Source organism: Panthera onca, chromosome B2, assembly GCF_046562875.1.
Source record: "Panthera onca isolate mPanOnc1 chromosome B2, mPanOnc1 haplotype 2, whole genome shotgun sequence".
Classification (NCBI taxonomy): domain Eukaryota; kingdom Metazoa; phylum Chordata; class Mammalia; order Carnivora; family Felidae; genus Panthera; species Panthera onca.
The window spans coordinates 37,452,173-37,966,135 of record NC_138343.1 but is presented as its reverse complement, the minus strand read 5'-3'; the positions used below and the strand labels follow the sequence as shown (position 1 = coordinate 37,966,135).

At 42.8% G+C, this 513,963-nt stretch overlaps 3 protein-coding genes across 8 annotated transcripts; all 3 read left to right on the top strand.

Annotated features, from left to right (window-relative positions):
* Positions 1-43,208: 43,208 nt before the first annotated feature.
* KIF6 (kinesin family member 6) lies at positions 43,209-429,604 on the top strand. Of its 6 annotated transcripts, XR_009604951.3 has the most exons (23): positions 43,209-43,376; positions 47,541-47,650; positions 53,718-53,792; positions 122,938-123,085; positions 127,833-127,942; positions 148,738-148,867; positions 169,343-169,549; positions 177,426-177,569; positions 178,516-178,602; positions 184,639-184,742; positions 222,699-222,804; positions 223,904-224,042; positions 228,630-228,845; positions 331,675-331,783; positions 341,495-341,550; positions 384,877-384,927; positions 406,330-406,414; positions 408,062-408,197; positions 411,040-411,137; positions 418,567-418,656; positions 421,078-421,184; positions 426,727-427,863; positions 429,381-429,604. XR_009604951.3 is itself a non-coding variant. In XM_060615405.3 (22 exons), the coding sequence occupies exons 1-22, from the start codon at positions 43,311-43,313 to the stop codon at positions 426,735-426,737; spliced, it is 2,385 nt and encodes a 794-aa protein (XP_060471388.2). In that variant the 5' UTR covers positions 43,209-43,310; the 3' UTR covers positions 426,738-429,604. The 6 variants fall into 6 exon arrangements, 5 of the variants coding, with proteins under 5 accessions (XP_060471388.2, XP_060471390.2, XP_060471392.2 ...); XM_060615405.3 differs by having other exon boundaries at positions 426,727-429,604; XM_060615407.3 differs by lacking the exon at positions 53,718-53,792 and having other exon boundaries at positions 426,727-429,604.
* Positions 429,605-439,209: 9,605 nt separating this feature from the next.
* KCNK16 (potassium two pore domain channel subfamily K member 16) lies at positions 439,210-446,664 on the top strand. The gene is made up of 5 exons (XM_060615404.2): positions 439,210-439,422; positions 442,464-442,578; positions 443,391-443,557; positions 444,409-444,574; positions 444,849-446,664. Exons 1-5 carry the CDS (start codon positions 439,210-439,212, stop codon positions 445,070-445,072), a joined length of 885 nt encoding a protein of 294 aa, XP_060471387.2. The 3' UTR covers positions 445,073-446,664.
* Positions 446,665-446,790: 126 nt separating this feature from the next.
* KCNK17 (potassium two pore domain channel subfamily K member 17) lies at positions 446,791-460,897 on the top strand. The gene is made up of 5 exons (XM_078446879.1): positions 446,791-447,180; positions 450,314-450,428; positions 455,296-455,456; positions 455,874-456,048; positions 460,202-460,897. Exons 1-5 carry the CDS (start codon positions 446,908-446,910, stop codon positions 460,510-460,512), a joined length of 1,035 nt encoding a protein of 344 aa, XP_078303005.1. The 5' UTR covers positions 446,791-446,907; the 3' UTR covers positions 460,513-460,897.
* Positions 460,898-513,963: the final 53,066 nt, after the last annotated feature.

The following is a 513,963-nucleotide window of genomic DNA, read 5'->3' as shown; positions in this document are numbered from 1 at the left end:
CCCTCCTCCATTACCCTATCCAGCCTCCCAGCTCCTCTAGGGGCATCCTCGGGGCAAAAAAAAAAAAAAAAATACTCATATATAAGTCATTGTCTCAGATATGCTCCTACGGAATTCTCCCTAAACCATGGGTCAAAGCAAGAGCTCACAGCAAGAGAAGCTGCTAATGTTGCTCTTAGAATTCCTTTCCTTCCAGCCACATACTGAATCTGCATTTCAGTCTGTACTTTGTCTTTTGGGATTTGATCCTTTCAGATGGAGTAAGACTGTTGCGTGCGCAGCATCCTAATCCTTGGTTCTGACTCTTTAGCATCTTCAAACCCGTAACAGAGATACATGGGGTCCTGGGGCTGGGAGAGCCCCTCCTAAGGGGTCGGGCAAGCCTCCCTATTCTGGGACAGTAGGTAGAGCCTTTGCAGGGTAAAACAGCACTTTCCAACTTCATCAGCGAGTCCCCTGAGGCACTTTGTGATGGGCAGTTCAATCTTGGTTGTCTTTATGCATCTATCAGTTAACCTGATCCAGTAATGGATGAGATCTCTTGGGGCACTGGGTTTCCTGAGTGGCCCTACAACTTATCCCCTTGCCCTAAACATCTCAGTAAGGAGACTCAGTCTGTATCCAGGACCCACAATGAAGCCCCTGAAGAATAAAGCCCTGTTAGGTTCCCTACCAACTCCCTTGCTGATGAGACCTTTGAAAAGGACCAGGAGAGTGCTTATCCTGTGCTCTCTCTAGTGTCTCATCTGTGTGTAGGGGTAAATGGGGAACCAAACCTTGGGAAAGATAACAGAATTGGGGAACTCTGAACTCAGGAGTGGAGCAAGTATTATGCCTCTCAGAAACCTAAGCAAGCAGTGAGGAATTGGACAAGATGTACATTGGGAGAAAAAAAAAGGGAAGCAGCTCTGACAACTAGATCTGATGCCCTAAAAAGTCCCAGCAAGTCCCAAAGTGCCGTCAGTAATAATCAACACTTGTGGGAAGGACATAATAGCATTGAGTTAATATAATGCTAGCCATAAGCAAAGAAATCTATTTTTTTTTTTAGCCAACATATACAGTCTTATTACTGGAGAAATAGGCTTTAAAAAAAAGACAGTTTCCTTGAAACACTGAAAATAACTCACCACTTTTGATGGACTCCCCACAGCCTGGAAACCCTAGGCAAGGAAGCACTGGGGTAGACCTTTTCAAGGTTGTTGCCATCATTGATGATATCCTTAGTAGGGGGCTTAGGAGCAAATCAAAGTGAATAGAATTAGTCACACTGATTTCCCCTGAATATCCCCTTCCAAAATAGGAGCTGCTGTAAGGGTGATGGGAATACCTGAAAGGAGTCTTCGGGGATCAGGGTCGGACAACCCCTTTACAGTGGTTTCCAGTGGTTTGAAGGGGCAGAAGGATGGATCGTACCAGCATCAGTCTGTGATCTCACCCAGTGGCTCTGGGCCATTTCCCCAACACCCAACTACATGTCAGCTTTGCAAAACGAGACAAATAATCATGGGCAAAGCTACCTTGTGAGCAGGCTAAGAAGCTCACTCCAAAAAAAATCACAGGGAAGCAACAGGTAGGGGTCTTTGTCTTCCTGTGCCCCAGCAGCCAAACGTGACACTTCCATAAACATTGGGTTTGCTATATTCCGGGTGTCTGGAAGCCCCAGGCAGCAGACTCAGGCTGGGTAATCTGGGGCCAGGACATTCGGCTGCAACACAAATGGCTTCCCTCCATCGTGCACTACTTGTTTCTTTTTATCTTGCTCCTAACTTTTTATGGGATTCTGCATGTAAGGCCAAAGTTATAGTGCCAGCAAGCACACAATGTATCCATGGGGAAATCATTATTCTTGTGTGCTCGAAGAGCTTGTTTGAACCGTCTTTAAATTATTTCTCTGGAAATTGGTCTGGTTTAAATGTGTTTATCCCTCTGCCTTTGTTAGTCCTTGTTTGCCTTCGCCAGGCATTAGTAACAGATGAGCACAGTCATAGTAAGGTATTTAGCTCTTTGAGGCACTGTAGTTGCTTCCACATTTCTAGCCTAGATAAAATCAACAAGAACTAGGGAAGGATGCTATGGCTGGGAGCCCAGGGAAAGAGGAAAGAACTGGGGATAAAGAACTCACAATGGAGAGGGGTGCCTGGGTGGCTCAGTCGGTTGAGCATCTGACTTCGGCTCAGGTCATGATCTCATAATCTCGTGGTTTATGAGTTCAAGCCCTGCATTGGGCTCTATGTTGACAGCGCAGAGCCTGGAGCCTACTTTGGATTCTGTGTCTCCCTCTCTCTCTGCTCTTCTCCCACTTGCTCTCTCTCTCTTTCTCTCTCAAAAAATAATAAACATTAAAAAAAAATTTAAAAAGAACTCACAAGGGAGAAGCTAGGGAGATATCTTCACTTACGTAACTGAGTGTGTATATGTATACACCTACACATATTTCCCCCTTTCTTTCTGAAATACAGTAGATCTTGCAGAAGTCCCAAATCAGAAGTGAGATAACAGGGGACGAATGAGTGGGAACTTAATGTCCAGAAACACAATGCAAAAGCAGTGTGAAAGTTCTATATTTGGCCTTGCCTACCTTGTCTGAGCTCCTGTGATTCTGAATAAGTCACTTTCCTTCTCTGAACAGTGGAAAAGTGTAGCAGAAACAAGAGCCCTCCCCACCCCAATTTTGATTTTCCAGGGTTCCAAAATACAGAAGAGCTAATGGTGAAAAAAATCTCCAGATTGGCCAGACAGAGGGGCTCTCCCAGACCCAGAAGGTACACTGTAAGGGAAAAAGGCTATGGCAGGAAGATGGCATTGCAGTTAATAGTGTGGGTTCTGGAGTTCCAAAGTAGAGGTTCATACCCAGGCTCTGCTGCTCCCTAACTCTACAACTTTGAGCTGGTTCTTAACCTCTCTGTGCTTTTATTTCCTCATCTGCAAACTGAGGCTAATAATAATAGCTACCTCAGAGGACTTGGTGAGGAATAAACAATGTGCACAAGGAACTCTGAACATAAGGCATAAGGTGCATATTTAGATCTATACCTACCCTCTCAGTAAGTCGTCCTCAGATGCTTTCATATATGTATACATGTTTACATGTATTTATGTGTGTATGTATGTATATATACATACATATCACTCCAGCAGTATTGGAAGGTCTATCAGTGGGTGTGGTAGAGATTGACAGATGCCTCCCAAGAGTCTTTAATCCTCAGAAAAAATTAAAAACAAACAAAACCCTCGCCCAAGATGCCAGAATCCAATGCTTGGCAAGCTGGTCCCAGAGCCTAGACTGCAGGGACTGTGAGGAGGGTTGAGGGACTATGAGGTTTGGGAGGTAAGTTGTAGGTTGCAATGTGAAAGACCAACAAGTCTGGTCTGTGTCCTGAAGACAACAAGAAAGTGTCTACAGCTTTAGAGCAGGGTGTGTCTGTTATCTAGAGGGTTTAGGAAGGGCACTGCAGGTTAGGTGGAGGCTGGGCTCAATGGTGGATAAAGACTGTGGTGGGGAAAACAATGGTGAGTTTTTATAATCCTTCATGAACATGAATAAGACCTGAGCTAAGACAGCTACAGAGAGGATGTGGATGATGGTAGGGTCTGGGCATCAGAGGACCCTCAATCAGAGGATTCTGAATTCTCCTGCACGAAGGAAGTGGAAAGACTCACACCAATGACAAACATGGGAAAATAAAGGAGAAGGATATTTGAAGAGAAAATGGGAAGCTCACTTTGGGGTATTAAACTGCAGGTGTCCATATGGCCCCCAAGGAGATATGTTCAGTGGCTGTTACAACAGGAGTGTGTTGCATTCCAGGCTGGACATAGAAATCAAAGTGGAGGGGCCATCTTGATCAAGTTGGAAATCGAAGCCCTGGGAAGGGATGAAACAACTCAGGGAGGTCTCACAGAGCAGAAGGGAGCATGGCAAGAATCCAGCTCATGTGGGGTCCTGTCCTTCTCTCAGCACATCCAAAGCGTCAGATGCCAACATTGGGAAGCAAATCAGTTCCCAGATCTTCAGTGTCCTGGTACCCTTTGTGGTTCTTCTGAACCAAGCCTGGGGCCTACCATCTAGTGCCTTGGATCACTTTCAAAGCCTTGCTAGTCCTACACTAGAATACTCTTACCAACCACTGACCACGCTGCCCAGCCCTCCCTCTGATCTCCATCCATGGCGGGCAGCCTCCCTTGGCTGAGTTCTCATTCCCAGATGAGCCTGAGGCTCTTTCTGAAGAGACCAGCCTGTGGGGGGACTTTCCTTTGATCCTCCAACCACACCAGGGGCTCCATCACGCTGCTCACAGACTCAGCCAGGTGTGTCTGATGGTAACTGAAGCACTAGGCATGAGAGGAGGCCTCCTTAGTTCTCCGGGCTTTTCATACTCCTATCAGCTTGATCTCCACAAGAACATTTTCAACAAAAAAGTTTAACACAACAATTGCTGTTTGTGTCCAATTCAATTCCTCTAATTTCCTATTTCTGTCTCTTTACTTATATTTTATCTCAAGGATGGTGGGGAATAAGCTGGTAGGCCAGGGAGCAGGAAGACAAGTAAAAGTGTGGAGAAGACTGTTAAGAATACTGCAGATTTATTCTAAGTTGAATTTTCAGATGAGAGAGACCGAGAAAGGTTAAAACCCCATTCTGAGTTCCCACAGGCAAGATGGATGTTCCCTGACTGCTCAGTTGTCTGGTCTGAGAGGATGACTTCTCCCCCTCCACAGAGGGGAGGGGCTGGCAAGCAGCTACTTCATGATCTGCAAGTCTGAGAGGTGATTTGATGTTTAGCTGTTCTCCCTCTATAGTAGGAGTGTAGCAAAAAAGAAGGCTTCTAAGTAAAACAAGGAATATTTGGGTCAGACATAAGAAAGGACTTCTAGGCAGTGAGAACCATTAGGAGAAAGTTCTAGAAATGGTATGTAGCGTGGATGTAGTTTCATGGGAAGGCAAAAGAATGGATGGGGTAAGAGCTTCCTTCCAACCCAGTAATGCCTACCCAAGAAGAAAGTGAAATATCCCTAAATTCTGGAGAAAACTTAGTTTACGGGGCAGCATGGTAAAATGCATGATGCCTGGTATTTGGAGCCAGATGGACATAATGTTTCATCCCAACTTCAGCACATGTTAGCTGGGTGGCCCTGCCCAAGTGAAAATAACCATGCTGAACCTTCGTTTTGTAATCTATAAACTAGGGATAATTGGGATCATAGTAAATTTGCAGCATTATTTTACTTGCTAGAGAAAATATATGTACACCAATCCACACATAGTGGGTACTCAGTTTGTTTTTTTTTTAATTTGGATTGGGTTTTCCATTTACTTCTGGGTTTTTTTGCACACATAATAAAGCCCCAAAGCACTTAGCTCTGGTTTCTATTACATTTGAAAATGCATTCACATCTGACTGGGAGTGAGTGCAGATTCTCAGGGCAAAAAACAAACTCCATTGTCTGCTTGTTTATAATTAGTGACATATTACCCATTACGTCTAGGACTGGTTGTGACTGGTGAGGGAAACAAAGGCTCTGTGAAGTGTCTAGTTTGTGCTCTGGTTTAAGCTGCAGAGTTTTATGACACAACATCCATGGCTTATTGTAATGGAAGCATGGTCCAGGTCCCAGTGAAAATGCCCAACACCCAAATGACCCCTGGGGAATGTAAATGAAGGCAAATTTCACTTCACAGTAAAGTGAAAGCCAGTCTTTTGTCTTTTCATCATGTCTCCAATGCTTACCACATTGCTTCTCTAAAGCACAGTCTCAATTCGCTCTCTTGGACCAGAAGCAGATTTTTAAAACTCTGTATATTGGGAGTCACTCAAAAGCTTGGGCAATGATGTTGTGTTGTATTTGTGAACTCAGGGGAGCAAAGACAGCAGGACAGTATCTCAGGATTAAATGTGTTTGGCAGATGGGAAAAACCCACCACCTGCAGGTCTTTCACAAGCAGCATGGATTAATTTATACCATCTCATCTGGGCCATGAAGGGAACTCAATGTGTGAGATGGATGGCATCCATCATGCTCATGAGCAGATAGGAACATCTACACTCTGGACCCAGATCTTTGTCTTACACTTGGTGCAGCAACCTGCCTAGCCCAACTTGGTACATAGGTCTCAGAGTGGCTGAGTTCTTGGGTACATTATGAGGCACTCAATGTCATGTCTTCCTGATGTTTGTTCTCATTCTATCCCAGAAGGACCTCAGAAGTCCTGGAGGTAAAAGAAGCAAAATTCTCAGAGATCACAGACCCCTTACATAAAAGCTCCAGCTGGTGTCAAAATTCCCCCATCAGTTAATATGTGTTTGGCCATGTGAGACGCATGTCTTACTATACACCGGTAAAACCTGTTATACTTTGTATATCAAGAACATGTTGTGACGCACAAACAGATGGAAAGCTATTCCATGCTGCTGGATTGGAAGAATTAATATTGATAAAAAGTCCATATTGCCCAAAGCAATCACAGATTCAATGCAATTACTATCAAAATACCAACAGAAGGGGCATCTAGGTGGCTCAGTCAGTTGAGTGTCCAACTTCAGCTCAGGTCATGATCTCATGGTTCATGAGTTCAAGCCCCACATTGGGCTCGCTGCTGTCAGCCCACTTCAGATCCTCTGTTCCTCTCTCTCTGCCCCTCCCCCACTTATATTCTCTCAAAAATCAGTAAAACATTAAATAAATGGCAACAGCATTTAGTTTTTACAAAAACAGAACAAATAATCCTAAAATTTGTATGGAACCACGAAAGACCCTGAATAGCCAAAGCAATCTTGAGAAAGAAGAATAAAACTGAAGGTATCACAAGTCCAGATTTCAAGATACACCACAAGCTGTAGTGATCAAAACGGTATGGTACTGGCACAAAAATAGACACATGGATCAATGGAAGAGAGTAGAGTGCCCAGAAATAAACCCACACTTATATGGTCAATTAATCTACAATAGGGGGGCAAAAATATACAATGGGAAAAAGATAGTCTCTTCAACAAATGGGGCAGGGAAAAATGGACAGCTACATGCAAAAGAAAGAAACTGGACCACTTTCTTATACATACACAAAAATAAACTCAAATGGATTAAAGACCTAAAAGACCTGAAACTATAAAATTCTTAGAAGCAAACATAGGCAGGAATCTCTTTGGCATTGGCCTTAGCAACATTTTTCTAGATATGTCTCCTGAGACAAGGGAAACAAAAGCAAAACAAGAAAAAAAAACTATTGGGATTACACCAAAGTAAAAAGCTTTTGCACAGTGAAAGAAATCATCAACAAAACAGAAAGGCAACTACTGAACGGGAGAAGATATTTACAAACCATCTGTCCAACAAGGTGTAATGTCCAAAATATGTATATAAAGAACTTACATAACTCAACAACAAAAAACAAACAAACAAACAATCTGGCAGAGGACCTGAATATATATATATATATATATATATATATATATATTTTTTTTTTTTTTTTTTTTTTTTTTCCAAAGAAGACATACAGATGGCCAATAGGCACATGAAAGGATGCTCAACATCACTGATCATCATCAACAAAATGTTTATCATCAGGGAAATGCAAATCAAAACCACAATGAGATATCACCTTATACCTGTCGGAATGGCTAAAATCAAGAAGACAAGAGGGGCGCCTGGGTGGCTCAGTCGGTTAGGCATCCGACTTTGCCTCAGGTCATGATCTCCTGGTTCGTGGGTTCAAGCCCTGCGTCGGGCTCTGTGCTGATAGCTCAGAGCCTGGAGCCTGTTTCCAATTCTGTGTCTCCCTCTCTCTCTCTCTCTCTGCCCCTCCCCTGCTTGTGATGTCTCTCTCTATCTCTCAAAAATAAATAAACATTTAAAAAAAAGAAGACAAGAAACAAGTATTGGTGAGGATGTGGAGAAAAAGGAGCACTAACACACTGTTGGTGGGAATGTAAATTGGCACAGCCACTATGGAAAACAGAGTGGAGGATTCTCAAAAAATTAAAACAGAAATACCGTATGAGCCAATAATTCCAGCACTGTGTATTTATACAAAGAAAATGAAACTAATTCAAAGATATATGCACCTCTGTGTTTACTGAAATATTATCTACAATAGCCAAGATATAGAAACAACCTAAGTGTTGCTATTCATTGATAGATGAATGGATAAGGAATATTTGGCATACACACACACACACATACACACACAATGGAGTATTATGCACCCATAAAAAGGTATGATATTGACCAGTTAAGACAACATGGATGGACCTAGAGGGTATTAGGCTAAGTGAAATAAGTCAGACTGAGAAAGACAAATATGATATAATTTCTTGATATGTGGAATCTTAAAAGAGTGAATAAACAAACAAAAAGCAGAATCAAACCTATAAATATAGAGAACAAAGTGACAGTTGCCAGGGAGCAGGGGAGGTTGGGAAAAATGAATGAAGGAGAGTGAGAGACACAGACTTCCAGTTATAGAGTGAATAAGTCACAGGAATAAAAGGCACAGCATAAAGAATATAGTATAGTATAGTATAGTATTATCAATGATAGTATAATAGTGATGTATCAGGAGAGAGGGCAGCTACACATATGGTGAACATAGCATAACGCATAAATTTGTCCAATCACGATGTTGTACTCCTGAAACTGATGTAATGTGTATGTCAACTGTACTGAAATTTTTGAAAAAGAAAGAAAAAAGAAACTACATAGAAAAACAAAACATGTCATGACCACTTAGCAAATGATGAGTATCTTTGGGACTTTTAAACAGAGCATGGGGGGCGCCTGGGTGGCTCAGTCGGTTGAGCGGCCGACTTCGGCTCAGGTCATGATCTCATGGTCCATGAGTTCGAGCCCCGCATCGGGCTCTGGGCTGACGGCTCAGAGCCTGGAGCCTGTTTCAGATTCTGTGTCTCCCTCTCTCTGACCCTCCCCCGTTCATGCTCTGTCTCTCTCTGTCTCAAAAATAAATAAACGTTAAAAAAAAATTAAAAAAAAAAAAAAAATAAACAGAGCATGGTATTCCAGTCAGGGTCTCAGCAGGAAAGAGGCAGCTATCCAAATGGGGTAACTGAAAAGAGTATAAAAACATGATTTGGGCAGTTAAGAGAACAACCAGGAGTGGTGCTGTACCCAAAGATTAGCAAAAATGGAAAGCCATTACCAACTGTATTTTTTTAAGTTTATTTATTTTGAGGGTGTGAGGGGCAGAGACAGAGGGAGAGAGACAATTCCGAGCAGGCTCTGAGCTGTCAGCACAGAGCCCAATGCAGAGCTCAAACCCATGAACCATGAGATCATGACATGAACCAAAATCAAGAGTTGGTCGCTCACCTGAGCCACCCAGGTGCCCCCATTACCACCTGCATTTGTTTCCTACTGCTGCCATAACAAATTCCTGCAAATTTAGTGGCTTAGAATGACACCCATTTGCTCCGCCACAGTTGCGTAGGCCAAAAGTCTATTTGCAGTGTGATTCAGCTGGGTCCTCTTAGTCTCACAAGGCTGAAACTAATGTGCTGCCAAACCTATGTTCCTTCCAAGAGGCTCTGGCAATGAGTGTGCTTCTACGCTCATGCAGGTTGTTGGCAGAATCCAGTTCCTTATGGGTGTAGGATGGGGACCTGTTTCCTCACTGACCATTAGCTGGGGGTTGCCCTTAGTGCTTAGAGCTTCTTCGTCTCTGGACCCGACATCTCAGCACCAGTATCGTGTCCTTCTCACACTTGGAATCCCTCTGATTTATTCCACCACAGCATCTTACTCCTGCTAGAGAAAGTTCTTTGCTTTTAAAGGTTCATGTCATTCGATTGGGGCCACCTGGATAATCCTGGATACTCCATTTTAAAAGGGCCATGACTGGGGCGCCTGGGTGGTTCAGTCAGTTAGGCATCCAACTCTTGGTTCTGGCTCAGGTTGTGATCTCATGGTTCATGAGATCAAGCCCCATGATGGGCTCTGCACTGACACTTCCTCTCTCTGCACCTCCCCTGCTCACTCACTCTCTCTCTTTCAATAAATAAACAAACAAACATACAAACAAACATTTTAAAGGGCCATGACCCTAATCACATCTGCAAAGCCCCTTTTGCTGTGTCAGTGTAAGATATTCACAGACCTCAGGGATTAGGGTGTGGTCATTTTGGGGGGACTGCTCTGCCTACCATACCACGCCTAGGACTGAAAATGCTAAAGGAGGGCACTGTTACCAGAATGCAGCAAAAACTGTAGCCCTGGTAGAGATAGGAGCTGGGGCCATACGTAGAGTGAACAACTATTGCCAAACTGCACCCCAGCAGGGGTGGGTGGGAGTAAGCACCCTGAGATCTCTCTCTGCTCACTCTCTGATGTCCTGTCACTATCTTTCATTGCCTAGGCCCAGCTGGCCTTCAGAGGGCAAGGAAACCCAGGTATTGGAGTTCACAGGGTTCAGTCTCCCCAGGTTCAGATTGGGACAGATAAGAGCAGCATGGGTCTCTAGAGACAAAGGTAGACTAGCCGGCATATAACGGTATCAAGTGAATCTAAGCTATATTCCCCTTGGGATCCAGACATTTCTAGGCAGGTCTGGAAGAACAGATAACAGGACAGCCAAACAGGGCACAGTTTACATGAGCAACCTGACTCCTGAGAAAGAACACTTTGCAGGGGAAGGATAAATACAGGTGGGGAAGTTGGCTTAAGGACAAGGGGCTAATGAACCAAAGGGAAGCCTGATTCTAAGATTGGTACATTATCTGTCACTCCGATTAAACCCAGAGCCATTCTACTGGGCTCATGCTAAAGTCTTTGGCCAAAAGGGCTCTGATAAAGGTAAAGAATATCATCTTCATGGAACATTGAGAGGGTGAGGAGCAGAGCGTGGCTGTGGCAACCTGGATTGGTGCCGGCTGCTGCAGTCTGTAAGTCACTATGTATTAATTGTGGAGGTGCTTTCAGTTTCCCTCCAGGGACCTTGGCCCAAACACTCTGCAGCAGCTGAACTAGGGAAACCATGAGGGATTTGCAGCTGGCACTGCTGCCTTTTGAGGTGGCTAGAGCTGTCAGCACACTGAGCTGGTGCAGGAAGGGAAGAAGGTAGTGCATCCAGTGGGTCACATCAAGGGAACTTGCTGTTGGGGCAAGGAGCGTTGGGGAGGGGAAACGAAAATAGTCTTTTGTGTCTCTTATTATAGTTTGGGAAATGTGGAGTTACATATAAAGAGGATGTGGAGAAAGTAAAACCCTGTTGCACTGCTGGTGGGAATGCAAACTGGTGCAGCCATTCTGGAAAACAGTATGGAGGTTCCTCAAAAAATTGAAAATGGAACTACCCTGTGACCCAGCAATTGCACTACTAGGTGTTTATCTGAAGGATGCAAAAAATGCTGATTCAAAGGGGCACATGCACCCCAATGTTTACAGCAGCACTATCAACAATAGCCAAATTATGGAAAGAGCCCAAATGTCCATTGACTAGTGAATGGATAAAGAAGATACACACACACACACACACACACACACACACACACACACTGGAATATTACTCAGTGATCGAAAAGAATGAAATTGTGCCTCTTGCAACAACATGGATGGAACTAGAGTGTATTACGCTAAGCAAAATAAGTCAGGCAGAGAAAGACAAGTATCATATGATTTCCCTCATATGTGGAGTTTAAGAAACACAACAGATGAACATAGGGGAAGGGAAGGAAAAGTAAGATAAAAATAGAGAGGGAGGCAAACCATTAGAGACTCTTAACTACAGAGAACAAACTGAGGACTGCTAGATGGGAGGTGGGTGGGGGGATGGGCCAAATAGGTGATGGGCATTAAGGAGGGCATTTGTTGGGATGAGCACTGGGTGTTGTATGTAAGTGATGAGTCACTGGGGTCTACTCTTGAAACCAATACTGTACTGTGTGTTCACTAACTTGAACTTAAATTAAAAAATAGTAAAAATAATAAAAAGAGAGATGGAGATAAGTCTGTGTGTTTGCCAGGGTTCCAGCAGGAAACAGGTTATCACACTCAAACCGAGTTATTTAAGGTTGGCTTAATGAAGAGGCTACTTCCAAAGGTGTGAGTGGGTGGAAGAATCCACAAAAGGTAATGCTATATCCTGGGGGCTAGCCACAGCAGGGAGCTATCACAATTCCTTGGCCTGAAAGGTTGAAGCCAGAGAGTGGTTACCAGAAGCCAGAAGACAGAGTGAGCTGCAGACTTCAGTAAAGGGGAGTGGCTACCACAGGGTAGGAACCAGGGGTGGGAGGGGCAAATCTGATCTCCCTCGCTTTGAGTCTCCCAGTGCTGGTGCCCCTGCATGGGGCAAATCTAAGATCAGTCTCCCAGGGCATAGAGGAGAATGGAAGGGAGTAGGGAATGGATGTAAAGGGGAAAGTCAAAGGTATGCAGAGCAGTCACTACAGAGAAATATATTCTACCACCAGCTGCCTGGCACTCTATAGCCAGGAGATAAACTCAGTATGGTTTGGTCTATCACACAGATCCCTCCACTGGTCTTGGGAAATGGGTCAGAAAACACCCCATCCACCCCAATGTCATTAGCATTACCACCGTGGAGTTTTCCTAAGTTTTGGTGAGCTTCTTAGCATGACCCGATTTAGATATCTGCTTACCAAGGCAAATGATAGTATTAAAAGGTAGTGTCAGGTCACTGCATTCAGTGTAAAGGGTTATGATACCTGAACTGCATTTGAATTTGCCACAGAAAGATCAGGTATGATGTCCCATGTGCTGTAGGAGGTCCATGGGAACTGAATCAGTGCCATGAACTAAAAAGTCACTAAACAGTTCCCTAGTGACCTGAGTTAATCAGATTTCACCAAATGCTTAACCATATTGTGGAAAAGAGTTTACATATGGGAGATGCTGGCTTGTTGCATCAACATTTGATCTCTTTCTCCTTTGAAGCAACATAGTTCCTAAAGGGTGACTTTTTAAAACTCTAACCATTTAATTTGGGGGAACAAAAAAAAATTTATAAAGGAAAAACTCAACTTTGTGTTTTCCTCCAGATCCCCTGACTTTCTGAGATTATGTATTTTGCTGTTGGGGAGCTTTTTCCTCCTCAGTTATACAATAAACTCTTTGTTGTTTAACATTCTATTAACCACAGCCCTCTAGTAACCAGCACATCTGTAAATCTCCAGTACAATAATTGTTGTTCATAATCATGACCCTGGGGCTCTGCGTGGTCTCAAATGCCTTCCAAGCCATCAAAGAGAATGCACTAAAATGAGTTTGCGTTCCCAGAGCACACATCAACCAACCACAAAGGGCAAGAATCCAGATAAGTGCTAGGTAGAAGAAGAAATAAAGTGGGGATTTCAAATTTGTCACAGGTAATTCAATGTTCAGATAATAAAAATCTGTCCTACATCTGTTAGAGCTTCCCCCTCTCAGTGACTCTCTTCATGGTCAACATGAACTCAACTAAAATACTCAGGCACAACTTTCGGTCTGTAAAAGCAGATGTCAATGTACCCAATTAAATCACTGCTGTTTGTGCCTAATCTGTATTAGCCATTGACAAATTAGAAGAGGTTAAAAAGCTTTTAAAATTTAAAACTTTCTGAGCTTAAGAGTGGGTGAGACACACTCTCTCCTTTTGGCTGCTACTACATTATGATTCCCATCTGCTGACCACACAGCAGCAAACTCTTAAGCCATTTCCAGGCCTCAGGATGGACAATACCAAGCTTCACATGGAATGCTCCCCTGCCTCTGAGAAAATCTCTTCATTAGTCATGGCCACATACAAGAATTAAAGCATAAAAAGAAAGGAGAAGAAAGAGATTGAAGTTGGGATGGGGCAGTTTTCTGAGTAGACCGATTAGGATTCCCAAACTCCAGCTCACTCCTTAGATAGAGCACTGCAAGAGTATGTTTCTACAGCATGGAATGAATTTCATTCTGGAGAAGAACCAATTCATTGTACCCCATGTAAGGTTTTTGATATGTCAGGTTCAACTACCAGCAAACATTGGATATGACAGACAATGCATAACTAGTTGATTTGTATAGAGGAAAACTCCAGTGCATCAGGGAAGAATAAAATGCGCTTCCATACATACTTTGCAGAAACTTCTCTTCAAAGCAAAATGAACATATTTGGTTTTAAACAAGACAGCAAAAATAGGACACCATGATTTCCACAAATGGAGAGAAGCCAATCCTTAGAAGGAAGTGTTCACAAGATTATGGTAGGTACAGTCTTATTTCCATAAAAAAATTAGAACCTTTCTTGATTCTCCATTTAACATTTCAGAAGGGTTGCAATAAGTGGGAAAATGCATGTTTCCAATGGTGGCATGTTTTGGTATGTGACCTAAAGTTTGTATCTTCCATAGTCACCATACCTCTTATAATTTAGCATCATGCTTGACTCTGGTCTTACCAGAAGACAACAGCCTAATGGGATCTCACAGTCCTGGCATCTTCCAAACCCCATATTTTCCACCCAATTATTCCATATCAGCCCAGTTCTCTACGTCAGTGTTTCTCAACTGGGATGCTGCTGGCGTTTTGGCTGGAACAGTTCTCCCCAAGTGTGCGTTAAGCATATCTGGCCCTTATCCACCAAATGCCGGTAGCACGCTTACACCACCACCACCACCTTTAGGATGACTACATTTACAAGTACTCCCTAGGAGGGTACTTCTGTCTTCCTGATGAGAACAATTGGCTACCTCATGTGAAGGCTCAAAAGCAGCAATGAGGAGGTCAACTGCAACCAGGACAGAGCCAGGCAACTGATTGCTTCTCTGGCCCCATCTTTTCTGGCCTCATCTCCCTGTTCCTTGCCTAAAGTCACAAGCTGAGAGTCGTCGGTGATACAAAGATGATACAAAAGGGCCTGCATTTACATAGACATTTAACTTTTTTTTTTAAGCCACGGTTTTATGGCAAATCTGATTCAAGTTAGTATAGTTTTCCTGGCTCCCTTTCTCCGGTCCCCTGGAATTCCTCTGAACTTCTACCTGAAGTTCGGTGCCAAACTTCCCAAGCTTTAAAAAGCTTCACATACCACCTTTGCCTCCAGATAGGGCTCTCCCCTGCTTAGCCTGATTTCATTCTCTCTCCAAAAACTGTTCACTGCCAGGCCCACCTTCCCAGACTATGGTAGAGACTCTCCCAAGAGAGCTGTCATCAATTCTTTCCTCCTTGTATGCACATGCTACTCCATCAAGATGAGGGATCTATTTCTCTTTCCTTTGAATTTGGGCTGGCCTTTTGTCTTGCTTTGACCAATAGAATGCAACAGGAATGATGAGTCGTAACTTCTGAGACCTTGCAAAACCATGTTAGAAGCTGGACTACTCTGAGACCACCATGCTGCAGGGAAGACCAAGCTAAGCACATGGAGAGGTGACCAGAAGGAGCACCAACTCAGCAGACCTGTGAGCATAGCTTTCCTAAACCTGCCAGCCCAAGCACCAGCTGGATGCTAAGTATCCCAGCTCACACCACATGGAGAAGAACACTGCTCAAGTGAGTCCAAAATCATGAAAAATAAATTGTTGTTTTTAGTCACTAAGTTTTGGGATAATTTGTTATGCAGCAATAAATAACTAAAACACAGACTGTGGTTAAAAAATGTCTCTGTCCCAGGCTGCATTTGGGGCTGTGCTTTTACCTCTTAATTTGGCCAGGATTCTGTTCAACAGCCTGGCAGCTCACACCAGGAAAGGAGAGGTCTTGCCGCTGCTATGCTAGCTGCGGCACTAGCCCTCAGCCACTGGCACTTCTTAAACTCCTTTTGGTAGGATTCTACTTACTGGCTGCGTTTCATCCAAGAAAGAAGTTTCTTCCTGTCAGCCCAACCCTTCTTTTTATACAAAGGACACAAGAATCAGCTGTTGCTAAGCTTCCTAGGAATTAGGAAGAGTGTTCCACTCTTATGGGTGTTACTCCATCCTAGTTTCATCTACTAGGTGCAATTTTTCTTCAAGGGTTGTCTTGGCAACCACATTGAGAATTCCATTCTATTCCTCCAGAAATCATTTTTCCCTGAAGTATAGACTCATGTTTAAATAAATCAATCATATAATTTGTATGATTTATTTCACCTTTGACCATAAATTGCTTATCTAGCAAATTTTTAGAATATTCCAGCATTTTCACTCTCTATGCCAAGAAGCTTTTGTTACATCTCTATTTCTATGTTTTATTAACTTGCAGGAGTTCACCATCACACTTAAAAAATTGCAGAAAGGTTATGAACTGCCTATTACTATCTCTGCATAATCCTGCCCTTCACCTCACAAAGCTTTCAAGTACTTTTCAATCCATTTTCAGGGACCAACTTTCTCTTTAAGTTTAGAAGTCTGTATGATGTAAATTTTGATTTGCAATCACTGTTATATAACCTTACTCCATAGCAAATCCCTTGAAAACCAGGATGGAAAGAACAATTCTAAATTAGGCACCACTTTGGCAACTATTTTAAGAAATGTTTTAATTTTTTAAAAAATAAAACTTATACTAACCAGTTTATACATTCCTTTGAAATTTGGACACATCAAAGTCGAAAACATATTAGCCTGCTTAAAAAAGATTATTTTACCAACGACTGCTGCTTTGGTAATATTCCTTACTGTCTTGTTCCAAAGTTCACTTTGGAAACTTTGAAAACACTTTGAAGACTTGTTTATAAGGCCATATGTGCTCAACATAGAGGCAGAGAGCAAGAATTCAAAATCATGTTGATGAAACCAAAGCCAATGTTTGGGGAAATAGTTGGGTCTGTTGAGCTGAGATGTATTTCTATCAGTATTTTTAAATGGCCCTGGAACTGCCACCCCAAGATTGTAGGAGTAAATGATAAGGCAATATTAGAATAAGGAGTAGGAAGTCCCACGTACCATAGGAACATCAGAAGTGAAGATGGATATTTGAGTTATAGATCTGGCAATTTGGGGAAGCCTTTTGGTTTTTTTTTTTTAACTCTGCCCTTACAGAGATACAGCTGGGCTCATCCAGGCTCTGGGGGGTGGGTTAGCTTAAAGAATAAAACAAGGTGGCACAGCTATTTCTCCAGCCCCTACCATGTGCTTCAAGTACAGACATCATCTCAGCTAAGCTTCCCAATAGCCCAGACATGTAGAAAACATTCAGAAATTAAGGAAACAAAAGCTCAGAGAGCTTAAACAATTTGCTCAAGGTCATTCCCTACTCTAATGAGATACCCTGGGATTTGAACTCTGATCTGATGACTCAGACACTCTTTCCTATACACATGAGAGTCTCTCTGAAGCCAAGATCAAAGACTATTAGTTTGTCTCTGCACCAACACAGACCCCACTTTTAATCTTGGTGGATTGCTGCCAAATGTGTGCCCTGGGTGATGGAAATGAGATAGAAGAAAGTGGATGGGTAAGAAAAAAACTTGTGAGTTGTAAGCAGATGGTAGGTCTTGTTTGTTTCTATATCCTAGCCCTACCCTCACAAAAACACAGTCTCTCTATACTGGAAACTCGCGTAAATACTGGCAGGTACTCATGATCTTTGCTGAATTCAATCTGTTACTAATGAGAATGATGATGACAATAAAAACAATAATAAAAAGTTAAATTTAATGAGTGTTTGCATGACAGACACTGTCCTATACACTCTGTAACCATTAACTGTTTGGGTGCTCATAGTCACCTACGCAGGAGGCAATATTCATTATCGCATTTTATAGGTAAGAAAACTAATGCACAGAAATGCTAAGGAACTTGCCCAAGACTACACAGCTAGCAAAGGTCAGAATCAAAACTCAAATTGAATTAGGCTGACTTTGTACACATCCATGTTCTTAATCATTCTAAAATTGTTTCTCAAACATCTCAAGAATTACTTGAAGCACTTGTTAAACATACTTTTCCCAGTGCCTTTCTCTGAAAAGTGTAGTCTAGAAGGTTTGAGTTGGGCCTCAGAGCCTTATAATTTAAGAATCCCATGAGATTTAGGGTGCCTGGGTGACTCAGTTGGTTAAGCGTCTGACTCTTTGTTTTGGCTCAGGTCATGATCTCCTGGTTCGTGGGATCAAGCTCCAAGTGGGGCTCCACACTTACAGCATGGGGCCTTCTTGGGAATCTCTCTCTCTCCTTCTTTGCCCCTCCCCCTTCACTCATATGCATGCTCTCTCTCTCTCTCAAAATAAAGAAATAAACCTTAAAATAAAGAAGAGCCCCATGAGATTCTTACAATAATAAACACTTCACTTCCCTCTACTGTCTCTCAGTGCTGAAGAAACCCCTCCAACAGCACAGTTGAGCACTGACAGAAGCATCATTTTTGCAAGGAAGAGTGAATTTATCTAAGGGTATGGGGAGAAAAAAAATGACCTTTTTTTCCCTTCCAACACTCATGGCTCAAAGAAGGTGCTGGGGGTATAGATAAGGGAAGGGCCTGAGTTTTCCTTAGAGTCTCTGTTCTTCCTACTCACACAAGGCTTTCTTGGCACATTATTATAGCCTTTCCAATATTGCAGATTGATCTTTCCTCTGCTGCCTCAGGAGCTTGAGCAAAAGAGAGGGACTCTTGGATGAAGCAGAGGAAGCCCTTTTCCCTTCATGGCCATAGTATTTGGGAAGGGTAGACATGGATGACTGACAACTGAGGAGTCAGCAAGATTGCAGTGGGGGCTGGATCAAGAAGAATGGCTCTGGGGCGCCTGGGTGGCTCAGTCGGTTAAGCGTCCGACTTCAGCTCAGGTCACGATCTCACAGTCCGTGAGTTCGAGCCCCGCGTCGGGCTCTGGGCCGATGGCTCAGAGCCTGGAGCCTGCTTCCGATTCTGTGTCTCCCTCTCTCTCTGCCCCTCCCCCGTTCATGCTCTGTCTCTCTCTGTCTCAAAAATAAATAAACGTTAAAAAAAAAAATTTAAAAAAAAAAAAAAAAAAAAAAAAAGAAGAATGGCTCTACCTTTTGCGCCAGTTAGGGTCTTCTGAGAAGCAGATGTAGACATAAGATTAGACATGCAGAGATTTATTGGGTAAAACGCCTGTGCGGATACAGGGAAAGGAAGTAGGCAAAGGCTAGGGGAGCCTGTGGATTGTAATGTAGGTTTGACACCCGTGAAAGGAAAGAGGGAGGAGGGATTGGGTCGGAAAGCCTTCTGACTGCAACAAAGTCCGAAGAAAGACTTGGAAAGGCTCATTAGGAGTTCCGGAGCAAAGGTTTCCTGCACTGTGTGGGCTGGCTTGGTTCTAGTCTTGCCACCATGCTCAGTCATTGCCTAGATGCAGTCTGGAGCAACAGCGGCCTTGGAGTGAGTACTATGGTTGACCCACAGCTGTGGTAGCTAGAGGTTCTCAGCCAGATATGTTCTCTGCAGCAGGTTCTTTGGGAAGAGATCTGAGGGTGCCCCTCCACAGATGTCACATATGCATGGCTAAGAAATTTATGTGTAATCGTGCAAGCAAAGGGCATCTTAGAAAATGCACTGTGGTGATAAAGAGACTAGTCAGTAGGCTACTGTAGAAATCCAGCCGAGAATGAAAAAGAGCTGAACTTGAAGTGACTGTGGGAAGGGAGGCATGAGCTAGATCCAGAAAAGCTAAGAAGTTTAAAAATTTTGACTCTTCAAAAGACAATATTCTGAAGATGAAAAGGCAAGTCAGAGACTGTGCAAAAATATTGCAAAACATGTATACCTGATAATTATACCCAGAAAATGTAACTCTTACAACTCTGTGATTAGAAACAAACAACTGAACAAAAAAGAGAAAAAAAATTATCAAATAGATACCACATCAAAAAAGATAAATGGATGGCAAATATCTTGAAAAGATAATCAACGTCATTAGTCATTAGAGAAATACAAATTCCATAATGAAATGCCCCATTATTCCTATTAGAATGGATACTATTAAAAGCTAGACTATGCCAAGTGTTGATGAGAATGTATAAAACCTGGAACCTAAATACACTGCTGGTCAGAACATAAAAGATAACCTTTCATTTGCAAAACAATTTGACAGTTTCTTAAAAAATTGGACCCACTTAGCACGTAAACCAGCAATTCCAGGCTTAGGTGCCTACTCAAGAGAAATGAAAACCTATATCCACACTAAGGTTTGTATGAGAATGTTCATAGCAAAATGAGTCATAACAGCCAAAAACTGGAAAGGCAACCCAAATATCCATAGATAAGCCAAGTGTGGTATACTCATATGATGGAATACTATCAATTATAAAAAGAAACTAACCATTGATACATACAAGATGGATGAATCTGAAAAATATCATGGTAAATGAAAGAAGCCAGACATGAAAGACTTCATATTGTATGATTCCACGTATAGGAAATTTCTAGAGAAGCAAAACTGTAGAAACAAGTAAATGATTATTTGAGGCCAGGGTGGGAGTGCAAAAAGGTATAAAGACTTTTTTGGTGTAATGAGAGTATTATAATACTGGGTTGTGTTGATGGTCGCACAACTGTGTACATTTATTAAGACACCTTGAAGAACATATTTAACATGAGTGAATTTTATGGAATATAAATTAAATCTCAAATAACTTAAAAATAAAAAGAGCTAGGAAGGCAAACAAGATGGGATTTGGGAATTGATTGAATCACTGGAGAGTAAGATTGAAAGAAATGTCATGAACAATGACAAGATTTCATTGGCTAAAGTCCAGAAGGAAGAATAAAGTTATAAAATAATATTTGGAATATAAGGAGGAGCAGATTTGGAATTTAGCTTTGTACATACTAATTTGAGCTGGCTGTTGAACACTCAAGTGGAGATTTCCAATGAAGAGTTGGAATGAGTGGTGAAAAGGTCATGAAAGGGAGTTGCATAGTGATTTGAGAATCATATGGCTGAAGCTGTATGAGTGGCTGAGACCATATAGGGAGAATGTTTGGTGTGAGGGATCCTAGTTCAACTGAAATACATTTTCAACTAATTATGAGTAGTCCAATGAAGGTTGGTTTCCCTAGAGAGTGTTTCACTAGTTATGTGCTGATAGGAAGGAATTTCCCTGTATTTCATATATTTTTCTGGTAGCTCAAGACCTTGGAAATTCTGCTTCTGAATGTCAGAACTATTATGCAGAGGTAATTTAATCCAGCCTGTGTTGTCAAATATTTATCTTATGTCACATCACTAGAAACTGAACTATAGCAAATTAACAGTATCTGAGGATTTAACATCTGCATGACAACGGACTAAGCACTCTAAGCATTGTAAGGGAATTTAAGTCTCAGAAACTAATCTCAAGTTTACAGTCTGGTCCTGTAGATTCTACACTATTTCAGGGTGTGGATCCTAGGTTGGGCAGGGAATGGTGGAAAAGGGACTGGAGAACTCATTGCCCTACCAGGATAAAGAAAAGTCTACAAGGATCTGTTGGGTTGTTTGTCTCTAAAATCAGCCTTGACTGGATGTAAATTTGAGGAAGTTGCTCAGGCCAAAAGGGCTTCTGTTTTGTTTCAAAAAAGTCAGTTCTTGTGGGTTTCTTTTTTAAGCTCACATTGGTCATTTTATTTGAAGTGAATTTTATCCTGATTTTCCAAGAGGCATGGTAAGCATTATTTTCAGAAGCCATTAATATGTTGTGCAATTCCTTGCAAAATGGGTGTGTTCCAGACAACGGGAAAATGGGGCCTTGGCCCTTTCATAAACAACCTTCCTACATGGAAAGACATATTCAGGAGCTTGAGCTGAGTCCGACAAGTGAGTTGAGTTATGAAAGAGAAAGGCAGCTCTATAAAACTCTAGCCAGAGGGAAGCAGCTTATTGGCTGAGATTGACAAATGGGTAATGTAGCCTCTGAAAGCCATTGAGGAGGGAAAAAAAGAAGCAGCCATTAAGAAGTGGGAACACAGAGAGAGAATATGTTCTGACAACTTTGGTTAGCATTCCCCTGCAGTACATTATGTGGACAGCTTCAGTCATGCTCACAATGACCCACTATGGCCAGGTGACAGAGGGCGGGTATGGAGCATTGGTTTCACGGTCAGACAAGAGAAGGAACCCACATACTGTGTTCGGTCCATGTCAACTCTGTGTAAGCTTGAAATAAAAGTCATCGAGCTTTCTTCCAAAGAATAGCATGTCCCTGCTGTTCTCCAATTGAGTATCAGCCAAGACCTCCAGGATGACCTGGAGTAAAGAACATGAAACCACATCAGTATCCACAGCTTGTGCTGCAGTGGGACCCAGGCCCAATGCCCCATTAAGCTAGATATGTCTCTGAACTGTCTCTGGCAATTGAATATCATTGTAAAACAGCAAAATGTATAAGCATCCTTTGGAAGTTTCTTTTTCCTTTTGCGTGAAAAATGTGGGGGTTTTCCTCCAAATCCAAGTTTTTCAGCTTAAGCTATATTTTTAAATTATTTAAAATCACTTCCAAGAGGAAAAATTTTATATAGTTACCCTCTATTGTTTTCTTTTTACTCACATGTAAATTTGGATTTACTTCTGGCTTACACAAGCTTTATTAAATTATATTCTCAGAATTTCTTTAATGCTTACAAATTTTTAATGGACTCCTCCCACCATAAAAGAAAACCTACATGACTTCAAAAAATAGGCAGATGATCATTGTATAATCTTGCCTAAATCTTGGAGAAATAACAGGGATGCACAGAGATTCTTACATAGTTATTGTAATCACCACATCAGTATTGTCATTGTTATTGTTCTTAAAGGTATTGCAACCATGATATAAGAGACAAAAAAAACTTGGTGTGAGGTGAAGGAGCTCACACTAGGGCTTGGGTTGACGTGAGCAGGGATCCAGCAAGAGGTCCCAAGTCTTCCTGGTCCTCCCTCCCACTCTCTAAGTTGTACATCTACTGAGGCTCCCATAAAGCATTCAGCCCCACCCACACAGTTACCTGCTCTGGATCAGACTTTACATTCTTGTGTCTATGTCTGGATTTGATACCTCTGAGTTCTATAATTATGATCGTTTTCTTCAAGAAGAATCTTGCTAGTGGCTCACAAGTGCTTTTGTACACCTGAGGACTTGGGTTTTATTTTTTAATACATATTGATTTTCTTCCTAAAAAACGTTTCTTGAGCCTGTTTGGTTTTTCAAAATTTGTACCGTCTTATCAGATACATAATAAGACAGAGATGATCTAAGAGTGGTGGCATCACCTTCTGAGACACGGTGGAGATTCACAGACAGGCTTCTTTTTAGCCATTCAGGCTTTACATTTGACCTTAAAACCAGAATCCTAAGGAAAGCCAGCAAGCACAGAATATTCTTTGATACTTCAGGCTTTTTCGATGCCATACCGAAAAGCCACAATATGTCATAATCTGTTGGTTTGTTATAGGTGTCAGTTTCATCTCATAAATAAAACACCTTACCTGGTCTTATTGACCACTTTTGTTGAAAGATCATATTTGTTTCTCTTAAATTTCATCTTTTGTTGCCCATTGCTTTTCAATGACACTGAAGACCCATTTTATGTTTTCCAAAGTGACTGTCTGTGTCATAATTTACACTTGAGGACCATATTGCCACTGAAGATATGCCCTTGATATCAAATAATCTGCTTGCTTGATGAAAAACATTGTCCCACAACTGCACTCTGTTTGGTGCTTAGGTGGGAAGATCAGTCATTACATGTAAAATCACATTTTTTTCTTCCTTCAGAATGAGTGTCTTACTGTAACATATTGGAATGCATTTTATAAATTATTCAAGATATATTCATAAGGATTTGAATTTGAAGGTAATCTCTTTTTAGTTTTCAGTCATTCGCATTTATGTAAATTAATATATTTATTTGCTATTTCTCTAGGTGAAGATGCATATTTTTGTTAACTGTATTTTTAAGTTAAAAAAGAATATCATTCACATTATATGAGTGCCTAAATCATCACTTTTATTTCTATTGGCTTCAGTGCAACACAGAAATGAACTTTTGTATGTTCCTTCTGAGGCATATTATATTTTCCAGTATATATTCCATCTTGTATTGTTTTCTTACGATGTGACTGTCCCTCCTTTGAACCTGCATGGGATCTTGTTATTGCTTCAATTAACATAAATATGGCAGAAAAGATGCTATAGGACTTCCCAGCTAGGTTGTAATCGTTTCAGCCTTATTCTTACTCTCTATCTCTTTATCTTTCTCTCTGTCTCTCTAAAAGTGTTGGCTCTGGAGGAAGCCAACTCTTGGCTATGAGAAAGCTCAAAGTACCCTATGAGGAAAGTCTCACAGGGAGGTCCTCATAGAGAGTTGCTGAGACTCCCAGCTAATGGTCATCATCAATGGCCAGACATGTGGATGAAAGAGAAAGAAGTAGCCTTCAGATGATTACATGATTTCTATCTCCAGCTCCAGGTTATCCCACTGAGATCCTAGACATCATGAAGCAGAGAAAAGCTCACTCTACCCTCTCTGAATTCCTGATTCACAGAATCCATGAGCAAATAAATGATTGGTTTATGCCAATAAGCCTTAGATGATTTGTTACACATCCATAGTACCTAGAACACCTTCTTTTTCTCTTCCCATCTTTCTTCTCCTAGTCCTCTAATGTTAGTAGAGAATGGCACTGGGAACATCAAGAAAGACGTGATAGTAAGACTGGTAGAGGTATACTTCTTAATACTTTTGTTTTATTTTTCTTTCCTGCTTCCTTTTTTTTCATAAAGCAATAGTTCAGAAAGTGAAGGCTGGAGCTACACTGCTTGTGTTAGAATCCTGTCCATGTGCCTTATTAATTGTGACCATAGAAAAGTTATTTAACACTTTGTATCTCAACTTTCTCATCTACAAAATAGTACTGATAATTATACCTATCAAAGAGGGTTGCTGAGATAGCTAAATGAACTAATACATTTGAAGAGCTTAGAATAGGACCTGGTACATAGTAAGAGCTCACTAAAATATTAGCTATCATTGGGGTGCCTGTGTGGCTCAGTAAGTTCAGCATCTCACTCTTGATTTCAACTCAAGTCATGATCTCACAGCGCATGAGATCAAGCCCCACATGGGGCTCTGCACTGACAGCACAGAGCCTGCTTGGGATTGTCTCCCTCCCTCTCTCTCTGACCCTTCCCTGCTTGTGCATGCTCTCTCTCTCAAAATAAATAAATAAACTTAAAAATATATTAGCTATTGGGGCGCCTGGGTGGCTCAGTCGGTTGAGTGACCGACTTCGGCTCAGGTCATGATCTCACAGTTTGTGGGTTCAAGCCCCGCGTCGGGCTCTATGCTGACAGCTCAGAGCCTGGAGCCTGCTTCTGATTCTGTGTCTCCCTCTCTCTCTGCCCCTCCCCCACTCATGCTCTGTCTCTCTCTGTCTCAGAAATAAACATTAAAAAAATTAAAAAAATATATATTAGCTATTACCATTTTAGCTTTACCTTAATGCTTCATTTTGTTTTTTGTGATTTATATTTAAGGCACAAATATATTTCAATATAAATAGAAAATTTAAACACACACAATGCCAATACCCTATCAATTTATTTCATTTTTCCATGTTTTGTTCAAGAACCCATCTATACACAACATTATTTTTTAAAGTTAAAATCATTGCAAAGATGCAATAGGACAGATATAATTACTTAGGGTCCACTCTGTGAGATAACTATCATTGTGAGCCAGGCAGCTGTTCCAAGAGGTGGGACTATCCCATCTTACAGATGCTCCCATTCAAGGAGCTTACTGAATCAAGAACAAGGTAAATAAAGGAAATTCACACAGGAGTTAATTAGGGGAAACTATAGAAAACCAAGACAAATATATATAATATATATAACTGTGTATATATATATATATATATATGTCTTAAAACTAGCCAGGGGAAAAAAAGAGATTACCTTCAAATGAGCTCTAATTAGACTGACATCTGACTTCTCAACAGCAGCAATGGAAGCCAGAAGCCAATGGGTTGATGTCACTGGTGTGTTGAAAAAAATAAGTAACTGCTAACCTAGAGTTTTTCACCAAGAAAAATATTCTTCAGGAAAGATATTTTCTTGCAAACATTAAGATATGTCATCACTAATTGATCACAGTGAAGGATTTTCTAAAGTTTATCTGTAGATAGAAGGAAATAATCCAAAATTTCAAACTAAATAATCTGAATGGTCAAGTTAAATTTTAAATGTAGTCTTTTAATCTGATCTTTAGTTTTTTTAGGAAGAGAAGGAGGGAGAATTTTTCACTATATGCCATTTTTGTTCCTCTTGATTTTATTCCTGATTTAAGAAGCCCATACAGAAAGTATTTCTCTTAGTACACTCTGTATGTTAATATTAGATTAAAGGAAATTTAACCCAAAAGTTGCTGTGGTCAGACGATAGAAAAGGAAATATCAAGCACCTTTCAGGATCGCTATGGGAATTAGTACATTAACATCTCAGCTGTAAAGACATACGTATGTTTGTCTCTAGACAGTGTAGATCAGGCTGTGAGTATAATGAAAAATTAGCCAACAGAATGCAAAGAAGTGGAATGCTTTCTATCTTAAATATTATGTTTTAATTTGGAGTCCACAGAAGCTAGGGGTGTTCTGAAGGACGTACTGGATTCAAGACTACAAATTCTGCTTGTCTTTTCCATTTGACCATAGAATCATAAAAATGTTATGGCCCATGTTATCCCACACTGTACAAACATTCATTATTAATGAAGTGCAGAGAGTCAAATAGATCAAATCAGGGTATTTTAGAGTTGGAAATCACTCAGAAACATAAGTATTGTATCTTCATGATGCCTGAGAAACTTGAACATATCTACTGACAAGGAAGTCACTGCTTTCTGTTTTATTACTGGGCATTAGCAATTGTCTGAAAGATTTGTAATTAAGCCCAAATTTCCCTCTTACGACTTGTCCTTATTTGTGTACCCCTGTTCTTTCTAAGGCAACACAGGATGAACACACTCTCTCTTCCACATGACAGACCACCAAATATTTTAAGGTGACTCTGATGTCCCCCTTTAGTACTTTTGTAAAAGGCTAAACATCTCTCATGCAATTAAGCCTTGCCCAGTCTGCATGTGTTTGGCTAGTCAGAAGAGAAACAATCTGATTCAAGGAAGGGAGGCGATGAGAAAGAATGGTGGGATAAGAAGCAGAAGAGGTCAAGGCAGAGAGGGGGAGGTGAACTTTGAGAAAATGAATGAAGCCAACACATGTTCTATCATGCTAAATGTAACGTTTATGTTCTTGGCAAATTTTTTTGAAAATTCAGGGCTCCTCTTAAAAGTAGGAAGACTATTTTTGGCCATGTTACAAAGATGCAAATCTGGGATTCAAGGTGGCCTGCAAACTTTCTGCTGGGAAGATGATGGCATGTTATTCTGAGCCATGCTTCTAAAGGGAGTATCAATCTATGGCCTTAAATTTTGAAACAGCACACTATAATAAAAGATTTCAATTAAAATTATCTAGCTAAATATCTAGGTGTAAAGAAATATACTTGTGAGGCCTGGCCAACCCCAGTAATATAACTGCAAAATGTACCAGTATCCATGGAGCAAGGAATTACAGAAAATGAGTTTCTTTGGGGATATAGGTAAAACAATGGACAGCCTGTCATTTCATGTCGATGCCCACTGAGCACTGCAATGGGCACTTTAACAATAACTAACGATCAGAGATTGTTAATGTTCTTGGGGAAATGCTGAATTTTAATGGCTTTTCCTGTTGCCAAGAAACTTGGCTGTTACAGCTCAAAACCCATGCCATCGCTCATGCATAAATCATAACATAACAACTTGATAGACGCTGCAGTTGTTGGGACTTTGCACTGGTGAGGACAACTAACAACTGATAAGCTTTATATTCTATAATTCTATACAGACTGATCCTATTGAAGGATACTCAGAAAATCAGCTCAGAGCAGATGCTTGAAGAATGGGCTAAGCTGGAAAAAATCCATGAGAAGATGGTAACCTGTCTGATCCATGGCTGTAAATATTCCTTTATGTGTTCATCTTAGCAAATTAACAATTTGTGCTGGGTTTTACACTGACTCTGCTATCCATGGGAAACGTGACTGAAAGATGGGTAACTTTATCAGCCAGCCATTGCTGTAATATGTCGTGTAACAAAACTTAGTGGCTTATAAACAATAAGCATTTTATTTTTTCTTACTCACTGGTCTTGGACTGGCCAGGACAGCTCTGCTTTATTTGCATGTTGGCTAGGGTAGGTTAGGTTTCGGGCAACTTAATGTGTTACATTCTGGGCCCAAACCGAAGGATTAGAAGCTAGCTGGGCCCTGCTCTTCCTATGGTTATCACAGGAGTGCAAGCATGTGATCCAATCCACGGAGGCACGCATAAAGCCTCTGGTCATGTCATTTCCACTCCATTCCATTGGTCAAGTCAATTGCCAACAAAGTGGAGTTTGGAGGGACCTCCCTCCACTGCTGCATTGTCCTGGGTGGGGGCAGTGCCAAGATGCAAGGGGTAGGCTGTAGATGTATAATCCTATTGCAGGGGGGTAAAGAGTTGGAGCAAATAGTCCAATCCTCCAGTGTGTGTGTGTGTGTCTGTGTGTGTGTGTGTGTGTGTGTGTCTGTCTGTTTGGTGTATTTTTATAAAAGTTGGCCTAGATAACTGCTTTTTAAAAAATGTTTATTTATCTTTGAGAGAAAGAGAGATAGACAGAGCATGAGTGGGGCAGGGGCACAGAGAGAGACAGAAACACAGAGACGCAGGCTCCAGGCTCTGAGCTGGCAGCACAGAGCCCAGTGCAGGGCTCGAACTCACAAACCATGAGATCATGACCTAAACTGAAGTCGGACCCGTAACAGACCGAGTCACCCAGGCGCTCCTAGATAACTGCTTTTTTAACGTAAAGATAGCATTTTAGGCTAAATCCTGACAGTATTATATTAAGTGAGCCCTTAAACACTAAAGAATTGACAATGGTGAGAAAGTCATTAGTCCTAAATCCAAGAAATTTAAAATGCTCCCAGCTCTGTGTGAAGCTCTCATAATGTACAGAGGTGATGGGGATGCCTCAGGCCTCAAAACTCGGCAGGCTTAGCAGAGAAGTCACACTGTCATTCTGGCTGGTTCAGGGCAGGGCAATTGCACTCAAGCTTCTTAACACTGCCAGCAGCTCAAAAGAGATGTGCTGATTGCCAGCAAAAGTGCCATTAAAAAATGGAAGTGAAATATGAAACAAGGGTAAGTTGGGATAAAATGTCGAAGTGTGTTTATGGAAAGACCTATCCATTTCTGAGTGATGTAATGGAAAACCCATCTTTGGTCTACCCAAGTCAAGGACATTTTATAAACTGAATAATGTTTGTCACAGCTTGTGACAAACTCTAAAGCCACTAACCAAAATCTCCTGCCTCTGGGAAAAGAGTAGCTGGAATTACTGGATAAGTAAAATTATGGCTTAAAGCTCTAGGGAGAAGCAATGCCTCAGAAATATTTGAGACTGCATAGATGTGTGTGTGTGTGTGTGTGTGTGTGAATTAATTGATGCATACATATAAACGCACATACTGTATGTTGATTTTGCCAACCCATTCTTACCAAAGCAAGGACTAGATATCTCAGTATCTTTGCTGTTTATTCTTTTATATTAAGACTTGTTGTAGTCAGCTTGTCTGATTAAAATTAAACTTTCTTCAGTTCAAAGTTGCCCAGCCTCAAAGATCCTCCTACAGTTATAACCTTGATGTAAGAAAATACATTTTGGGGCGCCTGGGTGGCGCAGTCGGTTAAGCGTCCGACTTCAGCCAGGTCACGATCTCGCGGTCCGTGAGTTCGAGCCCCGCGTCAGGCTCTGGGCTGATGGCTCGGAGCCTGGAGCCTGTTTCTGATTCTGTGTCTCCCTCTCTCTCTGCCCCTCACCCGTTCATGCTCTGTCTCTCTCTGTCCCAAAAATAATAAATAAAAAACGTTTAAAAAAAAAAAAAAAGAAAATACATTTTAAGGCTTGCACTGGTCGAACTGAAAGCAGGGTGTTCTAAGGTAAAGTCAAATGTCTCCAAAGGCACCCAATTCAATTCAGTGTACTTCACACCTTATATAAAAATGCATTTAAATGTATCAGAACACATGATAGGCTTAAACATAAAGCTATTGATGTAAAACTATAAAACTTGTCAGAAAAAAAAACAGGAGAAAAGTCTTCACGACCATGAATTAGAGAGAGTTCTTGTCTATAACACCAAAAGAATGAGACATAAAAGAAAAACATGATAAATTTGACTCCATTAACATCTCGAAAACTTTTGCTATGTGAAAGACCACTGTTCAGAGAATGAGAAGATAAGTTACAGGGGCACCTGGGTGGCTCAGTCAGTTGAGCGGCCAACTTCAGCTCAGGTCCTGATCTCACAGTTCATGAGTTCTAGCCCTGCGTCAGGGTCTGTGCTGACAGCTTGGAGCCTGGAGCCTGCTTCAGATTCTGTGTCTCCCTCTCTCTCTGCCCCTCCTCTGCCCACATCCTGTCTCTCTCTCTCAAAAACAAATAAATAAATAAGGTTAAAAAAATAAAATAAAAATAAATTTTAAAAATTCAGTTCAAGAAACATTTAATGTTTGAGTATTATGTGCAAGTGACTCTGCTAAGGTAGTATAGGATCCGAGAGAGAGAGTCTGAGCTCCTGTCCTGGAGGGAACTTAAATATTGAATAGCAAGAACTTCAGGCTAGGGTAGAGAATGACACATTGTCACTAAGAACTGTGCTGGAGAGAGGGCCATATAAAGAGCTTCAAGAGAAGTACACACAGGGACAAGGTGCTTCAATGCAGGAAAGTGGAGATAGCACTTTGTAGACATGGTGAGAAATGAAAACTTAGGGAAGTTAAGATGGACCTTAGAATACAAGCACCTTTTAGGAGACAGGGGTCAGAGATGGGATAGAAGAGAAGTCAGGTCAGAAGGAAGCACAAAAGCATGGGTATAGGTAGGTAAGCAGGCTGTGTGGAGGGAACAGTGAGTGACTCAGCGTGGAGAAAAAGTGGCAAGTGTTGGAGATAATTTGTGGGATGTCTCGAATGGCTTGGTAACATGTTCTTAATTCAATAGACGGTGGAAAACCATCGAAACCTTTTTAGAGGGCTTGACTTCAGCATAAAATTTCCTCAGATTGTTTGACCATGGGGCACTTAAAATGTATATTGTACAGATGGAATACCAGCCTGGTGCTTGGAAGGGAAAGGTTAGCTTTTTGTTAAAAGACACTTGATTTAGCAACTGATCCATAGAAAAAATGTGTAGCACGGATGTTTAGCATACAAAACCATTGAATATTAGCCTGAGTGTATGTTGACTTATAAAACAGGTGCAGACAAAGACCAGAGATTATCAAGTAGGTGAGTAATACCAAGGGTATGATTGGTTGGTAAAGGTGACCTATAAGCATCTATTTAAAGATTGGACATCATGTGTTCCTATATAAGATGAATCTCATGTGGTCTCCTGTGACTCTGTAAGATACTGTATATACAGTAATACCTTGGTCTGTGAGCATAATTCATTCTGGAAACATGATTGTAATCCAAAGCACTTGTGTGTGTATCAAAGTTAATTTCCCCACAAGAAATAATGGAAACTCAAATCATTCATTCCACCACCCAAAAATATTCATATAAAAGTGATTACAATACTGTAATATAATACAACATAATAAAGGAAATACAAAATATAATGAAAAATAAACAAATTAACCTGCACTTACCTTTGAAAACCTTCGAGGGAGACAAAAGAGAGGAGGGTTATTGTGCAGGATGACTTTCATTATCACTAATAGAATCACTACTATCTGTTGGCTCAGTGGAATCTTTCTCTGCTCAGGGGTCATTGTACATGCTTGCACGGATGTTGACTGTAGTACAGTGTTAATAAACTCTTGTCATATAGTGTATTTAATGTCACTGGTGATCAGGCAGCAGAGGAAAGGGTCTGTATCTGTAGGCAGCCTGATCTGGAATGAAACAAAGCATTCCTAAGCTTACTCTTGTATGGAAGAGCAAAGGACTGTCCATAGGTGCTTTGAAGAGACAAAACATACACTAGTGCCTGTTGTGGGCACCTTCCAAATATTCTGGAAAATCACTGATTTCTGCCAAACACCATGGCCTGAGACTGAGCATCATCAGAGCATGGGAGACGATCACCCACAATCCCACAACGAGAGAGAGAGAGAGAGAGAGAGAGAGAGAGAGAGAACCATTGGCTCAGTTGTGATCATGTGACGTTCGGTGTCACGTACTACTCATATTGCAAGACATCTCTTGTTTATCAAGTAAAAATTTATTAGAAATGTTTGCTCGTCTTGTGGAACACTCGCAGAACAAGTTACTTGCAATCCAAGGGTATACTGTGCTTTTAGAAGTAGATCCCGTTACTTGGTGGTAGGTAATTATGTGAGATTTAGAACTGTACGGACGTGTTTGGTAATTTTCTAATATACATTTTAAAAAATGAAATTTAGAAGAAAAACATTAATAGCAGAGCAGCCCCCCCCCCCCCCCCCCCGAATAGGAACAAGAGCTACAGGACAAATACTCAAGCTACCTCACCCCTCAGGGGAACAAGCCTGCCTTGTGTTATGCACAGCCTTTCAGAAGGTCCTGGGTGACATTGTGCCCTAGTGGTGACAATCCACCCATAACTGCAGTTGCCATTGGTTTTCCTCCCTTCTCAAATGAACTTCTTACACTCAAATCCTTGTCTCACAGTCTGAGAGGTGAAGGCAGGTCTAAGACCATGTTGATTCCTTTCCCCTGCCAAGGCATCTTTTCATCAATTCTATAAATACATCACTTTATCAGCTATGTATTTATTAAGCACTTGCTATGTACATAGACTGACAATCGGATGGTGAGTACGTAGAGTCTGTTGTAAGCAACAATGATAAAGTGGTGTATGTTTAACAATAGGGGTGGACATGGTGCTAAGGAACATGGAGCTAGAGCTCTGGATATAGTCTGAGAAGATGAGGAGAGGCTTCTCTGAGAAAGAGATTTCCCCTGGGGCCTGAACAATGAGCAAGGACTGGGGAGAGAGGATGGAGTAAAGTGCAACAGGCTGTGTAATTTAGGAAACATTCTTTTAGTGTTTCGGGGAATAAAAATCATGGAAGAGGAAGAAGAACAGTTGATTGCTGTACCAAAGACTGCTTTGTCAAACTCGGGGGAAAAAGCCTTTTATAACGTGAAACAAAAGAAGGTGAGTAACATTTAATTGGTCGGTTGTAAATGGTGCATTCTTTTTAAGTGAAAAACAAGTTCATTCCTAGATTCATTAAATGGGTCCCAGACATCCTGGATGCAACTCACTAATTTAACAATGGGCCCCTTTGCCTCTATACTTATTCTGTTTCTGTTATCTTCCACTGATACAAATGTTAAGGTGGGGCTCCCTCTATCATCCTGGGAAATTTGTAGCCATCTTTTCGTTCCTAAAGAAAGAGAGTTCAGAAATTGAAACAATGATGCTGTATGTGTTTCCAACTCTTTCTCTTGTTCCTGTCTACTCAGTCAGTAAATGATCTTCATTCTCCTCTGGGCCAGAGGAGAAAATAATTTTCACCATGGAAATAAGAACCTCACATACTTCATTGATTTCTCACAATGAGTTATGAACCCACTCAGTCATTCACCAGACATGTAGAAATCTCTGGTATGAGCCCCCAAACCTTGTTAGTCCCTGGGAATACAGAGAGATAAACAGGAAAGAGCCAAAGACCTTAAATAAGTGACGGCCTGGTGGGGAGACAGATGCATACAGGAAACACTAACAGGACAATAAGTGCTATTACAAACGAACATGTAAGATGTAGCTGCAGAGAGGAATCACTAACTCTGACTAGGGGACATGGGGTTTACGGTCTTTTCAGAACAAGTGACGTTTGATTTGGATCTTGAAAGGTGGGTTGAATTTTCCTAATGGACAATGTGGAAAATGGCACTGAACACATAAAGAACAGCATGGACAAAGGCATCGAGACGTGCAAACGCATGGCATGTGTAGGAACTGCAGAAAACCAGGGGCTGGAGTACAGGCTCAGGAAAGGTAGGGTAGAGAATGTGATAACGGCTATGAAATTGATGTAAAGACAGTTTGGGACCAGGTTGTGAAGGCTCTTTGGACTAGATTCTATTTGTAATGGGGGATGTTTTGGAGGTTCTCAAACAAGGAGTGACATAAACTGATTTTCACTGCATAAAGTAATCAAGAAACAGGTGTAAAAGATGAGGTAGAGGGAAGGGCCAGCTAAGAGGAAAGGAAAGCAGTCAGGAGATGTTTGTTAGTGCTGGCAGACATGAAAAGCCAGACTCTGGCAATAAGCACTGGGCATGGAGTTGATGGGGAAGAGACAAAAACTATTTGGGAGACGAGATCCTCGGGACTTGGAAACTGAACACAGCTATCTAAGGGGCAGGAGGTAGCAAGGGGGCAGCTGTGAGGTCAAGCCTGGACGACTGGGTCGATCGTGATGTCATTCTAGGGCATCCAGACAGAAGGTATCACTCTGGACGTGCAAAGCTTAAACAGGTTCCATGGAGTGTGGGAGACAAAAGCCGGACTGCGGGAGGCTGAGAAGGGAACAGAAGTTGAGGAAGAGTCTGGTTGCTGAGTAGCCAGATTCAGGTTGGCTAAGATGTGGTTGGATTTTGCGGCAATAATAATGAGTTAGATAAGGGGACTCTGCTACGTGAGCCATTTTCTTTTATGTCTTAAGTTATGCTATTTGTTGGTAAGCGTTTCCTGTAATTGTGAAATATGCAGGGAAACACATTAAACACCCAGAGAAGATAGGACAGGGTGGGTAATTTACTTAGAAGAGAGGCACTCCGGATCTATTTTTAACTCAGCCCCTCCCTTGCTTCATTGGGATGTTGGTGAAACATTCAGGTTGTTTATGAGGAGCCTGTGTATAAATACACAAAGAGTCATATTTTCCATTCAAAACTGGAGGCCTTACCAGCCTTCCCTCTTTGCCATGGCACTGTCATTTGATTCATATGCTACACTCTGTAATCCGGCGAGAGCCTGGGCTGTAATTCCATATGGCTGGCCACCAGCTTCCAGCCATAAATGACTTTGATGTTGCTATTCACGAGGAGGCCCAGGAGGGCTGCAGGAAGAGGTTCAGACAAAGCCAGAAAGAAGGAGCCCCTGCCTCTCAGCCAAAGACGGGATGAACCCAAAGGAGAGAGAACCCGGTATGGTGTGCAAAATCTGCATCCACCCTCTGATAGGAAAATGGGAGGTAGCGTGAGTTTACCAAAACCATTGGTTCCCACTGTGATCCTGTAAACCCAAACGCTGGTAAAGTTGTATGAATTCCACTCTGCTATGTGTGCAAAGATGGTTATGTTAATGAAATTATGCTTTAAATTAGCTGAACGTGTTCTCAAAAGAAAATTCTTTGCTGAAATTATACATTACAGATTTTGTGGTACCCTTGCTTTGCAATTTAACAGAATGTTGTTATTATTTAGCATTTAATGAGTACCAGAAAATGCTCTGTGTATTCTCCACTCAATTCAGAAACAATGGAATAAGTGTGGTTTTTTTTTTTTTTTTTTGAGGAATAAGGGGATCCCTCTGGTACTGACCACTCATAAAACTGATGAAAAGGGACTCAGATGAGAAGGGGATTCCCAAGGAAGTCATCGTCCTCATCTTTTAAAATCCTCAATCAGGTGGGCGCCTGGATGGCTCAGTCAGTTGAATGTCTGGCTGTTGATTTCGGCTTAGGTCGTGATCTTGCAGTTTGGGGATTGAGTCCCACATGGGGCTCCACGCTGACAGCATGGAGCCTGCTTGGGATTCTCTCTCTCCCTCTCTTTCTCTCCGCCCCTCCCCTGCTCATATGCTCTCTCCTTCTCTCTTTCTCTCAAAATAAATAAATAAACATGAAAAAAAAATCCTCAATCAGGGACATTTAGGAGTCCTGCCTGATGTCCTATTGATTATCCCCAAACATATTCTTACTGTGGATCAGAACAGCTTTCATGAGAGTGCAGAGACAGTTTACATCAGTTGATTTTTATTCTACTAATATTGCTATTTGCCAATAAGCAGCAGAGTTCTGGTTACAGGTCTTGCTTCTTGGAGTAAACTAACTGGAGAAGACTGCAGTCAAATGCTTTCTGTCCTATTAGTGAGGGGTCTATCACCCCTGTCTGAACACACTTGTTCACCTGATAATAAGGGGGGGGGGGGAGTGTCATGTTATAGCAATGAAAGATTTTAGAACAAACTATCATAAATCCTCCAAAGCCAAGGATAAAATAGGGGAGGGGAAATATACTGCAATTAGGTAATTTTATGTACATATTCTATAATATCAAAATTACCAGGCCATAAAATTTAACTGGTCCCGTCAGACTTACAAAGAAAAAATATGCATTTTATAGTTGTAGCACACCAACAGCTAAAGAGGTAATAGAAGACTAGTACTGGAGCACAGTTTCAATATTCCTTTAAAAACATGCAAACAAAACCCAACTAACTTGCCTATAGACTAATTCACTTCAGGCACAGCTTAATTTCTTTCAGATTTGAGGCCTTATAAACCCTGGCTAATTTGTGTGGTACAATTATACATTATTTTGGCAACTACAGAGCTCAGGAATCCTTTAAACAATTTAAAGGCATCTTAAGTCCCACACTTAGGCAAGTAGATAAGGCGTAAATAATAATACTGAATATATATCCAGTTGTGGGAAAGACATTGTAACTTAGAGATTTAATCTCAGTACTTATTTAATACCCATTAGGGCCATCTGTTTGAGATTTAGGTAAACCTGTCAGAGGCATTGGCCTGGGAGTTACTGAAGTCGGCTTTACCAGGAACAGAAACAGAGGTTGTAAACCGGGGCTCACAAGTGTGCTTTATTTAGGCAGCCTTGTGCTTTAACTGTTTCGAATGTGAATGCTTTTAGTTAAGGACACGCAGTCTCCAGTTCACAGTGTGACGACTCCCTATTGTCATAGACCTGCCTGTTTGACACACTTACACCATAAGTCTGGCCCCAGGAAATATTTGAGTTTGTAATCTTCAGTATGTCTTGTATACATATGCATGCCAGAGTTTCTGCCTCTGAGGAGGTGTTTAGAGGCAAAAGAATACAGTCCAGAGAGCAGAACCCTTTGGATACGGACTATCTCTTATTCACCAGACAGCAGGGTAACATTTTTACATGCATGTCTGCAGATAACCTGCATGCAAACATTATGAGGTAGCTGCTGCCTATTCTCCTTCCCATGACTTGCCCAAGGTCACACCTTCAGGTGTGATACAAACAGGATTTGAAACCACATTTCCACCCCCTGAATGCCTTTGATCATATAACCTGGGGCTTAAGACAGGAAGTATAAAGTTCCCATATCCAGGCCCCACAGATTTCCCTCCTAACCTCACACCACACCTGCATGTCAAAGGCCTGCATGGTTAGGCAGCCTGGACCTCATGATGCAACACTTAAAATGGTCTTTTGCGAAGACCCGTGGTCTTTTGCCTTCCCCATTGCATTCTCTTGATATAATGACGATTGTTTGAGACACACATCCATTCTCTTTTCCCTTTCCTGTACCTTCAGCCTCCCCTTAGATATGAACAAAAGACCCTTCCTTACCCTGGGCTCTTCAAGCTTTTACCCTGCATTTTGCTTCTTTGCAACCCTACTAACCCACCACTTCCTCCTTCTCCAATGGTCCCTTTCCCTTGGCTTCTATGACAACAGCATTCTCCTTCCTCCCTCCAACTTCTCCAGCTGTTCCTCTTTTTGTCCTTTTTGCTGCTTCTCCTCCACCTCCAAACATCAGCACTAGGACTGAGGGCTCATTCCTCATCAGGGACTTGATCACTTTCTGGGGAAAAAACTCTCTGATGACTCCCAAATCCTCATTTTCAGCCAGAGCTTTCTCCTAAGCTTTATCCAACTACCCACCGAAGACCCATAGGCACGTGACATCTAACGTGTCCCCAGCTCCTTGTTTCTCACCTCTCCATGTTGGTATAATATTTACCTATCTGAGTAAATATCTCCACCGTATGCCCAACTGCCCAATCTTCCCCCAGCCCAGCTTTAATTGAAAAATAAAATTGTATATATTTAAAGTGTACAGTGCGATGACTTAATATACACATACATTGTGAAATATTTACCACAGTCAGGCTAATTAACACATGCATTACCTCACGTAGTTACCTTTTACATTTTTTTTGTGGTGAGAACACTTAAGATTGACTCTCCTGGCAGCTGTCAAATACAATACAGTATTATTAACTATAGTCTGCATGCTGTACTTCAGGTCCTCAGAATGTATTGTCTCATAACTGAACATTTGCACACTTTCATGAACATTTCCCCATTTTGCTCCACTCCCCAGTCCCTGGCAACCACCACTCCACTCTTTCTATAAGCTTGATTTTTTCTCCCTTGATTCTACCCATGAGTGAGATGCACAGCATTTTTCTTCTAACTTATGTCACTTAACATAATGGCCTAAAGTACATCTATATTGTCACAAATGGCAAGATTTTCTTCTTTTTATGGCTGAATACTAGTGTGTGTGTGTGTGTGTGTGTGTGTGTGTGTGTGTGTGTATGGGAGTATATATATATATATATGGGAATATATATATACATATTCCACATTTTCTTTATCCATTCATCCATAGACATGTTGTCTCACTTCTGAGGGAAAAGAGATTAGTATCTTGAAGAGATTTCTGCACTCCCACATTCACTACACCATTACTCACAATAGCCAAGGAACGGATATTGCCCGATATATATATATATTTTAAATTAATATCTACTTATTTATTTTTGAGAGGGAGAGGGACAGAGTGAGAGCAGGGGAGGGTCAGAGAGAGAGGGAGAGACAGAATCCAAAGCAGGCTCCAGGCTCTGAGCCATCAGCACAGAGCCTGACGTGGGGCTCAAACTCATGGACCGCAAGATCATGACCTGAGCTAAAGTCGGCTGCTTAACTGACTGAGCCACCCAGGCACCCCTGGATATTGGCTGACCTTAAATCATCTCTTCCTCACCACCCAGGGCCAGGTGAAAAAGCCCTTAAAGTCTGTTTCATAAGTGCCTGGTTCTCCCCCCTTCTTCATACTTGCTACTGTAACATCTGTTCATACCCCATCCTCTTTTTTTTTTTTTTTGACCTTTCTTAGAATAGTATAATGTGCATACAGTGTAATTCACACTTGTAAGCATGCAGATAGTTCTATGGGTTTTGACAAATGCATATAGTCACATAGCCACAACTACAATGTAGATGTGAAACAGCCCTATCACATCCCCAAACTCTCCCATGCCCATTTGCAGTCAGTTCTTTCCCTATCCTCAGCCCTGGCAACCACTGATCTGTTTTTCTCTCTGTATAGTTTTGTCTTTTCTAGAATGTCATAGAAATGGAATTACACTGCGTGTAACTTTGAGTCTGGCATCTTTCAAATAATAAATTTGAGATTCAACTATATTCTTGCAGGCATCAGCTGTCTATTCCTTTTTATCGTGTATATGATAAACTCTTGTTTATCTGTCCTGTTGAAGAACACTTACCTTGTTTCTAGTTTAGGGGCAAGTGTGAATAAACCCACAACAGTCGTTCATGTGTACCTCTTTGGGGGAACATTAGTTTTCATTGCACTGGGTACATGGAGGAGTGGGATTGCTGGGTGATATGGTAAGTGTATGTATAACTTTATATAATAAGCAACGATGACACTGTTTTTCAAAGTGACTGGTCCATCTCTGCGCATGTTTGAGAGTTCAAAATGCTCTCTATCTGTGCCAGCTTTTGGTATTGCCAGTCTCGTTTTCTTATTTTTAGCCATTCTAAGAGGTGTGTAGTAGTATCTCATTGTGGTTTTAATTTGCATTTTGTTAATAATAATTGTGTTAAAAATTATGTTAACATTTTATGCTAATTTTTTTAAATGTTTATTTTTGAGAGAGAGAGAGAGAGAGAGAGAGAGAGAGACAGAGTGTGAGCGAGGGAGGGTCTGAGAGAGAAGAGACACAAAATCAGAAGTAGGCTCCAGGCTCCAGCTATGAGCACAGAGCCCAACGTGAGGCTTGACCACACGAACCCGTGAGATCATGACCTGAGCTGATGTCAGACACTTAACTAACTGAGCCACCCAGGCGCCCTATGTTAACATCTTATGTTAAACGTGCTTATTTGCCATCCATATAGTGGGACGTGTCTGTTCAAATCTTTGATCCCCCTCTTTAAAAAAATAAATTGAGTTGTTTTCCTATTTTTTATTGGGTTTTAAGAGTTTTTAGGTGTTCTAGATACAAGTCCTTTACCAGATACGTGTTTTTGCAAAACTGTTCTCACAGTTTGCGGCTTGTCTTTTTATTCTCTAGGAGTTTCTTTTTAAAAACTTTGTGTTTTGAGATAATTGTAGATTCACACGCAGTTATAAGAAATAATACGGAGAGTTTTGCTTTACACATGGTAACATGTTGTGTAACTATAGTGCAACACCACAACCAAGGAATGGACATTGATACAATCTATCCATCTTATTTACTCTTATTCAACTTCCACCAGCTTTATATGCATTCATTTGTGTGTGTGTGTGTGTGTGTGTGTGTGTGTGTGTGTGCATGTGTTTTGTTCTATGCAATTCTATCACATGTATAGATTTCTGTGACCACTGCCACAGTCAAGATACAAACAGTCCATCATCACCAGGATCCTTTTATAGCCATAGCCATCTCACCCCCTCCCTTCCTTCCTAACCCCTGGAAACCACTAATCTCCTCTTCATCTCTATAATTTTGTCATTTCAAGAATGTTATATAAATGGAATCATACAGTATTTGATTTCGAGTCTGGCTTCTTTCACTTAGCACAATTCCCTGGAAATTCATCCAAGTTGTTATATGTACTAGTAATCCTTTTCATTTTTATTGCTGAATACTATTCCACAGTTTTTTTTTTTTTTTTAATCCATTCAGCAGTTCAAGGACATCTGGGTTATTTTCAGCTTGGAGCTATTACAAACAAAGCTGCTATGTACATTTAAGTACAGATTTTTTGTGTGTGTGAGCACAAGTTTTCATTTCTCTGGGATAAATGCCCATGAGCATAATTGCTGGATGTTATAGTAGTTGCATCGTTAGTTTTGTAAAAAAAAACCTGCCAAACTGGTTTCTAGAATACCACTATCCATGATACGTTTCACATTGTATATTCTCACTAGTATATATGAGTGATTCAGTTTCTCTGTACCCCAGTCAGCACCTGGTTTTGTTGCTATTTTTTTATTTTAGCCATTCTGATAGACATGTGGTGACACCCCATTGTGGTTTTAATGTGTATTTTCCTGGTGGATAATGATGTTGAACATCTTTTCATGTGCTAACAGTGTCTTCTGAGGTACTCATCCTTCCTTATGTATGTATTTTCCATATTTATTGAGATATAATTGACATATAAGTTTAAGGTGTACAATTGATAATTTGATCCACATATATGAAGATCGTTCTCCACTAATGATTGGGTTATGTCTCAATAAACCTATCTTGAGTTGAAAATATCACATTGAAAATGCAGTCAATACACTTAACCTACCAATCAACCACAGGTTAGCCTAGCCTATCTTAAATGTGCTCAGAACACTTACATTGTATGCCTAGAGTTGGGAAAAATCACCTAACACAAAGCCTATTTTATAATAAAGTATTGACCAACTCATGTTAACTTATTGAATACTGTACTGAAAGTGAAAAATAAAATGGTTGTCTGGGTGAGTGTGTAGATTATTTAACCTTGTGATCACATGGATGATTGGGAGCCGTGGTTCCCTGCTACTGCCCAGCATTATAAGATAGTATGATATTGCGTATTGTCAGCCTGGGAAAAGATCAACATTCAGAATTCTAAGTACAGTTTTCTACTGAATGCATATTGCTTTTGCACCACGATAAAGTTGAAAAATTATTGGTCAAACCATCATAAGTCAGGGACCATCTGTATTATGAAGTGGTTATCACAGTAAGGTTAGTTAACACCTCCATCACTTTACATAATTGCCATTTATTTTTCTGGTGAGAATACTTAAGATTTACTGTCTATGTAATTTTCAAGTATATAATACAATATTGTTAACTATAGTCACTGTGCTGTACATTAGATTCCCGGAACTTATTTGTCTTATGACTGGAAGTTTGTGCCCTCTGACCACTGTCTCCTCATTATCCCTACCCCCAGCCTCTGGAAACCTATTCTAGTCTCTGTTTCTGTGAGTTCAGTTCGTTTAGATTTTACAGATAAGTGAGATCATACACTATTTGCCTTTCTCCCTTTTAAGTTATTTCACTTAGCACAATGCCCTCCAGTTTCCTCTGTGTAGTTGCAAATGGTAGGATTTCTTTGTTACTTTTTTATGGCAGAAAAATATTCTATTGTATATGTACATATTCCATTACATGTAGAAGATAAATAATATATAAAAATCATATATACACGTCACATTTTTCTTTATCCATTCATCCACTGATGAGTACATAAGTTGTTTCCATGTCTTGGCTGCAGAGAATGTGGGAGTGCAATGATCTCTTTGGCAACCAGATTTCAAATCTTTTGGATATATTTCCAGAGGAGGAGTTGCTGGATCATATGGCAGTTCTATTTTTAATTTTTTGAGAAACCTCCATCCTGTTTTCCATAGTGGCCGCACAAATTTACATTCCCACTAACAGTGCACAAGGAAGCCCATCCATTCTTGACAGGGCCATTGCATAGGAAATAGTCCCTCTCTCTTCCAGGCTTGGCCTCTTCCCAAACAGAGATAGAAGAGGTGCCTTCCACAGAATCCCATGCCCAACCCCGGGTAACTTGTAACTTCCTGCTGAAAAGCTGCCTCCTTCATCAGACCCTCATCTCTAAGTGGGCAGAGGCAGTTTTGCTCAGCTCAGAATCATCCCCAGCCAACATATTGCTTGTCACAGATCAAGTGACATTTCTTCAATGAATGAATAATAAAAAACAGAATACTTCAGTGTTAAAAAGAGGTGTTGGCACAGAGAAAGAATGGATTAAGGAACCGGGCGAGGCATGGTGGTTGTCACCCCATTAACCACTCTGTAGGCCAGCTGTGGAGCTAAACCTGGTGCCCAGAACTTGACCCGGCGCGTGCGCAGCGCTCTCCGCTCGGCCCCGCCCCAACCCCGCCCCTCAGTACTTCTCTTCAGGCCCCTCTACGGTCAGCAACCAATTAGGGAGAGGAGGCGGTCCCGGTTGGCGCGGTGCTCCTTGGGTAGTGTCCATAGTTACTGTTGCTAAGGCTCCCGCTCGCCGGAAGTGGTGGGATTCAGAAGTTTTGGGAACCTGAGCCTGAGAGAGGTCAAGGGTCAGTGCAGAGCCTGGAGGAGATGGTGAAGCAGACCATCCAGATTTTCGCGAGGGTGAAGCCTACTGTCCGGAAGCAGCAACAAGGGGTACGGGCAGCGAGGGCGCCGGCGCGGCGGGGCCTCCCAGGCAGGGGAGGGACGGCACGCGGGGCGCTAGGCTGGGGCGGGGGGGGTCGCCTCAAGAGTCCTGCACACTCTGCCGAGGCGCCCGGGCCGCCAAGCAGACACCAGTGTCCCGCTGTCAGGGTAGACACCCAGGTCACTCTCGCCCAGCAGAGCACCCCCCCCCCCCCCCCCCACCTCGGGCGCGGACGCCGTGCACAGACCCCCTACGGGCCCCTGGGCACGTGTATTCACGCAGGGCCAACGAGTGCGTTTGCGTGTTCGTGCGCGCACACAGGGACCGCGCCTCAACCCGGTGGCCTTATCGCACCTTTCCTGGGAGGGTGACGCAGCTCTGTATACTCTGCGCAAAGATGCGCCCAAACGTATGTTTCTCACCCGGGCAGAACGTGTCATCAAGAGATGCGTGTCCATACATGTCTGAGATGTTACAGATAATGTAGGTAGATACACACCAAAAACATATCTCTGTGGCCCTGCGCACAGTGGACCCTTAGGAATTTGTTGCCTAACTACATTGCATTGTGCAACACAATCATGAACCTGTGACGTATGCTTATTGCAGATGTAGATATTTTTGCATCCCTAAACAACGAATACACATACACTCTTCATTCTGAAAACGTTAACTGAGCATTTACTAGGTGCTTCCTCTAGTGTGCTAAACTCAGAGGTATGGAGAAGGTTAAGTCATTGCCCTTGCCATGAGCAGGGATGTTTGGTGTACTTCTTAAATGCTTCAAAACCTGGTTTTTTTTCTCCCGAGAAAGAGCATGGTTGTTCTCACCACTCAGGTGTTTTGTCTACATTATCTCTGATTCTCAGGAGAATCCTGCAAGGTTGATGTCATTTTCCTCATTTTGTAGATGAGGAAAGAGAGTCTCAGGTAGATTAAATAATGTGGCCAAGCCATCCACTCAATGAGAGACAGAACACTGATTTTAATTAAGGACTTTTTATTCTAAAGTTCTTAGCTCTTCAGACAAAACTTTTTTTTGCCTCCCAAAGTGGAATAGGTAAGGGCAATCTGGGTCTTACTCATGAGTGCCTGGAATGGGTATATTATTAATAATATTTTATATCTACCCATATGTACAATGTGTATATGTGTAACAGTATATCATAATGTAGCATTTGCCTTGTGAAATTTATGTATTTAAAGCAAGAAATAGACATCTTTGTCATCATTGTCATGAACAGTTTTTCTACTCATGGAATACTTTAAGATGCATGAGAAAAGTCCAAAGAAAATACGTGGCTTTTTTTTTAAGGAATAAAACAGTGTAGAAAGAAACCATTGATATCTTCCCATTTTCTGTTCTATTATATTCACTTACAAGAAGGTTTTTAAAAGTGCATCATCCATACCAAGTGTTTTATATGTAAAGTCCCTATGTACTTCTTCAGACTCTTAGCCAAAAATATGGGGCTTGTCTACATAGATTCAGCAGTGGGAAGCAGGTGCTTCAAGATTGGGGGGAGGGGTGGGAGTGAAGGTGGGGAGGGGGTTGATAGAGAATCTTGGAGGTAACTTTGAACTTTCCCTTTTTTTAAAGTTCAGTGTTTGGGTATTTTACTGTGCCTTCTTTTGCATTTTTTTAAAAATGTTTATTTATTTATTTTGAGAGACAGAGACAGAGCATGAGCAGGGGAGGAGCAGAGAGAGAGACACAGAATCTAAAACAGGCTCCAGGCTCCGACCTGTCAGCACAGAGCCCGACGCGGGGCTCGAACTCACAAACCGTGAGATCATGACCTGAGCCGAAGCCGGACGCTCAACCAACTGAGCCATCCAGGCGCCCCTCTTTTGCATTTTTTTAAGTTTATTTATTTATTTTGAGAGAGACCGAGAGCGTGAGTGGGGGAGGGGCAGGGAGAGAGGGAGAGGGAGAATCCCAAGCAGGCTCTGTGCTGTCAGCCCAGAGCCCGATGCAGGGTTCAAACTCAGGAAACTGTGAGATCATGACCTGAGCTGAAACCAAGGATGCCTAACTGACTGAGCCACCCAGGTGCCCCTTCTGCATTTCTTTGGTGAGGTCCTGTGGAGTGGATTGCTCAATACTCCAGGGAGTATTTGTGGGTCTCGTACTGTATTTTTATAATGGCATATTCTTACCAAGTTGCAACATTATGCACATACACAAAAATAAGAGAACACAGATGAATGCATTTTGAGTTAGTGTATCCCTGCTTTCCCTTAGACATCCCACTTTTTAGCACCCTTTTTGCTCCTGAGAGATGTATGGTTATGCAGCCTGTAACATTCACCCAAGAGAAATTCAAAGGTATTTTTCTTTCTTTCCTCTTCATTTTGGGGCTCCATGACTTCATTAGTCTTTTTCCTTCAGGCACTATAAAGTAAATGGTAATAATTTATGGAATGGTAACTTAGAAGCTACATTAGACAAACGTCTGATAATTTTAGCAATCGCCATGCTTTTAATTTGTATAGTGCTTTTAATACATTTAAAAACATGGTTACATTTGTCCTTGCATTTCTTCTAATTGTCTTCTAGGTATAAAAATCCCACTGTGTCTCAAATTTAAGTATCGTTATGACTAAATGTAGAAAGTCCCTTTCTGGCTGAAAGGGACTTTTCTTTAATGCCTCAAAGAATGGCTTAATCAGAGAGGTAGAGGGTCACTCTTCTTATTGTAGTCGATGGTCCTTTCTGTCTTGTGAGCACTGAGTGTTACAGAATTTTTGAAAACGTGTGACTCACATTATAAGGAGTGCCTCACTCTTGTATGTTTCATGTCTTACACACCCCTTTCACTCACCTGTGTAGCCATTAACTTTTTTTTTCTTTAAGTGTAGTGCCCCACAGGATATAATTTTTAAGTGTCTCTTGAGAAAATCTAGCCATGGAAAGTCTCAGACCTGATGCCATTACTTTCTACAAATAATTTTATTTTACAGGATGACTTTTCTGCATGAATTCTTCACGTTTTAAGTGAGAGGGTTCAATAAAAATCTGCTTAGGAACATTATTTAGACTTTTGGGAGATTCAGGCAGGCTTTTACTTGTTTAAGAATATGACTTTTCCCCCATAATCAAGCATCTAAATGAGTCTTAAACAGGAAATATTGCCTGTCAGAAAGAATTTTATTTCCTGGTGAAAGACAAGAAGTCTTTTTTCAAAAAAAACGCTAAATCTAATGACTAACATTTTTTATGGTGCATTACAAAATGCTTCCATTTCCATGACATCATTTATCCCCACAGCAATCTTGTAAGGGAGGCAATTCTGTTTTCCTCATTTTATGAATAAAGGAACTGAGATTCGGAACGTGGTGGCTGGTCATGCAGCTGGTAAATTGAGCTCAGTGTTGGATGCAAGTCTGTGGGTACCAAATCTTACACTATTCTTTATTCCACATGACTTCTTTATAGGCTTGAGTCTTGATTTTCCTGGCCAGTAAATAAAGGAGTAGGTAACCAAGAAGAGAATCAGAGCATTTACGGTTGTAAGGGGGTTGGTGGAGACCCTTCATTTCCATATCACTTTAGAGAGGTTAAGTGATTCCTCCCAGGTCCCTTACTAATTAGTGGCTGAACTGGGAGGAGAACCTTGAAGGTGACATCAAAGACATGAATTACATATGTCTTTTGAAACCACATGTCTTTTATCAAATGCCTGAATATGTCTCACGGAAACTTGGGCTGCTTTGAATATAACTTGAATTAGAGCATTCTTGTGAGCTCCCTGAGAAGTCCCAGACCCAGTCCTTTGATCTGCCTCGGCCACTTTGTAAATGCTCAGAAATGCTTGTTGGTTGTAGTAAGATGTTAATTGCTGGCACATAATTCCAGAGCAGTACTTAGATTGATGTCCTGCTTTCAGAACTATTAGAGACACTCAAATGCTCAAATTGGAATATTAGATCATTCAAAGGTGAGCTGAGCTTGGGTAGAGCACCAATTTAGGTTTTACCTCTTTTCCAGTTCTGTATATTTGTTTGAGTCTGCACACAATTCAGAGGCGAAGTATCCAAATTATACTATGTTATGGTCTATCTTGAAAGTATAATTTTTGTACAATCACAGTGCCTATCATGATAACATGTTCATAGTTCAAGCCTTAATTTTACCGTGATATGTTCATTGGTTGTCTTCATGTTTGCAGATTTATTCCATAGATGAAGATGAAAAATTAACACCTAGCTTGGAAATTATCGTACCTCACGATTTGGCAGATGGATTTGTGAATAATAAGCGAGAAAGCTACAAATTTAAGTAAGTTTATCGTTCTCTTTCATTTGTGTTTCACTATGGAACTCTTGTGGTGCATTAATATGCACCGTGAAAGCATTAGTACCATTTCTCAGGGGAGAGTGTAGTGTGGTTCTCGATCTCCTCCAGTAGGTAGATTTCAAATTGTCTTTTCATTGCTGTGCCTACAGTTGAAAAGAGGGTGTATTTCTCTATCCAAGATGCTGTCCCAAGATCCCAGCCTTTCTTTGCTGCATCTGCTTATCTAGTGTTGTCCTTTTCCTATGTGGCCTACTATGGTTTGACACTTACAGGAAGCTCAGTGTAGGACTAAACTTTATTAAAGTCAAGGACTTATGTGCCCTGTATAGATGAACCTTCTTCACAACATAAATGATATGTGGACCTCATATGCCCGTATGTATGCTCCATATCGGTATTGTCTAAGGTAGTGACCACTAGCCCACAGGTAGCTCTTAAGCACTTGAAATGTAGCTGTTGCCTGAATTGGGATGTGCTCTAAGTATAAAATAGATCAAGGAGTTTTGAAGGCTTAGTGTGGAAAAAAAAAAAAAAGAAGAATGTAAAACATCTCAAGAATTTTTTCATATTGATTGCCTATTAAAATGATAACACTTTGGGAGGCGCCTGGGTAGCTCAGTCGGTTAAGCGTCAGACTTTGTCTCAGGTCATGATTTCGCGGTTTGTGGGTTCGAGCCCTGCATCAGGCTCTGTGCTGACAGCCCAGAGCCTGGAGCCTACTTCGGATTCTGTGTCTGTCTCTCTCTCTACCCCTCCCCACTTGTGCTCTGTGTCTCTCTCTCTCATGAAATGAATGAACATTAAAAAAAAATGGTAACGTTTTGGCATATATTGGATTCAAAGCAGATTATTAAAATTAACTTTACGTGTTTCTTTCTTAAGAAAACAGTGGCTACTGGAAAATTTTAAATTACATATATACTCACATTTATGGATTGCATGATATTTCTTTTGGACACTGCTGAACTGTAGGGATCAGGTGCAACGTACCCAACAGCCACCCCTAGATTGTCATCAGTGCCTTTGGTCCAGATTCTCTTTGAGTAGCCAGTCTTTGAATTGGGGCGGGGGAGGCGGGGGGGTTGGTGTGGTTTGGGCTACTTCGTGCTGCCTTTATTCTGTAGTTTCAGATTGTGCTGGTTTCTTTCATGCCTACTTTTGACTTTTAAAGCAGTTTGAGCCCAAGTTAAAGCCATATTTGATCTCTGCCTGAATTTAGGGAGTGGATTTCTGGGTCCTGCTGAAAGAATCCTAATTGCTGCCTTGCATTTCTCTCCAGGCTGCTTTTTTTTTTTAATGTTTATTTATTTATTTTGAGAGACAAAGAGAGTGGGGGGAGGGGCAGAGAGAGAGGGAGAGAGAGAATCCTAAGCAGGCTCAGTGCTGTCAGCTCAGAGCCCAACATGGGGTTTGATCTCATGAACCATGAGATTATGACCTGAGCTGAAACCAAGAGTCAGACGCTTAACCAACTGAGCCCCCCAGGTGCCCCTCTTCCCAGGCTATTTGCACGGGCCCTGTTTTAATAGTTTCTGCTCCTGAGCTTTGCATAAAACCCATCCAGATATTGTTTATGGTTCTCTCTTTCTCTAATTCTTATTTATTCCTCTTTATTTATGTATGTCTCGTGTAAGTTCTCTTTGGTCTTGACAGCTTACCCTTTGTGCCTCATTTATATATTTCTCCTCCCACCTGTACCCCATCTGCTTGTGTCTCCTTGTATCATAAGCAAAGGTGGGATCACTAGCACGTGGTTGCAGAGTGAGGTGGTCCTCACCCTGTCTTTTTGGCTTCCTGTTGCCTTTCGTTGTCTTCTTTAAGGAGTAGGGTTATAAAACATGACTTATTTTTTGTGAAGCGGGCCATTTCCCACTGATGTAAGCATGCTGTAAGCCTACTTGGGCTTTCATGACAGCTGGGCAAAGACCGTCTCTAAAAAGCCACAGTTTGCTGAAACAGTTTATTCAGCATGATTCTATGTGATTGTTAGGAAGCGATTGGCCATGTCTCTATCTATGCGCCCTTTCCAAAGTATTTTTTATATTATGTAGGTACAAATAGTGCCTTTAAACATGTTCATTGAAAAAGTGTTATTTGCTGGGGCACCAGCTCAGGTCATGATCTCCTGGTTCATGAGTTTGAGCCCTGCATTGGGCTCTGTGTGGGACAGCATGGAGCCTGCTTGGGATTCTCTCTCTCCCTTTCTCTGCCCCTTCCCCACTTGCACACACTCACTTGCACTTTCTCTCAAAATAAATAACAAATAAGCTTTTTAAAAAAGAAAAAGTGGGGCACCTGGGTGGCTCAGTCGGTTAAGCGTCCGACTTCAACTCAGGTCACGATCTCGTGGTCTGTGAGTTCAAGCCCTGCGTCGGGGTCTGGGCTGATGGCTCAGAGCCTGGAACCTGCTTCGGATTCTGTGTCTCCCTCTCTTTCTGACCCTCCCCTGTTCATGCTCTGTCTCTGTCTGTCTCAAAAATAAATAAACGTTAAAAAAAATTAAAAAAAAAAACAAAAAAAGAAAAAGTGTTATTTGCTTATTTTTAAAGTTTATTTACTTCAAAGGAGAGAGTGAGAGAGAGCATGAGTGGGGAAGGGGCAGAGAGAGAGAGAGAGAGAGAGGGAGAGAGAGAGAATCCCAAGCAGGCTCCACAGTGTCAGTGCAGAGCCCAATGTGAGGCTCAAACTCACAACTGTGAGATCATGACCTGAGCTGAAATCAGAGTGAGGTGCTTAACTGACTAAGCCACCCAGATGTCCCTATTTGCTTATTTTTAATCCTCTTATTCATTCTTTCTAAGTCTTTAGATTAAAGATATTGGCTTTAGTATTTTAAATAAAGAGATTAATCAAGTATTTAACTTTAACCCATGTTCGGAGGTAAATATTTCAGCATTTTAAGGGTGTTTTTTCCCTAGAAAATTCATTCATTCAATCAACCAATATTTATTGACCCTCCACTGTATGCCTTATAATGGCTAGGAATACAGCAGGGAGCGCAGCAAAAGCCCTGCTCCCATGGTGCTTACATTTTAATGCGAGGAGATGGTTAGGCAGATCAGAAGTGCAGTATATATCAGAAAGTGTAAAGTGCCATGGAGAAAACGTATGTCAGGCTGGGGAATAAGGAGTGCCGGGAAGAGGGGCAGCAAAGGGGAGGGATGGTTCCAGTGTTCATAGGGCAGTCAGGGAAGGTGTTATAGGAAGCTGCTAGTTGAGCTTGCAGGAGGGGAGGAAGTCAGACATTCAGCTAACTGAGGGATTGGGATTCCAGGCAAAGGAGATGCGAAGAGTGAAGAGCGAGTCCCTGAGGTGGGAGAGTGCTGGCATGTCTGAGGCAGAGTAAAGGGATCTGTGTGGCTGCAGGAGAGTGAGCAAGGGGAAGAGAGGGGAAGAAGAAGGTTAAAGGGGTGACAGAGTGACCAGATCGTAGGGAGCCCTGTAAGTCACTGTAAGGATTCTTTTGGGGGAGAAGTCATCGTAAGCTTTTTCTTCCCAAAACGTTATGGGAAGGTAATGGAGGGTTTTGAGCAGAAGAATGAAATAATTTCACTTACATTTTAGCAGGATCATTTCTCCTGGCATGTGAAAATAGACCGTAAGATTCTACTCAGACAGCTGTTTCAAGAGAGACCAGGCAAGAAACTATGGTAGCTTGGGCTGGAGTAGTAGCAAGTGGAAATGTTGAGAAATAGGTGGATGCTAGATGTATTTTGAAGGTTAGAGCTGACAGAGTTGGCCGATGGGTTGGATATAGAGTGTAATGGAAGGAGAGGGGTCAAGGGTGCCCTAAGGGTTTTGGACTGAATTTTCGGAAGGATGGAGTTGTTGTTTGCTAGGATGAGGAGGGTCAGTAAGAGCAAGTTTGGGACGGGAAGAGATGAGCATGTGCCAGATTTGCCCTGAAATTTACAAAGAGCCTACGCAACTTCCTGGTAAGTGAAAGGACCTCCAAGGAATCAGGACACTTAAGGTTTGTCTCAGGGAGCATTATTGATTAGCTCCAGGGCCATGCGTAAATTGCTTTATCTCCCTGGGCCTCAGGTTCCTCCTCTGTAAAAGATTCCACTGAACTTCTTAAGCTCTGTGGTTCTATTTTGTTCTTCCGTGGTTTTCAGAAGCTAGTTGATCATAATGGCTCTTCAAATTACTATGTAACTACATTATATAAAATAAAATATTTTGGGATGATGATATTTGGTCTTTAATTAACATTGTATGATTTATTGAAATGCCTGCCATCTCTTTGCATGGCGGTGGATGTAATTCCTATTAGGGAGGTGGAGTTGGGAATGGCTGATTGATTCCCTCAGGCATCACCAGCCTGGTTAAAGAAGCAAATTGGCCTTATCATCATCATCCTCAAAAGCGCTGTTGGGTCTGTGCTCAGGTGAGCATTTGAACAGCCATGTCCCCGGTGTTAGGTCAGCATTCATATCCGAAGGGGTGCACCTCATGGGTTTTGAGTATTCTGGGCACAGTTGGTAAGTACTACTGTCTAAGATAAAATCTTGCCTGCAAAATGACATGGTAGCCAGAGGGTCTGACAGTCTCTCTTTGTATGGTTTCATTGTTTGCTTCTTCAAAAGGGAGGTTGAGAAGCTCTAAGGAACTTTTGAAGTTAACGTTGATTAAAGACAATGAATTTCATTCCATTTAGATTTCCCACCCATCTCCAGGCATCCTTCTGAACTCCTTCATAGTGCAAATAGTCCCACATTTCATGTAGTCTCTACTGTAATTGAACATGTGTCCGACTCACTTGTGAGTCACAAGTGAGACACGTAGACCAAAGGTTCCTAAGCCACTCTGAAAGCTGCTTCAGATGCCCTCAACATGTTTGTTTTACAGGTTTTGCTTTAAAGCCACACCACCCCTAATTTTGATTTTGAACAAATTTAAATACGCAGGAGAGGTAGAAGAATAATGTGATTGCCTCTCCTCTACGCTTGGTGGAGGATTCACCAATTGTTAACATTTTGCCCTATTTGTTTATGCTTCTCTTCTTTCTCTCCCTTACTCCCCCTCCTCCTTTCCTTCCCCATTTCTCTCTCTCTTACTTTCTTTGTGATCTTTTTTTAATGTTTATTTATTTTTGAGAGAGAGAGTGCGAGTGGGAGAGGGACAAGAGAAAGAGGAAGAGAGAGAATCCCAAATGGGCTCCACGCTGACAGCAGAGAGCCTAATGCGGAGCTTGAACTCACAAACTGAGATCATGACCTGAGCCAAAATCAGGAGTCAGACGCTTAACCCACTGAGACACCCCGGCACCCCTGTTCATGATCTTGTAATGAGGACCATACTTGCTGGTAGCACCTTCCCACACTATAAAAGAATATTGTGTGTCTCCTACCCAGGTTTCCCACTGTGCCTGTGCCCCTGTACCAAGCTCAGTGCCATTGGGAGAAGAGCAGCATTGACACCATTCTACCTCCCCGAGGCCCTGGCCTGGCCAATCTGATAAAGCCTTTTCTTTGCAGGACAGGTCTGTCTTCATTTACTTTTTGACTTTTGATTCACCATCAACCAAATGGGACAAAACTATCCTGCAAATTAAGTCACTGAGGCAGCACCCATTAATGGAAAATCAACTTCAGTTCACGATTTTAAAACTAAGTTCTATAATCATACATTTCACAGCTGTGTTCTTCCCTTACAGGTCAGACATCAGAAGTTCTTTGGGTGTTTACATCCTGTTCTTGGGTTTCCATTTCACGCACTTATCTGGATTTGAATTTGATGCCAGTTGCAGACACTGTCCCTCTTGAGACCTAAAGAACACACAGTTTATTATTTGGTTCAAAGCTGCTGCAGTTTTTCAGAGGGATTTATTGTGCAGATCTTGTCAAAGCAATACTGTTTACCCACCATGTGTATACAGGGGTACAACAGTGCAGTGTGGTTGGGACTACAGGGCAAACATTGTGTTAGGTTAGGTAAGCCCAGTGATGTAAATATGGGGTCATTTACAAAGCTTTTGGGAAAAAAGTATTAATCCAATTGTGTTTGAAGCTCAGCCTTGAAATAATCACCACTCTCATATTTGCAGATTTCAAAGAATTTTTGATCAGGGTGCAAACCAGGAGACCATTTTTGAAAACATTGCCAAACCAGTTGCCGAGAGGTAGGATTTCCTATGTTTTGTTCGATGGGTTAGTGGTTTTCATCTTGTCTTCAATTTTCAGATAATTGTGGTAATGTCCTTTGGTGTATCAATTATATACTCAGGCTACAGGGCATGTCATGATGATAGTATTAATACCTTCTATCCATGTAGCTGTTTGTTTTAGATTTAGAAGCTGAGCCTCAAGACAAACCAGTGAGGTAGACAGAATAGCCATTATTACTCCCATTTTTTTTTTTTTTTAACGTTTATTTATTTTTGAAACAGAGAGAGACAGAGTATGAACAGGGGAGGAGCAGAGAGAGAGGGAGACACAGAATCCGAAACAGGCTCCAGGCTCTGAGCGGTCAGCACAGAGCCTGACACAGGGCTTGAACTCACGGACCGTGAGATCATGACCTGAGCCAAAGTCGGACGCTTAACCGACCGAGCCACCCAGGTGCCCTTATTACTCCCATTTTAAAAGATACATACCTCTCTGAGGATTGGAGAGATTAAGTGACGTGCTCAGGATTGCATGGCTAGTGGTGGTGGACTCCTGGGTGGTTTTCTGTTAACTGCAGGGCTCTTTCATCAATACAGCATTTCAAACATATGGTTGGAGGGATGAAGGATGAGGTATGGGTGACACCTGGGAGGCCTACTAATGGTTGACCCAGCTGTACCTCAGTGTAATAACTACCTTTCAAAGCTTGGTCCTTAGTTCTTACATCCCTTGTGTTTCTACGTATTTAGACAGTTCTAGGCTACTGACCGTTGGAACCAAGCTCACATGAGAATACCCAATAAATCAGAATGCCATTGTATTAGTATATATTGGCAAAGTCTCTTTGGGACCAGACGCTCAAAGTCTCTTTGGGACCTTTGGTAAGCACGGTCTCCTCTTGTAGGGAATCTGTATGGGAAACTACTACTACTTAAGGTTATTTTCTGATCCTGACATTAGTTGGATAATTTTGATGATCTCATAATCCCCAAATACATCTGTCTTTATGCTTACAATAAAAAATGTACAGACAGTCCCCAACTTAGGATGGTTCAGTTAATGATTGGTCAACTTTAGGGTGGTGTGAAAGTGATAGGCATTCAGTAGAAATCCTATTCTGAATTTCGAATTTTGACCTTTTCCCGGGCTGGGGATACACAGCACAGTGCTCTCTCATGATGCTGGGCAGAGGCAGCGAGCACAGCTCCCTGTCAGCCACATGATCACAAGGGTCAGCAACCAATGCTCTTACAACCATTCTGTCCCCATATAACCATTCTGTTTTTCACTTTCAGCACAGTATTGAATAAATTACATGAGGTGTTCAACACTTTAGTATAAAACAGGCTTTGTGGTAGATGTTTTTAGCCACCTGTAGGCTAATTAAGGTTCTGGGCACACTGAAGGTGGGCTAAGCTGAGCTATGATGCTCGGCAAGCTAGGTGTATTAAGTGCATTTTCAACTTAGGGTATTTTCAACTTACTGTGGGTTTATCGGATGGAACCTCATTGTAGGTGGAGGAAGATCTATACCTGCTAAATAGACCCATTTTTAATTCCACTAATCGGTGTACCCTCTCCCACAGACATTGCTGGAAACTCATTGTCACCTTTTGTCTTTCAAACTCCTTTGTTTTATGAATCTTACTCAAACTAAGTCTGTCTCTTTTAATACAATCTTTCTCCATGGTGGGTGAAATACAGTTGAGTAGGCTTCGGCTATTTTAGTTGCAGTCACAGTTCAATAACCTCTTTAGGTTAAATTCAGATCTCCTTGGTGTGCCTGGGTGGCTCAGTTGGTTAAGCCTCTGACTCTTGATTTTGGCCCAGATTATGATCTCGTGGTTCAGGAGTTGAGCCCCACATTGGGGCTGTCAGTGCGGAACCTGCTTGGGGTTCTTCTCATCTCCTTTCTCTGCCCTTCCCCTGCTCATGCTTGTGCGCTCTCTCTCTCTCTCTCTCTCTCTCTCTCTCGCAAAACAAATAAACTTGAAAAAAAATTCAGAGCTCCTTGACTGGATGTCACACTTGTCTAAAATTCTCTTCCTTTTAGTCATCTTTTGGGTTATGTCATTTTTCAGATAGCTGACCTTATTTTGAAATTTCCTAAAATCATTCAGGGAGGGAGCCTTCATTTCGGTTTCCTGGATGTCTGGTATTTCTTCTCATTACTAATGAGCTCTTCCATCTTGAGCCCACCTCCCCTCCAGCTCTTGTTGGGTCTCTGGGCCTGGAATCATCTTCCTTCAGAGATCTGCATGGTTGTCCTTGAAGTCTTGCTCCTTTGTCAGCTTCTCAGGAAGGCCTTCCTTTATTAGCTGCATTTGAAATTGCACTCCCTTTCACCCTTCCCCATTTTATTTTTTTTAGCACTTATCACCATCTGACATACTACCTAGTTGGGTTGTTTATTAGTGTTCTGGTCCATCCTCCTCTAGAACAAAAGCTCCACAAAGGCTGGGATTTGTTTTGTTCACTGACTGGACAATGACACCCAATCCAATGATGATGAGATTTCAAGAATGACAGGCATTTTCATCCAGGCTGCCCAAGTTGTTCCTAGTGGAGCCTGTCTTTCAGCAATAGGAAACATTCCTCTTTGTCCTTTTTAGTACTTACCTCCTTGTATCCCATTTTTCCTGAAAATATTTTTGCTATTTTATTTTTTTCTGTTAGCCTTTATCTAGTTTATCTTTCTCGATCTCTTAATTCAACTTCCCTGTGACCTTTTGTTTTACTCTCTAAGTAAAAAATAGCTGGCCTTTGCTTTTCAGCCACACTCAGAGCCCCTGACCTGTACTTGGCTATTTGAACCTATTTGTATCTATTATGATTATGATAATGATGTTTGGAGCCATTCTTCCGATTTTAATTTATTTTTTCCACTTACCATACTTTCCATTTTTTCCTCTTTTGCTGTTTGCTGGTTTGACTGTACTTGCCACTGCTGCTGATATCCATTTTCTCCCTCAAGGTGTACGTTGTACTTCAGCCACTCCAGTGTTGTTGAAGTTCAGATATTTAAACTCATTCTTTTGTTTTGTTTTGTTTTTTGTTTTCCCCTCAATATCTAAAGTTTCTCCCCTTGTCTGTCTCTCACTTCGCACACTTTCACTTTGCCTTTCCTCCTTTTACAATCTCCAGTGTTGGGACCAGCTGGTAACTGCATTCTGGATTGTTGTTAATCATTTTTATCATCAGCCTTTATTCGTATTTATCTCTGAGTGAATATTTGTTTCTTTGCTTATCACTGTTTCTTATACTTATGTCTACTTCTTGGATTCCTTTTGAGTATGGCTGGTAATCATCCTCTAATAATTTCTTAGAGAGTTCAAGACTGGGGAACTTTTGGAAGCTTTTCATCCCCTTTCACAGTTAAAATGGAATTTGGGTATACAATAATTCTAGCTTAAACATTCCCTTCTCGTGGGGCGCCTGGGTGGCTCAGTCGGTTAAGCGTCCAACTTCAGCTCAGGTCATGATCTCATGGTTCATAGGTTTGAGCTCCACGTCGGGCTCTGTGCTGACAGCACAGAGCCTGCTTGGGATGCTCTTTCTCCCTCTGTCTCTATCCTTCCCCCACTTGCTCGCTCTCTCTCAAAATAAATAAATAAACTTAAAAACAATTTCCTTTCTCTTGTAACTGTGAAGACACTGCTCTATTGCCTCTTTGCCAGCAGTGTTGCTGAAGAGATGTCAATGTCAATCTGTATCTTAGTTCTTAGGAAATGCCTTTTTTTTTTTTTTTTTTTTCCCTTTTCTGGAAGTTTTTAGGATGTTTGGATTTTGTTCTTTTTTTAATGGAATTTCATATCAGTGAATCCCTTGATAGTCTAGGTATGGCTATTTTTTCATGTATTCATGTATTTTTGTCTCATTCAGCCATTTCTGTCTGAAAACTCTTTACATATTCAAGCTCGAGTGTTAGGTTATCACACTGTTAATATCTTTAATAATTAACACAATAATTCCCTTCCCTCCAACTTATTTTTGGAACTTGCTTCTATAACTAGCACTTCTCTCCTCCCAATATTATAATTGTCCATTCATAGTCCCCATCTTTTTGTTTTTTGGTTCTGAGTCCTGAAAGAATTTGTTAGCTCAGTGTTTTATCATGGTAATTTCCTTTTCAGCTGTGCTTTTCATTCTTTGTCACCTGCCTCTCACATTTTTAATTTTAGCAATTTTATTTTTCACTTCTAGGAGATAGAAACAAAGTCTGTTCTTGTTTATTGATATGATATCCTTCCTTTTCACTCTGAAGACAATTATTATCTTCCTTTGAATTGGCTTTTTTTCTATACACCTTTTTTTTTTAATGTTTATGCTCTACTATTGCTTTCCTCATATTTCATATTTCCCTCAGATACGTATTTCCCTCAGGTACATATTTCCCTCAGATATTTGATGCTTTTAAGAAATACTTGCTATTCCCCCATGAAGATTAGTCTTCAGGAATACATGCTCAACAAAAATCCAGCCACTCAACTCGGCCCTTTGAAGGCTGTTCTGTTGGGTTAACCCATTGTAGCTTAATCCTGGTACTGTATACAATTAAAGCTAAATAAAATTAGTGCTATTTCTTTCCAAAGTTGTGTAATTCAGGAGCCTTACTAATTTAGACTCATCTTTTCCTACTTAAGTCAAAAAGTGACGTGATTGCATGACTCCAGAACTGCATGCCAGTGGTGAGAAGTTATAAAACTTTACATTTGTGTCACTGGAAATTAAGTAAAAGAATCCTTGTGGTTAGTTGTTTATTATTTAGTACATCCCCCCTAGGAAGCATTTTATCATTCTTCCTCTTTTGAACTTTGATTTTTCTGAAATATATCCTATGCAAAATCAGCCTTTTATCATATTAATTCACTCATTGGTTTTGGACTAATTTTTTATAAAGATAAAATTTAGTAGGTGTGCAAGTGTGTGTAGTATATGGTATTGCACCATATGACAGAGCTTGTAGTTTTTTGTTTTTAATTTTATTATTGAAGTATAGTTGACATACAATATTATATTCATTTCAGGTGTAAGGAACTTGTGATTTTATTTGATATCTCACTCAGTGTTATTCTTCTCAAGCTGGGGTGCATCTATCTTGGGAGGATGTGGTGGTCTATCAGGGGATGCCTGAAGCCACAAGCCAAACCTGGCACATCATCCTGGAGGGTGAATCATCACCTGGAGGGTGAATTTTAGTGAAAAATTTAAGGAGAGAATGTTGAAGTCTAAACTTTTCTGAGGTCCCATCATATGCACTTGAAATTCAAAAGAATCCCAGGTCTTTGTGGTGCCTGGGTGGCTCAGTTGGTTAAGCGCCCGACTTCGGCTGGGGTCATGATCTCATAGTTCGTGGGTTCGAGCCCCATGTCAGGCTCTGTGCTGACAGCTCAGAGCCTGGAGCCTGTTTCAGATTCTGTGTCTCCCTCTCTCTCTCTGCCCCTCCCCTGTTCACTCTGTCTCAAAAATAAATAAACAGCAAAACAAAAACAAAAACACACAAACAAACAAACAAAAAGAATCCCAGGTCTTCAGGCAATCTTATGTGTTACCTAAAAGCTTGGGGTGTGGGAAATTTTATGTGCAGTGAGTGCTTTTGGAGCAATCTGGAAGTCTAGTGTTTTAGAGGAACGCGGTTTGACCAAAACGAATAGGGTGCACACCGTGAGGGGGACTGGTTGTACCAAAGACAGAGGGCCCCATAGCTGGGCCTGGATAGCCGTAGCACCTGCAGTGCAAAAAGTCCAGCCAGGCTCGTTTTGGAAACGCTATTAGTCACTCTGAACCAGTTCTTCTAACCTTTGATTTCACCAGGGTTGAACAACACCAAGTGCAGCCTTTCAGTTTGAGTAGAGGTTGAAGGGAAAAAGCAACCTCCCAGGGTTACAACCACAGACTTAGAGAAGGACTTTTGAGAGTACTTGAACCTGCTGGGGTTGGGGGGGGGGGGGTTGGGCGGGGCAGGGCTTGGGAGAGGGCATTTTCTTGTGGGAGGGACAGCCCACACTCCCTCCCAGTAGGGCCAGGGCCACGCCCCTCAGGGCTGTAGCTGTGGCTCTAAGAAATAGGTCCTGGTGCCGATGCTGTTGGTTGTATAGCTTGCCCAGTCCTGCTGCATGAGCAGAGGCAGGGAGGCCAGAATGGGGTAGAAGAGAAGGCGCAAAAGAGTACTTACACACACAAACTGAAATCTTATTGTGGACTCATGCTTCTTCCCCCTCTGGCTCAAACAATGTGGCATCAGTGGAATAATCTGATTCCGGCCTCAGCCCTGTGACAAACTTACCCTGAGACTCTGGGTCAGACCTGTCACTTCTGAATCAGTCATCCCTCGGAGAAAGGGAGTGCAGAACACTCAAGTTTACAGGATTATTTTGAGGCTGAAAGAAATATGTACTATGTGAACTTCGACACCTTCTTCAGTCTAAGTGTTGAAAAAATTAGACATATGTACTCTTCCACTTTAAAAATATGTCCAGTAGCTTATGGCTTCAGACCAAGATGAAGTAAACACACTTCTCTCTACTCCTTTCACTAAGTGTAAGTAAAAACTCTCGGCATTATATGTAAAAGAAATATAAGAAGATTCTGAGAAGGTAGACTGGCCAGGGGACCTCCAGACCTGAGGAATGACATGGGTGTGTGTGTGCGTGTGTGTGTGTGTGTGTGTTTTGCCTCATGTGTCCCAGACTAGATGCTGGCAAAACTGGCAACCCAGAAACACCAACAGGCTCAGACAAAAATGGAAAGAAAAGTCTGTTCTCTATACCCAGGGGACCAGGAAAGGGACAGCCTAGTGAGACAGAAACTTTTTGAGACTAGTTGCCCTGCTCCACCCAGATACCATGGAAAAATCCCGCCGCCCTACCCCAACAGCAAAGGCCTGGCTACTCGAGGCACCCCATCCCCCACTGTCAGGGTGGTATCAGAGGAGTGGGAAGACTCATCCCCATGTGGAGGTAACAGCTTCTCCCTCTCCCTCTCCCTCCCCCAAGTTGTCATTGGAAGACACGTGAGATCCTGGGGTTCACCACCAACCAGCAGTAACAAGGCCTCCCTCACCCTGCTGTGGTATCAGTGAGCAGCAACCAGGTGCCCCTCCCTGTCCTATCCAGGGGCGTGACAGATGAGGCCTAGAAGGGAGCCTGAATTCTCGCCTCCACCCACAGGAATGAGGGCCCCCCACAAGTGTGAAGACTGGGTGGGGAGCCTGGGCCTTCACCCCTACCTGGCAGTGGTGAGGTAGCACCTTGCTGCTCCCACTATCATGTTGTCAGAGGAGGCATGCCAAAAGAAGATTTAAGTATATTCAGGAATCTCATTAACATCATACCTAAGCTACCCAGGATACGTTGAAAATCATTTATCAGATAGGAGATATCAGGAATCTGGAAAATATCAATTTGCATAAGAAGAAATAATCAACAGATGCCAGTATGTAGATAACATAGGTCTGGAATAATCTAGCAAGGATTTTAAGCAGCTATCACAAAAATGCTTCCATGAGCAGTTATGAACATGCTTGAAACACATGAAAAGATTTAAAATCTCAGCAAAAAAATAGAAGATCTAAAGGAGAACCAAATGGGAATTTAGAACTGAAAAGTACAATAACTGAAATAAAAAGTTTGATGGATAGCTAACCAGCAGGAGGGAGAGGTCAGAGAAAAGAATCAATGAATTTGAAGCGGTAACAATAGACATTACCCAATATGGACAATAGAAAGAAAATAGGCTGGAAAACAAAATGAAAAACCAAACCAAAGTGAACAAACCCTCAGGGACCCGTGAGAACTCTAGCAAAAATCTAATATTCATGTCATCAGAGTCCCCAAGGAGAGGAGAAAGAGAGCAGGGTTGAAAAGTATTCAAAGAAGCAATGGCTGAAAATTCCCCAAATTTGGCAAAAGGCCTAAATCTAGAGCTTTAAGAAACTGAGCAAATCCCAAACAGGATCAACTCAAATCCATTCTAGGACAAGTTATAGTTAAACTTCAGAACACTCAAGACAAAGGAAAAAAACCTGAAAGCAAAGAGAAAGAAATGATACCTTACCTATAGGGGGAAAAGTTGAATTATGGAGGCTTTCTCTCTCAAAATAAATAAACTTTATGTTTTTTAATTAAAAAAATTTTTTTAATGTTTAGTTTTGAGAGAGAGATACACACAGAGTGTGAGTGGGGGAGGGATAGAGAGAGAGGAGGACACAGAATCCCATGGAACTCAAGAGCGATGGGATCGTGACCTGCACCGAAGCTGGATGCTTAACGGACTGAGCCACCCAGGTGCCCCAAGTAAACTTTGATAAAAAGAGAAAACTTTAGTGTCATTTGTTCTTCTATTTAGTAGATTTGGTAATCTAAATCATTAGACTAGAACTTCTCCCCCAAGGGACTCAATAAAGTTAATTCCATTAGACATTCACCAAAACATCCCTGCCAGTAAACACTTTATTTTTCTCAATATTGGCTTTCAAGCAGCAAACATTGGTTACCACCAAATTAGACAAGAACCCACTGGCTCCCACAGATCTGTTCAACTTCTGGCCACAGTTTTACTTCACCAGATGTGTTGTTCACAAACACGTACCTGTGCTTGGTGCCATTTCTTGCTATGCTGAAATTTCCTGGTAACATTACATTTCTAGCTTTTGTGATTTCACCATTATTCTTAAATTCAAACTTTTAGCTGTAGCACTTTTAAAATTTTATCCGCAACTGAGAACATGACTTTGTGCTTAAAACCAGGAACACGTGTCAGCTTTTAAAACCCACTGAAATTATAGAAGGTGATGATCTCGAGGTGCTCCACCGAAATCTTAATAAGGGAGAGGGTAATAGTGCCGTGCCACCTGCATTTAGTGAGCTTGCAGAGAGCATGGTAGTCCACCGGATAGGCATAGGTTATATACCAAAGATGCACGTTTAAAATAATGAAATTTACTACTGGAGGTAAAACAAATGAGTCTAAATCCGGATGTCTCTTCTTAGGAGTGACCATACAAGAAATTGCATGAAGCCATTATTTTGCACTGATGACTGTAAGTTAAAGCTATTTGTGATTCACTTGATATGATACCACTAAAAATGGTCTGAGAGTTATATGAAGCACTTTGGCTGTGGGGAGTCTGAGTTCTCTGACAGAGCAGAGACATGTGATGAAAATCACTGGGTCTGTGGTAAAATAAATAGCATTGCTTAAATTAAAAAGATGATAAAAGACACTGACCAGTGGATCAGAGGTGCTCTCGCAGTGATGTGTTTCCTTAGCTAGAAGATACGTGTCTTATGCTGGCAGGCCTCCTACTAACACAGATCTTGAGGGGCGCCTGGATGGCTCAGTTGGTTAAGCGACTGACTCTTGATTTCGGCTCAGGTCATGATCTCATGGTTCATGAGAGAGAGCCCCTTGGGCTCTGTGCTGACAGTGTGGAGCGTGCTTGGGATTCTGTCTCCCTCTCTGTCCCTCCTCTGCTTGTGCCTTCTCTAAACAAACAAACAAACAAACAAATATTTAGAAAACTTAAAAAAAAAAAAATAAAGCAGATCCTGAGGCTAAGATTCGTGTGAAGGTAGTGTATTTGGGAGGAGAGCCCAGGACACATGAGCAGGGGAGGAGGGAAGTGAGACAGTGAAGGAAAGGAAGCCATCATTAGGTATGTGAAAAGAGTAGGTGACCACTTTGGGCAGTGGGGACTCAAACCCACTGGTGTTCTCTGGGAGACTGCAAAGAACATGCTTCAGGGCTGTCCCACCCAAGAGCCAAAGCAGCTCCTCTGTGTGTAACCACGCCCATCCATTATTGGCTGAGGGCCACTTCCGGGGTGCTAACACCTCGGCCCTTGTAGCCTCACCCGTACATGAATTAAACAAGCATGGCACACAGGGTAAGTGTGTGGGCAGAGAGCCACAGGCTCTCGAGGTAAGAAGCCATTTGCGTGAATGGGCACAGGGAGCCTTGAGTAGATAAGGGTGCGGGTACTGCTAACTTCTGCACTGCCCACCCACATTTGTGCTCATCGTGGCCTGGAAATGTCTGGGCTGCTCTCCTCAGAAATCACCCGAACAGGGAAACAGATTAAAACGACACCAAAAGGGACACAAAAACTGGTGTTAATTGTGACTACATTTTATGTAAGATTGAGTTCTGAAAACATTGTGGCACCAGAATGGAGAAATTACCTGTGTATGTTCTTCCCAGGATTCCAAAGTTCACATACTCAGTATCATTTTGTGCATCAGTCCTTGAGGAGAGTAGAAAAATTGCCTTGTCCAGAAGTAATAAAAAACATTCTTTTTTATATTGCTCTTTCTCGGACACAAGCGTGTTCCTGGCTCAGGGCCTTTGCACTTGCTCCTCCCGCTGCCCGGAACTCTCAATCGCTCCTGTCTTTACCTCCCTGTCCTGCAGGTCTCTGCTCAAATGTCTTCTCAGTGAGGCCTTCAGTGACTACACTATGTAAGATGACAGCCCCAGCGGCCCCACGCTTACCCATCCTGTGCTCTCTTTTTCTTTGTAGCGTGTAACACCGACACAGACTAGACACAGTGTTTACTTGTTACATTTGTTTATTGCCTGCCTCTGCCCACTCAAATGTGAGCTTTGTAAAGGCAAGGACTCTTCGTCTATGTTTGCTGCTGTGTCCCCGGCTCCTAGCACACCATCAAGTATATATTGGATACTCAACGAATAATTGTTGAGTGAGAGGATCGGTATGTAGAGGATTATCCTTCAGGGGCTGTAGCCTTCCGTTTCTTGCTGAATATGATGTGATGAGCTTTGTTTCTTGTAAATGGGTTTTACTTTTGGTTCCTTCCTGCGGTGTTTCTTGGACAGAGGCCTTTTCAGTGAAATGAAAATAACCCGATGGATAACTGCTTTTTTCTTGAGTCTGGTGGTTCTCAAAGTGGCCCCTGGACCGGCAGCATCCATATCACCTAGGAACTTGTTAGGAATGCAGATTCTCCGGCCTCACCCAGACCTTCTGAATCAGAAGGTTTTGGTTTTTGTTTGTTTATAAAGGTTTGTTTATTTTTGAGAGAGACAAAGAGAGAAAAAGCGTGAGCAGGGGAGGGGCAGAGAGAGAGAAGGACAGAGGATACGAAGCAGGCTCTGCTCTGAGCGCAGAGCCTGGTGTGGGGCTCGAACTCACAAACCACAAGGATCATGACCTGAGCTGAAGTCAGACGCTCAACTGACCGAGCCCAGAGCATTCTGTTTTAACAAGGCCTCTAAGTGCTTCTGTTATACTAACTAAAACTCAGGTTGGAGATTTCATGACCTAAGGGTACTCATTGCTATCTTTCTTTAGTGGTATCTTTCTCAGACACCTGAGATGTACTCCAAACAACTTTACAGTTCTGAAATTTTGGCGTTTGTTTATAATTTAGACCCCACTTATTTCTAAAATAAGTGGAAGCACCTTATCCTAATGCCAGGGCAGGCTTCCTGGGTGTGAGCTCCCGGGGGCAGGGCCCCCTGCTTAGAAGGATGCCCGTCTTGGTTTAACACTCTGTTGTCAACACTTACAAGACAATTAAAAAGTAACAGGGAAATCAGAAACTATTTGGCTAAGGTAATTAATTAGTTATGATTAGTTTTCAGGAATTTAAACACTTTCTGTAAAGCAATAGTTGTGGGAGACTGTGTAACACATCAAGACTGGGGACTTTGTCTCCCAACTTTAATACTTGGTAGCTGTGTAGGTTTGGGCAACTTACTGATTCCGTGTCTGTTTTTCATCTGTACCTGGGGAAATGGCACCGTAATAGCTACTTCATTTGCCCTGATGATCAAATGAACTGGACACAAAAAACACATGCCCCAGGACACAGTGTGTGCTCAGGAAGTATTAACTATCATCCGTTTTTGGCTCCTCACCAGCATTTTTCTAGACAAAGATTTTTCATTCCAGTTCAGGATTTTACCAAGTTATGAAGCTTTTCTTTATGGATTTCCCCCCCCTCCCCCGACTCTTGTTAGATTTGGTTTCTCCTGATCACAAATTGGCAATTTTCTCAGAGATCTTTACTTCAGGACTTGAGAATGCAGTCACAGATGATCCAAAGATATTTCTAGTTATTATTATTCACCTTCTTATCCTCCCAAAGAATGATCTACAAAGAACGCGAATGGAATGCAAAGCCTTCTGGAAAGTCCTGCCTACACAAATGTGTAGTGATTGATTACAGCTGGCAAGATCTTTACTGTAGTTATTTGAATTTACAATTGACTGTCAGAAAGCACAACCATAATTAAAATATGTTGTTTAAATTGTTGGGGAAAATAGGGCAATAAATTTATTCAGTGCATGATCTAAATATCTTCTTCATTTGAAAGTCGCTTCACTTGGAGTACAACTCTTTTAGCAGAAATGTCTGTCATTCTCAGTGAATTTGGCTACCCTTGTGCTTGGCCAGGTGTTTTTGGTCAGATTTTTAATGTACTTCTGGCTAAATAACATGAACAAACTTATTGTTATTTGATAACCACGAGAATACGCTTGATCCCATACAGAGATTTGCTAATCTTACAGCAGATGCACATGTATTCTCTCACTTAGTTTTTACAGCCCTCTGGGTGGACAGATCTGGTTATTCCCCTTTTAGATGAGAAAACTGGGGCTCAGAGCATTTAATTGACTTCTTCAGGGTCATCCAGTAGTAAGGTTGTGGAGCTGACACCAGAGTATGTCTTTCTTTCATAGTCTTTTGAGCCTCAGATTGCTGTATCTCAGAGCAATGGGTTTGTGTATTTCATTGCATTTCACTGAGATTACCCTTGCTAAATTCACCAGTGATGTTCGTGTCACTGAGTCAGTGGGCAGCTTTCAGTCCTATTTGACTTTCATGAACATTGAACAGTGTTGACTCTTTCCTCCTGGTTGTTATAAACAGGCAGAACTGAGATGTCAATTCTGTCTCAGCCTCTCTTAGGGTTGGAGGTAGGCAGGTGTGGGAAGTGAACTGTGCCTTCCCTTTTACTTCCCACCTCCTGGATTTTTTCTTACTGTACTCCAGAATCCATGATCTTTGTGTGGCCCTTTAACCACCACTGTGCCTTTTTCCTGTGCATTGTCAAATATTCACGTCCTCCAGATGACGTTTCTTTCTTTTGTCCATAAAATGTCTTCGCTTAATGTAGCTATTCTCCGAGGAAAACAATTAGGTTAAATTAACCATTATTCATCACTCATTCAGCTAACATTTATTGAGTGCTAGCTATATATCAGGCACTACAAGTAAATCTTAACTGTCTTGGAGGAATTTTTGTTATACAAAAAGATCCTTGTTTACCAAAATCAGGCCAAGACTGATAGCATTTCAGGCATGGTGATATACTGAAATGAAAGATGTTAAGCTGTGTGTCAGAAGACATTTTCAGCAAGCGTTCAGTCATGTCGTTTCCAAGCCTGTCATCCCCACAGATGCTGATCAGGGAAGACTATCCTACCCATAGTTTCTTAATGGTTGTGACATTGTTCCTGGCAGCTGTGGCCGATGGGGTCAGAAGAAGGAATCTGAGTCAAGGGCCACGATGCAAGGCTTCCCATGGCTTAGCAGGTGGATCTAGGCTAAAAGTGTTACCCAAATAGAAATGGACTGGGGCTGTTTGAGTACCACTCTTGGCAGAATAAACTGGGCAAATATGGACAAAGCAGACTGCTGGAGCAGGAGCAGAAGCTGGAAGACTGAGGTAGAGAATGAGAGTCTGAAGGGGTCACTGTCGACCACACGTTGGTGACAGCTGTGGGTCATCATAGCCTCTGCCAATTTGTAACTGACACATAAGGAGAAGGTCCCAAGTGGTCTAGAGGCCTGGTGGAAATCCCTGCTTCTTTATGTTTTCATTCTCTCATAGTTACCCTGCTTCCCTTAGTTTTTGTTGATTGTGGCCAAATGTATCTAATTAAATCAAGGTCACATTTTATGAATAGACTTGATCTACTTTGTTTAGACCTAATGTTGGCCTGAATAAAAGATTTAGAAATTAGTTTTTCTTCTAGTTTCATTGAGATGTGACTGACAAAATAAAAACTATGTATATTTAGATTGTACAAGATAGTGTTTTTTAAAAAATTACTTTTTGATGATACTGAATGTCAAAAGCAACATGATGGTTGTGTAAGTCACGTTTAATGCTTGAATCTGAGGAGTCGGAGTCCAGTTCTCTAGTGTGAAGTGCAAACTTATATTCTTCACTAGTAACTGCAAGGGAAATGTATCGTGTCATTTCTATGCTCAAAGCCCTTCAATGGCTCCCTCTTTCATTCGGAGAAAAAGCCCAACTCTTTATGACGGCCTAGAACCAGCTCTGGCTGGCTTCATGGACCTTGGCTTTGCAGTCAGTATGTCCTACGCTGAGAAGGGCCCCATGCTGGGTTTAACCCCCCACTGTTGCCATCTTGAAGTTCCTAATAATTTTATCTTTGAACCAACATTTTGTAAGTGATGTCCAGTGGGAAAAGGAACACATACCTGAAGAGAGGAGGCCCCTGGAGCAGCATGATGTGCACGTGCTTGTGGTCCAGGTGACAGTTGGTATGCACATGGACTTGGGCGTAGCACGCAGCACCCACCCAGTAGCATTTGGCCAGCTGCACACCTGAGAGCAGTCCAGGGTGCTACAGGACCCCGAGGGGGTGGTCACGCTGGGATACGGACCTAGATGGCGGGAGTGACCACCGTAACATCAGCAGAACGGCATCATAGCAGAACAGCGGGGTCTTCCCAGGGGCTTCTCCGGGAGGCTGGCTGTCCTGTGTGTCCCCAGAGCTGGCCCTGGCGGCGTCTGATATTTAACGCTCCGGCCTGAGCACCAGAACAGGAACTGCTGGCACTCAGCGTGCAAACTATATCAGTAAGCTATTACAAAATAAAAGTGGACATAAAGCATATCACAGAGTTGGTAGAATTCTTCAAATAGGTTAGAATTTTCAGCTTTGAAAATGCTGCAAGTAAAGCACATGTCCACAGCCTTAGAAACAAATTAAATTTAAGATCTATTCAACAGAAAAGGACGCTATTTGGTTATGAAGCTTCAGATGAATGAATTAATGAGGGAGATAGTTTTAAAATTAAATTCTTCCTTGTAATCAGAGATACAGAGATAAAACATATAAATAGGTGTTTGGGAGTATGCACAAATTATGAAGCTACTTTTAGTTTCTTGTTCTTACCTTCACTAGTTACAGGAGATGTCAGCAAATATTAAAATGCATTGGGTAGGGGCACCTGGGCGGCTCAGTTGGTTGAGCGTCCAACTTAGCTCAGGTCATGATCTCGCTGTCCGTGAGTTCGAGCCCCATGTCGTGCTCTGTGCTGACAGCTCAGAGCCTGGAGCCTGCTTCAGATAGATTCTGTGTCTCACTCTCTCTCTGTTCCTCCCCCACTCAGGCTCTGTCTCTCAAAAATGAATAGACGTTAAAAAATAAAAATACAAAAAATAAATGCATTGAGTATATTTGCATTTAAAATTACATTCAAACTTACATGAGACTGATTTGTATGAAGAGGTCAGTCTTTTTAGAGACATATTTGTGAGATTTGTCAGCTTAGATGTACTAAAATTTGTATTTTGAAATAATTTATAAGAAATTTATTTCAATGTTTTCATAGTCTGTAAAATACTCATAATAGCTCCAGTAACAGTTGTATCAGCAGAAAGATCTTTCTCAAAAGTAAAAATCATCAAAAATTATTTGTATATTATACCTCCATGACTTACTTATTTTATAACTGGAAATTATTTTGACCGCCTCTGCCCACCATGGTGACGATAGTTAATGGTACTGTATTGTATATTTAAAGGTTGCTAAGAGAATAGATGCAAAAAGTCCTCATCGCAAGAAAAATAACTTTCAGAAAGAAAAACTATGATTTTGCATTTGCTAATAGCTTTCAGTTATATCAATTGAAAATGAAGTTGCTACAAATCAAAACCACACTGAGATACCACCTCATGCCGGTCAGAGTGGCTAAAATGAACAAATCAGGAGACTATAGATGCTGGAGAGGATGTGGAGAAACAGGAACTCTCTTGCACTGTTGGTGGGAATGCAAACTGGTGCAGCCACTCTGGAAAACGGTATGGAGGTTCCTCAAAAAATTAAAAATAGATCTACCCTATGACCCAGCAATAGCACTACTAGGAATTTACCCAAGGGATACAGGAGTGCTGATGCATAAGGGCACTTATACCCCAATGTTTACAGCAGCACTTTCAACAATAGCCAAATTATGGAAAGAGCCTAAATGTCCATCAACTGCCGAATGGATAAAGAAGATGTGGTTTATATATACAATGGAATACTACTTGGCAATGATAAAGAACGAAATATGGCCTTTTGTAGCAATGTGGATAGAACTGAAGAGTGTTATGCTAAGTGAAATAAGTCAGGCAGAGAAAGACAGATACCATATGTTTTCACTCATATGTGGATCCTGAGAAACTTAACAGAAGACCAGGCGGGGAGGGGAAGGGGGTTAAAAAAAAAAGTTACAGAGAGGCAACGAGGCAAACCATAAGAGACTCTTAAATACTGAGAACAAATTGAGGGTTGGGGGGCGGTGGGGGAGAGGGGAAGGTGGGTGATGGGCATTGAGGAGGGCACCTGTTGGGATGAGCACTGGGTGTTGTATGGAAACCAACTTGACAATAAATTATATATAATAAAACATAAATAAATAAATAATCCTTAAAAAAAGAAAATGAAGTTGCTAAAGATATAAATTTTGATGACCTAATAAATGAATATGTAGTAAAAGCAAGCCAGGAAAATTATATGATCGATCAAGACATATTAATAAAGTATTATCATATAAATTATCTTATATAAACATTATATAGTAAAGTGTTATATGTATAAAATTATAATGCCAATTTATTATTTTTTTTCAAGTTGAAAGTTTATCATTACTCGTGTAATACCATTCTCCCTTGAATTATAAATAATCCCTCTAAGTACTAAAATATTTTTGAGGAAAAAAGCTTTATATTTTAATACCCCTGACAGCACTTTTTCTCCTTTTGAACAAAGGGGCTCTGCATTTTCATTGTGCACTAGGCCTCACAAAGAATGTAATCAGCTCTACCCAAAACAGTCTTCCAAGATTTGTTTCTCCCTTGTAAGCAAAGGGGCACTTACCTTAAAGCGTTTTTCTTTTTTTGTTATATTCTCCCCTTTGCTGTTTCAGGTTTTAACCCTCCAGAAATCTTCAGCCTCAGATAGGGCTTTTGCTTTGGCTGTTTTTTTCTGCCTGGAATGATCTTCTCCTACATACCCATGTTTAGTTCACGCTGTCACCTTTTTAAAGTTTTTGCTCAAATGTCACCTTCTTATTGAGGCACATGCTGATGATCCTGATTAAAACTGCATCCCGTCCCTCTCCCCAGCTGTCACTGACCCTCTTATCTTACTCTTTTTCCTTTTTTTTTTTCTATAGAACTTACCACCTTCTGACATATATAATTTTCCAGTGTATTATGTCTGTTGTACATTATCCATCTACATTCTATCTGCTAGAATGTCAGAATTAGAATGTAGAATTTCTGTTCTGTTGGTGACTCCCAAGCACTAGTAAGCTGTAGATACCCGGTGTTTGTGGAATGAGTGAAGTCTGAAATTGTTAGATAAATGTGCAGTCGCTCTGCAAGCCAAAATTATTCACATTACTGCAGTGCATTTTTCTTTGTTGTGCAATAGGCAAATTAGGTTCTTGATTCCTCAAATTGTTTACAGCGAATGCTTTTGTATTTCCAGCTATTTTAATTAATGAAAATCCCCATTATAGAATCATATACTCATGCATGCTAATTAAATCGTGTTGTTCATATAATTGTAGCCATAAAAGGCTTCCAGAACACTAAAAACTTTGTTATAAAAGCTTAAACAGTTGAAAATAAAGGAAAACCCCAGTGGCTGAATTCTTTATTTGCTTGTTAAGAATATTTATCTCCTGTGAGACCCTGTTAGGAGTGTCTGTATTTTCATTCTTAATTTAGGTGAGTAGGCAATTGTGTCAGGAATTACTCTTATTCAGAGATAAAATATTCTTCATAGCTCTGTAGAAATGCATTTACTAGCTTGTGCTCACTCTCAAGCACTAGGATCTTTGAAAACTAGTATTCCTTTTACTTCTGATTTAATTTCGGTTTATTGTGAGAACACTAAATTGTTTTCTCATTGAGACAAAGTCAGAGTTGTTATTAAACTAGGAAGTATCCTTTTTTTTTTTTTTTAATAGCAAACTTGTGCTGCATGCTACCTTAAAAAATGGAATTGCTCCTTTAATGGGAGAAATTGTTACTCAAAGTTGCTGTGCTATCAGTATGTTTCTGGTAGAGGGAGTATTTATATCAGGACAATAAAATTTGAATTTCCAAAGAAGCCACCAGAATAACGAAATGCTTAAATAGCACACTGAAACTAATTTCTCAATGTTGATATGACATAAAAACTTGATTACTTCTTTAAGTACAATTAGAAGGTTGAAAATCATGACAGTAATTTCATATCTGTATTAGATGAAGGCATGTCTCCAAAGATATCTCAGTTTCCATGTGATACTCATAATATTATATGAGTAATGTGAATTAAAATTTCATGAAACTAGAAAGATCCTAAGATAGATACTAGAAAGTTTTTTCTTAAGTTTATTTATTTATTTTGAGAGAGTGACAGAGCAAGAGAGCACACATGCAGGTGTGGGGGAGGGGCAGAGAGAGATGGAGAGACAGAATCCTAGCACAGAGCCTGATGTGGGGCTTGAACTTGCAAACCATGAGAGCGTGACCTGAGCCGAAACCAAGATTTGGATGTTTAACGACTGAGCCACCCAGGTGCCCCTAAAAAGTTGTTGATTCCCAATCTATTTTATCTTTAATATCATTGAACCATGGAAAAATGACCAGTCTACTGTTAGTCTCCAGAACTTTCTCAATGACAAGACATATAAACCTACCTCAAATCCTAGAAAAAGGAATTTACGGGCTTATGTTACTAGTCTCAGTTTCCTCCTTGTGGCTGGCAGCTCCAAATTAACAGGCCTGGAGAACCCCAACCCTCAAAATAGGACATTGATCTTTCCTACTAGCTTCAGTAGAATGATCATGTGAAGGTCTGGAGTTGCATGGCCAGTCCCAGACAAATCACTATCACTAGATGATGGGGGTACTCTTTTTTACCCAGATCTCCCCAACCTGATTGGTAGCTCTACCCATAGCACTTGGAGATGGGGAGAAGTTCTGCCAAAGGACATGATACTGGTGATCTGAGAATAAGGTAAGAAAACAAACTGGACAGATCAATCTCTGCCTTGAATAAACAGACAAAGTAAACAAAACCATAAAAAAACAAAGTAAAACAACAACAACAACAATGTGAAGATGGCTGTGAGACCTTTAAGGCTTGAGGACATTCAAGGGTAACTATAGAAAGTGAAGAACAAGAACGGGGCTTGTTTACATTTTGGCCCTGTCCTTCTATCTAACGATTAGTTCATCTGTCTAATAATGGATTTCTGGTATCTGTATGTTTGGGGTTGATTGTAGTTATACTAGATAAAAAAGAACTAACATGCAGTAGGTTTCTACTACGTGTTAGGCTGTAAACACTTTGTAATATTTTGCATATATATGCATGCATTCTAGTTGAATCATGAGGCATTGATACATCTGTGAGTAACAGAAAAACTTAATAGTGGTTTAAAGAGATGAGTGTTTATTATCTCACATAAAAGAAACCTGAATGTAGGCAGTCCAAGGCCGTCTTGGAAACTCCAGGACCACCGGAGACCCAGGCACCTTCTCTCTTGTCTTGCCATCCTTATTTTACACCACCCTGTGGCACAAGATGGCTGCTTGAGCTCCAGTGCAAAGATGTTCCTTGTAGACAGCAAGAAGGAGAGAGGAGAAGAGGGTTGTAGCTGTTCTTTTCTGAAGAGAATAATTGCCAGTCCCACACACCATTTCCACTCAGATCTCGAGCCTTAACTTAGTCACATGGCCACACCATGCGGGAAGTGAGGAGGGAAATGTCATTCTTGTAGTTGGCTATGTACCCAGCTAAAATCTGGGGTTTGCCTGCTAAGAAAGAAGGGGGGGGGAGTGACCACTAGGAGGCAACCAGGAGTCTCTGCCTCATACTTGATCTCCTAAGATGTATAGCAGACATTGGTTATGGAACCAGAAGACCACGTGATCCAACTTAGGAAGAGTCTTAATATTTCTGGATTTATGCTAGTTTGGTACCCTTAAGAGCTCCCTTCCTTCTCTTACATAAGGCCTCAGACATGCTATAAAGTGGCTCTTGGTAGATCTTCTCAGAGTCCTGTGTGTACTGACTTTCCAGGGGTCTGTGTGCATGTTGACTTGGGCAGTGTGGCTCTGCACTGATACCACGTGTGACCACTGTTCTCACAGATGCCATCTGTTACTTCTACCATTCTTCCCAAAATGAATTGGTGGGTGAGAGTTGATGGTAGCCCTCCTGATGCTGACAGGCTGTTTCATTTCTGTCCTAACTAGCTGGTGCATTGTTGTGTCTCTTTTAAAAGTGAGGCTTACATATATTAAGTACAGCACACTCTTTTCTTATGAAAAGAAATTGTTGAGTATAACTCTTCTGTTTCACCTCACATACTGAAAATCCTTTAAGGAACAGTAAGAACACAATAGGGTTGTATATTAAGTAGCCTCAAGTAAATTTATTAAAGTGTGGGTATGGTAAAAATATTTCCCCTTAGAGATTACTTGACAAAATAATGAACAGAGGTTCAGAAATATCTCAGTGATATAACCATCAGTCTTCTTTGTTAGACATATAAAACCACATAACATGTTTTATTTGAACCGTAAACATGTTCAAATGTGGTTAAAGCCTCACGGTGATGAGTTGTATATCATAATTTTATATTGCAAAAGTTGTGTGGCAATTTACCTGATGTTTTCAACCTCTCTGAGATTAGAAGGACAGACAAGAAAGCAAGTGTGAAACTTCCTCAATAAAATTCTTCTAGAGCATGATTCTGAGTGGCCTAGTCCAGTGACCTTACATTAAGCCAAAATGCCGCGTGTCTCCTTACGGCCATCATGTTATGAAAAGGATGGCAACGGCTACTTTGGGGAAATTAGGTGGTTTAAAAAAAAATCAAGCATAGAAAGTCTCATTTTCCTTAGTTTTAAGTTTGGGTTTCTCTTAACTAAATTTACCACACAGACCTTTGTCTCTAGTTCAGTCTGCCTCTCGCAGAAGCTTGTCTCCTAATTCACATCCAACTAGCATTGCTGGATTTAGCAAATGAAAATACAAGGTGCCCAGTTAAATTTGAATTTCAGATAAGTAACGAATAAAGTTTTCATATATGTCCCAAATGTGGCATGGGTCATACTTATACTAAAAAAATTATTTGTACTTATCTAAATTCAAATTTAATGGGGTGTCCTCTATTTTAACTGGAAATCCTACTTCCAGCCCTTATCGCTGTGATACTGTCTGTATATTTTCTTCCCTGAAGTTCACGTCTCCGTCTATGGATTAAACTATGCAGATGGCCTTCTGTCCCTGCGTCTTCTCCTGCTTATGGCCTTTTCCATCGGGATGGCCTTCTCTTCTCCCTTTGTTGGCTTATCACCTTAATGCAGTCATCCCCCACCTGCCCTTCCTCCTGATCTCTCTCCCAAATGGCATGGCATTGTTCATGCTTGACATCTTGAGGTCATCTCGAGCCACCTTTACCCTTGTCCTCCATATTCAGTCAGTCAGTCCTGTCCATTCTTCCTTCACAGTCCGTTTTTCCCTCCCTTCTTCCTGGCTTTCCCTGTGCCTCACTCACTCTCTCTTTCCGGTTGCCCTTGTCTGTCCACTCACCACGCTGGCTGCAGTTTAGGCCTGCCCGCCTGCTCCTCCAGCTGGCGTCCAGCCCTAACTCCTCCCTTCCCCTGGTCATTCTGCAGTTTGGGTTCACGGTCCAAACAATCAGAGCTGAAAACCTTCAGTGACTTGCTGTTGTCTACAGATTGAAGTTTAAGCCCCTTATTCGAGGCCTCCCATGTAAGACTTTCCAGAACTGCCTTCTGCCTATTTCCCTAGTCTTGGTTGTATCAGTACCTTATATCAGTGTTTACCACCTGTTTAGATTCACTTCTCTTTCACCATAATATAGCACTGAAACCCCCCTTAGAGATGCTTTTGTGTAATCATTTGGCATATAGATTAAAAGGAAGTATTATCTTAGTTTATATCAGTGTATTAGTAAATGTTACCTTATAAAGTACCTAATAAAAATTTAATAATATTCTAATTGTATAAATACAAAGATATGTTTTGACCTTTCCCCATTTGCTAAATGATGCATGCTGTCCTGTGGTTGGAATTAATTAGATAATAAAAATGTGATTTGTTAACATTTAAAATGGCACCTTATGTTTGGCTTTGTGACCAAAAGTATATGGAAATGTGTATTATTATTAAACTATGTGACAGCAGCATTTCATGACCTGATATTTAATTCTTACATTTTGCACTTAAAAATAAACTTTTTCATAATTTCAGTATTTTTATATCTTGTTTATAGTATATTTCTCAGTGATAAGAAAGTGTGTGTCAGGTTGCTATTTCTAAGCATTTCCTGCAGGGAATATATTTCAGAATTAGATAGTCTTTATTCATGATAAATAAAAAGCCCAATTATACAGTCGTTTGCTTTCTCATGACTCCATTTGTTCTGCTGGAGAAGCCCAAAGCTCTGGAGAATATATCTCAGACGTGGGTTTGGCTTGGTCATGAGATACTGTCGCAGCTTCCTGTGGGCGCAATCTGAGAAAGCCTACAACTAGTTCCTGTGATATTTCTTTTCTCATTCTGTTCTCCTGGGTCATAATAAGTTGAGTAAATAATGAGTTTCTGGTCTCTGGTCTATATCAAAATGAAAATAAGGTGATAGGAATCTTGAGCTGCAGTCTAGCTGGAATTAATCTTAGGATTGGTACTGATTGGTATGATATAATAAATTACAGTTAATGTGACTCGTAGAAGCAAAGAAGCCTCAAATCATCAGATAGTTTTAGTACGTAGGAGTGCTTGAGCTAGATTTCTTCTTTTCCTCTCCCAGATCTCCTGTCTTCCCTTTCTCACCTGGTCTCGCCCCATCGTGGGGCCTGTGTGGTGGGCTCATCAACCTGCTTCCTGCCCTCCAGCTTCTGTGTGGTGTCAGCCAATGGAAAGGCCCAGCAAGAGATCAGAGGGGAAGGGACAGAGAGGTCAGACATTCCCCCCAGTACTTTCCTCCCTGCAAGCTCACCTTGGGTTGGCTGTTTTCTTTAGACTGAAGAAGATCAATTACTTCTCAAGGCAGCCTACTCTCTGTAACTCTCTTTCCTTCTGGGTTGCAGAATCTTTCTTTTCCTTTGTACTTGAAAGCCCGGAGGTGATGTCAGATACTTGACTACAAGTCCCACGTTTCAGTAGCTCTTTCTTGTGCCCCACATCTCTTTAAACAGGCCCTCAGTGAATGGAGTGTACCATCTATCTCCTGTTGGGATCCTCACTTACATGGACTAATTATTTTAATCCCTTCATGTATACAATTAAGTAATCACAAATGGTATCCTTATTCTAGAGGAAGAGAAAGTGAAACACAGAAACACTCAGTGACCTGCAAAGATGGCTAATATGTGATAGAGCCAGGATTAAAGCTTGGCCCCAGACTATACGATCTTAACCACCACGCTATACCCACGTATGATAATATGAGCAATAGTGATTTCATCAGTTTTGGAAGTATTCATAATAACAAAATATATTAACATTAACTCATGTTGTTGACACATATAGATTGATCAAATTACTTACTGCCAGTGCTCTCTCCCCACCTGGAACTTTTATCTGACTACTTCAAAAGATAGTGATTTTTTTTTTTTTTTCTGTTACCCAGGAAAGATTGGAAGAATGATATCCTTTGATGTTAAGAAATAAGAAGTTCAAATTTTACTTATTATCCTCAGCCCTATTAGAAAAAAATTCTTTGCCCACAACTAAGTTGTCTCTTTAAAATAGAAACTCATCAAAGGCTCACATTTAGCTTCTTTTCTTCTTAAGAGCCTGACATTAGGAGTTAGTATTCATTTCTCACAGTGACCTAGTTTTTACATAATTTTGGTCCTGTCAGTTCGTTCCCAGAGCTGACATGGTCATCGTTTTATTGTCTGCTTTGTGCTGGGGATGTGTCTTCTTCTGCCCTGCCCCCTGCAGTCACCACCCATTATTCATTGTTCATTGTCCTCCAGCCTCTTCTGTGGTGTAACCTGTCACATTTTCCATCCTCTTGGCCTTGTGTTGTGGAGCTGCTATTGAGTGCAGCTGCAGTGTGTTGATTCTGGACTCTTAGGTACCCTCAGTTGCTACACTATGCTGCTTCTGGATTGACTTATTTGGCAGTTCACGTTTTTTCCAACACAGCAGCTTCCCAAAGTGTAGACTCATTTCTTCATGCTAAAATAGTGAGAATAAAGAAACAGCTCTCTTACAGTCTCTTTGGGATTCTTGGATCATTGAAACTTCACAGGACGATAGCCTGTAATTACGCTGGTCTCAGGTATATGCAAACTTGAAAAATGCATTTGGTTTTTAGGAGTCAAAGAAGAAAAACACACAATTTGTGATTCAGGTGCTCTTGTTAAAAATAGTGCTTTTGAATGAGTGGCTGTTTATAGTTCGGGTTTTGGGTGGTTATTCTGTAGTGAAGGTCCTGTTCTTGACAAATTTGCTTCCCAGTCATTTTTTCTAACGTGGGCGGTTGGGTCATGAGAGAAGGCCAGAGTTTCTTGGCAGTTTTCTCTTCTTGTTGCCTGGAACCCCATTATTACCGCGGGCTTCAACTGCCAAACTAGGGAATTTGATCAGAAATTCAAATCTGTGAGCACAAGCAATCATTTATATTCTCTCCAACTGCTTACCTTGGTGTTGTATCTATTCTGAAACAAATTGTGGCTTTAAGACTGTGAGAGAGAGCTGCTTATTGAAAAATTTCAGATTGGCCACGTGACTGACTGGTGTAGGTAGCATCTTTCTGGTCAAATGTTTTTGTGTGAAGAGGGTGTATCTTTTTCTTTTTTTAATTTTTAAAAATGTTTCATTTATTCTTGAGATTGAGAGACAGAGACAGAGCACGAGCAGGGGAGGGGCAGAGCGAGAGAGGGACACAGAATTGGAAGCAGGCTCTGAGCTGTCAGCGCAGAGCCCGATACGGGGCTTGAACTCAGAAGCCATGAGATCATGACCTGAGCCAAAGTCGGATGCTTTACCGACCAAGCCACCCAGGCACCCTGAAGAGGGTATATCTTCAGTGCATTTTCAAAGATTTGCTCAAATAGGGAAATTCTGGTTGCACCTACTTTTGGGGGCAAATTGCCAGGAAAAGATCAATGTGGTGGTATCTTTTCTTTAAAAAAATTACCATTTTACGTACGTTTGAGATCTAGACAGAGCTGTTAAGCTAAACATCTTACCAAATATGATTTACTCCATTGTCCTGGCAAAGGCTTAAGAAGAAAATGTCATGTTGAGCTAATTTGTTTATTTTCATTGAAGGGCTCTTTTGTCTGCCATCCAAATGAGGGGTATTTAAATTCAGTGATGTAAAAAAAAAAAAAAAAAAAAAAAAAAAAAAAGATAAAGAAAAGGGGCGCCTGGGTGGCGCAGTCGGTTGAGCGTCCGACTTCAGCCAGGTCACGATCTCGCGGTCCGTGAGTTCGAGCCCCGCGTCAGGCTCTGGGCTGATGGCTCGGAGCCTGGAGCCTGTTTCCGATTCTGTGTCTCCCTCTCTCTCTGCCCCTCCCCCATTCATGCTCTGTCTCTCTCTGTCCCAAAAATAAATAAAAAACGTTGAAAAAAATAAATAAATAAATAAATAAATAAATAAATTCAGTGATGTTTTAGAACCCAACCCTCGTTCTAAAATAACAAAATTTCCAAAAAAAAAAGTCATTAAAATCAATTAAAACAAGCACTTAAACAGCAGATTTTTGCATTACATTTTGTTATCTCTGAGTTCACTTAGCAACAAAGGAAGAGTAAGTACGGAGATTGCCAAAATGGAGGAGAAGAAAAGGAGTAGAAGTTTTTCTAAGGGTCTGGAAGGTTGAAAGAGCTATAGCCATTCAACCAGTATACCTGCCATCAGTTTTACCTGTTTACAACTGCTGAGCCCCGTGTAGGGTGGGGTCCATGGCCAAGAAACGCACTTATCTTTCCACCTCTTTCTCTGCCATGTACTCAGCAAAACCCCTTCTCTTGTTGAACCTAAACCATCCACCTACGCCATGCCTATGCTTAGGCCTCTGACACTGCTAGAGAAAAACATTGCAGTGGTTGGTCTCACCATAAACTCATGCCACACACCTCAAGTAGGCACTTGGTGTACCTGAGAGTCCTACTACACTTTCCTGGTACGTTAGCTTTCTCACTCTCAGAGATGACCGCTTCCCAGTTTAATTCTTCTCAAGCTTCCTATATTCCTTTCCCTCTTCCTTCTCTCAGCTTCTTCATACTTCACTGAGTAAATAGACCCAATGAGACACGCACTATCCTCCTACCACCATATCTACCAGCATCTGTAGCCAACTCTGTGACTTCCTTCCTGTTATGGTAGACAGAGCTCCCCTCTCCCTGCCCGAGGTCGGTCAGCCCTCCATTGGTTTCCTGAGGTCTTCTTCTCTTGTCTTCTCCAGCATATTGTATTCACAGCTTTCTTTTTTTGTGCAGCATTGTTGATTTTTCAAATCTGTGGGATCATTCTCCTCAGTATTTTCTAGTATCTTCTATCTTAAAATAAAACAATGCCCTCACTTACCCATATCCCTTCTAGCCTTTTCTCATTTCTCTGCTCTTTTTTCTCAGCATAACTACCTGAAAAGAGTTATCTGTCCTCTTGATTATACTCCTTCACTTTCTGTTCATTCTCTGACCCTCTGCAGATGGGCTTCTGTCTTCTCTGCCCTTCTGAGACTACTCTGGTCAAGGTCATTAGTGACCTCCATGTTGTCAGAAACAATGACCATATGCCCATCCGTGTGTTATTTGATCTTTAAGCAGCATTTGACAGGGCTAACTTCTTCCTGCTCTTTGAAACACTCTTTTACTGTTGGTTTACCTAACGTCACACTGTGGTGGCTGTGGAGGCATATCATTTAGGTCTTCCTTCATGAGAATCTTCTACAGGGTTATAGCTGACTTGAAGCCTTCAGCTATCATACTCTTAGATCCAACACAGTGGAAACACAGTCCAGACTTCCTTGGAATGCTCCCAGAGAATAACTGAGCATGACGGGGGTACTAGAACTGGAACTGGAACATTCTTTTGCTATGTGAAATTCCTCCAGTAGATACATTGGATCAGAAAGTCCCCACTGGCCAGGCCAAATCTCTCTTAAAACCGAGCTGTGGTCTGAAGCACTTCCTCTGCAATTCTCCCATCCCTCTCCTGTTCATAGATGTCAAACCTACATAAGGTCTGAAACTCTCTTCATCTACTCCTGCCCCTCCTCCTTTATATTTCTCTTGTATGTCTAATCTCACCTTGGTATCACCTTCCCAGAGGGCCCAAATGGACTCACATACTATCCTGCTCCCTCACCCACTTGGCAGTTCCTTATCTTCTTCACCTCCTTTTCTCCGCCAGCCCTTAACACTGATGGGCTCCATCTATGGACCAGTTCTTCTCTTGATTCCTTTAGAATCTCATTCAATTCCATGGCTTTGAATATAGTCTTTATATTTCTGACTATTAAATCTGTATCTCTAGCTCTGATCTTTCCTCAGAACTCCAGACTTTTATATCTGATCATGTTCTTGACATCTCCACTTGAATATTTAGTGGTCATCTGAAAGGTACCATGTTTTAGGGAAGTCTTGATCCTCATCCAGATCCATCCTCCTTCAGCTGCTCTTGTTTCAGTAAATGGCTCCAGTCATTCCCAATGGTTTCTTTTCCTCATGTCCCATCATCAAGCCCCAGCCACTGACCTTGAGAGTATCTCCCAGATCAATCGTTTTTCTTCGTCTTCACAGACGCTGCCCTAAGCACTGTTGCAGCAGCTCTCCGATTCTTTGCACTCTTGCTCACTCATAGTCCATTCACCACTCGGTAGCCAAAATGGACTTTTAAAGATGTGGATCAGGTCCAGCCAGTTCCCTGTTTACAGTACTACAAAGGCTCTTCATTGAACTTTGGACAAAACCCAGTTCCCTTACATTGCTTATAAAACCCTCCTTAATTGGCCTGTGCTGGCTCCCTCAGATCTACTTCCTTCTCCTTGCTTCAACCACAGTGGCCTTCTTTCTGTCCCTGGGATAAGTCAATGTCATTCTTGCCTTCGGACCCATTATCTCATGCCTCAGTGTTCTTCCTCCTTGTCACACGGATCTCAGCTTAAATGTTACCTCCTCTGAGAGGCCTCCCAACCTAAAGTTCTGTATCTAATTCCTTTCTAGTGTGTCGCCTTATTTTCATTCTCTTCATAGTGCTGACACTTTCTTAGCTTTTTTGTTTTACTTACTGTCGGTCTCCCCTCAACTGGAACGGAAGCTCCATGAGAACAGGGCCCCTTTCTCTTTTGTTCGTTGCTGCATTCCCTGTGCCTCAGGCAGTGTCAGCTTTGTAGTAGGCATTCGTAAATGGCTGTGGAATGAGATAATTGACAGAGCTTCATTAATTCACCTCTGTGAACATATTTTTTTCCCTTTGAAAGAAAAGAGGAGTGAATTTTCTTAACTCCATACTTCTAAATTGTAGCTTTTTCGATATTCACTGTTCCCCGGGATGTAGTTTTCCTTGAATTTATGCATAATGCCAATACAGTTAAAATCCCATTATAGTGAATTCCATGGGGCATGCTATTGGCTTTGCTACAGTGGACTTTGTCACAGAGCCATAAATTGCATTTCCAGTCTACGGAACTGGGGATGAAACAGCTGATTGTCCATTTCTCTGCAGAACTGGGAAAGGAAGGGAGGGAGTGAGGTGTAGCAAATCTCCTGCCTGCCTTGCCCAGGCTCTCTGATATTCTACATGGAACATTGGCTTTGGGTGTTTTGTGTATTTCTTGCTGGGTGATTCAGGTGCTGGGAGAAGAAGGGGTAGTTGAGGAAGGGAGAAAAATGAAAAGACAATTACTCTTTGGGGATGGAAAGATTCTAGACTCACCTTTTTAAAGTTTTAGCTAAACAGTGTCCTCTCCTACTTTTTGTAGCATGAAAAGGTGCATCATCAGGGGCTGTTTTTACATGTGAGAAGATACGTGAACAAGGGCCAGGAAATGAAACAAGACAAAACAGAACACAGTTCCTAGGATGAAGTATTTAGTGTTGACAGTTTGTTGTAAACAGAGCAGTGAAGGTTTCTTTTTTTGTTTTTGTTTTTAATTGCATAGCCGTCTGAAATATGGCAACAGCTTAGTTACATTATGAAGATCTTTCTTCCGTTATTACGGTAATTGTGTTCAAATCAGATGATCAGATTTTTGTTTCAATGCTCAAATGTTATGAGCCATATAAATGTTATGTTATTTGAAAACGTCTTGAGTTACTTTTTAAAGTCATTTATTAAGAGCTTTTTCTTGCTCTCTCAGACAGCAGTATATATACCCTTTGCTTGCACCTGTGATACTTGATACATGGCACTTCTCATGTTGTAATTGTGTTTATCTGTCTGTGTCCTGTACAGCGAACGGAAATATGAAGGACAAGGTCTGTGTTTTACTCATTTGCGCATTCCTCACCTATAGTGTCCCCTGTCTTCCTCACCTTACTTGATGGAATGGTGCCGGCAAGAAATGGCTTTAAATACATGTTTATGGATTGGCAGTGTCTATTTCTATAGTTACCTCAGCCCGTTACTTATATCGGCCGTCTCTTCTTACCCTGCTCTTGTTAACAAAGCTGCTTGCCTAATGGGCAATTATTTCTAGACTTTGTCAAGGTATCAAGCAGGCTGGGACGTTTGCTTGTCCCCAGCCTGGTTTATTGCATTCTCCGTCTTTTAGTTTTTAGAGTAATGTCTTCTTTGGTAAGCCCATCTGGTCTTCCTCTACGAAGAACCACAATCTGCCCACTAAATAATACCTGACTGTTTCCTTTCTACGGTTTTACGTATGCTTCTATGGATCTTCTGTTGGTGTTATCTTATTCATCTTTTATCCCCAGTTATTTATCTTATTAAACTCTAAGTTTTTTGAAGGCCAGTCTACTAAACCAGTTAGTGCATACCCACTGAAAGCATTGTCACCCGTACAGTGGGGAAATGGACAAATATTCATATGCTATGTGTGCTCCCAAAGAACTGATGGTTTCCTTGGAGAATTAAAACCAACTATGTTTGCTTTATTTGAGATGCCAGAACTTCGTCAAATATACTATTATGTTATTAATAGCTTCCATGTAGGAGAAGAAACCCTGCCACGTGATACCTATAGAATGATTGTAAAACTAATCTCAAATTCACAAACGTGGGCATTCTGGATGGTATTCCAGAGAGACGACACAATGTATAAAAGCCTGAAGACATTTAAGATGTAGAAAGGATCTAGAAGCTCATGAGATAGATGATTCTTCTGTTAACTTTTCTTCCATCCTCCTTGCCTTCTTCCCACCATTGCCCTCTCCGCCCCCCACCCCTTGGTGGTAAGGTAAACATCAGTGAAGATAATACCTCCCTAATGCTTCCCTTAAAAATGATATAAGGTAAACAAACTAATTGGACTTTCTAAAAAGGGACACTGAGATATCATAAATTTGTAAATGTAAATTCATACATCAGCACACAGCACTATTTTCCACACAAGTAGGTACAGTATGAACCAATTAAATGATGGCTCCCTTTTGTCCTTATCTGTTTTTATAACAGTAGAACTGTAATTGTATATACAGACTGATGTTTGGGCCAAGTCTGTCGTTACAAAGATGTTAGTTGTAAATTTAGCCCATTATATTATTTCAACATGTGCTTTGTTATTTATTTTTCCTTCTAGAATGCTGCTGTCATTTGTTTGTTGAACAGCAATACGCAAATTCTTTTTTGTTTCCCCATGGTGAATGCCTGAGAGGAAATATTGCTGCCTGGCAGAGGGGACTGGGGCCTTGTATGATTTATTTCTTCTAATTTTATTCCATTGTAAAAACTCCAAAATGATGTATTATAAAGACTCCAAAATGTTACAGAAACTTGAATAGTTTCAAGTTAATTCTTTTGAAATGTAGTTTTTTGCTCATCTTTCAAAATGAACAGTGCCTTGACATGTCTGAGGTTTAGGAAAATTTGGCTTCGGTTGATGAGGAGGGTCTAATGTAGGTCTTTGTTGCTGAGTGAAATTTGGTGGTTTGGTTCATGGGAATTTGTGCAGAATTGTTGGTTTGTTTGATTTGGTTCCCTTTGGACTACACCCCTGAAGTTTTCTTTGGGTTTAGCTTGGTGATCCCCACCCCACACCAAACTCAAAGTGGAAAACAGTGGGAATGTTGAGGTTTATACCTCAAGCTATAACTCATCCTAGAGCTTTACCCACTTCTGAAAAAAAAGAAACAAAAAGCCTCGATTTTAAATCTTTGAATGAAATATTTATTGAAACTAGACTAAACAATCCCAGAGTTAGTTGGGATCTTAGAGGTCGTTTGACCCGACTCTCCACCTGATGCACAATTCCAACGATCAATTTTAGATTGTTTAAAGTCTTAAAAGCTAATTAACTTCCATTCTGGAGTCCATATTTGCCCTTTGATTCAAGCTTGTTGACATTGTGGTCCAAGTTTGCTATATCTGTATGATTTTTTTTTTTCTTTTTGATCTATCAAGAACCAAGGGAAGTGTGTAAAAACTTCCAGATGTGTGTATTTCTACTTGTAATTCTGTCAGTTTGTGCCTTATATATTTGGAGATTATGTTGTTTAGAATTGCTTCATTTTCCTGAGAAGCTTTCCTTTGATCCTATGTAGTGATTTATTTTATCTCTAACAATTCTTTATATCCTAAAGCCTATTTGAAAACAAAACAAAACAAAACAAAACAACAACTCATCTGGGCCCATATTAAAAGCCCACAGTACATGTACAGAATATTATATAACAGCACCAAAGGATCTGGGCCGGCATGCAGTAATCAAGCACATTGATATAATAACAACAAAATGTGTGAATATTTACACTAAGTGGGATATATAAAAATATATTTTTCACCTTTTTACTTTCAAATTTTCTATGTTCTTATATCTCGGTTATGTTCCTTAATAAATGACATATGGATGACTTTTACTTTGTCATCCAAGTTGTAGTCAATTTAGTGATTACTGCTATTTGCAGTTGTGTCTGTCATCTTGACATTCTATTTATCTTGTTTTTTTTCTGTGCCTTTTTCTTTGTCCTCCTCTTTTTCTTTTTTTAATTAAAAATTTTTTTAATGTTTTTTTATTTATTTTTGAAGCAGAGAGAGAGAGAGACAGAGCATGAGTGGGGGGTGGGGGGAGCAGAGAGAGAGGGAGACACAGAATCTGAAACAGGCTCCAGGCCCTGAGCTGTCAGCACAGAGCCCGATGCAGGGCTTGGACCCATGGACCGTGAGATCATGACCTGAGCCGAAGTCAGACGCTTAACAACTAAGCCACCCAGACACACCTGTCCTCCTCTTTTTCTGACTTCTCTTTTGCTACTCAACTTGTCCTTACTCATTCTCTACTTCTTATCTGGAAATTTTATATTGTCTTTCTTTTCTTTTAGTAGTTATCAATAAAAGTTTATAAGCATACTTCATGAAGTCTGTAATTAATATTTCTCATCTCCTGATCTGCATGATTAACTTTAATCATATCTCCCCTCCATTTTATCTTCTCATTGTTAAATGTTTTAATTCTACCTTGTTTTTATATGATTCAAATTAGTCCTCATTAATGTTATTTATAAAAAAAAAAATACAGAATTTCCCCATATTTTCCCAGTTTCTTTGCTCGGTGTTGTTTTCTTTCACTTCTTTCTGGTATGAATTTCCTTTTTCCTGAAGTACATCATTTGGTAATTCTTTCACAAGGGTCTATGAATGGTTCCCACTTTCAGTGTTAATTTCATTTGATTTGTGTAGTAGCTGAGTATGGAATTCTTGGTCAACAGCTCTGTTTCTCAGTATTTTGAAGATAATCATTCCATCACTTTTTAACTTTTGCTTTTCAGAAGTCTGTCTTAGTCTAACTGGTCTTTTTCAGGAAATGTCTTTTCTTGCATTGTTTTTGAGAGCTTTTCTTTGTATATATGTTCTGTGGTTTCATAATGGTGTCCCTCCATGTGGACATGGAGGACATGTGGAACCTCTTCACCCATGTAGAACCTGTTTAACCCTTCCACTGAGTTTTTAAAATTTCAATGATTATATCTTCATTTTTAGAAGTACTACACAGTCATCTTTTCCTATCTGTTCTTGCTTTTCATAGTGTCTTGCTATTTTAATATTTTTTATTACTTAAGTATTTAGTAGTTTGAACACATTTATTGCATAGTCTGTATGTCTAAAGCTCTTGTAGGTGGGGACCTGCCTTTTGGTACATCCACTGACTCTTTCCTGGCAGATTGTATTCTTGTGGGCTTTGTTGTTTTGGATTGTGAGCTCATATTCAGTGGAGTTTTGTTCATTGGAATCCTGTACTACAGTATGAAAGGCATGTCACTCTAGGTTAGATTTATTTTTGCCCCTTCCTGCTGCCCCGGGGCTATCATCAGTTTCAAACCACTTTTTGTGTTAGTTTCAGGAATTGAGATTTACAGACCAGTTGGGTAGTGTAAATTATACCTCTTTTATGTACATGAATAGGTCAGTGATTACAAATGTTGAAGGAAGACTTTTCTCTTCCTACTCATAGTTCAGGCAGAGATAGACAAGTTTCCTTACCATTTCCTATTCTGTTAGGTGAATATGAATTTTTTTTCTTGTTTGTTATTTTAGTGATGGGCCCAGGTTTATAAGGAATCTCATTTCCAAATACCCACTTCCTAGTGTTTGCCTAAACCCTGGTTACCGATACCAGCATTCTTTTCCTACCCCCACACTCCTGGGGTCACCCCAGCTCATGTACTTTTATTTTGTTTTTCATTTACTTTTTTGTTTTTGGTCCCTGGGGATATTTTCCTTACTTTTTTTTTTCTTTTTTGCAAATTTAGCTGTGCTTTTAAAAGGGTTTGTATTATATTTTATCCAAAATTTCTAAGTAGGTTTTAGAAGGAGCGATTTCAAGCACTCTGGGTAGCCATAATGGCAGAATTGGAGGTCTTAGTCCTTTTACATTTCCCTGTCCTGTACTAATACCAGGGGTTTGTTTGTTGTTATTATTGAACTGCAGGACTTCTATTGATCTCTGTTGTTTTTATAGTTATTGTCATTAAGTGTGGTCCCTCTTTTCAGCTTTTTTTTTTTTTTTTTAAATCCTGACTTTGTTATCTAGTATGTTAGCTTTACTGCTCAGACCCAAGTCATTAGTGTGTTTCATGTACGTACCATCTTGATTTTCTGTATTTGGTAAAAATATTAAAACTGGAACAATCCATGCATATAGCCCAGGGATACACCACTAGAGGTCTGTGTGTCAGTGGATATTAAACACATCTCTTTGAAATTACTTACAGATATGTCCAACTCTGTTACTCAGTTCAGCTTACATTTCAACTTGGCTCACAAGGTTTGTTCCTAATGAGCTTGCTCAGTTCAGCTCAGTCTAATTTATTTCCACCAATATCTCTGAAGTACACCCTATGTGCCATTCTGTGTACTGTGTATACCATAGACATATGAAAGAATAAGTCGTAGCTCCTTCCTTCATGATGCTCATACCTGGTAGAGAAAAAATTCAGGGAAGCAAATAACCAGCCATATGGTAATCTCTTTCTGCATTTTGCTCAGGATCAACCTCTTTCTCACTGATTGCTAGTTTATGACATCTACCCTCTTTGCTTTTTTGTTGTTCTTGTTGTGCCATAGGCATGTTGGTTGAGTTTATATTATTGATTTGTGGGAAAAATTTTATAGGCTAATTTCCACATTTCTTTTCTCTGTAATCTTTTGTGAATAAATTCATTTTGGTATATTCCTAAATTTTCAGAATATTAAATCAATAAAGAATTACTAAAACTATTGGACAAATGTTAAGTTAATTTCATATTTTATTTACTTTTTATTTTTATTCTATTTATCCCGTTGGTTAAAATTTTTCTCAAGTTTTCTTTTCTCCAAACTTCCTGTTTCCTAGAAAGACAGTGCATTATACATGTCTGATATCAATTTTATGTTTTTTGGCCTGGCCCCTTGTGTTGACTTTTTCACCCTGGCTTTCCTCCCTGGTCTAAGACTTCAGCTAACTTTTTATTGTTAGTCTTCGAAAATTTGTTAGGCAGACTAATGATGTAACCACATTTTCAGTGAAAGAGCTTAATTTAATTAAGGGATAAGTTTTTATCTGACTAGAAATTTTAGATTTGATCTTTATTCTTTTTTTTTCTCTGTAACCCCAATCAACATTCATTAAGCGGGAGGTCCTGTCCGTGTTTCCCTCTGAAGCATTTCATATCTGCTCCTGGTGTCTTAGTCCCACGTCTAGTGTCCTAGCTGACACTTTTATCCTTTCTCACTGATAATTGGGTCACTTCCTAAATGTTTTTCATTTCTCCTGACTGTAATTTTACTCCTGTGTTTTTCATCTGGCAATTCCTGATCTAGTAAGTTATAAAATCAATTTACTTGTGTATGATCAGAATTTTTTAAAGATGTAAAATAGAAGAGAGAGACAGTATTAGAGTCCATGGCTATAATCAAAATGTTTTTTCATTAAACTTTTGTTGAAAAAAATTTTTTTTAACGTTTAGTTATTTTTGAGAAGAGAGAGACAGAGCACAGGTGGGGGAGGGATAGAGAGATTGGGAGACACAGAATCTGAAGCAGGTTCCAGGCTCTGAGCTGTCAGCACAGAGCTCCACATGGGGCTGGAACTCACGGACCACGAGATCATGACCTGAGCCGAAGTCGGACGCTTAACCGACTGAGACACCCAGGCGCCCCTAAACTTTTGTTTTAATTATGTATATACTCCAACCATTAACTTACCATCTGTAATAGGAAATAATAATTGCTTGGGTTTTTGCCATTTGGAGGAGTGTTATTTGAACCTTTTCCTTACGTCTAGAGAACTGTGAATCATCTGAGTCTTGGTAGGAGGCAGGACCTGTGTTGTATTACAGATAAAGAAAAAATGCCACATCTTGCCTTTTCAGCATCCCTCTCAGCGAGGGTGCTGGCTTCTGACCTAGGCTTACTTAACCAGATATCTGGGATGTTGAACTGGGACTGACAGAGGCAGGAAAAGTGAGCACCGTGGCTGATGGTGGTGACAGTAGACACGACATCAGAATTTGGTTTTCTAGGCCACATAGGCCAATAACCCCAGCTGTGGCATCCGGTGGTAGCAGTGGGAACATCGTCAAAATGGTTTTGGGCGTAGTTTGGGAATGTTTCTGCATGTGTAGCTTCCGTTTACTTCTCTGCCTAGTTTGTCAGGCTGCTACTCCAAAATTTTTGGAGATTTTATGAGCTGCTTCATTTCCATTCAATCCATTTCTTGTCTACTGCGATGGACTGAATTGTGTACCCTTCCTTCATCTGTTGAGCCTTAACTGCCATGTGACTGTATCTAGAGATAGGGTTTGTAGGAGGAAAGTGAGCTTAAAGGAGGTCATAAGAGTGGGACCCTAATGTGATAGGACTCTGGCCTTGTCAGAAGAGGAGGAGAGGGAGATCTTTCTCTCTTGGCCATGTGAGGACATGGGGCAGAGGCAGAGAGATCTGCAAGCCAGGAAAAGAGCTTTCACCTGAAACCAAACCCTGTTAGACCTTGATCCTGCACTTTCAGCTTCCAGAACTGTGAGAAATAAATGTTTGTTGTGTAAGCCAACCAGTGTGTGGTATTTTGTTATGGTGGCCCGAGCTGACAAATACAGACTTGGGTGCAGGGAAGCGGGCAACAACCACACACTGTCATGAAAAGAGGGAGGCAGAGCCCCATGGACTTCCCAGAGCGTTGCCACGGAGTGGGACTTTCTTCCTGCCTAAGCTGGGGCCGGGGCTTGCTTTTTCCACTAAAGGACCCCTTCTCAGTGTCTCCAGGAGAGTGGCTCATCTGCTTTTCACCTCACTCCTGCCTGGGCTAGGCAGAAAGGCACTTTTAAGGGCAGAGAAGCAAACAACATGTAGTTTGCCATCAGTGGCAATATTTGCACAAGTCTGAGTGTGCTGGGTCCGGGCCCAGGTGCCCAGGAGCCCGCTCAGCCGGCACCTGCCACCTATGCCCTGGCCTGGCCTGACCACCAGCTGCCCCTGCAGGCTCCCTGCTGCTTGGCCGGAGGGGGCCGGCACACCTCTGAGCACATCTAGTCTGTTCCTGGGAACTGTACCTCCTAACATCTTGTTTGAGGCACAGAGCCTGAGTGCCCCGCAGGACAGAGGTAAGTCACGCTACAGAAGAAACTCCTGAGGGTTTATTGCTACAATTAAAGTTTTAAAAGCAGCTGACTAGGAATGAACAGCAACATTTTCAAACGAAAATAAACTGAGAATGGACCTGTGTGAGATGTGGAAAATATTTTAAAGCAAAGGAAATGATTCAGCACCTCCGCGATGTGGCACAGAGATGAATTACGCAGGTCAGTTTTAACTTCTGTGGAGAGCCTCTACGTCTCGGATAAATCTGTGCGGGGGTGCTTCGCAAAACACTCACGGAGGAGTATTTAATGTTAGAATTCGGAAAGAGAGGAGCCCCTCCGAGTGATTTCAGCCTTTCCTCTCAGAATCAGAATGGTGGAAGGGGGCATACGTAGCATGTCTTGTGGGGCAGAGCTTTATTTACATAATGGACGCTTTGTAAAGTAATTTAAAAAGTGACCTTTGAAAGGTTTAACTCGGTTTGTTTTGTTAGATTTTCTCATTTATTTTTTTTTCCCCAGGTCTGTTTTCGCAACTTCTTGTAACATCTAAGCGAATGCTTTAAGAGAATATATTTCCCCTCTATTTCATAAATCAAACGTACAGGTGTTAAGTAAAAATAAATAAATTATTTTGAAAAGTAAATATTCAAGTTACTTTGTAGACATTAACTAAAATAAGGATTTTTATGGTGCAGTCCCAAGTGCTAAATGTTTAATCTTAGGAATAAATGTTTCAGTGTTTTTTTAATTTTAGGTATTTTTCCAAGCAAATTTGGTTTTTAGTAGATTCCATTTTTCATTACTGAAAAGGAGCTTAACTAATGTGTATTTCCAGAATTGTTTTACTACATTGAGATCAATATTAAATATTACCTAAGACTGTAGTTGAAGAGGGTTAGAACTGCATCTGTGTTTAAAAGAAATTTTTTTTTAATGTTTATTTATTTTAGAGAGAGAGTGTGCGCACGCAAGTGAGCGAGCAGGGAGGGCAAAGAGAGAGGGAGACACAGAATCTGAAGCAGGCTCCAGGCTCTGAGCTGTCAGCACAGAGCCCCACGCAGGTCTCAAACTCACGAGTCAAGAGATCATGACCTGAGCCGAAGTCGGATGTTCAACCGACTGAGCCACCCAGGCGCCCCACATTTGTGTTTCTTATTTGAGAGATTTAAGGAATAATTACTTTAATTTGGAGGACCTGATGATTAGGGAGAGTTTCCAAGAGGTGTCCCTGCAGTTTTGGGTATGGAAGGCTTGTGTAGCGATGAAATTTGACACAAAGTGAAATGGATGTTTTGTGAGGTTATGAGCTTCTCATCGCAGGAAGTATTCAAGCAGAGGCTGAATGACTTACTGTCAGGGATCCTAGAGTTACTGGGTCTCTGCACTCTGTGGGAAGGTATGGTGTTCAGTAGGGAGAGACTTCTGAGGGCCCTTTGCATTCTAGAGCAAAAGTTCTAAATAGTTTAGTTTGTCAGAGTCACATGCTTTTGTTGGATGAGTCATTGTTTGAACTCATCCAGTGATCACTCAAAATTTGAAGACGCAACTTAAAGGAAATTGCTTTTGGTTATTTAAGATGCTGTTGAATGCTTAGCTTTTCTAATTTTCTAAGCTTAAAATAAATCACACAGGGGACAAAGGATTTATTCAGGTTTTGAAAGGCAATGCAAAAAGGTCTCTCTGATTAGTTACCCTCACAACTTCAACTCAAGCTAGAGAAGAGGAAAAGAAATGTGGTTTAGCTATTTTTTTTCCTTTAGATTTCTTGTGCTTGTAATTGATCTTGTTCCTAGCCAGCTCACGTTTCTTCTGTATATAACTAACCCACTGCCAAACATGTTTCACATACTTTTATGTGAAGTCGACTGGCATGAAAAACATGGTGCATTTGGGGTCCAGAGGACCCAGATTTATTTAAGAATGCCTGGAGAGGACCTGTAACGGTGGTTCTTTCCACATGCGACCATCTGAGATGCTAAGGGGGTAAAAAAGAAGCCGTTTAGTTTTTAGTCTCAGAATCAAGGCTGCCATCAAGTGGGGGAAATTAGAGGTAATTGTCATGCCATTGTCTGAGGCAGAGTGAGATTTCCAGAGACCATGATTTCCAGGATCCCCAGCATCCTCTCTCCTTTCTCAGCTTTCTGTCTCCCACTGCCCGAAATGCCAGCCGGACTCTCTGATCTGTTCCTCCTTGTCCCAACAATCTTAAGAAATCCTTTCATTCTTTGTCTCCTTCCTCTGCTTTATTATGTGTCTGTATCTCACCACATGGAATTATATTGTATACAGCACTTATTTTACTTTTTAAATTGGTGTTAGTTCTGATGCTAATCATTTCCTCTAGAACATAAGCCCCATGCAGACAGGGGACCTGTCTGTCTTGGTCACTGCTGTATCTTCAGCTCATAGAATAAGTAGTACCTAGTATATACCAGGTACCAGGGATGAATCTTTCAACATTTTTATTGGCTCATTTGTGGAAGTTTCTAGCAGCTTTCACTGAATTGACTTAGATTTCTTTTGTAAAACTGTGCTTCCTCATCTGATGTAATTTCCTCGCCTCCCCCTCATCCTCTTTTGCAGTCATTAGAAAATGTTCTCCTCAGTCTGCATCCTTAAGAGAAGCCAAATCTCACAACTTAAACAAGAAAATAAAAGGCAGTTACTTCTTCAGACTTTTGTCTCCAACTTTTTACTTACCATTCCTTGTCATTACTTCCCTTCCTGGTTCAGGTCTTGGAGGTGATGGTCTACTCTGCTGTCTCAGCCCCGTCCCCTTCAAAACCCTCTGCAGCTTGCTTTGTGCTATCTTTATATTTCATAAATTCCTCTCATCAGCGTACTTTTTCCTAGGGCTTCTCACAGCCGTATCTAAAACTGACTATGTTGCACTCATTACGACCTTTTCTACGTGTCCAATGCCATGCAGCTGGCCACATTTCCGCTTTGGTGTCAGTCACCCGTGGGCCATCCTTCCGGGAGAACCCTGAGGCTGGTTAGCTTTATTTCTGACTCTGCAATGTACAGCCCAGCTCCCTGCTTCTGTGTTTCCCCATCATCCATCTCCAGTCATTGGTCAGGGAACAAATTCTTACAGTCCCATACTCAGAGTCCTTATTTCCCGCAGCGTCCCTTGGCAATCTTGTTCCAACATTTGCATTTCCTTACATCTGCATATCCTAGAACACAGGCTTTGCCACCAGTGTCGGCATGACTGGTTGCTCTAATTGGATCTTCTGAGTGATACCAAGTTGAGGTTTAAGAAACTGCAGATGGATTCCCAGCTCAAATCCTACGTGCATGTATTCATTTGACAAACATTTCCGACTGCCCGCTATTTGCAGACATTGGTTTAGGCTCTGAGGTCACCGGGGTAAACACGGCAGAGAAAATCCCTGCTCTCTTGGAGCTTACTTTCAGTTTGAGCCTTTTATTGTCCAAGAGGAATTTTTAAAAGGGACTTCTGACATTTAATTGGGTTTTAAATTAATTTTTAATTTATTAAAGCTGTGCATTCAGAAACCTACTTCAACCTACAAATCTTATGACTATTTTTAAATCAAGTCATTATTGTATAAAAATAAGAACAGGCTCTTTCATATTGTATTTTACTAACATTTGGTTAATTCAAGTTTAAAAGTTGAAATTTCTCTCAACGATTAGTTCTGATCCCACTTTAGGTAACTCAGTTCCCTTCAACATTTTAAACCTCTTTTACACATTTAATCTTTCTGATTTCTCAAGTAGCTCAACTGCCTAGTGGGGCAGACTTTCAAACCTAACAAGCAAATCATTCTAAGAACATAAGCAGCTTAAAAAAAATAATGATCAAACATATACATGTAGAAACTCAACCTCTGTTAAACATTTCCACACTGTTTCCAAAATTAAATCAAATGTTCTTACACCTTCCAATTTAATATCACAAGTCTGAAATCAATTGCATGTGTCAAATTGAAATCATAATCTCTAAGTATTTCAAACCCTTTAAATAAACATACCTAGAATAGCCCAGTGATGTGAAAATTACCTTTAAACATATTCCATAAAAAGTACAAAGAGTGTGGGTTTGATTTACTTTGTTATCTCTGCTCTTATTTATTAAATCTTTCCTGGGGTGGCAAAATCACCAACACAATTAAGGTAAGGAGTTGTACTATCTTTGGATGACTGGGGTTACTAGGTTGACAAATCAAAATACTCCTATGGTGAATGATTGCTAAGAGGTTGGCCTGATTTGTGTTTTTCAAAGATGGCTCCTGGTCTGTATGGTGAAGGATTGAGGGGGGTGGTCAGATGATATCAGTCTGTCAGTGACTCGTGGGTCTGTCTGACTCTTCATCAGCCTCTTCATGGGAGGGGACTTTATCTGTTAAGATACTCTTCTTAGTTTCCACATCTCTGCTGCCTCTTGTACCCTTCTCTTTTATTCTTTCCCCTGCTGCGTGTCTCTCTAATTCCTTTCCTGGTCCTTTAATTTTCACTTGCTCCCAGTTCTACTGGAGGTGAGGTGAGATGTTTTAGGTTCTAGGAAGGGAGGAAAATAAGGCCCCCCCACAGAAACGGGTTGGGGGTTGGACTTAGCAGAGGAAAAAAATAAGAAAGAAAACATTCCTGACACAGACACATAGTCAAAAATCTAGAGGTATACACAACATATGTCAACCTGGGTTATCTTTGTGGGACATGGTTATGGAGGACCCTGAGTTTCTACTCTCTTCCATGTTTTTGACAAGAAACATACTGTTTCTATAATCAGAGAAATTAAATAAATAAATAAGTAAATAAATAAATAAATAAAAAGTAGATGCAAATCAAGGGGATTAGCATGGCAATAGAATCACAAAAGGCTTTATAAAGAGGATGGAAGTGAATCTTGAAGAATTGAGGCTTCCCACTTAAAACAATCCTATTGTTATTAAATCTTCTTTCAGTATATCATTGTAGTGTAAGAATGGCTTTTGAAATGGCAGATTGTGATGTATCTTATCAGATGGAATGTGAACAAAAGTCACCATGTGTAGGTTCCTGTATTTATCAGCAATTTGGGGGTGATTGTTTTCATAGTTTAATAGTCGCAGTGAATATAAGACCACTTTGTATCTTGCAGCTCTCACTGACGGAGCAGCAGTACAAGAAACAAATATGTGAACACCAGCTTTATGTTTGAGGCACTACAAGGTGCCTTCATGGGATTTACAGGGAATGAAAAGGGAATTATCACTTGCCTTAGAAAACTTGATGTAATTATGGAATCATGCATAATGTCCTCTCTGACCAGAAAAACTATATTTTAATTTTGTACTTATTTGAAAAGATAATGGAAGCTTCTGATCATACTAACCTACTTTGATAATGTTATTATCTCATGCTAAGTGTTAGTATTTTGAAATTGCTGTAAAGTTCTTTTATGAGGGGCACAGTGCTGTGTATGTTTAGACTGATGACATTCATATAATTGAATAGAATAAACTGAATACTCGGGCTCCTTAGCTCAGTAAAATTTGGCTCTTTAAAGCCCGTTTTAGGAGTACCTGGGTGGTTCAGTTGGTTAAACATCCGACTCTTGATGTCGGCTCAGGTTGTGATCTCATGGTTGTGAGATCGAGCCCCACGTTGGGCTCTGTGTGGAGTGTGGCACCTCCTTGGAATTTCTCTCCCTTTCTCTCTGCCCTTGATCACATATGCGGTCTCTCTCTCTCTCAAAATAAGTAAACTTTAAAGCCTGTTTTAGAATTTTACTTACTTGTATTATATTGTACATAGAACACTGCAGTGGAAGAATGGAAATAATCAATGTTTGCTGGAATGAATGCACAAAAAAATGGATGAATGAAGGGATAGATAATAGGCCTTCAATACATTTTTGATTGTCAGTTTTGATGGCCATGCACATGAACTTATGGGCAAATATGATATGGCTAAGTTGGCCAGTTTCCAGCACAGCCAAGTTTAAGCCATTTCTTTGAGGCTAAGTCATACAAAATACAACTTTATTGACTCAGATCATTGTATAGTTGAGCTGATCAATAACCATGAAAAGTGGCCAAAAAAAAAAAAAAAAAAAAAAAAGCCAGTTTGCTGAATGACCAGTGCAGTAATAGTGTATAGAACTGGTCTTTTTCTGTGATTAGCTGCTTTGCTGGCCTTAGACTTGTGGCCACATTTAAGGAGAAGGAAACCCAGATTAATGAGATGATATTCCAAATACTGAAACAAAATAGGACATATATTTTCTATATGTAACACTTTCTTGGCCCAGATATTCTTAAGTAACTGTTGGGAAATTGCTGTAAAATACATAGAGAATTGGTCCTATTGTGTGAGCCTTTATGGTACAATATAACCTCCAGCTTAAGGGACCACATGTTAAAGTCACATTGGGGCTGGTTTTCCGGTTTAGATTTCAGCACAAAGGATTTACTGGAGATACTGGGAAGATTTCTTGACAGAGCTATTTAATGCTAGAATGAGTTATTAGGAGCAATTGTGGATTCTCTTGGCGGCCTCTAAATATAGTTCCATTTCTCCTCTGTCTAGGATGGGGTAGGTAGGCCTACCTGAGAACAGAAGGACAAACCAGACTGGTCCTGCTAGCCCAAAGTTTTGGTAATTCATTACAACCCGAAAGGAAGCCGGCAGTTCTTAAATGATTTAGTGGTTCTGTTTCATGTATTCAAGTAAGAGCCACACACCATGTTGGATTTTTACGCTCTAGCTTGGCTGACTGCCCCTGTGTGAAGACCTTCATTATTGAGTTTTATTTTCATTCACTCTAAACTTTTCCCCTTGGGTGGAAATACATGTGCTTGGCCTCAGCTCATAGGGAAATTATTTAATGTATAACTCTGAACTTAATATACTGAGTCAAGCAGTAGTAGAGCAAAATACGATTTTTTTTTTCTCATTTGTGAAACAAATTATGCTCTTCAAGAGCAGTAGATGCTTATTTCCAAACTGACAGAATTCTTTCCAAAAGTCCTGCTTAAAAAGAGTTTGGTGGGGTGGGGGGGGGGGCGGGAAACAAAATACTAAATAAAATAAAAAAGGTATGGTAAGACCATCACGTATAATTTTTTTGCTCTTTCAACCATTACAGAATTTTCAAGATACCTAATAAGATCGTGTACTTCTCTTACTTTGTAGATAGGTGCTCTTTATATTTTTGTTTCAATTTTCTAAACTAAAAATATACTAAAAATGCATAGCATTTTTAAAATGCACTGTAGAGATGTTTTTAATGCAGTGTGAATATTCAACTTTAAACCTCCTGAATATTTTAATGAAATCGGCTCAGTTCCAACTCCTCTCTGCGTGTATCCATTATGTATATGGAAAATAGATCATATCAGTGTGTAGTTCTCTGAAAATAAAAGTAGACATCCTAAGCAACATGAGAGTTTGGACTGTTTATTATGTATGTGTCCTTTTTGTGTTCCAGCTCAGTGCTTAACCTTTTAGTATCTAAACTTAACGCGTGTAGAATATAGACGGTGGGTGAGTTAAAGTTGTTATGAGGGCCGTAACTTTTCAGTTTCCTGTATGCTTAAACTTGAAACCTTAATGTCGTATTAATGGAATTTTGAGTCTTATGTGTACATGCACAAATCTTCTAGACAGATGCTAAAAATGCCAAAATGAGATGAATACAACTAAGAATACAACTAAAAATGTTCTATAAATGTGATTATAGGGTTTAGGCATCTTGTTGAGATCACTTTTTTGTTTTCTGACAAAGCTGGCGTAGCTGATTGACCTTTAACGTGCGAGAAGAATGTGCCAATTATTTGTGTACAGGTTGTCTTAACTTGACAGACTGCTTAAGAACTGTGGGCAAAGCAAATATTTGTATATTTAATCATTTATTACCATCAAATTCCTTTATTATTTTAGACATAAAAATTTAAAAATATATTGGCTACAAGGCCAAATAACCTTAGGAACTTTCAATTTAGAGAGAATTTGTGGCATTGCACAATGAGTTTGCCAGAGAAATAATTATGTGATTGTGTCCACACTATTTGTTAGAATAGAGGACAAGGTTAATTCCACCCTCTCCTTGGGGATCGAGCTGATAGTCATGTGACAATGCTACTAATTTAAATAGTGATTAGACACATATGTGGCTCTAACCTCCCCAAGGTTAGTTAGAGGCAGTGATTGACTCATCAAACTCTCCCTCCCACCAACCCTCTCTCCAGTCTTTTCCTTCATTCCATAGGTGTTATTGAATGTTTGTAGACTTCTAGTTACCCTGCCCTAGGCTTAGGAGACAGTGACTTGATTAAGATAGGATTTCTGCCCGCAAGGAGAACACAGTCATGGGTCAAACAGACAAGAAAATCAGTCACTTAATTGACTCAGCGGAAGGTATAATGAGTAGAGAAGGGACACAGAAGAACCTCCGTTCTTCCCTTGGGATGGTGGTGGGAAGGTGAAAGTGCCAGTGGAGAAGCAGTCAGGAAGAACTATACAGAGCAGCTAGTAATGGAGTTGCGTCTGCGACTTGGAGATGTAGGTGTTATATAAGCAAATGCATGTGAGGAAAGAAGAAATTTGGTTGGGGCAGAGGGTTAGAGGGTGACGTTTATGGCTGGTGGGTTCACTTGACCTTCCACACAGAAGAACTCAAATTCAAGTGGGAAATCTTTTGGGAACTGTAGACAGGTCCACAATGGCTAGAGAAAAGGAGAAATAATGGGAAATGACAGGTGAAAAATATTTCAGGTGATGACAAGCCTCATATGACCCACAGAGAAAACTGGATCTTGCCAAATAATTTAAATCAGAGCAGTGGCCCAGTTATATATGCTACAGAAAAATCATTCTGATGGCAATATAGAGAAAGGATGAATTGGAGGGACACAAGACTATTTAGGAAGGCATTACTGTAATGCAGGGTTCTCAGAGGCAAAAGCTGTCTAGAGTCTAGGCAGAGAACACAAATAAGTAAATGGGCCAAGTTCAGAAACTGGAGAACTTGGACATAGGGCCTAAGTAAATAAAAGGAGCTGTCACTACTTGGCTCCAGCCCGTTGTTGCCCTTTGGGAAAGCAAAGATACCCCACCACACACATGCACACACCCTGTTGCACATTCATTATTTACTTTTGGCTCTCAGATGGGTGTCAAACGTTTTTAAAAACATGAACAGGTCAACACTATACTGACCAAACAAAATAAATCATTGGGCCACATACAACCTAAGCCAATGTGTCACTGAAGTGTGTTCTTTTGAACACTGATCTTTGAAAAATGAGTTCTGTGGTCAAATAAATTAGAGGCAATTGGAACTTGACAAAACTGATTTTAAAATTCACAAGGAAAAGAAAGTGTGCAGGAATAGCCAAGATCATTCTGTAGAAGAACAAAGATGAGACGATGTCCTACCAGATATCAAACCATATTATAAATCTGTGATAATTAAAGGAGCATAGTTATCAGCACAAAGATGACAGATAAATTAAGATAGAATGAATATTTCAGAAACAGTCTCATGTATATATGAAAATTTAGTTTATGATAAGGGTAGCATTTTAAAAGAGTCGAGGAACGATGGGTCATTTAAGAACTGATACTGGGGAAACTAGCTATTAACTTAGCAAAAACAAAGTTAGGTTCTAACTCATGCCCTGAACAAAAAATAAACATAAGGTAAATTGAATAACTAGTTAAAAAAATAAAGCAATAAATATCAGGAAATGGAGGAAACATTTCTATGATGTTGGAAAATAGAAGGCCCGCTCAATGACATGAAATTTGACTTGATCAAAAAAACCCCAAACATTTGGGCAATATAAGCCACCATAAACAATATTAAAAGGTAGGCTACTATCTGGAAAAAGATATACAAATATAACAGTAATGCAATAATATACAATAATATATATCATGCTATCCATAACATGGAAATAACCCCTCCCAATTAAGAAAGAGACAAATAATTTATTACAAAATTATTCAAAGGACATGAACACAGTTAGTTCCCTGAAGAGGGGAGATAATTGGTCAGTAAACATATGAAAATATACTTAATCACATTGCAATCAGATACATGAAAATTAGAGATACGGGAGACTTCTTCCCCTCCCTAAATTGGCAAAATAAAAATTTGGTAATATCAAGAGTGAGAGTCTGGGAAAATAGGAAGGAACTCTTTCATTACAGATGAGCATAAACATTGGTATGGTCACTTTAGAGCACATCATTGTGAGTGTCAGAACTACTGCTCTGTGATCCAGAAATTTCACTTCAAAGCATCTACTGCGGAGAAATGGTAAAGGCTGTCATCCCTCCCAGCATTGTCTACAATGGCAAGCAATTGGAAAGAATCCAGCTGTTCATCTGTAGAGGACTGGTTAAGTCACATATTTACACTGTGACATGCTATACAGACTTAGGTTAAAAAATAATGAGGTGGATCGGCTGATGTGACAAGACCTACTGAGTAAACAGAACAAATTACCCCAAACAAAATACATATAGTATGAAACCAGTTCTTTGAAAAGGGAAAAAGACATAAAACAATGCTATGTGTTAAAAAAAAGAGCAGAAGTGTGCATGCAAAAGAGATAACGGTAATTAATTAAGGTGAAAGTTTGAGGATGGGGAAGGGAATTATGTTCAAGTGGGACTCAACTTCATGGTAATTTAAAAATTTTTAACAAGCATGTATGCGTGCATTTATGAGCTACTTGTATAATCAAAGATAAATGAGGGGAACCTGGGTGGCTCAGTAAGTTGAGCGTGTGACTCCAGCTTAGGTCATGATCTCGAGGTTCATGAGTTTGAGCCCCACATTGGACTTCAGCTCAGGTCACGATCTCGAGGTTCATGAATTTGAGCCCCACATCAGGCTCGCTGCTGTCAGCCTGTCAGCGTGGAACCCACTTTGGATCCTCTAGTTCCCCTTTCTTTGTCCCTCCCCACTTGCACTCTCCCTAAAATAAATAAATAATAAAAAATTAAAATATTTTCCACGATGGGAGAAACTTGAGCCTGCTTATATTCTAAGGAGGAAGCAATCAATAGAAAGGAACAAGTCAGAAGTACAGGGGACAAGTTAATTGATGGAGAAAGGTCCCTAGGGAGGTTAACAGAAAGAACAGTCTAGAACTTAGTTGGAAAAGATTTGCTTTGGATAGAAGGACCAATCTCTAGGACCAGAGAGGAGGAAGTGATGGGGCTAATGGAGATAAATTTATATATGTGCAGGCGGAGGTCGGGGGTAGAGAGCTGAGGAATTTCCTGTATGATGGACCTCTGTTTTCTCTTTGAAGTAACAACTTGTCCCTACCACCCTCATGTCCTGTTATCCTCACTGTGGATATCAGTAAATGTGACTGCCTGGCCTCCACCTGTTCGCCTCAAACACATTTAATGTTATTAGTATCTCATTGCTTTTGAACTCTATCCTCTTGTCATCTTTGTAAAGAACAGCTTGTTACTGCCATTGCATAGGCTCCCACAAGCCCTGCAAACCCTGAACACTAGGTCACAATAATGGGCCATATCAATGAACCAATTCCTGTTGTTGGAAAGAACCCGGGGGATTGTTTCAAAATGTCTTGCTTTAATTCCTAGTGTATCCCAAGAGTTTTTCTCTTTCCTGTGCATTCAGAGGACCATGTTCCCAGCTTTCTCCCCAGAGAAATCTGTGAAACCACCCCGCACCGAAATTCTCTGGAATTTCTTTTTTTGCAGCTTCACAAAGCCCTCTGTTGTTCCTCTGTAACAGTCAGCTAACTGTGAACTTGGGAAGAAGTGGCTCTGCCCTTCCCTCTCTTTTAGATTTTAAGAGCCTACCAACAGCCTGACCTTACCTTTTATGTAAAATATATTTAGCCACTCATTGCAAGTTTCAATTCCTTTGTGATCCTTGGGTTCCAGATAGGGAATTGAAAAGAGTTTTTAGATCAGGCCTCAAAAGACATTAAGGAAAATATCCAAGTCCTTTTTTCTGCTCTAAAACTTTTCTGCCTTTCCTAGAGGCTGTTCCCCAAGTTTCTGGTACTTTCTGTCTTTGATAGCTTCATCCAGGAGGGAAACCTTGAACAGATTAGCCATTCTGTTCTGTTTTCTATGCTATTATGAACATAAAAGCACATCTTTTGTTTCTCTCTCAAATGGGTGATACAGATTTTTTGCTGTTAATTTTCTGTCCTTACCTTTATCCATCCTAGTTACTAATAAGTGTTCTGAAATACTACTTTGCAGGATTTTGCTGTGTACTCAGGATACAAATCATGGTACTCAGGATGAAAGGATTGTAAATTTGCACTATATTCATACCTGTAAGATGCTCACTACATGTAGTGTGAGCATAAAGATGTGGCTTTAAGATGAGAACAAATGAAAAGTATTGGAAAGGATAATTTAATTGTATATAACTCAATCTGTTGTATTAATCTTTTTATTCTAAGTAGCCCTCACATTTATTGTTTAAATGAAGTCAGTAGACTTAATCTCTATGACTTACATATCTGTATTTTTTCCTATGAACTTTTTTTTTTTTAATTTTTTTTTTTTAACGTTTATTTATTTTTGAGACAGAGAGAGACAGAGCATGAATGGGGGAGGGGCAGAGAAAGAGGGAGACACAGAATCGGAAACAGGCTCCAGGCTCTGAGCCATCAGCCCAGAGCCCGACGCGGGGCTCGAACTCACGGAACGTGAGATCGTGACCTGAGCTGAAGTCGGACGCTCAACCGACTGCGCCACCCAGGCGCCCCTCCTATGAACTTTTGAAGAAAGCAACTTTAAGATGAATATTTCACTGGATATGATTCTATCGAATGCACCGATTATTAAGTTTAGAGAAGAAGGTGGTCAGATTCATTGTATAATTTAATTAGGCAGTAGAAAACTATTATATTTGGAATCAGACCTTGATTTTAGTCTTATTTACTAAGTGTGACCATGATGTACTTAACTTCTCTAAGGCTCTGTGTTGTTGTTTTGTTTTGTTTTGTGTTCCATCTTAAAGTGGGGATAATAAAGAGAAGGCTCAGGAGAAGTTCCCTAGAGAATGAGGGAGGAGGACTGTGTTGGAGAGGAAAAAATAATGACTTCAGTTTTGATCAAACGGAGTTTGAAGTGCGGCAGAAAAATGTCGATACGTAAATTTTGATTGACTGCTTTAAGACTAGAGAGGCTTTAGTTTATTGAGACCATGCTGTTAATAGCATTTGATAAGATGGTATTTCAACTACTGTTCATAAACTAATAGTAGAAACTTTGTTTCTCACAAAAGTTTTTGAACTATTCCCTCGTGGTCTCTTCATGTCTCATCTCACAGTGTGCTCCTAGAAGGGCCCTGGTATGATGGCTTCCCAGCCTCTCGTATCTGCTCTCCTGCCACCGTAGTGACCACGAGTCGGCCACCTCTCACCTGTAGAAACCCTTCAACAGCTCTCCATGGCCTGCGGGATGAGCTTGACATTACTCATCACGACAGTCAGCTAAATAATGATCTGGCCCCCACATTCTGCCTCATGTTCTGTCCCTTCCCCTCCTTCTTCTGTGAGTGATCCCAATCAGCTCAAGTCTTTCTGCCTCAGACTCTCGGCTCTTAAATCTCATTAGACAATTGTGTATGCATGATATAACGAAAGCCACAGTGAAGGGTGATTAGCAACTTCGTGAGATGTATCTTTCTGTCCTTGACGGCATTCCCCCCCCACCTTAATTATTGTCCATTGAAGTCAAAGTGTGTTTAGATTTTCCCAAGAATGTGAAGGTTGTCTTCTGTTACACACAAAATTGAAACCAAATTAGATGGTCTTATTTCAGAGACTCCACGTATAAAGAAAAAGGCTTGTAACTCACATATAAACTATAGCTCCATGTGGTCCAGTCTGTGTACACCTTCACCTTTGAAGAAACACCAAAGTCAGGCCTATTAAGGGCTCTCAAGGAAGTGCTCAAGGCAGTGGGGTCCGTTTGTAATGCCTTGCACTCATTTCTGTACCCGTTCTCCATTGCCACTTCTCTTGGCATCTTCCACACCCATGGCCACCCCCTTGCCGCCTCCCCTGCTCTCTTGCAGCTCTGTTTCCCACCCTCCACCTCTTTCAGAACTGTTTAGACAACTCTTCCCCAGAATGTAGGCCCCTGTGTCCCTTCTTTCCTGTGCCTATCTTCCCCATTTCTCGGGTTCCTGCATTTCTGTTGAGACCTGCTCATACAGCCTGTGAGCCCAAAGCTCTATTCAGCCTAGTGAGGAAAAGAATGGAATCCCCAGGGAATCCTCACAGAGGACTCTTATCTCTCCACAGATATGTTTACAAATAAACCATGTGGGGTTTTTTTTTGTTAAAGATTAATGTGTAAATTAAAAGATTATGTAGGCATAATGTATGCACATCTTCATGTATTTAAAGATATTTATCTTGTTAATAATTTTCTTTTTACCTTGCATTCCCCACCCCCCCCCCCCCCCCCCCCCGCCGCCATAAACTCCCACAGAACATAGTACCAGGCTTCTAATAGAGGATAATACGTGCTTTAAAAATGTGGTTGATTAATTTACTGATGGAAAACCCAGTGCTACAATTTTAGGGAAAAGTGTTTTCTATTTTCTTTTGTCTCCCTACAAAGGAAACGTGAAATGAAAGTTCAGAATTTATGCAAGATTCTACTGAAATAAATTTCTGTAGACAGTGGATTTTTCCACATTACTGTATAAAAAAAAAACTCTTGTTGCTTCGTTTGAGTTGCCTCCTTAGATGGTCATCTGAAAATGATTATGTATTTAATGAATCTAAGTGTTTATTCTCAAGGGTCACAAAAAAAAATCTGTCAGAAATGCTGTAGTAAATGCATTTTTCATAATGTAAATAAGATAAAAACGCAGCCCTTACTTTCTAATATAGTCTACTGGACTTCAGACTGAAACATTTCAGAGCTGGATCATGTTCAGAAGGGCTCATTTTCTTCTATTGAAGTTCCATGCATCTCTGTTATGTTTCCAGATTTAAGCTGCTTATTATTAATACTAAAACAAAATGGTTTCTTCTGGAACTTGGGAAATAATAAACAGCCTCATTTGGAGAGCACTTTGGCCTGGATTTGGTCCATGAACTTATGGATGTGAAGTTGTTTAGTGTGCTTAAGATCTCGAGGATCCTTTTAAGGGAGACTGTTTGGATTATGTACCCCATGATGTGTTTGCCTCTTGCAAAGTTTGGTTTGTAGCTGGGACAAGACTGTGAACAAATCCCTGAGAATCATAGAGCTGAAAGGAAACTCAGAAGGTCCTCTTTCTTAGCCCCTGTATCCAAGGAGGAGAATTTGCAAATCAGTCAAGACAGGCGGTTGCTGATCCTGTTTTTGTGACACATCCAAGAGGGGAAGTCTTGATTGTGCCAAAGTGACTGTTTGAGAAGAGTGCACCCCAAATTCCTGTGTTCCTATACCATTTTGAAACTTAGAAAATGTGAGCAGTGATGGGAGAGATACCTGATCTGTCTCTTAGGCTCTGGACAGTATGAGGGGATTGCCTATGGGATTTTAAATGCGAACATCTGTCCTTATTCATATCATTCTTAGAGGTTAGCTTAGTTTCCTTTTTTTTTTTTTTCCTCTTAATCATTGTGTTACTCTCTTAGCATTTATCTGAGGTACTTTCTCCCAGGGATTGCAAAACTCAAAATTCCATAGAAGGTGGGCAGCTAGTCTGTAGTAAGCCAGTGAGGGCAGTTGGGAGTAGTGGTGTCTGTGTCTGACTTGGGGAGCACAGGTCTTGGGGGCTAAGAGCATTCAGTTTTCATTTCTTTAAGCATGACAGTGCTGGGCAAACAAATGTTCTACTGGCTAAATTTGGTATGTGGGCCTCGGATTTGTGACCCTAGTCTGATAACCAGTTTGCCCATAGGCACTTACCAAAAAGCATTAAATGATGATCCCAAGTATATCAGTTACCACTTAACCTACATTTGCAGTTTCATTTTTCTGACAAAAACATATTTTGGATGTGTAGTAAATTGTTTCTAATCTGGATACCCTTGCGTTGGATATTCCCTTTCCCCAAATAGCTAATAATTTGAATTGGGCCAACTGAGGTTAGCTATGTCACCTACTTTATTTCTGCATCAGGATTTACAACTCGATCAGTATATCATACAAGTGAAGCTCCCAAGACCTCAGAATGATATTGCCAGAACATACCTTTCGAAGGGATGAGGTCTAAACCCCCAGGGGAACTATACTCAGGTGCCTTTAACCAGAACTCCCACCCTACCTACCTCAAGGGGGCGTGATTCACTGGAGCCTATGTGAATGACTAATCACTGTGCAGCTCTGGGGAGCAGTGGCGGCCATGTGGACTACACCGAGATTGGCACTTCCTCAGTGTGCAGCGATGCAGCCCCGCCTTCAAGTCTAGACGGGTATCATGCGTTTGGGAAGCAAGTGAGTCTAAGACAATAGGGAGTTTGGAAGACAGTGGCCAATGGGGGAACACATGTCCCACTTAAAGCCATTCACATTTAGGTAAGTTTAAACATTCCTATAGGCAAGATTCACTGCCAGCTTGAGACCTATGGTCTAAGCCAAGGTTCAAAAGATGTTTTGCAGAAACTTTGCATTAGTTAGGACTTTTTTGGTTATATATAACAGAATTCCAACTCAAAGAAAAGAGAGGAGTTCTTGGCTCACATACCTGGGTGAGCTCAGAGAATTGGAGGTGCTTTCAGAATCAGGGTTGTTGCGACTTAAACTAAGTACCCGACACAGCCAAGATTTCTTCTCCACCCATCTGACCTTTGCTTGGCCCTGCTTCCTTGTACAGAAGGGCAGGAGACATGGCCTCTGGCAGCCTTAATTTAAAGACCCCCGCAAAAATCTATACAGGAAGGATTCTTATTTGCTCTGCTTGAGGCACATCATCTTGGAATAGCAGCTGTTCAGATGGGGACATGGTTGGCGGGGGGGCGACCATGGTGGAAGGAGGTAGCATGATTGACCATGTCTGAATCAGCACACATCAGTCTGCTCCTCAGGAGCTGAAAGAATGGAGTGGGGGCAGGACTGTTACCAGAAGAAGAAGGACTAAGAAAGCTTGCTGGACATAAGACTCCAGCTCTCCAAGTCTGCTGCCCTCTCTACCTCCCCAGAAGGGTAGGTTCCCCTCCTCCCGCCCATACTTCTTTTCTCCCTCCCTCTCCTTTATAGCAAAGGGAATGCCCCATGACCAAAATTTGCTGGAAATTTTCCAAGTTGCATGCTCATTTGGCTGAATGGGTGGGAAGATTATTTTTATATTTGGCAAAACTGAGTTGTAGTAATTGTGTTAATGATGAGTTGCTATTGTTTTGGGTTCAAATTCCTCTTAAAAATTTAGGCTGGTGAATTATGTACTCCGAGATATTCTGCAAGTGAAATAATTAAGAGTCTCCTTTCCATATTCTCTATGAAAGATACTGGGCTACACCAAAGAACTGCTGAGGCTGTGTAAGAGGGATTTTATTCTAGGAATTGAGCAGCAGAGGAGAGCAATGAACTGTTCTGAGGATCAAAAGGAAATCAAACTAAGTGAATTTCAGCTACTTGGGCTTTTAGAACTGTCTGAAAGGCAAGATGGAGTAATAGGGTAATTATATATTTAAAATAGAGGGCTTGGGGCACCTGGGTGGCTCAGTTGGTTAAGCCTCCAGCTCTTGATTTGGGCTCAGGTCATGATCTCACAGTCCATGAGTTCGAGACCTGCATCAGGCCCTGCACTGGCAGCTCAGAGCCTGCTTGGGATTCTCTCTCTCTCTCTCTCTCTCTCTCTCTCTCTCTCTCTCTCCCTCTCTCTCCCTCTCTCTCCCTCTCTCTCCCTCTCTCTCCCTCCCCTGCTCGTGCTCTGTCTCTCTCAAAATAAATAAATAAACATTAAAAATAATAATAATAAAATAAAATAGAGGCCTTAATTTTGATAATTCTATTCCTGGTGAGTCTCGTTGACATTGGCAAAGATTTTTAGTCAAGGTGAATATAAATATAGTATAATTTCTATTAGCTTAAAAAATTCTGTTCTTCGTGTTGTTTGATTTATTTGCATTTTCTGAGTGAATAAATTTGTTCCAATAAATGGCTTTTAAAAATATAGATATGTATTTTTTTCTGGGATTCTTAGTATTTCTAGGGCTAAACTGCATTATCTTTTAAATAATTTTTTTTAACGTTAATTTATTTTTGAGACAGAGAGAGACAAAGGATGAATGGGGGAGGGGCAGAGAGAGAGGGAGACACAGAATCGGAAGCAGCCTCCAGGCTCCGAGCCGTCAGCCCAGAGCCCGACGCGGGGCTGGAACTCATGGACCGCGAGATCGTGACCTGAGCTGAAGTCGGACGCTTAACCGACTGAGCCACCCAGGCGCCCCTGCATTATCTTTTAAAGTACCACCTCACCTCTTCCTCTTCCCTGAAAAATGAATCCACCTGGATTCTCCAATTCTATCCTGCTCCTGAATCTAACAGCTCTTTAAGCAGAGCTCATATATCTGGTTTTCAGAAATACCCTAGAAGGGAATCTTCTGTTGGACAAAAAGTGGTTAGAAGGCCCTCCATGATACCAGTTATAAAATCCGTGATCCCATTGCTTTGCTGTCTTCAGCAATGCTGTCTTCAGATTTGAGAGACTAAAATATCATGTTTGTTTTTCAGTGAACTAAATTATCATCACAATAATAATTTTTTGCTGGTTACTTTGATTTAGACACTGTATATGGAGATTCTTAAAGCCTTCTCATCTGGGTAAACAAAATGAGGTCTCACTTTATTGCAGATACTTCTAGACAGCGTTCCTCTACTTGGATTCTAGTTAAACAAACAAAGAGTAATAAAAGTGAAAAACTCAACTTAAATGGTTTGTATTTTTTCTGACATGCATGTGTGATGTTTGTGGAGTAAGACTTCAATTTATAATTTCCAAGAGGGTAGAAGCTTTTATTTTTGTTTTATTCATGCAAATATTAAGAGATAAGAAATGACAAAGTATCTCAGCTTTGTAATTTAAATTTCTAGGGAAAATGCATTTTGCAAAAGGAAGGAGAAGATTTCTACTCTGGAGATTTCATCTGATCATCAAACACTGGTTTATAAAACATTGATTTATTTACATATCAGAACTGCCTCTAGCTTGGGATGTATTAGGGAGTCGCCTGCACTGTTGATTTTAGAAAGTTGAGAAATATTGCTCACCAAAAATGTCCATCCCATTTTTCAGTGCTGAAATGTATCATTAGCTTTTCATTTCTTTTATTAATTACTATTCCATCTTTTACAAATGCTACTGCTAGGGTGTTGAAACACATCTAATTGTACCGATTTGGAATAGATTCTTTATTATGTTATTGTTACCACATTTTGTTGAGAGATTATTCACATATCAAAGAATTCACTTTAAAGTGTACATTTAGTAGTTTTTAGTACAAGTGTGCAACTATCAGTGGCCATGATCTAATTTTAGAACATTTTCATCACCCCGAAAGAAGCCCTATACCATACCCATTAGCATTCATTCCTCTACTTTGCCTGTATCCCAACCTCTGGCAACCACTAATTGATTTTCCATTTCTATGGATTTGCTTTTACTAGACATTTCATATAAATGGAATCACACAGTATATGACCTTTTGTGACTGGCTTATTTCACTTAACATGCTGTGAAGATTGATCAGACACTGTAGCATATATCAGCACTTTATTCTTTTTTCATTGCCAAATAGTATCCTATGGTATGGATATGACCCATTTTGTTTATCCACTCATCAGCTGATGAACATTTGGGTTGTTTTCACTTCTTGGCCATAACGAATGATGCTACTATGAGCATTCGTTACAAGTTTTTATGTGGACACCTTTTCCATTCTACTGGGTCTTCCGGTAACTCTGTGTTTACATTTTGAGGAGCGGCAAAACTGTTTTTAAGCAGCTGCACCATTTATATTCTCACCAGTAATGTATGAGGTTTCCAATTTTTTCAGATCCTCGGCAACACATGTAGTTATCTTTTTTTTTTAAGGTATCTTAGAGTGAGTATAAAATGAGTATCCCATTGTGGTTTCGACTTACATTTCCCTAGTGACTAATGATGTTGAGTATCTTTTCATGTGCTATTGGCCATCTATATACTGTCTTTAGAGATATGTCTATTCAAATCCTTTGCCTACTTTTTACTCTCAGAATTTCTGATGTATTCTTTTTAATTTAAAATTTTATTGCAGTATAATCAGCATACAAAGTTCTATTAGTTTCAAAGTTGTATATTAGTATACAGCACATCGATTTGTCAGCTCTACACATTACTCAGTGCTCGCCACAAGTGTAGCCACCATTTGTCACCATACAACATTATTACAGTGTTATTGACTACGTTTCCTTTGCTGTACTTATCATCTCTATGACTTACTTATTTTATGACTGGTAGTTTGTACCTCTCAATCAATCCCCTTAATCTCTTTTGCCCCATCCCATCCCATCTCCCCTCTAGAAACCATCAGTTTGTTATCTGTATTTAAGAGTCTGTTTTTTTGTCTGTTTGTTCATTTCTTTTGTTTTGAGATTCTGCTTATAAGTGAAATCTTATGGTATTTATCTTGTGCTGTCTGACTTACTTCACTTAGTGTAATACCCACTATGTCCATCCATGTTGCAAATGGCAAGATCTCATTCCTTTTTAATGTCTAAGTAATATTCTGGTTGTGTGTGTGTGTGTGTGTGTGTGTGTGTGTGTGTGTGCGTGCGTGTGGTGTATATGTATTTGTCAGTAGCCAGCCTTGTCAAAAATCAACTGATTGTAAACATAAGGGTCTATTTCTAGACTCACAATTCTATTCCATTCATGCGTATGTTTATCCTTATGCCTGTATCCCACTGTCTTGGTTACTGTTACTGTAGTAGGTTTTGAATTAAGAAGCGTGAGTCCTCTACCTTTGTTATTGTTTAGGATGTTTTGTCTATTCTTGGTCCCTTGAATTTCCATATAAATTTCAGGAGAAATTGGTTGACTTTTGCAAAGAAGCCAGTTCTAATTTTGAGGGACTTTTCAGGAACCTACTGATGAGAGGGGAGAGTCCTGCCATTTCACATTAAGTCTTACACCCTACAACCTTGCTAAACTTGTTTATTATTTTTAATAGTTCTATAATAGATTCCTGGGAATTTCTGTATATGTACAAGACCATGCCACTTGCAAATAGAGTCTTCTGTATCTGTAAAAAGTCATTCTTCAAAAGTGAAGGAGAAATGGACATTCCTGGGTAAACAAAAGCTGAGAGAATTTGTCACTAGCCAGTGCATTAAAAAGACATCTAGATTAGAAAGGAAGAAGTAAAAGTATGCTTATTTACAGATGACATGATTTTGTGTATACAAATCTAAGGCAATCCACTGTTAGATGACAAGAGGTAATAAACAAGTTCAGCAAAAGTTTCAGGGTTCAAGATCAACATAGAAAAATCTATTATGTTTCTGCACAGTAACAATAAACACTGAAAACAAAATTAAAATATAAATTTTGGGAGCCTTGTTAACTTTTGCAAAGCAAGATCTCCCAACTAGTCTTCAAGCATTTTGAATATATTATTACATTATCTTCTGGCCTCCACGATTCCTCATGAGAAAGCCATTGTTGATCTTGTGGAAGATTCCTTGTGTGTGATCAGTCACTTATTTCTTGCTACTTCCATGATTTCTTTGTCTTTAGACAGTTTGATTATCATGTGTTTAGATTTGGATAACTTTGAGCTTATCAAGTTTCTTAGATATGTAGATTAATGTTTTTCATCAAATTGGGGAAGTCTTTGGGCATTATTTTTTTAAACATTCTCTCCCTTTACCATCTGGGACTTTATACACACGTTGATCTCTGAGTTCTCTGTTCATTTTTCTTCTTTCTTTATAATTTCTGTTGTGCAGACGGGATAATCTTAGTTGATCTGTCTTGAAATTTACTTTCTTCTACCAACTCAAATTGGCTATTGTAGTGAATTGTTTCTCAATTATCTTACCTTTCAACTCCGGAATTTCTGTTTTATTCTTTTTTTTAAATAATTTGTGTCTTTTTATTCATATTTCTTTTCTGTGAAACATCATCTTCGTACTTCCCTTTAATCCTTTAAACATGTTTTACATTTATTCTTCAAACCTATTTATAATACCTAACTTAAACTCTTTATCTAGAAGTCAAAATCTAGGCTTCCTCAAGAGCTGTTTCTATTAATTTTTTAATTTCCTGTGCCTAGGAAATACTTTGCTGTTTGTGCATCTCATAATTTTTGTTGTTGTTGTTGTAGTACATTTTGAGTAATATAATATGACAGCTCTGAAAATCAGATTCCAGCCTTCCCCAAGGTTTGTTGTTGTTACCATTGGTGCAGCTGCTTGTTTGTTTAGTAAGTTTTGGGGACTCATTCTACAAAGCTTATATGGTTTGTTGTATGAGGCTTCTGAAATCTCTGTTCAGTAAGCTCAGTGGTCAGGTAGTGACTGGACAGAGAGATTTTTTTTTTTTTTTTTTTTTTTTAAATTTTTTCAACATTTTTTATTTATTTTTGGGACAGAGAGAGACAGAGCATGAACGGGGGAGGGGCAGAGAGAGAGGGAGACACAGAATCGGAAACAGGCTCCAGGCTCCGAGCCATCAGCCCAGAGCCCGACGCGGGGCTCGAACTCACGGACCGCGAGATCGTGACCTGGCTGAAGTCGGACGCTTAACCAACTGCGCCACCCAGGCGCCCCGAGAGATTTTTTAAAATATGCCTTGAACCAGGGGCTCTTGGTACGTGTTGATCTCAGTGCTCCATAAATTTATAATTTTGTCTCAGCTTTCACTTCCTGCTTCTTTAGGCCTACAAGGTGAGCCAGAGGTGAGATATAAGGACCTTCTCTCATCTCTCTTGGGTATGCACATAGTCCTGTATATGTATGTGGTCTTCTAGAGTCCCCAAAATATGTCATAACTTTTCAACCCCTCTTATAGACCTCCTTTTCTGCAGGTTTTTATTTCAAGTTTTTGTTCACCCTCTTGCTGGCCTTCCTGGTACCGCATGCAGCCTAGGGCAACTGTGATGGTGAACACTTGCAACTGATCTGTTTTCAACAAACACCATGGGGATATGGCTTCTTTTCACTGAATAAACCAAGTCAGGTCACCAAAGCCAAGTACTGTGAGTGGGGCTTTTCCAGGGAGCTGTCAGACAGGTCAGAGAAGTACAATTCTGTGGACTTTTTGGGTTGCTCCCAACCTATCCTACCTCTTCCAGTGGTTGCTGTGCTTCTGTTTTTCGGTTTTGTGGTTGCAAGTCTGTTATTTTTCAAGGCCGTTATGGGACCGGGGAGAGGGAGGTGGGAATGGTCAAGTTAACATGTCACAAAGCTCACTGTTCTTACTGAGATTCAGCCATTTTACTTGAGTAAACACCCCTTGGATTGTTGTGAGCCTTTGGAGAACTTCCAGGATTTTGAAAAACTTGATTTTGACAATTTTTGTCCCTGTTCTCATTATTATTGTGGAGGAGTAGATTCTCAGAGGTCCTGACTCCACCATTTCTCTTTATTTTTCGTTAGTACTTTCTCTTAGGATGGATGAGACTACAAGCATATGAAATTGCCCAGTGTTCAATGGAGAGGAGGGACAAGATGGAATTGGGATGAGAATGCTCTACAGAAAAGAACTGGAGATAAATGTTTCCCATTTAATTTTTTTTTTTTTTTTTTTTTTTTTTTTTATTTATTTTTGGGACAGAGAGAGACAGAGCATGAACGGGGGAGGGGCAGAGAGAGAGAGGGAGACACAGAATCGGAAACAGGCTCCAGGCTCCGAGCCATCAGCCCAGCGCCTGACGCGGGGCTCAGAGCCTGACGCGGGGCTCGAACTCACGGACCGTGAGATCGTGACCTGGCTGAAGTCGGACGCTTAACCGACTGCGCCACCCAGGCGCCCCCCCATTTAATTTTTTATTGTAACTATGTAATAAATAGCCATAGAGTATGTATGGGTAGAACTGACATACTTTTTTTTTTTTTAATGTTTATTTATTTTTGAGAGACAGAGACAGAGTGTGAGTGGGGGAGAGGCAGAGAAAGAGAGAAAGACACAGCATCCGAAGAGGCTCCAGGCTCTGAACTGTCAGCACAGAGCCCAAGCCGTGAGATCATGACCTGAGCCGAAGTCGGATGCTTAACCGACTGAGCCACCCAGGCACTCTAAAGGTTTATTCTTAAAGTTATCAACTTCATATACCTAGAGCATTTGTGGTCAAGAGATATTATGGAATCAAATGATAATTGCTAATAGAACATTGCTATATCATTGGCAACAAATGTTGAGCAGAAAGATTCTGTTATCATCTAGCTAAATTCATCATTGTAGTTCTAACTCCATGTGAAGACACATGGAGAAAACTTAACTGAGTGTCTCAGAAAGGGAAAGTTGAACCACACAGTAGTAATCCATTTTCATTCACTTAATGTGCTAAGTCCTTTAAGTTTGTAAGTACTGGTAACACCTTCTACCTACATAGCAAAAGATGCGTTGAATTGGTGCTATAGATGTTATTCTTAGCTTAATTAGTTGTATAAGGTGCACCCAGGACTTAACAGATTACTTCACAATAAGCTCTAAGCAAAACCTGTGTGTTTAGAGAGGGCATGGAGATGATAAATCACTTAACATACAATCATGAAAGCATGGCGAAAGCATAGAACTGTGGGCAGTATCTCAGCAGAAGTATTACAGCAGGAATACCAGCGTGAACAGTGAGGGGTGATTCTCGGAGGATCCTTCTATCAAACATCTGTTCACAATGAGGTTACCATTAGCTGACAACTTCATAATTTGTTGGATTAAAACATCTCCGAGATGAAGGGGCTACTTGTAACAAAAAAGAATGTAATGCTATAATAGTTTGCTATTCTGTACAGTGTAGAGGAAAGATCCATTTGTGAAAGTCTGAATCATGTCAGGTGTACTATGAAAAGCCTATATGGTGAGGAGAGAGATAGGGAGAAGGAAAAGGAGAGAAGGGGAGGGGAGGGGGCAAGAAGGGATGGGAGGAGAAGAGTAGAGAGAGACAGAAGAGAGTTGGTGGCTGAGAAGATCCAGTGTTCTTTTTTTTTTTCTTTTTAACATTCTTAAATTGTATTTTTTCATCATGATAAGTGTGCTTTTTAATCCTCATCGTCTCTTTCACCCATCCCTTCTCCTACCTCCCCTCTGGTAACCATCAGTTTGTTCTCTGTAGTTTAGAATTTGTTTCTGGGGTGCCTAGGTGGCTCAGTCAGTTGAGTGTCCGACTTCGGCCCAGGTCATGATCTCGCTGTTCATGAGTTCAAGCCCCGCATCGGGCTCTGTGCTGACCACTCAGAACCTGGAGCCTGCTTCAGATTCTGTGTCTCCCTCTCTCTCTGTCCCCCCCCCGAGCCCATGCTCTATCTCTCAAAAATAAATAAAAACATTTATAAAATAAAAAAAAGAATTTGTTTCTTGGTTTTTCTTTCTCTCTTTCTTTTTCCTTTGCTTGTTTGTTTTGTATCTTAAATTCCACATAAGTGGAATCATATGGTATTTGTCTTTCTCTGACTGACTTATTTTATTCGGCATTATACTCTCTGGCTGCATCCATGTTGTCGCAAATGGCAAGGTTTCATTCTTTTTGATGGCTGAATAAAATTCCATTGTATGTATATGCCGCATCTTCTTTATCCATTTCTTTATTGTTGGATACTTGTGCTGCTTCCATAATTTGGCTATTATAAATACTGTTATAAACGTAGGGGTGCATGTATCTCTTTGAATCAGTGTTTTTGTGTTTTGGGGGTAAATATCCAATAGTACAATTACTGAATCATAGGGGAGTTCATTTTTTACTTTTTGAGTAATCTCCATACCATTTTCCACAGTGGCTACATCAGTTTGCATTCCCACCAACAGTGCACAAGTGCTCCTTTTTCACCACATCCTTGCCAATACTTGTTTCTTATGTTATTGATTTTAACCATTCTGACAGATGGTTAGTGATATTTCATTGTAGTTTTGATCTGCATTTCCCTGATGATGAGTGATGTTGAGCATCTTTTCATGTGTCTGCTGCCATCTGTATGTCTCTTTTGGAGACATGTCTGTCATGCCTTCTGCCCATTTTTCAATCAGATTATTTGTTTTTTAGATGTTGAATTGTATCAGTTCTTTCTATATTTTGGATACTAAACCTTTATTGAATGTATCATTTGCAACCATCTTCTCTCATCCCATAGGTTGATTTTTAGTTTTGTTGATTGTTTCCTTCACTGTGCAAATGCTTTTTACTTTGATGTAGTCCTAATAGTTTATTTTTGCTTTTATTGCCCTCCATCAGGAGACATATCCAGAAAAATGTTGCTATGGCTGATGTTGGAGAAATTGCTGCCTGTGTTGTCTTCAAGGATTTTTGTGATTTCAGGTCTCACGTTTGGGTCCTTGATCCATTTTGAGTTTTTTGTGTGTGTATGCCATAAAAAAGTGGCCTAGTTTCATTCTTTTGCATGTTACTGTCCAGTTTTCCCAACATCATTTGTTGAAGATACTGTCTTTTCCCCATTGCATATTCTTTCCCCCCTATTGTAGATTAATTGACCATATAAGTATGGGTTAGTTCTTGGTTTTCTATTCTATCCCATTGATCTGTGTGCCTATTTTTTTGCCAGTACCATACTGTCTTGATCACTACAGCTTTGTAATATCACTTAAAATCTGGAAGACCCATGATTCTTAAGATCACCATTAAATCAAAAGCTGCTCTGTAGGACTAAAGAACACATATGGATTAGTATCTTCTACCAAAAAATCATTACAAGAAAATTGAAGAGGGAAATTCTTAGAGGATTTACAGTTGGTGCTGACTATTAAATTAGGGAATTACACTACAAGGTACGTAGTGGCAAACATTCTGTACCTGGTATTCTAGGAGGTGACCATGTGTTGTATTTGCCACATGAAGTGCCAGGTGTCGGGTTTGCAGTTTCCAAATTATACATATGCTTTCCTCAGAACTTTTATCTTCAACATATTATTTGATTCAAGCCCAGTATACCAAAGATGAAGAAAGTACTTAATTAGGAGAGCAACTTCAGCAGAATGGTAGTATAGAAATTTCTAGCACCTGTTCCCTCCCAGAAACATCAATTTGAATAACTACCAAGCCTGAAAATACCTTAGCAAAAGCTAAGGATTCCAGGTGAGGAATTACAGCATTGGGATGGGATAAGAAAAAGAAGACACATTGAGGAGGGTAGGAAAGATAGTGCCATTACTGCATTAGAGGGTAGAAAAGATAGATTGACATTACCTCATTACTCCTCCCCCAAGCATGGGCATCCTAGCAGCTGAGAGAGACACCCTCCCCTTGGGAGGAGAATGACATGAGGAACTGACTTTATCGTGGTTACCAGTGCTGGCCTATCCCACCATCAGCTGACTCCAGTGGCCCCAGGCAGTTCCCATGGTCCCAGGTAACTTCCATAATACCAGGTGATTTCTTGGTCCTGGACTCTTGGCAGGCTATGAGAATCCAATCCCCCGGCCCACCCTAGCACCTTCCTGTTCCTGTAGCCCCAAGCAGCTCCTACAGCAGTAGGCTACCAACATGCTCCCATAAAACCAAGCTCCTGATTACCCTGGGGCTGGGTAGCTTCCATAGCCCCAGGCAGCTCCCATGACATCAGGCTCCCTGCAGACTCTAGCAAATTCAGGATCCCAACCCATCCCTGTTTGGCCAGCTTCCATGGCCTCAGGTGGCTCCTATAGTTCTAGTATCTGGTTGGTTCCCACCAAACCCACAAGGCCAGCCCTCTCCAATGCCAGCCCAAGCCGTGAAGCCTGAGCTTTGAGTCTGGCTTCCACAGACCCAGGTTCCTGACCTGCCCAGCATCACACTGGTCACTGCAGGCCAACTTGGCCCCTCATGCCCTATGGTGTAAGCCAACTCCCTTGGCCTAAGACTACAGGCTGGTCCTAATGCCATGTTGGCCCCTTGACCCCAGCCTCCAGGCTGGCTCCCATGAAACCAGGCTCCCAGCCCATCCTCGCACTGGACTGGCCCCTGTAGATCCAGATGCTGGACCTACCCCAGTGATCCCCAGTACCTGGTCAGCCACTGTGGACCCAGTGTCCATATCCACCCATGTAGGCATGAGCTCACCAAAGGAAACTAATAAAGCTACAGTAACTGACCCTGAAGAAATGGAGATCTATGAGCTATCTGACAAAGAATTTAGAATAATCCTCTTAAGGAAATTCAGTGAATTACAAGAAAACACAACTAAATGAAATTAGGAAAAAAATACATGAACAAAATGAGAAGTTCAACAAAGGAATAGAAACCATTAAAAAAAAAAAACAACAAGCAAAGCCAATCCTAGAGTTAAAAAATACAGTGATTGAATTGACAATTCAATAGAAAGCTTCAAAGCAGACTCAATCAAGTAGAATAAAAAATTAGTTAACTAGAAACCATATCATTTGATATTATCTAGTCAGAGAAGCAAGGAACAAATGCAAAGAGTGAAGAGAACCTTTCTGAATTATGGGATACCATTAAAGGAAACAATCTCACATTATTAAAGTCTCAGGAGAAGAGAGGGATAAAGGGGCAGAAAGCGTGTTTAAAGAAATGATGGATTAGAATTCTCAATCTGGGGAGAGGTTTGGACATCCATGTTCATACAGCTAATAGGTGACCCTATAATTTCAAACCAAAATGATCTTTTATAAGACACATTAAAATAAAATTGGTAAAATCAAATACAAGGAGAGAATTTTAAAAGCAACAAGAGAAAAACATACCTGTATAATAAGGGTATCAGCAGATTTCTCAGCAGAAACCTTATAGGCCTGGAGAGAATGGGACAGTATACTCAGATTTCTGGAAAAAGAAAAAAAAGAAACTGCCAACAAAGAATACTTTACCCAGCATAGCTGTCTTTCGGAAATGAAGGAGAAACAAAGATTTTTTCCCAAACAAACAACACCTGAGGGAGTTCATCACCACTAGACCTGCTTTATAAGAACTACTGAAACATGAAAATATATGAAAATATAAAGCATACTGGTAAAGGCAAGTCTAAGCAATTCGTAATACTCTAATACTATATAATATGGTGTTATGCTAATTACTTAATGTAGTATAAAGATTAAAGGACAAAAGTATTAACAATTATAGCTACAATAATTTGTTAATGAAGACATGATATTAAAAGAGGTAAATTGTGACGTCAAAGATACAAAAAATGGGACTAATAGTAAAAATGAATAGTAGATACACAAAAGATAAAGAGGAGGGAATCAAAGTATACCACAGGGAAAATCACTTCACAAAGAAAGACAAAAAAAGGGGCGCCTGGATGGCTGAGCCGGCTAAGTGTCCGTCTTTGGCTCAGGTCATGATCTCAGGGTCCATGAGTTCGAGCCCCATGTCAGGCTCTGTGCTGTCAGCTCAGAGCCTGGAACCTGCTTCAGGTTCTATGTCTCCGTCTCTCTCTGCTCTTCCCCCACCCGCTTGTGCTGTCTCTCTCTCTCTCAAAAATAAATAAACATTAAAAAAAAAAAAGACAATAAAATTGGAAGAAGGGAACAAAGGAACTACAAAGCTAGGAAACAATGAATAAGTTGGTATTAGTTAAGTCCTTACTTTGCCTTAGTTCTTTTTAATGTAAATGGATTAAATTCTCCAATCAAAAGGCATAGAGTGGCTAATGGATTAAAAACAAGACCCATCTATATGCTGCCTACAGGAGACTCACTTCAGCTTTAAGGGCACACAGAGACTTAAGGGAAAAGGATGCAAAAAGATACCCTATGCAAATGGAAACCAAAAGAAAGCAAGAGTAGCTATACTTCTATCACACAAAATAGACTTTAAGCCAAAACGATAATGAGACAAAGAAGGCCATTTTATAATGATAAAAGGGTCAATTTATCACAAGGATATAACAATATATATGCATCCTAGATCACAGCACCTAAACATATTAGGCAAATATTTACAGATCTGAAGGGAGAAATAGACAACAATACAATAATAGTAGTGGAATCTGATACCCCACTTTCAACAATGGATGGATCATCCAGATAGAAAATCAATCAGGAAATGCTGGATGTGAACTATACCTTAAGCCAAATGGACCTACCAGACATATATGTAACATTTCACCCAACAGCAGCAGATTACAGACTCTACTCAAGCACACGTGAAACATTCTCCTGGATAGATCACGTTAAGTCACAAATCTAATCAAGAAATGGGCAGAGGACTTGAATAGAAATTTCCCCAAAGAAGATATATAAATGGCCCAAACAGATACATAAAAGGGTGTTCAGTACTTCTAATCCTCTGGGGAATGCAAACCAAAGGCATGAGATATGTCCTCATATCTGTTAGAATGGCTATTATCTAAATGCCAAGAGACACCAAGTGCCGTCAAGGATGTGAAGAAAAGGGAATTCTTATGCACTAGTGGTGAGGTTGTAAATTGGTACAGCCACTATGGAAAACGGTATGGAGTTTCCTTAAAAAAAACATTAAAGATAGAACGACCATATCCAGCAATGCCACTTCTGTGTATATGTCAAAGGAAATGAAATCTCTCAGAGATATCTGCATTCCCATGTTCATTGCAGCATGTTCCCAATAGCCAAGGCATGGAAAAACCTAAATGTCTACTGATGGATGAATGGATACAGAAGATGTGGTTTATGTACAATGGAATATTATTCAGCCATAGAAAGAAGAAAATTCTGCTGTTTGCAACAACATAGATGGGCCTTGAGAGCACAATGCTAAGTGAAATAGGACAGAGAAAGACAAATACTGTATGTTCTCCTTCACATGTGAAATCTAAAAAACTGAACTCACAGATATAAAGAAAGGAATGGTGGATGCCAGAGGCTAGTGGGTAGGGGAAAATGTGGAGATGTTGATCAAAGGGTAAAAACTTCCTGTTATTAGATGTGTAAGTTCCACAGATTAATGTATAGCACAGTGACTATATATTATATATTTGAAAGTTGTCAAGAGTATAGATCTTATATGTTCTCACCACCTACAAAAATGATAATTATGTGAGGTGATGGATGTCTTATCTAACCTTTTTGTGGAGCTCATTTCTTGGTATATTTGTGTATCACATAATCACATTTTACACCTTAAAGTTACATTTGTTATATGTCATTTATATCTCAGTAAAGCTGGAAAAAAATAAAAAGACATTATGTAAAAACAAAAGGCATTTTAATACAATTTATAATACATCAATATTGATTCTTTAGCTGTGGCAGATGTGCAATACTAATGTAATAACAATAGGGGAAACTAGGTGTAGGGTATGTGTTAACTCTGTACTACCTTTGCAACTTTTCTGTAAATACAAAAGTATTCTAAATAAAAATTTTATTCAAATTAACAAAAGGAACTATTTAAGATGACTGGACTCCATTTGAGTTATAGGTCCTTTCTTAGAAAAAAGGATTGGTGTCTGATACTGTTGCCTAAAAAAACAGTCAGTTATTTCAGCTATATACTCATATATAGAAATTTCTATAAATGTCGTTTCAATCGTGTTGAATAAGATTGCTATTAGAATAGAAGCCATTTGATACAAGTGCAATTAGCCATTTGGATATTAAAAGTGTGCCATTTCTTTAGTGTCTTGGCAGGTTACAATGGTACCATCTTTGCATATGGGCAAACAGGCAGTGGTAAGACATTCACCATCACGGGTGGAGCAGAACGCTACAGTGACAGAGGCATTATCCCAAGGACACTGTCGTACATTTTTGAGCAATTACAAAAGGTATGAAACTTTAACTTCATTTTCTGTTTGATATATTCAGCAGAAATTTACAGTGGGTAAAAAATTTATTGTGACATTTTATTATATTATATCTAAATGAGGAAGTATTATTGTGTAATAACTCTGGCCTTTATATTTAAGGAAAGTTTGGGATTTTGCTGAAGAAGTAGAAATTAAGGTGCTTCTCATTAAAGGGATGCTGTTTCAGCAAAGGCTGAAAGAGAGTTCCTTCTGATACATCCATGGAGGTTAAAAGAACAGAGAACACATTTTCCCAACTAACATCTTATATTCCCCATTAAGAAACTGGATGTCCTTTTACCAAGACATTTTTATTTCAGCTACTAAAGCACTGAGTAAGATGATATGCTTGTACCTTTTTCACAATTGTGACAGAAGCCCAGAAGAGTTTACCAGAGTAAATATCCTATTGCAATTAATATTATTATGAAGAGTTCTTTATATTATATGCATCATTTATGTGTGTCTCTAAGTGCCTGTTGCCTTATTAGTATTGAATACGACATATAATACAATTAACAAGGCAGGTATCTTTATCCCAATTTTATAGTTGGGAAAACTGAGTCTAAATATCTTTCCCTGGGTCCTTATAAGTAGCCGGTCTGGTGGTCCATCCCAGGTCTGTGTGATGCCAAACCCTGTGCTTTTCACCACTACATACACTGCCTCTGTATCTCAGACTGGCTTTATTTTGTTGGTTGTATTTAAACAATAATGAGTTAAGGAACTTCTCTGAACTTGGATTTCAGTTTTCCCTTAACTTTTCTAGGTTTCAGTTTTTCCCTCTGTGAAAGTAAGAATTGAATTGTACTAGAGGATCTCCAGCATCCCTACTCACTCCTACACTTACTTGGTTGTATTAATTCTGTATAACAAATGTCCTAACTAGGTCAGTGTAACAGCTATTCCAAATTTTCTTGACTGTATGCTTTTTGCATTTTGAGTTGCAAAGATGAGAAGAAATCGCTGAGATCTGCATAATTCTAATTTCCATCCATAAAGTAGCAATTACCCATTAGTTCAGCTCATCTCTCATTAGCTCAAACATGCCAACACTGCATGCCAGAAAATGTAGGAGAGAAAGAGTTGAGTATAGTGTGTATGTTGGATTCAGATCCTGTCTTTTCATTTACTCATTTATTTCTGACATTAGCTGCTTTGTTTTGCTCCCAGATTTCACAGACTGGGAACATAATTTCTAATAGTTTTTGCTGCTGTGGCCCAATGTGGAAGTATGTTGTCTTGGAAAGTTCATTGAAGTTGGTGCAGACCAACCTTGTTCTGAGAAAGTGTGCTACTTACAGCATGTGGCCTTGAGGTGGTTACTTAATGTCTCAGGCTTATGGAGTTGCTTCTGAGGGTTGAACATACTCTATCTATAAAGATATTGTCCTGGCACATAGTACATGGTCAATGTATGAGCTCAGTTACTATAGCCATTAATATTTATATCCATATATATATATGTGTGTGTGTGTGTGTGTATGTAGAGAGAGAGAGACAAATGATCCTGATTAATTTCAAAGAATCCTTTGAAACTTAGGACAAATGAAGCCAATTTCCCTGATTAAGTTAAACAGAATAAATAAATCCTTTCCTAATGGAAAATATATTTGTCCCTTTTAAAATTTTGTCTGTGAATACCAAAATGTAGTTCTAAAAGTCTAAATGTTTTCCAAGTACCTACCGTCTGCCCAGTTCATTGTTTTCATATCTGTTTGTCATTGACATTATTCTAAACCACATTTCAGTTTGAATTATCCTAAATCACTTCCTGGACTGGAGAGAAACCCTTGGACCAATTTATAGTTAGGACAGCTCTTTGTAAAAGGACAGATCTCCATGATGGGCACAACATATTCGTTCTAATCAAATTGAACTGCTGCAAAACTAGTAAGAGACAGCTTGAGGTTCATCATTAAGTTTGTCCACATTGTATAGCTGAAAAATGCAGACAGGTACTCAGATACCCCCAGTCGATTGCTTGAGAGGGGCACATGGAGTTCTCTAGAATTCTTAAAGGACATACTTGACTTATGCAAAGTAATTATTTCAAGATAAACCAAGAGCAAGTGCATACTGGCTCCTAAAATGCCTGTGAGTGTGATAGGAGCACATTTGCAGTAATTTTAAAGGAAGACAATTGATTCCATTTATTTTAGAAATCATAGCTCATTATTTTTGAGTACTGTGAGGTTCAGACTTGTTTTGGGGCAAGAGAAAAGGCTGTCTGCAGGGAACATGTGTGTTACATTACAGTCTGGCAATCCTAGACACTAAAAAAGGAATAATAAGGAAAGGTAGCTTGCCACATTGCTCAGTGACTTTTAAGTGTGTATTCTAATAAAAGTCCAGAAAATGCAGAAACTGGAGGAGCCAAAGGCATTATCCCTATCATCTCAGGGGAGTAGTCTTGCCATTTTCCTGACTTATGATTCCTTCTACTTTCTGGAAGAAGAGAGTTCCTCCACTGCAGATGAACATACAAATTGGCTGTTGTTTTGCCTTTCTTTTACTTTCCTTTTATATTCTTGCTGAATTCTCTATTTGGGGGCTTTTAGAAATAATGGTAAAAACAATAACATTAGCAATAATAATAACAGTAGCAACAGCAACAACTTATTGGTCCTTACTACAGGGACACACATTTCTAGTCAGATTTTAAATACAGAACCCTATTTCTCTGTTACAACAGTTCTACAAGATAAGAGTTATCCACAATTTCATAGTTAAACAGCTGACGATAGTGCAGGATCACTCAGTTATAAATGGCAGATCCCGTATTCAAACCCAGCTTTTTCTGATGCTAAGATGAGCTCAGAACTGTATGCTAAAATCTCAAACTATAACATATGGGATATTTCAGTTATGTTCAGATAAGTTTTAGAAGTATGTTGCTCTTAAACTTGCTGAGAGGTTGCTAAATGATCCCCCGTGGCCTTCAACTTGCTCTGAGAATCTTGCTCTGAGAATCTTCTAGAGAGGACAGCATATATGTTCATTGTGGAACACTTTTTTCACAAGTATTTCATAGGATACTTGAGGGAAAACTGGATTAGACTAAAGACCACACAGAATCTGTCTAGAATATATGATCTCTGATACCTGTGCCATAACCAAAAGAATGATGTTGAACGATGCCTTTGCTAAACTAGGACACTAATCTAATCAGCAGGGTGTTTGTTAGGATAAACAGAGTCGCCTACATCAGCAGGACTTCAGCATTTGGTGGGGATAAATTTATTTAGTAGAGACTCAGTCCATGCTGTCACCTTCCCAGACCACCAAAACATGACATTTCAGGTGTAGCTTGAGAGTTTTGCTCTGGTCATGTGCTGCCTGAGAATTGCCTTAATTTTTCAGGTGTTATTTTGTTCTTATGAAATATTGGTGTTTTTATTCGGATAGTTTGAGCCACTTTAGAACCAGAGAATCATATTAATTTTAATCTGAAGAACGCATTAGGAATTCATTATTCAATTTCCTCACTAATCAGTGTGGAAACTGAGGCCTGACACAGTAGGGTATTATAGCAAGTTAGGACTAGGATTCCAGCCCTGGATATGCAGGCCTTTGTTCTCTCTTCCATCTCTGTGACTTGGTCGTCTCTCCCTTTAAATAGTATCTGTCAAATGGATTGTCTTGGATATGGGTGAGAATCAGTCAGGAAGGTCATCCTAAGGAAAATCTCTTTGTGAGTATTGACTCTGACAATCTGCTGACCTTCTTGCCATGAGACACAAATATATTCTGTTATGAGAAGTAGGACTCTATTTGCTGAAATGCAAGCATCTGTATTTTGGGAGAAACAAGAAGAAAGTGCTATCAATTGATATTTGGTCTTGAAAACTGAAAAAAAAATTTCAGTTTTCTTGAGGCCTGAAAAAATTCCATTTTATTCTATCTCAGAGGGAGTGGGTCCTTTTTATCTGCTAGCAGAACTGAGACAGGACCAGTTGCCTGGGCTTTTATCCTAATTGCATTGATGCCTGTGTCATTGCATTTCAGTATTAACCCCCACAAAGTACCTCTCTCAAATGAATAGCTCAATATCCCTGATTGCCACGTGGGCCAGGAAGATTAACCCAAGAGAGAAGTTATAGGCAGTGAGCTGTGAATGTCTACTCTTACTGTTACCTGATTGATCTAAACTATTTCTGTCCCCTGGGATTCATTTTACATTATCTACTATTGTCTGTTATCTATATCACCAGAAATTTTGCATATTGGAAAAATTTTTAAAAGAATTATGATGAAAGCTGGAAACTCTTTTGCTACTGAAGGTTTTAAACAGAAGTAATGATACTGTTTTCTTTTATGAATAGGCTATTCACAGAATGTAAGTTTATTTTTTCACAGTAACCTTTTTTTTTTTTGGAGGGGGGTCTGGAAAGTAAAAACTGGTGTGTTATACATTTCTGCAACCAAGTTGGCTCATTTTAAGTGTATATTGACTCTTTATGTATAACGTGGAACCAATAAAAAAACAACAGACTAAAGTTGCTTGTAATCATGGGTGTTGGCTATTAAAAAAAAAAAAAAAAGCTTCATGCATATGGTTACTGGCAACTTGAAAGTGTCACGAACTGAAAATGGAAACCATACAAAGTGAGGAGGGTAAAGAAGAGAAGCTGTGAGGAAACTATAATGATAAATGTGTTCATCCTCCTCTGAGCTGAATCGTTATTTATAGCCATTAAATAATGTCTTCCCCTTTTCTAATCAGGACAGCAGCACAATATATACAACGCGCATTTCCTATTTGGAAATCTACAATGAATGTGGTTATGATCTGTTGGATCCAAGACATGAAGCCTCCAGTTTGGAAGATTTGCCGTGAGTAGCAGAACAACAAAGAATGGGGGAAATTACTTTCAGATGTTCCTTTCAATTGTTTTCTTTGAAACTTTGTATGTTTCTGGTCTCAGTCATAATTAACAAATACTGGATAACAGAATCTTTTTTGTAATATAATGGATATTTTTTTTCAGTTATGACAAATAGACAGCAATGATGGGAACTAAAATTGCTTGAAACCCATTTCTTGGGAAAATCTCTTTTGGAGTTGGTACAAGAGAGTGCACTGAATGTTCTCGGACCCGGGGTAGAGTGGACTAGTGGGATATGCTGGTACTGCTTTACCTCTGCGGAATCAGACCCTTTCCTCCTTCATTTGTGGCCTTTGTCTGAAGAGGGAGTTCAAATTAGGGCTCAAGCAGCAATAAGAGACTGAAAGAGAGAAAATAAAACTTTGTTTTCCCCGTTGCTTCTCTATTGTAAGACTGACACTGAAAATCATTTGGTCAGATTGGCACTGATTGCTGCATGCCTGAAATATAAACAGAGTCTTCAGAGCTTACCTACTGAGTAAGTTACCCTGCCAGCATTTATTACTCACTGCTTATTTGAATATCTGCCTAAATTACATATTAATTGGTAATATTTCATATCCTTTTGTCCAGACATGTTCATATATCAGAAGTTGGTAGGGATGCCTGGGTGGTTCAGTTGGCTAAGCCTCCGACTTGTGATTTTGGCTCAGGTCTTGATCTCATGGTTCATGAAATCAACCCCCACATCAGGCTCTGTGCTGACAATGCAGAGCCTGCTTGGGATTCTCTGTCCCCCTCTTTCTGCCCCTCTCCTTCTCTCTCTCTCTCTCTCTCTCAAAAATAAATAAATGAATAATAAAAATAAATAAAATAAATTTAAAAAGTTGGTACAGCCAAGAAAATGTATTTTAATTTTCTTAATATTCTAAAGCAATTTAAAAACACATATTAATCCTCTACCACAAAGATCAACAACCAATTGCTGGCTTGTTCTGGTTTGCAAAAGAAATAAGGAAATAATAAAGAAAATAAATTATACTCTTTACATCATCTTTATATGTATTCTTCCTTTAATATTGACAGGGAGTTTTTACGTATTTCTTTTATGCCAGTTGTATTCATTAGAGGGAGTTAGGAAAGGGGATTATTGTTGGTTTCTAAATATGTTAATTAAAGAATATAAGAAGAGAAAGGAAAGATCTGACTCCATGGAAGAAATTGGTCTTAAGGAAACTATTGGAATTAAGTTTACAGAGAGGTAAAATGTTCCTCAGAGGAAGGTTAGAAACAGCAACATTAAAAATATGAAGATGTAGTCAGAAAGGCCATGTGTTGAGGAGTCATGTGAGATAAAAGCAGAAAGGCTAACAGAAGCCAGCTTTTGAGGTACTTGAATGGTGGGCTTTTGCTGTGAGATTGATTATTACTCTAATAGGCTTTTAAATTAATTTTCTAGCCTCCAGTCTAACCTGTGTACCTCTAGGCTAAATCCGGATTAAAATTGCTTTAACAAGTCATATCTACACTGAAGAACTTGAAACCTGCTTAACAATATTCGAGAAATGAAAGTCTTGGCTATGACAAACATGGAGGAAGAGAAAGAAGTTTGAGAGATATGCATAAAAAAAATAAATAGATGATAACTAGCTAGCTAGTTAGATAGAAATCAAATAAATTGATTATGCCTCTCACCTTGGATTTGATTGGATTTGAAACAAAGGTGAATTACAGCAGGTTGGTTCTCTGTATTTCACTGATTGAGAAGAGTAAACTCAGAGAGGTATGACTTTTCCAGGGTGTCAAAACTAATCTGTTAATTGTAGAGCAAGAATTAAAAACCACAAGGGCGGGGCGCCTGGGTGGCTCAGTCGGTTGAGCGTCCGACTTCGGCTCAGGTCACAATCTCACGGTCCCTGAGTTCGAGCCCCGCGTCGGGCTCTGGGCTGATGGCTCAGAGCCTGGAGCCTGCTTCCGATTCTGTGTCTCCCTCTCTCTCTGCCCCTCCCCCATTCATGCTCTGTCTCTCTCTGTCTCAAAAATAAATAAATGTTAAAAAAAAAATTAAAAAAAAAATAAAAACCACAAGGGCATCTGGGTGGCTCACTCAGTTGAGCATCCGACTTTGGCTCAAGTCATGATCTCACTTTTGGTGAGTTTGAGCCCTGTGTTGGGTTCTGTGCGGACAGCTTAGAGCCTGGAGCCTAGTTCAGATTCATTCTCTCTCTCTCTCTCTCTCTCTCTCTCTCTCTCTCTCTCAATCTCTCACAAAAAATAAATAAACATTAAAAAAAATTGAAAACTACATTCTCTGACTTTCATGCCAGAGTAGCAAAAATAGCTTCAGGATTTTACCATGGGGCCCAGAGAATTGGAGTCATTGACTAAAAAGGTGATTTCTGTTAGAACACTTGATTGGGTGGTGGTATTGAGTTTCATATACATAACTTTGGTGGCTAAGAGTACCTTACTAGATGTTTACAATAACTTCCTCAAAGGTAGGAAGTATGCCTTACCTGAGTTGGTAGTCTCTCTACCACTAGGCCAAAGTAAGTTCTCAAGATTTAAAAAAATTATCTGTTAAATTGAAACTGTAAAGTAGAATTTTTGAAGATGAGAGTATAAAGGAACAACAGCATGAGCTCTGTGAATCAGAGTCTAATGGACATAATTGGGTGCAACCTGACTATGAGAACTAGGAATGAGAAAAGTCGTTGACTTCTAAGAGAGGCAGTGTAATATATAGTCAAGAGCACTTGATTACAAGTCAGGACATTTGGGTTCTAGTCCCAACCCCTCAATCTTAGATACATTTTTTCACTTTTCTGGGTTTCTCATGGTCTATAAAGTGTGGGCATCGGGTTATATAATATTTAACAGCCTTTTAGAGGTCAAAGATTGACGACCTCACAGAATAGGACTTCTTTGGTGACTCTTTTCCCCTTCACAAAAAAATAAGAAGTGATGTAGATATCTTGTATTTTCCTCCTAGAAAGGAGCCTTCTGCCTCTTGAAAGCAAGGACAATGCTTTTAATTCACTCCATGTCTCTGTGTTTCCTGATATGCCTTGCATTTAGTGGTGGATCTCAAGGTCAATCAGATTGTCTCGGTAGATGTCACTAGCTTTCTACCTTAAACTACTGCTCTTCTTTGGTAACTTCATCCTCTTGTTGGAGAATGAGTTCACTGACTGAAGTCAGAAGTGACCTCAATTACAAAACCGATGTTTTCAGTGAACTACTGCCCTCCCCCATACAAAAGTGGACAGAAAGATGTTCTTCTTACATTTTGGAATATAATTACATGAAAACAAACCCATTAAAATAAAAATGAAAAGATTCTCATTATGAAAGAAGACTCCCATATCCCAGGAGTATAGCTTATTTACTTCAAATATATTCAGTACAATAGAATTCCAAAACAACTCAAGAACAGCATAGTCTTTTGGGGTAGGGATGATGGGATTTGACTGGTATTGAGTCTGCTGGTTTTCTGGGGATTTTAGAGAGTTTGCCTTTTACTAAGATTATCAAGTAATTCTTTATAATGGAATGTGACTTTTGGTGTACCTGGATTAGATTAAGAGTATGTACTGTTAATCTGGTTTCATACACTCTTGAACTGGGACGAGGTCTAACCCCACAATCTTATCCATCTGATTGACTGGTTTCATTGTTGTGAGCTGGAATGTCCCAAATACTCTGACTGTGATCCAAAAATAATAGGCAAAGTGTCTGTTGACTTTGGTTCTCTGTTGTGGTCATCCATTTGAGGGACAATGGCAAGATACACATTGTATCCCTTTGACATTCTTATACGTGGCATAACCATGTCTAATCAAATTCAAGGTCAATTTGATGTTGCACAACAATAGCCATCAGTAACAGGTTTCTTACTACTGAGCAACACAGCTTCCTCCAAATCACCTGCTGGACGTTCTTCTCATGGGGCACTCTGTCTTTTCTGATCCTTGTTTTTTACACTCTAATGAGTTCCAACTCTGCTGTTACTGAAGCAATTGCCTATAGACTGCCTGTGGACTTCGTATATATAATGTCAGGGGATTGGACTAAAGTCAATTGCTTCTTTCAAATGTTGCTGTAGTCATTTGGCAAGGAGTTTTTAGATACAACATTAAAAGCATGATCTGTGAAAGAAGAAATAGATGCGCTGAGATTCATTAAAATTAAAAACTTCTGCTCTCTGAAAGACACTGTCAAGAGAATAAAAAGACAACCCAGAGACTGAGAGCAAATATTTACCAAACACATATCTGATAAAGGACTTACATCTAAAATATACAAAGAGCTCTTAAAACTCAGCAACTAGAAAACTAACAAGCCAATGAAGAAATGAGAAAAAGCTCTGAACAGACAGCTCACCAAAGAAGCTAAGCATCTGAGAAGATGCTCCACATCATCTGTCATTTGGGAATTGCTAATTAAAACTATGTACCTACTAGAATGGCAAAAATCTAAAAAACTGGCAATACCAAATGCTGACAAGAATGTAGAGCAGCTGGAATGCTCATTCATTGCTGGAGGAACTGCAGTATGCTACATTTTATTTATTTATTTATTTATTTATTTATTTATTTATTTGAGAGAGAGAGAGCGTGCACATGCATGCCCAAGTGAGGGAAGGGCAGAGGGAGAGGGAGAGAACCTCGAGCAGGCTCTACACTCCACGCAGAACCTGATGCAGGACTCAATCCCATGGCCCTGGGGTCATTATCTGAGCTGAAATTAAGAGTCAGACAGATGCTCAACCAACTGACCCACCCAGGTGCCCTGGTATAGCTATTTTAAAAGATGACGTCAGTTTCTTAAAAAACAAACATAGTTCTTAGGATAGGATCCACCAGTTATACTTCTGGGTATTTAACCAAATAAATTGAAAACTTATGTCAGTACAGAAACCTGCCCATGAATGGATATATCAGCCTTATTCATAATTGCCAAGAGCTGGAAGCAACCAAGATGTCCTACATTAGGCAAATAGAAAAACAAACTGTGATACATCCATGCAGTGGAACATTATTTGGCAATAAAAGGAAAAGCGCTATTAAGCCACAGAAGACACACAAAGTCTATATACTGTATGATTCCAAGTATTTGACATTGTGGAAAAGGAAGAACTATAGATACAGTAGGAAGAGCACTAGTTGCTGGTGGTTGGGATGGGGAGAGAGAGATACAGGGATGAATAGGTGAAGCACAGGGGACTTTTTGGGCAGTGAAACTATTCTATCTGATAGTATAATGGTGGGTCACTTGTCCAAACTCATAGAATATATACCACCTAGAGTGAACCCTAATAGAAGCTATGGGCCTTTAGTTAACAAAACAACAGTAGCGAAAAGGAACGAACTATTCATACATTTAACAGCTTGGATGAATCTCCAGGGAATTGTACCGAGTGAAAAAAGCCAATCCCAAAAGGTCATATGATGTATGATTTATTTATATAATATTTTTTAAATGACAAAATTATAGAACTAGATAACAGATGAGTGGTTGACAGGAGTTAGGGAAGTGGGGATGGTTACACAAGGCCAATGAGAGATCCTTATGGTCATGGACTGTTCTGTTTCTCAACTGTGACTGTGGATACACAAAACTACTCATGTGATTAAATCCCATAGAACTACACACACACACACACACACACACACACACACACACACACACACAACTGGGACATCTGAATAAGATCAGTGGATTCTATCAATGTCAGTGTCCTAGTAGTGATATTTTAATATAGTTTTACATGATGTTATCATTGGGAAAAACTGGGTAATGGGTACATTATTTCTTATAGCTGCATGCAAATCTACAATTTTCACAAAACAAGTTTAATTAAAAAATTATTGTCTATATATTTGTGTGTGTATATATATATATATATGCATACACACACATGTATTCAATGCATTCTGTATTTAGCAATTTAAATGAAAACAAAACATCTATTTTTGAAAGTCTTTATGTCATATGCTATAAAGAGAATATAGTTAGAATCTAAGTATGTCTTATGGAGTAAAACAGTATAACTACTGGTCTTAACCATAGGGAAAATAGTCACCTTACTTAAGTGTAATTTTAGTATTCCTAAATAGGGATGCATAATGCATTTAAGTTTCCAAAGATGGTCATGGTTATTATTGTTAGCAAAAAGTCAGTAAACTCCAGCATCCAGTATTGCAATCTTGGCTTTGTTGTAAAATAATTTGTTGCCAAAGGAAAACAAATAGATGGATGTTAAATTTAATTCATCAAATTGCTATGCCCACTGGATATGAAACACTCTTAAGTGTTGCAGGAGTTACAAAAAAAGATGAATGCAGTGTCTGCCCTCATGGCTTACATTCTAGTCATGTGGCATCATTCATTTATTCAACAAACATTTATAGAGATCCATCTTGATTCCACATACTGTGCTAGGTAGGCACTGACTTTACTGACATAGTCTTTACTTTTCCTGGACCTCACAGCAGAGTGGGGAAAACTAGTATAAAATAGCATAAGGTAGAATATGAAAAACATCATAAGAAAGGCACAAAGAATGACTAGGGCTTAAAGGAGGAAGAAATGACATTAGGTCAAGTGATACGGAAGAGATTCCCAGAGAAGGTGGTACATGAGATAGTCCTTGAGGGAAGGTGTAAGACTTGGGGCAGTGGAGTGTGGCCTTCATGTGGAAACAAAGGTAGGGAAGAGCACTGAGCTTGTTCTGTGACAGTTAGTAGACCTGTTTGACTGGACCCCAGGAAGGGAGTAGGTGAGAACATTGAGACAGAAAAGTAGGAATGCCAGGATTTGTCAGGAAGGTGTAGCCCTCAGAGATTTTTATTCAAGGGTAGAGCAGCTTGGAACTGCCTTTTAGGAAGAAAAATCACTCAGTAGCATGTAAGGCTAGAATGAGATGGATGGGAGTCAGGCCGCAGAGCATTGTGGGAAGTTATTAGGATCATCCTGGTGGCAGTGGGAGTAAAAAGGAGGGACAGAATTGGAATACATAATCCAGTGGCTTGAAATTTAACTATGTGTGAGAATATAACTATGTAGGAGAATCACCTAGATGTTTAAAAAAGCAGATTGTTGGCCCCCACCTCCAGAAAATTCAAATATGTTTGAATAAGCAGCCCAGGTGATTCCAGTGCAGGTGGTCTGTATTAATCCCTTCCTTCATCCACCTAGGAAAAGTTCTTTTTAGAGATACCAGAAAAAATCTCTCCATGAGGGAAATGGGCACCTGTTGTGTGCTGGTCCCTATCCTAGGGACTTTAAATGCAGTATCTCATTTGAGGAGGTAGGTATCATAATCTATGCTTTATGGATGACTAACCTGAGGTTCACTTAGATAGTGTGATATTTCCCTAAGATTCCACGTCTGCCAAGAGATGGACCAGGATATTTACCTCCGTCCATCAAACATCAGACCTGGGGGTTCTGGTGCACTTGGCCAGGAGATCCATGTTGTATCCTGGCATTCCATCTGAGCTCTGAGAAGACTGTGTTTCTGGGCTTCTTCAGGGCTCTGGAACCTCTTGTGTGAGCCACAACTTTGAGTCCTTCTCAGCTCTGTTTTGTGTCGGACACTCTGCAAGGCTCTGAGAGTACCTCAAAGGGGGCTAGTTTAGTAGAACAGACTCATAAAATGATCATTTCAGACTTACGTAGTAAGTGATAAGATGCCCTGGGTTCTTTAAGGGCATGAGGGAGGATACCGATTTCCACCTGGGAGTTCAGAGAAGGCTGGAGAAAAACTCTGCCTCATTATGGTCTTCAACCTCAGCTAAGCCCTCAGCCTGCTAAGCAGTGTCTTCATACACCCAGTGATTTTTCTCCCAGTCCCCACAATAGCTACATCAAATGTCCGTCTCTTTTGTCACACACTGTGTGCCCCAATCCTCTTCCACACCACTTGTATCCTCACCTCAGACAGACTATCGAAGCTGCCAAATAGGAATTACCCCAACTTGCTGCCTCCTACCCACCTCCTTCCCTCTAGCCCCAGGAAACTGTCCTTTTGAAAGCCAATCTTTCCACTTATGCCTAGGACTCTCCTTGGATTGGCCACAAATCTACTTTATTTGGCCTACACATTTCATGTTTAAAATTTTTGAATTTAGTGCCTTTAGCTGAAGCATATATCCTTCAGTTCTTATTCCTACCTGTTGTATTATGTTTTTTTCATTTGTGTTATTTTTCTGGTCCCATTGAGCATTTGAACAGATTCTGGACCTATAAGCATAGATCTCAAAGTTAAAACGAACTCCAGTCTTTTCTTCAGCTAATTTCATTACTGATACAGCTGGGAGGCAACTTCTTGAGAAGCAGCGGTGCTGTTCTCCGGGATGATCTGAGCAAGTGACCAGTGACTTATACTCTGTGTATAAGTCACTTATACTGTGTATGGTCACTTATACTCTGTGTCCTTCATGGATTGGCCAGGAACTGTGTTTCTTAGAGAAATGGGACATTGTCAGTGACCATAGCAGAAGGAATAGAGAGCCTTTCCAGCCTGAAAATGACACACTTCTACCCAAAGCCTGTCCTTCTAGCGTAATCTCAAAAGGCAAGTTGACTTCCCCTACTGTGAATGGCTGGTTGAAAGAAATCATTCTCAACATCTGAAATGTCTTATATAGGAGGCTGTCTTTGTCAGCTCAGCTACGAGAACAATGTACCATAGACTAGGTGGCTTAAACAACAGACACTTATTTCTTACAGTTCTAGAGACTGGGAAGTCCCATATCAAGGAACTGGCAGATTTGGTTCCTGCTGAGAGCTGTCTTCCTGGGTAATAGTTTTCTTCTTGTTATGTCCTTACATGGTGGAGAGAGAGAGAGAGAGAGAGAGAGAGAGAGAGAGAGAGAGCACGCATGTGCTCTAGTCTCTTTCTCTTCTTATAAGGGCACTGATCCCATCATGGGAACCCCATCCTCGTGACCTTATCTAAACCTCATTTGGTGTAGTCTGATAATTTTCCAATCTGTTTTAAATTTTGAGTATAAAAGCAAAACCATAGGATTACCTAAAAAAGTGTTGAATAATTTTGGCTTGCTTGGTCACTCTGTTCCATCACTCTGAAGAACACACGGGGTTTGGAAACACATCTGACTATTACAGCTCAACTAATAGAGAAAAAGTAATTAAAATTATTTGAGATTGTCAATATCATATATACCGAGCATTTACTAGATGCCAGAGATCTCAGTGAGCTCTTTGAGGCATTATAAGGAATTTAAACTGTATGCTTACCCTCAACTTAACATTTAGTTGGAAAATGCAGCATGCACATGAAACACCTCAGGAAACTTTTACAAATACAACTGCTGTCAACTGTCCAGTTAATAATGTGTGTACATGCAAAAAAGGCATACAAGTCATTTAGAGTTATAGTAGTCTTATGGATAGAGCCGCGTCAACCAATAATCCCCTGTCATAGCCCACTTCCTCAGTGATTTCCTAATTTTATTGGCATAAGCCAAGACCAAAGTTCTGACTGCGCTAAGATCTGGCCGTGCTGCTGAGGTGGGAGTAGTGCTGAGTCAGCCTAGAGGGAGGACACATGGGGAAGAACCTTTTGAATGAAATCTAGGTGAGGGAGGGGAAGAGGTTCCATTAGAAAGCTAGAGGGCTCATCTGGACCAGATGATAAGTGTCGCAGGTAGTGTATTAATCTCCCAGCTCTGAAACTTCTATAGCAGTTAGCCTACATATTATAATTATTTTTTAATATAATTTATTGTCAAATTAGCTAACATACAGCGTATACAGTGTGCTCTTGGCTTCGAGAATAGATTCCCATGATTCATCGCTTACATACAACACCCAGTGCTCATCCCAACAAGTGCCCTCTCAATACCCATCACCTATTTTCCCCTCTCCCTCCCAGCCCATCAACCCTCAGTTTGCTGTCTGTATTTAAGAGTCTCTTGTGGTTTGCCTCCCTCCCTCTCTGTTTGAAACTAATTTTTCTCCTTGCCCCATGGTCCTCTGTTAAGTTTCTCAAATTACACGTAGGAGTAAAAACATATGATATCTGTCTTTCTCTGACTGACTTATTTCATTTAGCATAATACTCTTCAGTTCCATCCAGGTTGTTGCAAATGGCAGGATTTCATTCTTTGTCATTGCCAAGTAGTATTCCATTGTATATGTAAACCACATCTTCTTTATCCATTCATTGCTTGATGGGCATTAGAGCTCTTTCCATAATTTGGCTATTGTTGCTCTGGAAAGCAGTGTGAAGTTTCCTCAAAAAATTAAAATAGAATTACCCTATGACCCGACAATGGTACTACTAGGAATTTATCCAAAGCCTATGCATTGTTTGGCTAACTATAATTGACCTTGTGTCTTCAGATTGAGTTCTGGGACAGTTGAAGACATTTTTCAAAGTGAAAGTTACTGTGAACCAGAGATCAGACTGATGCTACTCAGGCTGGCTGATCACCTATTATCTTTGAGTACATATCTGACTTGATCTAAGAAGGAAGCCCTAGGAATAACCCAGTTACAATAGCAAAAGAAGGTAAAACACTCAGGAAATGTTCAGGGTCTTTGTGAAGACAATGCATTTTTTGGTGAGAAATGAAAGAAGTTTGAAGATAAATGGAGAGCTGTTAATCTGGTTCTGAAGGAGAAGTGTGAATACCTTGAAGAGGTCAGTTCTTCCCATAGGTAGAGGTTCAGTGAAATTGCGAGCAAAATCTTAAAGACTTGAAAAAACAGAAAGGAGTCCAGAGTTTATCTGAAAGGATAAACTACCAAGAAGAGCAAAGAAATGCCGGAAACATAGAGAGATAAAAGAGGACTAGTGATGCCATGTATTCAAATTAGGTAAAACTCTAATTAAATGAGATCGTGTTGTACCACTTTGGAATTAGATGAAGACGTGAGAACAGATAAACCAGAATCAGATCCTGTACCATGTCACTATTTAATGTGGACAAAAGGAAGTTATTCAGTCACTGGTATTGAACATTTTTGTTAGTAAACTAACAACTGCTTATGACAACAGACCAATTTACAGTGGCTTAACCAAATTGTCTGTCTGCCCCCACCCTGCCCCAACCCTGCACACACACGTAAGGGTTCTCAAGTTTGGAGCCACAGCTGCTGTGGAAGCTCCAGGATGCACTAGGCCTTCCTTTTATCATTCAGCTGAGCCGTTCTCAGCAGTAACTCTAGTCCTGCTGCAGAATGACTACCGTGCCTTCAGCATCACATCCACGTTTCTGGAAGAAAAAAATAAGGAAAAGGGCATGTGTTAGTTGAGGCTGCCCCTTTAAGAGTCTTCCCCAGAAGCTCTATCCTTTGACTTCATCTTTACTAGTCACTGACCAGAATTATGTTACATGGCCAGTTGTAGTTGCAAGGGAGTCTGGGAAAGTCTAGTATTTTAAAATAATTCCCTGAACACAAATCAGAGCTTAATATTTACACAGAAGGGGAGGACAGATCCCATATAGTCAGCCTGCAATGTGAGTTGCAATTAGTTACCTGGAAGAAAAAAAAAATTCATGTGGATCCCTTATTTCTTTCTCTGCACCTGCATCCTAAAAAATAGAGGAAAATATATTCTTAATATTAAAGGATATAATATGTGTGCACTTATACCACAAATCTGCAACATATGCATAAGAAAATAGCTTTAAAGAAATACATCAATGTATTATCATTATCCTTGTGATGGGACTCTGTTTTTGTCTTTTAAAACTCTACTTTTTAGAATTTTCAAACATTTTTACAGAAGCATGTATAACTTTTATAGTTGGAAAAATAATGAACTTTATGTTAAAATGAAAATAAATAATGATAAATAAACTCAGAACTGGTCAAATGCAATAGCATAATCTTAGAGGTGTATAAAGCTGTTTACCTGACAGAGGAAGTGCTATGGTTTTCCAAAATTAGAAATCCATGGCCTCTAAATCCATTTACTCCTATAATTTACCCAAATGTGGACAACTTGACCACATAATTTTGATGATACAACCATGCAATCTGAATGAGAAAGCAAGTATTAGGGAAAACGAGAGGAGAAATATCTTCTTTGGAAACAGAAAAAAGTTGGTAGCTCTGAAAAAGACACATTTTTTCGTGTGTGGCTCTACAGTAACTATACGGAATTAGGACAAAGAAGACATTTATTAAGTGATGAGTTATTTGAGTCTGGAGCACCAGAAGGAACATGATATATATGACTGAATATAATTGGAAATTAGCAAAGGGTACTGGTGTAAGAAGGAGAATAGCAAGCATAGTATTTGACGCGTAAGATATTATCTTTTGTACAATTGTGCAAATGATGATTGCCTATAAGCAATAAAGCACAGTAAACCCTGGTTATGTACATTAGATTTGGGGGCCATTGGTTTATTGGTGGTTGCACAGTGATATTGTTTGGGGGTGAGGAGAGTTTGGTTAGTTTAATAAAATACAGAAAAGTGACCTTATCAAGTTATTAACAGTCTAAAAATTTATCATATTTGGATACAATTTTGGAAAAAAAATAGAAATGAAAGAATGTTTCATGTATATACTAAATCTTAGTGAAATAGTTAAATGACAGTAACCAATAAATAAATGCATATAACCATCTGTGAGCAGAGTGTTGGTTCTCCCACACAGTAATTGTAGCTGGCATGATTCTGCCTTTGCCTATCATGGGTAATTCTCATTTTGGTCTTCCTTCTCCACAGCCGTGGCCAACAGCTTCCAGTTCTCTGTCTCGAGTTCTTTTGATGATATTTGTTTTCATAGCATTTGAAAGCACGAGCACAGTATTAGATTACATTAAATGACTTAATCCTTGCTCATTTTCAGACAGGGACTGAGTCATGTACAGGTGTTGGCATCTCAGAAATGGCAGACCTATGGAAGTAGAATAACATTAGGGTGTTGGTTAGGTTCTTTGGGAAATCAAATGGATAGGAGTTCAAATCTAATAATGTTACAATTTAACAACATGGGTAAATTAGAAACAGTAATAATAGGATTTAGGAGAGGATATGTACCAGCTGAAATAAAAGACATTGATATGGATAGAAAGCATTCATCACAACATTCACTCACAATACTTTGCAGCTTTGAATTTGGACTTATTCTTTTTCTGATAAAGCATTTCATTTGTTAGTATACCACGTGTCTCTTTTAAAAAGTTAAAACCAAGTTTTTTTTCTTAAAGACTTAATTTTTAAAAGCAGTTTCAAGTTTACAACAAAATTGAGAAGAAGGCACAGAAAATTTCCATACACCTCTGCCTTTACACATGCATCGCCTTCCCCACCACTCACCAGCATGATATATTTGTTACAAAGAATGAACTTAAATGGACACATCAAAATCACCCAAAGTCCATAGTTTACCTTAGGTTCCACTCTTGGTATTGTATGTTCTGAGAGTTTGGACAAATGTATAATGGCATATATCCATTATGATAATAACATACAGAGCATTGTCACTGCACTAAAAATCCTCTGTGCTCTGACTAGTTATCCTTCCCCTGCTACCTCTTACCCCTGGCAACCAATGACCTTTTTACTGTCTCCATAGTTTTGCCTTTGCCAAAATGTCATATAGTTGGAATCATACAGAATGTAGCCTTTTCTTACTGATTCCTTTCACTTAGTAATATGTATTTAAGGTGCCTCCATGTGTTTTCATGACATGATGGCTCATTTCTTTTCAGTGCTTAATTATATTCCATTGTCTGGATGTACCAAAATTGATTTATCCCTTCATCTACTAAAGGACATTTTGGTGGCTTCCAAGTTTTGACAGTTATGAATAAAGCTGCTACAAACATCCATGTGCAGGTTTTTGTGTGAACATAAGTTTTCATCCCTTTGGAGTAAATACCAAGGAACATGATTGCTGGATTGGCGGTCATGATGCATATGGTAAGAGCATGTTTAATTTTATAAGAAATAGCAAAGTGTCTTCCAAAGTGACTGTACCATTCTGCATCCCCACTAGCAGTGAATGAGATCACTGCACATTACTGATAAGGGCCAGCGTTTGATGTTATTAATGTTCTAGATTTGGGCCATTCTGTTAGGTGTGTAGTGGTATCTCATTTTAATCTGTGTTTCTTTGATGAAATAAGATGTGGATCATGATTTCATATGCCTTATTTTCCATCTGTATATCTTGTTGGAGAAGGCATCTGTTAAGGTCTTTGGCCCATTTTTGAATTAGATTTTCTGTTTGCTTATTGCTGAGTTTTCAAAGTACTTTGTATATTTTGGATAACAGTTCTTTTTCAGACATTATCTTTTGTAGTGTAGAAGTTTTTAATTTTAATGAAGTCCAATTTATCAATTATTTCCTTCATGAATCATGCCTTTGGTGTTGCGTATAAAAAAAAATCACCATACTGAAGGTCATCTAGGTTTTCTCCTATGTTATTTTTTAGGAGTTTTATAGTTTTGTATGTTACATTTAAGTACACGAACCATTTGGAGTTTACTTTTGTGAAGGGTGTAAAGTCTGTGTCTAGTTTCGTTTTTGTTTTCTTAGATGTGGATGTCCAATTGTTGCAGCACCATTTGTTAAAGAGACTATTTTTGCTCCATGGTATTGTCTTTCCTCCTTTGCCAAACATCAACTTACTATATCCATGTGGGTCTATTTCTGGGCTCTCTATTTTGTTCCATTTATCTGTTTGTCTTTGCTTTTACCAATATCACATTGTCCTGATTACTGTAGCTTTATAGTAAATCTTGAAATCAGGTAATATTGGTCATCCAACTTTGTTTTCCTTCAATATTATTTTTGCTATCTGGGGTCCTTTGTGTCTCCATATAAACTGTAGAATTACCTTTTTGATATCCACAAACAACTAGGATTTTATTGGGATTGCACTGAATCTATAGAATATTTGGGAAGAACTGACATCTGGACAATATTGAGTCTTCCTATCCATGAACATGGAATACCTCTTCTTTTATTTAGTTCTTTGGTTTCTTTCATCAAAGTTTTGTAGTTTTCCTCATATAGATCTTGAGTGCATTATTTTAGATTTGTACTTAAGTATTTTTTTTAGATGCTAAATGTAAATGGTATTGTATTTTCAATTTCAAATTCTCTTTATTCATTTCTGGTGTATAATAAAGGAACTGACTTTTGTATATTAACCTTATTAGTTTAGGAGTTGTTTTGTCAATTCTTTCACTATTCTACATAGATGATCATGTCATCTGTGAACAGAAATAGCTTTAGGTCTTTCTTCCCAATCTGTTTACCTTTTATTCCCTTTTCTTGCATTATTGCATTCACAAGGATTTCCAGTACAATATTGAAAAGCAGTGGTAAGAGGGACACCTTTGCCTTGTATCTGATCTTAGTGGAAATGCCTTGACTTTCTCACCATTAATTACGATGTTAGCTGTAGGTTTGGGGAAGTAGTCTTTATTAGTTGAGACGGTTCCCCTCTATTACTTGTTTATTGAGAGTTTTTATAGTAAATAGGTGTTGGATTTTGTCACTTTTTGTGTCCTGTTGATATGATCATGTGGTTTTTTGTTTTTAGCCTTTATATAATGGATTACATGAATTGACTTTTGAATGTTGAACTGACCATACATACTTGGGATATATGCCACTTGGTTGTGGCATATAATTCTTTTTACACTTTGTTGGATTTGATTTGCTAAAATTTTGTTGAGGATTTTTGCATCTGTGTTTATGAGAGATATTAGTCTATAGTTTTCTTGCAATGTTTTTGTATATTTTTGTTATTAGGTAATGCTGACCTCATAAAATGAGGTAGGAAATATTTCTTCTGCTTCTGTCCTCTGAAAGAGATTGTAGAAAATTGGTATAATTTCTTCCTTAAATATTTGCTAGAGAACCTGGTATTTTTAGTAGGTAGAATTAAAATAACTTAATTTCTAAAATGTCATGTGATTGGCTATATTCTTCATTATCAGTAAAAAAATATAATGTTAGATAAAACTATAAAGAAAAGATATATTTTTCAAGCTCCTAGAAAAAATTTTCAAATGTCTTAATAATGATTAAATATAAGAAATATCAATTACTTTTAGCCCATTCTGCCTAGGTTAAGACCTATGCAAAAATGAATTGAATGTTTCTGAAACTTTCTCCAGGGATATGTTTCAACTATTTTATGTAGCAACTATTTTATAACAGATGAAATCTTTTAGATTTATAATCAATCAACTTAAAATTGTTTAAATGCAGGAAGGACCACTCCCCTTACATATGTTTCCTAAAAATGTGCATCTTCTGTTTTTCTCAAATCTTTACCATAAAGAGCTTCTGAGAATGTGTATTGGGGTGGGGGGAAAAGGGAGGTTGAAAACCACTGAACTAGAGAGTAGTCTCTTCATTAAAATGAACAGTATAACTATGCTTATAACATGTGAAACATATCCATTTATTTAGAAGACCCTGACTGGATCCCCTTCCATTTTCATGAGGCCTGCCTGCTATCGACGTTTCTCTAAGTTAAGGTCACTAACTAGACAGGGCTGCTTCTTTTCGGGATAGCATCTTCATGTGAATTATTAAAAGGCACCCCTGCCATCTGTTGGAAAATTGTTATAATATGCTAATTTTGTTCGAAGATGCTTCATTGCCCTCTGACAGACATTTTTCATGATAAATACATAAACTCATGATGTGAACTGCACCCTCTTGAACACGTTACCATTGTACAGTGCATGGCCTGCACAATCACATGGTGGATTTGCAAGTAGGAAAACATAGAAATCACCATGGCAACACTTGTTTGCAAAGTGAAAATGAGAAGCCAGATTCATTGCAGTAACTCCTGGAAAGTTCCTGTTCAGCAAGTTGGTGGTATTGGAATGTTGTGGAGGTAGGGTGTGGAGAGGGGACGGTTCTTTCATTGATGGCTCCCATTATTGAGAACAAGAGCTTGGCTATTGCTCTTCCTCTGTCTTCCAGCCAGTTAGAAAAAGCCTACAAATTCCAACTACTTAGCCAAATGGAAAAGATTCTCTGTTTACAGAGAAAACACAAAGCCTGCTTCTTCCCCATCATTAAGCAGGCCGAGTATACTTAGCAGAACTTTTCCACTTAGGTGTCCAAGTTAAGGCTATCAGTAACTTTTTGCTTGAAATCTAAACATTTTAGAAACATTTTGTAGGGAAAACTATTCACAGGCCCTTTCAAAAAAAATCAAATAAATAGTTTGGGGGGTTTCCATCTTGGAATTAGGATGTTTATTTAAGAAACTCTAATAAAGCCCTCTTTCAGGCCCATGAAAATTATAGTCAGAATTGAGTGGCAGACTAAGGATTCAGGGAATAGCTATTGATTTGTGAGAGAGAGAGAGAAAGAAAAGGCCGAGCAAGGAAGCAACTTGATGAGAAACTTTTGCTAATGGTTCTTATTTCCTCCAGCTTTGAAAACGCATTCTACCAGCAGCAAAGTCTAAAACATTCTCACTCCCTGATTAGTCCACCTAGGCAGGAGTTAGTTCCCAGGGCATGGCTCAGGCTGGGCTTCTGTGAGCAAAGGCATGAGAATGGGTGGGGCTGAGTGGACGCATTGCCTGTCAGACTGAGTGCAAAAGGGATTTTCAGTGAGGGCAGGCAGGGCTATGAAGGAAAATACAAAGCATCATGCCCGAGGGATTGGGCAGAAACCGGGAAAGAATCTGAGGAGAAGAACTGGCAAAGGAGATCCTGACTGGAGAGAGCAAGTTGCACCGCAGAAGATTCCAGAAGGATGCCAGAGATAGAGCCTTTTATAGGGTGGCCACAGATGAGCCCTAAGTCGAGAGACAACCATGAAAGAAGCCAAACTAAATTGAACACCAACCTGCTATTTTATTTACTGTTCAAAATCTCCATGGGCAAGAAATCAGAGAGTTGTGAGGAAAACATAGTATCAGAAAAGCATGAGAGAGATGCGTAGTGATGGGTCACAAAAGACAGCTGACAGTTCTATACAGAAAAACCGGGGGCACGTGCAAATTGCCATTTTGATCAAAGTGACAAAGCCGGGCAAGCACCTGGAAGTAAATATGGAAGTGTGATAATTCTGAAGTAGCCACGCTGGAGACCAAAGGCTCTGAATGATTTAGGAGAAAAAAGTAGCTTAGCCAAATCCCTCTGATGACATTTCACAAGCACTTCCTGTCTTATGCTTCTATTCTGTGTAAATACAATCCCAAATCAGTGACCCATTTAGGCTGTCTAACAAATGAACACTTTCAGAATTCCAACCTTGCTTGTTTTCTGCATTTCTTATTCCAGTGAAGTAATGGTGAGAGATGTATGTATGTTGAGTCCCTACCAGCACTTGGGTTTTTTGATTTGGCAATGTTGTAAGGCCTATGGGATGGGAGTTTAGGTAGATAATAATCCCCAGTTAAGTTATTGTTGTGGCTGATGAGTGGCTTAGCTTACCCATCAGCAGCATGGGAGGTCAGGGAGGTGGGCAAGAAACTTCCCGTGAAAAGACTAGCTTTTTAAAATTCACAGTGACCTTGCCTGTTAGCAGATGTAGCGCAAGAAGAACTTCAGCTGCAACCAGTAAAATGAGTAACTTTCCCCTTTGGGCACCGGGTGGAACTGGGTGGGAAGTAGAGATAAAGAAACCAGAAATCCCCACCCCATATATCTACCTTGTAGGATTATTCAAGATGAAGTCAATGGCTTTCCGCCTCGACCACACACTGGAATCACCTGGAGCTTTTACGAACTCCGATACCCAGACCGGGCCCCCAGCACACTGAAATCAAAACCTTTTAGGATGGGACCTGGCACCAGCATTTGCTGTTTTCTTTTAGTTCTACAGGTTGTTCCTATGTGCGGTCAGGGTAAGAACAACTGGGTTAAGTGAAACAATGTGGGCGCCCGGCATGCTTTTGGTGCCCAGTGAGTGTGCGCGTCCTCCTCTTTGAATAAGTTCCTGCTGTTCTTCCCTCTCCCTTTTCTGCACGTGCACAAGGTCGTGCTGTATCTGGCTTGGCCCTTCAGTGTGTATCACAGATGACTGTGCCTCAGAGTTGGGGGATTTGTTTTTATCTTCATGTTGACAAAGAACTCTCTTCGATTTTCACTTTTAATGTACCATCTCGTCACTTGTTTCACGTTTTTATCTTCCTTCCAGTGTTACTTAATTTCTTGCACCCTGAGGCCCCAGAATCTTTGGCTTCAGGAAGAATTCTGACTTCTGTGTCCCTTGTGATTGACTTTAGCTAAATCTTCTCAAGCACCCTAGAAGATCAGGGTGGCTATGAAGTTTAAGGAATAAAGAGGGTTCCTAAAAAGAGATAGAATTCATCCATTTCACTTAAAAATGCCTTCATGTTTTCCAAGCATTTTTGAACTCTTAAGCATTTTTAATAAGCTCACTTATGAGTCTTGTTGAAAAAGAAATAAAATAACACTTGTTTTCATTAAGGGAAAAGATCTTTTTCCATCTTAGTTGGTATTGTTGAAGGAGACAAAAAGGAGTCCAAAACTTGGCAACACAGTACATTATTAGTGACATATTGGTCACAGATGTGCTGGTAGAGTTACATTTTCTTCCGGCCATTAGTATTTTAAGTACCCACAAATTACATATGAAAGCCCAGATAACCTCCTTCCCAAAAGGGAAGGATGAAAAATTATGATATTTGCAAAATCTTCATTTTTAAGGTATTCTAAATATGTTATTATAAATAGGCAAGTGACACATGTCCAAGTAAAAACACATCACCAGTAACGCTAGATGATGCCAGCCTTTACTTACTACCTTCAATTCCAAATGCCTTAAACAAGTGCAGATACGCAGAGATACTTTTTGGCAATTCTTGTGAATTATAAGATTTTCTTTACTTAACAATTCTTGAAAAAAATTCAAGAAGGCAAAATTCAAGAGGCAGAAGGGAAATCTCTCTAGTAATTTTATTGCTTGAATCTGTAGGCCTTTGAAGCAGAGTATAAGGAGTTCACATTGCATTCAGTTGCAGAAAGTCCTAAAAGGACTCCAAGGAGAGTATTGATAAGCCAACTCTGGAAACAGGGTTAAGATTCACTTGGGGAGGAAATGGTGTTGGCATCCCATGAAGGCAGTTGTAATAGATGAACGTAATTCCAGACCTAAAGCTTTGACTGTAAGGATGTAATGGAATGAAAAGGTGTGTTGTTTAAAAAAAAAAAAAGGATCAAGAAACACATTTGATGGACATGAAAATAATGACAAACTAAAACTATTATAAGACTTCTTGAGAATTTTAAAACTCACCTTGATAAGAAAACTAGACAAGGTAATAACTCCTGGAGGGATGACAGACACTTCAGTCTCCATCAGTCTCCATCGTGTTTAAATTGATGAGCTAACCAGTTTGAAAGGTCATGTAAATTGAAAGTGATATAAAATTGAACAAAGGGGAAAAATTAGGAGAAGAAGAATTAGTGCATTCCCTATGTAAGAAACTGAATTATGACATAGAAAAAATAATAGGGCCAGCTTTACTGATATATAGGTAGAAGGTTATCTATTTGCATTTTTAATTTAGTAAAAATACGTATGATTTAGTGATCTGATGATTGCAAAGACAGATGGCTTTAAATCAGGAGCTTGTGATATACTTTTCAGCCCCCGAACTATTTAATAGCACTGTCAAGGGAATGTCAGTGTTTGATGCGGATCCAGTACTGCCTCGTGTCTTGTGTATCGTTTGATTTTGTAAGTTCAAGACGTAGTACTATACAGCTTTTTAAAAATAAACCCATAAGAAGACTAAACGTTCTTTTGATTCTCAAAGTATCTTGTTTTTGTTGCCTCCCATTTCCCTAGGAAAGTGACAGTGTTTGAGGACCCTGACCAGAATATTCACCTGAAAAACCTGTCTCTCCATCAGGCAGCCACAGAGGAGGAAGCTCTGAATCTGCTTTTCTTAGGAGACACCAACAGAATGATTGCAGAGGTAATGGACTCTCCTCCGTGAGCTGCTTTTTCCATATTATAAGATACAATAGAATTTTAGGGGCAGTAATGACCTTAAAAATAATCTCATCCAAATCTCATGGTATAGGTTAAAAAAAAAAAAAAAAAAAGACCAGATTCAAAAAAAGAAAAGAGAGAAAGAAAACTTAGATTCAGAGAATTGAAGAGACTTTCCTAAGGTCATTCAGGTAGTTAATGGGCAGCAACTGAAATCTCGGCTTTTTTAACTTTTATGTTTTCAATCTGATGCAAATTAGTTTGCAGATAATCGATGAAAACTCGTGAAATATTTTAATTATAGGAATTTTTGCATCATTTTTGAAATTTAAAAATACACAGTTCATTATTCCTAACCTCAGATCATCCATGTGTCGGTATATTGTTTTCATATCCATGTATTTAGGGAATTGTTACTTATAAGGCATTTAGAACAATCCACCGGACATAAGAAGTGCTCTGTGTATTTACAGCTCTTGTTGGCAGTGTCACAAACACTGCCATGGTGTGTAGTGTAAGCCTCAGTGCAATATTTTGGATATATTGACACTAAAACTTATTTATTGTTAATCTCACATTTGCACCTGTACAAATGGGTGTCTGTATTTCACCTGGGACCCCTAGGCAGGAGCCAGGACTGACTATGCTTGGTCAAAGGCCCTGACCTTAACCAGTTACTGACCGGAGACAGAGAGTCGCAAAGCTGTCATTCAGCGACGCTGCAGTAAAGGAATGGAGTGGCCGTAGTGGTGTGGGAACAGTTCCCCAAATGAACAGCTTGCTGCTATCACTGGCACTTCTGTTTTTGGTTTTGTTTTTAACTGAAGTATAAGTAACATCCAGTGTTATATTAGTTTCAGGCATACAACACAGTGATTTGCCAAGTCTATACAATATTCAGGGCTTGCCTCAATAAGTATAGTCACCATTGTCACCAAGCAATGTTACCACAGTGCTATTCTCTATGCTGTACTTTCCATCTCCGTCACTTACTTATTTTATAACTCTAAGTTTATGCCTCTTAATCCCCTCTATCTACATTGTCCATCCTCCATCTGTGTCCTCTCTGGCAACCACTAGTTTGTTGTCCGTATTTAAGAGTCTGGTTTTGTTTGTTTTGTGTTTTATTTTCCACATATAAGTGAGATCACATAGTATTTGTCTTTCTCTGTCTGACTTATTTCGCTTAGCATGATCCCCTCTAGGTCCATCCATGTTGTCGCAAGTGGCAAAATCTCATTCTTTTTAACGACTTGAGTGATATTCCATTGCTTGTGTATACCACGTCTTCTTCATCCATTCATCTTCGGGTGGACATTTGGGTTGCTTCCATACCTTGGCTGTTATAAATAATGCTGCAAGAAACATATATCTTTTTGAATTAGTGTTTTCATGTTCTTTAGGGAAATACTCAGTAGTGGACTTACTGGATCATACGGTAATCCTGTTTAGAATTTTTCAAGGAACCTCCATATTGTTTTTCACAGTGGCTGCACCAATTTATGTTCCCACCAATAGTGCATGAAGGTTCCCTTTTCCCCATATCCTTGCTAACACTTGTTATTTCTTGTCTTTTTAATACTAGCTTTTCTGACTAGTATGAGTTGATATCTCATTGTGATTTTCATTTCCATTTCCCTGGTGATTAGTGATGTTGAGCATTTTTTCATGTGTCTGTTGGCCATCTGGATGTCTTATTTAAAAATATGTCTGTTCAGGTTGTCTGCTTATTTTTTAATCAGATTATTTGGGTTTTTTGGTGTTGACTTGTGTAAGTTTTTATATATTTTAGATTTATCATTTACAAATATCTTCTCCCATTCACTAGATTGCCTTTTTGTTTTGTTGATGGTTTCTTTTGCTGTGCAAAAGCTTTTTTATTTTGGTGTAGTCCCAATAGTTTATTTTTGCTTTTGTTTCTCTGGCCTGAGAAGACATATCCATAAATATGTTGCTAAGGGCAATGTCCAAGAGATTACTGCCTGTGTTTTCTTTTAGGAGTTTTATGGTTTCAGGTCTCACATTTAGGTCTGTAATCCTTTTTGAGTTTATTTTTGTGTATGGTGTAAGAAAGGTGTCCAGTTTTGTCCTTTTGTGTGTACTGTCCAGTTTTCCCAGTACCATTTATTGAAGAAGAGACTGTCTTTTCCCCATTGCATAATCTTGGCACTTTCCTTTTTAAACCATGCTCCCAGAGTTCTGTGTTTTACCTTGTCTCTGATAACAGAGGTAAAGTAGGTGAAGATATTAAGCTGGCAGGGATAACTGGTCTGAGAAAATCCCTATCAAGTGACTTTTTTCTCTGCCCCATTTCTACTCTCCAGAATGTACCAACGCATGTTGCTGGTATCTGTTATTGTTCTGGGCCCTTACTTTTGTTGTTTTTTACCAGTTCTGTGTGATTGCTTTTCGGTAGACTAACATATAAGTTGAATTTATGTATGACATGAAACACGGATTTGAGAACCCTGGAATTATTATTTCCAGTAAAAGAAAGTTTTATGTAGTTCTTAATTTCTGAATATCTTGTTTGGCTTTCCAATGTTCTGCATTTGTGTTTTGCTTCCACAGTAATTGCTCATGTGATCATCCATGATGTTCTTATTTGTCATGATAGTTGAAGATTAAGAAATAAAGCAGATTAAGAATTAGGGAGTATAATGGCAAAAGATTCAGCATGCCCAACTAAAGATCCTTTTCTATACATAGTTTAATAAAGAGCAAACCTAGAGATGCAGGGTAGAGCTGAGTCCTGGCCACCAGTGGAATATGAAAGAGAGAAAAGTAGACTCATAAATGCTATTAGAAAACAAGTAGAGAAACCTGTCCCTGCCTCAATGCTAACCTTCCTCCAGAGGTGACTCATCTCTAGAGAAACCTTGCCCTCTAGGCCTTGCCCTCACAAATTATATTTCCTCATCTTGAATGGGTCATGGAGGGCTCCTGACCATGGTTCTCTATGACCTCTATTAGCTTAAAAGCTTGGTCATTTGATATTTCAAAGTTATGTGTTAACTTTAGCTGGGTGCATACTTTCACACTATTGTTTTGTAAAGTTTTGAGGAGTTTAAGCTTCTTTGTGCCAAAGTATCTGTCATGTTCTACCACCTCACAGAATTCCAACCGTCTTTTCCTATTACTACTGAGCATCTAATAATAGTATCATAAATAGCTAAAACCTGACAAGTTTCAATCCTAATAATGCTGGTTGTACATTATTTTTTTATTCATTTTTTTCTTTGTAAAGCCCAATTTCTTTTAAACCAAGTCTAACAGGTTTTTGGATGTTTCTCTGCTTGCTTTTGATTTTTTTCTTTGGTAGTAGCTACCATGTTATATTGAGAACCTGCTCAATAGACTTGGCATTGTTGCACAGATTTTCTATGCACCTCTCTCTCTCTCTCTCTCTCGATATTATTTTTGATTCTTATTTTATAAATGGAAACTGAGGCTCAAAGAGTTGAACTACTTGCCCAAAGCCGCATAACTAACAAGTGGCAGAGCCAGGGTTCAGCTGCGAGATGACTGATTCAGAAGCTTGTGCTCTTTCTGTATATTACATTTCACGATTACAATAATCATGTCAGTAACATGTCAAATTTTTCAAGGGAGGATATATTTCTGAGTTACTTAAGAAGTATAGTAAGTATTTAGCACTTCAGTTTATCTCTTGAATTCATTGAAAGCAAATAAATACATCAGAGTATAAATGAAGACTAACTATCAATCCCTGGAAATACTTTATCATTTAGAGCCTCTAATAAGGTATGTTTTAGATTACAGCCTAGCTGTCAGAATGTAATTTGTCAGCACAGAACAAGCTAACCAGGATAAAAAGAACATACTAATCGTTTTTTAAAAAATGAGGTCCCCAATTTCCCATTTACATAGAGCTGTCCAGAAGTTGCCATGGTAACCAGAAAACATTTGCAAAACAGTCTGAATATGTGGGACACAAAGTGGAGCTCTCTTCCTTTTAGTGTTTTCTACCCAGAGCCAGCATTCTGAGGAAAATAAGAGTAGTTTCATCCTCTTCTTATTCATTCAGAAATCTTCAATAATTTCTGTGATCCTACTAATGCTTTGAATAAAACCTGATTATGTCCTTAGGGTAAGTTTTTTAAAACAGTTGAATTGCTGTGCCAAAGAGAATAAATTGTAAGAGCTCAACTGTGTGTGACCCAGGGTCAAAGCCCACCGGTAGCAAACATGACTTGATACTTCTCTGTCTTATCATTGAAATGTTTCTCTCAATTAATCAAATCTAATTGACCAAGACATTCTGCATTCGACTGTGAGGCCCTGCAGTGTCCTGTTGCTGGGACCCTTTGCTTAGACCCACCCATGGTCTAGAACACTCTGTGCCCAAGTGTGGCCTGAGGGTATCTTGCATTAGAATATCCTGTGATAGTAAAAAGACAGTTTCCTGGATCCCACTTCTGATCGATGGATTCAGAACCTCTGTGGTGGAGCCCAGGAATATGCATTTTAGCATTTCATTTTATTCCTTTTGGTTAGAACATGTACGAAATGGTATTTTAAAAAATTACATTTGTCTCTCTGTCTAGAGTAAGCTCTTTCAGGGCCAGGATCTTACTGGATTTTCTTCATCTTGGGGTCCCTAGCACCTTGACCAGTGCCTGGCCCACAGTAAGCACCTGCAGAAATGCTTAATGAATGCAAAACCTACAAATCTAAATTTTTTAAATTAAATTAAGTTAAATTAAATTAAATTAAGTTAAATTAAATTAAGTTAAATTAAATTTTGATTCCATTATAGTTACCACAGTGTTATATTAGTTTCAGGTGTACAATATAAGTGATTCAACACCTCCATACATCACCCAGTGCTGATAGTGACAAGTGCACTCCTTAATCCCCATCACCTGTTTCATCCATCACCACACTCACCTCCCCTCTGGTAACCATCAAATTCTTCTCTATAGTTAAGAGTTTGTTTCTTGGTTTGTCTCTCTCTTTTTTTTTTTCCCCTTTGCTCATTTGTTTTGTTTCTTAAATTTCACATTTGAATGCGATCGTATGGCATTTGTCTTTATCTGACTAACTTATTTCACTTAGCATAATACACTCTAAGTTCCATCCATGTCATTGCAGATGGCAAGATTTCATCCTCTTTTAGGGCTGAGTAATATTCCATTGTGTGTATATACCACATCTTCATCCATTCCTCAGTCAGTGGACTTTTGGGATCTCACCATAGGTTTGACTAATGTAAATAATGCTGCAGTAAACATAGGGGTGCATGTCTTATCCCTTTGAATTAGTGTTTTTGTATTTGGGGGTAAATACCCAGTAGTGCAATTACTGGTTGATATTGTAATTCTATTTTTAACTTTTTGAGGAACCCCTGTACTGTTTTCCACAGTGGCCGCACCAGTTTGCATTCCCACCAGCAGTGCGAGAGGGTTCCCCTTTCTCCACATCCTTGCCAATACCTGTTGTTTCTTGTGTTGTTGATTTTAACTATTCTGACAGGTGTAAGGTGGTATCTCATTGTGGTTTTTGATTTGTATTTCCCTGATGAGGAGTGACGTTGGGCATCTTTTCATGTGTCTGTTGGCCAATCTGGACATCTTCTTTGCAGTGTTGAGTTGTATCAATTCTTTATATATTTTGGATACCAGTCTTTTACTGGATACATCATTTGCCATTTTAGCATTTTAAATGTGCTTTGGCTAAACCTGAAGGCAGTTTGGTTTTTCATTAACATGCTGATTGAAACCCACTCACAGAGAAGTTTTTGAGCACATCCATATCCTGCACCCTGCACATATTCAGTACCACAAAATTTGAAAGTTCTGCTAATTTGGGAGGCAAAAAAATTGTTGTAATTTATTTACCATTTGCATTTCTGTTTTTGTTTATGTCTTCTAATTGTTTTTCTCCAGCAGTGTTAGGGTAGGTCCGGTTGATTTGTTGAGTGCATGAGGGCTGGGACTTGGTCTTGTTCATATCTGTCATACCTAGAAACAAAGCCTGACATATAGTAGGTGCTCAGTAAATAATTATTGAATGAATGAACATTAAAGATAAAAATTTTTGTTTTTGTCATGCATTTAGCAAATATTTTAAAATTTTATAGATTTTCTTTTCATTGTACTTTCTTTCCTTTAATATAGCTAAGTCAATTTTTTATTTTATGGTTTCTGCTTTGGATGCCATGCTTAGAGATGCAATAGCTCACTGATAAATAATCCTACATATTAGAAAGTGTTTTGTTTTTTTGAATTGAAATTTGATGTCCAGTAGCATCTACTTCATTATTCACACATTCACATGGAAAGGGACGGTCATCATCAGGTTGGGGTGGATCTTATCAGAGATTTCTGGGGCATGGGAATTTTACCTGAATCTTGAAAAAGGCTATCCTGAATTAACAAAATCAGGGTTCATTTTGAATCCTCCCTCTAGAAATAGCTTCCATTGGTAAAAGCTCAATTTAAATATTCATTTTAAGGAATTGTAGTGCTGCTCAGAGTGAATCATTAGACTAACACAAGCCTCTTTTACAAGCCAGTTTGGAAAAGAGAATAGTGTCTTCTCCAAAGACACTGGGGTGTCTTCTACCAAAACTTCATAGTAATGTCTGTTATGGGTTAAACTGTGTCTTTCCCCCTCCTCCTCATTCATAGGTTGAAGTCCTAACCCCTCAGTACCTCAGAATGTGACCTTCTTAATTAAGAAGTAGAGTCTTTATAGAAGCCACCAAGTTAAAATGAGGTCATAAGGGTGAGCCCTAATCCCATATGACTGGTGTCCTTATAAAATGAGGAAATTTGGAGACAGATACATATACATGGAAATGCTATATGAACACAAAAATGTTCATCTATAAGCCAAGGAGAGAGGCTTGGAACAGATCCCTCCCTCACAGCCCTCAGAGGGAAGAACCAACACCTTCATTTTGGATTTCTAGCCTTAAGGACTGTGAGATGATAAATTTCTGGTATTTAAGCCCCCCGGTTTGCTATACTTTGTTATGGCAACCCTGGAAAACTGATCCAGTGTCCAGATAACCTAGAATATAATTTCTCATATGATTGATACCAAGTGTAGCTCTTGACCTTGACGAGTTCAAGAGGAATAATATGCTTTAGCTAGTAGATAGCACTGGTTATGAAACTGGTTGAAGGGGACCTTTGGTGAGAACAGAACACTTTGTGCCAACATTGGGAGAGTCCAGGGTCCTTTTGGTGGGTGGTGTGCTTTCTTCCCACCTGTCTTCCTTTCCTGAGTGAACCATCAGGTGAGTTCTTCCAGTCAGTGTTGATGGCCACTCTGTGGCTTCCTCACCATCACTATGCATTCCTGCCAGGCAGAGGTGAAGAGCACGAGCTTTGGAGATGATCTCCTATTCTGCTCCTGGCTCCACCTTGAGAGGTGTATGTCCTTGGCCGAGTCACTGACCCAATGTGAACCACACTTCTAACCTGTACGATGGGCAGAATGATACCTACTTTCCAGGGTTATAGTAAGAACTAAGTTAAGTGACATTTGGAAATACCCTAAAATTTTCGGCTAGCAATTATTTATTTAAAGATAAGACTATTGTCCTATTCAGCTCTGTTCTTTCAGCACCTGGCAACTAGTTGGCCAGTCATTAATTAATAATTTGGTCACATTGCTGGGGAGAGGAAGATTTGGAGAGAAGACCTACAATCTCAAGCCCAGAATCAAAAGTGGCCTTATGATACACTGTGCCTGTTGGTGACTCCAGAGTACATCCCAGACATTTTGACATTTTATTTTATTAAAAAAATTTTTAAATGTTTATTTTTGAGAGAGAGAGAGCGAGCACATGAGTGGAGGAGGGGCAGAGAGAGGGAGACACAGAATCCAAAGCAGGCTCCAGGCTCTGAGCTGTCAGCACAGAGCCCGACGCAGGGCTCAAAAGCACGAGCTGTGAGATCATGACCTGAGTGGAAATCAGACATTTAACCAGATGAGCCACCCAGGCACCCCAACTTTGACATTTTAAAATTTGTGATACCCCATACATTTTGGAAGAGGTTACTTTCCAAATAATCAGTCTATCAACCTATTAGTTCTTTCTACCTGACTCTTTGCTTGAAATAAAAAACCTAGTAAGATTTATCTGAGTTGTGCTGATGTGTTTTGTAATTTCTTAGACTTGCACATTATCAAACTTATGGAGTGACGGTGTGGCCCTGTAGAAGTGCAAACACAGCTGGGAGACAGGGCATGAGTGGAGTTGGTAGGTTTATGCCACCTGTAGGAACAACTGTCATTGGACACGTGACCTAATAGCATAAGGACAACACAGGAAGGACAGAGCAGCTTTACTGTGTGACTATGTTTGTTAACAACACTAAGCCTTGATCTTGTGTGGTATGTGTGGGAAACCAGAAGATTTGGGTAGCAGTTAGTATTCCAGGATCCTATTCCAGAAGACGATTAGAAGGACACTGAATAGGGGCGCCTGGGTGGCTCAGTCAGTTAAGTGTCTGACTCCTGATTTCAGCTCAGGTCATGATCCCAGGGTCGTGGGATCAAGCCCTGCATCAAGCTCCACACTGAGTGTGGAGCCTGCTTAGAATTCTCTCTCTCTCTCTCTCTCTCTCTCTGCCCCTCTCCCATGCTCGTGTACTCTCTTTCTCTCCCCCTCTCTTTCCCAAATAAAAAAAAAATTGTTTTAAAGAGAGATATATTAATTGTATGTAATTAACAAGTTTATTCCAAGATTTTTGAGCCTGGGAAGAGCAAAATACACAGCACGCAAAATACATGTTGGCCCTGCTGTTATTACAATAAGAATAGTATCTTTTATTATTAGGTCTCAGTAGGCAGCTAGAATACTTAGCAGATGTGTTGACAATTCTAATCTCTTTTCTTAATCTACTGAAGGAAGGAAATTTCAATTAAAAAAAAAAAATTTTTTTTTAACGTTTATTTATTTTTTTTGAGACAGAGAGAGACAGAGCATGAACAGGGGAGGAGCAGAGGGAGAGGGAGACACAGAATCTGAAACAGGCTCCAGGCTCTGAGCTGTCAGCACAGAGCCCAACGCGGGGCTCAAACTCACGGACCGTGAGATCATGACTTGAGCCGAAGTCGGATGCTTAACTGACCAAGCCACCCAGGCGCCCCAGGAAATTTCAATTTTGAGCACTTACATATGTCAGGCATTTCTCTCTCCTTATATTTTATATATGAGATATAGGAAGAATATGTAACTTCTTAAAAATAGTGATTCTGTTATATCATGGTTTGCATTTTGCTCTCATCTAACCTGATTAGTGGTATTGCATGAACCATGAGTTTTGAGATCTAAAACATTTATTTATTAAAATAAATGAAGTGGCATAGTACAGCCATTATTAGAAAGTTAAAATATACCTATTCTATATCCGTGGTTAGAGAAACACAATTTTTTTTTTGGCTGTAAAAATTTAGCTCCAGAGTTTCTATTGATCTTTCAAATTCTCATTTCTGATTAAGCATAGAGAAAGAAATTTTTACTCCAGTCCCTGTTACTGAAATGCTCTAACAACAGCAACAAAATATAAAAAACAGAGGGAAAAAGAAGCCATCTTCAGTGAAACAAGGAAATAGCCATAACCTCAAACCATGAGAGAAACTGCCAAAGATTATGAAATTTGAGTTATGGGGAGGGAGGGTGCTGAGAGCCAAAACATTCATCCTCCAGCCTCAGTTAGGATAGAGTTTCCCCTTAAAGAAAGGGTCACAATTCTCCAATGCAAATCCAGTGATCTTTTGGTTACAGCGATGAGGTCTAAGAACACAGGGAAGTATGGGGGGAGGGGTAGTATTAGATAGATACTCATTCTACACTATGAAAGATGGATCCAAAGACGGAACCTGTAAGACAAGTCATTTTTATGGTCAGCGGTCTCAGTTCGTGGCAAGAAAGGTGGTGTGTGGTGAGTGGAGTTCAGGGAGTTAGTGACTAAAATGTACCATCCCAGGCCTGTTGGGGCGGGGGGGGGGGGGGGATGAGGAAAGTATGTATATGTTCTTTGAGCTAAGAACATAACAGATATAAAGTAAAAGTATTCAGGGCACAAACTTGATTTGAATGCTGCACGCCCCCCACCCCCCCGCCCCAGACTGTTCTTTAGGAAAAAGACGGATATGTTCAGAGATAAAATTGTCAGAAAGAAAACAGCTGAAGACTTACCATATATATGGAGTAGGGCGACGGGGAGTCGGGGGGGGGGGGGGGGGGTGGCTAAGTAACCCATATTTGAATGCTGATTATATCAGGGGGCAGAGGAAGTGTTCTTCACAGTCTTATGTTACCTCGATATAGTCTTTATTAAAAAAAAAAAATAGCTCCAAAATATAGAAGGGATTACAAGAGCAGAAGATGAAAATCAAGTTTGAGGACGCCAGAGAAGAAATGACAGAGAAAAAGAAAGCCATTGTAAAGATGAAAGTGCCATTGGAAGCAAAAAAGAAGGAGGAAGAAGGGGAGGAGGGAATGAGGAGGGGGGAAAGAGGGAGACATGTGGCTGAAAAATAACGAAGGATGCAAAAAGTGAGGAGAGAAAGTGCTGCTTAGAGAGAGAGATCAGCAGCGCCAGGAAGCTGCTTCACTCCGTAGGCAAGTCTCAGCCAGTGGAGGCACTGGCAGGAGATGGGAGGACGTGAGGAGGGGAGAAGCCAGAGCATCCCCCCCCTTCCCAGTTGGGTGCCAGCTAAAAGGGGTCTGGGGAAAATGCTGCTTTTAGGACTCAGAGTCTCTGCTGTGGTATAGAAAACAAAAATAGAAGGGAGGAAATGGAACAGAGAGGAAAGAGGCCTAGGATTAGCCCCTGAGTAACAACATTTCTGCAAGAAACTGAGATAATAACTCAGATTGCTTTTGGCTTATCTAACAAGTCAGGAATACACAAGGGGGAAACTGGCAGGATGTCAATTTTGGCTGTAGCTTTAAGCACAGAAGCTATTCTTACAGCATTTCTCGCTGATAGGTTTTTTTTTTTTTTTTTTTTTTTTTTTCTGGCAAGCTAACTTTTGTATCCAATCCTTATAATGGTTCCAGCTAGGACGGAGGAGACAGGGGTCTTACAAACCACCAAAAACCTTCAACAAGTACTTTTACTAGGTTGGGGTATGCCATTTGGAGTGTTGCCAGTTGTAACAGCAACTGAGATCTTCATGGCCATAGAAAGAACTGCAGAATCTTCAAAATACGGAAAAAATATGATTGGACTATAAAGCAGAGAGAAATAATGTTTCTAATAGTAGCTTTCTGTGCTTTTAGAGTTCTTCCTTCAGCATCTCTACCGTAAATGACATTGTCCCTGAATTCCTGTCTGTTTGATCTTGATGTCCGACCTGAAACGTTGCATTGAGAGTTATCACCATCAATCTGACGGGATAAACTTCTTTCATAAGAATAAAATTATACGAAAGTATATCTGAGTTCTGAGTTCAGTACTGATCTTGTCTGTACAGAGGATAGTGAAGGGTATTTTCAGCTTACCTATAATCTTGAGTTGTGTAATGTGTTCAGAATAGGTTTTCCCTAAAGACAAACCCTCTGAGCTGCTGTCAATTCATGAGATGACTAGACTTTTTAGCCCATAATATTGTTGTTCCAGTTCTGTGTATGGTCACATGTGGAAATTGTTAAGCCAGGCTGAATTTTAAAAGGAAAAAAGAAAAAAAAAGTTAAACTCAATGTAAAAGGTGAAAAATGTGCTAGATAACGGCAATAAGTTACTTGTTGCCATTGAAGAATCAATTTTGTTATGATTCTTCTCACAGTCAAGTAAAAAAAAAATGGGGGAGGCCGGGGCAACATTTGGGGTCATATAATTTCCCTTGTTCAGAGAACAAACCTTTACTTTGGTGATTATGTGATGATAGCTCGTTCAAGGATGATAAACAGAGATGATAGTTGGACATAACTGATTGAAGATATGGGTAAAATTCCTTCTCAGTTTGCAAATGGGCCAATTTTAACATACTTAGCTTTTGATATAAATGCACTTGACTTTCATTTGTCAAATCCTGAAGAAGTGACCCGCAGAGAGGCAATCTTCTGAATTCTGACATCCAGCAGAAAAAGAGCCATCCCTAATTCTGACATTTAGTTTTCCTAAAATTAAGTCACCCTAGTAGATCTTACAGGATGTGAAAAAAAAAAAAAAAAAAAAAAAAAAAAAAAAAAACACATCAAATTGATCACAGACTTGTTAGGAGAGATATATAATAAAATATAATGGGATATCAGAAAGGTGAATCATACTTGCTAGAAAATTCTTATTATATATTCCAGGTTACTCCAAAGCTTGCTTTTGAATTTTACACAAAACTGATGTACCTAATCTATTTTTCTCTTTTACAAAACTACCTTGACAATATGCTGGGCCTAGAAATCCTGCAACTAGAGAAAATGATTTTGACTACTTTTCTAAAAGCCACGTATCTTATAAAGAGAAAAATCAGAAAGAAAAACAAGGAGTTTAGAATTATTAATTCCAATTGAAGGTTATCTAATTGGGGATATTTTGCTGCTAAGCACTGTGTTCTGAAACAGCCTCAGGAAGAATCAAGGCAGGTGTTTTTAGTGTCACACGATCCACCACTCGGTTTGGTCAGTTCTTACTTCCAGGCTGGGTTGGTGTACATCAAGGGTGTGGTGGGCCTCCTGATAACCCATGTGCTATGGGAGGAATTGGATATGGAATCATTTAGCCAATGGTGGGAAGGTTAGGGAATCACTTAAGGGTGAGTTTTAACCTGAAGGCTGGGGTAGCCCAGAAAACACAAAGAAGTTATTATTTTCAGTCTTCAATTCAGATAGAATAAATGAGCAGAGGAAGAAATCAGTTAGGCTATCGGGTTAGAAAGTGTTATCAGACCAGGAGAATTGGAGTGGAAATCTGGATTACGGCTTCTGTGGTGCTGTTTTTGTTCTTTGCTGGTTTATTTTAAAGAATCTCAAGAGTATACATTATACACTCTGTTCAGTCTAAGAGATTTTCTTCACCAGACCTAATCTAGTGTAGTGGAAATTCTTGTTGAGATATTTCACCCCAAAATAGGAGAGTCATTGAAAAAAAGAATTTGGTACATAGGAATGGACTATAAGATATGGCAAGAGATAACAAAGCATTCAAAGGATCCTAGAAAATGTTATATGTAATTTAAAGAGATTATTCAAATCATTGTGGGCTATATTATGTGTAGTTACTTTAAAATTGATTGAAAACATGAGATTGACTAAAAGAAAAAAATTTACCCGAAACGTAATAGTATATTATGTAAACACAAAAACCATTTTTCACTTATCAATTTTTGGCCCTAAAATCAAAATGTTCAATCTCGAAAATAGCCACACACACACACACACACACACACACACACACACACACATAACTGCCCCTCCCACACACACCCTGTTGTGAAATAATGAAAAAAAAAAAAAAGGTGAACATTTCAATTCACAGGGAATCCTTGTTGATCTGCCAATAAGACTCTGTATAACAACAACTGCAAAAGAATATGTGTTCTGAAATCATCGAGCACCAGGCTTGGTTGTTGTGTATCTGCAGAATCCATAAGGGAAGATGACTGAACAGCCTTTTGAAGATGTTCACCAATTCTTGCCACTATACCATCGCTTTGCAAAATTTTCTGTCAGCCTCCGAATATGTCCTGCTTTGTAGAAAATGATTCTTATGCAGTGAAATATGAGATTTTTAAACTTATGAAATAGTTTCTGAGAGTGGTAGGCCAGCCAGTGCCAGTAAATGGCTTGGAGGGCTGTAGGAGAAGGAATTTCAGTCTTCAGTGTAGGCATGTGGTGTTTTCTTGATTTGATGCTATATTATGTAAAGTGCTCTGCCAAAGCCGTTGCAAGTACCATCCACAGCCACGTTGCTGTTCCAAGCCCCTTTTGTATAGAAAGTTTGAAGTCACTATTGTCTGACAGGGTCACTTTTGAGTCACCTTTTATAATGTGTACCTTTTATAATTACATCATGCAAAGTGGGCTGGCCACCAAACACTCATCTGAGGCCTGATAGATCACACCATTACCCCTCTCTGCCCCTGTAGCAAATTTATTCATATTATGTCATAATTTTTAAAATGCTAAACATTTAAAAATCCATTTGGAAAAATCCATCATTTGGATTTTTCCAGAGTTTGAATATTAATGATCTTCTACTCTACGCACAAATGTTAAATGTCCTTTTTGAACACAATAGCTAATGCCATTTGTGAATCGTCCAAGAGAATTCGTGGAGGTAATTTAATTTTGAGTAGGTTTATTTTGGAGGAGGAAGAGGACATACATTTCCCAGTCAGAAATGATAGGCAATACTTGACCAGCAAGAGGACATTCTAGGTTAGAGAAAAGGCAGTTGAAGATGTAGAGGGTAGTGGGAGATCTCTGGAATCAGGCACAATGGGTAGGGAGACTTGAGTCGATCTTACTTTTTCAAATAATTCTAATTTTTAGACTTAAATGAATTCCATGGACTTAAAGAATTTGGGGGGAAAAAGGAGTTTGCAGATGTGGTCTTGGAATGATATGGAGATTTTTAGAAATTATGGAGCATGCCATAGAGCTTCCAGAAAGCTAGAAATGAATAAGGCCAGCAATTAAACAAGTATTTTTGAACACTATTATGCTGTATTATGTTAGGGTTACAATGATGAATAAGACAGCCTCAAGGAGCTCAGAATCTAGGTGGGAGGAAGAAGGAAGTGGAAAGCATTTGCTAGAGGATGTAACCTTCCCAATGGAACTTGTTATGATGAATCTATAAGGGACCAGTGATCCTGGGTTTTTAGACTTTTACCCCATTAAAGAAAGCCATATACTTTCTTATTTTCCAAGAAAGAAAATATATTTGGAAAATGGCAAGTTAATATTTTTGATACTAAGCCCTAAGACAAGAATCTGGTAAAGCATTCTTAAATAATGATCAGTAAGCAATTAGGAAAGAGTCAACATTGATTCATCTTAAACTAATTCTATTCACTTTTTTGATAAGGTTATAAAAACTCATAGATCAAATAGATCCAATTTATTTAATAAAGTCTCTCAAAAGTATCCTTGGGGATATACAGAGAAATTGAAGGTATATGAAAGTGCTTGGATTAAAGCCAATTGGAAAATACCCATAACTGTTTCCTAACAGAGTAGAGAGTAGGAGTGTTCATGGAATGTTGTTCTGCCTTATTAATTCTTACAAATTATTTGGATGAGGATACTTTCATTTGTAGATAGCAAAAAATTGAAAGAAAAAAGTTCCATAATTATCTCAAGTGATTGTAACTTGGGGTAAAAACTAATCAAATACAGGTCAGTCATCAAATAAATGTTTGTGTATGTGTGTGTGTTTCCCAAACAAATTTCATATCATGGGTAAAAGGGTGGAGCAAACATGATAGGACACTTCATGTGCTAGTTATGGGCAACTCTAGATTTAGATTGCCTGGATTCCAGTGTCCTCTGCTGTGGTTAGTCTACACTAGAAAGAATATATGCAATTCAGAGTGTCAGAGTGCCTGCCATATTAAAAAAAATATTTTGAGGAACACACTTGAAGGAACTAGAGATATTTAGTCTTAGTGATGTGATAGTTTAATTCAGAAATATAGGTAGAACTGATGTAATCAAATATGTTTTTTAAAAATATTATTCTACAACGTGGAGAACAATTGGAGGAGACGAGTAAATTTGGGGAGACTAATAAGGAGAGAATGTCATGACCCAGAGGAGAGATCAAGGATATTTGGAGATAGAAGTAGAAGTAAATTCAAGAGGAATGGACTGGACGTCCATGTGTGGGACACAGAATGAGGGAAAGTGATGAGCTTATTTTGGGGAGCATTAGGTTTAAGATGCTGGCAAGGCATTTTAGTGGCAGTTATCAGTAGACATTCTAATCTAGTGCACAGAGAAACTGTGGTTGGAAATAAGGATATGGGAGGCATCTGAATAGAGTGAATATCAACAGGAATGGACATTTATATGACCTTTCACAGTTCATGGGCCACTTCCACACTCAGTATAGCTCTTTGCAGCAAAGCAAGCCTTATTATAGGGATTACAAAGACACAAGAACCAAAATTATGTCAATTTGCTTAATATTTCAACACCGGTAAGTGACGGAACCAGGACTTGAAACCGGGTGTTTCAATACCACATTCTAAGACCGTTGATCTGTGACTTTTAAACTACACTACAGTATCTATTCAGTGATAATCAGACCTATCGACGAAGACCTTTCCAAGGGGAAGAAATATCATGACCATAGCTTGGGACCTGCGTGTTTTCGGGACTGGGGAGAAAAGCGTCCAGTAAAGGAAAAGGAGACAGAGCAGTTAGAGAGAAAGTGCCAGGACAGTGTAGATTCTAGAAACCCAGGAGGGGCAGGGTGGGTAGAGAGCCTCCAGGATGAGGGGATGATTAGTATTCTTAGGTATTACCTAGAGGGTCAGCATGCTCAGTTCTGAGAACAGACCCCTTTCTGTATTGCAAATTTGCCTTTTTCTCAGCATTCCCTCTCATTTCACTTGTTTTGTCTTTAGCTCTTGAGCTAGATTATAAATTTCTTGAGGGCAAGTTCCATGTCTTATTTCCCTTCTAGTCTTTGTGCTGCCTAACACAGAGCTGTATCCACAGACTGATATGAAATGTGAAAGCTCTCTGCATGCAGATGATTAATCATCACTAACATTTTTCCAAAGACATAGTCTCTAGTGCCAAGAGCACATTTGTTCAAAATGTGCACTTAAATTTGAATGAATCTGCCTAAATGGTGCCATCTGTTCTTAGGCAGTTTCAGAAATGTTTTAATACGATTTTACCTTTAAAAGGACAAATGTAGGGGCATGCCTGTGAGACATATAGACACCCTTAAATAAACAGAGCAGACACCAGCACATTCGATCACACTTAAACAGCTACACATAAAGAATGTTTTCTGAGGTTTAAGAAAATTTTAGCTAAGAGGACACCAACTACTACTTCATGCAGGAAATATTTATGGGAAGTTACAAAATTGTAGGCATGGACTCCTACAGCATATTACTGCATTTTAATTACAGACTCCAGAAATACAACTTAATTTGATGTAAATCTCACATTCCTTTGAAATCGGTACACTCTTCCATTATTCGCTAATGGGCCACATTTTATTGTGTCTGCAGTGGATCCATTTGGAAGCTGAAGACAGATGTCGGGGAGAGTCTCTGTGTTATTTATTTCTATCGATTGTCGATTTGACTTTTGTTCCAGTACTGTAGGATTTATTGTTGGGCGAATATAACAGTGACGTGAAACCCATGTTTAAGTTCTGCAAATAACTTCCAGTCACTTTCGAAACACCTCAACTTAGGTTCTAAATTTGAGTTTGCGGTTTTACAGGCACAGTTATTTGCTGGTCCACTTCAGCATGCAAAATCACACACTGGCCAGATCTGAGTATGGTTATTGTGGCAACGAGTAATGGGTCACATTTTCAGCCTATTTAACTCACTAGCTACATCATCATCACCAACACAATGCCAAGATTTTGACATCTGTGTATTTTGGTAGTTGGTGTAAATCAACAATGGTGGATATCAAGAACTCAGATTTGCAGAAGGAATTTCGGGTTAAAATAGCATCCGAGTGTGTTACCCTCTCTGAATACGTGTGCATCCATATGGAAATTCTTTTGTTAAATCCCATTTTGCAGGGGTGGGGAGCTGCACACACTTACTCACATGAACAGTCATTTGGAATACTGTTAGGTAAAATTTTATTTTTAGGTATCAGAATTTGCTTCTGATAATTACAAAAAATTTTTTTAATGTTTATTTTTGAGAGAGAGAGAGAGAGCAAGCAGAGGAGGGGCAGAGAGAGAGGGAGACACAGAATCTGAAGCAGGCTCCATGCTCTGAGCTGTCAGTACAGAGCCCGATGCGGGGCTCAAACTCAGGGACCATGAAATCATGGCCTGAGCCAAAGTTGGATGCTTGACTGACTGAGCCACCCAAGAGCCCGCTTCTGCTAATTTTAAATAAATAGGGTATTACAGATACAACTGAAGTCCTCTTGTGGCCTTTTTGCTTTGTATCCCTCACAGAGGCAACCATTAGCATTAATTTGCTGTGTTCTTCCAGTCCATATTTTTATACTTTAATGACCTAAGTTCTAGAGCCATGAATGAAATTTTTAGGTGATACTTCTTTTTGAGCACCTGAGTTCTGTCATAGATATCATTTTGATCATCGAAGTTTACATCATTCTTTAACATGCTATTTCTCATCAGCAGTTCAGAAACCCATCTGTCAATCTATCCAAAAGGTGCTTCATTTTGACTTCCCTGTAGTTTGAATTATCCAAGTTCATTCATCTCTACTACCACAGATTTTCATTTAGGTTGTACATCTTGTGCCAATTTCTTGCTATACCCAAGCATGAATGCCCATATGTGTGCATACCAATCACCCCTTTTCACTCTCTCCCAGTGAGACTTGTTCCAGACTTCTCTCCAGGAATACACCTCGGAGTCTGTTGCTGGGTTGTGGGTTATATCCATCTGCAACCTTACCACATATTGTCAAATTGCTCTCATAAAGAGGTTCTTACTTTATATTCCTCCCAGCAGTATATAAATGTTCTTGTTTCCTTGTATCTTTACAAATCTTGTTTTGTTAGACTCCATTTTCTAAAAGTTTCCAGTCTGATAGAGGTGAGTGAAATACTTTATCATGATGGCTCTAATTGTTTGTCCTGGCTATTTGTGAGTTGGAGCATTTTTTTTCAAATACTAATTAACCATTTTTAGGTTTCCTCTCTATGGGTTGCCTGTTCATATCCTTTGCTCATTTTTTTTCGGAGTTGCCTTTTTCTTATCGATGTGTGGAGGTTCTTTATTTCAAGCATTAATCTTTTGTTAGCTATATGGATTGCAAACATCAGCTCCCAGCCTTCCAACTCTGTGGTAGATTTTATCACCCAGAAGTTCTTTAATTTTGGATAATTTGGTCAAATACTTTCAATTAATTCATTTTTGTGTTTAATATCTTATCATAAAAGATCCATGACTGCCTTGAATTGGTCCTGATATGCTTCCATATTTTCTTATATGAATGTTAAAATTGTGTTATTTTACACCTAAGTCTTTAATACATTTTGGAATTTATTTGTGTATCAAGTGTGAGAAGCAACCTAAATTTATTTTTTTCAAGATGGATAGCCAGTTATTCCAGCACCATTTGTTAATTAGTCTGTTCTTTCTCCATTATGGTGTGAGGTCACTTCTGTCCTATCCAGAGTTTCTAAATGAGCCCAGCATGTTTCCCTGATCTCATTATCTGTTCCTGCAGCAATACCACACTGTTTTAATTACTATGGCATTATGACATACCTTGATGTATAGCAGGACATGCTCCCCTCTCTTGTGCTTCTTTCACAGAATTGTTTCTGTTATTTTTTTATATTTGCTCCGTCTGTTTTTTAGAATTAATTTGCCCTGTTCCACAAACATAACATGTGGTATTTTTATTTCAATTGCATTGGTTATGTACGTTAATATAGAGAAATTAATATACAGATTCATTTTTAGTTTTCCCATCTATGACATGGTACATTAATATCTAGGACACCTTTTATTTAGGTTTTCTTTTTGTATCTCTTAATATTATTTTATCATTTTCCCTACAAATCACACTTTTTTATAAGATTAATCCCCCATTATTTCATTGTCTTTGTTACCATTATAAGTAATATTAGACTTCCTGATTAATTATTGCTGGTTATTAGAACTTCTCTAATTTGGCATGTTGATCTTTCATCCAGCAACCCTGCTAAACTTCTTAGTTTTTAACTTAGTTTTTAACAGTTTATAGATGTTCCTGCATTTTCTTTGTAGACTGCCATATTTTCTGCAGATAATGATGTTTTCATCTCTTCTTTTCCTGTCACGATGACTTGTATTTCGTTTTCTTGTTTACTGCATTGGCTGGGACCCCCTGTTCACTGTTGGGTAGTAGCATTGATACTGGGCATCCTTGTCTGTTGGTTGTGTTTATTACAAGTGTGTAATGAATTCTCCCAGTGCACCCATTCTCACCTTTTTCCCCATGATGTTCACATTGAGCATCTGCAGTATGGCTAGCCAAGATTAAGGTGGGAACTGTGGTCATGTAATGAAATTAAGTTATCATATTAGTAAGTAGACCCAAGCTTTACCTTATTCAAACTCTTTCCTCACTTTCTGAATCAACCCATCCACATCTGTTGTCAGTCTTTCCGGAAACAATACATTAAGTATAACTGACTTTAAGAGGTCTCGGCTACAAGTGTTTTTGTTGCATTGGACAGCACTGGCTTCATTGGAAGTGTCATACCATCAGAAACATAAATTTAAATTTTTTGAGATTCTGTGAAAATGCTCATTGTTCACATTGATTTTGTTTTGCAATTCCTTTTTTGTAGACTCCAATGAACCAAGCTTCAACTCGTTCCCACTGCATTTTCTCTATTCACTTATCAAGCAAGGAGCCAGGATCTGCGACCGTCCGCCATGCCAAACTTCACTTGGTTGACCTGGCTGGTTCAGAGCGAGTTGCAAAGACTGGAGTGGGAGGCCAACTTCTAACAGAGGCCAAGTACATCAACTTGTCCCTTCATTACTTAGAACAGGTAAAATGGGCACAACGGGATTAACTATATCTACCATTTGCTGACACACTTTACTAGGCACTCAGCTAACATTTTTGTTTTTTGTTTTCCTCTTTTATTGTGGTAAAATATACATAACATAAACTTCATAATTTTAATCATTTTAAGTATTCAATTCTGTGTCATTATGTACATTCACAGTGTTGTGCATCCATCACCGCCATCCATTTCCAGAACTTTTTTCATGACCCCAAACAGAAACTCTGTACTTATTAAGTAGTAATTCTCCATTTCCTTATGCTTCCAGTATCTGGTAACCTCTGTTCTACTCCCTGTCTCTATGAACTTGCCTATTCTAGATACTCATATAAGTGGAATGTACAATATTTGTCCTTTTCTGCCTGGGTTTATTTCCCTTAGCATAATGTCTTCAAAGTCCCTCATATGCTGTAGCATGTATTTGAATTCTGTTCCTGTTCAAAGCTGAGAAATGTTTCATTGTATGTACATGCCATGTCTTGTTTATCTGTTCATCCATCGACGGATGCTTCAGTTGTTGCTACCTTTTGGCTATTGTGAATAATGCTGCTGTGAACATTGGGGTAGCATTTTGTATATACCATTTCATTTAAACCTTACAACAGCCCTACAATGTAAGGTATTAGTTATTTCCATCTTGTAGATTTTAAAACTCAGATCTTCCTGAGGCCTTCCCAAGGTTACCAGCTAGCAGTAAGATGAGGAGTAGAATCTTGAATTGCCTGGCTACAAGGCCCATGTGTTTTCTTACTATACCTTATTGTTTTTACTGTAAAGTTTGTAATGGGTGTGAAAATAGGTTATAAATGGCCTCCTGTGGCCTATCTTTTCAGGCTTGTGGCTTAGTTATAGGAACATAATTTAGAGATGACTGATATCTTTTTTGGCTTCTGGTGACTTGAGTTCGTGATTGTGATCCTGCAATGGTTCTCTTTGCTTTACCTGTCCTCCCGACCCCTACCCCAAGTTTACTACAATCTACCCCAGTGTGTGCTCTGTTTTTTATTTCTGATTTTGACTCCAGGTGATAAGAGAGCTCATCTGAATTTAGCCAAATAAATTTTCCAGAAAAAAATCCTCACCCCTTAAAATGAGCATATTGAATTGGATGATTTCTCAAGTTTCTTTCAGCTCTGTGAGTGAAGTGCTGTGAGTTGAATGTTAAAGATGGCAACTACTTCCAAATTCTCAGAAAAAAAAAAAAAAGAGGAGCATGATTAAAACCTGGAGTAGAGAAGTGCAGACTATATTGGCAAGGCAGAAGGACTTGCTAACGAGTGTTGGAGGCTAAAAGATTTGAAAAAACAAACAGAAACACCCCCTCCCCCCTTTTTGAGACTGATATTGTCCTGATGGTAAATGCTTTCTAATGGTCAAGTTGGCTGAAAAAGCAGATTGAGAGAAACCTAAGGGAGTTGTATCTGAACAAGGTACATGCAGTTAGGCTCTAACCAAATAAACCCCCGTAATGCAGCACCCAGAGATTAATGACCTGCCCAGTGTTCAGATCAATTTTAGTGTTTCTGACAAGATTCAGGCTTCCCTAGCTCTTCCTTACTCAAATATTACACACTACTTTTACTTTAACAGAGCATTTACTTAATAGGACACTTACAAAACATTGATATAAAAACATAACGGACTATATTTAAAGTGCTTTATTTCAAAGAAATATACCTAGTTGTTTCAGTTGGTAGCACTGTTGGCTTTAATTCCCATTATGCCCATCTGTTCATACAAAATTATATTCATTAGTTGAATCAGAATTTCCACCAATTGTTACCACTCAACGAAAACATTCTGCCCCTAATCCTCTCTTCATTTTAGCACAACCTCTGTAAGCTGCTACTTGTCATTAGAACTATTTCTCTCCCCACATCTCTTCTCTTCAGGATTCTTATAACATCAGCCTCATGTGAGTGGTCTTGGTGGCTCTGTGCATTTGGTTTCCTGTATAACGAATTTATGTACTTAAACATTTACAAGGAGCAAGAGCATGCTGAGGACTGTGCCAGGCACTGGAGCATAGTGCCAAGCAAAGTAGAAACGGTCCTTGCCCCAGAGGTCTCATGGGCTGGTGCAGGGAGATGTGCGTGGAATAAATAGTCATTGAATACTTGGTTTTAGTCCAGGTGAGTTGTGCAGAAAAAGGCCAAGGGGTGAGGAAAGCTTATAATGGGGGATCGGACTTCAACTGAGAAAGGTGGAGGGAATGAAAGTTCTTTCAGGGCTGATATTAAGCAAAGATTCAAAGAATGAGTAGGAGGGAACCAGGCAGGGCTGGGGTTAGTGTATGTCAGGCAGTGGGAACTTGGAGTCCGTTAGCCCTTTGCTCCAGTACAGGGGCTCGATTGACCCAGAGCTGCAGTGACATTCACATGTCGTTGACCTTTGGCTTTCAGAATGTAAATAATCTGTTTCATATTCACCCAATGCGTCACTCCAGCTGTTAACTGCTTACACTGATCCACAAGTGTCTTCGTGGAGGTTATAGCATAAGACAAGGGAGAGAGAAAAAGGGGAAGGTTAGCCCGAGAGTGAAGAGGGACACAAATGTAGGAAACTGGAGTATGTGGACATAGATGTGTGAAGTTGAATAAATGTAGGAGTTGCGGCTAGAGAAGAATAGGTGGGTAGTAGAGAAATTTTGGAATTTCACACAGAAAGAGATAAGTGAGAGAGATCCAAGGAGTACAGGGGAATAGGAATAATAAAAAGAGGCAGGCAGATACCATTAATGAAATAACAGGACTTTTGTACACAGGTTTTCTTTATGTTGGACTTGATTATGGGGCTAACGAGACCGGACGTGTAACACAATTTAGTTTAACTCACTTCATTCATTCATTCACTCATTCATTCAACAAATTATGATTAAGTGTCCGTGAAGTGCTACAAGTTATGTTAGGCAATGGGGATAAATGCATGGGTGAGAAGATAGTCTATGCTATCGTGTTATCCAGTGAAGGAGCAAAGCAAATAAACAGATCCTTACAGGGTGCCTGGATGGCTCAGTCGGTTGAGTGTCTGACTCTTAATTTTGGCTTAGGTCATGATCCAAGGGTTGTGGGATAAAGCCCCACAGTTGGGCTCTGTGCTGGTTCCACAGTAGAACCTGCTTGAGATTCTCTCTTTCTCTTTCTGTCTCTCTCTCTCTCTCTCTCTCTCTCTCCCTGTGCCCCTCCCCCACTCACGTGTGCGCACTCTCATTCTTTCAAAAAAAAAAAAAATCCTTACATATAGTCAGATAAATGCTCTATTAGAAATTCAGGTAAATGTTTGTAATTAATTACATCTTCTCCATCTTATTTTATATATATCTATATCTATATATATGGAGATGTCCTAGGACAATTCGGTAACCTCTCTTACATTTATTATCCCACACTACTTATAGAAATTCCATGAAGAACCGTCACTGCCCTTCTAGCCATAATTATGGACCTTACACCTGCTCGCAGGGCACAACCTTTCTGAGTTGAATGCACCTTATTGTGCTCATAAGTAAATAAATTTCTGTTTGTCAGAACATTGTTGGTTTTGGAAATTTCCTTGTGTATGCAGTCCTCTTTCCAAAAAGTCTCCTTGAAAACATTTTAAGCCACAATAACAGGGTACATCTTGGCCCTAGAAATTAAGTCTGTGGAAGAGAAGGAAGGGGATATACGTATTTGTTCTAACCATAAGCCTCACCAAGTGCCCCTGGTGTGACCCTCAGTCTCTATCAGCCCAAACATCAAGTGAAAAACCACTGGGAACAGAGTGTTTGCTCTCTGCCTCTACAGAAATCAGAATCAGGGTCACCTTCAGCCAGTTACCCCCCATTAGTGGGACTTCCCCAGAGTTTTCGTTTCCATTTGGCTTCCACTAAATATGTGTGTTCAGGAGGAAAACTAATGGTGCCAGTGCCAGTTGTAACCACTCCAAATCATTGTCAGTTTTCAGAGACTAATTTTCCATGTGCTTCTGAGCTCTTTAAAGGGAAATCTCTTTAACTCATTAAATAGCAATCTGAGTTATTGATTTTAGGCATAGTTTCAAGATAGTTGGAGATACTGTTAAATATAATGTGAGTTTCCACTCTTTGTTGCTTAAAGAATGCCTTCAGGAACACATTGTTGTATTTGTACATGAAATCCCAATGGAAGTAGACACTAAAAAAAAAAAAAAAAAAGAATCCAGGTTGTATACCACCTCCTTACCCTGTGCCATGTGGATCATTTGGTTCCTGCTGAATTCGGAGAGCCCAAAGCTGCCCCACAAAGAATAATCTACCTTTGCCTCTCTCCCAAATACCAGCCATTTCTGGGTCACTCTGAAGATCTATATCTGCTCCAAGGGGTCTGGGCTTGTTATGGTATCCCCAAACTCCTTTAGAGCTGAGAAGATCCCTCTTGGAGAGAAATGGTCCAGAACTGGATTTATATGGCTGTAGCAAGTGTCCAAAGGGATCATAAGGAACATAGCCTGGACACCCCTGCAAACACGGGGTACTTTTTGTTTTACTATTCCAGAAACTACCTCTATGCATCTTTAAAACATTTTTGTGAGATAGGCAGGCATTCTAATCCCACTTTTACAAGTGAGGAAATAGAGACTAATAAAGGTAAGAGATTCGCCTAAAATCACACAAGTGTGCAGCTGGTTTCTGCCTCTGGTTCTTTCTTTTATTATGCACTGCTTTCATTTCCCCCATTTTTAAAGACCATGCTTTCCGATCCGTAATCCCATTTTGAATTTTAATTATTCTCTTGAACAATTTTAGAGCCCTTTCTGGAAAGGACATTGGGATTGCCTCTATAACACTCATTGCAGGAGTAGCAGCCAGGGGCCCATCCCAGCTCTAGGAGTAGACCTTGACTAGTGTAGGCTAGGTGGGACCTTGGCTAGAGTGATTGGTTCAGGGATGGGCCCGTGACCCATGTTTGTCCCTAGGAAAGCTCAGAATGTATGTTTAATAATTAGAGAACTTTATCACATCAGTTATAAATAAGAACATTGGTCAGCCATCTGGTGGCCATGAAGAGAGGCAGACTTCTATAACATAGAAGGTAGAGCAGATACTGGTGAAAACTAAGTCCTCGGTGGTAGCACTGCCCTTTCCTTAAAACTTTCCTATTGCACATGGGCCAATACATCTCCCTTAGGATTAAATCCAGTTTGTACATTTTCTGTCATTGCAACCAAAAGCAAGTTAAAAACTCCATTTACCTGAATACCAACAGGAAATTTAATAAGCGTATTCTCTTTCATATCATCTAAGTTTCATCAAGCTGTTGAATAGAAGAGATGTTATTTCCTGAAACAGGAAAAAAATAGTGACAGGAAAAAAATAGTGTTTTATGAAAAAATTTCAAAGTACTTACAATACTGTTAGATACTTAATTATGATTCATAATTAATAATGCCACCCTCTCCACACATCCGTCCCACCAACCCCTCCCTGTTTGGTCTGGTGTTTGATATTTGGGCCTGCCTTGCTTGTTATAGATATTTCATTTGTCCTCTTGGCTCTGAGGCTTTGGAGTTCTGCTCAGTGTCCCCTACTACCTACCGTCTTGCCACTCAGATTTGGGTCTGCCATGTTCCCCACTTCCTTTCCAATTATATCAAACTCAGTTCTGCCAAATCTCGTTGCATACTATTGACCCTCGCACTGTCTTCCTAGGTGAAGCTAATTAGTCTACTCATTTATTTGTTCATTTATTTCACGTAAATGCATCAAGTGCATGTTGTATTAGTCAGATTTCTTAGTTGTGAACTGGAAAACCCACTGTAGCTAATTTAAGCAGTGTAGAGTTTATTAAACATAAAGAGTCTCAAGAAAAGTTGAGAGCTGGACTTGGATACTATCCAGCTAGGAGCAGAGCAAACAGGAGACACATCCAACCACGCCACTGAACTGTTCTGCAAAACATTACCATTACCCCAGTTGGCACTCAGGGCATTAAGTCCTGGATTCCAGAAAGTTCCTGCAGCTGCCTCAAAGAAACCAGATGCCTTTGCCACCACATTGTCCTACAAATCTGATCTTCCTCCTGTGGCCACCACCTCTCATGACTCACCTCCCAGTTCCACACTAGGGTGTCCTCTTGATGGAGCTAGGTCTCTTGTGGAAAGTTGAATCGTAAGAGAGACTAGGTCCTTCTTTTTTTTTTTTTTTTTCCAAGTTTATTTATTTATCTTGAGAGAAATAGAGACAGCATGCATGGGGAAGGGGCAGAGTGAGAGAGGGAGAGAGAATCCCAAGCAGACTCTGTGCTGCCAGTGCAGAGCCTGATGTAGGGCTTGAATCCATAAAACCATGAGATCATGACCTGAGCAGAAACCAAGAGCTGGACTCTTTAACCAAGTGCGTTACCCAGGCGCCCTAGGCTGCTCACTTCTAATGGAAGGTGTGTGGCCATCAGCTCAGACTAAAGGCAGGGAGAGGAGGCCATGTGGAGGTTTGAAACAAAAGGATAAGATGTGAAGGCCTCATTTCTGAGAGTGGAGAAGTAATTATTGAGAGAAATATCACAGGATACCTGGTTTGCAGTAAAATGTGTGGTCAGCAAAATAAAGCGAGATCCAGTGGTCGTTTGTGTTTTTGCTCCAAACAGCCCTCAAAAACAATCTTGTTTTGTAAACCAAGGGAGTAGAAGAGGTTCTGTTGGTGGGAATTACACACCTGAGAGCGGGGAGGATCAGAACAGTGACAGGTGTTGGCAGAAGTATTTTCGAGAGTCAGGGCCTGGTGATGCCCTTCAAGTCACATCTGTGCGTGACTTATTCCTGATGCTTGGGATGGGCATCTAGCACTGGGTTCGTCTTTCCAGGAAAACCCCGAACCCCTGGTGGCTTCCTTTGGGAACCCCCACAGCAGCCTTTCATCCAGCTAGTTCCTTCTCATTAAGTACCTAACACACTTGCGAAAAGTAAGATGAACGAGACTCAGAACCAACATAAACTTCCCCCATCACTTACAGTGGTAGCAAACACATATAGAGCACTTCTTGTGAGCGGGGGGTACTTCTTAAAGCAGTTTGTACATTTTTACTCTAAATTGTACAGATTTTAACTCTAAATCATGCCAGCTTCCTATGAGGGAGATACTATCCTTTGTTTTATAGTTGAAGAGATTGAGGCAGAGATGTTGAGTGACCTGTCCTAGTAAGGCTAGGATGTCAGACCTGAACAATGTGGCACCCAATTCTCAGGTCTCTACCACTAACCCCTGCCGTCTCATAGTTCTTATATACTGTTCTGCCTCTTCTACCTTGAAGATGGGTCATATCAATCGATTTTGGTAGGATTTTAAAAATCTGGCATGATCTACTCTTGAGGTTTTTTTAAAAAAATGTTTATTTAGTTTTTGAGAAAGAGTGAGAGAGCACGAGCAGGAGAGGGGCAGAGAGATAGGGAAAGAGAGAATCCCAAACAACCTTTGCACTATCAGCGTGCAGAGTCTGACACTGGGCTTGATCTCATGGAACCGTGAGATCTTGACCTGAGCTGGAATCAAGAGTCAGACGCTTAACCAACTGAGCCACCCAGGTGCCCCTACTCTTGAGTTTTTATATAAATTTTCCAATGGCTGAAAACAGGATAATAACATACCCTGTTCTGTACCAAGTTATATCATCTGTCCAAAAATTACAGCATTCACGGTGGGATGTTTTTGCTAAGTTTACTTCCCTCTGCTTCCACCATTATTATACCAAATATTGTAAAGATATTTATTCTGAGCCCAAGTTTTAGATGTCACCCTGCATTGTTGTGATTTCTGTTTGTATTTTCACTGTAGTTGCGGCTTAGTTGACTGTCAAATGTGCATTTTCTGCTAATCTAATGCCATTATTTTTCTACTGTGCCACAGGTGATCATTGCTCTTTCAGAAAAACACCGTTCCCACATTCCCTACAGGAACTCCATGATGACCAGTGTCCTAAGAGACAGTCTGGGAGGGAACTGCATGACGACCATGATTGCAACACTCTCTTTAGAGAAAAGGAATATCGACGTATGTTGGTTCCTTCTGGGGATCTCAGTCTGAGTTTCTGTTGCTAGTTTATGAGATGGAGTTGAAGGTCCTGGGTGGGTTTCCATCTTTTCAGCTGCTTTCAGACACAAATACCCTGCAGAGTTCACAGCTTTGGTTTGTTTGCCGGCATTTTAATCATCCCCTTTGAGAATGGACTTCACACAGCACAGGATGGTGGGAAGAAGGCTCATACACGGGTTTTGGGAAGCCCCCTGGTGGGTTAGTAATGTTGGCTGGAAGACACGAGAGAAGAGACTCATTAGCTTCTGTTCCGTTTTGCTCCTGAAAACTGAGATACCTTGGAAGCACCTCCAAGAGGTGTCCCTGGACGTGTCGCTGAGCGCATCGCACAGGCCGTTTTGTCAGGGGCTGGCTTCTGACTGGCTTTCCTGGGTTGCTTTAGAGTCAGCTTGGCATTTTACACATTTCAGTTGAATGCCCAGGGTCTAGATTTTTCTCCCAAAGAGGAAAGCAGGAAGTGGCAGGGTGTCTTTCAAAACAAGGCCAAGCCCTAAGTGCATTCTAAGATGCCTTGAAAAGCCTCTCTCTTTGGTCTGTTAACAAATGTTTATTTTATAGTCTTTCATGTTTGTGAATTATAATAGTACCTGCTATGATTATGATTTGTATATGTAGTTTTCTGGTTGAATAGATCAATAGTTGAAAAAAACATACCAGTCGCCACTCAGGACCTCACGATCTCCCACAGTTTGGGCATTGATCATATTATTAAGCCAAAATAAAATTTTTATTAAAGTTTTTATTAAAATAATGTTCTAAAGCAAAGCTTCCTAATTTGGAAGACTGATTCCTCATTGTGTTTTATACACATCACTCTTTAGGTGTGCGTCTTTCTTCTGTGAACAAAACTTAAGTTTTATCTCTCAAAGTCATAACATTTTAAGGAGTTATGTTGCTTCCTTAGGAGTCTATATCTACCTGCAGATTTGCACAACGAGTGGCTCTCATAAAGAATGAAGCTGTTCTCAATGAAGAAATCGATCCCAGATTGGTAAGCCACTTTTAACTTACTATGTTAAAAAAAAAAGAAAAAAGTATATCATAGATGAGCAAAACTAGAGGAGCACATCCTCTGTTCCAGGCAGTGTTCTAAGTGTTGGAACTGTATTAATTTATTTAATTCTGATGACAACCTTACAAGTAGATGTTAACTCCATCCCCACTTGACGGATGACAAAACTGAGGCACAGAAATGGTAAATAACTTGTGTAGAGTCACAGTGCCATAAGCAGCAGAGCCAGGATTCAGGTGCAGATGGTCTGACTCAAGGGCCTGCCACCTGCAGTCCCATCAGTCTGTTCCCAAGATGTGCAGTGAGTCCCGAGGATGTGTATGATGCAGTCACATCCGCTTATATTTACATGCAGCTGGTGGCCTTTCAGAAAACATCAGTTTAACTTTCTAGAGATAATAATAATAGGCCATCTTTTATAAAAGCTAACAGAGAAGAAGTTCTAATGGTTATTAAGTAGAACCATATTTTGCATAACTGTCCTGTTATTTAGAGATTAAAAAAAATTCATCATGGGTTTGGTCTGTGGAAAAATAGCCAAGCTTCTAGTTTTATAGCAATGAGTCCTGCTTTATCAAAGTGCTTTTTTAAAGCAAAAATATTTGCAAGTTACATGACTCAGATCCTCATTTTAAATGCAGTTGTTTTCTCTTTATTTTGTTAGTCTTCTCTGAACGAAATACAACATGGAATCAACTTATGCCAACATTGAAGATGTTGAAATAGAATATTTCAGTTTTGTACATTCCCAAATTAAGATTATATTACTTTTCAAATCACTCAGCTCTTAAAATTTTCTCTAGAACAGAAGCTGGCATAAGCTTAGCAGGATGCGTTATAAAAAGATGGTGAAATCTTACCAACAGCACCTCATTTACAAATTTCTCAAATTCTAAAAAAAAAAAAAGCCCTTCTCAAATTCACTGTTACCCATATTAATTATTTCCTTTGGATTGTGCGCCCTGTCTCCCCTGAAGTCATTGCATTAAAGTGTAGAGGTAAAGAGGTAACAGAAATAATGAGGTTATTTGTTTTACTCTCCTCCCCTCAGGAACTTAAGCTGCCCTTATGGAAATCTCCTCTGGAGAAACCAAATGGGTGAGGTAGGGTCTCTTTCTAGCACAGGCCCTGGTGAAACAACAGCATAACACAAGACCCCCCCCTCCCCCCGCTGAAAGAAGGAGTCAGAATTCAAAGGCATGAGTCAAGTGAAATGGAACTTGTAAGATGAATTCTTCTACCATCCCTCCTTCTCCAGCAAGCAGCCCGGTAGCATCACTGAGCAGCGTGAGAAAGACAGGAATGAGCTATTAGCCCAAAGACAAAAATTAGTGCATAATTGAAGGAAAATAAACACATTTGACACTAGAGGGTCTTTTTCTTTAAGTTTTTAAAAAACAAAGAGAGACTTTTCTTTGAAGGAACTTGAAGAATGTGAAAAAAAAGATGAACATTATCATGTGTTTGATGTAGGGCTTGTGAGAAGCTTAACAAAAAGAGAAACCCGAATCAAAGCTGATAGCTGATAATTGAACAAATGTTGAGGTCTTCCTGATGCAGAATTCATCTGGTAATTGACAAGTATTATCTCCTGGCCTCTTTAATGGCTTCTAGAACTGACATTACTGTTCATTACTTTATGTACAGAGCTTTTCTGAAGCACAAGTGACAATTACAAATTTTTCCTCAAAACCACCTAAAACACAACTTGGATGGGATTTCCAATATCTTACTGTCAAAATCCAATGGCACACAGGAAGCCAACCCTCTGAGAGCAGGATCATCAAGGATTTGACTTGCTTTCTTTACAAGTATTAATACCTCAGGGAGACAATATGATAAAAGAATTGTAAGCAGGCCAGAGTCTGTGGTGACTGGGCATGGCCCCAAATCTTCTAAGGAAGGCTCTCATTCCAAAGTTTCTACACTAATTTGATGCGAGATGTGACTGTACTAATCTCAAAATCATGAAAAGTTGGCTTAGTTTTGAGATTTCTGTTCAGTAACAGAAGATAATTTGGTTGTTAGATTTGACTTTGAAAGCCTTAGCAGATGTAGAAAATATGGCATCAATATTAATTTAGTGGAGCAGGAGGTGGGGGGAGGGGAGGTTCGAATACAAATGAATGACTCACATAGTTCCTGTCTAAGGATTTTCACTCTGCAGAGCTTGATGATTCCAAGCATGTTTTTGAAAAGGAGCAAACAACCAAAACCCACTCAATCCTGTGCATTTAAATGAAATTCCAGGAGCACTGATGTGTTCAAAATACTCAGTCACCATGTTCTTTGGAACATCAGGTCTAGTTGATGTGGCAGAGATAATCTGAAACCCACTGATATAAAATTCGACAGGCACGTTTGACATATATGTCTGAAGTTGAATGAAGTAAATAAGGGGATTCTCCAGGGCCCAGAAACAAAGTTGAGGCTGCAGTTGTCTTGGAGTAGAAGAGGTGAAGGGGATTGTAAGAAAAGCATCAGAGTTGAAGCCCCGGAACCTTGGAAGACAGATGATGAACCCGTGACACCCTGTCTGCTTCCCAACATAAAACAAGTGAAAAGGTGAACCAGAAAGGGGCAAAAAAATCTGTCCACTGACATAGGGAGATGCTAGTGAAGCTTGTCTGCCTTAGCCTGAACTTTAGGTGGAGCAAAATATGGTTTCTCTGAAAATTTGAAATCCTAATGCTCTGTTACACATGCGTTTGAAGTTCAAATTTACAAACTCCCTTGGTCTGGTAGACCCCAAGCCAAGAAGTCAGATAAATGAGTGAGAAAAATAAATCCAAAACAGTAGAAAGACAGAAATAAAAGTGTGGAAATGAGTGAAAACAAAACCCAAAGCGGAGATACAGTGGAGAAGAGCAACAAACCCCAGAAGTTGATTTTTAATCTAATAATAAAATGAACAAATCTCAGGAAAGATTAATGAAGACAAGAATAAAGAAGGCAGAAATCGATACAATATTTGCAATGAAAAGAGGACTTACCTATAGGCACAGTAGATATCTTAAAATAATAATAAAAGTATTTTGAGTGACTTTATGGCTGTAAATTTGGAAACAAACAAAATAGACAATGTCCTACAAAAATATCACACTGAAACTAATGCAAGAAGCATTAAAAAAGCATGAATAGATGTATGACTAATGACTAGATTCAATAATAACAAAGCTACCAAAAGGAGAGAAAGAAAAACAGAAAAAGAGAAAGAAGAAGGAGAGAAGTGATGGAGGAAGGGAGAAAAAAAAGACAGGAAGGAAAGAAGGATGAACCAGACTCGATGTTTTTTTAAGTTGGTCGAATATTGAAGGAAGAGTATAAATTGAATTCAGCCTGCTAATTTTTGTTTTAGGGAATTTGCATTACGACCATATATTATTAATATGATATATGGTATCATGAGCTAGTTGGGTTTATTTTGGGAATTTAAAGGTAATCTATCATTAGAAAACATGTTAATGTATAGTAAAAGAATAAGAGCCATGGGAAAAATAAACACCAAATTTCAGGTAATGGTAACAGGGAATTCATTTAGGGAAGGCTATACAGAGACTTGGGCTTCAAAAGAGTAATGTTTTATTTCTTAAGCTAAGTAGTAGGTATATAGGTATTTACTTACGCTAACTAGTGGATTTATAAGGTATACTTTATGTCTTTTTGTACATTGGAAGTAGTTCATGCGGAAAAAAAAGTCACATGAATTAAGGTGACTTATCATATTCACAGTTTAAAAGAGAAAAATTATATTATCACATTACTAGATGCAGAAAAAGTATTTGATAATATTAAACATTCATCCATGGTTTGAAAAGACTCGTCAAACTATGAATATCAGTGAACATCCTTCAAGTGATTAAGGGTATCAACCGAAAGCTAGAGCAAACATTTTAAAGGTGAAATGTTAGAAGGAATAAGATCAGCATATCGGAAGCATTATACTTCGAAGTCCTAGCTAGGACAGAGACATTAAAAAAATAATAATAATAGTGTATGAGGATTTGAAAAGAAGAAAACATCTGTCATTGCTTACAGATAATTTAGTTGCTTATATAGAACATCTAAGAATATGTAATGATTAATAGAAACAAAACAATGTTCAGAAAATTATGTGGCACATAATTCATACATAGAAATTGTCTTCCTATAAATCAAAGCCAACAACTAGAATATGTAATATTAGAAAAATTTGATTTACAGCAGCAACAAAAACTTGAAAATTCTAGGAAAAAAACTCTAATTAAACATATTTATAGAAAACGTGATACATCTTTATTTAAAGGAACCGGTGGAACGCCATACTATATTCATGGATGAGAGGATTCAACATGACTAATTTGATAAGTCTTACCAAATTACTCCTTTAATCGAATTTATTTCTGGCTAAAAATTGAGGAGGACCTTTGGGGAAATTTTATAAGCTGCATCTCAAACTTATACGAAAGAACAAATGACCAAGAATAGCCATGTCTGTTTTGGAAAGGAATAAAATGAAAGTGGCTTGTTCTATCTAGCTGCCAAAGTTTCCTAAGATATAATCATTAAAATAGCGTAGTATTGCCGCACATATAGTCAAGTACATAAATGTTTTTAACCAATGGCCCAGAAAAGGACACATTTATATGTAGAAATATGTTATGTAACAAAATTATAATAGCAAATCTTGCATGGTTAGCTGCTGTATAAAAAATAAAATTAGATCCATATCTCATACTTTATCCAAAATAAAAGCCCACATGTGAAAAGCAAAGCTTTAAAACTTTTATAAGAATATATAGGAAAATATTCCTATGGTTTAAGGTAGAAAATGGATTTTGTTTACGAAGACACAAAACTACAACTCATAATGGAATAAGTCGATAATGAAATCATACTGAAATTTAAAACTTTCACTTAACACACAGAACACCACAAAATGGCATAGATTGGGAGAAATCATATACCTTACATAAAACTAATAATGGATTCATATATAAAGCAGCCTGCATAAGGCTTTCCATAAGGCTTTCCTTTTTCCATAAGGAAAAAAAAAAAAAAACACAACTCAGTGGAAACAAACAAGAATATAAATAAGTGATTTACAGAAGAGGAAACCAAACAGCCGATATACATATGCAGAGATGACCAACCTCCCTAGTAATCAGAAAATGCATATTTGAACTAAACAAGGTGCCATTTTACATCTTCCAGACCGGCAAAATTAAAGCGTCTGTCAGTACTCCATAAGCAGTGAAGTAAATGTGGGCAAACAGGAACTGTATATCATGGATGAAGAATCTAAGTTTGTACAACTACTCTGAAGACCAACTTAGCAAGGCATACTGAAGAGGAGGGAGATGCACAGACTCTCCAACCATGCACTTTTGTTTCTAAGTGCACACATCAGAGACACTCACATATGTGCCCAAGGAGGTGTTCATAGTGTTGATAGCCACATTGTTTATAAAAGCAAAAGTAAAAATCCTAAATGTCCATCAGCAGGAGACAGAGATAAATTGTGACATAGTCCTTTACTGAAGCAGTATATGCCCATGAAAATTAATGAACTAGAGCTACATGTAGCAGTATAAATAATCTCAAAAAAAGAAGTTATCATTCCATGCAGTATGGTAACATTTACATAAGGTTTAAAGCATGGAAAACGATACCATATATGACTTACAGTGCCATCCATAGGTATAGATGGAGGAAACATATGAAAACATGCAGGGAGATGCTCTCCACTATATATAGTACAGTGATCACCCCGGGAAGGACAGAAAAGGAATAGGAATTAGGAGCTCCGGTTACATAAGTAATGTTTTATTTGTTAAAATAAATTCTAGAACTATTTTGACAAAATGTTGAGATTTAACAAAGCTGGGTGGTAGGGCCAGGGGTGGCTTTCCGATCATTCTCCGTATGTTTTTGTGTCCTTAAAATAATTCGTAATTTGCAAAGATGTATGTTCTCTGTCACCAAGTTCCCTTTAATGAGGAGGTGACGTTGATTCTCCCGCCTTGCCGTTTGTAGATGATTATACGCCTACAAAAAGAAATTCAGGAGCTGAAGGATGAACTGGCCATTGTCACTGGGGAGCAGAGGACAGAGGCGCTCACAGATGCAGAGCTCCTTGAGTAAGCCTGCAGACCTTTTTCTTTTTCTTTAACAGTGAAAGTTTGTGTTAACTTCTTTGTTGGCCCTAATGTTATGAATTCACCTCAAAGCACAAAGGTCTCCTGGGACAGTCTGAAATTGCATTTAGGCGCCAGTTAAGAGTGGCGGCTTTCCATGAAAAGCTGGATAAGGCTCGCAGTGTTTTTGCCGCCTCAGCTTTGAGGAAGTAAAGAACAGAGCATAGAAAGGATGGGAATATCCTTCTCATGCCAGCTGAAGAGAAGGGCTTGTGTAATAGTCGTGCAATTAAAAACATATACACCAACCCCTCATATGCTGTGGATCTCAGATCTGAAAGGAATTCAAGAAATGTCCTTTGTATTAAAAAGCATCTTGTTGCAAGCACCAATTTATCCCATGCCAAGGTAGGCTCTCTCCTTTAATAAATAGATGGCCCATATATTATAGTTCAAATACTAGAAATGGGAATGAAAGCAGGTATTCAGGGCTTTATACAGCATGGCATCTGTCAGTGGCACAGTGTGGCTCTCGTTCTCTCTCTGATCGTGAGCCACAGTGGTGGACTTTCTTGTTGTTTCTGTGCAACTTATAAAGCATCTGTGGAGTGATAATAGTGGGCTGGACTTAGAAGGCAGTGATATTCTCTATTTCCAAAGGAGAAATAGAGATACACAAGATTTTTCTAAGGGCTTACAATCATTTCATCTAACCCTCTCTCAACAGAGAAAATGGTAAGTAATAGAGTTGATGAAAATATTTTCTTTAAACTACTTCCTGGCTGTGCCGAAAGGTAGGTCTAAACATTGAGAAGCCTTAAGCAAGTTTTTTTTTTAGAGCTTATTTATTTATTTTTGAGAGAGAGGGAGAGCGTGCACGAGTAGGGGAGCAGCAGAGACAGAGGGACACAGGATCCCAAGCAGGCTCCTCGCCATCAGCGCAGAATTCAGTGTGGGGCTCACACTCAGGAACCGTGAGATCATGACCTGAGCTGAGATTAAGAGTTGTACACTTAACTGACTGGGCCACCCAAGTGTCCCAAAGAAGCTTTCTGCTATAATCAAAGCTTCACTCTTCTAGGATAGCATCTAGAACACTCTGTTTAATAATAGGAGAGGCTCCTAGGGCTTTCCTTATAAATTTGCTCTGTGGCATATATGCAATTAATGCCACAGTGATATCTAATGATATCTTAGATGCTGAGAAAACCAAGCTGAGAATTCCCTCACTATGATGCTCCCTTCCCCTCAAAGAGAGGAATTACCAATTATTATCTTTGAAGATGCCTCTGCAGAATTTTGATCTTCAAGTCAGGGTTCAGCCAAGAAAAGAAAAACATTCTAGACCTCTCAACAGAAGGAATTTACCATGGGAAAGTTGTTGCACGGGAGGTGACATTGCAGGAAATACGCAGCACCCCAGACATCAGGAGCAGCAGGAGCCGTGACACCCTGGGATTGAAGGGATGATGGTAGAAGCTTATGTTACCAAAGTCTGAGACTGGAGCTGACCAACCAGAGCTAACCCACAGTGATGCTGTCCCATGTAAACTGGACCACCAAACAAAGAGCCACAGGTGCTATCAGAGACAGCATCCTGGCAGGGAGTCCTGGCTTCTCTCTCACACCACTTCCAGTCTTCTACCTGCACGTCCCACTGGCTGAACTTGCCCGGAAACCAGAAACATGCCCAGAATTTGCCCAGAAACCATGCTCTCCCTGTTGGGAGAGTCAGAGAATGTAGTTTCCTGTGATGCAGGGTAAAAGAGGGGAAAAGTAGAAATCGGATCCAAGAGCAAGAAGGCAAATGGCCAGTACGTGAAATAAGTACCAGAGTTTTTGCTAAGTCCGGCACATCCCAAATGTTGTTCAGGAGGCTCAGTTTAAGGATAAGATTTTGCATGTGGTGGTTTTAAGATGTCCGCTCCCTCCACTGCACCAAGTCTGAGGAATTGTAGAACTGAAACATCTGAATCTGTAGCCACACCCAAGAATAAGATGGAAACGTCTCAGGGGACTAGAGGCTTCAAGGAGTTCCAGGTAGATTGAAAGGTGGGGTTTAGATGGGTAAGAGGAAAGGGTAGACCAAGACTGGGCGCTGCACCGTAAAAGCTACAAGGCTCGACATGGTGGCTCCCTGGAGCGGGAGAGGGCTGGGAGCAGCCTGCGAGGATTTGGCAGAGCCATGGTAGTGAGTGCAGTCTGTCTTGTGAACCCCTGTGCGCTCCTTCTTCTCCGCTCCACCCAGTGTTTAGGTCAGCGTTTAGGATGGAGAAATAGGGAAAGGCCCCAGGTAGCTGATGATATCCAGGACAAACTGGGGACCAGAGAAGCCCTGAAGGCCAGCCGCTGTCCTCGGCTCTGCCCAAGCCCTGTTCCCACTGAGAACAGTAAGGAGCATGGAGCATGAGCCCCCACAGCCGCTCGGCCCTCTTCCAGGACCACCTGCCCAGGGCTGAGAGTCTAGGAAAGATGAGTTCACAGTTGGGAACAACCAGAAACGTGAGGACTGCCGACTTAAAGAAAGACCAGGACAAGGAGCCTTTACAGCTTGGAGGCTTCAGAACTAAATGTTATAAGAAGAGTGATTTAATATCTTTAGAGATGTACAAGACAGCATTATATCCACGAAACAACAGGACCTTTATTTTTATAAAACAGACTGAAGGAGATCTGAAAAATGAAGAAATGTAATTGTTGCCATTAAGAGCTTAATGGATGGCTCAGTGGCAGAATGAAAAAACAGAGGGGCAAATTAGTCAGCTAGGAAGATCAAGGCTAAGGAATTCTTCCAGAATAAAAGATGAAAGGAGAAAGGGAGAGACATTTAAAAGAAAGGAATCATAGAGATTAGCTCTAGATTTACTAATATCTAACAAATAGAAGTTTATAAAGGAGAAATAGAGATAAGGCAGAGGAGCCAATGGTTAAAGAAATATCTAAGGATTTCTTAGAACTAAAAAAAAAAAAAAAAAGACAGACTTCACAATGAGAGGGTTACCATGTGCTAAGCTGTATAAGAATGTAAAAAATTTTAGAACCTCAAAATATAAAAGAATCCCAAAAATTATCAGAGAAGAAAAATATTATTAACAATCAAGAATCTGATTTAGAGCAGACTTTTCAACCTCTCTGGAAACAGGAACCTATAGTACTGAAAAACAAAACAGAAGAAAACAAAATAGAAAACAGGACTTTGAATGGAGATTTCTGTATCTGGCCAAATTAGCATGCAAATGAACACGTGAAACAAAGGCATTTTTCAGACACAGAAACTTTGAGACAGACAGTTAACCACCCTAGTCCTTCTCTAGAAGAGACTACGGCAAGGCTATATTTCACGAAAAGAAACATGCTGTAAAGCGTGAAAAATAATAACGAACAGATATTATTTCTTTATGACACCTATTACTGTATTAAATTTACATTATATCTTTTACCAACTTGCCACTTCCCACATACACAGATGTTTCTGATTAAAAGTTATTGACAGAAGTCCAATTTGTCATTCGTAGGAGTTTCGGGGGGTCTACTGGAGAGAAATAAATTTGTGACAACCAATTTAAGATACCGATGGACTCTTAGAGCATAGTTGGTGTCCTTTGAGCCACAGATAACAAGTGTATACATGCTAGTTGGAACAGATTCTATATAAGACAGTATGTAGGGTTGCCATTAGTTTTTCTGGGCACTTGGTTCATTCATTCATTCATTCATTCATTCATTCATTCAACATGTAGTCTTCATCTAGTATTTACAAAACTCTGCCCTAGGCCTTCAGAGAAGAACAAAAGATGAACGAAACCTACATTCACCTCTCCAGGGGTTCACAATGTAGTGGCAGTGACAGACATAAGCACAAGTAATCACAATGCAAAATGTAAGTGTTATGAGAAGATAAAAATAAAACATGAGATTGCAGAGATAGTAATGATTAATTATGAGCTCAGGAATCATGTAAAATTAGTTCCTGTGCTGGTAAGTAAACTTCAGCAGCTCCCAGTGAATTACTTCTCTGCTGCCAAGTTAAGTATACTATATGGCACTACATCTTATTCATGATTTCTGATCAGCACAGAGGGAGAACGAATGCAAAATGTCACACCCACCCTGCCAAAACAAAGCACAGGGTTTGCCAAAATCCAGTACCTTGGGTGCTTGTTCATACTGACAGTGAGGATTATTCAGATAATGTGGGGTTTTGTTATGGTGTTTGTTATTTTGTTGTTACGGTTATGTTTTGCCATAATTAGCTAGAGTGAATATTGGCACAACTTAAAATTCATCAGATTTAAGCGTTCTTTATCCTCTTAAAGTAAAAGAGAGAAATTAAAATGTGCCTCGACTCTGGCACTGCTGTGTAATATCATGAGTCTGTGCTTTGTCTCCGGGGGCCCCTGGACATTTATTCAGGACTGTGAGTCAGATTCAGTCTCTCATGGTGCCAGGGCTCCCTGGATGGTCAAGGGGTGGGGGGTGGGGGGAGATAGTGGTGTTGGAGACAGGAAGAGTCCCATAGCTTGGCAGGACAGAATGGCAGAAATGCAGTGGCTTTGGCCTATTTCTCTGTCTTGCTGATTCCTGGCTTTATGCTGACTGGAATGGCATAAGGATATTCCTATCAGGGATTTTGTGAAGGATGTCAGAAAGCAGATATTTAATAGATAATGTATTCTGTATTCACTGTTATGTACAGTGGACAGTTTGGTGATGTCTGTTAATATCTGGCCCTATCAAATTTTTTTTGAACGATTTCCTAACATGTCATTTCTTAATGTAAATATTTGTTGCACTGACTTGGATGCCTCAACTGAAGAGGGTTGCAGATGTCAGCCTCCAGTTATTGTGATATTTTTAGTTTACATCTTTTTTTTTGCCTGTATAAATTTGAAAAGAGACAGCTGGATGAAGGCTGTATAGCCAAGTTAATGTTTATACAGAACTTCTTGGGTGAAGATTTGATTCTGATTGATTCTCTAAACACATACCTCTTTCTTTCTGTGGTTAAAAAGAAAAGAAAAGAAAAAAGAAAAGAAAAAAAGCCTGTAGATCTCTGGCTAAGATGGAAGTATTCTATCCTGGCCCAAGTCTAAATGAGTAAAATATTTTCTGCATAGCAACACTTTACTTCTGAGATGGAATTGAATTGGATCTCATGGGCTCAAGCTTGCCCAGAGTAAACTTCCAAACATCTGGATCCCTTTCTTTTTTCTGTTTTCCCCTCAGCCTTATTGAGACATAATTGGCATAGAACATTGTGTGAGTTTAAGGTGTACAATGTGATGAGTTAATATATGTATATATTGTGAAACGATTACCGCTATAAAGTTAGTTAACACATCTATTACCTCACATACTTGTGTGTGTGTGTGTGTGTGTGTGTGTGTGTGTGTGTGTGTGTGTTGAGAGCTTTAAGATCTACTCTCAGAAACTTCCAAGTATACAGTACGGTATTGTTAACTATAATCACCATGCTATAGATTAGATCCTCAGAACTTATTCATCTTATAATTGGAGGTATGTGCCCTTTGACCAACATCTTCCTCGTTTCCCCCATCCCCCACCCCCCAGCCCCTGGCAAATGCCCAGTTTATGCTCTGTTTCTCTGAGTCCAACTTTTTATTTTCCACACACAAGTGACTTCATATAGTATTTGTCTTCCCCTGGTTTATTTCTCTTAATTATTTTTTGCAAGTTACTTAATCCTTCATCCCAATGTATTGAGCACCTACTAGAGGCTAATCATTTTAATATGTGCTTTTGGGTATTCAGAAATATAGGACATGGAAGATTATTCTAAGGAGTGACAGTTTTATTGGGAACATAACATGTATACAAAAATGTATACAAAATGTATACCAAAAAAGTGTGTACACATTTATACACACACGTGTGCATATAAAACCAGGAACAAGATAGCATATCAGTGGAAGGAAAAAATGAACACTGAGAATTGTAAAACCTTAATTATGATTCTAATTCTACTCATATTCAGTTTTTAATGGCTCTCTAGACTTGAGTTTCGTCATGTATAAAGTGAGAGAATTGTACTAAAGCTATCTGGGCACTCTTTCAGCTCCCTGTTTTTAAATCTAATATCAGCTTATTACACATGGTTTAATGTGGTTTTTACTCATTATCTATGATAATGAAAATCTGAATCATGGAGGAATTCAGAAATAGAAGTCACTGCAGATATCACCATCCAGTAAGCTAAATAAGCCATAAAAGATGTTAAGAGGAAGGCGTCTAGGGGCGCCTGGGTGGATCAGTTGGTTAGGCCTCCAACTTCCGCTCAGGTCATGATCTCATGGTTTGTGAGTTCAAGCCCCTCATCAGGCTCTCTGCTGTCAGCACAGAACCTGCTTCAGATCCTCTGCCTCCCTCTCTCTCTCCCCCTACCCCCTCTCAAAACTATAAATAAACATTAAAAAAAAAAAAAAGGTACCACTCTAAGATAAAGATGAGAGGCCGCATAAACGAAGGTGCCGAGAAGGAAAGAACACACTGCATATGTGCTGGGGGGCGGGGGGAGGGGCAAGAGACCAGTGTGGAGGTTTGCACGTAAGAGGCACTAACTAGCGAGGATCTAGGTTAAAACTGGCCTGGCAGGAGCCTGGCGTCGTCTTGGAAGAATTGAAGAATAGGATTAGACAGATAAACAGTGACCTCATGGTGGGTTATGAATACCATATGTAGAAGAGCTACTCTTTTGTTTTATTTAGTGGTGACTAGGAAACATTGTGCTTTGAGAGTATTGCAGTTCATTCATTTATAATGTTTATTGTGCTCGTCTTTGTGCTAGACCCTGTTCTAAGGGCTAGAGATACAGAAATGAACAAAACAAAGTCCTTGCCCTTATGGAGCTTACATTCTAGTGGGGAGAGAGATAATACACAAGACAAATAACTAAAATACAGAGCATTTCAGAGAGCAGAAAGTACAAAGAGAAAAAACAGGAGTTGCAGTTTGATTAGGATGACCGTGGAAGAATTTATATGATAAAGACTTTTTTATGGTTACTACCCTGATAGCAATGAATAGAATGAGCAGGAGCGAGAGATCAGGATGATATTACCATCCAGTTTGGAGTGATGATGGGAAAGAAGTCTCCAGGAATGACAGTGAAAGCAGAAGAAGAGACAGATGTGAGACACTTAGTTGAGGAAGAATCAACAGAAGTGATGGCTACTAATATTAAAGATAAAGAAGGGAGGATAGTGCAAAGACTTAAGATGGATTATCAGAGGTTAGGAAAAGAAGCTGGTGGAGGGTAGGAAATGTTCGGTTCTTGACATGATGAAGGAATACACAATGTACAGGTTGGATTCTGGAACTTTAAAGAAGATTGAGGCTGAAGATTTAAATTTTGGAGCGATTGGCATTGAGTTGACCTAATACTGAAGTCAAGTCTGTAAGCCAGCTCAGAAATTCTCTGATCTGATTTGAAATAGGTGATAATTGGGATCACCAAGACCACACCTCCCTACAATCAAAGTTACCGTAGGCAGTTTGCCAACTGAATTTACCTATTTACTTGGCCACATCATCCTCATTCCTTCCTTTATGTCTGTTTATATATAATTAAATATTCCATTCATTGGTTATTTTCCAGTGAGGAAAAAAAAAATCCCTTCCTGTATGACACACAGGGTTAATAGTAAGCAGTGTAGAAAGATTAAAAGACATTAAAGGATAACAAGAAAATATTATGAATAACTTATAACAATGTATTTACTAACATAGATAAATCTGACAAATTTTTGAAAGGGTTCAGACTTCTAAAGAGAAATCAAGAAACTGAATAGTCCTGTATCTACATAAGGAAATGAATTTGCAATAAAAACCTTCCAACCAAGAAAACTGAAGTCCCAGATAGCATCACTGCAAATTCTGCCAGACATTTAAGGAATAAATAATACCAATTCTACCCAAAAATTTCCAGAAAACAGAGGAGGGAGCAATTCCCAACTCATTTTACAAGGCCAGTGTTGCCCTAATATCAAAAACAGACAAATATATTTACAAGACAAGAAAACTAGAAACCAACATCCCCTATGAATAAAAATATTTAATAAAATATTTGCAAATTGAGTCCACCAAACATTAAAAAAATAATAAATCATGACCAAGTAGGGATTATTCCAGGAATGCAAGACTGTTTAACATTAAAAAATCGATGTAATTCACCATATCAACAAACTAAAAACAACACCAACCACAAATATTTGATCATCTCAATTGATGCAGGCAAGCTTTGGACAAAATTCGACATCTACTCATGGTGAAAACTCTCCAAGCAATAATATGGACAAAGTATTTGATCAGATTTATATCAGAAGATACACAGATGCCAAATAAGGACTTGAAAGGCCAACATCATTAGTCATCAGAGAAGCCAAATTAAAACCTTAGTGTAGTGATACTATACAGTTATTGGAGTAGCTTTAGAAAAGTAACAATAAGAAGTGCTGGTAAAGGTGAGACACTGAAACTCTCATACGTTGCTGATGGGGAAGTTATATGGAGCCCCCACTTTGGAAAAACAGTTTTAACAATTTCTGATAACATTGAACATAATACTTACCATAAACTTCAGGAATCCCATTACTAGGAATTTGTCTATGAGACACGAAAACATGTCTCCACACAAAGGCTTCTGCGTGAATATTTATAGCAGCTTTCCTCAAAATCTCCCAGAACTGGAAACAACCTAAACCAGGGAGGGGCTGAGCAAATGGTTGTACAGCCATACAACTGAATCCTACCCAGCAATAAAAATGGAGTGAACTATTGATACATTCAACGGCTTGGATAAATCTCAAACACGTCACGCTAAGTAACAACAGAAGCCAGATACAGAAGGCTACATACTATATGATTCTATTTATGTGACATTCTGTAAAAGGCAAAAGTATAGTAAGAGAAATCAGATTAGTGGTTGCCAAGGTTGCTGGTGGGGGGAGGAATTGATTACAGAGGAGGAAGAGAGAATTGTTTAGGGCAATTGAAATATTCCATACCTTGATTTTAGTGGTGGTTACAAAACTGTACATAGTTGTTTAAAAAAAATGCATAGTACTACACATCTAGAAAAGGTGCATTAAAAATTTTACTATCTGTAAATTTAACCTCAACTAACCTGACCTTTAAAGAACTTGAAAAATCTATATGACAAAAAGATAATATAAAATTTGAGGAACACTCATTCAATACAGCAAAGCAAAGGAAAACAAAACTGTACGGTGAGGAATTTTCCTGTAGGTAAAATTTTGCTGTAGTTTGTTTAATAATAGAAACTTATCTTTGACTACAAGCCCCCAGAGCACCCAGACATGTCTTTTTTACAATTAATTACTGCCTGCACAAGTTGAAGAGAACTTCCTGTTTCCTGCTCTGCACCAAACCTGCATACAGACCTGCATCTGTCCCCATCTCCTCCTTCCTTCCTGTCGCAGTCATGTGTCCCGCCTCCTGTCTAAAGCTGGCCTGACCAACTGTACTCCCAGTCCCAATCCCTTCTGCCATCTCAGGAACCCTCCTTCCTTCCTGTCGCAGTCATGTGTCCCGCCTCCTGTCTAAAGGTGGCCTGACCAACTGTACTCCCAGTCCCAATCCCTTCTGCCATCTCAGGAACCCTCCTTCCTTCTTGTCGCAGTCATGTGTCCCGCCTCCTGTCTAGAGCTGACCTCACCGATTGTGCTCCCAGTCCCAATCCCTTCTGCCATCTCAGGAACCTCAATTATCTTTTTTTTTTAATCTTCAAGTTTTTCCCATATTTAAAAACAACAACAACAACAACAACAACAACACGCACTCTTGGCACAACCTCCCCCTCTACCTACTATTCCTTTTCTTTAAGCTCAACTACTCCAAGATGTAGCTTTCACTTGTCTCCATTCCCTTCCATCCTCCTTGACACACCCAGATCACTCTGAACTGTCATTAAGTTATTGATGACCTACGTATAGATATATGTAATGGGTCTCTTTCAGTCCTCACCTTTCTTGACCTTTCAGCAGCATTCACCATTATTAACTGTCTTCTCACTGAATCATCCTCCTCTTGGGTCCTCTTCTGATTGCTCCTCAGCTTCCCAGACAGAGATTATCCTCCTTTTGTGGGGACATCCATCAAGGGGCTGTCCCAGGACCCCTCTTTCTCTTTTTACTTTATACTTCTCCTGGGTGATCTCATCAACACCCACACCCACGCTGATGACTCAGATTTATGTTACTAGCCCACATGTATTCTACTCTGAATGCCGTGCTTACTGATCTCACGGCCTACCTGCCAGCTCTCTCTGAACTCAACATGCCCCCAAATGAGGTCTTGTCCCTCTTTCTCCAGACCTGGTCTCTGCCACCATACCCCATCCGTCAGTGTCACTCTGAGCCCCGTGGTTTCCCTGGCCAGAAATTTGGAAGTTACCCGTGGCTCTAGTTTCTTCTCACCCCCAGATCCAACCCATTTGGAAGTCTTGTTGACTCTGGCTTCAAAACATGTTCTGGATCAGACCACCTGGCACCACCACCAAACCTCTGTCACCTTCTTTTCACCACTCAAATGGTGTCATAATAGATCTTCCTGAGTGCACTTTGCTCTCTTTTTCTGTGCAGCCAGAATTTTTTTTTTAAAGTGCTGTTATCACTTTACTCTTCTTAAAACTCTTTGGTGACTTCTGACTTCCCTTGTTCTTGGGAAGAGACCAGATTCCTTCCTACATCCTTGGAGGTGTCTGCCCAATCTGACCCTTTTCTGACCCTTTCCTGTGTTGTCAGCCACATTTCACCTTCCTTTCCCCCCTTGCCCCTGTGCTTCAACAACACTGGCCTTCCAGTTCCTTAAATGTTTCATTGTGTCTCTCACTGTGAGGCCTTCGCACATGCAGTTGCTTCTGCTTTCTGACTAGGATGGTGTGTGCGTGGGTGGGGACACACACATACACATACACACACACACACACACACACACACACACCTTGTTTTGTCTGTTCTACTCCTTCAAACCTCAGTTTAAATTGTTCCTCTTCAGTTGATCTTTAATCCCAACTAAATCATGACAGGTTTTCATCTTTTCTGTACTCTTCAGAACTTTTATCTCTGTTTATAATCGTGTTCTTGCGGTATTGTTTGGTTGTTATTCGTATCTTCCGCCACACTGAAAGGCCTTCGAGGGCAGGAGCTGTGTCTGCTTTCAGTGAATGTGCACAACACCTTTATTTGTGTCATTTTGTGCAACATGATCAAAGAATGTGCAGGAATATTAATCCAGCAAAGAGTAAGCATGAACTACATTAAAATGCCAGCAGGAGGGGGGCTCAGTTGGTTAAGCGTCTGACTCTTGATTTCAGCTCAGGTCATGATCTCATGGTTCATGAGATCAAGCCCCACTTCTGCACTGACAGTGTAAAGCCTGCTTGGAATTCTCTCTCTCTGTCTCTTTCTGCTTTCTCCCAATCTCTCTCCCTCTCTCAAAAATAAATTAAACATTAAGAAAGGAAGGAAGGAAGGAAGGAAGGAAGGAAGGAAGGAAGGAAGGAACCCAGCAGGGAAAACTCGAGAGAGGTATGTGACCATTTCATGAGCATGTAATCACACACTTTCAGATATTGAGCTACTGAAATCCGTCCATGAAGGCAGGTGTCAACCTCAGCAAATGACACCGAGTTTGGTCCACATTTTACCAAATAGGAAATGGTCCCCACAGTGACTGGGGCACTGGCCAGGGCAGCCTCTACCCCTGCTCCTTAGCAGTCCCCAGATTTCGCTCACTGTGCATACTGCTCCTGGGGTAAACACCGCCACGATTCCAGACTGAAAACAGGTGGCAAAGCTGGCGGCTGTGCTGGAGTTGACCCTCAGGCCCTTCATCTGTGTGCCAGTAGAGACTAGGTCTTCACTTCCTATCCTTGGGGTTGTCTATACTCTATTTGGACTTATCTGGAAATTTTTATCTGATGGGATTGCTTTTTTTATTCTTTGTAAAGTTAAATCATTTAAGACTAAATATAGTTTAAAATCAAACACATTGTGTTTTCAGACTCACAAACACAGCATTTGTTTCAAAGGGACATATCTGTACGAATAAAAGCTTCATTGATGTCTAAGCTCTACTTAAATGCAAATAAATACACCTGAAGGAAGAGTGTAAAATCCCCATTTTCCCACCAAAGACATCTCACTTTGAAGTAATTTGTACTTTTATTCATTCTTTCTGGTGAACAAACACTAATTGAGTGCTGATGATACCACATCAGTGCTGGGTTAGGACCTGGGGGGCTGGCAGTGGGGAGCGAGGGGCAGATGTCCAGACATACATGCTTATTGGTGGTGCTGAACCGCTGTCAGAGACAGGGTGAGGGATTTTTGTAAAGGGCAGGGGAAGAGGGAGGAAAGAATTTATAGAGGAAGTGACATACAGAAAACCCATCAGTGCTTTCATCCTCTCGAAGTAAGCATTTCAAGGTGACTTCAGGAGAAGTCATTTCTACCATAGTTAACTCGAAGTTCAAATTTTTTTTATTAGACTAGTCTAATAAAAGTTTAATTGGGTTCAGTTCCTCAATATGTTTGAACTGGATTAGAACCATAAAACAGATTTCACTTTCAGATACAATGGCTCTCTTGAACCTAAAATTTGATAACTTGTTCCTAAAAGTATGGGATGGAATAATTAAGATCAAGACCATCTCATATAATTTGAGATCTACCATCACCGTGATTGTAAGTCCTGTTCTGTACCCTCAGACTGTTTCAGAAATGAGCTGAAGCAAACAAACAAATAAATAAACCCCTACAATATTTGAGTTAATATAGTTCTAGCAAGAATAAGATACCAAACCAGTATTTTAGGGGGAGTCTCTCGTCAGTGCTTAACTCTGGATACTTCATCCTTTTTGTATTCAGTATATTGTCACTGGCCTCCGTACTGGTTTTATTTGTCAAACCACTATTAAAAATATATTTCAAAATTATGACTTATGCTGTATAAGTTCTATGACATGATGAGTTCTCCTGATTGTTCTCTGGAAAGGTCTTCACTGTGGAGGCAGGGAGGAGTGGATTTCAGGAAACCATGCTCCTCAAGGGTGGAGAGGGAGAGAAAGAGAGAGAGAGGGAGAGAGAAGGAGATTGTGGGGACAGAGGGAGAGGGGGAGGCACAGGCAGGAGTCTGAACAATCTCTTGAAAATTGTTTGAAATATGACTGAACTCTTTCCTACACCAGATTGCTCATTAGAGAATGAAAAACCTCAAGAAAGTTTGTGCCTAATTTTTTTGTCATTATGGATGAAATTGTCCCGGTGACAATGATATGGACTACCTCCGATTGTCCAGAATCTCTTTCTAGGATCTGCAGTGGCCACACATGGTCTGGCCCCTGGCAACCTCCAGGGCCCACTCCCCTCCCTCGTTTCTCCCTCCCTGAAACACTCCTCCCTCACTTCATTATTCAAGTGTCACATTATCAGAAAGACTTTCTTCCCAGGCCACCGTATCCAAAATACACCTTCCCCTGTTACTTTTTATCCCCTTTATGCTGAGTTATTTTTGTTCATAGCAGGAACATTATTTTTAATGTTTCACTGTCCATTGTCTATCTCTCCCTACTTCATGAAGACTTGGACTTCATCCGCGTTGTTTTCCATTATGTCCCTGTCACCTAAAACAGTACCTTGCACATGAATATAAATAATGTGTTGAATGAATTAGTGAACCCTCTGTCAGGGTCTTGGTTCCCTCTCTGGCTTTTTTCATGAGCCATTGTTTTACCTCTCTAGGACCTCTACTCAGAGCTGCCCCAGGGTGCTGGGCATGAATAAGGGCCCTCAGAACTAGTCTCTGCTGATAGAAAGCACTTCCCAACGTTCAGATTCAACATCACTGATACAGGATCCACTGTGTTCTAGGCCTTATGGATTTATGAGTGAATGATGAGGAATTATTTGCAGTATTCAGAATTTTGCCCACAACTATTTTCTGAACTTCGTCCAGAGTCACTGAGATCATCTGTTGTGTGAGAGTAATAATGTTATCTAACCACAGTTCTTCTTGATGAAGAAATCCGTGTGATGCATTAAACACAATTATTATTATTATTATTAAAGATAATATTATGATTTTCCTGTGATTCTTTGATATAATTTATTATGGTGCTGAAGGATCTATTTACTTATATAGATATTTGCCAGGCTTCTCTACTGAGCAATGATGGAACAAACCATGTTTTAATATCTCTCTTTAGAATACACACACACTCACACATTCACGCACAAAGGAAGAGTACCAGAAGGAAAACCACACAAATGTTATTGGAACTACCAGTGTTTTTTGCTTTTGTGTTCTAGTTCTTTTTACTTGGCTGCATTTCCTAAAGTTTCTATAGAAAATGCAGGTGTATTTTATTTTTTAATATAATTTATTGTCAGATTGGTTTCCATACAACACCCAGTGCTCATCCCAACAGTGCCCTCCTCAATACCCATCACCCACTTTCCCCTCTCCCCCACCACCCCCCAACCCTCAGTTTGTTCTCTGTATTCAAGAATCTCTTATGGTTTGCCTCCCTCCCTCTCTGTTTGTAACTTTTTTCCCCCTTCCCCTACCCCATGGTCTTCTGTTAAGTTTCTCAAGATCCACATATGAGTGAAAACATATGGTATCTGTCTTTCTCTGACTGACTTATTTCACTTCACATAATACCCTCCAGTTCCATCCACGTTGCTGCAAATGGCATGATTTCATTCTTCCTCATTGCCAAGTAGTATTCCATTGTACATATAAACCACGTCTTCTTTATCCATTCATCACTTGATAGACATTTGGGCTCCTTCCATAATTTGGTTATTGTTGAAAGTACTGCTATAAACATCGGGGTACATGTGCCCCTATGCATCAGCACTCCTGTATCCCTTGGGTAAATTCCTAGCAGTGCTATTGCTGGGTCATAGGGTAGGTCTATTTTTAATTTTTTGAGGAACCTCCACACTGTTTTCCAGAGCGGCTGCACCAGTTTACATTCCCACCAACAGTGCAAACAGTGCAAGAGGGTTCCCGTTTCTCCACATCCTTGCCAGCATCTATAGTCTCCTCATTTGTTCATTTTAGCCACTCTGACCGAAATGCAGGTTTATTTTTAAAAGAAGGAATGTTACCTGTTCTGTTTTACAACTCCAAGCAGGAAAACAGTCATTTCGCTTAATTAATGAACAGCAGGAAAAAAATGCCCTTCTTTGTTAACTCTCCTCTTACACTAAATTTCACAGCTGAATTAAAAGCAAATGTCCTCTCTTGGCATATAGCAGATTATTGCACAACACACATAGTTGATTCTGAGATCTAAATTACATCTGCTTCTGGAATTTTAACTTTATTTTTATAGTTAATATTTGTATTATTTTTTGTATATTTGGGCTATAATATTGTGTATTATTAATCAGTCACTTCAGAGTGGTGCTTTCCTTATACAGTTGATATAAGACTGTATATCTAAATGGCTAAATAAAACACAATCTATAAATGGCCAGAATGGAATGTTCATAAAATGCTCCCAAATTGGAGTTGTTTGCTTTGCATCTTACTATCCACTTCCTTAACCATAACAGTGCTCCACATACCCCCGAAGAGTGAAAAGTCTGTGGAAACTTTTAAGAGAATTTGGAAATTTAAAGATAAAGGAACAGCCCGAGTCCTAAAAAGAGCTGATGCGTAAAGTCGGTATTTGTGTTGAAAATACAATTATAAATTTAAATAAAATCCTGTAACTATGTATATGTTTGTTTACCTGATGTGGTATGTATAAGTGTATAAGGAACACATACTTACAGAGATTCTAAAAAATAGAGACAGACATAAAAAAGGAAATGATACATATAGGGACATGCCCAGATCTGCCTGAGTGAGAAATGTGCCTGTGGGAAAAGGCAGATGCTTTTTGCTTGGATGAGGTTGGTGAAGCCTTTGCCCTCAGGTGACTTCGCCAGGGACCTGTAGGTGTTTTATCCAATCTTAAGGTATATCCTGCCAGCCCCTGCCCTCTCTTCCCCCTGTTCTTCAGGATCCCCACCAGCTGGAATTCTCTGCATCTCCCTGTGGAAGTTCAACGTGAATACTTTTAATTATTTTAATACCTTAATACTTCTTCCAGGTACTTCCCAGTTTTCATTTTGAATTCTCCATTTTTCCTTTCAAATGCTGGGTGGGTCAACAAAACCTTCTGTTTCCGTTTTCCAAATTTAGCATTTCAACATGTGTGTGATAGTTGGGCTAAAAATATACAAACATACAATTGTTAGTTAACATTGCCATATAAATGGGCAAGATGGGTTGAGTTGAGATTTCCTTGTCATTACTGAGAAGGATTTTATTTGATTACTTGTTTTTTAGGGGGAGAGGAGAGGGTAACGTTTTGTATGACCTTAGGAACCTAACCTTTGGGTATATCTTGTACTGTAGCTCATTTGCTTACAAATCTGTGGGCTACAGAGAGTTCCAAGAAAACAGTTTGTCTTGGCTTCGTCCCCTGAGGCTTGGGAGAGGACATTTTGAGATTTCTCTTTCTATTCCAATCCTTGGCCCTGCTGCAGCTGAAAATTGGAGATTCAGTTCTATCCCGGGGCCTTCGTTTTCAGCCCCAGATGTTATTAAGCACATCACAGCACTGTGCTAGAAGCTGCTAAGACACAGAAGTATAAAGCATGGTGCCTGGCCAGAAGGAACTACACGAGGACATATGTCATCTGCTTTTGAAAAAAAAAAAAATTAAAGATTAAGACAAGTAAATGATCATGTACAGAATAAGCAATAAAGACTAGAAGTATAAAGGACTTAATGAAAGAAAGATTAATTAATGACCCAAATAACTGTCTGTATAGATCAAGCATTCTTAATAAAATGCAAAAGTGGCCTGCTTCAAGAATTATCTATACACAATAAGAAAGGAAGCATTTAAGGGCTCTCAGAACTACTACCAACGTGCATGGAATCTAGAATTAGACAACTGGCTTTTGTTTTTCAGGTTCTCTGTACAGTGTGGATACCCATGCTTCTCTGTGTACTAGATGGATAGCCATCCCCCTGACATTCTGGTAAAGATCTGAGAACTTATGAGAAAATACAAAGATTTTTAATATTAAAGAACCCCAGTGTAGGACATCCTAATGCCAATAAAGCTAAGAATGCCCCCAAATGGAACAGGGGTAATTTGTGTCATTCACTGGGCTATGAGATGATGATTATCTTTGTATTCAGCTAAACATTGGTATAAATCCTACTTCTTTTTACTTTTGCACCTAGCAGAAATGGTACTTTGACAGACCCTTTTAGTCTGGCACAGCATAATGGAGAGTTATCTCCAAATAACATGTAAATCTGAGTTCACAGTATACATCCGATTCCCAGCAGAGGCACACCAAAGTAAAAGGTAAGATGCCTTGGGGCGCCTGGCTGGCTCAGTTGGTTAAGCCTCCGACTTTGGCTTAGGTCATGATCTCGCAGCTTGTGAGTTTGAGCCCCGTGCCGGGCTCTGTGCTGACAGCTCAGAGCCTGGAGCCTGCTTTGGATTCTGTGTCTCCCTCTCTGTCTGCCCCTCCCCCAGTCGTGCTCGCTCTCTCTCTCTCTCTCTCTCAAAAATAAAATAGTAAAAAATTAAAAAAGGTAAGATGCCTCATGCAAGTACCCCATTTCCTCCTCCAGCTGACCCTAGCTCAAGCATTCAGAGCCTTTCTAATCTGGCATTCACAGGCCCTCTTACAGAAGTGCCGCTTTATTGCCTGCCTTTAAATCCTTATAGGCAAAAGACAGACATCCCCCAAGACAACCCAACGACAGGCTGTTAGCCTGCCCTGATTGGCCTTGCAAACAACCAGCCCTAGTTCTAGTGACCTAACTGTAAGGAGCTAAGCTCAGTGACGCCTCAAGACTGGGTATTGTTGTACTCTGTTCCTCAGAGTAAAAACATACCTTGTTTCACTGCACTTCACTTTATTGCACTTTGCAGAGGTTGCATTTTTTACAAACTGAAGGTTCTGGATGACCCTTCATTGAGCAAGTCTATAGGCACCATTTTTCCAACAGCATTTGCTCAGTTGCTATCCCTGTGTCACATTTTGGTAATTCTTGAACTATTTCAAATGTTTTCCTTATTATTTTATTTGTGATGGGAATGTGCGATTAGTGCTGTTGGATATTACTATTGAAATTGTTTTAGGGCACCGTGAGTCGCACCCATGTAAGATGGCAAACTTGATCGACAAATGTTGTAGGCGTTCTGAGCACTCTACCAACTGTCTCTCTTCCTCTCCTTGGGCCTCACTGTTCCCTGAGACACAACAATATTGAAATTAGGCCAGTGAATAACCCTACGGTGGCCTCTGAATGTTCAAGTGAAAGGAAAAGTCGCACATCTCTCACTTCATTTTTTAAAAATCTTTATTTATTTTTGAGAGAGAGAGTGAGCACGCAGGGGAGGAACAGAGAGAGGGAGACACAGAATCCAAAGCAGGCTCCAGGCTCTGAGCTGTCAGCACAGAGCCCAATGCGGGGTTTGAAGCCACAAACCACAAGATCATGACCTGAGCCTAAACTGGAGGCTTAACCGACTGAACCACCCAGGCGCCCTGCACGTCTGTCACTTTAAATCAAAAGCTAGAAATGATTAATCTTAGTGAGGAAGGCATGCCAAAAGCCAAGACAGGCCAAAAGCTAGGCCTCTTGCACCCGTTAACCAAGTTGTGAATCCAAAGGCAACATTCTTGAAAGAAATTAAAATTGCTACTTCAGTGAACACACAAATGATAAGTGAAACAGCTTTATTGCTGATACGGAGAAGATTTTAGAAGACTAAGCTAGTCACAACATTTCTTTGAGACAAAGCCTAATCCAGAGTAAGGCTAACTCTCCATTTCTGCGAAGGCTGACAGAGGCGAGAAAGCTGCAGAAGGAAAGTTTGAAGGTGTGAGGTTGGTTCCTGAGGGCTAAGGAAAGAAGCTGTACCCACAACACAACAGTGTGAGGGGAAGCAGCGAGTGCTGGTGTAGAAGCTGCAGCGAGTTCTCCAGAAGGTCTAACTAAGATAATGATTGAAGGCAGCTACACTAAACAACAGATTGGAAGGGGATGCCACCTAGGACTTTCATAGGTGGAGAGGAGAAGTCAGTGCCTGGCTGCAAAGCTTCCAAGGACAGACCAGACCGACTCTCTCGTTAGGGCCTAATGCAGCTGGTGACTTTAAGTTGAAGCCAGTGCACATTTACCATTCTGAAAATCCTAGGGCCCTTCAGAATTATGCTGACTCTACTCTGCCTGTGCTCTATAAATGGAAAAGCCTGCTTGACAGCACATCTGTTTACAACATGGTTTCCTGAATATTTTAAGCCCACTTTTGAGACCTTCTGCTCAGAAGAAAAGATTCCTTTCAAAATGTTACTGCTCATGGACAATGCCCCTGGTCACGCAGGGTCTCTGATGGAGATTCACAATGAGATTAATGTTTTCATGCCAGCTAATATACCATCCATTCTGCACCCCATGGATCAAGAAGTCATTTCGATTTTCAAGTCTTATTATTTAAGAAATACATTTCATAAAACTCTAGCTGCTGTGGATAGTGATTCCTCTGATGGATCTGGGCAAAGTCAATTGAAAACCTCCTGAAAAGGACTCACCATTTCTAGATGCCATTAAGAAACATTCGTGATTCATGGCAAGAGATCAGAATATCAACATGAACAGGAAGTTGGAAGAAGTTGATTCTACCCTTCATGGAGGACTTTGGAGGGTTCCAGACTTCAGTGGAGGAAGTAACTGCAGATGTGGTGTTAACAGGAAAGAGAATTAGAAGTGGAGTCTGAAGATGGGACTCACTGGCTGCAATCTCATGATGAGACTTGAATGGTTGAGGACTTACTTCTGACAGATGAGCAAAGAAAGTGGTTTCTTGAGATAGAGTCTACCGCTGGTGAAGATGCTGTGCAGAATGTTGAAATGACAACAAAGGATTTAGAATATTCCATAAACATAATTGATAAAGCAGAAACAGGGTTTGAGAGGATTGACTGCAGTTTTGAAAGACACTCTACTGTGGGTAAAATGCCATCAAACAGCATTTTGTTTTTTGTTTTTTGTTTTCTGTTTTTTTATAATATGATTTATTGTCAAATTGGTTTCTATACAACACCCAGTGCTCATCCCATCAAGTATTTTGTGATACACAGAAATTGGTCTTGAAAGGAAGAGTCATTCGATGTGGCAAGCTTAATTATTGTTTAAAGAAATTGGCACAGCCACCGCAACCTTCAGCAACCACCACGCTGATCAGTCAGGACCATCAACATCGAGGGAAGATGCACTGGATTGCGACTCACTGAAAGCTCAGATGGCTAGCATTTGTAAGCAATAAGTATTTTTTAATTCAGGTATATGCATTGCTTTTTTAGACCTAATGCTGTTTAACACTTAAAGGACTATAATACAGTGTAAACGTAACTTACATACACTGGGAAACCAAAAAATTCGTTTGAGTCACTTTATGGTGGTATCCTCTTTATTCGGTGTTCTGGAACCAAACCCACACTATCTCCAAGGTATGCCTGTATTCCCCATTCTTACCCCCATCCTCTTGGCCTAATTTCCTGAGTGGTTCCCTCTGTGTTTATCATGAACTGATCATACTGGTGACCATTGCCACAGCCTCAAGAACTTGGCACAATTAATGTCAAGGTAGCTATTGCCTGGTGTATAATTTCTTCAGTTTACTGGAGAAGTCAGATTTCCCCTTCTTGTTCACAAACCCACCTTTTACTGTCACTGCTTTTCAACTGCTTTCCTCATCAGTATGCTTTCCAGATCAGTCACCTAGCATGTGCGGGGCAGAGTTCCGTACTGTACATTTACTTTTCTATTTAATCGGAAACCCTAGTTGAAATTTCCAGGCACTTGTTTCCTCTTTATTTCCGCATCTCACTTTGTCTTGTGTTCCCCTTGTTGGATAATCATAACTCTTCCTTTAAGTTTGGAAGAAGAAAGCAACCATCAGGAGACCAAGAAGTTGCTAATTATCAAAGAAATGCAGATGAAAATGAGATGCAGTTTTTTGCCAGTCTTATTGGTAAGAATAAAAAGATGATATCCCGTGTCGGCAAGGGCACAGGTGAGCTCTTACTCTGCAGGTAGAGTGGATGGGGCCAGTGGGGGCTGCCACACAGAGGAGCCTGGTCCTGAGGCCAGGGGTTAATCCCATGTGTAATTTTTAGCTTGTTCCCCCTTGCTGGACAGCCATAAAGAGCATTTGTACAGATTTTTCAATGGGTATGCTTTTTGGCTTAGCAATTTAATTTCTAGAAATTTGTTTTTAAAGATGAATGTACAAAAATGTATGTAAAAAGTTATTTTTTACATCATTTACAATAGGGAATTGAGTTGTGATACATTCATTTAATTGACTATAATGCAGCAATTATCAATGTCAATGAAGACCTATTTATATATTGACCTGGGTACACTTCCAAAATATGTGTTCTGTTACCTTTGTGACAAAAAATGCATGTATATGTATACACTTACACACACACACACACACACACACACACACACACACACACACAAACAAGTCTGGAAAGATAAACACCAAAGTTTCACAGTTATCTCTGGGTTCTAAGATTGGAATAATCTTTTTCATTCTATATTTTCTAAACTTTTTGCATTGGGCATGCATCACTTTAAGATCAGATGAAATAAAGGCATTTAAGTCATGTTCAAGATACAAAAGTGAAATACTCTCTAACTCATAACATTTTCCTTACGTTATAACCAAATCACTTGGCAAACATGCAATAATAATTATGACAAAAGTAAGTGCCATGTATTGAGTGTTTGCTGATAGGCATTGCATTAATTTTTTATATGCATCATCTAATAAAAACTCCACAATAATTGCATGAGGCAGATAACATGCAGCTAGCAAGATGAAATACAGAGTCAGAATGTGAATCCTGTTTTGTCTGTCTCCCGAGCTGTTCTTTTGTGGCCCTTGAGCCACAAAGAAGTGAGGTGTAATAATGACCCTCACCCGGATCCTGTTTCTGAGGCATTTACAGGGCAAACTGCAAGCTGTATTCTAGAATGGGCTTGCTCTTTCCACATTATTCACTGTCAGAAACTAAAGTCTACCTGGAATTCTGGATTGTCTTCACTGTTGTTCATTCACCCTGTTGTATAGAAATGATCTTATCCAGAATGTCTGGTAAGAGACAAGGTGTGGAAATGTATCCCCCTTTGTACCCCTAAGGGATTGGCTTCTGAACTAAGATGGAAAACAGGGCCATAAAGTAAATATCCACCCACTGCAATTGGCTCATTTTTGGTATGTTAGAAATAGATTAACCAGTGCTTGTTTTAATACTAGACAGTTTATGTACAAGTAACCACAGCTGATAAAACTCAAGAGTTCATGCCAATAATGAAATTCCTCATAGTTCAAGTAATCATGGGGCCACTAACCTATGAGGTAGTTGCTAAGAAACACAGGGACAGATCCTAATTATTCTTATTAGCCACCAGTTGGGTCAAATGACTAACTTTTCCAAAGTTCATGCCTTCATTCTTCATTATTATCAGTCAAAGGGTAATAGCAGAAATGTATGGGATTTTTGTTTGTTTGTTTCAGTCAGTATCACTGATTTCACAGAAACATGTTCTCAGATGGCTTATGTTGAATATGTCACACAACTAGACATGTGGAGATGATGGCTCAGATGACTGGAAACAAACCCTGGGATCACCTCTTGCCCAACCTCATAAACACAGGATATTACTTACTCTTTGGGGACTCCCTGGGTGACCCTGTCCTGCCCATGGCTTCCCTGGGCATCCTTCCAGGTAGTGCACAGAATCTTCTTCCTTGGCTTAGCTGGGCTTGGAACCATTGTGTTTCCTCACTCAGTTAGGAAAGTACAGTTTACACATATTTGTTTCTAAAAGATTTGAGTTTGATATTCATGTTTTAGCATTCTCGGTGTTCTTTTCTTGAAAGGCACTTTACGACTTTCATAAATATTCTTTGCAGATAGTTTGTAAGTTTGTAATAACTTATGATGTGGGTCTAGTCCAGCTGTCTGCCCTCTCCTAGGGTAGGGTTGCTTCTGATTCTAGCTTAGGTACCCTTCTCTCATGGTTCTGGTTCTGCCTTGGCTTCTGACTCAGGGGAGCTGTCCCTCTGCCCCCACACTGGCCACACTTTCTGGTTCGAATGTTGATCCATACTTTTGTTGTTAAAGCAACTTCTCTGCTCAGTCCGTAAGTGCCCCCAGTCAGCCTTTTATTTTTTTTTTTTATTTTTTTTTTTTAATTTTTTTATTTTTGGGACAGAGAGAGACAGAGCATGAACGGGGGAGGGGCAGAGAGAGAGGGAGACACAGAATCGGAAACAGGCTCCAGGCTCCGAGCCATCAGCCCAGAGCCTGACGCGGGGCTCGAACTCACGGACCGCGAGATCGTGACCTGGCTGAAGTCGGACGCTTAACCGACTGCGCCACCCAGGCGCCCCCCCAGTCAGCCTTTTAAAACGCAGACTTTTCTACCGCAGTCACACAACCTCAGCAGTGTGTGCCTTGCTTTAGCTATTTTTATTTCTGCTTGCCACAGCTCAGCTCTTTACAAAGGCAGGACATTTTAGAGAGGCTGACTTGAATCAGAAAAATGCCTGGCCAACAACTTCTGCCTCTAAAAAGGCTGTTTCCTCAGAGGCACAAAGAAAAGGCTGTGTCCTCAGCCCACAGCAGGGGCATTAAACAAAAGACGGTACTTTGTGCTGGAATGGCAGGGTGGGGACAACCAAGATGAAATTAGTGACAGACTCTGGCTTTAGGGAGCTTCAGCCTTGTAAGAGAGACAAGACAAATACATAAATATCGGCGATGTGAGGTAAAAGGTGGTATACCACACCTGATACAAAGTGTGGGATAGTTGGAAAGACAGAAGTTACTTTTTTTTTTTTAATGTTCATTCATTTTTAAGAGAGAGAGAGAGCGCCTAAGTAGGGGAGGGGCAGAGAGATAGCACTGCACTGACAGCAGTGAGCCTGATGCGGGGCTCAAACTCATGAACTGTGAGATCATGACCTGAGCCCAAGTCAGATGTTCAACAAACTGAGCCACCCAGATGCCCCAGAGCGGAAATTATTTTTGAGTGGGAAGATCAGGGATGACTTTTGGCAGACCCGTGAATTGAGACAAAATTTAGAAAAGAAAGTTGGACAGGGAGAACATTTCAGATAGAGGAGGATCAATATGATCAGGGCTGTGTATGGTCTGGTTTCCTTATTTTATGGATTCATAAACAGATCCAGAGAAATGACGTGACTTCCAGAAGATTTCTACCAAATTGGGTTTTTTCCTGAGATCAGCGTTCACCAATGCTGGCTCCCCGAGAGTTCTAAACGGTTTTATCACTCTCTGAATTTTTAGCTTTAAAATCAATTGAAAGGGTAGTGTATTAGTAGTGGCGTGGAAATGTTTAGGTGCTATGGACAGGACTTGTAGTACTTTTGATGCCCTGAGGAAAGAACAGCAGCATCAGGCCTCGCCTGTCTTTATTACTGGTGGGTGGGTTGGGAACCCGGCAGCAGTCGTGTGTGCCCTTCTGCATGCCCGGGGCCAGGCACCACAGCCATGCGCACCCCCAGGCCAGCTTGGCGCTGGATGGCCTGCGGACTTTCTGGCTTTCTGCTTAGGGTGGCCAGGTCTAGCAAATAAAAATGCAGGACATCCAGTTAAATTTGAATTTCATATAAACAACAGGTTTTTAGTGCGTGTGTCCAGTACAATATTTGTAACCTGATTTCAGTTTTTTTTTATATGATCGGAGTTTTTATTTGCATAATTTCCATGAGTCGTTTTGCCTTAAAAACAACTAATTGGCATTTGTGTTTGGCCCTTAAAAAAAAAAAAAAGTACCACTGAACATGGCCTCAGAGATTTTTAAAGATCAAGATCCAGGGGAAGTTAAGGTGAATAGACTTCAATATGTCTTACTGTCTTTATATATCCAACACCTGCTTCATGGCCAGCAGGCAGTAAATGTTTTCTGAATAAACGTAAGAATGAAGAAGTTAGCACATTCCTGATTTTTATTCCCTATCATTTTAGAGTCTCCCTTTATGCAGTGACAAATTTAAGCCCTAAATGCAGTTCTTTCCTACCTGTGTTCAGTGGGGAGAGAATGAGAAACATCTCCTATCATGGTTAGTGTTTCCCTAAAGATTAATTCACACCTCCTGAATAGGAGTGACCCAAGTAATCAAGCATTGTTTACCAAAAAAAAAAAAAAAAAAAAAAAAAAAAAGAGGGATTATCTGCTAAGTGGTCCTGGGTTCACATCTCTTGGATCCTAGGCATCCTTACTCTGTCTTCTAATATGGCTGGCTATAAAGCAATAATCTAAGCTTTGCGGATTAAATATCCCAGACGTCATTAACGGCTAATGCTCATTTTATAAGAGATCAGATGTCTGAAGTCATTCATGAGATATAATTCACTACAGATGAGGTCTCTCCACTTTGGTACAAAGTGTTTTTGGTCCTGACACTCCATTTTGAAGATATTAAAGCAAAAACTAAAAGCATGGCCTACAGCTTGTGTTAATTATCCTTGGGTAGTTTATGGAAGCATTTGAGTTCTTAAGACATAGTTATCTAATATGATTAAAAAGGCCTGTCTCCATGTTAGGGCTGTTTCTGTACTTTAATGCTCATTTTATTCTCCTATAGTTTAAGTGCTTTGGGTTCTAATAGGCCAAGCGAATGAATATTGAAGGCAGATAATGAAAAGGGGAACAAGGTGTGAATGGTGATTTTATTTGTTGGACTGTGGTTGACACACTGGATTCTTTTGGCCTGGGCAGCTCTTTCATCAGAAGCCCAAGTACTTGATTCTAAATTAGAAAGTCTTGAGTGGGAAAGCACGAACATACTGTTACATTCTTCCAGTTATTTAATGCTTTCTCCACTGCTAATGCTTTTTGCTCGTTGGGTTTTGTGAGCTCCAGGGAATTCTTGTCAAAGAAGGAATGAGCCCTTCATCACAACCAGCAATACTTGTATTTCTCTCTTGCTTTCCCCAATAACCTTTTCACAGGAAAAGTTTGCATATACATGGAGCTGGGTATTTTTAAAGACTTCCTGAAACAAATGTTTGTTCTAATTACAGTTTTATATAGTTTATGCCACTTGAAGAAAACCCACAGTGTGAAAATGTGCACTTATGGAAATAATAAATTATAGCAACGTCTAACACCTGGTTCCTGATAGCTTGCTCAAAGGATGGATAAACAAATGCAGAAATAGCCACCAACCACTGTAATCGAGGCCATAAAATAAGTAATTAGATCATATTAACAAATCAAACCCATCTGGAAGCAACACAGGAATGGCTTTGGGTTTTAACCAAAGGACCTAATTCATTCCAAGGACCCAATAATAGCAAATAAAGTGTATCTCTCTCCTATAGCATCAATTTCAAGGAAAGCAACACGAAATGCTGTAAATTAACTTTTTGAATTTCATCTGTTTTTTTTTTTAATTTTGCTTTGAGAATGTAAGGGTTTTATAATTTTTTATTTTACTAACTCTTCATGTTCATTGTGGAAAAGTGCTAATGGACAAAAAAACAAAAAGAAAATAGAAACTACTGGTAATTCTGCCACTCAAAGATAACAATTGTTGGGGCGCATGGGTGGTTCAGTGGCTAAGTGTCCTACTTCAGCTCAGGTCATGATCTCATGGCTCCTGAATTCGGGCCGCATCCGGCTCTGTGCTGACGGCTCAGAGCCTGGAGCCTGTTTCAGATTCTGTGTCTCCCTGTCTCTCTGCTCCCCCCCTGCTTGTGCTCTGTCTCTCCCTCTCTCAAAAATAAATAAACATTAAAAAAATTTTTTTAAAGATAACAACTGTTATTATTTGGTTGTAATCCTTCAACATTTTCAATGAATACATATAAATATGTATTTTAATAAAAATGAACTCATGCTTTATTTACTGTTTTTAAACCTGTGTTTTCATTCAATTGTGACACCTCATATCAATATGTATGTACATCTTTAGCATGTGGGGACTATGTACAGATTTGGGGGGATTTGTGGACTCTTCACCCACAAAAATGTATACAAAATTTTGTGGGTTGTATGTGTATATGTATAACTTTAGGGAGAGATTACAATCGTACATCTTCCAACTCAAGAGCATATTAAGACTTTCAGTGTGTTCTTGTCTTCTTCATTCTTTCTCTGTATTTTTCCTTTTCTTTCTTTCTTTCTTTCTTTCTTTCTTTCTTTCTTTCTTTCTTCCTTTCTTTCTTTTTTTTTTTGAGAAAGAGTGAGAGTGTACAGGAGAGAGAGAATCTTAAGTAGGCTTCATGCCCTGCACAGAGCCTGACGTGGGACTAAATCTCATGCCTGTGAGATCATGACCTGAGCTGAAATCAAGAGTCAGACACTTAACTGACTGAGCCACCCAGGTGCCCTTTCACTTTTCTTTATGTAGGTCCTACATCATTGTTTTTAACTGTTTAATGGTCATTTTTAAGAAGACATTTAATATTATTAAGTTTTCAATATTTCTTTGATTTTTATTGTGTCTTAGGGTCTCTTGTTAACTTTGTAAACCCATCTTTAATTTAATGTAGAACTGAGTGATAATGTATGGCTCAATTTACATAAATTTGTTCTAGATTTATATTACATGAACACATGTTTCATATACATGCTTCATACACATGTTTCATATATGTTTCATACACATGTTTTATAGACAGCTGTATACCATTTTCCATATGATAGAATAATACTAATTATTTATTATGAAATGAAAACATATCCACAAGGATTTACTTTGTATTTTTACATAACAAAATCTTTTAAAATCTTTCGAAATTTTTACAACTTTTTCATTAAAATAATATATATGTTCTGCATTTTTGTATATAAATAAACCAAGGCTGTTGTTTAAAATTTTTGCTAAAGGAACCAGCTGAGAAATGTTTATCTCTAAAGTTCAGTGTTATCTAAAAATATAACTTCATGCAAGACAGAATTATAGAAAAGGAATTCAGAGAGTTGGAGCAGGGGGCGGATAAAGCTATCACTATGCCTTCAAATTAATGGACTGGCAGGAGAATCTGTCAATGGAAAACTAACCATGGAGACAGGTAACAGTGGGAAAGCCCAATCCATTTCCAAAGGCCCTATTCCTCCAAATTTCCCAGTCAACTTCTGTTCCATAGGTTTTATCCACTGAGGTCCCCATTCCTCTCCACCCCATTCCTCTCCTTGCCCCACCTTCCTATCCCTGTCACCCCAAACCACCACCACCCCCCCACCTGCTCCCTTCCTGCCACTCTCCCTGTCTTTCTCCCCACTCTCTCCTGTCTTTCCTCATTCCCCACACTTGATGTTCTCACCATCCAAAGTCCTCAGAGGGGCTTTCTTGGTAGCTTCTGCACACTGTAATCCAGTTGGCCTTTTCCCCCTTGCCTTAGGCATCTGTCTCTTTCTACTTGTTTTAACTTCTCTCTCAGCTCCTTCAGCCTCTGCTGCAATGGCAGGAAACATTTTCTACCGTGTTTCTGTTGACTGTTATTGCTGCCTTCCCAAATATGACTTGTCTTTTATAATATATTCCTACCTCGAGCAGTGCTGCTCGCTAACTAGCCTCTCTACCCCCATCCTACCATGCCACCATTCTCTTTCCTGCAAGTCAGTTTCTCATTTATTATGGATTTATGTAGATGAGATTCATGTTTGTAGGAAACACAAATCACATAGTGTTTGCCTATAGCAAACAAAGAGTTCAAAAGATCCATACAGAATTTAAAGAGGTGGTTATTAGTATCTGTAGATTGATGAGTTTATGTTATTTTCATTATTTACATTTGTGCTAAACCACTGAACCTTTCTGTGTCTACTTAAGGTAAGATGTTTGATCATTTCAAGAAATATGTGCCTTTAAATTGGGTATGTGAATATCTGGATTGACAAAATCAGAATCAATTTTTACAACTTCTCAAAAGCCTTCATCATTGCATTATAAAAGAGCTTTTAAAATATGCCTTTAACAAAATACTAAAGTGCTGGGGAAAAAAAAAACAAAAAAGCAACAACAAAAACAAAAATCAAAAGTCTTCAGTATCTTCAAAGTTGTTTTAGTTTATTTAAAAATTATTTCAGGGGCGCCTGGGTGGCTCAGTCTGTTAAGCGTCTGACTTCGGCTCAAGTCATGATCTCACGGTCCGTGAGTTCAAGCCCCGCGTCGGGCTCTGTGCTGACAGCTCAGAGCCTGGAGCCCACTTCAGATTCTGTGTCTCCCTCTCTCTCTGCCCCTCCTCCGTTCATGCTCTGTCTCTCTCTGTCTCAAAAATAAATAAACGTTAAAAAAATAAATAAAAATTATTTCAGGGGGCGCCTGGGTGGCTCAGTCGGTTAAGCGTCCGACTTCAGCTCAGGTCACGATCTCGCGGTCCGTGAGTTCGAGCCCCATGTCGGACTCTGGGCTGACGGCTGGGAGCCTGGAGGCTGCTTCCGATTCTGTGTCTCCCTCTCTCTCTGCCCCTCCCCCGTTCATGCTCTGTCTCTCTCTGTCTCAAAAATAAATAAACGTTAAAAAAATTTTTTTTAAATTATTTCAAATTAGTGTTTGAAAATTCCATAAACTGAAGTACATGGCCGCAAATGCATTTTCCTGTAAATAGGCCATACATTCACCATTAAAGAGGCAAACAAGCGTGGGTTTTGATGTGGATTTTTCACAGTTGCCATTTGAAAACACTGGAGTCTCAAGCAGTTGTGCAACTATACACTTGAGGTGCCATAGAACTGAGCTTTTATAGAGGTCAAGGAAATACTCATTACTGAGACAAATCTTGAAGGTAAACTCTGCATAGGAATTTCCTCTGCAACACAGAAACCATGAATTTTCTGGCCGCCTACTGTTATTAAAAAGGGCTCATTCCAACAAAGTGGCTGACATTGAACTCAAATCCTTGCACATGAGGGTCCATGTCTTTCACTTACTGATTAGAGCTGGGGGAGTGTGTAATGTATATAATACTTGTCACAGACCAAAAGAAAAAACTCTTGAAGTAACCACCTTTAAGCCAATTGGGAATGCTGCTTTCAGCAGAATCTAACAAAAAATAAACATGAAACTAATGACCCTGAAAAATATTTGTATAGTTTCCTTTGGTCATGGTCCTGTTGGCACACTTTCAGCCTTCAGTTTTTCGTGTCCTGTGGATTGTAGTTAATCATAAATTGTGAAAGTTTTGTTCTTATCAGAACTTTCTTTTTGTAAATTACGTGCTATCCCAACACTGTATGTTTTAGAGGTCACACTGCAGAAAAGAGGCCTGTCATGTTAGCAAAGTCAAAATAAAGGCTTCCTTTGCCCCCCACCATTAGGTCTCAAGAACCTCACTGTCACATCCTGTTAAAAATTCTTTTCTTTGAGTTGCCAGACACAAAGTTGAGCTTGTGGTTTGCATCTTTATTTATTAAAAAATAAAAAAATCTATGAAAAAGTTTGAATGGCCAGTACAAACTTAGTATAACAGGGATTATGGCAAGTGCAAGGTGTTTTGCTGAATTGATTGAGAGGCTTTGTGATATGTGCAGAAAGAGTGGATATTTCTGATTCAAAAGTCCTGTTTTTAAATCCCGTTTTCTGAATTTGTAACAGGATGCGAGTTACTTGACTTCTGAGCTCTCCTGTCCTCATCTATGGAGGAGGGAAAATAATTTATAGGTTTATGGTACAGATCAATAACAAAAGGCATATGTGAGTTTCTGACGTGTAATGGATTTTCAATAAAAGTAGTAATAAAATAATTGGAGAAAGGCAGTTATAAAGAGAACCAGACTATGAGATTCTCTCTAATTCTTTTTCCAATTAAATTAAAAAAAACACACACACACACAGTGGCCAGGACATAGTTGACCATCAAGAGATGTTACTCTTTAACATTGCAAGTCATTGTTTGGTTTCCAGGGCTGAAAAGACAATGTATATATTCTTGACTCAACATTCAACAATAGATGGGATGCCTGGGTGGCTCAGTCGGTTAAGCACCCGACTTCAGCTCAGGTCATGATCTCACTGCTTGTGAGTTCAAACCCCACATCGAGCTCTGTACTGACAGCTCAGAGCCGGGAGACTGCTTCAGATTCTGTCTCCATCTCTCTGCCCCTCCCCTGCTTGCATGCTCTCTCTCTCTCTCTCTCTCTCTCTCTCTCTCTCTCTCTCTCTCATATAAAATTAAAGAAAAAAATTAAAAAAAATTTTTAAAAACATTCAACAATAGATTGCCTCATTGTAATGCCTCTTAAATATTAGTGTGCATTTAGATGACCCAGGAATGTTGCTGAAGTGCAGATTCAGCAGGTCTGGTATGGGGCCTGAGTTCTTGTTCGGTAGGTCTCGGATGGAGCCTGTGACTCTGCATTTCCAAGAGGTTCCCAGGTGATGCCTTTAAGTTGACTTACTGTTCACACTTTGAATCTCAAGACATTGATGACAATAAATATCCTCTGTTTTTTCCTTGCAATATCTTATTTCATAGAGCATAAAGAGTTTAGAGATGATATTATTTCACACATTTTCCAAATGAGAAATTTGTGACCAACAGAGGTTGATGAATTAATTAAAATTTGAGATCCTTCAAGCTAACAGTTCAGCTGCATTTCTTATCTACCATGGTCAATTTTTTAAATTGTGTAACTATTCTCCCATCCCTCCTATTTGGTTTTCATGTTCCTAGAAGTTAAGAATAATCAAGTTTCTTCTTAGATCTTTATCACTATTTTCCAGTTCTTTCTGAGATCGTTGCTCATGTTAGTATGTAACCATAGTTTGTCAGCATCCACACTACTTAAGCCCATCAAGAAACAGCCCATCTTTAAAAAAAATTTTTTATTTAATGTTTATTTTTGAGAGCGAGCAAGAGAGAGAGAGAGAGAGAGAGAACAGGAGAGGGGCAGAGAGAGATGGAGACACAGAATCTGAAGCAGGCTCCAGGCTCTGAGCTGTGTGCACAGAGCCTGACACAGGGCTTAAACCCATGAGCCGTGAGATTATGACCTGAGCCAATGTCAGACATTTGACCTCCTGAGCCACCCAGGCACCCCAAGAAACAACCCATCCTTGATGGAGCCATCTTTAGTGGCAAAATGATTGGTAGAGGTCAGGCAGGTTTTGATGCTTTGGGGTATAATTAATATCAGATAGGTTTTTATATCAGAACGCCTCCCTAGTGGTTTGGAATAAGCTGCCTACTCCTGCCTCAGAACCCATGAGAAGCCAGATGACCTAAGAGCCGTCAGCTCAGCGATACTAGGCATTTCCATGGTTCTACCACAAAATAGCCCTGACCCACCAATAGGGATATTTTTTATTGCCTTGTTCTTTCTACCTCAATATCAGAGGACAAGGTCCCATTGCTTTGGAATCCCTAGCCTTGTTTTTGTAAATTCCCTGGAATAAAATTGTGCTGTAGGACAATTCTGTTATCTTTGTCCCTCAATTATGAAGGCATGCTCCCTTGCCCCACCCCCCACCCCGGGACATAACTCCTTTAGTCGTTCCTGTGGTTGAGGACCCCAGGTTAGGTATGCTCTTAGGAATGCCCATTCCTCTTTTCTCCCAGGTTTCTCACAACCAGTACCATAGACATAGGGTTTCTAACCCATGTTTAGAAGCTAATACTGACGGGAACATGTTCATAGAATTTTTTTTAACAAAGATTAATTCAGAATAATGAGAACATCATAATCACCCTCAATGTATAAATGATTTTAATTTAATAAACAGTTAAATGTAACATAATCATAAGAATGTTGCAGAAGAGCAAGTTTAGTTTGGATCGCTGCTCTCTTTTCACAGTGAGATAATAAATGTTCTTGAGCCAAAGGCAACTGGACAGAAGTCTCAGGATTGCTGCTCTTTCTTTCCTTTTCTTTCTCTTTCTTTCTTTTGTTCTTTCGTTCTTTCTGTCTTCCTTCCTTCCTTCCTTCTTTCCTTTTTCTCTTTCTTTCTCTCTTTCTTTCTCTCTCTCCCTCCCTTCTTTCCTTCCTACCCTCCTTCCTTCCTTCCCTTTTTTTATTTCTTATCTTCTGTCTTTTTGGGTGTGTTATAGGGTACTGTAAAGGGATTCATTGTTTACCTATCATAATATAGCATAAATATTTTTAATGTCAATAAATATACATTTTCACCATTTTTTAAATAGTTGCTTAACTATGTACATAATGGTGCAATAATTAAATAATATGCTAATGTGGGGCATTCTGATTCTTTCTCAACTTCTCTTGTTTTTATTAACCAAGCTGGTCAGTGGCTTTGTTAAGATCGAAGCAACTGCTGCTCAGTTATTTCTTGCTTACCTATTCAACTATTTACCTCCTCAAAGAATTCTCATAAGTATGTTATTTCCCTTTAGATATACATTACCCAGCATGGTATTTAAATGAAGTTAGTAATTTTGCGATAGTATGGTAACTATAGGGATTAAAACCTCGGATTCTGACGTCAGCCTGCCTGAGTTTGAATGCCAGCTCTGCCATTTGCTAGCTGTGTGACCTTGGACAAGATATTCAACCCCTTTGTACCTTAGTTTCCTCACCTAAGGTAAGGGGATGATAATAGTACTTTTCTCACCTAGTTGTTGTGAAGATTAAGGAAATGATGTATTTAAAAGGTACAGAATAGTATCTAGCATTTAGTACTTGCTCAAGTAATATTAGCTACTTTTAATGATAATTAACTTGCTCTGCCTTTTTATTCACACTATTAAACCTAAATTCCCACCAAAATGTGGCTGCAGACAAACTTCATTTTTTGGCAAGAAATACTGGGAACAGAAAGAGAGGAATGAAGTGGTCTCAAGGAGGTAAAGCACATAGGAAATACGGTCAGTTCTTGTTATGTGTTCAGATACTGAATGTTTAGTACAGTCAAGTCGCTGGACTAGGCTACAGGTGTCAGAGGCATCTCGCATAGTCACCAGACACCTGTCAGTCACCTGCCATCAGCCAGGTTATGTGTTCCAACACAGGTAGATTATCTATGATCTTTCCTGTCCATATGGATGAGAACTGAATGGCATACATTTACTTTTACTTCTCCCCTAGGATTCTTTCTCCTAGCGAAAGCAGAGAAAAAGTAGTTTTTGGTTTACTTGGGCTTTTCCTAAAGAACGGACTTTATTATAATCATTTGACCTCCCTAAAGAGCCTTTTCTGCAAACAGTTCTTCACTATCCAGCAGTGTTCTGGCATCTGGGAGAGCCCTCAGCAGGGGCAGTGACTAGGTATGAGCTTGGGAACTATTTTGGGAGATAGGAAAATGAAGGGAATTTGGGGTCAATCGTTCACTCTTAACTACTAGAGGAGTACATTAGGAACATTTGAATTAGGCATTTTTCTGCATTTTAATTGTTAGACCAAGTCCTTGGTTGTTAAGGAAATAAATTCTACAACAAATCAAAGGTATGAAGGAAAGCCCAAGCATTTTTCTTATCTAAAGAGGCTCTGTGGTCTGAAGCACTGAGAAAAAAAAAAAAAACTTGCATATCAAAAGGCCTGATCTTCATTTTTGGTTTTGTACCAGATTTAGTTTTGTACTAGAAAAGGTAGAGCAACCCAGTTCTTTCATTTAGGCGGAAGTTCCTAGTCCTCCTTGTAAGCCTATACTATTATTGTTCAGGACAAGAGTCTTGATGGAGTAGCCAAAGCCTAGCAGGATTGAATGATCTGTGTGTGGTCACTCAGCTAATCAGCAGGCTTATTTCTTACAGTGCTTTCTTGTGGACTAGGATTCCACTTTGGCCCTCCTTCATGGGATGTTTCCTAGAATATATGCTTTCTGAACAAACTATAGAGAAGAAATTGTCTTCTAAAGAAAAAGCCAGGGGCGCCTGGGTGGCGCAGTCGGTTAAGCGTCCGACTTCAGCCAGGTCACGATCTCGCGGTCTGTGAGTTCGAGCCCCGCGTCAGGCTCTGGGCTGATGGCTCGGAGCCTGGAGCCTGTTTCAGATTCTGTGTCTCCCTCTCTCTCTGCCCCTCCCCCGTTCATGCTCTGTCTCTCTCTGTCCCAAAAATAAATAAAAAACGTTGAAAAAAAAAAAAATTTAAAAAAAAAATAAAAAAAAATAAATAAATAAAAAATAAAAAAAAAAGAAAAAGCCAAAAGGAAGAATAGATTAATCATTGCTTCTAACCTGAGAGTATCTGTTGAAAATTGTATATATCCTGAAAATCACAAATGTTTTTTTTTTTTTTACTCTAAAGAGTGGGTATATCCTAGAACTAATAGGGATTTTTAAGAGCTCCAGAATTTCTGAGAAACGTGTTCAGGGAAAATACAAGTAGGTAAACATTTGAAGCCTGGTTGGGTGGGAATTGTAGATCCAGTCCTCCTCATAGCTTACAGAGGAAAGTAGCAACTATGAATAGTCGAATGAGTGTTCATCATGAGAGGATCAGCACACCCATGCTATGGAATACTATGTAACTATTAAAATGAAGTATATAATAATGAAATACATTAATGCATTAAAAATGTTATGAAATGAGGACAAAAATGAAGTGAAATGGAAGATTATCTGTGATAAATTGTTTAGAAAAATCATGGTGCATAATACTATTCAGAATGTGATCTCTGTGTTGTAAAAAGCAACACAAAATCTGTAAACACATGGGTATAGGTAGACGCCTTGGTTAAGAGCTAGATGAACATATTTCAGCTATTAGCAGTAGATTTCCCAAGGTATTGAGAGTGAATAAAGAAGGTGAAAATGATGGCAGGGTGTTGGGGAGAGGAAACCGGAGAGACACATTTGCTTTATTCATATCTGCATTGTTTGAAATTGTTCTCATAAACATGTATTTTTATAATATTTTATATAAAAAGCCGTAACAAATCTTTGTATCAGAAATGAATCTCTTCGTGTGTCTGGTGATTTGAAGCTCTGTTCTACAAAGAAACATGTCAATCAGCAAATAGTGCAAATGACAAGTATTCCTCCACCTGAAGAAACTCCATAAAAAAATTATAATATAAATTGTCTCACACCTGTAAATATCAGCTGTCACATGTCACAGATTATAGGAAGAAATAAAAATGAAATCCAAAGCTGCTGTAGATGGAAATCATTACATCTAGTTTGAGTGGGCTGATACTAACAGCAGAAGGGAAATGTATACAGGTAAAAAAAAAAAAAAAAGATGCCGATGGTATGCAAATGTTTTCATAATAATGTAAGAAAGATATGCTGCTGCTCTATTATGATACTTAGCATCTTAGATACTGATTGCCATCCTTATACCTTCCTTATAAAGCATTCCATCCCAACACAGAGGAGAATAATTTCCCTTGAAATGAATCCGTTAACTAATGAACACATTTGTACTGAGAACTTCAAGTGTGCACTCTCTAGATACGGGTGGGGGAGGGGAGCACAAGGATGAATGAGAGCCAAGCACTGCTTCGTGGAGCTTATAAACTACTGGGGAGCTAAGGCGCTACACTGGCTCTGGAGTACAATGGGGACGGTAGTAAGCACACAAATGCATAAACTGAACTAGGACTTCAGAATAGAGTGGTTGGATGGTCCCGCCAAGGACAGGTGTTTTGTTTTCTATTTTGTTTCATCTTAGAATAGAAAAAAATCTGACCATCATTATAAGCAGAGGGGAAAGAGTATGGAGAGGTGACAATGAGGTAAGAGAAAGGAGGTGATTAATAGGAGGTAACCCAGGGAGAAGCCTAAAGGGAGCCCAGGGGGCAAGAACTGCCAGGAGAAGGAAAGATATTACACAAAATATGTAAAAGAAAGAAGAGGGCCTGAGTAGTGAGGAAGAGATGCTCTGAGGTGACGGAAGAGCAAATCGGAGGAGTCCTCAGAACAGCTCTGACTTTCTCTGTCGAGCGGGAAGTTACAGTATTGACAGAATGAGAGTCTTGGTAGGCTTGAGGGCTGTGGAAGGTCTTGGAACAGCCTCTGTGAAGAGTATATGTCAACCAGGGATTAGAACTTTTAGGTAAATACCTTGTAGGGCAATTGCTGGATTGTAGGTTGGTTCTATTTTTAACTTTTTGAGGAACCTCCATATTGTTTTCCAGAGTGGCTGCGCCAGTTTGCGTTCTCACCAACAGTGCAAGAGGGTTCCTCTTTCACTGCATCCTTGCGAACATCTGTTGTTTCTTGTGTTGTGGATTTTAGCCATTCTGACGGTTGTGAGATAATATCTCACTGTAGTTTTGATTTGTATTTTCCTGATGATCAGTGATGTTGAGCATGTTTTCGTGTGTCTGTTGGCCATCTGTATGTCTTCTTTGGAAAAATGTCTATTCATGTCTTCTGCCCATTTTTTTAAGCACCGGGTGGTATATGGAAGTAAGGAATCACTACATTGTACACCTGTCGCTAGTATTACACTGTAGGTTAATTAACTTGAATTTAAATAAAAGCTTTTTAAAAAAATAAATAAGTCAACCAGGGAGGGTTAACAGGGTTGTGGAGCATCACTGAGGTCCCAGCTGAGGTGGAGTGCATTAATCTTTAATGAAACTAATAAAAAGAAAACTTTTGTATTACTTTCTCTGGCAATGTGGTAGCTAGGCATAGAGGCATGGAAATTCAGCTTGGCCAGAGGGCATGTTTTGTAGAAATCAAATGACTCAAATTGAAAGCCGTGTATGAAAACTTACTGGAAATTAGTCAAATAATTGCATCATTTCAGATTTCACTTTGTCAATATGTTTCTTTCCCCTTAAATTTTATAGTTAAATCAGATAACTATATATTCATAAAGAAATGGGAACAGTATCCTGTACTTCAAATGTTAACCAACCAAGTAATACCATTAAAATTTCTAAAGTTTCTAGCTCATAGTTGCTTCTCATACATTATGTATTTTTAGGCTGGAAAAACTAATAACCTCCTTTTTGGAAGACCAAGATCCGGAGAGTAGACTAGAGGTTGGCACTGATATGCGTAAAATTCATCACTGTTTCCATTATTTAAAGGTAAATTTAAACATTTCCTCTAGTAGAAGCCATTGTCTGCCATGTTGAAACTGCAATACAGTTTGCTAGTTGACCAACTCTTACAACCCTGAAAAGGTTAAGATCCAGCTTCTCATGTCCTGAATGGCATGATCTTCAAACAAAGCTGGGCTTATTGAACTTCTTCAGAGGTCATATCTTACCTGCCAGTGAATAACTTGTAGTTATTTTTCCAGGAATCTCTACCTTGTACACAGAATAATTCCATGTTCAAGAACCATTTCTTTTCAAGATACATCAAGAAAGTTGTGTCCTGCATTTTCCCCAGCAGATTAGATTTATCCATATAAACCCTCAGTTTTTCTCTGCCTTATGTTTTACCCTTTCATGATGACACAGTGGGAATATCATTAACCTTTATTTCTACCTCACTTGTGATTTGGGATTCTTCACTATGATGATAAGCATTTGTTGTGAGTCTTCTATGGGCCAAGCCCTGGGAAAGCAAAATTGAATAAGAAAGGTCACGAAGAGGACATCTATGGAAAGAATAATTATAACACATCATAAGTGCTATTGTTTAAAGTGTAAATCAAATGGTATGGGGTTAAGGAGAAGGAGAAAGAAGTTCAAGAGGAGATAATGTTTGAGTAAGAATTTCCAAGTTTAGGGAAGGAGAGAGATGATAGCAGAGAAGATGAAGGGGAGGGGAGAGAGGCAGGGAGAAGGAGAAGACACATGGAGCTAAGGCAGCTGCATTGGCAGAGACAAGGAGGCAAGAAAGGACATTCATGCCTGATTTGTGCAAAGAATTGTCAAAGGGGAAAAGAGTCCAAGAAACTAAGAAATGTGGAAAAGACAGGATGCCTGGGGGGCTCAGTCATTTGAGCGGCCGACTTTGGCTCAGGTCATGACCTCACTGTATGGGTTTGGTCCCCATGTCAGGCTCTGTGCTGGCAGTTCAGAGCCTGGAGCCAGCTTCGGATTCTGTGTCTCCCTCTCTTTCTGCCCCTTTCCCACTCACGCTCTGTCTCTCTCTGTGTCTCAAAACTGAATAAAAGTTAAAAAAAAAAAAGAAAGAAAAGAGATACGGACTCTAAGCTCTTATTTCGTCTTACAGAAACTATTGAATGACAAGAAGATCCATGGAAAAAGCACAGTCTCTTCGGAAATCAAAGATCAAGACTGCCAAGAACCATTAAAAGAGGAAGAATATAAAAAGCTACGAGACCTTCTACAGCAGAGGGATAATGAAATCAGTATCCTTTCTGAAGTGATTAGGAACTTACCCTCTACTGGCTTAAAAGAGGAAGTGAGCACAATTCCATGTCTTCCCCTGGCCACATCACCTAGGTCCCCGCCCTGCTTCCGGTTCACACTGCTTCTTTTCATTTAGAAGAGGTCCCTTCCACAAACAAAATGTAGTGGCTAGTGAAAAACACAGTCGTTATAAAAGAAAAAAAAAATTACTTTGTTTTTAGCCAGATACATTTACATTATGGGGGAATATTTCAGTTTATTGAAAAGTGTGGTCTTTTTCACACCATCTCTTAACATTAAATTTTGTAGAAAATATATATTTTTGGACTATTCTGTTGTGTTCTTTCTGTTACAGTTCTGAGCCAAAAAGTTAGCGGGTTATCTTTAGCTAACTGACCGGACGCTGGGCTGACCACAGCCTCACCATGGCCCAGAATTTGTGGCTGGTGTGTGGGCGAAACTCAAATGGTGGCTGAAAACTGACAAATGGTATTTAGCTTATGAAGAGCAGAGATTGATTTAAATGTAACTTTTTATTTAAAAGCCAGATCTACTGCTTCGGGTTCTACTTACAGATGTTCCCAAATTTGGAAGTGAGTGAAGGGTGTTCAAGATAGAAACCTTTTTGGCTCTAGGAGGCAGTGTGTTTGGGGTCTGAGAGCAGGGAGCTGCCTCCAGTGGGACTGGGTGGTTACCTCTGAAGAGCCCCTGTTGGGTGGGTTAGACCTCAGGTCTCCGCAGCATTTCTTTGGTATTGTTTCTTGTCTTATCTTTCAAGCTTCTCGTACAAGATTTGACATTGTCGGTACATTTGCAGACTTGAAACATGCATAAGAAGTTATTTTGGTCAGTTCTTACAGACAGGTGTTTTCATTTGTTCGTTTTTAAAAAGCACCAACGGGTCTTTTAGCTTCAGTCAACGTGAAAAATGCGTGAAAAGAACATACATGAAGGACATCCACTAATAAAGAGGTAAAAGCAGACCACATACAAGGTAGGCACACTGCCTGATTGACCTCAGTCTCTACTTTGAGCCGAGTATTAGCAGACCCCATATGCCTGATCCAAGTGAGTTTTAGCTCCTTTATCAGCCAGCCAGCAACAGTAGGGTCAGCCATGTATTACTCTGCTACACGAGGCCTTGTCTGTGAGCACTGCCCACAGTCTCACCCTACATTCCTTTTCTTCCCTCTTACCCTGTCCATCTCCAGGGATGCTCCCAGCCCAGGACTCAGCCTCAGCCCCAGTCCCAGTCTGAGCTCTGCTTCTTTTCCTAGCTTTGGTTGTCTTTAGGATCTGCTCCCGCTAAACACTCCGACCAATTCTTAGTCCCCCTCTGGGCTTCTGAATGTGTGTGCCCAGAGGAGGGGTGAGGTGAGATAGGACAGCCAGGGAACAGTCTGGGCTTGCACATGTATGTTTACTTAGACAAGAGAGTGACAGAGAGACTTACCTCATCTCCCTGACTGACTGCCAAATCCAGGTACCACTGCTCGTGTGGGGCTGCCCTCGGTCTTTGTTGACCAAGAACAACCTGAGCAGGGTCTCCTCCTTGTGAGACTCATATTCAAAGTGTTGGCGTGTAGGAGCCATGGTGAAAAGATCACTGAACCTGAAGTTCACACCTGGATTGACATCCTCGCTCTTCATGTATTTGCTCTACAGCTATTCCGCAAAACTCTTTCCTACCCCTCAGTAGTAGGACCGTGAAGCCTGCCCTGCCAACCTCACAGTGGTGGCCAAAGCCGGTAAGGTGAGTGACTAGCAGGTGCTTTGAGCACTGTGGTGTTACATGGTGGGAGGTGGGACTCTGTACACGGTGGGCAAACTCAGAAGGAAAAACAGCAGCTCAGATTTGCTCATCACAAAGCTTATACTTATCAAACGGCTAATGACCAAGAAAGGCTGCTGAAATTTCAAAGCTTCTCATAGCCAGGTTGGAGGATATTTTCATATCCTGTCTGTAGAACCACCAAGGTGAAGACTGACAGGAGGAATGAGAAAGACCTGGTCTGTAGGAAAAACAGGTGGTAATACTTGAGCTCAGCAAAAGACAGTAATGCAACCAAAATGACAGTGAATGACACTGAACATTCTTCTTGGAAAGGGAGAGAAAATGGTGTCATTTCAGTGACATTATCAGTATGAATAAAGTTCAGACTGCCCTTCACTAAACATGTAACAAACAGCATGTCATTTAGTACCTCGCACAACGAAGGCCCAAGTTCAACGGAATGGGCAGGGGAAGAAGACAAAGGAAAGGTGGGGAAGAAGGAAGGCAGCCAAGAAGATAAATCCGTACTCTGATCTTTATGAAATGTACCTCAAAACACTGTCTGTCTCTGCTTAAATTCTGCCAGGGCCTGCTATACTTAGAATGAACCTCAACTCCTTACTCCGGATCACAGGGCCCTACGTGATTGTGTGTCTGCCAAGCCCCTGATTTCACATACTATGTCTCTATCCCAAATATGTTAGGCTTTGGTCATAGTGTCCTTCTTGTTGTTCTAACACCATGTTTCTCGTCCTTGGCACTATGGACACTTTGGGCTGTATAAATTCTCTGTTGTGGGGGCTGCTCTGTGCATCGTAGGATGTTTAGAAGCCTCTCTGGCCTCTACCCACTAGACTTCAGAAACAGCACCTGCCCCCCACTGCAGTATGACAACCAACATTGCTTCCAGACACAGCCAAATGTCCATTGGGTGGTAAAACTGCCAAGGCCCTTCTCCTTAGGGTTTAGCACTAGCCAGTAACTCTGCTGAGATACTCTTCCTCCAGCCACTGCTTCCTGTCATTCAGATCTCAGCCTAAATGTCATTAGAGAAGTCCTTTGTGAGCACCCAATGTAGAGTAGCCACTCAGTCATTCTTGACCTGTTATTTTTTTTTAATGTTTATTTATTTTGAGAGAGAGAGAGAGAGAGCAAGCACGAGTGGAGGAGGGGCAGAGAGAGAGGGAGAGAGAATCCCAAGCAGGCTGCACACGGTCAGCCCAGAGCCCAATGCAAGGGCTCCATCCCACAAACCATGAGGTCGTGACCTGAGCTGAAATCAAGAGTTGGTCGCTTAACCAACTGAGCCACCTGGCAGCCCTCTTGACCTTTTAAAAATTAGTTATCCAGCCCTTTCATTCTCTAATGTTTGGTACATGTGCATGAAATCTGCCTTTCCCCAGTAGGACATCTGCTTTGTGAGAGCAAGAAGCCAATATACCTTTTCATTGTTCCATCCCTATGCCTAGAACAGTGCTTGGCACATAGTACAAGCTCCACTGAATACCACTGAAGGAGTGAGTGACTGGATGTTGCCACTGCAGCGTGTGAACCAGTGGAAGCCCCTGATGCTCTTGGTAATCAATTCCGTATGAAAAGGAGTGGAAGATGTGGGCAGATCCCTGTTCTTCTCTGCTAGGACAAGGCCCAGATACCACCTCTGGTAAGGGCATGGTTTTTTGAGGCAAAGAAGAAGCCATATCAAGGACTGTGAGAGAAAAAGTGATTGCACTTCCAGAAATCTCCCAAGAAGTTGGAGTCAAAGCTGAGGAGGAAAATGGAGTCTGAGCAGGCGTCTGAGCAGCAGTCTTCTCTCCCCACCACGTCCATATTTCCTCACTCCTATTTTAGTGAAGCCATCTCTGGGGATGGCGGAGTTCTGAGGTTCTCAAGTGGTGGCCGAGATTCTTCAGAGTTCTCAGCATCTTGAGCCCGAAAGAATAGCAAAGTGGGGTGGAATGCAGTGATGTTATCATCAGTGTACCTAGTATATTGAAATGGCCTGCAAGAGGGGCATTTTAAAGTAATGTATCTGTAATAAGAATTCATCTCTTTTCAGTTGCATTTGGGACCAAGATTTAGGGATTTTTTTAAGTGACTTCAAGTCCCATTTGAATCTATGCTATGCAAACATGTGTTGAATGTGGGGGTGCTCTGGCCACCAGAACCGATTTGGCTGGTCTGCCAGCTGGGCGGACTCTGGTGTTCTCCCTCTCTGCTCCTGCTGCCTCCTGAGCAGTTTCCTGGATTCAGGTCTTACTTACTCACAGATACATGCATAGCTCCACTGCCTGCTCCTACTAAGTGTTCATCTCTTATAAACCCTTTCATAAAAATTTTAAGTCTTTATATTTTAAACACCTTGGGATTGCTGATTTTTCATATAATGATGCCATATTGACTAGCTTCCTAAACTGTCTGTAACTGGATAAATGACTTCAGGAAGTTGAAGTCTTCCTTTAGTGGTCTCTTTACCATGTGAAAAATAGCAAATATTATTTGGAATATTAACCTCAATTGAGACATTAGTGGTTTCTTTTAGTGTTTATTTATATTTGAGAGAGAGAGAAAGAGACAGAGGGTGAGAGGGGGAGGGGCAGAGAGAGAGAGGGAGACACAAAATCCGAAGCAGTTTCCAGGCTCTGAGTTGTCAGCACAGAACCCCTACATAGGGTTCAGACCCACAAGTGGTGAGATCACGACCTGAGCCAAAGTTGGATGCTTAACCGACTGAGCCACCCAGGTGTCCCAGAAACAGTGTTTTGATCATTGCAACTTAGCACGAGTCACTAAATCCTTAATCAAGTTTCAGATATTCTGGTCAATATGCTAAAGAAGGAAAAGAAGAAAGCTCAGGATGCTCTCTACTCATCTGGCATGGATAGAAGTGAATGTGGACACTCACAGAGTTCACCTTTTCCACCTGGGAACCCCGAAGGTCTGAGGACTTTGCCATCCTCAGCTCCCACACAGGTCCAGGATGTCAACACTTTTGGGTACAGATCCAGTTTGCTCCACAGAAAAACAGGTCAGTTATATTTATTTATAAATATAAATTATATTATGTTAAATACAGAAAACCTAGGCTTAAATGAGAAAACATAGGTTATCATAAATTATATGTCTATAGAAAAAATAAATAAACATGGAAACGGTTATAATTTTATCATGCTGTTCTTCATCATTGTAATTCAATTGCTGTTATTATTACTAATATTTCTTGAGGTTTTAAAGTTGTACCAGCAGCAGCTTCAGCAGCAATAACAAAAATTCCCAGGTTAAGTTTATCCTCAAAAGGAAAAAAAAAAAAACAAAAAACAATCCTGGCATTCCTCATTCTCCATAATGGAATTCAGCATACCATTTTTTAGTTTTAAATATGCAAAGGTGAAGAAATGACAACTTATTTGTTAGAATTATTTTTTATAACTATCACAACTCTTAAATTAAATACTAATTTCCAAAATTGATGACTGAACTTAAAATACGAAGTATGAATTATCAAAGAGTTCAGAGGCAGAAATAGATGGGTCCAAGGCAACAGGAGAAAAGTTAACATTAGAGAAAGGAACACAATCTTTCCTCCACGGGAGGGAAAGAATAAGGACAGATGTTTCATTGCCAATGTGATGACACAGTGTTTGTTTCTAAATCTGAATAAGCTCTTTGTAGCAAAATAATTTAACAATATTATTACAGTCTGCCTTAATGGACAATAAACAAACAAAACTTTGTCAGATAGGATTTCACACAGCTGGATTGACAAGGAAGCACTTCTCCCAACTTGTAGCTTTTGATTGGTATGTCAGGCTTTCTTTAAAAATATTTTTTAATGTTTATTTATTTTTGAGATAGACAGAGCACAAGTGGTGGGGGTGGACAGTGGGACATGGGCAGAGGGAGACACAGAATCCAAAGCAGGCTCCAGGTCCAAGCTGTCAGCACAGAGCCCGATGCGAGGCTCAAACCCACAAACCATGAGATCATGACCTCAACCGAAGTCAGACACTTAACCGACTGAGCCACCCAGGTGGCCATGATTGGTATGTCAATTCTACAACTACAGAACCATGCTAGAGGCCCAGGCTGGTTTGTGCTATTTTCTCTTTCTATTAGACCAGCAGAGTGCAATGTACCGTTGTGTGATTGATGTCTTTCTCTTGAAAACATTGAGAAATCTGAAACATGGAACATACCAGAACAAAGGGGTGAAAAGCTTCCCCTTTTGGCAATATAGTTTGAAAATCTCTCTATAGGAGTGCCTGGGTGGCTCAGTCAGTCAAGCATATGACTTCGGCTCAGGTCATGATCTCACAGTTTGTGAGTTCGAGCCCCCCGTTGGGCTCTGTGCTGACAGCTCAGAGCCTGGAGTGTATTTCGGATTCTGTGTCCCCCTCTCTCTCTGCCCATACCCTGCTTGTGCTGTCTCTCTGTCTTTCTCTCAAAAAATAAACATTAAACAAAATTAGGAAAAAAAAAAACAACAAGAAAATCTCTGTATAAATGTTTGTTGGGATGGGCGACCTGATATGCATGGTTTTCTAAAGGATTTAGCTTGTTAATAATGAGAGTATGGCGCTCATTAAGAAGGACACATTTTATTTAATAAAGACAAGATCAAGAAGCCTGGAAATATACTTTGTGATATTATATCCCTTTGTCTCTTAATTCTAAATCTCCTTGCTTTGACTATTTATTTAACAACATAGTAGAATAAATTAAAAATCAAAGGAAATCAAAAACGCTATTTTTACCATTTATCATGGTAAATGGCAGGAGGCAAAGAAAGCAATTATTCCTCTCTGTGAATGTTTTCCATACAGCATTCCTATACTCTGCTATTGGTAACAGCTGGTTCAAAAAAAAAGGAGGCCCTCTGCGTTGGTGACTTCATTAGTTCATCCATCAATTTATTCATTCCTTTATGCATTCAACATATATTTATTGACTGCACACTTTGTTCTAGGTACTGTGACAATTATTACTATTATGACTATAGCTTACACAGCCCTATATATATGTCAGGTACTCTTCACAGTTGTCTGCTTGAATTAACTCATCTAATCCTTATTCTATAGGTTCTTGTTTTAGCCCCATATTATACAAGAACATACAAGGACAAACCCAACCTCTGATCTCAGAGCACTTAGAAACTGACAGAGAGGAGAGCTTTGAACAATTAATTACAAAAGTGCACCTCTGTATTACTGATGGGGCACATACCAGGGAACCCTGCCTCAAGTTAAGATCAGAAAGATCCAACAGGGGGCATTGGGTGGGAGTGTGGCTGGAAGGAATATCGCAGGCAAAAGGAATTATTTAAATAGCTTTCAGGGCCTTTGTGGTGGAAAGGAGCATTTTGGAAAGTGAAAAGGTCAGGATGGTTGGCATGTGGGGAGTTGAAAAGCTAGGAAGACAGGTTGAGTATCCTGTGCAGAACAGATTGCATGACTAATTAGAAGGCCATTATGGTATAGTAGTCTAGGCCAGAGGATGGAAATAATGAGAGAGAGATGAGGGAATCAGAAGCATTTAGGAGGGAGAGTGGGCAGGGCTTGGTGACTAATGGAGGTAGCAGGTAATGGTGAAGATGGCCCCCAGGTCTGTGGGTGGCTTGTGAGGCTCTTCATGGAGGTAAGGAACAGTGCTCCCCCTGGCCGTGCCACAGTTGGCATTGTTGGTTATAGAGAACAGAGCTTGGCATCTCTGCTGACATGGAAAGTCATGGTCAGTACGAATGTTAGAACTCCATGCTTATGGACTGTTCACTGGCCTTCTCCAAAGACACACACCATTATGCCTGTGCAGAAATGGCCTCAGATATCACTGCCCCACCCTCGCAGTGTGCCAGACCTTTTCTGTTTCTATTTTCTCTTGCCCACACCATCTCCCTTCTCATAATTCTTCTTCCCCACAGCATCTCATAATCTCTCTCCTAACTCATAATTATAGTCAACTTTTTCAGTAACCCTTCTCCTCCCTTGATACTACTATCAAGACAGACTAGTTTTGTTTGGAGAATGAATTAAGTTTACTTGAATAGAAAATCACTGAAAAATAATGGAAATTGTTTGTAAAGTCCAAGTACAAATGAGGTAAAAGAGTTTTGGAGAAAAGCCTTATAGTTTAAAGAGTTTTTGAGTTGTTTTAACTGTCATTGGATGTAGCTCTAGCAATAACTTTAAATAGGAGTAGGTTCACAAATGGATTGATAATGATCTAACCATTTGGAAGAGGGACTGATGGGAGATTGATTTTATTTTTTTGGCAAAACTACAGATAGGATGAAAATTGCTGTGGATGAATCCATGCTGCACAGCAACAGGTAATGGGATAGTTTGTTATAATATTTAAGATCCTAGGAGCTGATTAGGCTTTTATTATTGCATTATTTTATACAAGAACCTGCGTAAACTAAGCCAAATACAAAAAATTAATAAGCATGTGGTTTCGGAAGGATTTCTGCCCTATGTAGGTATGGTCAATTTCTATTAACCATCCTTTGGACTGCTTTTAATGCAGAAAGCAAGTAGATTTGACATCCTCCACTCGGAGACCATTGTCTCCCCTCTGATGACCCTCCCCCTTGTTCCTTTCACCCCCACTTCATGCCGGAAATGACTTCTTTCAAATTTCTTGTGCTAAAAGAAAATGAAACCAAACTCATGATTCACTAGAGAGCCCTACACAGTCATTGTGCAAGCAGCCTGCCAAGGCAGAGGAAGGAAGGTTAGGGGCTTTGGGGCTTCTTGTTTTTTTGGAAGTTAAATGTCTGTTTTGGTTTCATTGAAGTAATGAGAGGGATTGTTCAGCTCCACATTTTGAAAAGAGTCATATGGTTCTCTTTAAAATAGCAGGAGTTTGATACTTTGGTTTTCTTGTTTGGTTTTGGGGGTTTGTTGTTTTTGTTGTTGTTTATTTTTTTCGTGCTCTGACTGTGTGTTCCAGAGGGTCACCTGGAACCAGTGTTCCAAAAGCCCCTGATGACTCACCACATCCTTTAACTGAGATGCTAACAGAACCCACTCATCACAGGTGATGTCACCGGCATTTTAAAAGGTGAACTGAAAGCCAAAGCCACAGCCTGGAGGCTCCAGGCTCTTTTCTCATACTCCTGAGAATTTATTGAATCCCCACTATGTGCACAGAAGGTCCAAGGCTATAGGGGGCACCAGCGGAAACTGAGAAATGGTCTCTACCTCTGGGAGCTCACGTTTAAATAGCGGAGTCTGGCTTGGCACCCAAAAAGCAGAGAATAAAATAACAGGTGCTATAGCAGGAGCTAGAAGAAACACTATGGGAAGGCAAAGGAGAAGGCAGGGACCTTTACAAATAGATTGGGAAAAGCATTACAAAACAAGTGACACAGAAGTTAGGTCTCAAAGGATCAGTAGAATTTGGATAAAGATGGAGGGAAGAACATTCTATTACATTCCACGTTTAAAGAATATTATGAGTAAAGGCTTGGGAACAGGAAGGCAAGTAAAAATATGTAGAGTTGGCAGGGGTACTTGTTTAGCTAGGGCCCTGGAGAGGTACAGGAAGTCCGAAGAAACAAGGCTAGAAAAATGAGTGGGAAGTTGTTGGGATGGCTGCTTCAGAGGGAGGGGGTAGAGGAATAGATGGGAACGTCCCCTTTTAACTTTATATGCTTTCATGTTGTTTTCATTTCTCACATTTAATTTCTTACCCATGTTACGAAAACCCTTGAATACCAAGCTGGGGAATTTTCTTCATCTGGTTGCAGGGAACCAACAAAACAGAGGCGGAATGGTGATAGTTGTGCTCTGGGAAGGCATTTGTGGAAAAAATCTTTAGTGTTTTGAAGACGAGATGCCTGGAGACGTGGTAAATGGTTGAGGAAATAGAATAGTCTGAGTTCGGAGTGATGGAAACAAAGAGGCAAAGAGCATGAAGAGATATAACAGAGGGAGCCTACAGCAGTTCTCCATGGCATAAACAACTCTGGTTCTTGTCCCTCTTATTGGTTTTCCCAGTTCTTCTGGCACTGAGAATGCAGGTACAGGCATCGACAGGAGGACAGGGCAGCCGGTGCTTCTCTGGCATGCTGCTTCAAACCTGGAGTCTGTTCCTTGAGTTTGCTCTACTCATGCTCAAAGGATTGCTCTCTGGACCAAAAGCTACTGTTACAAAGGTTTAATATACCCAAATCATCCATTAAGTTGAAGAGCTCAAAGAGAAATCCATAGAGCAAAACTCACCCATAAAACCAGAGAAAAAGTATAGAGATTAGGTTTTCTAAGATCCTTTCCAACTTGCTTTGTAGTAAGCCTCAGGCACAAATGTTCACCTCTTGCTTTTCAAACCTCTCATGATCCATCTTAGCCTCTCTTTTGGAACTGACCATGCTTTCATCCTTGCATTTCCCTATAAATTCAATTAAAGAGACAGTGAGTAAATGGATCATTGCCTTCTCTGTAGCTCCATGGCCATCCTCACTTCCGCAGTGCAGAGTATTGAGGCTACTCCGAACACTGCCTCTGAGAAATGCATCTTTGTAACCCTCCTATTCGAAGGGTCCATAGATTAGATGAAATGAATAAATGATGCTCAAAAAAGAGAAAGGGGAGAGAGAGAAGTTGAGAACAGACTCTGCTTTAGGTTTAAAATCAAGCCTTACCCCCATTTCCATTTGTTTTATCTGATAATCTTTATGATTCCACCACTAAGGTCTTCAAACCTAAGAAGTGAACAAACAAGTAGAAGCCAATGTGTTTTCTAAAGGAAGGCAGTGTGGTGCTGGATGGGACTCAACTTCTGACATTTGTTGGATTCAGCAGACACCCATGAGCTCCCATGTGCCTCTATCTATCTATCTATCTACCTATCCATCCATCCATCCATCCATCCATCCATCCATCCATCCATCTTAGAAGTTATCATCTATGAGCATCTCAGGAATTTTTAATCTAGTCAGGGAGCTAAGTAGGTAGCTAGAGCTGTCTTTTAGCATAATGAGAATGCTGAACAAAGGGGCCTGGGTACTTGAGGATTCCACCAAAACTGTAGCCTAGTCAATCACCAATTCCATATTCTTTGGGGAAACAGTATGGTCAGGAAAGGGAACACAGATTCTGAATATGGGGTGGATTCAAAGAACTAGAGTTATCAAAGAGGCAGTGTCCTATTGCCTATGGACATTAAAAATTGCTGAGTTAGATGTATAAAGGAAGACCATGACCCTGGTACCCAAGTACTCAGTGAAAAATGATAAACGCAGAAGACTGCTGATGACAGTGAGGAGGACAGGGTAGAACATACAGCCAGGTGGAATGAACCTGAATGGATAAAAGGTTTGCCTATGTTGTATTGTTTGCTTGTGTCTTTATTTTCAGCAGCATGAATGGGTATTGTTCCAGAATCATGGAGACAAGACAGGTAAAATTATGGCCAACAACCTCATTTCCCTACCTCGTTGTAGGAAGAATCTTATTCTGAAATAATGCCATTTTTTTCACCTGAAGTTCAGGGTGAAAGGCTATATTTTTATTCTGTTATGTTCATAAAGTAGATGGGATATTGTCTGCTCAAGAAAATTGATTCTTCTAATAGGAGGGATATCCTCAAATCTCCTTCAAAACTTGCTGGGAGAAGGCACAGCACTCAGGTCTGGTAGAGGACACTAACCAAACAATCACGGAAAACCAGTTGCCCAAAGTGATATACTTACATGTGACAGAAAGTTAGCGATAGTTCTGGGTGTGGGGACCCTTTCTTTTGGCTTTAGGATAAAGGATCCCAAATATGAAGATTGTGTCAGAACACAGGTAATTAATTTTCATTTTATTAAACTTTGCATTCAAAATTAATTTTTCAGTTGATTATTTGGAGCTCAGGTTTCATTCTCTCGTATATGGGTAGGTTAGGTTTCCTGGAAAGCAAAGTCTCAGCCAGGTGTTTATTCAGGAGGGCCCTTGGAACCAACAGTTGTGGAAGTGAGAGGAAGGGTGCAGGACTTAGCAGAGGGAGAGCTGAGCTGTGACGCAGTCCTGACAGAGGCCTCAGGGGCTCTGAAGCTGAGCAGGCCTGTCAGAGTTGTCCCAAGTTGAGGCAACAGAGCAGGGCCTTTCTACCTTCATGACGATTGTTGGATACAGGCCTGCCCCTGAAAGAGGGGTGGCTTTAAATGAGGCAGTTTTCTTGAGCTGAGAAAATTCCAAAGAGGGTTGATAACTGAGGACTTGCTGCTAATGTACTCTTAGCAGCTGGAGGAATAAGTCCTTCATTCTTCTTTTTAACCCTAAATTTTATTTTTGTCACCCCCAATCCCCCACCTCTGGTTACCATCAATCTATTCTCTGTATCTATGGGTTTTTTTTTTTAGATCCCACATATAAGAGCAATCCTACAGTATTTGTCTTTCTCTGTCTGAATTATGTCATTTAGCATAATGCCCTTGAAGCCCATCCATATTATCACAAGTAGCAAGATTTAATTCTTTTTATGACTGAATAATATTATCTGTATCTATATCTATATCTGTATCTATATCTATATCTATATCTATGTCTATGTATCTGCGTCTACATCTATATCTATAAAAGTATCACATTTTCTTTATCCATTCATAATCAATGGACACAAGGTAATTTCCATATGTTGGCATTGTAAATGATGCCGCAGTAAACATGGGGATGCTTTTCAAGTTAGTGTTTTCCTTTTCTTTCGATCAATACCTGGAAGTAGAATTCCTGGGCCCTATGGTAGTTCTATTTTTAGTTTTTTGAGGAACCTCTATACTATTTTCCACAGTGGCTACACCAATTTACATTGACACCAACAGTGCACAAGGGGTCCCCTTTCTCCACATTCTTGCCAACGCTTGTTACTTCTTGTCTTTTTTTTTAATAGCTATTCTCACAAATGTAAGGGGATATCTCACTGTGCTTTTGATTTGCATTTCCCTAATGATTAAAGATGTCAAGCGTCTTTTCATGTGCCTGTTGGCCCTCTGTGTGTCTTCCTTGGAAAAATGTCTATTCACACATCCCCAAAGGCAAGGGAATTAAAAGCAAAAATGAACTACTGGGACCTTATGAAGATAAAAAGCTTCTGCACAGCAAAGGAAACAACCAACAAAACTAAAAGGCAACCAATGGAATGGGAAAAGATATTTGCAAATGACGTATCGGACAAAGGACTAGTATCCAAAATCTATAAAGAGCTCACCAAACTCCACATCCGAAAAACAAATAACCCAGTGAAGAAATGGGCAGAAAGCATGAATAGACAGTTCTCTAAAGAAGACATCCGGATGGCCAACAGGCACATGAAAAGATGCTCAACGTCACTCCTCATCAGGGAAATAGAAATCAAAACCACACTCAGGTATCACCTCACGCCAGTCAGAGTGGCCAAAATGAACAAATCAGGAGACTATAGATGCTGGAGAGGATGCAGAGAAACGGGAACCCTCTTGCACTGTTGGTGGGAATGCAAATTGGTGCAGCCACTCTGGAAAACAGTGTGGAGGTTCCTCAAAAAATTAAAAATAGACCTACCCTATGACCCAGCAATAGCACTGCTAGGAATTTACCCAAGGGATACAGGAGTACTGATGCATAGGGGCACTTCTACCCCAATGTTTATAGCAGCACTCTCAACAATAGCCAAATTATGGAAAGAGCCTAAATGTCCATCAACTGATGAATGGATAAAGAAATTGTGGTTTATATACACAATGGAGTACTACGTGGCAATGAGAAAGAATGAAATATGGCCCTTTGTAGCAACGTGGATGGAACTGGAGAGTGTTATGCTAAGTGAAATAAGCCATACAGAGAAAGACAGATACCATATGGTTTCACTCTTATGTGGATCCTGAGAAACTTAACAGAAACCCATGGCGGAGAGGAAGGAAAAAAAAAAAAAGAGGTTAGAGTGGGAGAGAGCCAAAGCATAAGAGACTCTTAAAAACTGAGAACAAACTGAGGGTTGATGGGGGGTGGGAGGGAGGAGAGGGTGGGTGATGGGTAGTGAGGAGGGCACCTTTTGGGATGAGCACTGGATGTTGTATGGAAACCAATTTGAAAATAAATTTCATATATTGAAAAAAAAAAGAAAAATGTCTATTCAGATCTTCTGCCCATTATTTAAAAAAAATTTTTTTAACATGTATCTATTTTTTGAGAGACAGAGAGAGACAAAGTTCGAGTGGGGGAGGGGCGGAGAGAAGGAAACACAGAATCCAAAGCAGGCTGCAGGCCCTGAGCTGTCAGCACAGAGCCCGACGTGGGGCTCGAACCCACAAACCGCGAGATATGACCTGAGCCAAAGTCGGATGCTTAACCGACTGAGCCACCCAGGAGCCCTACTTCTACCCATTATAAATCAGATTGTTGGGGGTTTTTTGTTGTTTTTTGTTTTTTGCTTTGCTTTGATTTGCTTTGCTTTTAAGCTGTGTGGGTTCTTTATATTTTGGATATTAGCCCCTTGTCGTCAGATATTTGATTTGCAAATATCTTCTCCCATTCAGTAGTTTGCTTTTTCATTTTGCCAATGGTTTCTTTTACTGTGCATAAAAAACTATATCACACCTTTCAGTATGATGTAGTCCCACATGTTTATTTTTGCTTTTGGTGTCAGATTCAAAAATTCTTACTACCTTTGTTTTCTTCTAAGAGTTTATGATTTCAGGTCTTATGTTAAAATCTTTAATCCATTTTGAGTTAGTTTTTGTGTACATTGTAAGATAGTGATCCAGTTCATTCTATTGCATGTGACTGTCCAGTTTTCCCAGCACCATTTGTTGAAGAAACTGCCCTTTCTCCATTGCATATTCTTCTCTCCTTTGTCATAAATTAATTGTCAATGTATGTGTAAGTTTAGTTTTGGGATCTTTATTCTGTTCCATTGATCTGTGTGTCTGTTTTTATGCCAATGCCAATTGTTTTAATTATTATAGCTTTGTAATATAGTGTGAAATTGGGGAGCACAGTGCCTCCAGTTTTGCTTTCCTTTCTTAAGATTGCTTTGGCTATTTGCGGGCTGTGTATGTGTGTGTGCGTGCGCACGTGTGTGCACGCATGCAGTTCCATACAAATCTTATGACTATCTGTGTATTGCTTTGAACATACCCATTGGAATTTTGATGGGAATTGCATTGAATCTGTAGATTGCTTTGAGTAGTATGGACATTTTAACAATACTGATTCTTTCAGTCCATGAACACAGAATATCTTCAGTTTTCTACGTATAAATCTTTCACCTCCTTGGTTAAATTTGTTTCTAGATATTTTATTCTTGGAATCCTTTATTCTTGAAGGGTTATCTGGATGGCACATCATAGTATCCACCACAGATGATAAGTTTTCCAGGATGTCCAAAATACCAGTGCAATGGTTACCTTAGCTGAATTATGTAACTTACAGCTCATAATGTCACTCTATGGTAATATGACCCATAAAGCTGAATAAATATAGGAATTATGTGATCGAATCACTATTTTTAGCATTGTTTTCTTGATGAAATATATTCTGCATTCCAACTCGGGATGTCAAGAACACATGCCCTTGCACTCTGGCAACGGAAGAACAGAAGCATTCTCTCTCTCTCTCTCTCTCTCTCTCTCTCTCACACACACACACACACACACACACACACACACACACACATCCATGCAGAGTCTTGCCCAGGCTTTGGCAATAAAACGTTACTTTTTCACCAATTGTTTATTCGCTTTATAGAACACACGAAGTACTGTGCTATTCTAGATGATGTGGAAAATATAGGATATTCTACTAGAGAGACTCTGGGAAACATGAAAGACTATTCTTAGCTGCAGGAGCAGTGACCCTTATTAATTCATTTAAAAAGCACTGAATTGAATCTATGTACTGACTGTTATGCTAGGTGACTGAGACCCAGTACTTATTGAAGCAGTTATGATCTAGAAGAGGACCTATAGTGGACATGCACAGAGAGTGCCATGGGACATGGATGGGGAATGGTCAACTCCTTCTGGGTAGGTTTAGGAAAACTTGCATGCAGGAAGTGATACTTGAACAAAATCTTCAAAGAGTAATCAAATTTACGTCTGACAAAATAAATAGATGAAGGAAGCAAAAGACAGAGCACCTAGGAAACTTCTCAAGCAATAGCATGGAGATATGGAACATGGAATTTTTGTGATGTTTCAAGTCTTCGGTTTGGCTGGACTATAGCATTTGTGTGGATTGGATAGTATTTCCCAAGAAATAAAGCTAAAGAGGGCCAGACTCATGAGATGCCTAAAAGCCATGCTTCCTAATTTAGAACTTAATTTTCCTAGCAATTAGGAGCCATTATAACTTTTTAATAGGAGAGTAACATGGTCGGATTTCTGGTAAAAAAAGATCACTGATAAGCAATGTGCCGAGTAACCAGGGACCTGGGGGGGAGGTAGAATGGATGCTGTAGTACTAGTCAAGGTCAGAAATTATGAGAGCTTGGATAAATGAGCCACAGTCAGGATTGAAAAGATTAGAAATATGTTAGGGGTAACTAGGAAGGAGAACTGATTGCAACTGGTTAGGATGGGTGGGGGGTGAATTGACAATCTGGGATGACTCCCAGGTTAGCAAGACTGAATCCATGAAGAGAAGCAGGTCTGGAAGGAGAGTGTATTGGTTTAATTATGGATATACTGAGAATGAATATGATATTGGTGTCTAAGCTAGTAAATATATAGCTTTAGGGCTCAAGGCAAGGGGTTAATTAGGGACAACGATCACTGACTTATAGCCGTGAGAGTGGATTAGGTGGTCCAGTGAAATGGGTAGCAAGGCAAAAGAGGGAAAAAGGACCAGAGGCAGAATGCTTAGGCTCCCCAATATTAGTGGGGTGATCTGGGGCAGAAGGGCCAGCAAAACAGAGCTGTGAAAGGCAAGAGAGAGTCAAGAGTAAGATCTCAGAAGCCCTGCTAAAAGTTGTGTTTTGAGGAGATGGATGCGATTAACAGTATTGGAAGTTGCCGAGTGGTCAGCTTAGGTGAGAATTGCGGAGTCTATCAGATTTGGATGGGAAGTGAACAGTGACTTTTGCCAAAGCAATTTTAAAGAGCGAAGGAGCAGAAAGCTCACTGTACCAGATTGAAGAGTGGGAGGAGAGGAAGTGAGGCAGAAATAGTCACAGAGATCATGGGAGGTTAAAGAATTTCGAGGCTAGTGTTGTTAAATGGAGTTTCTTTGTGGGTGTTGAAGTCATTAGGATATTGGCAGGAAATGGGGCAGAAAGGAAAACTGTGAGCCAGGAGCCCAAATCTGCTTAGGTAGCTGGGTGGTTTGTTCACTCCTTGAACCAATATATACTTTAAGTTACAGCATCAGAGAGAGTGGGTAGCAGGACCAAAGGGCACAAATCTCAAAGGAGGAAAGGTTTGGGCCTTGATGTTAAAAACGGTGATATTGAAATGGTACTGGTGACTCCGAAGAAAACCACAATGACCCTGGCCCTTCTAGTATTTGCACATAGGAGAGTGAACATCCTCCACTTGAGAGGGCTCCAGATAAGTCAGTATCCTTGAAGGAAAAGTCAGATTTCAGTGAAGAGAAAGAGCTGAAGGGGGTGTTCCAATAAAAATGTTGAGCATGTGGGAGAGCTTAATTAACAGCGAATGTGGGATCCAGAGAGCAGCATAGGACAGGTTCTCAGGGAGGCCAGCAGTGGAAGGAGGAGTGGGTAGAATGACATGGCAATAGGGCAAGGAAGTAAAGAATAATATGTGAGATGACAGTTGCCTGCAGGGGCTTGCATTTTGTGGGTGGCCAAAGATGATAGGGATAGAAGTCATGGTAGGATTGATTATCCTTGAGGCTACAGGCCTGGTAAGTGTGGCACATTCAGTCTCTTACTGGCTTTTAAATGATATGCTTCTGATGATTTCCTTTGACATGAACTCTCCCTAGATGATGCTTTGGAATGAGAGTGGGGGGAAAGGTCAACCGGCTTCTGGAATGTTCCACTTGCAGTGAAATCACAGGACCCTGTGAGCTTGGGACAAAGGTACAGCATGGAAAAGCTCAATAAGGGTGCTGGAAATTGTTGGGTAGAGTTTTCCTCACATTGTGGGGAGCAGTTTGTATGTCTCCCACATGCTCTTCTCTTGACAGGGTCCTAGTCGATTCTAACAGTAGCAGCCGCTCTCCTAGTGATGGGGACACTTGATCAGTGGTAGTAGTTTTGTGGCTTTGTAGATATGGGTCATTCCTAAGTCAGACACTTAGAATTTTGGTATTGCGTTTCCTAAATTGTAAGCTCCTATATAAGTCTTCAGTGTTCAGAGGCCTCCTCAGAGCCCCCTCTGGAGGTAACATAGAGACACTAAAGCAAGAGAAATAGAATTGAATCAAGGAGATTTTTTTTTCTGGTCTTTTTGATTTGGGTCAAGAACAGAGCTGAGAATCTTTAAACCTCCTATATGACAAGTTTAACTCTGTCATTTCCCCCTGGCCATCATATAATCAGATTTCACCCTGCGATGAGAGACAACAATTGCACTGAGTTATAGCATTTGCCTTCACCCTGGAGTTTGGGAATCCATCAGCACTTCCTTTTTCAGATATGATATTCTGGGATTTATACCAACAAAGACGAAAATAGTTTCCGTCACTGTGTTCAATTGGGACTGTATTTTGGAAGGATGATAGATGAACTCTGACTTTATTTGTAGCATAAGACATGATCTTTGCACAACGTCTATCAGTTGCTGTGACAATCCAAGCCAGAATTTACCATTCTGCTTCTACTGCAGTTAAGTTCAGCTGGTTATGTCATTGAAATTACCATAACCAGTATATATGTTGGGGGGTGGATTGGGTGGGACTGAAAAAGGCCACCTGGGAAACAATACGCCTTTCTCCACCATACACATGTCAAACGCACGTCAAGTTTGTCTTTCGATTAGACCCTCCATCATTGTTTGAAAAGCTTTGTGCCACCTGTCACTCTACCTCTTAAGCTTCCTCAGTCAGAAAGCTTTGCTCAGAAATACTAGTTCACTCCCTCTAGCTGCATTTCAGGCTGATCTCTCTTCTCATCTTCTGGTTACCTTAATTTCTAGTTATGCTTCCGTGAATCTGTTCAGTTCTTTGCTTTTGGTTATTCTACTTCATTTTGATGAACAGAGATTTCTTGGGAATCCTACAGCAATCTGTTCTCTGAATGTCTTGAGCCTCATAAACTTGTGCTGAGTTGAGCACTGTTCCAAAACTGATAGAAGAGGTGTGCCTCGTGGCTGGGATTACCAGATGTAGAAAATAAAAACAGAAGATAAATCACGCACAACTCTTTAGTATAACTGGGTCCCAAATATTGAACAGAAGCCACTTATACTACAAAATAAAGTTTGTTGTTTATCTTACATTCAGATTTCACTGGGAAATCTTATATTTTACCTGACAACACTACCCCTGGCCCTTTTCTTTGTTGCGATGGTTCCCTTGTATGAGGGTTCCCAGACAGCCTTTAAGGAACTGCTCCAGAGGAGGAATAGTGGGGACTGTGTGGGTTCATTAGCAGGCAGGGCTGCCTCAGGGCTCTTGTATTGGTGGGGTATGGGGGCGGGGAGGGAAGGAGGTGGGGTTGATCTTCGCGCTAGCACCAAACGCTGCAGTTGTTTCGTCCTTTGTCCTACACCTGTCTCTTTCTAGACTGGTGTAATTCCAAGTTGCTGATCCTAGGAGGGGGACAGGAGGGTTACAGTGCACAGCATTCCTCAAACTTCCACCTCAGAGTGCCCATCAGTATCTCACAGGATGCTTGTGCTCGATAGAACACTGTTTATGGGAAAGCCTGCTGTGCAGTGTCCCCATGAACATGTTCTGCTGCATGTAGAGTTCAGCCAGTGCTACTGTGTCCAGCTATTTATATCTCAGTTTTATCGTCAGTGATCAGTACTGGCTCAAACCATGGCTTGATAAACTGCATCTTGTTGTGTGTTCCTAGAGCCCAGTCACTTGTATACAGTTATTTTTGGAAATAAGTTTTGTAACCAATACTTTCATTAATAATGTAGATCATTCTGTTGGAGGTTTTTCAGATGTCCAGACATACTCTGAACCTGGTTTCCTCAAGCTGACAGACCAAAGTAGAACTATTATATATAGTACTTTCTTCCATTGAAGTACTCCCACTCTAATTTGACCAATTATACATTCAGGATAGCCTATGGATATTTATGAACTTCCCAAGGCAGCTAGACGTAGAAGCTTCCGAGCTCAGTTCTGTGTATGATGTCATATGCCTTTGTGAAGTTGGCAGATACAATAAGAGATATTAACATTCAACTCTATACTTTTCCCATCTTTACTGCATGATGAAAATCAGCTCAACGTTACCCTGAGTTTTTAGATGGTGGGTTCCCCTCTCCAGCTGTGCTGTTGAGACGTGTTTACAAATCTCTTCTTAGGAGTTTTATTTCTCTTAGAAGCTCAACATTTACCTTTGGATGGCTTGAGTGAAACTTTGAAACATATGGATGACTTCACCCACAAGAGTTTAATGGGAATCAGGCAATGGCTATTCCAAGAAGTGCCATGTAGCAGTGGGCTGGCCCTTTAGGTCTCATTACTAAACATGATCAAATTGAGTATTCGATTCGATCGAATTGAGCACCATCTGGATTTTGAATGTATGCACGGTTATCTTTTTCTTTCACTAGAAATTTATATTAGTGATCACAAGCAAATGCCTGGCATATTCCTTTTACAAGACTGTAGTATAGTGCCTCATATTTCAAGTCCTATGTTGCTCATTCTCCCATATTGCAGTGAAACAGTGAGATATGTCACCTTAGAATTTTACAGTCCACTGATATGAGAGAAAGCAATTGAGGCTTTTAAACCATTAGTCTGCAATGCTCATCACTTAACTCAGATAATGCTGGGTGACTAAATCATTTCCATCAGTCACAGCTGTGCCAATATAAGTGTGCACACATGTACTTCCATACACACACACACCACATAATCACACAACACCTTGCACATGCACACTCCACACTCACACACAAGACACATGTGTGCACACCAACCCTTTCGTCTTTTGTGCTTTTCTAGTATATCCCGTCCTTTTCTAGTCTTCTTAGTCTACACTAAATTAAACAAAAGTCCCACCATACTTACTGGTCCAGAACTATCTAAATGGTTGATTTACTGACTCGTAGGTTAAATTCCAATTTTGTGCCACTCCATTAAGTCTGGCAGTTCCTGGGTTGCTGTCCTCTAGCATTTATCTGGCCCTTATGATCTCAATGAATATCTGTGACCCACTTTATTCTGTGAACAGAAGCAGGATCAGCATTTGATATGTATGAGATCATGGAAAAGTGATGCTCTGCCTAATGTGGGGTGTGTGTGCGTGCGTGTGCACACGTGTGTGTGTGTATATGTGTGTGTGTGTGTGATTTTTCTCACCGAGGCCCAAGATGTTTTTTTGATAATGCCCTGCAGGGAGATAGACAGGATTTAGTGGTCTATTGCTCTCTCCGAACTCATTAAGTTTTGTTAAGCTGATTATGTTGGCTTGGATATACAATAGATAGGCTCTTTAAAAAAATTTTTAAGCGGAAGTGAAAACCTAATTGGTTAGCATATCCATTTCATAACTTTATTGCTCATTACCCCTTCCATTTTAATTACATATGCTGTGTGAAATAATTGGTTTTTGCCATTAGCAAACAGAGCCCACAGGGCCTTATTATCCCCAGACTCATTGCTTCTGTGTTCAATTAACCATTTTTCTGGAATAGTTTTGTTTGACAGAAGATTGACTCCAGGGTTTAAAACCCCATTTTTCACCAAGTGCGGTAGGTGACAGTGCCATAGATGGTATCTAAGGTATCCACAGAAAGGAACACCCGTCAGTCTCTGTCATTCACCGTCGCACACCAAATCTGCCAGAGGTTGAGATGCAAGATGGTCAGCCTGTCCCTGCTGCAGCCTGGATTCTCCATATAACTCTCTCCTTCCCCCCCGCCCCCCTTCCGGGTCCCTAACAGTAGAGACCTCTGGTGGGGCTAGGGATGCTCTGCCCCAAATATCCTCCTTCTCTCCTAAGCTTGAAATCCCCTCAGTTTGTTTCATTTGGATAAATGGGATAACAACCTTAAGAAGGTTAAGCTAGAAATATCTATCATTCAACCCTAGTGTGTTTCATTTGGTCAACTGCTTTCTTAGGTAAGGTAAACGCAGGTAATCTGAGGACATGGCACACTTCGGCCCAGTACTACAGCAGTGAAGGACCGTTTTCCAGAAGCCTGGAGAGCAGCATTTTGGCCAGTGGGCGAAGGACAGGGGCACAGTAAGAGAGAAAGGAGAATGAAGTGTACCACTCTGAAATGTGGCCTCTCCTACCTTTCCTCCTCCCAGGGTTCACTCCTTATCAGGAACGAGGAGGAAAGGGGTTGGGGAACCAACCACAGCTGGCTTCCTGGTAACAGGTGCAGAAATCTGGGAAGTGTATTACCAAGACAGACCCAAAATTTGCTGTGTGCAGCCTGTAGAGGGATTTCCTAAGTTTATTCTATGTTGCATGTGGCTATAAGATCCACATAACTTAGCCAGAATTATGCCACAGCACTTTTAATTTTAATTTTTAATTTTTACAATACTTGTATGTATTTTCCTTTAATATAATTAAAACCTTACAAGTAGCACTAACTTCCCTTTGACAACCCACTCCAATCTCTCAATCCCTACCACCCCAGTTAAAATTGTGTGTATGAGATGTTTTTAACTTTTTCTTTATATATATGTACATATATATATATAATTACATATAATTATATATATATATAATTTCCCTTTTTCTATATATGTATGTGTTTGTATACTTACATATATGTATATATTTATATTTGTATAAAATAATACATAGCTTAAAATAGATACATAAATTTTATTTATATATGTTATTATTTATATATTACTAGAAATACATAAATAATACAAAATTTTACTTATATATTTCTGGTTACTATATATAAATGCATATTTTTATGTATATACATAGTAAATTCACACAATCTATAATGTTATTTCATGTGAATATATTTGTATTTTGCTCCATAAATAGTCATTCAATATTCAGCAAATGTTAAGTGGCTGCTCTGTACTGGAGCTGTTCTGGACACTGGCAATTAAATCCAAAATAAAACAAAGATCCTTGCCCTCATCAAACTAACATTGTAGTAAATGCCATCATTCTGAAGCTTCTTTTTTCACTAAATAATCTGTCTCGGCGGCTTATCCATCTTCATACATGTATATCCACCTCAGCTCTTTTAACTAATGCATAAAATGTGGTCATATCACAGGTGACTTTGACATTCCCCATATTGATGGAATCATTGTCATGAAATTTTGACCTAGCAATCTGCTCTTCTAGAGATTTCTTTATAGTCGTCTGGCAGTGGAAAAGGCCCCCTTTCAGCTTTTCCTTCCCTGTCTCTGGTGGAAGAGATAAGGAAACTACATCTCCTACATCACTTTGTGATGATGATTTTGTCGTTGCATCCTGGGCTGTCAGACCAGAGGTACAGTGCAAGGGAAATATTTGAGAGAGTTGGTGAGAGAAAATTTCTTTTTCTCCTTGGGATAATGCATCAAAGCTTTAATGACAGGAATCAAAGTGGAGGTGGCAGTGGGGGGTGGGGGGGCGGATTGTGACCAGGGGAGTGGAAATGGAAGAGCTGAGGGCAGGAAGCCACTGGTGCAGGATGGCCAAGGGAGGACCCTGGGGGATGGGCCTGGACTGCAGCAGCAGGTGACCGTGATCCCCAGAGGCAAGGGGAGTGGGTCAGCTTTATCTGAGTCCACATCAAACATGGGGAAGGCCTGTGTTGGTGTTCAACTCCTATTTTTCATCTTCCAATGTGGTTCTTATTCATGACATCATGTAGGTTCTCTTCTTAAATCCCCCTGAACTATGAAAGCCTGCATTCCTGCTTCTAGACATTCGGGTTTGATAAAGATGTGAAAAAGCCCTTGTGTCTGGAACAAACAGAATGAGGCTTATAAGAAGAGCCCCAAGTATAGAATGAAATCCAGTCCTCCTATGTGAAATATTTTCCTTACCTCATTCTGAGCCACATGAGTTTAATGTGCATAATATGGGAAAACTTTTTTCATACAGTAAAAAAAAAATTAGTAGATTTCATAGTTTCCTTCTTTACAGTTGCAGCTTCACAGCATTTATTTTATGATAGATCTTCTTCATCACAATGTAACATAAAAACATGATTTAAGCTTTTCTTTGGTTTGTTCAGTTTAATCATCAGTGAAAATAATGCTGATTTTTCTATCAGTAGTCAAGTTTTAATCTTCAAATTAGGGTTATTACTTTTCATTTGTCCATCCATTCATTTAACCTGAAAATAGTTAAGCCAAGTGGTAGGGGAAGTTATCTCCAGATAAGGTCTTGAGTGTGGATGATTATTTTTGGAAACTTCATCCAAGTGGTTGAGATAATCAAATGCGTTTCATGACATCTTTTTCTATGTGAACATGATATGTGGCTTCTCTGTGTTTTTATTAGTAAGGCAAATATTAGTGGACTTAATTGAAGTTTGAACGGTTTCACTTCTTTGTATTCCAGGGTTATCGTAAAGAATGCAAAAATAATACCTCACACATTTTATATTTATGTATACATCTAATGAATAGACTTTTAGTAAACAAATTTGGGTTCTTTTCCAACTCTGTGCCCTCCATGAAAGAGGGTTTTCTGACCCTTCAATCGCTCATGTCATTCTATGCCTACATGCTAATGTCTGGGTGAAGATGCTGGTTCACAGTTGGTACCAGGAAGGCAAAGGACAGAGATTTGCTCCTCAGGTGAGCCATTTAATTTCCAAAAAGAAACACAAAGACAACATTTTTAAAAAGTCTGCTGACTCTTTCATGTTGTATCCCTAGATCTAGATAGCCCTTTTTTAAATGCCACTATCAGAGAAGGATCTCTGGGATCCTTCATGGGACCTGAAGCTTATGCATTGGGAGGGAGGGGGGTAATTAAAAAAAATTCAAAATTAATTATTCAAAAGTAGATATGAAATTGAATATTTGTGACGTAACGAGAAAATAACCGCATCGTGGCACATTACAAACTTAAAAAGCTAACAAATAACCAAATCTATGAAACTCCAATAATTTAATTAACTGCTTGACACACTTCTATGATACTTCTTCTCTACATTTTTTGCTCCATAATCTTTGATTGCTACTTCACATAACCATTTTGTTATATCATTTTCTATAGAGAGGATACAAAGATTACTCAATTTCTCTTCTAAACATGGTTGGCTGAAACTTATTTCTATTTTTGGCAGTTTAGAAAAGATTCTTCCATCGTTGCAATTTGTCATTCTTAATGTCATGTAAATTGTTAGAATTTTCAAATATGGGAAGACTCCATCATGTTTCTTTCATATGAGAGCTGTCAGATTTGGAGGAAGTGTCCACCTGTGCAGAGCCATCTCTGTGTTCCTACATTTCAAACTTGTTTCTATTCCAGTGCCAAAATCTGACAGTGCTGGGTGCCACAGAGCATGTGCAAATCATAGAATAACCTCCAGAGCCATATCTTCCTGCCAAAGTGCCGAGTTTGTTGGTGTAATGAGTGGACAACATATTGCTGGAAACCGTTCCTACCCCAGGGCCACTAGCAATAACTTCAGCATAAACAGAAGCAACTAACAACCATGCAGCTATATTGCTCTAAAACCAGATCAAATGTTCTTCTTTGTCAGACCCTAAAGTACCAATGGTCGCTCCACTGTTCCACACTCCTAGACTAGATGGGAGGTGCAATGGAGGGGAAGTCCAAGTGGGGAAATCCAGTGGTCTGGACTGACTGCAATTAAAATATCTAGTTTTGAAAAGTACTAACACCCCATGACCATGTGCCCATACTACCAAGATTCTCTCAGGGGCTCGTGCAAGTGAGGGTCCTAAAGCTTGAGCTTCCTCAGCTTTATGACAATGATGCTGCAGCATATTTTGGATCATGGTGAGGAGGGACTGGGAGAGTAAAACAGTCAGCTTGTGAGTGCTTGCTGCTTGCAGGACTTGGACGGGCTTAGGCAGCCACGAGTCTGGTAGGGAGGGAGGAAGAGGAGCAAACCCAATGCAGATGCTACAGGCACTTGGGGAAGCAAACCTAACTGCAGGTTGGCTGACCCAATAAAAGGCAGCCAGATCACTTGCTGTGGGAGCTCAAGTGTCATGGTAATCTCAGGTGGGAACACCAGGAGGAGACCTCCCCTTGCAGTATAGAAGAAAGGACATGAATTCTGGAGTCATGAAGATCAGGACTAGAATCTTCATGTATACACTCTTAGTAGCTGTGTCACTGTGGACAAGTTCCTTAACCTCCCTGAGCCCTACTTCCCTTATCTGTATAAAACCGAGGATGATACTGGAGCGCCTCAGTGGCTTCGTCGTTAAGCATCCGACTCTTGATTTCAGCTCAGGTCACAATCTCACAGTTTGGTGAGATCAAGCCCCAAGTTGGGCTCTGCACTGACAGCATGGAGCCTGCTTGGGATTCACGCTCCCTCCCTCCCCTGCTTGTTCACATGCCCTCACTCTTGCTCTCTTTCTATTAAAATAAATTTAAGATTTTAAATAAATTATATATATAATATAATATGTATTATATTATATATAATATCATTTATATATTTTATTATAATATGTATAATATAATTTATATATAATAATATATATACATGATGACATAAGAGGGTGATAACCTACTTTTTTGGGTTGTCAAAGAACTAATTGGGAAATGTAAACAAAAACATATAGATATGCCATATAGATATGGTTCGTATACCAACCAGACTTCTTTCTTAGAGGCAGGCAAAACTCAAAGTCAGGTCAGAAACATTCCTGTCAACCGTCATCAGCAGTCAATTTGTAATCAGATCTTAGCCTGCAGTTGGAGATAGAAGAAATAGAAGCTAGTCCTTTAGGTTGAAAGAATCTGCAGGGGGCGGAAATGGACATCAGGGTCCCAGCCAAGGTGAATGAAGCTCCGGATGGAACTGCATTCTGGCGGGGAACTGAAGTAGCAACAAAGAAGCTGAGGCAAAATGCTTTCACATAACCTGTGTCCACATGGAGGCAGGAAAGGAAAGAGTGCCCAGGCTCACCACCAGGAACGTCAGAACACTGACAGTGGGTAGTGAGACTCACGCCAGAGCTCCGCAACTAAGGCTTCCAATGTGCAAACTACCAAAGCCAAGACAGACGTGGGCTGCAGGTGCGAGGCCACAGAGGCCCCAGACCCCAGAGGGCTAGAAAGGAGTGAATGGGCAACTTTGAGAAAACTTCGCTTCTTCATGGCCCACCAGCATCACAAGGACGTGAACAAAGGGTGGCAATTAAAACGTCCACAAAATCTTGTATTACACAACAAAAAATCCTAGGATGAAAGAAAAGAATATAGTTTAAAAAATAATATTTCTAAACACCACCACCCCTTCCATCTCTCTGTGGAGAAGAAGGGTTCTTTTCTTTCTGATTCTTTATACAGGCTTCTCTGTTAGTGCTTGTAGCATCTGGAACCCATCCCTTCAGTTCACTGGTTAAACTTCCTTGCACGTAGGAACCACCTGTTGGATCTTTGTGGCTGGGGCCTGGGAACCTGCCTTGCTAACCCATGGCCCGCACTGTGCAAGACTGCTCCAGCCTATACTAGAACTCTCCTGACCCCAATCCTTGACTTTGTTCCAGAGTTTTGTTTCTTATTGTCTCCAAGCCCAGGCTGCTAGAACTAAGTTATTATACAAAAGGTATGTCATACCTGGAGAAGGTAACTAAGATATTTGTCAAAAACATGAGGATTTTCACGGCATCTGGATGCACAAAGAGCAGAACGACTTTTATAAAGAAATTGAAGAGTCCAGTGGTAGGATGTGGCCTCATTGGGGGGAAAAAACACTTCTGGATCTGCTTATAACAAATTCACAAATCCTTGGCTCCCAGACCTTTGTCTACTTCCTTCCACTCTTCTCCCAAATGGATTTCAGCCCATCTCAGAGCCCAACTACTTTCTCTACAGAGACAACTTCCAGGTCTCTATGTAGCTCTGGCTCTGCCCTTCTCTTCAACTCCACACTCCCATCTCTGCTGCGATGACCCTGTCACAATAACAGTGACATTTGTCGATTACTTTTATGTACCAGACTCTTTGCTAGCTTTGCTTGCCTTATCATGTAATCCTCACAGAACCCCATGAGGTAAGTAAATGTTGCCCATTTCATAGATGAGAGAACTGAGGGGAAAGGTTAAGAAACTTGCCTCAAATCATAATGCTGGTGAGTACCAAGCCAAAACCCCCAGGATGCCTCAGTGCACACCCGTAGGGAAATGTGCCTCAGTTTAACTAATTATAATTCCTTAACTCCCCCTCCTGTATTTTTCTACTACCTCAGTTAATGACATCAGCAGTTGTCATGGTGGGAAAGCTTCATCCAATTTCATATTCTTTCATCCCCTTTTTCCCCACAACCGAGTTGGTTATTCTGACTAGTTCTCCCTCAGAACTCTGGAAACTGCCCCTTCTTTCCCATTTCCTCATCTCTCACCTGTATTGTGGCATCTGGCTTCTTTGTCTCCATTCATATGGTTTCCAATCACTTTCATGCCACTACTGGGTGAACCTCCCATAGGACTGCCTGGATGTCCCTCACCTGCTCAGCTACCTTCAACTGTCTTCCTGTCCCTGATGCATTAGAGTCCATACTTTAAGCGCAGCACAGCCCCAAACTCACTTTCTAGCCTCATCTTCCATGTGTGCCACACTCTGCCTTTCCATGACTGAAGTCACCCTAGATGTTATGCCCCATCCCAAACATGCATCCACACATCAGCCACCTCTCCCTAGGTGGGGGGCGGGACATCGCCAGCCAGTGTTCGCCACCGTCTCCCTCGTGAATCCATGGTATGCTTCCTGTACCTCTGTCGAGCAGTTTCTCATCCTTTCTTGTGAGAATTATTTCACATGTCTAGTTCCCAAACTAAATCATGAGCACTTGCCAGAAAAGCTGAAACCAATTTTTTTTGTTTGTTCATTTTTGAGAGAGAGAGAGAGAGAGACAAGAGTTTGAGCAGGGGAGAGGCAGAGAGAGAGGGAGACACAGAATCCAAAGCAGGCTCCAGGCTCTGAGCTGTCATCACAGAGCCCAACGTGGGGCTCACACTCACGGACCATGAGATCATGACCTGAGCCAAAGTCAGACACTTAACAGACTGAGCCACCCAGGAGCCCCAAGCTGAAACCAATTTTGCTACCTGGAGCTTATTCCCACCCACTTTGCAGCTATTTAAGGATGCTGAGGAGGCTAGCAGTGAGGATTTCCTTTGAGAAAAACTGATTTTCCTAATGCTGGCCCAAGGGGGGGGGGGTGCTTACCCATCTCCATCCAAACTTTTCAGTCCCAGCAAGAATGAGAGATGACACCCTTAGCTGGGATATTTGCAGAGGTTGTTAAGGGGAGGGACTATTTATAGAGGTGTGTACAGGGGACAGACCAACAGGGGCTGTTGGGCTGTTGGGGAACTGTGACCCAGTTGGCAATAAACCAGATATGCCAAGCTCCTGAAGTGGGACACAACCCCCATTTCCTGAGCCTGCTCTCTTCCCAGGCTTGAGGTCACCATTTTGCCATTTCTCACCTGCATACTTTTGCTCATGTTTTTGCCTCTTCTTGTAATGCCCTTTCTTTTTCCCCTTTATTTTAAAAAATCGGGCCAACTTCTCTCTAATTTTCAAGATTCTGTTTGTGTCACCCCCTCCAGCAAGCCCTCCCGCACCTCCAGGCTGAGATAGATCATCCTCTCCTGGGTCTCCGCTACTTTTACACATGCAGTTCCAACCGTCTGGTTAGGAACCTGTGCCCCATGAGATTCAGTATTTCCAAGGGCAGAATCTCAGCCACACTCAGTGCCCAGCACACTTGGATGAATTAAATAAAGTTCTTTTGGCCCCAAATTCTTTGCTCTTTCTATAGCTTCTCTAGATCAGTCTTTGTGGTGGTAAGTGATTGCTTATTATTTCCAGAGCATTTATCAACTATTTTTTTTCCTCCCTTTCTCTTTATTTCTTCTCCTTTATGCTCACAGGAGAAGCCAGAGGGCTTGAACATTCCAGTAACGCTTATCTGTAGAGAAGTCTGCTTTCAGCAAGTGTGCCAGTCAGCTTTTCTCTTTCCTGTTGTTTTTAAAACAATTTCCAAAAGTGCAGTTAGAACTCAACACCCCAACGTCTCTTCTCCTGGAATTTTTTTTCTTTTTCTTTTTCTTTTTTTTCTTCAAATTTTTACTTAAATTCTAGTATGGTTAACATATAGTGTAATATTGGTTTCAGGAGTAGAATTTAGTGATTCATCACTTACATATAACACCCAGTGCTCGTCCCAACAAGTGCCCTCCTTTTTTTATATATTTTTAAAAAAAATTTTTTTAATGTTTTTATTTATTTTTGAAAGCAAGAGAGAGACAGAGCATGAGTGGGCGAGGAGCAGAGAGAGAGAGGGAGATGCAGAATCTGAAGCAGGCTCTAGGCTCTAAGCTGTCAGCATAGAACCCGATGCGGGGCTCAAACTCACGAACTGTGAGATCATGACCTGAGCCAAAGTCGGACACCCAACTGACTGAGCCACCCAGGAGGCCCACAACAAGTGCCCTCCTTAATGCCCATCATCCATGTAACCCATTTCCTGCCTACCTCCCATCCATCAACCCTTAGTTTGTTCTCCATAGTTAAGAGTCTCTTATGGTTTGCTTCTCTCTCTCTCTCTCTCTTTTCCCCCTTTCCCTATGTTCCTCTGTTTTGTTTCTTAAATTCCACATAGGAGTGTAATCATATGGTATTTGTCTTTCTCTGACTGACTTATTTCACTTAGCATAATACGTTGTAGTTCCATCCACATTATTGCAAATGGCAAGATTTCATTCTTTTTGATAGCTGAGTAATACTCCATTGAATATATATGTGTGTGTATATATATATATATATATATATATATATATATATATATATACACACACACACATACACACACATATATACCCCACAATTCTTTACCCATTTATCACTTGATGGACAGTTGGGCTCTTTCCATAGTTTGGCTATTGTTGATAATACTGCTATAAATATCAGGTGCATGTGCCCCTTTGAATCTGTATTTTTTTGTGTGTCCTTTGGGCAAATGCCTAGTAGTGCAATTGTTAGGTCATAGGGTAGTACTAGTTTTAACTCTTTGAGGATGCTCCATAGTGTTTTCCAGAATGACCACACCAGTTTGCATTCTCACCAACAGTGTGAGAGGGTTCCTCTTTTTCTGCATCCTCACCAGTGCTTGTTGTTTATCATGTTGTTAATTTTAGCTATTTCGACAGGTGTGAGGTGGTATCTCAATGTGGTTTTGATTTGTATTTCTCTTATGATGAGTGATGTTTAGTATCTTTTCATGTGTCTGTTAGCCATCTGGATGTCTTCTTTGGAAAAATGTCTATTTGTGTCTTCTGCCCATTTCTTAACTGGACTATTTGTTTTGGGGGTATTGAGCTTGATAAGTTCCTTATAGATTTTGGATACTAACCCTTCATCAAATACGTCATTTGCAAATATCTTCTCCCATTCTATAGGCTGCTTTTTAGTTCTGTTCATTGTTTCCTTTGCTGGGCAGAAACTATCTTGATGAAGTCCCAATAGTTCATTTTTGCATATGTTTCCCTTGCCTCCAGAAACATGTCTAATTAGAAGTTGCTCTAGCTGAGGTTGAAGAGATTTTGATGGTTTCCTGTCTTACATTTAGGTCTTCTCCTAAAATTTTGCTTGAAGTTATTTGTTATAATATTGACTCTAAAACAGGCATAAATAAACTATGGTTCACACCCCATGGCCAGCACACCATTTTTGTAAATAAAGTTTTACTGGAGGATATCATGTTTATATGTTTACATGTTGTCTGTATCCCCTTTCGTACTACAACAACAGATTGAATATGTAACAGAGACCATATGGTCCACAAAGGAAAATCTGGCCTTTTCCAGAAGAGATTTGCTGACCCTTGCTCTAAAAGAATTTGTTAAGAAGTCAAAGTTTGTCTGTGGTTATCCAACCTTCTCTTTTCTGTTATAGCCTCAATTGCTCCAACACTCATCATTCTGTCTCTTTTTTCACTTTCTAAACAGCCAGCTCTCCCCACCCTCAACTTTGCATCCGCTGAGGAAGAAAGGAATATGTGCCCTGATGGGCTTTGGAATTGTCAAGATATCTTGGAGGAAGATGAGGGAAGATGTGTGGGCCAGTGTTTTTTAAGTGAGGTCTGTGGCTCAGCTGCATCAGAATCATTTGAGGAACTTTTGAAAATGTAGACTCTGAAGGGCCCAGGAATTGAGAGGGAGGGAAGATCTTAGACTCTGTCTATGCCAGGGTTTGTTAAAGTGCCAAATCTAAATCCTGAGCTCCGTGCAGGCATTTGGTGAATGTGGGCCCCACCATGGGCAAACTGCATTTTTTACGAGTTCCTTGTATAATTCTGGTGCAGCCTGAAGTTTGAGAATCACAGAATTCTCCTCTGTAAGACATGCTAGATTCCTAGTTATAGGATGGAAGCTTCCTTTAAAGATGAACAACCAAGAACGAGTTTCCAAAATAATTAAGTCGACTCTGTAGACCACAATCATTTACAGTCTGCTAGATGTTCACTTACAGAAATGTGGAGAGGAACAGAACAATGAGGGGGCCGCCTGGTAAAGAGAGCAGGGAGAAGGAATCTGTATGAATATTAAGGAAAAGTTAGGAAACATGCGTTTGGGGCAAGGAGGGGAATGACAGGAGAGTGAACAATTTTCAAAAGTGACTTCAGTATGGCTCTGTCTGGAGCTCTGGTCCCATTGGGCCATGCAGAAGCTGTCACTATGGTTGTAATTTCTTACTTTTTAATGTATGGAACAAAGTTTGATTCTAGCCTGCCTTAGGCTGGTGGACAAGCTCCCTGAACACTGTGCTTTGTGCTAAAATTGACTGGTAAACAGATCAAATAATCCCTTCCTCTCCACACAGACTCATCTGCCTGAGATATGGTAAGGTGAAAAATAAGGTTGGGTGAGCCCAAGCACGGGGCTTGCGGTTCTTCAGGTCTTCCTCAGACTTGGCTGATGACAATGAATTTGAATGGCATTGACTTCTCTGTTTGACTCCTATACCAATTTTCATGCTGACAGATCTGTTTTTCTTGGATCTGGAAAGTCGTCTCTGAGTAAGGAGTGGTAGGGTAGCAGCATAACTCTAATTCAGTGCATTAGCCACACAATGCCGGGTGTTTGTGTTGGACCAGATCCTGATGCTGACTTTTGGCAGCCTGGCTCCTGTCACTGAGGAACTTACTGAGATTGCAAAAGGGAGTTGATGTAGAATGAGTTTTCATGTGTAGTGTAGTCCAGCTGCTGCCCTGCGGAGGAGGCACTTAGAACTCCAGTTTGCAATCTTCGTTTTGTGACCTTGGCAATTACTTTAGCATGATGATGGTTTTACAAATTTGGTACAGGAGTTAGACTTTTTAAGCAATTTGATTAGTACTGTAAGTCAAAGTAGAATTCCTAAATGTGCTAACTTTCTGAAAAAGCTGAGTTCCTAAAACATAGACCTATATTAACCCAAGCTCTGGCTCATTTTGGTCATGTAGTAACTAAATGTATACTCATCACTCTGGGCTCAATGTGAAATGTTAATAATTTACCACTGTTAAGTGGCTTCTGTTGATATTAGGCATTGAGCGTAGTTTCTCCATAAACAAGATTTTCACATAGAAATAGACGGCTACCCTATTAGTATGTCAGGGTTGAAAATGGAGGGGGGCACTTTTATCTAAACTTCATTCTCTCAAGTGAGTGTGAGCAGAGGGGATGGGTTAGGAGTGTGGGCTCTGCCATTTACAAGGAAAGAGGAAGTTTCTTAACCTTCAGTGGGTTACTGTGAATCTTAAAGATATATACATATAAGTATATACATATATATATATATATATATATATATATATATATATACACACACACACACATATACATATATGTATGTATACATAATGTTTAAAATCATGACTGAGCAGAGTAAGCAGTTAAGAAATTAAGCAATACTATCACTGTTATTATGGGAGGCAATTATGCCATTTGAGTACACAATCCAGATATGGAAGGCTCCAACTCCCCTTATGACTTCTGTCCATCCTTTGGTCATGTGGCAAATGAAGTGTGATGTGACAGTGAGATCTGAGGGACTTTAGGTAGATTTCTTTCAGTACATGGTGGATATTGAAGCCAAAATTTAGTGGGCTATAGGTTATATGGGATTTGAAGAAGCAAAGCAGGCAGCTTATGGGTGTACAATTAAAGGAAAGAAGAAAAATGAATTGGCATTTCAAAGGGAAGGTAGAACCAAAGAAATAATTTGTGATAGAGACCTTTGCATATGGAGCTCAAGTTTTCCCACACCACAGGACCCTGAGAGAAAATGATTGACATTTGGCTCTCATTCCTTCTTATTCTGGGGTCCGCAGCCCACTGAGAGTATTCTCCATTACTTGTAAGAGTCCATGGAGAGCATTTCACATTTGCACATGACCAAGGTCTCTCCTCCCAGACCCTGCCCATATTATGACAGCTGTTTTCCTCCTCTCCCGCTCTAGCATCTTTGGTGCCATCTGCTACCCAGGCCATGTGAGGATTCCTCACTTTTATCCTCTGGTGTTAGAGTCCTCAAGGCCAGGGCCAATGTCTGGTCCAGTGGTGATGTCATTGCTTCTCTTTTTTTCATTTTTAAAATTTTTTCAGCTTTATTGACGTATAATTGACAAAACACAATCTGTATATTTAAGGTACACAACATGATGTTTTCCTGTTTGCATACATTGTGACATGTATAAAACAAATTAACACATCCATCACTTCACATAGCTACCTTTTTATTGTGTGTGGTGAAACATTTAAGATCTACTCTCGTAGCGAACGTCAAGAATGCAAGAGAGTATTATTAACTGCAGTCACCATGCTGTACATTAGATCTCCAGAACTTATTCATTCTGCATAATTGAAATTTTTAACCCTTTGACTAACATCCTGCCAGCTCCCTAACCCCTAGCAACTGCTATTCTCCTTTCTGCTTCTATGAGTTTGACTCTTTTAGATCCTGGCCACTTTGGGCATCACCATATCTTCTCTGAGTCTGAAGTCCCTGGGAATGGGCTCTCCTGGCTGTTAGGATGGTCTTAGCCAAGATACTTCCCTCTTCCACCAGCTGAGATAAGCAATTTCCTCACCATGATACAATCCATCCATGAAAACATTCCTCATGTAAGTGAGATGATGATATATTTCTCTTTCTCTTCCTGAATGTTTTCACATTATTAGCATAATGTCCTCCAGGTTCATCAATGTTCTGGTAAATGATGGATTTCCTTCTTTTTTAAGACTAAATAATATTTCAGTGTGTGTATATGTGTATCTCTGTATGTGTGTTCGTTTTCTTTATCCATTCATCTAGGGGTGGACACTTGGGTTGTTTCCATATCTTAGCCATTGTGAACAATGTTGCACTGAGTGTAGGAGTGCAGATATTTTTTTGAAATACTGATTTCATTTTCTTTGGATATATACCCAAGAGTAGGATTCCTAAATTTTATTTTATTTTTTTTTTAAATTCTAGTTAATATATAGTATAATATTGGTTTCAGAAGTAGAAAATTTAGTGAGTCACCACTTACATGTAACTACCCAGTGCTCATTATAACAAGTGCCCTCCTTAATATCCATCACCCATCTACCCATTCCCCCACCCACCTCCCTCTGTCCACCCTCAGTTTATTCTCTATAATTAAGAATCTCTTATGATTTGCTTCCCTCTCTTTTTTTCCCCTTCTCCTATGTTGCTCTGTTTTCTTTCTTAAATTCCACATAAGAGTGAAGTCGTATGGTATTGGTATTTCTCTGACTGACTTATTTCGCTTTGCATAATACAGTCTACCGCCATTCATGTCATTGCAAATGGCAAGATTTCATTCTTTTTGATGGCTGAGTAATATTCCATTGAATATGTATACCACAATCTTTATCCATTCATCACCTGATGGACATTTGTGGGCTCTTTCCATAGTTTGGCTATTGTTGATAATGTTGCTATAAATAACAGGGTGCATGTGCCCCTTCGAATCTGTATTTTTGTATCTTTTGGGTCAATACCTGGTAGTGCAATTTCTGGGTCATAGGGTAGTACTATTTTTAACTTTTCGAGGAACCTCCATACAGTTCTCTAGAATGGCTGCACCAGTTTACATTCCCACCAACAATGTAAAAGCGTTCCCCTTTCTCCACCTCGCCAACATCTGTTGTTTCCCATGCTGTTAATTTTGGCCATTCTGACAGGTGTGAGGTGGTATCTCAATGTGGTTTGATTTGCATTTCCCTGATGATGAGTGACGTTCAGTATCTTTTCACGTGTCTGTTAGCCATCTGGATGTCTTCTTTGGAAAAATGTCTATTCATGTCTTCTACCCATTTCTTAATTGGGATTATGTTTTTTGAGTGTTGAGTTTGATAAGTGCCTTATAGATTTTAGATGCTAACCTTTATCAGATATGTCATTTGTCAGACATCCTCTCTCATTCCATAGGCTGCCTTTTAGTTTTGTTGTTTGTTTCCTTTGCTGGAAAGCTCCTTTGCAGAAGCTTTCTGTCTTGATGGAGTCCCAGTAGTTCATGTTTGCTTTCGTTTCTCTTGCCTTAAGCAACATGTCTAGTAAGAAGTTGCTCCAGCCAAGGTCAAAGAGGTTACTGCCCATGTTCTCCTCTAGGATTTTAATGATTTCCTGTCTCATATTTAGGTCTTTCAAACATTTTGAATTTATTTTTGAGTATGGCATAAGAAAGTGGTCCAGTTTCATTCTTCTTCATGTTGCTGTCCAGTTTTCACAACATCATTTGTTGAAGAGACTGTCTTTTCAACATTGGATATTCTTTTTTTTAAAGTTTATTTATTTATTTTGAGAGAAAGAGAAAGAGAGAGCACGTACACCTGTGCACAAGTGGGGGAGGGACAGAGAGAGAGGGAGAAAATCCCAAGCAGGCTTTGCACTCTCAGCACAGAGCCCAGTGCAGGGCTCAGTCTCATGAACTGTGAGATCATGACCTGAGCCGTATTCAAGTTTGGATGCTTAACCGATTGAACCACCCAGGCACCTCTCCATTGGATATTCTTTCCTGCTTTGTCAAAGATTAGTTGACCATACACCTGTGGGTCAATTTCTGGGTTTTCTTTTCTGTTCCACTGATTGATGTGTCTGTTTTTCTGCCATTACCATACTGTCTTGATGACTACAGCTTTATAATCTAGCTTGAAGTCTGGGATTGTGATGCCTCCAGATTTGGTTTTCTTTTTCAGGATTGTTTTGGCTATTCAGAGTCTTTTGTGGTTCCATACAAATTTTAGGACTGCTTGTTCTAGCTCTGTGAAAAATGCTGGTGGTATATTCATAGAGATTACATTATATGTTTAGAATGCTTTGGGTAGTATAAACATTTTAACAATGTTTGTTCTTCCAGTCCATGAGCATGGGATGTTTTCCCATTTCTTTGGGTCCTCTTCAATTTCTTTTATTAAGTGTTCTATAGTTTTCAGAGTACAGATCTTTTATCTCTTTGGTTAGGTTTATTCCTAAGTATCTTATGGTTTTGGTGCAATTATAATTGGGATCGATGCCTTGATTTCTTCTGCTGCTTCTTTATTGGTGTACAGAAATGTAACAGATTTCTGTATGTTGATTTTATATCCCGTGACTTCGCTGAATTCATGTATTAGTTCTAGCAATTTTTTGGTGGAGTCTTTCATGTTGTCTACATAGAGTATCCTGTCATCTGCAAATAGTGAAAATTTGACTTATTCCTTGCCAATTTGGATGCCTTTTATTTCTTTTTGCTGTCTTATTGTGGAGCCTAAGACTTCCAGTACTGTGTTAAATAACAATCCCTGCTTTGTTCCTGACCATAGAGGAAAAGCTTTCAGTTTTTCCCCATTGAGGATGATACTAGCTGTGGGTCTTTCACATATGGCCTTTATGATGTTGAAATATGTTCCATCTATCCCTTCTTTGTTGAGGGTTTTTATCAAGAATGGATGCTATTTTTTGGCAAATGTTTTTTATGCATCTGTTGATAGTATCATATGGTTCTTATCCTTTCTGTTATTAATGTACAGCAAAAAGCTGGCACCAGGGTTGGCTGCCCTCAGCAGGTGTCTCTGTTCCTATGCTAATGAACAGGGCAGCATGTTGGTACCTGCACCTCTTCCCACATACACTTCAGGAAGGGGAACTGTTTCCCCCTGTATGACCTCACTGCCCCCAGGCCTCCGCTCTCCTTCCCCACAGGAATACTGCTAAGCCCGCCAGACATGGCTCCAGTTATGGCATGGACTTCTAAAACTTCAGACTTTGAGCTCTGTCTGCTACTTATAAAAGCTTGTAGTCATCAGCCCCTCTCCTTTTCCCAGTCAATAGTTTTGAGAACGAATTTTTCTTGTGCAAACCCCTGAACTTGCTTTCTCTCTTTCTCTCTCCTCTCTTCATGATCAGGTCTCCCTCCCCTCCACGGCACCTTCAGTTCTTTTCTCCCCCAAATCAACTCTCCACATCTCCTAGCTTCCATGATGTGGCCGTTTTTCTCCCTCTAGATGTGCAGTGTGTTCTCTCAGTCCTTAGATCAATTTCGCGGGTGTTCAGAATGATTTGATATTTATCTGGTTGTGTTTGAGGGACAAGGCAAGCGTAGGGTCCCCCTACTACTCCTCCATCTTCTCACTCGGATTGCTGGATTTTATATGGTTCTATTTTTAACTTTTTGAGAACCTTCATCATTTTTTTACATAATGGCTGTACTTCCATTGCTTTCTCAGGCTGCATCTCTTGCCTCTGGGGTAGCCTCTGGGTACTGTGAAAGGGCAGGTGTTGGGTGTCACTGCCACTACATTGATATCTTTGGGCTCTAGAAATTTTATTGGCACCCAGGTTGCTTAACGTTTTTATTAATGAAAGACATGTAACATAACTAGATTGCCAAAATTACAGATTCATACCATAATCATAATTTATTTAAACATTTATGGAATGCAAAACACCAGACACTGTGCCAAATTCTGGGGATTAAAAGATGAATTTCAAACAGAACCCTCTAGAAGACCATCCAAATTAAAAGAACTGAACTATGGGTTAAAGCAAGCAAAATTAAATGGGATAGAAATAAATGTAAAGTTCTGCTCTTAGTATTAAAATGTCAACATTAGAAAAGGCATTTAGTTTGGAAAGCAAGAAGTAAAACCGCTTCCATTCAGACATGACATGATTGTGTATATAGATAATTCTAAAGAATACACTAAAAAAACTATTAGAACTAATAAAAGAGTTAATCAAGATTGAAAAGTGCAAGATTAACATGTGAAAAACTATTGTATTTTTACACATTTTGCAATGAACAGTCTGAGAATAGAATTAAGAAAACAATTCCATTTATAATACTGTCAAGGACAATAAAATATTTAGGAATAAATTTAATAAGGGGAATACAAAACTTATGTTTTGAAGATTATAAAACATTTTTGAAAGAAATTAAAGAAGATTTAAATAAATGGAAAGTTACCCCATGTTCATGGATCAGAAGACTTAATATTGTTAAGATGGTAATGCTCCCTGAACTGATCTACAGAGGTCATGCAATTTCTATCATAATCTCAGCTAGCTATCTGTAGAAATGAAAAGCTCATCCTCAAATTCATATGGAAATTCAAGAACCCAGAATAGCCAAAATGTTCTGGAAAAAACAAAAACAAAAACAAAAAAACAAAGTTGGAGGAGTCACCACTTCCCAATTTCAAAAATTACTACAAAGCAATAGTTATCAGGACAGAATGGTATTGGTATAAAGATAGACATATACACCAATGGAATAGAATTAAAAGTCTAGAAATAAACCCAAATATCTGGGGTCAATTGATTTTTCAGCAAGGATTTTTCACTCAATGGGGAAAAGAAAAGTCTCTTCAATAATTGACACTGGGACAAATGGATATCCACATTCAACAGAATGAATTTGAACCCCTATCTCACACAACATGCAAAAATTAGCTCAAAATGAATCAAAGAGCTAAAATGATAAAATGCTTAGAAGAAAACAGTGTAAATCTCTGTGACCTTGGATTTGGCGGTGGCTTTCTGGATACAACACCAAAAATGTAAGCAACAAAAGAGAAAATAGGTATATCAGACTTCACCAGCATTCAAAACTTTTGTGCTTTAAAGGATATCATCAAGAAAGTGAAAAGACAATGTACAACATAGGAGAAAATATTTGCAAATACTATATCTGATAAGGATCTGGTATCCAGAATATATGAAGAATACTTTAACTGGACAGTAAAAAGTCAAATAACCCAATTAAGAACTGAATTTAAACAGACATTCCTCCAAAGAAAATATACAAAGGACCAATAGGTAGGTGAAAAGATACTCAACATCATTAGTCATCAGGGAAAAGCAAATCAAAACTATAGTAAGTTACCATATCACACCTCCTACAACAGCTTTTCTCCAAAAAGTCAAGTGTTGAAGAGGATGTAGAGGAATTGGAACTCTGGTACACTGCTGGAAGGAATGTAATACGGGACAGTTTGGAAAACAGTCTAGCAATTCTTCAAAAATTAAACATAGAGTGACCACATGACCCAAAAATTTCATTCCCAGGTATATACCCAAGAGAATTAAAAAGATATGTTCACACAAAACTTGTACACAAACGTTCACAGCACCATTCTTCAAAATAGTTGAAAGGTGGAAACAACCCAAATGTCCATCAATTGGTGAATACATACACAAATTGTGCTCTATCTATATAATGTAATATTACTCAGCTTCAAAAAGGCATGAATTAGTGATACATGCTACAACATGGATGAGCCTAGAAAACTTCCACATCAGTGAAAGATGCCAGTCACAAAAGACCACATATGATTCTATTCATATGACATATCCAAAATAGGCAAATCTATAAAGACAGAAAGTAGATTAGTGATTGCCTAGGTCCAGAGGAGTTGGGGGGGACCAGAAGGTAATAACTAAAGGGTACAGTGCATGTTTCTTTTTTGGCAGGATGGAAATGTTCTGAAATTAATTGTGGCAATAGTTGCACAACTGTGAATATATCAAAACCCACTGGATTATACACTTTAAGTGGGTGAATTTTATACTATATGAATTATATCTCAATAAAGCTGTTTTAAACAAACAAGCAAATAAAAAGAAAATGGCAAAAGTAGTGTATCAGGAGAAGCAGCTCCTTATGTGGAAGGGCCAGGGGTCTCAATTGGCTGCTAGCTTTATGTAAGTCAGCAGCATCATGTGATGGCTGCCAGCAAAGCCAGTGTGATCCTGGGCAGATGGAGAGAGCCAGTGTCTAAACCACAGCTAGTGACATTTTCACCCACTGGATTGCCTTGGTTGGATTGCCTCTGACATGGCAGGTTTATTCTGGACACCCCATTTTATTTGTTTAATTCCAGTATAGTTAACATACAGTGTTATATTAGGTTCAGGTACACAATATAGTGATTCAACACTTCCATACATCACCTGGTTGGTGCTCAGCACAACAGGTGCCCCCCTTAATCCCCATCACCTATTTCACCCATCCCCCACCCACATCCCCTCTAGTAACCATCAGTTTGTTCTCAATAATTAAGAGTCTGTCTCTTGGCTTAGACACCCCATTCTTGACGGTTGTTAATGAACATGCCCAAAGAGGGAGTTCATGGGGATAAGTAGCAAAAACCTGCATTCCTAGGTCTTACAGTGTAGAAGGCAGAAAGACTTAATAAAATAATGATAAGAAAGGATGGTGACAATTAGAGGGGAAGAAAGTCTAAAGAGAGTAGCTAATATGGAAATGAAAAATCAAGGTGAAATACGGTGTCTTCAGATATATGGAAGAATAACAAATGAAGTGGGAAAAACTTATCCTATGTCAATTCAGTTCAAAATTGTAGAGGTTCCTCAAAAAATTAAAAATAGATCTACCCTATGACCCAGCAATAGGACTGCAAGGAATTTATCTAAAGGATACAGGAGTGCTGATGCATGGGGGCACTTGTACCCCAATGTTTATAGCAGCACTTTCAACAATAGCCAAATTATGGAAAGAGCCTAAATGTCCATCAACTGACAAATGGATAAAGAAGATGTGGTTTATGTATACAATGGAATACTACTTAGCAATGAGAAAGAATGAAATCTGGCCATTTGTAGCAATGTGGATGGAACTGGAGGGTATTATGCTAAGTGAAATAAGTCGGGCAGAGAAAGACAGATACCATATGTTTTCACTCATATGTGGATCTTGAGAAACTTAACAGAAGACCATGGGGTAGGGGAAGGGGGAAAAAAGTTACAGAGAGTGATGGAGGCAAACCATAAGAGACTCTTAAATACTGAGAATAAACTGAGGGTTGATGGGCGGTGGGAGGGAGGGGAAAGAGGGTGATGGGCATTGAGGAAGGCACCTGTTGGGATGAGCACTGGGTGTTGTATGGAAACCAATTTGACAATAAATTATATTTAATATTAAAATGAATAAATAAATAAATGAAGAAACTTTAAAAAAATAAATAAAATTTTTAAAAATGTGGAGCATGTACCACATAGAAGGCAGCCTTCTACAAAGCATAGTCCTGGGACTATGAACAAGGAGTTCTCTGATCAGAAAGCTTGAGAGATGCTAAATAGTCTACCTACACCTTTAAAGAGTCATGGTGTACATCAATTTACTCAAGGTCTCTCTGGGAAATCTACCTATCAACTGTTTTGTTTAATCCATCATTTTTTAGATTTGATCATTACACTGTCTCACCCCTTTTATATGCATAAAACCTTTAACACAGCAGAGATTCACTGTTGCTTGCAGTATGCTGCAGTGAATGCTGGTAGAAGGCACCAAGGTGGCCACTGAAGGGAGAGATACAAAGTATGGAGATTATGTTCACTTCGCCTGCTGTCAGGAAGCTTACATCTTGGTCTGGGTTAGGGCTGGGGGGTACAGGATGCTGCTTACCACCCACTGAGCCCATTCCTGCTTCCCTGTTTGTATTAAGCGCTTTCTTGTCCACTTGACCTAGAGGTTGTTGCTCTGTCTTGCTGCTGCAGATTGCTAAATCTTGTGTGTCTTCCCTGTTCTGGTTTCACTTAAGGGTAGAGACACGGGGAGCAGAGCCCAGACAGAGCCTTGCAGTTATTACTTCACTAGTGTCTTAAAAGAACCAGGACTCTGGAAATGTGTCCATTTTGTGGCTGCTTCAGAATGCAGCTGTCTTATCTACTGAGAGTGTCATTGGTGACTAGTTAGCTAGAAGTGACCACCAACATAGGGTGTAGGAGCTATAGATACACATTGTTTCCACTTTTATTTCCTTTCCGTCAATATATTTGGCCGTTCTGAGGCCTGTGGTGTCCCAATCTCCACTTCCCCTGAGAAACTCCCCTGATGCAAAAACTATTTTTGGAAGCTGGTTAAAAATGATCCTGGAAACTAATATTCATGTAGTTTTTCTTATCCTTTTTTGTCTACAAAGTCATTAGAGGCATTTCTTATAGATTTTAACTGTTTGCTTTTGGGTAACTCACCATTGACCTTAATTTTTTTTTTCATACAAAATGGACAAGGATTGAGAACAAGAAAATATCACCATAGTTTTTCTGCTCATAAATAAAATACCCCATTATTTTACATCGGAATATTAGACTTTCTTTCAAACTTCAGAATCATAAAAACATCAATTTGTTACCAAGTTTACCATAAGCTGTTGTTTGAATAATATCGTTCTCCATATTTCTTTTACAAAAATACTATTTCAAGTGTCTGCCCCTTCTCTAGTACTCCCTAAATGCCTATTATTATTTAACCTTAAAAAACCCACAATATTTTCTTATTTGGTATTGAGTATTAATTTGTTAGTTTGTCGCTTCACTATAAACTTTTCTTTTAGAAACTTCTTAAGGAAGAGGCTGTATCTGCTTCTTAATATATAAATATCCAAGTGATAAAAACCACGCAATGTTTCCAGAACTTAGTCAATTGAATGAGTGTGCACTCTCATACTAAAAGTAATATTAAATTCTCCTGAGTGCGTGATGATAAAGCAGGATTACCCAGAGTCACTCAACAGGTAATCCCTCTTACCTTCTAAGCTATGTATCAAGTCAGTAATAAACTCTGGACAAGAACGAACGAGGTAAGGATGGGAGAATCCACATTCCACACTTAAAAATCCTAAAGGATTAAAAAGATAGTGGGTTCTTTAGTGAAATTTTCCTAAGAAATCAAGAAAGTTCTTACTGTTCTTGGAAACAGAGATTATTCCTCATGTAGGGAGTTGTGCAATAAGATGTTTGGTGCCAAGGGTGGAGAAAATGTTGATGAAATATGCCAAGACCTCACCAAGCTGTATGTAGAAAAAGATCAAAAGAAGGTTCTGCAAGCCAGGAGGAGCTCTAAGTCGAACTTCATCTTGCTGAGAGGCAGTGATGGGTTTGGGGAAAGGCCAGGGAATAGGCCAAAGCACTGGTAAGAAGCGTTGCTTTAAAACTTTGAATTAAGCACAATTTGAAGGTGGCCACCTGAGCAAGAAAAATATTCTATTTGGAAAATAGTCAATTTACTTAGATTTTGATGATCTGTGGTAAGGTGGTACACAAACGCTCTGGCTTAGATAATACAAAATCACAGGCAATACCATGTAAAAGGCATATTTTAACATCCCCACCCATCAAAGTTTTTCTAGAAGAATTAAAAGGGGATTCAGTAGACTGGCTTGAATGCCTCTCTACTTCCTGATTCTGTTTAACATCATCTAGTGCATATCAAAGGGAAACAGAAGGAAAGAATCTTAACACATGCCTTACAAATAGCTAGTTCTCAGAAAAGTTTGTTGAATACAGGAATGGAATGACAGGAGAAATTTCTAGTCTAGGCTCGGTCATTAATTACGTGACCTTCAGCAGGTCACTTAACCACATCCCACTGACCAATAAAACCTCAATGTCCTCATCTGTAAAATGAGGGGGTTGAACTCTTGGATCTCCCAGTTCCCTTCCAGTTCCAAAATTCCAGAATATACAAGAATTGTCTTGCATAAATAGTTTCTGAGTCATCCAGGATTGAACTAAGAATTCTGCAGCAAGTCAAAGTATATCCCCTTAGGTTCTGTAGAAGGAGAAGGAAGGGCACAAGACTTTCCTCACTATTTTCTTTATCATCAAGCATTTAATAAATGCCTAATAAATGTAAATCCCTGAGCTGCATGCTAGGTGAATTTAAGCTTCACTCCTGTTCCAAAGGAGCTTATTTTCAGTTAGGAAGCAGTCATAGGTAATAGTTTAGATAAGTTAATAGTTTATATGTCAAGGAGAAAAGGAAATCTAGACATTAAGTGTGACAGTTTCTATGCTTTGAGCTATAATATTTCCTATAAAAATCAAGAGCCTGAAGAAAGCATTAGGCTCAAGGTCTGGGCTCTAAATCTAGAGTGTGCTTCCTTGAGTAGTTCTCTGTGAGTGCCATACTTATCCAGCTGAGGACCAGTAGAGACAAGTTGCCTGTTCCCCACATATAATATATAATGGATATGCTAAGCTTAGTGCCAAACTCAGATAAGTGAAATAGATATGCCTTAAAAAAGAAAAAAAAAGTATTCCCCTCCCCTTCATAAAATCTATCCAGGAACCTAGTTTCAGGTCCCTCGTTAGAATCTAAATTTGACTGCCTGAGAGTTGTGTTCCATAGCTTTGGCTCTGCCCTTGGTTCTAATCTCTGGATCATCCTTTTTCCCCGAAAGAAGAAGACAGTATTTGCAATTGAGCAACTGCTCATCTTTCTTCCTATACACAAAAGGTTGGGAATCCAAAGGCTTCTTTATATTTTGTACTATCTCTGTGCCCTTTAGCCCAAACGGATACAATTTCCTCAAAACCTTTATGGGCTGCTTGCATTTCAATTTATAATCTACTCTGTTAGACAAAACCCAAACTATGAATCTCTTCAAGAAGAGCCCCTCTCTACTTTGGGCTCCTGTGCGGCTATTATGGGACAATGCCCTTAAAATCAGTAGAAGCCCTATTATTTAACTATAAGAATGTGTAAGACATGCTCTTAAAATCCTTAGGAGAGGGACACCTGGGTGGCTCAGTCGGTTAAGTGTGAGACTTATGATCTCATGGTTCGTGAGTTCAAGCCCTGTCTCTGTGCTGACCATGCAGAGCCTGGAGCCTGCTTCAAGTTCTATGTCTCCCTCTTTCCACCTCTCACACCCTGTCTCTCTCTCTCTCTTTTTCAAAAATAAATAAACATTTAAAAAAATCCTTAGGAGAACTTTTGTGTGTCTAAGAGGGTCAAAGAGATACTGCACTAGATCTTTGTGAGGCTTTAACAAAGGATCTTACCATCCCACCCTGGATGTCATCTTTTCCAGGAAACCATTCCCTAAGAACCCTTTACTGGCTGAAAAGACTCTTCTGGATTCTTTCAAATTCTTCCAAATTTTACTCAAAACCTGAATAGCTTGTTCCTTATTTAGTTTTTCTACTTTCTCACTTTAATATAGGCAGCTAGAAGAAACGAGGCATCACCCTTATCACTCTTCCTGGAAATCTCCCTAGCTAAATCATTGAATTCATTAGGTATAATCTCTATTTACCACATTATGGCTGTTGACAACTTTGCAAAACTTCCCCCACTACATGAGTCGCTTTTCCTCCTGCTCAAATAGTATCTCTCTCACTTTCCAGGATACCCCTTACCAATAACTTCCTCAAGCCTTCTGCTAACCCTCTCTTTAAAACTCTTGAAGAGCATTGAGGAGGGCACTTGTTGGGATGAGCACTGGGTGTTGTATGGAAACCAATTTGACAATAAATTTCATTTTAAAAAATTAAAAAAAAAAAAAACTCTTTAGGCTTTCACTAGCAGACTCTTCAAGTCCTCTCTGGCTTCCTACTGCTGTCTAGACCCAAAACCAATGCCATGTGTTACAGGTTTTTGTTTACAGCAATACCACAATTTCAGGTACCAACATTACTAAAACCTGCTGGTTAGCTATTGCTGGCAATGGCTGCCACTCCAAGCTTAGTGGCTTAACGCAACCATTATTTTATTAGCGCTCATGGTTTCTCTGGTTCAGGACTTTGGTAAGGGCTTGACTGGGTAGTCCTGGTTTAGGGCTTCTTATGTGGTTTGCACTCAGATGGTGGGAGGAACTAGAACAGTGGGGAGAAGGGATGCTGGAGAAGCTGAGAGCTGTCCAGGCCTCTCTTCACATTGTCTCAGGACCTCTTCATGTGGTCTCTGGGTGGGATTTCTCAGGACATGGCAGCCCCCAGCATATAAGCAGCCAGATTGCTTATTTGGCAATTAACGTCTCCAAGCATGAGAATTCCAGCTAACAAGTCAGAAGCTGCATTGCCTTGTATGATTTGGCCCCAGGAGCCATCCAGAATCAATTCTCCTCATTCTGTTGGTTACAAATGAGTCACAAGTCCATCCAGATTCAAGGACAAGCAAACTAGACTCTATCTCTTGATGGCAAAGGGACAGAATTCCATGTGAGATGGAAGATAGCACTGTGGCCATCTTTGGAAAATACAATCTACCACACATAGCGTGCAGACTGTGGTGAGGGTTAGGGGTGGCAAATGCAGCACAGCACAGCCACGCAGCCCGGTAGCTGCTAAATAAGTTATTGTTACTATTACTCACATCATCTTCATTCTTAAATTATTCTTACTATTACTCTTATTATTCAGTATGGATTTTCTTCCTGAATGTTGTGAGAATCTTCTCAGATAAAGTATTGTTTTAACTTCCTTTCCTCCCCCTTTATAACTTTTATCATTGCCTTTAACTGCCAGTAGAACACTTTTATAGGTAATTTTATGTCTCATAAAATCACAGAATATTAGAGCTACAGATATCTTATGTACCCTCTCAAGCAACCATTTTCGGTTACAGATGACAAACCCAAAGCCTAACACAGCAAAGTCACTTGCTGTGCACGCAAAGTCAGGCAAGTTATTGGGAACAGACACCAGACTCAAAAACCACTTGTTTACATCCTCGAACGCATACTTTCCCCCCCATTTAACATTCCTACTTCTCTCATCAAGAAAGATATGATGACTCACTTCTCCTCCTTTGAAAAAAAGCTTCTGTTTTCCCTAACTGAATGTCTTCACGAGCCTTTCTGCTTTCACATTGTCTAGAAGCCTCCTGCTGCAGGGGATCAGAAGGTTTACTTGGAACCCACAATGCTTCTGTGGACACAGTTAAGTGTTAGTGAGAATGCACTGACATCAGGGAGAACAGAGACGGAGTCTCTCCAGAGGAGAACATAATGTAATGCTTCCTCCCTGTGCTGGCATTTCCTCATCTGAAACAAGAACTCTGGTGGCCCAACACTCATGTTCGCTTCTCCTGCTTTACTAATATCTTTGGAAAGATACTTCAGGCCAAATTTGTCCTTCGAGCATGCACATTTAACTTCCATTTAATTTAGGAAGAACTTTTACATATATCCAAGAGTGAAATTTGGCCAGAGGATAAAAAGAACAAAAATGTCACGGGTCACCACCAGTGTGACACCACCAGTAGTTCATTTCTGAATGTCTTTTCCGCCTTCTGTTTTCTTCATCGTTCCCTGGACCCTGTATCCTGCACTAAAGAAGACCTTAATTTTTCCTTTGGAAATGACTGATAACAATATAAAGTCGCAGTGCCTCTAGGTTTATATTAAGTAGTTTTGTAAGGTTTGGTTTGCTCATTTGTAAGACTTTATCCTTCCATCCTATTCTCATATGGTTCTCCCTGGCAGCTATTTTCTTGGTTCTATTAAGCCAGCCACTGGGAGAAATTCTCCATCCCGGAACAGTGTCACTACTTGAAGGCACTGAAATACTACTGCCCTTGTCACACTTTTCGTTTCTTTTTTTTTTTTTTTAATGTTTTTAATGTTTATTTATTTTTGAGAGAGAGAGAGAGAGAAGAGCATGAGCTGAGGAGGGACAGAGAGAGGGAGACATAGAATCTGAAGCAGGCTCCAGGCTCTGAGCTGTCAGCACAGAGCCAGATGCGGGGCTGGAACCCACAAGCCAAAGTCAGACACCTAACCCACTGAGCCACCCAGGCACCCCATATCCCTTTATGTTCTTCACATTTCCTTTTGGAGAATTTTGCTCAGGTGTTAGTATTGTTCATTTTCTATCCTGGCAACAAGAAACAATCTAAGGTTATTTTTAATGATAATATTAATTATGTAAGTCTGTGCAGACCTCAGTTCCAGATAAGATTTCTCTCAAGTCTACTGCCGTGACCACCCCAGATTTTTAAACTAACAGATGTAATCAATAGGCACCAGTTTATGTGATTTGGGGCAAAAACAATTTGGAAAATTGTCAGTAGCCTTCCTTAGGAAACCACAACAACAACAACAGCAGCAGCAGCAACTGAGCCTCAGAAAGGAAAAATAATCCTACAAGAGAAATTCAGATAATTAAAGGCCAAGAACCTCAGATTTCAGATATTGGCCATGAACTTAAAATAGATGTCAGGGAGCAAGGTAAAACTATCAGAATCAGACATCAGATGACTGCTGTCAAGACTTTAGAACATGATATTAACTTGGTGAAATCATAAAAGTCTGGTAGTTAGCTCTACAATTCTAGAAACTTAATCTATGATTCCTCCTGGAGTTTATGAAATTAATGAGGACCGACTCTTATATAAAACTAAACCCACAGTGATAGAGCTGTCAGTTGACAAGAATTTACAATATTGTTTAGGTTTGCCAAGCAAGACAGAATTCTAGTGTCTGGTTAAGGAATAGCCAGTCAGGACAGTCTCTCTAGTAAGAACATGTACATGGTTAAACAGATATTTGCTTATTCAACAGATATTTACAAAATGCCTACTCAGTGCCAAGCACTATGTCAGGTTTTAGGGAGTCATAGCTAAGTAAGATATTAAGATAAGATGTAGGGACTGGCTATAGTCCCTAAGCTCTTAGAGTCCACCCCTTAGTAAACAGGCAGGGTAGTCGTCAGCTTCAGATACACAGAAAGAAGACCTAACCCAGCCCTAGAGAGTCAAGGGAGGCATCTGAGAAAAGGGGCGTCTCTGTTGAGTCCTGAAGTATGAGCATGAGCGGCAGGTGTTCACCAGGCAATGGTGGGCAGGGCGAAAGGAGCTATATATAAGTGTCAGCTCTTCCTTTTACCATTCTTTCTTGTGTTGGCACACTCTTTCTAAAAATGTGTCCATACCCTTCCCTTGTTCAGGCTAGATAGCAGTGGCTTGCCCCTCTGTTATGCTCTGACACACCTGAGGGGCCTGCCCACTCCTTTTGTGACAGTTGTTCTTTGGGAACTGATTATCAATGCGACAGATGAGATCAGAATCTCCTACTGGGAGGCGGCAGTGTGGGTGGTGCCTTTTCAAGTTCTTCCCTTGAGAATTGGGAAACTATAGGATGTATTAACCCATCATGTACTGTGTGCCAAGCCCTGTTCAGAGTGCTGGGGATTTGAGTCTGGTTAAGACACAAGGTTCCAGTCTTCAAGGGACTCCTATTCAACTGAGTGCAACAGTTAGCAATCAGGTAAGCTGAGATGTCATAGGCGCTCTGAAGAAAATCAAATGTAGTAAGAGCACTAAGAGTTGAGGAGGATGGGGGCGATGATTTTAGATAAAGTGTCAGGGATGATCTCTTTGATAAGGAGACAAGTAAGTATTTCCACATTTTATCATACCTTGATTAAGTTTCTAGAGCTTTTCTTTCCTCCTCAATTTTTTGAGACATCCTATCTTTGAAGTGGCTCTGTAGGTGGTTAATCCCACCCACTATGTGGAGACTGTGTCAGGGTCACTGCTGGAAAATGACCGAGTGTCCAGCCCTGGGGGCACCACTGCAGGTCCTTTTGCACCAACTGTACTTCTAGTGGAAGTTCCTTCCTTGCGACAGTGGGCAAGTCGCTTAACCTCACAAAGGTTTAATTAATTTAATTAAATAATATTTTTTTATTAATAATTAATTAATTAATTTCCTTCTCTGCAAAGTGGAGAAGTCTTCAGGCCAAGGGCAGAGCCCTGGGAGTGAGGGGTGACAGTGAATTGCTAGGGAAGAGGGCAGCTGATAAAGGATGTGGTCAGAGTGGAGAGAAGAGGCCAGAGAAAGGGGTCCATGTTGTGTGGTCTTGGTAAGAGAGGCCCTGGGAGAGGCAGACACCAGATTGAGGAGGGGGAGAAATGATGGCAGCCACAGCAGCAGGCTGACCACCTGTGGCCTGGTCTGCGAATGAGGGAATGGCATTACCTTTATATATAAAGGCCCAGTCCAGGAGCAGAGGGGATGTTACTTAATGCATGGAACAGTCCCACCACGGTTCACAGTAACTCCAGTAATCCTGCCAGGTTGGCACACATCTGGGACTCCTGAAATTAATCACTTCCATCAGTCAATCAACCATAGACTCTGTGTTGCTGGGAAAATAAAGTTCGAGGTCCTCCACATGGCATCAGCCTCTCTGTGTTTGCCTCTTCTTCTGCCACTCTGTCTCCCGCCACTTTCTTACCGGTGGTTCCTGTCCATTCCTGCACCTCATACCTTCCTGTTCATCTGAGCGGACGGATCTCCCCCCCGCCCTGCATTCCCACAGCACTTCTGTTTGTGTTGCTTTTATGACCCTTCATTATGCCATGTTTCCCGTTTTCACTGCCTGTGGGAATGAATGTGTTCATCATAGTAAGCCTCCCCTACTTCTTGTCTTACACCAGGTACCAGCTGCTCAATAAATAATTACGGATCTAATTAAATAATTATTAAGCATCTGCTGTAGAGCAGACCCTGCAAACAAAATGAGCAAGTTGAAAGTGCGGGCCCTATAACATACTAGGGAGATGAAGTAGAAACGCGCAGGTGCGCACGTAGAGGGGTGTATAATGAGCACAAAACAAATGGTAGTGGCAGTAAGTCCTTTTAAGTCATTTCTGAAAGCATTCCCACAGCTCCATGCCCTCATCCTCATTACCGTTTGTCACACTGTGCTGAAATCACCTGTTTACATGCGTGTGGGCCTCCCCCACACAGTGAATTGAAGAGCATGGGATATGACTGATACATTTTTTTTATCCCTGGTTCCTGGCTCTTGGTCAGAACTCAGTAAATGTTTTTGGAATGAATAGGGCAGCTAGTCACCAAGAAATGTCACTTTTAAATACCTTGTCTTCCATCAGAGCCTGTCTCATTGCATTTATTGATCCTGAAATGCTGGTAGGCTTTTTTTCCACTTCCTTTTTCTCTTAGGGCTAATATCCTGGATATTACAGTAACAGTGCTCAAGTTTTTCCTTTGAATCCTGGATAAAGGCCCGGAAGAGCAGTGAAACATTTAAGTGCCTGTGCCCTTAATGTTAGGGTCAAACCTTAGATCTCTTTCAGATGCTTGAAATGCACAAGTTTAAAACCTGCTCTGTATCAGTGGATTTCGAATTGTTATCGTGAGTGAAAGACTGCCTTTTAGAATGAATGCTAGCAGAGAAAACTTGGCACATCAGCCAAAGGTACACCCCAGTGTGATGACTCATAATGTGATGTGGCAGGTGGGAAATCTTAAAAAAAATCACTGTTTCCTCGTAAACTCAGCTGCAGAAATCAGATGTGGAGCTGGGTGGGGGTTGTACGTGGTGGAGATGGAGGAAGGAGCTTCAGGAAAACAGTTGTGCAGGGAAAGGACGTTGGTACACACAAGAAAGGCTTGTGGATGCCATTGACTCTAGATTATTCACTCAGCCTGTGTACTAGCCAAATATTTTCCTACTTGCCTCTCCTTCAGACTGCCTATATTTTGCCTATTCACTTCCATTTAGTTTTTCCCCCAAAAGCGTTAGCAGAGAGCCAGATAGAAAGGAGAAAAATATCTCAAATCTGTGGACTATTTTATGAAGCACTCATAATTTCTTAGGTAGAGAGTCAGAGGGAAGGGGTGGAAGGATAAAGCTGTTAACTAAAATCAAGGTTTTTGATAACTTGTTATTTGGGTTATCCTTACTTTTCCTTTTCTAGGAAGGAAGGGAGAGAGGGAGGGAGGGAGGGAGGAAGGACCACCCAAAACAACAAAAAGAAAACCTTACAAGGTAACGGAGAAGCCAAGATAGGGAAAGAAGGGACCTGGGTTCTTGTTCTAACTTGGTAAGGAGACCTTGAACAAGCCACTTCCCTTCTCTAGGGCTCGGTTTCCCTGTCTGTAATATAGGATCGAGGATGACAAATCCACAAAAAAAAAGTGCCTTCCCACTCTGAGCCCAAGGCAGATATCTAATGGACTATGGTACTCTCTCCCAAAGAGCCAGACTGGGCTTCAAAATCCTTCTCAGCAGGACTCCAAGCTGCCACTACCAGTTGATGGGAGGCAGTCAGCACTCAGCACTCAGGATGAAACCTGCTGGCCGTTCCTACCACTAGCTCTAAAATTCTGTCACACAGAGGATGTGCTCAATGTCGGTGAGATGATGGTCTCCACCCTGTGGGAGGAGCTATTTGATGAATATCAAGTATAAGCTGAAGTTCTCAAGGTGTCACCTACTTGGGGTGTGGTTGAGCTAACACCAGCAGAACTAATTCAGATGTTTCTGGCTCTTGTCACTACCCACTTCCATCCAGAATCCCCTCACCACCCAGAGACTTCTGACATCCTCTGTGGTTATCTTACATTGCTCAAGAACTGGTATTTTCTCTCATAGTGGTACCCCCCTGACATCCATGGCTTGAGAAGTCACTTGTCCTGCCCTCACCAGGTTACCTTGCTCAGGCTCTCACTTCTAGTGCTCCTCAAAGCTGTAAAAACTTAAAAAAAAAAAAAAAGAAAGAAAGAAAGAAAAGAAAAAAAAGAAAAAAGAAGAGACAGCTGCTTTCATTCTTCCCATTTCTCACTGTCCCAGAGTCACACTGGCATGAATAGATGGCCCTTGCAGGCTCCCAGCTGTACATTGTGGTTCCCGGCATTCCTCATGGAAATGGACCCTTTGGGTCACACCTTCTGTTTCTCACTCAGTGGTGTTCAGACATGGGCTCAAAGGGATTGGGAACAGAAGCTCTACCCTCTTCTCTCTTACCTCATATGCCTCCTCCCCTTTCTCTCATCTGCTGGTGATGGTAGTAGTGCTGAGGGGCCCCAAAGCAAACAGTCTCCACATGGGATCACCCTCCAGTTCAGTAGACACAACCAGTAATGTTTGGATTTCAGTTTGGCCCCAAGGCTGGGTGCCTGTTATGCAAGTAACAGTTAATAGGAACCTAGAGAATTTGGCTTAGGGTCCCTAAACCCCCATCTGAAGCAGCAAGTAGAGGTTGGGTTGAGGTCTAGCCAGTTCTTACAGCCGTGACCTGGACAACGTCTTCTTGGTAGGACCTAGAAAACTGGAGATGTGTGTGGTTGACATTGCTGCCTGCCAAGGGTCCCAGGGAGTGTGTATGCATACGTGTGTGTGGGTCCCATTGGCTTTAAGGACCTAACAATCTCGCCACAGAATTAGAGTTACTTACTGATGGTAAGTATCATGTTACATAGGGATAGATAAGTATGGGTTCAAAGCACAGCCTTTAGGGAAGGGGGCGGCCTTGGAAGACACTGAGGCTCAGGATAAACCGAGGACAGAGTGGAAGGCATGCCCAGACAGAAACAGCTCAAGCAAAGGCACAGGGATGGAAATGTTCAAGAACATTAATGTTAGCTGATGGCAAACTCAGCCTAATGGGGGCACAGTTATTGTTGGTGGTCTTAATAGTGGTCATTAGACTGCATCAGTTGGGTGGGTGGGTTTGTGGAGAACCTCAGAAGTCAAACGGAGACATTTGAATTTGACGCAGAGACCATAAGGAAACGTTTCTGGCAATCTATCTAAAGGGGTATTTGGGAAGATTAATCTGGCGAGGGTTTATAACAGAAATCGGAGAGGGAGAAACTGTCTGAGAGATTAGTTTAAAAGACTCTTATGTGATTCATCCCTCAAGGAGTTTTAAATTTAATTAGAGAATAAGGCAGCAGTGTGTATTGTACATGTTCTTGGAACATGTGTGTGTCTTCCTTTAAAAATTGTAAAAACATTCTTATTTTATTTTTTGAAGAGGCCGTACATCCATATGGTTCTGAAATCCAAACAATGTAAGGACGTATACGGTGAAGAGTTTTGCTCCCACCTCTGTCCCAATTGGTCTCATTCCTGCCTGGGACCTGCCCCACCCCCCACAACACCACCACTCCGAACCACTTTCATGGCTTCCTTAAGTATGCTTCCAGAGTTTCTTTATGCAAACTAGAGCAAATATTAATGTATGTTCTCATCTTTCTTCTTTTTTACACAAAAGATAATAGGCTATATATACTTCTTTGGATTTTGCTCTTCTCGCTTAAAAATAGATCTTGAAGATTTTTCCACATCATTCTTCTTGTCAGCTTCATAGTATTACATTATGTGAAGAACCAGACCCTTACTGATGGATGTGTTCTCTAATAATCTTTTGCTATTATATATGGTGCTGCAAAAAATAACTTGCCCTTATACCATTTTGTATGCATGTATGTATATATCCACAGAATAAATTTCCCCAAGCGGGCTCATTGTATCAAAGTCTACATATATTTATAATTTTAATAGAGATTTGCAAATTGCCCTCTTGAGGGAGTTGTACTAATTTGCATTCTCGCCAGTAATATCTGGGATTGCCTGCTTTCCCACAGCCTTGCCAACACAGTGGGTTATCACTTTGGGGACTTTTCCGCTCTGTTAGGTAAAATCTTCATGCAGCTCTAATTTGCTTTTCTCTTATTATGAGTGAAGTTGAGCATTTTTTCATATGTTTATGGGCCCAGTGGATTTTAAAAAGCTCCTTCTTAGGGGGCTGACTTCATCATTTCTGTACCCCTCCCAAAGCCTCCCCAAATGCCTTGCCACAGAGCAGGTTTTCAGTCAAGATTTGTAAAGCCAAGAAATGTTTGCATGAATGAGTAGATAAGCCATTGAATACATGGTCATGCTGTCAGAGCTATAAATCTTCAATTAGATATGATTCTTCCCTCAAGCAGCATAAGATAGGATAAGCTTACAGGGAAGATATGAAAGCAACATGTATATGTATGTTTGAAGATTGCATGCTGTATTCTAAGAGTGAATAATTATTTGCCTTAGGCTAAAAAATGGGGAAACTAAATACCTTGTTCATCCCCAGAAAGGAAAGCAGGAGTCCCATAGCTCTTTTCCATGATTTCTTGTTCATTTAAAGAGTGGTTTGGAGCTGGTATGATTAAGTGGTTTCCATAGAACTAGTAGCAAATCAGAAGGATAGACAAAATAAGGCCCCAGCACGTGGGTTCCTTAGGATCCTTCCACCTTCATTTCTCCTCAGAATCCACCCGCAACTCAGATCCTGTGGCAGTGTAAACTGTCATCGGCTGGAGTTTGAAGCCTGAGTGTCTTTGTTCCTCTGTTGTTCCTATATGCTCTCACATCAAAATACTGTGAGCCGCAAGCACAGCATATTTGATTGTTTGCTAGTTTCATGAACTGTACAGAATTCCATTCTCTGGCAGCACATTTGCCAACTGTTTGTTTTATTCTATCTCTGAAGAGAAACCCCTGCTAGACAGGTGGAGGGTGAGAGCTGAGAGCAGTTGTCAGCAAGAACGGGGCAGAACTCCCATGGTGCACTCTTACCTGAAGTGATTTATCTAACAGCTGTGCCTGAACTGAATCGTGGCCCCTAAAGGAAAGCCTACCCCCAAAGAAGCATGAAGCCCTCCACCTGATTGTAAGGCTCCCCCTTCCTCCTTAGAGAACGAGAGCTGCCTTCACAATCATGGTCCAGAATATAAGATCACATAAAGCCAGTGGCTTGGTCAGCTGTGACAGCCACCTAAAGAGCAGGGAGGTGGAAAGGGGACAGAAAAAGAAGAAAGAGAAGGTAGTTCTGAAATTCAGGTTAGAATCCTGATTCCAGACCCTCTGTAACCAAAAATAACTAAGGAATATTGTCAGGAGCCTAGGAAAATAATGTGAGTGGGGACTCCATATTTTAAATAGATCTGTTGATGGAGATTAGCTGTTTAAAATAATGATACTTGGAAAATTAAGATACTTGCAACCTTTCTATTATTGGTTTTTTTTCCTTTCTGTTGTTACTTTTGGGGTGTGTGTATGTGTGTGTGTGTGTGTGTGTGTGTGTTAAAATGGCAGATCAAGAAGAAACAACTTTAACATATGTTCAGCATTTAGTAATCTTTAATACATCTGTGTCTGTTGTGTCACTTCCTCCTCTAAACACCGTGTGTATTGTTTCCATCTCTACTACTCACCTGTTTTGTAGACAAAGAGGAGCAAGAAGAGGTTGACTTACTTGCACAAGGTCACATACTTCATAAAGAGAAGCCCAGACCTCAACTTGGGTCTTATGAACCCCAAACTGGAGCTCTTTCCAGGATTTGTTTCTTAGCTTGTTGCAAAATTAGTTTCAGGGAAGAAATCCTAGCACTGGGAAGTGCCAGAAAAGAAGCATTATCTTCACTTTCAGCAACAGAACCATCCTAAAGTTATTTTGTGATGATCTGAAGCTATAGCAGCTGTGCTGTATCCAAACAGGGATAAGTGAGTGGTGGATGTCCTGGATGATTTCCCTGGTGATTATGCCACAAGGCAACAGTTCTACCACAAGGCAGTCCAGCTACAAGTCAGAATTGGAACTACTCTTTAAGAGATGCCACTTATCTAAAAGATACACTCGCTAGGTCATAGTGCATAATCCACAACATGAAAACACACAGTTCTCATCAAGGATTTATTTTGTTCTATCACGTGACCACAGAATCTTCAGAGGAGCAACTTATCAGTGCCAGCCCATTTATTAGCATGTTTTTGTGATCAGTGATTATCCCCATGGAAATATGAAGATAATGAAGAGTCTAGCTTTGTGCGATGAAGTGTAACATTTGTAAGATGTACTTCATTCATGAAGTAAAGAACAACTTATTAAGCACTTATTATGTGCCAGTTACCTTAGTTATGAGATGCCTACAATTAAAGAGACCTCTTAAAGAAAGAAAGAAATTTGCTTTGAGAATAAATAGGTTAACTGCAAAATAGGTAATATATTTATTAATTATTTTACTTACTATTTAGTCACACATCACAGCTTACATGTAATCAAAGATTTATAAATATCCCAAACTCTTAAAAATAACTGCCCCTTTAAACATTCCCTTATCAAAGATATCACTCAGTCATTACCTGTTTTCAAATAAAAGCTTTTCTACAGAGTCACACAGAAATAATACGAAACCTCTTTGGAAGTACACATCTATTATTTCCAAGGATTGGTTTTTCCAAAGGCCAAATAAAGAACAGAGAACAGAAGTGGGTGATATTGTCATGGTCAGAATCACAGCCCTGCATCAAAACTCAAATGAATTTTCCACAAAGAAAATTATTCATTGAAAAGGATGTATCCTGAGTTTTCTACAATACTCAAGTTACCAAATTAATCAGTGAAGCTCTTCAGCAGAAGGGAAAATAAAGCTGAAAGTCAAAGTTAGAGATAAATACACCCAGTGTTTTAACCCTGATTTCTGTTCAGTTTTCGACCTTATATCAAGTAGAGTCATTTATTTTGTACCGGTGGTAAACAGAGTTTTTCAGAAAAGGTAAATTTGCAAAAAACTGAAGCTTATCTCTTTATTTTTCATTTTAACCAATTTTATGTTTTGATAAATATCCTAAAAATCAATTGCATTGTTCTGTCAGTGTGAGGAAAGTATGTTATACAACATTTAGTCTCTTCCTCATACATAAGGACCTGGCTTCTTAAACTCCATATCCATAGGTAAGCGGCAGTGGGTCTGGAGAACTCAAAGCACCTAAATAAATACAAAGCAAGTCTTCCTGTACATTTATTAAACTGGAGACTGTGTGAACTTCGACACTCTTAAGAGATTTTTGTCACACATACTTCCGGAAATGTTAACATCTTTTCTACACAAATCAATTTTATTTCCTTTTTCTTTTTAGGTAAATGTCTAGAAAGTAGAAATTTTTATGCTCAGTAAGTGATTAGAAAATATGCAACTTTTTTATTATTGGAGAATCTTGTGGTATTGGTATTACATTAAGACAAAAAGAGAGTGATGAATTTATCAGAGGCAGTGTGAATCGCACAGGCCAGGGCTCATCTGTAGGAGAGAAACTCTAGAGTGTTTGATTTTTCAGCAAGACCAAGAAAGCCCAGGCAGCTACATTTTTAAAAACTAGAGCGTTACATTAGAATGTGTGTGTGTGTATGTGTGTGTGTATGTGTGTATGTATGTGTGTGTAATAGTGTTATTAGCTGTTTTATTTTTTACTTTGCATTATGGAAAAGTCTTAGAAATCTGTTTGATTTCTTTCTACAACGGAGACCAACCATTTGTTTTTAATATGGGGCTATGTTTAGTTTCCCAATAATGTACAGGCAAAAACATCAACAGTTAATCTTTTGGGGTCATTCATTATTTGTCATTTTAAGAGTAACAGTTTCTGAATTACATTTTCACCCAGGGACGTGAGAGTTTCTAGCTAGAGGGGAAGAAAGAAATAAACACCAGTGTTTAAGGAGAGCGGGAGTCTGCTGTGCAAACTAAGCAGCCCTAGACAGGGAGAGGGGAGGACAGGCCACCACTGTGGAGTCGTGGGAACCAAGAGAACAGAATTGGGCTGAGTTGATGGAATCAGATGACATGGGGACCACAAAGAGACCATTGGGGCTTCCGGGCCAGCACGTAAGAAGCTTACAGGTCATCACTGTCTCCTAATGGCAAGTAAAAACTGAGCAAACTAAAAAATCAACAGTTCTTTTTAGATCCATAAAATAAATGAGGTCACAGGACTCTGACTCTTCAAAATTGGAGATACAGGTGAATGCAGAGAGTGTGATTTACTGGAACAGAGATCCATAAATCTTTATAGGAACCAGTGGTGAGGTAGGAAACCTGAACTATAATTACCAAATTGTTGAAGGCCCCCACACTTTTGTGGGTGTTACCTTCAAGAGCTCTACTGTATCCTTACTGTGAATATTGGAGAAAAATCTCGTAATGCTTTTGGCAGAGGCAAGAGGACAGAAACATATTGAAAAATATGCCAGAGCACTCTGTTCTTCTTTACAAGGTCTGCCATTAGGAGAAACTCTCTCTGTCTCTCTCTCTCTCTCTCTCTCTCTCTCTCTCTCTTTTGAAAGAAAGAGAGAGAGCAAGGGAGGGACACAGGGAGAGGAAGAGAGAGAGAATCTTAACCAGACCCCATGCTGAGCATGGTGCCCTACACAGGGCTGGATCCCACCACTCTGAGATCATGACCTGAGCCAAAATCAAGAGTCAGGTGCTCAACCAACTGAGCCACCCAGGCGTCCCAGGAAGTAACTCTTTAATGTAAGCCTAACCTGCTGGGGTTTTATCAGACCCTAACTGACCTGGGGGAAGGTAAATGCTGAACTGCAGCCCCCTCTAGCTTTCTATGTGGGAAAAAGGAAATACCCAACTCTAGCCCACCCATGCAATCCTATTCCACCTAAGTGGGGGTGAGGTTGGGGGGAGAGACTGAGAAGCATGTGTGAAGCATGTGTGAAGCTCATGGTCCAGGAGCATAGACTCATTAAAAGACTGAGACCTAAACATTGTCGTATAGAATGCTTCCCCTCTTGTTGCACCTTACCACCACATTACTAAAGGCTATTTATTTTACTCCGCACATCATGTCTGGCTATCAATAAAAAGTTACAAGACATACTAAAAGGCAAAACAAAACAACAGCAATGAAAAAAACACAGAATCTCCCAAACCAAAAATCAAACAAAAAAACCCACACCATAAAACAATTCAGAGACATAGAGCAAGCATTAAAACTAGACATGATATGGCAAGGGTGTTGGAATTATTAAACCAGGACTTTAAAACAACAATGATGAATACCCTGAGGGCTTTATCTTAATGGCTAAAGCAGACAGTATACAAGAGAAGGTGGGAAATGTAAGCAGATTGATGGAAATTCTAAGAATTTAAAAAATGTAGAGATCAAAAATGGTACAACAGAAATGAACAATGCCCTTCATGAGCTTATTAGAAGACTGTATATGACTGAAGAATCTCTGAGTTTGAGGATATCTCAACAGAAACCTCTAAAGCTGAAAAGAAAAAAAGTGAAAAAACAGAACAAAATATTCAAGAACTGTAGGACAGCTACAAAGGGTGTCACATATGTGTAATGGGTATACAAAAGCAGAAAAAAAGGAACAGAAGAAATGTTTGAAACAATAATGACTGAGAATTTCTCCAAAATTACTTTCAAACCCCAAACCACAGATCCAGGAAGCCTAGAGAATACCAAGTAAGAAAATGCCTGAAAAACTACACCTAGGCATATCATTTTCAAACTATAATCAAAGATAGAGAAGAAAATCCTGAAAGAATCCAGAGGGGGAAAATACCTTACCTAAAAAGGAGCAAAGAGAAAAATTATACCCAATTTCTCTTCAGAAAACATGCAAGCAAGAAGAGAGTGGAGTGACACATTTAAAGTTTTGAAAGAGAAAAAGCCACCAAACTAGAATTCTGTGCCTTGCAAAATTACCCTTCAAAACTGAAAGAGAAATAAAGACTTGCTTAGACAAACAAAAATTGAGGGAATTTGTTATAGATTGCCTTGCAAGAAATATTAAAAGAAGTTCTTTAGAAAGAAGGAAAGTAATATAGGTCAGAAATTTGGATGTACGTAAAGAAAGGGCATTGAAGAAGGAATTAATAAATGTAAAAGAAAAACTTTCATTTCTCTTATTCTTTAATTTTTTTTAGTGTTTATTTTTGAGAGAGAGAGACAGACAGAATGTGAGCCGGGGAGAGTCAGAGAGAGAGGGAGACACAGAATCCTAAGCAGGCTCCAGGCTTCAAGCAGTCAGCACAGAGCCTGATGCGGGGCTCCAACTCACAAACTGTGAGATCATGACCTGAGCCAAAGTTGGACATTCAACTGACTGAGCCACCCAGGCGCCCCTGTCTTATTCTTAATTGATCTAACAGATAACAGTTTGTTCAAAATAATAATAGCAACAATGTATTTGATTATGCATGTTTATGTATATATATTCATGTATGTGTATGTATATATGTGCTTATACATGTCAGTGCATGTGTGCGTATAAACATATATATATGCTTATGTATAAGTGAAAAGAATGACAGCAATGATACAAAGGAGGGGAGGGAGGAATTATGATTATTTTGTTATTGTAAATTACGCTACTGATGAAATGGTATATTGTTATTTGCAAGTGGATTTGGGTTCGTTGTAAATGTATATTGGAAACCTAGGCCAACTACTGAAAAATGTGTAAAAAGAAATACAGTTGATATACTAAGAAAGGATAGAAAATGGAATCATGTAAAATGCTCAATTAAAACAGACAGACAATGCTCAATTAAAAGGCAGACAGTAGAAAACAGAAACAGGAACAAAGAAGAAAGGCAACAAATAAAAAACAGTAACAAATATGGGAGATATTAATCCAACTATACCAGTAATCAAATTGAATGTTGTTTAAATGCACCAATTAAAGGAAGACATTGTCAGCAGGATCACATTAAGTACAAAGACACATATGGTTTTAAAAGTAAAAGAATGGAGAAAGATATGCCATGCTAACACTAATCAAAGGAAAGTGGGAATAGCTGTATTAATTTCAGACACAGCAGACTTCACAGCAAGGGTAGTTACCAAGGATAAAAAAGAGCATCACATAATGATAAAGGGGTCAGTTCTCCAAAAAGATGTAACAATCCTTAATGTGTCTGCATATAACAACAGAGGATCAAAGTACATGAGGCCAAACTGGATAGAACTACAAGGAAAAATAGATGAATCCACTATTGTAGTTGGGGAATTCTAACATCTCTGTGTCAGAAATAGAAAATCCAGCAGGCAGAAAATCAGTAAGAACACAGTTGAACTTGACAATACATTCATTCAACTGGACATATTGGACATCCATAGACCACTTCATCCAAGAACAGCAGAATACATATTCTTCTTGAGCCCACATGGAACATTTACCAAGATAGACACATTCTGGGTTATAAAGCACACCTTAACAAATTTAAAAGAATAGAAATCACACAGTGTCTGCTCTCAGACCACAGTTGAATTAAACTAGAAATCAGTAACAAAAAGATAACTGGAAAATCCCCCCAAAACTTGGAGATTGAACAACACACTTCTAAATAATACGTGGGTCAAAGAAGAAATCTCAAGAGAAATTTAACAATACTTTGAACTAAATGAAATGAAAATATGACATCAGATTGTGATGCAGCAAAAGCAGAGCTTGGAAGAAAATGTATAGCATTGAATGCAGTATTAGACAAGAGAAGAGATCTAAAATCAGTCATCTAAGCTTCTATATTAGTAAACTAGAAAAGGAAGAGCAATTTCATCCAAAGTAAGCAGAAGGAAAGAAATAATAAAAGTTAAAACAGTAATCAATGGCATTGAAAACAGGAAATCAATAGAGAGAGTTAATGAAACCAAAAGCTGGTTCTGTGAAAAGATCAATAGAATCAATAAGCCTGTTTGAAACTGGACCACTTTCTTAACACCATACACAAAAATAAATTCAAACTGGATGAAAGACCTGAATGTGAGACAGGAAACCATCAAAATCATAGAGGAGAAAACAAGCAGCAACCACTTTGACCTAGACCACAGCAACTTCTTCCTTGATATGTCTCTGGAGGCAAGGGAAATAAAGGCAAAAATTAACTATTGGGACCTCATTATGATAAAAAGCTTCTGCACAGCAAAGGAAACAATCAACAAAACTAAATGGCAATCAATGGAATGGGAGAAAATATTTGCAAATGACATATCAGATAAGGGATTAGTATCCAAAATCTGTAAAGAACTTACCAAACTCAGCACCCAAAAACAAATAATCCAGTAGGAAAAAAATGGGCAGAAGACACAAGTACACGTTTTTCCAATGAAGACATCCAGATGGCTAATAGACATAGGAAAAGATGCTCAACATCACTCATTATCAGGGAAATACAAATTAAAACCACAATAAGATACCACTTCACACCTGTCAGAATGACTAAAATTAACAACTCAGGAAACTACAGATGTTGGCGAGGATGCAGGGAAAGAGGAACCCTCTTGTACTGTGAGTGGGAATGCAAACTGGTTAGCCACTCTAGAAAACACTATGGAGGTTCCTCAAAAAATTAAAAATAGAACTTTCCTATGACCCAGCAATTGCACTACTAGGACATTCGTCCAAAAGACACAAAAATGTGTCTTTTATTTGAAGGGGCACATACACCCCAATGTTTATGGGGTGTATTATGAAGAGAGCCCAAAGGTCTATCAACTGATGAATGGATAAAGAAGATGTGGTATGTACTATATCTATATATCTACCTATCTCTATCTCTATCTCTTATCTCTGTCTCTACCTATATATCTACCTATCTCTATCTCTATCTCTGTCTCTGTCTCTATCTCTATCTTTATCTTTATCTTTATCTCTATCTCTATGTCTATATTTGCATTTGCAACGACATGGCTGGAACTAGAGGCTATTTTGCTAAGTGAAATAAGTCATTCAGAGAAAGACAAATATATATCATATGATTTCACTCATGTGGAATTTGAGAAACACAACAGATGAACATAGGGGAAGGGAAGGAAAAATAAGATTAAAACAGAGAGGGAGGCAAACCATTAGAGACTCTTAAATACAGAGAACAGACTGAGGGTTGCTGGAAGGGAGATGGGTGGGGTAATGGGTTAAATGGGTGATAGGCATTAAGGAAGATACTTTTTGGGATGAGCACTGGGTGTCATATGTAAGAGACGAATCACTGGGTTCTACTCCTGAAACCAAGCCTATGTATATTTAACTAACTTGAATTTAAACTAAAAACAAACAAACAAACAAACAAACAAAAAACAACAACAACAAAAAAAAAAACCAGTAAGTCTGTAGCCCAGCTAAGAAAAAAAGAGAGAGGACAAATTATTAATATCAGTAATGAAAGAGGAGACCTCACTATAGACCCCATGAATATTAAAAGCTAATATAGGAATACTATGAACAACTCTATGCTCATGAATTTGATAACCTAGATGAAATAAATGGATCAATTCCTTGAAAGACACAATCTGCCAAAACTCACAGAAGAAACAATAGACAATCTGAATAAGCCTATATATATTAAATAAGTCAATAATTAATGACCTTCTAAAACAATGGACCCAGGTGGGTTCACTGGAATTTCATCAAACATGTAAGGAAGGAATTATACCAGTTTTCCACAGTTTTTTTAAATTATTTTTTATGTTTATTTTTGAGAGAGAGGAGAGAGAGAGAGAGAGAGTGAGTGTGAGCAGGAGAGGGGCAGAGAGAAAGAGGGAGACACAGAATCTGAAGCAGGCTCCAGGCTCTGAACTGTCAGCACAGAGCCTGACATAGGGCTAGAATTCATGAGCCATGAGATCATGACCTGAGCCGAAGTCAGACACTCAACCAACTGAGCCACCCAGGCACCCTGGGAATGCTTTTTAACTCATTCTATGAGGCCAAGAATACCTTAATATCAAAACAGATAAAAGCATTGCAAGAAAATACAGAATGGTATCTCTCATTAACATCAATGCAAAAATCCTCAATACTTGTCTATTTTTGTTTTTGTTTTGTCTGTGCTTTTGGTGTCATATCTATAAAATCATTGCCAAGATCAATGTCATGAAGCTTTTTCCCTGTTTTCTTCCAAGAGTTTTATAGTTTCAGATTTTATGTTTAAGTCTTTAATACATTTTGAGTTAATTTTTACGTATGGCATAAGACAAGGGCCTAGATTCTTTCTTTTGTATGTTGTTACTCAATTTTCCTAACACTGTTTATTGAAGAAATTATTCATTCTTTCCCTATTGTGTGTTCTTGATGCCCAAAGATCAGTTGCCTGTATATACATGAGTTTATATCTGGTTTCTATTTTGTTCCATTGGTCTATATGTTTGTTTTTATACCCGTACCATATTGTTTTTGTTATTGTAGCTTTGTAATATATTTTGAAATCACAAAGTGTAATGCCTCCAGCTTTGCTCCTCTTTCTAAGGATTTCTTTAGATATTTTGGGTCTTTTGTGGTTCTATATGAATTTTAGGACTTTTTTTTTCTATTTCTATAAAAACTTCCATTGTTTTTGATAGGGATTTCAATGATTCTGTAGATTGCTTTGGATAGCATGGACATTTGAATGATATTAAGACTTCCAATCCATGAAGAGAGTATGTCTTTCTGTTTCTGGTTTTTTTTTTTTTTTATTCTATTTTATTTTATCAATGTATTATAGTTTGCAGTGTAAAAACATTTCAACTCTTTGGTGAAATTTATTTCTAAGTATTTTATTATTTTAAATACTGCTAAAAATGGTTTTTTTTTTCTTAATTTCCTTTTTGTTTTAATTTGTTATTAGTTGCTCTAGTTTGATTTTCTACCCTACAACTTTACTGAATTTATTAGTTATAATAGATTTTTTTTTGTGGAGCCTTTAAAGTTTTCTACATCATATGACTTGCAAACAGAGAAAATTTGACTTTTTTTTTCTAATTTAGATTCTTTTTATTTCTCTTTATTGCCTAATTGCTCTCTCTAGGATTTCCAGTCTGCGTTGAATAGAAGTGATGAGAGTGGGCATCCTTGTTTTGTTCCTGATCATAGAGGAAAAGATTTCAGTTTTTCACCATTAAATATGTTGTTAGCTCTGGGCTTGTCATATATGACCTTTAGTATGCTGAAATACATTCCTTATATATGGAATTTGTTCAGCATTTTTACCATATAAGGATATTGAATTTTGTCAAATGCTTTTTCTCTATTTATTGAAGTGATCATATGACTTTTATCCTTTATTCTGTTAATGTGGTGTATTACATTTATTTGCATATGTTGAACCATCCTTGCATCTCAGGAATAAATATCCCTTGTTCATGATGTATGATCATTTTAATGTACTGTTGAATTTGATTTGCTAGAATTTTGTTCAGGAATTTTGCATGTGTGTTCACCATGAATATTGGCCTATAATTTTCTTTTCTTGTACTGTCTTTGAGTGGCTTTGGTATCGAGTGCTGTTGGCCTCATAAAATGAGTTTGGAAGTGTTCCCTTTTATCAAACATCTGTCCAGTAAACAAAACAATCAACTGACTAGAAAAGCGACCTGTGGAATGAGGGAAAATATTTGCAAACTATTTCATTGGGGATTGGGGGTAGCTTCCACAATATATAGGAGTTTCTGCAGGTCAGTAGCAATAAATAAATAACCTGATTTTAAAATGGGCAGAAGACTTGGATAGGCATTTCTCCAAGGGAGACATACAAATGGCCAGCAGGTATATGAAGATGTGCTCAATATCACTAATCATCATAGAAATGCAAATCAAAACCACAATGAGATATCACTTCCCATCTGTTAAAATGGCTATTATCAGAAAGAAAAAGGATGATAAATGTTAGCAAGGATGTAAACTTTGTGTACTATTGGCAGGAATGTGAGATGATACAGCCACTATGGAAAACAGTATGGAGGTTTCTCAAAAAACTAAAAGTAGAATTGTGTCATTCATCAATTCACTTCTGAGTATATATCCAAAAGAATTGAGATCAGTATCTCAAAGAGGTATCTGTACTCCCATGCTTATTATCCATAATAGCCTAGATATGGAAATAACCCAAATGTCTCTTAACAGAAAATGGATAAAGGAAATGTGGCATATAAATACAATGGAATATTATTTAGCCTATAAAAGAAGTAAATCCTATTTTCAACAATATAGATAGATTTGGAAGACATTATACTAAGTGAAATAAGTCAGTCACAGGAGGACAAACGCTCCATGATTTCATTTATATGAAGTAATAAATAGTCAAACTCATGGAAGCAGAGACTAGAATGGTGGTGTCCAGGGCATGTGGGGAGGGAGAAGTGGGGAATTGTTGTTCAATGGGTTTAAGTTACATTTGTATAAGATGAATAAGTTCTAGAGATCTGTACAACATAGTGCCTATAGCTGACAACATAGTGTACGATTAAAAACTTTAGAGAGTAGATTTCATGCTAAGTGTTCTTCCCACAAAAATAAAAAAAAGCAAAGGGACATAAGAAATCTTTTGGAAGTGTTGGTTATGTTTATTACCTTGGTTGTTGTAATGATATCACAGGTGTGTGTGTATGTCCAAACTCATCAAAATAAACACATTAGATATGTGCAATATTTTGTATATTAAGTATACTTTAGTAAGCTAAAAAATTTTTCAAAAAATCCTCAACAAAATGTTAGCAAATTTAATCCAACAATATATAAAATGAATAATACACCACAACCAAGTAAGATTTTTTCCAAATATGCAAGGCTAGTTCAACATTCAAAAACCAACTAATGCAATCCATCAGCAGGCCAAAAAATCATTATATTATCATATTAATAGATGTCAAAAAGCATTTGACAAAATATAATACCCATTCATGATAAAAACCCTCAGCAAACTAGGAATAGAGGGAAACTTCCTCAACTTAGTAAAGAATATCTACAAACAAAATAAAATAAAACACCTTTAGCCAACATCACATTTAATTGTGAGAAAATCAATGCTTTCCCACTAAGGTCAGGTACAAGGCAAGGATATCTATTTCTCTATTGTACAGAAATTCCTAGCTAATGCAATAAGATAAGGAAGTAAAAAGTATACAAATTGGGAACGAAGACATAAAATTCTCTTTGGGGGCACCTGGGTGGCTCAGTCAGTTAAGCAGCTGACTTTTGGTTTCGGCTCATGTCATGATCTTGCAGTCATGAGATCAAGCCCCATGTCAGACTCTGTGCTGACAGTGTGGAGCCTGCTTAGGATTCTCTCCCTCTCTCTACCCCTCCCCAGCTCGTGCATGTGTGCACTCTCTCTCTCCCTCTCTCTCGCTCTCTCAAAAAATGGATAAATAAAACTTTAAAACAAAAACCTCCCTTTGTTCACAGATGACATGATTGTCTACATAGAAAATTTTAAAAGAATCAACAAAATAACTCCTGAAACTAATAATAGATTATAACACTGTTGCAGGATACAAAATTAACATAGAAAAGCCAATCACTTTCCTATATATCATCAATGAACAAGTGAAATTTGACATTAAAAACACAATACCACTTACATTAGCATCCAAAAAAGAGATATACTTAGTTATAAGTCTAATAAAATATGTACAAGATCTATATGAAGAAAACTGTAAAATTGCAATGAAAGAAATCAATGAACTAAATAAATGGGAAGGCATTTATGTTCATGGGTAGGAATACTCAATATTGTCCAGATGTCAGTTATCCAAACCTGAGCTAGACATTGAATGCAATCCCAATCAAAATCCCCAAATTATATTTTAATTCTAAAGTTTATACGGAGAGGCAAAGCTAATTCTAAAGTTTATTGGAGTATGGAAACCAACTTGACAATAAATTCCATATTTAAAAAAATAAGATAAATAAAGTTTATTGGAGAGGCAAAAGACTCAAAATAGCCAACATAATATTAAAGGAGAAGAACAAAGTTGGAAGACTGACACTACCCAACATCAAGACTTACTATAAATCTACAGTAATCAAGACAGTGTAGTATTAGCAAAATAACAGGTAGATAATTGGAAAAGAACAGAGAACCCATAAATAAACCCACTTAAATACAGTCAACTGATGTTTGACGAAGGAGCACAGGTAATACATTGGGGAAAAGATAGTCTGTTCAACATGCTTCTGCCATGGTGCTAGAACAATTGGACATACGCATGTGAAAAAGTGAATCTAGACACAAACCTTACACCTGTCATGAAAATAACTCAAGGTGGATCACAGATTTAAATGTAAAACAAACAAACAAACAAACAAAACCTATAAACTCCTAGAAGATAACATAGAGGAAATCTGGATGACTAGATTTTGGCAATGATTTTTAGATACAACATCAAAGGAATAAACTATGGAAGGTAGAATTAATGAACTGTACTTTTAAGTTAAAAACTTCTGCTCTCAGAAACACACTGTCAAGAGAATTTTTAAAAGCCCCCAACTGGGAGGATATATTTGTAAAAGGTACATTTGGTATGGGACTATTATCCAAAATATACAAAGAACACTTAAAACTTAATAAGAAAACAAACAACCCAATTAACAAAATGAGCCTAAGTCTTTAATAAACACCTCACCAAAGAAGATATACAGATGGCAAATAAACATATGAGAAGATGCTCCACATCATATGTATTCAGAGAAATGCAAATTAAAACAATGAGATAACACTATATACCTATTAGAATAACCAAAATCCAGAATACTGACAACACTAAATGCTGGGATGATGTGAAGCAACAGGAACTCTTATTCATTGCTGGTGGGAATGCAAGATGGTACAGCCACTTTGGAAGACAGTTTAGCAGTTTCTTACAAAACTAAATATTGTCTTATACAACCCACCAATTGTGCTCCTTGGTATTTACCCAAAAGAATCGAAAACTTATATCCACACAAAAAACCTACACATGGATGTTTATAGCAGCTTTATTTATAATTTGCCAAAACTTGGAAGCAACCAAGATGTCCTTCAGAAGGTGAATGGATAAATAAGAAGATAATCCAGATAATGGAATATTATGCAGGGCTAAAATGACGTGAACTATCAAGCTATGAAAATACATGGAGAAAACTTAAGTGCAGATTGCTAAGTGAAAAAAGCCAGTCTGAAAGTTTACATGTATAATTCTATACGTTCTGGAAATGTATAATTGTACATGTATAATTATGTACCTTCTGGAAAAGGCAAAACTATGGAAGCAGTGAAAGATCAGTGGTTACCAGAGGTTGGATGGAGAGAGGTATAAATAAGGAGAACACGGATGATATTGGGGATAATGAAACTACTATGTATGATACCATAATGGTCTATATGTGTCATTATACATTTGTCCAAACCCATTGAATGTACAACACCAAGAGCAAACCCCAAGGTAAATTAATGGATTTCTGGTGATCATGATATGTCCATATGATGATAGGTTCATCAATTGTAACAAATGTACCATCTGGTAGGGGAAGCTATGCATGTATGGGGCAGAGGGTATTTGGAAAATATCTATTACTATACCTTCTGCTCAGTTTTTCTGTGAGGCTAAAAGTGCTCTAAAAAATAAAATCTATTAAAAAAACAGTCTGTTGGGTGTGGCAATGAGGAGGTGGTAGGTGACCTTGAAATAGCAGTTTAAATGAGGTGCTGAATACAGAAACCAGAAACCAACCAGTGAAATGAGGTGTGAATAGTTGAAGAAATGGAGCCAGGGAACACTGACAGCTCTTCCAGGAGTTTGCTTGTGAAGGGGAAGAAGACAAGTTAGTAGAGGATTGGAGAAGAAGGGTCCAGGGAGGGGCTTACTGCTGCTTGTGTTAGGATACAGTGCTGTCAGACATAAATTCTAAGTGCCATATGTGCTAGGATTCTTTGGTTTTGTGATACAGTTGGAAGTCCTTGGTGTGTCAGCAGTGTCAATGGCTTTATTAAATAGTGGAATAAGTACAGGGCAATGTATTCACAATATACTCCACTTTCTATGAGTTTCTTCAGGTTTGTTCATTGCTTGGAAAGGCCATATGTGCATCCCCTCAGTTTAGATGCTCAGCAAATAGCTCTATCAAGATCAAGGTACATATATAGGAAGAACGTACCTTTCCTAGAGATAAAGTAGTTCCATTGGGAGAAATACAATGACCTGAATCACTGAAACCTTTTCCGCCTTGCGCTGGTCTCCAGATGTGCTGGGAGAGGATGTTTACTACTTTTACCCTCTCCTGAAGACATTCAGACTCAGGACACCTGAGGGCCTCTGGATAGCCATCACAGGTACACTTTGCTGAACACATGTGGCTTTGTGAATGGAGGACCTAAAAATGACCCCAGATAAGTAAAACCTAAGACATGGAGTGCCCAATCTCATCGCTAGGCAAGAAGGCAATACGATGGCTGGGTGTGGCCCACCAAGACATAATGGAAAGAAAGTTCTGGCAGTTAGAGGAGGAAGCAAAAATAGATGAGCAGCAAACGCAGCTGCTCTGCACACAGAAGAACCTTCCTGGGGAAGAGGTTGGTCCATGTGCTGGAGAGACTGCTGCAAGGAGGAAACATGGAGACTATAAAAGATACCAAGGGAAAAGAAGGATAGGAGAAAAGGAAATGAAAACAGAAGAGAGGGGTGTCACGTTTCTCTCGGCATTTAAAACACTTCCAGATTGCATCCTGAGATCTTGCTGGACCAAGAATTGCAATGTTCTGGCAAACCCAAGGCCTTCGCTTGGCATCCCTGGCGTTGTAATATCAAATCACAGCTCAATGTTAGGTTTTGTTATTCAACATGAATTAAAAGGTCAAGGGGAAAAAGAGCTCTGTGGTGTTCCATTAGAGGAAAAATCTGATCATCTTAAAGCAATATGATCTTAAAAGAGCCCACATTAAATAGGGCAGTGTATAAAAGAACATGGACAGTGACTGCCTGTTGCTCCCTTTTGTGTTCTGGGAAGGGTACTTATGGACAGAGTTAATGCTTCTCTGCAAACGTTTCACTTACAGGAATAGTGGAAACATCTGTCCGTAGATGGTTACCCATGTAGGTGAAAAAGGTGACATACTCCTCCTCTCTCCTTCCCCCAAATATGTTGTTTTCTAAACCTAACCCTGTGAATATGCAAAATCTTCCACATCACCTGGGGATCATGAAAGGAGATTTCTCCTAACCATTCTCCTGGTGTCACAGGTATCATCCTTAGGTAATCTCCAGAGCAGTCATCTGGTAGATTCCAGTTTGCAGTACTTAAAGACAAGTCCATTAGGGAATATCATTGGATATTCTGCTGTGACCAATCCAAATGCTCCTACAGAGAAGTCTGTGACCTCCTGTGTAATTGGCAGGAGCTACCAGACAGGTGTTTGTGTTTTACTTACCTACATTGTATAGCTCAGCTACTTGTCAGACTGTAAGCTGCTGTTACTGCACTGATATTTCATCCATATAAAATTGCTCATAGACCTCTGAACTGTGAACCTCAAACCCTGAAGTTCCCTCCTCTACCTCCTTACCTGCTCCTCTATTGGCCCTGCTATGCCAACTCCTGGTCCTTCCCTACGCTTTGTTCTGTGATCCCCTTTGTCCTTCTCTGCTATTGGTTTGTGGTTGGAGAACACACTTGGTGTGATTTCAATCCTTTTAAAGCTATTGAGGCTTGTTTTAGGGTCTATCATGGAGAATACTGCGTGTACACTTGAGAAGAATGTGTATTTTGCTGTTGTCAGGTAGAGTATTCTGCAGATGTCTGTTAGGTCTAGTTGGTTTATAGTGTAGTTCAAGTCTTCTACGTCTTTGTTGATCTTTTCCGTACTTGTTCCGTCCATTATTGAGTGTGGGGTACTGAAATCTTCAAATAGTATTGTTAAATTTTCTATTTCTCTCTTCAATTCTGTCAGTTTGCTTCATCTTTTTTGGGGCTCTGTGTTAGCGTTTACATGTAATTATTATGTCTTCGTGCTTAATTAACCCTATTATAGTTATAGAGTGCTCCTCTTTATCTCTAGTAATTTTTTTTTGTTTAAAGTCTATTTTACCTCACATTAGTATAGCTCCTTTAGCTTTCTTATGGATGCTGTTTGTGTGATATATCCTTTTTGTCCTTTTACTTTCAACATATTTGTATCTTTGCATATGAAATGTGTCTTCTTTTTTGGGGGGGAGGGGCAGATGGACAGGGAGGAAGAGAATCTTAAGCAGGCTCCACTGCTCAGCATGGAGCCCAATGCGGGGCTCAATCTCACAACCATGAGATCATGACCTGAGCTGAAATCAAGAATCAGATGCTTAACCGACTGAGCCACCCAAGTGCCCCTAGAAGTGTGTCTCCTATAGAATATAGTTGGATCATGTTTTTTATCCATCTGATCACCTTCAGTTTTTCATTGGATTATTTTATTCATTCACATTTAATGCTGTTCTCGTTGTAGTTGAATATATATCTGCCATTTTACTCTTTATTTTCTATCTTCATCGTTCCTCTCCTCCTCCTTAACTGCTTTATTTTGCATTAAGTGAATATTTTTCTAGTTTTGCAGCTTAATTCCTTTAATCATTTTATTATTATTTATTTTTGATTTATTTTCTCAGTGGTTGCTTGAGTTTAAAACGTATATTTTACAGGGGCTTCTACCTAGCTCTGCCTGCGACTCTTGATCTTGAGGTCATGAGTTTGAGCCTCACGTTAAGCCTAGAGCTTACTAAAAAAAAGATAGATGGATAGATAGATAAGATAGATAGACAGACATATTACATAAATAATCTCAAAATGGATGAAAGACCTAAACTTGAGACCTGAAACCATAAAAATTCCTAGAAGACAACATGAGCAGTAAACTCTTTGACATCAGCCTTGGCAACATTTTTCTAGATATGTTTCCTCAGGCAAGGGAAGAAAAAGCAAAAATAAACTATTTGAGACTATGCCAAACTAAAAAGGTTTTGCACAGTGAAGGAAATTATCAACAAAATGAAAAGGCAACCTGCTGAATGAGAGAAAATATTTGCAAATGGCATGTCTAATAAGGGGTTAATATCCAAAATATATAAAGAACTTATATAGCTCAACACAAAAGTAATAAAAATAACCTGATTAAAAATAGAGGAACTGAACAGACATCTTTCTAAAGAAGATATACAGATGGCAAACAGATATATGAAAAGATGCTCAACATCGCTGATTGTCAGGGAAATCCAAACCAAAACCACAATGAGGTATCACTTAACACCTGTCAGACTGGCTAGAATAAAGAAGACAAAAAAATAACACATGTTGGCGAGGATGTGAAGAAAAAGCAACACTTGTGCACTGCTGGTGGAATGTATTTTGGTTTAGCCACTGTGGAAAATAGTGTGGAGTACTTCTAAAATTTAAAAATAAAAATACCATATAATCCAATAATTCCACTACTAGGTATTTACTCAAAGAAAACAAAAATAGTAATTCAAATAGGTATGTTGCACCCCTATGTTTATTGCAGCATTATTTACAATAGCCAAGTTGTGGAAGCAATCTAAATGTCTATTTATAGATCAATGGATAAAGATATACATAATGGAATATTAGCCATTTTTTAAAAAAGAATGAGATCTTGCCGTTTGCAACAGCATGGGTGAACCTAGAAGGTATTGGGCTAAGTGAAATAAGACAGAGAAAGACAAATACCATATGATTTCATTTGTATGTGGAATCTAAAAAACAACAAAACAAAACAAAACAAAAGCAGAAATGGACCCATAAATACATAGGAAATGGGCAAATGGGGGATGGGCAAAATGGGTGAAGAGGACCATCATCATTTCTGGTGATGGAATGAATGATTCACCAGGATGAAAGATACAGCATAGGCCGTATAGTCAATGATATTGTAATAGTGTTGTATGGTGACAGATGGTAGCTATACTTCTGGTGAGTATAGGATAAGCAGTTGTTGAACTGCTATGTTGTGCACCTGATATAAATGTAACATTGTGTGTCAACTATACTTCAACAAGATACACACACACACACACACACACACACAATTTTAACTTTATCAGAATCTAATTCAGATTAATACTATTTAATTTCATGAGATATAAAAAATGTTAATCCTATATAGCTCTATTCCTTCCTTCCTTTTTTATGCTACTATTAATACACATACTACATCTTTATGTATTACAAACCAGTGATACATTGTTATAATTATTCCTTTATAAATTTGTGTGTTTTAAAGAAACTGAGAGAAGAAAAGAGAGCAATTATACATTTATAGACTTTTGTTTTATATTTCTGATTTACCATTTCTGGTTCTCTTAATTCATTCCTGTGGATTCAAGTTACAATCTCGTATAACCTGGTAATTTCCTTACTCCCATACAGTTTTACTCCCACCCACCTCTTTTGTGCTGTTATTGTCAATCATATTAAATTTCTATATGTTATAAGCCATATAATACAATTACATTCATATTGTTTCATGCAATTACTTTTGAAACCAGTTAAAAGAAGAAATACGCAGTATACTGTCTTTTGTAAACATCTACATAATTACCTTTCCTGGTGCTCTTTGTTTTCTCTTGTGGATTTAAATTAATGTCTGGAGCCACTTGTGTTTAGCCTGAAGAAATTCCTTTAGTATTTCTTGTAAGGCAGATCTGCTAGCAATGAATTCTTTCTGTTTTTATCTAAGAATGTCTTTATTTCATCTTAATTTTTGAAAAATAGTTTTGCTGGCTTTAAGTTCTTGTTAACAGGTGGTTGAGTTGTGAGTTTTTTTGTTGGTTTTTTTTCCCCCTTACAGGACTTTGAATATATCATCCCATTGCCTTCTGGCCTCCATCATTTCTGAGAAGTCAGTTCTTAATCTTGCTGGGGTTCCCTTGTCCATGACAAGTTATTTTTCCCCTACTGCTTTAAAAATTTTCTGTCTTCAGCTTTTAGCATTTTAACTATGATGTTGCTGGGTGTGGATCTCTTTTGTATTTATCCCACTTAGAATTCCCTGAGCTTCTTTGATGTGTAGGTTAATATTTTTAAATCAAATTTGGGGAGTTGTCAGCATTATTATTTCTTTAAATATTTTTTTCTGCCTTCTCTCTCTCCTCTCCTAGCATTTCTATTATTGTATGTTGATGTGCTAACAGTGTCCATATTTCTCGGAGGTTCTATTATTTTTTTATTCTTTTTTCTCTCTGTTCTTCAGATTGCATGATCTCTAATGATCTTTCTTCAAATCTGTTAATTACTTTTTTCTGCCAGTTCAGATCTACTGTTGAGATCCTCTAGTAAATTTTTTATTTTGGGTTTTTGTGCTTTTCAACCTCAGACTTTCCATCTTGGTTCTTTTTTTTTTTCTTTTAATAATACCTATCTCTTCATTGTTATCTCTATTTCATAGGGCATTACATTATATCTTCCTTTAATTCTTGAAGTATGGTTTCCTTTGGTTTTTTATAATAGCAGGTTTGAAGTCTTCATTTACTAAGACATATGTACCCTCTAATAGGCAATTTCTGTTGCTTACTTTTTTTCCTGTGTATGGTTCACACTTTCCTGTTTCTTTGCATTTGTCATAATTCTTTGTTGAAAATTGGACATTTTAGATAATATATATTGTAGCAACTCTAGACAGTGATCCCTGTCCCTCCCCCAGGGCATGTTGTTATTTGGTTATTTGCTTAGTGATTTGGCTGGACTGTCTCTGCCGCGTGCAAGCTCTAGTGATGCTCCTCAGAGGGGACAGTCCTAGGCATGTGCATAGTCATCTGGGGTGACGGTGCTTTTAGCAGGCCTCTCTTTAGTGGCCTCTTTCTCTGATTTCTCTGTTAAGTTGTCTGCCTCTCTTGATATCACACCTAGCTGTTAGCCTCCACTAATTAATAGCTGATTTCTCTGTTGTTTTCAGTGATACCTTGGAATAAATTGCTCCAGATTTTTATGCAATTAAATCCAGCCCCTCTGTAGTAGTCTTTGAAGCCAATCTTCAAGGCTTGTTCTAACCCCAGGAGGGTTCTTATGAGCAGTCTCTTTCCTTGGTTCTCTGTAAACTTCTGTCTCATCTCTGGTAAACTTAAGCTTGTTTAGTTTGTTGCCTTCATGGAGCTACCAGTCTCCTTTTCATTACCTACCAACAAAATCTCCATTGTTTCAATAGCATCCTTAGACTTGACCTTCTCCATACTTTCTGTTCTAAATAAGGCATTTACCTTGGGAGAAGTTCTCTGTTGTTACACCTGCCTCTTCCCCTGAGCCAAGCCTCTGAGCCACTTCTCTGGAGCTAGGGATGGGATCAGTGGTCTGGTTTCTCTTGAAGCAATATTCTTGCTTTATGAGAAAGCTGCTGGCCAGGAGCAGTAGCTTGCCTCTTGCCTCATCACCTTGTCTTTTCCAGCATGGAACACCATCATTTTATGAGCAAACTGGGGCAGAGACAATCAGGGCCCAGTATTCTTGATCCACTACTCTTGGGGTAGAGCTTCTTCCTTACAAGTGGGGGGTAAGTAGAGAAAGGGAGCCCTAGACATCTATCTGCTCTCACCCGGAATAACTTCCATCACCCTGCAAAAGAGGATGGGGAGGAAGAGAGTCATGGCTCAAATGTCACAAACTCTTGCTATTCTTAGGAAGATTTAGTGGATATTTTCAAATAAATACTTCTCCATTTGCTCTGTGCCCTTAGGATAATTTCCAGAGATTTAAAATGGGTGTGTGTGTGTGTGTGTGTGTGTGTATGTGTGTGTGTGTGTGTGTGTGTGTAAATAATTTTCACTAGCTGTGGTTGTTTTGCTGGTGAGAGGACCCTCTGAGCTCCTCACACGACCATTTTGGATATACCAACTCTCTTGTCTTTGATTTTTAACTGAGGAACCATTACTCTGTGTTCTTCCAGAAAGTCCAAAAGAGTTCTGGTACCAGTGTTTGTTGGTAGGAATGAAGGAAACAAACAAGCTGGTCTTATTGTCACACAAAACTGTTTATCATACTAACTTACCCCACTACCATATTTATATATTCAACAAACATGAATGAGAACTATACATATGTGCCAGTTCCTGGAGCACAATGTCCTGAAGTCAAGGAGCTCACAGAGAAGCCAAAGAGGTAGATAAAAGTAAAGGAGCCCTTACCACGTAATGTGGCAGGGATGAGGGAGACATACGGAGAGTGCTGTGCCACGGAGAGGAGGGAGGGACGTTCTGCCTGGAGGTACTAGGGCAGACTTCAGGGACAGCAACATCTTTGCTGCCTCTTGAAATACATCCCATAGAAGTGGTGGAGAAGAACATTTGAGGAATAGGCAATAGCGTGGGCAAAAAGAACAGAGGCATAAGAGAACATGATACGTGAAACAGTGAGAGGACTTGAAGCACTTGATGGAACCCAAGTCAGAATACGAGATGTACCATATGGGGGGAGTGGCCGAAGAAGAAGCTTAGGTTGGGGCCCAGTTGCTAAATCCATAAAACTTAGAAATGGTGATATAAACATAAACACCATGGAACCTCTGAAAGTGCTGAAGCATCATAGGGAAACTATCAGATTTATTTTAGAAGGCTGCTCCTGACAAGCACGAGGAGAGAGTAAGAACGGAGTCAGAGAGAAAATGTGGAAGGTCTGAGATGCAGTCATTCAGGCATGAGAGGATGAAGGTTTAAACCCAGACAGTGGTATTGGGGATGAAAAAGAGATGGGTAGGAGGGACCCATATGAGAGGAAATCAAAAGGTTTTTGTAACCAATTAAATGCCAATGCCAAGGGAAGAAGGAGTCAAGGATGATTCAGAAGTTTCACATATGGTGACTGTTTCTGTTACCTACTATTTATTGCCTCTTGATGACAAAATCATTGCTTCAGTTTTTGGAGAGATGAGAATTACTAATCCAAAATTCTTCATTTGCCAAAGAAATGTCTATGTCATGCTATATGGTAACATCTGACCTTCTTCCTTGCCCTCCCTTCATAACGTCATGGCCAGTGGTGCCAGCAACCAGATAATAGGGGTGCCTCCTTCAAGGCTTATGCATACCTAGGGTATAACATTCCTGCCCACCTATGAAAACAGCAGAATTAGTCTATAGCCTATTCTGGAAATGAGAAATACACTGCCATCTGGTGATGCCAGACATATTTAGAGTAATCGGTTACTAGGAAGGAGTCCTGACCAATTAAAATTTACAGATATATCTTAAAGCTGCTAACTCCCATCCAACCTTTTGCTCAAGTGGCTAACAAGCACAAAACCTGGTTTAAGTGTAGCTTTCTTTTGCCATAAACTAGGATAGTCATGCTTTTAGTAACCCAAAGTTTGTTGTACATTAACAAGGATAAAAAAAATGACCAATTTTACAGGACAGTTTGTGAAGGTCCTTTAATCCATCGGAGGTGTATCATGGCACTGAATTCAACAAGCTGTAATGATTGCCCACAATCAGGAGACCAGTGGGCTCCTTTGGGGTCTTGTTAGCACAAGCTCTGCTCCACTGAGTGGTGCTCGTAAACATTCCACCTGGCCTGGCCTGGCCTGGCCACCTCAGCCTACTGGCATCCAGGCTGTTGAGGCAAGCTGCCAAATGATGGCCTGATGAGACTGAGGTGGAGGAGGCTAGTGGCTGTTTTGCATTTCAGATTCAACTTGTAACCAGATGCTCACAATTTTCAATTATAAAAGAATAGCTGTGTAAGATAAAGAAACATTAGATGCAAAAGTAGGGAAACTTCACTGGGGCCCTTAAGTTAGTGCACAAGTTTATGCTTAACACACTGGCTAATCTAAAGCAGATATTGAATTTAATTGAGATCATTTTTTCCAAAAGGAGGGTAAGCCTCCCATATGCTCAGAGGTTCCCTCATCCTCCAGATACTCAGCAGCCAAAATAAATATGTTTTCATTTAGACTGGAAATGCAGATGGTATCCAAATGCCTGATAGTCTATCTTGTTAATCAAAGCCGGGCCAACATTAACCACTCCCTGCTGCTCAGCTCTGAACATGAGTATAGTCCTACCTCATACTTCCCTTCCAAAGCAACCAGACCTCATAAAGTGCATCTGGGAGTCAAGGAGAAGTAGCCCCTGACCTGCTAGCCCTGATCCTCCTGTGCTTGGCCCAGTGTGCAGGTCTCTGCCACCCTATCAGCCCATGCACATGTGGTAGAAACATAAATACAAGCAATAACCATGTGCACTAGATAAACCAGGATATGTGAGATATAATGGAGATAGTGGGAGATTTTGGAACGACACCCACAATAAATTTTAAGAAGAGCAATGATTTGCTGGAGATGTAAGAGGAAGAAAATGAATGATGGCTCAGAAGGAGAGAAGGAAGTTGTATATGGGAAGGAGTGAGCTGATTTATTTGGCCAGAACATGAAACACCAGCTGGAGGGTAGAGGCAGATGTAGAATGATGGCACCTGACAGGATCCAAGAGCGGGAGTTTTTATTTAATACAAAAGACAGTTGTCAGTCCCTGTGGGGACTCAGAAAAGAGAAATAATGACATAAAAATATGGTTAAATAAGTTCCAGAATAGCCATCTAATGGTATCATACAATTATTTTTTTTAAATGCTTTTGAAGAATTTTAAAGTACACAAGAAATGTTTTATGATATAATGAGAAATAAAAAAGATGAATGCAAAGTTTTGTTTATAATATTTCAATTATGTTACATAGATCTAAACCTGCATAGAAAAAATTCAGGAAAACACACTAAAATATAATTACCATCTCTACCTTATTGCTATCTTATTTTACTCTTATTTTTTCTTTTCTTTTTAAAAGTTCATTCCAAATATTCTACAAAATCTGAAAAAAATGACATGTTTTTTGAAAAATAGTATCAGAAAAATTTGATTGGATTGTAGGTTGCGGTTGATGAGGCTGGTGGCAGATTAGCCCATCGAGGTTTTCACATGATTCAAGCAGTGAGTTGGAGGCCTGGTTTCACACCATGGGAGTGAGATAAAGGTGAGAAAATAGGGGAGCTCAGTTAGGAGTACTAACAGAAAGGATGTCACGAGGTTAAGCATTACCTGTTCAAAGAGATGAAAATAGAAGCCAAATGTCAGAGGAAGGATAAAGGTTCTGCCTAGTAATTAAGTTGAAAGTAGAAAGGGTTAGGCAAAATTCAATTTAATGTGGTCCTTTTTGTTTTAGGTGTTTATGGGACATAAAAGTTAGACCAAAGACTTTCTATTTGACATATTAATACAGGAACCCTTAATAGGTTTCCGCACTGAGGGCTTTCTTTGTTGGGTTTTCTTTAATGTTAAACATTTGATCTATGCTGAAAACCCAGTCTCGATACCTCTAGCTCTGTAGCTAATCATTCAGCTAATGAATATTTACTGAACTTTCTCTGTAAAAGTTCCCAGCCCTTATAATTTAGTAACCAATAAAAAAAAAAAATGACATATGTACGAACTACTATAGAAAAGACAGAATATGATAAGGTCCAAATGACAGGGATGTCACTCTGGACTTCTCAGTTGATACACCTTTTGGGCCCTCCATGATCTGGCTCTGCCCAGTCTCTGCCAACTTATTATTATTATTCTTCAACATACACCTCTATCCTAGTCATGCTGCCTATTGTCTCTTTTCTCAGTGTACCATATACATTGTATGAATGCTTTCAGCCACAAGTATTATCTGATTATTTTTTTAAATTTAAGTTCAAGTTAGTTAACATACAGTGTAGTCTTGGTTTCAGGAGTAGAACCCAGTGATTCATCACTTACGTACATCAACCAGCGCTCATCCCAACAAGTGCCCTCCTTAATGCCCATCACCCATTTAACCCATCCCCCCACCCACCTCCCCTCTAGCAACGCTCAGTTTGTTCTCTGTATTTAAGAATCTCTTAATGGTTTGCCTCCCTCTCTATTTTTATCTTATTTTTCCTTCCCTTCCCTTAGGTTCATCTGTTGAGTTTCTCAACTTCCACATATGAGTGAAATCAATATGATCTCTGTCTTTCTCTGACTGCCTTGATTCACTTAGCATAATACCCTCTAGTTCCATCCACGTTGTTGCAAATAGCAAGATTTCATTCTTTGTCATCACTTAGTAGTATTCCATTGTATATATATTCCACATCTTCTTTATCCATTCATCAGTCAATGGACATATCTGATTATTAATGACTTAAGTTATAAGGACAGACATGTTTTTCTAATTCTTTTTTTACATTATTATTTATTTTTGAGAAGCCAAGAAAGAGCACAATGGGGGAGGGACAGAGAGAGAGGGAGACACAGAATCCAAAGCAGGCTCCAAGCTCTGAGCTGTCAACACAGAGCCCAACGCGGGGCTCGAACTCACAAACCACGAGATCATGACCTGAGCCAAAGTCAGATAGTCAACCAACTGAACCACCCAGGCGCCCTGACATGGTTTTCTTATGAAGAAATTTAATGGTAGGGAATCTCAGAGTAGGTCCAGCAGTTCAGTGATTATCGTCAGGGTCTCAAGTTATTGCCTCATCATTCTTAGTGTATTGATTTTTTATCCTTCTGGGTTGCCTCATGGTGACAAGATGGCTTCTATAGCCTAGGAATCGCATAATGTTCACGTTAAAAACAAGAAGAAGGAAGGAATAGTGCTAGCAAATTCTCCTCTTGAGTTTTTCCCTTTTTCAGAAAACAAGGATCTGAAGATCATTCCAAACTTTCTCACACATTTTCTTTGGTCAAAAATACATCACACAGCCATCCTACTTTGCAAGGAAGGCTGTAAACATGGGTATATGGCTTTTCCAGCCTCTATCACTGCACTATCCAATACAGCCATTAACCTCATGTGAGTACGAGTACTTGAAATGTGGTTAGTGCAGCTGAGACTCTGAATTTCTAGTTTTATTTATTTTAATTTAATGTAACTATCCAATGGATGTGGTAAAAAACACTTCTATTAGAGACAGCTTTATTGTTTTGGTAGGATTATATTTCACTTTAATCATTGCATCGCACAAGATATTATTGTATTATAGTACACATGTCAACAGGCACATAAATTGTTTCTAGTATTACACATAAACATTTCCTTGACCAGTTTTGTCAATACGGATGCAAATATTAAAGGACAATACTTTCACTCTCACTTTAGTTATTGGAAAATCTTTAAGGTTGTTTGGAACAATTGGAAACTTTATGAAACATAAATGTAGATGGTGTTTCCAATATGAACTCAGTGTCTGTGCTATAAGTATAAAATATGCAAAGGATTCCAAAGATTTAATGTAAAAAGCAAATGGAAAATATCTCGATAATTTTGTAAATCTTGATTACATATTAAAGTGATAATATTTTAAGTCTACTGGGTTAAAAAATTTATTATCAAAATTAATTTCACCTGTTTATTTTCATGTTTTCTACTAGAAAACTTAAAATTATGTATATGACTTGCATTATATTTTTATTGAGCAGTGCTTGTCTACAGCAGGAGGAAGACAAAAGTTAGGAGGATTGGGGATAGTTTTTAGGTTAGCCAGCAGTAGGACTGGCCTCACTCATAATGCCTGTGTTATCTGTACATGAAGAATATACCTCTTATTTCACCTGTTAACTGGTACAGAGAAGTGCTCAGTAAATCTTAACTATGATTTACTGTTACTCCTATTTCTATTAAATTGGGCCTTAAACAGTATCTAGCTGGGCTTTAAGTAAATTCTAGCTTCAGGCTGACCTCTTCCAAAAATTCATCTTTGATCACCCAGTTTAGCACTCTTACTCTGTGTGCATGCTCACTTTCGTATAACAGAAATTTTTTGTATATTGAAACAAATGGTAAAGAATGCAATAATAAAGTTAATTCTGCCAGGAAGAGTCATGAAAGGTTTCCCAGAAGAAAAGTAGCACTTTAACTGAAATCAAAAGAACGAGCTGGAGCCTGCCATATGAGAATGGGTCTCCCAAAATGAGGAGGTAGTATTGCAAAAGCATGAAAACACATAGTGCAATTGGATACTGTTGAAAATTTTGTGTAGCTGGAGTAAAGATTGCTTGGAATTAAGGCTAGAATTTGGACTTTCTATAAGGGTAAAGTGAAGAATAAGCAGCATATTTCTCTACACAGGTGAATGACGCAAGTAGATTATATCCTTTCTCCTTGTAAGGGATTTATTCTAATTTTGTTTCTCTACCTTCTCAAAGTATATGCTTATTTCATTAACTTACAGTCTTCTTTATTTCATAATATAACGCTTAAGCTATATAATTGCCACTAATTACTTATTTCACTGCATTCCACCAGATTTGATAAGAAAACACTGTTATAAATAGTGTCTACTTTCCTTTTTAGTTTTTCTTTGACCCACAAGTAATTTTGAGATGTTCTATAACTGTTCAAACATATGGACTTTTTAAAGGTGTCTTTATGTTATTTTCTAATTTTATTGCACTATGGTCAAAGAACATGGTTTATATGACTACATCTTTTATACTTGTTGAGACCTGATTTGGGATCTAGTACGTGTTTGGTTTTGTCAATTTTCCACATATGCTTTAAAGGAATGTATATTTTCTTTCTTATTTGTGGGTATAGGATTTTTTTTTTGTTCTTTGGATTAAGCTGATTAACCATATTTCAAATTCTCAAAATTTGTACTCATTTTTTTTTCTAGTTGATCTTTCAATTATTGAGAGGGTATATTTAGCTGAGTATAGAATTCTAAGTTGATATATATTTTCTCTTAATGTTTTAAAGATACTATCTTATTGTCTTTTTGCTTTCATTGTTATTATTGAGAAGTATACCGTCAACCTAACCATCATTTCTTAATAAATAATATGCCCTTTAAACCGCTGGCTACTTTTAAGATCTTGTCTTTGGTGCTCTGGGTATCAATGTTATTCCTAGAGAATGAGTTTTGTTTTTATATTTCTTGCCCAGAATTTATTTTACTTCCCAAGTACCAGGATTTACATATTTACTATTTCTGGAAAATACAAAGCCATTATCTTTTTAAATATTGAGTCTACTCCATTTTCTCTATTCTCATCATTAGAAACTCCTATTAGACATGTGTTGGACCTTATTATTCTATCTCCCACATCTCAGCCTTTCATATTTTCTATCTCTTTAGATGCCTGTGCTGTTTTTTGATTGATTTCCTTAGATCAATCGTTTTCTTTTTCTTTTTGAATCTTTGTCTCATAGAGGGCCTGAAACTGGCATTGCCTTTGCATTTCTCAATTACATGATACAATCCATTTTTTCAAAAATGGATTTTTCAGCCAGCTTAAAGTTTAGGTTTCCATTATTTGCAACACAGGAGTTCTAATGTGTACTCACACAGCTAGCTAGTCATTGTTTTCCATAAGAAGCATGTACTGAATTCAACACTTCCTTTCTATCCCCACTGACCTCCTTGTTGTCAGCTATATTTCTTAGATAGTTAGACAGTAAAGGAGGCTCAGAACAAACAGAATCATAGAAGGACAATAATGAAGGACCTGTGCCAAGGTGCCAGAGAATGAAATTTTAGTAGTTAAGGAATATTCAGATACTGCAGAGTGGCCAAGGAGTATGAGAACTGAAAAATTAGCCCTGGAATTGCCGCCAATGGAGAGATGATAGCTGACTCTTATATTCTGCCTTTACTTGTTTTGGCTTTCATGGAATTTTTATTAATCACAGTGATTAGCAGAAAGCATAGAAGGTGGATATTGAAAACACATTAAGTTATTGATTAATGGATTTTTTCTGGGGGTTTGGGACCATACAAAAACAGCCATTTGATAACCATGGTTTCTGTGTAAGGGACAAGAGATGATAGACTCAAAAAACAAGAAAGGCAGAATATTGAAATTGAAATTGAATATTGAAATTTAAGTTGAAAGTCATTTGGAAAGGATGTAAAATTTGTAAGTCAATTTTTTTGCATTTTATAATAAAAAATTTATATTTATTTCCCATCATGTCTTAGAGTCTTTCTTCGTAGTGGGGTCGCTCCAGGTTTCAGAGGGGGTGGTGGTAGTAAGTGCCTATACAGGCTGTCAATGAGGTGTAGTTCATTTTTTTTCTTGTGATGAGGACTTTTAATATTTACTTTCTCAGCAAATTTCAACTTTGCCCTACAATGTTAATGACTACAGATCTCATGTTGTACATCATATAACCATGACTGATTTTATAACTGGAAGTTACTACTTCTTGAACTCCTTAACACTTTGACCCACCCCTACCACAATTCCCCTCCTCTCTGACAACCAACAAACTGTTCTCTGTATCTGCAATTTCTCTTTGTTTGTTCATTTGTTTTGTTTTTTAGATTCCAGATACAAGTGGAATCATTTGGGATTTGTCTTTCTTTAACTTATTTCACTTAGCATAATATTCTCAAGGCCCATCCATGTTGCAAATAACAAGATTTTATTTTTTATAACTAAGTATTCCATAATACACACACACACACACACACACACACACACACACACACACCACGTCTTTATCCATTCATCCATAAATGGACATTTAGGTTGTTTCCATATTTTGCCTATTTTAAATAATGCTTCAGTGAATCTAGGGATGCATATAACTTTTTGAATTAGTGTTTTCATTTTCTTCAGATAAATACCCAGAAGTAGAATTGCGGGATCATATGCTAGTTCTATTTTTAATATTTTGAGAAACCCCCATGCTGTTTTCCATAGTGCCTGCACCAATTTCCATTCCCACCCCATGAGGTTTCCCTTTTCTTCACATCTTTGCCAATACTTGTTATTTTTTTTTATTTTAGCCATTCTGACTAGTGTGAATTGGTATCTCATTGTGGTTTTGATTTGCATTTCCCTGATGATTAGTGATGTGTTCTACATCTTTTCATGTGTCTGTTGGCTATCTGTAGGTCTTCTTTGGAAAAAAATCAGTTTAGATCCTCTGCCCATTATCTGATCAGATTTTTTTTGTTACTTACTTGTATGAGTTTTTATTTTGGATGTTAACCCCTTATTGCATATATGATTTTGCATATATCTTATTCCATTTAGTAGGTTGCTTTTTAAATTTTGTTTATGGTTTCCTTTGCTCTGCAGAAAATTTTTAGTTTTATATAGTCCCATTTGTTTATTTTTGCTTTGGTTGCATTATTTCTTCAGTCAAGTCCAAAAAGATGCTGCTCTTCATTGTTTCTGTAGTCAGGTCGAAAAACATGTTGTTAAGACCAATGTCAGGGAGCTTACTATCTACATTTTCTTCTAGAAGTTTTATGGTTTCTGTTCTTGCATTTAAATCGTTAATCCACTTTGAGTCCATTCTTGTGTATGGTTTAAGATAGTAGTCCAGTTTCATTCTGTTGCATATGGCTGTCTGGTTTTCCCAACACCATTTATTGAAGGGACTGTCCTTTTCCCCATTGTCTTTTCTTGCCTCCTGTGTCATAAATTAATTGACCATATATGTGTGGGTTTGTTTCTGGGCTGTCTGTTCTGTTCCACTGATCTATGTATCTCTTTTTATGCCAATATCATACTATTTTTTTTTTTTTAATTTTTTTTTTTTTCAACGGTTTTTATTTATTTTTGGGACAGAGAGAGACAGAGCATGAACGGGGGAGGGGCAGAGAGAGAGGGAGACACAGAATCGGAATCAGGCTCCAGGCTCTGAGCCATCAGCCCAGAGCCTGACGCGGGGCTCGAACTCACGGACCGCGAGATCGTGACCTGGCTGAAGTCGGACGCTTAACCGACTGCGCCACCCAGGCGCCCCGCCAATATCATACTATTGATTATGATAGCTTTGTAGTATAGTTTGAAATCATGGAGCATGATGCCTTCAGTTTTATCCATTCTCAGGATTGCTTTGGCCTTTCAGGATCTTTTCTGGCACCACACAAATTTTAGGATTGTTTGTTATATTTCTGTGAAAAATGCTGTTGGAATTTTGATAAGAGTTACATTGAATCTTAGATTGCTTTGGGTAGTATGGAAATTTTAACAATGTTATTCTTTAAACCCATGAACATAGAATATCTTTCCATTTATTTGTGTCTTCTTTAATTTCTTTCATCAGTGTCTTATAGTTTTCAGTGTACAGGTCTCTCACCTCATTAGTTAAATTTATTTCTAGGTATTTTATTCTTTTTGATGCAATTTTAAAGGGGATTTTAAAAATTTCTCTTTTTGATAGTTTTAGTGTATAAAAACACAACAGATTTTTGTAAATTGATTTTATATTCTGCAATTTTACTGAATTTGTTTATTAGTTCTAACAGGTTTTTGGTGAAGTCTTTAGGATTTTCTACATATAATAGCATGTATTCCATAAATAATGGCAGTTTTACTTCTTCCTTTCTAATTTGGATGCTTTTTATTTCTTTTTCCTGCCTAATTGCTCTGGCTAAGATTTGTAATACTATGTTGAATGAAAGTGGTGAAAGTGGACATCCCTGTCTTGTTCCTGATCTTAAGGAAAAAGCTTTTAGCTTTTCACCATTGAGGATGATGTTAGCTGTGGGCTTGACATATATAGCCTATATTATGCTAGTGTATGTTCCATCTATACCCACTTTGTTGAGAGTTTTTATCTTAGTAGGTCAGACAATTTAACCCAGAACCAAGTTCCCCATGTAGGTTGTGGTATCTTCTACAGTGGTATAAATGAATGGGCAGCTATTTGAAAGGATTAATTAGAAATTTCAAACCATTCTTCATAAAAATACACACTTGGACTACATGGCCATCCAGTTCACTCTCAATCCTTTTCTCAGTGTTGTTTTAGGTAAGTGTTAATCATACCCAAGGTATCAGAGAAGAAAAATTATATTTTCAGATCAGTTACTGTTCTTGCAACTGACAAAGAAGTAATGATCATCTCAAATGTTTCCTCAACAAAAGTCCATTAATGTAGCAGATATCCTCAGGAGAGGGCTCTATAACAGAAGACCTTGGAATTCTCCTTCTACCACAGACTCATTGCTAGATCACATGTATTTACTATGATTGCTCTGTCAGTCCATCTGTCTAAGTAACTAGCTTTGGGCAGCTCAGAAGCATCTATCATCACTGACTCTTTAACAAAATTGTGGGTTAAATCAATCCAAAGAAAGATATTTCTTCCTTGACCTCAATTCCAGTAGGTCCAAGTGAATTGGAAGCCAGGCAGGGGAGGATGTCCAGGAATCATAGCATTATAGGAATCGTATGCTGTTGGCTGCAAAAGTTGGTTTTGCATCTGTTCTGAAATGAATTTTCCTGATCGTTTGCTTTCTGTGCCATTTTTACTATTTATTTTGTTGCTTGGCTTACGCTGGGCCTGAGTTTGACTTTGGTCCATACGTCTGGAAAGCATAGTACAGTTCATTCTCCATCCACACATCCTGCTCTTTTAATAAAACTGTTCCTTTATATATATATATATATATATATATATATATATATATATATATATGTATACACACACACACACACACACACACACACAGGATGGCTGATCACAGGATTTGGTAACAGGGCAAAAACTGATAATTTGCTTAAAATGAGTCACTTTTGCGCCAGACTGGGAGCCCCATGACTCATAATTACAAGTTCAAAGACTGGCTGTTTGTAAGAAGAGGAAGCCCAGCCAGAGGGGCTTTCAGTCTGTTCACTCTTTGCATTCTTTTTATCCAGAGAGCAAATTACTGCCTAAGGCAACCCAAAGCTCATTAATGAACCCAGTGAAGACAGACACCTTCTTAGGCTTGGACAGAGAGGAGTCTTTCCCCAGCCACGTGAACCATAAACAGTTAACCAGCTCCTAAAGCATCTGCCAGTGAGCATTTTCTACCACAGATGAATGCCAATCTGAGAAGTTTTTAAGCAAATTAAATTTAGATTCCTCTTCATGGACTAACTACTTCATCTACTTAACTTTTAGTGCCCTCTCCTTCTTCCTCCTCTTCCTGCCATTATCGCAGATGGTGGTAGTCAGGGCCCCATGCCCTTGGCGTTGTTTTCCACAATCCAGTTCAGCTTCTGGCTTATAGAAAAGACAGGATTAAAAAAACAAAAACAAAAAAAACTAAACTAAACAGTGGGGAAAGAAGTCAGACAAAGCTATTACTACAAATACTGAGTGAAGAGCTGCTCATGTGCTGCTACCACGTGAAGATGGGCAATGAGTGGAAGACAGGCACAGTAGGAGCTAGGAGCCCAGCAATAGATGGAGCAGATCTGTGGCCGCAACTGGCTGCCTTAAGACTCAGGAACCCTGGGGGCACCTGGGTGGCTCAGTCAGTTAAGCGTTCGACCTTGGCTTAGGTCATAATCTCAAGCTTTGTGAGTTCGAGCCCCATGTGGAGCTCTGTGTTGACAGTTCAGAGCCTGGAGGCTGCTTCAGATTCTTCTTTCTCTGCCCCTCCCCCACTTGTGCTCTGTCTCTCTCTCTCTCAAAAATGAATAAACATTAAAAAATTAAAAAAAAAAAGACTCAGGAACCCTGTACATCACTGAATTTTGAAAAGGAAGGATGATACTTGAGGGTATGTTTAATATGTCCTACCCTGTACATATAAGCATTACCCTAACAGGGTGTGCCTGGTGCCCAGTCTGGCACACCTTACAGAGAACCTCTGCCAGGATCAGAAAGATAGGATGGAGGGAGTGAGCCAAAGAAGAGGGCTGAAGGGTGGAGGTGGAGGGACCTTAAAATGAGGGAGAAACTCTGCTGGAAGGACCAGGAGGAAATAAGGGGATGTGATTCCAGCTGTTTTCCAAATCAAGTGGATCATTTTAAATGAGGAGAGCATTTAAGTCTGATGCTCAGATACATGCCTTTGATAACTTTGCTTACAATCAGCCATAAACCAGGGCCTTGAACCGCCTTCCTTGGAGTTTGTTATCAGTAGCAGCACACATTAATTATCTTATATGCAACAAAATGTTTTTATTAGCATAGATCTGAGAACTCAAAAGAATACAACCCAATTGCAGGTGCGTAATCAAACACTCTATCCAGTTCCAGGGTTGCAGAGATGCAATTTACTTAAAATCCCACTGTCCTACCTCTTCCCATCCCAGATCCTTTTCTACCTAATTCATCTACAAGACGAAGTAGAGAGACACACATTTATTGAGGGCCTACTATTACCAAGGCACAGTGTTGTGTTCTTTCCATATTTCAATCCTTTTCAATTCTCAAAATAGCCCTATGAGGTCAATGTTACTAGCCCCATTTTCTGATTGAGTAAACTGAGGATACCACCTATTTGCGGGCTTATGGATGAAAAGGAACTTGTCTGATTGACAGATCACGAGCCACACTGCACTGCTATGTGGTGACCAGTCATCTAAGACCTTCCCTTTTCAGCTTCCCAGTGTCAGTAAGTTCTTCCCAAGGGGTTAGGTTCTTTCTTTAATTTGCATTACTGACCACTTACTACGTGCCAGGTACAGTAAGTGTTCATGTCACACCTTCCAGAACCCTCTTTCAATGAAGTTTCCATCTACTGGAATGCCCTGCATACATTTCACAGCCTGATAATTCCCTTTCCACAGACATGTGTTAGCTCCCTAACGTAGTTCTTCTGGAGATACAAGAACCTTAGCATCCCATCCCCACGGCTACCCCCAGCCCTCCTCCCTCCACCACGTACACACACATGTGCACACATGTACACATACAGGTATAATCATTTCCACCTCACACAGGAAAACTGAGGAATACAGGAATTAACTTGTTCAAGATCATACCCGAGTAGGGTACATTTTTATAACAGTTGTTTCTTCCAGGCACTGCTGACAACTGCTGTCATTCCTAGAAAGCAAGAACTTTAATTCAGAAATACCCTCTAGGAATCTAGCCTACAGAAATAATCCAAAGTGCCTTTTTGCAAATACCACTTCCTCAGAGAGACCTTCCTCTAACCCCCTAAGGAAAACAGTGTCCCGCATCAGCTGGTTGTCTCAACCCCCTACTTGGCATTACCTCTCTTCACAGAGCTAACTGATAATATGTATTTATCTGTTTTCCTTGTCTGTCACCGTCAGTAAAATGTCATCACTCCAAGGAAATAAGATTTTGTTGACCAGCTCCCAGAACAGTAACTGGGATATAGTGGGCACTCAGTAAATATTTGTTATGTTAATTAGCTAACTAATTAAGTACTTAAATGTTGAATAACATTTACACACCAAAATGCTCACTGCAGCAGTATTTACATAACATATATATAGAATGTAAATATATATATATGTAATGTAAAATTCCAATTCTAGAGAACAGATTATAATGAGAAAATATTACATAGCCACAAAAAGTAATATTTATGAAAAATTTAATGAGTTAGAAAAAAAGGATTATGAGATAATGTTAAGTGAAATAAGCAAGCTATAAAATTGTATATACATTATTATCTTAACTATGTAATAAAACAAAGCATAGAAAAAATTGGAAGGAAGGAAGGTAGAGGGATTGTGAGTTATTTTTTTTCTTTCTCCTTTATGCCATTCTTTCTTTCCCAATTTTTTTTTGCAAGTGATGAGCTATACCTTGATAATTAGGAAAACTAAAATAATACCTTTTAGATGTTCCTACCTCATCAGGCAAAGCTATGTGGCTTACATCTTTAGGACTTGCTCTCTGCATGAACTGTATTCCTCTCTGAATTCCTGTAAGATAATGCATCTGTGAAAGAAAAGTTCCTCAGAAACCCTCCTGAATGGCTTAATATAAATGGTTCATAATGGAAAATTACTTCTCTCTGTTGAGGATGTACAAAAGCTAGGTGCAGATATATACTGGCCGACCCTATAGTGTTCTGAAATAATGATAGATGTCTTCAAAGATTCTCATTTCTGTGTCTCAGAAATGGACGCTCTTGCCAGGAAATGGAAGGGGAGCTGTTCTCACAAGCCCAGTCACCATTTAGGTGTGGAGTTTAGTTTGGCTCCCTTTAGAAATAATTATTTATAGGTTTAATATGCATAAGACAGACACAAAACAACCAAAAAAAGTGAAAGACAAAGGAAGAGAGAGAGAGGAAGAGTGAGGTGGTGAGGTTAATCAGAGGATGGGTTCGCAAGGAGCTGTGGAAGTCAACCCAGGCTAGTTACTGAGAAAGAAGAGCACTTTGAAAATTCTAACTGTGGGTGCAGAAGGGAGAGAGAGCTGAAACTCAGGCATCAGGATTCTCATAGGAGAGTAGTTGGGGCTTGATGTAGAGGGGTACAAATCTGGTACGTATTAGGGACACCTATTTCCTTTTTTTTAAAGTTTATTTACTTATTTATTTTGAGAGACAGAGACAGCACAAGTGGGGGAGGGACAGAGAGAGAGAGAGAGAGAGAGAGAGAATCCCAAGCAGCCTCCATGCCACCAGTGTAGTGCGCAATGCAGGGCTCAAACCCATGAAGCCGAGAGCTCATGAACTGTGCCGAAACCAAGAGTCAGTAGCTTAACTGACCCACACAGGCACCCCTAGGGGCACCTATTTCCAATAGGACTGTTGACCTCCCTCCTTCCCTTTATTCCTCTCTTCCTCCCTCCCTCCCTCCCTCTCCTTCTTCCCTTCCTTCCTTCCTTCCTTCCTTCCTCCCCTCCTTGCTTCTTTCCCTCTTCCTTCCCTCCTAGCATTGGAGAAGGAGAAATAAACAAGATAGATACACCTTTGTGGAGTTTTCAATCTATACAATACATATTTATGTAGTTTCTGATGATGACAAAAGCTATGAAGGATATAAAATAAAATAATAGGTGAGAAACAGTTGGGGTGGGTTGGAGACCAAAGGAGGTGATATGTGAGCTGAGAACTGAATAATAAATTGATAGTCATAAAGATTCAGGGAAAGAACATTCCAGACAGAAGAAATAACAGCAAGTATAAAGGCCCAGAGGTAGGAATATGATTGACATATATGAGGAACTGAAGGAAGGCCAGGGGGCTCAGACAGAGTAAGCAAAGGATATCTGGGAGGGGCATGAGGAGGGAGACATGTAGGCAGATGTAGTCATATGATGTGAGGCTTGCCACGCTGAGGAATTTGGTGTTTGTTCAGGAGCCATGGGAAGCCACTAGAGAGTTGAAAGCAGAGGAGTGACATCATGCTCTTAAAAAATCACTCAGGTCGCTATGTGGAGAATGTGTCCTAGGAGGGCAAGATGGACACTGACAAAGCAGTTCGGGGACAGTCCAGGTGAAAAATGGTAGTGACTTTGGTCGGGATAAAAAAGGAGACAAAGAGAAGCAAAGAGGTCTGAGGCTTTCTTTTAAAAGATTTCAGACAGAATCTGCGGGTGGAGCTGTTGTGAGATCTGAGGAACCATGAACAAGCCCTACGATTTTTTGCTTGAGCAAGTGGTACCATTTATTGATATGGAAACAATTAGGTGAAACATCTTGGGGTAGATTTTGGCATGGAGCATGAAATTAAGGGTTCTGTTTGGAACATGTTAAGTTTGAGATGCCAATTAGACATTTAAGTAGAGATTTCAAGTGGGCTGTTAAGTGTCTCAATCTGGCCCTCAATGGAGGGATCAGAGCTAAATATATAAAATTTGGAGCCATTGGTGTATAATACATTTTAAAGCCATGAAACTAACTTAAATCACCTGGTGGAAGAGAAGAGTGCCCACGACTGAGCCCTAGTACACTACAACATCTGGAGGTTGGAAGAAGCCAGAAAGGTGGGAGAAAAATCAGGAGGGAGTGATGTCTCAGAAGGCCAAGGAAAGAGGTGCTTCAGGCAAAAGGGAGGAGTCACCTCTGTCTAAGGGAGGTGTGAGTTGGTCGGAATATCCTAGGCTATGCTCTGGTAATAAATGAGCACTCCTTCTCAGTAGCTTTTCATAACAAGATGCATTTCTCGTTCACCTGTGTGAATACTGTGGGTCAGAAGAGCAGAAGCTCTGCTCCACAATCACCAGGGACCCAGGCTGACACAGATCCCCAGAGTGAGAGGAGGGAGAGCATGGAAAACTGCACAGCGAGTCTACAGTGCTTCAGCCAGGGGGTAACACATATCATGGTGGCTCACAGCACACTGGCCAGAACCACCCATGGGCACCTCCCCACCTGCAGGGGTTCTAGGAACTGGGTGCTGGCATGTGGAATAGTTGGTGACTTGACTGCCCTACCATTTGCTGAGAGGTCAGCTGAAATAAGAGCAGAAAACTGATACCTGGTTTTAGCAATGCTTAGGTCACTAATGATGCTTAAAAGGCAGTTTCAGTGGAGGAGACAGAATTAAACTCCATTGGACTGGATTGAGGAGACAATGGGAGGTGAGGGAATAGAGACGGTAAAGATAGACAGTCCTGATGAGGCATTTTTTAGGAAAAGGGACCAGAGAAATAGATTACCTGAAGGTTAATGGGTAGAAAGAAAATTCTGGTAAGACAGTATTTTTTCCTTCTTCTAGGTATCTAAATGTCCCTGTGTCTCTTACTCTGCCATCCCCCTATAAACAGATGACCTTGTCCTTTATTTCGCTAATGAAATCAAGGCCAGTGAACATTGAATGTTTTAACCTTCCACTTTGTGTCTGCAAATTCAGATATATCTACATCTAACTATAACCAAGTCAACATGGATTTTAAAATATGGTTTTGTGCTTTGGAAATAATCCAAGGAAGAGGGGGAGATTGCTCAAGCAAGAGAGAAGGGTTAAGGGAAGAAGGCCAGGAGAGTTTGGGAACCACAGCCTGGCAGAGGGGTTGGCCTTTGATAAGATGGCTTGGTCCCACTGTCGCCTGGATTGCAGTGAGTCCACTGGTAGACTTGGTGTTGGGAAGACAAGGAAGCCCTTGTCCTGTTGTGTTTATTTCCCCAATGAGATGAGGTTGTCACTGTGGAATGAGTCTGGCTGAGGTGGTCCAGAAGCAGAGCACAGTCGTCTCCCTCCATTGCCAGCCCATACCTTGCAACTACGTTCAGAATTCTCCTCCTGTATTCAAGTAGTTCTTGCGCTCTAAACAGCTTGTGGTGGGAAGGTTGTTAGATGACTCATTATTACTTATGATGACAATAATAACTCAGTTTTACACTTTTACTTTTTGTAGTATATGCCATATTTATTCATTCATTCCATCAGAAACTTTTAAATAAATGATTCATAGCTGCCATGTTCAGCTTTATTATTGTAAAATATATACATAAAACTGAATTAGAGATGCATGTACAGTTTAACGAATAATGCTTTTAAGAAAAAAACAAGTTAACTAGAGATACCTCATCCTTGCTCATTCATTCAGTTGACAAAGCTTGTTTGGAGTATATACTACATTTGGCACTGAGCTTGAAGCTGGGGCTGCAAATGCATAAGGCAGAGTCACATGCCTTTTGGAACTCATGGCCTGAGGGATGGAGGAGGCGTGTGGATGAAGTAGTCATGCAAATAGCTCCCTGCAAAGGCATTCAGCAGTTCCAAAATGGAGACACACATAAGTGCCACCATCTCTTAGTAACCCTTCACAGTAACAGTAAGAGACAGGAGTTCTTACTAGCTTCATTTGATAGATGAAAAGCATGAGACTCGAAGCATAGGTCATACAGCTAGTAAGTGAAACCAGCACTCAAACCCACATGTTCCTGGGTGCCTGGGTGGCTCAGTCGGCTAAGCTCTTGACTTCAGCTCAGGTCATGATCCCCCCAGTTTGTGAGTTTGAGCTCTGCATCGGGCTCAGCACTCACAGTGGGGAGCCCGCTTGGGATTCTCTCTCTCTCTCTGTCTGTCTCTCTCTCTCTCTCTCTGCCACTCCCTCACTAATGCTCACTCTCTCCATCTGTCAGAAGTAAATAAACTTAAAAAAAAAAAACCACATCTTCCTACTTTAAATGTTATTGCCTTTCTCCAACCACAGCACAAGAGTAGTAGAAGAATAGCCCAGTGTTCCCCTCTAAAGCAGATATTCTCCAATCATTTGAGGGAGGGGGAATTGCCTGACAAGCCTGTGAAAAACTCAAGGCACCTCTGCCCAGGGATGCAGGGGACGAGTTAAGGGTGTGACATCAAGACCCAGAGGTCACTTGGGCCCCAATTCCCACTGCAGTCAAAGGAAGCCCTAAGATCCTCCCAATCTCCATTCCAGTCCCTGAACACCGTGGGCCCCTCCCCACACCATGGCTTTCCTCTCTGTTCCCTATGCAGGGAGCAACACCAGCCTCCATTTCTCCAGCCCCTGCTCCTCAGTTTCTTTAAAACCGCCTTAGGAGGAATGTTTCTTGAAAAGCTCTCAGCAATCTGACCACACCCCTTCTTTCGCTTTCTTGCAACCATCTACACCATCTGCACCATATTACCACCAACACACTGTCTATGAGTATTCACCTGCTTTATAAAGTAAGCTTTGACCTTCCCATACCCCCCCCCAGTGCTTTCTATCATAAGGTCAAGAATAATAATTTTTTCATTCATCTGTAACAGTCACCAATAGAAGAGGGTTGTCAATAGAGCAGATACTCAGTACTTGTTGACAGATGGTCTACTTCTCCAGTTGACTCACTGCCTAAGTGGATAAACAAATGTTACATTTAAACAATGAAATTCTTTCCAGAGAAAAAGCAGTCAGGATATAGAGGGGTCAAAGGGAAAATAATGGCCTCTTGGATCCTTTTCACCTCTTTCTCCTGGCTATTGCTCATTTAGGGATGGGAGATTATTCTCTGCCAAAGTATACACTCTTAGAACCTGGACCCTGCCCCTTATCTCTAGAGTATCCCCCTGCTTCAGTCCAACACCGCCATTTTAAGTGCATAAACTCTTGGATTGTGGAGTCTCTTCAGGGTACAAGCTCCATGTAGATTAGGTAAAAATAAGTACTTAACTGGACCTGACCTAGTTGGCTAACTAATAAAGTCCTCCTGACAGAGAACCGAGGCTCCCCTACAACCCTCCCTTTACCTCTGATCCTTACCCAGCCCCTGGGATTCTGGGTAAAGCAGCTCCTCCCGGCCATCTGGTGCCTGCCCCAGCTTCCCATTCATGAACATCTCCAGCTCTTCTGAGCTGCCATGTGCATTCATGGTTTTCAGTGCACATCCCAAGTCATGAGTCTCCCCAACTGCCTTTTTCTCTTGACCTCCTGAGCCCATAGGTCTGACATCAGTGGTTTGCTGGTATTCATGAGATCATTTCCACTTGGCAAATGATTTTCACTTAGCAACACAGCATGCAGAAGGAGGTTTCTGGAGTGGGACAAACCTGGGATCAAGTTATGGCTTTGCCATTTTGCTACCTGTTGTCTTGGGGTCACTTTTAACCACTTTCAATTACCTTACCCATAGAATGGGCCCAATACTACCTAGTTGACAGGGTCACTGTGAGAATCAAGAGAGACAACCGATGTAATCCCTCCAGCACATACAAAGTTCTCAATAAGCATTAGCTTCCTTCCTCCACCATCACCACCAATGGCAGTGTTGTGAAGATTAGTTAATATCTGTGAGTTCATATTTATGAAGCATTAAAAGTGCCTATCACATAGAAGACACACAAAAAATAATTTTTCCCTTCTTTTTTTGCCCCCAAGGAATGAATATGAGCATATCCAAACTTCATTTCACTTTTTGCTTATTTCCAAGCCAGAGAAACAGAATCTTATTTAAATATACATGCATCTCATGGAAGGTGCTACTAGGCTAGAATGGATTCTTTTTAATCCTCTTTTAAGAATATATCAAAATAAATTTGAGACGACAGTAGAATCCATTTCTAATTTAGGCACAGATAGAAAACCTGCCTCATTTTTCAGACATAGGGCATGTGAGCAGTGCTCTAGCCATTGCCCCCAAATCACAGACTGACATGAGAACTGAACTCATCAGGGTGGAAGCCAGTCAATAGGACCCTGTTAACCGTGGCCTTTGGAAATGGTCAGGACACCTCAAACTCAGGGAATCCTGTGTTTTTCAAATTCTGCAGAATTTGGAGCCTCTTATTAAGCTGAAGAGGAATGCTACCTTTCTGTTCAGTGGTCCTCTCAGTCAACTGCCCTTTAACTCAAAGGGCTAGAGCACACATGTCCTTCTACCCAGATTTCCAGTGTTGGCCCAAATATTGGGCATGGAATTGGACACCAAGGCTGCCACATCTATGGACTGAAATCGATGGAAAAGACTCCATAGATCCTGTTTCGCCTGGCAGCAGGAGCCACAGCATGCTGTCTTATTTAATGGAAACGTTGCTGGCCTCCAGATTCCTGAGTTAACTCCAAAACACAGAAATGCCAACATGACCCAGGCTGTTCTCCAAGCTCCATGCCTGTGTCTGTCCATGAGTTTTTCTAAGCAACCCACATGGGCACTTTGTCCTGAATGAGAACACTCACAAAACAAAAACCCCAGAGAGGCTGGGTTAGGAAAATGAAGGTCTTCTGCAGATGATCTTCAGGACCGTTGTTTAAAGGCTTTATGTTCCTGCTGGAAATGGGCCACTGCCCTCAAGCAGCTGCCATTCTTTCAGAGCCTCCAAGCCTGTTCACTTGGTTGGCACACTGGGCCTTTCTGCACCCCCTCAGGCTAATGTCCAGGATGCAGCTGAAGCAGGGGGGTGAATCAGACATGGTTACCAAGACGAAAGAGAAACACAACCGGCCTCGAACACTGCCCCTTAATTCCACCCAGCCCACATGGTCTGCACTTCTGGGCCGGTGAGGATTGCTGGTGGGATGTGTGATTTCTGGCACCAGGAGTCAGGAACCCATTTGATTTATTTAGATGTGGTGCCACTATTGGGTGGGTCTCCTAAGGTTTCCGTGGCTTTCCACTTCAGATTTTCCCTTTACTCCACTCCCTAGAGCCCCTGCCAAGCCTACCATGCTTCAGCCTGGTCCAAGCCAGCCCTAAGAATCTACTAATTAAAGGTTCTCCTTTGACAGCTTTCATGTGGCAATTTAGGAAACTCCAAGGCAAGTCCTCATCTGAGGACTTTAGCCCAGGTGGTATCTTCTGGTTTGAACATAGGCCTTTAACCCCAAGGCCTTGGGCACCAACTCATTTCAGAAGTGTCAGTCAAAAGCGGGAAGTAGGTTGGGCAAGTGTCCTTGGTCACCCCAAAAGATCTACTCTTGGTCTTCACATCTGCAGTCACTTTGGCCGTGGCTAAGTGGTTTCGTCTTCCCCTCATCCTCAGATTCCATACCCTGCTGTACCCGCCCAGCAACCCCTCAAATTGTAGCTGAGCTGCTCCTGACCCTTAATGTAAACAGAGCCATGGCACATGGAACTGCTTGCTGTGGTGACCTCCATCACCCAGGCAGTGGGGAAACATGGACAGCAGGCTTCTTGGCATCTGTTCCCAGACAGCCACTCTCAGTGATTCTGGCACTTGAGGGCATGACATGGCTCCCTGGGGAAAGTTACCTGCATGTCCACTCCTAAGGTGGTAGAACTGGGCTGTTACTTTTACCTGGAAGCATAGGAAGGATGAAAGTAACAGCAGTTGTCATTTGATTGGGTAATCATCCGAGAGCCACCTGTTATAGGAGATGAGTGACTTCGGCTGTCTGACAATGTCTTCAGTGAGGGTGAGGAAGGAAGGTGGTTCCCACTTCCCCCACGCAGGAGCTACATATGCTCCATCTTCCACATAACTTCCAGAAACCTCTTCCTTCCTAAATGACAGTGTCTTCCCCACAATGACAGGGAGGAAGGTAAAGGCAATATCTCAAATGCCCCTTCTAATCTTTCTGGGAGATTCTGGGAGATGATGGTCCATTTCTCTTTATAAAGATCTTCTAGCACCTCCCCATCTCATGAATTTATTCAGTCCAGTATCAGTGGGCCCTTTGCTTTTCATTCTAGAAGCTGCTGACTTGTCTCTTCACCCCAGAGTTTCTGGCTGTAGCCACCATTTCCTTTCAATGGCCCTTGGGACATCCTTGTTCCAGGCACCATTCCCAAGAGGGCTGGACCACTGACCTTTCCTTCATTTCCCTCCTGACCTTTATGTTTCATGCTGCCTTGATAGATTATCCCTTTTTCTCATCAAAATTCTTCATCTCTCTCCCTCATACTGGTCCATTCATTCTAACTTCTCTACACACCAAAGGATGGAATTCTCTTCTATTTATATGGGGATGTTTTTGTGTATTTCACCTCCATCAACATTTACTGAGAAATTTCAATGCGTATAGAACCTTAGATCAGATATTCTACAAAACCACACTGTATCCCTGCCTGTTGCTTCTCATTACTAGATGCATTCCCATGTTCTACATATTGTAGGCATTCATCATATCACTATCTTAAAGCCAGGTCCCTCACCTTCTGTTTCGAAAGCTTCCTCTCCCAAGCCACAGATTGTGTAATTATCCCCCACATCCAGCTTCCACCTTGTCTCAGCCTTGAATGTCCCCCACCCAGCTCTGAGCCTTCTTTTGCTTTCAGTCCCAAACACTGTGATCTAAGCCCCCTTCCCCTCAGAATCCACCCCATTGCTCACTTTTCCTCATTCCCTGGTGGTTCTTCTTTTCTCCCCTTCCTTCTTCAGTCAGAGGGAACTGAGGCATCCCAGGAATAGGTGTCTTTCCAAAGGAAAATATATTTTTGGCTCTGACCAGGAAATCATTTTTCAGCATGAATAACACAACTCTCCATCATTTTACTTTTGTCCATTTTTAAGCAATAGCTTAAGCAGCAGTAGGTTGTTTGGGGCAGCCAGGAAAATGAGCTCTGGCCCATGTGCTCCAGACTAAAGGAAATCAGACAGCAGGCCCAAAGGCAGTAGCATAAACTCTCCACTTCCGATGTTTTTCCTTTCCATTTGGTTTCCATGGGACCCTGTGTTGGGGGCGGGGAGGGCTTCCAAAAGTACGGATGTATAACCTTTAGCAAAATAAGGAGCCAGGTTTCAGGATGGCAAAAGAGAGAATATTAAGAAATGGGTGAGGGACCAGTACCTAAGCATTTTGTATGCCTAACATTTTCAGAAGCCCCACTCCAAGGCTAATTTTGAGAGTGCCTTATTGTCTGCCATTTCTACCTAAGTGCTGTTCATAATAAGTATCAAAACCCACAAGAGGTTGTACCTTTAGGGTTTGGAAGTGTTTCCCATCCCACTCACACCCTGGAATTGTAATGTCGTGTTTTGGGGACTGAGACTGAGAAACTCCTCTTCTTTAGGGTTGTGTTTTTTTTTTTTTTTTTGTCTGTTTGTTTGTTGGTTTTGCTTTGTTTTGTTTGAAATTTTATACTGCCCCATAATGTTTTATTTGCTCTCCTCGGGGTCTGAAGCAGTCCTGTGACTCAGCAAGCCAGCAGGCTTCTCTGAGTCATCCCTATTTTCTGGGATTCGACACAGGGACCTATGATTGAAATTTGCTAAAAGAAACAACTAAGAGCTAGACATGGTCACGGCAAATGGAAACTTGTAAGGTCCAAAGCTTCAATGAGCAGCTGAGTCTGACAGACTAAACAAAGCTGGGGAGAAGGCACAATTTATCTTTTGCCATCACGCCTTCCTTTTCAAGCTCATATTTCCCCCATTTTGGCACCAGCCTGAGACACCATCTTATGTCTCATCTTTGCAGGACCTGTTAGCTAATTGTCAACAAGTCATGGAGTTTTTCTTTGCTAGCCCTAAAATGGGGATGCCTTCAAGAGTATTTACATTTTTATTAAAACTTCTTGGAGTTGGAATCTCTAAGGGTGGGCTGTGAAGCATAGTGACATGTAGTGGGAGAAGGTGGTGTTGAATTTCTTTTTTTTATAATTTTTTTTAATGTTTATTTATTTTTGAGACAGAGAAAGACAGAGTGTGAGCAGGGGAGGGGCAGAGAGAGAGGGAGACACAGAATCCAAAGCAGCTCCAGGGTCCGAGCTGCATAGAGCCTGATGTGGGGCTCGAACCTGAAACCACAAGATTGTGACCTGAGCTGAAGTCGGACACTTAACCGATTGAGCCACCCAGGCGCCCCAGTGGTGTTGAATTTCTAAAATCACACCGTAGAGGGGATATACCCACCCAGAAGAATGGTGGTGGAGGGAGGAAGAGCAGTGAATGCACTTCCCCCATCATATCACAATATGCTATACCAGAAGGAAGAACATTAAGCATCTAAAACATTCATCCATCCATCCATCCATCCATCCATCCATCCATCTATCCATCCATCCATTCATTCAAAAGAACTGGAGTTCAGCCTACATGCCAGGTACCACCCAGGTGCTAGGAATACTGCAGAAAACAAAACTGCCTAAAACCCCTTGCCCCACAAAGTGCACAAATTCTAGAAATAATAATAGAACATATGAAGTAGGGACACCTGGGTGGCTCAGTCAGTTAAGCGTCCAACTCTTGATTTCAGCTCAGGTCATGATCTCATCATTCATAGGTTCGAGCCCCACGTCAGATTCTGTGCTGACAGCAAGGAGCCTGCCTGGGATTCATTCTCTCTCCCTCTCTCTCTCTGCCCCTCTCCTGGTCTCAGTCTCTCTCTCTCTCTCTGTCTCCCTCAAACAAAATAAAATAAAATAAATACATAAACATTAAAAAAATAACATATGAAGTAAACTATGTAAATAGTAAAACAAAATTCATGATTCTCTTTTTTCAGTGATACTGTAAAGAAAATTCCAAGTTTTGGACAAGAGAAAACACTAATGACAGTATAATCTCATAAGCAGACCTACTCCTACCAGCTCATTTTGAGACCCAGCCCCCACCTCCTCCCTCAGATAGACTTCCCCTGGAAAAACTGATCTAAGAGCAGAATTGACTCTCTCTAAAAGCTGGACCATCCTTACCCCTTTACAACCATTTCTTTAACCAAGCCTCGGTTTCCTCATCTATAAAATGATATTTGACCAGGGATCCTGGAGAAGGTTAACTAAAACAATATGGAAGGAAGCACTTGATGCAGTGGTTAGCATAAAGCATGTAGGAAACTCATTTTATTCTCCCAAAGGTCATTCATTCCTGTTGGGTGGCAGAACCATGCATATCAATGAAGTTGCCCTTTTAATGCACCCTCCTCCTCTGCCCCCTCCACCTGGGATCTTCTGCCCCCTCTTTCCCACCTGGCAGATGCTGCCGGTCCCTCAGAATCCCTCCGAGTCTCCCTGATGGAGCTGACCCTCTTTGCTGTTTTCCAGCGCCGGGCACATGTCTCTCTCGTGGCAGGCAGCAGCTTCCGCTGTGGTTGTTCTTGTTCCTTTCCCCTTCACGAGGCTTTGAATTCTTTAAGGGAAAAGATCAAAGCTTTAACCGTCTTGCCCAAGTGTGTATCTCGTACACAACCACAGTGTGTGGTACGTGTGTCACGTACCTACCACAGTGCCTTAGATAAAGAAATGCTGGTGGAGAGAATAAATAAATGGATTATTATCTCATTAGCTTGTAGTCACCCTGGTGCTCCAACTGCCTTCACTCTTTCTTACGCGTACATTGTGCACTTCAGGGCCAGATCCTGCCATCTGGGAAAGCTGTTCTCTAAATCCTGAGAGGGGACACGAGGTGGAGACAAGTCTTCGGTAGGCGTCCAGGCCTCACGCTGCCTCTCTGCCTTCAGACCACAGGCATCCTCTGCCACAGCACCCTGGCCTCTCCCTGAGCGGACATTTAGGCATTTAGGATGCTAGCTGCCAGAATGATAGCCATCCCGTGAATGTCCACTCACCTGAGCTCACCGCCAGCAGAGAACTCCAGTTCCGGAATACTTTCTCCGTTGTAGCAGGGGCAGGGGTGGGGGAGTCTGATAGCGCATTCCTGACCATAAGCCCACGACCCTGCAGGACCCCAAGCACCTCTTAAATCACCAAAAGATTGAAGTTCTTCCAGGGTAACTTTGTCGTAATGTGTACATCACCTGAATTTTAAGTCTTTGGAAACTGGTGACTCATATATACCCTGAGACGACGTTGGCCCCAAATTTTTTAGCAAGACTTTTGAGATGCTCTGTAAAGTAATGGCAAGCAACCTACCTGGGCTTATCTCCTCTTGAGCTCCGTGTCCTTTCTGCTCCCACCACCCAGGCCCCGGCATATCTCTTGGAGGATGCAGTGGGGTTTGCACGTGGTTCTAAGTTCATCCAGGACCTACTGCTGTAACAGTTCTATGAGCACTGCAAAACCTCAGCATGGTCAACCCACCCAGCTGTCAAGTTGGACTGTCAGCTCCAAAAGAAGGCAGAGCCGGGAGAGAAGAGGCCATGAACCCATCTCTTTCACTGCAGCTTTTCGAACAACCCTCCGCCCCATGCTCCCCCCCTGCTACTGCCAGTTGGTGGAAGCCTTCTCATCACCTCCTCTGTGGGAGGCAATTTGGGGGATCCCGTAGGCAGGCTCCCATGTGGTCTCCACAGGGCTTTCCTCCTCCGCAACCCCATTCCAGAGAGACTCACTCCCTCTCCTCTCCGTTCCCGTTTAATTTGCAGTGAAAAGCATACACTGCCAGAACTGGCACAGACCAGGGGCCGGGGAGAGGTATGGCGTGAGTCCCTTGGCTCCTGGTGGGCTCCACTGGATAAAAAGTGCCCTCCAGTTAATGTCTCTCATGCATCGAGGGCTCCTCTCTCCGAGTCTCCCACAAACCCATTCCCAGGCCCACTCGATTCTGGAGTGTGCAGGGCAGATGTGGAGACAAAACTGAGACATGCCCATTTGCTTCTGATTGGAAAAGGGTGGGGTGTCTTGTGTGCCTCACCATTCAGACATTCTTCACGGTGCTATTTTTATCAACAGTAATCATTAAATTGGTGTCAGATGGGCTGGTCCCGTTCCTCACCCCGAGGCTGGGTGATGAGACTCAGCAGGGTTTTTCCAGGCAAGAGGAGATGTGGTATGTGGCCCATATGAATGCATCTCCAGAACCGGGGGCCTCATCGCGAACCCCTCTCACCCTGGAGCATGTTCATGTGGCAATTAGAACAAGGCTCATTGTCACTCCTGGCTCATTCCTGACCTGATTCACTTAACAGAAATATGATGAGCACCTTCTAAATGCCAGACATTGAACAAGGCACTGGGGATCTGCAAAAATGTAATCTGTACCTCCTAGAAATGTGCATGTCCCCAGAAAGGATTGTCATGTAAAGTGACAACTTCTACTGGGCTGTGCGTGTCACAGCTACATTGATAGGTAGATAGTGGAAAGAGGATTCTTGCTGCCTGGGCCTCAGGGAAAGCTTCGTGGGATTGGTAACACTCAGCCAGGCTTTCAAGGGTACATAGAATTAACCAGATGAAAACATGGGGAACAGGAACCAATGTTTTTAAAAGAGGCATCAAACAAACAAACAAACAAACAAACAAAAAACCTCCGTAGATTCATCCCAAATCCAGCTGTGAATTCAGCTGTCACCCAGGGAGTCCCAGGCACATACCTGCACTGCCTCTTGCTCTGGGAGGCTAGGAGGAAGAGGGCTGCAATGCAAGAATGTCACCTGCTCACTCCAAGGTCCCTGGCCATTCTGACTCTGGCTTTCAGAATCTGGCCCCCGAGCAGGGCCTAACAGTGAAGGGCTGGCCCATAGTGGTGATGGTGACACAGGATGCAGGAGTTAGATATGGGCTAGGGGCCTCCATCACCGTCTATTCCTGGATCTTGCAATGGAGAACCTCACCTCTGAGTAAGAGCTGAGGCCCCTCTCTAGGGGCTTCAATGATGCATCGTTATATGAACACCAAGAGCGGAATTTTCTAGATTCTATATCTTTCAGTCTGTATTGTACTTCTTTTAACTAAATGCCTGGAAATTCAACGTGAAATTTAACAGAAAACCAAAACGGGGCATAACAGGAAAACGGGGAGAAATGTGGCACTGAATGATGGCAGAAAGTGCATTCACAGATGTTCTCAGCAATCCAGGGCTTGGTGCTCTGGTTTTCATTTCCTCTGACCCGACATTCCAAACTCCACCCCCTACAAGTCACATGCATGTGCAGGCACAGCCCTGCAGGGTGCAGGGTGTCCCTGGAAGGGCCTCCTCGGTGGGTCACTGGCCAGCTGGAAGAGCCTGGGGCCACCTGTCTGGTCAGGAGCCTCTCTGCCGTGAGCCTCTTGGAGCCTGGGCTGGCTTTGTGGTCTAACTAAAGTGACAGTGAAATTAATGGGATCCTGATGCTGTGACTGAGGCCATTTCCCTGTGTCTCCAAACAGTGATGAGAGAGGAAATGTCATTAGGACGACAAGAAGCTTTTGAAATCTTCAAGAGGGACCACGCTGACAGCGTTACCATCGAAGACAACAAACAGATTTTGAAGCAGAGGTAAGGCTGGCTCAGGGAGCTGCTGGTCCCCCGAGGCTTCGCCAGGCGAGCCTCAAAGAAACTTGCTACTACTCTGTCCTCCTTAATCTGTCCAACCTAACTCTGGAAGAGAGGCAAGACATGTATTAAGTTTCACATTGAGTTGTGTCCATGACTTTCCTACGCATGAGCCTCACCATCCCTGTACTGTTGGGGTAAGTCAAGGCCAGGGTCTGTGAGTGACGGAACTAACTTTGTATACCATTCTCACATCTTACATTAATTCTCATCTGCCTGTGACTCTGTCGATATCATACTGTTCCAAAGACGAGGAGAAAAGTCTGTAGATCAAATTATAGTCTTAGAACTCTAGACCCTCCAGCAGGTCTGGGGACGGTGGGGGGAGGGAGGAAGTCCTGCACTTGATAGTCAAAGGAAGTGTACATGCACAGCAGAGGCTTCTGGTATGTTCTCTCCAGCCGGAAGCAGAGCAGGCAGCAGCATCTGCTGACATATTGTCAAGCTGGCCTCTGGACCCTTTAAAAAAAAAACTTAATGGTATATAACTTGTTTCACCTAATCTGTGAATTAGATGCATATCCTCAAACTGTAGCAAACAGAAAGACTGCCAGGTGCATGGGTCTAGAGTTCAGAAGAAGGAGTTCTAGACAGTGAACTTTTAAATTAAGTCACATGACTCTGGATCTTAGCACACAGTAAATTTTCAAAAATGATTCTTTGAATTAAAATGAGATCCAGGGGCACCTGGGTAGCTCAGTCAGTTAAGCGTCCGACTTCAGCTCAGGTCAAGATCTCATGGCTCATGGGTTTGAGCCCCACATGGGGCTCTCTGCTGACAGCTCAGAGCCTGGAGCCTGCTTCCGATTCTGTGTCTCCCTCTCTCTCTGCCCCTCCCCTATTTGTTCTCTCTCTCTCTCAAAAAAATAAACATAAATAAATAAATAAATAAAATAAAATGAAATCCAGGTTTGAGAGTTACATGCTTGTAAATGCTTCGAGGAAGCCTAAGAAGTGGCCGAGCTCAGGAAAACATGTGGAGGCATAAGGGCCTAGAGGGTAGAAGCAGCAGGAAATCTCTAAAGGGCAAGGAGGGAGAGCAGGTGGTGGGGGAGGAAGGCTGAGAAGAAGCAGATAGAGAAGCAGGGGAGAACTGGGAGAATATATTGTCCTGAAAGCCGAGAGAGGAGGCGGCTCCATGAAGCGTGTTGTGGGTGGTGTCAGCCGCGACAGAGACAGAGGCAGGGGAGGCTGGACCGAGCGCACGGAGCAAGCAGGTGACTGAAGACCACGTGTTGGAGGGCTGGGAGTGAGCAAATAGAGCACGAGCGAACACGTGTTCAAAAAGTTTGTGATAGGTAACAAACATTCGAAGGAGGATAAGGGGAGTCACCTAAGGAGAAGGGAAGTTTGTTTCAGAGTGGGAGAGAATTGGCCAACATTGTAGGCCGTGGAAGCAAACCCGTGAAGACAAAGACAGACAGACAGACAGACCAGGGGAAGAACTGACACAGCAAGCCTTCAGGGAGATGGTCTGGGGAGGGAGACATCAAAGCTCTGGGTGAGGTGAGCCCGGAGAGAAAAATGAAGCAGAACGGGGCTGACGCTGATGCATTTAGAAAGGAAGGGAGAAAATTAAATATGGCCTGTATTTGGGGCTGGAACATATCCAGTCATGTAGGATGGGCTGGTTATCCTGGTGGTCCCATCTTCCTTGTGGCCATAGAGCAAGGGAATTAATGAAACTCGCACAAAGCTTGCTTCTGAAAAGGGCTTTTCCCAGCACTAAATCAGTCCTTTTAAAATCAAGTGAAAAGTCAAGAGACCAGTCCACATGTTAAAAATGTCTGCGTCTGTTTAATGTTACTGTAATAACAATCATTAAAGGAATATTTGGCACTGGGGGGGTGTAACCCAGGATCTACCCCTTTCCCAGGATTGGAGCTTTTGTTTGCATTCATGGAGAGCATTCCATTACTAGGTATTACATGCTCGTAACTGCTTGAGACAGAGGACTAAGAGAAAATGTTTTTCTGTGAAAACGAGTAACTATAAAGCAGGGCCCCTACAGCAGACATTGAAATAGGGCCCCACAGGTGCTGATGAGGGTGACTTCCATGCCGCCCTGCAGACTGCTTCCTATAGTCACCCTGATCCCCTCCAATGCATTTGCTGCCATTCCCTCTGTTGACTGGGAGCCCCATGCGAACCATCTGCAGGAGGGCTGGCCACGTCCTAGGAATGCAGACATGCGCCGCAGGGTTTTAGTCACTCTGCTTCTAGACTTCCTCTGAGCAAGTCTCATTCTCAGGTAGCCCCCGGCAACAAGGACCCAGTGACCTGGCCTGACTGGGACTTCTCCACTTTCCACATCACGCAGCTGCCATCAGTGGTTCCGATGTTGGGAGGTCACCTTGGCAAAGTCCAGAAAGGCTTGGGACTGATTGCCCCCACGTATGAGCCTCGCGCCGGCTCAGCCTCTCTAACCCATGGCAGCGAGTTTCTGAGCCCAAATGAAGGGACTGTTGGATCCTTTCTGATCCCTCATCACCCAGAATGCGAGTTGAGCTGGAGCTGAAGGAGGAGTGGAGCAGTAGCTGTCACATACATGTCCTTGTTACTCCATAGAAAGATTTTCTTCCCCATCTTACCTAGACCCTTTGCTGTCCTCCCAGGCAATTTCTAGCATCTCTCAGCCCTAGCCCCCGGTCTGCAGGGGGCAGTTCTGCTGCCTGTCTGTGACAACAGAAACAAGACATTGGCACATTAATAGGATGTTTACCCTTTGCTGAACTAGAGCGTGCGAGCCAACTCTTAAGCTGGATTTTTGAGTGGAGGACAACTACAGTTGAAAATCACAACATTTTTCAGGCATGACTCATCCTCATAGTATATAATTATATGAAGAGAGGCTGGAGACCCCATGGTCAGCAAACACCAGCACCCAGGCATCACACAGCTGACTTTCTTTTGTGGCAGATCTTGGAGACAAACTGAATCCCTCAGTCACAGAGTTCCATTAAATAACAAAAGAAGAAATAAATGGGGAGATTAACTGCAATTGGAAACAAAGGCAATGATAATGTGAACTCAACCAAGAAAAGCGCCCCTTCACTCAGTTGGATCCTTCAGGCACAGAATAGAACCAATAGGAAAACTAGACCCAGGCTGGAGAGAAATCTCATGGCACCATCTGGAAATAACATCCATGACAAATAGGAGTTCCCTGGTTCCTATTAGACTTCAATTTTAACCTTTATTATTTTTCCATTTGTTTTTTATATTTACACCTTGTCTCCTGAGCTAGAATTATGAACCCTGAGAGCAGAGATTAGAGTCGAAGCTTCTCAGCCTTCCCACAGTTTTTAAAATGGTGCTGGCCACAAAAACAGTACTCAAAAATACTTCTTTGGCTTGAGAATGCACTTTGAAATGGACTTTGGGAAGTCTTAGCAGGTAAGCAAACTGCTCGAGAACTCCTTCCTAGAAGCAGGAGAAGCTAGACAACAGGCTTCTCTAGACTCAGGGAAGAAATAGCTCCATGAAGATGGGAAGGGACCGCCATCTTGATGGGAAACAAGATGGAATAAGAAAAAGAAATATTGTTGTTTTTTTGTTTTGTTTTGTTTTGTTTTGTTTTGTTTTGTTTTGTTAAAGCCTAAGGGAAATGAAAGGTGGATATTCATGGCAACGTACCAGAGGCAGCCAAAGTACCATGTCAGGGACAGGTCTACAGAGGAGGGAAATGGCGTAGATGCAGGCCTATTCTTCCTTTCTGGCAGGGAAGAGTGTTGGATATTCACTCTGTGAATAATCAACATATTAAGTTAATTGCCCTAGACAAGAAAACTAGGAAAGGTGTCATAGGAACCCCTTGTCCTCCAGTGACATATTTTCCACACTGACCTGAAGAAACCAGCCCAGCTGACGTGACAGACAATAGACAGTGGAGGCTCATGGAGACCGAGTGGCTTATGAACACCAGCTCCTCCCCTTAGCCCATAAGTTAAAGCAGCTACTGCCCATGGTCCCCAGCAAATTATCTGTGGTTCTGACTGCCTGGGGCAGAGCCAGGTGCCAGGCCTCCTCAGCTGCTCCCCCAGCAATGATGTATGTGTGTCTGACACACACCAAGGGCAGGATAGAATTCTCCCAGGAGCTGGTCTTGGAAGTTACATAAGATTGTACCTCATCCCCGATACTTTTCATTCCCCCTAAAGATGAGAAACTTAGCAACTGTCTTAGGTGTCCTTGACCATGGACTTGAAAGGATCCCTTCTCTGACCCTTTGATTTGCTGAGAAGATGATACCCATCATTACTGTCTGTAGTTGCTGCTTCCAATATGCAATCCCACCTTACAGTCGATCCCGCAACAGGAGGGTGCCTACACTGCCAGGCAGTGGTCCTAATTCAGTTACAAAGGACGTTTGCATGCATGTACTTTCCACATCAAGCCATCCCTGAGAGGCATCTCATCCTAATCTTGCAAACAAGAAACTTGAGATCCAGCAGGGCATTCGAGTCCTAGTCTCTGATCCCCAGCCCAGTGCTCTCCACATTGCACACAGTGCCTGTGTGTGACGTGTTGCTCACATGCTGCTCCTTGTATTTTACAGCTAGGTCTAGAGTGCTTACTAAGTACGTGCCCTGTTCTATGCTCCAGTGATAGAAGTATGTGTTAAATAGATGTGATCACTATCCTCAGGGAGCTTACAATATTGAAAAAGGGAACAAAACAAGCAAACAGGCAATTCTGATCCAGTGCACCTGTGATGACAGAAGTTCAAGGTGCTGTGGAACATGTAGGGTGACATTGTTGCAGAGTTGCATGGCCCTCAAAAGCTGTCCAGAGGAAGAGACGTCTCCAGCGAATCTGCGTGATTAGGCAGAAACTAGCCAGATGAAGAGAGACGTTCCAAGCATAGGGAGGAGCCCTGAGGTGAGCCCACGTGACACTTGATGGAACTGAGGCCATTTGGACCAGCCTAGGAAGGCAAGGGGATGTGAGAGAAGATTCTGGAGGAGTCCGCACCAACCTGAGCATGAAGAGTCTAGTTAGCGCTGTTAAGGAATTTGGATTTTGTCCTGAGATCACTGGGGAGCCCTTGAAGAGTTGTAAGCCGGACAAATAATAACAAGGTCAGGCTTGCATTTAAGAAGACTCACTCAGGCTTAAATTTGGGAAATGACCGGAAGGCAGGTAGCATGAATGCAGGGAACCACACAAGCCTGTGGAGGTAATATGGTGATGTGACCACCCCTTCTCTGAGGCAGGGAGAGTAGGAATGAAGCTGGATGGAATACTGTGGGGAATAGATGGGAATGGGTGGGACTCCGGGATTGTGTGAAGGTGCTTATAGAGGTGGCGGGGGGCAGCGCAGGGGGTCCAGGTCCCTGGCTGGGAGCCCTTGGGTGAGTGTCAGTACTTGGCAGTGAGATGAGGAAAGGTGGGAGGAAGGGGAGGGGTTTTCGTTGGGGGTGATCAGTTCCTGGAATGCATTTGTCAGGAAATAAAGCAGGCTGGGGTGTAGATATGGGAGCTGTCTGTGGGGATGACAAGAGAAGACACTGGTGTGGTGGAGTGCCCTGGGAGAAGAGGTAATGTGGGGAGAGGGTCAAGACAAAACCCTGACAATTCCCAGCATCTAAGGAACAGCTGCAGAAGAGGACAGAGAAGGAACAGCCGGGGGCTGATGGCTGACATGGAAGCCAGGAAGGAGAATGGTTTGTATGCTGCGGACAGTGTCCAGCACGGTGCCAGGCGCATGGTAGCTGCTGTGGGATTGGTGAAGGCTGGGCATCACGGGAAGCCAGGCTTGTGAATGAGCAGTCGGAGGACTGCATTCCTTCCCCTTCCAAGCCCAGGCCTTGCCCCGAGGTAGAGATTTTTCTACACAGCAAATAGAACAGCCTGCCAGCCTCCACACTGGAATGGCCCCCAGCGACGCTGCCCTTGCACAATGGACCGTGCAGCCAGCGACTCCTGGATAGGAATGCCTCCAGCCAGGAGGAGGAGACCCTCAGGGGCTCACAGGTTGAGTCACCGAGCCTTCTCCCTGGCCCTGCCCAAGGCGCAGCCTCCCTGACATAGGCCAGGCCTCCTCTCCAGTGAGCAGGAGCTTAGGATGTTGTCCAGAGGTGCAGCGTGCCCTGGGGAAGGTCACCACAGCTCCAGCCGCCTTGGACACAGGCTGGTTCCCTGAGCCACATCATTAATGGGAATGTGCCTCTTTGGGGTCAGGAGGGAGTCGGGAGCTCCTTTTCCTGCTGATCAGCATTTAGTCTGGGGCCAGAGGAAAGGGAGGCAGTGGGGCTGTGGGAGGCTTGGGCTGAGAAGGTGTGGAGATGCGGGTGGGCAAGGAAGAACTTGGCAGAAATGGGGTGTCACCTTTCTCATCTCTCTTGCCTCTCGTGTACTCCCCCCACCCCCGCTTCTTCTCAGGGTTGGGCTTTCTTAGTCAAGAGTTTGTCTTGACAACTGGAGATCAGGAACACATGTGGGTGGGTGGGGTGGCCTGGAGCAGTGACAACTGCAGAGTGGAAGGAAAATGGCCTCATGCAGACAGGACAGCCCTCAGCCCACACCTCTTCAGTGGGAAAGTCCTTATTAGCTCTGCGCTGGGCTGCAGGGGAGAGACTGGAACAGCTCGTGGCTTCCCCCACAGTGTCTGCCAAGCCCTGGCACAGGGCCGCTCTTTGGAGTGGGTTGACCACAGCACGAAGCAGCCCCCCCCATGCCCTCCTGGACAAATGTGGGCACTGTTGAGGCCAGGGGGCTCCATCCCAGGCCCTTCAGGGCTCCTCTGAACAGCTGCTGTGGAGATTGCCTGTTTGCCTGGATATCTTCCCCTTTTTCTACTCCCATTTCCTCCAGAACTGACATGGATTTCATCAGCTTCCCAGCCCTCCTCTCGCATCTTCCTTATTCTCGATACTCTTCTAAATGGGTGAGTGAACTCTGGAACAGGCACTAAGAGGAATCACTCACTGAGCAGTGAAGGATTATCAAACCCTGTGGAATCCTAGGAGCTGGGGATGGACACAGCCAACAGTCAAACAATTATAGGCCCTCCACTTGGCAGAATTTGAAGGATGAAAATAGCCTTCCTCTTCTGAGCAGCCTGGACCACACCTCAGATTCTGTCTGCCCAGTGGGCACAGGCCAGTGCAAGCCTACAGGGCCCAGCACGGTGACTTCTATGAATGTTTGCTGACCCGAACTCCATCTGAATGGCATCAAAAGGGACTGCACTTCTCTCCAGAAGGTGACAGGCCCTAGCTGAAAAGAGCACATGCATAATCTATGATGAGCCTAAACACCATAACGAGGGAGCTGGGGCGGAGTCCCAAGAAACCTAACATTGAGAGACAATTTAGTTCCCTTCCATGGAAACTTCCTGTCTGCAGTCACAGGCCAAGCAGCCAGACTTGGAAAATAGCAGTGACATAATTCATACTTTTCCATCAAGCACAGAGCCGCCGTGGCACTCTAGCCTCTGCTTGCATTGTTCCCCGCCTTGAATGTCCTCTTCTTCCCACTTCCTCTAACAAAATCCTATGCAACCAACAATAGCCAAATTATGGAAAGAGCCTAAATGTCCATCAACTGATGAATGGATAAAGAAATTGTGGTTTATATACACAATGGAATACTACGTGGCAATGAGAAAAAATGAAATATGGCCTTTTGTAGCAACATGGATGGAACTGGAGAGTGTGATGCTAAGTGAAATAAGCCATACAGAGAAAGACAGATACCATATGGTTTCACTCTTATGTGGATCCTGAGAAACATAACAGAAACCCATGGGGGAGGGGAAGGAAAAAAAAAAAAAAAAGAGGTTAGAGTGGGAGAGAGCCAAAGCATAAGAGACTGTTAAAAACTGAGAACAAACTGAGGGTTGATGGGGGGTGGGAGGGAGGGCAGGGTGGGAGGGAGGGCAGGGTGGGTGATGGGTATTGAGGAGGGCACCTTTTGGGATGAGCACTGGGTGTTGTATGGAAACCAATTTGACAGTAAATTTCATATATTAAAAAAAAAAAAAAATCCTATGCAACCAAATATTTACACACAAAATAACATGATATCTGGGATTTCCTAGGATCCAGGAAGACTTGCGGGGTGAGGAGAGAATGAGGAGAGAGGAGATAGTTAAAATCAAGTTGACCCAGTGTTGACAATTAATGTAGCATGATGGTGGGTAGCATCTATAAAAGCCAGGTCAATCCTACCTTGTACATTAAGCTTTCCTGACTACTCTCCACTCATAGACAGGCCCCGCCACTGGCTTGGCCAGTGTCATCCACAATAGCATAATGATTTACTGTAGCCACATATTGCAGATTTGTTTCGTAGACTTTCCGTTGCCCCCCTAAATTTCATTGCAGAAAGGAAAAGAAGGGAAAGACTGACATTTCTTAAGGGTCCACCATGGGGGACCAGCCTGCATATTTCTCACATAGGCCAGCCATGTCCTATACCACTTCCCCAGCACAAAGTCGGGCTCTCAGTAGCATCTCATGCATATTTGTTGGAAAATATGTAGGAACCATTAAGTAAAACATCACAACCACCTGGTAGACTAGTAGACAGCCATCAAAGATAATGGACAAGTTTCTAATATCAGGAGGAAGGACTTATACTGCTAAGTGAAAAATAACCAAAGCACAAAATCATATACATGGTATGATCTTAACTATATCAAAACTGAGTATAAAAAAGACTGGGTGGAGGGGCACGTGTTGGTTCAATCGGCTGGGCATCCAACTTCGGCTCAGGTCATGAACTCATGGTTCTTGAGTTTGAACCCTACATCAGGCGTTGTGCTGACAGCTCAGATCCTGGAGCCTGCTTCAGATTCTCTGTCTCCCTCTCTCTCTCTGCCCCTAACCGTCTCTCTCTCTCTCTCTCTCTCTCTCTCAAAAATAAATAAACATTAAAAAATATTTTTTTTAACTGGCTGGAGCTCAAAATGTGCTAATTTCTGGGTAGGGGCTATTAGGGATTTTTTTCTTCTTTTCATATTTTCAAAAGCTGATTAAACATCACATATAACAGGAGTCAGAAACCTTTCTCTGTAAAGGACCAGCTAGTAAATATTTTTAGCTTTGCAGGCTGTACAGTCTTTGTCACATCTACTCAACTCTGCCAATGCAACATGAAGTCATCCATAGACAATATATAAATGAATGCTGGTGGCTGTGTTCCAGTACAACTTTATTTACAGAAATAGGCGGTAGGCTGGATGTGTCTCGTGATCAGCTATAGTTTTGCCAGCCTCTGATCTATTACTTTACACTCAGAAAAAAAAAATGTAATTTAAGTTATAGTAAGTATGCATTCTCGACTACAACTATAGGATCTTGGTACTATGATTAATAGAACACAGCAGCATACAAAAGTCTTACAGCCATGCTTTATTCTGGTTCCCTTGCATCATAAAACACTCAAAATTGCAAGTCATAAATTACAGAATATGAAAATGAAAATTCCATGGTGGATAGAGAAGTAAAAATTCATGATACCAGTAATTAATATGAATTTTATCTCTATTTTTAATGCTAATATATATCATTTATTTAAATTCTATTTTATATCTTTCCATAACATTTTAAATTATTTTAGAGAGTTCTTGGGAATCTATTATTTTTAAAGCATAATTTGAAATGAACAGAAAAAGTTAAATTCTTTTTTTTTTTTTGTCCTCTCCAGATTTTCTGAAGCAAAGGCCCTGGGAGAAAGTATAAATGAAACAAGAAGTAAAATTGGTAAGCAGATGATATTGTGTAAGCCTCTTTCACAGACCATTTTCCTGGTGAAAATCAGGTCATGATGTGCCTCCAAATAACCATGAAGCTTAGCTTCAAGAGACCCCTGCCAAGGAAGCCGCTCTGAAAGTGCCTTTCCTTGGAAGTTTGTCATCTCTCCTACCATCCATCAGGAAAAGTGTTTTCTTTCATCTTGAACTTGAATGTTTCATCCTCATGCAGGCCTGAGCTCTAGCATCCCAATGAGAAAGTTTTGCTTTTCCTTAGTGTTCCTTAACAATAGCTCAACTAGTCATAATGGCAAGATTACAGTAATGTTTTGTATTTTCAAGTGCTGTGAAACACTTTTACACCCCTTGCCCCAAGCTTAGACTTAGTGTTTTTGGCACAGGTGTGCATTTTTCGGCACCATTCAGTAAGCCAGTAGGAAGAGGAGAAGGAAAATGAGTCTCTGTGCCTTCCCAGGGCACAAGCAGCCCAGCAGGGCTCCCCACTTAGGTGAGAATTCCTGGAAAGATGAGGTTATGGCAGGAGGCAAACTCAATAAAAGTGTGCCCTGTATTTTTATCAAAATGATAGGAAAATATTTCCTTCATCCCAAGCTAGAAGATACCCAGGGACCCATCTCCTTGGCTGAGACAGCTTTGGAGAGGGACCCCTTGTGCCTTTGCCTCCTGCTTGAGAAAGCAGAAGTTACCTCCCTGATCACAGCTGACTTACTGCATCTCTCTTGTCTCCACCTCCCTTCCCCCATAAGTGAGGACAGAAGCTGCCGTGAGTGTCCCCTTTGGCTTTTCCTACAGAATATGGAAAATTACAATGGCCTTGGGCACTCAGTCACCAAACAGGAGGCTTATGTTCTCCTCTGCAACCTGAGGCAGCCAGGCCCTGAGCCATGCCCAGCACCATGCAGAAAATCTCTAGAGTCTCAGGAGTTCTCAACCTAAGTTCTAGGAACTAGGATGGGGGAGGGAGATGAGGCGGAATGAGCCTTTGCTTTCACCAAACTCTAACTGCAATTTAGGTATACCTTCAGTGACAGTGATGTCGTAGGCAGCCAAGCCCAGTAGGACCAGCAACACCTACTACCAGTAAAATTGCAATGTGGCAGATATCATAAAATATCTTTTATGCTCATCAGTACTTCAAAATTATGGTAGTTATTAGACTCACCATTAGATCTTTTAATTCCATGCATTTATATAAAAGCATATCATATTGATATTTTTGTATCACAAAAATTTAAAAAATTTTGATAACTATTTCAGTATAACTGATTTCTCTTAAAATCCAAAGTTTTTTATTTTATGCACCCTAAAAATTATCATTCTGAAAGAGGGTCCATAGCTTCATCAGACTGCCAGAAGGATCCCTGGCAAGAAAAAAAGGTTACACACTTCTTTCTTGACCTGGATTCCCAAATGCCTGAAACTACATGAAAAAACTGGGCATTAAGGGTACGTACATTTTTCTGGAGAAAATATCCCTAGTTTGTCTGATTCTCAGAGGGGTCAGTGGCCAAAACAATAAGGAAATTGGTTCTAGATAAGTACCCCATCAACAGGGCCAGGACTTCAAGCAAAGCAGACCCTGCTGGGGCACAGCCTGGTCCCAGAAGCAGGGCTGTGCTGGCCCACCCAGCTGGGTGGCCTGAAAGGAAGGGAGGGGGAGCAGGCCTCAGCATATCCAGGGCCAACTCGTCAGTCTTGTGGGACTCAAAGAACCCAGTGGTCTGTTTTCATCCCTGGAGAGATAAGAGGGAAAGACCTTTTATAAACTGCTTCTTCCCCCAAAAGTAATACAAAGTTTTGCTCTTGAAAAATATCTAACTCACTAAACCAAAGTAAAACCAAAGCGTTCATTCCAACACTAATGAAATAGACTCATGATGAAAGACACCAATGACCTACACTAATATAATTTTTCACTCTGAGTACAGGTTGTTATCACAAATAATTCTGAATTCTCCATAATTTTGGTCCAGTATCATATGTTCATGGATCCAGTTTGCCTCTCAAGAGGAGGCAAGTCAGAGGCTGCCCTATGGCTGTAATTCATCTCTCAGAGAGGATGATCTGCACACACAAAGGGTCCAGATATGCTAGCAGAAACCTTGGGCAAGTGGACCTTTGTTTTTTTCTGGATCATAACAAGCAGAGCTCATACCAATGTTGCGATTCAAGTATTCGCTGCTACCAATAAAGTGGTAGTTTAGTGGTCCTAATAAAGCCAGTGTCACTCTTACTTTACTTTATGCAAAGAGCAGACTAAGACCCATCCCCCGGCCACCCATCTTCCAAATGTGTTCTTGATCCAAGGGGGCCCCAGTGAGTAGATCACTGAGACTCAGCCTCATTACTGAACCAGCTCTCATGGTGCTTAACCCAAAAAGTAGCCCACCATGGGGTCATTACTGCATGTTCTGACAAGGTTAAGATTAAGGAAGTATAACGTGGAAATTGTACACACATTTAAATTTAAAATCTCCAAGGCAGTATTGAAGGAAACATTTCAGGATATTAATGACCTTTCTAAGTGGATTTTTCCTAGGGAGAAATTAAATCAAGTGGAGTTTTCAGTCCCCAGTGACTGGAATCTTAGACTTAGTGAATGTAAGAGTCAGGAGGTGGGAGCTTGGCACAGATGTACCATCACATGTGTGGGATGGTGACTCAGCTCCACACCCAAACTGTGCCACATCCTGCTTCTGGACCCCAGGGCAGGAATGGGATGCTGTGGAGTGCACATGGAATTGGCCTGCAGAGAGGAAATGAAAGCTGTATTTGTGAACTACAGATCGACCAGCCCACGTGTCACGATTAGGTTGTCTTCCTGGGTAATCTGGTTTTCTCTGACATTGTGATCAAGAACTACCACTCAAGTTTCATCATCAAAATTCTTGGAGGCTAGCAATTCAGGTGTAAACACATAATATCCAATTTTTACATGGCATAAGTCAACCAAAACCTCCATATTATTTCCTTTTCTTATAATAAGCCACCCCAAACTAGGTAGATACACTCTTGCCACCAAGTCCTTTTCTGTCCTTCTCTGTACACCATTTGCATCAATTCTGATGTTGAATCAGTTGAAATCAGAAATGGAAGAAATAGCCAATTTAAGATCTCCCTGAAAAAAGGTAGAGTCTTTGTTGGTGTAGGAGAGCTATCTTCACTGTATTTCCCTGTCCCATACACAAGAGCATTAGACTGCTTTTCATCACATGGGCTGTGCATTTAAACATTCACATACACCCTGCTTCCATTCATCCTATCTCTAAAAATGCTACTGAGCCCAAACTGCGGGGAAAGAATGAGACTGTGTTAGAAGCAGTGGCATCAACCAGGCCATTTCTCACTTACTAGAATTCTGGAATTCGTTCTTTTATGTCAGTGTTCTATGATTGGCAGCATTGTCTCTGGCAACAAGAAACAATTGAAGGGCTGTTCTTTGGCATAAGTCCCACTCCTAGACCAGTCTAGGAACCAGCTGCTTTGGAGGCAGGTGAAAGAATTTGACTGGCACCTCTTGGCACCTCTTCGCACCTCTTCATCCTCTACTGACCTCTCCAGGCCTAAATGAAAACTAATGTCACCGGATGCTGCACAGAAGGGTTTTCACTAGTAAGCCAATCAGTAGTCAATTCAGAAATCATAGGAAATGTAATAGAAGTAGCTATAGCGGGAGGTAAGGGGGAAAACCAAACACTAGAAAACTAACAAAACACTCTGGAAGGTTTTTCTTGTACTACAAATTCAAAGGACCCCAACCCACCATTTGAACAATACTCTTAAAAAAAACATTTCTCAGGGCACCTGAGTGGCTCAGTCAGTTAAGCACCTGACTTCAGCCCAGGTCATGATCTCACAACTTGTGGGTTCAAGCCCCAAGTCAGGCTCTGTGCTGACAGCTCAGAGCCTGGAGCCTGCTTCAGATTCTGTGTCTCCCTGTCTCTCTGCTCCTCCCCTGCTCTTTCTCTCTCTCTTTTAAGCATAAATAAACATTTAAAAAAATTTTAAACATTTGTCTTATACATTTGGGCATTGGGAAAATCATTCCTCAGATCTGGGTCTCCATCAGCAAAACAAATAGGAAGATTTTCAGTTGTGTGCATTTTCTGTGCTTTGATCTTCTCTTGAGGTTTACTTCTAGACCTATTGGTGCATGTTGGCTTCTAGTATCTTATCTGGAAGTAGGGGAAAGATGACATCCAGGTCATTCTGCTAGATTCTGAAGACCTGAATTAAGTGTATTCTTTTGTTACTCATTGACACTAGCTCCGATTAACAACCACCCCAACAACAGCTTCCACCTTTTGTTGAGCACTGACTGTGCTATGCCGAGAACATGACATATGCTATCTCCTTTAATCCTTTCAAAGAAGAGCCATTACCCATAAGGGGGGCAGGGGTATTACCATATATTGTATATTCTAGATCACAGTTTTTAGTCTTAACACCTCTGAAATCAAGATACATTTGGCCATCCCACCTGGCCTTTTTTTTCACATTTTACAAACTTCTGGAATGAAGATGAGTCTTAATATTGAGGTAGTCTAGAGTCTGTGAAATTCTAGTGAATTATCATTATTTTGTGGATTTTAGAAATTGGAGTTTCAGTGAGGTTGCCTGCTAAGTGACCAAGTTGGAATTAAATTCCATTTCTGTCCAACTTCAAAACTTTTATTTAACTTTTTAAAGTGTATTTATTTATTTATTTTAAGAAAGTGTTAGCAGGGGAGGGGCAAAGAGAGAGGGAGAGAGAGAATCCCAAACAGGTTCTGCACTGTTAGCACAGACCCTGACATGGGGCTCAAACTCATGAACTCCAAGATCATGACCTGAGCCAAAACCAAGAGTCGAATGTTAACCAACTGCATCACCCAGGCACTCCCCACTCAAAAACCTTTAAATACAGTTTCATATTTCCATAAATTCAGATTTCTCTGACTTTGAATTTTTCTTCCACATTTGAAATTTCACTCAGCTGTTACTCAGTTTTCCTGAATCTTTGGTCTTTATCCAGTGTGCCCAATGAAAGGTTCAAACAACATCCTAGCTCATGCACACACAGCCCAACAAGATTAAAAGGGTCTTTGTAACATGATTAATGATAGGTCATCTAGTACATATTGGGGCTTAGTTGCAGGGGCCAGTGGGGTGAAACCCAGCCTTGCTCTCATTTCCATATGCACCAGCCCAGGGTTATGTCTGCCCTTAGGAAGGGATGATTTTTTCTGGTTTGAAGAAAGATACGCTGTGGACTTGAAGCAGCTCTGGTAGGATTCAGTGTCCCACATGGGTTTCAACCATCATCTTCAATGGTTCGGAAAATAGAATAGCAGGATTGTATTTTCAGGCTCCGTACAATTCCAACTGAGTGGGTTTAGAGATGCTTCAGAAAACATGAGAGAATTCAAATCATTAACTTAGATGAGGTTTAGTAGGAATGGGGGTCACGAAGCACTTATGCCTAAGTACCAAAACCCGCACCAATAAGGACTATAGAAAGCCCAATTAAGGGCAGGCATAGGAGTCATCAGTGACCACAAAATAAAAACGTGTTACCATAAAGTGGAAAAATACTATATTCTCAAAGCTAAGAAATGCAGAAGCCAAGACTCACTCTGCCCAGTATTTCCATATGCACACTGCCTTTTCTGTATGAGAAGAGAGATGGTTCAGAAAAAGCAGCTAAAGTAATGACTAAAAAGTTACAGAGTAGATTTTTGGCTTTATTAAACAATTCACCTCATGTTTATTTTATAATTTTTTTAAGTTTATTTATTTATTTTGAGAGAGAGAGCTTGCGAGCAGGAGAGGGGCACAGAGAGAGGGAGAGAGAGAGATGTCTAAGCAGGCTCCGCAGAGCGCAGTGCGGGGCTCAAACTCAGGAACTGTGAGATCATGACCGGAGCCAAAATCAAGAGTCAGATGCTTAACCGACTGAACCACCCAGGTGCCCCCACCACATGTTTATTTTAAATAACAAGCTCTGTGCATTCAAGTATTCATGTGATTTTTTTAACACGCTTATCAAAAAAATTCAGTTAATCTGTGCTCAGTTTGTATTGGCCAGTATGTTTGGCTATAAGCATAAAAGGAGATTTACTGTCTTGTGTAACCCAGAAGTCGAAGGAGTGCAGCTGGTTTCACATGTACCCTTTTCTCCCTCCTCCTCGTCCTCCTCGTCCTCGTCCTCCCTGTCCTCATCCTCCTCCTCCCCCTCCTCTTGCTCCTCCTCCTCCTCTTTTTCCTTTTTCTCCTCCTCTCCCTACCCCTCCTTCCATCTCTCAGTGCTACTTGACTAAGTTCCCCGATGGCCTCACCCCATTTAGTGACAAAGTACCTCTGAAAGCTCTCAGTTTACGTGGTCTGTGGAATTCATAATACCAGTAAATGGGATCTTTCCCCACAAGGCTGGCAAAAGTCCCTGAAGGGAGGATGCTTAGCCTGGCTTAAGCCATGTGCCCATCTCTAAAGCAATCCCTCTGTCCAAGGGGAATGAAACACTTTGGCTGGGCCTAGATGCTGTGCCCATTCCTCAGGCTGGGGCTTACTCCGCTGCCTGCACCACATAAACTGAACCCAATTTGTAAGCAATTGAAGAGTTATCTTTCCAAAGGGAGAAATGCAGGGCACTCAACAACCACGTTCATTACAGACCTTTTCAGAAATTTGTCTGTGGGTTGAAACAAAAAGACATCTGTAAAGGAATGAACTGGAGGTCCTATGAGAAAAGATAACAGTTAAAGTAATTTATCCTACAAAACAGAAAGCTGTGCATGGGGAATTTAAAAACTGGTTTTAAGTTTTGGGTGCTTCTGCTATAATGGAAGAAATGCACAATTACATTCTAAAAAATAATAGGGATAGTAAGAAAATTGAGATTGGGAAGCTCTCTCAAAACCCATGCAACTCTATAACTGTAGCTCTAACAAAACCAATTACAATCCTAATTTTAAAAAATGATATAAATAGGAAGAAATGTTAAATTCCTAACACATACAGGGAAACACTCTCTAAAACATCAGATTTTGGGGGCACCTGGGTGGCTCAGTCCATTAAGTGTGTGACTTCGGCCAAGGTCACGGTCTCAACGGTTCCTGAATTCAAGGTTCTCTGCTGTCAGCACTGAACCTGCTTTGGATCCTCTGTCTCCCTCTCTCTGTGCCCCTTCCCCACTCGTGGGAAAAAAAAACAAAAAAAGAAAACATCAAATATTTTTTTGCTAATTTGAGGCTTCGTGATAGAAGCATAAGGAAGTGTTGAGGCGCTGAGTTACAGAAATGCGAATAACACGCTCAAGGATGAGAAGAGCCATACAATAAACCCCTTTCTTCTACCCAGGAGCACTGGCCACACTGGACCAAGAGAAGGAATGTGGGGAGAAGGGGACTGTGTACAGCCCTCTGCTTCTCTCTACAGCCAACTGGGCTCAGCTCTGCAAGCTGACATTATATTTGGTGACTTCTTCTTGGGGGTGCAAAACTTTAACTTACTAGAGAAAATATCCTTTGTGAGCAAATGCAGCTGCCGCATGACACTGGTTTCTGCCAAGGGAACACATTTATAAGCAGACTGACTGTATATGACGTGATGTCATGCACAGTGACCGATAAATTGTAATTCATCTTTAAAGAGACTCAAAAACGGAAAAAATAGTTTTCAGGTGTATTGCAAATACTGCTAATCACGTGCAAAAACATTGTGTCCAAAAGGTAATTAAATGGAAAGGGACCCTAGGAATCTTTCAAAGCAGGATTGATAGGCATCTCTGTGAGATAACTCTTGGCATCTAGAAACAAAAAGAGCAAAGCTGAGTTCTCAAGGTCCCTTCTGTCACAATTTGGAGCATTAAAACTCCAAGACATGCAGTTATCTGAGTGACAGCCCATAACCAGTATGTATGATGGCTTCACAGAATTGATTGAGTGCTTTGCTGTCAGAGTTTGGAGATCAAACAAACAAAAAATGATTTGAGCAATTCAGAAGGCTGTAGAGTGTATTAAATGACAAGAGGTGACACTAATAATTGTCATGTATAAGAAGGAAGCCATGATTTGTTTGGACTGACAGCCAAAAAAGATGGATGGCTGCTTTCCCAGAGTCCTGACAAGGTGGTCTCACCTTGGTAAATGAACCAGGGTCCAGGATCTGGCTCTGTCTGGATGGATTCAGGAAAAAACATGCCAGTCAAACTCACTGTAAACCAGAGAAGCAATTTTTAAATTTATCATGGAGGATGTTCCTTTATAGACAGGAACTCTTTTTCCCTTTAAATGCATTGATTTATTTTTGAGAGAGAGAGAGCACATGAGCAGAGGAGAGGAAGAGAGAGAGAGGAGAGAGAGAATCTCAAGCAGGCTCCGCATTGTCAGCACAGAGCCCAATGCAGGGCTTGATCTTACAAACCATGAGATCATGACCTAAGCTGAATCAAGACTCAGAAACTTAACCAACTGAGCCACCCGGGAGCCCCTCTAGATAGGAACTCTTAAACTGCCTCCATCTGGGGTATCTTCTCTTAAGAAACAAAATAGATTAGTTATTGGAAGGTTGGCAAATAGGCATCCCTAAGCACAAAGAGAATCACCACGAAGAAAAGAGCTTTGAAAGATAGGTTCTCACAGCAGTGCCAAAGCCTTGTAGGGTGTCCATTGCCCACAGGAGCAAATATCCCTGCAGCCATTACAGTTGGTCTCCAGGATGACCAACCCCCTTCTGTGCATTATAGCCTTTTCTTCACAAACAATAAGATACCATTCGTTAGGTTTCTACTTACTGAAATGATTTCCCATTCCTGCCTCTCAATGATGAAGCCCACATCACTTTGAATAGTGTTTTAGGTCATAGAAATAATCACATTTAGTTTGGCTCTTTCTATTTTCAGAAATAGAAACCCAGTTGAGCTAGCTCAGGCTTAGGATGCAAAACTCTCATCAATATACAGTGACGATATCTGAGACCCCCCAAGCTGAAATGAGAGCCAGAGCCAGGACCCGGGGGACCATCAGGAGTCACGGTGTCTCCAAAGCCCAGGGCCCCTTCCTCCTGCCTCCCTCAGGGCCTCTGGCCCCCTCTGTGCATGCTTGCTCTTGTAAGCTGCTCATCCTGCTGAGCCTAGGACCCCCTTGCCCATGCCTTTGGTTTGCTCTGGCCCCAGCTATTCCTGAAAGCATCCTTTAACTCTCTGTCCTCAAGGTTAATGAGCTACTTATTTGCTTATTTCTGAGCTCAAAGTTACAAGAAAGAAAACTGGAGTGACCCAATATATCTTTTCTAGGCCTCAAGGACAGCAGCTGCTGGCCAGCTTAAGAATGTGCTGTCTTTAGGTCAGAAACCTGCCCCTGGTTCAGGCAGGCAGGGAGGAAAAGGTCTTGTGTTTCAGAAAGTGGCCACCTGGGCAGCAGTGTGACAGGAGGGGTTTCTCTTTTAAAAGGAGGACGGGTAGAACAGGTGCAGTGATTGACATCCTGTATCCCCTTGGCTTTATCTCACAGAGAGCTGTGTAAAGATTTTTGCTAGTTCCAACTCTTATAAGGTTATATCAATTCCTTTATTTCCAGTTTCTAAAGAAAGCAGTGTGCCATTTTGCGTGTGTTTTACCAACAGAAACAGTGACTAATCTTTGTAAAGTGTGTTATAATATTTAGGGTTTTATTTTGTTATTTTTATGTAGTCAAAGCCACTGATATTTCCTTTTATGACTTCCTTCATTGCTTTTGTACTTGGAAAGGGTCATTGGAACAATGATAACGATGAGTTGTTCATTCCCGAGTATTTGTTTAAAGCTTTCTAAATTTTCTTATAGTTTTTATTGTCTATTTTTCATACTGAACTCAATTAGGATTTATTGTGGAATATGACATCAGCTGAGGCTGTAAGTTGAATCTTTTGCAAAGAGCCAATTTTCCCAACACCTATTTGGTTTAATGAAATGCCTTAGAATAAAATTTCTTCCCTTCATAGAAGAGTCATTTCAGATTTTCAGAAGGCAGCTAATGCATCTAATCTCATCATAGTTGCGATGTACATCCTGGACATGATAATTTCCGTACAAGTATTTCAGAAATAACTTTGCCAGCAGATACTGTTATCTGGATATCAGAAGAACCCTGCAGAAAAGTACCAACTTTTATGTAAACCCGGAAGCTAATGGATGAGGAATAACAGATGCATGTCTGTAAGTGGGTGGTCCCGGCAGGCTGAGGGCCCTCTCCACACTCTGTGAAGGGAAGGAGACGGTCTTGTCTTTCGACACAGCAGCATGAGCTGGTTCACCTTCCTGATCCACCAGGGAAAGATAGATGGTACTGTGTTGTTTCACCTCTAAGGAGGAAAAGCATATTTCATTATCTTATACTGATTCAAAAGGAGGAATCACACTGTAGCTGGGGTAGAAGTGGATAGGGGCTTTGTCAATGAGGCTGCGCAGGGAAGAGCTGAAAATAGCAGAGAATTTGCTGTGTCTACTGCCAACGACCCCGAAAATGCTGATGAGTTCCCCACTGAAAACCAGCAATAGCTTTCAAAAGCAGAGGACACACAAGGGTGTGAATATCCCTCTCCCACAATGGTCATTCCGTTCAGGGTGGAGATAGCCTGGGTTTGCTTTTGGCTTCATGTAGTCACCCAACCCTGCGGGCCAGCCCCACTCCCTAACAGTCTGACCACAAGTTACCTGATGGGGACCAACAATTGCATGTGCAGCTCCACGGCAAGATGTGCCCGTTAAAGCACAGACCTGCAGAGGAGGGGGGATCAGATACCATGCAGAGACATCTGCCCCTCCACAGGGACTCAACATTCCCCTTCCAGTGGGCAGATGTCCGCTGCTGGACAACATTTAAAAAGCAGAGATGTTCCCAAGCACAGTTCAGACCACATCACTAATCGGGCATCTCATGAACAAAAGCCCAGCCCCGGCAGTCTGTGTGGGGAAAATGGTAACTGCAGGACTCTGGGCAGCTGCCTGAGCAAAGCTGAAAAGACAGCCACAGGCAGGGTGAGTGGGAGCACCACCAGGACTCCCCAAAGTTTGGTGTCAATGTTTGGACAGATTGGGGTTGCCTGAAAGGACTGGGAGTAAACAGAGAAGCTCAAGGTCAGCCATTGTGTGTCCAAGCACAGACTCTGGGCCAGCAAGAGTCAAAGAGGTGGAGTCCTCACTATAATAATAATAATAATAACTAACTTTGGTAGAGATACTATTTTTGTCCTGTTGATATAGGTAAGAAGCCAAGGCCTGGGGAAGTTACTAAACATGCTGAACAGTACACCACTAGCAAAGGGTAAAGCCCAGGCTGGAACCAGTTTCTGTTGCGCTCCAAGGTCAATGCCCTTGGATGGCAGGAGAATTCACAACTCAACTAAGTAGGTGTTAGGACCCTGCTGTGTAAGTGCCTGGGAAGGTCACGTGTTCCGTCTGAGTCCAAGATGATGATAAAAAGAAGGAAAAGGAGCCAGTGAAGAAAGCCTTTACCCGTCTCTCTACTTCCAGCAATGTAATAAAGGTAGGAGGCCGAGAGGTTGGCAGGAAGCGGAAAAGGGCTAAGTCAGCCAAGAGAGGACAGGTCTGCCTTCCTAGGCTCTCTCTCCTGATCTGGAGTTTAGAAAATTATAAGTTTGGGGCACCTGGGTGTCTCAGTCGGTTAAGTATCTGACTCTTGGTTTTGGCTCAGGTCTTGATCTCACAGTTTCATGGGTTTGAGCCCCATGTTGGGCTCTGCACTGGCAACTTGGAAGGAAGGAAGGAAGGAAAGAAGGAAGGAAGGAAGGAAGGAAGGAAGGAAGGAAGGAAGGAAGGAAATAAATGTTTTGGATGCTTAATTTCTGCCTCTCTTTAACTGCACATGTGATTCCTGGGTGCAGTTTCATTGTAGAATTTCAAACACAACATTATTTAAAAATATACATATCAAAATGTAAGAGTCTCTTAATTTCCTCTCCCTGTACCAATTATGCTCCCTTCCCAGAAAGGAGTAACCACTTTCAACAATTTGATGCATGTTCTTCCCCTACTTCTGTGCATTTTTAGATAGATAGAGATATATAGACAGATAGATAGATACATACATGCATACATACATACATACATACACACACACACACAGCCAGCCAGCCAGCAGACACATAAGAAGATACCCTGCTTGTTGCATAAATGAGACCATAACGTACATGTTATTCAGCACCTTGCTTTTCTCATGTCACAGTGAGTATGCATCTACTGTTCACCACTGTTGATAGGCATTTTAAAGTATCAATAAACCATGATCTATTTAACCACTTCCTTGTAACAGACATTTCATTTTTTTCCCCCTGCCACAAGCAATGCATGCATTTTTGTGTACAAATGTGAGTGTTTCTTTGAGTTAGATGCCTAGAAGTAGAATTGGGGGAAACAACAGTCGATGTGTATATTTAATTTTAGTGAGTACTCCCCAGTTGCCTTCCCAAAAGGGTTTCATTAGTTTGTATTCCCATCCATGTGCGACAGCACCCATTCCCTGCACCCTTGCTTATTCCATGATAATATCAGTCATTTTAGGTTTTGCCAGTTGGAGAGCAAAAAAATGCTATTTCATTATCATAATTTGCTTTTCCCTGACAGCTGGTGGGATTGAACGCTTTTTCATGTGTTTCGCATCTTTTGCCCATTGGTTGGTTTGAATTGCTCTTTTTGATTTGTAGGAGTTCTTTGTGTCCTCTGGATATCGGGCCTTTGTCTATTCAGTACGTAGCAGATGTTTTCTTCCAGTCTGCCACTTGGTTTTCATTTTCTCTTAAGATTTTTGGAAGAAGAACTCTAGGACAGTTGCTTTTCTCTAATTTTTAAAAATTGCCTTGGATAAGACTGGTTTGTCTGCTCTTCTTTTTTTGGAAGTTGTCTATAAGTGGGAGTTATCCACCCTGCTTCACTATACCACTGCCCCCAAAGAAGATATCCAGGGTAACCGTGGTCGCACTGCACAGCCCTCACCAGACATATATGGACCAAAACTGGATATGATAATTTCAGATCATTTGTCTTGTAGCCACTGGCTACTACGTGAGTACATGACTCCTGCACACAGATGGTTAAATCTTTTACCAGACCACAAGTCTGGTGATTTTACTGCTGAAGACATAAGCTTTGTAATGAGGCAAAGACTGATTTTATTAATTTAATCTTTACTGGAGACATCTTTAATGATGCCTGAATATCTTTAAAATTTAATTGTATTTTGCAAAACAACTTATAAACACATGTTGAGATGATGCTGAAGTCCAGAAAACCTCCTAATAAATAATTGGAATGTAGCAGTACCTAGCAACTTATTAGCAAATACTAGGCTCGTTGGGTACTCCCTTCTGTTGGAAGACAAGAGCACATAGTTAAGGAATGACTACAGAAATGGGTAATGTACCAAGTAAACTTTATAGAAAAGGGACATCAAAGACATGAATTTTATTAATTGTCTGTACCAATAACCTAAAGCAAGGTCAAGTCTATGTTTGAAAGTTATGAAATGATATATTCCTGCAAAAGTAAATACACCCTTGGAGAAAGGGGAAAATATGTCATGGAGAGGAGTCAGGAAGGGTTTAGCTTTACTTCACCCCCAGAGAAATAACTAGAACAAAAGCCTTATTAGGTCCCATGAGGGAGGCAATGTCATATGCAAAACGGGATCCAACATCCAGGAGGCTATATACCATATCCACAGGGGGGCAGAGCTGAATTGGAGAGGCCTTTGGCCTAACAGCCACTAATCAGTGAGTGATGGGGACCTCCCTGGCAGGCAGTCATCAACAGGACAGTAATGGCAATACCTTTCTGCTATTGTCACTTGGAGGGGAGAGGATGGGTTGCAGCAGAGGGAGGAGTTGATAGTCAGGGTTGAGTCAAACTGCTGCCAAAGCCACAAAGCTGTTCAAATGCTAAAGAACAACCCACAGACACTGATTCTAAACAAGAAATTCACTGGGGGAAGGTTTGGTGGTGAGACAAAGAGCAGATTTGGCAGTCTTCTACCAATAGGAAGTTGGTCACCTTTATATTAGAATTCCAGGCAATAAGTAGTAAAGATTGCATTATAAAGATTCATATCCCTAAACCACAGCTCCAGACCATCTCTCTCCTCCTCACTCCTACTCATAAACCTCTGAGGCCTGCCATTGCCAAACAAAAAAATGTTCATGCCCCTTAATCTAACATTCAGAATTCTTTCTCCATATTCGTATAATTATATTAACATTCACTTATTTATATGGGGGATTGGGTTGCTTGTCTTACAAAAAAAAGATAAAAATAATCATATACAATTTCTCTGTATCCCACTTTTTACTGCATCTTGAATTTCACATATATAAATTTCATATATGGCTATATTTTATTCCTTTTAATGGCCACCTAATATTCTACAGAATGGCTGAAGCTTAATATATTCCATCATTTTCCAGTTGACAGGTATTCCTTTATTTCCATTTTTCTGCTGCATAAAATATGCTGCAGTATGCATGTATATCCTTACACATTGGGGCTTTTACTTCTATGGAAACTTCCTGTAAGGGACCAGATAGTAAATATTTTAGGTTTTGTGGGCTTTGCATGGTCTTTGTTGCTTCTTCTTCTTCTTCTTCTTCTTCTTCTTCTTCTTCTTCTTCTTCACAATCCTATAAAAATCTAAAAATCATTCTTATCTCTCAGTCCAAAGCCATACAAAAACAGACCTCAGGACAGATTGGCCTTCCAGCCCCAGTTTGCCAGTCCTTGGAATAAGAGTCCAAGGAGGAGGATTTCTTCCTAAGTATATTATATTCTTTGTTGCTTTTGTGAATGGAGTATTCTTCTATTTCCTGGGGTAGAAAAATCTATTTTTAAAATATATTTTCCTATACCTAATCATCTTACCAAATTCTCATTTTAATTTTAATGGGCTTTTTCTTGCTATAGTTTCTTGAGTCTTCTAGAAATGCAATCACATTTATCACAAAAGAAAAATTGTTTTCCAGTATTTGCACTTAGAATTTTATTGTCTTATTGTATTCATTAGAGCCTCTGAATCACTATTAGCTAGCACTAACACCCTCTCTGATCTTGTTCGAGTTTAATGAAAATGGCTTAAGATTACACAATTTAGAATGACAAAGACATCAGATGAATATAGTAAGTATTGTGTACATCACCCAATTCGGGCTACTGGAATTTCTGTAATGTGAATTTGATGTGAGACAGATCTATAGTGCTCCAGAGGTGGGAAAGGTAATGGAAAGATTCTGTGTTTGAGAATTGGCCTAGTGGGTAGGTCCAAGGATCATGGAGGCACAAATGTCTGAGGAGTGATAAAGAATTAAGTACAATATAAATAGACTTGGCTAATGAACTGGGTGAAAGAGGAAGATTGAGTCTGCCCATATGATGAGAAAGGGAAATGAAGCAAATGTTATAGCTGAGACTTTTCAGACCTAACTGTTCAACTGGCCAGTGAGATGAACACTTGCCTAGACTAAAACATAGTGTGAGGTTCCAGTTCTGGGGAAGGTGGAATAACCACACTCTGTCTTGTCTTTCCCACTGGAAGCAACTGTAAACCATGGACAGAATGCATGGAGCAGCTAGCTAAGTACTCTGAAAAATAAGTGGTAGAAAGCAACTTAGGGAAGCAGACCAGAATCCAAAGTATCATCAAGTTGTCACCCCCAGAAAATCCTCTGGTGGCAGTGACAGCAGAAGCAGACAAAGAGAAGCCTAAAATTCTGGTGGAGAGAGACTCCTTTGCTTTGAACACAGGAGCTGTGGTACCAAAAAATGAAAAGACTCCCCATTGGTTTTTCCTCTCTCCATCCTCCCACCACTTTGTCCCAAGTGTAGACATAATCATGAGAATTGCATGGCAGAATTGAGGAGTCCAGGAGTGGGCCTCAAGGAGTCATACTGTGTCAGGCAGATCCCAGAGAGGAAGGAGATCAAGACAGGGATTCCATTAAGTTGTTTACACAAGCCCCTTACTTTCAAGCTGATGGTGCATGATTCCGAAGAACATATCAAAGGCTCTGCCAATCCTGCCATAAGGTAGACCCATACCCAGGTCCTATACTGGCCACTGAGTGGCACATACATGGGCCAAATGGGCTTTCAAAAACACTGCTGACACTGGAACCACAGCCCAAAGAAGACATTGGAATTGGTGACCTGACCCTAACCAGGCTGATTGTCTGCTAAAACAAATAAACAACCAAAGACTAGTAGTCTTCTTAGAATTTAAACAAGACCCTGAAAATGTTAAGGATAATATTGAAAATTCCTTGGCATAGGTAAAAACCAAAAAAATTTCAACTCAAAGAAGAAAAGACAATTAATGGAAACCAGCCCCCAACTTGACACTGTTGGAATTAAAAGACTTTAAGCAGCTACATACTTCAGGAATTAAGGAAGACCCCGCGGAAACAAACTGAAAGAAAGTCTCGATAAAAATATAGAAAACATAAAAATAACCAAATGGAAATTCCAGGACTGAAAAATAAAATAGCCAATGGACTCAAGAGAAGAATGGAGAAGACAGAGGGAGGAGTTAGTGAACTTAAAGAGAGAAAAATAGAAATTATCTAATCTGAACAGAGAGAAAAAAATATTTTCAAAAAAAAACCAACGCATCAATTGATTGTGATAGGAGAGTGGAATCTGAGGAGCTGTAGGCAAATCTAGTAGGTGGGAAGTACTGAAGCCAGCCGTAATGTGTTATGGACTGCATGGGATTTGAAGAAGCAGAGCAGGCCGTTTAGGGGATTAATGTTAAGGGAAAGAAGAAAATTAGGTTAGCATTTTGAAGGGAAGGAAGAATCAAAGAAATAATTGGTGACAGAGAGACTTTTGCTCGTGTAGCTCAAGTTTTCCCACACCACAGCAGCCTGAAATGAAATGACTCACATTTGGCTCTTACCCTTACTTCTTATTCTGGGGTCCCCAGACCCCTGAGAATATTCTCTTCATTAATTTTAAGGGCCCATAGAAAGCATTTCACATTGGCACATCACAAAAACTTCTCCCCCCACCCATATCATGGCAGCTGTTTCCTCTTCTCCTGCTCTGGCCTCTTTGGTGCCCTTTGCTGCCCAAGTCAAGTGAGGATGCCTTACCTTTCTCCTCTGGACTTCATGCCCACAAGGCCAATGCAGATGTCTCCATTGTTTCTTGACGCTGCTATCTCCTACTTCTGGTGTGGCTTCTGTGTACGGTGAAAGGGCAGGTTCTGGTGCCACTACCACCATGTTGATATCCTGGGACCCCAGAAATTTTAATGGCACCCCTATTATTTAACATTTGTAGCAATAAAAAACACAGAAAAGACATGCTTGCCAAAACTGCAGAATCACACCATAATCTTAATCTTGCAAACATTTATTTAATGCAAAACACTAGACACTGTGCCAACTGCTGGGGATAAATAGATGAATTGCAAATAAAATGTGTTGGAAGACTATCCAAATTAAAAGAACTGAACAATGGTTAAAACAAACAAAATTAAATGTGATAGAAATAAATGTAAAGTTCTGCTCTTAGTATTATGAAGTCAAAGTCCTAAAAGTTATACGGATTGGAAAGGAAGAAGGAAAACTATCCTTATTCATAGATAAAATGTCTTATATATAGAAAATTGTAAAACATTCACTAAAAATAAATAAATAAATAAATAAATAAATAACAATAAAGACTATTAGAACTAATAGAGTTCATTAAGGCTACCGGGTACAAGATTATGTACAAAATTCAAATTGTATTTCTATACACTTTGCAATGGACAACTGAAAAAAAAAAAAGAAACTAATGCATCAACCAGAATAAAATACTTGGGAATAAATTTAACAAAAAAACCCTACAAAACCTATACTCTGAAGACTACAAAACATTGTTGAAAGAAATTAAAGATTTAAATAAATGGAAAGGTAGCCTGTATTTATGAATCAGAAGACTTAATACTGTTAAAATGGTTAATACTCGCTGGACTGATCTTCAGAAGCAATTCAATCCCTATTAGAATCCCAGCTGGCTTCTTTGTAGAAATGACAAGCTCATCCTAAAATTCAAAGGGAATGCAAGGGATGAAGTTAGCCAAAACAATCTTTAAAAAGAAAAACAAAGTTGGGAGAACTCACATTTCCCAATTTCAAAACTTACTACAATGCAACAGTGATCAGGGCAGTGTGGTACTGCCATAAAGATAGACATATAGACCAATGGAATAGAATTAGAAGTCCAGAAATAAACCCATGTAACTCTGGTCAATTGATTTTCAACAAGGATGTTGAGACCATTAAATGGGGGGGGGGGGGGGGGAGATAGTCTTTTCAACAAATGGCACTGGCACAAGTGAATTCCAAAGAATTAAGTTAGAACTCTACCTCACACCATATTGAAAAATTAGCTCATAATGGATCAAAGAACTAAAATTACAAAATACTTAAAAGAAAACATAGGGATAAATCTCCACGACCCTGGATTTGGCAATGGTTTGGGGGATATGACATGAAAAACATAAGCAGAAAAAGAGAAACCAGATAAACTGGACTTCAACCAGCATTCAAAACTTTTGTGCTTGAAAGGATACCATCAAGAAAGTGAAAAGACAATGTACAAAATGGGAGAAAATATTTGCAAATAATATATCTGATAAGGGTATGTTATCCAAAATGGAAAAGGAATACCTTAACTCAACAATAAAGAGTCAAATAACTCTGAGCAATGGATTTGAATAAACATTTCTCTAAAGATGATCCATAAGTGACCAATAGGTAGATCAGAAGATACTCAATATCATTAGTCATCAGAGAAAAACAAATCAAAACCACAATGAGATACCATATCACATCCCCTACGACAGTTTTTCTCCAAAAAGTCAAGTGTTGGAGAGGATGTAGAGGAATTGGAACTCTGGTATACTGCTGGTGGAAATGTAAAATGGAGCAGTCGCTTTGGAAAACAGTCTTGCAGTTCCTCAAAAAGGTAAACATAAGTGCCACATGACCCAGAAATTCCATTCCCAGGTATATACCCAAAGGAATTGAAAACATATGTTCACACAAAAACTTGTGCACAAATGTTCATAGCACCATTCTTCCCAATAGCTGAAAGGTGGAAACAACCCAAATGTCCATCAGGTGATCAGTATATAAACAAATTATGCTCTATCCATACAATGGAATATTATTTTTAAAAGCATGAATTAGTGACACATGCTACTATGTGGATGAGCCTGGAAAACATTATGCTCAGTGAAAGATGCCAGTCACAAAAGACCACACATGATTCTATTTATATGACATGTCCAAAATAGGCAAATCTATAAAGACAGAAAGTAGATTAATGGTAGCCTAGCTCCAGAGGGTTGGGGGAGACCAAGAAGTAATAACTAAAGGGCAGAGCGTTTCTTCTGGGCATCATGGAAATGTTCTAAAATTAATTGTGGCAATTGTTGCACAGCTGTGAATATACCAAAACCTATTGGATTGTACACTTTAAGTGGGTGAATTTTATGCTATGTGAATTATATCTCAATAAAGCTATTTTAAACACACAAACAAAAAGAAAATGGCAAAACTAGAAGTATCAGGAGTATCAGGAGAAACAGCTCCCTGTGTAGAAGGGCCAGGGATCTCAATTGGCTGCTAGCTTTATGTGAATCAGCAGGATCATGAGATGGCTGCCAACACAGTCAATGTGATCCTGAGCACATAAAGAGAGGCAGTGTCCAAAACATGGCAGTAGTGACATTCTCACACATTGGATTACCTTGGTTGGGTTGCCTCCGACATGGCAGGTTCATTCTGGACACCCCATTCCTGAAGGTTGTTAATGAACATGCCCACAAGTGGGAGCTCATGGGGATAAATGGCAAACCTGTATGCCAAAGAGAGTAGTTAATGTGGGGGAAAAAAGGAGCAATATGCTGTCCTCAAATATGTGGAGGAATAACAAACGAAAAGGGTAAGACTTACCTTATGCCAATTCAGTTTTTAAAATGTGGGGCATGTACCACATAGAAGGCAGCCTTCCATAAAGCATAGTCCTGGGAAAAATCCATGAACAAGGGGTTCTCTGATCAGAAAGTTTGAGAGATGCTAAATAGCCTACCTTTGCCTTTAAAGAGCCATAGTGTGCATTAATTTAGTCAAGGTCTCTCTGGGAAGTCTCCCCCATACAACTGTTTTGTTTAACCCATCATTTTCCAGGCTTGTTTGATCACTGCACTGCCCCACCCCTTTTATTTGCATAAAGCCTTTAGCATAGCAGAGATTCACTGCTCCTTGCAGTTGATAAGGTTTCTACATGCCCCTTGAACTGGTTAAGTATTAATTCTAAGTATACTCTGAAAAGTGAAGGGTATATAGTGTAACCCCTAACTAGTCACTTAAAAAACTATGCAAAGAAATATAATTAAAAATTGAATTAATTAATTAAGATGGAATTCTAAAAACACTCAAATAAATTAAAAGAAGATGGGAAAGGGAAGAGACAATGAATAACAGAGAGAACAAACAGAAAACAAGTAAGACAATGGTATACCTAAATATAAACACACCAATAGTTACATTGAATATAAACAGTCCAAACATACCAATTAAAAGGGAGAATCTGGCAAAATTGATTTAAAAAAAAAAAGATCCAAGCACATGCTATTTGCAAGAACTCTAACTTAAATATAATGATATAAATAAAGGATGCAAACACGAATCAAAAGAAATCTTGCATGGCTCTATTAAATTCAGACAGAGTATACTACAAAGCAAGGAAATTACTTAGAATTAATTACCAATATAAAGAGGAACATGACATAGGATAAAAGGGCCAATCCACCAAGAAGTCCTAGCAGTCCTGAATGTGTATGTGTTAAAAACAGAACTTCAAAATACATGAAGCAAAAACTGAAGGGAGAATTGGACAAATTCACAGTTATAGCTGGAGATATCAATACTCTTCTCTCAGTAATCAATAGAACAAATAAACTTAAAATTAACAGGGATATAGAAGAACTGAACAGCTAGATCAACCAACCAGATGTAATTGGCATTTACAGAATACTGTATAAATAGTAGAACATACATTGTTTTCAGGTGTGCATGAAGCATTCACCAAGACAGACCATAGTCTAGATTATAAAACAAACATTAACAAATTTAAAACAATTGAAAAAAATATGACATATGTTCCCTTACAATAATGGAACTAAACTTGAAGGCAATAGTAGAAACCTAATGGAAAATTTCTGGAAACTTGGAAATTAAACAATACATTTTCCCCAAAACACCTATGAATCAGAAAGAAAGTCTCGAGAGAAACTGGAAACATTTTCAACTGATGGAAAATGAAAATAAACCAAATAAAAATCTGTGGGTTGCAGTTGCAGCAGTAGTTAGGAGGAAATTTATAGCATTGAACATATATATTGGCCCCCCCATCAAAAAAAAAAAGCTCTAAATCAACCACCTTAGCTACCACTTTAAGAAACTAGAAAGAGCAAAATAATTCAAAAGCAAAAGGAAGGAAATAATAAAGATAAGACCAAAAATCAATGAAAAGAGAAAAACAATTAAGAAAACCAATGAAACTAAAACTGGTTCTTTGAAAACATCAATAACGTTGATAAACATCTAGCTAGATTGACAAAGAAATAAATACACATATAGCCAATAACAAGAATGAAAGAGGGATATCATTACATTCATTGAAAGGATAAGGGACTGTTGCAAACAATCTATACAAATTTTACAATTTAGATAAGATGGACAAATTTTACAATTAGATAAATTGGACAAATTTTTTGAAAGACACAAACTACTAAAACTGACTCAAGGAGAATTAGGTAACCTAAATGCTACTATATCTATTTTAAAAATTGAATTCATAGTTGAAAGTATTCCAAAAATAGAAATTTCCTAGCCCAGGTAGTTTCGCTCTAGAATTCTGCCCAACATTTACAAAAATAAATAATACTAATTCCATACTATCTTTTCCAAAAAAACAAGAAGGAACATTCCCAACACATTTTATGAGGACACTATTATCTTGATACCAAATCAAATGAAGACCTCACAAGAAAACTATAGACTAATATCCTCTATAAAAATACATTAAAAATACTAGCATATTGAGGCACCTGGGTGGGTCAGTCAGTTAAGCATCCGACTCTTGATCTCAGCTCAGGTCTTGATCTCAGGGTCATGAGTTCAAGCCCCATATTAGGCTCTGTGCTGGGCATGGAGCCTATTAGAAAAAAAAACAAACAAATGGCTAGCATATTGAATCCAGCAATATATAAAAAGAATAATGCACCAGTCGCTCTGGAAAACAGTGTGAAAGTTCCTCAAAAAATTAAAAATAGATCTACCCTATGACCCAGCAATAACACTGCTAAGAATTTACCCAAGGGATACAGGAGTGCTGATGCATAGGGGCACTTGTACTCCAATGTTTATAGCAGCACTCTCAACAATAGCCAAATTATGGAAAGAGCCTAAATGTCTATCATCTGATGAATGGATAAAGAAATTGTGGTTTATATATACAATTGAATACTACTTGCAATGAGAAAGAATGAAATCTGGCCACTTGTAGCAACGTGGATGGAACTGGAGAGTATTATGCTAAGTGACATAAGTCAGGCAGAGAGACAGATACCATATGTTTTCACTCTTATGTGCATCCTGAGAAACTTAACAGAAGACCATGGAGGAGGGGAAGGGGAAAAAAAAAGTTAGAGAGGGAGGGAGGCAAACCATAAGAGACTCTTAAATACTGAGAATAAACTGAGGGTTGATGGGTGGTGGGAGGGAGGGGAAAGTGGGTGATGGGCATTGAGGAGGGCACCTGTTGGGATGAGCACTGGGTGTTGTATGGAAACCAATTTGACAGTAAATTTCATATTAAAAAAAAAAGATGACCAGAATGGCCAGTTGTAGAATATATGCAGTATATTATGTATATGTCATTTAAAATATACAGAACAATATTTTATATTAAGTATATACATATATAGTAAAAGTACAAAAATATAGATAAGCATGATCAAAAAAAAAAAGCACCACAGCTAAATGAGGTTTAACCTCAGGAAAACAATTCTGGGTCAGTATTCAAAAATCAGCCAATACAAGTGACCATATTAACAGGGTAAGGAAGAAAAACACATGATCATACCAATTGAAGCAGAAAAATATTTGGTAAAATTTCACATTCATTCACAACAAAAACTCTAGTGAACTAGAAGTAGAAGGGAGCTTCCTCAACCTGATGAAGGGCAGCTATTAAAAACTCACAGCTAACATCACACTTACTGGATGGTGGATGACTTAATGCTTTCCTCTCTAAAATAGGCAACAATTGAAATTATTAACTCTTACTACTCCTGTTTAACACAATGCCAGAAGTTCTAGCCAGTGCAATATATAAAAGGCACAGAGGGGCACCTTGGTGGCTCAGGTCGTGATCTCCCAATTCGTGAGTTGTGAGCCCCACATCGGGTTTGCACTGACAGCGCAGACCCTGCTTTGGATTCTCTGTCTCTGTCTCTGTCTCTCTCTCTCTCTCTCTGCGCCTCCCCAATTCATGCTATCTCACTCTCAAAAATAAATGAACATTTTCAAAAAAAAATTTTAGAGGCAGAGAATTTGAAAAGAAGTAACGAAACTGTCCCTATTTACACATGATATATTTGTCTATTCAGAGAATTCCAAGAATCTATAAGAATTCCTAGAAGCAATAAAGGAGTTTAGCAAGGTTCCATGATATAAGGTCCATACACAAAAGTTAATCAGACTTTACATACTAATAATGAACAATTGACAATCAAAACTAAATATTTATCATTTTATACTTTTATGTATCAGATAGTTATATAACATATATGCCAATTAATACATAATTTAAAGTAGTTCAAAAATAAAGAAATAGGTATAAACCTAATAAAGCATATGGAAGATTTCCATGCCAAAAGCTACCAAACTCTAATGAAAGGAATAAAAAAGGACCCAAGTAAATGGAGACATGCTGTGTGCATAAATTATAAGAATCAATATAGAAAAGATGTCAGGTCTCTCTAACTGATCATTAGATTTAATATAATTCTGATCAAACCCAAACAGAACTGTTTGTAGTTATAGAGATGGTGATTCCAAAATGTATATGAAAAGGCAATGGAATTAGAACTGTCAGAACAATTTTATAAAAGAATAATGCTGGAGGACTCGCACAACCCAATTTTAAGACTTACTAGAAGCTGCTGTGATCAAGACAGTTTTGACATTGGCAAAAAGTTGGACATGCAGAAACTGACCCCACACGCTGATGGTCCATTGACTTTCAATAAAGGTGCTAACATAACAGGGAAGAATCATCTTTTTAACACCTGATATTAGTACAGTCGGACATCTGCATGCACAACAAAAGCCTGTTCTTATACCATATACAAAATTTAAGTCAAAATAGATGAGAGATCCAAGTGTAAAATGTAAAACAATAAAATTTTGGAAGAAAACATTAGGGGAGCTCTTCGTGGCCAGGATTCTTGGGTACCACACCAAAAGTACAGTCCACTGAAGAAAACCAGCGATAAATTGCACTTGGCACCATTAAAACTTTTGCTCTGTGAAAGACGTTATTAGGAGAATGAAAAAAACAAGTGGCAGACTGGAAGAAAATATTTTCAGATACCATCTCTGACAAAGAACTTGGATGCAGCATATAATAAATAAATAAATAAGTATAAACTCGCCAAAGTCAATACTTAGAAAACAAACAGCTCACTTATTTAAAAAAAAAAAAAAAGAAGGGGTAATGGCGGGGGGGTCCAAGTTTCTGGTGAACAGACACTTCACTCAAGAGCACATACAAATGGCAAGAGAGCACATACAAAGATGTTCCACATGATTAGCCAGTAGAGAAATGTAATTTAAAACAATGCTGGGGCGCCTGGGTGGCTCAGTCGGTTAAGCATCTGACTCTTGATTTTGGCCCAGGTCCTGATCGTTCAGTCGTGAGATCGAGTCCCACGTCAGGCTCTGCACTAAGCATGGAGCCTGCTTAAGATTCCCTCTCCCCCACTCTGCCCCTCACTGACTCACGCTCTCTTGAAGAAAAAAAAAATGAAAAGAAAAAGATTTAAAAAAAAATCAATGCTGAGCTATCACTACATCCCTATTAAAATAGCTTAAACAATTTTTTTTTTCTAAACTGACAGTACCAAATGCTAGCAAGGGTGTGGAGCATCTGGAACCCAGATATTACTAGTGAGGATGCAAAATGGTACAGACACTTGGGAAAACAATTGGCAGTTTCTTATAAAGTTAAGCATAGACCTATCGTACAACCCAGTATTTAGCCTAGAGAAATGAAAATTTATGTTAACCCAAAAGCTTATAGATGTTTATAGCAGTTCTCTTCTTAATGGCCAACAATGAGAAATAACCCAAGTGTCCGTCAACAAGTGAATGGATAAACTGTGTACATACAACGGAATACTACTGGGCAATAAAAAGAACAAATTGCTGACACATATAACCACACACAAAACCACAGAGGCATTGTAAGGAGTAAAAGAAGCCAGTCTCATAAAGCTTTATAGTCTCTTACTCCATTTATATGACATTCTGAGAAAGACAAAACTATAGTGATGGCAAGCAGGGGTGGAGGAGGGTATGACTCCAACAGGGCAGGATGAGGGGACTTTAGGGAGCACAGAACTTGGGGGAATCTTGATTGAGATAATGGTTATGCAAATCTGTATATGTGTTAAATCTCATAGAACGGCCCAGTAATACACACACACACATACACCCAAGTCAATTTTACACTATATTAATTTAATATAAAAATAAAATTAAAAAATATGGGGCACCAGGGTGGCTCAGTGGGTTAAGCATCCAACTGTTGATTTTAGCTCAGGTCATGATTTCATAGTTTGTGAGACTCAGCCCTGCGTCGGGCTCTGCACTGACAGTGTGGGGCCTGCTTGGGATTCTCTGTCTTCCTCTTTCTCTGCCTCTCCCTGGCTCGCACACATGTGCATGCTTTTTCTAAAAATAAAGCCACCTGGGTGACTCGGCTAAATGTCCTGAACTTCTGTTCAGGTCATGATCTCAAAGTTCATGAGTTTGAGCCCCACGTTGGGCTCTGTGCTGACAGCTCAGAGCCTGGAACCTGCTTTGTATTCCGTGTCTCCCTCTCTCTCTGCCCCTCCCCCACCCACACTCTGTCTCTCTCTCTCTCTCTCTCTCTCTCTCTCTCTCAAAAATAAATAAACATTAAAAATAAATAAAAAAATAATAATAATAAAATAAAAGTATGAGTCCACCAAAGAAAGAAGACAGGAGGCAATATAAACAGTGTACCTCAGCTATAATTTTGAAATGAATCTTATGCAGAGAACAGAATTATTTTTTTTTAATTTCTAGAGAAAGGGTGCCTGAGGCGATTGTGTGTGGGTTGAGGATACAGGGTTGGTGAACTATTCACGCTGAACAGAGTAACAGTCTTTACCACAGTTTTTCCTGAGTTTGGGCAGTTTGGCATTAGAAGTGAAAGAGTAGGACACTGAGGACTTCTCTGATCAGGAATATCAGTGGAAACTCTAGGTCCTGTGATTTATTTATTTGACAATGGTCGTGCATCTGTGAAGTTCAAGGCTGTGTGGGGGGCACACAAATCCCAAGAGTCCCAGCCTTATAAGGTTTGGGGTGCTTATAGAACAGCTGAGAAGTAGGACAAGGAAGACTCCTATGGTTGAGCCCTGGTGTTACTGTGTCGAGCCCCGTAAAATACCACACGGTGAGGACTTCTCAGCCTGGCTCTGTTGGTGGAGTAGCAGGTGACCACAAATGAGTGTCCTGTGAAAGATTGGGAGACATCTTATCAGAGATAATCATCTAAAAACAATTTCTCCTTGTATGCTCAACCCAGCAAATTCTATGGGTTTCTTAAACACGTGTCAGGAGATTTTTTTGGTCTCTGTCTCACTTAAAGGCAGTTTGCTTATTTTTTAGTAGTTCTGCACATAGCAGCATTTCATGGAGCACTGCCCCCTACCCACCCCGCAGCCAGACATGTCTTTCCCTGACTTCCTACATAGCTGCCAGTTTCTATCGGGCATATCACAGAGCGAGTAAAACAGGCCCAGGGACCCAGGCCGAGGAGGATGCATTGTTTGTGTTGTTCTAAGGTGAGTCCTCGAAATGGCTCGAGTCCCTCATGCCCCCAGATGGAGACCACCTCTGCTGGGGAAGTGGCATTTACCCCCATGGCAGCATGTCACTGCCTTCCTTCCACTGTATCACGTGAAAGCTGATCTCCCAGGAAAAGCGTTAAGGAGCTTCTGTTGTCAGAGCTTCATTTCCAAGGTGTCCCCCGAAAAGGGAAACAGAGGCAGCAAGAGAGATATAGTAACTTACCCCAGCATGCAGAATGGGAGCCAAGGTTCTGGAAGTCTGTTTTCTATTAAAATATGGTCAGTAGAAAACTAGTAGCTGCTACAGGCATTCCTATCTGCTAGGTCAGAAAATCTAGCCCCCATAATACTAGCGAGGCCTATAAGAAATCAGGCAGCAGACTGGCTGGAATATTTAATTTCTTCTGCCTCTCTCTCTCTCTGCTGGCTTGGTTGCCAGAGAATTAAGCTCTATTTTTAAGAGACTACATTAGCCGTAGGAGGTACTGATCTTTCTCAGACAAGGAGACTGAAGAACAGGAAATACAGGATAGGGCAGATGCTGTCAGAGCCTCACCCTTGAGTACTATATATGTGCACACTAGCATGTAGAGTGGGCTAGTTGCAGGGAATTAACACCTCTCCCTGCCCCAGGAGTCCTCAACTGATGTCTATTGGAAGTTGGTGTATATACACCCCACCTCCCTCACCCCAAGGGGGCACAACTTGGAGGTGTTGTCCTCCACTGTCCCCAGAGGTGCCCAGTGCCATTGAACTGGACTTTGGCCACAGTGACTGCTGGGTTGCCATTGCCCCCCTTACTGGCTGCTTTCTCCCCCTGTCTCACTTCCCCACCTTCTTATCAGTTTGTCCAGGGATCACTTCCCAAATAAGCTCCTTGTCCTGGAAGATGCCACATTAAGATAGGGTGTCACCACAACTGAAATGGCACAGGGAATATGGAGAACACTGTGAGCGGGGTTATGCAGGCTGGATCTGAGAGGGCTGAAGTGGGTTGGGAAACTGCAGGAAGCCCTGAGGCCCCTTTGAGAGCTTCCTAGATGTCACCATCAGTATTGACAATGTCACACTGATAGGAATCAGGGGTGCTCTGTTTGTATCTGTAGCTGTCACTTTCTTGCTGTATATGCAAGATCTTAACTCACCCATCATTCATCTATTGTATTAGCACAGTTGATGATTTCCTGAGATCCAGGTAAAAGCTACCAATTCCAGGAAACGCCCCCTCCTTGTTAAAATAACAGCCCCCAAAGGATCATTCACACCAGTCTGCTAACACGTAATTCTGCAGAAAACAGATCTTTGCAATTCTGTGGTACAGAAAATTATTACCTCAAGCATATCGTCTGCAACAGACAGCATTCTAAGGCCCAGAGTGAAGTTCCCACCAAAAACTGCATGTCACATGTATTCACTCTTCATTGACACCCTGGACTATGAGGAGAAAAGATTATAAATATTCATCACCATGAAGAAGGAGTCAGATCTGTTTCCAGTGACAGATCAGCATCAAAATCCTTTTATAGGAACCTGAGTGGATTCATAAGCTTCTTCCCCACAGCCCTGCTCCCCCTCCTTGCCACACTCACACAAGTTCTGCAAAGCAAGAACTATTTCAGGTTGAGGCCTTCTGGGATAAGGAACAATCCTTGGATTCCTCTGTTAATTCCTTGGCCTTCTAGGGCCTCCCAATGCTGACCAAATGTAGATCAGGTATGTTTGTTTTGGACCCCACGAAGCTTGGCCAGCGTGGCCAGCATAAAGCCGTCTGCAAAATATTAGCTTTTGATATTTTTTTAACTTTTTTTTTTTTTGAGAAAGAGAGTGAGGACTGGGAGGGGCATAGGGAGAAGAAGAGAGAGAATCCCAAGCAGGCTCCATGCTGAGCATGTGGGATTCAGTCCTACAACCGTGAGGTTATGACCTGAAGCAAAATCAAGAGTTGGACGCTTAACCAACTGAGCTACCCAGACACCCCATTTGATATTTTTAAGAAGGGCAAAAAAGAACAAATTTAACCAGATCTCATTTCTTGAGAAATTTGGGAGTTCGGATTGGCATGAGTTAGGAATAGACTCATCCAGGCTATGTTTGAAAGATGCTTTCCTTTTCCAGTTGCAAGGCCTTCTTACCTCTCATGTGCCCCTAAAGGCCCTCCATTCTTGTTCTTGGACTGGGGACAGCATCAGAGGAAGATCCTCCCAGTGAGTCTCACATGTGTATCCTTGGCCTCACCAGCCAGTGACAGCCAAACACGGCTGGTTCTCTGTTTTTATTCCCAGATTATTATGGCTGAAGTCCCTACTGGCTTTCCTGATAAAAATTAGTCCATTCATCTCAAAACAAGTCCCCAGACTGATCCTGAGAGGATCCCCAAGGACGGCCTCTTAGATGCTCTGTCATCTGTACATGCCTAGGATCCCTCATCTTCCCTGGCTTCCTCATCTTTGTCCACACTGCAGAGGCTGCCATATGCTGGGCCTGCTGTCCATTGATGGTGGCATTGCTTGCAGCCACTGCTCCAGCCCCAGGGATCCTGCTTCCCTGGCTGTCACATTTGACTAGGCCAGGCGGACTTTTCTAAGAACTTACCAAAGGCTCGGGCTAATGGAAATGCCTGTGGGAGAATAGCTAACTGCTACTTCTGGAAGTGGAGCTCTCGGAGGGCTTTCACCCGGTGGTTCTGGGCCTCAGCCAGGCATTCCAAGGCCTGCTTTATATATTCTCCAGGTCCAACGTCCCCTTTATATATTCACTCTCTCTAAGTCCACTGTCTGAACTCTTAGCGCTGACAAATAGTTCACAGCACTTTGTTTTCCCAAACTCTGGGCTATTCAGTCTTAAATGACACAAGCAAGTCGCTAGTCTGGGTAGGCTGCACCCGGTGACCAGCTCTTTGCCATTCCTTCCTCAATGGGGATGCCATTGGCCTGTTGAGTTGGAGAGTTCTTTATTGTGCAGGACCAGATGCAGCTCACTAAATACCAGTAGTGTCTTTCCCGTGTTTTGATGATTACCCTTCAGTACCTAAATGAGAAATTTCGTTTATGTGCAAGGTGAAGACCGGACTAGACCTGCACATTTATGCCACTCTGGTCTGTCCTGCTTGAAAAGCACCAGAACAAGTTCTTGAACAGGAACATGTACCTGTGCCATCTGTACTAGGCTTCTCCAGAGACAGAGAGCCAGTAGTGTGTGTGTGTGTGTGTGTGTGTGTGTGTGTGTGTGTGTGTGTGGAGAGAGAGAGAGAGAGAGAACTGATTCATTTAAGGAATTTACTCATGTAATTGTAGAGAATGGCAAGTGCAAATTCTGCAGGCTAAGTCTATAGCTGGAGACCCAGGGAAGAGTTGAGTTACAACATCAACTTAATTGGATAAGGCCCATCCACATGACGGGCAGTAGTAGTCTGCTTTATTCAAAATCGGCTGATATAAATGTTAACCACATGTAAACGTAACATCCACACTGGTATTTGACCAAACATCTGGACACCATACCTCAGCCAAGTTGACCCATAGAATTAACCATCATACCATCTAAGCACAAATCCTAGATTTAGGGAAAAAAATTATCAAGATGCACGGGCACATAGCTCTGCTAGAAAAAATACAGCCAGTGTGTGTTTCTGAACACAGAACACCTAACTCTTACACTGAAACACCTGCATTTGGGTTATCTCGTTTTTAGAGCTTCTTCAAGAAGAGTGGAACTTAGCCTTATATATATGGACCTCAAGTGGTCCATTAAATGATTAGATTATCTCAAACACAGCTGTTTGCCTTGATGATAATATCTAGACTCTTCTGTAGGAGGCAGAATCTGTTCCTAATTCTGAAAATTCTAATCTCCCTAAGTTCAAAGAATGTGAAGGTCTGCTGTCCTGGCCCCTGTTAGGCCTCCAAAGCAGCTGATGATCAACACACTCCATGAGCTGAACGGAAAGCAGCTTCTGCCGTAATGAGAGTTCTCAACAATTGCTGTGCCCTAGGACGTACGCTGTCTAATTTGTAGAGTACAGTTGTCCATCCATCCCCAGCCCTGAGGGACCCGAACATCCCTGTGATAAGAAAATCCACAATTAAGTATTAAACCTTTATATGAAAAACTAAATTAAGTTTGCAAGTCAACCTCTGACAGGCCCTACAAATATTTGTATATTCACCAGAACAAAGCACTAAAGCCAAGAAGATGCTAAAGAACATACAACAGCATCTAATTCATCTTCAGTTTGTCATAATGAGTTGTGTATATTTAACTTCCACTTACCATTCCTTAATATGCTGAAATTTTTTCAGGAACTGTCTTCCCAAAAGTTTCAACATGAAGCTTATAAGTTATTTTTATCTTTGCATTTTATGACAATTCCGTCTCTTTGTCTACTTTTCTTCTGAGTGTTCACTGCCTGATCTTACCACTTGGGAGTAGTTGACTCTCCAGAGACACAGCACCAAAACCTGTGCCATCAGCCCTGCTTACACACGTTCCAACTCCCCAGTCCCCTCCACCCTGCTCCTTCTGATGAATGAAGAAGGTGCTTCTCAGGCTGTATGTACTTCCCCCTTCAACTGGCTTCATCTCTCCCAGGGCTTCATTGCAGAAACCTCCCTTCCAGTTTTGCTATCTGCTTTGCCTCCTTCTTCTGATCCTAACTCCCTGGATTTCCTTATTCTCCACTTCTCCCCCCAAAATGAGCAGCAGGGATGAAAATCCTTACAGAAATAGAGCCACACATACTAGCATTTCATATAGGCAGAACTCATGTTCAGGGAGGGGAAACCATATTCTCCCTGAACCATGTCATTTCCGTAAAGCATCCTCTGCAAAATGGTCAGCAAGTCTTTGCCTCTCTCTTTCTTCCCCTCTCCTCTTCAATAATGTGTAGCCATAACAGAAACAAAAAGAGAAGAAGTCCTGGAGCACCTGGGTGGCTCATTCAGTTAAGCATCTGACTTTGACTCAGGTTATGATCTCACAGTTTGTGGGTTTCAGCCCCATGTAGGACTCTGTGCTGACAGCTCAGAGCCCGGAGCCTGCATTCTGTATCTCCTTCCTTTCTGCCCTTCCCCACCCCTCTCTCTCAAAAATAAACATTAAAAACTTTTTTTAATAAAAAAAAAAGAGAAAAGAGTTCTAGTGCTATTTTCTGGAAGAAGAAAAAAAGAAAAACAATAAAAAGATGAGGGTAGTAATCATCCCAGGCCCTGAAAACAGAGGACTATTACTACCAGCATTTCAAGCAAGCTTATTAAAAAGTCATTTACTTCCAATTACAGAAATCAATCATATTTGACTACGTAAAGGAATATGAAAGACCCAGCTACTAATGAGAGTAATGGTGAATTTGAGGGTAATGATCAGAAGGCAGAGGTTTTGTATGTGGGGTCCCACATTTATAAAATGTTTTTATGTTTAAATTCATCTAAAAACTAGATACACTGCCAAATCAAACATCTTAGTGCCTGGGGTTTACTTTACACCCTTTAAGTGAGCTCTGTCCCCTACCTCCATGGTTCATGAGGGGCTAGTACAAACTAGCCTTCAGGGTAAGCTAGGGGCACTGGGAAGAAGTAGACTATGCCTGACCCACCCACACTGGAGCCTGAATGTGCCCAGGTTCCTCTGGGAGTGTCCCCTGTGCTACCTCTGGAGCTTCAGGATAAAAACCAGAGGCCATGCTGTATGGACCCTCCCTGTGCCCCCTAGAGCAACCCTAGAAACCAGAGCCACGTCTTCAAATGGAAAAAAGGATTGTGGTCTATAGTTACTCCTCCAGGGCGGGTCTTGAAAGCTGGTTATATCCTTCCCTTGCTGAGATAAGACTTTCCAAGCATCTAAAGTAACATCTTTTGAATGGATGCCAACACAATCATGAGCCCTCAGCTCCCTGAGATGGTTAGTATTTAACAATTCATGCTGGTTGCTGAGCTGAAAATTTTCCTTATGCTTACCTACTTGCACATTTATTTGAGCTTTTAACAAATGCACTAATTTACTTAATTCTCTGAATATGTTTATGGAATATTATCACATACTGGAATAGTGATATCAATAAACTCCTTAGCTTAATTAAGTGTATATAATAGCCAAATGCCTAAGCTTCAGACAGAATGTGCTAATCTCCTATGATTATTATGATTACTTGGGTAGCTGGAATGAATATCCCATAGGAAAAGAATCAGGTCTCCCAGACATGGTATAATTTGGTCATTTTTTATAAATGAGAGCATTCCCCCAAAATGTGATCATCATGTACTGTCCTGGTGATAAGAAAGGAGCTGTCTTGAAGCCCAGACTGCTGTCTGGTGTTTTCATCCCAAGCTGAAATGCTCATCAATTATGGGGCACATCCTCCTTTGCAAGATAGGGCCAAGGTGACGGGGTGCTCTTGAGAAAATCCCAGTGGGGAAAATCAAGGCAAGTTACCATGTGTTTTTCTTGAAATTATTGATATTAAGAATGAGCTATGTTTTTCCTCTCTCTGCAACTTAATAATGTTACCAAGGGGAAGAAAAGTCTTGAAATCTGGAGAATTGAAATGTCATGTTGGAACGAGAAGGCTTAAAAACATTTGCCCGGCATTTAGACCATTCATGGCCTCCCACTCAGTGCCCCGTCACTGAACCTTTCTCTTTGGGGAATCCAGGAAAGGACCCATCTTCCCTATTCCAAGGGAGGGCTGAGGGCTTCTCAGGGGCCTCCCCCAGCCCAGGCTGGTGGAGATTCCTTGGTTTACTGCAGCAGCCAAAGGCTTCCTTGACTTGGGAAGGGCTGGGCTTCCTCTGATTGTCCATCTTCTGCCCTCACCTTTCTTGTACGTGGTCTAGGACGATAACAGAGGACTGACAAGTGAGCTGGGATTCCTCATCACCCCCCGTCCTGGCACTGGGACCCGGGCTGTGAACATTTTCAGTCAGCACCCATGACAGATGACATCACTGTGCAGCAGAGACCCAAACACGGTTGTCAGCATGCTGTAGTAACATCCTGTTCCCTCTCAAGGAAGCAAATTGCAGTGGGTTTTTAAATTTTAATTTCTTTTTATAAATATACACAGACTTTTATATAAATCATAAATCATACGTACCCTTCTTTTTTCCTCTTGTTGGCTCCTACCTCCCTTGCCCAATTCATTCTCCACCCTCCGGTAACCCATCCTAACAGCTTTGTGGGTGTCCGTCCACATGACCTCCATGCTCATATGGCCACATACACGCATGTGTGCACACAGTTATATACACATGTATGTAAGGCTCTTGCCATTGTTTGACCACAGGATCATTTACGTCCTTTGTTCCCCATTGTCTTCTTTGCTTGCTTTTTCTCCTTTTCTGCTCTATTGAATTATTAAAATCTTGGCATTCCCTCCCTGTAGCCCTCCTGCTGCCTTTTTTTTGATCCTCTATTGATTTGGCTGTTATAGTATGTATTTTTGTTCTTCTAGAGTTAAAAAGTAACTATAACAATGCCTGTAGTTATTCCAGATATACCCTCCACCCACCCACATCCAGGGCTATAGCTTGTTTTAACTCCCCCATTGAACATCCTCTCACCTTATCTCCATCGTGTTATTGTTGCTTAAAGTTTCAGTTTTCACACAACACATGCGTGCACACACACACACACACACACACACAGTTTTCATGGTCAGTGGTTAAGTATTTTTCCTTAAATATTTAGTACTTTTTATGTTTATCACTGTTCCTTTCTCCTACATATTTCTCTGTATTAATTTTTCTTCTTGCTGATCATCATAATAACTTTCTACACTTACACAGTTCTTATATATCCTAGGCACTCTTCTGAGCACATTGCGTATGTGACCTAATTCACTCCTCACAGCAGATACCAGTACTATCCCTGTTTCGTAGAGGAGGAAACTGAAGCACACGGCCATTCAGTAGCTAGCACGACGGTGCCCAGTAGGTAGCCCAGCTGGTGTGCCAACTAGGACACCTGGCTCCAGAGTCCATATACTCCATGCTTGGTTGCCTCTCACTTGACTCCCTTTTGGGGAGCAGTCATCTGTGAGTGGTAAATGCTCTTAATCCTCTTATGACAGAAAATGTCTTTGGTGTGCCCTCATCAAGGAATGAATGTTGGACTGTGTGTAAAATTCAGGTCGACAGTTTACTTCCCTCCATTGTCCCCATCACCCCTTGCTGTGGTTGAGACGTGGGCTGTTGTCTAAGGAGTTCTGCCACAGGTCCACTGGCAGCTGGGAACAGTGGCTCTTCTTCCCCAAAGGTCAGCACTTGCACTGTGATGTGTCCAGGGCAGGTCTGTCTTCATTTGCACTGCTCCGTGTTCAGAGTGCACCTGCAACCCTCTGGCTCACGTCTTTCTTCAGTTCTGGAAAAACACACCTGGGGTCTCCTTCAATGCTGCCCCTTTACCGTGCCCCCTTCCCTCCTTCTAGAACTCTCCTCAGACACCTGGTGATGCCTGTCTGTCTCCCCTCTGGGACTTTTAACTCCCTTTTCCCATTTCCTGTCTTGCTCTCCATTCCATGTTTGGGGTGGGTTTGGGGTGTCTTTTTCCATATTATCTTTCCAATCACGAATTCACCTTTAAAATTGTCCTGCTTGGGGTTTATCCCCTTGTTCCCTCTATTGTTTTTGGTTGTTTATGTTATGACTCTATCTTTCATCTCAAAACATCTTTCCACTCCACCTATTCTTATTCATACCTATTTGTTGTATGATTTCTTATTCTTTTTTAAAGAAAACTTAAGCTGTCATCAGTCTCCTGGAGTATGCTCAACATATTTATTTTGAAGTCTGTCTTGGAAGTGCTGAGTGGCACCATCATTATGGAGGCAGCACCTCAAATTAATACAGATCAGCTGAAAGCCGGCAGGGCGTTCTCTTGCAGACGTGCAAGATTCCGTGTTCCAGCATGGCCATCACAGCACCGTTTGTGTTAGTGGGAGTGGGAGACAATCTCGTTGTTCTCCCCTCGGGGAGGGGAAGTTAAAAGGTTGGAGTACACTCTGCAATGTACGTAGTAGTTAGAAACTGAGGACTAGATGCGCATACAGCAACGTGGGTGGATGTCAAAAACACAGTACCGATAAATCAGTAGGAAAGAGAATGAGATCTGTAGCACAATATTACTTTCATAGCTTAAAAATTGCACAGAAAACTTGAACACAAATTGTAATGGCCACCTATTAGAGGCATAGGGGGATCGGAATTAGGGATGGGGCATAAGGCACGGAGATAAACACACATGTACACACGTATGTATACACACACATGTGCATACCTACACATACTTACATACGTACATACGTACATGTAGGGCTTTGCTCATACTGACAAGATAATATGCTGTAATCTAAAGAGTAAGACTAATTCAGCCCTTTGTGGGTGTGCATTAATAAATGTCTGTATCTGTCTCTCCAGAAAATTACTTTCATCTGTAATGAATTCATGTTCCAGCTATTAATTTTACTATCATTTTTAGCATTAGATTTATTCATACATTTTGGCATTTTTGTGGGCAGGTCCATTTTTAATGAAACACATTTGATTTCTTTCTCTTTCTCTCCCTTTGTGCTCATCCCTCTCTGTCTCACAGACCCTCCAGCCCCCTCCCCCCGCCGAATCTGGAAGACAATTCGGAGTCACTGCTCCACAGGGATACTGGGATGTGGCCCATCTGGTCAGAGCGTCAGTGGGCAGCTTGGTGTAGCAACGGAGAGAGGCTGAATGTGTTCCTTTCTTCCTCCATGGGCTTGCAGTAGGAAGGGAACCACAGCCCTAGGCAGCACCTAGGAGCACTCTGTTTTCCTCGGTCCCCTTGCAGCCACAGGTGTGGGGGCAGGGGACCCTCACCCCACCCTGCAGCTTCAGTCTGTGTCTTGCCCTTTTAGTCATCTTCCTGCTTCCGAACCTGAAGCCCTGCCAGCTAAAAGCCCAGACTCCACTTACCATTTTGCATTTCTGGCCCACTTCTGGTCTTCAGAGATCTCTCTTGAAATCTAATCTAGCAAAGTCTTATTAGTCTCCTGTTTGATTTTATTCCCCATTGCTATGCCTCAGTCGATTTTCAAATTATACAAACAAGTTTAGATACAACCTGATGAAATAGATATTAGCAAGGAGGAGATGCCTGCACTTGATTTGAAGGCTTCAAAGGATTTACATAGTCCTGTTTGTTGGAAATTCATCTAAGGATTAAACACATAATTTGTGCTAGGCCCATTAATTTTACAAATAGCCTTACAAACAGTCTTTAGGGAATCTAACCTTTTGGTAATCACAGTCCCCTGTGTTAGAGTACAAAGAAACCGGCATCCCACGCCACAGCTGGAATCAACACTCTGAATTCAGACGCACTAACTAGACCTTCCCCCTCAAAAAGGCCCCTCAGGCAGGCAACATAATTCTGTGTATTCTCCCCTCACCCCAATCCTGCTACTGAAGTTTGTTTTGTTTTTACCCAGATGTTATATAGTAGTATAGTCAAGTAGAAGAACAGATTTTTACTTAGGTCCAGAGCCCCTAATGGGGCTCCTGGGTGGCTCAGTCGGTTAAGTACCTAACTCTTGATTTCAACTCAGATCATGATCTCAGGGTTTGTGAGTTCGAGCCCCGCATTGGGCTCTGCACTGACAGCACGGAGCCTACTTGGGATTCTCTCTCCCCACTTCTCTCTACCTCTCCCCCACTTGTGCTTGCTCACTCTCTCTCTCTCTCTCTCTCTCTCTTTCTCTCTCTCTCAAAATAAATAAACATTAAAAAAAATAATGACCGAGGATCCTGCCAGTAGCCTCCCCCTGCCCAGCCCTGCTTCTCCACTCAAACCCTCCCTTCCAAATCCCTGCCCCAAACAAACGAGCTATGCCTGGCCTTCTCCTCCCTGTTGCCCCCACGGTTCTCTTTGCCTGCAGTCCTTTCCCATCCCCACTTTAACACCTCTGCCCCCTTAAGGATACATCCAAGGCTCACCTGTGGTGATGATGCCTTTCCTAATGCCACTAACCTGCCTTTCCTCCTCTAAATTTACGTCTACCATTGATTTGACATTTTGCCACTTGCCCTTCAGGCTGGCATCTTATGAATATAGTATCCTTTCCATATGTCTGAAAGTGCCTTCGTCCCTAAAACTAGTCTGGCATGTCACATAGGTTGATACGTTATCCCTTCATCCTCCCGAGAGTCTTGAGATATGGTAAAACACATATTATCCCAGTTGTTCTATTACAACCCATTTTTCAAATGATAAAATTGAGGCTTAGAGATGTTATGTAACCTAACAGGAACCTACTTCCTACTAGAAGTAGCAGAGTTGGGATTTGAACCTAACTCTATGTACCTACAAGATTGTAATTATCTTCAGTTTAACCAAAATGGCAAAGAGGTTTGCTTCATCTGGAGTCCAACTCCCAGTGACTGGAGATAGCTGCGCAAAGTGCTGTGCTGAAGAGCCAGACCCAGGCTCAGCGGGAAAGCAAACCATCCATGAGGGAAGAGCAAGATCTGCCATGAGAATCCAAAGTAGGCTCCAGGCTCCGAGCTGTCAGCACAGAGCACCACGCGGGGCTCAAACCCACGGACCATGCGATCATGCCTGGGCCAAAGTCGGACACTTACCCGACTGAGCCACCCAGGCGCCACTCGTGCTGGCTTCCTTGAACTAGAAGAGACTTCTTAACTAGTTTGTGTATTCCACAGCACTTAGTGCTTAGTGCTTAATATAGTGCGTGAGCGATAAATATTTACTGTTTGATAGTGATGTCAGCATCCTCAGTGAAGCACTGCATCACAGAAACTGCACGAGCAGCCTGCAGACGGCCATACTGGGAAAGTCAGAAGTGAAGAGCTCTGCTCTGGACCAGCTACACAGCTTTCACTTGGCGACCAAGTTCAAACTAACCAGCATGCAAAATAAAATGTGAATTTTAAGGAAAATGGTTCTATCGAAAAGACGATCACTGTAAAAAAAAAAAAAAAAAAAAAAAAGTGTTGCTTCTGCATGATGCTAATACTTTTCATATGAACTACTTGGTACAGAAAAACCATACACCATGCTGCCCTGCACGTGGTGGTTTCTAAGGTCATGTGTCTCCTCTGGAGCTCCCCATGGGTCGTTGCAGGCTCCAGGTACCCCACCACCCCCCTGCTAACATCCCCACTCTGGCGATCAATGAACCAGAAAGGGAGAGAAGGTGTTTGTGGCACTGTTGTAAATTATTGGAGACAAGATTACTAATTACCACCATGTTCCTACAAGCGGAGCCTTCCCTCCTTCTCCTCCCACCGCCCCCCTGCCCCCCACCACTGCCGCCCCAGCTTCCTCCCTGACCATCTCCTGCCTCAGGCTGGGAGTTCTCTGTTTCATCTCTTTTCCATACTTCGGCATGAAGATGTGTCCAGGAACCCAGGCCAAAACCAGCAAATTTATCATCATGCTAATGACAGCAAGCTGCATGCTGAGTGAATTCTGCAATCCCCCTCAACTCCTTCTTTTGCCAAAACCTGCGGAAATGCAAGATCCAGCCGATTCCAGAGACTGTTATCTTCACATGAAGAATGACTCTGTTAGAAAATGCAATTAGGTATCAGCCATAAGGCTATTTTTAGAAGCTTGTTTGGGAAGATCTCAAAAACAAAAATCGCCATGTGGTAGGTGATGTTAACCATTCCACCCAAATTGAGCATTGCTACATACATTTAAAACCTACCTTTATCAATATGTAGCATTATCAAGGGGATGGCTCATTGTTCTGGGAGTAGACGTTTCTGTTTGTGGAGGTTACAGAACTGACAGTCCTCAGTGGCAAATCCTCCTCTTTATTTACATGAGCAACTGTTCCCAGGCTGGAAGCTATGGAAGATCCTTAACCCTGTCATTGCAAAATAGCTTCCCCCGGGTTTGGGGAAGGGAGCCCGTCATTCCAATGGGAGCTGGGGAAGTTGTGACATAGGAGGCTGAGCACCTACAGGGGTGAGGCGTGAGGTTAGGAGCATGTCGTTGAGAAGGCATGTCATTGGGTAGGCCCGTGGTCAAGGAGACAAGATGGCAGGAGTCTCATTGGGGAGGTAGTTTCTCAAGGAGGAATGCGACCCAGTGTGTCCTCCAAAGCAGCAAGACACTGTCCAGTCTCCCCAGGAAGGAGGTAGCCAGGCACAGAAGGCACTCGTGGAGTAAGTCACCTGCGCCAGATACCCAGGCCAGAGTCCGGGCACCACAGCAGCATGAGAAGGCCCTTAATGACCTACTCCAAGACGAGAGCTGTTTTTAAGTGGTATGTTGTATTTGTCACAGTTGTGCCTCCTTTTATTTGAGGAATGCATGTGCTGTGTCTCAGCCCAGCACCACCCCTGTGCTCCCAACTCCTCTCCCCTGCTGATGTGGACAGTAAATATCATGTTGCTCAGAGTGGGGGACAAGATCCCATCTGTGGCTGTGGCTGGCCTGGGTTTCAGGTCATTTTCCTGCTGGCACCAGGCTGGTCTGGTTCTCACCCTAGAGCCATATTTGCACTTCTCCACCTCCCGCTCAACACATTCCCTAAATTCTTACCCTCTCCCACTTGGAATTAGGGTGCAATCACTGCTTATGCCCAATCCTTGGCTTCCTATCTGGGCACAATCCTCTCCATTGGGGACACATGGAAACCAAGGCACAGACTTGCTCTATGACACACCTGGAGACAGTGGTCTCCAAGAGGAGCTGAAGGAACTGATGACATTGAACGTAGAGAGGACAAGTCCAAGTGGAGAAATCATGGCCTCCTCAGTTCCTCACTGCCAGTGAGAGAGGACCCCTCCTCTATGCTGTCCCAGAGAGCTGACCACGTCCAAATCTGGAAGGTAGAGGGAAGCAGGTGTCAATATCACATCAGTAATTCCTTCTATACAATTTAATCAGTGGGACAGCCTGGATACATACAAGTCATACAAGTAGAAGGGATTCCTGAATTGGGTGCGACGTTGAAGTGAATGACCTCTGCCGTCCCTCCCAGTCATAACATTCTAGAAGTGCCCTTAATCTTCCAATGAGTGATGGGGTCTCCTGTGACTGCTTCATCATCTACTCATCTTTTGAAAACTTTGAGGTATTGAATATATTCTACATGAAGAAAGGAATACATTAGACAAAGGAGCAGTGAAGTTCCCAGGCCTTCTCAGAGTCCACAGTGGCCCGATCACATCCCCCAAATGGGACATGTAATGCAGACAGCACTGACATTTTAACAAGTGTGCTGAGCTCTTGGATATAAACAAACTCCCAGGCGGCTGCTTCACCCCTCTTTCCAGCACGAAGTCATAGAATTGCAGTAGACATGGAGGAACCCTGGAGGTCACTTTGCCCCAACTCCTACCCAGGGCAAGAGTTCTTGCTTTAATGCCCCATAGATTGTCACCTAGCCTCTGCTAGAGCACTGTCAGGAAGGGACCCACTGCTCTGCCAGGAAATGTAGTCCAGTTTGAGACAACTTAATCCACATTGAGACAGTCTTCACTGTGAACTTCATTGTGAACTTTATTGAGCCCCTAGTCTGTTTTTATTCAACTTGACTTCTCCCCTCAAGAGTAGGACAAAAGTAAATCTGTTTTGTTGTCCAAATGACAATTCAGATTTTTTTTAAGTTTATTTTTTTTATTTTGAGAGGAAGAGAGAGAGAGAGAGCAGGGGAGGAGCAGAGAGGGAGAGAATCCTAAGCAGGCTCTGTGCTGTCAATACAGAGCCTCAAGTGGGACTCAATCTCATGGTTCTTGAGATCATGACCTTAGCCAAAATCAAGAGTCGGACACTCAACCAGCTGAGCCACCCAGGTGCCCCAGTGTCCAGATTCTTAAAGACAGTCATGATCTCTGATCCTCCTCTCCCTCCAAGTCTTTTCTTCTCGATCTAAACATCTCACATGGCCTTGAGTATTTCTCATATGCCATAGTTTTAGATCCTTCACCATCCTAAACAGAATTTTCTGTAAATATTTTCTAACATTCCTTATGAAGAGTAGCCCCTAGAACAAATACCAAATGTGGTCTGACCACTACAAAGTACATATGCAGAGTATACCACTATCACGTCTCTTCAACTACACACTATACCTTTAATAATGCAATGTGGAATAACATATGTCTCATACCCAATGATCAGTTGCTGTGTTCCTATTAAGGTTATCATCCACTAAATACACAATCTTTTTTACTTGACACAATTTCATACAGCATCAAAGAAAAAAGTAGATTTATTTTTTTAATGAAATTTATTGTCAAATTGGTTTCCATACAACACCCAGTGCTCACCCCAACAGATGCCCTCCTCAATGCCCATCACCCACTTTCCCCTCCCTCCCACCCCCCATCAACCCTCAGTTTATTCTCAGTTTTTAAGAGTCTCTTATGGTTTGCCTCCCTCCCTCTCTAACTTTTTTTTCCCCTTCCCCTCCCCCATGGTCTTCTGTTAAGTTTCCAGGATCCACATAAGAGTGAAAACATACAGTATCTTTCTCTGTATGACTTATTTCACTTAGCATAATACTCTCCAGTTCTATCCACGTTGCTACAAAAGGCCATATTTCATTCTTTCTCGTTGCCAAGTAGTATTCCATTATATATATAAACCACAACTTCTTTATCCATTCATCAGTTGATGGACTGGTGCTGTCACTCTGGGAAACACGGTGTGGAGGTTCCTCAAAAAATTAAAAATAGATCTACCCTATGACCCAGCAGTAGAACTGCTAGGAATTTACCCAAGGGATACAGGAGTGCTGATGCATAGGGGCACTTGTACCCCAATGTTTATAAAAAAGTAGATTTAAAAGTGTCCCTATAAATTATTAAAAGATCAAGTCCTGCCTCCCCCTTCATTAATAGTAGACAGAAATACTGAAGAGAATAGGGCCCAACAAAGGTTATGAGTGACAGACAAAGATCATTGAACCCAAAGGTGAAATGCATATTTGCAATGATGAGCCAAGGCCCCAGCATGGCAGTCTGTTCTTCCAACACCATCCAGTGCATCAAAGGAAGGGGTCTTCTTGAAGCCATGTCCACCCTTGTCTTCCTTGCTCTATTTAATTTTTGCTTGCAACATGTCTTCCTGGAAGGCAAAGTCTTCCTGCAGCCTGTAGGAAACTCACCAGTGGTTTTCCTTTGTGTCTTTGACAGGTCGCTTGAAAGAAGAAATCACCCAGCGCCATATGCAGCAAGTAGCTCTAGGTGAGTACAACATGAAGTCTGTAGGAAGAAGGTGAAGGTAATACAAGCTGTAGGGTCTTGGAAACCTAGACCCAGCTCAAAGATAATCCATCTGGAACCCTCAAGAAGGTTAATCAAGGCAAGGTTTGCAGTTAGTGCAGCTTCCTTTGGATGCCCCTCCTCTCTAGGACCAGTTACCCCATCCTGTGTGGCTGCTCTCAGCTGTCAGGACCTGGCACCCCACCTTCTCAGCTGCTGCCTCATCCCCCTAACCCTTCCACCCCACACCCTAACCTAAGTTCACTCTGTGTCCCAGCTCCTCAGGGCTCTACTCTGAGCTTTCCAGAGTTACTACTAACTAATCCTAACAGCAACAATTGGTGGTGAAAATAGCTACTGTTTTCTGAACCACCGCTGTGCACTGCCATTTGTGCATGGTCTCCTTTCTCCTTCACGATAGTCCTAAGAAGTCAGTGCATTTTCTAGATGATGGAGATCCAGTGACTTGCCCAAGGTCACATGGCTAGGAAGTGTTGAAAAGGATTTGAACCCAAGTCTCCGAGTCCACACCTGGGGCTCTCAGCGCCCATGCTCTTCACTGCCAGCAGTGATGGGCCCACTTAATACAGTAATAATATAAACACTGACGAACACAGTGATAGTGTAAGAGGACCTTGGCACCTTTTAAGCAGTAGACAGCTTCAGCAAATGCCTCCTTTGATATGTGACCCAAGGAAGTCACTTGGGAGGAAAGTTCAGCTCCCAGAAAGGCTGGGGGAGCAGGTATCCCGGGCAGGGCCACGTTGTTTCCTCTGCAGTGGGCCTGGGACCAAACACTTACAGAGCTCTGATTAAATAAGCAAATCATGTATTCCAAGCAAAGGGTTCCCCTTCACATAGCCTGGCCCTTTGAATTTCCTACAGTTCGAGAAATCCATGACCTCTAAAGGGCAGATGGAAGAGCGCCCCAGTGTCATAAAGATGACCCATTGGACCCCAGGAATTTGGACTGTTAGGAAGTGGGTTGTTTAGTTTCAGTAATAATAATGATCTCATCAAATAGCCAATGGTTACATCAGAAACACAGAATAAGGAAGCCTGAGGCACACTGACTAGAGCTTGAACTTCCCACTGTTGGCCTCGCCGCTAGGAGGTCTGGGCCTCCCTTTGCCAGAGATGCAGGCAGGGAGTCAGAGCTGAGCGCCTCCTCCAGCAAGCATCCAGGGCTCCCTGGCTGGGCTAGGGAAGGGCATGGGGACCTCTATTGGGAAGCGGTGCCAAGGTGACCTTCAGGCCTCACGGGTAGGTCACCGGATGAGGAGTCATCCCTGAGGAGTGTCGCTGGGCCCCACATCTCAGGGCTGCCATCTGGCCCTTTCTCCAGTCTGCACGATGCCGAGCAACTAAAAACAATGACTGGAAAATACCAGTCAAATAATTGGGGCTTTCAGGGCAGAGGTGCTCTATCCTCTCTGGGCCCCCACCCCTCCCAGCCCCCAGACAGGCCTGGGCCTTTGGGAAATGACTGCACATCTTTAACCACAGGCTTCTCCTTAATTCCTCTGCTCATCTCTCTGGGAGCCTTCTTCTGAATTACAGCAGGTGTCAGGTTCAACAGGGCCCAGCTTTGCCTGAAGTAATCAGCAGACTTCAAAGAGAAAGCACTTTGGATGGAAGTCTAATTAAGAGCATTTGAAATACCTATTTATTTTAAAAGCATACTATCCCAATTAGAGAAGAAGTGTTAACATCTCCCAGCTGCCATTTTGAGGTTAAATGCCATGTTTTCAGTCCAAACTTCTCAGGAGCTTGTCTGACAGAGCTTCAGAACCACCCGCGCTCACGTGTCCCCAGTGACCACGTGCCAGAATTCTTCTCATGGAGAGAAACCTCTCATTGCAACAGATTGTTTATAAAGCCGTTTCCTGCTTAACCCTCACCCTCCAGGCTAGTGTCGGGGCCAAGGGCGAGGACCCACAGCTCCGCTCTGGTGAGAATCAAAACAGCTCAGTGTCCTTGGTTTCCTGGTGTTCTTGAGTTGAGGCTTCCATTGGAGGAACGGGGCAGTGACTACATCTGCTCTTGCCCTCCCCCTCTCTGTTCTCCTTCCTTTGTCTACTTCTCTCTACTTTCCCTCTCCCTCCATTTTAAGTATTCCCTTTGGTATTGTTTCTTTCTTGTGCCTCCATATTCCTAGATTTCTATGAAAGCATAGGTCAGGTTGGTTGGTTGTTCTGGGGTGGGGAGGCGAGAGGGGGTCAAGAGCTAGGCTGAGCAGGAGAGGTTTTCTCACGTATTTTGCGTAAGAATAGGTCTGTGTATGTAAGAGGAGGTGTATGTCCAAGAAAATTCGTATAAAGGCAATCTCATATCTCAGAGGAGCAAGGATTTAATGGTGATGTGAAAGGTGCCATGTGGAAGACTGTAGATTGGTGGAGGGAAGCCAGATTCAGTGGTGTGCTGGAACCAGCTCCATACCCATCAGATGAGTGACCGTTACCATTTTGGAAATTTGGGGATCCCTGGTAAAACACAGCTGTTGTTAAAAATTAAATGATACAGGGCGCCTGGGTGGCTCAGTCGGTTGAGCGTCCAACTTTGGCTGAGGTCATGACCTCACAGTTCGTGAGTTCAAGCCCCACATTGGGCTCTCTGTTGTCAGCACAGAGCCTGCTTCAGATCCTTTGTCCCCCTCTCTCTCTGCTCCTCCCCAGCTCGTTCTTTCTCTTTCTCTCTCAAAATAAATAATTTTAAAAAATTAAATTATAGAAACTTACAATTAAATAAGTTATATTAAAAAAAAAAGTCAACAAATACTCAAAACTGATCACTTCCTAACTACAGATCTTCCTTGACCTACAGTGGAGTTACATCCTGATAACCCCGTCATCAGTTGAAAATATTGTCAAGTCAAAAATGCATTTAATACACCTAACCTATCAAACACCTAGCTTAGCTTAGCCTACTTTATTTTTTTATTTATTTAAAAAAATTTTTTTTAACGTTTATTTATTTTTGAGACAGAGAGAGACAGAGCATGAATGGGAGAGGGTCAGAGAGAGGGAGACACAGAATCTGAAACAGGCTCCAGGCTCTAAGCTGTCAGCACAGAGCCCGACGCGGGGCTCGAACTCACGGACTGTGAGATCATGACCTGAGCCGAAGCCGGCCGCTCAACCGACTGAGCCACCCAGGCGCCCCAGCTTGGCCTACTTTAAACGTGCTCAGAACACTTACATTAGCCTACAGTTGGGCAAAATCATCTAACCCAAAGCCCATTTTATAATGAAGTGTTGAGTATCCTGTGTAATTGATTGAAGTCTGTGTTGAAAGGGAAAAACAGAACAGTTGTGCGGGTGCAGAATGGTTGTCTGTGTTCACGTGGCCGGGCAGGAGCTGGGGCACCCGAAGTATGGTTCCTCCTGAATGGGTGTCACTCGTGCACCATCCTAAAGCCAACAAATCCTACGTTGAACCATCATAGGTCGGGGACCATCTGTCATTTACTACATTTTACTATTATCTCTGCCCTTGAGGTTATTTAGCACTACCGTGTCTATATCATGGAACTGTTGTCTTAGGGTGTGCTACTGTGCATCTCTTCCCAGTTTCACATGCAGTGACATCACACTGGCAGCTTGAAATCAGCCTACTGGGACTGTTTATGCCATGGAAATTGACAAACGTTATTGTAAACTGGGGCGCTTTTCCCCCAGAGAGCTAGTTGTTCAACGTTTACCGCCACAGCAGGGGCATACAGATGAGCGCCCATTGAGAGGCCAGTTCTGTGCACGTGTGTGTGCTCTTAGGAGGACTTCTCCTCCTCTTCCTCATTGAATATCTAGATCCTGGTTCTCTCTTCGTTTACTGCCTACCTGATGAACCCTGGTCCTTTTGAAAGTGAGTGGACAGGGAAAACAGGGAAGACAGACGTGGGGCAAGGGAGGCATTGGCCGAGGGGGCCTCTTGATGTAACAACAGCCAGAGCTTGGGTCCTTTAAGAGAAACGGCAGTGATCAGTTCTATGAATATGATCAACAAATAAATGTTCCTCCCGACTTAAAGGAGGGCCTACTGCTCACACCACTTCAGGAAACAAGAAAACAATGCTATTTTTTAAAAGTTTTTGGGGGGGACACCTGGGTGGCTCAGTGGGTTAAGCGTCTGACTTCAGCTCAGGTCACGATCTCACGGTTTGTGAGTTTGAGCCCCACGTAGGGCTGTGTGCTGACATCTCAGAGCCTGGAGCCCGCTTCAGAGTCTGTGTCTCCCTTTGTCTCTTCCCTTCTCCTGCTCGTGCTCTGTCTCTCTCTCTCTCTCTCTGTCTCTAAAAATAAATAAACATTAAAAAATTTAAAAATAAATAAGATAATAAATAATAAAAGCTTTTTTTTTTACATTTATTTATTTTGAGAGAGAGACAGAGAGAAAGCGTGAGTTGGGGAGGGGCAGAGAGAGAGGGACAGAGAAATCCCAAGCAGGCTCTGCACTGTCCACGGAGAGACCAATGTGGGGCTCGAACCCACAAACTGTGAGATTATGACCTGAGCCCAATTCAAGAATCAGACAATTAACTGACTGAGCCACCCAGTGCTATTTTTAATTGGGCATCATTTGGAAATGATATTAATTGAACTAGATTCAGCTAGTTGAGAGTGCTTTGCAGAATTTAGTTATGTGCAGTTTTCCCTCTTTATTGTACTTGCCACCCTGAATGGTATACTATTGTTGGTAATGCAGATGAGGCTGGTCGGCAAACATTTCTTTAGAACTTAGCCTGTGCCCGGCATGGGTCTAAGCTCTCTGCATGTAGTCTCTTCCTTAATGCTCCTAAAATCCCCATGAGGGAGATACTGCTATTACCCTCACCTTACAGTTAAATCCCAAAGGGGATAAGTGAACCTGCCTTACTTTGCTCAGCTAAGGGACACAAATGCACACGCGTGTCCAGAGCATATAATGTAACCCCCATGCTGCACTGCCCTCTGCCCTGTTCAGGGCATGGTGGAGTTCACAGAGGGACCAAGATCTGATGCCTGCCTTCAAGGGGTTTCTACTCCAGCCAGTGTAAAGGGGAAATACATGAAAAGGTAACTCTTTATCTAATTTCAGATTTAGATACATATATTATCCTGTTCTCTGTACCCCAAACCAATTCAACCTTGGCCTCCTCCATGAAGCCTTGCCTGGCCCCTTCTCCCCAAGCCTTGTTTGTCCCCCAGCCTCACACACCTTGTCTTAGAATGTGTATTTCCATAGCTATATTCTCCACACTGAAATGTGAGCTCCTGGAAAGCTGGGTGCAGTCAAATGAATCTTTGTACCCCTAGCAGCCAGCACGGGCAATAAATAGGCCAAATCAATACCTCCCCAGATGACTTCCAGACTCACACATCTTGCAAAAGTATAATGAGACATCTGAGCATAAAATAAAATCAGTCCATTTAAAAGAAGTAGAAGGAGTAAGTGCTTTTGGACCCCACGGCTGAGCCTATTACTATACAGAGGCAATAAATTTGACCCTGTCTTATCTAGCCACTGAGCAAAACGAGAAGCACCCAGAGCCACATAGGTTTCATTTTCCAACAACAGGAAGCGGACTAATTTATCTGCAGAAATAGAATTTCTTTTGGAACTAAACACAAACCAGAATTTATTGTGCAGACCCTTATTAAAGGACACTGAGTGACACGGTGAACGATATTCTTCAACTGCAGTTTTACAAAAGATACCGAAATGTTGTTCAAGCAGATGATTCTTATATCGACCCTCTGTTAGAGCAGGAGGCCTGACATTAAAGCATAACTCATTGAAAACGTTTATGTGAGCGGCCGAGATAATCTGCTCCAGGTACTCTGCTCTCTGATGGTTGCACAGAGCAGGAATAAAACCAGGCGAAGCCAGCCCCAGCAACATGGGCTGTGGCTTCTCTCTGAAGTGTCTCTCTTGAGCAATATTGGGTCAGTGCCAGGCTCTCGTTCTGCTCGCCATCGAAACTCTACCAAATGCCTGTGATTAAAATTTGAAAGACATGTGGCACTACCAGTAGGTGAAATGCGTCAGATGAGAGGGACAGGCCATGAGAGCTTTGGGGACTCAGCAGAGGAAGTGGCCCCTGGCAGTTGTCACCAAGGCCACGGGCCTGGGCTGAACCATGAGGAATGGGCAGGATTCAGAACCTCAGAGAACTCAAGAGAAGAGTGCGGAGGTAGTTGTTCTGTGGAGGGTGTGTGGGGGGGAGGAGGTGTATGTGGAGGTTTGTGTATATTGTGTGTATGGTATGAGTATGTGGTATGCGTGGGGGGGTGTATGTGGGGGCTGATGTGTGATGTGTGTGTGTGTGTGTGTGTGTATGGGGTATATATATTTGGTGTGTGTTGTAGGAGGTGGTGTATGTGGGGTGTGTGTGTGGGTATGTGTGTGTGTAGTATATGTGGGCAGCGGGGATGTGGGGGTATGTGTGGGGGGTGTGGGATGTGGGGTGTGTGTGTGTATGTGGTGTGTGTGTAGGAGGTGGTGTATGTAGGGTTTGAGTGTGGGATGTATGTGAAATGGGGGGGTGAGGGAGCGATGTGTGTGTGTGTGTGTGTGTGTGTGTGTGTGTGTGGTATGTGTTTGTTTTGTGTGTGGAGGGTGGAGGGAGAGGACTTTGTCGGGGAGTGATTTGAAGTAGTCAAGGGAAAGTCTAAAATGGTGAGTTGGGCCAGTTCACTGAGAGCCTTGAATCTGAGCATTTATCTTACAGGCAGTTGAGCCACTGAATATTTTTGAACAAGGAAGTTTTGGTCAAAGAGGCCTTTAAGGAAAAGGAAGCCCCAGGCAGACATTCATTCCAATTCCTCAGCATTTCTAACTGACCTAGGAGTAAATAATCTGTACCGCCCCAGCCCCATCCCCTTGCCCACCTTGCCCTGCACTGGACTGGCCCTCTGGGGACGCACGCTTCCAGCCCAAGTTCAGGAAGGGCCTCCAGTACTTCCGGCTGTCTCTGAGGAAATCTGCTGCAGACATTGCCCACTTAGATACAGCGCTGCCCTGGGGAGCTGCACGCTGATCACAAGCCATGCAGACTGGCCTGGCCCCTTGTGGGTAGGTGGTCAGTCAATTATCTTACCTGTGGTAGATGGAGGTGGGGACATCGCTGCCCTTGAGGAGCTCACAGATACGCCCAACACAAGCTATCCTTGTTGGCTGACACCACACCTTTCTCTCCATTTATCCCTTGACCTACCGGAACATTCCATTGCTTCTATTTGTAGGCACGTTTTTCATATACTGTCACAGATGATAGAAATAATAATCATTAATAAATAAAAATCCATGAATATGACATTGGCAGGTTCCAAGTGGCATCTGAGATCCCCCCCCCCCACCACCAGATACTAGCCTCTTGAATAGTAGTCCTCGCCTCCTCTCCCTGGCCCCATCCCTCTCCCCACCCAAGCAGCAGAGATCCTTTGAACAAAAGCCCCTGAGAACAGTCTATTGTGGCTGCAGTATCACATGGGCCCTTGATTGCCACTGGGTGGTATGCACTACCTGACCCTGAGAGTGGGGCAGGGACAGCTCTCAGTGCCCAGCAGGGGCCTTGAGGAGGGTTGGGAGAGGCACTGAGGCCACAGGCTGCCTAGTCTACTGCCTTGTTCTAGCTTAGAGTCCGCTGCCGAGTTCTCTTCTCCCAAGCAGAATTCCTGCAGTGGCCTGCTGCTTTCCAGAGGCCTCTGCCATTGTCACTTTCTCCCCTTTGGTGTAAAACTGTTTTTTGAAGACTGAATCTTGAAATGCTTTGTGGAATTCTGCTGCTGGGGATGACAAGCCTGAGAGAAAGCAAAAGGCCGGAGCATCATCTCTTTATTGATCAGACTTCACTGAGCACCTAGTCTGACCCAGACGGTATGTGCAACCAGGAAGTGCAGGCTGTGGAGAGGAGCCACTGACTGAGACAGAACTGGAGGGGACCTTCCTGCATTATCTACCTCAGCAGCTTTCACAGTGGGTGCTCTGGGGCCCAGGTGTTCTTAGGGAGTGCCAGTGGCAAGGCCCCAGGATTTTTGCCCACCCTGATTCAACCGAGGCAACTTCTGTTTCTCTTTTTGCCATTAAGCCTTTGTTTGAAGAAAATGATCTGCAGTTTTGTAACACATCTTCTTTCAGACCTTATGACCCTGTTTAAGACATTTCCAGAGGCAGATTCCCAGCTTCCCTCCCCAGAGCTACCTCTGTTTCCTCTGGACTCCCACAGGACTCTGCTTATACCTCTAGGAGAGGACTTATCACACTGTGTGATCATTATTCAGTCTTTCATCCATTTCCACTCCTTGACAGAGGATCTTGATTTCTCCAGCACCGAGATTTCTCGAGATCCTGTGCCCAACACATCCTGAAGCGGAGCCGGCATTCACTGGTTGCCTGTTGAATGAACAAATGAATCTAACACACCTCAGCCCTCAGGTGCCACGATTTTACCTCTTTGTGATTACAGAATTCCTTAAGACATGCCGGAAACATTAGCCTTGGTGAGGGGACGCATGAGGGCTTGGATTAGAGGTGACTTCATCTTCTCAGAAAGGAATGATCAAAATGTGACCACTGGAGGAAAGCAGAATGTAAAGGAAGCAGCTGCCCCCAAAGCTGAGATAGCATCTCAGTTGGTTCCAGAAGAACTCAGGTGGCTCTGTAAGACCAGTGGTAAAGTCTCACCACCTGAGTCGATTCCATCCACAGTTGCTTGTGAATATAGGGCCAGCTTCTATGACATGAAGCCAAACGTGGCCAGATTCCCAAACTCAAGATGGAGGCTGGGAGTGAGGAGTCCCCACACCATTTCCCTGCCAAGTTCCCAATTGCCAAGGCTCTACTCCCTCTGGGTAGTTCCAGACTGCCTTGCTAGCGATTCTGGAGAACAGAAGGAGGCTCTGGGCATCAGCCTTGAACTGCAGTTGTGATTTAGTAAAAAGAACACTCACCTTGGAATCAGGAGGGCCCTGCTTGAATCATGCCTCTACCATTTGCTAGTCACGTGACCTTGGTCCATTTACCTTCCCGAATTTCCATTTCCCTGTCCATGAGAGAAGAACATCTACTCCCCAGGGTGTGAGTACCTAAGTGAGGCATGTAAGTGATGGAGCCAAGGACCGCATAGATGCTCAGCAGATCATCATGGCCCCTGAGTCTGAGTGCCAGGAGCCACACAACCAGACGCCCAGGCAGCGGACACAGCCCCCTGCCACAGAACCTACACAGCTCTGGGCCAACAGCACCAGTCGGCCTAACTGGTGGAGGTCACCACATTTCCGCATTCACGTCTCTCTACCCACTTGTGTTCACAGGCAGCATTAATCACTCAACCTTGCAAAGATACAGTCTCTGTCTCTCCCACTGAGCAGTGATGAAGGATGATCCAGTTGCCAGGGCCATTTTATTCATCATGCAAATGTGCAGGAACCATGTATGCTACTTTGAATGCATTAGGCATTTGACCAATGTCTTAGTCAGCTGGGGCTGCCAGAACAAAAGTACCATAGACTGGCTGAGTGATAAACAACAGAAATTAGTTTTTTCACAGTTCCAGAGGCTGGACACTGGAGATTAGGGTGACAGCATGATGGTTCTGGTGAGGACCAGATGGTTCTGGATCTTCCTCTGGATCACAGACTTCCAGCTTCTCATTGTGTTCTCACACAGGAGAAAAGGAGTAAGCTAGCTCTCTGACCTCTTCTTATAAGGGCGCTAATCCCCTTCATGAGGATTCCACCCTGTGACCTAATTACCTTCCAAAGGCCTCACCTCCAAATACCATCACACTGGGGATTTGATTTCAACATATGAATTTGGGGGGGACACAAACAAACATAGACAATAATATACAAACATAGAATATATAACAAACATATACAACATATGTATATATATGTTGTATATGTTTGTTATATATATATGTTATATATATACATATATACATATATATACATATACATATATACATATATATGTTAAACATATATATGTTTGTTATATATATGTTGTGTGTGTATATATATATATATATATGGTATATATATATATATATAACATAATAAACGTATAAAATATATGAACATATAAACAGTCAAATAGAAGACAAAATTCTAGCCTCTTGATGTCATCTGCTAGGCTAAAATGTATTGTGGCTGGCCCCTTACAAGTGATAAAAATCACCACTTGTGCTTGGTGAGTCCAGCCCAGGGAAGGTCTTAGTGTTCCCCAGGAACAATTCTGTTACATAATGGAGCTAGATAAGACTCATTGCCCCAAAAGCTCATTTCCCCAAAGAAGTTGATGATGAGTTTGAGGAAGACCTATCAACAGGAAACCAGCATTGTTCTTATCATAGCAAACAGCCAAACAAATAAACAAAAATAAAAACAGAAGATAACCCAAAGGTTCCCTAGTAGGCAGGTAGAGAAATGAGCTATAGCTGTGATATATTCATATTGTATGATATATCCATATGATATATTCATATAATTCATATTCATATAATGGAACACCATAGAGAATTAAAAATGAATAAACTAGAACTCCATGTAGCAATGTGAATAAATCCCAAAAACACGATGATTGCAAGAAAGACAATTGCAGAAGGATATATGTGGAATGATACCATTCATGTAAATTCCAAAATGGTCATCATTGTGTATCAGGGGAGAGGAATGGGAGCCTTGTGTTATGGTGAAAGATAACATAAGTAGAGAAGCACCTGGGTAGCTCAGTCAGTTAAGCATCCAACTCTTGATCTCAGCTCAAGTTAGGAGCTCACGGTTCATGAGTTGGAGCCCTGAGTCAGGCTCTGCTCTGACAGCTCAGAGCCTGCTTGGGATTTCTCTCTTTCTCCCTCTGTCTCTTCACCTCCCTCTCTCACTCCCTCTCTGTTTCTCTGTCTCTCTCTCTCTCAATAGCCAATTAAACTTTAAAAAGATGGCATAAGAACAGAAAAATGCATAAAACATATGTACAGATACATAGGCCAACAAATACTTACAAACAGAACATCTTTGCAACCTCCTCTTAGGTCAAGAAGTAGCTAAGTAATGAAGTAATTTTAAGGGACATTAGAAATGCAGGGTGAGAGTGTGCAACAGGAAGGGAAGGTGTGCAGCACCAACAGGACAGTGTTATCTTTGGGGTGGGGGGGGTGGTAGTGGATTGGAGAGGGCCCTACGGAGGCACTCACCACTCCCCTGACATCGCAGTGTTCTCATTCAAACACACACACACACACACACACACACACACACACACACACCGGAACAACTGTGGCACACTATCTAGATTTTTCCAAATACAGATGTGATACGTGGGTGTTATTTGTATCACTCTCTGAACTTTTTTGAAATGGTTTATAATAACTTCCAGAACTCGATGAAGGCTTAGATTCCAAGGAATCAGAGATCAAACAAAATTTATTGTTCAGTGGAATCCCTGTGATAGAAGTGGTAGTAAAACACAAATCCAGATTCGATTCTGATTAACCTTAATTTCCTCACTACTGTTTGTGTCGGGATCGTTTTGCTTAAAGATGAGAACAGAGAATTTACCACTTCTCATTTCCTTCTCCAGGCACTTGTATCCTCTAGGAGGGGCTTAATAGCTAAAGACCAGTCAGTGTGCCTGACATGCTGAGCAATGCAGGGGAGGCACTCATAAGACCACCTCTTGTTGTTCTTCCACCATCTCTTTCAGTCCCCTTGGTAGGGACAGTTCTGCCTCCGTGCTGGATGGAAGTTGGACAGCCCAGTAACTCAGTTGCTCATTCATTGTTAATTACAAACAAAACAAACAAGAACCAAAAACATTAGTCATTTTATACTGTAACTACCACCTCAACGGTTCAAATTTCACTCAAAGCTAAGACTTCTCTCCTTTTCCCCAGCTAAGACCAACAGCCAGGGGGGAAAGGCAATGCACTCAGCCCCTTCTCTAAGTCACTTCCTCCCTCAGCCTGCTAAGCTCGATTTCCCAAGACTCTAAGAGGGAGTTAGAGAGAAGGAGGAAAGGCAGTTGGTAAAGATCTCACTTGACTGGTACTTTGTAACGTGGCTTTGTGCTCTCTGGGCCTGACAGATGTTCCAAGCTGGCTCTTCCTCAGTTGGGGTACTTTTATGGGTCCCTGGAGGTCCTTTGACCTGACGCAAGCTACCTTATTTGGACAATTCCTTACCCACTTTGAGCCTTTATGGGTCAGGATCCAAACACGAAGCAGATTATTCAAGTTAATAATCAAGTCAGGTATTAGAAAGACTGTTGAAGAAAAGCCTATTGGCAAAGGTGTTAGCAGAGTGCAGAGAAACGCAGAGTTTGTAACAACAGCAGGGTAGGAAGCATTGCTGCTCCTAGACCTGAGGGAGCAAGAAGAGTGAGTACTTCCTAGAACCTGAAGACAGAAAGGGCTGTGCAGAAAGGCTCAGTCCTTCTGATAGGAGATATGACCTTCAGTCAAGCAATGCATCCAGCTCATGGCACCTGCAGCAACATCTGAGGGAATAAATACCTCAACCTCTCTCTCCTCTGACCCCTCCAGTCACTTGTCCATGCTCACCATTGTCTGAGCCCAGCCAGAAGGCAAGGGGTAGGAATCCCATTGTTCCAGCGGCAGCCACAGGGTGGGGGGGATGGTGGAGGTGGGGAGTGGCAGAAGAGTAGATGGTGGAGGGGGGACTTAGGGGAGCAAAAGAGATAGGTGCAGGGCTCAGCCCCTATGCATCCTGTAGTCCACCGCCAGGTTTCTTTCTACGTATGCCATCACCCCTCTGGGTGGCCCCACTAAAAAGGATGTGAGTTTTAAGTGTGTGCTGAAGGGTGTAAGTGACGTGCCGGAGCCAGCTCGAAGTGGCTCACGAGAGCTCACCGTGTGCATCTCTTCCCAAATCCACATGCAGGAACATCACGCTGGTAGCCTGAAATCAGCCATGATGGGAGTAGCTGCACCACAAAAATTCACAAGTGCTGCGACACTGTAGGACTTTTTTTTTTTTCTCCCAGCGAACTTGTTAAACATTTACCAGCACAGCACTGATCTAAGGTGGCCTTAACTGGACTCTGTTCCAAGCTTATACCCCACATTGTTTCCACAGGAGCACAGCAGCAACTCTCTGGCCTTGCTCCTGGCACACCAGCCTGGGCCCTGCTGGAGAGTTCTCTGGTGGGAATCAGATTTCTGTCTGCTGCGTGCACATACACACATGCGTGCGCACACGACACCACCCCACCCCACACACACACACATGCACAGATTCCTAAGGATTCTTACCAAGCTTTCTGAGTGGTCTTCAAACCTCCTCATGACCTTTGAGGGAAGGGGAAGGTCTTCCACACACATCACCCCCAGTGAAGACGATAAGGCAGGCTTAACACAAACCGCGAGCTTTCTTTAAAGAAATTGTCTTCAAACATTTCTTTTGGCCCCTTTCTTTCTTTCTTTTTTAATGTGCATTTATTTTTGAGAGAGAGAGAGCACATGTGAGTGGGGGAGGGGGGAGAGAGGGGGACAGAGGATCTGAAGCAGGCTCCATGCTGACAACAGAGAGTCTGACGTGGAGCTTGAACCCACGAACCGTGAGATCACGACCTGAGCCAAAGTCAGATGCTTAACCGACTGAGCCACCCAGGTGCCTTGGCCCTTTTCTTGATGTGGGGTATTTTGGTTGTCTAGCAAGCACTTACCATCATGTTTGAAAATATGCCAGCTCTACTGCGTGGTCTGTCTCAGAAGTCACTTTTGACTCTAGTATGTAATAAATTTTTTTGAAACAAACAGATTGATTTACAAATTGGCTAGTAGCAGATAAGTTTTCCAAAAGTGGCAGGAGACAGTTTTATTAAGGATCCTCAATTCAATTTCTAAAAGTTCTGAAATGTCTCTCATAAGCCAATCAAGAGGATTGACCAAATGCCACTAACCATCATCATTAGGGGTTTTTATAGGAGGAAGGCCCGTGCTCCCTTTTACCAGCATGAGAAAAACTGCCCTCCTGAGAGGTCGTAAGTGTCCTGAGAACACTCCAGACTGTCTGGTTCCAGTGTGACAAACATGGAACTGGGTTTTAGGTTTGCTAAGGTTCTTGCTAATTTCCTTCTGAAAAGCCACTCAGAATGAAGCCTCTGGTCACCACCAGTCAGTGAGGCCGGAGTGGCAGACAGCAGACTCACCAAGGGACTCAGGCTTTGAGAGAAGTCCTGTGTTCAGAAATGTGAGTTGGCTGAGGAGTGAGGGAGCCTCAGTGGGCTGGAGAGCCGGCAGGAGCAGCATCTGGACCCTCAGAAGAAGGGCCGCCGAGCCAGGCTCTGAGTGGCTGCACCAGAGAACGCTGACGGCAAACCAAAGATGGATCTGGGGCTCCAGCAGAAAGGACCGCAGAGAGAGAGGAGAGTTCCTATTTGAACAGAAGCAACCATGGAAGGGAACCTGTGCCGAGCTGAAGCGAGGAATGGCACTAGAAATGTCTTTTCCTGTGTCTGCAGTATGCTCCTGGGGTATGCTTGTGAGTCCACATGGACCCTGGAGCACGCTGACCCTCTGTGCAGTCCACATCCTCCACAAGGAACACGGGGGGAGAGAGGCAGCAAATGACAAAGGAGAGGCCACCATCCAGGGGCATGATCTTGGGCAGAGAATCCCAAAGTAGAACAGGGGAGGTTACTCTGGTGGGAGGAGACGGCAGACAGCCTTCTACGGGGGTGCCTGGGATTGCGTTTTGCTCTAAAAAAGCATACCAAGCAGTTCTCTTTTTTGTTTTTATTGCCTATTTATTTTGAGATAGAGAAAGAGAGCATACGAGTATGTGAGTGGGGGAGGGGCAGAGAGAGAGGGAGAGAGAGAGAATCCCAAGCAGGCTCCACATCCTGAGCGCAGAGCCCAATGCAGCACTTAAACTCACGAACCCGTGAGATCACGACCTGAGCCAAAAGCAAGAGTCAAGATGCTCACCCGACTGAGCCACCCAGGCACCCCCAAAAAGGCATACCAACGAGTACTGATTGTACTGAAGCATGGCGGCTCCCTGGGGGGAAGATGGCTGCAGTGCCTGTGGGCCTGTGGCTGTTGGGTGTGAGTGCACCCCAGAGATTATCAGTCACAGCCATGTGTCTGCAGGGCATTCATCACACCCTTAAGTCTGACCCGCCACGGGCAGGGAAGGTGTTAAAAAACCAACACCAAGATGGATGGTGGCACTGAGCACCTGTCAGTGTGTGATTGCTCCGACCGACAATAAATTTGAGCCATTAAACAGGAAATGGTCTGATTGGAAAGCCAGGATCTTTGCCTCTGAGCTGCTGACCATTGTGGTAATTGAGCCCCTGACACCATCAGTCTCCATAAGAATAGACCCTTTGACCTCTCAAACAGGTGAGGCTGAGTGATTCTATGAGATAGTTTAGCCCCCAAAGGCCCAGAGTCGGTGTTCAACAAGTGAATCATTATTGGATAGCCGAGGAGGCCAGGCTGGAATGTCTCCCTGGCCCTGAGGTATTGTCTGCCATGGTAGAGCCGTATAACTCATGGCTTCCTCCCACGTAGGGCACTGGACCAGCAGCTGCCATGTTGGGCCCCGTAGCCTTTGCTCTATGGAAGCCTTCAGAGGCCCACAGGGGCCCTTTTGGCGCTGGTGCCTGGTTGGAGATTTCAGTATTTCCTTCCTTAGGACTCCTAGGACAAAACCAAGGAGACAAGCAGGCTGGCTCTGGGTATTCCGGCGGCTAAACTTGGGAAAGGCGCAGACTCCTCACAAGCCAGCAGGCGAGCTGCAAATACCAAGTGGGAACAGGCTGCGGGCCATGGTTTCGGTTAGTAAAGGGCAGTCTTCACAGGCCAGCACTCGAGAAGCAGCTGAGGCTTTCTCTCGGCCCCGGCCCCAGATCTGAAAGGCATTCATGGAAAAGGGCAGTGCCTTCAAATACCAAGGACAAGTCAATACCGACTTCAATGATCTACCCCATGGCTTCCTTCATTATCAGACTCACTTCCAGAGGAAAAAAGCGCCAGCTTTGAAGTGAGACAGAACTGAGTCCTGACCCCAGCTCTGCTTACTAACAGTGCGATCCTGGGCAGATTCGTTCCCCTGGCAGAGCTCAGTTTCCCCCATCTGTAGTGGGGGTTATGAAGATTATATAAGATAAGGCACAGGAAATCCCTGATCCATGGAGCAGCCTGGTGGTGGATATCTTTACTCAGATTTTGCCTACCTCCTACAAGGGCCAAGTTCAGGCAGCCCCAGGCCTACAAAGAGTGTGTTTTCCTTGCTGCAAACCCCTGGGTCCCTTTCCCCACTATGGCTCCCAAAAGTCTGGAAGGTGGACAGGGACAAAGGGACACGCTAGCCCCATATACCATCCTATCCAAACCTCTGCAGAGTCTTCATTCCTTGTAACTCCTGCATGGAGTACTTGTATTGAACCTGGGCTCAAAATCTTGAGCAGTGTTTCTTAACAAGGGCTGAACAGATCAGAGTTACCAAGGAACCTACTGGAAAATTCTAAGTCAGTCTAGAGCAGGGCCCGGTTGCCTCTGTGCTTTGACCGGCTGTACACCCAGTAGAGAGTCACTGAACCAAAGAAATGAAAGTCTGAGCATTTCAGACACTGAATAACAAATAGGAGTTTTGGGGTGTGTGTGTGTGTGTGTGTGTGTGTGTGTGTGTGTGTGTGTGTGTTTGAGAGGAGGGTATAGGGAAGCAGTAAGAGGAGTTACAATGATCTTTTCAGTGCCTCCAAATCCTGCCAGGCAGGAGGGGCCCACAGGAGGCCAGCCTTCCCAGCAAGAGCCCCTCTTGCCCTGGGACTGCTAACCCCTGAACACACTGCCACTTCAGAGGTAGGGTCAGCCTGGGACTGTGGGTACCCCGTTTGAAGTTTCAGATACTATCTGACCACTCAGGGCTTCCTGCTCGTGTGACATTCAGATCTACGGCTGCTGGAATAAAACCCTTCTTTCTCGCCTTTGTATTGCTTTGGAACCGGCTGCTCGAGCCAATTCACAGTGTCACCTCAGAGGCCATTCCAGGCTGTGACCCCCTGTGCTCCTGTCGCAGCCAGAATCCTGTGCTTGAAAGGAGGGCCCCCTGGGCCTCCTGTCAGGTGACTGGAGGCTCTGTCCCTGGCCACAGTCCCAGTGGGCACAGAGACCTACAAAGCCCGAATGGCCTTCAGTTACTCCCTCTTCCTCTGTTCTTGTTCAGCCGCTTTTGTTCCCTTTGCTTTCAGTTCCCAGCACCCCTTTCTCTTCGGGGAAGACTGATAAGCCCAACCTCAGGAAGCATCAGAAGCAGCCAGGGGCTGTCTCCTGGTGGGGTTACAATGCATTTCACTAAGCAGGCATCACCTTTGGCAAGAGCCCACTGGTTGCCATGACAACATGGACAGTTTGTGTCCTGGGGATATGTTGTGCCCTCGTTCTGGCTGCCCTGGGGTCCCTTGCCCCAGCTTTCTTTCCCACATCCTTTCAATAGGCTTACAGCATCCTGGCGCCAACTCACATGAGCCATTCTTTAGTTGGGAACAGCTTTGTCTCCATCAGCAAAACACTGCTGAACTTAGCTATCAAAGGAATAGATCAAGCTATTTCTCTCCTCAAAAGGCTCCAGGCTCTGTCTCTCTCAAAGCTAAGGTCCTTAGCATGGCCCACAAGGTCCTACACCATCTGGCCTCAGCTCCCACCACTCTGCCTTACCAACTTGGCCAGACACACTGGCCTTCTCGCTCTTCCTCAGAAGTACCCTGCAGATGTACCTCAGGCCCTTGGCACTCACCGCTGTACTCTCTGTCCTGATTTCTGCATGCTCGTTCCCTCCCTTCATTCAGGTCTCTGCTGCCTCCTCAGAGACATCTTCCCGGCCACTCTACCTAACATAGCAGCCCTCCACCTCTTTATCCAGCTTTCTCTCCTCAAGGTGCCCTTCAGCCCCTGGCATTATATCAACTCAATTTTGGGTTGGTTTAATGTCCACCTTCCCCAGAAGACTGCCCCTTGAATGGGGAAAGCTCATTTGTTCCATCAGCGAATGAATGACCGGCCATGGATTCGAAGCTGCCTTTTCTATCTGGTAGCTTTATGGCATTGTGCAAGCTACCTGGTCACACAAGCCTTGGTCTCCTTGTCTGAAAAACACAGGTGATAATATCTGCTAGCTAGAATGACAGAAATAAATGAAGCAGCACAGAGAATAGAACCAAGTGCTTGCCCCGCAAACGGTAGCTGACATCGTCTCCCATCTTTGTGTCAGCTGCTTTCAGAGTAATGGTGTCCTTGCCCCAGGCTCCCGGACACCCACACACCTCCAAGGCACCTGCCACTGATCTGCCACGGGAGTCTGCAACATGCCCAGGGAAAAAACAGCCAGCAACGGGGTGAGGCGAGAGCCCTCTCCTGCAGATGGGCTCTGCATTCATGCCAGGGCAGCCATAGCCTTTATATGGGAGACCAAGTCCTCTTGGCCTCCACCAGGCTGGGTGAGACGCCCCTGGGTGGATCCAGTAGCCCTGCCTTCACCCGCCTCCAGAGACCTCTCACGGAGTGCAGCTGAAGGCTGCCCAGCCCGCCACTATAGAGGAGGGTCTTCACGGATTTTCTCAGGGGTTTCCTTGGTGTGGAGCCAAAAAGTGTTGAAAGGAGGAAGAAGATTCACAGCTCTTCTTTTTCGACAGGCTGGAAGATATGTTTGCTCATTTCTGAAGCTGTTACGAGACGACAAAACATTGTGTCCATTTCAAGTCCTACCGTTAACAGTGTGATGGGAAGATACTATCTTCAGTTGATCACATCTGACGTTTTTCAGAGGGCAAGGGCCGGTACACACGTATGGCATTGAGTGTGTGCTACAGGCGGAGCCTAAACAAAGCACAGGGGAGATACAAAGAACAGAGGGACCAATCCCCGCCCTCCAGGGGCTTCCGGGCCTCTGCCTGGGGGAGCGTGGCCAACGTGCGAACAGGCAGCCAGCTCCTCAGGGCTGGAGGGCACTGCACCAGCAGGGGTGATAGGTCGTCTTCAGTTGGCGAGCCTAATGGTATCTGCATCTCCTGTGTTTAGGTGATGGAGTAAGACCCTTGTCCGGTGGGTTTACAAGAGACAGTTGTCACCTGACACAAGGGAGAGGGGGTATCAGGTGCCTGGAAGATAAAAGACAGACTCCTGATCTGCTTAGCATATTTATCAAGGAGTTAGATAGTGACATAAAAGGCAGCCAAAAGGGAAAGAATAAAGGCACGGCGGAATGAGGACCTCTCAGAAGGCTAACCCCCCAATAGATGGGAAGTGTTGAGTTTAGGATCAAAAGGACAGTCACGCTGAAATAGGAGGTGTTTTGACAACTACTCACAAAAAATGTGAGTCTTTAACCACAAGCTTAATAGAGGCCGGTGATAAACTGACATGGCCATGACAATGACAGAGCTGCTGAAGAACAAAAACGGCGCTGGGGAGGCTGCCTGATGTAAGCATTCAGCTCTTGAGAACCAGAAAAATTTGAGTTCAGATCCCATCTCTGCTTCTTAGTAGCTGTGTGACTTTGGGTTACGCACAGCCCTCTCTGAGCCTCAGAATCTAACTGAAATGAGACGGTAAGACCCTCCTGGTTATATTGAGAATTCATAATAAGGTGAGCAGGGCACCAGCCCAGTGCCGGAGAGAACTTGGCAGCACTTAGCATAAAGCAGGCATTCGATAAATGGTCACTGTTAGTAATTTACCTGCTATAGAAATATAGAATGTACATTTTTCACAGCTTGGAGGGCCATTCTGTACCATGTCCCTTTCAGACCTATCTAGAGTATTATGTCCAGATTTAGACTGTGATCCTTAAGATTAGTTAGAAAGCAACCGTGTCACTGAGTCCTTAGGTGAGGGAACTGGGCAGAGTCCGCCTGTGAATAAAGCTCCCGATACATGGTTTTTACGTAATGTTGTTGTTGTTGTTGCTGTTGTTAAAATCTCTAAAGAACCGTCAAATTAAGAAGGGAGACATGCTATGCTGCTCCAAAGATCCAAAGTAGGGGGAAAAAGAAGTTAGAGGGGCAGGTCTCAGCTCAAAGTAAGAGGAAACAGTGCTGCACACAATGAAATGGGTTACCGTGCAAAGCGGTAAGCTCCCCACCACCGGAAGTGTTTGGGCAGAAAGCAGATGACCATCTGTCAGAAATGTTAACAGAAGGAATTTCTGAATCCACGGCCCTTCCAAACAAACAAAACCGGATTTGGATCCAGGTTCCTGAAGTTAGCCTGGCCAAGTCAACCTCTTTGAACCTCTGTGCCCTTCTCTCTGCAAAATGGAAGCAATAATGCTTCAAATGAGTACTAGAAGGATTCAGTCTGGAGCGCCTGGGTGGCTCAGTCGATTGAGCGTCTGACTTTGGCTCAGGGTCATGATCTCACGGTTCGTGGTTTCGAGCCCCGAGTCGGGCTCTGTGCTGACAGCTCAGAGCCTGGAGCCTGCTTCAGACTCTGTGTGTGAGTTTTTCTCTCTGCCCCTCTCCCGCTCGCACTCTCTCTCTGTCTCTCAAAAATAAACATTTAAAAAAAATTAGAAGGATTCAGTCTGATCATGTCCAGAAAGCACCCAGCCCAAAATAGATTCTCCCCTACATGGAGTAAGAAGCAGAGTGGTCCGACTTCCAAGACACCTTCCGTGAGGCTAGGAAGTACAGAGCAGCCGCAGAGACCCCTGGGAGGGTGAACAGACCCCACCCACCAGGCTAGAAGAGGCCGGGCTCCAGAGGAGCACACTAGCCAGAGCGGGCAACTCTGTAGCAGTGGTCGGCATGCATAGGAACACAACCGTCACCAAGGCCTCGGTAGGGTCCTGTTGCCCCGGCTCATGGGCAGGGCATCCGAGCCTGTTCTCAGCTCTGGCTGCATGTCAGCACTGCTTGGGCAAATCAGGCTTGGGAACCTCGGCTTTGGAGGGAAATCCAACACAGGGGACATGATTTGAGGCTATGAGATCCTCAGCACCTCAATTGGTGTGAAGACAGATGTGACAGATGTGAGACAGTTTAGTGATGTCTTCTTGGTTTCTGAGGGGCTCTCTAGCAGAGGATGGGAAAATGCTATTTTGCATCTTCCCTGGGGATTCAAGAGGAAACAAGTGAACTCAACAGTAAAACGATTAGTAGCAATGTAAGGCCCAATTGTCTTCCAGTGACAGATGTTGGACTGTGGGAGGGACAGCTGAAATAGTCATGGAAACCTCTCCTCCGAGGCTTTCGCCAAGCAGATATTGCCACTGAAAGGAGGGGGCTGCAGCAGACTCCCATCCAAAGGCCCCAGAAAGTACTCACAGAGGTACTTTCACCTTGAGATGCACTTTACTTTGTCCTCTTCCCTAAATATCACACTCCTCCTTTTACATTTCTTCCTTGTTGGAGTAACCCATTGGCATCTCTCTTCCGCAGGCATCTCAGAAAACGTAGCCATGCCTTCTATGCCAGACTTGCTGGAAGAAAAGCTTCGATCACAACTGGAGGAAGAAAAGATAAGGTACCCACTTTTTCACCCCCACACACCCTGACCCCAGCCTCCTAAAGCTCTCGGGGACGACCCATGTGCCGCCCGGGGCCAGGCCGAGTGGCCACTCCCCAGCCCAGGTCTGGAGCTGCTCTGGGAAGTGGGTCCAGTAGTTGAGTCCTCAAATAGCTGGAGGGAGTGCTGCCTTTGAGCAGACAGATGTGGGATGCAGAAACCACAGGCAGGATGAGGTTGGAATCGGGAGCAGAAAGCCTAGCTGGGCCCTGGAGCCAGTAGAGAGGTTGACTTGGCACCTTGACCAGCCTGAGGTCCCAGACTGCATGCAGCTCACTAGTCTTATCTGCTGCTGCCATCTAGGGGAGTCAGGAAGTATGACCACGGAGGTCTTCCACAGGCCGATCTACCCCTCTTTCCTCCTGAGGCTCCTTATCTGCGGGGCGTCCTGAGAACATCACACCCTCTTGCAGCCATTTAGGGTACCAAAATGATCTCACTAACAGAGGAAGGAACCTCCAGCATAAACAGACGCGTGGCCGTCACTGATACTTAGCATGGCCACAGAATGTCATGCAACGCTCCAGTCCAACGTTGTAGTTCATGCATTCATTTACACGTTCGACAGATGCTTGCTCTCTCCTCCCTGCCATGGGGAGGCCCTGGGGAGAGCAAACAAGGCACTTTCCCAGCCCTCGAGGAGCCTATGGTGTCATTATGACATGCCACCCGGTCACTCTGGCCTCCCCACCCCCGACACATCCCTGCCACCCAAGACTTGGGGAGGACAAAGCCCCACTCTGAGCCCCCAGACTACTCCTCATGACTGCACCGTGTGTCCTGCCAGCATCCTCCCTCCCGAAAGCCTTGTGCTGCCCTCCCACACCTGCCAGTGTGGATTTGCCCCTGGGTTATCCTCTTTCTCCCTCACTCTGTTTATTTTTCCCAGTTTCTTCCCAACCCACTCTCCTGGTGGCTTTACTCCACTCTGTGTTGTCCCCTTAGTCCACATTTCCTGCCTCAGGGTCATCTCAGGAGCCAAGATATGTTGGCAGTTGGGCTATTTCCTGTTGGACAACTTCTGATTCGTTGTCGCATGCCCCAAACTTATATACGCAGTGACGAATGTATTGTAACTTTCGCACTTCAGCGTGAAGGTGAACCAGCGCAAGAGTGTGGTGGTTGAGACTGTGGTTTCCAGAGCCAGAAGGCCTGGATTCAAATCCTGGCCCTCTGTTTATTAGCCCCCTGCCACAGAGCAAGTTATGTAACCTCTCCTTGCCTCAGGTTCCAAATCTATAAAGTGGAGCATCTTCTTCATGGGACCAAGACGAGGTCTGAATGTGTTTATATGTCGAGTGCCTAGAGGAATGCCTGCCCCTTAGTAAGTGCTCAGTAATGGTAGATATCCTTCTGGAAGGAGGGGGTATTCATCTCATACACAGAGCCCGTGGGCCCGCTGGACAAAAACACCTGGCTGTGCTTCTCTCTGATGGACTCAAGCCCTGGCCCTGGGCCCCGGCCTCCGTGGGCTCCTCTGGGTCCCGGCTCCTGGCACCAGAGCGGCACCGCCAGATCCTCAGGCTCAGGCCCTGCAGCAACACTCCGTGGGCGGCCCTTCCTCCTGCCAGTGACTGTCAAGGCTCTTCCCTGATTCCACTGTAGGTATAAAATGATGTTCACACGCCTGAAGGCCCTGAAGGTGGAGATCGAGCACTTGCAGCTGCTCATGGACAAAGCCAAGGTGAAGTTGCAGAAGGAGTTTGAAGCCTGGTGGGCCGAGGAAGCCACCAGCCTGCAGGTATTAGCAGCGCCCCCCACCACCGCCCCAGAGCCTGCCCCACTCCTGTGGCCTGGGGAATGTTAGGGCCGCTGGGGAGGGGTTGTCGGAGGCAGGCCCACGTGCTCTCAGCCTTGGCTCAGGAGACAGGTGCTCATCTTAGTAAGGAGGAGTGCACATGGTCAGGGGCCCACCATCCCTGTGCCCTGATGCCTGCCACATAGAAAGGTGGGCCATGGAAAGCGAGCCCAAACCGGTGGACCTGCCACTGTCACTTTGTGTAATGTTACCCCACGACACCATATTGACAGCGTTGACTGTTTTTTATTACAGTCATATGCAGGAAAGCCTTGGTTTGCGAGCAAAATTCATTCTGGAAACATGCTTGTAATCCAAAAGCCCTCGTATATCAAAGCAAATTTCAAGAACCACTGGCTCAGTTGTGATCATGTGACATTCGGCTTACGTACTACATGTATTACAAGACACCACTTGTCAAGTTAAAATTTATTAGGAATGTTTGCTAGGCTTGTGGAACCCTAGCAGAACAAGTTACTCTCAATCCAAGGTTTTATTGTATATATGTATGTGTTTATACATACATGTGTATATGTAAACACATATTTCTATAATTTATGTGGAAGTTATAGAAATTTTGGAAAATAGAGAAAAGCACAAAGAGATAAAAATCACCATAACCCCACCATTTAAGGATAACCAATATTATCATGTTGGATTATATTACTTTTTTCTCCTATGCATATATTTCCATATGTTTTTTTTTAAGTTAATTTATTTACCTTGAGTCTGGGAAGGGGCAGAGAAAGAGAGAGAGAGAGAGAGAGAGAGAGAGAGAGAGAATCCCAAGCAGGCTCCATGCTGTCAGCACAGAGCCCAACGCAGGGCTGGATCCCACGAACCATGAGATCATGACCTGAGCTGAAATCAAGAGTCAGACGCTTAACAGACTGAGCCACCCAGGCGCCCCTCCATATGTTTTTATAAAAATAGAATCATACTGGTCTTCAAGTGTCACAAACACCTTTTGTTCTGGGACTTCACGGCACAGCATGACTGCTCTTTCACGTTCTTGTTCTACATCATTCTAATGGCTGTCACGGTTCCATCATATGAATTTATTTTAATCCACTTAATCTTTGATCGTTTAGTGTTTAGGTTGTGTCTAGTTTTGCACTGGAAGCCTGTTTGTAGATAAATGTTTGCATATTTGCTAGACAGATTCCTGGAAGCTCCCTATAATATTGTGAAGGCCAAGATAACAAGTTAGGAAGCGTTAATACAAACGCCCAGTTCCAGTTGTCCTCCTGTAAGTCCTCAGCTCTGGTATAACGGAGGTGGCTGGCGGATCTCTCAGAGATCATCTAACAGCTGACCCCTTCATTTCAAGGACAAGGAAACTGAGAGCCTGAGAAGTTATTTGGTCAAAGACACACGGCCAAGTAGCCATGTTACCACACAATAGAGAAGAATATTTGGATAAAACTTAATATACAAGATGACAAAGAAAACCAGTAAGACTGAAATAAAGTTGTCAAAATATTTTTAAAGCAAAGTTATGGTATAAAAACATGTATACCACTTTACGAATGTATTAATAAGGTACATTTATTAATATTTAACATAATTTCAAAGTAGTGATGAACACAGTATTTCAGTATTTCTGCCACAGTGTAATATGATATGAAAATATCTTGTGATTTCTAACCGGTGATGAAGTCACTGATGTTACATATACTACTATGGTTTGTTGCCTACATTGTATCATTGAAAGACATGCTAGATTTCAGGTAGAAGTTAGGAAAAATAAAAATGTCATTGATTCCCATCCACGTTCGCAGTACCCCTGGGTCCTGTCTGTTCTCCAGTTAAGACCCCTTCGTGGCGAGGCCATCAGCCACTGCTGGTGCCCAAGGGAGGTTAGCCACTGAACGGATGGTGAGGGTGATCCCGTGTGACTCAGGAAGTGTCCGGGCAAGGCTGATGGATTCAGACAGCGTATTTTGTTCACATAGGCAGCAAAAGCCGGAGTAGCCAAAGATGTCAGCTCAGTGTATCCTCTGCCCCACAGGGTGTCACTGAAACACAATGGACCAGATGACTGCAGTAGGGCTGATGGGGCACCCTGTTGCTGAGGAGTTAATTCTATGCTGCCGTTAGGCAGTTTTATAGCCTGCAGATGTACGCTGAGTGGAGCAAGGCAGAAAGCCTTAAACCTCATCAGAACATGGGAGGTGATGAGAAACGGTCCCATGACCACCCCCCAGGGAGATAGGAAGGCAAGTGGGAAATAGCCTTGTAGCAGCTGCTCATGAGCCTGCTATGCTGTCAGGTTCTGGGAGAATCACGGGGCATTCTGCCAAGATTCAGAGAAGCCACAGTTGAGGCCTTGCTCTCCAGCCCTGTGTGGAGACATGCAAGGTTGCCAGGGCACCATGGTGGAGCCGTTCCTCTACAGGAGGTGCTCAGTGGATTTCTCCTGCCTCTGCGAGCATCTCTTTGGGACAAGGGGAAGCAAAACCAGAGAGGACTTCTGGAGAATTGTCAGATTGCATGTTAAACACTTTTTCCTGACTACAAGTAAATAATACAGGCTCAAAGTGGAAGGCTTAGCACAGAAAAGGACAAAGAATAAATCAGACATTACCCATAATCCTGCCACCCAGAGATAATATTTTGATGCCCATCAGTATAGTGATCACAATGTCTAGATTAATTGTTTCCCCCACACATGTTGTATATAGAAACTTATAGAACTAGCTTTTTCACCTTAAGAAATACATCAAAGACATTTTCCCATGTCATCAGCTTCAAGCTAATACTGTGAAACTCCTTGGGCCAACAGGTAAATTCTCCAGCAGTGAATTCCCTCAATCACATGAAGCCCTTTCCCCAGACACCTGAGTCCCAGCGTGAAAGGTCTCAGCTTCTCTGTAACCAAAGGTAAGGAGTGAAGCTGAAGAAAAGTTTCCCTGCCTCTCCTCAACCTGTTCTTGCTCCCCTGCGTAGGGGTCTCTAGAGGCTGCCTGATTCGCCATGGTGAATCCTCGTACTGTTACACTAGCTGCAGATACTCAAGCCAGTGGTTCCAGGAGTGTGTGACCAAAGCCTGTTGAGCACACCTCCTCAGTCCTTTTCCCCTGACCTGGCAGCCAGCAGACCTACTGCCATGGTGACAAGAGACAAGCGCTTTCATTGTACGAGCCCTGGTCCTGCCCCCTGAGTAGGAAGAAGGGGTTGGAAGTAGGTGGAAGGGAGAGTTTGGGAGAGAGTGGGGGGGACTGGAAAGGAGGGGGATATTGGTGGTAGGCCAGTCAGGATACAAAGGAGCTCTGCTAAAAGACTGTCCTCGCACAGATTCAGGAGAGAGGTGGGCGGCCTCCCAGGAGGATGGCCTGCACATGAGGACAACCAGGAGCCAGTTTCCCTGAATGCCGGCATGATCCAGCAGGGACTCCACTTACCCCCACACCACCTTCTGAAGGCAGCTTCCTTCTCATGCCACCCACGTTATTATCTCTTTGCAACCACACAACTCAGGGGGTAGAGCTAGTGACGCATGCCTCGGCCATCCTCTGTCCCCCAGAGAGATCTGCTGTCAGGACAGAGGCCAGGGCAGCCTGCGTGGGGTGTCGGCCTATGCCACCAAGGAGCAGTCCTGTGACTCAGACTGAATAGGAGCTGAGCTCTTAGGTTGGGAAATGTGAAATAGAGCTTTCACTCTACTTGACTGGGGTGGGAGGGGCGTTATACCAGACATTACCCTTAATATGATGCTATGAGAATGGCATTTTACCTCTGTGGTCCTCTCGAAATCCCATCGCCCCAGTCCAGTCATGAGGAAAACATCATGTAAGTCTCGACTGGGGGACACGCTGCAGAATACCCAACCAGTCCTCCTCAAAACTGTCAAGGTCATCGAAAACAAGAAAAATGTAAGACACTGTCACAGGCAAGGGGAGCCTAAGGAGGCATGACAGCAAAATGTAATATGCTAGCCTGGATGGGATCCTAGGTCCAAAAAAACACACTAGGTAAAAATTAAGAAAACGCAAATAAAGTATGGACTTTAATTAATGATAATTATCAGCATTATTTCATTAGTGTGATAAGTATCAGCATTGTTTCACTAGTTGTGACAAATGTACCATACCAGTGTAAGATTGTATAATAAGGGCAAGTGGGTGTGAGGTACATGGTAACTCTTTGTACTATCTTTGCAGATTTTCTGTAAGCCTAAAACTATTCTTTTGTTGTTGTTTTCAAGTGTGGTTGACACACATTATTACATTACTTCATGGCTATTGAGCCAGGAAACCACATAAAGGGAACTTAAATGTGTATTACTAAGTGAAAGAAGCAATCTGAAAAGGCTACCTAATGTGCAATTCCAATGTGACATTCTGGAAAGGGCAAAACTATGGAGACAGTAAAAGAACTAGTAATTGTCAGGGTGAGAGGGGAGAGGTGGAAAGGATGAATGGGGGAACACTAGAGATTTTTAAGGCAGCAAAACATATGGGAATATGATATTATGCATTTGTTAAAATCTGTAGAACTGTACAACAGAAAGAGTGAACCCCCTGGTAAACAAACTGTGGCCTTGAGTTAATAACATTGTATCTATATTGGTTCATCAGTTGTAACAGATGTCCAACACTCATACAAGACGTTAATAATACAGGAAACTACAAGATGGGAGAAGGGGGGCTATATGGGAAGTCTGCACCATCTGCTCAATTCTCTGTAAACCTAAAACTTCTCCAAAAACCTGCCCATTAATTTAATATCCTTTAAAAAGGCAGCATAGATAGACTTGCTCTACAGCAATACAGACAGCTTAGCATTAGCGTCCTATACTGGCCCTCTCTGCATTCACTTGGGTACCTGCCAAACTCTGGAGCACTTGAGTTTGCAACCCCTGTATAGCTGTCTCCTTCTCCTGAAACTTCTGGATTCCACAGAGCATGTTGGAAAAACATTGGCCCATCCAAGAGGACAGGGCTTTCCCTGGTTAATGCTCTGGCTCAGTCCTGAGTCTGTCATGTATGCCACACAACACCAAGCTCTCGTCCCAGTGATGAGGCTCAGAACCCCTTGTTGTTTCCCCAGCCTCTTTTCTAGATCTCTTGCATAGTTCCTTACTGGTAGAAATACCCTGCCTAGCAAGTAGGAAGCTCCATCTCGTAAGTTTTCTTTTGTTTCAAAGACAATGAAGTGTGTGTGTGTGTGTGTGTGTGTGTGTGTGTGTGTGTGTGTGAAGGCCCAATACACACACTCCAAGGGCTATACAGTAGAAATAGACCATGCCTGCCAAATGAAATTCACAACTCTGAATTTCAAAGTAAAGTTCACCCATGGAAGCTTTTCTCAAAATCTTGTTCGCAGAACTCTACCCCAGGCCCCTTTGATGGCTGCTCACAGGAGGGTCTTTGGGGAGATGGCCCAGGTAGGCCTTGCAATATCAGGCCCTGTCATCTCTGGTGGCAGCCAGTGCTCTGGTTTGACCTCTAAACCTCAGCAGAAATAACCAAATATCCTGAACAGAATTTTCTAAGACACCTCAACTGTGAGTGGTTGGCACCCCTAAATTCCCTCCCACACTGCAGTTCAGATACCAAAAATTGTAGGCAGAAAGTTTCCAATAGGTGAGAGGAAAGGTCCCTGTTATTGACTGGAAAGGGAGCGGTCTGGGGGCTCCACCTTTGACAAGGAAATCACTGCCACATGCTTTCTAATGCTGACAGAAAAGAGCTCACAGGCTCTAGCAGGGGTGAGGTGGGGAGGAGACCCTGTGCCCGGGTCATGGTTCCTCAGACATTCTCTGCAAACCTCCAGCAGTGCAGGATTAGTCGTTGATGTCCTTAAATTCTCTGAGGAGACAGCATTAGCTTTCTTCTCTCACAGGAATAATATCCTGTCGTTTCCAGGAACCCTGTAGGCCAGGCACTGAGCAAATGTGCCACATACATACTATCATTGTCCCCATTTTACAGATGAGAACACCCGGGCTCTGAGAGCTCAGTTCACTTGCTCAGGGTCGCCCAGCTAGTCAGTGGTAAGGCAGGATTGGAACCCAGGCCTGTCGGCGTCCAGCCACCCTGCTCACTCCTCACATCAATGACTGCCCTTGAGGGGCACTTGCAGGAGGTGGCAGTTTCCAGCCCATATGCTGTGCTATTTCATTCAACCGTGCTTTCTTTAGGTTCTGCGAAATGCCAGGTCCTCCTCCTTGGGCTCTCCCCTCTTTGTGTGCCTACGGCCTGATCTGCCCAAGGGGCCAGGATTTTCAAAAGGCAAATGTACACTTGCTCACAAAGCCAACCTCTGACTGGAAAACCAGAACTCCCTGCCGTCTGCCTTCACCATTTCTGTCGAGAAACCCTGAATTCAACCCCTCGTTTAACTAGCAGGCACAGAAAGGGAAAGGGGTTGTTTAACTCTGTGGTTGGCAACACGAAGATTACCCAGTAGTCCTGAACTCCAGGCTCCGTTCCTCCCACCTCCCTCCCCCCTGCTCTCTCCCCACCTCCTCTCCCCTCTCTGCTTCACTCCTGCACTTCATTCTTCTCCATCCCTTTCTTCCACTTTCTCTCCCTGCCCACCTGTATCCCCACCCTACATTCCCTTTCTCCCTCTTTTTTTCTTTTTGCCTTCCTGTCTAGGCTGCTTTCCCCTTCTCCCTTGGTCTCCATCAGCCAAGGCTGCCTCTCTGTATTGCTTGTCCATTTGTCCCCCTGCCACCAGCCTTTACCTCCCAGCTTCTGTGAGAGAGTGCCCGCCATGGAAGAAGTCTAAGAATCAGCCACTGGTCAGGGCTTCCTAGAATCTTCTTGGGGAACCACTATAAGAATCATGCCCCCCTTCCAGTAGTAGGGCCTTGGCATCCCTGGATATTCCTTTTCCTTAGGTGTTCCAATTGAAGATGATCCCTGGATGTGCCTGCCAAGACACCCTTAGCCCTGAAGCTGCAACCCGTAATTTCAGAGGTGTGCATCAGATGAGACCGCTGGTCACCTGCAAGGAGTCCCTTCGGTGTAGACTTTCACAAAGGATGTCTGAGAGAAATCCTCCTTGTACTTCTTCCAATCAGCAGGACCTTGAGCAAGCAAGGCAGCTCCCCCTTGGGGATCTCCTCATCTCATCTATAAAATGCGCCGAGGTCCCTCTGACACTATCGTTCCGTGCAGATAAATGCACCAGTGCCATTGAGCAGCTGCTGGGGCGAGAGCGTGAGAGTCCAGCAGGCAGTTTCCACCCAAGCTCCAGAGAGGCTGCTGTCCATGGACTCACTGCAGGCCTGGTGGGCGGTCCTCTGCTCCTCGGGTTCCGAAAGAAACTTGACCTCATCACTTCCCCAGGGATGCCCCGTGCCTGCAGGCCGATCACACTAAATGCACAACACTCTGATTGGCAACCCAGGAGGCTTGTTATTACTACCACTTATTAATCCTTATTAGGAAAGAGGTAGTTAATTCTGATGGCTGGTGTGTTCTGTCTCCGGAAGGAATGTCAATATGAGAAACGAATGCAGTGTCAGAGGCTGGTTGGTCAGGGAAGAAAACAAAAATAACTTGCAGTGTGATCCTAAAGGTCCAGAAACTTAGCTGCGGCATCCGGGGGCCCTCGAGCAGCTTCGGGACTGGAGGAGTCCTCTCCCTCAGGAGCCCCAAGCCTTCACATTATGCCACCCTCCTGAATGGTCGAGGCAACAGGCTGGGCGACTGGGCCTCTGCAGAGGGTCCTGGATACCCCCATCTTTCCACAGTATGATCCTGACCCCTTTCTGCCCTGTCCGTTGTCCACCTCTGCCCCTCTTCCACATGCTACCAGCCCTCAACAGTTTGTACCTGGATGTTCCCTGGAATCTTAAGCAAGGATCTACTGGGAATCCGTTGGGAATCCATTGAGTTAATGAGCCATTTGAGTGCCAGTGACCTGATCTGGCAAGACTGGCTACAATTTCCAAACTGACTTTGACCTGGTGTAGTCGAAGCACCTACAAAACGGAAAGCCCTCTCTCCCCTTCCGGAGGCCTGCACCAGGAACCGTTCAGAAGGAGCCCGGATCACTGGCCACTTTCTCCAAAGAAAAGCACGCAGAGCCTCTGCCACCTCATGGCTGCCTCTGGTTCTACAGTTTCTCTGACCAGACAGCACAGATCCCCATCTCTCCCCACCGCCATTGCAGTCTGGGATGCAGGGAAACAGGCATGGGGGTGGGAGGGATTCCCAGGCTCTGATTTCCTTCCCTGTTTGTTTGACCCACAGTTTCGAACCTGTGGAGGCAGGCCCAGGGAGGACTGAGATGGGAGAGGGCTGAAGGCCGGAGCTGGGGAAGGGGCTGTACCCATGGGTGGGGCAGCAGGTTGCAGGGCCTGTGGAGTGCCTCGGACTGATGGTGCAGGCTAGGCAAAGCCAGTGGCCCTGTCTATCCCTAGCCCACCTCTCAGCCCGAGTGCCCCCATCTGTAAAGGAGAGTTCCAGCCAGAGGAATTTTGAGGCCTCTCCCAGGTTGGATATGGTGTCTATGCAGGACCATCCCAGACCAGGGAGAGAATCCCATCATGCCACTGGCATCTTGGGACAGCTTTGGTGGCCGGCCTCTTCACCTCCCAAGGAGCACTGTTGGGTTCTGCTGTTTGCAATCAGGAATCCAAGGCAAGGTGCGCACATTAGGCAAGCTAGTTAAATGGGCCAAACCGCACCTGCCTGAGTGGGTCAGACACCTGTTGGGTCTGACTTATCATTTGGAACCAGGGGCTGTTCAGTCGGTGTGGCCAGGAGTGAGCCATGCATCCCCAGCATATGCTTCCTCAGAACCCCACAGAGCCGGGTCCAGTTAATAAAGGATCATGGCTGAGAAACAGATTCTGATGCCTCACAGAGTCATGGGTTAGATTCATATTCTGCCACCAGCCAGCCGGTAACTTTTAGAATTTCTTTAACCTCCCTAAGCTTCCATTTCCTCATCTATATAATGAGGATAATGAGACAATTGAGAGGATTAAATGCACAGGTCTTCTGCTACGAATGTGCACTATTCTTCCAAGTTAAGGGAAGAGTGACCCTGAAGGCAAATGAGAGACCATCCTGGCTGCCTCTTCCATTTCAAAAGTGGGAATGGGCACTGCCCCCTCAAAAGCTGTGGGGGCAGGTCCTCCCAGCAGAACCATGAGGGCACGACCCCTGCCCAGCAGAGCCCAGCAGGACCTTTACCCAGTGGGTCCAGAAGACGGGACTGTCACCCCAGTGAATCCAGAAGGCAGAACATTGGACCCAAGAGGATTATTCTCAAGCCTTAAGTTCTCACAGAGTTTGCATTGCTAGGTTTCCAACTTGCCTGGGACCCATCACCCCTCCCTTCCTTCCTTCCTTCCTTCCTTCCTTCCCCCCTCCCTCCCTTCCTTTTCTCCCTCCCTCCCTCCTTTCCTCTCTCTCCCTTGTGGAATGGGAATGTCTAACCTATGCCTGTCCACCATTGTAGTTTGGAAACACATAACTTGTCTGCTCTCACATGTTCACAGCCAGTGAGAAATTCCACCTCAGGGTGATTCGACTTCCAGTCTCACCCGTCTCTGATTTACATGAGACTTTGGACTTTAGAGTTGATACCAGGATGAGTTAAGCCTTTGGGGGCTGCTGGGATGGAGGGAACGTGTTTCACGTGTGAGAAGGACGTGAATTTGTTGGGGGTGAAGGGATGGGGGGCAGGGACAGAATGTTATAAACTGAACGCATCCTCCAAAAATTCATGTGTTGAAACCTAATCCCAGATACGATGGTATTTGGAGGTGCCTCTTTAAGTCACAAGGGTAGAGCCCTCATTGATGGGATTAGTGCCTTCATAAGAAGAGGCCAGAGAGCTAGCTCACTCTTTTTCTGCCCTGTGAGCACACAATGAGAATTTGGCAGTCTGTCAGAAGAGGACCCTCGTGAGAACGTGACCATGCCGCACCCTGATCCCAGACTCCCAGCCTCCAGAACTGTGAGAAACAAATCCCTGTTATCTCGTCACACCACCCCGACTAGGGTGTTCTGTGGCTGGTAAGGACCCTCTTGCTGGCTTGCAGATGGCCATGTTCTTGCCGTGTCCTCACACGGTAGAGAGAGAGATGGAGCTCTGATCTCCCTTCCTCTTCTTGTGAGGGTACCGGTACCATCATGGGGGCCCCACCCTCAGGACCTCCTCAAAACCTCATTACCTCCCAAAGGCGTCACCTCCAAATACCATCACATTGGGTGCTTGGGCTTCAACGTATGGATTTGGGGGACACAAACATTCAGTCCCTATGGCTCCTAAATACAAACCTAAATTTCTCTTCTGGAAACCTCCTCTCATACCTCTTCCTTTTGTCATTTTCCTTTTACAGTGATGTGAACGCCAGGAAAATCTTGCCCTCGCCTTGTCCCATTCCGCATAGCCGGGAGCCCAGCAGCACCAGTGCCTCCCTGGAAGACAGGTCTGTCGTCTCCTTCTGATGCCTGTGACAGCCCCTGCCATGAGTGGAATGGGTCAAAATTGCCAGTGCTCTTCTCCCACATCCTGAGGAGCCCCGTGTCCAATGGCTGCACAGACACAGCCCAGGGCTGGCCTCCACCCTGACACCCCAGGAATACCCTGGAGTCTCTCACAGATACCAAGTCCCAAGGCAGAGAAGTTTTCTCCCAGGGGCCTCTGCTGCCCTGCGCGGGCAGAATTGCTCCAAGTGTCTGTGTAAATAGATATACCCAGTGCCATTGAAGGAAAGAAGAGCCAGCCCACTGGCCATTCCAACATAGCCCTGCCACAGGGTCCCCAGGCCGGGAAGGGCAGAGAGTTGACAAGCCCAGCTAGCCTCGGCCTTGTGAGTCGTTCACTCCAGACCGAACAAAGCTGTCAAGGCCTCTCCTCAGCAGTGCCCTTTATGCCTTCTGACTAGAACACCTGAGCACCCTTCTTCACCTGGCAGACCCTACTCTCCCCCCAAGCAGTCTAAGGGGTGAGGTCCAGCCATGCCCCTCCCCGAGCCCAGACAGAAGGAACAACTCCGTGCAGCCCCACGGGAGCCCTTGTCACTGACTGCAGCTGGATGCCAACACAACTACTTGTGATGGGGAACAGCCCCTTATTGTGGACAGTCCTCGCTGGCTTCTGACAGAGTGGATACTATCACCTGCTGTATGAGGATGAGGCTTGCAAGCCAGGAGGGCACTGCTTAGAATTTTCTTGTGGGGGCAGGCTGGTTATTAAATGGAAAAAGAGGAGGGATAAAGGCACATACATTCTTACTTTTTTAAAAGGATTTTTTGGAAATCCCACACTTCTTATAAATCTCATTGGCTGGGACCTGGTCACCTGACCACACATAGCAGCAAAGGAGGCTGGGAAATGTAGTATTCTTTTTCCAGCCATGGCAACTTACTCAGCTAACAGTTTTTACAGAGAGAAGGGAGAATACTTATCTGCCCCAGGAACTAGCTAAGCCATGGTGGGGGGGGGGGGGGGGGGCGGGTAGGGATGCACTGGGTAGACGTCCTAAAGGATGTGCCATCTAAGTTGGGTGCTGAAGGAGACAGTGACACCTCAGGTGGAATGGGGTTGGTTTAGGGAAGGCGAGGGGCGGGGGCTGCACCAGAGATGGGGAAGATGCAGAGACAAAGCATATTCAACCATGCAAATGTCACGGGGGGAGAGCAGGCTGGGGAAAGGAGACCACCAAAGCAAAGCCATTGAGTAAGAGAATAACACTGGTACAGCCGCTCTGGAAAACAGTGTGGAGGTTCCTCCAAAAGTTAAAAATAGATCTACCCTATGACCCAGCAATAGCACTGCTAGGAATTTACCCAAGGGATACAGGAGTGCTGATGCATAGGGGCACTTGTACCCCAATGTTTGTAGCAGCACTTTCAACAATAGCCAAATTGTGGAAAGAGCCTAAATGTCCATCAACTGCCGAATGGATAAAGAAGTTGTGGTTTATATACACAATGGAGTACTACGTGGCAATGAGAAAGAATGAAATATGGCCCTTTGTAGCAATGTGAATGGAACTGGAGAGTGTTATACTAAGTGAAATAAGTCATACAGAGAAAGATACTGTATGTTTTCACTCTTATGTGGATCCTGAGAAACTTAACAGAAGACCACGGGGGAGGGGAAGGGGAAAAAAAAAGTTAGAGAGGGAGGGAGGCAAACCATTAAGAGACTCTTAAACACTGAGAATAAACTGAGGGTTGATGGGGGGTGGGAGGGAGGGGAAAGTGGGTGATGGGCATTGAGGAGGGCACCTGTTGGGATGAGCACTGGGTGTTGTATGGAAACCAATTTGACAATAAATTTCATATTAAAAAAAAGAGAGAGAATAACAGAAAGAAGGGCAGGGCTGAGGCGCCTGGGTGGCTTAGTCAGTTAAACATCTGACTTTGGCTCAGGTCACGATCTCACTGTTTGTGAGTTTGAGCCCCGCGTTGGGCTGTGCTGACAGCTCAGAGCCTGGAGCCTGCTTCATGTTCTGTGTTTCCCTCTCTCTCTACCCCTCCCCCATTTGCACTGTGTCTCTCCCTCTCTCTCAAACAAACATTAAAAAAAATTGTTTTTAAAAGAAAGAAGGGCAGGGTGGCTGGAGCGGAGTAGTAGCCCAGGGCCCAGATCACACATGAAAAGAGTCTGAATTTCACTCTGAGAGTGAGGAGAATCCACCAACAGGGTTAAGCCAGAGGAGGAGGATGTGATGAAAGGGTCACTGTGGCTCCTGCACAGACTGGGTGGAAGGGTCAGGAGGCAGACTGCCAGGCAGCCCCCTGGGTGAGATCCGGTTACTGAACATGGAAAGCACTTCGGAAAGGTAAGCATGGAGTTCAAATGTAAGGTGCAGTGATGTGTGACATGTGCTTGTCCTCAGCATCCCTGAGAAGCCAGCATCATCTATCCCTCTCACTGGGGACAGCCAGACTGACTCTGACATCCTGGCATTCATCAAGGCCAGACAGAGCATTCTGCAGAAGAAATGTAAGTGCACCTTCCTCCTCCTCCAGGGTCACAGGTCACCCAGCTCTGCTCACCAACCCTTGAGGGAGGTAAGGGGGAAGGCCAGAGTGAGAAGTGAGCTTCCTGAATATTCCTGAAACCACAGGACTGAACTTGTGGTCCCTTCACATGTTCCTGGCCTCTGCTTCCTCCTGGAAAAAAGCTCCAGAAGACAGCATCACGAACATCAAGACAGACCCAAGGGGGTGGCGGGCCCAGGTGCTCTCGCCTTGCTTGGCAAAGCTTCCCTCCCTCCTCCGGATCTTCAGCTCCCTTTCTTCTGTGTCCCCAAAGCCATCTCTCCTTTGTCCAGCCTTCTCCATACAGGAAGGGGCTGAGTGATGGTTTGGTAACTTGAATTCCTAGCTAGAAATATCACTCTCCTATTGGAGCATGGTTCTTGCCAATGAGTTGTAGACGTAAACACCACTTGAAAGCTCAGGCCTGAGGACCCCTTTAACAGTTACAGAAGGAATACTTGTGGTGTTCCAGACAACAGGAAGAAGCAGAGAAGGCCCTTCCTGGCCTTTGTCACCCACCTCCCCCATCTTCCTCCTGGAAGCTGCCCCCTGCTATGGACAGGCCTTCTCTTCTCCTGCCTCCTTCTCCCCCAGAGACCCACAGCGATAAGACCCAAGACCCCTAATGCTGGCCCCTCGCATTTAGCCTCGTCCCAGTAAGCCAAAGGCTACCAGGCAGGTTGAGTGTTGCTTTCCCATGTCAACGCCTTGGTGGATGAAATGGCAGACTCAGATCCTATAATGACTGACACCTGCTGCAGGAAGCCCACAGTCAGTTTCATGGCCAACTGTCTGCAGCTGAGACACTAGGGGTTCTGCACACGGGGATGGAACATCCCAAGTAAGGGATGGCCTTCCATGGCGTTCTGGAGGTGGGGGAGAGACAGAGAACACACCCACAAATAGAGACCATTTGAGGTGCTGGTAAGCGCTATGAAATAGCTAAAATCTATAATGTGGTAGAGAGCCACAGGGAAGACTGCCATTAACTGGGGCGGGGGCGGGGGCTCCCTGGGGAGGGGAATCTTGAACTCGTAGCTGAATAGTGAGAATGGAGTGTCCATGCAGTGTCCTGTGAGCATTCCAAGCGGAAGGAGTAGAAAGTGAACAGCCCTGGAGGGAGCTTTGCTTGGTCACAGTGTGGGAAGGAGGCCAGAGTCACTTAAGGGCTCAGCTCGAGAACAGGAGCCAAATGAACAGGCCTTGTGGGCGAGGGTAAGGGGCTTGGCTTCTATTCCTGATGTAGTGGGAAACTCACTGAAGAATTTAAGCCATGGTGCGATGTGGTCTGACCGAAACTTTGGCAAGCTGACTCTGGCCGTTGTACACAGCAGAGGTTGTAGAGGCCTGGGATTAGCACAGTCATCTGGCTCCTGGGGAGATCCAGGCAAGGGGTGAGGGTAGCCTGGACCTAGTGGCAGATCGGACGTGAGTCGTGAGGGCAAAGAGAGCCAGAAGGGCTCATGGGCACCTGTTCTGAGCAGCTAACAGGATGGGGATGCCATCAGCAGGAAGGCAGGGCGGAGTGGACACCAGAGGGAAGTTGCTAGGGGAATTCAGATTTCCGGCTGGCCCATTCAAGTTTCAGTAGCCCTTTGAGATCTCAGAGGAGATAAGTAGGCCCCTGAACACGAGTCTGGAGCTGAGTGGCAAGGTCTGAATGCACTGGGTGGAATCCCTGTTGAGGAGAGTAAATAGGGTTATTCTAATCGCTGACACAGACCCTTGGGGCACTCTGACATTTGGGGGTAAGCAGGAAGATCTCACCAAAGCTACTGAGAAGGCTCAGCCAGGGCGAGAGAAGAGACAGCAGGGGAGCGAGTGTGGCCTCAGGCAGGCCTGCAGGGGAACGTGGTCCAGGGGAGAGGGGTGGTAGAGCCCAGGGCTGCTGGAAGGCTAAGCAAGAATGGGATGCTGCCTGGTGGCCACTTTGCATGTCATGATGGCCCTGGACAAGTGCCCTGTGGACGGGGACCTGGGAGAATAAGGGGGCCATTGCGGTGGTTGAGGAAAGAAAAGAAGGAGCAAAAGTAGAGATAGTGAGTGGGGACAGCTGACCCAAGGGCTTGGCTGGGAGGAGGGGCAGTCGGGAGGCTGGGGCTGAAGGGAGGCAGTGGTTGTGAAGACGCACTTACGTGCTGAGAGGAATGGTCCGGGAGAAGAAAGGAGGCTGATGGTAGGGAAAAGAGGGCCAAGCCTGCAGGGGAAACTCTTGGAGGAAGGAGAGGGCATGGCGTCCAGAACATATGTGGAGGAAGAAACCCTCCCCTGGAACAAATGCATTGAAATCAGCCATCATCCATCCCTTTAAAGAAGTCTACACGTCAGCAACGTTGTTCGGTTGTGTTTACCCAGGTTTTGCCCACATAAAGACACTATTTCCAACCCTCTGACAAGAAGAGGCATAAACCCAAGGTCTGTGTCAAGATGGCATCCTCCTGCTAATGCCATTGCCCAGATGGTACAGAAAACTGTACTGAAAGGTGGGGTGCTCTGAGTGTACAGAGCCAAGAGTCTGATCCCCCTTTTGACAGGAGGGGAAACTGAGGCACACAGAGGCTGAATAACTTGCCCAGCTAACAAATGGCAGAGCTAGGATAACCCAGCTTTTCTGTGCTCTCCAGTTGGCCATGCTGCCTTGAAAAGTCACTCTGTGGTCGGTCGGGTGTTTGTCTCTTGGCCTCTACCCGCCCTGCAGCTGGGAGCTTTGTTCTCCAAACAAATAGCAGCCTGGAAGTAATTCATCAAAACAAAAGTTCAGGGGTTCAATTTTTATTCTCAAGGGGAGAAAAAATATTCTTGGGTTCTTAGTGGTTGTGTGGCTGCAAAGGAAGCTGAAGAAGGGTGACAAGGGTTCCACCAGGTCAGGGCCAGAGGGCCAGCAGGTGTGGCCTCCCCCAACGTGCGGCAGATGGCCAGGCCCCACCACGCAGCACTTTCCACACAGCCCACTTATCAGGCCTCCCTGTCAGGCAAACATGCAGGCCGGGCCCCAGGCACCTTCCCCAGCCAAAGCAAACACTTCCCTCTCCCCTGCCCTGGGCTCCCTCTGCTCTTAATTTAGTGGCGCTGTCTGTCTGGGCTTCTTCAGGAGTGCTCATTATGGGGAATTTGTGACTATCAGCCTAAGAGCAGGAGCCCAGAGAGGGTGATTTAACGTAAGCCTCGCCCGCCACCTCACACACTTCACCAAGGGCCAGGATGAATCTAGTTGATTTAGGATTCATGGAAAAGCTGTGGAACGTTTAAATCCCTGCCAGGGGCACGTGTGGACAGGTATATATCCCCCGTATGGGGCGTTCGTCATCCACTGTGTCAAATCTGCTGTTTCCAACTGCCAAGGATGGCTTTAAAATCTGAGAAAATGAGGTTAACCCCTTTCTAGAGTGCTTTTTAATAAAACCTTCCTTAATCCCTGAGTTTGGAAGTGTTTCCATCTGGACAGGAACCTTGGTGTGACCCCCTTGCCCTCTTCTCCAGCCGGGGCCAGGCAGAGCCTCTGCGGAGTGCCTCAGAGGCTCCTGCCAGCCTGGACTCCACCGTCCCCACTGCAAGAAACCCTCCAGCTCCCCACCGGGCAGTATCCATCCCAGGAAAATGGAAAGGCCCCAGAACTGGGAGGAAGGAGGCCTAAACGCGGGCCTCCTTGACTCAGCGCTGTGGGCCTTAGGCAGGTCACTGCCCCCGCCTTCACACATCTGCCACGTTCAGATTCCCCCTTCGTCAAGGTGGCCAGCCTCTCCTGAGATAATGTCCATAAAGGTCCCTCATAAACAGCCAAGCGCCAGGGAGCTGTTAGCGGGGAAACTGGCCTCTGGTGGGAACTGGCCCAACAGGGTGAGGAGTGATTTCCTTTCAATGGTTTCTCTGTAGCCGTACCCTCCAGTCTGGGAACCTACAGTCACAAAATCCCAGTACAGACTGACAGCTCCATTGCTTCACTGGGGTTCGTCAAGTAAAGAAATGGCACCTTTTCTGTGGGGTTGAGGTCTGGGTCTGCGTGGCACTCAGCCCTGCTCTGTGGCGCTCCTTCTCAGCCCCGCCCCTGCCCCGGTCACCACTGCAGGCAAGCGTATGTGGGATGCAGTGACAGTCCAGGGCGGGAGCCGGCTCAGACCCTCTGCTCCTCACCACTGGCAGTGCTAACCCATCCTGGCCCAGGCTGCGCATCAGCGGTGCAGGGGAAACACCGGAGCCAGGACATGCTCAGCGGCCCCATGCCTGCTGGTCCCCGGGACCTGCCCTCACCATCCTTGGAACAGAGAGCCCACAAAGCAGTGGGTTTCAGCCCTGCTCTTCATTGGTGTCACCTGGTCCCCTACCACCACCACGAGATTCTGATTTAATCTGTCCTGGGAGTGGCCTGCGATTTCTAAAGGTCCCCCCACCCCCAGGGGTTTCCAGTGCTCAGCAGAGCTGGGAACCGTGGGTCCAGAGTGACTGGAACACATCCCCTTCACATGCACCAGTGTGCCTGGTGTCCTTCCTTCCCGCTCTAAGATTCATCTAGAACAGCTAGGAATGTCTGAAAAGTAAGGACCATCTTCACTTAATTAAACAGCCTGGGGTCTTGCACTCAGAGTTAGATCTGAAGGACCAAGGGCTCGTAGCCTTGAATCGTTTTCAACCTCTCCCTCGCTGCCACCTCCCACATTCAGTGCAGCACAGAGATTTACTGGTTCTCCCTCAGCGACGTCAGGCAGACCATGCCCACATTCCCCACCCGCTGCCAGGTCCCCGTGCCCACACGCAGATGGCCGCGGCCACCCCACTCCTCAATCTCTCTGCCCCCTGCAGGTGTCTTAAACAGTGTTCCCAAGCCCTTCTGCTCTAATTATGAGAGCCAGACTTTAAGCAAATTAACTATGTCACTCATACCATTTCTTCTCACACGTTAATGTGCCAGTAAATCTAGGGGTTTTGTTAAAGTGCAGATTCTGGTCCTGGAAGTCTGGGTGGGGTCTTAGATTCAGCACTTCTTAACAAGCTCCCTGGAGATGCCAATGCTGCTGATCCACGGAGCACACTCGGAGAAGCAAGGAGCCCTGCCAGCCACCTTTCTTCTACCAGACACCTCATCTGCTCCGTCCACCTGGGTATTTGGAAAGTAAGGCCCAGAGAACCAACACGATTTGCCCAGTCGCACCACAGGTTGGGGACCGTGCTGGCTAGTCCTCAGGGGCCCTTCTCCCTCCCTGTCCAGCCGTGGGAGGTGACAGGATGGGCCATGGTGGTCAGGCAGAATATAATGAATAGAAGGACCAAAAAGAGAATCTCTTGGAGAATTTGGTGTCAGTGGGGCTGGACAATGACTGTTGGTCCTGGCTCAGGGAGACGGCAAAGGAGGCTGCGTCCTTCATTGCTGGGGGAATAAATGCAACCCCCAGGAGTCCGGGCACTGAGACCCAAGGGGAGTGGCCCGCCGCCACCTCCCATGCGCTTCAGTCAGGGACAAATCAGTGCCCCCACGCACAGCCTAACCAAGACATCCTGTCTCCTTTCAGGTTTCCAGTAAGCATCCGGCCGTGCACTGTGGCAGCAAGAATGGAGTACAGATGAAGGAAGGCATCTCTTCTCACTCGCCCTGACTTCAGATGTGATCTGTGGGCTGCTGGGAGCAACTAGTGATTTGGGTTCCCATAGAGGGGGCTGTGTTTCCTTAAGGATGGTGTCCTGGAGGCTGCCAGTGAGGCTGGGGCCAGGGCTTCTGGCACCATCCTTGCTGTGGGTACTGGGGCTGTTGGCCGGACCAGGCAATGCCGGGGTGCTAGTGGTTATATAAGGGCTTCTGCTCACTCTTGTAGTGGCCGATTTTAAACCTTGGAGATTATGAAATAGTACCATCATAATGCAGTGGCAGGGGAGGCTCATGCTGGTAGAATACGGGAGAAATGATCATCTGTTATTTTTAGCTACCTACCAGCCCGCTCTCTGCCCTACCCCCTGGTTTAGGAGCCCAGGAATGGCTGGGGCAAGCCAGGCAGGACGTTGGAGCCAAAGACCAAGCAGTGGAGTGCAAAGCATCTTGATGGCCAGTCCTGATCTCCCAAACCAAACCTTCTGCCATCGCCCTCATGGCCCAGATGACCCATAGGCAGTGCCTGAATCAGCCGTATTTCTAAAGAGTCACCCACCCTGCAGGGTCCAAGGACATCGTTGCACCCTAGGAGCTGTGGATGGCTCCCAGGAGTTCTGCAGAGAGCTTGAGAGGCGCGGTGTGGGCACCTTGGGCTTCACACCCTCACCCAGCCTCTTGGGGCTCTGCATGACTTGGGCCCAAACTCCCCGTTCCCACCGGGAAAACAGAGCTGCCAGGGGCTTGCCTCAGTGAGCCCTTGCAGCACTCTGGGGCCTGGCTGCATGATACAGACCCAAGGGAGGGTGGGCCAGCCCTCAGGAGGCCCTCAGAGGGCAGGGGCAGCAAGGTCCCAAGCCAGCAGTAGGTGGGGAGAGGTGTGGAGTGGGGAGAGGATGGACATCTGAAATGAAGCTGAGTAAAAGTGTTTGTCTACCATTCCTGCTATCTCTGTCCTATGAATACAGGACCTGCCGCCCTGGAAAGAGAGCAGAGAGAAAAATACATTGAATTGGCTTGCTGTCCCCCCTGCCCAGGACTGGGTAAAAGGATCATGCGAGAGAAGGTAGATGGTCCCATTTCAAAGCCAGGCAGGCCATACAGCCCCTCCAATCCACACCCTCACTGATAATATTAGAAACCCTGAAGCAAAGGGGAGGGGCTGGCTTCTAAGGGCTTGTTAGTGGCAAATGTCCCCTCCTTGGGGGCTTTCCCTGACCGCCCAACTAGAGCCACCCCCTAGTTACTCTCTATCCCATTTCTCTGTTTTATTTTCCTCATCACCGCCTGACATATCATCTCTATTTGCTTATTTTTTTATGGCCTGCAACCCCTCCCCCAAGACTAAAAGCTCCATGACAACAAGGACCTACATGTCTTGCTCATCACTATGTCCCCAGCACAAGTTGGCACTGAGTAAAATACCCTTTCAGTTAATGAGTGGCAGAGACAGAACCCAGACTTCTTGGGCTGGCATCTGGCCCATGCCTTTACTCTGGCTCTGTGACTGAGGCCCATCGGGCAGGGTCCAGCCTCCCTGGCCCTCACAGTCCTGTGGCACATAGTAAGTCCTCAATAAAGTCTGTAGAACCCAGGAAGACCAAAACAGAGCCCTTACAGCCAGATCCTAGAAGCCTCCCCGAGTGCCCAGGGCACACGTGTAACACAGACACCCAGTCTCAAGAGCCCTGAGGCAGCATGGAGTTGGCCAGAGTCTTTGGAGACAGCCTCAGTGTGCCTGGCACACCTTAGTGCCCTCGGCCCTCTAGAGCTGGTTAGAGTCTATTGACTTTAGATCTCCTGCTGAGAACTTATCTCCTGGATCCAAAGGCCTTATTGACAGAGATGTGTGGTGTGGGCCCATGCAGGGTGTGAACCCACCTCCTGCAGCAATCACTGAAGGCAGGAGAGGAAATGAAGAAGAGAGAAAAACAGACAGCTGGGCCATGGTGTCTTGCTGAGAGAGCCGTATACCAAGTGTGTACAGCAACTGGAGAGGGACACCCGCCCCCAAATGTCCCTTCCCAATGGAAGCTGGGCCTTTGATGTGGACACATGCTTGACCACAGTGCATCTTCCACAAAGTTCACTGGCCTTTAAAATGGGAGAACTGGATGCAATGCTCTGAAAAGACTCTCCAGCAATCCTGAGCTCAGTGGGGCATGTGAGTTCACTCCAGGCCAAACTGTAGAGCTTTCCAAAACATCTTCTGGAAAGCAGCCTGGCCGGTGACTCCAGCCCAGTCCCTACTAGAATTCAATTTGCTCTGCTATTCACTTGACAGGAGATGTTAGGAGGACAGTTTAGAATGTGGCTTGCTCAGATCCTGCTACAAGGGATTTTTAGGAAGCAGATACAGAAACTGTGGTAGATTGAATAACCAGTCTTAAGACTTTGCCCCCTGAAATAGAATTATACATCCAAAGCTTTGCCACAGCCTCATGGCGGCAGGGTATTCTTTCCTACCCCTTAAATTTGGGCTTGGCTCTGTGACTTGCCTTGGTCAATGGGATGTTAGCAGACGTGATACAAGCGGAGGCTTGACATGAGCGTGCAGGCTTGGGCTCTCCTCTCACACTCCAGGGATCTGCCTTGAGAAGAACATGCCCTGGATAGGTGTGCCCCTTCAGCCTAGATCCCAGAACATACAGAGAGCAGATCTGAGCCCAGCCTACAGCCTGGAGCCAAGGCCAGTGAACCTGTAGCCTGGAGCAGAGCCGTCCCATCAAGTCCAGCCCAGGCCAGCTGAACCCTGGCTGATCCAAAGACCCAAAATCATGAGAATAAATATTTGTTGTCATAAGCCACTAAGCCTTGGGGTGATTTGTCATGAAGCATTAACTGTAGCCATAGCTAACAGATACAGATATTGAAACCCAGGGATGATATATGACTAGATGCAGAATTTCTCAGAGTTCACTCTTTCCATCCACGCTGCCTACTGAAAGGGCACTTGAGAGAACACTGTATATGAAAAAGTAGGACCACCACTTATGGCCATGATAGAGCAACAGGGACACGATTTACCCTCCTGCTTTAAATAACTGAAAGTTAGACAAAATGTATAAGACAATAAAACACTGGGAAAAGGCAGTACAGGACACTAACCCCCAAGAGAAGGGAAACAAGTGAGGTGAGCCCTATGATTGCCCCAACTTACAGCTCCTCACAGTACTTAGGCTGCAGTCCTGGAAGCAGGCACCAGGTGGCGCCCAGTGGTTTCCCTAGTTAAGGAATTGGAGCCTATAGTCCAGGGAGGCCAAGGGGGCTTCCATTGGCAAGGCCAAGTACAAGAGGTGAGTGAGCTGCAGACAGAGAGTGCGGACACACTGCGGAGATCTCCAGAGGGTTCTCTCAAGTCTTCAGCCAACTGCTGGGCGAGGCACGTGGGTGAGGAAATCACTCAAGGCTGGAGAAAGAACCACCAGAAAGGAGCTAGTAGAAATTTTCCAGAAATAACACAGGGTTGGGAGTACTCCCAACAGCCACAGTGGAGAAACCTTCTCACAAAAAAAGTCACTGAACAGAAAACACATAAGGTATTTATGTGTGGCATACATTTGGAAGTGGCACCAAATTAGCCAGAGATCAAAGCTATTCCGGTCCCGCCTAACAAAATCTAAAAAGTAAGCATCAAAAGAGTCAAACTGCTTTCAGTGAGTTTCCAAACAGAGCTCAAAAACATTTAAAGGAATAAAAAAAGAATCTAACACCTAACAATATAGAAGGGGCACCCAGTAGAAGTTACCAAGGATGCAAAGAAGCAGGAAAACATGGTTTGTAGGAGAAAAACCAATTGATAGAAATAGAAACAAATAGAAACAGATGATTGAATAAGTAGACAGGGACTGTTTTTTAATGCAATGGGTGTATGTTTAAAATACAGGCAAGGGGTGCATGGGTGACTCAGGTACGTGGGTGACTCAGTCTGCTAAGCATCTGACTCTTGATTTTGGCTCAGGTCATGATCTCAAGGTTTGTGAGATCCTGAGATCGAGCCCCATGGGCTCTGCGCTGACAGCACAGAATTCTCTCTCTCCCTCTCTCTCTGCCCTTTCCCCTCTCTGTTTCAAAATAAATAAACTTTTAAAATATATGTATAGGCAGAAATATTCCCCTTGTAATTCCTTAAATGTAAACATGCCTCATCCATCTGGTCATTCTTTTAACAAGGATGTACCATCCACTGTGCTAAGTTCTGGTGACTCAGAGGTGACCAAGACAGAGAAAGTGCCAATCGTCTCATTCTAGGGGTGCCTGGGTGGCTCAGTCAGTTGGGAGTCCATCTTGGGCTCAAGTCTTGATCTTGTGGTTCATGAGTTTGAGCCCCACATCTGTCTCTGTGCTGACAGCTCAGAGCCTGGAGCCTGCTTCAGATTCTGTGTCTCCCTGTCTCTCTGTCCCTCCCCTGCTCACACTCTGTCTCTCTTTCTCTGAAAAATAAATAAACATTAAAAATTTTTTTTAAAAAAAGAACTTACATTCTAATTGGGGAGATGGACAAAAAACAAATAAACAAGGGAATCTGAGCTAAGATGGAGTTGGGGTGGGATAGGATGGGCCTGGGCTCACTGTCAAGGTGGATAAGAGTGTGAGAGCCGGGGCATGGCACAGAGAGGAAGTGGGGAGAGGCAGGTTTACAGCTAGAATGGTGGGCCAGGGATTCAATGACATGAAGAGGCGTGGGGCTGAGAGGTCGAATAGGAACATGGAGTACAGCAAATAGGAGACTTGGGGGATGTGAGTCATCTAAGAATATGGGGGGAGAGAGTATTTCAAGACATGTGTCCAAGGGTCTGCCGGGGTGATAAGGCAGAGGAGATGTTGGCCGTGAATGTTGGAAGTTGACAATGTGTGGGTAAAATGTGGGAGGAGGAAAATAGCATTTCCTTTAACACAGGTTCCTTCTCCTGTGTGGAAAATGGCTTCTGGCTATGTGGCCCCGGATGCTTCTGTCAGGACAAGGAGGGAGGCAGCAAGCTTTTTTAGGATCAACTGCTTTATTTGGGTTTCTATCGCCAACTGCCAGTAAGCAGGGCTGAGCCCATTTTATGCACATTGAGGGGGAACTCAGAGCAAGGAGCAAACAGAAAGCTGGTTAGGGATCCCTCCCTCTCACTTGCCTCAACTCCTCAGCTTGAGAAGGCAGCCCTTCCCCAGACCAGCCCCCTCCCCCCTGCACTCCCAGTTCCAGGTGTGATGATCAATGCACGATCAATGCACCGACCGGTGCAGCATTTCCTTCATGACATCGCTCGGGACTGGACCACCAGAATGGTGCTGACCTGCTGACTTAAGTGACTCTCACATAGGAAAAGTACCAGACATAGGACAAAGAGTCTTCGCACGTACTGAATGGACAACAAACAAATCCACAAGTACCTGTTGTCTACAACATTCTAAATCTTCACCAGTAACCATTATTACACCTCAGATGGACTCATGAATTTGGTGCAGTTTTAATCAAATTGCTTATATAGACAGGAGCTCACAAAAAATGTTTGCCAGGATCCCACACACTCAGCAGCAGCCCTGGCCTTTTCTACACTCTCAGTTTCTCTGTTCACTTCATCTCCCAGGCCCTGGGAAGGCTCTGCTCCTCCCTGGGGCCAAGATGGACTGTATCCTGATCAACACCCCACATCTACATCCTGGTCCATGTGTTCCCAAGTTTATTGCTGCTTTTGCCCCAGTGCATCTTGCAGCTCTGGGTTTTTCCATAGTCTGCACACATAAGGAGGCATAAGGGCTTCTTTAATAAAGGGTGTCTAATGGATCCTTTAACAATCCCCTTGCCTTTTTCAAATTTAGTGGCCATCACAAGAGAGAGGCATGATCTTCCCACTCCTATTGTCTCCCAAAGGTATTTGTCTGACAAGCTGAACGATTCCTTCATTAACCTCCACAGATGAGCTCTTACCCTGCAGGATTTACAAACCACAATGACACAGAAAACTACTAATGACTTAGTTATAGAACAAAGAGTCTGACAGACACTGGCTGTGTCCTGCCCATGTCCCCCAACCCACCTGGAGGTCCCACGTAGCTTTGGTGAACAGTTGTCATCCACACCAACAGCTTCCTGTCTCAAGTATCCGTCTGTCTCTACCCGAAGGTCCTCTTCCTCCATAGGAACACTCTGGGTCCATTGGCAGGGCAGGCCAGCAGCGCAAGAGTTAAGCTCTCCTGGAGCAAATCCTCAACTAATGAGGGGCAGGCGCTGGTGGACAAACACCCCCAGCTTCCTTGCCCCCCCCCAGGACAACTCTGAGGTGTGCCCCACAGCCTCCCAGAGGTCCTGGCAGGGCTGAGACCCAGGTGCCCATGGCAGATACCTGTTCAAAAACTCACCTTGTATTGACTGCCCCCCTACCCTGTCTCTCCTCCCCACTCTCTTGGGATGGGTTCCTGGGACCACTTCCCACATGAACTACTCACACCCAAATTTTGCCTCAGAGTCCATTCTGAGGTAAATCCGATTTAAGCGAGGGCATCTATTTCAGAATCACGAGTCGGGGGTGGGGGAGCTCTTGCATCCAAGCCCTCAAAGTGGGAGCCCCATCCCCCACTTCAACGAGAGCCCTTCTCTTCACAGTGCCCATCCTGGAGTGCAGGGAAAGAGTTCATGTGAGAAACGAATCCTACTGCTCAAAAAACAACAACAACAGAAAAAACAATGGAAAATCTGAACAAGGTCAATACCAGGTGTGTTTGTTTGTTTGTTTAAAGCCTTTCCCTCAAATCACCCATCAGCCTTCTCCCTCCTCTCTTCTGGCCACACAGTTGAGGTCACACTCCTCTCTGGCCACAAGGACAGAGACCTATACAAACCCGTGCCACCCCTGCCTCCACACAGGATGCTCTCCCGCATGCTTCACTGTGGGGACACGTCCAGGAGCTTCACTGTGGGGACACATCCAGGAGCTTCACCGTGGGGACACGTCCAGGAGCCCAGACGACCATATGCAGAACTTGTCGCTTGGGTCCGTGGTGCTGCCAATCATTGGGGCTCAGGGCAGCAGGGTCTGAAACCACGGCTCCTTTTTTCCACTTGCCCTTTTCCCTGCAAGGGATGTACCCGGGGCAGGTGGGCCTTATCTTCTCCCTTTGGTTCCGGTTTGGAACGTGCCCTTTTTCATTTGTGCGGATATGTGTCTATTGAGTGACTCCCTAAGCGAATACCGATGTTGGTTGGTGGGGTGGCAACCTGTCCTTTTCCTTATCTCAGGGCTCATCCAGATGGAAAGAGGCCCGTGCCCAGCTGCTCTGTTTACTCTGCATTCTCTCCCCATTGTACACGAAATTGATCTGAGAGGGGTTTTGTTTTTCTTCTTTTTCCTCCAATCTCCTTATTAGTTCAGCCTCAGAAAGTCCCTTATCACTTGCCGGATGTCAGGCCACACTCTGCCATCAGGCCTGGCCATGTTAGACTCTCCATTAATTGATTTTGCCCTCCCCACTTGGAAGCACAAATTGGCTCTGCCCATTAGCAGCAATAATTCCCTAAAAGGGATTATAAATCATGCCCCGTGTCCATCAGTCACTCACAGCGGAGCAGTGCCCCCGTGGGGTGGGAGATGGAGTGTTTGATGGGCAGGGGAGGTCCCCACAGTCAAGCAGATTCTCTCCTAAACCTGACCAAATGAGGCCACAGCCGACTGCAGTCACTACAATAGGCCCCAGCACAGAGGGTTCCACTGGCATGTATTGAATGAGTCAAGGTGGAGAGAAAGAGGGCTGCCTCTGTGGTGCAGGATGACCTTGTGACTTGACCCTCACCCACCAATTCCACCATTATGTTACCACTCTCTGGCTCTGTGGGCTTGGGGTTTCCATAAGTACACCCCCCCCCCCCGCCCACACATGCACACACACACTAAAATGGAAGTGCTCCTGAGAAGGACTCATCCTAAACTCTAGTCAAGTCTTTGGGGGTCCATGAAAAGTGAACGTGACAACAGGAGACGAGGGGCACAACCAGAGGAGAGCTGAGGAAGGAGCCTCAGAGGGGAGAGTGAGCAGTGAGGACAGGGGGAGGACAACAGGCACACAGGAGGTTCTCAATAGGTAGGCCATAAGTGAAGGCAGTGTCTTGACCCTAGAGAACCTGCCAGGACCTGGGCAGGGGGCTCCAGTTAGGGGCTAACCCAGCCCTCCTTCCACCTCAACATGTCAGAGACAGAGCTCTGGCCCCCAGCACCCACCCTTTTCTCCCATACTCTTCCCTTGATTTCCTTCCACCTTGGAACCACCACCATTGCCTGTGGACAATGTCCAGACCCGTGGAGGATACTTGGGCTGAAGAAGTTACTAAGACCTGCCTGAGATTCCCCCAGATGTCAACGGACGAGCTTTCTAAATGATACACAAGAGAACTCTTCACACATTGAGCTTCTCTAGGGCAATAAAATAAGATTTGATTATTACGCGGCCCTGCAGGTGTAACTACAAACCCAAGCTTAAAGCCAGGAAGTAGCAAGTCTGTGATGATATGATGGTAGTCAACCTGTGTGGTCCCACCTCTCCAGACCATAAAGAAAAACCGGTCAGGGGTGAGTCTGGGGAGTCTTGATGCTTCCTTCCTCCTCCGAGACAAGCCCACATCCCAGCCACGGTGCTGTCTGGGAAAGCTCTGGGTATAGAAGAGCCTTGTAAGGGGTAGCTCGAGATCCACAGGTGACTTCAGGGAACCCAGAACCAGCAGGACTGCAGAGAAGGCAGCTGCCACACCCAGGCAGGGCCCCCCTCAACCATGGGATGGATGAGGTGCTTCGGAGCGGAGATACCTTGGCTGCCTTTGGCACTGGTTACGGTGCCGGGATGTTCCCCAGGGGTGGCCTCCACATCCTGCCTACACCTCCACCCCCTGTTATTTGTTGTTCTAGTTCTGGCCTTAGAGCAGGTTAAGAATCCTATGACACTACCACTCTCTTGATCATTCACATACTTGAAGTGGTAAAATGGAAAAAAATCTCCCCCTGGCTTTCATTTTCTATAATCTCTCTCTCTCTCTCTCTCTCTCTCTCTCTCTCTCTCATTACCGAAACCATCATGGCCTGTCCTGGACACAGAGGCCACAGTATCTGCCTCCCCATACCCCTTTCCAAGTGACACCTGTACAGGTGATGCCCCCACCCCCTGGCTGGGGCAGAGCAGCTGAAGGTATTGCTTGACTCAAGGCCGTCCAGACACCTGTGAAGTGGCCCACGTGAAAAGGTGCTCTTGACATCGGCCTCACCTTGGAGACAAGAAGTACAAGAGAAAGAAGAGAAGGGCAGCAGCTGATGCTGACGGGATGCCCGCAGGGCGGCCTGGAGCAGAATCCGAGGCAGAGAGACAGGACAGAGCACAGGGAGGGAATGGCCGGCTGGCTGGGGCAAGTGGAGGGGTGCACCCCGCAAGGAGAGGGAACAGAGCCTGTTAATGGCTAAGAGTGAGGACACAGGCCCAGTTGCTCCAGAAGCCTGGCAGCTCCTGGCTTCCCTTCACGAATTATTTCAATTACTTCAGATAGCTGGAGTGTGTTGCTATTTCTTCCAACTCAAATAAGCCTTGAACAATTAAAACAACGACAAAAATTTGTGTAGCTATTGGGAAGTAACAGAATACCTAACAGTGGCTTAAACAAATAGGGTTTATGTTCCCAACATTTTTGAAATCTAGAGATAGGTGTGTGCAAGAATCAGCTGAGCATCAGTGGCGCCCGAGTGGCTCAGTCAGTTGAGCGTCCGACTTTGGTTCAGGTCATGATCTCACGGTCTGTGAGTTCAAGCCCCGCGTCGGGCTCTGTACTGACAGCCCCAGAGCCTGGAGCCTGCTTGGGATTCTCTGTCTCCTTATCTCTCTCTACCCCTCCCCTGCTCATCTGCCTCTCTCTCTTTCTCTCTTTCAAAAATAAAAAATAAACATCAAAAAAAAAAAGAATCAGCTGAGCGTCTTTGCAACCCTCTTGACCTTTCCCTCAATGAGGCCAGCCATCTGTGCATTCAGGGCACACAGAGGGGGAACGGTGGGCCCAGCCACAACTGAGCCCTTTGCGGGGACAGCACAGCCTGGCCCCACACATCTATAACTGGCTCTGCACACACCCAGTTGGCCAGAACTGGGTCACAGGGCCACCCGAGCTGCAAGAGAGCCGGGAAAGTGGGTGCGAGTGATGCTGTCCATCCTCTGATCTCCTCCCCATTTCTGTGCCCTCTTTAATGTGGTTCTGCTTCCAATGGCCTGGCCTACCGATCACTTGGGACTCCAGTGGACCATCCCCAGGTTACCGGAGCCATTTGCCAGCTGTGTGCCAGAGATGGCTCAACGACTGGCTGGTGTGGGATTGTGAAAGCCCAGCTCCCCTGCCTCCACCTGGGACTAACAGTGTGCATCACCCACCAGGGCTCTCCACGAACCAGGCTGAGCTGGGACTATGGTCTCCTGTTTGACCCTGCTTGCCCCACATCCGTATCGCTCTTTGCTTACCCCGCTGCTCACACACAAATCCCCCTCTCGGGGCTGCTCCCGGGAACCCGGCCCAGAGCACAGGGAGCAGGACTATCATGATGGGTTAGACCGATCACGCTCCGTTGCCTGGGGCTCACAAGCACACGATTTGGGCTCTGCTAGCTGGGAAGGAGGGAGAGGATGTAGACAGGCAGCTCGTGTTGTCTGCGGCCACAGCCCATCACAGAAAACGTGAGCAGAGAACTTGGAAGACACACACACTGCAGGTGCGAACGTACATTGGTGCAGCCCCTTTGGAAAACAGCCAGGCAGCTCCTCAAAAAGTTAAACATAGAATGACCACGTGACCAGCAACTCCACTCCCAGAGACATGAAAACATACATCCTCACCAAAGCCTGTAAGTGAATATTTGTAGTAGCATTATTCCTGATAGCCAAAAAGTGGAAACAACCTGAGTATCTATCAACCGATGAACGGATAAATAAAATGTTGGTATACCCACGCAATGAAATATGATTCAGCCATAAACAAGAATAAAGTAGAGGCACCTGGGTGGCTCAGTCGGTTAAGCAGCAAGACTTCAGCTCAGGTCATGATCTCGTGGTTTGTGAGTTCAAGCCCCATGTCGGGCTCTGTGCTGACAGCTCAGAGCCTGGAGCCTGCTTCGGATTCTGTGTCTCCCTCTCTCTCTGCCCCTCCCTTACTTGTTCTCTCTCTCTCCCTCTCTCTCTCTCTCTCTTTTCCTCTCTCAAAAATAAACATTAAAAAAAAAAAATAAACTACTGACAAATGCCACAACATGGATGAACCTTAAATACATTACACAGAGGCCAGACACAAAAGGCCACAAACGGTCAGACTGAATCTCTATGACATGTCCAGTATAGAGAAATCCAGAGAGAGAAAGCAGATTAATGGTTTTGCCAGAGGCTGAGGGGGCAGACTGGATGCTCAGGGGTTTCTTTCAGAACTGATGAAAATGTTCTAGAAAAGATTGTGGAGATAGCTGCATGATTCTGAAAATACTAAAAACCCTTCAACCGTATACTTTAAATGTGTGAATGAAATGGTATGTGAATTATATCTCAATAAAGCTATTGCAAATTCACACACAAGCAAAGAAGAGAAAGACAGGAAAACACCCTCCATTCCACTCCCCAGAGCGAAGCCACTGTTAACATCTCAGGCCAGGATATAATTTTAGCTTCTTTTTTACTCACATACATCTCACCAATATTGTATTGGAGGAAACCTGATAAGGATTTCAAGCCAAAAAACAAAAAACAAACAAAAAACAAACAAACAAAAACTTTCAGCAAAAGCTATGAAGCAAATGCATACAACTTGTTGGGAGCATCAACCCTATTCCTGTTCTTGGTCAAGGCTGTTCTCTATTTGCTTTGCCCTGATTTGTTACCCAGTTTATTATCTTCAGGGCCCTCAATAGGCAGGCCATCCTCCCAGCCCCATTCTGTAGCCAAGGCAACTGAGCACAAGGCATTTTCACACCCATCCTGATTCCTTCCCAGCGTGGGGACCCGAAGCCATCCATCACGGGTGAAAAGCTGGGGCTGTGGAGGGCACCCACTCAGGCCTGGGCAGAATGAAGGGGAAAGCATCTGATTTGGTCCAGAAACACCCATCCAACTTGTAGGCAGAGGGTAAGACAAGACGACCGCAGGAGGACCCGGTAGGTCTCTTTGAGGGGTCCATGCCACCGACCTGTGCTCTCCAGGGTCCAAAAGGCTGGTGGGGGGTGGCTGGCCTGTTTGCGCTGGAGGCACTTAGTGCAGCCACGCTGAGCCGCACTGTTCAAACAGACTCCCCGGCCTCCAGACACCTGTGCCGAGGAGGACGAGGAGGGCGAGGCAGGCAGGAGGCTGGGCACGGGTCCCCGGGCGCTTCCCCCCTCTCCTCCCGGAGGCAGCCCCGTAGCCCCGGCAGATTCCCGGCCACACCATGCCCCAAGCCAGGCTCTGCAGCTGCTGGGGTGGCCGGGTGCTGCCCCTGCTGCTGGCCTACGTCTGCTACCTGCTGCTTGGTGCCACTGTCTTCCAGCTGCTGGAGAAGCAGGCGGAGGCTCAGTCCAGGGACCAGTTCCAGTTTGAGAAGCTGCGCTTCCTGGAGAACTACACGTGCCTGGACCAGCGGGCCCTGGAGCAGTTTGTACAGGTGAGAGGGAGGTGCTGGTGTGGGATGGTGGGCAGAGTGGGGGTTCTCGTGGCAGATCCAGGGCGATCAGTCCGGGGAGGGGTGGTTAATGCTTGTTTGGAAGCAGTGTAGAGCGGGAACAGAGACCTAGGGAGACCTAGGGCTGGATTCTGGCCCCAGGTCTAGAACCAGATTGCTGTGTGACACTGAGCGGGTCACTCAAACTCACTGATCCCAAATTTCCTCATCTAAAAGGTGAGCCGAATGATCTCAGAGGTGCTGCAGACATTTACAGCGGATCAAAAGCACTTTTTAAGCAGCCACTTGCTGCATAAATGTGAACTGTGTGTCAGTGTTAGCAACACTGTGCAAATTTCCTTCTCCCATGCGCCATACTTCCCCTACCCCAACCCGGGGCTGCTAATCCTTCTGTCCTCACCCCCCTCACTTCCCTCTGCTGACCACACTCGAGGGCTGTGGGTGGGACACACAAATTACGGTCAGGAGCAGCTGCCATGCTGGTCTTCCCCGGCCCAGTGAGCAGGATGAGCAGGATGATGGCTACACCAGCAAGGCGTCCACAGGGGGCTCTCTCTGGGGCAGAGCATGTCCCCCTATGTCTGGGCCCCTCCTACTTCTCTGCACATACTCTGGAGCCCCAGCACCCTCTCTCCAAGAAGCATGGCAAATCCGGCCTTGGAGACCAGGGGGCCCAGTGAAAGACAACAGCCACCACAAAGGAACAAGCCAAGTGCAGAGTCATCAGAGTGATAATTGTCACTTAGTGAGCATTTACAAGGTGCCTAAGACAGTGGGGAACAGGGTCATCATGCTGGGGGTAGACCGGTCATGATCCATCCTCTGGAGCCAAGAATTTTATACGTGTTTCCTCATAATGACCTATGGCTATCACTGTCTCCAGTTGGTAGGTGGAAACCGGGCCACAGAGAGGGGGAGTGTGGGCAAGACTGCAGGCTTAAGTACTGGGGACAGAACTCACCCCTCAGCTGGCTGCTCTTCACCATACGAATTAGCATAAGTGTAAGGCCTTGGGGTGGGCAGGATACAGCCTAGAGCAGCAGTCCTCAAAGTGCAGCCCCTGGACCAGCTGCATCAGCATCACCAGGGAGTCCTTTAGAAATGCCGACATCGCACCCCACCCCAGGCGCTCCAAATCAGGAGCTCTGGGGGCAGGACCAGCAGCCTATTGTTAACAAGCCCTCCAGGCCATGCCCATGCCCTCAAGATGGAGAACAGCTGACCTAGAAGATGATAGTTGGGTGGGGTGGACAGAGAGAACTTTCCAGAGATGTGAGAGACCAGTCCAGGCCCTTTCTTCCAGGAAACAAGGCCTCCTTGCTCTCCAGCAGTACAGGGCTGGCACCATAGCACCCCTATTAAGACTGAGAAGGGCTCTGGCGCCTCCCAAGACCCTCGCGGGCCCTGGAGCCCATGGCACCTCCTCCTCCCTCAGCCTAGGACTAGACGCAAAACCCAGGAGCCTGAGGGTGTGGGAAGGATTGGTGGCTGGGATCTAACTAGCTCTGTAAACAGAGCTAAAAAACAAGCCTAAAAAATAGGCTTGACTACAGCCCCAGCCACTGAATAACAACACCCTGGCCCTGGCCTCCTCAGGGGAGCCAAGACACCTCCGTCCTCAGTCTCCTTGGGAGGGACTCTCACTTGCCAGGGGATGCCTGGCTGACAGGAATAGGATTCCAGAAGAGCACACATTACTGGTAAAATTCACAAGAGGAAAAAGCCATTAACAGTACCAGAAGCAGTGTTAGAGACGCCTCCACAGGAAAAAGGCCTTGCCCCGGTTCACAGGATTCGTGTCTGGCTTTTTCTACATGTGTAGATTCTTACAGAAAAATGGAGGGTCGCACTGGGGGCCCCACATTCAGTACCCTCGCTGAATCAAGGCCCCTCCTCAGCAGGATGGAGTGCTTCAGGTTGGCTGTGGGAGACAGCTGGGCCTAGAGCAAGAGCTGCTCCCAAGGGTGAGGGTCTCCAGGGAGTGAGCGTGTTCCGGAATGTTCCATCCTGGCCTCTCTGGGTGTGTGGGAACGGGAGGGAGACCAAAGTCCCCATGTGAAGAGACCAGTTCTGCCAAAGTGAAGAAAAGCAGACAGCCTGTGTCAGGACTCCCAGGCTGGCCCAGCCTACCAGGGCCACCCCCACCCTGGCCAGGAGCATACACACCCAGCCAGTGGGGAAAAGGTTCCCACAGGAACTGGAGGCCGGAGTGGCCCCCTCCCCAATGCCCTCTTCTAGCTTTGGGGGCTCTATCAAGTGGCAAGACTGTGCTGCTGCCTGGGACAAGGCATGGTCACAGGGGAGGGAACTGGGGAGGGATCACTAACCATCTCCAAGAGGGCTGGGCCTCGGGACAGAGGGGCTTATGCTTGAGCCTTCCAGGGTTCAGATTCCGTAAACACACACTCAACACACATGCACATGCATGCGTACAACACACCATACAGAAACACCACTACATACACGACCTTTGCCCTGGTGTCTGATGGAATTTCTCTTGTAGGCATGGGCTGGGCCTCATGAGGGGGCAGCAAAGAGCAAGGCTGCCCACTCCCCGGGAATACCCAGAACGGGGTTTTCTGTCCCCACCATCAGCCCTGCGGGAGGGCAGCCCCATGGCTTCCCTGTGGCCCCCCAAATCTACGTTCCCCAGTAAGCTCTTCCGGGAACATCCGACCTGGAATCTTCCTATTGTCCTCACAACACATCTACGTCTCACCCTCTTGGCCACAGACAGCACCTCCCACCTGGACCACTCATTAAGCACCCTCCTCTGCCTCCTTACACCCGTTCCCCTCCACCAGCCCATGTTTACAGCCCACACCTCAGTCAGCCCTGGTCCGTGGAACAAGCAGTGGACTTGGGCAAGGCATTTAGCTACTTGGACAGAGCCTACATTTCCACAAAATGGAAACAAGACCATCTAAGAATATCATTAAGTGAGATGACAGCAGAGAGCTTGGCCACCAGCAGGGGCCATCAGCTGCCTCTTTCTCCCACCCCACACCACCCCCCCCCAACAGGTGATCATGGAAGCCTGGGTGAAGGGTGTGAACCCCAAAGGCAACTCCACCAACCCCAGCAACTGGGACTTCGGCAGCAGTTTCTTCTTTGCAGGCACGGTTGTCACCACCATAGGTAAAGTGTCTGGGTGGGGAAGTCCCTGTTTTGGTTGCGGTTGCTGAGACCAGATGCTGAGACCAGGACTGTGGTTTATTTAGGAGATGATTCCAGGAAGCACAAGTAGAGAAGTGGGGAGGTAAAGCAAGAGAGGAGAAAGGGCAGCAATGTTTGCATGGGTGAACAGGGTCCCAGTTAGGACAACTGGCCTCGCTCCCACGGGGGCCCTCTGAGAGCACAGGCAGAGCCCAGCCTTCGAACATTGCCTGTGAGGGGGGAGGAAATGAGGCTATTTATCTACCAACTCCTGCCCTCGATGGTTGAGAACTGACCCCGGATGTGTTAACTCTAGTATTTTGAACCTGCCCATAGACTACGCACGTTCTCAGGTACAGAGAGATGCAGGGACTTGGAGTAGAGAGCCATCTGGGTGGACAGGAACTGTCCCCCAGGCTGCAGGTGATGCCCCAGCTGTTCTGAGGGGACAGCACACCAATAGCATCTGCTGTGTTCCCTCACCTCCCCCAGGGAAAAACTAGACAGGAATGACACAAAGCACTATGAGGAATCACTCCACTTAGGCAGGAGGAGGGTGGCAGTCAGGAGGGCTTCTTAGAGGCAGTGCCATTGGAGATGGGCCTTTCAAAGACAAGCAGGATTCTTACAAATAGAGATCATTCTAGCAGGGGCTGGGGAGAATGTTCTTGGGAAGAGAGGAGCTTCTCCTCTCCTCCAGGAGGTGATGAAAGATGACTACCTAGAGTCTGTGGGGGAGGCAGCTCTGAACTCTCTCTTTCCCATATTTGCACACTCCTCCCCTCCCCCCGCAGGATACGGCAACCTGGCGCCCAGCACGGAGGCAGGCCAGGTCTTCTGTGTCTTCTATGCCTTGGTGGGCATCCCGCTCAACGTGGTCTTCCTCAACCACCTGGGTGCAGGCCTGCACGCCCACCTGGCCGCCCTCGAGAGGTGGGAGGAGCAGCCCAGGCGCTCCCAGGTAGGGCCCCCTCTTCATTATGGCCCTGTGGCGGGGTGAAAACAGAAACTGATACTGAGACGCAGTTTGGCAGGCAGGGTCTTAGGGGTAGAAACTCATGGAAGAAAGGGCGGGGCAGAGGGAGAAGTTGAATTGTGATCAGGCTGGACAAAGACTTGGCCAGCCCCTCGAGGAGCTCTCCCGCGTGTGTGGCCATGGGAGTTGTCCCACAGGGTGCTGAATCAGCCAGGGCTATATACCCTGGCCTCAATCAGACACAGGGTGGCCTTCTTGGGAAGGGTGTGCCCGTGGGCCCGGCGGTTCTCTGTAGCTGACATACGCCTCAAAGGAGCCGGGAGCCAGAGGCCGCTGGCTGACTGCTGATCAACAAGGTCTCGTTTGAAAGGGAATCTGGACAGCACATCTCTGTGGCCATCACAGAACTCCAGCACCCCTTCCTGCGGTTGAAAGTAAACTTTGGGCCACCCAGCACACCCCCATCGCCCACCCGCTTGGCTAGCCCTTTGCAAAGCCAGCACACTAAGGAGGGCTGGGGTGCAGAAGAATCTGGGGCAGTTCAGTGGCTGTCCTCTGTCCCAGCTCTGAGTCTCTGACAGGTCTATCCAAGCATGATCCTCAGACCCAAAGGAGTCTCCAAATTCCAAACTGACCCACTAATGAAATCCCTCTGACTAGATATTCCCCTGGCCTGGGCAAAAGCACACACACAGAATACAAACACCACCCCAAAGGTGTGCAGGGCAAGGAAGGGACATAGCTACGGCCCAGCTGCACTCCCAGATTTGCGCACTCCCCCTGCCCAATCCTGGGGCCTTCCAAGTGGACTCAGAGACAGACTCTCTCACTCCCAGCTGCTGCAGATCCTGGGCCTGGCTCTGTTCCTGACCCTGGGGACGCTGGTCATTCTCATCTTCCCGCCAATGGTCTTCAGCCACGTGGAGGGCTGGAGCTTCGGTGAAGGCTTCTACTTTGCCTTCATCACTCTCAGCACCATTGGCTTCGGGGACTATGTTGTCGGTGAGAACAAGGCAGTCACACTTCTCCGAGTGGGGGCCATGAGGGTTAGGGAATGGGGAAATAGTCCCTGGTTGTTTGGGGGAGACAAATAATTTGTAAGGCTTCTGAGGATTCTCACAACATCCTTAGACGTCTGTGGCCTGGGACCCATCACCCTTTCCCTCCACTGCAGATCCTTGTTATGGGGAGGCTGGTGAAGACCCCTATGAAACCTGGGAGGGGGTGTGGCTGTGCCCTCAGATGCCAGGCATTTATCATGTCCCTTCCCTGCCAGGTACAGACCCCAGCAAGCATTACATCTCGGTGTACCGGAGCCTGGCAGCCATCTGGATCCTCCTGGGCCTGGCCTGGCTGGCTCTGGTCCTCCCACTGGGTCCTCTGCTTCTGCACAGGTGCTCCCAGCTCTGGCTACTCAGCAGGGGACTTGGCCTCAAGGAAGGGGGAGCCCCCGAGATGGAAGGGGTTCCCAGGCCTCAGAAGACCCCTATCTCTGCATGAGGCCTCCAGCAACCCCAGGAGCCCCTCCTGCTTCCCCTACCCCTTCTAGACTTCTATATGCCTTCTAGACTTCCTGTTCAAGATCCTCCCTCTCCCCTTCCCAGCCAGGGTTGATCTCAGGATCTCTCCAGAGAGTAAAGGAGACAGGAATGTTCAAGCAAGTAACTGAAAGGAGATGTAGGACAGGATGAGAGACATGTGTGGAGTGAGATGCACGCTGTTGTCCCAAAGCCCCTCCCCCAAATGTGACCTGGAAAAGTTGAATCCAGACATGGATCACCGTAGCCAAATCTCCATCATGCCCTCCCCGCATTCCCCCCAACCCAGGAGACTTTATGCAGTACAGTAAACATAGGTTGACTTTATTTTCACCTCATTTGATATGTGCACGAGGGGCATTTGTCAGGCCCCCACTGTGTGTCAGGCAGAGGGCCAGGATCTGGGGACACACAGTGAAAGATCCTGTTCTCCATGTGCGTTTAGTCCACTAGAAGCACTAAATAAGCAGAGAGGCCCCTACCCAGTGCCCAAAATGCTACAATGGGGCAGAGCAGGCCTGACAAGAGCCCATAGGGGTGGCTGGTGGGGAGGGTCAAGGAGAGAGGAGGGCTGGGGAGGGACTTTTGGAGCATCTTCATGCAAACAGGATATCTACCCTCAGGAATCTGGCAGCTGCCTCTCAAAGCCTGCCAGTTCCCCTTGCCTAGAGGTCTAGAATTGTCAGTGAACAAGGCTTAGGAGCTCTTGTGTATCCCATACCTTCCTGAGTGTGGCCTCCCCTGACTCCCCAGGGCACCCCTTGACCTCATCACCCCCTCTGGGTGCCTGTCTTAAGAGCCTTTCCAAACACACCCAGAGACGAGCTCCGTGGAGGCCTGGCCTCCTTTAGGAACATTCTCTGCAACCCCGGCCCTTCTCCTGCCAGACTGTGACGTCTCTGGCCAGAAGGAGAGGAGAGATTTAGACCAGTCCATCCACAGCCCAACTTCATCAAGGACTTCAAAGCTCTGCCCCTACCTCTGCCATCAAGGCAGGCCGGTAAGTGGCTGGGTGGCTCCGGACTCGACTGAGGCAAGGCTGTGAAGCAGAGAAGGCTCCAGATGGGACACATAGGGAAGGATCTACAGCATCAAGAGAGACCCAGGTTACACCCAGGACTTCCTCATATGGAGAAGAGGTCTGGGAAACTGAAGACCCCTGAGGGACTCCTTATATGCCCTGGACCCTTCCTCCTCCAGGAAGGAAGTTACTGGGCTTCTTCAGAAGCAGGAAATGGACAAGCCCACTGGTCAAGAATCCTCTCGCTTCCCAAGTTCATAGACAAGTGGTGATCAGCTGGGGTCCCTCATCTTTGGGAAAAGAAAGGGTGGTGTTGCAAGAGATCCAGGAAGGACTTGACAGGAGGCAAGGGTCCCAGGGTCCAAGAGCTTAGGCTGGGGCCCTAAGACAATAAACTTGGCTTCTACTTTCTCTTCCCCCTTGAGTACGGTCTCCAGGAGTCCCTCCCACTGTTTGCTACAGTAGGACACGCTGGGGGGCTCTGGGCCCCTTCCACCTCAGAGCCTGCGGTCTCCCAGCACCCCTCCCCTTCCCCTGAGCTAGGCCTGGGGGGTGAGCACTCCACACACATTCTAGGCGGGGCCAGGTGCCCACAGCTTGGGGCTCGTTTTGTCCCTGGGATTGGATCCCGGTGCAGGGTGGGGCAGGGCTGTCCCATTCTCCCGCAAGCCTCCTGGGCACAGGAGAAAACTGAGAAAACTGGGCACAGGCAGGCGCTGGCTGGGGAGGGCACCCGCCGAGCTCCTAGCCCCTTCCTTACGCCTCTGCCCTAGGCCATGGCTCCAGGCCCAGGCCTCCCTGCCTCTCTGGCTCTGTGCAGACCCCGAGCCCCGGCGGCGCCCGACGACAGGGCTCCACACTGCGCCGTGCCGGGCACCGTGCTCCTGCTGCTCGCCTACCTGGCTTACCTGGCGCTGGGCACCGGCGTGTTCTGGGTGCTGGAGAGCCCCGCGGCGCGTGACTCCAGCGCGAGGTTCCAGCGCGAGAAATGGGCGCTGCTGCAGAACTTCACGTGTCTGGATGGCCCGGCGCTGGACTCGTTGATCCGGGTCAGGGGCGAGCGGAGGCACGGGCGGGGGGCGGGAGGGCACGCCCCGGATCGGGAGAGAGGAGGTGGGGATCGACGCGGGACGACTGGAGCGGGCGGGGGATGGGAGGGTTGGGCTGGACCGCCGCGGACCCGGCTCCGGGGCGGCTAGAGGGAAGCGCACCTTAGCGCCCTGTCCTCCTTTAGGGCGGAGAGGGCACAACCCGCCCGGTCCGGACGGTTGCTGGGCGCAAACACCCTACTTTGAGCACGGGACGAGAGGGGGCGCGCCTAGCCGGGTCGGGCCGAATGGGGGCAGGGTGCGCTGGACAGGCCTGGGAGGTGGCGGGGCAAGTGTCCCACTAGGACCGCGCGGCGCTGCGTCGGGGTCGCCCCGCGGGCGAAGGACGAAAGGGCACGCCCGACCCCTTCCAGAGAGAGTGCAAACAGGAGAACTGGGGGCGAGGAGCAGTGTCAGAGGAGGAGCAAGACTGAGGGCACGGTTGGAGTCTTGGGGGCAAAGGGTACAGGACACGCTCGTCCCAGCGGGTGAGTGGAGGGGAGCTCGGAGCTCCCAGGGCGCAGACCCGATCGGGAACTAGCGGGGGCAGGCACAGGGGCGCTCTTCGGCTGAACCCGTTTTAGTCCTGTCTTCCGACTCAGGGGCTAGACGCGGAGGGGAGGTGCAGAGGTCTCCGAGCACGGAGACTGCTCTGGGGGGGTGGGGACCCAGAGGGGCGGGGGGAAGGGAAAGGCTGAGGAGGCTCTTAGGGGCGGGTCATCGCAGCTGGGTGGAGGTGTCCTTCGACTCGGGGCGGGGCCGCACCGGACTGGGACCTGCGGGATTTGGCGGATGCTTGATCGGCAGACAGGCTGCTGTGCCCCTAGCCCCGAGTCCGCGTCCCGTAGTCCCGGTGCCGCCTCCATCGAGGAGGGCAGGGCCTGAGTGCAGGGTCGCCAACCCAAAGCCAGTCCCCAGAAGGTAGCAGGGAAATGTCCCTGGGTGGGAAGTGACATGGCACTGCGGCAGTGGTAGAGTCCTGAGCCCTTGGACCGGGCTGATGGTGTAGGGCCTGGAGCTGGGCTGGGGAAGGACGGTCTCCGCTAAGGACCTCATGTAGCACCTCCACCGCCCCCACCTCTAAACTTTTACAAACACCGCGGGCTGCCTGGTCCTGGAGGCTGGGTGACACCCCCTTTGCAAAGGTGGAGAATTTCAATTCCCGGCAGCCTAGGCCCAGGGAAGAGGACAGTGATGGCAGTGATAATGGTAAATGCTTCTGTGTAGCACTTACTGTGTGTGGAGCCTTGTTCCTAGACTATTAACTTGTATTAACTCCTTTCCTCCTCACCTACCTCACAGGTAGGTACCATTTTATCACCCCCATTTGCGAGATGAAGAAACTGAGGCTCAGAGACGTTAAATACAAATACATGAATGGCTGCACAGCCAGGGATGGGCCTGTTAACCGCCAAGATGGATCTCAGTGCAGATGTGTGTATGTGGGTGTTTCCCACCTTTCCTCACAGGGCTTTCATTTCTGTACACTTCCCCCACAACCCCCTTCAGCTGCCCCTGCACTTTTTTTAAGTGCTTCTTTATTTCTTTTTGAGAGAGAGAGAGAGAGAGACAGAGAGAGAGACAGAGAGACAGAGAAGGGGGGGGGCAGAGAGGGAGGGAGAGAGAAAATGCCCAACGGTCTCTACTCTATCAGCTCAGAGCCCGATGTGGGGCTCAAACCCACAAACTGTGAGATCATGACCTGAGCTGAAGTCAGACACAACTGAATGAGCCACCCAGGTGCCCCTCTTCCTGCACTTTACCCCTTCTTCAACCATCCTGTGGCTTTCACCATCCCCAAAATAAGAATGTGGTGTCTCCACCCCAGATCCCCCCCTGAGGGTAGACACGTGTGTGCAACTTCCTCAGATCCCCCCAAAGCAACAACCCTCCTCCTCCCAGCCGGGCCCTTCCACCTATTCTAAAAGTCTGTCATCCAGCCCGCATCCCCACACCCTTACAGGGGTTTCGATGCTTCCCTGACTACCCACACCAAATAGGACCAGAGTCCTAGGTTTCTGAGTGTCTCCTCTCTGTTCCTCCTGGCCCACTCTGTGCTGGATGCAGGCCAGGCCCTCTCCATCACTCACCCCTCAAGAGTCTCTCCTCTTCTGGTGTGCTAACACCTATGCTGCCAGCTTCCAGGGAACACACAGACCTGCTCTTGCCTCCTCTTTGCTCACTGACCTTGGAAGAGGCCTGCTGTTCCATCCCTGGCATGGCAGAGCCAAGCGTGGCCTGGCTCCCAGCTGCCTCTCCGTCTCCCTGTACTAGATCCCAGGCACAGTCCTGTCTCCCAGGCTTTGCTCCTGCTGTCCCATCTACCTAAATGTCCCTTCTACCAGGAGCAGTCCTTTTTGACCCTCAAAGAAAGCCCAACTAAAACATCACCCCCTCTGTGCAGCTTCTGCTTCTACCCCCGTCAGAATAAACATCCTTCCTCTCAGTATTCCTACAGCATTATATTGGTAATAATGTTGATGATGGCAACCACTGCCACTTACTACGTCCCACGTACTGTTCTAAGTCTACACCAAACACCTCACTGTACCTTCACAAACAATTCTATGAAGCAGGTGCTATTACTATTCCCATTTTGCAGATAAGGAAACTGAGGCACAGAGAAGTTGGGTATCTTGTCCAGGACCATGCGGCCGCACTGCCTTAGTGCCCAAACCTGCACTGACTGTGCTGTATTGGTTAAATCTGTCTCTGACCCACTGAGGACTGACACCCCATGTCCTGCCTGGCCAGTGTCTGTTGCAAGAATGGGAGGGAGCAAGAGAAGGGGGAAAAATGGTGTTCTTCCAGCTGGTGAGACATCCTGAGCTGACCTGGGCTCTGGGGTAGAGAAGGAAAGGAGCTCTCTCCATGGTCCCTGCCCCTGGGGAGGCCCTGATTGGACAGGAAAAGAGCCTGCTTGCCCTGGAAGGGCTGAGATCAAAGAGTGGTTGTGACGATTGTCCATGAGTGTGTGTGTGTGTGTGTGTATGCACCCCCATGCATGTGTATTCATGCACACATGTGTATGTGTTTGAGTGCAGGGGCCCAGTTGCCCCACAGACCATGGTGGTCACTGCAGCCTCTCCCCCAGGGCATCGTCCAAGCGTACCAAAGTGGGGACATCGTCCTTGGCAACACCACCAGCATGGGGCGCTGGGAGCTCGTGGGCTCCTTCTTCTTTTCTGTGTCCACGGTCACCACGATTGGTAAGAGCAGGATGGGGCCAGAGTGGGGTGGGGAGTGTGACCCCGCCCCCCGAAAGACAGGGGTCAGGGGACCGGTGCCTTTTGGAAGAGTTACTAGGCCACTAGACTCCAAGTGCACTCAGGCCCAGCAGCGTGGCCACCATCTGTGGGCAGAATCTGGGGCCGACCTGGGATTTGCTGAATCCAGTTCTGCATTTTACTGAGGTCTCCAAGAGATTTGTGTGCAACACGACATTTGAGTAGGGCTGCTCTTGGGGGATTTCTGCCCCACACAACCTTTCAGGACATAGAGAGCCCCCGTGTAGCAGTAAGATGTGTTTCAGCTCTCTAAGTCTCCTGGTCCCCTGAGCCAAGCCCACCCAACACTGGGGATGTGGAGGGCAAGGGAAAATTGGGAAGGAAAGAGGGGCAGAAATCCAAAAAGACCCTTTCCATCCCCTGTTCTCAGTGTTGGGGAAAGGTGGCCATTCCTGGAGGCCTCTCCCCAGCTCACTAAGGCACCCCTCGCACCCCATCGCCATTCTCTCCAAGCCCCCTTCCTCCCTCACACAGAGAGCCCTGGGACCAGATCTCCCTCCCTTTTCCTTAGCCCAGCCTTCAGGAGAGTGAAGGTGGAACCAGCCCTGGGAGGGTGCCTGGGGGCTGTTGGAAGGGGAAGGAGGAGAGCAGCCTAGGTCCCTCCAGCTCTGAAACCCAGGAAATAACTCAAGTCCAAAGCCCCATCCCCCTTCTCTGGCGGAGGCCCCGCTCCTGCATGACCCTGGAGTTACCACCAGGTGGCAGGCGGACACCACTGCTGGCCAGGGCGACCTCTACCAGCTCTCGGCCAACCAGGATCCTCTCCCAGGCAACCAGTGTCCCAGTCTCTGTCCCCACCCACAGGGGAGCCAGGCAGGAGCTCCCAGCGGACTCTGCTTAGCTTTAAATCAACCAATACTTCTTGGAAGCGGGTCTCAGGGCTACACAGGGGCTTGGGTAGTCCTCCACCTTGAGGCAAGCATGCTTGGGAGGCCCCTGAGACTCCATGGACCCTGTGGCCATGGAAGAACTAGCCAGGATGGTATTTATTCACCTTTACACCCCCTGGGTCTACAGGGCCAGCATACAGTGGGCACTCAAATTCCCAAAACACCCATCCCCTCCAGCCCTTAGTGATTTCCAGGGCAGGGGGGATGTTCGATGCAGAGTCACTGTGGGGAGGCGTCCTAGCTGTGTGGGGGGTCTGTAATCTCTAAAGCCCATACCTCCTACACCCTTGGTCCATTGAATTCCGAGTTTGGCAGCCTGTCCCTTTGTCTTTACTCAGTTCTGCCCTAAAGCTATCTGAGACAGCTCTGAAGGGAAGGAGGGCAGAGGAAGGGGGAGCCCAGCCCTCCCTGCACACGTGGTCTACTTGTACTAGGCACCGTGAGGGGCACTTCTACAATTGAGATTTCATTTTGTCTGTATGGTCCAACTTCCAAAATAGGGCTTATTATTTTCATGTCACGGAGGAGGAAACTGAGGCACACAGAAGTTGCTCTTTCCCCAAGGAAAGTAAGCAGCTATGGGGTTTGAAACCCAGCTGGGGGACTACCTTGCTCTTTCCAATAGTGCCTGACTTTAGAAGGTTTACAAATACAGTGGAAATTCTAAGCAACAGGAAGAAGGAGAGAGCCATTCTAGGGTGAACAGGGGGGAAGTTCATGAGCTGGTGATTCTGACCACACACACATGCACGCACACACGCGTGTGCGCAGAGGGCATGCAGAGAGAGGAGGAGAGGAAGGGAGAGGAAGATGGGGTACACGTGGAACACTCCATGAAGGAAGGAAGGGGTACCCTGAGGGGCACAGCAGAGGACTGCCTCCTTGGCGTCCCTGTCATCCTGGGTCTAGTACCCTGTAAGGGTTTTACTTTCCAAGCCCCAAAATGAAATAATGTCTGACCGGCCCATGAACACCTCTAGACCAGCTGGACAGGCCTGAGCCCGGCCCCCCCCACCCAAATTGTCCATCATCTATGAACTCCATCCATGGCTTGTTCATTTGTTCACTCCTCTAGCCATCCATTCATTCAACAAATAGAGTTAGTAGCTAGGGGAGCCAGAAAATTCTAGTGAGACAATGGTGAGCAAAACTGGCCAGTCCCTGCCCTTGGGGGAGCTGATGTTCTAGTGCAAGAGGACACCCAACAAGCAAACAGATACATAGGCAATATTCAGGTGGTGGGAGGTGCGTAGAGAGAAATAATGTCAGGGAAAGGAGTCTCATAGTGATGGGGAACTATTGTATATAAAGTGGCCTTTGAAAGCCTTGCTGTAATGGTAACACTGACGCAGAGACATGAACGGAATAAGGTAGAAAGCTGTGTAAGTATCTGGGGAAGCAAGTGCAAAGGCCCTGAGCTAGGAGTGTTGCTGATGGGCTTGGGGGACAGTAAAGAGGACCAGGTGATTGGAAAGGGTTGGAAATGAAGGCTGACTTCAGAGGAGGTACAAGGCAGCCCAACCACACAAGGCTTTCCTGGGATGTCCTAGGGGTCGACTAGCAAAGTGAAAGAGGTGACAGGAGACCTGCTGAAGGGAGAGGTGGCTTAGATGGAGCCATGGTCACCGAGAATTGAGCAGGCAAATGAGGGCTTCACTGATATCCACCGACGGCGCTGAGCTAGGGCTGGCTGAGAATGATGGGGAGAAGAAAAACTCACTTAATGCCAGCCTGAGAAAGGCAAAATCTTCACGGGGGTCCTCCCAGACTTGGAATCTAAGTGCTACCATTCCACAGGTTAGAAAAGACCCCGAGGGACAGACGATAGCACTGGGAGGACCCACAGTTAGAAGAGGAGGGGTCAGTGAGGAGTCAGGCAGAGATGGTTACCGAGACACTTACCTCTCTCCCTGGATGCCAATATAGAGTTCCCTCCTCTAAATGAACCTGTAAAGGCCAATTAGGCGAAGAATGGATGAGGCTCTAGAAGAGGTTGCTGAGGTCCTCAGACCACAAGCTGGTGGAGTGGAGTTCAATCATTCATCCATTCATTCATGCGGCAAACATTCCTTCCACACCTTCTGTCTATTACGGGCTTGAGGGCTCACATTCCCATCTATGGCACACTGCCATTGCCTCCTTTTATCCCGCATGCAAACACTGTGAGGTAGATGTCAACATCTCCATCTCACAGACAGGGAAACAGAAGCTCAGAGAGGCCAAGCCACTTCCCCAAGGTCCCACAGCCTTCAAGGGGCAGAGCTGGGATCCAAACCCAGGAAGCACTTCTGATTCCAAAGCCCATGCTCTAAATTGTGCATGCTTTGGCCTCTCTTGGGACCATCCCCTCTGAGACCCCTCAGTAAGGCGAGGGTCAGTGTAAACCACCAATTTCAATCCAGTACAAGTGAGCGTGGAGTATGTGGGAGTGCTGACCAGTCTGGGCAGGGGGACAGGGTGCAAGGCATCCATTCATCTATTTACACATTCATTCCCGCATTTCCCATTCATTCATTCATTCATTCATTCTTAAACTCATTCAACACACATTTGGTGAGCACCTAATTAGGTATCAGATCCTGTGCCAGTTGCTGAGAATATAAAGCTGATTATGACCCCCTGCTTTTGAGGGGCTCATGACTCTCGAGGATGGCAGACTTGGAACAGATCATTCTTATACAGTGGGTTGTTACCCTCAAAGATGGCCAAGTGCTGGGGGAGCTGCTGCACTGGGGCTGCCATTTATAGGCAGGCAAGGAGGGAAGCATGCTCTTGGTAGAGGCAGAGTCATGTTCAAAGGCACAGAGGCAGGAGGGGGCCTGGGGATTCAGCAGGGCAGGAGTGTGGCCAGAACTGGGAAAGTAGGGGACCAGATGGGCTCAGAGATGGGCTGGGTGAGACTTTGGACCTTCCAAAGGAATAATGATGGGTCATAATCTGGGAGACGATATAGTCAGGCTTGCATTTAGCACAAGACAGGAATGTGGGGCGGGGGGGGGGGGGTGACCAAAAAGTGGAGAGACAGAAATGGAGGAGAATGAAAGAGGAAAGGATGTCCAGGCTAACTGAATCTTTGGAGGAATGCCTCATCGTCCCCTAGCCTCCCCCATCCCTTATCTTCATGACAGAGAAGATAGCCAACCTCCACCTGGCCCTCCATCAGGTCACCTGATTGCCCATCCACGGCCCCTCGCTCCTGAGGGGTTTGGGAGGGAGCCCTGGTGTGTTAGTTAGGGCATTCTGCAAATCAGGCATCAAGGCAGAATCAGATGTACAAGAGGCATATGGGAGGGGGGAGGGGAGGGAGGCCTTTGAAGGCTGAAGAAGGAGCAGGAGAGATGGTGACAGCCGGACTGCAAAGTAGGCATGATGCCTGAGAAAGGAGAGAGAGGATGGGAAGGGCCTGAGTAGGCCCAGCCTCAGACTGCAGGTGGCTCTGAGGAAGGCCTGGCCAGGCCGGGCAGTGGGAGCCCCAGGCAAGACTGCCTGCCGGGGATGCTGCATTGGTTTGGGGGCCGTGCCCAGAGACAGGAGCCTGGAGGCCGCAGGGCCCTGGCTCAAACGGTGCAGCTGATCCCGGAGATGCAGCACCTAGAGGCTCCACGCCCTTCCATGCCCCTCTCCCATGTCCATCCGGAAAGGGGGAAATGAGGGAAAGAACGGAGTCTTACCCTTTGTGGGTTTGAGCTCACACACACTGCCGAGCCTCCTGGAGCTGTAAAATACAGAGCGGAGTCCCCAGCTGGAGTAGAGGGTGTTCTGAGGGAGTGAAGGTATAGGGACCCCTGCAGTCCTGGCTTGGGAAAGGAAGGCATCGGGTAAATGCCAGCTGGAGGGGGTTAGGAATGAGGGCCCCTGGGGATGGAAAGATCCCCTGATGTGCCTCTGTCTTGCCTCAGGCTACGGCAACCTGAGCCCCCATACGATGGCCGCCCGCCTCTTCTGCATCTTCTTTGCTCTTGTGGGGATCCCGCTCAACCTCGTGGTGCTCAACCGACTGGGGCATCTCATGCAGCAGGGAGTGCATCACTGTGCCCGCAGCCTGGGGGGTGCCTGGCAGGTGCATGGGCTGTGGGAGTGAGGGGGGGCTGGGTTACTTCTAGGATGAGTGGGGTAGTGGGAATCAGGAGGCCCAGGGGGGCGGGTCACTGGAGGGAGCAGGGGTTACCTCTGGGAATCAGGGTTACTAGTGGGGATGTGGTGGGACTGGAGGCCGCTGCCCAGAATGGAGGTCATTAGTGATAAAGGGGCATCAGTAGAGAGCACGGGGTAGCAGCTGGCCGACTGGAAGGGTATCAGCCAGCCAAGGTCTTGCCCAGGAACCTGGAGAACACAGACGAGGTGGAGGGGCCCCAACAGCCCCTTCTTGCCGGGAGGGAGCGTATCCCTGTCTCCTGCTCAGGATCCCCCGAGGCTGTCTGTTCCCCAAGCACTGGGCAGAAGCCACATGGGGCCTGGGTACTGCATGCACCCACAGGACCCGGCCAAGGCTCGGTGGCTGGCGGGCTCCGGTGCCCTCCTCTCGGGCCTCCTGCTCTTCCTGCTGCTGCCCCCACTGCTCTTCTGCCACATGGAGGGCTGGAGCTATGTAGAGAGCTTCTACTTCGCCTTCATCACCCTCAGCACCGTGGGCTTCGGCGACTACGTGATCGGTGAGAGATCCCTGCAGGCAGCAGGAGGGCGGCTGGGCACTCAGCTGCCTGGCCTCCACTCGCCTGCTCCATTGGCTGGCACCTGTCGTGCGCCAGGCCCTGCAGGGCGGGGGGGGGGGGGGGGGGGGGGGAGGTGGTGGTGGGGGCGGCACTCGGAGGCCCAGAGTCCAGAGGACATAGTCCTGGGAAGGTTCAACCTGCTTTGTTGTGTGATGGGACCCAGTAAAGTCACCCAGGTAAAAAGTGACAACTGGAATTTGAACCCAGCGCTTGGGGCTGGCTATAAGTCACGGCCCTGGTTCTCTTGACAAGCACTGAAAATGTCCACAGGCTCAACTGTTGTTATGAGAGCTCACCAAATTAAGAGAGTCCCTGACCCGCCCTCCCTGGTCCTTCTTTGTCCCAGGGTCTCTCCTCCCCACTTCACCCCACCTCATGAAACGCCAAGCTTCCCACTGTCCCTGGGCTGAGGACCATATGTTCCACACCACAGGCCACAGGGACCAGGCTGGAGAGTCTGGGAGACTCAGGAAAACCCGCCTCCCCCGACCCCCGTTGGCAGATGAACTCTGAGTGCCAGTAAAGAAGGGCTGCGTGGTCCAGAAGGCCCAACATGAGGTTTAATCAGCCATCACTACCCAGTGTGGGCAAGACAGGGGTCCCAGAAGCCACTGGCCTTGCATGATAAAGCTGAGGCAGGTGCCCAGCAGGTGGCAGTGGAGGGACATTCTGTGGGGCCACAGGGGTGGCTGGGACCTCAGCTCAGCCTCATTATCCCCCTGTGCTGCCCTCCCCTGAAGGTTCACCACATGAGCAGTGGCCCCTGGCACCACCACACTGGTCTCAAGGACCCCTGGCCCTAAATTAGGGAGGAGGCCCTGTCCTTCTTCACATCTATGGAGACAGAACCCAGCCTGGGATATTGAAATGAGGTCTTACCAAAGTAACAAACAGCTAGCTAGCACCTCAAGCCACCTAGAGTGACAACTGTCACCCCCATTTTACTGAGGAGAAAGCTGAAGCTCAGAGAGGCCAAGCCATTTGCCCGAGATTGCACAGCTAGCTAGAATTCTGATCGGCTGACTCCCAGACTCATACTCTTTCCAGACCCCGTCACGCACCCCCTCTGGGGCCTCAGTGTTCCTATATATAAAATGAGCGGTCAGGGCTAGGTGATGGCTGAGACCCCCTCCGTGCCTTCTCACCTGTGTTCAGTGTCCCCCCCCTTCCCTGAACCTCTCTTTCCTTAAGAAGAAGCATCCTGTGTCAGGGGCCTCATGCTGTCCCTTCCCAATATCTTCAATCCTGGAGGGAGGCTGTTGCTCTGAAAAGAAATTTTTGAGAAGGTTTCTTCCAACTGGGTACACTCCCACACCTACCTTCAAAGTGGTGAGACAGGTCTGAGGAGAGCTTAGCCCAGCGGCTCCAAGGGCCACATCTGTCCCCGTCACAGATCAGAGAATGATTCTTGGATCTGTCCTCTCCTCTCTGTTCCCACTGCCATCTTCTTAGTCCAGCCAGGCCTGTTGTACATGGCTGGTTATGTAGGTTGGGCACTACACAACCCTAAAGTGTTGCCATTCACATAAAGCACATGGAATGGCACCCATAGATTTGTGAGGCCTGTATCTCTGTCCCCGCCTTGGCTTTTAGGACCTTTAAAAAATTACAAGTGCTGTCACGTCACCTGCCTAGGTCCTGCGAAAACCTTCAGTGTTTTCCCATAGTCTTAGGATGGAGTCCCAAATCCATGGGTAGGCTGGTGAGGGCTACTCTGTGGCTGAGCCCTGCCTCCTTCTCCACTCTGAGCTCTCCCTCTTCCACCCTGTATCGGGGCCACCAGGGGCTCAGCCATAGCAGCCTCAACCCAGGGCTATGTGATGTGATGGGTCCTGCACCACCAGGGCTCAGGGTGTGAAACTCGGGATTTGCCCCAATGGTAGTCCTGAACCCAGAAGACCTGGTTCTCTGAGGGTGTCCAGTGCAAGGAGAGGGGAGGAAAAGTGGGAACAAGGCTCTCAACAACAGTCTCCTGGTGCCTACTGATCACCAGGTCCCCCAAAGTTTGGTCCTGGGTGGGAAGAGCTGACAGCAGGCTCCCCTGGAATCCTTCCTGGAGAAGCCTACACGAGGAATCTTTGTAAGGATGTCCTGAGGCTCCACATTCCTCCGAGGCAGGGCAGATACAGGTCTAGACACAGACACCCTGGGAATGGCAGGAAAGGCCTCCGCCAGCATCAAGGGAGGGCCTGCGACATCCACGCAGCAGTCTCTACTGGAGCAAGGAGGTCTGATCAGGGTCCCTGCTTCCTGCCAGCCACCCTGTGGGGAGTGGCAGGGCCAGGAAGGCTGGAGGATGGGGCCAAGGCCTCCCAGAGTCAGTCCCCTTCCACCGAACATCCTGACTGAGGAGACGTGGTTCAAACCCATGAGGCCCCCCCCCAAAGACTGCTCCCACCCATGTCTCTCCACCTTCTTTGTCCTCCAAGGACAAGGTCAAACCCTTTTCTTGGATGGGAATGCTGAGGTCCACCACCTGGTCTCAGGGCGCCCATTGTCCCTGTCACAGCAGCCCCGCGGGTGTTGTCTTCATAGCTGCTCCTTTTCCCGAAGGCCATGGCCAGAGCAGCACCCCGGTCCCAGCCTCCTGCTCCTCCCTGGCCTCATCCCCCACTTCCCCCAATTGCATTTGCAACACAGTTGAGCGCCTTGCCAGCTGCCAGATCACCCGCCACTTATGATTTCGGCTAAAAAAATGAAATAAAATGAGAGAAGGACACCCCCTCCCCTCCGCTGCCAGGAGCAAGCCGAACTGGTGGGTGGCAGGGGCCGAGAGCTGGCTCACCGCTGATCTCATTTGGGACTGCCAGCGGAATCTTGGCCCCATAACTCAATCAGCCTAATCCAATCCCGGCTCCTGCCAGGCAGTGAGGTGGGGTCCAGGGCTGCAGGCTCATTCCCGAGCTGGGGCCCAGGAAAGGGACCCAGGCCTGAATGACAGGGGACAGAGGTTGTCTTGGGGCCAGGAGACAGGGGGATGGGTGGGACAGAACACGAAGACAGAAAAAGATGTTGAGAGAATAAGAGGACAGACCTCGCCCTTGAACAATCCCGATTTGATGAGGGTGACAAGACAGACCCCTAGGAAAGAAGGAAGAATTGAGTTATGGAGTAGGCTCTTGAAATGACTTATCTAAGCCCTCCAATGACCTCCATCTGTCCCTTCCCTCTGCCATTACTCACCCAGTCCTGATTATGTTTGGGGTGCCGGTGTGGGGATCCCAGAGAGAATAAGTAACTTAACCCAGCAGAAGCACATGGGCTGAGGTCTATCTGCTGGATTAGGGGACGTTCACTAGGCCATGAGGAAGTGGAAATGAAGAGCATTCTGAGCTGGAAGGACAGCAAATACAAAGGCCCTGGGGCAGGACTGGAGATAGATGGGAGAACAAGAGAAAGCCCAGAGTGACAAGCACAGCACTCAGCAGGGAAAAGGTATGCAAATCAAGGCTGGGGGAGTAGATAAGGGCCTTAGGACTTCATCCCAAAAGCCAAGGGCTTGGGAAGAAAGTATTCTCCTCATTCACAGGTGAGGGATATTCAGACAGATGAAGGTCACACAGCCAGGGAGAACTGGGGCAGGATACAAACTCCAGTGGTTCCACCTGTTGTCCCCAAAGCTCTTGGCAAGTTGCCTCTGTTCAGATATGAGGAAACCAAACACAGAGACAGGCAAACAACAGAGCGGGCATCAGAATCTCTTGGGAGGCTTGTTAAAACAGATTGCTGGGCCCACCCCAGGGTTTGCATTCAGTAGGTCTGGAGGGGGACCCGACCATTTACACTTCTAGCAAACTCTCAGGTGATGCTGATGCTGCTGGTCCAGGGTCCCCACTTTGAAGCACTGGGATAGAGCACAGAGTCCATCAGAAGGACAAAGAGGAAATGTAGCTTCCAAACTCAACTCAGAGTGGCAATCCAGGGAGGCTTCCTAGCATCCTATAGCAGTGACCACAAGGCTAGCGATCTCAGACCAGTTTGAACTTCCCATATTCTGCTCATATACATCAAGCCATGTGTGGCTGTTTCTGTTTGGGAATGTGGCCTTGACTTTGCCAGACCTCTTTCCTCTGACTTTGCCTCTCCCCGCCAGGGATGGACCCCTCCCGGAGGTACCCGCTGTGGTACAAGAATACAGTGTCCCTATGGATCCTCTTTGGGATGGCGTGGCTGGCCTTGATCATCAAACTCATCCTCTCCCTGCTGGAGACCCCGGGGAGATCATATTCCTGCTACCACCACAGCTCCAAAGAGAACTTCAAGCCCCAAAGCTGGAGGCAGAGCCCCGATGGGGAGGCAGAACCCCGTTTGCCACAGTCAGGCTGCTGTCCAGAGGGGCCTGTGAGAATCATGCAGCATCCAGAACCCTCTACTCAGGTCTCATGTTGTGGAAAGGGCAACTAGTTATACTCCCGTATGCATTCCATCTTCCTCAGTAACAAGAGCCCTGGCTTTAAGTTTGGCACATAACCACCCAGACTAAAGACTACTTTTTTATCTTCCCTTGAGGCTATTTGCAGCTATATGGTTAAATTCAGCCCAATTGAATACACGGAGAAGAATCCTGTGGGACTTATGACTGACTTTTTGTGGCAGGTAGTGTGCTCCTCTTCACTACTTCCTTTTTCTAGCTGGCTGCAATACTGATATAGTGGCGGGAGCTCTGGCAACCATATTGCACCATGAGGTAGAAGCCATGTTTGAGATCGGTGACACAGTAAGACAGGAAGAGCCTGGGTTCCTGATGGTTGAAGAGCTTCCATAACAATCTGAACCGAATACCTTCAGACTTCATTTGTGTGAGTGAAAAATAAATGTCGATCTCGTTTACTACAGTTTTATTTGGGGTTTTCTGTCACTCACAACCACAACTAATTCTAACTGACCTACGTACCCAGAGACAAAGGCAGCATCTGAGACTGGAACATACACAGAATCCACTCCTTTCCCAGGTGAGTTTGCCCAGGACTGGTAGAAGGAATGGATTAAGGGCTGAAGTTCAAGGCCCCCTTCACGTCCAGAGACCTTCCAGGTAAACTCCCAACGGTCAGGGTTGATACAGCTAATAGGCAGCTGGCCCCAGTTTGGCTGCTGAATCCTTGCTCTGTGTCTCCCTCACACCAGGGAAAAGCCAGGGGCAGGCCAGTGGGCTCCTCCTGCCTCACCCTGCCCCGCTGCGTTTGAAGACGGCAATCACAGTTTGCTAGGCCAGGTAGGGTTTGCAGAGATTCCTTCTTTTTGCAGAGTCTCACCCTGAGCATTTCTGTCTCTCACTTAGGGCTGCTACTAAGGCGGTATACCCCCTACCACACTCAGGTCCCCAAGCCCAGCCAGGAGCCCCTGGCAGTACCAGCTGCACCTGAGGGTCACCAACGGCAGCTGGGTTCTCCACCTCGGTGGATACCTGTGACTTGGCTTCCCTCCACCACATTGCAGGTAGTGGCACAGGGACCCAGGGGGCTCCATGTGGCCCCTCCCTGTGGAGCCTCAGAGCCCTCCTAAAATTGGATCAAGGGCAGCCTTTTGGCCAAGGAAGAAGGAAGGGTTGTTACGCCATCCAACTTGCGCCATCCGGCCTGGCCCTAAGTGGACCAAGGCCAGACCCAGGAACAAATACCAGCGAGTGAACAACAGGGTCTGTGCCCTCTTCCTAAGGCCCACAGGGCAGGCAGAGGAAAACGGAGGTGAGGAAGAGATTGCTGGAGGCCTAGAACTGGCATCCTTGTACTTTGCACACTCCAGAGAGAGGACCCAGAACTCAAACCTGGGAGAGACAGAGAGGCCAGAGTGCTGGGTTGGTTTCCATGGTTCCCACACTGCCTCGCGTTGAGCCCCTTTCTCCCCCTGCCTGGCCTCCTAGAGTCCCTCTCACCTCCATCAAGCCATCTACCCCATGCACACCCCTACCCATGTTCACAATGCCTGCCCCAGAGAGCACCAGCCTGTGGTGCTGCCCATGGCGCAGAGGAAGGCTTCTGATTGGCCAATTGCCTGCAGATGTCTGCTCCATGGCCAATGAGAGGAGTCGCTGCAACCCTGAAGCACAAATCCAGGAAGTGAGAGGGGTAATATGATGGGAAAAGATAGGATTCAGCAGGCAGAGAGGGAAAGGTTAGGACCTGAGGTCCCTGGGTGGGGAAAAACACGTAGTTCAGAACAATGCTGGGAGCGTCTGACCACAGCAAACCCCCTTGGGCGTAAGTTCCCTCTTAAGAATGTAATAGACACCACCTACTCCCCTTCAGGTTCCCTCAGGAATTTGACAAAAGACCTGGCTAAAAATAAGTAGTGGGCCATAAAGCCCATGACCCACAAGGAATGGTATAGCCAAAGACCACCCTCATACAATGGATCGAGCCGATCAGGAATGGACAACCCAGCACCTAGAGTTGTTGAGCCAGTGAGGGGAGAACCTGAGAAGGAACGAGGGGGAAGGGAAGGGAGAGCTGACCAGAACCTTATAAAACAAGGACCCTTGCCTACAGTCAAGGTCATTCTCTTTCCAATGTCCCCTCCCTGTAAACAGAGCTTTCCTACCAGTCTTCCTTTCTGATCTTCTCCTCTCCTAAACTTCTGCCTGCCGCTCATTTTGTGTCCACCTCTTCGGAAACTATGGCCTAAGGATGGTCAGCAAGGTCTTTCAGAGGAGAGGGAGGGGAGGTGGGAATGACAGCGGCATGAGAAAGTGGGCGGGCGAGGAAGCAAGTCACTCATTCACTCACACCACCTAGGCCAGGCCACCGAGGCCCTGAAGGCGGGGGCCAGGGGGCCCCTCAGAGCAGCACAGCATAGCTGCTGAGGGCGTGGAGCTTGGAGGCAGCCTACCTGGCTCACCATCTCTGTGACTTGTGCAAATCACTTAACATCTCCCTGCACGGCTTTCTTCCTCTGCAGATGGAGATAAGAGCAGGGCTGATCTCCCAGGATCAAATGACTGCGTAACATCCCAGCAGGGCGTACATCAGACCGGAGCATGATGCGCCACTCAGCTGGTGGCGTTCCACCGCAGGCGCCTGTGGACAAGGCAGGACGCCGGCACTGCGCAGGCTGGTGGCTACGTGGAGGGCAGGGCCTCTGCTGACCCGTCTCGGGGCTCGGGGCCGGCCAGGCAGGCCTGACTGAGCAAGTGGTGATGCAGGACTGAGCCCTGCCCTTTTGGGGGCTCCCAGGCTAATACCATCACACTGCTGGCCGGGGTGAGGGGTCTGCACACGCATGGGTCCCAGGGGAACCTCCTGGCAGAGACCAGGAAGTGCACGTCGAGCGTGCAAATGCAGGGCCAGGGGACCGACCACAGCTGCTGCCACAACGCTGAAGGGCAGGCGGACCCCTCACACCAGCGGCTGCCCTGCCTTCTCCCTTGGACAGGCTGTCCGGTTCTGTGGCTTCAGCACAGCCAGGGCAGGATCAGACTCACTGTCACATGGTGCTTCCTTCTAAAACAGTGACACCCTTCATCACCACGTCATCATCCCGGTCGTCATCATTATTTCCTAACATTTATTGGGTGCTTATTATGTGCAGGCACTGTTGTAAGCTTTCTGCTTGTACTAAGTTATTTATTTCTCCCCTCAGTGCTGGGAAAAAGAGCTGTTCTTTTTAATGCTGTTTCAAGAGGGGGGAAATGAGATTTTCAGTGGATGCTGAGCAAAGGTAGCCACCCGTCCTGGTGGGTGAGAGTGAGAGGTAAGGGAGACTTCCTTTAAGCCCTGTGTGATCTTGACCAGCCACTCCCCCTTTCTATGCCTCAGTTTCCTCATCTGTAAAAGAGGAGGCTGGCTTCAGAGAGTCTGCATCTTACTGCCTCTATTCCCTCAGATTTTGTCTGGATTGTTCTATTGACCACATTTCAGGGAGGGCAGTTCCTGACCCCACCCATCTCCTGGGCTATCATAAGCATTTGGATCCAAGGAAATCTCTCCCTGTTTCTGTCTGTCTGTCTCTCTGTCTCTGTCTCTCTGTCTCTCTGTCTCTCTGTCTCTCTCTCTCTTACACACACACACACACACACACACACACACAAAGCTCCAAGGTCCTTCCCTCACGGTCCCTCCAATGCTGGAGGCCTGGCTGGGGGAGGGGTGTCCACTCATGTTAGGAGCTGGCTCAGAGAAGGACTTGACTCAGTAGGAGCCAGAGGACCCCCATAGTTTGGGCAATAGCTACGCTGAGACTCCCCCCATCCCCAGTTCCCTCTACCCTTACTTCACTAGGAACCCACCCCTGGGCTCCAGGCCCAGAGAACACTGGCCTGAAATCGGCCCCCTGACCGCCCCCCACTGCTCACCCCAAACCACCCACACAGCTGGTCACTGGGCCTCTCACCCCCACCCCCCATACACTCTCCATGCTGGGCCCTGGGCCCTGGCCCCTCTGACCCTCCTTCCTTCTCCCCCCAATACTCTGCTATGTCCTGCCCCCTTGCCCTTTGCTGACCAAAACCCATCTCCAGTTCCTTGAATCCAAGGAGACAGGAATCCCCCTGCCCCTCAGCCCATCCTTAGGGTCTTTGCCCAAGATTCCTAGCCCACCCCCACTCCAATCACAAAACCTCTCCCAATCCCTCAGGGACCCATGGCAGCCGAAGGCTCGAAGGCAGGAAGGGCAGCCAGAACTGGACACCTCCCACCTCAGTTACGGCTCTTGTGGGGAGCCAGGGACGCTCCCCCCACCCCACCAGCATGTTCTACAGAAGCGTAAAAGCAAAACCATTCAGACTCACTCCCCACCAGCCACTATGCCTCAGTTTCCTCATCTGTAAAAGAGGAGGCTGGCTTCAGAGTCTGCATCTTACTGCCTCTATTCCCTCAGATTTTGTCTGGGCAAAATCTGACTGAGCTCCCTGCCCCTGTCTGAACTAGACAGGGTTCAGGATCCTGGGATTGGGATCCTGTTCAACCTTTGCCCACATTCCAACCTTTCCACATTTTGTCTCATTTATTCTTCCCTGGATTCAGAGAATTTATACCCTGACGCTACCAATTTTCTGCTTGCTGTGCAACATTTGAGAAGTCACCTAACCTCTCTGAGCCTAAAATGGAAATGCTGATAGCATGCTCAGGAATGTTTTGATGAATGCAGGGGAGTGAGTAATGAATGAGAAAGCACCGTGTTGGATCTGGTACATCACAGGGCTCAGAAATATTTGTTCCCCTCCCTTTCTCTTCTTCTTGGACTGAAGCTCTCCCTGACCCCACCCTCTTTCATCAGGCAGCTCCTGGAGCCCTTCTGCACCCCTTCCTTTCAGAAGACCTCTTAGACCCGCCTACCCCTTGGCCTCCAGTGGGCTGGGGAGGGGCAGGAAGTGAGGTGGGAATGGAGGAAATAAATTTGCCAAAGACAGACTGTAAAGTGAGAGGGTTAGTGTGTGTGTTGGAGGCGTGGCTCCCAGTCCGCCCACTGGCCGACCTTGCGGGTCAGGAAGCTTCCCTGGGGGGTGGGTGTGTGCCTTCCGCAGCGCTCCTTGATAATCTGTCTTGGCTCCTTCTCCCCATCCACTCTCAGACTTTCTCTGAACCCCTGAACCTCCCCGCGGGGGGGGGGGGGGGGGACGGGGTTTGACCCCTGTGGGCTAAGTCACCCAGGCTCCTGTGGGCTTTGGCTTCTGATATGATGAGGCCTGTGAGGGAAAGTGGTGGGAGAGGAGGAGGGGAGAGAAGTCGGGGTGTTTGCCCCCTCTCCCAGCAGGCCCCGCTTTTGGCAGTGCTGTTCTTGCCCAAGGGGCACAGTGCCCGTCCTGTTGGCCCTTTTCCCAGAGTAGCAATACTGACTGGGTTCTAGTGAGAGGCCGCCCCCGCCCCGCCCTTTCAGGACCAGGGGTGGTAATGACTCCCCATGGGGCCCAGTCCTAGGAGCTGCACCTCACCTGGACTTGCCCTCACCCTCCCTTCATTACACTCTCTGCAAGGAGCCCTCGGGAAATGCAGCCTGCTTCCTGCAAAGACCCCGCTGATCCAAGCACGCAGTTCATCAGTCCCCCAAGCCCCCACTCCCTGAGCCGAACCCCAGCCCAGTGGGGGTCTGGAGGCTCAGAACACTGCATTAAAATCACAGAGTTATCAACCTGGCCTCCCTGATCCAGGAGAGGCTCCAGCTCTTGCTCAAGGGAGACCCAGTTCAGGCACCGGGTATACTCGGTCAGTCACCCTTGCCTGCCTCTGCCTGGCTGGGGAAGGCCGAATGAAGGAAGAGAGCAATGCCTTCCCCCAACCGCGTTCTGGGCCCTGCAGAGAAGTCAGGGAGGAAGGGACAGACCCTGTCCCCACAGGAAGCTCCGCATCACACTGGAAGCTCCATGTCTCCCCCATCGGACTAGGTGCTCCCTGGGTAGGGCGGTGGGGGCGGGCTGGTCTCACCCATGTGTTTTCTTATTATCCCCAGCATCTAACTCCAAAAAGAAACAACTCCTCAGTGCAAAACTTAGAGATACAGGAAAAGTACAAAGTGCCAACACTGCCCTCTGGTAGGGGAGGTGTCTCCAAAAGGCCTACGGAGCAGCAGCAGCACAGCTCATGCTATATGATTGGTCCGGAGCTTGTCCCCAGGAGCACTCGCCTGGCTTCAATCCTATGTTGCCAACTCCCCCCCGCCCCCCGCCCCATATCCTTGGGCAAGTCACTTCGCCTTGGGGTGGCCAACTGGTCCCAGTTCTCCAGAGACTGTCCTGGGCAGGGGCCACTTCCATGGACATCCCTTAGTCCCAGGAAAAGCAGGACATCTGTTTGCTCTCCCTGAGCTCCCCGTGCCTCAGTTTCCTCGTATGTGAAATGCAAATAATAGCAATGTGATAATAACAGCAACATCTGCCTCACGAGGAAGGCTGTGGTAGAGATGAAATTACTTCATGCAAATTCAGAACTTAGAAAGTACCCAGCACAGAGTTAAGTTCTGGATGATTTACTTTCTTTAGCTGAGTTCCCCAGCAGCTGATCACGGGACAGGATTTGCCTGCAAGCAGTTTATTTAGGAAGTGGCTTCAAAAAGCCCCAGTCAAGAGGTAAACCAGGGGAAGAAAAGGAAAGCAGCGGGGAGTTGAGGGGCAGCGGAGGGCTCCATAAAGCCTGGGTGGAGCATGCCTCCTGGCTGCCTGTCCTGAGGGGCAAGGAAGCTGAGGTATAGGATCCCCCAATCCCATTTCTCGCCGCTTGAGGGCTGCTGTGTAGGGAGGTGCTTACTCCCCAGCACATGTAGCACAGAAGCTGGCAGAGTACGTAGGAAGGGTAAGAGCAGAGCAGGCAGGGCCCCGTCACCACGTATGTGTTAACCACCCTTAAAATATGCAGGAGAGAGGGGAGCAGAGGGGACACCTGCCCAGCGGCAGGAAAGGGGCTCAAGGCAGGAGGAGGTCGTTTCTGGGTGAGCTTCGAAGCATGAATACAAGTTTTCCAGGTAAAGGAGGAAGTAAGCCTTGCACATGGTGGGCTTGCAATACATATTTAAATGAATGCCAAACAAGTGGAGAGTCAAATGCTTGCGCTTGTGGGGCTGATTAAGATGGTGGAGAGGCATGGACAGTCAGAGGAAGAGGTGACGCAGTCAGACCTGGGGGCATCAGGAAAGGCTGGATCAAGGCACAATGACCTGAGCTGGTCCCTGTTAACAGGTGAGGAGGAGGGAAGGTAGACCACGTGGAAGAACCCCAAGAGCCCAGGCAGAGAAGCAGGAATAGGCAGGGCTAGAAAGGGATGCCAAAGAAAGGGAGGGAAGGGGAAGGAAGGGAAGGGGAGATAAGGGAAAGGAAGGAAGAAAAAGGGAAGAATTGAACTAAGGGGAGGAGAAAAAGAGACATAGAAAGCTCTGGCCCAGGAGCAGAGTCCCGCCCAGAGTGGAGGTAATCCAGGAAGGCTTCCCAGAGGAAGCAAGCCCTGAACCCAAGCTGCTGTGAGCCCAAGAACAGGAGCTTCATGGAAAGAAGGCCGCAGGCATCCTGTGAGTAGAGGGAGCCGAGGGCCAGGCGCTGCCAGCCAGCCAGAAGGAGGGTGGGTTCCAGTGGTTTATTACCGGAGCTGTACAAATATTGTTGTTTTGACTGGTAGCGGGGATTGGTTTATTTTTCCCCGGGAACCACAAGTGTGATGTGCAGGTTCATTTTAGAACATGACACCACGGGAAGAGCAACAATCTCTGGCCTCGCCTTTCCCACTTCTGGTAAGATGCACACACACACACACACACACACACACACACATACGAGTCATAAAAAATTACCCAAACCACAAATGTTTAATCCACCAACGCCAAATGTCTGCTGGAAATATCTCCGTTGTCGCAATGGTAAGAGCGTCCCACTTTTTTATATGCAAAGCACTTGCAACAGTGCCTAGAATATAAAATGCCCCATAAACATCTTCACTATTATCTGGAGGTTGAAGAGCTCAGCAGCTAAGAGTGTGGACATGTAGCCACATCATCTGAGTTCAGACGGCTCGGCTCCCAGCACTTACCAGCTGTGTGACAGTGGACATGTTGCTTAATCTCTCAGTTTCTTCGTCCAACATGGGGATAATAATAGTGCCTCACTCAAAGGGTTGTAAGAGTAAATGAATTAATAACATACAGAGAGCTCAGAAAACGGCCTGGCTCAGAGTAAATACATTATAGACACGACAGTCATTATCATCACCATCACTGTCACGTCCTGTTCCACTCCCTGGAGCCTGTGCCATAGACTCCCAGCCCCCCCGACCCCTCAACTTCCCACTGAAAACCAACTGCGCCCTGGCCAACAGTGCCCCGGGACGAGGAGGAACAGAGAGAGAGAGTGGGTGATCCTGTGTGTTCAACAGGAAGTGTCAGATGCCCGGAAGCTTTGACTCCAAGATTGTGCGAACCTCCCCCTTCCACCCCAAAACTACATCGCTGCATCCAGGGCCCGACACCACGGCTAGACCTCTCTCCGCCCACCCCCTTCAGGAAGCGGAATCTCGTAGGGAGAAGGCAGAGTCATTTCCCCTCTGGTAGAGACGCGGCCTTCATCGCTAAGCTAAGTTCATGGGTGGGGATGGCAGGGGAACTGCAGCTTGGATCTGCTCAGGGTTAGATCTCTCTTGGTGGCTGGGTGTGTCTGGGGAGAGAGGAGGTGAGGGCGGTGAGCCCTGTTTCCAGGCTTGGCTTGGAGAAGGAGCTCTCAGACTTGAGTGTGCATCCACACCCCCTGGAGGGCTTTTTCAGACACAGGTTGCTGTCCAGAGCCCCAGAGTGTGTGATTGCTCAGTCAATTTGCTTTTCTAAGGAGTTCTTGTGTGAAGCTGCTGAAGAAACTTGAAGAAACACAGGCTTGGGCACTCCGGTCTAGTCCAGCCTAGACAGAACTTTGTCTGAATCCCAGTTCTACCCCTAAGAGCTGTGTGACCTTGGTCAGGTCACTTAACTTCTTGGGCCTCAATCTTCCCACTTCTAAACCCAGGGCTCTAGGGGTGCCTGGGTGGCTCAGTCAGTTAAACATCAGCACGGTTAAACAATAGCATTCGACTTTTGATTTTGGCTCAGGCCACGATCTCAAGGTTCGTGGGATCGAGCCCCTCACGGGGCTCTGCACTGACAGTGTGGAGCCTGCTTGGGATTCTCTCTTTCTATCTCTCTCTCCCTCTCTCTTTGTCTCTCCCCCTTTAGTGTGTGCACTAAGTGCACTCTCTCTCTCTCTCTCTCTGTCTCAAAACTAAATAAATAAAAACACTAAAAAAATAAAATAAAACCAGGACTCTAATACCTGTCCTCAGGACAGCTGTGAGGATTCCAGAAAGACATGGAGTCAAAGTGGCCAGCACGGTGCCTGGCTCCCAATAGATAGACACACTGTGACTGTTGCCATTATTCTTCCAGCATCTGGGACTAATGGTTTTCCTCGGTACCTGCTCTTTCCCAGTAACACATCCCTAACTATTACATGGGCACGCAGCTGCCCAGAAGAAAGACCTCATTTCCCAAGCTCCCTGGACACAGTGCAGCCTTATGGTAAGAACTGAGTAGGGGCGCCTGGATGGCTCAGTCGGTTAAACATCAGACTCTTGATTTCTGCTCAGGTCATGACCTCACGGTTCGTGGGTTTGAGCCCAACATCAGGCTCTGCACTGACAGAGTGGAGCCTGCCTGGGATCCTCTCTCTGTCTCTCTCTTTCTCTGTCCCTCCCAGCTCGTGTGCATGTGCACGCACTCTCTCTCTCTCTCTCAAAATAAATAAACATTAAAAAAAAGAAAAGAAAAGAAAAGAAAAGAGCTGAGTTTTGTATACTAGATGGGATATTGTTTTACTACTAAAACAGAGACTCAAAATGGCAGTTACCTAACTAATGGAGAAATTTTTTTTTTGTATATGTTTTTTAAAAATTCATTTTAGGGACAGAAAGAGTGAGCAAGTGTGAGCCAGGAAGAGGGGCAGAGGGAGACAGGAAGAATCTTAAGCAGGCTCCACACTCAGTGTGGAGCCCAGCGTGGGGATCCTACGATCCTGGGATCATGACCTGAGCCAAAATCAAGAGTCAGAACCTCAACCAACAAAGCCGCCCAGGTGCTGCTGTATTTATTTTTCATATAAAGGCCTAGTAGATGGTCTATGACCCTTCTATTTTGTTGCTCTATCATTCTCAATATAAGACCTTCATCTCATCACATAACATGGCTGCTCCAGCTCCTGCCATCCCATCCACATCCCAGCCAGTGGGAAAGAGAGAAAGGAGAAAGAAAGGTCATCCTTGTTCCCTTTCTGGTCACAACTAGTAGCTGTAAATATCATTTCTACTCACACTATTGTTTGGAAGTCAGTCACATCACCACATCTAACTGCAGAAGCCCGGGCAATGTACTTTTCAGCCGACCAGGTATATCACCAGTTAAAAATGCCATTACTATGTCAGAAGGGTTGAATGGCCACAGTGTTTGCAACAGGATAGTCAGTTTGTGTGCACAGCCTCTAGGAACTGTCCTTAAAGGAAGGGAGTACTTGCTTTTTCAGCCCTTACTTCTTCCCGTTGCTGGAATATTATAGATGTGATGGTAGAACCTTAAATGGCCCCTTTGGACCATGAGGTGAAAGTTGTGTTCAGGAAGTGGATCAACTGTGTAGGAAGGCTCGTGTCCCTGACCATTGTGGTGCTGCCATACCAGCCCTGAGCTGCTTCTTTCTGGGCTTGGTTTACATGAGAGAGAAATACGTCTTTACCTCATTTAGCCCACTGCTATTTGGGATTTTCTGCCCCTGGCAGCTAAACTTAATCTTAGCTGACAGTCTTCTTCCCAGCTACCTGAGCTGCTCCTCTCCTGGCACTCCAGCTCAGTTTCCCCAAATTGTCAGGTGTCACATGTTCTGGGAAACGGGAGGGAAGACAGAGATTCATGGGACGTTCTAATATTTTACTCAGCTTTTAGCAGTGCACCCCCAGCCCTGGGTTGCTTGCCATTGTAGACTGAAAAGTGGCCCCCATTCTTCATCTTGCCCTGGATCCCTGCCTTTTGCCCTGTGACTCTGCAATGCCTGCCCACTCTCAGTGTGGACTGGTCATGTGACTTGTTTTGGCCAATGGGGTGTCAGCAAATGAGATGCCACCAAAAGCTCAAACAGTGCTTATGAATTTGAGCTTGTCTCTCTCACCCTCCCTCTTTCTCTCTCTCCCCCTCTCTCTATATGTGTGGCTCTGGCTCTGTCTGCCATACCCATGAGAATATTTCTAGACTAACCTGCTAGAGGAAGAGAGGCAATGGAGCTGGGCATTTCTTTCTTTCTTTCTTTTTAAGTTTATTTATTTTTGAGAGAGCACGGGAGAGGCAGAGAGAGAAGGAGACAGAAAGCCCCAAGCAGGCTCTGCTCTATCAGCACAAAACCCAATGTGGGGCTTGAACTCGTGAATGGTGAGATCATGACCTAAGCCGAAATCAAGAGCCGGTCGCTGAACCAGCTGGGCCACCCAGGTGCCCCGAGGTGGTCATTTCATTTCAGAAGCAGGAACCAAGGCTCAGAGAACGTGAACTGCCCGCGGGCACCTCTAGGAGAAAAAGGGGGAAGGAAGGAAATGACAATATCCTCCATTCCTGCTATGTGCCTGGACTCATCAGTTCATTTCATGAGGTGGTAATGCCAGGGCCAGGCTTCCATCCAGCCTGGTGTTAGAGCCCTGGGTGTCCACACTACCCCACAGTGCCCCCAGAGACAGCCCCTGACCCTGCTTCCCCTCACCCATTCCAGTGCACAATCTGACCCTGAAGTGTTCCCCCGGGAGGACAGACCTCCATGTTGGTAAGTCCAGGCATGTCTGTCAGCTCAGGTGACTGTAACAATACCATAGACCGGGTGACTTATGAACAACAGAAGTTTATGTCTCACAGTTCTGGAGGCTGGCAGTCTGCGATCAAGGTGCCGGTGTGCAGTGAGTGTCCTCTCCTGGTTCAGAGATGGCCATCTTCTCACAGCACCCTCACGTGGCAGATGGGGACAGGGAGCTTTCCGGGCCTCCTTTATAAGGGCACTAATCCCATTCACACAGCACTCCCCAAGCCCTGACCTCCTGATACTGTCACGTTGGGGGATAGGATTTCAACATGCGAATTTTGAGGGGAAACAGATAGCCGGCCCTCAGCATCAACTCCACTTTCCAGCCTCACCTTACCTGCCGCTCTCAGCACGTTGGCACGCACATGGCTTCGCTCTCCTGGATTTCCTCCTGCTCACCAGGCCACGCTTTTCAGGTGTAGCAGGGTAGTCTGTCTGTCTTTATTTCTGTCCATCTTTTATACTTTCCTCTTCCCTCCTTCCTTCCTAGCTTCCTTCCTTCCTTCCTTCCTTCCTTCCTTCCTTCCTTATCTCCTTCCTTCCTTTCTAAAATGGAGAACAACTGACCTTCTTCCTCTGGGGTCACATCTGGGGACACTTAGCTGCTCAAATGCAGGGCAACCACGCATCCATTGTTCTGAGCTTAGGGGAGCAGGTGGATAATTTGCAAAATCCTTAAAGACATTCCGGGAGAGGAATGTGCTGTACCAGCTACGATAGTGTCCCTCTGGCCATGAGATTTGTGGATGGATTAGACTACAAGCCTCCAGTCCTCTCTCACCCCATGGTTAACCTCAGGACCTGGCCCTTGGGGACAAGTAGACCCCTGAGAGTATTGTCAGTTGCAGATAACAGAGTGCCAGAGGGAGATACTGGAGCTTCCGCAGCAGGACCTGTGGAGCCTGGAACCTTTAACTGGAGTCCTATCTGCTATCCCGGACCCCGTGGCCAGCTCTATGTTCTGTAAGCGTTGGTTTTCTCCCAAGTTTCATCCTTAGGCCATCTTTTTTCTCATTCCATATTTTCCCCCTAGGCCATCAAGTGCCTGCCAAGATTTCAACAACCAACCACAGCTTGACCTCTCTCAAATTTTCATCTCTAAACCAGAATTTCTCCTTTGAGCTCCTGAAGCTAAGCAGTCAACATCATCATCTTCCAATCATCTCCTGACTCAAGATGGCTGCTTGAGCTCCAGCCATGTTGTCCCCATTCACTCAGGAAGGAGGAAGGGAAGAAGAGATGTTCCACATTCCTTACCACTTTCAGGGAGATTTCTTAAAGAGCCAGGAACACATTTGCTTATATGTCATGGACTAGAAGTTAGTCACAAGATCACATCTCACTTCAAGGGAACCTGGGAGATGTCATCTTTGTCTGGTGTCTGCCTACCTCATCAGCCTCGTTTTCTGTGTCACTGTCACACTCTGCCTTCCTCTCTCTGCAATGGTCACATTGACGTATTCTTGGTTCCTCAGACAAGCTCAGTTCTCTGCCACCTTGAGGCTTTTGTATAAAGCGTTTTCTTTGCCTAGAACACCATGCGGGCTGTCCCCTCTTTCCATCCCACGTGCTCAACTCTTTCTTTCTAGTCAGTGCTCAGCTCAGATGCCATCTCCTCAGAGGCCTTACCAGAAGGAAGTCATGACCCCACTTGAAAGCCCTCACATATCCCTGAAATCTTTCATAGCACTTACCATATAAGTTTGTAATTCTATATTTATTTTGGTGCTTAGTTCAATTCAATTCAATTCAATTCAATTCAATTCATTCAATGCAACAGATATTTATGGAGTATCCATTGTATGTCAGATACTCTTGCATAGCACCTCCTCCTGGTCCCAATCACCACAAGGGGTACCTTTCTTTTTCTTTCTTCCTTCCTTCCTTCCTTCCTTCCTTCTTTCCTTTCTTCTTTCTTTCCTTTTTTCTTTCTTTCTTTTATTTTTTAGCAGGCTTCTCACCCAGTGAGAGCCCAATGTGGGCTTGAACTCACGACCCTGAGATCAAGTCCTGAGCTGAGATCAAGACCTGAGCTGAAATCAAGAGTCTGACAAGTCTGACACTTAATGGACTGAGCCACCCAGGTGCCCCAAGGGCTCCTTTTCTGGTAATTTTTCTGTATCTGCTGTTTGCCCTTGAGGGACTGGGACCAGACCAGCCAGTAGACTTTGGCAGATCATGACTTGAGATAGTGAAGACTCCCTCCCAGTCTACCCTTTCCAGGGTCTGTCTGGCCTGGTTGTAGTCAGGGCCAGTGGAGGGGGTATGGAGCATGAGCTGGGCTCCTGGAAACTGAGTTCTGGGTCAGATCTGCTGCCCTTGGGACATGAGGCCTTAGGACAGTCACTGTGTCCTCATTTATAAAAGGAAGCCTGACTTTGGGTGAATATTCTCTATATAAGTGACCAAGACTTTTCTGAAAAATCCATGATGGGCTTTGGGTTTCGTTCATTCACCATTAATTCATAGATTCATTGACCCATATTTATTGACCGTCTCCTCAGGGGACCCAGAAAATGACAGGAATGGGGTCAAGGATGCAAATATGTCAACAGGCAATCCCCATTCTGTGTGGAGAGATTTCCACCTACAATTTCTTGTATTGGCAAGAAATATAGTGTTCTTTATAACTCAATGTCTATTTCAAGTACCTCCTGAAATGGGGTAAAAAGACAATGTATTCATTCTCTATTGCTCCTGCCTTCTCTTCTTCCATCAACTCCTTTCAATCTCTCCTCCTTTCTTCTAGCCCAGGAGAAGTATTTTTCAAGTCAAGGAAAGGATGAGGCTGGGGCAGTCTAGTTACTTTGGTTGTATAACAAAATAGTCCCCAAATTTAGCAGCTTAAAATGACCACATTTATTTCACTCACAGAGCTGCAATTCAGGCAGGGCCCAGGGGGACACCTCTACTCTACCCCACATTAGGTAGGGTGGCATAAAGGCTGAGTGGATCACCTGCAGGGTCACTTGCTCGCTCACACCTGGAATGTGATGTTGGCTGTTGGCTGAGACCTAGCACACCTACATGTGGCCTGTGCTTTCTCACAACATGCAGGCTGCTTGTCAAGGGTGAGCACTGAGAGGGAGAAAAGTTGTACTGCCTGGGACCAGCTAGCCTGGAAAGCTACACAGAGACACTTGCACCACATTCTCTCCATCCAGGCAGTCACCAAATCCCACCCAGTTTCAATGGGATGAGAGAATAGACTCTACCTCTTTGGGAAGAGCATGTGGGGAAGAAATAGGGCTGTGACCATTTTTGGAAAGTACCATCTACCATGAAGGTGGAGGGGGGTCCTCTTTACGTTTTTCCTCTATTTTTTCTATTGTGGTAAAATGCACATAACATAAAAATTTACCATCTTACCCATTTTGAAGTGTACAAGTCAGTGGTATTAAATACATCACATCCTTGTGTACCATCCCCGTCATCCATTGTCTTAACTCTTCATCTTGTAAATCTGAAACGCAGTCCCCATGAAACAATAATTCCCCACTCTCTCCTCACCCCAGCCCCTGACTACCAACATTTTACTTTAATTATTTAGTTATTTATTTTTTATTTTAGAAAGAGTGTGTGTGAACAGTAGAAGGGACAGAGAGACAGAGGAGAGAGAATCTTAACCAGGCTCCATGCTCAGCACAGAGCCCGATGTGGGGCTCCATCCCACGATCCTGGGATCATGACCTGAGCCAAATTCAAGAGTTGGATGCTCAACCAGCCAAACTACCCAGGCACCCCACCAAATTTTGTCTCCATGATTTGACTGCTCTAAGCCTTTCATGTAATTGGAATCATACAGTATTTATTTATTTTTTTGTGAGTGGTTTATTAGCATCCTCAAGATTCATCCATGTTATAGTGTATGCATAATTTCCTTCAAATTTTTAAGGCTGAATGATATACCACTGTGAGTATAGACCACATTTTGCTTATCCATTCATCCATCAATGGACACTTAGGTTGTTTCCCCTCTGTGGCTATTGTAAATAATGCTGCTATGAGAACGGGTGTACAAATACCAGTTTGAGACCTCACTTTTAGTTCTTCGGGGTTTATACCCAGAAATGAAATTGCTCTTTCCAGCAATTCTATTTTGAAATTTTAGAAGAACTGCAGTATTGTTTTCCGCAGCTACTACACCATTTTATACTCCCACCAGCAGTGCACGAGGGTCTCGGTTTCTCTACAGCCTCGCCAACACTTGTTGTCTGTTTGTGTTTTGATGGTAGCCATCCTAATGGGTATAAGGTGGTATTTCGTTGTAGTGTAAGGTTTGCATTTCCTAATGATTCTAATAATTAAGGATGTCGAACATCTTTTTGTGTGCTTGTTTTGTTTTGTTGTTGTCGTTTTTTAACGTTTCTCCTACTTTTTAGGCCCACATCCTTGTAGTTCCCTTAAGAGCCTGGGGTTTAGACACAAAAGGCCAGAGATTTTTCTGCTTCCTGTTTTGTCATGGCCCACCCCTGAGAAAATAGGACACCAGATAACATCATCCAGCTGCTGTAAGGGGAGGTACCCTGAGAGCCTGAGGAGGAATGTTTCCCCCAGGCCTGGGGCCCTGGGAAGCTGAGTGGAGGAAACAGAAATGTGCATGATGAGTAAGAGTCAGATTGGTTGGGGGAGGAGTGTGGGACAGAAGGTTGGGATGAGGGGATAAGAGTTCTCCACTGAGAGGGAACAGTATGTGCAAAGCCTCTGAAGGAAGATAGAAAAGGGATGTCAGACTTGAGAGACAGGAAAGAGATGAGGATAGAGATAGTCATACAGGTTGGACTTTATCTGGAATCTAGGGAGAGGCCTTTAAAGGGTTTTAAGCAAAAGAATGAGATAAGGGGCACCTGAGTGGCTCAGTCAATTGAGCTATCAGCACAGAGCCCATTTAGGATCCCTGGATCCTTTGTCCCCCCACCCTCGCTGTCTGCCCCTCCCCCGCTTGTACTCTCTTGCTCAAAAATAAATAAACATTAAAAAAAAGAATGAGATAAGATTTTGTGATAATATTCAAATATTATTTTTTTAATGTTTATTTATTTTGAGAGAGCAAGTGGGGCAGAGAAAGAGAATCCCAAGTAGGCTCCAAGCTGTCAACACAGAGCCCAACCCAGGGCTTGATCTCACAAATGGTGAGATCATGACCTGAGCCAAACTCAAGGGTCAGATGCTTAACCAACTGAGCCTCCCAGGTGTCCTAGATTCAAAGATTATTTTGAAGAAAATGTCAACAAAATGAAAACACAACCTACAGGGATGGGAAAAAAAAATCCTCAAACCAAATATCCAATAGGGGGCTAATATCCAAAATGTATCAAGAACTTACACGCTTCAATAAACGCACAAATTAAAAAATTCAGAAAAACCCACAAATTAGAAAATAGGCAAAGGACCTGAATAGACATTTTCCCAAAGAATACACATGAATGGCCAACAGGTGCATGAAAAGGTGCTCAACATCACTCATCACCAGGGAAATGCAAATCAAAACCACAAGGAGACATCGCCTCACGCCTGTTAGAATGGCTGTCATTGAAACAGCAAGAGATTAATGCTGACGAGGATGCGGAGAAAAGGCAGCCCTTGTGCCCCGCTGGTAGGATTATAAACGGCTGCAGCCGCTCTGTTTCCATGCTGTTTTCACACTATGACAGTTCCTCAAAAAATCAAAAATAGAAATACCATCTGACCCAGCAACCCCACTTCTGAGAATATATCTGAGTATATGAGATATCCGCATTCCCAAGTGGTTGCAGCGTTGTGTACTAGCCAAGATATGGCAATAACGTGAGAGTCCACTGACGGAGGAATGGGTAAAGGAAATGTGATGTATAGCTACAACAGAATATTATTCAGCCACAAAAAAAATTCTGCCATTTGTGACAGCCTAGATGAAACTGAAGGGCATCATGATAAGTGCGATAACTCGGACAGAAAGACGAACACTGTGTGGTCTCACATGTGGAAATCTTGAAGGAGAAGAAGAAGAAGAAGAGTAAGAAAAGCACTCAGAAAGAGGACAGATTTGTGGTTACCAGAGGCGTGGTGGGGGAGGGGGAATTAGAGGAGGGTGGTTGAAAGGTTGTGAGGTAAGTAAGCCATGAGGATGGAATGAGCAGCATGGCGACTACAGTTGACCACTGCCTTATGCTATGTTTGAAAGCTCCTAAAAGAGTGGATCCCAAGAATTCTCATCACAAGGAAAAGACCTTTTTTTTTTCTTTTTTTCTGATTTTCTATATCCACAGGAGATGACGGATGTTAACTAGACTTACTGTGGAAATCACTTCACGATGTATGTGAGTCCAGTTGCTATAGTTGGCCACCTAAAATTTACACAGTGCTGTCCATCAGTTATACCTCAATAAAACTGGGGGGGGGGAAATTAAGTGAAACAGATTTGAGAAGCATTTGGAGGACAGAAATAGTGGGTCTTGGGACCGAGTGGACACAGGGGAGCAGGAAGGGGCAGCTCCCTAGGCTCACAGGACCTCCTCCTCCTCAGGGCTTATATACCCTCAGAGTCTCTGATGAGAGCTGCCATGTCCCATGCCCACGCCTGCCAAGTGGCTGGGTTTGTGGGCATGAGAAGGCCTTCTGGAGCCCGATGTGGCACACATCCCCAAATGTCCATGGATTCATTAACTGCCTAAATCCATTAATGAGGTTCCTCTCAGGTCTCCCCGAGGAAACAGAGCCAAGTAGTTCTCTGGAAGACAGAGCCTCAGAACCCTGCACACAGCGGGGCACGTCCCCCACCCTTCACCCAACCCTGTTCACACCCTCAGGTAGCCAAGTGACCACTGCCCTTCGACTGGAATACCTGGGTAAGGGGGACAGGAAGGAGGGAGAGCCTTCTTGCGCAGCTGAGGCTGGGGGCCAAGTTTGCACTAGGACTGAATCTGAGGCTGCCTGGGCCCTACGCCACTTGTTCTAGGCTCCCACTGCTGGCCCCGTTGTGCCCACCGTTTTGCTTTGGCAGCAAAGGCAAAGGATAAACGTGCCCCCATCTTCCCGCACAAAGAATGTGAGGGAAATATTATTTTTTGTATTAAACACAGATATGATGGAATAGAATGCAAAATTTATGTGTGGGTCTTAGAAAAACAGGACACTTGAGATCCAACAAGGGCTTTGAGTTGGCTGTTTTGAGCCAAGGCCCTTGGGGGAATGTGGTCTGGCCCCTTTAGGCACCATTCTGGTGGAAAAGTTTGAGAAAAATCAGCGTTCTTTAACACCCACGGTCCAAAGGACGGACTCTGCAAATAGTGGCCGCCGCCGCCAGGGACAGCTGTGTGCGGAAGGGGCTGCCAGGTCCCACAGGAGTCACCCTGGCTGCCCTAGGGCAGTGACCTCAGAGTCACCGACAACGTAAGGGGTGGCCAATGTTGGCAGAATCTCCCGCAGCTGGTTGCTGTGCACCTCTCCTGGCCCCAGCCAGGTATCAGCTGTTATCTCCCGCTGGGCACAGGACAAGCCAGTTCGCTGGCCCCCGGATCCTGCTGCAGATGGAGCCGAAGTGAGCCCACTGGACTTCAATCAGCCATCCGCAGGACGAGACAAGAGGGAAGACAGCCAGTCCTTCTGCCGTCTGTTTGGTCCCTGGTTCCACCGGCACTGTCCCGTTCTGCCACCTTTGCCCCCTGGTCAATGAGTACCAGACTGGTTCCACGCCAGAACAGGGGACCAAAGGGCTGAGTAGAAATGGATTCAATGTGGGGTGGGTGGGAGAAGATGAAGAAAGGGTTGCGACCCTGTGTGGTCGGACTGGGAGAGGGAAAAGGCAAGAGGAAAAAGGAACGCAAAAGAGAAATGAGAGATTTTATGTCGCGGTATCTTCCTCTGATGTCAGAGGAAGCCCAGGAGGCTACCTAGTCTGTTCCTGTGAGTCCAGCAGTTCCCCTGAAGAGGTACACAGTGACCCTTGGCCGCGGGGGCTTGGTACGGAAACATGAGAGCTGACCACACCCCTCAGGAAGCCCCTGAGGGGGGAGTACACAAGCCCTGCCCTCAGGGACCCCAGTCTGAGGGGGGAGACAGACCTGCCCTCAGGGAGCCCCAGTCTGAGGGGGGGGAGACACAGCCCTGCCCTCAGGGACCCCAGTCTGAGGGGGGAGACAGACCTGCCCTCAGGGACCCCAGTCTGAGAGGGAGACACAGTCCTGCCCTCAGGGAGCCATAGTCTGAAGGAGGAGACACAGCCCTGCCCTCAGGAAGTCCAGTCTGACGGGGGAGACACAGCCCTGCTTAGGGACCTGCTGTCAGGGGGCCCTTGGTCTGTCGGGGAGACCCTGGCTGTGCCCTTGGAGAGTCCTGGTCTAGTGGGGGGGTCCCATTAGGGCGGTGCAGAGGCTCTTGTCTAGCTTGCCACAGGTACTGTGGTTCTGTTTTGAATTCCTGTAAACAGAAATGGGAAATCCCAGGAACTGAAACACTTTTAATCACCCTCCTTTATTGCCCTTCCCTGGGTGACTCAGCGGTAGGAAAATCACAGCTCCCGAGAGAGAACCGAGAATGAAAACCGAAGGGAGAGTGATGAGAGAGGCAGTTAGTGACACAGCCTCCGCAGCTGGCCCATGTCATCCCTACAGCGGCTGCTCTCAGTGGGTCCCCAGCAGCCACTGAAGCTGCTGACAGAGCCATTGGTGGTGGCGGGGTGGGCGGGGGGGGGGGGGGTACACAACGCGACACACCCAGCCCTCAGGGATCCCCCACTCGCAGGGGCCAGTGCACAGAAGTGAACATCTGGATGTGCTGAGAGGTGGTCACTCCCTGTCCAGGGCTTTTGACCCCTGACCTTTCAGGCACATACCATGCCCCCCAGCTGGAATGTGCTTCCTTTCCCTCTGGTGTGCAACATTCTGCTCTCCTTCGGTCCCATGTGACCCATCAGAGCTGCCATCATACCCTCTGAGCCCCTCTGGGCACGGCGGTCATCTGACTCTTTTGGGGTATGTAGGGGCTTGCGACCTTTCTTCTCCTCTAGACCTTCAAGCCTCAAGAGTAGGTGTTGGATAGAATGGGCCCCGTGCTTAGGAAAACATGAGTGAGTGAGGAAGTGAGTGAGTGAGTGAATGAATGAATGAAAGAAACTAGAACCCAGACCCAGTTTTCTTGACAGACACAAGAGGTCGGGAGACATCCAGCCCCACTGCCTTTTCCTGGGAGAATGGGAAGGAGATACCTCCCTGAGCTGAAAGGGGTTTTAGAAATTTCCCCAAACTGAGGCCTAGCAAAAGGAAGGGACCTACCCAAAGTCACACAGTTTGCCAGAAACAGGGCCGGGACTTGAACCAGGGTCCACTGTTTCCTTCTCTCTGCCTGACCTTCCACCCTTGTACCCGGACCCTGGCCTCTGGGTCAGGCCGACACCCAGAGGGAGACACACTGTTCTGTCCTCACTCCAGCAGGGCGGGGCAGTACGGCCATGGCCATCGTTGGCTCCACCCAGAGTGGGCACATTTCATCACCAAGAAAGTCTGGCTCAAGCTTGCAGCCTCTGATCCCAGGGGAAACTGTGCTTTGCAAACAATGAACCACTTGGATCCCCCATGCCCAATTTTAAGCAGGCATCCAGGACATCCCAGCCCTGGCCAGCAGGGAATGCGTGGCTGCCTGGGTACTGGTCATCTGCCAGGGCAGCCCCTGGGCTCACTCTAGGCTGGGAGTCCTGGCATAGGCTGGGGTCCTGCCTCCCACCTGTCAATGGCAACCGTGTTTGGAGATGATCATGAAAATGACTGTTCTAACTTCTCCCTGTGACTTCACAAGTATTTCCTGGCCCAAGCCTCTTTCCAACCCAACGAAGAAGTACTGCTATTCCTCCCATTTCGCAGAATGAGGACACTGGTGCCCTGCGGGGTGCAGTGACTTGCCCAGGGGCTCCAAATCATTGCTCTTTATCACCACACTGCCAGTGCCCCACCTGCTGCCGCACCCGTCAAATTCCTCCCAAGGAGAAGGCCGCCTAGAACCCCTGAGACCTGGAAACAGACTCTGGAGACGTTACACGGCGGCCGCAGGTGCTGGGGGAGTGGGTGGTGGTAGGACCCCTTTACTGGGCTGAAATAAAGCTATAAACTGGAAACCCATTTGGAGTCTCCCCTTCGCTGACCTTCAGCTGCTAGGGAAGGGAGGGGGCGGGAACCAGCATTTGACATTAGGGAAGCACCTACTGGGTGCCAGCCCTGGGCCGGGCACTTGTGAGGTGATATTTGGCCCAGGGCAGGGCAGGTAATTTCAAAGTTCTTTGGTGTTTTTGTACCAGCTGTTTGTAGGACTGGTTTCCTGATGGTGACGCCCTCTACAGAGCGCACCCAGGGCTCTGCTCTTGGATCTTTCCTGGCCAGTACTGTCGCTAGAGACGAGGATGAAGACACAACTGCCCACCTCTTAAGCTTCTGGAGAAAAGCGTGCAGAGTGGACTTACCAACACCGTGGAAGACAGAATCCACATGGTGGTCTGTCCCGTGAATGATAACTTTGGTGTTCCTAGAACAGCCGCCAGGCCCTGGGGAACCAAAGGGACAATGAGGGGTCAGTGCCCTTGATGCAAGGTGGTGAGTTGAGTGTAACTGCAGGAGCCAAAGCCAGATTCAGAGGCTGCCCAGCCCCCATGATGGAATGATTAACCTGGGGGTGGGGTAGTCTTGGGGAGGGGGGGAAGGAAGAAGAGGGGAAGGGAGAAGCATTTATTGAAGGGCTTATCTGCGCTGGCTTTGAAAGGCAAATCAGAATAATAGGGATCCCTGCCCAGGTAGCCACAGGATTAGTGTGAAAATCAAATGAGGGTGCCTGGGCGGCTCGGTTGAGTGTCTGACTTCAGCTCAGGTCATGATCTCGAAGTTTGTGAGTTTGAGCCCCACATGGGGATCTGTGCTGACAGCTCAGAGCCTGGAGCCTGCTTTGGATTCTGTGTCTCCCTCTCTCTCTGTCTGCCCCTTCCCCACTCACGCTCTGTCTCTGTCTCTCTCTCAAAAAATAAATAATCATTAAAAATTAAAAAAAAAAAAAAGAAAAGAAAATGAGATAATGGAGGGGGAGGTCTCTTGTGACCTGATTTTTAAAACCCAGGCTCCAGGGCCTGTTATGCTTCCACAGGCGAGGAAACTGAGGCTCAGAGATGTGAGATGATTTGCCTGAGGATAGATACCTCGTATGACAGTCCAAAGCCACGGACCTTCCCATTCCTTACTTCCGCCTCCACTCTGCCCAGTGAAAAACATGTTTATACATAGTTGCCAGTGGGAACTATTGCTCACCCCAAGATAACCTCTTGTTACCACACTGTTCTGATATCATTCCTGCCAAAACAAAAGATCAGTCCTTTTAGTTAACCTGAGTGGCCTTATCTCATCTAAAAGCATATATTCCATGAGACTGGGGTTCCATGGAAACAGCTCTTTCACCTCCATTGTTGCCTTCCAGGGTGCCTTGGGAACCCCCGCTTAGGGACATCTAGCTGGGTCAACATATCCAGTTCCCGGCCTCCCACTAGGTGTTCAGACAACTTGGGGGTCTCCTCCCCATCCAGGAGCAGGTGACAGTGGGGAGGGTTCATGCAATCCTGGGCTGGCAGTTGGGCTCTGGGCCAGGAAGGACTTTATAGAGCATTTAGTATAGACGGGGCACTGGGTTCAGGACTGAGCAAGAGGTACTCACAGGGGCGTGTGTGTATTTCTTCGTCATCTAGATGTACCTGTTCCTCAAGCCAGGTTCTCTAGGAAGCACCCACGGAGATAAAAGTGGGCATGGGGAAGGGTCACTGAGGAGTGACTTCTGTGAAAGGAAACAGGCCGAGGCAGGATTGGGCAACCTGACAGTTGTCAACTAAGCCCATCGGGGAGCTTGGGAGCAGAGATTGCCCATCACAGGAACCCTGACTGCACTGGGCAGAAATGACCCATCCCTAGAACCGCTGCTGTGTTCAGCCGTTGGCCCTCCAGGTCAAGACCGGAGAGGTGAGGCAGTGCCTAGAGCACACGCAAGGTGCTCACACAACCTTGACAGCACGTCTCTACATTTTGTGTCCTAGGTACCTAGCTCTCTGCGCCCTAGTCGCAGCCCCGGGGTTCTGCAAGAAGCTAACACCTGGAATCCTCAGCTCATTACACTCCTTGCAACTGGGCAGCAAGTCCTCTCTTGAAGGGAGGTCTGCACAGCACGTGTCCGAATCTGCCACATTCTTCCATTCAACAAACATTTACTGAGTACCTCCCGGGTGCTGGGCTTTGGGGATGTGAAACAAATAAATCAGACCCGCTCTGCCCTGGGGAGCTTCCAGTCTGGCACGTCTCCCTGCACACACCTGGGTATGTGCCTCAATATCTGTGTGTCAGGGCCGGGGTGACCAGTTGCCTGGGATGGAGCATATGGACCCATAGTTCTGGTTGTGTCTGCCTGTGTGCGTGCACGTGTGAGGAACACACACTCACGCACCATCAAGGGGGTCCTTGAAGGGTTGGGAAGATTTTCAAAGAAGCTGCAGCTTCATTTGAAAGGTGTAGAGAACCAAAGCTGGAGGAAGGGGCAGACCAACAGGCTAGCAGAGAACCCCAGGCGGAAGAAAGGGAAAGCGAGTCAGAGTGGCCAAGCCTGTCTCTGGTGGGGCATTTCTGTGCAGGCATGAGCAAAGAGCAGGTGACAGCGGGCAGGGTTCACGCAATCCTGGACTGGCAGTTGGGCTCTGGGCCAGGGAGGAAAATTTTCTGCTTTCTTAAGAACTAGGGAGTAGAGGGAGGAGAAGGGACCGTGAAGAAAGTCCAAAGACCAAGAACCAGAGCTGGGGTGGGCCCTTCAGACAGGAAGGAGCAGGCTGGCAAGGAGAGGGCTGGGTGGTGGTGAGAGCCAGCTGAGCACCAGAACAAGCCACCTGTCACTTCTGTCAGTCACCATCTACTGTGAACCACAAGCAAACTATGCATTTGAATAAGAAGAAGTGGCAGGAACTTTGTTTATTGTTTGCATAACGTCAGGGTCCTCGGCCCCAAACTGAGTCCATTGTCCAGGCCAGAAACCTGCAGTCATTCTAGACTCTTCTCTCTCCTTCACCCCCTCAGGTCTTCTGTCCCCAAGACCAGTCTACCTTTTGAGGACTACCAGAATCCTGTTCTTTGGCCCATCCTTGCCATGGCCTCTGCCCTTGCCTAGACCACCCTCCCCTCTGTCCTCTGGTGTTAACAGTCTCTTGTCTGCCTGCCTCCCATCTCCTTGTTCCTTCTGTTCCTTCTTCTACGGTACAAAATATACCACAGCAGGGGCACCTGGGTGGCTCAGTCGGTTAAGCATCTGACTTCAGCTCAGGTCATGATCTCTCAGTTCGTGAGCTGGAGTCCTGCATTGGGATCTCTGCTGTCAGCACAGAGCTCATTTCAGATCCTGTCTCCTTGTCTCTCTCTGCTCCTCTCCCACTCATGTGAGATCTCTCTCTCAAAAACAAATAAACAAACAAATATATATATATATATATATATATATATATATATATATACATACCAAGTCACTCTCTTGCCTAAACCCCATTGTCCTCAAGACAAAGCTCCACATTCTTACTTTGGCTTTCAAGATATGACCCAGACTCTGCTTTGTACCCACCTCTGCTCCCCTTCTATAGCCCTACACTGTAGCTCTTTAATCCTCAAGTCAACTTCACCACCCCCTTACACACACACGCCCCAGGGCTCTCTTGCCTCTGGGCCTCCCCAAATGCTGTTCCCTCTGCCTGGAACACACTCCCTCTAATTCCTGCCTAGACCTTCAGCTTTCAGCTTCTGTACTGCTCACTCCAGGAAACCTTCCCTGGATTCCCCACCACATCCCAAAGTCAGGTGTTTCTGCCCCAATTCCCTGCCATGGGGAACTTGCAAATACCCTGGCATTTGCCAGGTTACTGTTCCTGGTTAATTATAGCAACTCCAAGGGGGACAGACCCTGTCTGTCTTGCCCAGGTTGTACTGCATGGTGCTACACAGCACCATGTCATCAGCATGTGTTTTAGCATCTACCTAATGTCAGTGGACTTAACACACTGTGGTAAGTGGACTTACCACGATAGACCCTGGGGAAATGATGGGGAATTGGCAAAGTTCTTGCCCTCACCGAGCTTACATTCTGGTTTTTGCATATGCCAAAGTTATTGCAGAGGGCAGGGCATGTATTGCTTGTATAATGAGAAAAGAAAAGTGAACCCAAAAAGTGAGGGAGAGAGGAAGGGAGGAAGGAAGGAAGGGAGGGAGGGAGGAAGGAAGGAAGGAAGGAAGGAAAGAAGGAAAGAGGGAAAGAGGGAAGGAAGGAAAGGAAGGAAGGAAGGAAGGAAGGAAGGAAGGAAGGAAGGAAGGAAAGGAGAGAAGGATGAAAGAACTGTTCCTGTCCAAACTCCCTAGTGAGGCAAACCAAGCTCTTCACAATTCCAGACCCTGCCCTGTCCAAATACCTTGCCTCACTTCTTTTTACTTTGGTGCACAAATTTTATGCTCCAGAGAAAATGCAGTTCCCCAATGCACCATGCTCTTTCCTACCTTTGAGCTTTTTTACACATGCCATGGCCCTGCCTAGGATAGCTTCGCTGCCTTTGTGGCTCCTGGTTGCCCTTGGGGACTCAGCCGTCATGTGCCATCTCCTGGCTCAAGTCACATACTTCCTTCTCAGGGCTCCTGTGAATATACCTCCCTGGCACTTGTCCTGTTGTATGCTAACTATTCATCTATATGCTGCATCTTCCTCCCGCCGGACTGTGAGCTCCATGAGAGCAGAAACCAAGTCTTACTCATCTCCGGTCCCTAGAGAACCTAGGTCTGGCCCAGGGCAGGCACTTTCATATCTGTTGAACTGAATGGGAAGGTTTTTGACTCAAATCCTATACTTTATTCACCACCTCATTTGCCTCCCAGCCATGCTCAGGCCAACGTGCTGCCAAGACTAAGTGGAGGGCTGACTGTCCAGTTTGCTCGGCCCCTGTGGGCCTTACCACATTTCTCAGACGTGATGCTTTTCCTCCCTCATGATGTCACGCCCATCCTTATTTTCTTGGGGGTCCTCAACTCCAGTGCACTGTGGGCCCTGGACAGGTACAAGGTCTTCAGGGTCCCGAGCCCAAGCAGGTACCTCTTTCCCGGTGGCCCCGTCATGTACCCTCTCTTCCCCCAGAGGTAACCACTATCCTGATACCTAATGCTAAGATTCATTGTTGCCGTGTTTATGTAAACAGAATCACCCAATACGCCCCTTTCTGAATCTGGCTTCTTTCACTCAGCATCATGTTTATGAGACATGTCCGCATTGTCACACATGGCAACCGTGTGTTCATGTTCATTGCTGCGTAATATCCCATTATAAGAATATTTCCTACTTTATTTATCCAGTCCACCTTTGATGGGTATTTTGGATGTTTCCAATGTTTGTTTTTGTATACATGAGGCTGTTATGAACATTTGGATGGTCTCATAGTGAGCAGGCAGGTGCATTTCTTTGGGGAGAAACCTAGGAAAGGCATTACCGAGTCATAGGATATGCATGTTGTCAGGTTTAAAGATGCTGCCACTTTTCCAAAGTGGTTGCACACCATTTTTTTTTTTTATTAAAGAGAAAGTCTGAGCCTACATGAACATATTTCATTCATAGTGGTGACTGATAATAGCATTTGAGGGCAAGAAGCGTGTATAGAAGACAGGGCTGGGAGGGGCTTAAGTTTCACTTGGCACTCCTAATACATTTGGAATTTGGAAGTTAAAGTCAAACCTAGTGCCATTTTTTTTTTTTTAATTAAAAAAGAAGGAAAAAGAGAAAAGTCCATGTGTTTTTCAAACACCTTCTTCTTGGGGTCTTTGTAACAGACCCCTTGGTTTCCACTCACCTCCAGATCCCTGTCTGAGGGTCACCCGCCGTACTCCACTCCTTCATTCTTAACCTTTACATAAATGGAACAGAAAGTTCCTAGTCTGAGGAGGGAGGCTGTCCCCACCAGGAAGGAGGCCACAGCAGGACGTGAAGAGCAGGAATTACAGAAGCTTGGAGAGAGCAGAGGAGACAGAACAATAGGTGTAGATGAACAAACAGAGCTAATCACGTCCAAAATTGTCCAAAATTCCCAAGGAAACACAGAAGTCAGGTGTGGTTTGGATTCATTGGAGATCACCTGGAAAGACTTGCCAGTTAGGACGGGTTTGAAAAGCAGGGGCGGGGCGCCTGGGTCTGACTTCCGGCTCAGGTCATGATTTCAGGGTTCGGATGGTGAGTTTCAGCCCACATCGGGCTCTATGCTGGCAGCTCGGAGCCTAGAGCCTCTTTCGTATTCTGTGTCTCCCTCTCTCTCTGCCCCTCTCCTAATCACACTCTGTCTGTCTCACTCTCTCTCAAGAATAAATAAACATTAAAAATATTAAAGAGAAAAGGAAAGGCAAGGGTGACAGAGGGAGAGAGAAGAAGGGGACACCACCCAAAAGCGTGGGGGGGACGCGGGAGGTGAGTACATGTGGACTGTGGGACATTGCTCCCCTTCTCCTTCCCACTCAGAAACTTCCACTCACACTTCAACACACACACCACTGACCAGGGAGAACGCTGAACACTTCTCCTTCAAGGGCACCCCATCACCACCTTCTTCCCCATCCTGCAATCAAGAGGCCATCTGCAATTCTAGCTGCAGCCAAGAGGAAGTGGTTGCTGAGCTGGGCCTGGGAAGGAGCCAGTGCTTTCTGGCTGCATCTGCTTCTCTCAGTCCCATCCTCTGAGCAGGGCTGAGTAGGGGAAGGCAACCAGTAAAGGGTGGCTGTTAACACCAGGCACAGCTGGGGCGTGAGGTTCCCTCATCCACTCGCTCACCCCTTCTGTGCTATGGGGCCAGACTCCCCACGAAGGACTGGTGACACGGCGGTGAGGAAGAAGGAGTGCTCTGTGAGCCACTCCCAGAGATGGCTTCACTGGCTTGACGGGACTGTAGAGAGAGCAGGAAGATTCCCCCCCTCCCAAAGAAAGCATTTCCTTTAGCTTGTCTGAGCTCCCGCCATTACAGCTGCTTAAAGGTAGAGCCACTGTGGATTGTGAGGCCCGAAGCCCCAACAATTTGGGAGGGGACACTCCTAGGAAAATCATTCAAAATGACACATTTTACAAAAAACCTGTGACCACGGAAACACATGGTTGGGCCCACGCAAGTGAGACAGACCCCACAGCTTGAGTCTTGCGAGCTTTTCTTCTCCGTAAACCCAACTCACTTTAAACTCACTTTAAACTAAGCCACTGCTTCTTAGAAGTACAGATATTAGTGAAAGGAACCAGTCCTCGGGCTGTGGCTCTAGGGAAGGGCACTGGGCACTGAGGGCAGGCATTCTGACTGGACAGGAAGCGGTTCCGGGAGGGGGAGGGCCAGAGAAGACAGTGGGAAGGGGAGGTAGCTGAGGCTCCTCCCCCACCTGCCTGACAACCCCCTCCCTTCCCCCAGAGCAAGGTACCCTTTAGTCACGGAGAATATGCCCCCTCCTTGGAGCCAGTAGGATCCTCTCTGTCTCCACTTTCCCAGCAGAGTCAGGAATAGGGTGCATGCAGAAATGTGGCCCATTTTGAACTTTCCCTCCAGCTGGGGGTGCCTTAGGACGAGACAGCAAAGTCCCCAAAGGGAAAGTGAGCAGACTGGTTCTACACCAACTCTGTGTTGACTTTCCTGCTCTGGGTTTCAGCCTTTGCTCTGATTCAGTGCAGTGATTGGAGTATATCAGCTTAGTACCAACTAAAGGGTTAGGAAAGCCCAGAGTCTCCCAAAGTCTTCCTAACCAGGGACTTTTAGTTAAAAGAGATGATGGTGTCTATTTCTGTGTCAGTGCCTTATAATTTCAATAAATTAAATAATCACTTTTCTCACCTTGAGGCCTTCCTAATTGTGATACCAAACCTAGATATCCTAAAATAGAAGCTTGATAAATTTAACGCCAAAAAAAGTTTTTTTTTCAAATTTCTGCATGGTAGATGCTATCATAAACAAATCCAAAGGACAAGCAACAAACTTGGCAAAGTATTTGTGGTTAATATCATAAACAGTTAATTTCTCTAATATATATAAAGAGCTCCTACAAATCACCAAGAAAAAACCAACAATCTTCAACAGAAAAAAGTGAGCAAGGGAAATCAACACACAAGCCACTGGCGGGGGGGGGGGGGGGGGTGCGGAATTTGAATGACTCAAACATTTGGAAAGATGCCCAAGTTCACCTGCATATTTAAACTAGCACTAGCATAGGATTTCCACCTACAAAGATCAAACATTTGTCAGTATACTGAGTTGGCAAAGCTATGTAGAAGCAGCACAGAGATCTTTCTACTGAGCATGTAAACTAGAAGAAATCTTCTGGAGAACAATTTGGCAACAGCTATTGAAATTATGAATGCATAGTCATTTGACCCAGCAATTCCACTTTGCTTTTGTAGTTTTTGCATTTGAAACCACCTAACCATATCAGCTATTCAAAAGTAGATGAAAACGAATTGACAACTTCTCCCCAGGGAGTTGTGAGAGCTTTCTAGGGGAGCCTTTGGTCCTTCTGACTCAGTGGTGTGCAGCTTCCTACTCAGCCACACAGGATAGTCAATATCTGGTTTTTGACCATCAAGCAACCATAAATAGTTTTCAGATACTGTCATTGCTTTTGTTAATGTTTATTTATTTTTGAGAGAGAGAGAGCAACAGAGTGTGCGTGCACACAGTGGCGGGAGTGCAGGGGGTGGGGGCAGAGAGAGGTAAACACAGAATCTGAAGCAGGCTCCAGGCTCTGAGCTATTAGCCCAGAGCCTGACACGGGGCTCAAACTCAAGAGATCATGACCTGAGCCAAAGTTGGACGCTTAACCGACTGAGCCACCGGGCCCCCCGTCATATGTTGTTTTATGTCTATCTACGGCGGATGGTTGGTTAGGTAGGGAAAGTAGAAAAAAATGCTGATACTGAAGCATAACCACCCAATAAGGAGTTTGGCAATTTGGCTCCCAGAGCTCCTCAGCAGGTCCATATTTGGCATTCATCTGATCAAAATTATTTTTAAAGCACAACAAGATGTCCTGGGTTCTAATTATTGAAAGATATTAAAATGAAAGAAGAGATGGCCGGACCTTTGCAATTTGGCTTTGCTTTTATTGGAAATGGAGGCTACGCATGGCCATGGTGTGTTATGTGGGCAGACACACTTAGGAAAAGCAGTCTGGAACCCTCTCTCCCATCCTGTGGAAACCAGACTTGAAATGTATGATGAGGAACCAGACGATTTTTCATGATGTGCAATGCAAGCATTCCACACATCGTGTCCTGAAATAGTTCTTGGCAATTATTGATGCTGTAACCTGGAAAATTGTATCAAATCCACTTTTAAATACATTAATCCCTAATCTACACATAATATAACTTGTCATTTTGAATTTGTCCAACAAAGCATGCTTTTCCTTCGTCAGTGGCAGTGACCTTAGAAAAACTCAAAATTAGTCTTTATACATTATAAGTATTTAATTAAAATGAACTCTATAATATAATTGTAATAATACATTTCAAAGATGTAATTTTTTTTTTAAATCTTTAATGTTTATTTCTTTTGAGAGAGAAAGAGATCAGGGTAGGGGCAGAGAGAATGGGAGACAGAGAATCCCAAGCAGGCTCCATGCTGTCAGCACAGAGCCCAATGCCCGGCTCAAACCCAAGAACTGTGAGACCATGACCTGAACCAAAATCAAGAGTCAGACACTTAACTGACTAAGCCACCCAGGTACCCCTCAAAAATGAAAATTTTTAAAGCTTATTTATTATTTATTTTGAGGGGGGGAAGAGAAGAGGAAGGGGGGACTGAGGATCCAAAGTGGGCTTTGTGTTGACAGCAGAGAACCCAATGTGGGACTTGAACTCACGGACCGTGAGATCATGGCCTGAGCCGAGGTCAGGCACTTAACCGACTGAGCCACTCAGGTGCCCCAAAGATATAATTTTTAAACTGAAAACAATGTTGATACAAAAAAAGTGCTGAAATGACCATGTAAAAATATTTCAGGCAATTTCCAATAATACAAATTAGTGTTGGAATGTCAGAGACTTTGTTTGTTTCAAGTTTTTATTTACATTCTGGTTAGTTGATATATAGGAAAGTGTCAGAGACTTTTGAATAATTGAGAGACACTATCTACGCTATGACATTAGCTATGACTTCCTTGGCTTCCAAGATTGAACAGCCAGATGTGTCACCCCTCAGTGTCTAGGGCTGCCCGAAAGCTGACCCCTCGGGAAGTACCTGAAGGAAAACAGACTGGAGTCAAACATTTCCTTGTAGATATTCCCTATCTTCAGCAATTTATAAGTACTCATGATCTCACTTGAGCCTTGTAAAACTTCTAGTATCTGTATTTACCTATTATCTATCTTTCTATTATCTATCTACCTATCATCTGTTTGTCTACCTACCTAGTTATTCCCGCTTTACTGAGGAAAATACTGAGGCCCAGAGAAGTTTACAGCACTTGCCTGAAGTCACAAGGGAGTCAAAGCCGGGTTTACAGCTCTCCTTGACCTGTCACTTAGAGGTGACTTAATAGTCCCCAGCTCCCCCGCCCCCCCATCCTCCACCGCCTGGCCACCAAACACACGTACTTCCCACCCCCTTTACATTCTGAGAACAAACTTGGTGCTTTTGTGATCAAAGTAGCTCAGAGCAATGGTGAGTGGGGTCTGGGAGGCAGTCCAAGGCTGAATGGTTGTTGGCCTATAGCTGCCTTAGTGGGGGGCGTGGGGCAGAGGGCACTGAGGTCAGCATCTGCAGTTCCGCTCTGTGAACAAATGGGTGACATTCAGTGGTCATCCATGCTTGACGGGGGACCAAAGCCCCTGGAAAACCACATGACCAGGCTGTGGTAAATGTTTAAGCACTGAGGTGAAGGTAAGGAGTGAGTCTTGGGGTGGGGGTGTTTAGGTGCAGGAAGCGTGGAAAGGGAGACTTTAACCCTAGGAGTGGGTAGTCCCCGCCCCACCTCTATCATGTGCCTCAGAGGCCACTAAAGGGCTGCCTGGGTCAGGCTGACAAGGCCCCAGCTCAGGAGCCCTGCTCTGACCTTTCAAGCGAGGGGGAGGGGTGAGAGACCTTTGAGTCCAGGAGCCCCTCTCCCCTCTCTCATTTAATCGAGGTCAGTTCAGTCCGTCCTAGGCATTGAACTGGGGGCTTAGACAGTTCCTTTCAGGGGCTCAGATTCTTCTGAATATGAAGCTGTCTGAGTTTATTCCTCCTCATCCCTTCACCACCTCCTCACAGGACCACTCCACAGGCCTCTGCTTTCCCAGTCCACCTCAGATTCCCCCCAGGCATGGAACCACTGATCCCTGAAGGTTCTAATGTCCCCTGGCCCAGGCAAGTGGAAAATAAGAGTGAGTGTGGCTGAGTCACAGAGAGGGCATCCAAGCAGGGCCAATGTCCCAGGCCTGCTCTCCCCTTGGTAGTGAATACTGGGCTTCCCAAATGGGGTTGCTGTCATCTTGGAGTACTTGTCTTAAACCACCAGGACCCTTCATCACCTTCAGCTTTATCACCACCATTTGAAGACTGGGCAGGGTATTGTACAAGTGGAATTTCTTTCCAGGTTTTCTGCCCATCCTGGATTTGAACCAGTTCCTTTGAAGGCCAGGAGAGTTCTTAGCCCTATGTTGAGACTGCTGGTTGCCCTCTCATACCTACCCTCACTTTCTTTCTTGTTATACTATGTATTGTTGGAAGTGATGAGGTACCCAGTTTAAAACAGACAAATAAATATTTCCCAGACTCCCTTTCACAGCAGGAGGGCTGATGATACAGTGATGATGGGGGTGGGGGGAGGTTTCAGGGCAAATGCATTAAGGATCCTAACTGAGCTGACAGGTGCCTTTTACCCTATCTCCCATACCCCTTCCTTCCTCAAACTTGGATGCACTGGCTGGAGCTCCAGCTGCCATCTTGGCCCATGACGTGACCCTAAAGATAAAAATCCATGCAAAGGATTTAAAGACAGAAAGCTGGAAGGAATCTGGGACCTCACAACACCACAGAGCTGACACTGAAACTCTAGACCAGCTTATCTATGACTTCTTTTACTTGAGAGAAAATAAAACTCTATCTTATTAAGCCACTATCACTTGGAATCTCTCTTACTAGAACCAAATGCCATTCCTAACTGAAACACTGAGCTTCCCTAAAATTCCCTCCGAATGGACACAGGGTCCCACTCTCTGAAGATCTCAGCCAAGAGGGGATGATGTCACACACTGTTGTCTTTGGGCAGTGGGCGGGCTGGACTTGGGGTCCATGGACAGGGGAGAAATACAGAGTGTGCTCTACATTCTCAAACCTGAGACATCACCTACCATCATAGCATCACCATCAACACATAGGGATAGGGGGTGTCCTCGTCACTGTGTTATCAGAAACAAAAGCCCTTAGAGTCAAGGTTGACTTCCAGTCCTGAATCTATAAGCATCATCCACCAAGCCCCCCCGCCCCCACACTTGCTCACCCTTTCAGAACGTTCTGGGCTGAACAGCAAAAAGCCAGCAACTCTCCCAGGTATCACCACTCTCTGACGTCTGTTTGAAGCAGATGCCCTTGCATGACCATCACTTCTCCTGGGCACGTGTCTGGTTTCAGCCACAGCGGTGGTGTACAATTCCATGTAAGCTCAGACTCATGCCTCCTCAAGGAGGCTGCTTTCTGCCTCAGGACCTTCCCCACCATCTCAGCAGGGCTGCTGGAGACTTGTTCAGGCGACACAATGAGGATTTGATCCGGACTCATGTGGCCCTAAAGCAGTGGCTCTTAGCCCTGGCCGTATCAGATGCCCTGGAAAGCTTTGAAGAAACACTGCCGCATCCCATCCTCAGTTTCCTTTCTCATTGCCCGCGGTGGTGTTTGAGCCTTAGTCTTTTTGAATAGTTTCCCGGGGAGTCTTAAGTGCAGGCAGGACTGAGAGCCACTGTTCTAAGGCCCAGCATACTTGATTCTCTCAGCTCTTGGGGTTACTCCCTATCGACCTTGGTAAGATGGCCAGTTTGAGCCTCATCTGTAAAGTGGGTTAAAAAAAATACTTACTCTGCCTACCTCACCACGCCAGTATGATATTAATGGTTGCCTAAGCTTCCCCTTCCCACCCTTCTCCTATGTCTCTTCTCTTTCCAGGAGGGTCAGCTGAGGGAGTGAGGCCATGAGGGGCTAGAGCTACACAGAAGCACTGTGTCTGACTGGTAGGGACTCAGCTCAGAGGCTGCAGGCACGGGAAGTAAACTTATTGGAGATACAGAGAGCTAAGTTTCTCACTGTCAGAAAGGTGCTTTACACACGTGGAAAGAGGGACAGCCAGAAGGATCTGGAGCTTTGGGATTGGAATAGGAACTATTGGTATGAACTCATGGTTTTAATGGGATGCCTGGGTGACTCAATCAGTTAAGCGCCCAATTCTTGGTTTCAGCTCAGGTCATGATCTCACGGTTTGTGGGTGGGTTCGAACCTCACGTTGGGCTTTGCACTAACAGTGTGGATCCTGCTTGAGATTCTTCTCTCGCTCTCTCTTTTTCTCTCTCTGCTCCTTCCCCACTCTCTCTCTCTCAAAATAAATAAATAAACTTTAAAAATAAAATAAAATACAGGGGCGCCTGGGTGGCTCAGTCGGTTAAGCGTCCGACTTCGGCTCAGGTCATGATCTCGCGGTCCGTGAGTTCAAGCCCCGCGTCGGGCTCTGTGCTGACAGCTCAAAGCCTGGAGCCTGTTTTAGATTCTGTGTCTCCCTCTCTCTGACCCTCCCCCGTTCATGCTCTGTCTCTCTCTGTCTCAAAAATAAAATAAACGTTAAAAAAAATAAAAAATAAATAAAAAAAATAAAATAAAATACATTTACACAGATAGGCACTGAAATAGTTATGGCTGTCTCTGTGTGGTATATCACGTATTATGTGTGTATGTATGCATGGTATGTATACACAGTCAATACTCATTTTTTAAAATTTAGATATAATTGACATACAACATTATATTAGTTTCAGGTATACAACATAATGACTTGATATTTGTACATATTGTGAAATAATCACCACAATAAGTCAACATCTGTCACCACACATAGTTAACAAATGTTTTTTTCTTGTGACAAAAACTTATAAGATCTTCCCTCTTGGCAACTTTCAAATATACAATACAGTGTTATTAACTGTAGTTACCACATGGCACATTACATCCCTGACACTTATTTATTTTATAGCTGGAAGCTTAATACTCTCTAACCCTCTTCACCCATTCTGTCTACCCCTTAATGCCTGCCTTTAGCAACAACCAATCTCTTTATCCATGAATGTGGGGGTTTTGTTTTTTAAGATGCCCTACTTAAATGAGATCATACAGGGGTGCTTGGGTGGCTCAGTCGGTGAGTGTCTGACTTCTGTTCAGGTCATGATCTCACAATCCTTGAATTCAAGCCCCACGTCCAGCTCTGTGCTGGCAGCTCACAGCCTGAAGCCTGCTTTGGATTCTGTGTCTCTTTCTCTCTCTGCCCCTACCCCACTCACACTCTGTCTCTCTCTCTCTCTCTCTCTCTCTCTCTCTCAAAAATAAATAGACATTAAAAAAATGAGACAATACAGTATTTGTCTTTCTCTGTTTGACTTATTTCATTCAGCATAATGACCTCAAGGTCCATCCATGTTATCACAAATGGCAAGATTTCCATCCTTTTTACAGGTGATAATAGTTCAATATCTTGCATATATATGAAATAACTCTTTATCCATTCATCCATCATCGATGGATACTTGGGTTGCTTCCATATCTCAGCTATTGTAAATAATGCTCCAATAAACATGGGGCTGCAGATATCTTTATGAGTTAGTGTTTTCATTTTCTATGGCTAAATACCTAGAGGTGAGATCGCTGGATCATAGGGTTGTTCTATTTGTACCTTTCTGAGGAACCTCTATACTATTTTCTATAGTGGCTGTACTAATTTATGTTCCCTCCAACAATGCATAAAGCATTTGCTTTTCTCCACAGCTTTGCCAACCCTTGTTTCTTGTCTTTTTGGTAAGAGTCACTCTAACTGCTGCAAAAGGATATCTTATTGTGGTTTTGATTTCCATTTCCCATTTCCCTGATGATTAGTGATGTTGAGCACCTTTTCATGTACCCGTTGGCCATCTGTATATCTTCTTTGCAAATATGTCTATTCATATCCTCTGCCTACTTTTAATCAGATTGGTTTTTTGCTATTGAGTTGTTTGAGTTTTGATCCTTATTATTCACAGATTCCATATTTGCAAATTCACCTACTCACTAAAATGTATTTGCAACCCCAAAGTAAACAGTTCCAGCACTTTTGAAGTTACTCACAGACATGCACGGAGAGGTGAAAATTTTTAGTTCACCCATGGGCATGTTCTCAGCTGAAGTCAAACCAGGGAGGCTTCACCTCCTTGGTTCAACTCTCATACTGTAAATGAGTATCCTTTTCATCATCTATTTAGTGCTACCTTGTTCTCATTTTTTCACTTTTCATTGGTGATTTTGTCGTTTAAAATTGACCCCAAGCATAGCGCTGAAGTGCTATCTAGTGTTGCGAGACCAAGAAACTATGATGTGCCCTATGGAGAAAGTACGTGTTAGACAAGCTCTGTTTGGGCATGAGTTATAGAGCTGATGCCAGGGAGTTCAATGTTCATAAGTCAACAATATATATTAAATAAGATGTCTTTAAACAGAAACACGCATAAAACAAGATTATATATTGATTGCTTGGTGAAAATGTTGTGACCAGAGGCTCATAGGAACCTAACCTTGTATTTCCTCTAAGAACAATGGTTCAGTGCTGGCTAATTCAGTGTTGGTGAACTTTATAAAACACCATCACTGTGAATGAGAGTGGCTGTATAAACATGTGTGTCCTAGCTCTATCTTTTCAGAGGGTCTAGAAGTAATGACGCCCCTGTAACAACTCAGTGAGCACCCAGATCTTAGTTTCTAAATACCATCCTCCGCTAAAAGGAACCAGGACTCCTTGTGAAAGTGGCTGATTCCAGGGCTGGAGCAGGGGGATCCTGGAATGCTTTATTGTACTAGAAATTAAGGAAATGCTCAAAGAGTGATGGGGACATGGCAAAGGACACGAGGAGCCAACTTGAAGAAGGTCTATCTGGTCCAAGTTGGGATAATTTGAACATCAAAATAAATAATAATATTAATGCATTTCAACCAATTAAATAGGAATCCATGAGTCCATTCTGACAGGAATAAACCAACAAATGGGGGAAGAGAGGAAGTTTTTCCTTGCAGTCAAATGCCAACTAATAAATGGTGGCATGAGGGGCGCCTGGGTGGTGCAGTCAGTTAATTGTCAGACTCGGTCCAGGTCACATTCTCACAGTTCGTGAGATCGAGCTCGGCATCAGGCTCCACACTGACAACACAGAACCTGCTTGGGATTCTGTCTCTTGTGCGTGCACACACGTTTTCTCTCTCTCTCTCTCTCTCTCTCTCTCTCTCTCTCAAAATAAATAAATAAACTTAAAACATGGTAGAAGGAATGCTGAAAATAGAAAGATTCCCATTTGGCAACTACACCAGTAGTGTTTGATTCAGGAGATGTCAACAGATGTTAAAGCCAGTGGGCAGAGGTTCAGTGAGGATCAGGATGTTGGTGTAATTTCATAATTCACAAAGCAGAGATGGTGACTTTTTGGAGTGGAAGCCTAACAGACACCAACTCGACCAAGGGATAGAGGCACAGCATCGTATCTGTGGCGTTCTGGTTCAGAATGCGTGCATGGCCTGGGGCTGCTGGAGAGAAAACATCTGATGAATCCAAATTGAAGGGCATCCTGCAGAATAGAAGGCCTGAACTCTTTAGGTCTGCTAAGGATGCAGAAGGAGGGAATGATGGAGTAACTATTCCAGATTGAAGGAGATGGATGGGAACTGACAATGAAATGTAGTGCAAAAGGAGAAAGGAAAGGAAAAGGAAAAAGGAAAAAAAGGAAAAAGACAGTTGGGACAGTGGGCAACATTTGAACAGGATCTGTGGACTGAATGACAGTCTTTACCAATGTCAATTCCCTTACCTGGGTAGCTGTTGAGTGATTCATACAGGAGATTATTCTTGTATTTAAGAGTGATGGACATTGTAATCTGCAGCTTGTTCTTAAATCCAGAAAAAGATTAATGGGTATACATAAAGAGAGAGGGCTTCACAGCAAATGTGGCGAAATGTTAAAGAATCTGGGTGAAGGGATAAGGGAATTCTTAGTATTGTTCTTGCGACATTCCCGTAAATCTGAAATGATTTCAAAATAATTTTTTTTTAAAGAGTTCACCCAAATGCTCTGGAAAATGCAGAGAAGGTAAGAAAGGGACTGTTGTTATGCTTTTTTTTAGAATGTGGGATTATTCCAAAAGAGTGTGCTGTGTGTGGGGGTGGGGGGGGGGTTGTCAGGGAGTGTGTGCTTATTTATTTTCCAGCCTCCAGATTAACCCCTTCTCCCCCAGGGCAACAGGTGATGCAATCTGCACTGTGAAGAGGCAAGGGCCACACCTGGGCAAACACTAAGCCTGGGTTCAGCTGGGATGAAGCCTGCGCCCAAGTGTTTATGACTCTTCATGCCTTATCACCCTTTCCTGTCATGACTGAGTGCCCCCCTGCCATCTGTTTATACAGACACTAATAAAACAATACAGCCTCATGCCTTGCCTGCTCAGAGCTTTGGGAATATCAATACAGTGACGCTGGCTAAAGCAACTTGCTTTCTGTCTCCTCAGCTGAATATTTCCATGCCTCTGTCTCAGATGAGATGGAAGAGACCCAAAACAGATAGTAAGTTCGTGGCAGGGTGGGGTTGACTGCAATTCAACATTATAGGGATTTATTATGGGACTAAAATGGGCAAGATCTGATGCTAGACATTGAACAGGAATTTCTTTAACCTCTGCTGTGCAGGGAGCCTGCTGTCAGGCTCAGAGAGATGAGCAAAAGGAAGGGCACCACCCTACCACCGCCATTGGCATCATCATCATTATCATCATCACCATTGTCACTGTTATGGGTTGACTTGCGTCCTCCCCAAAATGCTGAAGCCCTAGCTTCCAGTACTCAGAAATATGACTTTGCCTGAAAATAAGGTCTTTGTAGATGATCAAGATGAGGTCATTAGGGTGGGGTCTAATTCAATGTAATTGGTGTCCTTGGGAAATCTGGACACAAAGGGAGAGAAACACACACTGGGAGAATGCCACGTGAATATGGAAGCATATCCATGAGTCAACGAGCCAAAGAACGCCAAAGATTGCCAGCAAACCACTGGAAGCTAGGAAAGAGACGTGGAACTGATTCTTTCTCCTACTTTCAGAAGGGCCCGACCTTGCCAACACCTTGATCCGAGGCTTCCACGGACTGTGACACAATGAATTTCTGTTGTGTAAGCCACCCTGTTTGTGTTGCTTTGTTATGGCAGCCCCAGGAAATGAACACAATCTCCATCACCAGGAACAGCAGCGGGACCACCACCACTACCCTCATCTTCCTCATCATCCTTGCCGTCATCATCACCATCACAATCTCGTCATCACCGTTATCTAACTTCGATGAAGCTAACCGTGTGCCATCACTGTTCTGAGCACTCTGTTGAGTGCTCATCCAGTCCTCACAGCAACAGTATGAAGTGGGTACTATTACTATCCCCGTCTCCCATGGGATATGAAAAGGAAGCTCAGAAAGGTTAAATCATCTTCCCAAGGCCACACAGCCAGAAAGTGTCTATGCAGTGGTTTCAACATTGCCCTGGGCCTATTCTTGATCTCTCGTGTCAACTGCCACATTCCTCTCCATCCATAAGCTGGTGCTCATCTCCTCCTGCCAGAAGACTTTAGTTGAGCAAATGCTTCAACATTATTCCCATGCTTCTCAGGTCTTGAAGGACACATATAGGAGCACATGGGCATCATGTACTGGGGGCATGGCATGCATGGAGTCCTGCCCCCAGTCCTGGTCTGCTCTTTGCCCTTAGAGTGCCTATGTCCCCACAGACAAGATTGTTCCAGTACTGAGGCCAGCAGCCAACAGCAGAGGTGTTAATCACCTTTGGATAGAGTATTCAGGTAGATTATGATGTTTTTTTTTATTGCTTCAGTTGATAACCGGGGGTATTAGCCAGGTATATGTAATCATGACTCAGAAGGAAATCAATCTGAGCTGTGTACAGGTATTCTCAATGACTATGAGAAATGGTGCAGGGTGTTTGAACCTCCACGAGCAAAATGAGTGTGTATGATTCTCCACACTTCCCATCGTGCCTAGCACCATTCTTTGCACATAAAAATGATTCCATCAATGTTTTGTTGAATTATTTTGATGCATTTCCACTCCAACCAGAGCCCATGATCTTCTTTATTTATCAAAGTTACTTGTCCTTCTCCCATCCCTTCCCATCTGTTTCCTAACATTTATTCCTTTTGGAAAGGGTCAGTAATGATCAGTTTCAAAGATTGTAATAGTGTTCTTGGGTTTGCGCCTATAGTTGATACTTTTATAGCCTATTGCCCAAATGTTGTAGAACCTCTACTGTCTGCAGTGCGGAACCTGCAGGTGTTTGCAGAACTTGTCACTTTTTGCAAAGCCCGCAGCTGTTCACACATCCCATGGATGTTTGCAGAGCCTGTCCTTGGTTGGAGAGCCTCTAGTTTGTAAATGTTAAAAATTTTTAAAACATAATTTAAACTTGTAATTGCTTTAAATGCACAGTTGTTTTAAGAACTTGAAGGTGTTTTACAGAGCTTACTGCTGTTCGTAGAGACTGTAGCTCTTTGTGGAGCTCTTCATTATTTGTAGATCTGTAGTTTGAAGAACTTACTGAGGGCGATCAGAATTGGATGCCTGGCTTCTGGCTGAGCTTTCTTCCCTGAGCTAACAATGGACATACCTTGTTAAAGCACAAACTACGTGTCCAGTGTGATGCCAAGAGATTCGAAGGATACAGAGGTTTGGAGAAAGGTCCCTGGCAGAAGAGGTTTTCCATACATTCAGGGAACAATCACAGAGCATACATGGACATAAGAACAATCCACAAAAGGGGCATGGGGTTGGGTAGATGTGAGCTACTCCAGGATCAGCCCAGTTGGTCTCCACATACCCCTGGAACAGCACAGCTACAATTCATGCAGACCCCTCCCATGCCATACTCTATCCCCATCCCATGCCCACAGCCTTTAAGCCACACCCCACCCTCTGCATCACACCGAATAACACAATTATCTCATCCCTTTTCATTCTCTCATTGAAACTCCTTTCTCTCAGAGTTCTGATCCTAGCTAACCCTCAAGGAGAAATAGGAACAGATTTGCTACGAGTTCTTTAACCCCTGGGATGTGCTACCGTGAAGGGACACTTGCATTTTGAAATAAGAACCATGGAGGCTGCCGTGCCTTCACCCAGTGGTGTGCCCCCTGACGGTGAGATGTGGGGCACAGTGGCAGCAGCAGGCATGAATGGAGTGCACGGCAATCTGGCTGCCCGCGGGGAAGGCTTGCCCTGCAGGCGCGCCCCACTTTTTGGCCACAGCTGTAGTCTGATTGAATCTTTGCTAATCAAATCCTCTTTTCCAAGTGACTCATATGCCCATTTCAAAGCAAGGACGCACCTGGAATGAGAAGTGGTTCCAGTCGAGGCGTGAGCTGAAGGACGTTTCAGTTGGGCGAAGGCAGTGATTTTGATCGAATGGCGTAGGTCTGCCTCTTGTGTTTCTGTGTGTTTGTTCTCTTCAATGGCAGCCTGGACTCTGACTCAGTGGGTGTAATTGATAGCTGTCTCAGTTCCAGTGCTCCATTCAGAGGTTCCCCCAGATCTCCCCAGTTTCTGTCTGGTGCCTAGGATCCTTTGCTCCCTTATCTCAGCAAAGCTTCCTCTTCCTCTCCAAGCGCTCTGAAGCAAGCCACGCTGCTGTCTTGGGTTTCCAGCCTGGGAACAGGAGTGGGCCACTTGGGAGAAGATCAAATGGCCCACTTCTGCTCCCCTGGCTGTCCCTTTTCCACCTTATTTCCTACTTTGCAACCCATCTAGTTGTCCAGGTAAAATGAATTCTTTCTTTCTGAGTCTCATAACCCTGCCTGCAGAAAGTCCCTTACTCTCCACCTTCTCATCCATCTCATTCTTACTAGGCAAGGCAGCAGCCCCTCCCGCAGTCACCACCTTCCATGATGACCTCAAGGATCGGCATCCTGTCTGTCAACAAATACTCACCGAGCACCTATAATGTGCCCGTCACGAGGGACAACTGAGAACAAGATAGACCTGGCCATGTTTCAAGGAGCTTGTGGCCAGTAGGGTCCTTCTTTCAGTACTTGTCTGGAAGGAGTGCTTCTCTGCTGTTTGGTTTAACATTTTTGATACAGAAGCAACAGATGTTCATTGAGAAAGAACTAGAAAATGCACTTAAGCATAACCAAGGAAATAAAAACCACTCTTTTCTATTGAGATGGAACTGACATATAACATTGAATAAGTTTAAGGTGTACTACCCATCAACTTGATACATTTATATACTGCAGTAATGTGATTACCACCACAGGGTAGTGAACACATAATTATGGTTTCTTTTTTAAGGTGAGAACATTCAAGAGCAGTCTCTTAGCAGTTTTGTAAAAATCACTCTTAAACCCACCACTCTTTCTGCCTCCTACTACCCACCTCCCCCAATTACAGTTACCCTTCGAGTGTGTTTCTTTCCAGGCCTTTTTCTTCTTCCTATTTGAATGTCTTGTAAACGCCACTGATGTCTCTTTACATTTTGAATGCATTTATTTATTCCGCAAACATTTATTAGGAAGCGCCACGATAGGCCAGGCACTGGGCTAGGTGCTGGGGATACAAAGATGCACAATCCAGTGGGGGGTCGGAGGGAGACAGACATCAAGGAAGGAATCACACAAATCAATATATGATTCTCAGCTGTGGTGCTTCTCATGAAGCAAGAGGGTGCAGGACACATAAGTGCATATGATGGGGCCCCCAAGCTCTCTTGGGGACTTGGGGAGTTCAGGGAAGCCTTCTCCAAGGAAAAGTAGGGCTTGCCAGGACGAAGGGGTAGAGAGGAGTGTTTGGGGAGGTAGAGACTGAATAATTCTGGAAGAGGGCTGACTTATCCATTAGCTGTAGTTGGGAAAGTGTCCCAGGCCCATCAGACTAAAAGGAGCCCATGAAAATATTTTATTTTAAAATCAGAAGAAAAAAACCCAAACTTTTTGGTGGAAGAAAATGTTTTAAATGTGATATTCACGTGTTGGTCTTTATATTAATATATTTGTAAAATATCACTTGTAGAGGAAGGAACCCACACAGGCTAAACCTTCCACAAAAGTCACAATGTGATCCTGGCATGAGGCCCACGTGGGTGGGCTGGGAAGACAGTGGGAGATGTGACCCGAGAGGCAGGTGAAGGCTGGATTTATAGAGGCCATGGTAAGAACGCAGGACTTTATCTCAAGCATCGGGAAAACAGAGAAGTGACAAGATTCTTTCAGCATTTGATTTAATCTCTAAAAAGAAAATGTTTCTTTTTAAACCACAATATCATATTACACCTTGAAAATTACTAACATTGGCACTGGGGGTGCGCCTGGGTGGCTCGCTCAGTTGGTTAAGCATCCAATTCTTGATTTCGGCTCAGATCATGATCTCACAGTTCGTGGGATTGAGGCCAGTGTCAGGCTCTGTGCTGAGAGTGTGGACTCTGCTTGAGAGTCTCTCTTTGCCCCTCCCCCTGATCTCTTGCTGGCTTTCTCTCAAAATAAATAAACATTTTTTTTTTAATGCTGACATCTGGGAACAAATAATAGTGATGATTGCACAACATGGTGAATGCATTTAATGCCACTGAATTGTACATTTAAAAATGGTTAAAGCAGTCAGTTTTATGTTATGTATATTTTACTACAATTAAAAACAAAATAGAGGCAGAGGATAGCCAAAGGGGTGGGGAGGATTAACAAATGAACATTGCTAGGCCCCTGCAGGTAAAAGCCTGGCTCTGGGGGTTGACAAGGGATGGGGTGCTAAAGGAGTAAAGTTCCCTCAGTCCCCGCCCTAAGTGCTCAGAGGCCTCTGCCATCAGACCAGTCTGGGATCCTATCCCGGCTTCCCCACACGCCAGATTGGACAAATTACTTCCCTCCTTTGAGCCTCAGTTTCCTTATGAATAAAGTGGGGATAATGACCAGGTTTCCCTTAGAAGGTCATTGTGAGGTAAACGCAGTGATGTGTATCAAGGGCTGAGGGCAATGCCTGGCATGTAAGAAGTACATAGAGAGGGTGACTCATATCATGGTATCCCTTATGACTAGTCTCTTCCTTGCCCTGACAGTGAGGTGGTACAAGGGAAGGAAAGGGGCTAGACCATTCATCCCAATACGTTTATCTGCAGTAAAGGTCCCTGAGCTGGACCCCAATCAATGGGTTTTCCAGAGCAGGTCGGCTTTGCATCCCTGACACAAGGTTAAGAGGATTTGGTGACTGGTTTGAGGAGGGAGGTGCTTTTGTGACTGGGGGACAGGGATTCCAGTTCCTCATGATAGGCAGCAAATAGTAACTTAGGTATTAGGAGTCCCATCATAAGGTACGGGGAGCCCTCATTAGGTACCTGAAGCCCCAGCCCCTGGTGAGCCATTGCTCAGAAACACACATCCCAGGACTCAAAGGCCAAAGTCCTGTGTGTGCTCAAGTTCTGTTTATTGCCCAGATCATTCTTGATACTGGCTCAGAAGGCAGAAATTCCAGGAATCCCAGTTCCTCCTTCCCCTTGACATCCCCCTCCTCCTCCTCCCCTCCCCGCCCCCCTCTCATCCAAGCCTCAGGCCCCTCTTCCATTTGGTGCACAAGCAGCCAATTGTCTCTGGGATCTTTACAGCCCTGGGGAGCAGCCACACTGGGGCCAGATGGGGCTGTGGTAGGCATTGAACAGTGGGCCTGAATGAGGCCTTCTGGGGATGCTGAGAACAGGCAGGGGCTAAAAGAGGCTAGGGGAGGCAGGCTTGGGGAGAGGCTCCTGTGAGAGCTACATGTCCAGGCAATGGGGGATGGGAAGCAGCTTAGCATGGGTACCAAACTCCAGACTGTAGCAGGTCCTACACACAGCTGCAGAAAGTAGGGGAGTTCCAAAAACTGTGACAAGCCCCCTAATCACAAAGCTCCCAACCCCTTAACATCTCCTGAGTCCTCCTTGCCTCTCACTACCACTGTTCTCACCTTCCTTCTGGTCACCATTGTCTCACCACTATACTGTTGTCATCACCAACTTCTAAAGGACACAACTGCCTGGGTGAACTCTTGAAAATGCTACGGGCACTTGCCTGCTCGAAACCCTTGCAGGTCGAATGCTTAAACTTATTTTAGTTCTGTACATTCCTCTGACTGTCCCGTGAAGCCTGTGGACTTCTTCCTAAGGAAAATGTTTTTCTGGTATTTGTTTGTTTGAGAGAGAGAGAGAGAGGAGCAGAGAGAGAGAGAGAGGGAGAGAGAGAATCTTAAGCAGACTCCATGCCCAGTGCGGAGTCCGACGTGGAGCTGGATCCCACGATCCTGGGATCATGACCTAAGCCGAAATCAAGAGTCGGACACTTAACTGACTGAGCCACCCAGGCGCCCCAGTAAAATGTATTTAAATGCATAAAATACAATGTGCTGTATTACAAAGGCAACCAGTTGCATAGAAACACAATTATCAAAATATTCCTTAAAAATAAAAATTGTGTATAGAAACACATGTGCTTTTTCATTAACATGTTGTAAGTGACAGCAATGGGTCTAATAATGACATAATTTTGAAACAATGTTTTAAGATATTTACTGCCATTTCATGGGATTTTGAAAGAGCTGTGATATCTGTTGGTGACAAAGTCTCAGGTGCTGCTCATGCTACTGTGGTTTGCTGCCTGCAGTTGTTATTGAAGGTGATGCTACATTTCAGATAGAGATTAGTGCAAATAAAGATGTGAACTTGATATCCAAGTTCACGGAGGCTCTGAGCTTTATCCACAGACCTCTTGATGACTACAGGTTAGAACCCTTTGTCATTGCGCCCCAAACCCTCCCCCGTGCTCCCAAGCGTACAGACACACACACACACACACACACACACACACACACACTGTAGCTCTGGGACTTGGTCGCTGGCTGCCCCTCCCCCCACTGCGCCTCTCTTTGACAGCTGCTCAGCTCACCTCCCTGCTTTCTGCCTTCATGACATTTCATACTGCTCTCCCCACCCAGTCCACCTGATGAACTCTCACCTAGCTTCGAAAATGACTATCAAGATCAGCTTCTCTTTGAAGTCACTCTTGACTCTACCCACATGGAACGGATTCCCACCCCCACTTCTGTAATCCCTGGCTTCCAACCCCAGATAGACTTTTATGGCCCTTTTGTCTCCTGGTCATTCAAAGACCCTTTAGGACAAAGACCCTTTAGGACAAAGACAGGGCCATCCACAGTGCTTCACATGGAGCCCGACACATAGTATTTGCTCAAAAAAAACATTGAAGAATGGAGGAATAAATAAATAAATTAATTAATGCATGAATATAAGACATTATGAGCGGCCGCCCAAAGGCACTGGCAGAGTCAGTATGGTACTGTCATCTCTACATGCAAAGAACAATTGACCCCACTGACAATTTCTTCTTCTTTCCAAAGCCCCTTTCTGTGTTAAGGGTGACCGGCAAAGGGAGCAGGCTGTATGAGACCAGCAGAGACAGGCCACAACGTCCAGAAGAAATACCCCAGGCTACAGAGGACGTTGCTCACTGTAGGACAGAGAGACAAGGGGCTATCAGGTGCACCCAGTCACTCCCACAATGAGTTGGGGAGGGCCTAGGCCAACAGGGCGAAGATTCTCAGCACAGAAGGAAAACAAGAGGCTTCAGGAGGAGCCAGAGGAGGCCATGGGACGGGGAGTGGTGACCGCTCGTGCTCATGTCAATGAGGACAGTCACAGACTCTGGACTCAGGTCACCCTGAGCAAGGTACCTTGGGCAAGTTACTTAACCTCTCTGAGCCTCATATATAAAACGGGCTCATAAAAAAATGGGGCTCCCGGGTGGCTCACTCAGTTAAGCGTCCAACTCTTGATTTTAGCTCAGGTCATGATCCCAGGGTTGTGGGATCAAGCCCCGCATTGAGCTCTGTGTTGAGTGTGGAGCCTGCTTAAGATTCTCTCTCTCTCCCTCAGCCTCTCTCCCCCCAGTCTACAATTTAAAAAAAGGGGGGGGGGCTAATAACCCCCTGTGGTGTTATTGCAACCATTAAACAAGATAATAATGATAATTAATAATAATATGCTTTATCTATCTGCATTATCTCATTTAGTGTTTAGTAAATGGCACATAGTGAACACATAACACTGCCTTGCTTTTATTGTTCTAGGCAAATTCCTAAAGATAGTCAAATTTGTCCTGGTGCCCTCCCACCCTTTCCATTCACCTTTTTCTTCTTCCATTCTCTTTATCAAGCACTCTGCTCAATCACCCCAAACCTCCCTGCCCAAGGAGCCTATGCAGCCAGCTAGCCAGGAACAACCTTAGTGGGAGGTGAGGATGGGTGTTCCTCTGAAACCATTAGAACTTGTGTACAAATTTTGGTGTGTCTGTGCATGGGTGCATTTTTTCCAGAAACATTCATAGATACTCAAAGTCGTGACCAAAGCAACAAAAGGTTAAGACCTAACACCATACCCCTTTCCTGGGTGTTAAAAAGAGGTCTTAGGAAGAAGGCAATGTTTAACACAAAGGAATGACTCTCAAATATGGGATTTCAGGAATCAGTTGGAGAGAAAGATCTGGGGTAAGTCCCATAACTCACGCCCTGCTGTGTTAACTCTAAAAATGACCCTGTCTAAAAAATAACTTTGGGTGACCTCTGAACTGGTCAGAGTGGGGACTTCTCTTGTTACTGGGCAGTTTTTCCTGGTAACAGAAGTTTTACATGCTGTTCCACAGCAGTGAAATTCTAATATTGTCACGCTCCCTTTTTAAGGGAAAGACTTTGAAATGGCAACAGGGCTCTATCTGAAATCTTCAAATACAAAAAAACTCAGAGTCTGTGCATGAGTGCTGTTCTTAACCTACAAGGACACATTTCTCCACAGCTTAACTAGCTCTCAGGATGAAGGACATGTAGCTCTGGTATTAAGAGTAACAAACCCTGCTAAAGGTTAATTACTGACTTAATTACTGTCACTTAGCCACATCTCTCTCCTCAATGCCTGGCTAATTGTTGTAACTTCAAACACCTTATCTTGCATTTACAAGTTCAATTTTCACTAATGTGTATGTATGTATGTGTGTGTGTGTGTGTGTGTGTGTGTGTGTTTACTTTAAACCTTACATATAACATAAACTTTATCATCTTTACCATTTTTAAGTGGATAGCACAGTAGTGTTAATTACATGCACCTTGTTCTACAGAAAATTCTTTAGAAGTTTTTCATCTTATGAAAGAAACTGAAACTCTATATCCATTGAGCAGCCCGTTTCCCTCCTCCCCCCCCCCCCCCCACCTCCACTCCCTGGCAACTACTATTCTATTTTCTAAAAGCTGGCCACTTTAGATGCCTCAAATAAATGGAATCATGCAGTAATTGTCTTCTTTGAGACTGGCTTATATCACTTAGCATTATGTCCTCAAGGTCCATCCATGTTGTAAGCATGTGCAGAATTTCCTTCTTTTTAAAGGCCGAATAATATTCCATTATATGTATATACCATTTTCATTTTTTTCCACTATAACTTTATTGCTCTGTGATTTTATTTTGTTTTTCCTAGTATAAAACATGAAGGCTATCTTATCAGATCCACTGAATTTACTATTCAGAACCTTTCTAACTGAAAAACCAGAGGATTAGTAGACATGAAAATTTAACAGATATTTTCCCCAGATTTCTAAATGACCCGTATGAAATAGAGCAAGTTTATAAAGTAATTGACAATCTTCCATAATGCAATTAATTTTATAAGGCATTTAAAACTGTCTATCCTTCAAGCAAATGACAAGAACAAAAATGAAAATAAAACCTTTTAGATTTTTGAAATGAGAGCTGCAAAGCTTTTTCTAAGGAAACAAGGTTTTCAAGTGATTGTAATGTTGAACCACTTTATGTTCTTAATGGCTTTTTATACGTCTCCTTAGATCATACATGAATTTTAGAGGGGGAACTATTCCCCTTGAAATCCCTAAACAGTATAAACAGAAATATTCCTAAACAGAAATAAAACAATAAGTATCTTAGCATTATGAAAGGATTATCAAAGATTCATTCACCAAGAGGATAACCCTTTCACCTAACTGAACCAAGGAAGAACCAAGGGTAAGTGTGGATCCTTTTGTGGCCAGAGCCTGGGAACATGACTTGGGGGAAAACAACTGATCTGCTCTGTCAATTTCTCCTAGGGGGACCCAGGTAAGTCTAGTGATCTGTTTCTATCAAGGTGAAATTAAACTCCATTCTCAAAGCTGATTGCCTTGCAAAAGATGGCACTCTGAAATGATTATCAGCCATAAGCTGATAAATGAGACTGGCTAAATAAGCCCACATCACTGTAGGGGGAAGGGCAGGCCAGTCCAAGATGGGCCACTTTGGCATTAAGATGATTTTGAGTTAAGCAATTAAAACCCAGCAGATTTAGGCAAGGCTCTTTACCTTCTCCCTCAACTGCCTACAAAGAATTTAGATAGAGAATCTGCTCCAGGAAGAGAGCTATCGCCACAGATATCTACATTATAGAATGAACTAGTTATGGTAGAGGAATCTGGCAAGGCTTGTTTGATCAAAGTCCTCTATGTTTCTGAGTGACCTCGCAAACATTTGTTTACCAACCATTTACTCTTTTTCATCTTCCTGTGAATTACGTTCCTTCCCTTTGAAGTCCCAGACCATTACCTCCTTCTCCTTAGTTCATGTACACCTTGTTTCGCCTGTCTTTGGAATTTCCATGTCTGTGTGGATTCCCTGTGCATAGGAAATTCAATTTGGTTTTCTCTTGCTAATCTGTCCCCTGTCGATTTGGTTTTCTTAGTCCAGCTAGAAGGACCCAGAAGGGCACAGGAAATTCTTGCTTCCCAACATCAGCTGTATAAGAAGATACACTCCCCGCACCCCCACCTTCCACCTACTTTTATTTTTCCATCCTCGAGGCACAAGTAGTCTAGACATTCATTGGTTCCAGCACAGTTTATATTTCCAAAATCCCCCACTGGCTTCTGTGCAGAGAATAGGCCTAGCTCCTGATCTCTATCAGATATTCTTGACCCAAATGTGTGGATGGGGTCCAGGAAGGTCGAAGAGGTAAGGGAGAAGAGGGGAAGCACATTCACTCTGGAAGGGACCAGAGGAAGGGGAGAGAGGCATGAGAATGGAGAGCTGGGTCAAGAGGTTTGAGAAAATACAGGAAGTTAAGGAATGGGGCCACAGAAGGAGAGATGAGGAGAAAGTGAACACCACATTGAGGGCAAGAAAGAAAGGAGTTGGGAAATGGAGAAATAGGCAAAGTGGAAAGATAGAGAAACTAGAAATTATAAAGCTTTTGAATAAAACCCAATTCACCCCAAAGTATTCTGCAGTGTTTTTGTGAGACAGCGAGACTGAAATAGGAAGAGGCCCTTTATTTTCTTAGGAAAAGAACGCAGACCGGAGGTGGGAGAGGAATGGTGGAGAATTTTCCAAACAGAAAGAGAGCCTGTGGCCTCTCAAACTGCCCCCACCACCGCTGAATGAACTGTTCACACCAAGTCCCTTCCTTTCTCCCTCCAGAGAGAGGGGATCTGGGACAGAAGCCTGGACTCTTCATGGGCTAAGGGCTGGAGCGTGAGACTGCAGAGTGTGGTGCAGGGTGGGTAGGAGGCAGGCAGGAATTAAAGAGAAGGGTCTTTCTGGGGCGGAGCAGAAGCCTGGCTGGGGAGTGGGTGGGCTCTAGAGGGGGCCACCTAAAGACCTTGTTGAAAAGGCTTGGCTCCCTAAGTCTTCAGGGAACATGGGGCTTCCTGCTCTGGCCTCCTGGGGACACACACAGGTTGCCATAAAGGAGAGACAGAAACATCCATAAACTTGGATCAGTCCTTCAAACCTGTATCCCTAGACCCTCTCCTGCCCAATTTGGAGATACCACACATACCTCCTTGTCCTCTCAGTAAAAACTTCCCTCTTTTTTTTCTTTAGATATAATTTATTGTCACGTTAGCTAGCATACAGTGTATACAGTATGCTCTTGGCTTCGGGACTAGATTCCCGTGATTCATCACTTACATACCCACCCAGTGCCCATCCTGAGTGCCCTCCTCAATGCCCATCACCCATTTTCCCCACCCCCCCAACCCCTTCCACCCTGTTTGTTCTCTGTATTTGAGTCTCTTATGACTTGCCTCCCTCTTTGTTTATAACTATTTTTTTTTCTTTCCCTTCCCCCATGGTCTTCTGTTAAGTTTCTCAACTTCCACGTATGAGTGAAGTCATATGATATCTGTCTTTCTCTAAGTGACGTATTTCACTTAGCATAATACCCTCCAGTTCCATCCACGTTGTTACAAATGGCCAAATGACAAGATTTCATTCCTTTTCATTGCTGAGTGGTATTCCATTGTAGATATAAACCACATCTTCTTTATCCATTCATCAGTTGATGGACACTTGGGCTCTGTCCATAATTTGGCTATTGTTGAAAGTGCTGCTATAAACTTTGGGGTCCATGTACTCCTATGAATCAGTACTCCTGTATCCTTTGGATAAATTCCCAGTAGTGCTATTGCTGGGTCATGGGGTAATTCCTTTTTTTAATTTTTTGAGGAACCTCCACACTGCCCTAACTCTTGACACCTGACCAAAGCCCCCCACATTCCCCACAGGGGGAAAAAAAAGGCCTGGACCAGGGGCAGTGCACCAATTTGGCCCACTACTGCACTGGCCCCCTCAGAGGCCCCGAGAGGGTCAGGGCCAGCCCTTAGTACCAAGTGCTGGAGTGTGCCACTCCAGCTTCTGGCTGTTGCTGGTTAGAGACTTTGAACAAACTAACCTAACACAGCTTCCTTTTCCTCCCTGCAAGGTTGGTATAATTACAGGCTGTTCTTGGGATGCATGGGAAGGTTGGAGTATTGCCTCGGTAAATGGTAGCAAGGCGAGTGAGATGTATCCTCAGTGTGTGTGTTTGACACAAATTCATTCACTCCTTCGTTGCACAAATATTTACTGAGTGTCTCCTATGGAACAGTCTGGAATATGTCATTGAACAATCCAGATTCCCCACAGGGCCAGCTGTCATTTTACTGTTCTATAGTGTATTGGTTACATAGTACATTAGAAGGAATTTAGGAAGAAAGTATCTTCCAACAAGGGGATGAGCGCATGTGTGTGGGTGTGGATGAGGGTTGCAGAGTAGGCTTCGGAATAAGGAGGGGTTAAGTGTTTCCTGGAGAGTTACAGTGCGTGGGGCTGGGAGGTGTCTCCAACAGCACAGCTCCTTCTAAATGTGGGCGTCTCACCAGGGCAGGTGAGAATGGGGTAAAAGAGGAGAGTCTCACCTTTGTGGCTGGATTAGTCCCTGATATCCTGATTCT

Coding starts and splice junctions, on each gene's coding strand:
- KIF6 (XM_060615405.3), top strand. CDS start 43,311: ATGGTGAAGCAGACCATCCAGATTTTCGCGAGGGTGAAGCCTACTGTC. Junction 184,743..222,698: donor ACAGATGCAGAGCTCCTTGA/GTAAGCCTGCAG, acceptor ATGTATTTTTAG/GCTGGAAAAACTAATAACCT. Junction 222,805..223,903: donor ACTGTTTCCATTATTTAAAG/GTAAATTTAAAC, acceptor TTCGTCTTACAG/AAACTATTGAATGACAAGAA.
- KCNK16 (XM_060615404.2), top strand. CDS start 439,210: ATGCCCCAAGCCAGGCTCTGCAGCTGCTGGGGTGGCCGGGTGCTGCCC. Junction 439,423..442,463: donor CCCTGGAGCAGTTTGTACAG/GTGAGAGGGAGG, acceptor CCCCCCCAACAG/GTGATCATGGAAGCCTGGGT. Junction 442,579..443,390: donor CACGGTTGTCACCACCATAG/GTAAAGTGTCTG, acceptor CTCCCCCCGCAG/GATACGGCAACCTGGCGCCC.
- KCNK17 (XM_078446879.1), top strand. CDS start 446,908: ATGGCTCCAGGCCCAGGCCTCCCTGCCTCTCTGGCTCTGTGCAGACCC. Junction 450,429..455,295: donor GTCCACGGTCACCACGATTG/GTAAGAGCAGGA, acceptor GTCTTGCCTCAG/GCTACGGCAACCTGAGCCCC. Junction 455,457..455,873: donor GCCTGGGGGGTGCCTGGCAG/GTGCATGGGCTG, acceptor ATGCACCCACAG/GACCCGGCCAAGGCTCGGTG.